At 42.7% G+C, this 507,035-nt stretch overlaps 12 protein-coding genes and 1 long non-coding RNA gene across 82 annotated transcripts; 5 read left to right on the top strand and 8 right to left on the bottom strand.

The window, feature by feature from the left end:
- Nucleotides 1-318: 318 nt before the first annotated feature.
- IL17RD (interleukin 17 receptor D) lies at nucleotides 319-73,302 on the bottom strand. 2 transcript variants are annotated; one of them, XM_054216517.1, is made up of 13 exons: nucleotides 73,178-73,302; nucleotides 22,134-22,191; nucleotides 18,612-18,737; nucleotides 15,747-15,865; nucleotides 15,195-15,315; nucleotides 14,163-14,207; nucleotides 13,912-14,063; nucleotides 13,038-13,103; nucleotides 12,428-12,482; nucleotides 11,387-11,497; nucleotides 9,563-9,747; nucleotides 5,957-6,896; nucleotides 319-3,646 (listed from the first exon to the last, which is right to left on the bottom strand). In XM_054216517.1, the coding sequence occupies exons 4-13, from the start codon at nucleotides 15,792-15,794 to the stop codon at nucleotides 3,531-3,533; spliced, it is 1,839 nt and encodes a 612-aa protein (XP_054072492.1). In that variant the 5' UTR covers nucleotides 15,795-15,865; nucleotides 18,612-18,737; nucleotides 22,134-22,191; nucleotides 73,178-73,302; the 3' UTR covers nucleotides 319-3,530. The 2 variants fall into 2 exon arrangements, with proteins under 2 accessions (XP_054072492.1, XP_054072491.1); XM_054216516.1 differs by lacking the exon at nucleotides 73,178-73,302 and adding an exon at nucleotides 50,304-50,427.
- HESX1 (HESX homeobox 1) lies at nucleotides 64,110-73,316 on the bottom strand. 5 transcript variants are annotated; one of them, XM_054216523.1, is made up of 5 exons: nucleotides 73,178-73,316; nucleotides 66,016-66,274; nucleotides 65,692-65,897; nucleotides 65,287-65,388; nucleotides 64,110-64,318 (listed from the first exon to the last, which is right to left on the bottom strand). In XM_054216523.1, exons 2-5 carry the CDS (start codon nucleotides 66,227-66,229, stop codon nucleotides 64,220-64,222), a joined length of 621 nt encoding a protein of 206 aa, XP_054072498.1. In that variant the 5' UTR covers nucleotides 66,230-66,274; nucleotides 73,178-73,316; the 3' UTR covers nucleotides 64,110-64,219. The 5 variants fall into 5 exon arrangements, with proteins under 5 accessions (XP_054072498.1, XP_054072496.1, XP_054072497.1 ...); XM_054216521.1 differs by having other exon boundaries at nucleotides 66,016-68,724; nucleotides 73,178-73,304; XM_054216522.1 differs by having other exon boundaries at nucleotides 71,949-73,252.
- Nucleotides 73,317-73,566: 250 nt separating this feature from the next.
- Nucleotides 73,567-101,712, top strand: APPL1 (adaptor protein, phosphotyrosine interacting with PH domain and leucine zipper 1). 10 transcript variants are annotated; one of them, XR_008468674.1, is made up of 23 exons: nucleotides 73,567-73,706; nucleotides 78,239-78,337; nucleotides 79,405-79,464; nucleotides 80,450-80,521; nucleotides 81,314-81,401; nucleotides 82,771-82,812; nucleotides 83,559-83,617; nucleotides 84,091-84,237; nucleotides 85,039-85,121; nucleotides 85,227-85,385; nucleotides 86,719-86,907; nucleotides 87,382-87,424; nucleotides 88,192-88,248; nucleotides 88,968-89,059; nucleotides 89,656-89,838; nucleotides 92,165-92,214; nucleotides 92,602-92,776; nucleotides 92,880-92,916; nucleotides 94,453-94,599; nucleotides 94,853-94,903; nucleotides 95,594-95,683; nucleotides 96,229-96,452; nucleotides 99,720-101,712. XR_008468674.1 is itself a non-coding variant. In XM_054216026.1 (23 exons), the coding sequence occupies exons 1-22, from the start codon at nucleotides 73,653-73,655 to the stop codon at nucleotides 96,376-96,378; spliced, it is 2,127 nt and encodes a 708-aa protein (XP_054072001.1). In that variant the 5' UTR covers nucleotides 73,567-73,652; the 3' UTR covers nucleotide 96,379; nucleotides 99,720-101,712. The 10 variants fall into 10 exon arrangements, 9 of the variants coding, with proteins under 9 accessions (XP_054072001.1, XP_054072002.1, XP_054072004.1 ...); XM_054216026.1 differs by having other exon boundaries at nucleotides 96,229-96,379; XM_054216029.1 differs by adding an exon at nucleotides 75,392-77,394 and having other exon boundaries at nucleotides 73,579-73,706; nucleotides 96,229-101,712.
- On the bottom strand, nucleotides 77,701-115,244 carry ASB14 (ankyrin repeat and SOCS box containing 14). 10 transcript variants are annotated; one of them, XM_054216041.1, is made up of 15 exons: nucleotides 115,090-115,244; nucleotides 113,888-113,927; nucleotides 112,511-112,722; nucleotides 111,927-111,982; nucleotides 110,600-110,731; nucleotides 110,350-110,508; nucleotides 108,126-108,371; nucleotides 106,334-106,505; nucleotides 104,599-105,142; nucleotides 103,615-103,768; nucleotides 102,481-102,826; nucleotides 92,082-92,202; nucleotides 89,202-89,328; nucleotides 84,702-84,867; nucleotides 77,701-78,106 (listed from the first exon to the last, which is right to left on the bottom strand). In XM_054216041.1, the coding sequence occupies exons 3-11, from the start codon at nucleotides 112,636-112,638 to the stop codon at nucleotides 102,633-102,635; spliced, it is 1,785 nt and encodes a 594-aa protein (XP_054072016.1). In that variant the 5' UTR covers nucleotides 112,639-112,722; nucleotides 113,888-113,927; nucleotides 115,090-115,244; the 3' UTR covers nucleotides 77,701-78,106; nucleotides 84,702-84,867; nucleotides 89,202-89,328; nucleotides 92,082-92,202; nucleotides 102,481-102,632. The 10 variants fall into 10 exon arrangements, with proteins under 10 accessions (XP_054072016.1, XP_054072017.1, XP_054072010.1 ...); XM_054216042.1 differs by lacking the exon at nucleotides 115,090-115,244 and adding an exon at nucleotides 114,360-114,401 and having other exon boundaries at nucleotides 108,126-108,368; XM_054216035.1 differs by lacking the exon at nucleotides 115,090-115,244 and adding an exon at nucleotides 114,360-114,401.
- A 43-nt stretch (nucleotides 115,245-115,287) lies between these two features.
- DNAH12 (dynein axonemal heavy chain 12) lies at nucleotides 115,288-187,608 on the bottom strand. 3 transcript variants are annotated; one of them, XM_054216022.1, is made up of 74 exons: nucleotides 185,798-185,882; nucleotides 184,468-184,631; nucleotides 182,175-182,265; nucleotides 181,870-181,896; nucleotides 180,752-180,941; nucleotides 179,331-179,406; nucleotides 178,367-178,525; nucleotides 176,497-176,692; nucleotides 175,136-175,324; nucleotides 174,056-174,206; nucleotides 173,855-173,946; nucleotides 173,417-173,595; nucleotides 172,665-172,800; nucleotides 171,998-172,123; nucleotides 170,182-170,316; nucleotides 168,992-169,185; nucleotides 167,682-167,922; nucleotides 166,123-166,308; nucleotides 165,553-165,753; nucleotides 164,228-164,422; nucleotides 163,839-163,960; nucleotides 163,429-163,711; nucleotides 162,694-162,813; nucleotides 162,147-162,303; nucleotides 161,739-161,911; nucleotides 160,117-160,269; nucleotides 159,457-159,696; nucleotides 158,078-158,323; nucleotides 157,658-157,777; nucleotides 156,797-156,906; nucleotides 155,728-155,911; nucleotides 154,450-154,590; nucleotides 153,538-153,621; nucleotides 153,268-153,456; nucleotides 152,453-152,572; nucleotides 151,463-151,651; nucleotides 150,613-150,764; nucleotides 149,740-149,878; nucleotides 149,486-149,652; nucleotides 148,235-148,490; nucleotides 145,817-146,116; nucleotides 144,454-144,632; nucleotides 143,335-143,527; nucleotides 143,083-143,244; nucleotides 140,885-141,079; nucleotides 139,963-140,096; nucleotides 139,489-139,651; nucleotides 138,963-139,043; nucleotides 137,604-137,780; nucleotides 136,658-136,789; nucleotides 136,132-136,221; nucleotides 135,255-135,395; nucleotides 134,883-135,124; nucleotides 134,278-134,425; nucleotides 132,783-132,928; nucleotides 131,254-131,468; nucleotides 130,134-130,326; nucleotides 129,280-129,472; nucleotides 128,128-128,300; nucleotides 127,484-127,624; nucleotides 126,378-126,536; nucleotides 125,205-125,349; nucleotides 124,241-124,391; nucleotides 123,661-123,914; nucleotides 122,950-123,090; nucleotides 121,998-122,135; nucleotides 120,856-121,089; nucleotides 120,282-120,467; nucleotides 119,717-119,820; nucleotides 118,375-118,579; nucleotides 118,044-118,181; nucleotides 117,482-117,573; nucleotides 117,177-117,244; nucleotides 115,288-116,049 (listed from the first exon to the last, which is right to left on the bottom strand). In XM_054216022.1, exons 2-74 carry the CDS (start codon nucleotides 184,629-184,631, stop codon nucleotides 115,859-115,861), a joined length of 11,877 nt encoding a protein of 3,958 aa, XP_054071997.1. In that variant the 5' UTR covers nucleotides 185,798-185,882; the 3' UTR covers nucleotides 115,288-115,858. The 3 variants fall into 3 exon arrangements, with proteins under 3 accessions (XP_054071997.1, XP_054071998.1, XP_054071999.1); XM_054216023.1 differs by lacking the exons at nucleotides 115,288-116,049; nucleotides 117,177-117,244; nucleotides 117,482-117,573; ... (51 more) ...; nucleotides 164,228-164,422; nucleotides 185,798-185,882 and adding exons at nucleotides 187,215-187,289; nucleotides 187,447-187,608 and having other exon boundaries at nucleotides 165,391-165,753; XM_054216024.1 differs by lacking the exons at nucleotides 115,288-116,049; nucleotides 117,177-117,244; nucleotides 117,482-117,573; ... (55 more) ...; nucleotides 170,182-170,316; nucleotides 185,798-185,882 and adding exons at nucleotides 187,215-187,289; nucleotides 187,447-187,608 and having other exon boundaries at nucleotides 167,734-167,922.
- Nucleotides 187,609-187,895: 287 nt separating this feature from the next.
- PDE12 (phosphodiesterase 12) lies at nucleotides 187,896-192,768 on the top strand. Its single transcript, XM_054215741.1, has 3 exons — nucleotides 187,896-189,230; nucleotides 190,283-190,361; nucleotides 191,085-192,768. The coding sequence occupies exons 1-3, from the start codon at nucleotides 187,959-187,961 to the stop codon at nucleotides 191,525-191,527; spliced, it is 1,794 nt and encodes a 597-aa protein (XP_054071716.1). The 5' UTR covers nucleotides 187,896-187,958; the 3' UTR covers nucleotides 191,528-192,768.
- Nucleotides 192,769-199,808: 7,040 nt separating this feature from the next.
- Nucleotides 199,809-211,535, bottom strand: ARF4 (ADP ribosylation factor 4). Its single transcript, XM_054215742.1, has 6 exons — nucleotides 211,106-211,535; nucleotides 204,449-204,529; nucleotides 203,821-203,930; nucleotides 202,379-202,450; nucleotides 201,723-201,848; nucleotides 199,809-200,765 (listed from the first exon to the last, which is right to left on the bottom strand). The coding sequence occupies exons 1-6, from the start codon at nucleotides 211,170-211,172 to the stop codon at nucleotides 200,679-200,681; spliced, it is 543 nt and encodes a 180-aa protein (XP_054071717.1). The 5' UTR covers nucleotides 211,173-211,535; the 3' UTR covers nucleotides 199,809-200,678.
- Nucleotides 211,536-214,227: 2,692 nt separating this feature from the next.
- On the bottom strand, nucleotides 214,228-240,280 carry DENND6A (DENN domain containing 6A). The gene is given in 22 exon segments (XM_054216427.1): nucleotides 214,228-216,113; nucleotides 216,622-216,696; nucleotides 218,152-218,254; nucleotides 218,855-218,964; nucleotides 219,052-219,105; nucleotides 220,677-220,766; nucleotides 221,381-221,445; nucleotides 221,543-221,608; nucleotides 223,369-223,463; nucleotides 226,760-226,855; nucleotides 227,029-227,151; nucleotides 227,493-227,548; nucleotides 228,211-228,273; nucleotides 229,576-229,655; nucleotides 230,782-230,887; nucleotides 231,267-231,347; nucleotides 232,340-232,452; nucleotides 235,980-236,022; nucleotides 236,117-236,155; nucleotides 239,526-239,813; nucleotides 239,815-239,873; nucleotides 239,929-240,280. Coding segments are annotated over 22 exon segments (2,286 nt in total). The 3' UTR covers nucleotides 214,228-215,984.
- A 2,571-nt stretch (nucleotides 240,281-242,851) lies between these two features.
- Nucleotides 242,852-247,109, bottom strand: LOC128915867 (uncharacterized). The gene is made up of 3 exons (XR_008468780.1): nucleotides 245,838-247,109; nucleotides 245,121-245,217; nucleotides 242,852-243,696 (listed from the first exon to the last, which is right to left on the bottom strand). It is a non-coding gene; the product is annotated as an uncharacterized LOC128915867 (long non-coding RNA).
- Nucleotides 247,110-247,759: 650 nt separating this feature from the next.
- SLMAP (sarcolemma associated protein) lies at nucleotides 247,760-334,089 on the top strand. Of its 39 annotated transcripts, none has more exons than XM_054215700.1 (25): nucleotides 247,760-247,911; nucleotides 248,049-249,503; nucleotides 283,941-284,094; nucleotides 288,661-288,733; nucleotides 290,086-290,122; nucleotides 292,304-292,366; nucleotides 293,935-294,030; nucleotides 294,315-294,386; nucleotides 295,250-295,390; nucleotides 296,989-297,126; nucleotides 298,179-298,347; nucleotides 298,433-298,483; nucleotides 299,069-299,119; nucleotides 303,268-303,330; nucleotides 309,465-309,521; nucleotides 312,840-312,920; nucleotides 313,185-313,244; nucleotides 318,901-319,023; nucleotides 319,808-319,882; nucleotides 323,805-324,125; nucleotides 325,398-325,515; nucleotides 327,061-327,232; nucleotides 328,721-328,855; nucleotides 332,380-332,469; nucleotides 333,507-334,089. In XM_054215700.1, the coding sequence occupies exons 2-24, from the start codon at nucleotides 249,306-249,308 to the stop codon at nucleotides 332,461-332,463; spliced, it is 2,532 nt and encodes an 843-aa protein (XP_054071675.1). In that variant the 5' UTR covers nucleotides 247,760-247,911; nucleotides 248,049-249,305; the 3' UTR covers nucleotides 332,464-332,469; nucleotides 333,507-334,089. The 39 variants fall into 39 exon arrangements, with proteins under 39 accessions (XP_054071675.1, XP_054071676.1, XP_054071673.1 ...); XM_054215701.1 differs by having other exon boundaries at nucleotides 283,941-284,088; XM_054215698.1 differs by lacking the exon at nucleotides 332,380-332,469.
- Nucleotides 334,090-360,197: 26,108 nt separating this feature from the next.
- Nucleotides 360,198-455,544, top strand: FLNB (filamin B). 6 transcript variants are annotated; one of them, XM_054215922.1, is made up of 49 exons: nucleotides 360,198-360,332; nucleotides 363,238-363,313; nucleotides 377,442-377,542; nucleotides 379,056-379,495; nucleotides 405,555-405,803; nucleotides 406,792-406,889; nucleotides 407,764-407,911; nucleotides 410,980-411,098; nucleotides 411,858-411,935; nucleotides 412,733-412,895; nucleotides 414,167-414,364; nucleotides 416,075-416,212; nucleotides 417,390-417,516; nucleotides 418,079-418,215; nucleotides 418,580-418,773; nucleotides 419,128-419,241; nucleotides 419,753-419,896; nucleotides 420,255-420,378; nucleotides 420,637-420,797; nucleotides 421,867-421,957; nucleotides 422,205-422,374; nucleotides 424,573-424,690; nucleotides 425,434-425,696; nucleotides 426,316-426,913; nucleotides 427,145-427,318; nucleotides 427,707-427,869; nucleotides 428,249-428,409; nucleotides 429,569-429,736; nucleotides 431,255-431,378; nucleotides 431,581-431,737; nucleotides 433,443-433,632; nucleotides 435,887-436,134; nucleotides 437,863-437,937; nucleotides 438,640-438,742; nucleotides 439,649-439,789; nucleotides 441,403-441,531; nucleotides 441,983-442,156; nucleotides 442,307-442,465; nucleotides 442,859-443,062; nucleotides 443,655-443,807; nucleotides 444,135-444,257; nucleotides 444,847-445,113; nucleotides 445,563-445,700; nucleotides 445,791-445,906; nucleotides 447,768-447,900; nucleotides 449,023-449,199; nucleotides 451,618-451,836; nucleotides 452,787-452,990; nucleotides 453,705-455,544. In XM_054215922.1, the coding sequence occupies exons 4-49, from the start codon at nucleotides 379,147-379,149 to the stop codon at nucleotides 453,890-453,892; spliced, it is 7,869 nt and encodes a 2,622-aa protein (XP_054071897.1). In that variant the 5' UTR covers nucleotides 360,198-360,332; nucleotides 363,238-363,313; nucleotides 377,442-377,542; nucleotides 379,056-379,146; the 3' UTR covers nucleotides 453,893-455,544. The 6 variants fall into 6 exon arrangements, with proteins under 6 accessions (XP_054071897.1, XP_054071901.1, XP_054071900.1 ...); XM_054215926.1 differs by lacking the exon at nucleotides 451,618-451,836; XM_054215925.1 differs by lacking the exon at nucleotides 437,863-437,937.
- Nucleotides 455,545-462,909: 7,365 nt separating this feature from the next.
- Nucleotides 462,910-471,049, bottom strand: DNASE1L3 (deoxyribonuclease 1 like 3). Its single transcript, XM_054216771.1, has 8 exons — nucleotides 470,883-471,049; nucleotides 469,059-469,147; nucleotides 468,357-468,449; nucleotides 467,974-468,086; nucleotides 467,327-467,439; nucleotides 466,803-466,960; nucleotides 465,787-465,883; nucleotides 462,910-465,524 (listed from the first exon to the last, which is right to left on the bottom strand). Exons 1-8 carry the CDS (start codon nucleotides 471,012-471,014, stop codon nucleotides 465,396-465,398), a joined length of 924 nt encoding a protein of 307 aa, XP_054072746.1. The 5' UTR covers nucleotides 471,015-471,049; the 3' UTR covers nucleotides 462,910-465,395.
- Nucleotides 471,050-478,785: 7,736 nt separating this feature from the next.
- Nucleotides 478,786-494,066, top strand: ABHD6 (abhydrolase domain containing 6, acylglycerol lipase). 2 transcript variants are annotated; one of them, XM_054216612.1, is made up of 9 exons: nucleotides 478,786-478,872; nucleotides 484,315-484,458; nucleotides 488,312-488,468; nucleotides 488,883-488,996; nucleotides 489,209-489,341; nucleotides 490,653-490,810; nucleotides 491,589-491,643; nucleotides 492,117-492,217; nucleotides 492,951-494,066. In XM_054216612.1, the coding sequence occupies exons 2-9, from the start codon at nucleotides 484,340-484,342 to the stop codon at nucleotides 493,125-493,127; spliced, it is 1,014 nt and encodes a 337-aa protein (XP_054072587.1). In that variant the 5' UTR covers nucleotides 478,786-478,872; nucleotides 484,315-484,339; the 3' UTR covers nucleotides 493,128-494,066. The 2 variants fall into 2 exon arrangements, with proteins under 2 accessions (XP_054072587.1, XP_054072586.1); XM_054216611.1 differs by lacking the exon at nucleotides 478,786-478,872 and adding an exon at nucleotides 482,058-482,620.
- Nucleotides 494,067-507,035: the final 12,969 nt, after the last annotated feature.

Here is a 507,035-nt window from a genome sequence, read left to right on the forward strand (position 1 = left end):
TTCAAGGAGGATATAGGAAAAATAATTACATAAAATCATATTAAGACAGATTTTTAAAAAAAATAAAAATCAGACCCAGTCTGTCCAATACAGAAGTTTTAGAACATTAAAGTTTCTTACGGTTGCTTGACTATATTAAACACCCAACAAAATATCATCTCACTTCCAGATGTAGTATGAATAGCAGTTAGAGAATCTGGTTGTTTGTGTGGTGTGCGTAACTGTATTAGAAGTGTTTTGGGTAAAACAATTGGTCTCTTAAGCCAAGTCTTCTTACACTACTAAGAAAAGCCCAATGAAAGAAATGGAACAAAAAAGTTTTATTTTGATATTTAACTTCTAAATTATAGTATCATAAAAATTTTATTTCTGCAAACGTCAGCTGCATTCTATTTTCAACAGTTCATGTGTTTATGTACAGGTACAAATTATGGCAATAACTACACCTATCATTCACACGCTGAACACACTGCCATATATTGAACCTTCAGCATTCCAACATTTTTTCCACCCTCCCAGAAAATAACATTTTAAAACATCCAAACAATGTCCACACACTTGAGTCTAATAGAAATTCAAGGGATTCATTCACCAATAACATTCTGGTTAGAGTTTACTAATGCTTGAAAATAGGAGTAAGCTAACCTCTAATATGTGTATTAACATACTTGTTTTAAAACTGTTTTTTTACAAGGATTTTTGCTGTTATTCTCACTGAAGGGAAAATACAGAATTCTTGCAAATTCAGTACTACGTCCTTCCAGCATCTCAATATACACAATGTTTTGCTAATCTTTTTAAGCACTGTGGCTCTGTAAAAAAATCTGTGCTAAAATCAGATTAAGTATTACTTTTTTCAATCTTGTATATTTTATCTGTGGGCTTGTCCTACTCTAAATTTTCAACTAATTATATTCTCTTTCTTTTGAGGACATATAATATGTTGTTTCCACCTTGTGTTAAGAAGGAATGAAGTAATTCTTTTCTTCCCCCCCACCGCCCCCCGCCACGCCAACAGATTTGATTGGCATCTGCATATACCTTTTATAATTAAAAAAAAAAAAAAAACATTTGCAGGATTGTACAGCAAATTTGGAAGAAATAAAAATTAAAAGATTAATGACAAGTGAATCTTTGTGCAACTGCTATTGTCCGTTTTTGAAACTGAGCCTTCTCAGAGCTCGACACAAAAACCTAATCCGTTAAGTAATACCAGTTCTGCTACTGAACTTAACAGAACCAGGAAATCTTCCCAGTCTTTAGTCTAGCAGAAAATAACAGTATGTGAGCTGTGACTTCCCACAGGGGAAAGCAGCACTGCCCTCGCCAGCTAACTGCTCAGGAATTGCCGCCTCCTCATCTTTTGCAGCTTTGGCATTTCTAAGCACCCAAATTGTGTAACCTTTCTGCCTGTGCCTTATCAACCCAACTCTCTCTCTAGTAAAATGGCAAGAATTGCACTGAATCAAGATCCTTCACAGCTGGATTTAGTAGAGGAGCATTTACCTCTAGATATTTGACCCAGGTATTTTTCAACTTCAAAGAACAGGAAAACATGAAGAATTTTGCTTTCAGTACAGCCCAAGGCACAGCATAAAAAAAACCCCAAAACATCACTGAAGGTGCAGATGATTCACTATGTACTTAAAACTACCGAAAACTTACTTCAGTATTGCAAGTTTGAGGTTTTCCAGCTAGTGATTTTTTTTCGAATTCGCAAAACAGGAAGAGTAAGGAACATTACATGAATGCGGACGGCCCTCCGAATCTGCCAGGTACATCTAGTTGATCACAGAATTCCATATTATAATTGCAAAGCATGGCGGAGTTCTGCCATCCATGGTTACATTCAAATAATTGTTACAGCACTTTTGTGTTTCCATCTGCGACAACAATTTTGAGAGTCTTAGGTTTGGAAATTCAAGTGATTTAATATAAACTGATGCAAAAAAAAAAAAAAAAAGGCAAAAAAAGCCCCCAACACTCAGGAGCTTTAAAGCTACTCAGCCAACTCATCGCTGGTTTAATAGTTCTATCTCATGCTATTAAAATAGATAATACAATGTAACAGTCAGCAATGTCTAATTCTCATCTATCAAAACTGAGAAAATATTTGAGGTGTTTGAGTTCTCCCTTGACGTACTTCCTAAAGTAACCTCCTGTGAGTGGAATGTGAAGACAGGTTAAATGAGACAGAATCTGACTCCCTGAGCAAAACAGCCAAGGGCACATTGCCAAGGTGTCCTTGGCTATTTGCTGGTATCATGCTTATTATAATCGTGCCTAGAACTGCAGTTACACAGATGGGTTTTACTTATGAGAAGTTGCTCTTTGGAAACTGCGGGGATATTTTGGATTATGGCTCACCTACCTGGTCGCTGCAAAAGAAAGGACACGCGTGCTCTGTGTGTCTTTAGATAAACATGTCCAGTTGTAGTTTAAGCATTTTTTGTTAATATAACAGTATTAATATTATACTATCTTAATAACCAAGTAATGATAAGTATTGTGAAAAATAACTGTGAAATAACTGATAGGCTTTTGTCTACTGGTTGGCTCAAAACAAAGCAAAGAATTCATGCCTGTTCACTGCTTCTCTTCACTTGTTTTACCCCAGATGATTTTTGTAGCAGCATGGCCTTGAAAGATAATATTAAATCCCCCATAAAGCATACTCATTTCATGGCTGAACCAAACCAGAACGATGTCTGAAATACAAAATTTGGTCTTCCTTCCCCCATCTCTTTAAAGTGTTCTTTATATTAGCGCTTCCAGGAAGAAAACAGGAAACTCAGTTTCCAAGGTACCACTCAGCATATGCAGGATCTATATTTTTGTCTGTTATGAAAATGATACTTCAGAGTCGGTACAGTCCTATTCCTGAGTCATCATAGCCAGACTGTGGGGAAGAGATAGAAGAACCATACAGAAGAGGGAGATATGCACTTATCTGAAATTAAATACTGAAACATATTAACATTTGGGGGAGGAGACTGCGAGGAAAGGAGCTCAAACGTTTCTAAAAGAAAATTATTTCTTCTGATGGGGAATTGCTTGATCTCACCTTCGGCATTTTATCTTGCTTCTGAAAAAAATCCTGCTCTTATTCACTACAACACTCCTGCCATCAAGTACGTCAGCACTTAAAACTAGAGGCTGGACTACAAAACTTACTAAGACTTAACGTTCCAAGCTATTTTATGTCCAGTTGCAAGATTATTTCTAGCAAAAAAATATGTCAATTTTGATTATGGCATCTGTAAACAGTGTGATATCATGACATTTAAATTAGTAATAATTCTGAATATATTCCCATCTGTTTTTCAATGCTGCGTTTTTCAAATCATGAAAGACTTTATACAGACCAAAAGATTCGAGTTTACTGGCCATAAAAAACGCCTTAGGAATAACAGATCTTCTTCAGGGAGTACTTGTTCCTTCAAGCAGATTTAGTGCTGAGACAGTGTGGTAGTTAAAGCACAAACAGAGGCTGTTGATAAAGTGGCAATGCATAACAATGTTGTCATGTATTATAAAGGAGCAATTGCCTGCAGTTCGTCAGTGTGGATATGGCAGTGAAGTTCTGCTTTACATATTCCAGGCACTAAGAATTTTGTAGCAGTGATTACAGGAGGTTCTTCTTCCCCTATAAAAGGAAAAGAAAAAGTGAGGTTCGTTAATTGAAACACTGATTTTGTATTTGGCCAACATTTTAGAAACACTGCAAAGAAAACTTCTAAAAACCCTCTGGATCATAATGCCATACATTCATGAGGCTGAAATACCATGCTCAGCGACTCCTTATCTAAAGAATTAATACAAATTTTCTCCCCAGGCAGGGCTTCTTAGAGAAGACCTTATCCTGAATGGACCTAGTAAAGGTTTGGTTGTTGCTACTTCCTCAAAATTAAACTGGTTTGAACTTCAGTTGATGATGCCCAATATGATGATCTCTTTGAGAATCTTTTCTTTGCAGATCAGCAGTCTGCACATGAACTGCACTGAAAGATAGAAATAATTACAAATTATGTGACTTACGATTTTAATTCAAAAGATTAAATCAAAGAAGAAAAATTAAAATTAAGATTAAATTAAAGAAGAAAGGAAAGATCTACCTTAAGATGCTAAATGACGGAGCTGTTCACTTCTGTTCTGACCAAGTAATGGATAAAAAAAATAGCCAGAACAGAAATAGTACTGTGAATTCAAAGTAATAATTTGGAAACGTCCAACACTCAGAACAAGAATAAAAGCTAAAAAATTCTATCGTCTCCTCTCGTTATTAGGCATATAAATATTAGGGCTATAAATATTTTGCATGTCTGGGACAGTAAAAAGATTTAACGGGTTTCACTCTAATAGGCAGATGATGCTCAGTTCTAGATACTGTCTCATTTGTACCTGTACCTCATTAGGACCCTGGTTTGGCTGAGGGAGGGTTTGAGCGAGAGTCGGTCCGCGTGGTGCTTTTGGACAGGGACAGAGAATGGGAAAACGGCAGAAATTACAACGGTTCCTTAAGATGCTGGAACATCAGTGTTAAGATCCAACTCCACCAGCTAGTACTATAATGTTTAACCTCTATAGCTGAAATGTGTTAACAAGTAGGTATGTGACTTGAGTATTAATTACTGGAAAGACTGCCTCTTTCTTCCAGTGACTCCTTGGCAGCTGGGATACCCAGCTGACAGCTCCGTGATTGAATCGGGAGGGGCATACTGGTAAAGCATTCTTACAGAGAGGCCATAAATTTTAAACTAGCATCCTACTTTCATCTAACACTAGAACCTTTACAGATATCATCTGTAATTTTTCCCCACAAATGTGAGAAAAGGCTATGTTGGCAGGAAACTAAAAAATATAATATTAATTTTGAAACAGAGTATTTGTGGCTTACGCAATTAAATCAGTAAATCTGTATTTTTTCCACCTGAAAAGTTCTCAGGTTTTAGTTATTTTGTCCTATAGACTATCTAGCCTATAAATACAGATGGTGTATCTGTAAATCAACACCTGTATTATCTCCCCCAACATAATTCTGGCATCAAACATTAGTTATGAATTATATGAATAATAATAAAAAATAATCCATTTAGCCAAGAGAAAAGTCTAACAAATGAGCTCACTGTCAGCATTCATTCAAGAAAGCAGAACAGCTTACCACCATCAAAGTGCAATATTCACCTGTTGTAGCTGCTTAAGGAAAATCTCAGCAAATAGCCGTTTTATCCTATGAATACAATTGCTGGAACATTCCACACTGATGTAGTTGTGATGCCAGTTCAATGTACTGTAACTAGTAAGGTCGGATCAGCTTTTTATATAGCCTGAGGCAATATTTACTCCTTCTAACTGTAGGCATCTAAGCTGGGTATCTATTTCACAAAGTGTCTTCTAAGCATTTCAATTCTTCAGCTGAAACCCGTTTGTTCATTCCTCCCAGCCCCATATCCAATGAGAAGCCTAATGTCATTCTGAAACTTGAGTATAGCCGAGTATAGACACAGTATAGACTATATCCCTAAAGCTTCTAGTATGCGCTGGAGCAAAATCGGATGGCAGTTTTAGATTTATGACCATTCTGCAAGAATGTTTCACCATATCACCCTCTTGATTAAACGACACAGCTGTCAGCCAAGTATCCCAGCTGCCAAGGAGTCCCTGGAAGAAAGAAACAGTCTCTCCAATAATAGGTCAATTAATAGCAAGTGACTTTATTAATAGAATTTTAGTGAAATCTTACTTAGCTAGGGACCCCCCCCCAAACAATAAGTTAAGGAAAAGATTCATTTTTCTGAAGTTACTGAAGCCTATCTTTTTTACCACCTTTATACAATGCTTACCTTCCTCTGCAGCCTTCTATATGGCTCCTAACATATTATCTTCAGTATTTTGAGATGGTAGAAATATGCTCACAATAACTGAATATAATTTTTAAAACACCGCTGTATCTTACCTAAACCCGATGATGAAGAAACACTTCCTGTAATGGAAGATGTTTCCATTTGGTCTGTCAATAGTCCTTCCATTAAAGGTAAAGATAATTCAGATGAGGGAACAGACGAATCATAGATTCCAGAATCTCGAGGCATATCTTTAAGATTTGAAGCTTTAACGACATGTAACAACGGCTGAAGAACAGAGCTGCCACCACCTTGAATGTCCTGAGTTTCTGTATCTTCTCCAAGGTTTAAGTGCTGAATTATACAGTGAGAGTCTGAATTCCCAGCCGAAATAATATTTACATCTGTTTTCAGGTAAAAATCGCCGTCTGTCACCTGTTTATTCACTAAGTCATTTAAAACCAAGCCAGAATCAAATTTTTCCATGACAGGCTCCGAGTAATGTAAAGAAGGTGGAGGGAAGGGAATAAATTGTTTCTCAAACCAATCTGGTTCCTGATCAATGAACTGATGCATATTGCAAATGGCAACATAAAGGGACCTCCCAGATTTGCTCCTGAAATAATTCCTTTTACTAACGTTAACAGGAAACGCCTCTGAATCCTGTACACTAAGATCTCTGGAGTGTAAATGTGAATACAGCTGAGGAAGATTGTCCATGAGTTTGTATTTTGTACTTAGATCCAGAATACCAGGGATGTCTCCTTCACAGGAGTAATCAAAGTAGACGGCAATGAACTTGCAGAGGTCATTTGAATTCTGCTTTGCTTGACGAAGCTTCTCTGCAACAGTTAACACAGCAAACAGAAAGAGTTCTCCTTTCCCTGCATCTTTGGTTACCCCTCTGTGTTTCCAGTTCTTTTTTTCCACGAAGTATTTCATTCCCTTGGAACACACAATGATGATAAACTGGGACTCGTTTATTTTTTTTATAAGCCACTCTTTCTGACCTTCTTTACAAATTTTTAGATCTTCCCACAAATCTAGAGCCACCTGGAAAAGAAAAGAACGTTCTGGTTGATATTCATTATTAGAATATTAAATATATTTGCTAATAAAATATAAATGAGTTACACTCAGTGAGTCAGCTTGCATTTACGCAGCAATTGAGAATCAATGATGAGTTTAACTATAGCTTGTTCCTGATGCAAATACAAGCTGTTTTCAAAGAGTAATAATTAACATAGTCTTGACAGTGGACAAAGCGGAATCAGTGCCATTAACCATGTCAGTAGTTATTCACCAAAATAAGCACGGCCTCATATTCACTCTAAACTTCGCTTGTGGGCTGAATATTTCGCTGGGCTAAGAACGTGGGTGAACTGCTAAGATAAAAAGGAAAACCTTCCAGCCTTTTTTTTTTAAAAAAAACCAAGAATGCTAGTTACTATATAAACCCATTTTGCTGCTTATTTATTAAAGAAAAACATACTTAATTATACTTGTGTTACCTATAAATTTATGGAATCAACAGGTAAGAGTGCAAAGCCAAGCAGCTGAATGTAAACTGGGTAGTTCCTTAAAAAATAAAACCACTATGGATTGGTACGTAGCAATATTTCTTGGGGAATAAAAAGAACATAGAAGATGTGGTTGGACGAAGTAAATTACTATTGACTTATCTGATCAAATTAGAGATCACCAATCTACAATAAACAATGTGTTGTGCCTGCCTCAAACAATTTAACCGTTGTATATGTGGGTCCAGAATGTGCTGAATGTAATGGAAATCCATATTCATTTATCATCGTTTGCATACTAATGATGTCTGATGCCAAGAATTTTCATATCTAGATACAAACATGATTAGTGCCTATAACACCCAGTCCTTTCAGTCAGGATGCAAAACAGCAGCAGCTTATCTCTGGTAAGAAAGCTCTGAAAATTTTATCATCGTAAGAGTTGTTTTATTTTGTACTTTTTCTTAACATTCTACGTGGTCTGAAATGCCTGTGTACGCCAAAATGAAGGACAGACCACTTTATCTCATGAAAGAAAGAACGAGCAGTAGAGTAACTGAAAAAAATAGATGCAAAAAACTTCCATAATAGACACACATCAAAAGCACTCATAAAGCATTTTTCCAGAGAACAAAGTATTTTTGCTCTGCTATATCACCCATAACAGAGTGGAAAACCTTGCCATGTCAGAAGACAGCAGGCAGGTGGATGCCTAGAACACAAGGACTCATGAAAACTGTTACCACAGTGTCAGCTACAGGAAGCAAGTGATCACGCCTGAAGTGCTCGGGCAGCCGGACCAGAGCATCACTGTAGGTCTCTCCCAACTGAACTGTTCTATTCTAGGTATGGGGAAGAGAAGGCGTTTTACAGCTCCTCGGGAGATACGCCGATAAGGGTACAATGCAGGTAAGTTTTCTTTTGTGTCTGTTCTTGTTTCTGTTCTTCAAAATACTGCCTGATCTGCTATCTGAGAGAAAGGAATTTTAATGTGGTCAAGTTATTATTTTAAATGGCTATTAAATGCCATGGGTTTTGTTCTTTATGAGAAAATATTCCAATCTCATAAGAAAAATCCTTGTGCAACTGTTCCATTATGCATGGAGCACCACTTTTTATATTAAACTCCACAGCTTTAATAACAACACATATTACTTCTGTATGTAGATGCTATCAGTATTTTGTCATACAAATCTTAAAAGATGCCTGATCCCATATGTTGCATGGTACATAGTTATAGCAGTAACAGCTCACCTTAGCACTATTCCAAAGAGGTACGGCGTAGCAGGGCTAAAGTACATCTCTAAAAAGGGGATTCAAATAAGTTACTTATAAAACACCTCACCTGAACCATTTTAAACATGAATAAATTGTGAATAACCCCTCCAAACATGTGAGGCATCCATCACGCTACCATGTTTGGCCAGTAGAGGTCAGGCGTGCTCCGTGGTTGAAAAACCAGTTCCCCTTCACTCTTCAAATCCCAGTGGCAGGATTAAAATGCAGCAAAAATAAGACTCACAACTGTCTTGCCTTTTTGCAGTTGAAAAGTGAAAGACTGGCCACATATTGATTATATTTCACAAAGCAGTCTGAACTTCTAAGCCTAGTCATTCAAAGTAACAATTTGAATGTCTTTCTCGTAGCTTTAAATCAAAAACAAGAATAAGACATGCTGATTTTACAGCATTAATGGAACAGAAGGGAAGTAAAAAAAAAAAAAAAATCAATAAAAATTAATACATAGTGTCAAAAGTTAATCCTAATTACACAGATTTTTCTCTCTGAGTAGGAGTTTTAATAGATTCTGCTACTTTGAAATTCCAATATAGAACCTATTTTAGGAATACTGAAGTATATCCGGTAGACACCAATACCCATTTGTGGCTGCCAACTATAAAGATGCAAGACCTACTAAACAGAAAAAGACGTTAATATGAAACAAGCTAAACACAGCTGAATGAAAGTTCTGGAATCAATGTGGTACACCTTTTCCACTACTCTCTTTTTTCACACGGGCTATGATCTGTTCTTTTCCCTAAGTAAAGAAAATCTCTATAGCCAATATTTAGAAGGATAACTAAAGTTCTCTCTGTGGAAAAGAGAGATTGAAATAACTCATTTTCAAGCACATATTATGAGTTTTGGGGGTGCTGTTTCAGTTAAGGAAACCATTTACAGAAGAAACGTTGAGTTTACCTCACAGCCGCAGAAGTCCTGAAGAAAATAAGCGAAGCATTGGATGACGTTAATGTGTTTCTGGCAATCTTTATTGGAATAGCAGATGAACACTTTTGGCCGGGGACGAAGTCGTTCCACATGGAGACCTGCAGCATATGCTGAAGATTCTGAGCTCTCCTCATCTAGATGGGAATATATATTTTCTAAATTGGAAGAGAGAAAGAGAGTTCACACTATAAAGCTTGGTTTTATTTTTTTTAAACTTTCATAGGCTCATTACTACTGCATGTAGAAATGGCTTTTTTTCAAAAGATATTTCTGTCCTTTCCAGCCTGAAAAAGAAAAGTTGTATGTGCTCTATTTATCCAGCTTAGGAGTTGCTACGTACGTGGAACACACTTGGAAAGTGAAATGTGCCGTTATTGCCGTACAGCTCAGAAAACTTAAGGCTTATTTTATAAACAGACTGAGGCTGTTTCACCTCTATCCAGTTTCAACAGTCGTCATCTCTCTGTTCAAATATTATAAGCCTTAAAGATGTATCATCATCAAGAGTTTGCTGTATAACAGTGTTTTGTTTTTTAAAACAAACACACACACACAACACAAGCCACGTAAGAATATTAAACTCCAGGTACACAGATGCCTTCAGAATATCATACAGTATCTCTCTGGTACACATACACACACACACAGAGCCACGTCTGGATGTTAATTTGACATTAATTTGAATTAAGATATGATTAATTTAAATCAAAATAGCTGTTAGCGTTTCTCTCCTTGTATAGATGCTTTTATGCTGCAACATAAAAGTCTGGTCTTATGCCAGACATTCAATCTAGTCCTACAGCTGATAAGCTAATTTGGAATAAAGCATGAGTATTTCAAAATACAAATATCCATCTAGGGATTTAATTTAGGACAATTCATCAGGAACAACTGTCTGTACACAAATCCTTTGTGATTTGTCTGGGTTTTTTTTGTTGGAACTGTACTAGCTGTGAGCAAAGGGATAGCTACAGGAGACCAGAAGGTAAAAGGATTTAACCCAGATGGCATATAGCACTTGCAGTGTACTTCTGTGCCAAAATGCAGATGGATAACACAGGTATGTGAGGTTTGGGGATGTAATCTCTTTTTCCATATTCATGAAACCGCATGATTCCCTAGATTCTACAAAAAAAGCCAACTGATTTTTAACATCTCAATGTATCAAGTATTGCTTGCCAGCTCCTGGACACAGAGGAGAGGGAAGTCAGCAAAGAGGGATGGAATCTAATTTAGAGAAACATCTGCAAGTAGTCTTAGAAAGTAGATTTAGGAAGATGGCTTAGGATGAAGTGTAAAGGCAACTTCCAGGAAAGCGAGCAAATCTGGAATAACAGATACAGGTAGTATTCCAGACAGTGCTGAGAGCCGGGTTTACTGGGTTTACTTTCCTTCTGGTTTAAAATAAACATGAATTAGATATTTCTGAATGAAATAAGGGAATGTTTAAAATACATCAATTTACAGATCTGTTTGTATTCTGCATGGTCATGGAGTACTTTTACAAATAAAAAGAAACCCAAACCCAAAAATATTTCCCAATGGCAATTTTGTTCTCTCCTTTCTACAGTGAAGTCTTGATTTGTGATACAGTACTTTCTATGGCAACAAAAACCATCAATTTGGTACAAGTTTCAACACACACAAAAGCAGCGGGGAGGAAGGAGAAAGAAGCAGAAAAGTAAAGAAAGCTCTTCAGATAAAGGCATTTCTGGAATCAACCTACCAGTTAAGACATTTTTGGTTGCAAAAGGGCATCGTTACATGGAACTTACATTGAATAAGCCGTCTTACCTTGCTGTTTCTTGCGGCACATCACAGTGAAAAGCGTTGCAAATGCTGAAATGACAACTAAAGGGACTGTAATGGCAATAGCTCTTATCGGTCCAGCCCACGGAGAATGTACTTCAAAAAATAAAACAGAATTAGCCATACGCAAATAAGCTATATGATAATTATCTACTCAAATCTTCGCACTGGGAACGTAAAACTGCTGCAGTACGCTATTATCAGGTAATTCTCAAATATTCAGCAGAACCAAACATCATCTTCTGCTCCATTTTAAATAGGTTTAATGCTGATGGTCCCCATCACCACGGCATCAGAGAGACTAAAGTACAAATGCTGCATGCCAACTCAAACCTCCCCCCACGGGAAAAACTTTGCCGAAGATATGCAACAGTCATTCGGACCCCACAGATTTTTGTTCCCGGGTGCTGAACTAGCCCTGAGAACTGCCTTCTGCACAGATTACCTTTAGCAATGAGCATTAGGATGCAGTCCATTTTGCCCATTGCCTTCATCCGCAGCTATGTTTTGTGTCTGCAGTTACATTCTGCAGTCCCTATTTCGCTTCTCAACAACTGGTGTGACACGCAGACACGCTAAGCGTTCACCTGCCAGGCTTTCCAGAGCGCCTGACAGGATTTCAGGGCTGAAGTACACAGGCGGGGAACGTGTTTACGCTGCTCTCACAGCTTCGTTACGTTATTTCCACACTACTGCATGCATCAGTGGTATGCAATTAACATTACAGACTATGATTCTTCATATCCATATATATAGAAAAAGTGACTTTCCCACAAATATTTCCAATGATATATTGAAGCAACCTGTATTAAATATAAATGTACAGAGACGCAGATGTGTATGTACAAGTGTGTGTGTCTACTCATTTTATTAGGCGAAAAAAAATATCACAGCACAATTGCCTCAGTAGTCTTGATTATGGCAAACAGACAGAGGTTAAATTGAGATTTATTTCCAACATAATTAAAACTGAATCTAAATTAATAAGGTAAATACTGTACACTGTTTAAAAAACAAAATTCATACCTGGTTTTAGCGCATAGTGCATTGTTTTCCTTGTTGTATTAGTGTCATCAACCAGCTTTGAAAAGTAAAAGTGGGATTTTATTTTGTGGAAATTTAATTTTATTTATTTTCTGCAATATGTAAACAAATATAACAGCTTTCATGAACAAATGTGAAGAAACTTACTGCTCAAAAAGTTAAAATTACAGAGCACCACAAAGCAGTAATTAGTGAAATCATTTGTCTTTATGGTACATAGTTTAATATTGTAATATTAACTTTCAGAGTTCACATACTGTCATCATCAAGAGAAATACACAGCTTTAAGTATAGTGAAAAATGACTAAACTACAGAATTCCGTTTAAAAAAAAGTAAAATCAAAGTCCAAGAATTATGCAGGCCCACAGCTGTACTTCAAGGCACAGGTGAAACTGCTACGTGCTCAGGGAAGCAAAGGTACGGAAAGGTCAAGAATAATCTGCCTAAAAACCTTCACTTGCCCAAGGTACCTCAGTGGGGATGCCTGAAATCCAATCTTACCAGTGTGACTTGAAATACTTTAATTTCAGTTAATTTATCCATCAACAAACTCACTTAGCTGTTGTACGAATGACTATTTATAAATATTACCTCAATTATGTAATCCCCTGGAGATACATTCTGAAGAATACAACTTGTGGTATCTGTGTTTTGCTCCTATATCAAAGAAAGACAGTACTTTGCAAGCCATTCATACACTTAAAAAAAAACAAATAAAAAAATACATTCGCCTTTATTTAGAAATATACAGTGCCCTCCCGTATTAAGACCCCTTAAACCAGTAAAACTAAGTCTCTCCACTCAAATATAAAAGGACTACAGTCCTCTGCCTGCAGAACTACAATATGATGAATTATCAAAAAAAAACCTTAAAAGTTTGGCCTAATACATAAACTCTGCATTATGCCCTGAAGCTCCCTAGCTTTCAGAGATTTAGGATGAAAGACTGACCGGTGAGAACAAACTTGCCACTGAATACTAACCAAAGCTAACGAAAATCATACAGCAAATCGCAGCTCCCACCAGATGACCTACGAACACAGCTGTACAAAATCAGAGAGAACCTAATTCCACGCACACACTAAAACGAGAGCTATCTTGTGGCGCTACCTCAGATGGGTAACCCACAAAGCGGTCAACTTTGGTGCAAAGGTGAAAGAAGAAAGTAGGAAATAATATGTATAACAAACATAATAAAACTGCAGCTTGAAGTACTAATTAGTTTAGGGTCTTAAAGAGAGAGAACAGTCTCTTCCCATTTGCTTATACAACCCAGCTCCCGTGGAGCCCTCAAGCCTGGTTTTGACTGGTGAGCGCTTTACATAAATAGTACTAAATAGTTTAAAAATTTTAAAACTGATAGTCTTCTACATTATATTAAGTTTTTAAAGTTTCTATAAAACCACAGAACATCTGATGTTAATAGGTTTTGTGCTTTTAAGAGTTGCAAAACTCAGCGACGCACCTGTTTGCAGGTCTTTTGCTTAAATGGCCCTTCATGCTTAAGTTTGTAGTGAAGGAAGTAGTACCTAAACCCAAAGTTGTGAGGTGCGTGATCAAAGGACACTTGCATGTTAAATCCCTGCTGGGTAACATTCAGATTCCTCGGCTTCCAGTCTGTCAGAGAAGATACTCGTGAATTGGAAAAAAGTGACTCTTCAAGTACAGTAACTTTTTGTAAGATGAAGATACAGCAAATATTACATCTTTACTTACAGGGTTTGCAGACAAGGTTTTCTGGCTGTAGCAACAATTCACATGCTACAGATAAACATAAACATTATTAATGATACAGTATCAAAATGCCACGCTATTTAAACACAAAGAGAATGAGGGCAAAAGAAGGGAGTTTACCATTTTGAAGACAAAACCCCCATTTCTTTCCCAGTCTCCCAGCCTGGAGTAAATTTGTTCTAAATTCAAGTCCCTTCTCATCTTTATATAAGAAACACAGGTTTGTTAATTTGAAAATAGCATTCCTTAGTGAGGCAAAAGGGATAACGCAAGGCACAGCACAGCAGGAGAGGAAGCTGAAACTAGCCTGAAATACATTTACTCGGAGTAAGTAAGTACGCTGAGCACTATTACAAAGACAACGTTAATGCAGTCCGCATCAACAGACAGACTTGAAAATATTTTAACAAGTTTTATAGGGCAAAAACAGCTAAGGAGGACAAATATCAACATTTCACCCCAGAGAGTACTTGCAGTTTCTCATCATACTATTTAAGCACTGAGGAGCTTATTCAAGTTTCTTGCCTTTAACTCCAATGAGAATTGCTATGTAATTTTGAGAAATTCAACTTGAGTTGTTGCTATCCAATTGCACACGTACTCATCCATCTCTATCTCTAGATCTGGTTTTGAAACTGTGATCTCAAAACCAAAAGCAACCTGAGCTTCTTCACAATGTCCAGAGAGAAGGAGCAAACCATCTTCCCGCGTCAAATGTTCCCAAGAACCAGGGGAGTAACCCTGCTGCAGGCAAACCTGAGCCCGTCTCAGGCCTAGCTGAGATTTTCTTCTGCTTGTTGCCCAACACCACAGATTGATCTGTGGCATCCAAATTCTTTCCACTTAACACCCAGATCTTCCTTCAAAGACTATGTCAGTAATTATCTTAACTCAGACTCATCGAACATCACCTACTACATTCCTTTATTGGAAAAACTAAAAAGCCAGGCGGGGGGCGGGGGCAGCCATTGGTGGAGAGATGATATGCAATACTATCTTGTATGCAATACTTACGTCTAGTTCGGAAGAAAAACGGGTGATAATTACTCTCATTTTTAATGGAAGGAAAAGGAACAATCTTTACAAAGTAATCTGTTTCAAACTTCAGATTTACAAAGGGCTGGGATTCCATTCCCTACAAAAAGACAAGATTGCAATATATTTTAAAATCAACTGTTATAACTGAAACTATTTTTCAAAACAAGCCCACAGTTTTGCAAACATAAGCAGAAATTAATACATTAAGAATCCTTTACCTACCCCTCCGTTACACACCGACACGAGGGATCTCAATACAGGTTTGGATGGGGACTATTACAGGAGTGCACCTGAAGCTTCCAGCTTCAGGAAAGCTTCTGTAGGAGGGACTAGATCTGTCCCCAGAGCAACAACTGTCGTTAGTTTAAAGAATAAGACTTTTAGGAAGCAACCTGCATCCTAGCAAACAGCACACTGAGTATATATTTAAATAGAGATAGATTTAGATTATATGCGGCATATAAACACTTTCAATACTATTCACACAGTCAAGCGACAATGAAACTTTTCTTGAAACAAAGCACTTACTGTTCGTTTAAAACTGGGGCTGAGCTGCTTTGGATCTTTTAAAACCATCTGCTGGCATTGTCTTCCCTCTGATTTTAACTCTTCAAGTATCACTCGAAATCCTTTCAGGTATTCAATCCCTGCAAACAACAGGGCATCTAAATAGAAGGCTAATATTTCAAAATGCATGATGTGGTATTTTATTTAATTCGAATGTATTTAATTTGTCTTTAAAAATAAAGCTTACCAGTCATAGGAAACATGTTTGTGTTTTAATACCTGCTGTTGTACGTCAGTTCTTCCCGCATTTTTTATCTTGCCTATTTAGAATTCAGTCTTTGGCAAAGGCTGCAATTACTACATACTTGTGTAATGCTTAGAGCAGAGGGGCCCGCATCTCAGCTGGGGCTTCCAAATTATCACTGCAATACAACTTAGCATTACCTTCCTCACCCTCAGCAATACGTTACGGTAACTTCATTTCCATTATTAGCAATGAAATGTAAGACTTTGCGAGCAAATTATAGAAACGCTCCTTTGTAACATCTTCCTATCACTTCTGAGATTACCAGATTAGAGTGGTGGCGGTTGTTACAACTTCTTTAGTTCTAGTATAGTATGGGGTAACAGAAAACTTGACATAAACGGAATGGAATTTATTCCAGTGCGTGAATACTTCCAGTTACTTATAACTGGTGCCAGAACTACACCCATTTTTTTTCAAGTTACTCTAACACAACTAACTCCCAGCACGGTCTCTTTACATTTGTTTGCAATGCTGTCACGATGGAATTACTCCGTTAGATGACTAAACTGAGTCACAGTGATGTGAATGTCACAGGACAATGCCGGAGTGTCACCCTGTGATACTCTTGTGGCTCAGGTATCAAAGTCACTGTTTAGTTCCTCAAGACCAACTACCGCTACTCCATCTAATTACATCTTTTCAACAGCATTCCATACGGCAGAACACGTATTTATCAAAGACACAGCCACAGCCTTTGTAAGCTAGATGCTACATAAATCAAAACAGATTGATTTGAGTTTATGCCATGCTTGTCAATTTTAAAAAAAAAAATCCCAAATGTACAATTTTCTACGGATCTCCTCCATTTCAGTTGGTTTCATGGTTTTGTGGGGTTTTTTAATGTTTTATAGTTTTGTAAAAGATAAAGACTGTGAGTTGCCCAATGTGTTCTTAATATTTCATGGAACAAAAGCACTATTTGTGCTTACACGAAGACCATGAAAGAGAGTGTCCAGTCTCCACGTTACCCGAGAGGTTTCAGCGGCAGTTCTGTCCTCACAATTTCCAAAGGATTAACCTCTGATGATTACAAGAAAGAAAACCAAGCTTTGTTTCCCATAGAGATTTGGTTCATCCAATCTGCAGCTGAAGATTACCAAATGCTTTCAACTGCACATTTTTGCAGAATTAAGTGTAATTTTCGTATACTCTTTTAAACTCCAGAAATTAATCATTACTTTTTATCCAAAAAATTATGTAAGTATGATTTAATACTGTGAGGCCACCAAAAAAAAAAAAATCACAATTTTTCTTATCTAAAATGTTTACTTTGATAAATGCAGGTCTAGGCTAAAAAATTTATATTAAGTTTAATAAATACACATTTGCATTATTAGCCATATCTCATCATTTAGGATGCAATCCTACTACATTAATGGGAACTTCCAGCTCTTACTAAATCATAGAATCACAGAATAGTTTGGGTGGGAAGGGAGCTCTAAAGGCCATCTAGTCCAACCCCCCTTGCAATGAGCAGGGACATCTTCAACTAGATCAGGTTGCTCGGAGCCCCGTCCAGCCTGGCCTGGAATGTTTCCAGGGATGGGGCATCTACCGCCCCTCTGGGCAACCTGGGCCAGTGTCTCACCACCCTCATTGGAAAAAATGTCTTCCTTATATCTAGTCTAAATGCTCCCTCTTTTAGTATAAAGCCATTACCTCGCATTATTTGTATTATCTTCGATTATCTTAAGCCACCTGCCCATTTCATAATGGTTAGTTTAGTTAAAACTAGATAATACAATCAGTAAATCCACTTAACCCAGCACACACATACACTGCAATACGTTGCAATCTGCTGTAAGCAAATGAAAGAGCGAGGGCCACCACTGGGAACCCCTCCACACTGGGAACCCCTCCCTCCACACCTGCTCTTCCTTTAGGATACCTCACGTACCACACGTGAAACATCGACATCTGACATAGAGACCGAGTAAGGGTGCCAGTGTTAATTCACAATATCGAATATTAGTAAAGCTTAGTTTTTCTTTTCAAGATCTTAAAAAAATATGTATATGGAAGTTATAAAACTTTCTTCACATGCCCCAATGGATGATCTTGCGCACCCCCCACTTTGGAGACAACTGCTCTAGGGGGCAACAAGGTACTTCCAGTGATTAAGTGAGTAAGGAATATTCTTAGTGACCAGACCTGACAAGGAAACACATTAAAGTTTGTACAGCGATGATTAAATAATGTTTTCCACCTGTAAGACAATTTACATCCTAAAGAATCTTTAAGTGTATTGGCAATTAAACTCAATCAACGCCACTGAAATGCACCAATGCCTTAGGGCAGGGAACAAAATCAGGGCTATTGCAGTTCTGAAGAGCTGGAAAAATTCGACAAACTGGAACAGTAAAAAGCAGCATATGGCCGCAGAGAGCATCCTAGTTTTAAGGGTATTTCAATTGAGCTAGTAAAAATAGCAGCTTTGCAAAGCTGTTAAGAATTTCTTTCTTCTTAAGCAGTTTGCTTCAAGGATCCCAAGCATAATTTAATTATTTTACTTAATACCAATCACCAAGAAGCTACTACCGACGACATGATGAATTAGTGCATTTCCCTCTGCTACTCACCAATGGTATTTGCTGTCCAAAGTATCGTCACTGCAACCTGTTCGTAACACGCATACTGACTGATGGTTATATTCTGCACATCTCCAATCACGTGTTTTCCCACTGAATTCAGATAAGGCGTGCAGTCTAAAAATACAGAGAAATAAAACGCTTTAAGAAAAACATTCTTGCTGATGTTCTTGTGCCATAACAGAGCAAGTAAACGATAATCTGCCAACAGCACCTAATCCTAAAGATCTATTCAAGCAGCCAGTTTCCAACATGACCTGCAACTTTCCGTGTAAAGAAGAATAAAGAATTGTTAATTTCCGAAAATTTCTTGAAGACTGAGCAAAGTAAAAGTACACGTGTGCTATTTATTCTATAAAAATAAGTACCATATAGTAAATCTAGATGAAGCTTTTGTCTCAGGACACTGAGAAACACAAAACTGTACAAATCACTGAGCACAACCGCTTCCCTCAGTGGCAAAACCCTAGTTCATAGGACTCCAAAGGAAATCACCAGTTTATAATACCAGCGTAGCCTGTACCACAGTAAGAGGACATGTGTTGGGACACCCAAAAGAGAACAACTTTTCCTCACTCAAAAGAATATGAGAACTGCCATTAATTTTGTGCACACAAAATGCTTAGAGCAAGAGAATGCTGGTCGATGATCAGGCACGTATGAGAACAATGAACAATGTGCAGCTTTAGAACTGGTGCTCCAGAAGTGCTTTTTAACCACGATACTGCTTGATCCTGACCACAAAGAACCTACTGCCCAAATCCATCTCATCTCTGACATCCCTTCAGTAGCCACATCCCATTTCACTGCCACTGGATCCCAGTCAGAACTGGTTTTGTCTTGTTATCCTCACAAAATACACCGTATTCCCTAAAGTTACAGCTCTGCAAACATGTGATTATAGAAAACCTCAGCTTTCATTAAGAAAATAAAATACAAGAAAAACATTCTTGACCTTTCTGACACTTGACCGTGTCTTTATGCATTCTAAAGAAGAAAACAAATAACGCCAAATTTTATTACTTTTGAAGCTCTGCAATGTTTAGGCTCATATTTTGTGGCAGGAAGAGAAGCAGCAGCCAGAGAATTCAATAGTTCTGTTGCACAGTACACATGAAGACATGTACGCACAAACAAATGTTCTGCTTTTGAACTAGTGAAGCCAACAAAATCCAGCAGTTGTTTGCCAGTAGACTATATATTACTGATCGATGATTAATTCTGAAAACCTGGGATAATCTATATACTATGTATTTGTCTATACAGAGTTTGTAGAAAAGAACCATGAAAAATCAAGTGTTATGATAAGCCAATGCAGGAAATTCAAATTTAATTCAGAGGTGTGATCCTAGAGGCAGGGAAAGAAAAATTATTAACTGAAAAGCGGTTTTAGAAAATGGCTTTTTACTATGAATAACAATGGTAAGGAGTCTTTTATGTAACTGTCACACAAATGAGAATAGAACAGTTTGTACAACGCTGCCTTTTACAAAAGCTGGGCAGTTGGTACTTACTCTGCTGTTTGCAGAATTCTATTGCTAAGAGTGAATTCAATGACAGCATGAACTTCCTCTTCGGAGAACAGAGTATCTCTTTCAATGGAAAGTTTGAAGTAACAGTTTTTTGCTAGGTCTGGATCTAATTAATAGTAAGCTCAAGATTTTGGATCCTGGTTACTAAAATTTTATGGGCAAATGACAATTTGCCAAAATGGAATATAGCACAAATGTCTGAAGTTTGACTGTGAGTCACTGATTTACATTTTTAAAGAACAAGAGATTTAGGAAGAAAACAGCAGGGGAAAATTGCACTTTTCAGGAAACCATTTGTTTTACTTGAATACAAGTGAAATACTAAAACATACAAACACTTGTTTTTCAGCTGAATAAATAATCTAACCAACCAATTTAACAACATAAAACACAGTTTGCTAGAGCTGCTGTGTGGCAAAATGAAAGCCTTTACATCACAGCCAGCAGGTCAAATTCTCTTTTGCACTGGCTCGTTCACGATAAGTCTGTGTTTCCACATCATATGAACTCTTTAGCCTTGATATCAGCGAACTCTTTTCCTAGTACTGCAGAAGTCAAATAACTTCTTTGTTCAGGAAGCATACGGTGCCAGCAGAATTCTGAATCAACACTTGTCGTTGGTTAAACACAGTTCCCGGTGCCAGAATTAATGGAAAAAACATGACAGATATGGGATTTAAACAGACTCCATTGTGTTAACTAAATGTGGGGATCTCTGTTCTGACTGATATTATTTCCTGTTTTTCTTTATGTAGATAAAAAAAAATCATAACTCTCGTAGCGACCATTTACCTCTTGTAAGGTATACTTACAATCTGGCATAACTTTTGCTTATTTTCAATATTAACATCAACTTAGATTAAAAAAAAATTCACAGTGAAGGACTGCAAATTCAGAAATTAACATAAAAACAGAGGAAGAAAAGGATGATCGGAATGGAACAAAAGCACTATTGTTAGTTCTCCTCATACATGCTCTCAGTGATCAAATTTTACCCACATTCAGCATCTGAGGTACTTTCTTTGGGTAGGCAAAAAACCCAACCTGTGACTTGCACTGCCATTAATACAAACGTTGCTGCAGTAAATTGAGAGCTTCTCTTGACTGTACATTGACCTTATGTTGATGACGGCCACTAACTGCCCAAATAAGGATAAATTCCCAACGTAGTCAATAGTCATACTTTACTGACTAGACAACACAGATGACAAAAACCTTTAGAAGATGAAAACAATAAGATACAGCCATTTCCCAGGCGTTTGAAGAGGTCTGAATTATTATTGCTGCAACTTGCTTATTACTGTTATTGTGCTAGAGATTACTTTCGTCTTGGTTTAACTGCAAAACAGACCACATCTGCTACAGTACCAAAACCAGCTGTCTCCACTGAAAATGTAGACAGCAGTTTTCCACTAACCTGGTGCTTTAACACTGTAGCTCATGAAAAGTTCCAACTACTCCAACTAGATGAAGAGACACTATTCATCTTCAACGTTCGTATTCAATATCAGTCCTTGTAAAGACACCGTTTTAATATATTCCCTGTATACAAATACAAGCTACACATTTTCTACCTTGAAATACACTTCACACCATTTTTCCCCAAAATTATGCATCAGAAAAAAGATGTATAAAGCTTGAAATAATAATTTCCTATGACTTTGTGTGTAGTGAACCTTTCAACGACTATATTCTTTCACAGAATAAAACCATTCTCTGTAATTTTCCAGCCAAATACTGGGCGGAAGATGTAGGCCAATCTGAAAGTGAAACTACTACAAATTATTAGATAGTTTTATTATCAGTGAAACACAGGAAGAAGATCTGCCAGACACAGCAGAAACAAACCTAGATTTTTAAATTATGTCAGTACTAAAGAGCTCGTGCTATTCTTCAAGCCATTTTTAAGAGACACGATGCTGTATCTTGACAACTGCGGAGTCCTTGATTTTTGGGAATATAGTGCAAATTTTGAACTTACTGTCATATTTAAAGGTGATATTGAGTAGTCCATTGTTCTTGGTGACTGATGACAGCCCCTGTAGAGAAATATCAAGAAAATCATTTTAATAAAGCAAGCTACTTTGAATTTAGGCAGATTTTTATTTTGTAAGTAGTCTGTTGGAGGATAACAGAACCCATGATTTTTTTCCTTCTCTTTTGGCACACCATCCATCAACCTCAACGCAGGCAACGACAGAAGAGATTGCGTACACCTGCATGCACTCACCTGTCATCAACCTGCCAAATGTAATACTCAAAGAAGTGAAAGCAAAGAGAAAGGAAAGTCTGAATACAATATTTGCATGAAGACATGAAATTGCCATTTAAGTAATATGACTTTCTCAGTAGATATGAATCATAGAAGCTTATTTTTGAAAGAAAGTTATGTGATGTTCTCAACTTCGACCATTTAGGTTAATTGTGCCCATACACACCTTTAATCAAGATTTAACGACAAACCAAATTGGGTTCTCCAGCGCAAACAAAGTGCAAGAGAAGAGAGGAGAGAACGCGAGTCTGAAAAAGCTGATCTCAGTTCCACAGTCATCAAAAAGAGTATCAGAAGTTCACAGAGGAGGAAAGTCACTGCCAAGCACCGCAGTCACAGCACTTCAGCTCTATTTTCTTGGTGAAGGTCATTTTCAGGAAAGAAATTAAAGGTAGGAGCAAAACAGTGGGACTGATTAAAGCGCACTCATCACCTCCCAGACACCCCTCGTCTCATTAACTACCTCACAACAGGTGCCTGAGGGACTCTATTGATCGGTCTGTCAGTTGGGCAAACTAAGCCACCAAATACTCAGCACGCTCAGAATTCATCTATAATCAAGTCACCCTTTTTTCGTAAGTCTAGTATTACTCAGTGCTCACAAGAACTACACGGAACTCAAAGCTGAACATAAACTGAGGTGTGATAGGCCAGGAAACGGAATCTATGGCTTGACTGATGCACGGGCCTGAACGGCACGTAGGAGAAACGTACTACAGAGGGAGTACCAATGTCCAGTGTCTACATATGTGCCCACATCTATCCTTCATTAGATTCTTTTATACAGATATATCCGTATGCAACTTATGTTTCTGTGCCTGATATCATTCTTGCGGAATTTTTATTTCCACATGCTTTAAGTCTTATGTGTTTTATGCACTGGATTACTTTTCTGCGTATTTTTTTTATGTGAGAAGCCCCATATAGAGGCCCCAATCATTTTAACATGTAAACATCTTGAAGAAATTCTTGCTAAGAAGAACTTAATTAGACAAAAACACAGACGGATAATTTAAATTTCAATCTTCCCTGTGATTACTGGCTAAAATCAACAAAGTTAAAGGAGAACAAATGAAACTGTGGATTTCCAACTGGAATAATTCAGATAATTGCATCCCATAACTTTTCCAGTAGAAGTGCATATTGTAGAAATCCATTATGCTACACCAGACACCCTTTTCTATTATCAAATGCTATTAAAGCAGAGACTGCCATCCTTGCTGAAAGTCACAGAAAGTGGGGACGAGCTGGAGAACCATTCTATTGCTCTCCCAGGCAGGAATCCAGACACGTACGCGGGCTGGTGGGTCCAGGGTCTCTTCCACACTTACAGGACTTTGAACTTCAGAGATGCACTACCTTACCCGTCAGAAAACACTGAAATTATTTTTGAAACACAATGTTTACCATTAGCTTTTGAAAAAATACCACCCATTTACATAGCATTGTATCTGGGTTTACTGCTACAACGTAAAGAACAGAAATCAATAGTATAAAAGGACTCCGACAGCAATTAGATGTTGTCAGGATCACACCTAAACATTCACTGTGTGTCACTTAATAGTCAGACACAGGTGTTTAGAAAAGAAAAAACAAGGTATGAGTTAAGTTACCTTTAAAAAAAGGTAAAATACTACATAAAGGATGAAAGCAAATCAGATCTTGATAGCATCGTTAGAAGTTAAACTTGTAATCTCACTTTCTTCTTAGGTGGCTTTTTATTTGTTTAACTTTGATACAGGCTGGCGTTCAACAAGCTGTTATACAAAAAGGTTTCCTGAAACAGGAAGGCATCAAGTTGGTTTTTTTCAGTCTTAACTTTTCTATTAATACCTGTTCTATTCTGACTCATTTTCTGTTTCTCTTAAACTATATAAAATGTCATTTAATTTACTACTACAGCAAAATAAAGACATTATGTGTTTGATTAAAAATGACAGAAAATAAACCATTGACTTTTTATATTTATAAATAAGGGCAGGTAAACCATCAAATTCATTCATTGTCTTCCTTTTCTGTCCTGGAGCTGAAGTTTTGAGAGACAGAAATTTCACCAAACCACACAGAAAATTAGTGCAAGTATTTTAATTCATTAAATACGATCTTTTATATCCTATATTTAAAAAAATATAATATAGCAATGCTTTTCACAGCACCTTTAATTGCATTTCCACTGGGATTACGGTGACATCACAAAAGATGTAACAGCAGAAGTATAAATCAATATACCATAATCTTTAATAAAGTAGATGCAAAAAGTAAATATAACCATAAGCCAAACTCAAGCAGCACACGAAACAACTGTTTGTAAAAATTTACTCCCAAGTGTACAAAAGGTGCAACAAAGCTGCAGTAACTGGTGAGAGAATTAGGGTCACCTTAAAGTACTGAACTAGATCACTGTCACGTTAGTTATAGGTTGAAACATGTAAGCTAGTCAGACGATTTCATCGTGCTAAACTTTGGTACTAATCCTCCAAGTACTGACTGCTGTGAGTTTAAAAATACCTTCTTCCAGGAAGCATTCCCTTGGTTTTAAGCCATAAAGTAATTGTGCTATTTAAATGGCCTACAGCTAAGGCAACTTGTTTAGAGCATCTTACTTTAAAACTATAAATACTAATGCTATGGCCTCAGGGCTCTACATTCTTAGTTAATTAACCACTACCATTTGTTGAATTTACATGCAGCTTTTAATTTATTCTGAACTTTACTAGAAAGAAAGTCTCCATTGCCTGGAGCTTTGTCTACAAAATCCCTTTGGTCCCCGCACGCTGCCTGAGAAGGAATACACAGGAAAGGAAACAGGCAAAATATCTTCAATGAAGACCTATAGACGACTGATCTTTAAACACATAATCAAAGTTGAAACGCACACAAATTAAACTGCAAATAATCTTGTTTGTCAAGAAGTGGGTGGGGTGGGTGGATGGGTGGTGTTTATCCACAACAACATGAAATCTCCCATTCTGTGAGCTCAAAGCACAACTCCCCAGAACAGACGATACGCTGGGATCCAAACCCTGCATCTATACTGGGCAAGCAAGCCAGAGAGAATTTCCATCACATATCCCATACCCCAAATCACAGAGATCCATGCTGGATCTGCTCCTCAGTCCACATGAACAGCTTGAATAGTTAAGATCCCAAGATATCTTAAATAACACTAATACACATCATCTCCTGAAGAATTAATAACTCGTTTGGATGTTCAAGGATTGTGCAAGCATTTAATTTTACTTAAATATCCATCTTTCAACGTGAAAGAGCACAAGTAGTAATAAGAGGCAAAGACTATTACATGAAGTTTACCTGTATTTCCATTTGTTTATATTTTTCTAATACCTACCCTTCATTTATGGTAACAACTTATTAATGAAATGCATTTAAGGCAACTTTTTCTACCCATTACTAGCCCAGAGAGGAACACAGATAGGATTACATTTCCAGAAATAAAGCTTAAAATAAATTTTAACCACAGCAACTAATTGTGCCTCCAAGAGAAGTTAAATTTAACTAATGTCTGCCATCAGAGGCATAAATTAAATACAATGGAAAGATATAAAAAATCTGCTTAATTTTTATTGTTGAACTTTTTCCTCTTCCTTTTACTCTAGAACACACAGTGTTTCTTATTTGAAAATAACATCCCTTTTTCACATTTGACAATTCCTGACAGAGATGGCATTGGTGATTTCAGAACTGTCTTACGAAGAACCATTTTTACAAATAATACTGAAATACACTGCAACATTCAAGTTTTGTTGAGCAAACACTCTTTCCTTCAATAAAGGCAAGTTATGCCTGTGAACAGGCAGTGTCAGGCAGCCCCTTTAACATCAATACCAGGAAAGAGAGAGAGATGCTAGCACTAATTACAGAGATCTGGTAAAGGAGGTAGGAAGTCACTACCCCTCAAGCATAGCCTTGTGCACCAGACCAAAACAGTAATCACGATTCATCTTTCATATGTTTCTAATCAACACACACATGGTCCTAATTTCATGCTCCCATGAGGCAAACCAAAGGGACAATTGTTTTTGAACTCCAACATCAAGATGAATAATCATTGTTTATCATACTCATTGCTCAGTAAACTAAAGGCTTTCTATGTGACATCTGCTCTTTTCATTTCAGAGCTTTCTTGATGCTTTCAACCAAGTTAGAATATTTTCTACAGTCATCAGTAAAAAGATGAACTATCTGTACTATTTATATGCCGGCATTTTGCTTCCAACAGAATATAACAAAATATATAATCCATGCTATGTTTGCTACGGAACTTGTGTGTACTCCACTGACGGCAGACGGAATTCTAAACCCTGGCTGGCTGGGTTTGTACTGTTATTACTCTAGCCTTGGTGTAACAGACAATTCCAACCATAAATGTTATTCAGATTTCCCTTCTATATATATGTGTGTGTGCGCACGTTCTGCATCACATGCACAAATTGTGGAAACAAATTTTTAAAAAACATCTCAGTGACGCTGGAGAAGTAAGTTTTAATAAAACTGAATTCACGGAATTCACAACAGGCTTCTCGGTGCCTCTTTCTTACTTGAAGCAGGGACAAAGATTCTTCAAAACATTTTTTTTTTTAACTTCTTTTAATAAGTTGGCATCTTTTGTGTCTCTTCTTATGTAAACAATATAATGATTTACAAGAAATTACCAGATTTCGGTGGGTTCTTTGTTGTTAGTTATTTACTGCTTCACCTTTAGAGCCGCAGCACGCGAGTTCGGCAGCAGAGGAGCTGAATGTGTCTCCATAGCATTTGCATTTTGAATTTGGCCCGAGATATGAAAGGCAAAGCAGCGTTTTTATTCAATTATAAACTACATATTGCAGGAGAAAGAAAACCATCATTTTTGAGTGGGAAGGAACTTCATGCTCCATCCAACCCCTGATTATTCTCTTGCTGTAGAGGCTGGTTAGCTGGTTCTTCCCTAACACATCCTGGTCACAAACAGCCTGTCATGTTCAAAGAGCCCGATTCTCCTTCCACGTTACTTGTGAAAATTCAACGGTCGACCTCCAGGTGTTAGCACATCACCTTTACACAATTGTCCCTTTCAGAGAGAGTATTAGGTTGTCTGGTAGATCAATTAGGCCCTTCCTCTGAACTGGAAGAACCCTTGTTTCATGTGAACAGACTTAATGCTTTGAGTTTCCCAGCAGAGCTCAGCCTTCCAGGGAGCAGATGCCTGGTGACCTGCGGCAGGCACAATACACCTCCCTTTGTTTAAGACTGTCAGACATACTCACGTTTAGCATATTCCTTCTCCATCTTCCAGAATACAGATTTTTACCCCAATTTAAGCCCTTCGATGTGGAAAAAAACATGAAACACCCATAGCTTTTTGAAAAAAAATGTGCTAACTTAACCAACTGTCAAATCCCTCTAAGAAGTAAAAAATTCAAACCCAGGACTGTATAGATGGCCCAGACACTGTGAGTTATAATCCAGGTACAACCCAGGGGAGGAAGCTACTTTACATAAAAATCTGGGAAATTAAACTTTCTTTTAAGAGTAACATGTAATACCAAGTTCCCTAAACCAAACACAAGGAACTCATACTTCTTTTGTGGAAGAACTGTCCTGACCTTTTGTGATCATTAAATATCTCATTTTTCACAAACCCATGACATTATCCATGGTTTTATGGTTGACTTCCCACATAGGTAATTACATTTTGTCTGAGCAAATTCTTCTGCCATTTCAGCTAGACACGGTTTTCTCAAGTTCCTGCTATCCTGGAAGGATATTGAACTGAACAGCTGCTGACTTAAACCCTGTCCGAGGATGAGGTGGTCCCTAAACCTCCGCACGTTTACTCATACGCCAGCTAGCTTCATGGGGGTCTTTTTGGATTTTTGTGGTGAAACATGCTGAATGAAGATCACTAATTGCAGCGTATCCTATCTAAAAAAAAAAAAAAAAACCAAAAAAAATTAAAACAAAAACAAAAACCTGTGAAAGTGCGTTTTCATGATGCCTCATTCCAGGCTATTTCAGTTTCTGCTTAGAAAAGGCAAGGTGGAAGGTTCCGTGACACATCAGTCAGTCTGACAGAGAGGTAAGGCATCATCGTAAGGAAGAAACGCAACAAGAGTCTTTACAGCATGACTCTTCAGTGTGCAACACGGCTCCATGCAGCTGTTCACTGAATGTATGTCAACTGCTTTAGTTTAAAGAACAGACAGATCTTAAAGCCACAATTTAACAACAATAGAAGCAAGTTTAATCTATACTGTTTGCTGCCCACCGTGAAAATCTTAAATCTCCGAGTCAAGCCCAGGAATTCAACGCAGCAAAGCATGGCAGAAGAAGGGTGCCCAGCTCTTATTTCTCTCATGCAATTTGCTAGTTTGCCTAAGAAGTTTTCTGTAGTTTGCCCTGTCGCATTTAATTTTTTCCAACTTTGCTGTGTAAATAATGTTTCGTAATTAAAAGCCTTCTGTAAAAAGAACCCAAACAAAAAAGCCCCCCAAAAAACCAACAGAAGAAATATTTTCAAACAATGCATGTTTCCCACAAACATTACTGAAATGTGCTGGTCTAAGGATACTTGGCCAAAAGCCAGAAGTCTGTAGTTAAACCAGTGTTCTCTTAACTGTGGGACACGACCCCTGGCAGGAGAGCTGGGGGGAAAGAGGAGGTGTTTGGGGAGCGGAGGGGGAGAGAGCGCAGCACCACGGCAGGTGCTCGCACGGTGACTGTGACCAGGAAGGATGCGGGAGGCAAATGGTAAAGTTGTTTTTCGAGGGACCCAAGACAAATTAGTTTGAGAAACACTGACTTGGGCTACAAACAACAAGCACACAGAACAACTCACATCTGAAGTAATGGAGGAGGAGAAATTAATGAAGCCTGCTATGCACGCTTACTGCTTAATATACAACACTGCATACTATAAAACAAACAAGCTAGCTAATTATTCCACTAAAATTAAAGAATATATTTCTTCCTATGGCAAGAAGTTACCCAGAACCTCAATAAGCCTACAGGGTCCTTCACACTTAGAGGAATAATTGCATAAGCACTGCATTTTAGCTTATGCCCAAGCACTTCTAAATCAACCTGCCTAGGAAGCAATTAAACAATATAATTTCATTCATTTAATTGACTCTTCATTTAACGTGCAAACATGCAGAGCCATAAGCTGAGAGACACAGTCTTTCTCTCACAAAGTTGTTCAAGGACAGAATACAATCAAGAAAAAGTTTCAAGAGGTGACTGAGAAGCATGAGAGAAAAACGGATATAAATTATTTATATTAATAGGGATATAAAATATATGGATATGTTCATTTTGCTTACTACACTAAGAAATTATGTTGCTTTCAGAAGAGAGAACAACAGGTGAAAAAGGAAAGCAAAGAACAACAACACTTCAGAGCTACAGAGCAAGTGGATTAATTGTCTCTTTCAAGATTTTATGCACATAAAGGTTTGCTGCTTCTCCTAAATGAGCAAGTATTTCTAAGCCAGCCAGATTCAAAAATAGTTTTTTCCTTTAAAGCTGAGCATATGCAGTGGCACCTGGAGAGCAACGAAAAAAACTTATTTCCAAAATCATAAATGGTTCACTAATAACGTTCTGCTGCCAGATTCCTATTTTTCAAATTGGAAACTCCTAGCATGAGCTCTCTGTTTGCTCCCAGGTTTTATCCGAAGAAACAGAAAATCTGTAAAAGTAACTAGGATCTACTTCATAGGTTGAGTTCTAAGCTTCAGCCAGAACACAATTCACAATTGTGACTATTTCAGGGTGGGTTTTTTTTGCTCTCTGCTTCTCAATCTAATGCCAGAGTGCACACAGAAAAGCCCTACCAACTCTGAGGGAAACTGCCATCAGATGTGGGTTAACTGCTTTATTCATAACCTAAAAATTAAAATCTGAAATTTGCTGCATTGTTGGAGATTTTCATTGTAAACAAACTTAGATCAAGCAGACTGGAGATACTCCATGTGTAGTACAGGGTGGGTTTAACTTTGGAAAATGATAAGAACAGCTGCTTGCAAGGAAATCTTTAAAGAGGAACATCACATAAAGGCTGGAACGTGAAAAATTTGACATAGCACATCTATTCTGTTTTGTGTGTGTTCACACAATGTCTCTCCCCAGTTCTAATCCTTCTCCTATATTATTTGAGAAAGTCACTGACATTCTTTTAGAGTTTTGCAGTCGGAAAATACGAAATGCATATGCGTAGAAACTTTAAGTTCTTACACAAATGAAATATACAGGCACAACTAAGGAAAGTATTACATATTCACAGGAGCTCATGACTGTAAAGAAAATTAATGCACATAGGTTTTGTAGGACCAACATATAAACAGAGGATCTGGAGGCAAGGCAATTTAGCAATAGTTTCACTTTACTGATTAGAGTGCCACAGAACTCATAAAACTTTTAAAGTAGATAGGATTTGGGATTGTTCCATCTTAATCCCTGCCTTTGAAGTAATGCAATTATTTTGGACATAAAAACCTATTCTTGGGGATTTAGAAACACACAACTGTACTCATCCATAGGATTTTAAAACTGAGAATTTCTAAGCAGTGTGGTTCAATTCCAGGAACAATCAATTATTTGCTTGCCAAAATCCCATGTCCCAGCTTTAAAGAATCTTTCCCCGTTCTGCCAACAGTATTTTTAATACCTCACATGAAACTTGGTTTTGCAGGAGACTAAGTAAAAAAAAACCAACTTTCTTTAAAATAATACAGGCATCCCTTCCCAAAGTTACCATCCTTGTGAGGTACGTAACTTAAAAAGGCGCAGGCAATAAGAAGGTAGGACTTTACATGTGATAGGCATTTACTCGGTAGCAAAGCAAAGGTACTCTCCATTAAGTTCAGTATCATGAGGGACAATAAGAATAACAACATAACAAGAAGCGCCGCATTTCTTCCCTATACAGCCATGTTATACAATCCCCTCATCAACAGCGAGGGCTGGATTACGATAGTTTCAGAACAAAGTGTCATACTGACTGTAACAGACTTTTTTAATCTGGATGGGGAAAAATAAAAAAATAAAAAAACCAGCAAAAATGGACAGACCATTACATCAAACACAGTGACTAAAAATACCTTTTGCTTAGAAGTAAAAGTTCTTGTACATCAACTATGCTAATAAATAAGTTACCTTTCTCTATAAACCTTCCCCTAGGAAGCAATCAAGAATTCCTCCCTTTCTTCCATTCACGAAGCTAATGGACAAGCTGCAGGAGTTGGCCTCCTGCAGTCAGGAACGAGCCTCAGCTACGCTGCCCTTCCTTCTAACCATGAGAAAGGAACGGGCTTTGGTTCCTCCACCGCTACGCATTGTTATTCCCACCTCCTCGAGATGAGCTTGCAAACAGAGGTTCTTACTGCTGAACTACGCACTTTTAATAAATAAATTCCTTCTTAGAGCCTCTGTCTAGTCCTGGTCCACAGAGAAGATGAAAATTACTCCCACAGCTTAAGCAGTAATACAATCAGCAGTGAGGATTAGAAGGTCCAGTGCTTACTACGTACTGACGATCCACATGGTTGAACTTCAGAGACCCAGGCAGATACATCTGGTGGCTGCAGATTTAAAGCTTCAGCTGCCAGGGAATTTCTACACTCCTGGTTACCCTCTATGGAGTCAGCCATCATATATGCAGCCAAAAATTTGGAATGTGTCAGAACGATACACAAAGCTGCACAAACACTTCTGGTCCACCTGAAGAATTCTTGGAAGAAATAGTACTCAAATATTCCAACTCTACTGGCCCCTCTCTACAAGCAAACTGGACCTTCCTCACTTAGAGCCATTTAGGCAGAAAAAAAACTTCACTGAGTGATCAACACCAGGAATTTGAACACAACACAATAAAACCATGCAAAACACAGCCTTCTGGGAGACATTCTCAAGATGAACTGCCAGTCTTGAATGAAGTTTATCTAAGAATTCACCTGATCCTCAAGGCTGACTTTCTTCTCCTAGAGTTCAGATTTTCACACTTTGCAAATCCATATATTTTGTCCCTAATTGTTCCACTCCTTCATCTCTTTACAGAGAATAGCTTCTGCCACCATGATTGTTGAGGCTTTTCACAATAAAAAAAAAAAAAAAAAGATGAAGAGGAGAAAGAACACACTCAAATATTCCTGCGTGCTCATCTCTCTTCAATACTTGGATTTGAAAACCATTAAGCATCGCTAAATCTTACTGTTGGAAAAAAATCAAGGAAATGTGCGTGTTTTAAGCATATCTGTACTGGCAAACTCTTTAGGCATAATGTGCTATCAAGTCCCATGAGGTTTTTAACTACTAAAAAAGGGAACCTAAATACAATTTTTTCAAGAGATTTAATGTTTGAAATGGTATTGAAACTCCAGTCTGACTGCATTCAGTTTCCACTAATAAAAGTTCCACCCTATGGATATCACACTTTATAATATATTTGAACAAGTAAAACAGTTTAAGAGATGCATTTTTCCTACGTATTTAATGTTAAGTGCTTTTGAAAGTAGTCCAAAGCAAAGGTTACAGGTTCTATTCGTACGGTACACGGTAAGCTCATAACAATTTTCATACTAATTAATACACTACTTGATATGAAAAGTGGTATCTGCTGAAACACTGACACAACCTGTATCACAACTTACCCGGGCTTTAAATTACCTCATCGGTGCCATTTGTTTAACTACTACTTAAGGTCTTTCAAATTTATTCTACATCATTTTCATGATGGATTGCTCTTACCCAGTTCCTAGAACCTTGGAACACTTTTTGTCCTTATCGCTTGAAATTGGCTCTCCAACAACAACAAAAAAAAAGGTGAAGAAAATCTACATCTTGATAACATTTAGTTTTTCTGTCAAAGCAGCTTTCTTTTAAATGATAAATTTACGTAACTCACTAGTAAATAATATGAAGTCACACCTTGGGAAAGAACCCTAAAATCAAATGCCTGATGCACAAATGTGGGCTTGGCATATGGGTCTGCTCTCTCATGGCCTACTCTGACACAACACAGGAATGGCACAAAGTGCATTTAGCCTCAGGAAAAACACTATCACTGTGCTGCTCTAGAGAAATTCCTCTGGTTCCCACGCAAGCAGCACCAGTAAGATCCAGACTCACTCCGCACTAAGCCCTTACAAGCAAAAGGAACCCGAAGAGAGGGCATCCTAACCTGTAATTTCACCTAACTCGCTAAAATTGCCAGGAATAAAAAAAAAAAATCGTTTCAGAATACTACATCAAACACATATGCTGTTCAAGGGGAAAAAAAAAAAAAAAAAATCAGTGAAGACGTATTTTCTTACGTAGCCTTTCTCTTGCAGTAACCCCCGAAAGGTGAAGGTGGGCTCAGTGCCCGTATGCGAGGGGCTGTAACTGATGACCACCGTGGGAGGTGTGATGATGCCCGGTCACAGACCAGCAGGTTCCCGGCGTGCTGCACACACCCATGAGGAGGATGATGACAACGCTAAAGCCTTACGACCGAAAAAAGATTCTCAATCTCGCTTTCCATCTCACAGAATTCCATGTGCAATGCCTTAGGCATGAAGCACTGACCATTAAAAAACAAATTAAAAAATACACAAACACCTTTTGCACTGTATTTTGAACAGAAGAATCGTCTTGTGATTTCTCCCTGCTCAGAGACTTGGGAAACACGGGTTAATTTCCTACTTTATCCATACCCTATCTCTACAACTTAGAGAAAGTCTAATACCTTTTGTGCCTCAGCTTCTCATCTGTAAAAACGGGATAACAGCATTTCCTTTCCTCCAGTTGTGTGAGAAGTAATTTCAGGTAGCACAGTACTCAGAGCAAAGGCTTGCATTTATGCTGTGCACATCCACACACCGCACACTCAGCGTAACGAGATGCAGATTTCAGTGCACGTCCTTTGGTGATATTCACAGTAACTAATAAGTTTTACAACAAAACCATAGTTTAAACTTTTCCTCTACTTAAAAGGGGAGTGCTTTGGTTCTTCCACGCAGACTTAATTAATTATTTTTTTGTCTACACCTCAGATAATAAAACTATTCCAAACTGCCCAAGTTAAGTAATAAATCTTGACCCTATTCAGGCTTGTTTTTCAGCTTTGCAGGAACACAAAACAGAAGAAAATCCCATACACCTAAATAACTTACTTGATGCAGAGCTGATATACAGAAGCTAAGGCTTGACTATAAAAGAAAATAGACGCACGGTTTCCTACGTTATAATCTGTGGATTACTTGCTTGAGTTGTTTTGATTAGTAATAAGGTGTGAGGTTAAGTTGTTGTAATAGTATAGCCAGGGTAACTGGGTGCTCACATAAATTTGACAAGAACAATTGGAAATCAAAATGGTAATCTACTGAGGCTTAGGGAAAAAAAAAACTTACAAAGTTAATATATAAAACATTTAAGGATGAACAAAGGTCACGTTTACAGTGACAACAAACGGAGCTTTCCACAAGGTGACGTTCAAGACCCTACATTACAATCTAGCAGAAACAGGATGTCAAGTCAGGCAAAATAATTGACTGCTCTGATTTTAGTGACAGGGTATATGAACGTTTCCCTTGATTTTTAAGTAAATAGTTAGCTTTGTGTACTAATTTACCATGATTGGACAGAAACCAATCAAGCAAATACAGCAAGCTGAAATATCTGAAACCTATTTAATCTCTGATCTATTAATCTAATCTGATGATCTCCATTACTCCAGCCTAGATCCTCCAAGGCATGAGACACGCCAAATTCACTGCTTACCCCTGTTCATTAAAATAATGAATAAAAAGCTTCAGAACTGATTTCTCTGTTTACAAATACACCCATGTCACGTCAAGGTATACAGAATCCCAGAAGGAAAGCAAACATACTAGATTGTTATTGGTTTCTTTTGAACATTACCATTTATTCCTTTTTCCTTCCACCTCTAACTTAGTTTTCCTTCCACCTCTTAATTAGTTGAAAGAGAAAGGACTCAAAGGATAATTATCAATCAGATTTAGTGTTCACATGGCCACTACATGGTAATGCTTTCTTCTCATATCTCTTCTCACAATTTTCCTCAAAATAATGTCAGATAAGCTGGTTTGCACCAAAAAAGTTAAACTAACACCCACCTTCCAATAAACTAATTTTAATCAGTCTCATACAGTATCTGTAAAAAATAATTAACATTTATGCCTCTGCTACACATCTTTTAAAGAAGGAAATACACAATTGCTTCCAAACTTTATAACCACACATGAACGCACAACAGTATGCAAATGAAAAATGGAGAATTTCAGGATGATAATACATGCTGAAGATCAAAACGTAAAACTTTTTTCCCCCTGGTTATAACGTCCCATAGACAAACGTACCCATTTAAAATGTATAATTATTTTAAATGCTTTAAATACTTTAAAATGTAGAGTTGTTCAAATACAACTTAACGCATGAAAAATATACAGAAACTTCAATCTGAATGCTTGAAGTTTCCATTCATAAAGTTACAATCCATGGACCTCACTTTATAATACAGTTGAAAAGGCGACGGCTTGAAGAAACCCATTAAGCTGGAAGAACCTAATCATCACATAAGAGTTCACACTCTTAAAAACCCAACCAATTACAAATACAAAGGTCTGAAACTGAAGCAGTTTGGTCACCGTATGGTAACTCATCAAATTGCCGTTCACTTGGCACGTGCAGCTTTTCACCTGGAAATGCATTACTGCTATTCCTTCTGCCTTGAAAAGATTAAGGGACCAATACTGAAATACAGAAAGCATGAGACATTAATAATAAGTAGCATCTTTACATAAAACACTATAAAGCAAAAAGAAGTATTTGAAAAGGACGATACTCTTCTTAAATAAAATACTTCTATTACATTGATATTCACAGTGATTTTTCTGAAATCAGACACCTTCGTCCTAGCCATAAGATTGAAGCGATTTGAAATGGAAATATTTCCTGTCCGCTCACTGCCAGTTTCTGTTCCCAGAGTGATATAACAGATGACATCCAGTACAATAAATTCTTTTATTAACCATAAATTTGAGACTGCTTTAGGGATTTGAAGTGTTCAGTTTCATGCTGAAAAAATGTAATGTTATCCACAGACCATCAGCATGTGTAACAAAAACAGAGCCACAGGTTACGTGACGTTGATCAAACTATGAAAAAAACTCTTTTCAATTTAAAAATATTTGAAAAAGCATTTACAATCATTTTTAACCTATTATTTTTAGAGCTATGCACACTAACTGATCTTTTTTCTGTAGGAAACAATTACTTCTAACAAAAAAGTCTCTATATAGAAAATCAATACCATGAACAAGTTTCCTTCTAGCAGTCGTCTTATTTTAGAAGTGAGAACTGCAATGTAAGTTTTAAGAGCTTAAGCATTTAAATACGTGGATTAAAAAGTTAAACAGAACCTGTATTTCTCTCAAAGTTTTACTTGACTTTCTTTTACCTAAGTTAAACTGAATGTTTAAACAGCTAATCCTAAAAAATTGAACAGGATGATAAACACAACACACAATATAAAACCCTTTCAGTTTAAACCTTCATCTCCATTAAAATAAAATAACGTTATTGCAGTAAATTGAGAAGTAAATCCAAAGACCAGCAAGTTTCACTCCCAATATAAATTATAACTTACAACAGGAATACTACTTGGATGTGATTGTAAAATATAAACATGGAAACAATTATTTTCTCTGTTGCAACAAAACTTAACCATGTTGGAGAAGGGGGAAGGGGAATCATACCTATAACTACAAATCAACTTTCCATGCATGCAAATAAACTACTGGAGTTTACATATTGCCAGCTTCTCCGGTTGAATGGAATATAATAAACAATAACTAAAACACATGTATCAAATGTCACATGGTTACACTGCACAGTGGCCATCCACATCTACCAGCACTGTTAAATGATACCGGGCATTATTCTGTCACTTATTTTGTGGCTTTGATTCCTACATTTACTGCCAGAATGTAATAAAAAGAAACTTCTGTCCTTGCAGCTCATTCTTTAGTGACCTGAATGTCCCATTTTTAAACCTCTGCATGACATTTCACGGCTAGTGGTCCTTATTGAAAAAGAACCCCAAAAGTGAATGGCACGATCAGTGAATTACTCTTACAAATGCAACTGTATGGAGGAACCTAAGCTATCCCAACCTGCATTATTCCTAACTAATGAATAAAAGATAAAGGTTTTGTTGCCATTGATGTTCTGAAGAAGCATGGAATAATAACTTTTCACCTGTTACGGGTCAGGCCAACTTAGGTGTTTGTTTTGTCTTTTTGATTCTTATTTTAACTTTCTTTGTGGTTAACCTATTACTCCTGTCAGAAGCTAAATTAACGTAAAGATAATTATTAGACATCACCAACATAATTTCCTGGAAAAATGTAAATAAAGCAAAACTGTAACCATTTTGGAATAGATTATGTTACTGATTCTTTGAAAAGTATCTTTAGCTAAATATTTGTATTATACAACAGAAAAAGCAAAACATTAGATATTCCTTTATAACAAAAGCATCAGGCTGTACCCCTGGCCCTTTCTTCTGTTGGGGCTGTTAATACATGCCTTGGGAAGTGGTATCAGGAGGCCTCAGATAAAAATTCTGACGCAGTAAATAAAATCAAAGCTCTTTATAATGAGGAACGATCCTTAACTTACTCCACCACTACAGAAATTTGCTCACAGATACTGTACTCGTAAGAAGCGATGTCTTCAGACCAAGCTAAGAAACAGAGGGAGCTACACGAGACCTAGTGGGTCACTCTGTAATTTTAGTGGTAATCTGCCCAAATTCCATTCACAAACTCTAGGCTGCACAGCGAAGTTCCCCCCTCGGGTTACAAATGAATACACTACTCTTCATTTCCTGGCAGGAAGGGCTGTATAGCGTTACCGTGAGCTCTTAGGCAACTGCTGTATTCCACCCGAGCTGGCTGCATTTCAACAGGCACCAGAGTGGTTTCTGAAACGTTATCATCATCTTGCTTGTGAAAAATTCACTGTTCAAAAAATGTTCACATGAAAAATCTTATATAATATGGACTTTATAAGCTCAGTATACCAAATAACCCCAAACTCTTTTGATGAGATACTTTTTAAATTCCCACCCTTGAGGTGTGTTAGTTTAGGAACCTTTAAAAAAGTATATGAATAGTTACATGGAGCTAATCACAAAATTAGCTTAGGGATTTCCCCGACTCCCTGTCCAGTCCTTGGCTCTTCCCTCGTGGTGTAGCTCACCCCTTCTGAACATACGCTTAAGACAACTGCATGGGGACCTCATTTTATCCATGTCATTGAAATGACCCCAGTTGTGAAAAGAAAAAGACATAAGGATACTTTCAATTCCAACTGTTTTAATAATGCCATTTACAATGCAGCTCACAAACAGGTGCATTGAAGCAGGTGGGGAGGGAAGGGCAAACAGCAACACCAAAGTGGGAAGAATTAGACGGGAGTGAAAATTTCACCAACCAGCTTCACTGCTGAGTCAATGTAAAACATAACTACACCGTGAGCCACAAAAGAGAACAAATCCCACTGAAAGTTAACAGGAGTTAGGGCACTCCATTCTTTTTCAGAATCCCACTCCAGTCTTCTAAGGATCTGCTCACACTTACAGGGTGAAGCCTAAATCACCTGTTTAAACCCCATATCTCTAAGACTTCAAGGGGAAGCCCAGCACAAGCTTGAAAACTTTGCTAAAATGTTCTGAAATTCAGCAACGTCCCCGTCCCGCACCGTATTTAAGGCTCATCCAGACAGAGCAATCTTTCTGCTCAGAGTGAACTGCACAACTTACCGGTTCCAGCTTCCACCCTCATTTTGTTACTACTGCCTATAACTAGGGCCAAGCCCAGACAGGGAGAGAACATCGATCCCCATTCGAAGGACTTTGAGACAAGGCACCTGAGCAGCTCAGACAGAGGAAAGGGAAGGAATTCTTCATCGCCTGGGCAGCCAGCCGTACCCAAAGTTACTCTGGTACATTTAAAACAAAATATCTGTCCCTAAGGGCCTATTTGTAAAGGAAGTTATTACTATGTGATAAACTAAGATGTACCTTTAAAGTGCACCGACCTACTCTGTGACAACACACTCTATGGGTTGTTCCAGCACACACCTACGCAGCACTGAGACTGAAGATGGCCATTAGTTATCACGGAAGCCTAAGCATCAGAAATGGCCATGCTAGCAAATGGCTCCGCTGGGGCTCAGCCGTGAAGACAAGCGTGATGCCCCACTAACACGGGGGTCCCGCTCCTGCTGTTCAGCTCCTTGGCTCCCCGTTAGTCCGGCAGCACTGCCCTGTGCGGAGAAGATGCACCCAAACACTCCCCACCTGGGACACTCTGTGGAAGTGAGCTGCGTTCTGAAACTGCGTCCTGGTTTAGTGGGCAGGAACAGCCCCGTATCCACAGAGAAGCAGCCAGAGAAGAGGCTTGTTTTTCAAGTGTGCAAAGCACCCGGTTTTGCACCGAAGGCAGCCACAGCTGGTCAGTGCCAGGCAATCACGAAGCATCAACACACTTGAGGTATAAAAGACAAAATCCCATCAAAACAGAAGTCAAAGTTTTGCCACTGATTTTAACAGGTCAGGTTTTAGCTCTTTAGACAAAACAAAACAAAAAACCCAACAAACAACAGAAACAAAAACACTGAACAAAACCCTTAGTATTTCACGTTTAACAGGAAAACAGACTGGGGTGTTGTCTCCACAAGCAGATGACAAATAGAGGCCTACAGATAGTTTGTTTAAATCATTGTATAAAATAAAAAGATAATGTGACTATAAAAAGTCTCTAAAGTTGTATGGTTTTATGCTTTCTGATTCCAGGCCAGTCACACCTGGAATACACATGTTTAACTGAACAGCTGATAGCTTCTAGTTTTAACAGTTTAGAAGATCTACTGTTTGGCACTAAACATTCTCATATTACGCCTTCCTACTAGCTAAACTAAATTCACAAATAATTTTAACCTGTATTATTAAAAAAAAAAATCATTCTCTTTTAGCCTGTAAAATTAAAATTATAAAAAGGAGACCTTTACAAATCAGATTATTCTTCGGAACTTTATATGCAAATAGATGAAGCTAAACTTCACTGTGGCTATGCAAACACCACCAACAAAAAAAAACCTGTTCATGAATCCCAGAATCTAAGCAAATAGCTTGTTTTAATCTTGTAGTTTTACAACTTTAAAGGAAAATATTAGAAACATACATAAATATTTTTTATATTATAAATACAGCACTCAAGAAAATAAGTTTATTTTATAAAGGTAGGGTCTATTTTAAGCGTCAGTATTATGAGCTTGCGATTCCCATGGAGGACTAAAACCCTCCATTTGAAAATACAAAGCAAAATTAATTAGAAAACACAGTTTGAGTGAAAAGTATTCTTGCGAAGTGTTCTTAGAAAGGATCACCTTGAATGCGTTTGATGCTGAGGAGACGCCATAACTTTTCTTCACACAAAAGCAGTCATCAACAGAACACAACCAGATGTTAAGTTTTCTTTTCTTAGTTTCTGTAAACCCCTGTGACCTCCCTCAAATTAAAAAAGGGAGTAGCATTTTTAAAGCCACAGGAGCTATCATTAGTGAAGCATTCTAAGGATTTTCATTAATTCATAGCCAGCCAACCAGGAATTTTCCCACAGCCGTATACAAAAAAAGTCAGAGAAGTCACTGATTGCTTGGTTGGATTTGAATGTAGTCAGAAGTAAGATCAGAAATATCTAGTCCCTCCCACTGATATAAGAGCGAAGAACATCGGGAAGGTCAGAAATTAAAATCCAAGTCTGCCCACCAACCACGAGGAAAATCCATATTGCCATATTATAGCAGGTAGAGAAATAGTTTTTATATAGAATTTTGTGAGGTAAGAGAAACTTATAGATAGAAATCCACTATTTAGAAACCTTTGAGCACAGAATCGCCTTCCAAGCAGAACTGCAGGCCTATCATCTCCTCCGCATAGCACCCTCAAGACTTAGATGCTGTCTAGTCCTTAGTGTGATACCCACACAGTTTGTAGCAACTTATGACCCGATGGGCACATGTAGTTGGAGCCCTTTGAACTCTGCATGCTCCTCATTTGTCCCTTGGAGTTTCTGCCAACCCAGGGTTCCAGCAGAGGAGCTTGTACTTCCAATGTTAGATCATCAGAATACAAAGGTTACGGAGAACAGAAGAGGACACTTCGTCAGCACTTCACTGGTAGACGCTACAATGATCTCTGCATTGCTGTGACACGTTACGCTCTGCACAGAATCGGTAAAGGAAGAGGGCAGGTACAGAGTCAAAGTCTCCATGCTGCCAACAAGTAGGTGCATCTGCCAACACAGAGGTCATCACTTCACAGCCATCTCTGCACCCTGTCACATCACCGAGTGGTACAAATTTGACTCAGATCAGTCATGAGCACACAACTCTAATTCTGTTGAATTAACCAGAACGTACATTTCAGAGTTTATGCTTTCAGGCCTGCAAGAAGAGATATGATACCTGATACAGCATGAAATCCCCTAGGACACAGCCACCTCTCACATTTGTTAGAGCACATTAGAATAAGCAACATGAGTGATATGCCTCAAAACCAGATTTACTGTCTTGCTGAATAAGTAGAAGACCAGATCCGTAAGAGTAAGAAAAATAAAGGATGCTTACGCACCTACAGCTTTAAACTTAAAAGGCAACATGAAGAGAGAGCATAACATGCATTTAACAGATTGCTATGACACATTTCAGATGTTCAACATCCGTTTATGTACTACTGATAGATATTGACACTATTGAAAATGTCACTTGTCTTTGTTGCCAGCATCAATGTGTTTTTCATGCAGTAGGTGAGCCATCAGGTTTTTCTGTCCTACCTGCCCTAGAAGTGCCTGGCCCTCTCCCAAAACTTCTTGATAGCTATTCAGAGGTACATAGTCCTACCAGTGAAATGAAAGAGCAAGGATTCTTTGGTCATCTAGAAGAAAACTATCCCTGCCCTTTACATTCTGCATCATGCATACCTGCAGGTTGATACTTACATTAATCTTGTTGTACTCTATTTCATCTCTACCTAGACCTATTCAAAAGGTTTTGCTAGCCACAGTTCCAGCCATAATAGTGAAACATACTATTCCATCATACGTACATTCCAACACACTAGTGAAAGGATTTCATACTTAACTCTTAACCTGGTCATTATAGATTAAGGAACTCATGTTCCTTAATGGATTAATGGCAACAGTAATGGATTGTTTGACTCAGGCTGAAGGAGGAGCAGAGGAGTTTAATGTATTGGATAGCTCTGTCAGGAACAGAGAACTACTTCTGTAAGCCAACAGAAGGAATTCATCCACCTGTTTGAAGACATTCATCACCTATTGCCTAAAAAGCCTATCAAGGAATGGAGGGGTTCTTAAAAAGTACGGTAAAAGACACTTGGTACGTGTCCTTTACTAGGATCTAACAGAACATTTTGAGTTTGAAATGTGTGAAAAATCCTCGTGAATAGCCAAGGAAAAGTGTGTGTGACCATTGAACAGGATACCAAATTAGTATTCAGACACTTCCTAGCCACAGAATTACCTTCCTTTTGCTATCCCCTTACCACCTGAACGATGCACCAAGAACAGAGTACCAAGAGGCAGTGTTCTGGCATATCCACGGGACTTTTGCACTGTTATCGGCACAAGGAATAATAAAACAGGATGTTTCAAAGCCAATAGTGATACACACTGTAACAGCCCTTGAGTGAGACAGAATTCCAAAGAATACAATATATCCTGAAAAGTATGCTGGTGCTTGCAAACCCTCTAATCCAAGCTTTAATTATTTTTAATACTTCAGATTTAGAGAGAACAAATCCCTACCTGCACATTTAATTTCCCTGGCACTCTTGTAATCCATCCATACAGTGGTGAGAGGTGACAGGAAGACTAGAACAACAATGATGCAACTTGTACATGTGGCTATAGGTACTATTGCTTACACTATCTCTTTTAAAACATTGACATTAACATGAAACCCTCTTGCTAATCTGCAGATTCCCTCATCTTGGTCTGGAATCTGCTTCTGTGAGGCTTCCTCAGTGGGTTCCTGCAGTTTGTTGTTGTTTGCTGGCGGTTTAAAAAAAGAAAAAAAAAAAAGAAAGAAAAGAAAACCACACACAACAAACAAATCTCTGAAATGTGTTCTTAGAACATGCCCTAGTTGACCTGTCCAGCTGACTTGTTCTAGAACTTATTCCAGAATCATCAGCTGCGCCTCATCTTGTTCTGGTTTTAGCATGATGGGCTCCTCTAGTGCTGCTTTATCTCTTCTGCCTCCGTCTTTGCTCCGCTTAGAACTCTAAAGACTGTACTTTGGGCAGGGATGAGAATTTAGTCAAAACGCACAGGCAAGACTGCTAGTTACTGCTGGACTGGCAGCTGCTCTAACTTGCCTTGCCATAAATGTCGCACTTAGTGCTCTTCCTACTAGATGGGCTCCAGCTAAACTGACTCCAACGATTTCTCCGAGCTACTGATAAATCACAGTAAGTTTGTTTCCTCAGAATCGTGTTCTTCATTGCAGGCACAACATAAACTAACCAGAAGAGCGCTGCTATTCTTCAGTCAAGAAAGAGCGCGTTTGGACAGTATCTGCTAGGGGTATTGGACTGCTAAAACCAAACAGAACAGGCCCCACGAACAGAAGGGTTAGCACAGCAGGTATCACCTCGCCTTCTGAGTCTTGGTGGCAAACAAGAAGAGATTTATAACACAGAAAACTTGGCGAGAAGAGACCCATGGAAAGCTGCTGTTACTAGAAGACTTACCAAAACTCAAACACCGATACGAAGTCACCAGATGCACCTTTACTGTCAAGTATGTTCCTCTAAGCCCTTTTCAAAAACACATGGCCAACCAAGAAAGTCTGTGTTCAAATTTTGAGACAGCTGTAAAAACACTGCTGATGGGCTAAAACCAAAACCCAGATAAGAACCTGCAGTTATAAAGTACCTATGAACTTTAGAAAATACTGCATTAAGAATTTATGTTTTCTGAATTTTGGTGGCAAACAAGAAGTAATTGATATACACTTTATATATATATACACACACACATATATAAAAGACACTTGATACATAGACCAAGAGAAAACTGGACAGTCACTCAGGTTTACTAAGAAACATTTCTTAATTGTACTTCCCTCTGTTCCTTAATACTTATTGCCTACACAGTTTGACTCACTTCCAAAAATTACAACTGCTTGTTTTATACCAGTACCCCCATTTGATAAGGGGCACCTTCTCCAACCCATGGAGGCCACCGATACTTCTTTATAAACCCAGAAATGACATCTTCGATATGGTCTTGAAAGTACAATTTATTAAGTAAAATAGGTTCAAGCACCTTAAAATAATCATTTATACCCTGGCTCGACTGGCAGAATTTTGGATAATCAAAGGGATACCGTCTGTGTCTCTGTTAAATAAACACTGCAGTAAAACTACAGAAATTAGTCTATCCATAAGCCTAAAATTAAGTACTTAATATGTACTGATCTAGCCATAGTTCCTTATTTTAGGTTACTGTAATTCACACTTCCATAAAATAATTTTTCGTAATTAATATAGGGAGAAGGATATAACAAATAAACATCCAGGTATTTGATATAACTTTTGTTTGTTTTTCTAGGTGTGATGTATTTATGCATAATGTTCATTTTTAAATGTAAAAACAACACATGGTCTAGAAACATCAGCATTACCCTGAAGTTTCAGGAAAAAAATGGATTTCAAATACACTCCATTAGAGTGGTAGCAGTATATATAAAACCAAAGCAATATACTCAGTTCTCCACTAATACTTCACACTCCTCTTATCTTGCTTACTTCTAAAAAACATGCTAAATTTACGGGTAAAATTCAGCCTTTAAGCAGAATTAAGCAGGCAAGTTCACATCAAAGCTTTGTTTCATCATCTTCAGACTGATCTGTTGGAAAAGACAGCTGGTCCTCATTAAACACCCTTTAAATGTTGCAGTTTTAATTAAGTAACATCTATGTTATATTAACATTACCAAATAATTAACTAAAGAAAAGCTAGTATCGTCTAATCATGACTGCTTAACATCTTTTCACCAGTGGACTATAAAGTATTAATCTATTAAAGCAGAACTTGTTCTTAAGTAAGCGTCTCAAGATTTTAAATTAACAAGCCTGACACAGTAGTTACTACACTTCTACTTACTCAAAAGCAGATTTTGGGGGGGAAGTAAGGCAAGGAGTGGAGTTCAACATCTAAACTAAAGGGCATGATCTAGAAAGGAAATCAATCAAATCTGTAACAGTCCTAAGAGATTTCAGATAATAGAAACCTTGTTAAATCAACAGCTTATGAATTAGCATCCTATTCCGATTTCCCAATTTCACACAAACATACAAGGAAATATACATTTTTTGTTGTTAATACAGAAAAATAGCTTCAATTACATACGCAGGTTTACGTTTCTACAATTTTGCTCTCTAGCTTGTCTGGTTGAATGCTCATATGCTGAAAACACAGCATTTAAGCTGTATAGCCTCATAGCTTCTGAAGAAAGATTCATCTGCTTATTTAAACACTAACATACTTAGGCTACTTTGTGCGTTTTTAAATTAACTTAAATAGATAGATGGTCATCAACAGTTTTTGACACTGGACTAAAAATGGGGTCACATACTCCGCTACCTTACTTGATAAATTAAACTCAAAAAAAACCCAAAACAAACCCTGGAGTGATCTTGAAGCCAAATTCGAAGCTAAACAAAAGTACTACAGATGCCTACCTGCATGACTGACCATGCTTGCAAAGCCTTGCACTCGACATGTTGCATTATGTCTCATCAGAGACACGCACTAAGCTTTAAATGACACATCTAATCAATTCTAAAATGCTATCACATTGTTCTATACGCCAGTGGAGAGTAATCTATTGATTCTAAAAATTAAAAAAAAAAATAAAAAAATAGGATGGCATCTGGTCTGCAGAGCTTTCAACTAACTCTGGAACCGTCTATAGATTAAAGAACCCCTGATGGCAAACATTAACACCTTCCACCATGCTTCAGCTCAGGTCTGTCTTCTGCCCAATACCCCTTAAAAATTTTGAATACTCTCCATGAGAAAATATGATTTTTAACTGTTGGAAAATAACAAGAAACAAAGGGAGGAATTTAAACTCCAGTAAATTATTTCTTACCATTTTACAAGGTATTCTTCCTCTTAAACAAAGTTCCCAAGACATATATTTAGCTGGGAAAATTACTTCAGTATGACTTAGCTCTGTGCTTAGAAAAATCCTAGCTGTGGAGAAGAATGAGTGTGTGTTGGGAGGGATGCTTGAGGAGATAAATGTAGGGACACAGCAGCACGAGCCTAAAGAATAATGAGACGGGCAGAGCTCCTGATAGTGGAATGGTAGGAAATGGGGATCTTCACAGTCTTTGCTATGAAAGAGAAAAGGAGATTGAAAGCTTCTTAAATAAAGAGCATAGAAGACGACACAGGGAGAGTTTCAGGGGAGAATGCACGGGAACAGAGACCCCTAGTATGGCTGATAAGCTTCGCTTAGCAGAGCAAAGGAAGGTACAACTCCCTGCTAACAAGAGGGAAAGAAAGAAAAAAAAAAGGTTTGCTAAAATGCTGTATTATTTATTTTTTCTCATCATACAGCCTCATTAAATTTAAGCTTTATACTGCACACGGTTCGGTGCCAGGAACTTCAGAGGAATTAAACATATGAAAAAAATTACTCATGTGTGTAGTCCCATTAGAATCTACAAAACAACTTGAGAATAAAGTTGCTCATGTGTTTAACACTGAATAAATGAATCTGAAATATATTCAAATCATCATCAGAGCACAAGCCTGTCTTCCCTGTACACCTCGTGGCTTGTTTATAGGATGAAATAAATTCAGAGACTACTTTTCCAGAATAGCTCCCCATGTGGACGTACTTATTCTAGATCAAAAGAGGCCCTTCCCTGATTTATTTTTTCTGGATAAAGGTATGCATATGATGTAGTAAGACCATCCATATGGAAAGCTATTTTGCAATACTATTCTGCTTTAAGCAAACGTTCTACCTTAATCTGAAATAACATTAAGTGTAGGAATACATTAAAATTTTTGTTAAACATCAATGAAAGAAATCCTAGACTTAGCAAAGTCAATCCAAATTCTAAAATCCTGGATCCACTGAAATCACTCGTTAATTCTTAGCAACAGTAATGTCAAGTTCCTCGTCCTGATGTTAACTGCTTTCCTGCTGCAGACATATGTTGAGCTTGCAAGACGAATGCCGAAGTATTACAGGCATATATTTTGCGATGTAAGTTGTAAAAAAAAAAAAAAAAAAAAAAAGCACACATCTAAACGGTTTATGTTTTGAAAACATTAGCTATTAAGAGTAGTTTCAGGAGCTATGAATCAAAACACCAAATACTTCCTCATCACACTCTTTTAAAGATACTCCAGTAACACGCTTTCACAAAGTCAAGCTTTTACTGCTGCAAAATATTAAGGAAACTTAAAACTATATTTTGTAGAGTGAAAAGAAAATGAGCATTACTTGTATAAATTTACCAAGATGGAATGCAGATTTTCAAAAACAACACTCAAACAATAAAAGAAGATTCATGAGAGGTGGGAAGGGCACCACACATTCTCAGTTTTAGCAGAGGAAAATATCCAACACGTGTTTATCTAAATATACATACAAACACCCAGGTATCTACATTTTATTTCTCCTTAACCAACTATTAAACGTTAACTGATATTTTTCTACATTGTTTATTCATGCCATTGAGAATTACCTCAATTCAACTGCTTCATTTAATGCACACTAGACATTTTTACTTCTCTATATAGAATGTTAAGATTTATTCATGCCCTTAACATACATTAATTAGACACTACTTATAAATAACCTGCAATAAGAATATCTATTTGAATAGGACACAATTACTTCAGGGCTTGTGTCTTTTCAATCAGTCAGTGTCCCTGCAGTGTTTAGAGTGGCAGAGGGGAAGCGGCCTGTGGTTAAACAGAGGAAATACCAAGGAATTTTAATAGAGCAAATAGCCTCTCTACTTCCTACAGGGTACTACTTCAAAGGCAGCTCTGCTCCAGAGCAGACAATGTGTTAGAGGGGCCATCAGTCATTTAATAGTATGTCAAGTCTACTCAAAACTTACATGCAGACCAAGATAAATACCACATAACTGAGACAATGGGTACCATCCTGCAGTCATTACTCTAATACACGCTGCCCTGCCTGGATTCTGCAGGCAATGATAACCAATATTGGTATTACAAAACCAGACTATAAAATTATAACTAAACAATCAGACAAGATATCTAATAAATTGGATAGGGAAGTCTGAACTTGAAGATGAAAATATAATGAAAACAGAAACTAGTACAAATATTTAATAAGCTAAAATGTTGCATTTGTTGTGAGCAATAAAGACAAAGGGGAGTTTATGCTATTCGGAAAGAGTGTAATTTTTACTGATCTAAAAGCCAGTCAAAATAATTAAAAGAATTATATTGTGTTACATTCAAGTTTAATACACACAATGACATTAATTATGTAAGTAAAAATAAATCCACTACAAACTGCATCTGGATATTTCTATAAACGTACAAATACACTAATCAAGAGTTATTACTTTTAATAGTGTTAATTTACTTAATAGCTGATGCAAAACTTGACAGAAATATACACTGTGATCGCTATGAGCATGTGGAGAATCCTGCCTACGTCTGGTGAAACATACAATAGACACAGGGAGCCAAAACATTTTATTCCTAATTGTCAGTTAAAAAGACCTAGTAGAGGAATTTAAACCTTCAACAGTTCCATTTAACACACAAGATTTAGGTCTCAAGCTTTATTCGTGTTTGAAGTTTGTTTTTCCACACTCTTCTTTTACACATTTTCCAACCTTTTCGCCTTTCTACACTATGCCCTACAAACTTCTGAACCGTGTGTTGCAGTAACGTTCTCAAAAGATCTGATCTGAAACCAAGAAAATCCTTAGTGACAGTCTAACAAAAAGGAAAAGCAATGAAAGTCAGTTGTGTTCCCGCCGGTGTTCCTGGATCACCACGCTTCAACTGCGTTTGTAACCAGACGTCAGGAGAAAGGAAAAAACCAAACCAAACCACACAACTCAAAAGTTTTTTATAAGCATCAAAAAAGAAAAAGCAACCAAGAAAAGTCCGACGGCTAGATGCACCAGAAACAGGAACAAAAGGCAAAGCCCAGTAACACAACGTTTTATCACCTTCCTCCCCCCTTCCCCCTCCCGTAAATTTCCTACATCCTCTGTATAATGACCAGGCCTGAAGCTAAGACCCCGAGCCGGCCTCGCATCATTAAAATAACAAAGCCCAAGTGACGGCTTTTATCCTCCCGGCAGCGCAGGTCGCGCTCAGGAAGGGCAGCTCGCCGGCGGTGAGAGACCTGTTGAGTGACTTCTTCACACTCGCTGCTCACAAGATGCCTCCCTCCCCCGGGCGAGGAACCAGCAACTACCCCTCTCCCGGGAAATGCCACCCTCTCTCCCGCCCGCAAATTCACCACCAGATGCGGCACCGCAGCCTCACGAGCCGCAGAAACCACGTCCCCCCCCCGCCCGCTGCCAGCCCGCCCGGGGAAGCGCCCGTCCCACCTGTGCCGCCCGCCCGCGGGCCAGGGCCCCGCACCCGCGGCTGGGAACCCCCCGCCGTCCCCCCTGAAAGGCTGCAGCCCGCAGGAAAGCCCCGCTCCCCGCACACGCCCGCCGGCCAGGGCAACCCAGCCGCGGCGCCGCGCTCTACTCACCCTCCCTCCGCAAGCATCGGCCGCTGCCCCCCCCCTCCTGCCGCCGGCTCCTCCGGCCAGCTGCCGGCCGCCGAAAGAGGCGACGAGCGCCAAGAGGAGGGAGCCGAGCCTCAGCCCAGGTGCCATGGTCTGCAGCGAGCCCGGCGGCTCCGGGGGCGGAGGGGCTGCCGCCGCCGCTGTGTGCATGCGCGCCGGGGGCGGGGGGCGGGCGGGGGCTCGGCCGGGCCCGGGCCGCGGAGGGGAGGGGAAGGGAGGACACACACTGTGCGGCGGGGACGGGCAGGCTGTGGGGGCAGCGGCAACAATGGAAGGGGGGTGACAGCGCCGAGCCTCCTGCAAACGCTTGGCAAGATCAGGGCCACAGGCCAAAAATCAATCAGGCGTCTCTAACCATTAAAGCGCAACGCACGAAACATTAGGGCAGGCGAGGCGGGGGAATACGCTATCGCAGCAACAGAAGTTGGAGGTAGCAATAAATACTTCACCCTTCTTCCACTGGAGTCTCTACAGTTACATGCTACATCCAAAACTTTTTTCTTTAAAAGAAAATAAATCACATTTCTAATAAATCCCAAATGCAAGCTGCTCTGATATATCCGTGAATTGTGCCAATTGCAAGCCCCTTGCCCAAAATTCTCAAAATCGTGTAAGAGACAGAAGCCCGAGGCCCTTCCAAAGCACAGAACTGCAGTACAATTGGGCTTGGAAGGGACTTCAGGGCTTATTAGGTCTAACGATTCGCTCCAAGGTGTCCTAACCCCAGTTTTAGCACAGGGCCTTCCCATACCTCACCTTTACACATCACTTGACTCCAATTATTTTTGAAAATCTTAGCACATGCTGTTGCTGTGATTAATAATGGACAAAACCACAATCCTAATTGAAGAGATACACCCATCACTGTTATAAAAGACATTATGGTTTGGATTAAAATAGTAAGCAAAAACACCACTAACCCATCGGTTGAAAGGAAACATGACCAGGTGGTAGTTTTTAAACTAGTACTGGTTTTACACCTATCATAGGGTTTTCCATCCTTTGTGACTATTAGCAAAAATAATACAACAAAACTCTCTTAAACTGCTTAAGTTGATGAATCACAGTTCTTGCACTCACAACCACCTTTGAAAACAGATTTGTGACTTGAGGACGCTCAGAGCCCTTCACTATGACATGAACAGAAATTAGATTCTTGCCAGTAAACATTTTTTAGCACAAATTGGACATCAGGCCATAGTCCTTTTAAGGCTCTGGGAAGAAACGATGCTTATTTTTGATCTCCATTGCCCCTGCAGGCTGGAATTCTGACAAAGGGAATATTAAGACTAGTCATTCTATAGGTGGGATTTCACTGATTTTATGATGAGATGTTTGCTAAGGTCAGACCAAAATTGAAGTGTAGCACATGTTTTTTCGCTGTACGCCATACACTTCTACCTGGGTAATCTTGCTTTACTTTCTCCTTGCATTATTCAGAAGTGACCAAACAGGCTTGAAAACTATATAAGCCTTTTCTTTTTTTTTTAATCAAGTCAGGCTGTATAAACTGTAAATAACTAGCCCTTTTATGTTTTAATGCATTACAAAGAACATAAAGCAACACAACATCATGGCTAAAGAAAGGAAGACATATGTACAATTTATTTACAGGACAATAGTGTCTCTGTTGCTCATAACCACCTATGACAAGCAGTGGCTCCCTGTTGAACACAGCTCCACAGCTCTGCAAACAGATCTCCTAAACCACGGGGAAATCTGTTTGGCATTGTCTCTTAGCAGAGATCTAGACTGCTGGAGAAGCTGAAATTTTTAAATGAGAAATAGGGGAAAAATAGCATTATCTGTGCTATTGATGCATTAGCCTACAGCGATTTTAATATAAACAAAGATACAGAATGAACAGTGACATTTCCTAGCTAGCAGAATAACTGAAGAACTCCCAGCTACCGCTGATTACACTGGCAGCACCCAGAAAGCAGCAAAATGATTGGTCTTATTTACTAAGACCACCAGCTTCTTAGCACAAAGCAAAGATGCCATCAGACAAAATCACTGTTGGTGCCCCCTTCCCAAGAGTTTAGCTTCAGCTAATAACAAAATTACACATCTGAAAAAAAAATAATCCTCATACTGCCACCATGTCAAACTTACTAACAGGAATGAACTGAGAGAATATAGAAGTATTTCATTGCTTTGTAAGCCTTTAGAATCATTTCCACCAAAATCTTTTGTGGAAAAGGGTAGGGGAGAGGTGCGAATCAAATGACAGCAGTTAACGCTTTTAGCTAGATTCTCCGAAATGCTGCTAGCTAGTGGAAGGGTAGAAGTGGCTGTGGGGACTCTGCTTTTCTCTAGACAATTTTGTCCTTTTCACAACAGTCTCTTGTTTCCAAATAGCACAGAACACATAACATCCAAAAGTCACGGGTATCAATATCATGCATTCTACAGCTGGTTTCGGTTGCCACTCTACCTTCTTGCTTAAAGCTGAAAAACAATTTCTTTTTTTTCCTTCCCTCGAGCAGCTGTTCCCAGATGGAGGGGACAGTGAGAAATCAGTTCCTGCAAAAACATGAAAACTCATGTAATGAAAAGTTCTGATAATATGGTTAAACATTCCCTACTGAATTTTTCTATCGCTCAGCAAAAATTCCTTCTTAGACTTGGAAGTTGTATGCTCCATCCATACTTCATATTTCTAGCACTGAAATCTCTCCCAAGAGAGACTGATCTTGACTGCAAAAGGAGTTATAAAAACAGCTCACTTTTGGGACAGAAAACACACATCATGCTTGTAGAAGTATTTAGCTAAGTCAGACAATCACGACTATCGCAATATCACGCCTCTGCTATAGATAAACACCAGCTGCCGTTAGGAAATGAGGATGAGCTATGGTGAACCACGCAGACAGTACGCTAACAGATCAGCAGCATCTCAGAAACCTCTTACCGGTCTGGAATCACAAAGTATCATCTCACTCTCCACAAAAGCACAAATAAGATCCCAGAAAAGAAAACCCGCAAGAGGAGGGTCTTCTGGAACTTCATCTGGCACATGCTGGAAGACAGAAAACCAGATCTTTTGAAAATAACTACTTACACTAAAAGTGTCCCACTTACACATGGCTGTTTTACCTACGGAATGAATATCTCACATCAAAAGGAGGAAGAAAGATCTTCTAATATCAAACCTTAAGAACAAAATTAGAAAGTGTGAAATGGATGTGGACGCTCCCAGCAAGGACATGAACATTCCCACCAGTGTCAAGGGTCCCAAAAATTCTATTCTGATGGAATCTTTATATTATAGCATCGCATAGTTTCAAAAGATCTGGCTAAGCTCAAGTGAAAGATTATCAACTGGTAAGACAGTATCCCCACGCCATAAAACTGAATTGAAGTTTGAATCAAATCTATCAATTGTTAGGAATACTTACCTTGTTGAAGGCAACTTTTAAATCATTAGGCCTTGAGAAATGTGACAAAACGTCATGGAAAAGCACTGAGTTCAGAAAGTAAAAATCTGTATTACTAGTCCCATTTTATAGATGGGGAAACATAAGCAGAGAGTCATAAAGATGCCTGCTTTTATGTCTTGCACACATGCTCGAGGCTAAACCAATAATTAGATTTGGAGTCAGGAAAGACTCTGCCCCCAGGAGGACAGGAAAAGACCCCTGGGTGTAGTGTTTTTTGTTTTTAATTTGCTGCTTTCTATGGACACAGACTCTGCTTCCTAAGGTCATCCAGACATTACCAGTGGGTGCTTAAAATAGTGTAGGCCACGGAGCCCGGATTCAGCCTCCAGAACAATTCCAGCCAACCGTCTGCTTCTATCTCACGAGTGGCAAAGAGCACAGCACGCTGTCCTGGCAGCCAGCTGCCTCCTACTGTGTCCAAACATTTATTGGCACTCCTGGAATAGCTGCTGCTGTGTCCAGATGGGACTTGAAAGTGGAATTAGATGCAAGAATTCTGCTTTGACACTGGCAGCCACCACTTCTACATCCAGACGCTTTACGAGTCCTGAAATTGAGCCTCCAGTCCTTAATGCTCAATAAGGTAGACGTTAGAGAATCCCTTGTAGTGTACTGGCAGGAATATTTCTCTCCTGCTCACTTTTTACATCACACTGTCATGCGTGAGCTTTTTTCTTAAAAGTCTCAAGTCTATCTTCAAGTACTCGGGGATGTTTTGAGGCTTGTAGAGTTCAGAGAGTAGGGAGTGAATGGTCTTGTGACCTTTCTGGGTGACCTAATGTCTTCTACAGGAAATTGCACTTAATGACCAAGGAAGTATCAATCCTGTATTCCTAAAGGCTCAAGTCAGCATCAGATGTAAGTTATGGTGAAAAGGAACTGACTGAAATAAACCAAACAGTCATTATATGAAAATTATCCCTGATCACCATCAAAATAACAATTTATCGGTGATCCATGGATGCAAATCTTCACATAACGTTACCACTCCCCAGACCTCACAGTTCTCTGTATTGTGTACAGGCCGACTTCTTCTGCTGGCTCAGAATGCTTGCAGTCAAATGTCAGCTCTCTGTATTTCTGTTTAGTTTTGCATCTGTTTATTCATATCAATATAATAAAGGAACAGACAGCTTGGTCCTCTGAGATGATCCAACTCTACTGATGTGCCACCAAATACACTCCTCCCTGCTCCAAAAGCATGCTGAAGTGACTTTCTCTGTGGCCACATGTCGTTTTGGAGAAAAGAGGGAGCAGGGCAGGACTGCATCTTTCAGCGGTAGTCTTCTGTTACACTGGATTAGGAGTAATACGAAACCGCACTTTTAGAGAAAAGTATATTTGTGATGCAAAGAAAATTAAAAATTGCATGGAAGAGTCATTTTTCAATAAAAATGCTGCAGAATTAGAAATATTCCAAAACAACAACTGTATCCCTAAAGTTATGTATGACTTATTCTTTAGCAATAATTGAATCATTTTTAATGTTCAATTTCAAAATATCTTTCTGCAATATAAGCATTTCATCTCAATCAACTATTAAAAATGCAAATCAAGATCCCCACAATGCAGCTTGAATAAATGCTAGAGAAGTTAATAAAGTAACATTTTTACAAGAGTTTCTCAATTTTACTTCTACTCTCAACCCTTTCTTTTTACAGCACAATACTTTCCATCCAGACAGCCTGTCATTTTCCTTCTGCAGAGAAATATAGGGGAGGAGGGTAGGGTGGGGGGAACAACCCTAACCTGATTTAACAGTCTCTTCTGAAATTCAACAGCATCCTGTGGCGCTGTCTGCAAAATTAATCCTAGCACGCTAAGGGATCCCTCACTGAGCATAACCTGCCTTAAACCCTGTCCCATTTAACTGAGGGAGAGCTATTTGCTCAAGCACGTCAGGATGACATCACTTGTTATTTGAGGCAAGAAGCTAAGGGTAATTAAGGCTAAAGAAAATGTTTTGAAGATCTTTGTAATTAAAATGCATAGAGACACTAGTAACAGATAGTGTTACAGAACAACAGGAACGTGGCTAGAAGAATTTTTAAAGAATAATCTTACTCCTGTGTAACAATGTGGAAGACTGGGAAGCACTTTGTCAATAGCACCTCATGCTACTCCCACAAAGGGAAATATACAAACAAAAGGAAATACCAAAGCTGGAAATTGCAATCTTTGTTTATATGATAGACACATGACAATATTTCAGAGAAGAATTTTAAAGCATTTTATAGCAGATTTACAAGAGAATCCACAGCAATTCTACAAGACTGGGCTTAAAAAAAAAAAAAAAGAGGAAGGGCCCTGTTAGGAATGACAATCGTTGCTGACAGCCTTACCTCTCAAACAAACAAACTCGAGGTTCCCTCTATCTACAATCTGGCACATTCTTTTAAAACAAAAATTTGAAGCAGTCAGATGTCAAGATTGAGTAAAAGAAAGAGTAAGCGAAAGATGCAGGTAAGAACAGACTGATCAAACACAAGGAACAAGATTTGTTAATACGAACATAGAAAGTTAATGCATGTTAATATAAGTTACAATAGATAATTATTATTTGTTTCTAATTAGATTATAATAGTAACAATCACGGAAAACACCACTCCTACTACACTGTAATTTGTGATAAAACTTATTGCCCAAGACCATATGTTTGCAGAGGAAGAAGAGACAGATTGGATCAGTTTTCTCATTTAAACAAGAATGTCTATAAGAAAAGGAGGTTTTCCACGTCACTGACTGATGTTTCAAGAAAATATCTAGCCGTAGCCAACTGCATTCTAACGGCAATGCTGATGCCTCATTAGAATGCTTCCCTATGACTTCCTTTCTCGGTCAAAATTAATTAGAGCAATTTGCAATTATATTGTCAGATAGTCACATCCTGTAGCACAGAATAAGATGCTGTTCCAGCTCTGAAGTGAGAGAATTGCATTTCACTGTATGCCTCATATCCAAATATCTATCTGGTAACTTACAAATATTTGAATTAAGAAAGAAAATAAAGCAGATACCATCACATTTTTTGATATTTTACCCTGACTGAACACGTTGAAATGCAAGACAAACTGTTAAGAAATGCCCAGTTTTCAAACAGCACAAAGTCATTTCTTATCTTTCTAATGTGATAAAACACTGATAAATGAAAAGTCTGGTGGTAATAAGCTTTGTCTGGTGGTAAGAAGTGTTCCTACATGGCAAACCTTTGCATTATCAACATCGTATTTATTATGAAAGAATTATATTAGTAGATATTGTACCAGAAATCATTCTAAGTTTTACACTATAAGGGGAGAGGGTTTTTTTTAGAATTACTGGCCGCTTTGTCAAGTGCTTTCTGACATGTAAAAAAATTCTGCTACCATAAACTGACTATGGTGGGCAGTCTTATAAACATGTGCTCAATGAAAGCAGCCTAAATTAATCCAGAGGCAAGATTTTAAAAGGTTGGATGCCCAAAATTGAATTCTTAAGGTCATAGCTAATTATTAATAAGTGTTCAGACTACCAAAAATATTAAGGACCCACCAATTCTCATTAGGTTCAGTTTAATATTGACCACTCAGAACCTTTGAAGATCAGGCCTAACATCACGTATTTGTATGCACATACAAAGTTTGTACAACAGTTCAAATAGGTCATCACCTGCTGGATTCTGTCTACCCACAGCCTAACTCATGTCTGCAGATTTTACTCAAAAGTTAATTTCAGAACATGTAGGACTGTAATTATAAAATCTAGCCACAAGAGGGCAAAAGCAGACCAGCATTTTTATGGGCATTTCAAATACAGACCATTATAACTCTCAAGATTTATGAATTTAAAGTCTAATTTAATATGAAAAAGCAAGGTGTTTAAGATGCAGCTAATATATAGCCAGCAATCTTTAATGGAGAATATTTGATCTGCTATCTTCTTTATTTCCCTAATATGACATCATTCATAGAAACTGAATCCCAAGGTATTTTGCAGTAGTACTATGATGGATGCAATACAATTCTAAATATTAAAAAAGTGTGAAATCTATCACTAAAATATATATATTCATTTTCATTTAATATATAAAACATAATTTGTTTATACATAGACAAAAGATTGCCTCAGAATCTAGAAATTGTGGACAGGCTCTTACCACCTTGAGAATAGTAAAATGACATGGACTGGTAAAACAAAAATTTGGTGTTAAAACAGCAAGAAAGGATTAGAAAAAAGAAGGTACAATAATTAAGTTGGTGCAAGGTTACAGATGAATTTTTTTAAAAGGTCACTGAGTTAAGGAATTTGAAATGCATGCTTGCATATGTAACTTAAAAGTGGCACATTCCCAAAATTTTATAATGGTTAATTACAAGACTAATAATGTAGATAACTTTTAATGAAGGGAACTTCATTAATTAATGAAGGGAACCAGCTAGCTTTTGTCCTTTTTGCTCCAAATTGCACAAGGAAAAGGGTGATGCATTGGGTTCTCTAACGTTACAGTGGCAAAGGAAAACCTGGTTTAGGAGCTAGGAAAAACAAAACGTTGGACTGTAAATCTAAAAAGAAGGGATACGTATTTCCCTCCTAATCCAGGTATGGTATCATATTAGGTTGCTCAGGGAAGTTGTGGCTGCCCCATCCCTGGAGGTGTCCAAGCCCAGGCTGGATGGGGCTTTGAGCAGCCTGGTCTAGTGGGACGTGTCCCTGCCCAGGGCAGGGGGGTGGAACTAGATGATCTTTAAGGTCCCTTCCAACCCAAACCATTCCACGATTGTATGATTTACAGACCACACATACAGATCCTTGCAACATCGCAACCAGAAGACCATGCTTGAAAATTGATGTCAAAAGCATTACTTGTGCCCTGTTTGAATTAACAGATACTCTGTTTGCTAAAGGCACTACACTTTAAACCAACTGATTTACAACATGGATCAAAACACAAAAAAATCTATTATTTCACTGCTTTTTTGTTCTTCTTTGCATTTTTTATTTTTCTTTTTTTTTTATTAAGGCACAGGCAACGCACCTCTTGTTCCATCACTCAAATACCAGCACCATATCCCATTCATATGATCAAATATAAAACATACATGGTGGTATGAAATTCAGCAGCAATTATACAGCTACATCAAAGCCTGTATAATCCCTAAGCATTTTTGATCATGTTCTTACCACATTGCTAATAAACAGCATCCTGCAAAAACAGGTATTAGAATAAAATTAACTTATTGCTTCTAAACTCAACAAATATCAGATTAGTTTTCTATTTTGCTAGTCAAGCTAAGAGAGCAGAACTGCAATGCTAATGCTGTGCCACGCTAACACAGCGCTTCACAGTTTCTGAGATTCTCCTGATTTGGTCTAAGACAATACTGCTGGCCCACACCACTATCACCTTTGCCTGCCCAAAACAGAAAGACTGGTCTTCCACATTTTCTTTCTACCCTTTCCCCCTCATGTCATGCAAGTCAAGGGACTATTCCCCCACCACAGAATTTAGAACTGATGGCTCCTCAACAGCCCTAGATTCCTCTCCCTTACTAACAATCCTGTTTGCCCATTATGACCCCACAAGCATCCTTTGTAATGCAATCAGATGGGTCCCCTCCCTGCCCCCAAGATGCTCAACAGCCCCAGCTCCCCCTCACATAATAATCATTACTACTTGTCTTTTTCCTGTTCCATTATCAAATAAGTGTATGAGATATTCTAAATAGCGCTAATAAAAGTAACAGAATAGGATTCTGGGTCAAGACTAATTCATGAGACAAGTAACTGGACATGAAATAATAATTTAGGTCAATCACCATTGTTCAAAAGTATTTTTGAAATTAAAATACCTTATATTTCTCACCCAATTATGTAATATTAAGTCCTTTAAAATGAAGGGACAGAGAGCTTCAACCTAACAACCGATAACAAAACTAAGACAATCCAAAGAATAATAAGAAAGTTATTTTACAACCAATTTCTAAAAACCTTTGATTCTAGAATTACTAGTTAACCCCGAGAGTTATCTCAGCTGTTTAAAATTAGCTTAATTTTAAGGTGTTTGCAAATGATTTTACACTACTTTTGTGGAAGTCTTTTGTTAAATCCAGTCATATAAATGCTGGATGATTTTTAAAGCCACATTTCCTTTTAATAATGTTATGAACACAGCATTAATCTTCTTACATACAACTATAAATAGTCCTAGGTTTTGCTGCTTTAGAAGTATTTTCAATACAAAACTTTGAACAACTGCAGAAATGTAGATGTACACACACACACACCAGGAAAATAATAACATACCATTTGCTATTGTGCTAGCTTGCTATTTGTAAGCATAGACTTGATAAACTAAATAATTGCAAATTCAAAATTTTAAATGACAGTTTAATGAATGGTGTTCTCAATCTGGGCTTTCAATGATAACATTGGTAATTTAAAGACTAAATTTCAATCTATGCTTTTATATATATTGCAGTAATAATATCACAATGGAACTTTGGAAGCATTTGCTCTTTGGCATAAATTAATTTGCATTTGCTTTTAGACCATGAGCATAGTTCATCTTTTTTTGGGCAGCACTGGGCATTGCTGAAGTTTGTGGTTAGAAAAAAAAATTAAGATAGAGACACTAATTAAGAGAAGAATATCAATTTAAAACAAACAATTATGCAACCCAGCATCCTGATTAGGGTCACAGGCACTGGGCCCATTTCAGGAAAGCACTACTAGAATGTTTAAGTGCCATTACAGCCAATGACAGAAGTCCATTATCAACCTGACCCTACCCTAAATTGTAGTTGTTGATGGATGTTGACATAACAGCTTGCCAATATTAAGAGGGAGAAGTCTTACAACTAGCCACGTGTTTTGCTAGGACAGTTTTTCGCCATCCTAGTAAATTTATCGGTTTATCACAAGGCCAAATGATTACTGGAGCCAATGCAAGGCAATGTGGCTGGAAGTAATGGAGGCCGTGGCTTCACAAAGCTTAAGTCAAGAGCAGGAACCAAGAAGACTGAGACTTTTCTGATCACAGCTCTGAGGGGCAGACAGACAAACAGAAACACTACAAGGCAAAGTATGCAAAACTGGAGCAGGACCAGATTTCAGCATGCATGGTGGCCTCCCCTGACATAGTCTCATCCACTGTTGTTATTTGGACTGGCTGTGCCTAGACAGGTAACACAGCGTATTACATGTATTCCCAAGGTAGTCCAGAAAACCGCCTATTATCACAAGAACAATATTAGAAAATCCTGTGAAGTTCAGGCTAATTTATTTTTTTCTTTAGATGAAAAAAAATTCATCTGTATTTAAGAAAGTGATGGCCACAATTTAAACCCATGCTGGTCAAAATAGGCATAAATGTAAAGTTAGAGGTTCTCCTTTAACTTGTTGATGCATTTCCTTTAGGAAGAACAAGCTAAGCCAAGATGAAGCAAATAACGCAATTATGCTATTAAACTTTTTGCCCCTCAGGAGTACATGTGACACTCTTAGTACCTTACACCAATCATCCTTCTGGTAACATTTGCTAATTGAGAGCTGGATACCAGGACTGGTGCTATTATTATTCTGCTACTATTCTACTCCTTCTCTTTAATTGCTTTGTCAGACTTCCGTCACTTGAGACAAGTTCCATTATAAGAGACATTAGGTGTATTTAGGTATTTGCCAGATAATAGAGTAAGGTTCTTAGGCATCAATCTGTACAGATTAGTCTAATCTGTTGCTGCTGGAAACCTCGTTTCCAGCAGTAAAGTAGACAATAGTTTCAAATTACCTGCAATAAGGTTAAGCTATGGGCAATATATGTTTTGAGGTGAGAAGAAAAACAAAATAGAACTCATGCATTCCCAATATTGTCTTTACCTTTACCAGATCAGGTAGGTATCTGAATTGAGATTCCAATTTCTCTAAAAACTATTCCTTATGGATTTGGCTCCATTTAAATTGCTTTAATTGTGAATGTTCTCTTAAGTATTTCTGAATGCAGGATACAACAGAAGTTCAGTTAGTAATGTTACTTCCTGAATCCAACAAAGCATGAATAATTAACATTACAATATTGGATAAAAGTTTGTTCTTTTCACACTAAAATAGGATTTCCAGGAGCAAAGTCAAAAAAAACCCTAAAGATTTTAGGGGTACTATGAAAATTAAGGCAATGAGCCCATGAAGTTAAAGACACAAAATGGCAAATACCTGTAGTCTGGTTCTAAAGCAATGCAGGTTTTCAGTTATTTTTTTCCGAAAATATAGAAATGGTTTTTATTTAAATTCTAATATCAGAACCTATCATCCAAAATACCAACTAAGGACGGAAGTCAGATCATCCTTCCCTTTAGCTTTTCCTAATATGAGACTACATAAAATTAAGGTTTTTCTATCACCCCCTTTTTTCTCAAACTTATCTTTCATTCTACAGGACAGCAGATATGGACACAAGCATCACGAAAGGAAGAGGAATACTTGTTTTTTCATGATATAACAAGTACAATGTTATCTCATAAAATCCTAAACTAACTGCATTTTGCAATACCTTGCAAACATTCAGCAAAGCTATGTTAAATCATCCATTATAACACCTGAAATGTATAGAGATATCCTAAGAAAGAACAAAAATTGAAGGAAAAGCAGAGCATGTTAGAAGAGGTAGAGGAATCAGAAAATGTCTGGATGCAGTAGAGACAGGCCTTTAAAATTTTAATACCTACCTCTTTTAGACACTGCACTACATTGAAAGTAACATGCCAGAAAAAAACTAAACTGTTATCATTTTATCATTATTAAACCATAAAGTGCAAGTCAAGAACCATCTAACTGTATTTGCACTACTAAAACACAAGAAGAATCTATGGATTTCCACCCACCCCCTTATTGGTATTTACATTTAGCCGATATTAATAATAATATGCTGATTTCTACGTCCTGGGTGTCCTAACTGACTCCATAGAGGCTGAGTGTCAGACTGTGAATGAGCCTAATGCCAAGGTATGCAGATTGAAGACTTTGTCTCACATTCTTCCTCCAGTGAATATCAAAGTACTTTGTATAAAGCAAAACTGTTTCCACAAGAAATCTGGAAACCAAAATCATAGCTCAGTGGCTAGGCGTTCCTTCAATGTGGGATAGTCTGAGATCTATGCTCTGAATTAGATAAAACCAAATTGAACATCATAAGCACTCGCATCATTTCTTCTCTTTAGTTTCCAGAATTTTTCTTTATGTTCCTTTTTTTTTTTAAATCAGATAAAACTATATTTACAATAGTAAAAAAACTGAAACAAATAATTTTGTTTCAAAATAAAACTTAATTTTCAAGTCAGCCAAGTGAAATTGGGAAAACACAATTAACAAAGCTTTATGTCTAAATTCTTTGGGTTTACTGGTTCTTTCAGATTTACAGACTGAAATATCATTTAAAAGTCAGTGCTTCTGCTGAACCACCTAGTACCCTCTTTTACCTCTAGTAAAACACAGGCTGAATTCTCATTGAAGGACACCAGAACTTCCAGCAAGTGCTTAAAGCTCTGCTGGACAAGGAGCAGGGTAAACCCGTACTTACAACGTTTTCCCACATCATGGCCATGAAGGGTTGTTTTTTTGCATAAGGCTCTCCTTATGCATATTGACTTCAGGCTGAATATCAAATATGAGGATAATTAACTTTCATGTACGGTTTGATATAAATTAATTCAACAGCATTAATGGCAATGATCTGGATACCTGGTCCCAAATGATTTGCTCCTGTGAAATGCTGCATTCTGTCATTAAAAGATAATAGGGCAACTTCCATAACTGGAACAACTGACAAGAGAGGAGATATCCAAGTTGAAGTATTAAATAGGCAAATATCCTAAATTAATTAAAATATGATACAAAAACTAGATTATAATTTTCACCTTTTCACCAAACAATTACTCAAACTGAACAGTCAGTTGAATAGTAGACCTTCCATTTGAGATACCTTTTTCTAAAAATTACGTTATTTATGAAAACTATCATACTCTGTGTAAATAAGCTATTTAAACTCCAGTGCAACACACAATCTGTTTCAGGTAGCAAAATCTATTTTGCATACTATGTATTTCAGACTTTAAACAGAGTTTTTTTTAAAACCATGAAGCTTTGTTCAGCCATTTTCAGTTAAGCTGCAGTAATTCATACTAGCTGAAAATCTTGTGCAACCTAGGGTTTGGATTTTTTTTAAACTGCAAAAATATCTGAAAATACTTATTAAAATATATAGGAAAAGTTAACTTTTTCGACAAAAAGTAGATTATAATAATACTTCAAGTATTTACAGTTTATTGAATGAAAATTATGATAAACTTTCAATTCTGGGGATAAAAATCATAATTAATATATCATCATTACTTAATACAAGTTATGAAAATTCCAATAATTCTTCATGTTCTATTGTAGTACCGTAACAGCAAACCATCCTTCTTTCTATTCTAGCAGGCTGGAGGTGAAAGTATTTTTCACCATCAGAAACTGAGATTCTCGGTGTGATCTTTTCAGCTTTGCACGACGGTTCTGGAACCAAATCTAAAATTGAAAGAAAAGGCATCTTATCAGAAATACAGCACTGTAAGCAGAGAAAGCTTTGAAACTTAAAAATATTCACACAACTTTACAGTATTTTGTATAATGACAGTAATTTGGAAGTTTAACACAAATTTAAAACCTGCAGATGATGGCATGTAGCTAACTGCAATAATTTTAACACCACAGACAAAGAAAATAATATCCCCAGCTTAACTGGAAAGTGAGGACCAGCTTCACTGTAATTATTATAAAAAATAGTATTAACTTCAGTGATACTGATTCAGACCCTGGAAGATCCTGAGCATCTGGAATTCACATAAGTCTTATTAGATAAGAAGTTATTTCTTCAGCTCATAAACGCAGCATCAAGCTTCCCATCAACCCCAATATAATACTTGCATCAAAAGCTTAATAAACATCAAGGTGAGGCCCAAATTCTAATGTTTATTGTATGCTTCTTATCTCATTGGACTACCTGGAAATCAATAATTAAAATCCCTGAGTAGATTTTGCTTTTGGCCAAATGAAAACATAGGCTCAAACATTGGTTTAACACATGCATTCTCTACTGATAGTCTCACAAAATACTTACATGCTTATACAAATTATTTCAGTATTTATACGTTTCAAATTTGTTTTTCAAATACGGTGACAAGCATAACAAAAACATGATTTTAAAACGTGGAAACAAATGATCAAGTTCTGCACATGATACCTAGAGATTAATAGAGCAGATATCATGGAAATATTATAGTGATGAATCAACACTATGGAAGAAGGTTTAAGATTTCAGAAGGAATTCAATGGTTGACATTTCACAAATCATTGAAGGCGTACCACATGTATAAATGTACATTGTCTTAAATTGAGATTATTAAAATTATTGCTACTGCTGTCAAACTTATTTATATAACCACAGAGTACATACAGATTGAATTACAGAAAAGTTCAAATAAATTTTTAATTACCTGGATCCTGTCTTCATCTAAATCTAATTTGTGAGCTAGCTCTTCTCTAATATCAATGCCAGGGTAGGAGTTCATTTTAAAAACATTTTCCAAGACTTCAATCTAAGGATATTAAAACACACTTGTTGAATAGTTATCACTAACTTCATAACAGTAATAAAGAAAATACAAAAAACACTTTCATTTGTTCAACAGGAGACTTCCAAGGAGCATTAGCACAATTCTGATTCCATGCATAAACACAGGTGTGCAAAATTAGCAACACTGCTGTTAATTTACACTAGTTCCTGATTACATTTCTCTCTGCAGAGCTACATCATATTGAATTAGTTAGCTGTTACAGGCTTCTGCTAACATTTTACTAAACTTTGTTGTTCATTTATTAAATACTGAAAAAATCCCTACCTGGTTTCTAGTGAATGCAGTTCTTGGTCTTCTACCCCTGTACCAGCTCAATTCTCGTTTGAAAGAAAGCCTTTCAGTGACTGAAAAATATCTTTCACATTTCAAAACTTTTTCCTCTTGCACTGGATTACCGTTAGCATGAAATAATGGATTTTCATAGGAAACAACAGGGATTTGCAGATGGGGATTACTGTCATCACCTAAAACTAGAAAAAGCAAGCAAACGAGAGCTTTAATTTACTGGTTTTCAGTAGAAACATGAAAATATATACACTTTTAAAGGATTAAAAGCTTGAGAGGTTACAAAACAGACTGCTGACTTACCCAAGTTGGTGCATGCATCCATCCATGGTCTGTGAGGTTTCACAGCTGGAATGCCATCTTTTTTCTGCTCCAGTCCCAAAATACTTTCAATGGAAAATGAGCACTGTGTGGTTTTATTTTCTACAAAACCAGACACTTTCCGAAGATTCTGAGACGCTGATGGATTAGCAGCACATAGCGATGTACTTGCCATGCTGTCACCTTCAGCCAGCATAGCATGTATACTGTACTTGCATTTCTCCACAAGTCCTCCTTATAGCTATGTTGACAAAGGGGTTGGATTTGCCACGTCATTAATTAAAATCTTTTATTAGAAAGTTTTAGCATGTCAATGAAAACTCTCCCACCAAGAGGCACGAGGAGTTAATTGTTTATTTGTTTGCAAGTAATTAGCAACTAATGGTGACACTAGGGGGGCCACCAAGAGGGACAAAAAGTGTTATCTCTCCTAACCAGAACATCGACTTTACTTTCTCAAAAGAAGCTGTGCACAAATATAGTACTTCTCTTTTATTTGAAATCATTAATGTATAAAATCAGTTTTTAAAAAAACTTTATACTCTAATGGACTCCACTTACCTAAACATAGCAGCATGATAGGAAACCAGTCAAGTAATAAGTAATCTCATTTAAGTGAATTTCCTTCCAGGGAAATTTAAAAAATAATCTCTTAATGCTATTAGGGTAATCCCGATGAAAATGCCTCTGTTTTTTCATATGCATATGTAATGGTGAACGTGGTCAATAAAACAACAATAGCTTTTGGCATAAGGCGCTGTGCAGCGGGTTGGCAATGTTGTCAAAGCTCAGTGTAATTGCCTTCCAAGTGCCTGGATTAGTTAACAGGAACAGTTGCACCAACTATTTTAAATAATTCATGCATTCATTTTTCTTATTAAAATAACTTTGTCACAGCTTTTTTGAAATATACCATATGTGAAATTTCCTGATCATTCTTTACCACATAAAACCAAAACTAATAGAAGCGGTACACTCACATTTACTGTTTTTAAAATATCCTTTTACTGCTAGATATTCTTCCCTTCTTGTAGCTTTATAACCAATACAAATTTATTTAAATCCTACAAAGCGAACACTTAAAATGACCAAGAATCATGAGGAATGGGGAGAAAGGAGGTAAAGGTGTCGTAATGAGGTTCAAAGTTTGAAAACAGAATACTGATTTCATTCATTATAAAGAAAGTACAACTCTAACATTTTTATATTCAAGCTCATCTGTCAGCCTCACAGCAGTTTACATGTCACATGTTCAAAACCAGCTTTTGATTCAGGATAACCTCTCTACAGAGACTCCTCTTTTCCTTATTTTGGACAAATCTTTATTTTATAACATGTGAAAATGAAAACAATATTTTAATTTCGGGATGCAAAAGTTACCCCTCTTAAATAAAACTTTTAATTTGGAGCACATGAGCACGTGCTTTTAGAGGAAAAATCTGGCCCTCCATTTTTTCTTGCTTTACAATTTTCTCAAAGTAGTTTATTCTGTGTAATCTGCCACATTCACATGGGTAACAACTAATGTTAAGGAAATAAACAGTACCCTCACTTTGATTTTCTGTATGTTTGTAAACAACCCAAGACTAATCTTTAGGAACAGAAAGAAGCAGGAAAATTGGGAAGGAAACAGCACAGTCTAGAACTGACAATACTGTGCTGGGAGCTTCTACAGAGAAAAATGCAATCCAGCTGTGGCTTTATAGCAGAAAGACGTTCAGCTGAAGAATGCTGACACTTACTGGACCAACTTTGTGCTGTGCAGTGAGATTGCTGTCCAACCAAACTATCAAAAGGAGTGACAATTCAAGAAGTGATCTTACCAAGGACACCTTATCAGCACGTATCAATGGATCTTGAAGTGGCATCAATATAATTGCAATGACCACCTGCAAGCTAAGCTCCAACCATCACTTAACAGCCTCAGCAACCACCAAGCACAGACATACAAAACAGCCATGAGGACCTATGAATGACACCACTGCTTGCTGGAATATTTGGTGAACCAGAGGTCAGTGGGAAGCAGTGTTAAGCAAGGGCCTTACAGCCCTTTATGTTTCAGTACAGCTGTTCCCAACAAGGCAACCTCTGACCTTAACAAAGCAACAGGACTCATGTTCTTGACTGCAGGCAGTTATTCTGAGTATTCAGACTGCACGCCAGGTCCAGAGGTTACTAAAGAGATAACGCAAAGCCTCTTGCGTAGCAGTGATTGGTAGATGAGTTTTCTGCCTCTACAGTCTCTACATGGAACACCAGTTTTAAAAATAAATATAAAACCCGAACATTAAGTCAAAAAGAAAACAAAATTTCCTTCTGTACTGAACTTGTAGCTGCTTACTGACTTCTCTGTCCCAAAGAGGTGAAAAGCATGATCACTAATAGAAAGACAGCTTCTTGAGTCCAGAAACTAATGGATAATAACTTTAATAATACAAAAAAAACCCCTCTTAACCATTATAATATAAACAGCTAGTTTCCAAAATACATTTCACTAATATTTTTTTAAACAACTTAAAAAAAACCCAACACAAGCACTGACACAAAACACATTTCAGAAAATACTTATTTCTCTTGGATGAATATGAAAGAAATTAACCTGAGCCACGCAGCCACAAAGATTACCGCATACTTCAAGTCCCAAAGTGGTAAATAACTTGATAGGTGTTTTCTTCAGGAAGCTATCAAGAACTATCAATAAAGACAGACATATGTGGTGGTAAGAGAGACATTTATGAGAGGCATGTATCTTCCCAAAGCTAACCATTAAGTTAACCAAGTAATTATAACTTTTGGTCTCTCTGACATTGTGGAAGATGGAAACAAACTTCTTCAGGGTAGTCTGCTTTTAACTCCCAGTTGGAAACACTCATTTTTCCAGAGTTTTTTAATGACTTTTCAGGGAAAAGAGATCTTGGTAGCTCTCAAGAAGAATTTTCATAAAATAGGACAAAACTACTTAACTCATTTGCTAGGCACAGACCAGAAGCTCACCAAATACTGCCATCTGGTGTTGACGTTAAGTTCTTTCAGCAATGTTATCCGAGTAAGAAACTCTGTTGTTATTAAAATAATCATACTACATTCATTTGTTCAATGTTGAATTGCAGTCACTGAAACATATCAACACTCTTGTTTTTAAACAGAGTTCATGGCTGCAACTGTACGTAGAACAGGCAGTACCAATTTAGAAGGTCACAAGCAGATGCTCATACTATGCTAATTTCTGAGAAATTCAGTGAAATTGAAACACCATCTAAGTATCTAAGAGACCTTTATAATGCTAAAGCAAGTCCACATAACTGTTTATAAAAATTTCATAAGAAAAGAGAAATCATTCTAAATATAAGAAGTCTGCATTATACCAAGATTCCATTATATCCCAGAAGCGTTCAAGGTCAGGTTGGATGGGGCTTTGAGCAACCTCATCCAGTGAAAAATTCCCGCAAAGCGGGGTTGGAACTACATGATCTTTAAATGGCCCTTCCAACCCAAACCATTCCATGATTCTAAAACAACACATACATAGACATAGTTCTGCTGGAAAGCCTGGGGGAAGGTCTAGCATTCAAATGTTACTACATTTCTTTGAAGAAAAGCTTGCTTGGTTGTATTTGTTATCAAGTTATCAGCCAACAAACCTTTCTGTAATAAATGAGGATGAAAATATATTTTTCAGCAGAAAACTTAAAGTTTTAGATCCATGAATACTTGGTAGTAAAGAACCAGATTAAATTTCTAGGAATTCCACTGAAAGTTTAAATAGACCTTCAGCCTTCACTCAAAAAACTGTATTTCATTGTTTTGACCCATTAGAAATGACCAATACTTCCCTTGCAACCCATATGAAATTACCTGGAGAGTTTTAGCGAAACACTGTTGTAGGGGCAATTAGAGCAACACAACAAGCATTAAGTTGAAAATCCTAAGTAATCAATAACAGGAGAAATCACTGTGCCTTGAATATGCAAATCCAATCCTCTTACAGCATCACATACTTGATGAGGCAGCAAACTAATCTCCCTTTCAGATTTTGCACCACTGTTTTTTGCCCAGGGACAGTAGAGTTCATCCGTTTAGTAGATGAAGCTCTTGTTCTTTAGAGATGGGAAGCCTCTAAGGACTCGGTTTACACCAGCCGAAGAGACCACACCAAGAGTTCTCGGTGGCTTTGGTCTGAAACTCCAATGCTTACTGTTGCTACCTTTCGCTGTTCTCACCCATTGCTACTCCACTGCCAGGTCACCTTTCACAATATCCTATGCAGTATTTTCAGCTTTTTAAAAAGGTACGAATGGTATATATAATCTTTCTTGATTACTTATCGCACTCAAAAAAATTGCCTTTCATCTCACCTTTCCCACAGTTTCTTTACTCCGCTACACCAGTATTTCGCAACTTCAGATACTCTGCTGCATATAGCTCCCTTTCAAATATGTTTTGAACCTGAATAATAAGATTATATTCAAAGCCAACTTCAAAATTCAAAAGGTTTTTTTAGGCAAGAATACCTCAAAACTGTTAACGTAAACTTTCATGACTAAAAGCAGTTAGCTATTTCTTGGCTGAAGTAAAAGCTATTTTGACCCAGGGAGATCAAGGGAACGCAGATAAATTCAAGGTAAACCCAAGGGTGGCATTAGCAAAAGTCTGAGAAACGGTGCATTAAACAGTGGGTAACATGCAAATAAAGCCTCCCTTATCCAGATAGCTACTTCCACCCTCCAGCAAAGGCAAAATGTTCTCTCCATTAGAGGACACATCTGGAAGGCTCTAAAGAGGCATTGGCTGTTCTTCTCCCTGTTTACATAGTGCCAAGTGTTAAACCCCACATTTCTAAGGCCTCTTAGTAAGTATTTTGCAGAAAGAACAAACAAACAAAAAAAACCCACAACACAAAAAACCAAACCCCCCAAATCAAAAAAGGAAACAAAAAAATAAAATCACACACTAACAAAAAGCCTGCAGTGCTGAAAAAAGTCTAACACTAAAACCACACTTATTAGAGGGTTCAGACAGATTCTTCAGTTCATTGCTATAAAATCGCATCTGTTGCTGTCAAATTTCTATCTCAAATAAAACTTTTGGATGCCTTGTAACATTTGTAAAAAACCTACACAAAGGGTAAGAATAAGACTAGTAATATCTTACAGAATGTGTCAACGTAGGGGATCCATTAAAAAAAGCTACTAATTCAAAGAAGCTCTGGTATACTCAAACTTATTAGAAAAGCACCCCTCTTGCTACTAAACTGAAACATTAAACTGAATTGTTAAGATCAACAGAAGCAAGACACATTTTTACAGTATGTGTCAGCTGAGATACTAAAGCACATTTCTATGTATTAAAGGTGTTTGTTAGTGTTTTTTCTTCTATGAAACATTGAATTATCAAAGAGCTGTTCTCTGTTCATAGCAGCTAAAGAAATGTTTTTTTTCTTCTGACACAGCTGGGAATATACAAAGTAACTAAAACCAGTTCCGATTAAAGTTACCACCTTCCTGAATTCTGCTAAGGAAACGCACCTTACAGTACAAAACAGAGAGCTTTTCTAACAGAAGACCGCTGTAAAGCTTAGTCACAAGTTAACTGATCTCAAAACAAGAAAGCTATGCACTTCTATATAGGTCATGAACCAATGCTAGTGTTCTGTCACATAATAATTACAGATACAAGCCTAGTCTTTAAAATACCTTGTAAGATAACTCTGTACTATTACCCTCATATGACAAGGAAAGAGAGAAGTGGTGGGACTTGCTTCAGTCAGGTGAGTCACCAGCTGAGCTGGTAAATTAACTGACTGAACCAAGTTGTAATCTTGAAATTTCCTCACCACTCCCTACAAAAAAAACCCAAACAAACCCAAACAAAAAAAAATCCCACCAAAAAGTCTTCAACTGTAATTTAACACCAACCTTTTCCTTTATCTGCTTTTAAAGGTAAAACATGATCTGACACACCATAAAGAAAGGTTTCCATAGAAGACTGCACAATAGTTAATCATTTGCTCTGCTGGATGACTTGTGTACTTTCTAATGTGGTTTTATACTAAGTTCACCTGGCCCCGGAAAGGCAAAACCAGCAAAGGAACAACCTTTTTTTTTTATCCCTAATAATAAATGTATCTAAAAAGTTACCAATCATCTATTAAAATGCAGAAAAGAAATATCATCAAGTAATTTCAGAGTTGAACCAGTTTGCAGCTTCAAATATGATGTACAATTTGGTTTTGCTTTTGTTAGTTTTAAGAGTGAGAATTTTATGCAGCCTCTTGTTTGCCACACAGTATATTATAATGCTTTTAAATGAATGGAAATTTAGACGGATATTCTTGAAAAGCAATTTGTACATACTCGACGCCTCCTAAGAGGCCTACTTTTAAAATATGAATTGCTTAACCTGCAGGAATAATTTAAAGTTCAAGAACTCTGGTCAAAACACAAATCGCAGAGGGGAATTCAAGAACGCGCTTTTTTTAAACCATGCACAACGACCTGATTCAATTCCAACGAGCCCTCACAGCAGCTTTAAGCATTTAAAATTGGCCATCAACCTATCGCACCAAGCTTGGCCAGTCTAAGAAATCAGGGAGTCCATTAGGACTGATTATTGCCTCACTTCTGAAGGGGGAAAACTGTGGTCAGCAATGGTTTTTTGTTTTTTTTAAAGAGACAAGCAAGAAAACCAGGTGCTCAGCTGAAGCTATGACTTGGAAACAAAAAATGGTAAGTAGTTAGGGATAGAAGCACTTTCTCGATGAGAGCCCTGGAGGATGATGAAGGCATGGGAGGGGTAAATGGAGACTTCTCAGAAGGGATGCTCCAGAGAACATCGGGAGCGCAAAAGGCGCTTCCATCGCGACAGGGACACAACCGCGCCGGTCCCGCTGCGGTCCTGCCCCCCAGGTAATCGTCCGTCTGCTCTGGGAAGACGGCGGCATCCAGAGCAAAGACAAACCGGGCTGGGAGGCCACACTGATTCGTAACACAGAGCACGGAACTGAAAACGCAAAAAGGAGAAAAAAAAAAGTTTGCTTGTTTTTTTTCCCCAGCAACTTCGCTTGACGACTGCCATCTGCCCGCGGTGCTGCCGGACAGACACCTCAGGACGGACACGTCCCTCTCTGCCTCCGCCCCGCACTCACCTCCCCGAACCGGGGGCGGCCCGAGGCAGCGGGTGCCGGGGGGAAGTCTCCCGAGAGGCGGGCGCCGGTCTGAGCGCCCAGAGGCCTCTCGCCTCCATTCCTGACGGGGGGCGGCCGCGGCCCACCCCGGGGCACGCGCTCCCCCTCCGCCCTGAGGGGCGGCGCGCGCCTCCCGCCGGGAGAGGCGGGGGGAGGAGAGCGGCGCCGCGCGCCCACGCAGAGGCGCGACGCGCCTCGCGGCGCCAACGGCCCCACGCGCGCGTGCAGGCGAACAGATGGACCCGCTCGCCAATAAGAAGCTGGGCAGGCAGGGTGGAAGAGCCAATAGAAAGGCCAAGCGGGCGGCGGGGGCGGGACATCCGGCGCGAAGCGGGGCGGGTGTGTTGTGACTGGGGAGAAGGGGGGGCTCCAGTCAGCTGGGCGCGCTGCGGGGAGCGGGAGCTGCAGCGGCGCAGAGTCAGCCCCGGCCGCCGCCATGCCCGGCATCGACAAGCTGCCCATCGAGGAGACGCTGGAAGACAGTCCCCAGGTAAGCGAGGCGAGACGTAGCCCGGTGGGCGGAGGCCAGATCGGGCCCAAGCCGTGGGCGCCGGGCCTAGCGCTGCTCCCCTTTCCCTCCCGCCGCCGTGTTCTCTCGGGGAGGCGTTGGAGAGCCGCGGCGGCGGCTGGGGTAGGGATGCTGCCTGCACGGCCAGGTGCCCTCCTGCCCTCCTCGCCTCCGCGGCGCGGGAGGGCCCGGGGCCGGGAGTGGTGGTTCTGGGGCTGTCAGCTCGGGCAGCGTCCCCCGCCAGGTGTCTGGCCCCCGGCCTCCGCGGCCCCGTCTGCATCGCCGCCTCCTCGGGCGTCCTGCGGGCTGATGAGCTGCCTGTACAGCAGCGAGCTCGGGAGCGACTTTGCAGAGGGTCTGTGCATCAGCGTCGGGCGTCAGGGCAGTAGCTTGCCATGAGTCCCTAACTTCCCCGCCCCCGCGTTTACAGTCATGATTTATTTTGGCGACCTCGTGTTGACAAACCCCGTCTTCAATTCTCAAGACGATTTTTCTTATCTTTGTCTTTTACTAAAAGCGTTTTAAGGTTTAAGCAGTAACTGGGTAAGGTTATCGTGGCTGCTGTTAATGCTGTGAGTAGATGGGAAACGCGTGGTGCTGAGAGGCCTTTAATTGCTCCGATATCTTCACTTCCATTTCTGCTGCTTGACCTTTGTCAGTGATGCCAATTACATTGGCATTTCTTTCATACTACTTACTATTAAGCAGGAAGTGCTGTATTCAATTGCACTGGTTTCTCTTGCTGGCAGCAACAACAGCAAGTACTTTGTACTGCTCTTCCTAGATGAGAAAAAACACTTTACAATATATTTTCTTTTATTATAGCCTTTCGAATTAAGATCCTTGTTTTGCTGCAATGTTTATGTAGATGAGCAAGCCTATATTGTAATGGCACATGCATTGGTAGTTTTGATTCCTCAACCATAAGAAGAGAAACTTTTGCTTCTTAATAGGGAATTTTAACCCCTAAAATGACAACCATTTGAACGAATCTACGTCAAGTGGAGGAGCGACATAGAAAAGGCAACAGAAGGCCGTGTAGAAAGTGTATCATTGCTTTCCAAAGGACAATGCCCCACGTAGCTCAAATACTAGGTATTAGACGAGATCTAGCCTGTAGTATGGTCTCAGGCCCAGAGACTGATGTACTGTCGTGAAGAGGAAGAATTTTTGAAAGTGTCATAATAATAGCAATTTAACAAAATTATCTTTTGAAGGTCTGTTCTTAGTGTATGTAAGTCTAAACTATTCATATTTATAGGAAATATAAAATGTAAGATAAAACTAGGATCCCTAAAAAGTGGGATGTAGGGGGGTTCTTTTCAAGCACATGCAAAAAAGTTACATATTGGAACATAATGATAAATTCTAGAATCTTTCATTTGAGATTATGTGTGACACAGACTAGCAAAGCCTAACTCAGTCCAATGAGTTTGATGTGCTTAAACTATTAGATTTCCTGGTATCTTCTATTTTAGGTACAGAATTTTACATCTTTCAGTCAACCTCATATTCCAGGTGCATTCTGGATAACCACCTCTTAGAAGAACGTAACTAGGACTCTGTAGTCTTCTATTATATTAGTTCATTTCTGTTATTTTGAAATCAGTGCAATGAAAATGGCAACAAATGTTGCTTAGAGAAAGAATAAACCTTACTTTCGTTAGGAGCTGCCATGACTTTCTGACTGATGTGTTCATGCTGTAATACTGAAAAAGATCATCAGCCTAGCTCCCCGTTTAGTGCTGAACTATGGACTGGAGTTCTGCACCTTCAGACACGTTTCAGACACTAACTTCAGGTACATAAACATCACTTATTCTGCATCCGAGGGAAGGAAAGGCTTTTCTAAAATGGCAAAACCCATTCATTTCCTCCTGTTACAGGATAAAAATCTAACCACTGTGTTTTTAGATGTAAACCAAATGCCAAGCTGACATTGTCTTTTACTATGCAAAGTAGTGGAATTTAATTAACTTAGGACATATATTACATACGTACTCAGTGTTTATGTATATATATTTAGCGAGAGTTTCTGCTCAGGCTTATTTGTGTTCCCAAAGCATTGCACAATAAAAAGCCAAGAGACTTGATAGTACAGGCTCTATCTCATGTCTCTTACACTACCGTACCTATGATGACATGGAATGTCATTGTTAAGACAATTCACTGGCTTCTAACTGTGTGGTTTCTTTGTGCAGCTTATCCCTGGTAGTTTCTAGTGTACCTCCTCATATAAATGGGATGAATGCATCTTAAAGAACATGCAAAGTGATGCAAAGTTTTACTAGAAACATGAGTAAATAATTCCTCTAATTTTTTTGCTAAGCAAATTCTACAGTGTTTGGTTTTAAAGAGTAAGCATAGTCCAGAAACCTTACATGATATTCCTATAAAATTACAAGTTCAGGTTTATTTATGTTCAGGTTCAAAGGTCATGTGTATAGAATTCAGTGGTTATGGTACTATGTAATTTTTCCTTTTGCATCTTTCATGTATGTCTCCTTTAATGAGAGAGTCACAGCTATTAGGATGACACAACATGTTGCCACACCTGGCAAATGTTTTAGTTCTCCTCCACCTCCTTCCTCCTCCACCCCCTTTTCCACTTGTTTTATAAACTAGAACCACCATTTAAGAGATTTATTGTGTTGATGATGCTGTTGTTTATATATATATTTTATTCAAGTATCTTGTAGGCATTATATGATATGATCGTATTTGTGAGACAACTAGCCATCTAATTCAAGTTAAATAAAGGAAATGCATGTCAAAAGAATGGTCAAATGACATACTTTGTGCAGGTTTAATATGTACTCCTTGATTATCATTAAAAGCAAAAAATAAGAAAAGTAGCTGAGAAAGACCTCCATGCTTCAGGGGGAGATGGACTAAAGTCTATGTCATTTCAAGACAAGTCTTCAACATAGCAAGAACTAATAGTAAAACCCCCACAATTCTTATGCTGTGCAATCCAGTGCTTTTCGCTAGTCTCATCAGAGAGGTTTTCCTGATGTCCAGACTTCTTCTATCAGTCTTTCATTCTTTTCCCTGGTCCCATAAGTTCCCTTCCTCTTTAAGGAAACTACAGTTATTTAGCCTAGGGAAGACTAAGAAAGAGAATTTCCAATTTCAAGTGTTTAATAATCATATTGGGGGGGGGCGCCACCAGTTATGTACTTATGATTCTTTCCATTTTCTGTCTTGACCATTAATTTTAGTGTAAATCTAAAAACAAAGCACAGCACTGTTGCTAAAACACTGCTAGGGTTAAAGGGTTTATTTTGTGGGTCTTGCAAGTGATACTCCTGTTTCTTCATCCAAACATCCCAAACAATATTTTAGACTCAGAAAGCAAATGTGGCCTATGCAGAGTTATAGGTATGTTCTCTGCTTTTCCCCCTTTTGGGTTTTTGTCTTGGTGGAAGCAAGCTATTCAATAGCCCTGTGGTGCGGAGCAACATTGCTTCCAAGTGCAAAAAGGATGGAAGAACACTGAGTCAGCATCTCATTTAAGCTTAAGGGCAAATTATGCCTGAGCAACCTGACTGCCTTCTCATCCAGAGTCAGTCATTTCGTCACAGGGAAGAGCAGTGGATTTCATTTACCTTGACTCAAGCAAGGATTCTGCCATGGTCTCCGGTAACATCCTTCTGGCTTAAATGGAGAGGTACGTACTGCAACCTGGCTGGAAAAACTGGCTGGATAGTTGGAGTTAGAGTCGTCATTAGTGTTTTGAAGTCTAATAGGTGGACAGTGATAAAGAGGTTGTTTTTGAGGTGGATACTGTTAAGCACCTTCATCAGTGCTGTGGACAGTGCTGTAGGATGCACAGTCAGCACGCTTGGGGGTGACAGCAGCTGAGGAACAGATGACTGACAAGCTGACAAGGACAAAAGGACAGATCTTTTCACTCCTTTTCACCGTGGAGTGGTGAGAGGGAGCAACATGTATCTTAAGAACAACAGGATGACGGTTGTACTGTTTTGGTTTTGCTTGGCTTTTAGTTCCTCAGTCTTTTGATGACAGAAATGACTGTTATTGCAGAGGTGAATTATAGCTGCAAGCCCAGCCAGCAACACCTGTCTTCGTGCAGGATGGGTAGTGTCAGAAAGTCACAGTCTTTGGTTTGATCTCACTGCAGGAGAGATGTATATACCTGGCACGCTATTGAATACCAGTCATCTTCACCCTTTTCCTTAGGGATTTACCATAGTGGGTACAGTAGTTGCCCCAGTTCCAACTTTTTTATAAGGTTATTTATCTCCTTTGGTCCTTTCGTTTCTGAAAATGTACTTGTATTAACCTGGAGAGAAGCTGACGGTAGGAGCGAGGCGGAGCTGTGGTATCTCTGATTCTCTGGCACACAACATGTATCATTCCTGTAAACAGTGTTGGAGGGTTTATAAACTTTTCAGTAATGAAACCCGAAGCAATGCTATTTGAGTTTGAAATACTGTTAAATTTAAATACTAACTCGACCTATTAGTGTTTTGGCTGTTTCATTTTTACAGACCCGGTCTTTGCTGGGAGTATTTGAAGAAGATGCTGCTGCAATTTCCAATTACATCAACCAGTTATTTCAAGCCATGCACAGAATATATGATGCACAGGTAGCGTTAATGAAATTCCTGAATGTATTATAAAGCTTTTGAACCACATTTCACGTCTCTTGCTTTTTTTGAAATTACTATAAGCAATATTTTTTTAAACATTGTGAAATAAAATAAGAATTAAACGATTGCTTTTCTGTATGTTAGGGAGTGGTAAATGTTAAATTCTTGTGATTTTTTTGCAACAGAATTTCTTATGACAAATGAAAAGACTTTTTGGTCTTTTAGTAGTTTTATTGTATTTCCTAAGTGTTTCTAAAATGTTTCCCATTATGATCTTGGTGTGTATAAGAATATGTATCAATTGGCAGATTATTTTTTACCCACAATATATCCGTGTTTCACTCATTTATAAGTAACCGCATTTTTATGCCAAAGGCAGAATCTATTTTGTATGTTTTTCTGAACATTTGAGTTTATGGCTGTATTTTTAATTTGTATATACTTGAACTGTTTGACTTTTTTAATGGTTTGTCACTCTTGCTTTTCATATTTTTATTTTACTGTTGTTTTTACTTTAATGACTAGTGTGTTTATTGTAGGTTTGCTGCTATGTAGTTTTCTTTTACTGCCTTTCTATTTAGCTTTTAATTTCTGTATTTTCTCCTTCAACTGCATCATGAAAGATGAAGTTGTTCCGTACTGTGAATCTGTTAATTGGGTCCTGTCTGTTTGTAACCAGGTAGTACCGAGGTTCATTGTAATTTTTTCCTTCCTTTACAGATAACAGATTCCTAATACTCAGTAACTAGGGCAGACAGTTTGAAATAATTAAATGCAAATATGCATTGCACAACATGAAAAATACAGAAATCAGTGCCCACAGGACAGGCTGTGAACTTGGTATTTTTAAACAGTGATTGCCTGTAACTGTCAGTAATGTTAGAGAAATGGAAAGGCAGGATGCTTAGGTTTTCTGAAAATCTGTAGTCAGATTTTAAGTTCCACATCTGTAATAGTTTCCTCTTCAAATATGTGATTTTTTTTTTTTATTAATTTAAATCAAAAAGTAACGACCTTGGTTTTTTGTTGTTTGTTTTTTTGTTTTGTTTTTGTTTTTAAATCAGAACGAATTAAGTGCAGCAACTCATCTGACTTCAAAGCTTCTGAAGGAATATGAGAAACAGGTACTGTGTAAATCATTGTTGTCTTTGTGTGGTCAGTACTATGTATTTTTGTAGTCTTTTATCTCCCAGAGCACAATGAGAATGTATTTAGGAGGTTTGGTCAAACCTCCTAAATCAACTGCTGCAGTTGGTGGTTCGAATCTTTGCCAAAAGAATCTACTGTCATACTGTCTACTAACATAGTAGTTCTTCCAACTAAAACAGAAGAAAGTTCCTCTTACCATGACGAATATTAGTAAGTTGTGGACTATTTTACTTTTGTATCGGTGTTTTGGGTGCTTAGGGTGGTGGTGAGGGGTTGTTTTTGTTTTATAAACCTGTTTACTGTTAAGTGCTTTAATTTTACTAGTTGTGAAGAGGAGCGATTGCATAGCAGTCTCCATTTAACAACCATCATTTACTCTTATTATGAGAATAATTCCATCTGTGAAAACAGAGATGGTGGAATCCATAACTTTCTTTTTTCAGTTGTGACCATTTTGATCATACTTTTGCCTCCATCAAGGCATTGTAATGTAAACTCTTTTGGATGTGAAGTAAACTCTTTGTAAAGTCAAGTCTTTTGGATGATTTAAAAGTTTCTCATAATTTAAGAGCTATAAGTTTAAGGTGAACATAAAATATTGCTTAATTTTTGGTGATTTTAAACTAAATTGCAAAGCTGGATAAAAATCTTCATAGATGTCAAGTCTGCGTCTTTCCTGATTTTTTTTTTTTAACTGAAATCCACTAATTAATAAAATCTAGTAATTAGATTGATTAATTAACCTATTTAAAAAATAGATTTATTTTTTAAAAATGAGAATCGGTTATTACTTTTTTTCCCCCAAAAAACATTCTTTCTTCACAGGACAATAAAGAGGTGCTTCAGTGTATCTTAACTGTATAATATTGTAAAATAACGGAATCATTCATCGACATGATTAATATAGTTTTGTGAATGGCAGAAAACACAGCAAACAACATGCCTTTTATTTTCTTTCAGCGTTTTCCACTAGGGGGAGATGATGAAGTTATGACTTCCACTCTACAGCAATTTGCAAAAGTGATAGATGAGGCAAGTACTTGTATTTGTTTCACTTACTTTGCTAATGTTATGATGTATAGACACTAACTTGCTTAATTACTCTAGCGTTTTTTAGACAGGAGGTACAGAAATGGCTTTCATTTGTCAGTAAGGTAGCACTGAATCATATATTGCAGCATATATTTAAAGTTAAATAACCTGAAGATAAAGATTCAATTCAGCAAAATGAAGATACGTTGTTGAGAAAGAACGTAGTTTAACTTAATGTAGACAGAGGCAACAACCATTACAGAATGGCAGTTAGAAACTCTTTCTCGTGAGGGTATTTGTATTGCCTGATTTCAGATACCTGACTGACAAAGGAACCTCCTGCTGTCTGGATTAGAGACAGGCTCTTCCGAAAGACAACTTAGCACCGTTAAGATCTCAATCAGGATTTTTTCTGTGATCCCTCTTCTTGCTTTTAGCACTACTTAAACAGCATTTTGGAAGGAAAAACACATCTGTTCTACCTCTGTAACCTGTGAAAGAGGGGCTGTGATGGTCATCAGAATGTATGAGGCCATCTTCTAACATGATCTGGTAACTTGCAATAAAGTTGGAAAAGCAGGAACAAATACTAAACTCTAAAGGTCTTCTATAAAAAGCTAGCGATGAGATCAGTAACCTAGAAAAGAATAGCTACAAAAAAAATGAATCTGCAAAGTTATGTTTTGAGTTGTACATGTCATCTTTGAGTGAAATTGATGTTAACCTATCTTGATTTGATTTAGTCTTAGCACCATTTTTCTAAAATTTCCTTCTTTCCCTTGTCTTCCACAGCTCAGCTCTTGCCATGCAGTACTTTCAACTCAACTTGCAGATGCAATGATGTTTCCTATTACCCAGTTTAAAGAAAGGGATCTAAAAGGTAGAGTGCTTGAACAAATACTGTTTTTATCAACAGCAGCAATAGCAACAACATAGCATTTAATCTCCATAGCTCTTGTTTCACTAAATAGAATATGCTACTTATTTTTCAGCTCTCAAAAGTATGCATCTCTCAATTTTTAAACAAATGTAAGTTATTTCTATTCGCAAGAGTATGACAGTTGAAGAACTGAACACTATTACTGTTTCAATAAAAATATTATGTTATGGAAGCACTTATCTTCTATTCAAGATGAAAATTTTGCAGTTACTACAAACATTAGGAAAGAATAATTTTCAGATAATTTGCATGGTTGGGAAATATTTGTATATATTGTAATACCACGACATCAATATAATGGCTGGACTAAACTCAAAGGGCAAAGTGCCAATGTTGTAATACTTATTATATTCCTAAGATTTAGTAAGGTGGTTCTTCAGCCCTGCTGGTAGTATGGGTGGCTTCTTATGTGCAGGCTTAAAATGCTTCCAACTTCTTATCTTTGTAACAGTTGTATCTTACTCTACCTGTCCTAAATAATATATACTGTGTCTGATTATGATCGATTTTATTTGAGAGGCTAAAGTGAATAGCCTGGTGTAGCACATGGGCTTCAAATATAAATGATAAAACTTAAACCCAAAATAACTTAAATCCCTAATGTGTGTATACACATACAAAGAGTAGGTATACGTATCATAGAACATTTTAAGTCAAAATTGAAATAAAAAATTGCAACTCTTCCATAAGTCTTCTAGCTCTTTATGAATCTTGGAAAATACTTCTTTGGGAATAGTTCATTGCAAAATTATGGATGGAATAGATTATGCTTTTTGAGGAAGGGAACATGAGTATCTCAAGGGTAATATTACTCCTCAGGACCTGGAAAAATCTCCTGTTAATATTTACTGAAGAAGAATCCCTGAGGCAATAATCGCAAATGAAATTATCCCACTGGAAGTTTTTAACCGCCAACAGATGTAGTATTTAATGATACCGTACCTCTCTATGGACTTCAGAGGCATTGTCTGTAAAGCTTTTCCACGTTTTTTTGTCTTTTCTTTACCATAAAGTTGAACGTAGCTCTCTGCTTGTTTATGTTGCAATATGACACAAAACCAGAGTCAAGATCAGAACAAGTACTAAGTATTGTACTGGTTTCTTTTTCCTGACACCATGAGACTACGTAACCATCTAGAATATGACTGATTTTAGGTAGGAAGAAGCACAATGTATTTGTGGCTTTCCTTTGATCCAGTGATACTTCCCCATCTCCTGTGCTTCCACTTCCCCAACTCAGACCAGAACTGTAATATATAAGTGTTATGTTGAAAACAACTTATTTAAATTTTGATATATTGTTTTGTAGAGATATTAACTCTTAAAGAAGTTTTCCAAATTGCAAGCAATGGTAAGTGTAAAATACTTAATGTTATACATATTAGAAGACAACAGTAGTATTGTAGATTATTTACTTAAAAAATTAGTGAAGATATTTGCACCACTTAAAGTGACTAATTAAGGTGTAATTTTTTTCAGCGATACTTAGGCACCCAGCTTCCTTGCTTCACTTGTAAATCCCTGCTTTGTGTACCAAAGTGTTAAAGAAATCGACACTACAATACTGTAAAAGTATGTGTAACTATTACATAATTTAGGATTATGCTACCAAAATTAATAAAAATAGGTGCTAGCTCACTTCTTACAGTCAGGACTAGATTAATAAAACAAATTTTATCCCCCTAAAATTAGTCTCCCGTAGAGAACATATTCTTTAAGTCAGGATTAAATAAGGATTCTGCTTCTCTTAATGTAAATTGCTTCATTGCTTTAGAAGCAAGAAAGATTAGATACAGCTTTTCATAATGGGAAATCGTCCCTACTTATAGAAGGTTTCTGTCTTTGAAGAATATTAGATGTTTAAGGAAATTTATAACAATTTGGCCATGTTTGCATCTGGATAGGATTTTTCTTCAGCCCAAGTATTTGTGGCAGTGAAGTAATTATAAACGGGCAATAACAATTCTTGAAGGTTTTAATGTGACAGAACTTTGCATTCAGTTGGCTGTGCAACACAGTGATATAAAACGTTTTCTGCTCTGTTTCATAAGTCATTTATTTATCAAAATGATCATAAATTCTCTCTTGATTGCTTAGACCATGATGCTGCCATTACCAGATACAGTCGGTTGTCAAAAAGAAGGGAAAATGAAAAGGTTTGTAAAACAAAATACTTAATATAAAGATTTTTAGAGGAGATAAGAAATAATTTTCATCTACTATATATATTTATGATGGAAGACAATGTATGGCAGATTCCACCTGAAGGTTGATAGTTTATGTTTTAGCAGTCTAGACAGTTTACTTCAGAACAAAAAAGCAGGTTTGCCCAATACGTGCCTGTCTTGTAACACTGAAGGTGCTCTAAGATGAAGGCTGTGATACTATGTTCAAAGAAATAACCACGTTTTCCAGGGAGAAAAGAAAGCTGTATTTGTTTTTCATGTATCTTGCACGTATAAGTTAGAGAAGCAGAATTGTAGGGTAAAATATACAATTGCTGATGACAGAGGGTGGAACATTACTGCGTTGTTTTTTCCACGCTGGCTGTAACGCTGTCTAGAAGGCACGTGATGAATACCAAGTCTCAAACATTCCTTTTTCCCCTACCCTGTCTGTGTCTCTTTAGATCAAGGCTGAAGTTACAGAAGATGTATATACTTCCAGGAAAAAGCAGCATCAGACTATGATGCATTATTTCTGTGCATTAAATACTCTTCAGTACAAAAAGAAAATTGCTATGCTAGAACCCTTGCTAGGATACATGCAAGCTCAGGTAATTTCAGATTCTGAAACCTTTTTTAAAAAAAGTCAAACTTTCCAGCATCTGGCATTGCCACCGTGTCCCGAGTAGAAATTAACTTCTACAGACTGTCTGAAAGCTTTCCAAGTCCAAGAAGAACTCTTGCTTCTTTTTGAAACTTTGCAGCTTGTATTTAAGAACTGAGCTCGAAATGTTTTCTGTAACAAAGTAGATGGTGCAACCTGTTGTTCAGGTGCAGGTTTTTGCTGAGTCTAAGAATGGGAAGGGCAGGGCCATGCCCCATAGCTTCCCGTTCTGGGATTTCATATGGCTAAACTCGATTTAGATCGATATTGAGTACAGTGTTTTTGAGATACATATTGTCAGTTCCCCTTGGCAGGGCCCACAGTTACAGGATGGCCCCAGACAAGTCCTCACAGGTTTCCCCTCTCCCGTGCCCCCCAAATAACCCCACCCATAACACAACAGTTAGCAACCTGGTGGGCTTGAAAAAGCATGGAGAGACCTCGGGATCACTAAGAGATCAAACGTTGTTTCTGTTCCAGGGCAGTTTGTGCATATTGCTGTATTTCCTCCAGGTGGCTCTCTGCACATCCTCCTGACACAGTGAAATCCCACCACAATGTCAGCATCCACCTTCACCTGCAGACAAAAACATGCATTCTGCTCCTTTCATTGGGAGGTGTTGGTGGGAATGAGGGATGAAAACGGATTTCTCTGAGAAAATTTAACCTCCTATGGTTTCATCTGTTCATTGTTAATGTAGTTTTATTAATGACAACATTTCCTTTTCTCTCCCCCCTTTTTTTAAAGATAAGTTTTTTTAAAATGGGTTCAGAAAATCTTACTGAGCAATTGGAAGAATTTTTGACCAATATTGGCACAAGCGTACAGAAGTAAGTTGTTTTCATTGAATTTTGGACTGTTATCAAGTCAATTATTTTTTCTGTTCCTACTTTATTAATAAATTATCTTTGTTAATAACATGTTATTTACCTTAGTGTTCGCAGGGAAATGGAGTGTGAAGGAGAAAACATGCAACAAACTATAGAGGACTTGGAAGTAGCTAGCGATCCACTTTATTTGCCTGATCCTGATACTACAAAATTTCCTGTTCATAGAAACCTAACACGGAAAGCTGGCTATCTCAATGCAAGAAAGTAAGACTAACTTGTTACTTCAAAATTCCAGAATGTTTAATTTTGGGAAGGGAAAGCTAAAAAAGTATGCAATATTTTTTTGAAGTTAACTGTGCTGATTTTACATACTTAGTTGAGTAAGTCAGTCCCATAGGAGTGATTCTCTTTCTTTCTTTGGACTCCTTCACCTAATTAGTGTTGATTTTATTGTTACACTGACATAATGTCATTCAGGTGCAAAGCATAGTTACCCTGATTTTAGTCCAATTTTGCCTGAATTTTTGTATCAAAAGAAAAATTAAAGTTTAAGAGAATGTAACGTCATTGGATTGTAATTGGAAAACAACAAGGTTGCAGCTATCAGGATTGTTAGATAAGTATCTGTTACAGCTTTGGGATTCAAGTTGCTAATAAAATATAACAACCTTGAGATATACAAGGCAAAACATTCTCTGTAAAGGGAAATACACTTTGAACGGCCTTCTCAGTTTCACGAGGAAGACTTTTGTCCACTGGAGGGAGCTGTTACTACAGGTACTAAAGTCTAGGAGTTGATTTTTATAGTTACTAAAAATAAGTTGTAACACTCAGATTTTTTTCTGTAATTTATATAATGAGCTGCAAGGAATTTAAAGAAAAATCTAGATTACTTTTACAACAACAGTTAGAGTAACATACTCACTGAATGAGGCTTGAATTTCTGCAGTAGAACACAATTGAGTATTGAGTAGAACACAAGGAGAGTATCTGAACAAAACAGGAGGCTAAACTGCAAGTGTTACTGATTTTTGGTTTCAGATTGTTCCTCTCCTGTCACTCCAGGGAAAAAAAAACAACAACAAAAAACCAACAAGCTTTAAGCAAAAATTTTGGAAATCTTGTTGAATGGTAGAAAAGACTTGGAAGTTTGAGGTATCTTATGTGACTAAGCTAACGTTTAACACAAAGTTCTTCAAAACTTAGTCTTAACAGTAGAAGTGCGGAGTTCAGAGGTCTTATCACTTATATTGATAATACATACAATTTGAATATGCATATTGTATAAAGTAGTGCCGTAAAGGCTGATCATCAAAACTGAAGTACTTAACGCCTTTTAATTCTAAATTAAGTTTCACATAATCTAAGAAAGCAACATTTTTATGTATTCTTTGCTCAGCAATAGGTTTAGAATGAAAAAAAACAACAGATGGAAAGACACTAATTTAGCTGTAAAGCTAACCTAAAACATCACATGGGGGGAAAAAAAGGTTTCTTAAGTGCCCAGATGGTTTGTTGCAAGTGATTTTCTTTTTGTTCTAGTTTATACAGCTCAGCTGAACTCCTAATCTATCAAGAACTTCTTTTTATCTTTTAGTAAGACAGGGCTGGTATCTTCCAGTTGGGAGAGACAGTTTTACTTCACTCAAGGTGGAAATTTGATGAGCCAGGCAAGAGGGGATGTCGCTGGGGGGCTTGTCATGGACATAGACAATTGTTCTGTAATGGCTGTGGACTGTGAAGACAGACGGTACTGTTTTCAGATAACATCTTTTGATGGTAAAAAGTAAGTATTCTTACATTACTGTTACCTGTAAGTAATACTAGACTCACTAATTAAGAAAAGAAAGATGGTCTGCATTTGGCCAGATTATAGCTTGATAGATTCTGGGGATATTTAGAAGCAAAATCTAGATGTCTTTTTAACTTTGTAATGTTTGGGTTTTTTTATTTATCAGGTCTATAATGTAGCTGAGTGGTATTTCAAAACAAAATTACCTAATTAGTTTACAGTCATGTATTGTTGCATTTAGTGAGTGCCTAAGTATTACATGGGCACAATTAGAATTCTGTGATCTATGAAAACATAGATCCGCCCCACCCCCTATTAGATGTTGACTGCACTCAGCACATACACAGAATCTTCAGCTTTTCTTAATTTGTTGCACAATGTACAAACATGAAAATGGATTTCCTGTCTGAATGTACTTGTGAAGCATTTCAAATAGACAAAATTGTCTTTTCCATCCTTCTCTTTCAGGTCGTCAATCTTACAGGCAGAGAGTAAAAAAGATTATGAAGAGGTAAGCTTATAGGAGGTTTGCACGGAGTCCAATAATTTTGTTGTTGTTGTTGTGCAGAACTATTTGTAACAACAGTTAGATTGCTCATTTTATATTCTTTAGGTGGTAAGCAGTGAACTTTTAACTCATTCTATCCATAATGACCTCAAATGCCTCAACAGAGGAATGGAATTTACAGTCACCTTTAGCAGCTGAAATTTGTGATTTTTCTGGGCTGCAGCTGTGCTATCTTTTAGATAGCTCAGGTGAGAACCATAACAACCAGGTGGCGTTCAGTGGAACAGCATGTTTTTCTCCTTCGGAGAAAAGCAAGGAACGGGAGCAGATGGTTTTCCATAGCACAGGGAGAAAATAGCGTCTAGCTTACAGATGCAAGAAATGGGCAAATTCCACAAAAGATGATGGAATCTTTATAATCTCTTGAGGAAGCGATGTCATCTGCAGTCACAGAATAACAAAGTACAGAGAACCCTGATTTTTCTTTCATTTTTTTTAGTTCCTCACTCGTGATTTAGCTTGTCTTAGTTTTGGTCTTCACTGTGACTAAAATAATTTTTTCAAGTGAAATCCGATAATGTAAGGTGCAGTATGCAGATAGGAGTGAATTTAATGACAAGGTGGGTGTGCAGAATACTGGTTTGGCTCTCTGAACTTACAAACAAAGTGGGAAAAGTGCTGAAACCAGCCAACTCGGGTATTTAATCAAGTTTGTTACAAAACTACGAAAAATTAACTTTTTTCTTTTTTTCCCTCTCTCTCTTTTTCAGTGGATATGCACCATAAACAACATATCTAAACAGATATATCTAAGCGAAAACCCTGAGGTAACTGTACTAAAACTTACAGTATCAGTAATATGTTATGATGCAGATATGCACAAAATTAAAGAGAGATCAACTGGATCTAATTGGATAGCGTAGAATTAAGCTGAGTACTTCCTACATGTCTAATTGTAACTTTTTCATGTTTGAAAGGATACAGTCCATTGTCTCCATCCAAATGCTTCTCTGGAAAGCATTAAGAATACATGACTTTTATATTTGGTATAACTTTTTGACATCTTCTAGATCCGGTATATGTATTTTGTATATGATACTGTGTTACAAATTAATATGACAAATACTCAGACGGATACATTTAATTTCCCCTAGAGGGAACTGACAATCTTAGGATAGATGAGCACAGCAATTTTGTAGGAAAGACATTTTTACTTCATGAAAGAGTTATTTGCCTTTTGAAGAGTTAGAAATTGATTATTTGTTTCATGTACAGAATTTGGGTAAGTAAATTAATGTCATTTATATGGTTTACATTTATATTTCTATAGTAAACTCATATTGATACACACTTACATCCTGATTTTTACTTGGTAAATTAGGGGAATTGGCCCAACAACTACGTTAGTGAAAATTAAGGAACTTAAGATTCTCACGAAGGGTTGAGTTTATAACTTCTGTCAATTGCATATAAATAAAACTAAAATCTTAAAAGCTTATTTTGAGGAAAATGTTTTCAGTTATTTTTCCCCATCTCTCTATTGCAGGAAATTGCTGCACGCGTAAATCAGTCAGCTCTGGAGGCTGTTACTCCATCTCCTTCCTTTCAGCAGAGGCATGAGAGTATGCGGCCAACCGTGTAAGTTAATGAGCCCTAGATCATTTGAAGAGCACATCTATAAAGAGAATCCTGGGTAAAGTTCCGGGGAGAGGGAACAACAAAACTTTCTATGTTCAGAACTAAATCTGTGATAGGCTGCAGGAGAATTTCTTGAACTCACCTTTAGCGTTGTCTAGCATCCGTTGTTAGAAGCGCCCCAGATTTCCAGCTGACTAGACAGTTTTGGTTGCATCGTATGTCTGGTTTGTAGTATGAAATCACGAGTTTTTTCTTGAGGTGTCCAGCTCCTGGAAGCAGACCTCACATTGTTTTACCATCAGTACATAATCACAATAATGAAATATAATACAATCTGATGCAATTATTAATGCAAGTAGTAACTTTAACTTATTTAAATTTGATTAGGAACGTAGACTCCATTTTTGTTAACCATACCCTGATCTTCTTCAGGTTTTAAGTGATGTTTTGTTTTATATCCAAGTTTTGGAATATTGTCTTGGTCTCCCATATGGTTTAATTTATTATCAGCCAACCTGAAACTAAGATATCTTCATTTTGATTTTTTTTTCTTTGTTTTTTTTTTTTTTTTTTTTTGTTTGTTTTTTTTTTTTTAGACAATCTCGTCCCCCTGCAGCTCGTACCAGCAGCACAGGGTCACTGGGATCTGAATCAGCAGCTTTATCGGCACTTTCTTTGGATTCACTCGTCACCCCTGACACTCCTATCCAATTTGACATAATTTCTCCAGTTAGCGAAGATCTGCCTGGTCAAGCAAAATCTTCAGGGCAGTCGGGCAGGTAGGAAATGGAGAGAGAAGGAAAAAAAATTCCTAAAGTTAACGTTCTTAATTTAAAAACAAACAAACAAACAAGAAAACCATATTTAGGCTGAAGCGCCAAAACACACATTGCCTTTACCTTGACTCATGTCACAAAATTTGCAGTGGCCAGCGAAGCAAATAACAATTGATTTTTTTTTTTTAATTGTTAAACAGAGTGTAAAAAAAAAAAAAAAAAAAAAAGAGGATTAATTACATGCACTAGTTTTCTATTTAGCAACAGCTTTTCTTGCTTTAACAGCTAATGCTTTTATTCTTGATTTATTTTAATCTTTTTGTTTCACAAAGTATTTTCCTTTCCTATTGCTTGCTCACCCAGCAGCTTGGGTTATTTCCTCTTGGAAACTCAAGAGAAATTTGGTAGCCCTGCCTCCAGGTGATGATGGCAATCGATGGCACTCTTCTTAACCTGAAAGGTGAGTGAAAATGATCTAGGCTTCTAGAGTAATCTCATCTACAGACAAGTTACAACTGTCTAGGAGCTCTTCCCAAAATAGAAAAATATTTTCTCTTACTTGTTTTTTTGTAAACTTCCCATTCAAAAGTAATAAAAACCTGTAAATCTGCACGGCATTTTTGGAACTATATGTACAGAATTCAGATATTAAGAAAACATAATTGCAGATCCAGGTGCTCTTAACAACAACAAAACGAGCCAAAAAGCTGAAAACTAATTTAAATGACTCCAGTCACAATAATGTGTATGTATCCCCCTGCATTCTAGAAAAATATTTGACTTTTCAGTTGCACCTCACAGATACGGAAGAGTTTAAAATTATATATATTCAACTCCTTTTTGGACAGTTTTTTGTTGTTGTTGTTTGGTATGGCAGGATAATCAGTTGGCTAACTAAATCCTTAAGAACATACTGATTCAAAACAGACTTGAACCGTATTCTAGGAAGTGGAAAGCGTAATATTTCATCTAAATTCATGTCATCAGTTATAATTCCATTCTAGAAATTCGTGTTTTCATAGCAGAAATGATACAGAGCTGTGCTCAGTATTTTCAGTTAACCATCACTGTCAATAAGGAAGTGTAGTGTGTGCACAGATAGGCAACATGCTACTTTAGAAGTATTAATTATTTAAAAAAAACACCTTTCCTTAGTTTCTGGTACTGATGACATACATTTAAATTTTATTTCTGCCTTTTGAAAGATCCTGTGAGACTTTACATGTAATGTTCCAGTCTAATCTTAAATGACAAGAAAATTCTGAGCAATAAAAGATGCTAATAGAATTTCCCTTTAGTGTATTTACACAGGTCAACATCTAGTGGGATGATTCTCCATTGAGTCCATGTTGTAAACACTGTAGCAATGCCACCTTGACTTCAGAGTTCAATCTAGGACAATTTTAATACTTTACGCTAGACATCTCTCAGTTTTCATGGATCGAATAAAACTGGCAGTCAGTAGGACGCGTAACTGAACACGAGAGATTGACATATTTTTTTCTCTTACTTCTGAAATTGCTTTAAGAACACTAACTACTGAGAGGCGACCCCTTCATTACTGCCCTATAAAACCTAATTTGAAATTTATTGAACCTTTGGTAATAGTTTTTCAGCTACCAGTTATCCAAAGAGAAAGGGTTTTTTCCTCATTAGAAGTTTTAAATAAAATTTCCCCATTCTCCATACTCTTTTCAGCATTGCTTTACTGCTTTTGAAACATGTAGACTTGGAAGCCTAGAGTATTTTCACTTTCTACTGTAACTGCTAGCAATTCTGTCTTTGAGAGCCAGAAATAGCCACATTTCTCTTGACCCTCTAGGAGTAAAACCCCAGTGATGTTTTCAGAAAGCTGCATTTGAAACAAAACCAGTGACTTCTCTTCAGTAAGTAATTCGACACCTCAAGACAGTGACGAGAAGTGCAGTGCTCCGATGGAGTACTGAAAGGACTAGCTTTTGGCTGTACTTCCAGAAGCTGTTCTGTGAAATTTCATCCCCTAAAACTATACCTCTTCAAATATTAACAAGGTCTTGACTTGGCCTTAATTCAGATATAAAAAAATACCATGTGAGCAAAACTCTCTATGGCAGCAATAGGACAACAATAGCTGGTATTTTTCCCATAATTTGAGCCCTCAAATGTAGCAATTTATGTCTAACTCCTGATTAAATTGCTTGTCGTTATGATTTATCATACATTATTCCTCCAGATTACAAGTCTGTGAAATCATTACATGTTCTTACTTGATGCAGCATGAGACTACTACATTATGCATTAGTGCTTCTTGTAATCTGACTCCTGGTTTAATGTTTTCATTTTTTAATAGACGCACAAATCCTTTTGGTGAATCTGGAGGCTCAAAATCTGAAACAGAAGGTAAAGCAAAAATTTCATTTCAATGCAAAATAAAAAATATAATTTGAAAATTATTTTTCTATTCTGCTCTGAAGGTTTTCTCTTCTAATTTAACACCACTTTTAGAATGCTTACCTCACATCGGCAGTGTGTTAGACAAGCTGAGTTAAATCAGGCTACTGTCTGAAAGTATTTTAAAAATCATTCATTGCATCTCTTGTATTTATTAAGCCAAATGAAAAGATGTGTGACTTGCTGGCTAGTAACTGTACTTCTAATTCATAAGCGTGAGCAATCTCTTTCCAAGTTGTTGCAATTTTGGAGTTTTCCTGACTGTAGTCCATCTTTGGTTTTGAATGGAAAACCCAAAATGGAGTTCACTTTTCTCAATGCTTTTCTTTGTCTTAGATTCAATTCTTCATCAGCTATTTATCGTAAGATTTCTTGGCTCTATGGAGGTGAAGTCTGATGAAAGCCCAGATGTCGTTTATGAAACAATGCGTCAAATACTAGCAGCTCGTGCCATCCATAACATTTTCAGGATGACAGAATCACATTTATTAGTCACTTGTGACTGTTTAAAGTAAGTTTGCTTCCTGACTTCTACTAATGTTTATTTACAGAATGATCTTCTTGCACTTTGGTAAAATTTACTCTCTGGTTTGTTTTTAAAAACAAATTTTTAGGTTAATTGATCCACAGACACAAGTTACGAGACTACGAGTAAGTAAATTTACATTTTAAGATAAATACCCAGCAATGTAATTCTTCTATTTAAAAAATAATACCCTTAGATGTTAGCAAAAATCACTGACAGCATGAGATTTCCAGATAAATTTCCACTGAAATTAGGAGACTAATTCATACGTTGAAAAATGGACAGGAAAACACCAGCAAATCAGGTTTGTGATCTCAGTAGGTCAAGTAGGTTTTTGAAATTCACCCCCTCCCCCCGATTTCATAGGGTAAAATCTTAGGAAAACAGAATATTGTAATCGAACATTATGTTTCATTATAAACATTTACATTGTTAGTAGAGAGGTAGCAGTAAGGTTGGAGTCAAATTAGTTCTGAAGTCCAAAAGGGTTTGCTTGGTGTTTGGGTTTTTGCTTTTATTTTGGGGTTTTGTTTTTTTTAATGCATATTTGCATTGAGTGTGTTGTACAGTTTCTGGGTTTTGTGTTGGTTTGGGTTTTGAGGTTTTTTCCTAATTCTTTATTAAAAATGCACTTGAAAGAAGTAAGTTGAATTCTTCATAGGATATCAAATATGGCCAGCTTAATTCTTCAGTAATAGCAGCCTTTATTTTTCATATTTCAAATCTGTTGTCCCCCTCCTTTTCTCTATGCACAATTTATGCTCTGTCATTGATTTATTTGGGTCTTCTTTTAAAAATATTATTTTCTTTTTTTTTTTTATTGAGACTCTGAATTATTTTCATTTCCATAAAAGGAAATCCTGAGTATGTGAGAATGTCTTGATATTTCACGTAGTGCTTTCTAATTTCTTCACCCTTGTGGCATTAAGTTCAAAACTGCCCCAGATCTGTAAGCTTCTACAGGCGAGACATCAACTGAGTGCATGGCCAGTATTCTAAATGTGTACGTTTAAGGTTAGGGAAAACTCCCATCCTGTCAGTTCACAACAGTTGTAGTAGGGGCCGTCAGAATTTAAAAACTTATCCTTTGGTCTTAAAAGTCTTAAAAAGATACATTTGAAATTTCTAAGTCCACCCTCTTTGAGGGATGAGAATGCAAAATACTTTTATTCTAAGAAAATAACGAGGATTTGTGGTTGGTTTGCTTGGGTTGGTTTGTTTTTTGTTTTTGTTTTTTTTTTGCTTTGTTTTGTTTTCTCTTTTTCTTGCTTATGTAATTCGGGAGAGCTGAAACCCATCGCAGTACAGGGTTTGGAGAAGTAGTGCCTTTACCTGGGACCAAATACTGAAAGCTTAGTCACAAATGTAATTTGTATGAATGATGTCTCTTTAAAGACAAAAAAGACTGAAAGGCATGGCAAATGTGATCCCCTTCTCTTACACGGAGCGTGGCTTTTTTTGAAGTTTTCCCATGTTTTGAATTACTTAATCTTTGCCTTCTTACCTACTGTTTGTTTTGTCATTACATGTTTGGTCAGGTTGTAACTGGTGTGGTTGTGGACTTACGACATTGAAGTAGTTAATGTGCAGTATATTGAAACCTTATATAGAATATATTTGGAACCAGTTTTAATATCTCCATATTTGATCCTTTTTGGCAGTTTCCTTTGCCCAATGTAGTCTTGTATGCTACACACCAGGAGAATAAGCGCCTTTTTGGATTTGTGCTTAGAACTTCAGGAGGGAGAGTCGAGAGCCGCCAAACTTCCATCTGCTATATATTTGAATCAAACAATGAAGGGGAAAAGGTATTGGTGATGGTTATACTCGTATGAGTTTTGAACCTGACATGGATTCCAAGATGTTGGATCCATTCAAGGTGTCTAAGGGACTTCTACGGGAGAGTATTTTGTTTATGTATTGAAAAACAGTTAAACCTGACAGTCTAAGTACCTGCAAGTGCTCTAATATGCTATCATATATAGTTTGGGAATCTGGCTTAATTTTAAAGGCATTTTTATTAGAGTCTTTTTGATTATTTCAAATCTGTTTTGTGTTTAGATTTGTGACTCTGTTGGACTGGCAAAACAGATAGCTTTTCATGCAGAACTGGTAAGAATCTTTTGGGGGCAAAGGATCTTTGTGAATGGAAGGGAGAGAGTATATTTAATATGTGTAATAGAATGTATTCTGCGAGGTCACAGAATCACAGAAGGGCCGGGGTTGGAAGGGACCTCTGGAGATCGTCTCATCCAAGCCCCCACCAGAGCAGGGTCACCCAGAGCAGGTGGCACAGGAACGCGTCCAGGCGGGTTTGGAATGTCTCCAGAGACGGAGACTCCCCCACCTCTCTGGGCAGCCTGTGCCAGGGCTCTGCCACCCTCAGGGTAAAGAAGTTCCTCTTCATGTTTAGGTGGAACTTCCGATGCTCAAGTTTGTGCCTGTTACCTCTTGTCCTGTCCCCGGGCACCACTGAGAAGAGCCTGGCCCCATCCTCCTGACACCCACCCTTTATGGATTTATAAGCATAAGATGCTTATAGATGCAGTAATACTGTGTGTATTTTAAGGGATTAGTTTTCTAGACTTTAAAGCTGAGATAAAAACACTTTGAGCAACGTCTACTGTGGAACAATATTCAAGATAGGATTCAGCTTGTTATCTTTAACAAATGTATCAGTCCTTTAAAAGAAGAATAATCAGAACAGTAGTATAATAGTTGTGATCAAACTCGTATAAATTGGTAGTGTATCAAACATCTCCGGCTATTGTTATTTACTTTATTTACATTTTTGCCCTTTAGGATCGAAAAGCATCAGAAAAGCAAAAAGAAATAGATAGAGTCAAAGAGAAACAACAGAAAGAACTGAATAAACAAAAACAAATTGAAAAGGTACACTTCATCAATGTTTCTTAATATTCTTTTTTTTTCTACTTTCCTTTGCAGTTTTGTACTCCAATGGAATTAAGTTAATTATTAGAAGCATTTCCTGTGCAGATTTTTTATAATTTTGTATAGTCGTTTTTAAAGAGCGCTCTTCTGAGGAGATAAGCCCCAAAATGTCTTTAAAAGAGTACTTAAGAGCAGTGCTTGAAGGAATGCCTGTCACAGGCCCAAAATAACTTCATCCGCTGATGAGGGTTCGGTTACACAGTGAGGGAGGGGCTGCAGATGAAGATACTTGTTCTGACCTGCTGTGGTTGATGGATTATAGGTACGGAGGTGTTAATCTGTCAGATGTTCTAATAATGCCAGCTACTGAAATGTAAATGTTTTGGTTTCCTGTTCGATCTTTTAATTCCCTCTGTACAGAAAGTTGTCCATTGATAGTATTAAAATACAGTTTATAAATCATAATAATGGTATCCTGTTTCAATTGTAGATGGCTTTAAAGTTAATATTCTTCTGATTTCCCACCCTGCCCCTTCTCAAATTAGGACTTAGAGGAGCAAAGCCGGTTGATAGCTGCTTCCAGCAGGTCGAACCAGAGCAGCGGAGAAGGCCAATTTGTAGTCCTTAGCAGCAGCCAGTCGGAAGACAGTGACTTAGGAGAAGATGGAAAGAAGAAGAGAGAATCCGAAGCCTAAGGTTGCCTACTTCATTAAAATTGGAACCTTGGATATATCTGTTGAAATGGCACAAGTTCTACAAGAAGTGAAATGTAGGTGGAGGGTCTGTTGTATCGTACAAAAGACTTCGCAATATGTAGACCCTATTATGCCTTGATTTTTCTTTCTCAATTAAGTGATTTCCATTTTCATGTCAGTATAATTTCTCTTCTGTATACCAGATGAACCATGGTGATGCTACCATGTTTATTACAAAATTATGTTTTCTTAAGGCTTCTCTGCAGTGTGGAAAAAACGGTGGGGTTCTTTTCCCCACTTACCTCTCTGTGCAATTGACTGCTCTTGAAGCAAAACTTTTAATTAAACTCTCATTGGCCGTCAGCAGTACACTGAAATTTGTTCCCTACACTGCAGTATGGAGAGCACCTCGCTGGAAACAAAAGTAGTTGTCCAAATAAGACAGTGCTAAGCTTTACCTAATTTGTTGCACATAACTGTTCTTAGATTTAGGAAGAAAAATCCCTATTAACATCACTGAGATGTGCAATAGTTCTAGACAGACCTTTTTTTTTTTGTTTCGTATTGCACTGTATGCTATTGTCTTGGGTTTTTTTGGTGAATATAATGCTGAAAGACTTTTCAACAGCAGAAAAAAAAAACCTGTCAGACCTAGATAAGAGCTGATGAGACACAGTTGCACTTCGCTGCATGAGGAATGTATAAAGCATTCCTTATCAAGTGATAAGAATAGTGTATATATTCTTGTAGCACAAGTGCCATGTTCTTGGTTTTTCCCCAGTACGTTTGTAACAAAAAGCTGTAAGCCTTTGACTTCATTTCTTATAAAACATGCTTAGAGTTGCAGGAACGTCTTGAATTCCATTATTTGAAAAATTTTATGAATACGTAAATGCCTTGCCACCACTACATTTACTGAAAATGAGTTGAGGCTCTTTAAGTCTTTTTACGGAAATTGATTTTGCAAACAGAATTTACTAGCTCTGAACTAAGACACTATGTTAATCCTACATCCTAGAGTCAATCCCGTAAAGCGTTTTTCAAAGCAGTGTCTGTTCACAGCTTGTAATGTGAACTCTGTGTTCCATACCCTGTGTAATATTTATTTTGTATAGTACTAAATGTGCATTCACCTCTTGATCCAGAAGAGAAAACTTGTCTGAAGAGAAGTATTTATTTTTGCACTAATTACTATAAATACTAAAATCCCACGGAACAGAAGATGTCTCTCTAATAGTGGTGTGAAGATAACAGGAAATGTAGAAAGATAATATGCTTATACCCCAAGTTATAATATAACAGTGTTTTATAGTTCATTGCAGGGCATTTCTGGTGTTCAGGAATGGAAGCAATTTTCAGAATATCTCCCCATCAGCTGATGATGGCCCAGCTCTTCATAGCTGGAGTTGCTCAGTGCTGATAAAGAAATGAGGAATCTCGGCCCTCTCTGCTGGGTGTCTGGTGGTGTACAGAGGGAGCAGTATCCTTAACTCTCCTCGCGCACTGGAGTGGCCCTGTGTCGGCTAAAGACGGCACTCTCCTCCTTATGCTGGAGATGCGAATGTCTGTCCAGAAGTTCACTGCATCTGGCTGCTGTCACAGGAGGGAAGGGCTGAGTCTGCTGCGGCGGGGCTGCTGCTGCAGGGGGAGCTGGAGCCGCTCTTGGAGCGGATGTTACTGGCACCACAGCCCAGGGAAGAGGTCGCAGTACCCTGCCTTGAAAGAGGTGGTGGAGGCTGAGCAGCAGAGACCCTCCGCATTCTTTTCCTGAGTTAGTTAGCAACTCCTGTTCCAGTACATTCTTCATCCCCCGAGTAACCAGTCACTTGCAGAAATACCTGCTCTTGCTGTTGCCCAGTGAGGGCAAAGGGCGTTGCCCTGTGGCCAGATCTGGCTAGCACACTGTCACATGGACCACACCAATCTGAGGCTTTTTTCTAAAAGAGTGTAGCGTTTTTATTTCATAAATAGTCTTCTATTCTCATCTCTCATCCTTAAGAGACTGGTTTTATTCTTGCCAAAAAAAAAAGTACAGAGAGGCAGCAAATCCAATTTTTTTCCCTTTTGTGCCTAAATCCAGGCTTACAGGTAGTTGCATGGCAGCCAGTTGGTCTGTGCAAATTCTTCCAGTTCATGTTTCTTTCTCTTTGTTTTTTTTGTTTGTTTGTTTTTACTTACTGATATTTCTGTTTTCTATCAAATAATATGACAGCATAGCTCAGGGTTACTTTGTCTTGCTGCATTTTCCTGAAGTACGTGCTGAAGATGAACTAGTTTTGAAACAGCACAGGAAGAATATGAAATCAGTAGTCTCCCGTTTCTAGAATCTAGTCCCCCAGCTCCTAAGAGTAGGATTGATTAACGTGTTAACCAGTTTACCTGCAACAGCCCAAGCTCCACATGGAAGACGGTTAATAGATTAGCCAGCTCATCAAAAAGCATTTCCGATGTGCAGTCTGTTTTGCATTAGCCTTATTGAAGAAATGTCAGAAAATTGAGTTACTCTGTTTTTTCTTGAAACCATTACTGATTTAGACATAAATCTTTGAGGAAGAAAGTGGGAGAATAAAGTTGGCAGATAAATTTACTGTCATGTGGGATTTTTTAGATTTAGCAATACATGATTGGAATTATTCCATTTGCTTTTCAGGCTTTCCACATTGCCATTAAATGTGGTTTTCTAAAACAGACAACATAAGAGTGAAGTGTTCTGTTTGTGTTGGATGATTCTCATCTTAACCACTAAAAGAAAGGTGAAATGATTGAAGAGAGAAGTTAAATAAAACAAATTGGTATGCATGAATGAAATGAGGGGGATTTTGCTTATTTAGGGGAGTTTCACTGGTGTAAAATGAGCAAAAAGATATAAAAGCATCTGGGAGAGTGATAAAAGCTGCAAGAGCAAAAGGCAGGGCGGAAGAGATGAGGAAGTTAAATGGGAACGGTGCAGTGATTAGCAGTGGGGTGAGAATGGCTGAGCTTTGCTTAAGGGGAGGAGGCACATGGCTCTGTAATTAAACTACCTCAAGGCAAAAGAGCTGCTGAGGTTTTATCCATGCCCTCTTCCACAAAATAAAAAGCTATTTGCTACCTTTTTTCCTGTGAGGTTTAGAACTACTTCACTGGAAAACATTTTTGTTAATTAAAAAAAAAATAAAAAATTAGAGTGCTTAGTATTTTCTGTGAGAGTATGACTTTTAATATAAACACCTCGTGTTCTCCTGGGAACTACTGTGTTTTACCACCTGAGCATTTTATTATTTTAAGTAAAGTACTGCTTGGTTTCCTCTCCTGTAATTTATTTCTCCTGTTTAATTTTTCCTGTTGCCTTTTACTTACAGACTGATCTTTCAAGCACTTCCAACTGAAGCTGCAGTTTGCTTCATGGGCATCTACTATTATTTCAGACACTCCTGAAAATAATCTTTCAAGTACACGATTTTAAAGTGACTTTGCATAGGTACTGGATCAGCAGTGGTATCAGGACTAACTTTTTATGTTGCTAATTGTAACCTCATAGTTACCACCTCATTTTTCCCCTTAGGTAAGGGGATATTAAGTTTGTTACACTATCTAGATTTACACACTGCAGACCAAGCAGGTTTTCCTGTCAGTTGTTTCAAGCTACATACGTTCTTTATGTATGTAATGTCATGAGCATCAAATACAAATGTGCTTATGGGTATGCATTTTAGTGCGTTGTAGATAATACCTAGCACTCCTCTATGGCCACTAACAGATTTCTCCACGTTTAAATCAGAGGACAAGTTAAGAGTCATAAGCAACTTATCCTTATATAACTGGTTACAAGCAGGTAGTGTAAACTAATTTGAATGTGATAGTCTATTACTTCCTTCATCTGTTTAGGATTGAAATTGTATCAAAACAATGTACTATCTAACAGTAAAGTAACGATTAAGAGTTAAGGAACATTCCCCCTCTACAGTGCTGTCAGATTTCATCTTTATATCGATGTAAACCCAGAGCTGAAAATCCTGAAACAGCTGAAGGTATTTATGAAGATATAATTTATGTACGTTGATATAAAGCAGCAAATTTGACTGTGCATATGTTTCAGGTAAATTATGAAGAATTAGTTGCACAGAATTTAGGAGAAGCCAATGGAGAAAACTGTGTTATGATACAGTCTCTTGTTATTTTGGAAATAATTCACATAAGTGAAACCTGCCTCTGCTCAGTGAATTTAGTACAGATATAGTCTAGTCTAACGGCAAGAGCTGATATTTTATATTCTTTCTGTTGCTCTATTTCACAAAATTTCTTGCAAGCCAGTTAGTCTCCAAGGCTCTTCTTTTTAACCAAGCAGTAAGTTGATTTGTATTTTCCTGCCACAGCGGTATCTAAGTTGTCATGACAAGAATAAGTCAGTGTGTCATTGTGAATGCACTTGTATTCCTGATGAAGTTTATATTGCAAGCCAAGGATTTTGTACAATCTTTCAGGTCATTTTTATAATGGAGTGGAGTGGTCAAATTCTTATGATGATGTTCTGGACTGGTCCTGTTCTAGTGAAGTGTAAGTGATTTTTGCAATGTTTGAGACTGACTTGCACATTTTCCCTGAATAGCTGTATTAAAAACCTCCGATGGCATACTTCAACTTTGATTGTTGTGTCTTAATCTCGGAAACTTGGATAGTGAACATATTGTGACAGGGCTTCAGTCAGCATTTTGTAGATTAAATAAAAGCTTAACTATAATAACTTTCTGGGTGGGATTTGTACTGATGCAAAAACCTCCTGTGTTTTTCATAATACTGACTTCCAGGAAGTACCATTTACTGGTGACAGGATGCATTGCCTTCCATTAAACAAAGTTTTCACATTGAGTTCTATCCCTCTGTTGTCAAACTGTATTGCAATTCTCTTAATTGTAATCATGTTAGCCAGATAACCTCAGAGGAAGTTATTGTACTTGGGAATGCCGATCAACAATCAAAGACCGGTAGAAGATGATCCTTCCCATGGTAGCTGGCTGTTTGGTGCCCATGTTTTAGCCCCATGAGAAGGTGCAGCACTCTGCAGAGCTGTGGTTATGGTAACGATCAGAATTCGCGTACCAGCACAACTGTTAACATGGGTACTGATACATCTCTTCACAGGCTTCATTAGTCTATTATATGATAAACACCATGTAAAAAGCAATGGGTCATAACTACAGTATGGTTAAATTTGTATTTTATAAGGTTTGTAGATTTTTCTGGGGAAAAGCAGACTTTTGAATTATGTAACTTCTGTGATAAAGATGCATGTATAACTAGAAAAAAATATCTATGCTTAACTGATAATGAAGGAATAAATACTACTAATGCCAAGTGTGTTGATGAACTTTTTTTTTTTTCTAAAATATGGACTGACATCTGCAGTATTTTTAGAAAGAAAAGGCATGCCCAGGGTCTGGGTGTACTGTCTAAGAATTCCTGAAGCAACTGTGACTGTTGACAGATAGTGCTCCAAAAGCTTAAGCTTCAACTATATGAAGAGAAACTCCAAAAATAGCAATCATGCCTTTGGACAGCACTGTACCAGGGAAACCTAGTTCTGGAGAGAGCAAACAAAATATGTCATGGATGAGACATATCCATATTTAAGAATGAGATGCAGAACGAACATGTCTTTCAGAAATAGTGCCTTCTTGTTGAAACGTTGGTATTTCACACTAGTTGCTGTGATAAACAGAGGGGTTTATAGCTGTTAATCCCATTTTGCTGCTTAGAATGTGGATTGCTTAACTGGGTGAAAAAAATAAATTACCTAGGCTGCTCTTCAGGACTTCAATGCAGGATTTCACAAACAAAAACTCTACTTCCTGTCAAGAGAAAGGGAGGTTCAAGAGAAAAGAACTGTGTCCCTACCTGGTGTTAGTTAAATCCCTGATCTTGAGTTAAACCCCGAGTTTAACGCTGCAACGGTGGTAGTGTTATCGGTTACGACAGGCTTTAACATAGCAACAACACAAGGTTTGCAGCCCTACACTTTACAGTTCCTCACCTTTTCACACTAGACATTTATAATACTATTGCCATAACTTTCAGATAGTTTATATTCCAGTAGATACATTGAATGGGATCACCAATACTTACATTTTGGGATTCTCCCCATTTTCTTCGAGGGGTGAGGGGAGGAAGTGTTGGTATTCCTTAACATACACAGGAGAAAATCCCAAAAGAAAAAAGCTGCTGCATAAGACAGTCTTATCCACGTCAGCATTCCCTTCAAAACATAGAGCTAATAATTATGTACAGTTGAGGTTGTATGTTCCTATGAAGTTTTCCTGTCCGTAAAGATCATATTCCTTGTATAGTATGTAGTCTTTCAAGCAGTTTGGCAGTGGAAGGAAGGTCATGAAGACAGGACAACGGAGACGCAACCGGCCCATGCATTCCCGTATTTTCAGGCGACAAAGATGCTTCAGAGAGCGAGGATTTGCTAGAAATGAGAAGGCAAGATTAATGTTAATAAGCTATTTATTAATTTTTGTTCAATTTATTTATTCAATACTTTGCTGCCTTTCAAAAGCTTTGGTCTCGATTTTGCTGCATGTTCATTCTGTGAATAGACAGATAAAATGAATGTGGTTCTCCCTGGACAACTGGAGTGGTCAGGATCCAGCCTTTTTATCTCAGCCCATGTATGTCTCAGTTATATTTGTGACCATTTGCAGCTAAATCAACAGATTTTGATTCTGTCAAATCGAATAAATGTAGGTTAATGCAAGTTTAAGTAGTAAAGTTTGGGGAATGTACTTTAACCCCGAATAACTGCTGCCAGTTTTCTGTCACCTGAAGAAGCTACTAAAAGTAGAATTTTGAGTCACTACTTCTTAATTATGAACAAGCAAAAAGGACATAGAATTAATCTAGACTAGAATTAAATCATTCAAAACCAGTGATTTATTAGATTTGTTCCAACTTGAGGCAGGGGGGAAAGCTTTTCTCCCCTTGAAGAGGACTGTGTTGTCTACATTATAATTAAAGTTCCCGAGTGCTCTAGGTGGATTGTGCAGTTACTGTATCAGAGTTCTGAGAGGAACTTAGTTTAAATCCTACATAGACTGATTTTTAAGAGGTCTCTTGCTGTCAAAACATAACTTTTGGCCTAACAAGGGTCAAGAAAAGCACCAGTCTGAAAAAATGAAAACAAATACCATGACCAAAAAAGGCCCCAATCCCCAAACAGCTTGTTTGTCATTTCAAATGTAAACATCAGATACTTACTTAAAATTGAATTGATGTCTGGCCAGAGTTCCTGTTCTTTGAGAACTGCTTCTAGCTTCCAGCAGATATTAACATGATCGACATAATCTAACATTACTCGTACCACTTTCCCGGACAGATGCTTCAACCATGACAAGGTTATCACTTCACAGAACTGACAGAAACAAAATGTTTCATAGGATAATATTCAATACTCCTGTAAACGACTTCCACCTCTGCAGGGCAAGAGCAATTAAATAACTTCAGCAGAACCCCAGGAAGGAGTGTTCTGTCAGTCAGGAGAGCTTTAGAGGTTGTCACAGCTTGCATTAAGCCTCATGAGTAGAATATGAAAATCTTGAGACAGTTATTCTGTACTAGATCAAAAAATGAACTTAATCAGCTGTATATTTGGTAACTAAGTGCTTAAAAAGAAGCGCAACCACTCCCTGAGCAGAATTTAGCCTTGCATCCCAGCCCAATGCATGCCACAACCCCTTATCTTCAGGTTAAAGATGGGTTTATTAGGTTCCAGTGGACTTTACAAACTGCAAAACAATGACACTGATGGGTGTCTCTAGGACCCTCTGTAGGTCAGTCCAGGTTTGTTGATGTCTGCTCAGTTCTTGCCATGCCAGCTCCAGGGGGTCCTTACAACAGCCTTCCAGGACTGGTGGCGGGATACAAGGCAACCCAGCGAGCCAGCCTGCAAGTCCCTGCATGGACAAGACTGCCCTGGAGAGCCAATTCTGTACTCATCATTAGCACATCATTAGCTATATTTTCACAATTGAAAAATACTATTTATGACCATTTGCTGTCATAAACCGGGTCTCATGGCAACACCTGTTTAATTTTAAAGCCTTGTCTACTCCTATTTTTATGTATAAATGGTCTCACAGTTTCAAAGCTGCCTTTTCTGACACTGCATTAAATACTTTTTCATTTAGTTTTAGAAAGGACACCAGTAATAAAACAGCATATGAAGCCATCTGGTATACTTACCATTGTATCTTTGATAACAGTAGAAGTCCATCCATCAGTCACATACTGGGAACGCGAACTGTTTCCCTGTGGGCAATCAAAGCAGCGGTGCACATCATACCCATAGTTCATCAGCATCCTTAACATGACTTCATCTTTCAGAGCATACTGTAGAGCTGATGGAAAGTGTGTTGTATTCACTCTGCAGAAGTAATTGACATTAGCCCCGTGTCGGAGCAGTAGATTAATTAACTCATAGTTGCCCATTCTCAAGGCTATTTGGAGACAGTTGATGGGATCTTGGTTTGGCAGGGCTCCAGCGTCCAACAGCAACTGTGTTGAACAGATATCCCCATTGGAAACAGCAAAGTACAATGCTGATTTCCGGTGGTCATCATAGCCTTTGCGAACTCTTTGATCCAGCATGAAATTGGCATCAAACCCAGATTTGAGGAGAAACTCAAGGCACTGAGGATGTGCTCCTGCTGCTGCTGAGTGAACCGGACTTATCCCACTTTCTTTAATGGCATCAAAATCAGTAACTGGAACTAAATATTTTAGGGCTCTGAAAAATTAAAAAAAAAAGAATCTCAGAATCTTAAATGTACTAGTTCACCTAGCTCAATCTTTGAATTTCTCTGTGTTGCTGGACTTCAGAATTCATCAGGACTGTGTACAGTTGTCTTAATCTACCAAATCAGTACCATGACATGCTATACCTCTACATTAACTGCTAACGACTAAATTCTTAGCCAGCACCGGATACTGGCCTTACACCTACCACACGTGAAATATTATTCTATTATACTATTATTCATTAACAACCCCATTCCTTGCTAGAGGAATCATAGAATGGTGGGGGTTGGAAGAGACTTCTGGAGATCATCTAAGTCCAACCCCCCTGCCAGAGCAGGGTCACCCAGAGCAGGCGGCACAGGAACGCGTCCAGGCGGATTTGGAATGTCTCCAGAGACGGAGACTCCCCCACCCCTCTGGGCAGCCTGAGCCGGGGCTCTGCCACCCTCGCAGGAAAGAAGTTTTTCCTTCTGTTCAGACGGAATTTCCTGTGTTCCAGCTTGTGTACGTTGCCTCTTGTCCTGTCCCTGGCGCCACTGAAAAGAGTCTGGCCCCATCCTCTTGACACCCACCCTTTAGATATTATTAACATCGACGAGATCCCCTCTCGGTCTTCCCTTCTCCAGGCTAAACAGACCCAGGTGTCTCAGCCTTTCCTCATAAGAGAGATGCCCCAGTCCCTTGACCATCTCTGTAGCCCTCTGCTGGACTCTCTCCACCACAATGCAACATTACTAGTATTGAAGAATTGTTTCTCACTTATTGTGATTTTAGCATAAATATCTTCCAGTGACCTTCCTGTCTTTAAAATAGGGACAACTCTCATCCCCTAAGTCTATTTAATTATTTAGTATTTTTACCTTCCTGTGACAGGGTAGAGATGAGGCATACCCAAAGAGAGTGAGGACGTCCCAAGAAGCTCAATATCAGACTGGGCACTGTTACTATTTGTGACAAGTGTGGAAACGCTATAGGAATTAGTAGGTTCATCCCAGAAATGATGAAGATTTTATCCTGACTGGTCTCTTACATTCAGATACGGAAAACTCATATTTACACGGTCAAAAAAGAATTCCTTCTACAAAACTACAGATTTTCTGCCTGCATGGAGTAAGGTAGAATTAGCAAAATTAGTATCTCTGGTGTCACCATTACTTGATTTTTAAGTATATTAACTCACACAAAGTGTCCTCTATATGCAGCTCTGTGGATTGGCAAATGACCCGAGTGCTTTGGTACGTTGGCATCAGCTCCATATTCTAGTAAAAGACTCAGAGAATCTGGGTTTCCTCCTCCTGCAGCTTCAAATAATACAGAAGCACAATCCATTGCCTGTGAAAGAACATCCGCACCTGGAAAGAAGCATCAAGGATTTTCAAGGTAGTCACTATAAATATCCAGCAGTAATTACTATCTCCAGCCTTCCAGTGACATGGTATTGTGGATAATATTCTTCACCAAATAAAACCACTATAGGCATAAACCTTCATGTTGGATCCTTGATCATGGGAACAAGAAGGTCCAAACCACTTTGAACACAATCACACAGTAAGACTCGATGCTAGAACTGAGCAAGCAAGGGGTTTGCTTCTTATTCAAACGAATAATTGTTTTTTGGCTTATGCACAACGCATTTCAGTTCTACTTTACAAAGACCAGACAGATATAACTGTAAATGTGAAAGAACCCCAGTATCAAAACAGTTCATACAATCCAGTTCCAGTGCTGCTCAGCCATCATATAAAATTCCCCACCCCTTCCCTACGGTGACCTGTCTACATGAGAAAACAATATTGCATTTAAAAACAATTACATCCACTCACTAAAATGTTGATATATTATTTGAATATTATGAAAATGTAGTCTTTATCAGGCCTTTACTCAACTACATCACAACAATCCTTTCGGTGCAGATAGCATTTAATTTTCTTTAGTAAGGAAAGTTACCTCTGCTGCTATTTCTGAAGGCGTATCTTACAATAACCAGTTTTAACCCAATCACAGAACTTTCAGCAGACTAATAAAAATGTGTATAAATAGGCTAACTACTTTAGAGAGTATACATACGTGTGTGTATATATAGACACACACACATATGTATCTCATAAAGTGAAATTTAGATACTAGGAATTCTTTAGATGGACCTCAACTCATGTGATTTGGGAGTCAAATTGTTCAAATAAATTAAGATACCATCCAAAAATGCAAACAAAATATCTCCTGGGTGTGTGTCAGATTTGCTTGCAGTTTTGCAAAGCCTTCATTGATGACTACTACAGTAAGTAATCTCTAAAAATATACTTTGTATATGTTTGGATCCATTAACCCTATCAGCTGCGTACTCAATCACATGACAACAGTTCATTTCTTTTCACTTCAGTAATGCAAAGTTTCACTGACTACTGAGCTAAGAACAAATTTTTTTGCCTCTGCATTTTGGAATAATTTTCTTCATTGGAAAGAGGATTCACTTTGTCCCATTTGGGCTTTAGGCACTTCAGTACTAACACATGTGGCTTACAATTTCTACTCACTTGACCACCACCACCACTACTGAACCTACACGTTACTAAATCAATCTACTAAGTTGTAAAACAGAACCACAGAATAGCTGAGGTTGGAAAGGACCTTTAGAGAACATCCAGTCCAAGCCTGTGCTCAAGCAGGGTCAGCTACAGCAAGTTGCCCAGGACAGCGTCCAGTCAGGTTTTTAGCATCTCCAAGGATAAAGACTCCACAACTTCTCTGAGTGACCCACTTCAGTGTTCAACTACCCTATAGAAAAAAAGTGTTTTCTTATGTTCAGGCAGAATTTTTTAGGTTTCAGTTGGGGCCCACTGCCTCTTGTCCTGTTATTGGGCACTGAGAAGAATCTGGCTCTGTCTTCATTATACCATCCCATCAGATATTTATAACACTGGCAAAATAGAAGCCCACCCCAAGCCTTCTCTTTCTATATAATAAAGCCTCACCTTTTTGCAATAAGAGCTCCATAATTTCTGTATGTCCGACCTGTGCAGCCAGTGCCAGAGGTGTGAGCCCATAGCCACTGCGAGGGTCAGGATCTGCTCCAGAACGAAGGAGAAGCTTCACCAGATCCTTCCTGCCTAATCTGGCTGCCTCGTGTAAAGCAGTCCTCTTGTGGACACATTGCAAATTCACTTTTGCACCAGAACTTATCAACAAGGAGGCAATCTCACACGAATCATGTTTAACTGCTGTAAGACAATAAGCGAAGTATCAGCCAGAATGTTATTCAACACGATTCTAGGCACTATGGCTTCTGTTATGTGGCAGCCCAGGAAAGCCCGAGCTGTTCCTGGCAGTGCTATTTATACACTGAGAAATGTCATATTACACCGAAAGGTTTAACTTATTGCCAGGTCTGTTCGTTGTTTCCAGGATAACATTAACTATGCAAATGAATAATTTTACGGTAATCTCTTTCTCTCTGTAATCCTCTGTTGCATTTGGTAATGCAACTGGATGCAACTTCCCTTGCCACTAGATGGAGATAATATATAGGGACTTAGCGCCGTCAGCAACTGGCCTGCTCAGAGACCTCTATTTAATCTTCATAAGCAGTTACCATAATATTAAACAAGTCTTAAAATGACAGCGTCGTATACCTTATTAGCTTAATAAGCCTGATCTGTTAAATCAGTAAGGATCTTAAAAGAGTAATTTGCATTGGCTCCAGTGAATGGAATGAGTAAGCAACACCTTTCCCTCCTTCCCTCTTTGATCTTCCAGGCTGTGCGGGGTAGAACAGTGAGCGCCCTTCAGTGAGACAGATTAGGCAGAGAAGCTTCATGTGCCACAGCTGCTTGAAATACCACTGACAGCACACTATAACCTGAGATGCCCCATTATCTGTAACCTACATGGCTGCTTTAGATAAATCCCATACATCCCCTTCATGGGGGATGGTGCATTTTAATACAGAGAACTTGAAAAGCATCTAGGAATTTTCTGCACCTTGTTTAAGCAGGTGGCCCTGACCACATGCTTTAGTTATTCAAAGGGATGGATTGGAGGTCCTATGGACAGGTAGGCATTTTCCTCTTCCTTTAACAATAGTTTTGAAAAAAACACCCTTCCAATATCAAAAAACCTTACAAGTTTGTCCAATAAACTTACAGTGCTCCTTTAGAACTCAGACAATGAGAACACACTTCCCTTTTTTTGGCTAGGACTCATTAAGCATAATGGCATCATAGCCCTAGTTGGGGGAAGCAAATGAAATGAACATACATAATTTTTGAAAAACATCTTGGCAAAATATTAGGACTTATTCTTCACAAATCAAGAATTACAGTTCTTGTGCATGATCAAATTAAAGTGGCATTCACACTAAGAGTGACACTAGGAATGTGAGTGCCTTCTTCAATCAAAAAAAAAAAATCAGAGAGAAGTGAACTGAGAATTTAGGCCTGGCTAGCTTCTTCACTTGTCATACTTGGATTAATTCCAACAATGCCTGGATAGGGACAAACACTGTTTTATGCTCTACGTAATGCAGATAAATCAGGCTGGTTTGCTATAATTTTTGAAAATCAAAACCAATTATGATGGCTTTTGAAGAAAGAGAAGCTGATGCAATGAAAGAGATGCCATGTAAGCAGACAATATGAATGTTTTATGTCTGCAGACATGAAAACCAGTAATAGCATGAAGAAGCAGGAGGACCTGGTTATCTGGCACTACTGCATAAATGATGCCAAGGAAAGCAGAGGAAGACACTGGCACTTCATGGAGAAATCTTTTTGATTCTTTGAACAAAGAAGATGTATGTACAACCTGAACCTCAAACTCTTTGCAACTGAGGGATGGAAAACGGTAGGCATCTGGAGCTCCCTGCACTGGATCAGACTTTGGGGAAAGCTTTTTAGCTTCTCTTAGTTCTATGTCCCATACTTCAGTAGACCAATAAGGGTAATACTTTAATTAATAAATAATGCTAAGAACCTTGTGGTGACAGTCCCTAACTTGGAACTGTCAGCTCATTTAAAGCCTTGATATCATCAAGAAAGACAGGGACAGACACATTCAATATTGAGATTAGCATTTTTTGCTCCTTATAGCAAAATATTGTAGATATTGATGTGAAGTCAAGAATGTGAAATGGAAACTTAAAATGTGTAACTAGAACCTCCCTCATGCCCTCACCTCTCCACCCCTAAAAAAGGTATTCACCTGTAACTAAAGGAGAATCTCCCTCTTCATTCTTAACATTGGGATTGCAGCCATTGAGCAGAAGAAAGCGGACATTATCTACAAAGCAATTTCTTACTGCCACCAAGAGAGGTGTTTCCCCTTTTAGAGTGGTCTGTTCCCATGTAGTGGCACGGGAGGCTGAAATACAGAAAAACACATTTGAAGCTGGATCATTCATCAAACCTGACTTTGTAAAACTTTTTGGCGGAAAATGACAAGGACTACGTACCTTTCAAAGTTATTTCAAGGATGTTCTTATTTAGCTGTGCTGCAGCTTCATGCACAGGAAGCCAGCCTTGCTGATCTGCTTCTTCAAAAGCAGAACTGTGCTTCACCAACTTCATCAAGGCCTCCTCTTGGCCTGTGATATTTTAAGACAGACACGTATCTCATTACTCATAATAAACCAAAATTCAGGCAACTTACATACACTGATGGGATAAATGGCACTCAGTATCTAGAATAAACAACTTTGTCAAAGTAATTTTTCCTCAGAGGGTGGTTTTCACGAATGGAACAATCAATGACTGTCACTGACTCACAAACCATTTTGAATTATACACTGAAAAAACTTATTTATAATTGACTAAAATATTTCAAATATAATCCTCTCTTATGAGCAACAGCGCATGAAAGTTTAATGTATGAAGTAAACAAGTGTCCTAGTGAAACTGTAGGAAAAATATTTAGGTTGGGAAAAGTAAAATGAAGGTGATTTAACAGGATGAGACCTATCTTGTATTCCTGTTCTTACTAACAATCTTACTGGAACTTTAATCAACAGAGATGATTGTGTTTTCAATTTTATATCTCGCCAAGAAACTGCAAAACTTTCTTGGCTGGAAAGCCTGTTTAAGTAGAATCCTGGTTTCTGCTCATGATTTTTATCCCCTCATTCCTGGGAGAAGGCAGTCTCCCTCCTGTTACCTACAGCTCTAGGGTGAGCGGACAGACTGCTCTCAGTCTCTGCCACTGAAGTTCTCCTACATATGGAAGAACTATATATTCATAAGGCCAGAAAGCAAGTGTAATTACAGTTTAGGCATATTCTTCATAGTGTATGGAACATATATAGCATCTGCTTTTCCAGCAAAGACTGTTGTTTCAGAAGGGCAGACTAAGAACATCTCATCTAGAAATACATTAAATTCTGGCAGTTAAGGAACAATTCTGGAATACCCTTCAGGTAGAGAAGGGATTTTCATCCGGGTATCTCACAAAGTGAAACGCTTTTAGGAAGTATTAATTGACTGAGGCCCTTGCTGTCCTGTCGTTTATTTTACAAGAAAGGCCTGACATTGTCCCCTAACTCCAGGAGATGAAGCAATGGAATATGAGAGGAGTGACATATGAACCCACCCTTTTACCATGTTCCTATCTAATATGTTAGCTTTTTGGTGTCCTGTTTTTAGTTGCCTTACTCCACCCCAGACTATATAAAGAAAAACTGCACTTAAATCAGGTGATCAAACACCTAAAATGTAGGCATTGCTCAACAATGCAATATCCAAGTGATTCCTAGGGGTATAGGCTTTGTGCAGTGTGTTTGTACTTAACTGTCCGAATTGCTGCAATTATCTTTTCATGTTCTTCACTTGCAATATACTGGAAACTGCATAAACAGAACACAAATAAAATGAGAAGTAAAAATTAATGTGAAGTTCAGGATATAATTATCCCTTAATTAAAATACTCAAGCCTAGACTACACGTTAGATTTCTGTAAGTTACATAGGTTTTGTCAGGGTTTAACATATTAAAACGCTTTTTTGGTTGGTCTTCCCCTGCCGCCATAAATATTTGAGTTTTCATACAAAGTCCAACGATTAAATACTAAAATGAGGGAAAGCTACCATACCAATCTATTTTTACATCACATACTTAACTTCTTCATCAAGCCTTGTACTCATTTAGGTATTGATGTAAAATGTCACCAGAAAGTTTCTTACGTTCCATATTTTTGAGGAAATTGGTATACTTTTTCAGGGAGAACTCATAACAAGTGAGCTACCAGTGGGTCCCAGTATCCATGAGACAAGGTCAGAGCAACACAACATATAGACTGAAAAGGGAAGATAAGGTTACTACATGCTTATGATAATGCCAAGAAAACACCCAAACCAGAAGTAATAATTTATTACCTTTCATCCTCTGTTGCACTGCCACTTGTTTCAATTTTATGCCTATCTTGTAAGCTTTCCTGAATAGCTTGTTGTGTAGGGATTTCATCATCAGAATCGTCATCAAACATATATGTAGAATTATACATGCCAAATCAGCACAGCTTGGATCGCTTTTTGTAGGGAAACACTGCTTTTTAATTGGAAGCAGATGTTAAATCTTCAGGTTAAATCTGGAGTAACAGAAATAGCAATCCCTGTTTAAGTATCAAGAGAAATGAAACATAGTTTACAACAAATGAATCACAACTTCTCCATCTCAAGCTCCAGCCTTCTCCCAGGTATTTAAGTTTTTGCTGCAAAGAGTTATTCCATTTAGAACAGAGTAAAGGTTTTCTATTCCAATAGCACGTGATAGCTTTTCTCTCTGTTCCACAGACTGAACATACAGAATAACTACTTGTTCTGACATTACTTACTAGAAAGCAACAAAAACAAGTAAAACTTAGTTTTCAGATAAATAGTTATTCCCTCTTAGACACTCAAATATCATCACAATTGTGCTCTGATGTTTCCTTAGTAAGAAAACAGACGTGCAATAAGACTTGGGTTGTTTTTTCAGTTTGTTCACAGAGGACCTGGAAGTGAAGGACAAGTGAAGGACATGAGATTTTTTTTTTTTAAATAGGTTTTGTTTGAACTGTTTCAACAAAGATATTGTTAGGGCCGCATCTTGTAGTCAGCAAAGTATTGTAGATTTGTGCTATTATGTGTATCAGCCTTCCAACTGAAACAACATCAAACCCCACGCTTGAAAAAAGAACAACTTTACCACCTCGCGTACATATTCTACAGCCATTTAGAACCAATAAACATAGAATTCTGCATTTTTCATCAATGCATGCCTGTTTTTTCGTAATACTTGTAAGGGATATATATATATAAAATACTGCAACAGTATATATACAAATACAGACAGAAAGTAAAAATACTGGTGTAACCACAATGGAGTTAATGATAATAATAAAAAAAAAACCCTACAAAAAAAAACCATAACAAAAAATCCACTTAAGAATAGAACCAATTTAAAAAAAAAAAGCTTGCCAAATTGAAAGGGTTCAATTAAAAAATATTTTTACCCTTTTAAGATTGTCATACAAAAAATGGAGCACAGAAATAAAACCCATTTGTACTATTTGTTAATTCTAAATGTTAAAATTTAAGAAGAAATCAAAACATTATAAATGATCATATCACTCATTAAATAGTATAATGTGTGTAGATGTACACTGTTATACGCCCAGGCAGTCACACTGTTCTTTTGTATATTCAGCTACATGCTATTACAGATTAAATTCACAGATGTTCTGTTAGGCTCAAACCTCTTGTGTGTTTTACCTTATCAAAACTTCCACTTCTGTCTTTCAAGACAGCTGTCCTGAAAAAAACAACCAAAAATACAGGGCAAAGTAAAATAAAATGAATAAGTAAAACTGACAGAAATAAATAAATTAGCAAAATGAACGAGCACAGCAAAACGAAGGGAGCTGTCAACATGCCACTTACAAAGTTTGGAGTAATTCTAGAAACATCTTAAATTTAGGCAGCAGTAATTCATAGCAAACCTGCGTCATTTAATTTGTTACCCGATCCACCTAATGCGTGATTGCAAGGCCTTGCTCTGTAATTGCACACGTAGCAAAAGAGACAAATATATTAACAAAATATACAGACAAGTAACTGTTAGTATTTGATGATACCCATCGTACAATGAGTATACAAACATTTTAAATCTAGATTCTTTTTTTTTTTTTTGTAAAAAGATTACTGATTTTCTTATGAATTGAGAAAATATACTGCTTTTCCTCACCTTCTGAAAGAGGGAAGACCTCACACTTTGAAGAAGTGATTATTAACTTGAAAGTGATATTTTCAGGATTGAAAATGATCTCAGTAGAGCCTATGTCCATTAATAGCTCACTATAAATACCCGATCATAAGATACTCTGGGACTTTCTCCATGTTTCTTTCATATAGGTTAGTTATGTTTAATAATCTGACCTGACAAATGGTGTCAGCAAAAGAAGGAATTAAAAGTCCAGTTTCTTTGTAAAAATACTCTTGTTAAAAGTCTTTGGAATGAGAATTTGAGAACCATAAGTAGTAACTATTACATTATGGAAAGAAAATTCTTTAGTGCTTTCCTAAGGGAGTAAATAGAAGATACTGTTAGAAGCTTACTTAAAAGAGTAAGACAGTGTAAAAACTAAAAACAATAAAAGTAAACATAAACAAATAAAATCAAGCAAGTACTCTATTAAAAATTACTGTGTTTCTGATTGCCTAATCACAATTCACATATTAATATAAATAGAAAAAAACAAAAAAAACAAAAAGGCAAACACAGAGAGTCTTTAAAGGCAAAAGCACAATTTCAGAAAGATAGAGCTATGCTGAAAACTTGTGCTGGTGTAACGCACCATGCGCAGGGAAATGCAGGACATAGATGCCTGGTTAGAATAGTGACGGTAGTGACGGTAGGATGGAGTGAGACTTTCAGGTGCTTAATCTATTACTGTATTTTATGGAGGGATCCTTACAAATAAATGATGATGGCTGTGTCTGAATGCAATGCAGAAATAGTTCTTTGCTAGAGGAGATCTAGGAAGGATGCTTGAGTAATTTTTTTTCCTAAAGAAAAATAAGTGCAGATCAGTGAAGGAATTGAAACCAGACTGTTTCTCTGGAGCAATAATGAAACAGGATAACATTTTATGGCAGGTAGTCATAAGGGAGATTTTATCATTTATTCTTCACAGCAACTATTTGGAAAAAAACCCTTACAAAAAATCAGACTGTCTGAATTAAATCCTGAAAAGATGAATTTGCTGAAGAAAGAAGGCATCTGAAGTACTTACTATAGACAATTAAGTGATTTCTCATACTGCAGTCTTCACTGTTGCTCTGACAAAACATAGGCTATATATAAATCCAGTTGAAATCCCAAAACTTACTACCTACTAGCTTTCCACTCGCATGATTCAGCACTCTTAATGCTTCAACATTTCTCTCAAAGCGCAGACTATTTAATTTTCCATTAAGATATATTTTGTGATATTCAAATAATGCGTAAAATTTATGTTTACACATTAATAATATTACCAAAGTCTAAAATCCTAGCTGTATCTTTTCTAGATTGCAAAGATGCTAATAATAATAGTTATTTAAGAGGCAACATTGAGGATCAGAAAATATTTGCATGCATCTTTTAATATAAAAAAGTCAGATGTTTCTTTTACACAGTCCATTCCAGTGTAAGCAAACAAAAAGAACGGGATCTTGTGAAGTGTGTTTCTGAACTGTCCAAAGTTAGTCATCCAGCTGGCAGAGCAATGCAACACCTCGCTTGATCCAGTGTTGAACTGGTTTATCCGTGTTTAGCGTCAAAGCAATGACAAAGTTAGTCGAATGTCCAGTAGTAGATAAGACTCCTTTACGTTCGCTTGTCTTGTAGAGTGGGCAAACATATGCATTAGATTTCTTTATGTCCGATTTTGCAGCTTCAAAAAAAATCCAACATAATATATTACATTCAGCAGATCTGAATAATAATCTACATTCTAATATTAAGTATTTACAGTAATGTCCTTACAGCTAAATAAAAATGGAAAATTGTTTTGTGAGTGACATAATAAAATTATCTGGCTTTTTTTTTGTGTTTTCTTGTGTGATTTGTTTTGGTTTTAGACCCAACTTAATTTAACTACAATTTGTTTTCCAGACTCAATGCCTTTCTGTGATTCTACCAGCTTTGTAATCATTCAAAGACACATTAAAATCTGAATACTTACACAGTTAAAGCACAGTTTATACACGAGCTTTTACCAGCTCCACAAGAATTCTGGTCCAGCAGTCCCAGAAGCTAACTGCAATTCAAGTCACCTGCGACACAAGGACACAACTCCGCAGGAATTCCTTGTACGCCTAGACTGCTGACATGCAACTTGTGCAAAGTCTAAAATCATGCATGTCTGAACAGATTCATACAACAACCAGAAAGAGCACTGGCAGAAAAAGCAGAAACTTTGTAAAACTGCCCATTAGGTAACACCATGTAAGTTGCAACAGTTGCAGTCAAAAGTCCTGCTAGAGTGAATAAATAAAAACAGGGATTTATTGCTCCCGCTCGAAGGAAACAGGAGTTATGGAAAATATCTTACTAGTATGACAGACAACTAGCATAGCAGCTAAAAATAACCTGAGCAAACCTTGCTAAATTCATGTGAGGTAAAATACTGTTTCTGTAAATCAATTAAAAGTTCTCCTCAACTTGTCCAGAGCCAGGAATTCAAGCACCATGTGCTTTCCTACCCAAACTAACTTCTGGTTGAAAAATAGATTAGGCAGCACCTAAACATATTTATAAAAAATTAATTTAACTAGTCCTTTTGTCCAATCCATAGATGTAAACATCTGTGGGGAGAGGGACAGGCCTGTTGCTCAGATGAGATGAGACTGACTCAAGCTAGCCGGCCCTGTTTTTAATGCGTCACAGGTCAGACGCACATGAGTTCTGCGCACGTTCGGGTACTCTGGTGAGGGCAGGAGCATTGATGTTCTGTAAAAAAGGAATTCACTGTTTCAATTTCTTGTTGAATAGCTCACACTTCAAAGAAATTATACTCACTTGGCTTTATCCAAATGATTGGCATCATATCAAAGAGCAATTTGGGATACTGCTCAGCTAACATTCCCCTGGCGAGAGAAAGCAACAAGGTAATTATTTGTGGCTTGGTGTTAAACCAAAGAGGGGTTTGAGGCTTGGGTTTTTTTGTTTTCTTCCCCATTTTCCATGCATGAAGGAGTATTTCATTTGGTGTGTCATTTCAATAATATAAAAAGTATCAATTAAAAATTAAAATACTTAAACAAATCTTGTTTGAGCACCCAAGAGAGCTTTCCAGAACCATAGTGAAACACACTGTTACTGACTTGGTCCTGTCCCAGCGAGCTCCATCTAAAAATAATCCGCGGATATAAACGCCATCTTCTGGTGCAGCATCAGCAGTATCCTGAGGAATAACCTACAAGAAGTAAGAGTTCCATGTTATTAAACTTTTATAGCTGTTTGCTTTTTGAGGTATTATGCCAATAGCCAGTTTCCAGAAGACGAATCCAAAATGAGAATAATACAGTGATACCTCCCTTTTCAGTACTACTTTTATACAAAACCATAAAGATAGCAGATTTCTGTGGGGTTTTTAATTACCTTTATTGTAGGTTATAAAATAAGGCTTTAATCACACAGACAAATATGTACTCTATAGACTGTTTTCTTGAGTGGCGGTACAGGTCCAACGATAGAACTACTTTTAATATACCTCTTTTACGGATGTTATTTAACATGCCTACCTCACCAGAGAATGAAATGTCTGTCTTCAATTTGCAGTGAGTTAGTTGCAAAATGAACCTCCCAGTCAGGATTTACTTACTACATGTCACCACAAATTAGCACTCAGAGTAATAAAAATATGCACTTATAATTTCTCTCTACCTGAAATTCATATCCCAGAAGGTCAATAGGGATCCTGTGCTTCCTAGCATAGTTTTGCATAGCTCCAGTTAAGAAAGCTTGAGTAAAATAGAATCCCGACAACCAAAAAACCGTGGGCTTCCCTAATTCATACCAATCCTGGAAAGAAGAAAATAACATTCAAAAACCAGAAAGAGTCAAATCCCATATTGTTTGACCATTTTCTACATAACCATACTCAGAAAATCTAAGGGAAGTCTATCACTCCTTTCCCGTTACTCCTTTAATGTAAAAGACAAATTATATGAAAAAGTAGATTAAATAATTGGTCGTACGGCCTCTTGTACATTACCTGTAAAAATTTCAGCCTCTCTAGAAAATCTAGAATATAGCTCCCTAATGGTTTTAGACTTGGGTATGAACGTTTTGCCCAACTCTCAGGAACTTTTCCAATAAGTAAACTGCCACACAGAGCCTCCAGTTCAGCATCCATAACAACCAGTCCTTTAATGGCTTTCTTCAGGTTAATTAGTGTAACACGAATAGTTCGGATTAAACTAGAATTAAAAAATAAAACACAATTTTCACACATTTTGCATGATTTTAAAACACAACATCCTCATTGGAAAAAAAAAAGAGAAAACTGGATTATGGAACCATCTATAGAATTTGTATAGCTGCTATATAACTGCGTGATTGCTACATGTATAAAGTCGTGGATTTGTGCATGTGTGATGATTTATTTAAGATTAGGAACAGTATAATAAATTAATTTTTTATCTCTGATATACTCTGTATTGTTTGTTAAGTGGGTAAATTTGGAACGCCAAATGTATACAGCGTTTACTAGATGATGGAAAAAGGTTTAGATTACAAAAGAAGAGGTGGGTAGGGTCTGCAACAAAGGCAAACTTTGTTGAGGAGGCTGAAGGCCAGAGAGCATTATTGAAAGTTTGGGAGCAAATGAAGTGGGAGACATGAAGAGACAAATAGGAAAGAAGGAGCACAGAGAAAAACAGGGAAGAAAGAATGGAGAAGCAGGTGAAGATATGAAAGAAAATTAGGAAACAATGTCAAAAGAGAGACTGCAGACCCAAAGCGAAAAATAAAAGTGATTATAGGTTTATAATCTTAGGAGAATAATTGTGAAAATAAGGTATAGGAAGAAAGGCATCAGGAAAGGGGGAAAAAAAGGAAAAAAATTACACAGATGCATGAGAGACGATAAAGAAATAAGCAGAAATACTTCCAACAATCAAGGAAAAAGTTTCATTAACTATAACCGTGTGTGTATTACAGTTTCTAACTCCTTTACCCTACAGGTCAGAAATATGAAAAAAAAAAAAAATATAATTGAAGATAAAGATGCTGAAAGAGAAAGTGAAGTTAAAAAAAACCATAAAAATATTGTTCACATTCTCTTTTCCAAGTGCGTCCTCAGGATGCACTTCTTCTACCATGTATTTTTCTCTTTCAGTTCATTTTGCCACTAGATCATTTTTCCTGACATCTGTCTTACATTCTGACCTTCCACAAGGAGTAATTGTGCGTGGACTGCAGACAATTAGAAGGGAACAAAATAAATAAATAAAATATTTCACACAACATAGGGTTTACAGCGTATGATTCACAGGAAAACTTTTTCTGCAAATGGAATGATTTTGGTTACATTCAATAAAATATAACACTTTTACTTGTTAAATCTTTCCATTTCTTGCACCAGCACAGTGTTCATACTTTCTTCATATCTCACAGGATATTTACTCAGGCAGCCTTCAATGTCAAAATCATTTGGAAGCTGTAAATGACAACATATTTGGAAATCATTCCATATATCATTATACATTGGTATTACATTCAAAATATGCTTATATGACAAGTTGCAGAGCAATAGATACAGCTAAACCTTCTGATGAGTATCTTATCAATACAGCCTGTAGTAGTTTAATCCAAATAAAAATCACGATTTTTTAAAAAAACAGCTAGATTTTTTCATACCATGAAAAGTTACGAATACGTTTCAATTTTATTAATTTTAAAATTGTTCACACAAACAAATCAACTGTTCTTCCAAGTTGCGTTTGCTCTGCTTTCTCTCTCTGTCTCCTATCTCCTACCTATTTATTACTTTCATATTGCACTAAATTCCTCCCAGGAGGTTTTTCCTCCAACACGAAATCAATTTGACGCTGAAGATTCTAGTTAAAGAATTTATGCATTGTGAAAAGATAAGTTGGAGTAGTTGGTATAATGCAATACCTTGCTGAGAATATCATCTGCAATTTCATAAAGAGTGCTGTCACCACCTCCAGAAGTTCCCTGAGTGCCTCCTCCTTGTGTTAAAAGCAGAGATTCAAAGAGGATCTTAGTTTCCTGAAGGTCTTTTGAAATATCCACATTTTCATGCAAACCAAATACCTCTGGGTGCTGACTAAAGGGAAGACTCTAAGAGAAAATAAACAAACATCAGCATGAGATAAAGCAGGATGCTAGGAATTAGATCCAAGTCTTCTTTAAGAAGCTGAGTGAAAAACTACCACTGACTTCAAGACGGGTAAGGACAGTAATGGTATGTATTTGCAGACAGCGTTACCGGTGAGAGAGCTATCATCTCATTTACAGAAACCCACTTCCACGGTCTTCCTGTCTACTTAACGATTCCCTCTCAGAAACACTCTAGATCGTGGCAAGGATCATACAAGGGTGTTAGCCAAGAAGCCAAGCACAGCTTAACGTGCTGCAAAACTACCTTTCTAATGCAGAGAAGCCTTTAAGGATTGCTTTTTAGCGCATCATCATTATAACAGTTCAAAATCTCGTTGCTATTTTTTACCTTAATAAACTCAATGTAGTCCTCATATGTGCCTTTTGGTGGAGCATAATAGTTGCCGCTAGGAGAAAAAGTGTAATGAGGATTTTCAATTATATCTGGATTATAGAAGTCATCCAGCATTGTCAGCAGTAAACGTCTGTCCCAGTCATCTGTCACTCGACCTCCATAGTTGCACTCACCAGTTAGGTAAGATACAGCTTCAAAAGGGACATGGCTGTATTCATTTATGAACAACTGCAACAGAAGACATGAGTAATTCCAGAGACTGGAAATATCTGCAGAACAACAGTGTGACCTACAGACTAAAGGGCTGGAAGATACAGCACACACATAACAGCGGTTTATAGAGTTTTCTCCCTAAGAGCTGGAATTCAAAATCTGAATTATTTTTTTCAGGTAAAATTGCTGTTTAGAATAAAGAGGAGTTCGTAGTAAAAGCCTCTTATGAATACCCATCTAGATATTCATAAATAATATATACATTATAGATTAGTAAGTAATACAAGTCATTCTTGAACTATTTACAAAAGGACAGTTTTCCAGCGTAAACTTTCTAGATGGACAGTTTTCTGTGTCATAAAGAAATGTGCATTTCACATAATTTTTGTTCCAATCTTCAGAACCCTCTGATCTCTTTCACAACTTCTTGATAACTTTTCCAACTGTTCAGCCTCAGCTTCTCTAATTCACAGTTTTAGCTCTCCTGACTTTTCTACACAGGGCCTGCAGAAGACTCTAGGTCAAGTCATGTTCAACATTTAATTTTAGGGAAGGAGAATGGTCTGAGCTTCTGTTTAACAGTATATTTGTAAAAAAAAATTCCTCCTACTAACCACAAAAACCAGCATAACAGGTCACTGACATTGTGTTACTTAAAGCACAGTGAGCTCTTACATATGACAATTTAAACTGTTATTATACTCATATATGCTCATTATATTCCATGTGTCTGTATGAATCTAAATCTCACAAACAAGTTTTAATTTTGTGATTTTGAAAATATTTATATGATTGATGTTCCTTGCCTTTGTAACTGAAGTAATGAAAATCTATGAACGTTTGATGTAATTGAAGTGTATTGCTTCTTGCTCAATCCTATGCTTCGCAAGATCAGAGTTAAAGGTGGCAATAGCTGATTTTACCTGCAGCTGTCTGATACTGATTCGCAAGTCTGATTCATTAAATCCATAGGGTATATTCCAACCAAGAGGCCCAAATTTTCTTCTCTCCTGAACAAGAGCATGGAAAAAACAGACTCCAAAGAGCAGTTTCTCCCATACCTTTGAGAAAAACAAAGCAAGAAAGTATTATTAACTAGGCTGTATGCTCACGCTAGTCTGTAACTTACATAGACAACACACCATTTGATTACCACTCTCCACCTAGGGCACAAATACAGGCAACTATTAAGTATGCTGCGGTTATTTAACTTGGGAACAAATACGCACATAGTTGCCAGATATGCAAGCACATTTACCTAGTTCCTTAAGTACCACTACACAAGATTTTTCTCTTTTTCCATGTAATGGGCAGCTGAATTCATAAGAATTCAAATAGGACCAGATATTTATTTTTAAGGCTCGTTAGACAAAGATAAAATACCGATGTATTGTTTAAGTCCTTAGATGCATCCACTTATACCTATAGATATTGATCACCATACTCATATCTCTGAGTAATCCCACTGTTTTTTCACTTCCTTCACAGATAATGATTAACCCAGTGATTCATCATTTATCAATAAGACATATTGGGCACTGCAATACTGGTCCCTGGTAGCAAGAAAAGATCTTCTCAGTGCTTACCAACTCAATAATGATAGGTATGCCTGACTAATCAATGTTCAGAGTTTATAGATACTGTGTAGTATGTGTGCGTAATATGAATGTAATTTAATAAAGCCTAAGAAAGCATTTTAAATATAGCCACGTGCAATTACCTGGCAAAGTAACTCTCAACTAATCATTTTTATCATTGCAAAACTAAACTCACAACCATAGTCAAAAATTTTAGCTTCTAATATTCACTGGACAGAAACCAGTATCTGTGGATAAAACAAACAAAAAAACCCCTCTCAACAGATAGGCACATTACCAGCTCCTTTTCAGGGCATCCAGAGAAGAATGCAGGATCAGAAATGGGATCAGAAAGAAATGACTGAAGAAGGTTTAACCGGAGACCAGTAGGAGGTTCATTGGTCATCTTCACTCCATTCTGCAGAACGGTTACTGGAAACTAGAAATAAAAACCAGCAACACTGCATTCAGAAAATGTGGAATAGATGGTATGTTGTTATAACAATATGTTATTACTCTGTGTTTGTTATATAAACAATTATCTGTAAGAAATTAAATTTTAAACATCAACAGCTTTAAAAAAAAGTATCTGAAAGGTACCAAGAAAGAAAGACCTTGCTGTAAACTACAAATCTACATTTTAAAAGCTTTTCTTGTTATTCAACACCTTATAAATAAAATGCAAGATTAAAATTTTGAATTTATGTGAAACAAAACAATGGTGGACAGCACAGAAACTTCTTAATTACATATGCAGGCAATATTCAGTTCCATTCACTAGTACACAAAATATCACACATCACAATACCAAAACACTACAAAGGAAGCTTGGTATTACTGTTTATAATTATTTTTAAATGTCCTTTCTTGATTAAATTATCTCTTCAACAGCCTCACTGTACTTTAGAGAAGTTCCGTATTATCAGCTCATTCAGGGATATGAACATTTCCTAAAAACGTCATCGACTTTTCCTTTCCCCCAATACAGAACATCTGGCAATGCCTGTACCTTAGGTGAAGGGTAACTAGTAAGCCAAAGTCTGAAGGCTGGATGACATTTGTCACTGTTAAACTCTTCACATATTTTCTCCAGCATTGGCATCCATGAGACAGCTAAATGACAATTTTGTAAACAAACCCAGGTTCCTTCTTCCATTCCACTCTGAATCATTTTTGTAGCTATAGGTCCTTGTCCTTGTCCTAATGAGATGGACTGAAACTTATCCCCAACCATCTCTCTGTCATTTGCAAATTTCAGGAGGCCTTGAATAGAAAGCATAAGATTTTAGCATGTCTTCATTAAAAAGAAGTTATGTCATGAAAAAAAATAATTTAAAAATGTTTATTACTGTTTTGTTAAAATGTACATACAAGACGGTATAGCTTTGATGTAGAGTGTAGTATTTATTCAGTTTAAAATATTGTTTCCATTTTTAGGGAGTACAGAATCTTACCAGTGTTTCATGATGCACTCAAATCTACTTGCACAAAGTGCAAAATAATCCTCTTTGTGTATTGAAAGGGAAATTCAGGTCCCTAATCTGAAAAGCTGCACCATGCTTTTGTTTTCTCTTTCTGTGTATACTTACTAGACATGGGATCAGCTCCTGGAGATAGCACAAATATTAAAGGGATTGTAGAATTTGAATCTAAGTAACTTTTTGTTAGATCAAAAGGTGGTGGCTCTACAAATTTCTTCCCCAGTTTATCAGTTACAAATGTTGTTACAGTTGGAATAATCTGGTAAAAAAAGTAAATAAAAACCATTAACATAAATTAAATATAACTGCATATTTGACAGCATGTTTTATGTATCCTAATTTAGTTAAATTCCTGATCCTACAGACACCTCTCTGTGTTGCACGGATTTGAGACCAGTCTTGCCAAATGCTTGAGAAGCAAAGGTTTCACCTCTTGTTGGCACCCTCCTGACTTTTTTGGTTTTTTTCTCCCCTCACACGAGTCATAATAATGCTTTTAGAAAATAAAAAAATAACATACCTCATATAAACAATATTAAATTATGATAAGACTTTAACTCAGGCTTTACCTGATGTGCATGACCAGCACATTCCCCCTTAGTAAGTATTAATGTAATTATTTTTAATTAATTCTATGCACTTTAAATCCTAACATTGATTGTTCCTAAAGTACATACAATACAATTTGCTAAGTGTGCCAAAGGCTGTATGTGTTAAAAGTTCGCCTTGGCTGTTCAAATCAACACATTTGATCTCTCTCTGCCTTGGAACCCTTTGTACGAATATCCTGCTCTCGAGTATATTGTGTGCGCCAGCAAACAGACTACGCATGAACAAGCACGTGAAGAAAACTCAAACAATGAGTATACTCTGAAAGATGCATTAACCCATGTCAGACAAAAGATCTCACCTGATGCTTGTGGTGTTTGTATTGCTCAATTGAAAAATAAGAATAGCATTTATTTTCTTAATAAAATATGATGAAGAAAAGATTAGTTATGTTAACAACCAGTGCAAACTATGCTACAAGACATGGAACAGCGTACAAACACTTGATAACAGATCATTTTACCTTGTCTGGTCTTAAGCACCGAAGAATTATAATCTTTTGTAATTCATTTAATGTATTATTAAATTGTTCTGGTAACGGAAAGCTTTGTGGCTCTTTGCTGTCATAAACTTTTTGCCATTCACCTATATTTTCAGAGATGTGACTCCTAGAGGGAAAATGCAGTTACAATTACTGTAAATACCTGGAGCCTGTTTTTTGATGTTTATCAAAGGCCAATTACATTGTGTTGTCATACAAGCCGCTCCACACCTACATCAGCAAGTAAACCTGCAGTTGAGCTTCTCCATGCTGAAAAGTGAAAAATCTCTTCCCACCACGCTACTGAAGACATACAAGACTCCACCTGAAAGGTTCTGAGTTGACAATAAGTTCTGCCTACTCCTTCAACCAGCACTGCTTGGACTTTCAAAGGTCTGGGTGAACTTTCTGCCTCTCGTATTCCAGGAAAACCCCACTCTAACTGAAGAAAGTTACTGGGAAATTAAACCAGGGAAAAAAATTATTATTTTCCTTCATGCAACATGCAGAGTACATCCTCTGCAATGGGACAATATTCAGACTATTTAAAGGCTGGATCATCATTCACGTTGCTACTAAAACTCCAAAGGGGCACAAAACACAAAACAGCCTCACATAATTTCTTCTAACAGAGTTTCTTCTTGTTTCCGCAGTCAGATCCAAATCCTCCAAATATTTGGGTTCTGTCAGCTATTTATATGCAACACTTGTACAGCCCTGCTGGTTCCAGAATTTATGGTTAAATTCTATTTAAATCCAGGGTGAAATTCTCCTGATTTCAGGAGATTAGATTTTACTAGCAAAATTCCTCCCCCAGAACTGCAGTGGAATTCTGCTACATATACTTCCTTTGGCCTCCATTGACCCCCTTGAAACACTGTTTCTCTACCACAGAGACATTCCCAAAGAAAAATTTCTTTATGGAATGCCTCAAATAATTTAGGAAAATAGTTTAATTAAATAATATTATAATTAGCGATCTGACTGTGTGACTTAAATAAGTGAAGCAAACCCAGTGATGAAAAAGGGCTGATTTTACCATGCTGGCATTCTGGCACTGGTTTGGAGAACACACAGGAAACATTTCTTTCAGCACGTTACATGTACTTTGGTCAAAAATAATTAAGGCTAATTCACATCAATATTTTACTATACCTCAGTCCTTTCAAAGCTGGGATTTCACTTGCACGACATAATTCATCCCAGCTCTTATCTGATAGCCAAGATGGATCTGGATTCTTGTACTTATTCTTGAGACCCACACCCCCAGTCAGTAAGAATACAAACTCTTGCTGTTCTATTTCATTTTTAGCCCTGTGTTAAAAAAAATGGATAATATTCAGTTATTGAGATACAATTTTACATAATCTAAAGAGCTGTTCAAAATTAATTATACTTCACTGCCATTTAGTAATACTTCTACCGCGGTAACAGCTGAGATTAGACCTCAGTATTCTCTAGTTAAAAAACTGCATGGTAAAAATGACTGATTAAGACTACAGTAAGGGTTTCAAGAGGCAAATGGTATATATCTGCTTATTTGTTTTTAAAAAGTGCAATTATTCCTGATTTTTAAAGGCTTTATAGAAAATATAAAGGTTCTGTGAGTACAGTAGCCCTACAAATTGGCCGAGGAATGGTCCATATACAGATGTGTACACAATGTAATTACGTAAGTGTGCACATTATGGTCATGGTGGTGCAATTTTGAACTTATGTCTCCTTTCACAATGTATTCACACAAAATTACAAAAAAAACCAGGAAGAAACTAAAAAGCCAGTGGAAGAGAAAAGACTGCAACTGAGATCTCATGATGTATGCAAAAGGACAAAAGAAAAAGAAGAGAGAAAATGAAAAACAAAGACAAAAGCCTAGAAGGTGTTGGGATAGCACATTACTGTCTTAGATTTCTTTCTAAAATATTTTCTTAAATAATAGCAATTGTTCTTGATATAAAGATGCTAGGCAGCATTGCCCAGCTCCTTTAAAGGGAGTCAGAGATGTATCACTGACAAAACCATTGGTTTAAATGAGGATAGGAACATTTTTTTCATTGTGTCCGGTACTAGTGATACATGCATTCATGTACTCGTTCACTTGTAAATATTCTCAGTATTAGAAAACCCCAAACATTCATGTCCTTACTCCAAAGGCATTATTCCTAATATGCACAAGAACATGCTATCTCATCAATACCTTTTTCCATTCTAAGAAAATCATTAGTTTCTGTTATTAAGAGACTTCACAAAAATGAGCTTACATGAGAAGACTACAACACAGCAAAAACGAGAAGAGCAGCTTGTCCTTTTCAAACAGTGAACGACACACATTGCAATACAAATTGTATGTGAAGTGGTCATTTAGATATCGAAGTCGCTTCTCCAAAATTTTGGATTTGTTACTAAAAAGAAAAGTGAGAAATAGACTTCAAATTGAATAAATTAGGCAAATCAGTTAAGAAATCTAAAATTATTTAGGGTTGCGGAGGAATTATATTAGACCCATGTGCTCCACAAGGGACTTAAGATACCCATTTCCCCAAAACTTCAATTATACTCAGTGTTTTACAACTCTCAAAAGTCCCAAGTAAAATAATGAGCTGAAATCAATTTGCCACAGTTAGGTGGTGGCACTCAGTTTTCATAACGGAGGAGCCTAGTTCAGAACCAGATCTCATCCCTTCTATAAGTGACATTCTTAAAAATACTTATATAAAGCACATGCTTACAGTTCATAATTTGCTCAAACAGTAACTAAGAGCATTTACTTCATTAACAAATCATATTTTGTTTCAAAAGTTTGCATTTAAGGGGGAATAAGAGGTAAATGATTTCAAAATGGAGAGAACTGTTCATAAGAAGAGAATGAAAACACTTTATTTGACACGAGAAAGACTGTATTTACCTATCATGAATAGAGCTGATGAAGAGGTTAACAAACCAACTAAGGGAGTACTGGTACATGGGATCAATGTTTGCCAAGTCTGCAATACTAAAGAACAGCACCGATGAATGCTTTGCAATAGCTCGATAGCCTTCTCGAGATTCAGCTATTTTAAGTTCCGTTTTCTCTGCAATCTAAATATCAATAGTAGTGGATAAGGAAAAGCTTTCAGTGTTCTTTGTACAAAAATATTACTACTTAATAACTTCATTAAAAATAGTTCTACACAGCACTTTATAACACCAGAGTAAGACGACTTTTATGTTCCAAAAAGCACAATCACAGCAGGAAAATGACTCCAGTAGGTGAAGTGAGTACTTACCCTTACCACAGTACTGCCTGATCCATTCACCTATACTACAGGATGCAATAGTCAAAACAAAGGACAAAGGAGGCACAACAGTTTTGTTGCAACATTTAGCACCAAAAGCATCAATCTATCTCCGCAGTATTAAAAAATATGACTAATTTCAGACTAATTATGTATTTAAACTCTACTTTTTCTACTGTAAATCAGCTTTATACAAAACAATAAAAAGGCTTTTCAAAATTTGACCATCAGACAAATTCCAAGATTACATTTGATTGGCATTAACAAGTACCAGTAAGGCCAACATCAGCTTAAAGAAAACACTAATATTTGATTTATATTAAGCCTATAATGATTAAAAAAACCAACTTTATTCTCTTACCAATGTTATTTAGCTCTCATTGACTTCAGCTGGTATTTTATGCATAAAGTATAACAAAAGAATCTGGGCTTGCGTACCTGTATTAGTCACTCAGATTATTAATGTCTCCCTGAGTATTTTTGTTGTTTTAAAAAAATTAGTTCCTTCATCTTAACACATTACCTTAACTTCAGAATTTATTACTTTTCACTCAGTCTTTAAAATGCTTCGAAGAACGTGTATCTATCTATAAATTAGAGACTGAATAAATGATCAGTGAAGAGTCTAGAATGGATCCAATTTTATATTTCTCTTCATACTTCACAAGCACAGAATTTCCTCCTTGTGCTTTGCATCTAATTCACAGTCCTTCTACTAGCTGCAGATTTTAGCATTTAATTTCTATGCGTTGTTAAGGAAAGTAAACACACACATTTCTTACCTGCTGTTTTTTAGTGATCTCATTAGCTGTTATTTTAGCAGAATCCAAGACCTTAATAGCAGTCTCATCTTCCAGAATATTCCCTTCAGATGAATGTAAGGTTTCTAAAATTTTCTTCTCAATTTCTTTTAGGTTCTTTTTATTGGCTGCGGACTGAAGGATGAGAGCATTTCTTTCCTCTTCTAATTCTGGTCTAATGAAAAAAACGGTCAATGTTCACCTTCAACTTTCGCTTTCACAGCACATCCTAGTTTTTCTTTATTATAACCCTGCTGTCTGAAAAACCACCACGTGATAATGTGGAATAAGTTTACTGCTGGAAACCCTTTGTAGCAGAGTTTAGCCCAATCACATAGACCTTTTTGTACAACCCAGATACTACTTCTCTGTAACTCTGTGAGGGCTCGGATAAGACCCAAAATCAGTTTCAGAGGTACTGGGCATTTATTTCATATGAAATTAAAACAAAATCCTCATCATTCTGCATCCTTGTCTGGCAGCTCAGTCACATTGCAAAAATCACAATAATGATTTAAATTTCAAATAATATTTACACAGTTTTCTAACATTCAAGGAATATTTCAAGAGAAAAGTACCGTAAAAAAACCCACGATTTTACATCTGCTATTTTAATTAACTTGTGCACACTTACACCCACAGTAAACATGACAATCTGTTTTCCTAACAAACTTTTTAGATATGAAAACTAGAAAAACATCTTTTTTTCCCCAAAGCTGTTACTGAGCAACATTTACACCATGTAACTTTAATTTTGCTTTACAATTAATCTCTCATTTTCTTGGAGTTACGCCATAAAAAATTTAAACGGGTATTTGCCATAAAGAGAGACTTACCTCTCTTTCGCTACCACAATACCTAGCAATTGGTCTTCAAGTCCCTCTGGTGTTATCATGAAATTGAGTAAAGAAATTTTTGTAGCAAGTTCAGGCATATAATGTGGATTTCTCAGTTTTGTGGTAATAAAAAACTTGAAATCATTGGAATACTCAATAATGGCCTCACCAAGCTTGATACATTCCACGCCTCCTGAAGTTAAGATGAGAAATGTTAAGAAAACCATGATCTACTTCAATAACCTAAAGAAAAAAATTACTTTTGTGATTAAATAAAAGCAAATTTCTTGTCAATGACAAATTTCCTGAAAAGTATAAATAAATAAATAAATAAATCTCATACTCTGAAAAATTCTCAGAGACTTCAGTGAGGCCACGTTTTACTCGTGGCAGAAGAAATTGAGTCAATCCAATCAGTACCGTACTTTCAATGTGCATATACAATACTGGAGATGGTAGCAGAGCTGTGGAATTATTCTCAAATATGATATTCTTACAGACTATTCTTTCCTTGAATTACCTGCCTGAAATAGGAAGCTCAAAAAAAAGTGTTTGAGCTTTTTTCTTTTTTTTTTTTTTTAAAGTATGAACATGAAAACCACTAAAGATAACTTACGTAAGAAGGAAGAAAAACATATTTGTGTTTATCTGCATTTTTCTGTCTTTTTCCAGGAGGAAGAGAAAGAAAAGTTGAAAATCAAATTCATAGCTACTTAGCAACTTTCAGAGAAACACAGGAAAATTGTGCCTTAAGCAAAATGCCTTGACAGCTTTTCTTGATTTGTGCAAAATTTAGTAAGTATTAGCATTAGACTAAAATGTATGAAAATGAAGCAAGCAAAACATAATTGCACTGAGACTCTTCCCTTTGCAGAGTCAAGTGTCTTCACTTAGTGTGTGACATGGTGAAGGTTTTCACATAAAACCACTGTCACGTGATACATGAATGATATTTATTAAAAAAATAAAATAAAACTTCAGGCTGTTGTGAAGGTACCTTTCTCTTACCACAGGCAGCAGTAAATCAGAGTGTAATAAGAAAAACATCAGGCAGTACCACAGATTGTAAGATGAACATTAACGCAATCTGCTTCAGAGTTCAAAATTAGTTTTGCTGTACCTTGTTTAAAAGTCTGTTTAAGTAGCAGAGGTTCAAGTGACGGATCTAGTTCTTCTCCAACATTTTCCAGCAGGAGTGGAGTGCCAAACTGAATGCAGTTCTCCAGGGTTCTCATATACTCTGCGTCATTGACCTTGATAACACTCAGGCGGTTTTCCTTCTCAAAATTCTTGATCCATTTATTTGCTTGACCTTGAGGATCAATCATTAATGGCCTAGAAGACACAAGACAGTTTTCGCAGTGCTTGCAGGAGTTTTTCAAAATTTTAAACTATTTTAAAATGTTTCTGTGTCAGGCTGGCAAGGAAAAAATAATACAATTTTGATTCTGTTATTTTAAGAGATCAGTGAAAAACAGAGGTATAGGTGTTTTATCACGATTTGAAAAGTAATACCAAAAATAGTTTTAAGAGTTACAAAAAAACTTCATGACGTTTTTCATAAAATACACCAGAATGCAGAATTCTTGTAAAATCTTGTTCTGCCTCTCCCCTGGAATTCTCGGTATTTATAATTTATATTGTTTTTACAAATTTTGAGTTCTTGCTCATATATTTTTTCACCTACAAAAATAAAACTAAAGAATTAGTTGTAATTTAAATCTGATATGTTGGTATATCAACTAGCATAAGACTGGAAATGCAAGTGGGGCAGGGAAAGGTGACACTATTTTAATTTTGTCCAACAGATTTGTCTCCCTGTGCAGATTTCATCTATATGTGTGTATTTTAGTAAGTCAGGCATGAACGATAGCAAACACCTCCTCTAACTGCACCCTCGGAGAACTAAGCAACATTCTAAAACCAGAATTACACACTAATCTGAATATAACCTGAATCTATCACAAAGACTAATTCTTAAGAGAACACAGATCACAAGATCACCAGACAGTTTTATAATCTTGTATTTCTACAAGTGCAGATTGTTTGCAGACAGCTATCACAAGTTTTCACATAACTGATATCAACCTTGAAATAAAATTTCAGTTAGAATACAAAAAAAAGTTGTTACAGGTCCTAAACAAATCCTTTATATAGATGTGAGTTTCACACACAATAAATATCTATAAGACACAAAAATGTCATCTGATACCCTTATAACTGTAAGAACCTAAAGTGGACTGTGGTATATCTGGACCATGCAATTTACATAACCTGAACCTTATCATTAAACATGTAAAGAATAAAGATTTCTGTGCAGTTCTAAAACCAACTCTTACAAATGCTTCATTAGCTAGTAACAGAATAACAAGATACAATACTAAAAAAAAACACCAAGAAAAATAACAAATAACTTTATCCAAGAGGACTGCATCTCCTGAAAGGAAAGCTTTCAAGTAACTATGTGCATTTATTTATTTTATCTTGTTATACCCCTTAAATTTCACAGGAGCTGGGTATAAGGATTCCACTACTGCTCTCAATTACATCGTCTCTACAGAAGCTACATTGTCTCTAGAAATTTTTTATTTTTTTTTTTAAAAGTGAAAACTTGTTTGGATTTGAAAAGTAAATCTTTTTGTCACCTACCAACGCCTTGAATTGTCAACAATGACCCCATTGTCTACAGAAAATGTGTCAGTTGGCAAACCAGCAATATTCCAGGCTCTTATTTTTATTGGGTCACCAAGAGTCTTACTCAAAGAGAAATTCTCAGAACAAGGGATATTTTTCTCCTGGAAAAAAAAAGAGAAAAGAAAACCTCATTTATCTTTATTCCATGTTTCTTTACTTCTTTTATTAAAGGCCACTTCAATCCAAAGTGACTATGTGCGTTTCCTTTTAAGAGTTTGAAACAGGTCAAGTATAACCAACGATGAGAGGTGCCATGCTGGACCTTGTTCTCACCAACAAGGAGGGGCTGCCGGGGAATGTGAAGCTTATGGGCAGCCTGGGCTGCAGTGACCGTGAGATGGTGGAGTTCAAGATCCTTAGGGCAGTGAGGAGTGCGCACAGTAAGCTCACTGCCCTGGACTTCAAGAGAGCAGACTCTGGCCTCTTCAGGGATCTGCTTGGAAGAATAATGTGGGATAAAGCCCTGGAGGGCAGAGGGGCCCAAGAAAGCTGGCTAATATTCAAAGATCACCTCCTCTAAACTGAGGAGCAATTCATGCCAACAAAGAGGCAGACAGGCAAAAATGGCAGGAGGCCTGCATGGACGAACAAGGAGCTTGTGGACAATCTCAAACAGAAGCTTACAGAAGGTGGAAGCAAGAACAGGTAGTCTAGGAGGAATACAGAGAAATTGTCTGAGCAGCCAGGGAGCAGGTTAGGAAAGCTCTGTCCAGGGACAGCAAAGGCAACGAGAACAGCTTCTATAGGTATGTCAGTGATAAAAGAAAGATGGGAAAATACGGGCCCACTCAGGAGGAAACAGGAAACTTGATCACCCAGGATATGGGGAAGGCTGAAGTACTCAATGACTTTTTTGCCTCCGTCTTCACCGGCAAGGGCTCCAGCCACACTGCCCAAGCTGCGGAAGGCAAAGGCAGGGACCAGGAGAATGAGGAAATGCCCACTGTAGGAGAAGATCAGTTCGAGACCATTTAAGGAAGCTGAAGGTGCACAAGTCCATGGCATCATTTGATTTATGAATTATGGTGTTAGTGTAAGTATGCTGGAACTCTCCCTTTGCAAACAGCATAATCAACCATTCAATTAACATATAAATACGTGCCAGTATAAGTTATAATATAATTTCTTTTACATTATACATAACTGCATTTTAAAGTTAACTCTTTTATTTAAAGGCAAAAAGAGACAGTTCTGAGATTTTAAGTAAAAATCAAGCCTTACAAAGTCAATGATGTGCTCTTGTTTCTGGTGTGCTACTTTAAGTCTACAGTAAATTCACTGATTTCATTAAACTCAAATTTACAGAATATTGGATCAGCAGAATTTATCCCATTGATCTTAATGAGTTTTACTAGGCTAACATTAAATAAATGACAAGTGATTTTTGAGGCCTTTTACAGTAATCTGAAAAAAAGCACACACTTATTTAAATCTAAGATGACCTTCTAACCTTGCACAGATTGCTCCAATCTTTGGTACATTCTTGTCGAAATCCAGCAGTAAAAGCTCCCAGATACGCTATCACACCAGCTGATATCAGAACATCTCCTGTCAAATTATCATATACGTCTTGAAGATCATTCGCAGCATTATTCCATCTATGACAAGCAGAAAATGCAGAAAAAAATGGTGCTGAAACCTCCACGTTAATGATATTGACAATAAAAATCAACCTTTTTTGTCATTGTTTATCGTAACTTCAGCTGGAGAATACATAAGGACACTGTCTTTATGTATTTTATTCTCACAAGGTGCTGGGTCATCTTGTCTAGACCATGCTTTCACCAATAAAGATTGGACGAGATGACCCTTCCAACCTGGTACTCTATGATCTTATGATTCTTATTTTGAAGACTTGTCTACAATTCTCCTTCAATGTTGTTGCCCATATTTTTACATTACAAACAATGAGGAATCTTTCAAGGCCCCAGGCTGTTACACTCTTCAGCAGTACGGGCCTCAGACAGAGATACAACATTAAAGTCTCAGAGAACTGAAGTCCAAATTCGGTTTCTGCAATGGCTGTTATATCTGACATTTGACCTTTAACCTGACCTTGATTTCTCTCCACCAAGGCCTCCAATCAACTTCTCTGCTCGTTCTAGTTTTTTAGCACACAGGTCAACCTGGAATTCTAAACGAGCCTTTTCTTCAGTTTTCTCAGTGAAGGTTTGTTCCAAAGCAGCCAAACGATTTTCAACTGCTGCAAGTTCTTCTCTCTTCTGATTCAAGAGGGTCAGTGTCTCTGCTAAGGACTGCTGTGCCTCTCTTAGACGATCTTTCTTGGGTGCAACCACCTATTCAATTACAACCAATATACAAATGCTTAAAGCACATTTTTGTAACTTTATTGTTTAATACAATGCTTAGGGTGACTATACCAAGCAAAGATTTCATAGCACTGAGGGACTAGGATTAAAAACTCACCTTCGCAACCCTGTCATACACCTCCATTGCCATAATCCATTTGCATAAACCCTCTGCTGCTGAGGAAGCTTTAGCCACCTTTTGTGGATCAAACTCAGGATTAGTCAAGTATTCAGCCCGAATCTTCTGCATGACAGCTGCCTGGATAACAAAAGCATTATAGCTCATCAAACTCTCGTGGCTGACACTTTAAAATTACACTGATTGGTTGCTGTTTCTCTAGACAATGAAATAGCAAAGAACTACTCAGTAATAATTGTGGTAAAAAACACTGCTCATTTTTTTCTTTTGATTTTCCTATCATGCTTTGTGATCTTTTCCTGTTTTCATCCTAATCCTATCCTTATCCTACCACTAAACACACAGAAACTACATCTAGCTTTGGAAGGTCTTCATTTAAAGTGCTGCAGGCTGAAGAATATTTGGAGAAATTACTACATATATTGTTCCTACTCCTTCCGAGGTACCTGCTTATGGCCATTTTAGGACACAAGACAATAGACAGGACTGACTATTTACTCTGATACAGTTTTTTATGTGTTATTTTTACCTTTTGATGAGATACCACCTGTAAATTGCGAAGTTAGAAACATTTGTGCACAGAAGGACATTTCATTCAAATAGAAGACAGACTATATAGAAACCTCAGAAATTCCGAAAGGGAATTCTAAAACCTTCTGAAACGCCACTTACAAGGCTCACCCTAAAGAAGTTTGACTTGCTTGTCATGACCATCTTGTAGAGACCCTTGGTCATAACAGAAATTGACTAACTTGGGACAAATGGGGCCTCTGATATATTATTTTCTAATTTCAATTTTTTCACCTGCAAGAAAATATCAAAATGATAAAAACCACTGAAAAATTAGAAGCCTTACTGGAATATTGTCCTTGTCATACTCTTTCAAATCCTTTAAGAAATTCAAGTCACCAAGCAGTTTCTTGCTCGGAGCCCAGTAATCCAAAATCTACAAAACACAGTAGGAAATACCTTTTCGAAGTTTTAAAACAAACACACAAACAAAAAATGACAGATCTCTTAATTAACTCATGCATATTTAATACTGATGACCTTGTATCTCCTGGAGACATCAAAAAGAAGAAAGTCTACCAGATCAAACATTTTCCCCAACCCATATTTAAATCCAAAAACTGAACAGTGTCTCAGGGAAGAGTTATGTATCATCTTTTATCAAAATACGAGTCAAGCAAATTAAATGTGTTCTCTTTGCACATTACAGAACTTAGAAAATTTGGAATTCTGGAAGTTTTCAGTAAAATAATGGATGGAGGCTGTAAGTATTTGCCTACTTTAGAGGACCTTGGATGATCGTGTTTATTGAACTCTATGTTGAGAAGAACACGAATTATAGTCTTATTTGAAACTATTGTCTGCCATTTTACCTTGCCTCCAGTCCCTGAAGGATCTGCAATCTTATCAGGTTTTATGTCTTTCATGACACAGATCGCAGCCATGACAAGTTTGACACCAGATGGAGGATTTTTCATTGATTTGACAATTGATATATCAGAAGGCTAAAATAAAAATCACATTTAAAGAAATTATGACAAATGTCATGCCTTTCTCACCACTAAGATGAATGAATTAACAGAAAAATGGGGAATTATAACACCATTGACAATTAACATAATTATAGAAGGCTTTTACAAGGGATAATACAGTGTTAGTAAGACAGTTAACAATATCCATCAATGTATCCTATGCAGGGGAACTAAAAATGAAATAAATGCTAGCAACTGTAAGCTAATGATTAATTAAAATCATATTTTAAAAAGTCCACATCAGAATATTTTTGATACGCTTCTGTAAGTGTCATCTAAAACATCTCACATACTTCACAACTCTACTAAACTACCTCCAACTATACTAAATTCCTCGGGACTTTCTCAACAATACTGCTTTCAGATCACGTGTTAAGTCACAACAAGGACAAAACCTTTAAATCAAAGATCCAGGTAATTCTTAGCCATAAACAAATGCCATGTTATACACTGGCGGTCAACATTAACTTAGCTGAAAGACAATTAATTTCCTGATACCACTGCTGGTAATCTCAGGTTTTGGTTGCTTTTCCCACAACTGGGCTTTCTTGCAAATAAACAATTTTATAAATGCATGTTTCCCCCTCCACCCCCCCCCTTTGCATTCTGACTACAGGAAGAGGAAATACACTGAACAATGACTGTACAAGTCCTCTCCTTTGCCAAAACCGGGGAAATTTAACACTTTTCAAATCCTTTTCATCTTAGTGCATTCTCTCCCAAATAAATGGAAGAGTATAATCATGTTAAATAACTCATTCAAATGCTGAAATTTAGATCAGCTTGCCTTCAAAGTGTCAAGAGCATCAAGTGCGGCCTCCAGGGCTGGGATTGCCTCTGCCAGGTCACTCTCACATTCATTTTTCAATGCCTGAGCTTCTTCAGCTTTTCCTGTAGCAATTTCTTCATCTACTTTTACAGTTTTTCTTTTTTGTTCTACTTCAGCAGATTCTATTCCTATAGTCTAGAGAAAAAACACATGGATGAGCTTCCTATTGAGCAGTGAATGGTCAAAAAACTGGAAATTACATAGTGTAGCACTTATAGAACATTGCAAAATATGAAAGAACGGAAGTATTTCAATATTTTCATATATTTTCAGTTTACATTAAGGGAATAATTTGTTTCTTAGCATGATGAAACTTCATCATGGAGCTTTAACAGTAAACTGCATGCAATCAGATTACCGTCAATGAAAGCTATTCAAAATATGCTGGAAGTTCCGGAGGCAAGAAACAATGTGCATCAGGCTTTAACTAAAAAATGACTAGCTGTTATAGTGAGTTTTCATAGCTTCATAGTCTATAACATTGACTACTGAAATTTATTTTCTTTTCAGTGATGAGTACTTCATCCAAGTACTCCCTTTGCAGTCCCACAGAAGTGACATCTAGTTTTCTTAAAGGTTTGTAAGAATCGGTAGAAGAGATATCGCTGTATCTGTAAAAACACTTACAAATCAGAAGTGCATGAAAACATCGATCGAATCTTGCTTTTTTGTGATGCAACAGCAACACACTAGCTAAGTGTATTTTTGCAAGTCAGAATTTTTAGAAAACACCTAAGAGATTGGTTCCTAAATATCACTAAATTTCAATGAAGTTAATCCTTTTTAGGATCCTTTTAAAAATCAAGCATATCATTCCTGTTCATGCAAAGACAGACTGTGCAAAACTGTTCTTGTTTATTTCGTACACTGAAGAACTATTTGTGGTTTTTGCAATGTTTGTGAATGATCTTGGGAAAACTGGTCTAACCGCTATTAGCATGAAAGTTCCTCTAATGTCCTTCGGCATGATGCTTAGGCAAGGACTCTATCTCCAGAGTCTGTATCTTACATAAGAATGCAATTTTCTTCCAGTTCTATGGATATAAGCATGAATAGTGGCAAGTTTCACGATACCGCAAACCCCAGTAAAGAAGTGAGCTCAAAAACCTGAACTCAACTCTTAAAGTCACATATCAGCAACCTTATACAGGCATACTCTTTCAAAGCTGTCACCAGTCAGCTGAGGTACTGAAGTAGAAGTACACTGTATGATAAAACGCCTCATTCAAAGCTATTTATTACAAAGGTGAAATTATGGATCCCAAGTATCTACATGCTTACATTAAAACCCACAAAGTTGTATTTGTATAACGCTACCTTCATCATGTTTGCATTATCCAATTTAGCCTCTTCCAGTTTGGGCTGCAGCTGAACTAGCTCTTGCTTCATCTCACCAACCTAAACATACACAAAAGAAGCAGGCAGGATTCAGAAACACCAAGTACAATTTCCAATAATTTCTGTAAGACCTAGATTTTACCTAATGACTAATTTATTGATAGACGGAAATTCAGTTTCAAATCAAAACACTTCAGAGACTTATTTTTACCTCACATGTACAATCTCTAATCTTAAGAGCTACGTTCACCTACAGTCACCTGTTAACCATTTAAGAAAGGGAAGCTCTGTTCATATACTGCTTAGCAATACATGCTTAGAGGTCTGTGGCCTCTAGCACAACTGCTACGACTGTAGAAAAGGTAAAATACATTTCTTACAGTTTTACTGTTGAAGATCAAGCTAAACAAAATCTGAAGTAATGCTTTTTGAGTGACTTGTCCTGGAAAAGACCTGCTTTTGCCAAACGTTTTGTATTTTCAGTTCCATTTTTGTCCTAACTCACCTGTGATTCAGCAAAAGCTAGTTTATCTAGTCCATTCACGTATTTCTTCTTGGCTTTCATTACAGCATCTCGTTTCTGAGTAAGAAGTTTCCGAAACGCAGCAATAAGCTCAAGATAAGAAGTAGGAGTAACATAATTATGGCGTCCCAAAATTTGCAAGAACCTATTAAAAAAAAAAAAAGTAGTTTATTTAGTTTAACTATTGTTAGCAAAGTTATATAACTGACAAATAATAGGAGTAAACAATTCTGACAATTTTATATAATATTTTTATGTAGGCAAATAGTATACATTAACATTTAATACAGAAGCGAGAAGTAATGGAACTCAATCCTACTATTTTGTTGTTTCTTACTTCTAAAAATTCAACTTTTGAGTTCTCCATTGCTCAATTCACTACTTTCAACAGCATAATCTTTTCCCTCTTAGTATTTCTATAAATTAATGAATTGTTTTCAAAAGAAACAGACTGACCTTACAGAGAGTGACAAAACTGAGGTATGAAAGTATTTACAGATGGGCACAACTTCCTGACGCTCACTGTCAGTGAGCTGAAGTGTTTCTAAGAACTTATTAGCCACACGTTCAAGAGCATCTTCAGGCCATGGCTGAGGGAGAAGTGAGGAGAGAAGCACTTGTAAAATTCAGCCGTTAGTAGTCTTCATACTTTAAAAACAATTTGTACGATTCAAAACACCAGAATGAGATATACTAGTCCCAACTACGTCTCAAGAATAACGAACTGATATAAGGGCTAGATGAGGCAGCAAGGTCACTACCCATGCAGTCTTTTCTGGCAGCTCCTGGCTGATCGTCTAGTTAAAAGCTACATATTGCCTTTCTATCCAAACATTTCTGCATCTATGTCGCCCTTTGGCAGAAAAATTGACATCAGCACCAGGCCAAGCTATAGAGCTAACTGCACTTTATTGACAGTAACACCACTTACAAAGGATCATTAACTGTAGTAATTTTCCAAGCTTTATTCTGCTATAAAAGATCTACTGATAAACAGGACTTGTATTAGCTAGTCATTCCTGTGATGCATGATCTGCTTAACAGGCAGCAGCAATTATGATCATTTTACAATAACACTGAAATGGTTTCTCTAGTCCTTTAAGACACACGCATTATATGATAAAATGACAAATTACCATCACAAAACTGAGAATATTCACTATTTCAGCAATGTAAAATTTTTAGCAACAAATTTAAGTTTATTTGTAGAAATACCGAGATTGCACACCGAAGAGCTTCCAAACTACTACAAAACATGCCTGTGCTATTTGAAAATTTTGAAAAACATGGAGTAATTCTATACAGAAGACATGAAAACACAGATTATTAGAAAACTGAAGTGTTTGTTTAAGGAAACAATATAAATATTTCCACATACCTGGAACCAATCAATAGTACAACAGTTAATGAGTGAGGGAAACTGCCTCAGACGATTGCGGAAAGCATCTCCGATTGGGCTGAATGCTACCACAATGTGGAGATTTTCTTTGCAGCAGTTCACAAAAAATGCAAACAAGGCCAAGGGACTGAGTTCTTCATGTTTATTGTCCGCCTGAGCTATCGCACGAACACCCTAGGAATAATACATAGGGTAAAAACAGTTATATAATTTCTCATTAAGCACTTCTGAAGTCCTACAACAAACCTGTTAATGACAGCATCACCATGAACTAAATTCTTTATTGATAAATGAGACAGGTAGAATAAACTACAAGACAAGAACAAGTAGTAAATACTATTTCAGAATAGGATTACAATATTTATCTGTGACCCCGACAACTCATTCTAGAAATGACCACCTGCTGCCTCGAGTAACCAAGAATACATTAGAACAAAAATTAAAAATCCATCCCAAGATGAGTTCCAGATGGACAAGACACATTAAGATAAGAAAAGGTTAAGACACATTCTGAAAAAAAAAATCAAAATTCATAATTAGCTCCCTCAAGAAACAGAGACCCAAAGCCTTCTAATCATATATAAAACTACCAGGCCTAATTACAATCAATCTTCAGTCACTCAAAAATTTAGGAGATACAAACAGGTGAGGCAAATTACTACTCATTACAGAAAAGCCTCTATCACAATAGGAAACGTCTTTCTCATCACCTATGCTTTAAGTGCCATGTAAGTCCCCTAAACAACATCTCAAGACATTAACTTACTAAGAACTTTTTCAGCTTTATTATTATACTAAAATATGCTGCATTTACCTAATTGGAGAGGAAAATTTAAGTTTCAAACATCAAAACATATTCTGTTCATTCATTTGCCAAAGACAATAATCTCTCAAAACAAGAAGAAACCTCTAGATTTGAAACTAAAGACTACTTCATAAAAGTATTATTATCTCCAATTAATTAGCAATCCATGAAACCCTGACTATAAACTCCTAAAACTCAAATTATTCTTCCACAAAAGCATGTATACTTTACATAATCATGCAAGTAAAATGAATTAAATTTAAAATAAAATAAATTTTGGAAAAAAATTAGTTTAGTAGCAATAGAGTAAAAGTGGAAATACTTTCACGGAGCAGATTTAAATGAGTAAAAAACAACTTATGGATATTATGGATAGCTACCAAGTTTTAGCATATACCAAGTGAATATGTTCATACAAACTGTAAAATTATAAAAGAGACATGTTATCTTAATATCGTTGTTGTTATTATATACCTGGCAAGAGTGAAACAGTAACAGAGAGAGATGATTAGAATTGTAATCTAACTTCTTTGCAAAATACATGGAATGCAAGTATCAGCATGCTCCATAACATAAGCCCAAGAAAAAAAACACCCAACGACATTTCTCAAGTGATACAGCTCTTTCAATAAAGAACATTTTGTATATGTACTCAAAACCAATTTTAATGTCAACTAGAAGCGGGCTTAGGTAAATTATTGGTAAACATACCACAGAGATATGAAGACAGCACAGCATACAGTTCCAAATATTGTTAGCTAACATTAAGTTTCAAACTTGATGTATACAAAGATGGATGCTTCTCCCTCCCAAGTGGTGCCTGCTATTTTGAAAATCCAAGCCTGATTTTACTTAGAAATTTTTAGAAAATTGCCCAAATACATTGCATCTTTACTTCTGAGCCTGAATTCATGGAGCACTCTTCCCCAGCTTCTCTCTGAGAAGTGTCAAGACTATGAAATTCTGTCTAACAATGATCTAGTGCCCTAGACAGCAAGAGTCTATTGACAAAGGCCGGCTGTCTTTTCTCAAAAACTGTCTTTGTCCTTAACTGATCAATCAAAACATTATGAAGTACATTCTTCTTCCGCACAATACACTGCAAAAAGTAACTATGGCCATGGGGTACTTGTGAACAATCAAAGTTCTCTATGTGCACAACTTAACCTGTTCGTGAAGAGACTGCCAGGTCAGAGTTAAAGCTAGGAGTAAGCATAAGCAACTCTGTAAGTCTACTAATAACTGGCTGATTTAGATAAGGTCTCAAAAAAAGTCACAGAATTAAATGCATATGCCCAAAAGACACACTTGACTCTGAACTGACAAAATAGCTTAATAGGGAGTTGACATTAAAGAGAATTTCTAAAGATACCTCTATAATCTCTTGTTTTTCATCTGCTGCAAAGAGATTGGGTACCTCCCCAGTGTTGAGGACACTGTCAACATCTTCTAAAAAGCTTTCTTCTTTAATTTGTGCATCTGTGATTATAAACACAGTTTTCAAGCCTTTTACACCTGCATTCTTCAGAAGACTCTAAAAATGCAAGACAGTTAAAATATTGTATATTCCAAAACATCCTTCCTCAAAATTAAGTCAAAATGCAGACAGGTTATTAATACTCACTTTCAGATCTTCTCTCCACTCATTTGTACCATAGGTCTTAGAAATCTCTGGTTGAAAAACACACATTTTTGCCATGAGTGCTGCTAAACGGGTCAAGGACTGGCGTCCGCTTCCTCCCATTCCAACCAACAAAGCATTACCCTCTGGCTGCTTCAGAATACGGCTTATACGAGACAGATGTTCCAACATATACCTGTATTTGAAATGTGCTGATTACCAGAATGGCGGTAATACATATACATTTGTGCACCTATAAATCTGTGAAACAAGTATAGAAGCAGCATCTCCAAAACAAATTTCTGAAGTTGGGGTGGGGTAGTGGGGAAGAGGAAGAAAGGTAGTGGGTATGCACTGCAAAATAAAATTAAACTCACAACTCTCCTATTATACAAATATCAGTATTTAGCTAAATTACAAATGACTACAAATTACTAAAAGGAACCGTCAGCAGTGAGAACAGGGGCACTATATGGATAAAAATGTCAAAGAAAAAGAAAACCAACAGAAATTCTCTACTTCTAAAACCTAGCAGTGCTATCAGTTTTAACTTTCTTCAAGTATAACAGTTAAAATAGGGAGGAGCTGTCTCAGTTGTAGCTCTGGAACAATAGCAGCCTGCAGAGGCTAAAATTTCACAGGCTTAGCTGCAGCACCAGGTTGGGTACATGCCCTGAAGCGGGCCATGGCTGTGCTGCACAATAACAGAGCAGGGAGACAGCTGTCATTGTGCTGTATCTCACTCTGCACCTCACAACCTTACAATCCTTGCCCTTGGTGAAATGAAAGTCCAGTGGCTGCAGGCAAAACTGACATCCATCTTCGCCAGTAACAGAGGCCTAGCAGAAGCACAGCACCCACCTACTTTGGTGCACAATGTCTCTATAACAACCAAGAATATATTCAGAACCCCTTAGGAGAAAAACTTCTCCTTATTTATTTTCGGATAAAAAAGCAGGGTTAAAGGAGAAAAATCAGTTCCATCCAAAAAGGTGTAACACTACAGGCACTTTTGTGCATGCATAAAGGGGAGGAGACATACAAAAAATACAGCCCACAATATTGGATATGCTAAATTACCAACTCCTGCTTAAAGTTCTTAATAATACAGATCATACGCACCTGAAAACTACAAGGTTCATTCTTGTTTTGTGCATTTGATTATATTCATCCAGACACTGCTCCACAACATCAGCAAACTGCTGAAGGCTTGGAATTTCAACATAAAGTCTTTCATCTCCCTCAAGTTCTGGAATCATGTAGTCACCAAAAAACAAACTTCTCATGTTTTCTTCTGTTACCTTGGTAAATATTCAAATTATGAAAACACATTATGAAAAATTTTAGAAAACAAAGGAGAATTTAGACAAATACTCAAGACGTGAGAGAAAGCACTCTGAAATATTTTGACTCACAGACAACACTCAACTGAAAATTATCTATTTCCCGTATTAAACAATACACTTATTCTTATTTCATTCTTGGAACACATTTGGCTCAAGTAGCCATTAACAGTCTCATAATCATGACCTTCAGTTTATTTATTATTTATTTATTCCGTTTATTTATTTATTATTTATTCAGTTTATTTTTTATGTTTAGCAATTTTCAATATATTATGAAATGAACAACTAAGACCAAAAAATTATTTCTTCTATAAATCAATGAAATGAAAGGAGAAGAAAAAAAGAAAAACAGAAAAAAGGAAGACAAGGCATACAGTATAAAGTGATTACACAACATTTTAAATACTAAAATTTTGTAACAATTACAGAATGCTGATTACCACACAGTAGCTTAGTCACCAGCTAAATTTAAAAAGGGAATGTCTCCTTATTCTGTAAATCAGGTCTTAGGAAGTCCATTTAAGAGTATTCGTACTTGTATTTCTCCTTGCAGGTACTGTACTATGCGCACACGCCAGCTACTTTTGTGGTAGCAATTTAAAAATTGCTCTATTTCTGTTATCTCCCAAAGATTCAGTATGTGCTGCTACATCTCCAAGAAAAGATGTGACAGAATTTCTTTTTAAAAGTTGCTCTGCTCACCTACTGACTAATTGGATGCTTGATTTCTATGTGCAGACATCTAGGAGCTTAATAAACGTTATGCTTGGTAAATTAAATTTCATAAAATATAAATACTCAGGGGTGTTTTTGGTAAATCTGAGAAAATGTTGCACAATTTTTTTTATTTAAATAAGGAACAAGTTTTTGTTTCACTATCAGATACACAGAATTCTTTAATGGAAAAGTAATAAGTTTACCCACATTTTAAATTAAATATTTTTTTGAAAAGGACGTTTATGTACAACAGTTAAGCCCTTCCAAACATTTTTACTCTCTTTTTTTTTTTTTTTTTTTCAAATTTAACTCAAATTTTGAAGCACATTTGATCCAAAATTTCACCTGCCATTGAGAAACTTTCCAGTCTTAAATTTATAATGAAAGCAATTATCTTGCAACAGGTTAAACGTGATACTCACAGGTGTACTTTCGTGCTTCAGGTGTGCAAAAACTGAATCAAACGCTTCTTTGAAATGTTCTTTCACAATATCTTTCATTAAATTGAACAACCAGGCTCTATCGTTGTCTTCCACTAGACGGTCATAGAAGACACGAAATACCTCATGTACAAACAGACGAATCATTTCATGTTTGCTTTCAATTGATTTTCTCTTGATGAGCAAGCAGCCATGGATAACACGTGAAAAGTCACGCAGGTTGAATATATAATGAGATTTGGCTGGTGTGGGCAAAAGATTTTTGATGGCTTTCTTATATACCTTAAGATAATAACAACCAAAAGGAACAAAATCAACAAATCAGTAACATCAACTATATTATTATAATAAATTTTAAATGTCTTCTAAAACTGTATTTCTGCAAGAGAAACATTTCACACTTAGTAAATCTTAATAACATCTAAAGATCTTGAAGTCCTCTGAATATATCAGATGCATCTCATGCGATTCTGGATCATACGCGTACTACTAACCTAATTGCAAACGGGAAAAGTAATTGTAGCAAGTATAAAGAAATCTGTTGCAGGACCAGGAATACCACTCAGATCTCTTGTCTTCCTTCAATTATGTGATATCCTCCTTCAAGTAAAGGATTGAATGATACGTAATTGTAACTTCCTAGATTTTCACTTGTTTAGATCTATTTGCTTGCATATCTACAAATTACTCAAAAATAAAAGAGTCAGTAAAGATGCTGAAGTAAGAGGCAAATCAAGAGAAGTGTCTTTTGACTATGTTTTGCTCTAATCTGGAATGCATCAGCTGTTGTTAGCTCACACTGTATGATAGAAATAGCGTCCTTTCTCATTATATTGAACGTAAATAACATGCTGAAGTGAATGCTGACAGAGAAAGCTTTTAATCTCTCTCTGTACACTCAAAGGTGAAGACAATTATCAAACATTGACCTGCTAAAAAAATTGTACAGTAAAATCAAGTGTTACAGGCTTGACTATATCCATCATACTGAGTACACATTTCACCTGTTGTCTCGTGTCCAAAGCCAATTCCAAAGCCCAGTTCTTCTATTACACTTTAATCCTAGGAGTTGGAGGGTACTGCTTAGCAGGATGAAAATTCATGTTAGAACAAATTCTCTAGTGGGCAAATGTGCAGGAGTATAGCAGTATAAACAAAATTTGATGCAGTCTGATGAGAAATAACTGCATGACTGTATTAAACGACAATAAATTGGTCTAAGATGTATGCTGACAAAACTGAATGTTTCAAATATGTAGTCAAAAGCATTCAAATCGCTCGTAGCTGCTATTATTCTGCTTAAAGAAGCAAAACTTGTAAATTTCTTGTGAATTACTTGTTTGTTTGTTTTGGAAAGATTAATTGAACCTACAAAAAGATTTCTAATGGCAGTAGTCAGCCTTGTGGTTTGTACATTGAATGTATTATCTAACAATAGTTCTGAAATACCAGCTCTGCAAGTCCTTGGAATGAGATGGATTCAGTCTTGAATATGTCCTTGGGTATAAGCAGAACTAGCAGAAAAGTCTGAGAAAGGCCTCAGTTCTGCAGCAGAAGTCACATTCCCTGCAAAACTTGAGCCATTTGATTTTGCCTTTGAAGCTGATCAGATTATCTGTCAGAATTTTTCATTAGTTACCTAATGCCTTTCCACGATGAATACTTATTTGTAGGCAATAGATTTGTTCACACTGCTCATGATTTCTGCTACGTAATAAGCCAGCAAAGCTATATTTTTATATACCTTACATCATCTGTAACAATGCCTCTTTGCAAAAATGTCACGAATTGCCATTCCTTTTTTTCATGTGTATGGTACGTTGCAAATGTGATACTCGCTAAAATCTGTAACATGGAACTTCGCAAACCATTTAGAAATTCCATACAGCTGGGCCCAATGGGTCTCAGATTCACAACGTTTCTGTGATGTCTTTTGTCATACTGGAGTCAGATTCGAAGCTGCACATCCGTGTTGGCATCCCTACTCTACTATAGCATAAGAACCGGGAGAGGAAGGAGGAAAGTGGAGAGGGTGATTTCATCATTCTTAGTCTCTCAGAAAAGGAATTTTGGAAGAGTTGAAGTTGGTATTTTCACTTTGTGTGTGACAGCTTCCCATGCCTGTCTGACCCCCAGAAGATTCCAGTCTCATCTACCTGACTTTATGTGGACAGGTACCACAGAGCCCACACTAACACAAATTTAAAGACAACGCTCCTAGAATAAGAAGGTTACTGCAACAGTAAAACTAAGACAATTTTCTCAAAGGACATGAGGCTGTATGTTAAAAATAATAAGGAAAAAAATATCTAAAATCTCTACTTCACCAATTATTACAGAGACAGTGAAACTTCACCAAACAAATGAAAGGAAACTTCCATTAAGGTATCTGCCTCTTACCTCTAAAGTGGCAGTGACAATTTGATTTCCAATTGTGAAGAACTCAGAAGAAAATTCATTAGTCCGTAAGTAGAAAGCTACTATGGTAGAGAAGATGCGGACCATTGTTTCATCACTAAAAGAATTAATAGTGCAAATGTTGAAGTGTCGCAAAAATCGAGGAGTAACAGTATTCCTCCCGCCGCCTGGAGGCCCCATAGCAGCAAGTAACTGTACATCAACAAGTGTAATTTTTGATGTGTCCTTTAAATCATACCTTCAAAATAAATTGCAATGTGACATTTAGATAGTTATAGATACAACACATTTGTTACAGCTTAGATGCACCTATACTACTGAGTACTCTCCGCATGCATATGTACATAAAAATATAATATTAGATATTAATTACTATATTTTTAATATATATTTATATATATTTTAAAACAAAACAAAAAAACCAAGCACACCAAAAAAACCCCAAAACCAAGAACTAGTCCTATAACTGTGCCCCAGTTAGTCTCAACACATCATGCTGGCCTGACAGAAAGATCATTTGTTTAAACTGGGTTACATAAAACCTGACACAAAATTTTGAGACAAGTATTTAAAGCCACAATGTGGCAAGATACATTATCTCTTTTCAAGAGCAACAGATACTTGAGCCTGGAATCGCAAAAGTAACAGTATTTGATAAATGCCTGGAATCACAGAATAATTCAGGGTGGAAGGGAACTCAGGAGACCACCTCTTCCAATCTAAGCAGAGCCAAAAACCTCAAAAGCAGTGAAGACCTTTAGCTTATTTTATTTCATGGCCCTTATCAAATCTGATTTCATTGTTATTTTAAAAAATTATGTTGAAATGTTGTTAAAAAAATACTTGTGATCTTGGATGACAGTAAAAACCAATGCAATGAGTAAAATCAAAAGTTTTCTATATATATATAAAATTTTATATGTATTTATATGTATAATATATATAAAATTTATATATATTAACAATAAAACCTGTCAACCTCTGAAGAGGAAGAGAAAGGAAAGAAACAAGGAACCGCACCAGAAAAATAAAAACAATGAAAAATGCAGACATTAAGTCACTTAAAGAGCAACACAGAAGTTGCTTCAACTTTAAATAATATATTTTTATATAAACTAAAGTTATCTTAACATTTACAAAGGACTTCAAAAAAATTTTTGAAAGTAAAATTCAAGTGAATAAATAATTATAACAGGAACAAAAAAAAGTTTAAATTGTGTTTTAAATAATTACCAAAATCCATGGTCGAAGAACTGTCTTAAAAGTTCTATAGGAGGCTGTGCACCATACTTCTCCAAAGCAGGCATATTCATATCATCTACAAAAATAATGCACTTTTTTCCCATTGGAGGGCCAAAGACTCCTTTGCGCCTCTTATCCAGCCTGGACATAATAATGTTCTATAATGCAGACAGAAATATTCAAAACAGAGAGTAAATATTCATATATGTTGTCTTTTTGAAACATAAATTATGTGTTCTACTAACCTGGGTCTGATTGGCACTGGTTTGAGCTGAAAAATTAATGAAGAAGGGAAAGTAGCGTTCGCTTTCCAAGTTGTTCATTAACTTGTCCTTGACATAAACAGATTTCCCAGTACCTGTTGGTCCCACTAAAAGCAGCGGTCTTCACAAAGAAAGAAATAAAGCATACAGACTGCAGAAATCTAACAAACTATAAACTAATCGCAATTAGAAGTCAAAAGTTTCACTAACTTGCCCTGCTTGTTCTACCTCTAAAAACACTACCTGCCTTAAGAAGAAACTAAAATGTTTTAACATAGTCATATAACCCTCTCACAATTTTAGTTTGCTCCTACCAACAAGACAAAGCGACAAAGAGAAAGAGACATTTCTCATTCTTTCATCCTACTGGCTTTGGAGAATATATGAACATACATGGGAGTTAAATTTCTCCTGATAGGTCTTGCAGTAGTTTAAATTTCATAAAACTTTCAGCCTCGAAACTTAACCTGAGGCTGTTTTATATTTTATTCTCTTATATGATCTGACCAGAGTTAATATAACTGATTTTGATATGACTAATCAAAGAAAAAAAATATATATTTCATCACCAAAGAAGAACGAGGGTATAAAAACTCTTCGGGCTGTCATAACAGCATCATCAGAACAAGCACACCAAAAGTGGATTATAATAAGGCTTCATAAAAAAACCAAAACCAAAAACCAAAACCAGACTCACAGGCAATGAATTGCCCTGTTTGTAGTAAATGTCTATTTTTAATAGGCCAAATAAATTTTGAGGGCTTGATAAAAACAATGAAATCAATGGAAAGAATAAGATACATTTCTACATATGACCAGTATTTCAGAAGTTTGCACTGAAGTGAATTAACTTACTTTCCATGGGTAATGAATAGCTCTACCAAATAGGTATATCGGACAGTATCCATAGTTGGGACTATAATATCTTGAATCTTCACATTTTTATCACTGTAATTAATATTTTTAATAAGTCCATTCCAATGAACCCAACATCCTCTGCCTTTCAGCTACAAAGAAATACAGATGTAAAAATCAAATGGTGTTACTTCTATACATATGGAAGGTTTTCTCGACTATTTCATTTTTGAAAAATTAAAATAATTATTGTTAATACATTAATTAAAATTAAATGCTTCAAAAGTTCATATATTTAGTTTGCTTTATCTCACTAATCAAGTGTTAAAGTACATACCTAAGCTTAGATTCCTTTTTGTCCTTAAAGATTTTGTTCAGCCAAAACAAACAAAACAAAAACATACAAAAACCCAACAGAAGAACACATGACAAAATTAAAAAGTGTAATTATAATCTAAATTTCTAATGGATACTATAAACAAAATTATAATATAAGCAAACCGCCTATGGGCTCAATATCCTGCTTTCCTTCTAGACAGTCCACATCTTTCCTTCTGTAAGAAACCAGATTTGAGTCTGTCAGCTTAGCTTTAGTTACAGAATAATTATAATGTGGCAACATTCTAATATAACTGATGTCTGTATCTTGGTACTTTCTAGAAAAAATAGATTGGTCAGCACGTTAGTATTAAAAAAATAAAAATAAATGAAAAATGCACTACGGGATTTAATCCAGCATTCTACAACATCCAACAAGCTTTGTAAAGTTAAAATATCCATCTAGCTATATTTTCCTTCCATTCAGACTGTAAGAATCTACTTCAGTCAATGCAGGAGCAGTCAACCATACCTCATACAGGTAGTCATAGACCAAGCCTTTCTCTTCAAAGGGACACTCCCATTTTCCCACACTCGTCGGTACAGGATTTATTCCAGGTTTCCCAGCCAGAGTTTCCCTCAAGAAATTATCAAAAATTATCCTGCTGTCACCATCACAAGTTCCACCAATGGACCAGATCATGGCAAAAGCAAAGCAGCCCTGAAAGGGCAAAAGGACAAGCATCTGTCTAAAAAGTTGACATATTATACAAACCTTGTACAGTCTGATTAACGAACATAATTCTGAAAAATACTGTTAAGCAGATAGGTGTTACAAGTTACCCTTGAACAGCCCTGGTCTAAAGAGATTTAGAAATCCGATTAAAGACAGAGCAAACAAAAAACCTTATTCAAGGATACAAATATATGACAAAAAAAATGAAGGCCCGTGACTAAACCATTATGTCACCTGACAAAGCCTGAGAAGAGTTCAATCATGTGGTCTCAGGGATTTTCTAATGGCAAACCAGGATCTAGGAATTTTTTAATTCTATTTTAAATAAATACTTCTAAAATCTGTTTTCTTCAGTTTTTCGTAAGAACAGTTATATAAGGTCAGACAGACCATCCAATTAATACAACCCTCAGAAAACTCTCTCCAAGGAAATTTTGCTCAAGCAAGCCTATCAGTATTACACCAACACTTGTGTCCTTTAAGGAAATAAGACACTTCGCTTTGGCTAATTATTTGGTTGGTTAAAAAGCACATTTAGCAAAAACATTATTTATCCCAGTTAATTAGAAAAATAGAAAAACATTTAATCATATTTGTTACTTGTGTATGAGACTTGTGTCTCATTTGGGCACCTCCAAAGTTTTTGGGGAGGGAGCAAGGAGGTAGCAAAGTTGCTTCACATGTCTCCTATCCCAAATTAAAGTTGTTCTGATTAGTCCAATTATTTTTGAAGACTGGCATATGCAGAAACAGATACACATTTTTCTACAGGTTAAAAAAACTAACCATAATCCATGTACGGATGTTTTTGTTGGTGGGATCTTCTTGCACAGTTTGACAAATCAACATTTCAAAAAGCCGGGTAAGAGCTACTACAACATTGATATCGCTTGTAGGTACCAGTTCCTACAAGATACAAAAGGATAGGTATTATACTTCACGTGTTCAGTTGGTTTATCTTTTGGAGCTAAAATACCAAAATAATTAGATGATTATTAATTCTGAACAAATATTTGAAGGCAAGGTTTACAGTGACTTTTATTCAAAAGACCATTTGCCCTCCTCTACCCTTGAAACATCAAGACATTTACCTTGTTAGCCATGTTCACAGCTACTATGTGACCACTACAATCATACATTTTAAAAAGGAAAACAAACAAAAATCCCCAAACCCACAGAAGTAACTACAACAATACAGGAGGAAAAGCCTAAGAACTATATCACACAGGGTTCACAAAGAACTACATGTATGTTTCCCCTAACACTTCAAAAAAGTAATTCCCTAATCAACACGACATCATTAAAGAAAAAAAAAAATATCTACAAAATCCTCTTGGGAAGATTTTCCACTCAGCACATTAAATACTTACCTTACTTTTGAAAAAACAAGGTGAAAGCTATGATCAACCTACAAGTCTTACCTAACATTTTCATTTTAACTTCCCAAATTGGACCCAAGAATTGCCCTTCCCGAAACAACAGGAGGCCGCTGCATATTCATTCTAGTCGTGCTTGTCATGAGAGAACAGCCCCTCCCTCCCAAAGGTAACAGAATGGAAATGACCACCTAGCTACTGCAGGAAAAAAATGGCAAAAAATACCTTGCACTGTTTCTGACGGAGTCTTAATGCTGGTGGTATTAACCAATCAAATAGTCCCTGCAGAAGACCTTGATGTCCCTTTAAGTTAAGAGGTTCAGGCAGTTTACTCAACCAAGAGGTAACAAGTGGCCTCCAGCCCAGCTGAGAAGGTTCCAAATAAATCATGCCGCAACGACTGACTGTAGCAGGCTAAGGAAAAATTGTAAACTCATTTTATTATAAATTTAATATATTGAACTTTGGTTTGTTTTGATTAAATGCAAAACTTACTGATGCCTGGGAAAGATCCATTGTTTCAAAAATAAGACTCATCTGAAGGGACATTTGGATGATTTCCCCACTCATCAAACAAAGCTTTAAAAATTAAAAAGAAAAAAATAACCACAAGCAATATTAGAAAAGAAAATTATTTGTAAATCACCTATAGTTCTATATGAAAATCAGCAAAACCAAGATAAACAGAGGCAAGGTCAACCACATAAAACGTTTAATTGCTTGGAACAGTAATTATTTTTTTTCTAGCTTTAGCTAAATTCTTCACTTAAACCATAGTACTCCACATCATCCTACCAGTAGGTTCATGACAGGTAACTATCATCTTGCATATGACAAGATAAAGAAAAGACAGTAAGCAGAAAGGAAAAAATCCATTTTGAGTAACTTTGTCACACTATCATCCAGAACTTGAAATGCTGTCTCTAATTTTTATATTCACTTTGATATTACTAAGGCCTATATTCAAAAGTGCTGTATGGTTACAACTTCGACTTGAGAAGTCATTAATTTTGAAACTGTAACCCTTTGTGTCTTGGGAATGTCTTTAAATGTAAGTGTCTGAGTTTGTGCAAGTTTTGAAACTGTGGGATTTACATTAAATATAATGAAATGTAATTTTAAAAATTTAAATTATTTATGTTACAAACTGACAATATGACATTAAGGAAATACTATATGTTTCATGTCTTACGGCAATGAGTCGATTCTGTGATTATGACTCCAATAAAGTAATGTAAAAAAAAAAAACCAACAACGAAAAAGCTAACAACTTGTTACCAAAGCCACCTTGCACTTGGTCTTTCCAAATGCCAGGCACTGCTGTTGCATTTGTGGTTTTATATGTAGAAGCATACTTTCAAAATGCCACATTTTTTTATTTAGGCATTTATTTTCACTGACTGATACCTTTTTGTTGTCATCCAGAACTGTATTCATGCTTTCTATCCAGAGAGTATCAATTGGGCCATCAAAGATAACCCATTTGCGCTCAGGAGTCTCAGATGATGCAAATTCTCTGAAAGTATTAGCAATTATACCATCTGTCCACTAGAGGGGGAGAACGTAGGAACGAAAAGTAAGACACAGACTACGTAATTAAATTTAAACTGCCCATAACAGAAAAACCTTCCATTTCCTTTTCATTATTCCTCTCTTTTAATTATTCTTCTCTCGTTCTGCAGAGAGCAGAACATAACTTTGCAGTTTCACTGAGGGTCATGCAACATCAGCAAATTTTAAAATAGTATGTTTTTCACTTTAAAAAATATTGTAACAAATAGAAGACCAGCAATTCAATTCACAGAAACTTAGAAGTGCTTCTGCTCTGTCTTGCACCTGGTTGTCCCCAGAGCCACCCTGAGTTTCACTATTTCACATTCACCACTTCATATTGTTTCTTTTCCAAACCTAAGCTTCCCACTTGGGGACCCATGTTTTCTAGATAGTTTTTGCATTACTTTGATTATACTGGTTAAGAATAGACAGAGCAATTAATACAGTTAAGTTTGGTATGATTTTCTAGTATGGATGCAACTATATGAGGACAATGACTCTCAGCATGGTATTGCTTATTTTTGCATATTTAAACCTATATAACTGCATACATGCTTGGTACACTAATTTAAAACAAGCCATTCAAGTATTAGTTAAAAGAAAACTTAAAATTTCTCATCTGTGTTTAAAATCATAAAATTATGAATTCAACGGCTTACTATCGAGAATAATGGAGGTCTGACATATACAGGAGAAGGAAAAAAAGAAGCAAGCAAGCACTAGAAACACTACAAAGCAGAAAAAACAGACAGGATTATTAGTTCCTACTAGTCTTGAACACATACTGGTATGTTTGCTGCTTTTTTTTTTTTTTTTTTTTTTTAAACCAAACCAGTAATTTTAATTTATAGCACAGCCCTATAAATACTGTCTGGAGTCCAGGGAACATATGAAGAAATGTTGTCTGGAATTGGGACTTAAAAACCAGAAGCAAGAGCCTTGTAAGCTGCCTTTCCTCCCCTGCAAACAACCGTGAATGACACCATGAGTTAACCTGAAATCAGAAGATACCAGAACATGGTAGAACACAAGTGCACTCATACAAACCCCATGAAAGCCACAGCAGGTGAGAGAGGAAGAAACAGACAAAGATGGGCAATTACTATACACTAATTTTAAAACATACATTACCTCATGGGATACCGCATCAAACTGCCCAAAAAGCTGACCCATAGTGACTGATTTTGGATTCACAGTTCTAAAAATTACTTTTTCTTCTTCACCATAACCACGCTCTTTCATAAGAGACAGTGTATCTGCCAACACATGTAGAATTTTGGTCTTCCCAGAAAAAGATTCCCCTACCAGCATAAAGCTGTTAGATGGAGAAAAAAAATGCTATTAATAAATTTGTCTTGCAATTTAGACTTTTACAGAACACACAAAGGCCAATAGCATCATTTATATGCTTCAAGATAATTTTCACCTAATTTTTGAAAAGCGGAGCAAGTAAGTTTGGTTTGTATATATGAAACATCACTTAGGCAAAACCAGTTTATTTGCACACGCAAATCTGATTGCACAGCCACTGTGCGCAAGCTGGCATCTAAAATACATGTTTACCACTACACCAGTTCATTTATTTGCTGAATCAAATAAATCAAAGATTACTGTCTAGTTTATTTTCAGTCTAGACAGAGTTTATAACAAAGTTCTGGAAGAATATCAACAACAGGAACATGTACTACACACACCCACACCCAAAAAAAAAATTCAAACTATCTTTGCCCACATTTCAAAATCACTTTGTTGGTCACCCAGCAGAGGGATGTGACTATAACAACGTCACCCTGAAAAGATTAATTAATGAGCTGAATGTTAACAATCATATGACTAATATCATATTGTATATATTTACTCCATACAGTTGCTATTCAGTAATAAGAATGAAATGTCAGAGAGCTGATAACTAATATTTTAATATATACAAACAGACCTAAGTCTTCACCATACCGATATCCGCACCTAAAATCATTACACAGGTGAGGCTACTTCTGATAGCAAGGGTAGTACAGTTCCCCAGACATACATTTACAAGAACTTTGGGACATGTAAAAGCCGTATTGGTGATCAACTGTACCAATACAAACAGAAACATTTTGCCATCCTTAAGACCTTTTATATTTGATATAAATAGCCACTAAGGTATAAGCCAAAATTACAACAAGTACCGCTTGTGAAACAATAATGAGAATCTTACCCATGTCTAACAATCATCATTTCATATGTCTGTATCATTTTCTCTAGAAAAGTTTTTACAGGTTGGACATTATGTCGAACGCAACATTCACTGGCACATTCCAGAAAATCCTAAAATCAAAACAGATCATAATCTTATCATTGCTACAATGTGAATTACTGTCTTGGGCTACAGTAGAACAGTCTGTGCTCATCAAGAAGGGTTTCAATTTAATTAGTAACTGAAACACACTAATAATCAGAATATACAAAACATCACTGGAAAAAAAAATAAATCACTTCTGTACTTCACATGCTAGAAGAGAAGTTAACTACAATTTTTATCTTGAGGAGAAGGCGTACCACCATAAGGAAACCAGTGTGCTTTGGAACAATATGATTTTAACAGGAGTCTAGTATTTACTGGAAATTTTTAAAAAGTTAATCCACTTTGTCTTTTCCAACATGCTCATCTTCTTCCCAACCATCCTCCCACAAAGGAGCTATGCTTTGTTAATGTTAATTAAAATAATAAACAAAAGAAAATACAAACACAAAGCTTAGTTTCACTTAATTATGTCCAAGAATTAGGAAAGAAATGAGGAAAAGACCCTAAAATTTGGTAAATCTGCAGGCCAATTTCCAATCTGTAGGATGCCTTACACAACCCTTCTGGATGTAAGAGAACTCAGATGTGGATTATACTCAGAACAGATACAAGAATTTTCTTTGGTACTAAGTTTCATTGCAAACATTCAGCAACTTTCCTTATCTTGCAATAGGTCACAAATTACTGTATTAATTATACTTGGTTAAAAAAAGAAAAGCACCACAAAACAAACCACAATGATTGAGACACAGGAAAAATTACAAGCGTGCTTACATTGTAGTCTGCATCGGGAAGCTTGATTCCAGGAAATAAATCACTAGTTATACCCATGAAGAGAGGTATATCATGTGACAAAAATTTGGGCTCGTTCACATCCTTAATGGATCTAAGAAGCTAGAGGAAACAAACATACATTTTATGTTACTATTAAAAACACAGAATAAACTGTCCAGCAATTAAAATAATCTAATACATAATGAAGATTAATTAAATGGTGCCTTTGATAAGCAGTTAAGCACAACTGTGCAATCATCAGCACAGCACTGGAAAGAGCAGCATGTATTTTATTATCTTCACTTCACAAACTAAGAAACATGGATCAGCGACGTGACAAGACATGGTGGAACTGCCTTCAGAACGCAGAACTGCATGCATCTGTAAAATTCCTTAAGAATTATTCCCTCAGGAACTCACCAATATATCTTCATCTTCCGTGGGAAATTTCAGTTTTAGATTCCCCGCAGCCACCAACACAGCTTTAACTGCTCGCATGCCATAGTCATAGTGATACTGAGAGGAAAGCTGTTCTGAACAAAGCCTGTAGGTCATTACTATCTTCACTGACAATGACTTTGCATTCAAAAATCCATATGAATAGAGCGAAATTTCTGCTATCAGAGCATAGTTAGGAACCATCATGGCTACCGTTCGGAAAAGAACCTGAAATACATACCCAAATAAATATCTTTAAATAATTAATCGAGGAATGAGAAGTAATTCAGAACTTTTGCAGGTGATGGATCAGTATTCATCCCATCACAGCATTTTTAAATGAAAATAGTAACAGCATTTAAAATTAAGTACTGCTTAGTATTATTAGGTAAGCTGAAGATCATTTAAAACAGTTACACTGGAAAGCAGTGGCCTGCAGAACATTTGGGAGCCAATGAAATAGAATTATCAACGTTTGCAGCTTACGACTTAATAGGAAGCTAACGTAAGCAAGCTGTCATCAAGATCCATCTCAACGTACAATCCAGTGCAGAAAAGACAGCATCCCTCCCAACTCTTTTCCCTCATCATTGTCTCAAGAATGCAGTTATCCCTTCACACTGATACATCCAACACAGCAGTAAGTGAGGGAAGGTGTTGTACACGACAAGTGAGAGAATGTGACCTGCAGCTGGTATACTTTTCATGCTGCATTAACTCTGCTTTAAGTTGGCATTCACGGTATAGCTGCCACTGGGGCAACTTGCTCTGGCCCAGTAGCTCTGTGCGATGTTGAGTCTTAAGAAACAGATGCTTTTCCAAAAGGCTCCAGATTACTTAGAGCCAAGCATCCTCAATGAAACAACTAATCTAGTCAAAACAATCATCTCACAGATTTTATTTAATCAGGTAACCTAAGCAAATTCATTGTACTGTGTAGTTTGCTAACACCTCTTTTAAATAGGACTACAATAAATGCAATGTAAAAATACTTAAAGCATTTTTTCCTACGTACCCCTCCATCTTAAAAAAGCTAGCATCCGAATCTTTAATCTACCCAACAGCCTGACACTTGCCAGTTTACTTGCTACAGCATTATATCCTTTGGCCTGGAAAAATAATAATGAAAAACACTAACAGACACAAGAAAATAAAAAAAATATTTCAAATTCCTTCAAGAAGAACACAGTAATGGGGGGGTAGGTGGGGAGTATGTATAAATTAGTATGTATAAATCGTGTGACAAGTATATGTTTATATTCCAGGTGGTACAATCTGAATTAATACCAGCAATACACGTATCCCTCATTTTTTTTTGAATAACGCACTCTTAAGCAGAAGCATGTATTTTATTATTTTACCTTTAGATTATCTGGAAGTTCAGAACGTCCTGCATAACCTGGATTCATAGTAATAGCTACAAAACAGTTGGGGTTAAGCTTCAGTTCAGTTCCTTCGAAAATAAATGTTTCTAGCTTTATCTGTATGGCTCTCTGGATGCAAAGGATCTGCTGTGCCACAACAGACAGTACTTCCAGTTCAATGCGATTGAATTCATCAAAACACGCCCATGCACCTGATGAAGCCAAACCCTTGAAAAACTGCAAATGAAGAAAGATAACAATAATATTGCTAACAGAATCTTAGAAAATACAAAAGAAACTAAAAGTATCATGTTGGAAGTTTAATTACATGAAAGATACAATTATGATAATAATATCTATGCCTGTTTAGAGCAAAGATCAGTGATGTACTGGAGAACAAAGTCTTTTCTTGATTCTAAAGAAAGCTAAATCAGAAGATCCTGATCCTGTGAACTCTTGTTTCTTTCATGTTTTAATTAGCAACTTGAAAGGATTTCGGAAAGCACAGAAAATTAAACATATGTAGAGACCGGTACATAGCATCCAAGGGTAGCAGACCACAGATGCCACATTTATTTAACTGTCTCTGCAAAGTAGAGACCCTACAATTTTCATCCTAAAAAAACAAAATACAAAACACATTTATTTTCTACTTACCTTTCCCATTGCCAGGTAATCAAGGCCATCAGAGCAGTTGAAGACAACACACTGAACAGCAAGAGCTTTAGCCAAATCTTTGGTGGTCTCTGTTTTACCTGTCCCTGCTGGACCCTCTGGGGCACCACCGAGGTTTAAATAAAAGGCTCCAATCTAAGAAACAGAAATAGTTTATGGAAATTATTAGTACTACATTAATATTAAGTTATTCTGAATGGAAATGTTACATTAAATTGCACTGGATAGTTCGATACAATCATTGTATCCAACATAAAAATTATGGTTATATTAATTAAAACATAATCTGAAATTTACTTACAGCTTGGAAATATATACAAGAGAATTGAATTTTGACCCTAATGGAGAGTTTAGTTCATCATCATCATGACCATGATGAGTTACTCAAACTTCCTTAGACCCAATCTTTCAGTTCTTTCTTCAAATTAAATTTGATGCAATTACTTGGCTGCTATTCTTTTCTATCTCTGTTTCTCCTTTTATATACTTTTCTTTTTCTTCCCCACACTGTCCCCCTTTGTTGCATGTATATTCCACTGACCATTCCATATTCTCTCCTATATTCCATTGAAGTAGGAGGAAAATCTGACAGAAAAAAATAAAGTTGCAGACTAAACCAAAACTGAGATGTATTTGGCTTCCAATGCACAGTTACAAGGCCCCATCTATATTGACAAGCACTGGGAACACTGTATGAAGACTTTGGCGGGCAAAGGATGAGACTTCCATTTGCCAGAGTGCCAGGCTTCCAACTGCTTTGCTCCGAGATTCAGGGTCTGTGACCCTAAAAACCAAACAGACTACCAGCTGCATCACCCTCTCACACCAATGTACCTTGATGTTTTGACAAACAGGTATCAAGCATCAGCTACAACCATACCTTAAAAATTTAAGCTACAAAGAGGGCAAAAAAAATTTCTTCAGATGCATCAGTCAGGTCTTTTCAGTCTTTTCTTTCTTGCACCCTACAGAGTTTGTGATTAAGTCTCCACACCCTGAAAATTACCACCTTAAAAGAGGAGGAGGACGGGCGCCTAGTAAAACTTGACATCATGCTCCAGCCAAATAAACTGCAGTAAATGATAGTCAAAAAAGTGATAACCTGAGATGACTTTAGTAACTTTCAGTTGTCAGGTTAACTGAGGATAGATCAATACAATAATAAACACCTCTAACAAGAGCAGGGATACTAAAAAGTTGCCAAACTGTTGTACTAGTCTTAGGAACAATACGCTTACAAGTGATCCTCCTCCACTTTATTTATCATCCACAGAACATCAGAAAAGGATTTTGTCTTCTCGTAATCTAGACAGCAATAAAAATATTGGGTGTTTTCTCTGTTTATGTTTTAAAAAACACATCCATAGCAGAAGAATCTACTAACGTTTCAATCAAGTTGGTGGGCTGTCCAGATCTGTTGTTATAAGTCACCTTCATGTTCAATATTCAATACAGAAATGACAGTCTTTGAAAACTGCATTTTAACAGAAATACCAGAGTCCAACAGCAACCGCAAGCCCTAAAAGTATGGCTGTAGTGAATAGTGTAAGAAATACTATACTACAGTAAATACAGTTTTTAGTAGCACTAGTGGAAGATCATACCAAGGTGCGGTAACACCTGTCTGTAAGAGGAGTAATGACAAGGCGTGATGAGTTTCCAAGGTATTCATAGGCATATTTTACATTGCAATTAATGATGCAGACACGAACATCCTCAAATTCCCAATAATACCGTAGTTGTGCAAGCCACTGAAAGTCTGTTTCACTCTGCACACCTGATGAACACAGAATTAAAAGCAATCATAAAAGATGTTCTGGATAACTGGATTTTCTATTAGGTTTGAATTTAAAACAGCTTTGAAATTATTAATGTTGATGCTCACATCTGAATACTCACATACATATCTTAATACTGTTGTTGTTTAGGCAACAAAATCAGATTGGTTAACTATTTTTAATTAACTATGTATTAAGACACATGCGAAGAAAAATGTTTTAAAAGGTAATTACCACTTTCAATCATTTCCATGAGGACATCTCTAGCATGAACATCAATAGTAACCAAGGCACCCAGTGTAGTCCTTGTTTGCTTTGACAGTTTTCCTCTTACCAGCTCTACAATATCATTAAGTTGAAGCTGAAGTTTATCATAATAATCCTTTAAACCCTAGGAGAAAAAAGGTAATTATGAAACGGGTTATAAGACTGCTGTAAGTGTTCCAGCCTTCTTCATGTTGACTAAATGTCTTAATAGAGATTCCTTATTAAGCCATTCTTTTACACTGTCATGTTTTTGCATCAACTGGTCTCTCATTCACAGTTATACATTTATGTTGCAAAGCTGTTTTATTCTATGCTTGCTCTAAACAAGAATATTAAAGTACCTGAATCAAAGGTACAAATCACTGTACATAAATTCATGTATATCAAACTCATGTGCTGATCCTTTTCCAAATTTTATTTTGATTGTAGAAATATATTTGATTAAGCAAAATACATTAGCTGAAACAAAGAAATTAATAAATATTTTTTAAAAAGATTATGCATTACAAAGTACCTGTGGTCCACTGCACAGAACTTCATGTACCTCACTTGTCCAGAACATTTGAGAGACACACAATACTACTTGTCCAGGCCACTCCAGAACCCATCTTTTTCTCTCAGTCACTAGATATGCCTGAAAGAGTTAAATACAGCGTCAGTGCATATGTATCACAACGTAATACAGAAGCATATAATGTGAATCTATCAATATTCTTTGCTAAAAAATATTATTTTCCTATTTTAAAAGTCCAAACAAACTTTTAAATGCTCTTTTCCCCTTAGATTTGCAATTTGTTATCAAATAATTTTAAAGATTCTTGCAATTATCTTTCCATATTATGTAAATATTCACAACTTGCTAACTTCATACAAAGAAACACTTTCTGGCTAATGATTTTCTTTTAGGAGGGAACAAACTTATTACAAGTGTTGTATTTCTAACTTGTAATTAAATAAAAGAACCCAAATAATTTATTTACATTAGGTGATATATGCTATAAACACAGTATTGCTGCCAAACTTTTAAAAGAATTTATATCCAGTGTTACAGGAAAATGACCTGATTCTTATTCAAACTAAGTTCTTACGTATCTCACTGGCCTATAAATGCAAGTCATGTTAACTTGGTCCTTGCTCCATAACTTCATCAACTCTTGTGTTCAGGAAGAATTTTAGGAAGCCAAGTTAGCCTTAAAATAAAGAAAGGTCTGTTTGTGGCACAGTTATTAAATTATTACAAAACCCATACCATTCTTGATCTAGCAATAACATCACGTATACTCCTCAGCATATTATCTTCTACTTGAATTAGCCACTTCTCCACTGCACCTCGAGCTTCAGAAGTAGAAATGGTTGAAGTGAGTTCTACACGCTCGCCTTCAGAACTATACATTGCTTTGATATCCAAATTGGGAAGGAAATGTAGCTTAGCAATGCCTTCAAAACACTTCTTCAAGTGAGGCTGAACTCTGAGAGGATCCTTAGTCTCTGACAGGATCTCCAACATTTCATCATTAGACAAGAAAAAGAAGCTAAAAATATTTTAGAAAAAAAGAAAAAGCCAACTGTATTATCAAGCTACTTTAAAAGCTGACCTTATTCACAACAAAATAAACATTCAGAATCTTTGCTTTTTTAAGTAGCCAAAACACATCATACCGGGGAAAGAAGAGACGTTTTTTCTCAAGATAAGCATTAAGCCCTTTCAGGATTTTGTCAAGAAGCTCATTACAGTTCTGAAGCTTCTCCAATAACTCTACCAAGGAAGTAGCAACAAGAACCTGTAACAGCACACACATGCAAACTTTAAGTTATAAATAAGATACTTCAAAACAGTAGAAGTTATTCAAATAATGTACAACATGGCTCTGTTCCAAGAAAGCCTAGACAACTGATTCAGTAGTTCATTGTATGTACTCTGAAAGCAACAGCACTGACAGAAAAAAAAAAAAGGGGGGGGAAAAAAAAAGAGGGGGAAAAAAGAGAGGGGAAAAAAGAAAAAAAAAAAGAAAACAGAAGTTACTTTTAGTACTGTATATTTTCCTTACCTTTGGGTCTTTGGCACAATGCTTCATAATATCTCTCCAATGTCTATCCACAGTCTGAAAGAGACATCCCTCTTCTGGCATCTGTTGCATAATATCCTCAGAAGAAAAAATGGGTTCCAAATAAAGCCACTGTGCTTGCACTTTCAGCCATTCATCGATAATCTCCTGAGTTTGAATTAAGCAATTTTCCCATTCCTTAATAAATATTAAAGGAATGTTACCTTAATATTTCCAAACAAATTATGTTAGAGAGAATAAATTCAGGAAAAGTAGACACTGTGGTACTGAAGTTTCCAAGGAGAAAACAAAAATATCTAGCGGTAAACAAAATAAGAGGGGAAAAAAAAAATATTAATCAGTATTTGGGTTCTTCCACATATACAGATAGCCAAAGTTCAAAGTTCAAAAAGTTTAACTTACCTGGAAATTAATTTCCAAAAATGCAGTGACCACTTCACTGCTATGAGCTTTTAACAACTTACCCATTAAGCAATACCCAGGAGGCTACCAGTGACAAATTCTATTTCATCTCCCCACAGCAAGGAGCTCTTGGTTTGCAGCTGAATTGCAGCAGAGACACAAGAATACCAGAAAGGCCAAGCAAGATCACAGGAGAGATCCAGCCAGCCCAGTATCCTGTCCCTAAAGTGGGGAATAGCAGATACCTCTGGCAGAGGCTGGGGAGGATGCCTGTAAAGGGTAAATGCTACCTGTCTTCACTGAGCCTGCTTGAGCCTGAAGATTTCCTACACAAACCAACAAAGAACTAGGGAGGGCAACTGCAAAGCAATTTCACCAGCTCCTCTCCTGTCAACAGTCATGGTGTTAGCACCAGAAAGACTACTCTAGCCCTGAAAATACAAAGCAGGTGTAAAGCGATCCCATCGTTGTTCTGAGGTCTGATTAAAAAAACCTTTTCCCCACCCTCAAGAAGTTTCCTTGCCCAGAAGAAAACATCATAGTTCAAAATTTGAGTCCAAAGCTCAAGGACTACATCACTAAATGTTCTTATTAATAATAATAATAATAACATAATTTCCAGTTATTAAGCAGCAAGGTTAAAGACACTAACAGAAATAGTGATTTTGCAAAATATACAAAAATATAATCATGTTCTCTTGGTTGCAGTTGAATTCCAACACGGAAAGCAAGTAGGACTTACATGAACCCAAAAGAACCTTGCTGAAAAAAAAAAAAAAAAAAAATCAATGAAAGCACTTCATTAACAAGTTAAACAATAAAGCTGTAACACAATTGGTAGACTCTTGCATTATAGTTATCCTGCAAATAAAAATGATATTTTTTAAAAAAAGTACTTGTCGTACCCTGATTTCTTTGTCAAATGGTTTAATGAAAGGTGATCCTCTCATTGTCTGAGTTTTCACAATCTGATCATCAAGAATAGCTTGAATCTCATCCACCGCAGACAGAATATGAACACCACTCTCACGATACACACTTGTATTGAAGGAAATTGAACCCCAGGTTTCCATCATGGCATGCATTGCTTTCTCTAAGGAAAATTCCTACAGTTTAAAAAGAAAATAGTTTATTTTAGTCACTGTGTTATTTTTTTCCAGCTCACTAATTCAACATAAAAACTTATCTAGCTAAATAAGATATTTTGCTGTAACAGCATAAATTAACTTCTTGTTATTATTCTTCTTAGGATATCATTTTCTAGTGCACAGAAAGCAGTACACTCAGGAAATACTAACAATGTAACATGAGATACAAACGTTCACGCACCCACTGCTATCTTCTAATGGGCCAAATTCTCACCAACAAATCTCTTTTGTTGCATAAGGGCAAAGACAAAAAATTCTAGTAAGCCATAAAAGCCATCACTAAGAGACCTGACGTTGTATTTGTCACCATCAAATCTCTATGCTTACCTTGCTTGCACCTACGCTTATAGCTTCAAACTCTTCCAAATAAGGAGCTAGATTCTGCTTTAAAACTTTTCTCAGGGTAGTTCCAGAGTCTGGTGTTAAGTCATATCCTACTATATTTGACATCTGCTCCCAATGACGAGTTCTCATGCCAGGGTTACAAAAGATAGTCACAGTGGGAATATTCTCCTAATTGAGGAAAAACATTTATAAGGTAAAAATTGTGTTGTGCATTGTTTCTTAACTTTTTAATCATCTTTGATGGGCATTTAAAATTCTGCTGCAGCAGCTGATGACATGCAAATATGTTCTGAAAAGTGCAGATGGATCCACTCAGTTATCCATTCAGTTTCTAAACAATTGTAGTAAGTTACTTGTATTGGGTTTGCATGGCAAGATTTTGGTACTGGGGGGGCTACAGAGGTGGCTTCTGTGAGAAGCTGCTAGAAGCTTCCCCCATGTCCAATCAGGCCAATGCCAGCTGGCTCCAAGATGGACCCACCGCTGGCCAAGGCCAAGACCACCAGTGATGGTTGTAGTACCTCTGTGATAAAGTTACTGTGCAACAGCAATTGCAGCTGGAGAGAGGAATGAGAATATGTGAGAGAAACAACTCTGCAGACACCACAGTCAGTGAAGAAGGAGCAGGAAGAGGTGCTGCAGGCACTGGAGCAGAGATTCCCCTGCAGCCTGTGGTGAAGACCTTCGCGAGGCAGGCTGTCTCCCTGCAGCCCATGAAAGTTAACGATGGAGCAGATTTCCACCTGCAGCTCTTGGAGGACCCCACACTGAAGCAGATGGATGCTGTGAACCCGTGGGAGGCCCACCTGTAAACCCGTGGCAAGAGCAGCCCATGCCGGAGCAGGTTTGCTGGCAGGACTTGGGACTCCATGGGGGACCCATGCTTGAGGAGTCTGTTCCTGAAGGGCTGCACCGAGTGGAAGAGATGCATGCTGGAGCAGTTTGTGAAGAACTGCAGCCCATGGGAAGGACTCACATTGGAGAATTCTGTGGAGGATTGTCTTCTGTGGGACAAGGAATTATCCTTATCTTGACCCACAAGCCTTTTGTTACATTATCTCTCCCCTGTCCAGCTAAGGAGGGAAGTGATCGAGAGGCTTTGGTGGGCACCTGGTATCCAGCCAGGGTCAACCTACCACATTATTGATGAAGAAATATAAAACTATTAAGCACGGTCTTAGCAGAAAAGAGAAAACGAACAATTTTTCAGCTACGTTATGTTAAATTTGGCTTCCATTAACATAACATGTAGTCCCGTTTCAAAATTCCCAACTACATCCTTAAATGTTTCTCTGCATCCAAAAATTACTTTTCTCCTGTATGTGTCCACTCTTTAACAATTCACATTCCTAAAACTACAAAGATATCCAAAATAAAATTTTATTAAAATCAATGGGACAATATAAACTGTAAATGGTGATTCAGAGTGTGCACTCTCTGTAACAGTAAGTCTCTGACACTGCATCATCTACCTATACTGAGTGCTGAATTTAGCATTTGTCCCTCAGCATCAAATATTAATATCCCTCACTTATTCTTACCTTAAAGTCCTTAATCTGCTCCAGAACTGAAGAACACATTGTAAGAGTTGGATTTGCCTTTGTTTCTTCTTCTGTTTTCTCCTCTGCAGTTCTGTGTTGTGAGGTCTTTTTCCGCTCCTGTTGAATTTTCTTGTGCTTTTGTTGGAATGGTCTTGATGCTTTATATACCTCTCTAAAAAACTCATCAACCTCAGCCTCCATGCTTTCCCCATTTAGTTCCAAAAAGGTACCATCCATCCATCTGAGAAAACCCACAAAGTTAGAAAACAGAGTAACAAATAGTCCACAAATAATTAACGCTTTGTTTTGTAACCAAAGCAGATGTGGATTAATAGTTAAATGAGTTAAATAATTAGTTTATAAATAGTTAATTAGTTTATAAATAGTATAAATAATTAGAGATAAATAGTTAAATGACAGCAAAGCTCTTGTTTCCAACTATTTTCATTCTATGCAAAATGCTAATGCACAACGAAAGGTGGCTTGATCACACTCCTCTATTTGTGCAATTCTCTCAAGTCAGTCACACGCTGAAACCAAGTAACTGCATGGATACAGAAATATTTAAGTTAAGCTCTGGACAGAGATCAAAATATACTACGCCTTTTCAAAAGGTATTTTCAAAAAAAATCCATACTTTCTAGCCATATCACATTATAACGTCCAAAGAGTGCAGGAACTGGTAAACAATCTCAATTTAGACTCAGACATACTACAGATTTTCCTATAGGATCTAGCCACCAGATAGCAATGTAATCATTTGAGCACATCTACATGGCATTTTGGACAGCCGTTATGTTAAAAATGGTTTTCATTACGTACAGATTGTGAGTTTTCTAATTGAACTTCTTCCTTTTCTGGTATACAAAGCAGCTCATAACTAACCAAATTTTTTTCTTTCTAATACATTTCTTTCACAGAGTTTGTTTTCTAGGCTTTACCAGTATGCCTAATACAGTTAGAAACTAGTATGCGATATACTAATTTGCATTACAATTGAGTGTACGCAGTCATACACATTTTTATGTACCTGACATATCATAAGGGCAACTGGGATTTATTAGCTGCAGATTTCTGTTTTGTACATGGAAGTGTTTATTTTTTTACATAAACAAACAAACTGACATATTTTCTAACCAAATTAAAAATAATAAGCCTGATACGTAAGTTATATTACTATTATACTTGGATTGCTAATAATAAATAAATGTTTACAGAAGAACAAATCCATATTCTATATCTAACATGAACAAAACCAGCATGTGCATTTTTGCCGCTCTCCCCTCATTTAGCTTCAAGAGCTGAATTACCTTTTTTCTGCTCGTTCCCATTTCAGTATGAGATGAAAGAGTTTCTGATATGGTTCAATCTCAACTTTTAAGTTGTTCAGGAGTGGGAAGTCACTCAATTGCCATTCGAGCAGAGTCTCTTCTTTATTAATAAGAGCTACTGTTTCATCAGCCTCCTGTATGCGTTTCTGTAATGCCCTCAGGTCAGCCACATACTGAAATCAAATAATTGCATGTCTTGAGAGATAACTAAGCTATGCTCTGAACAGCTATCAAAATAAGATAACAAAATATGATAAGCCTTCATATTTATGAAAATTTTAGAAAACATGAATTAAAAACTCATCTTCTTATCCTCGAGTACCAGATTAACACTAAGAAAAATAAAGTTGGTTTTATCATTACTGAATTTAAGAGTATAAATCCACTTTCAAAATGTTTGAGCTTTAAAATGCACTGTTCCAGGAGGCAGACGTTTTTATGTACCTGACATGTCGTAAGGGCAACTGGGATTTATTAGCTTAGGATTTCTGTTTTGTGCTTTGAAGTGTTTTGTTTAGAAAACAAAATTACCGAGCGTAATTGTGACATCCTTCAATTAAAGCACAAGACATGCTCTGGCCATTATAAAATACTTCTAGAAATCTGCAAAGTTTTGGAGCCAGTGGTCTGCTCTTCATTAGCAGCATAATGAAGTTTTGACGTTCATAGAACAATAAAAATAAATAAATCAAATTGCTACCAATCACTCTTTCTAACCTGCTATTTTTTCCTTCAGTTCCTCAATATATCAAAAACAGGGAAGAGAATTCTGATCCCACTGAAGTTACTTGCGAATAATGTCACTGGGGCCAGAATTCCATGCTTTATATAAACCTGAGTAAAAAAAAAAATCATTCACTTTACACACCTGTTTTATCTCAGTCCTTTCTGGGATTACCTTTCAATCAATTTAAGAACAACTTTATAGTAAAACTTTCCTTTAAGTCAAATGTTATTGCTAATGTAATACAAATAAAGGGGGGAGGGGGACAGAGGGACAGACACAGGAATCATTTTGAGTTTGTTTGATGCAGCAAGAGGATAGTAAAGGTTTTAGTTCACATTTGTCAAAATAACGGATTACTTTCAATTCTAAGTTTCTTCCACGATCCCTGTGTATTAAACATACAAAACATTTCTACCCATTTTATACTAAATGTTAATCAGACCTGTTGCATGCAATCCAGTTCTGAGTATTCTTCAAACTCTGCCACAGAACGCGCCAGCCTGTCTAATTCCACCATCAGTTTCTCACATTTATGTATTAGTTCTTGCTCTGCTTTACATTTAGACTGTTCAACCAGCTACAAAACAATTGATTTATTTTTTAATTGTAAAAAAAGCAATGCAAAAGTGGTTGTAAATCCTTTCAATTATTAACATACGTAGTACCATCTAAACTAAATATTTAGCACAAACAGACAGAAAACAAAAAATACAGATAAATTACTACTCTTACAATACTTGAAATTTATTCAAGAGTTGCTTTCTGTATATCCCATTTAAGTGTGTGCAACCTCTATATGTTAACATGGAACCCTTATCTCAATAACCATAGCAGTTACGACTGCCTTAAAGGCCTCCAAAAGATAGGAAAGTATTAAAAAAACCCAACAACCAAATGACAGAGAGTCTCATCTTTGGAATTCAGTGTTTTACTGAAAGAGGACATCTACAGTTGTTTAAAGCCAATGCTATGCCACATACACCTACTTCTATAGAAGGCAGAAATTCTGTAATGTAAGACCACTCTAAAGCACAGGGTCTGCATATAGAGGGGTTATTTTTAAGGTATCAAACAAGAAACCAACCGAGGCAGTGGAGATCTCCTTAGACAAGGACACCTACTGCCACGCAAAAATTGTGAAGAGGACAAAGAGAACTTCTCCAAAGGAGGAACCAGTCCTTTCCTACTGCATTAGAATAAGAATGGACTCATATCTGAGAGTATAAAACGCAAATATGTGGACTTATAAAAAGATGTAAACTATTCTTGTCCTCAAGCTCTAGCACAATGCGAGTTGCTAGATAGTCAGCTCTAGAGAGATACACTCCTGAGCAACTCTAAGTCAGATACACTCTGTACTACCATTTTCATTAAAAAGAATTGGAACAAGCACCATGGACTCTCTGTGAACAAATAGAAAATTAATTTCACTCATTTGTTTTTTGGGATTAAAAGAACGGCAAGGCAACATGCAATCAAAATATTTTACAGACATAGCAGTCTCCCAAGCTGGGTATGTTTTAAGTAAGACGCATATTTACTATCCTTGGACATACTCCTTAGTATCAAAATCCTCCATTATGATATTTAAGAGAGATTGATATTTTTATTTTAAAGTGTTAATCATTAATTCCTAAATATTTTCAGAAAAAATTATTAGATCTATGCTAAATTACTATAGATAAGCAAGAGAACACCAAAAGGCTTGACTTAACTGTATCACGGCCACAGAGAACGAATGCTAGCAAGATGAATACAGACAAGTGGAAGAAAGTAATCTACAGTTACACAGAGAGGATTAGATGTTGCATATTTTCTATTAATGAGTGCTACCTAAAAGACACTTTTCCCACTGTTTTTTATTGACAGAACAAAATATCATTTCAACTCAATGACTTCCTGTCCAGAGCACTAACTCTATTAAGAGCCTGGCAGTTACATTTTCAGTACTAGTCAACTGCAGTGTAGTGAAATTCCACCTTCCTATGAATTACCTAGTACTAGTATCTAGACCACAAACAAATTCAGATAGTAAGACTTGCTGAAGGTTTTAAGTTACAGTGACAATTTTCACAGTATACCAGAAAAAGCCATCTGATGATATAAAAACCTGGAAATATGTTATTTATGCATGTCTAAATTAGTATGGTTTGCATTGTATGTGTAGATACATTTAGCCTGCTGAGGAAATAAATAGCTCAAGTAAGTGAGAAGTCTAACAAGCCAAAATATACCATAAACCAAGAAAATGCTCTTACATCATCATGCTCATCAAAAATAGAGTTAATCTTCTTTGGCCATAATAGAACTGTTGCATTCAGTGCAATGTCTTCAGGAGCAAATAAAAAAACATCTAAGAAGTAATCCATTTGCCGATAGCACTCCTATAAAGAGAGATTTCACAAAACTTGGGGTATCATAGGTCTGTTTAAACTATATGATAGGATAATATTATCTAAAAAAGATAAAACAGAAGTCTACATTTTATGGACTTTTCAGAATTCAGAGCTACTTCAGCCAACAGAATATTCAAAACACATATAAAAAGTTATTCAAATCCCTGCCCCATTCTTGAGTTTACTTCACTAAATATGACTCCCATGGCCTGTAAACCTACATGCAAAAATCCTAATATGATTAAAAATATAAAAAATATAAATTCTGCAGAATAAATGTGTGTTATATTTACTGCCTTTTCGAACTGCTGAACATATATATTCCCACTGATTATTATATTCTTAAATAGAACAATGTAAACAACAGATGCTTTACGTTAACCGGAAATTAAATAATTACTGAGGGTACAGTTTATTCATACATGCAGCATGATCAGACGAAAGTCTCTGCACTCCAGAATGAATTCTGTATTTTCACTGGCCAGCATGTTTGGTAAAAGATTACGGGAGTTAAAGGACAGCCATTTACCTTGATCCTTAACAACAGGTCCTGAATACCTTTGGTTTTGACCTTCTTTATGTAAGCTCTTGCTTCCACCATTTCCTCTGTTGTCTCAGGGACTTTTAATGCACGTTCCTTAATTGCTTCAAATTCCCTGCATATCCTATAAATTTATTCAACATAAAATATCAACATTTTAAGATTTTGGTGTGACTGGCTTCAAGCTCAGCTTTAACAGAATTAGAAGCACAGTATCATTAGCATACACACAAACACTTTACTAGTAAATATTTTGTCATTTTGGTAATGTGTAATCACTGTAAAACTTGACTATAATTCTTCATTTTAACCAAACAATTTAATATGACTTCAACTCATGATTTAATCCATATCTGCAAATCAACCTTTAGAATTGATCAGTATTATTATTTGTCACTATTTATGAAAATCTAGAGGTATCTGTCATGTAATAAGAGAATCTAGCTAGTCTCCTCTTTGGCAGTGCAGCAGTACTGTATTTCACACTTAAAAAGCCAGAAGAGTAACAAAGCCCTTTGATCTTTTCACTCCTCTGTTATCCAATTCTATTACTAAGTTCTCCTACTAGCTTTTGAGTCTAAAACAGAGGAAAAAATACATCAGCTGGTGCAACTTGCATGAGATCATTAGTTATCCAAGAGTCTTCATTGAACAGGAGTATGGTATATTTGCATTTTTTCTACACCTTTTTATTCTGCATTTAACATATATAGCATTCACAAGCAAAAAATTCTACTTACTTTTCATTTTGCTCTCTGTGATTTGCAACTATTCTGTCCATTAGCATTTTTGCGAAGGTGCTTGCGTTACTAGCCAAACCTTGCTTTAAATCCTCACAATTCAAACAAATCATAGGGAAATGAGCCTTCTCTGGTAAACTCAAGATTTCCTTCTTGAGGGTGAAGAACTCATCTATGAACTTCAGAAAAACATTACATTTTACACTTCAGAGCTGTTATTTAAATACTTGGCTGCATGAATAAGTATTACACATTGAAGAAAATAAATATTTTTCTTTTCTATTGACCACAGACTTTTAGGGGGAAAAAAAAATGTTGTAGATTTGCAGGTAGACAAAATAATAGCTAGAGGCTAAGCACCTGTTATCCTCTGTTCCCTTCTTCTTATTGCTGTACGTATAGTAAAAATTATATATAAAATGTAGAATTAAAACTTACAGCAGTGTATTCATCAAAACTGTGTTCTTCTGCTTCAAATCTTTCTATCCGTGCCTGTGCAGTCCCATCTACAAGCCAGCCATACCTTTCAACTACAATTCAACAATGTTATATTAATATTATTATAACACACATGCTGCACAGTAAAGCCCCTGTTTGAAAGAAGTAACACAGTTATTTAAACACTCTTCTACCACTCACCATAGTTTTCAAAATACTCCTTTGGACCTTCTAAGTTGTCTCTAATAGATTTTTTCAGTGTAGATGTAGCCCATACGATGACGTGATTAGGAAGCTCAGCGTCCAGAGTTGTAGTGCCTCCCATTAGCCACGAACGTATTGTCTGGATGTTCTAATATAAGTGCAAGTTCTGATTACTTAAATTTTGAAAAGCAATGCGGGGATACATATATTTTAAAAGTAAGCTGCAACCTGCAGAAGACACTGTATCAGAAAAGTATGAGACCCTAATTGTGACCAAGGCCAGGTGCTTCATACACACCTGGAACAACTCTTCCTGATTAAAACATTTATCAGGAAACATGTAAAAGGAACAAAAAAAAAAATATCTAATCTTACATAAAATTAAATTCTATCCTATGTGCAAACTCACCAAACTAAATCCAAAACACTTCTCTGAAAGTACCATCATGTATGATTAAAGGCCAACACTCAGTCCACAGGGATACACTAAAGCCCCCAGAAAGGCTGTCTTCCCGGGAGTCACAGATCAGTTACTAAAACATAAACCTTTAGATTTTGTATATATTAGTTGTTAGGGATTTGAGGCTTTGCATTTTCTTAGGAAAAAAAAAAAAAAAAAAGGAATATCAACTGTAATATTCCTTGTCTTTCTCTGCAAGTTTATTGTAAATCATCACACTTTAACTAAGGTGCTAATTATATTTCTATTATATTCTAACTAGTCTTCTTTCCTGGGTAAATTTTCAGCCTGACTTCTATTTAATGAACAAGTAGGCAGTTAATTTGTAGACATTAATTTGTACACAGATTTGCAGATTAAAACAGCAAAATAAAAAAAACCAGTAGCATGTGTACCTATTTTTCATGAACAAGGAATAATAAAATGAGTTTCAGAGCCTAGAGTTCCACAGGGCATCAAGATTCATGCTGTGACCTGCAGAATGCTCATGGAAAATACACACCCCTCAAGTTGCATTCTGCTTCCCATTACTATGGTAGTCAGAGTCCTAAATTACTAATATTTTCACATGCTTAACAACTTAGCATTTACATATTTAAATAAAGATAAAAGCACACCTGGAGAGTCTGTCCTATACGATTTACTATAAATAGAATTGCTTCTTCTAGGTCTTGGAAGCTTGGATAAAACTCCATTTTATTTTCATCAAGAGTCAATTCCATCTGAAATAACGGTAGACAATTTCTGTCTTCAGGATCAAAAAGTTTCACAAAAGCTTCAACTGTTCTTCTCAATAATTCTTTCAGCTAGGTAATAACACATATGTCCTATTAGTTGAAAGAACAGAAAGCCCCATCCTACTTTCCCTTCATTCAGTAAGCCAGGATTTCCATTAATTTTAGCACTTTTTGGCCTGATTCATGGATAACCAAAGGAATGTGAATTCTTCTAATGACTTCAGTGGGCATTAGTCACAACCCTTAAAGGATGTAAACTAATGAACAAGTAAACAAACATTTCAGAAAAGCCCATGCAATTATTTTTGCTACAAATGCAAGTCTGTTACTAATACACACTTTAAAAATAAATGAAGTATCTGGAATGCACTTTCCTCTGACTTTTTCTTTAATATGAGACTGATTTGAGTAGACTATTGTTACATTATTTTTCTACAAAGTAAATAAAGGTTTAATCCTAAAAATTACTGCCTTTTCGAACTGCTGAACATATATATTCCCACTGATTATTATATTCTTAAATAGAACAATGTAAACAACAGATGCTTTACGTTAACTGGAAATTAAAGGATTTTTAATTTTCAGTAAACTAAGAACTTGAAAAACAATTATCTCGGTCTGAAATCAGTGATCTCATTTGAACGTTCTTGTGTTACTATTATTAGCAAACAAAACAACTGGAATTTACCAAAACAAAATTAACTGAGAAACACTTCATATAACTTCCATAATCAGGAAGAAAAAAAAAAAATTAACTCACAAACCCCTGCGGTATCATTTTCCACAGAAAAAAAAAATTGTGTTTGGAAATTTTGCAGAGCTGGACTTTCAGTCTGTTTGTGTAAGTATGTTTGCTTTTGAGGGAGAGAGACCAGGTTTTGTTCATTTTGCTAATATATGACATGTAACTGTAGTGCCAAGACCAGTGATAGCAAGGGTCCTGAGAACACTGAGATACTTCCTTCTTTAAGCTAATTACATTCTAGTTGCTTGAACGAATACATTTTCTGTGTCTAAAAAACACAGAAGAACATAGAAGAAAAAGAAGCAGACAAGACCCTGTATTTATTTTAAGTGAAGGAAGTTACAAATATTTAACACTTGGAATACTTTACTGGATTACGTGCAACAGATGGCTAACAGTTAAATAATAAAAAAGGCCCCATATCATATAATATGCTGACTCATTAAAATTATCTAAATTTCACATTAAGTTTATCACAGAGAGGAAAGATTTTTACCTGATTAGACATAAGCATAGACACACAGTTATAAAAAGGGTCAACCTGATCCAACTTTACATCTTTCAATGCGTTCTCCTGGGTAAAGAGGCTGATAACTCTTTGATACCACGTATTCAATATCTTCTCTTCTGCTTTAGAACAACTTAGAGAGACATCAGTCTTTAAAGATTCACAGTCAACCGGCCCTTTCAATCTAAAAAAGAAAGTTACAGGCAACTTCATAAACAAAATTAAAAGGGAGTAAAGTAACCATAATCTATACCGTATTACAAACCCATTGTTTTTTAGCACAAAGCACAATGGGAATCTAAGCATCACTTCCATAGATTTAAATGAGGAAAAAACCACCCCAGACCCCAGGAAATAAAGAAGGGTTACCAGAAAAAATAATGAGGAAAAAGATTTTGAAAATTATGAAAATTAAAAGTTCCAAGATTAAAAATGAAATGCAACCAATGAAATCTAGCAAGAAATCTGATCTTTAGGGTTAGCATATGTTGCGTGAAAGGGGCAAAGCGGTTTTGGCAGAAAATAAACCCCCTTGTGTTCTAACACTCCTCACCGAAGTGGGAGGCTAGGTGCGGCTAGGTTTAATTTCTGAGTGATGCCCAATTCAGCACTATCAGTCCAATCGCGTTTAATATGTATTAAACTATTATGATTTGGATACACTAGTAGTGGACTGCACCTTCAGTCTAGTCGTGCTCCTGAACTAGCACGACCACTCTAGAGTCTTTGGTCGCATTCAATGAGAAACCGAAACAACTAGCTACTTAAACAGTACAGTTTGTTTAAACAACAGATATATAGGTTTTTAGGATTGCCGGCGATAAATACACTGTCTGCAAAGCATGTGCAAATGAAAGTATTGTTACATATACAAAACACACGACAAAGTTACAAATGATATAGCCTGGCTATAAATGTAGGAAAGAGATTCTCTAGCAAAATTTCTAAGTTTCCCGAGAAAGCACTCGGTATAATCTAAGTCTTACACACAGGCGTCCCTATGGGGGGGGAAGAAAGGCTCAGCCCGCCAACTGATCCCTGAAGTCAGTGATGGAGTTCTTCACGATGGTGTCTTCCCTGATATCCCCCCTCTTTTGGGCTATTTTTATACTATTTGTTATCTTCAAGGTGGAGGTTGAGTGACTTTAGTTACACATACTTTTATTATGATTGGTGTAAAATTCTCTCGCTTCACAATTAAAGGTATAGTTTATGAGAAATTCAGGGCGCAGACTCAAGAAGGAGTGGTCGCACCTTGGAGGCGGGTAGCCTTCAGGATGGAGGTGTGTTTTGGTATTATAATGACATTATAATGAGCAAAGTTCACACAAAGGACAGCATTTCATCAAAATTTGACAAAATGTTGGCTCCAGATAGCAAGCAGGCTGTTTTCTACCTCAGAAGCCTCTTGATTTTATACTTTTCCTTAATGTGTGAACAATGCTGTACTTTTGTATTTTTGGCCAATTTAGTAATTATTCCACAGCATAGAATTCCCTACAGATAGTAATACTACTAGAAGTCAATTTTTCAAATGCTGCTTCAACCACACTTCTGTGGGGATCATGGCAATAAGATTAAATAAATAATGAGGAGACCTTTACAGAATTAAAGGCAAAACATAAATCAAAAGGGCTGATACTACCAGCAATTTAAGTATCAATACAATATTTACACACAACAGAAGAAAAGTTAAATGTGTCATAACACAAAGTAACCTACTCAAAGAACATTAAATGACACATTGAAGAAATTTATTATATAAAAACGCCTCTGATAAATAATAGAATTGAAGAAACTCTTCTTATCCAGCTTCAAAAACTTATACGGGTTAATAATTCACCAAAACAGACATTACCTGAAACTTGAGAAATCCACTATATAAAAGGTAGAGAATGCTGCACAACCAAAATCCAGTAGAGTTTTCATTGTGGGGTGGAGAATGTGCAAGTTGGAAAGCATTTGATTTTTTGCTTGGATAAAACTGTTATGCCATGGTGTAGAAAAATCCAGGCCTCTGAAAAAAATCCCAAAACCCACAACCACCAAAACAAACAAACAAAAAGTGAAGAGCCTCAAGCAATACTTGAATAAAACATTCTTATATATAGAAAGTAGTATTAAAAGCTTATTCCCTAACACGAATAGTTATTTAAGTGCCACACACATATCCACAATATGATACAGTGGAAGCCATAAAGATACTCTGTCAGATCAACCATGTTTTACAGTCCGGAGTATTTTCAGATCACCTGTTCTTCCTTGAAGCTCTTTCAATGTAAACTTCTGACTTCAACAACTGCTAACAGGAAGTATTTGTCATCAATATGTAGATGGCACACATTCTGGTGCTTCAGCAAATTGTACATTTTAGATAATTATATTCTGTCTACCTGAATTCCTCCTCTATTTTGGCAGAGCATAATACAAAGTTATATGAAACCTTGGCAACAGATGCAATTTCATCACGTTAAAGTATTGTACAATGCTGGTGACTGACAGTAAACTGCCCCAGACACACACATTTCATTCCACAGGTCACTGCAATATGACTTCGGTGTCTGGGCATTCAGAAGTCTCATTTACTCTATGTAACTTTAACAACAGTAATAAAACACTGTCAGTGCTAAAACTTTGCAAAGCATTCACATATAAGATGTTCAAATGTAAGATCATCTACAGACAGAAAAAAAAAAAGTCTCATTAAGGGACCCCAGAATTAATAATGTGCCATAACTCTGTTCATGCAGCTCAACAAGAATTTTACTCAGGCAGCTGAGTGCGTTTTGCCAGTGGGTTATTTGCTAACATAATTCACTCACAGAGGTAATAAAGGCAAAGGTGCCTCCTCTTCATCTTCAAGTCCTTTTACATCTGGTTTAATAAGAACATTTCGCACTAAGAAAAAAAATAATAAATATGAACATTAGAAGAAAATTAAGCCATATTCAATAGGCACTGTACTTCCTAAGTCTTTCTTCAGGTTGAACCAAGCACATAGTAGGATGGAAAGGTAACTGTATCACCCAAGTATTCAATACACACTCTCCTAAAACTAACTCAAAATCATAGCTTTTGCTAAATATATATGTACAGATTCAGGTGGCTTAATTCCAATTCTGTCCCCTATTTATGAAGGTTTTCAGATAGACTAGTGTTTAAATAATTCTTTCTTTAGCTATTTCTTCACTTAGAGTGTGGTCAGTCACTGGAACAGGGTCCCCAGGGAAGTGGTCACAGCACCAAGCCTGTCAGAGTTCAAGGAGCATCTGGATGATGCCCTTAGTCGTTTGGTTTAGTGTTAGGCTGTCCTGCGAGGAGTGGGCAGTTGGATGATCCTTATGTGTCTCTTCCAACTTGAGATATTCTATAATTCTAAGTATTTATGGCAATTTTGTTTAATATAATTATAGTGGGATACTATAATTATTCCACTGATAACACTACGAAGAAGTTAGTCCCATGTTAAATTGTGTATTTTTTTAATCTGCCTTTTTTAAAAAGATCAGCCATCCACCAAAATGCTGACAAAATGTGTCTCAATTCCAGATTTCAGATACTATAAATGCAAATAAAAAAAGACATAACTTCAAGGGAATACACTTTCAAAATTCCAATTCATGACTCTTAAAGAAGTTTAAAAATCTAACTGAGTTGCATGAGTGATAGCTGAAAACAGCTAATTATCTTTGCAGATTTTTGTTGCAAACTTCCTCATGCATAGAAAGCAGGATGAGAAGACTTAGGGATGCACTTTTTGATGAACAGCTTTAAAAAAGCTGCTGTTCCTGAAGAGGCAAGAAAAGAAAAAAAAAGAAAAAAGACTAGTACATAAAAAGTTTCTGCTTTCTTTAGTAGAAAACAGCTACACATTCTTGCATCAAATTCACTAAACAGGTTAAAGACGTAATGAAATAAGGTCACCAGCAATCAACCTTTTTCTCATGAAGCCTACAGCTGCCTTTGTTCTTGCTTGAACTATACCTTTGGCTGGTTAACTTTTTACTAGTCCAAATAAAATCAGCAAGGTTTGCCTTAAATGTTACAGCTAATACACATTTGATGAGGCAGCAAAAGATAAATGAGTGGTTAATTATAAAGATCAGGCCTGGCTGAAAGAACAATCTAGAAAAATTATTTTCAGACAGAGAACATGGAACAACTTATATAATATATATACATTAATATATTAATACATACATTAATATATTAATATTAGTACTGTGTAGCTTATGGTACTTACCCATACATCTTTTCATGCTCATTTCATAATCCCTTATTATCTCTCCTAAAAGCTTTTCAGTTAACAGCTCTCTACCTTTGCCTTCCATAAGCGACTGTGGCACCAATGTGAGCACAGACATTAGCCACTGCTGCTGAATGGGAACCATCGGATTACTTTGCACACGCTTCTTCATAAAGAGATAGTTTGTCTGAAAGGACAATATTGTCAGGGTCTAATAATTGCCTTTGTAAATATTTTTGCGTTAGGCTTGACAATCAAGTATTTTTTTATTCACCATTTCTTATACTTAACGACAGGTGACATAATCTAATCTTTTCAGTATTCACTGACTAGTACACTAAAAGCTGCTCTATGGTTGTTAAGATGGTCTCGCTGTCTCAGTGCTTAAATACAAAGTATGGCATTGCCCTCCGTTCTCTGCTGAAGTTTATGACTGACAATAAAACAGTTCAAGGTTCCTGTTATTGGTCTTTGGACAAACATTTATCTGGCAAAAAGTATGCACAAATAGGGCTTTTTTGGCCAAAGAAATACATATTTGTGCTTTTGAGTGATAGCTTTGTTATAAAACAAAAAGGGATACGAATCTCTCGTCTTCAGAATGAGTTTTCCTAACACCAGCTACGAAAAATAGATGTTCCCTTAAGCTACTTAATATAAATATTTCAGTGCTAATTTGAGTTTAAAGTGGCTCTCAGAAATAAAGTCTTATTTTAAAAGCCATACACAAATTCCAGGATTTGTACATGTTCTTCATATCAGGTGAACAATGTCAAAGACTACTTTATGTACAGGCAAAATACAATCTATGACCTCAACTGAAAAAATCCTGAAGCCAGTCAGAATTTTTTTCTAAGCAATGATCTTTAACTAAGGTTTAATCAAAACTTAAATTACGGATGGACATACTTTCTGTAATAGAAAGCCACTTTATTTCCATTGGACTACAAGAAAATATTCCTATTTTGTTTCCTATTCCATTTTTCACCAACAAGACTCCTGAAAAAGCTTTTCATGTTTAACCACCATTAATTCCACATAACACACTCAACCCCTCTGAATAGAGACCATTCACTCTTCTGCTCTAAAAAAGCAGGAGAAAGAATTTAACTCACTCTTCGTTGTTTTTCCTCACTGTTCATCTGTATAAAAATGAACAGAAAATCATAATGTATTAAAAACAAACAAAAAATCAGAAATACAAAATTTAACAAACATTATTCCTAAATAAAGGCTTTATTCAGTAGCTATACAGGTATCGATTTCAATGGGACTACTTGAGCACATAAATACATTTATGAATTAATAAGGATTGAGATAAATATCTTTAAGTAAATACTAAGAAGTAAGACGCATAAATGCCCCAATAACAAAGAACAAAACAGGAAACAGTTAAAATATTAAAGAAGTACTTTCTCACAGTGGAAGGCAGTTCCGGGATAGGAGGTACAGGGTCTCTGTCATATTTTTCTTCCATGGATACACGATAGGCTTCTAAAGCTCGATCAATTCTAAAGTAAAACACAGGGCGAGAAGTGCAGAAAAACTACAAATAATATATTAAAAATAATGCTATAATTTTAATGGATGCAACCTCTTTTTTCATGTTTACCAACTCTTTGATCGCTAAAAGGTAAGGTTGCCTTTGCATATTCTGTCTTCTCTTATATAAGAGCGCCACATTTATCTTGGCCACAATCACAATCTGTAGGTGCCTTGATTCATCTCATCCAATTGCCCTGTTAGGATTATATCTTACTTCTCAACCAACTACAACAGGTTTTGTCCAACTGCATTATAAGAAAAAAAAGAAAAATGCGCAGAACAAAACTCCTAAAGCTTTTTAAGACCAGCTCTTTTTTACTGCCTGTGGTTATAAATTGCTACATAACTGTCAGAAAACTTTTAATGGTTCCTGTTGGCGTGTCCTGCTGACCTTACACATTAAAACATTCCAGTCCATCCTTTTGGGATACACTCTGTACTTATCTTGCAAAGAATATTCCAGCCTTATCTCAATATATCTCAGCTAAAAACTCCCAAGTGTAAGTTAGACTGGCAATTTCAAGTATGCACTCAAATCATTACTTCATGGGACCTCATTTAAATGACAGTTCACTTTGTACAAAAAAAAAATGTAAGTGAATCAATATTCCAGCAGAATATTCACTTTTTGTCAGATGGCTGGTCAGCAGCCATCCTACTGCACAGTAAGTTATCACTACAACATAGCTGACATTTTCAGCATACCAAACACCCGCATTCTAAAAACTGCACTCTGCTACTGCAGGTATCATTAAAAAGTCAGGATTTACTTTCCAAGAGCTAAAATTAAAAGACTTCTTGTTCGTTAGATTTCTATCAATACTTTAAAGGCTGTTATAAAATAAGGGAAACATTTATTTTTAACTTTGATATAGATTAACTGCTTTCTATAAGTGATTGTTGCTACCATTATGAAAAAAAAAAAAAGAGAAAGTAAAAAGGCAACCCTCCCTCATCTATCTTTGGTACAAATCAGATTCCCTTCTGTGATAAACTCTTCTTAGACTTTGTTCCTGCAACTTAGTTTCATACCACTGCCTAGCTCCAGTGAGGCCAACAATTTGGGACATACACAAGTATCTTTCAAAAAAAACTCAACCTGTAATACCTTGCCCCTTAAAAATTTAGGCACTAAAGTGGAACATCAATTGCATAAGAATTAGTTGAGTAACTGGTTACCATCACCAAATCTAGTCATAGCAAATGGAATCACTAAAAACCCACACCAACAAAAATAAAATTATTGATCTCAGTGACAATACTTAAAATGGGTTAAATTAAGACTATGTAGGTCTTTAATTTCCATTTCTTCTTCTGAAGGCCAAACAGTTTTTTTCTGAGCTTTTTAATCCTATCAAATACCATTAGACTTCCTTACCTTTTTAATTTTTTACATGAAAATACAAGTTGCTATAAATGTCATAATACTACTACAAACAATGCAACCTTAGCCCACATAATCCTCATGTTTATGCCAAGATAACCGACACATCTAGGGTTTCTTCAGTAAGCTCCTGAAAATAATGCAGATAGTTCAGGAATAAATTTATATCAAAATAATAAAAGAAAAAAACCACTATTTTCTACTATACCTACAAAAATCACATGAAAGCAGCCTTTTCCTATTGTCTTTCCTCCCTTGCAAATGAAAATCTTGAAAGACAATTTAATGTGAATTTACCAATCGCATTGGCAGCTGTGCTCCTCTGATTGTGACACAGATCACCAAGCCCAGCAGCAAACACATTAAGATAGCAACAAAGAAGCCTGTTAGAAGTAGACCCATGTTTGGATCATTCCTACAAAAGCAACCAAGTAACCCAGACTGATTGTCTTTGAAAAAGGTTTTCATAAAGAGAAAGGATTTTTTTCAGTCTACCATAAGCAACACTCAAAATGTGAAGGTCACTTTCTCCTCACAACTCACCCCAACAAGCATACGTCAACGAGATTTTGTGTATTGTAAAAAAAAAAAAAAAAACCACCACTAGAGATTCCATCAAATGTTCTTCTATTATTAATGATTATAGATGGAAAGTGTTCAGCACTGCAACAGTGACATCAAAAACCTCTAAAATTAACAAACACCATTATTATTTCTCAGATGTCAAGTGTGCAATGTTTCTTTCATTTGAATTTCAACATTTATTGAATTATATGAAACTCACAGTAACTGATTAAGGATCTTTTGCTGTTCGTTGCATCTTCGGTATGTCAATAGTTTATTCTGTATTGGTGACATATCAGATGTGACTGATGAAGGTAAAACAATGGGAAGAAACAAAGTTCTCAAAATCTTTTTATGGGAAGGTGCTCCATCTGGGTGCGGCATCTAAAACCATAACAAAAACAAGGTTCTAGAATACAATTAATTCTGTCCAGAAAGCACTTTAACAGATGCATGTATTAAGTTGAATTTACATAAGATATAAAATGAGGTAGCCCCAGAGATTTCCACAATCTAAGTAAAAGTTTAACTTTCACAAAACAAAAAAATACCGTATGTGCTAAAATCGCAAAGTTCAACAGAAAGCACGTACATTCAAAGTCTAGAATAGTAAAAACTGATGGTACAGTTCTATTAACTCAAGATTAGAACATTGCATAAAAATAAAGTTCTTTAAGTGCTAATGTAGCAGCTGTACATAGCACAGAAGACACCAGAAAAGCAGCCTATTAAACCCCGCAGCAGACTGCACTCGATGCAGGCACATTTCCTGTTCTGACAGGGCCTGAGACAGGGTTGCTGTTCCTGTGGTTTCAGTAGGTGACTACTTACTCCTTTTTGTCTGGTCACCAAAAAAAAAAAAAGTTACTGCCTCACTAAGACCACCCACGACAGATAACACGGAACAAATTTGGACGAGCATGGACCCTAAAGTTGTAAGGAAAAAAAAAACATGCCCAAAGTATTCTTGATATTTGGTATTACTGCAAAGATAAAGCTACAGCGAATTTTCAATTACAAGATCCTAGAATTCTAATGAAGTGAGAGGCAGTCTTTAGGAAAAAAACCTATGATGACACCAACATAGACTTATAACTTTATCACAATGTCAAACAAGCGGGAGCAAAATTATGAGAAAATTATTCTTTAGACACTATATCACTGTTAAAAAGAGACAAAAAGTACAGGACATCATCAAAAATGCATTTCTATAAAAACAGCACCCTATTCTTCCTTTCATGTTTCTCAAAAAGAAAAAGAGTTAAGCTTATTTTCTATGTGCAAAATAGTCATTAGAAGTTCTGTTCCATACATGGAAAGGTTAAGAAACTGCATGATCATCTTGTAAAAAGCAGTGTAAAACTGGAGACTATTCAGAAATAGTTTTGTGATGCTGAAAGTCATGTGGTGAACTTAGCAGGCTGCTTTGAGGGCTCTATCTTTCATATAAAGATATATGCCATCAATGTATCTTGATAGTGACAGTGTTTTATGTATTTACCTAAGGCAGACCACAATTTCATTTCAACTGCCTGTCTGGAAATGTTTACCTGAGCTACCAGAACAAGTGCCTCTGTAAATACCAAGCAGGTGCTTAACAGTACTTTATTTTTCACGATGCAGCTACTCTGGGCTCTCTAGATAACATTCACTTATGGTATGCCAAGGTGTGCATCTTCAGAAGGAAGACTAAATTGAGCAAAGACTAAACTAAGATTACTAAAACAAATGAGGCAAGCAAGTGTGGCTGAGGGGATGTGGATAAACCCTGGCTTATGGATGCAGATTCCCAACAAAAAGGTGCCTTGTAGTTTGGTGGGGTGGACACAGGATTCAAGCTAAGCAGGTGGGAGTTTTGGTTGTGACCACAGTTGTGGGTAGTCGGGCTGTGCAACAGAGAAGTGGAGACAGGTTTGAAACAGGAATCCTAGAAAAACAGAAGAAAACAAATACATATACAAAAAGCGTTACTAGGCTCAGATTCACTAACAGACTATCTCTCTGTAGTGGCTTAAGCATTGCCTGTGGCTGAGCATGGCTATCTCAAGAGGCTGATCGTAGGGTTCCCCTGGAAACGCAACACACAAACTCACAACTGCATTTCAACAGGTTCTGACAGGGGAGCAGAAAGCCAAAGCTACCTCCTAAATTAGTGGTATGTCCTAGAAACGAATCAAAACGGGTGGTGGTGCAGGCATCAAAATAAATACAGCTCAAACTAAATACATAAAGCTCAGCTGAAGCAAGCTGAGACGGTATAACGCTTTCCTGGCGGTCCCTCCTCCCAGCAGGGCCCGGGGACACAGCCCTGTGGGTGCGAAGAGAAGCGCAACACCAACCGCCGCCCCAGCCCCACGGAGAGCCGCCCCGCCGCCCACGCTGCCCTCACCTCTCCCGCGGTCCCGCGGGGAGCCGCCGGGCAGGACGGCGGCACGGAGGCTGTTCAGCACAACAGCGCGGTTGCCACGGCGCCGAGGGCGGGCGGCGGCAAGGGGCGAGGCGCGGCTTCCCGACCTCGGGAGAGCGGGTCCTGTCGGTGGCCGTCCCGGCAGAGGCCTGCCCACCCACAGCCCCGGCGCCCTGCCTGCCCTGGCGCCATTTCCAGCGGACCGGTGGTTCGAGGCCACCTCAGCCAGGCGCACCCCAAGTCAGGGTCCGCACCCCTAACCCCCACTCCCGGGCATCACCCACCGCCCTGCTCGGCTCCCGACAAACACGGCAGTTTCACGGCCAGACCTTTCACCGTATTCCCCCAGCTCTCAGAGCAGATTTCGGTAATTAAGCAGCGCGCTGCCCTCAGAGGGGAGCCGTGCCCTACCCGTAACACCGTGCACCTGCCCAAAACTGCGTGCTCCTTCAACGCCTATTTATTCACAGAAAGGGTTTTTGTTGCGCTTTGTACTTTCCAGACTAATGATATACTCTCGTGACTAAAAAAGAAGCAGAGACCTGGGAAAAAAATCTTACCTTGAATTTCTGTTTGCCACAGGGCTCACTACAGCCTGAGCAAGTCAGCAAAGCCTCTCTGCTGCGGCGCTCTGCCTGCACAAAGCAGAGAAAAACCTTCTAGTTCCAGCCCACAGGAAGAACGCTTGAGAAATTACAATACCCTGGCACATCAGATAGCTGTTGCTAAGCTTCTACGTTTTGTAGAACTATACATAGAAATTTTAAGACGTTTCAGAGATTTACTACCCACTTTTGACAGAGGCGTTTAAAATCCTAATTTCGTGTCTATGTGGGCACAGCCCCACGCGCAGAGACTGCAAAGAACATCAGCTGCAGGGAATTTTAGCTCCGTTTTCCAGAGTCTTGGGCACCTTCCTAGGACATTTTAGCAGCCCGGAACTATTCAGTTTGGAGTTTCAATCCAACTCCCTTGTCAGCCGGGCGCGAAAGCTTTCCTGAGGGGACGGGATTTCACCGCTGTGGCAGCAAACCCCGCTGTTCCTCCGGCCGGTCTCGCTCACACCGGGCGGGCGGGTCAATCCCTGCAAAAGGGGGCGGGCACGGCGCCGGCAGAGGAACGAGGACACCGCTCGGCCGCGGCGAGGCGCTGCCGTTCCCGCCCACTGCCTCAGGCGACGCCTCGCGCGCGCGGCGGCAGTTAGACGCGCGCGGCGGACGTTGGGCGCGCGGGTCTCGCTGACGCGGCAGCGCGCGGCTCGTCGTTTCCGGCCGGCGCCTGTGGGAAGCGGCGGCGCCGGCTCCATGTGGCGCCGGCTGCGCTCCGCCCTCCGGAGGCTCCGCCGCTCTCCCGCCGCCCTCCTCGCCGGTGGCGGCCGCCCGCCCGCCGCTGCTGCTGCCGCCGCCGCCATGGAGCGGGCCGTGGTGCGGTGCGTGCCCTCCGAGCCTAAACTGAGCCTGCGGTTCGTGCTCCCCGACGGCAGCGCCAGGCACATGCAGCGGGACCAGGCGGAGCCGCTGGGCCGGGCGCTGGCCCGCATCGCCACCAACGCTGCCAAGGGCCCCGCCAAGGCGGCCAAGAAGAGCAAGAAGGCGCGGGCGGAGGGCAGCCCGGCGGGGGAAGCGGCAGTGGCGGCGCCGGCCGTGCGGCTCTTCTCCCGCGATGGGGAGGCGGTGGCCGAGGAGGTGCCCAACGCGGCGGCCTGGCAGGACGGGGCCGTGCTGCAGATCGGCGAGGCGCAGTACCGCGTGGAGCGCAACCCGCCGGCCCTCACCGAGCTGCGGCTGCCGCGCTCGCTGCTGGCCGGCTTCCCCGTCTGCCCCAAGGTGAGCGCCGAGTTCGCGGCCCCGCAGCACTGCCTCTTCCGATGGTACCGCGAGCAGCGGCCCGCCGGCGGCGGCGGGGAGACGGCGGGCGGCGACGGCCCGGCCTGGGTGGAGGCGCCGGGGGGCGAGCGGGTCTTCACGCCCAGCAACGCCATGGTGGGGCTGCGGCTGAAGCTGCGGTGCACGCCCGGGGACGGGGCGCAGCGCTACGGGCCGCCCCGGGAGGTGGAGAGCAGCGGCCCGGTGGAGGCCGGCCCCGGCGCCTGCACCTTCGACTCCCGGCACCTCTACACCAAGAAGGTCTGCGGGCAGGGCTCCATCCGCGCCGTCTCCTACAACATCCTGGCCGACACCTACGCCCAGACCGAGTTCTCCCGCACCGTGCTCTACCCCTACTGCGCCCCGTACGCCCTGGAGCTCGACTACCGGCAGAACCTGCTGAAGAAGGAGCTGGCAGGCTACAGCGCTGACCTCATCTGCCTGCAAGAAGTGGATAAGTCCGTCTTCGTGGACAGCTTGGTTCCAGCCCTAGATGCTTTTGGACTTGAAGGGCTCTTCAAGATTAAGGAGAAGCAGCACGAAGGCCTGGCCACCTTCTACCGCAGGGACAAGTTTAGCCTCCTTAGCCGGCATGACATAGCTTTCAGCGAAGCCCTGCTTTCCGACCCGCTGCACAAGGAGTTGCGTGATAAGCTGGCCCAGTACCCCTTGGTGCAGGAGAAGGTGCTGCAGAGGTCATCAGTGTTGCAGGTACCAGCTTTTATGTGCATTCTTCGTGTTTCCCCTCTCCTCCTCCTCCCACTGTCTCCTGGCAGGGGCAGCCAAGCTAGGTTTTTTGACCATCGAACCATGGGAGGAGGGAGACGAGGGGTAACAGTCTGAAATACAGACAGAACAGTGGTATGTTCTCTGTTAGCTAGGGTAACGAATAGAGTAGAAGAGCAACTTAGGAACAAGAACAAAACATTGAGACTTTACTGAACCAGATATAAGGAATTGCGAAAATTTGGTAAAAAAGGCAAAATGATTCTTTGTTTTAAGATGAAGACAGCTGTTGAGATTCTGGGCCAGGTACCAATTCCTGGTTGGTGGCATCGGCTGCTAGGTTTTTTACTACTTAACTCTCGTATGTTAGAATATGTATTTCATAAATCTTGTCAATCAGTTCTAAACGAGACTAAGTTAATTTAGCTTGTTTTAATAATGCCTCTTTTAGAAAGTAGGGAGAGAAATGAGGTTGGACAGGTTTGTGAGCTCGTTGATGCCAGTGGGTGTGCCAGCAGAGCTATTCTGTAAGTACAAATGTGTAAGATACAGATCTAAGTCAGGAATTTCAGAAATACTCATTGGTAAAAGTTTCCTACTTGTGGACTGAGTAGGACTAACAAACTTTCCTTGATAACTGAAATCATCTCTAAATTTACATTCAATTAAACAACTATGTAATGCTACTAAACTAGAGATATAGCTCCAATTCTGTTGCTGAGGTGGAAGAATAGAAAATAAAAGTAAAGAATGGTATGGTATTAGCAACATTTTATGAAAAAGATATGGAATGAAGGAAAAAACATGGCCAAATGAACATTTGTCAAATACCTGGATGTAGTGGTAATATATTGGCTGATACTCAGACCTTATACAAAAGATAAATAGACTCAATTTAGGAGCTGTACTGTTCATTAGTTGTAAGCATCAGATTATTTGAACTGGATTGCCGTAAAGGCATAAGATAACTCTTGCATTTTTAAAAATGTATAACATCTCTATTTAAGACTTATCAAAGATTGCGTTTTCTCTTGAAGGTTTCAGTTCTTCAGTCTGCAACTGATCCTTCCAGGAAGGTTTGTGTAGCTAATACCCACCTCTACTGGCACCCAAAAGGTAATTTTGTCATGTGTCTGTATGTAGGACAACTGGGTTTGTACAGGTTTTTGCCCTTCCTAGGGAGAGTAGATTTATTTTGCAGCTATAACCTTTTCTTACGGAACTGTGGGTTTCCTGCCTTGCTTCTTATCTGGATGAATCAAGCCAGGCTGCTAGGTCTGTTTGTTTATTTATTTTCCTTAGACTAAGATTGTTCTAGTCTGCCTGGGAGTCAGTAGAATACAGCTGAAAGCAAGGCAAGTCATGTTACACACAATTCACCCAGAGAATAGACCATAAAATACAGATAGCTTTGTGTGTGCTCATGGCTTCCCAGTCCTATTGTACTGGAAGGAGCTGTATTTGGGTACTGCCAGGAGGGCAACCAGATTGGGCCACAGAAGCTTTTAGAAGAGATTGTCCTCTTTTAAATTGGTTTTCTTTTGGTTCTGCGCCTTTCAGGAACGTTATTAGGATGGTTGCCATGAAATGGCAAGCTGCTGTAATATGGGTGTTTAAGGTTCAGGGTTCTTGTATGTGTGAGTTTAAAACATTGTCTGCCTCTCAAACTCTCATATCACAAACTTCTTTATTTATGAAAACTATTCTAAAACATAGTGCACAGAAAAAATGAGATTGCTGTTTCAGAGCTATACATGATATATGCTTAAATGAGCAACTTGAAAAATTCCTCTAATGCTACTGTGAGGTATTTAAAGTAATACGTTTTTATATTCTTAGGTGGGAACATCCGTCTCATCCAAATCGCTGTAGCCTTGTCTCACATCAAGCACATAGCATGTGACTTGTATCCCAGTATACCAGTCATATTCTGTGGAGATTTTAATAGTACCCCATCTTCTGGAACTTACAGTTTTATTAACAGTGGTGTCATTGCTGAAGATCACGAAGACTGGGTCTCGAGTGGTGAAGAAGAAAGGTGCAATATGCCTCTAAGCCATCCTTTCAAACTGCTAAGTGCTTGCGGAGAACCTGCTTATACAAACTATGTTGGTGGGTTTCACGGATGTCTGGACTACATCTTCATTGACAAAAATGCTCTAGAGGTTGAACAGGTCATTCCGTTGCCAAGTCATGAAGAAGTAACAACCCATCAGGCTTTGCCAAGTGTTTCACATCCTTCTGATCATATAGCACTAATATGTGACTTGAAGTGGAAGTAGATCACCTCTTGCATGGTGCTTTTGGGGGTTTTCAAACAAAGGAATTTGAAAGCAAGAAATTTAATTTACTGCTGAGGTTATACCCTGGCTTCTATGCTACTAAAAGGAAAGTCAGAACGATTACTGAAAAGTTCATGTGTTTAATGGTTCTACTGAATATTATCACACTGTTCAGAATACTTGCATGACAACTTTTCCATTCCCTTTTTATATTCTAATAGGAAAAATATATTTAAAATGGGGGTTTGAAAATTGGATTATCATATACCTTTTTATTGGTGTTTTTAAAAGATTAAGAATTATTTTGTTAAAAAAAATATGAATTTAATCTGATTTATAAGACAGTGTACAAACTGAACCCTGCTTAATTCAGAACCAAACACAGAACCTGAAAACAAATAATTTAGTTGATTCAATCTCATTGTAATTACTGTCATGACAAGGCAATTTTTTTAAAATAAGTTCAGAAATTGTCTTGTTCAGTTACCATTACTGTGTCCTGATTTTTTAATAAGTGGCACGAACAACGTACTTGTACCCACTACCTTCTGAAAAGATGTTCTTTAATTATCAGCGAATAGACTTTCTGTCAACAATCATCCATGTTAAATTCAAGGTTATAATTGATTTGGAAGCATTTTGCTTGCCCAGTTAATATGGGTAATGAGGGTAACTAGCACCGGGTAAAATTTGACTACATATATAAGTAGCATCTGTTCCTTCAGTTGTTCATAGTCATTGGTAATAAAAGAAATACTGAAGTTCAGGGCACCCAACTGTGGATGGGAGGGAGCTTTTAACAGTATAATCTGTTTTCAAGTAGGGGGAGATACAGAATAATTAGTGATGTGGTGCATTAGCTATCTGTGCCTAAATCTGTAAAGAGAAACACAAGTGACTTGCAAACCTTTATCACAATTGTTCTATTTTGTTCCTCTGTTGCATACAAAGAAGACCTGAATTTTTAATAGCGTTTTTACTGGCATTTTTTTCCTTGTAGAAATAGTCTATTTTTCCCTATTTTGTAGGAGATAATTTGGATGTGGGAAGTGTATTTTATCGGTACCTTCATGGAATGTGTTGAAGGGATTTGAATCATTTAACAAGCTTCTTTCCCTGCATCATTAGTCCATATGAAGCAAACAGCAGTTGAAAGCCATTTCACTGATCTCCCTCTTTCATCTAATAAAGGTCCCTTTTCAATTGTCTGACACACATCAATTGATAGGTTTTTTTTCTTAGTTACTGGTGTCTTTCATTGCAAAATACATCTGCCCAGGTTGATAAGAGCTGTGTACCCTACATTTGCACAACTACTCACCTCCACTGCATTCTGGTGGACTGTAGGTTATAGTTGGGATTCACTGAACTGTTTATATACCACTGAAAATAGGCAGTCACTTTCAAGTAGGAAAAAATTCTGCACAGGAAGAGTGGTTGGACACTGGAATAGGCTGCCCAGGGAGGTGGTGGAGTCACCATCCCTGGATGTGTTTAAGACTCGTTTAGATGTGGGGTTGGAGGATATGGTGTAAGGGAGAACTTTGTAGAGTGGAGATGATGGTTGGACTCGATGATCCCAAGGGTCTTTTCCAACCTAAATGATTCTATGATTCTGAGTAGTACATTGCTGAGGGTTACTTATCCTGTCTCTTGACATAGTACCTGCTATACTGTGAAGGGTGGTCTCTGCAGAAGGTTGTAAACATCATCTGCTCTTTAGTCTTTTCTATGTTATTTCCAATAAAAGTACTAATGATTTTTGTTAATGTAGTATCTGAGCATCTAACAAGTAGATGCTGATAAACAACTGCATTAGTAAAGCCAAGAGGCAGGTTTAGCCTCAGAGGCCATACAAGGCTAAAAAGATGCAGACCCATAAGTCTCAAACAACACGTTCTTGACTGTGTTATCGTTCTAGTGGGTCATTATATCCTGAGCAGATTCACCATAAAGTCTCTTGTGCCCGAAGAGCAAGATGCAGGCTTGGAGGTGGGAGTAAGTGATGAAGGCCTGGAGCCAGGCATTCACCTGCTGAAGCAGATCCGCTACAAAACGTTAACACAAGACCTCGCTGACAGAGCACTCGCTTATTTTAACAGGCTTTGGCAGGCGTAAATGTAAATCCTCAGCTTTCAATTTTTGCGAAGTCAGCACTAAGCTAAGCCAAATGGTAGCTAAAGGCCTTTGGATAAAAAAATGAAAGCAAAACATGGAATGTGGCAATGAATGATGTTAGATCATTGCAACAGAGTGAAGGACAGCACTCAGTAAAATTGGACCCTAAATACTTTGGGTGGGTCCTTAATCATTTACTGTTCTCTTATAAATCTGATCAAAAAGAGAAGCGTCATTCAGTCTTGCATATGAGTTGAAGGAGATGCCTGTCCTCTTCTGGACTACAAAGTTGATAAAAGTATCAAACTATCAGTGACTGGCAACTAAGCTTCAAGATACAGGAGTGAGGAGAAAATCTTGCAAACAGAATGGAGGCTTTAAACCTCGTATCTGGGCAAAGAATCTTTAATAGTTTAGTAAATGAGAGAAAGCTTGCACCTGAAGATGTAACATTTGCAAGCATACAGTATCTTAAAGGGCAGAAAAATGAATTGGAAGATCTGTTCAAGAAGAAAAACTAAGTATTAACACCTGGGAAAACCACTGAATAACACCTGGGAAAACACTGACACGTTACAGCTGAGTTAGAGGCCACCTGCCATTTACCAGCTCTGAAAAATTTGTGGGGGAAAAGACCCCCAAACCCCAAACTCCAGTGCGTAATGCAGGCTTGTAGACTGGCAAAAGAAACGTCTCGGTCACTTAGAATAGCGATGGGTTTGGAAGTAAAATTATATTCCTTACAAAGGCTAACTGAGCTCCCCTTATAACTTTAAAAAACATTCTTTTTGTCCTTCTTAAGTACCTATCCTTTACAACTGGGTTACTTTGTCTTATTTTCCACAGCCAAAAAATTAAAAATCTTTTAACTTCTCTGTAGTCCCAGAAGATGGAGCTGCTCAGAGAAGAGACCTGCCTGGTGTTCTGCTGCCTCCCGAGAAACAGCAGGTCCCTCTCGTTCCCCGGGTCGGTACTTGGGTGGCTGCCTCCGATGCCTTGCAAGGCCCAGGGGAGGGAGGGCAGAGGAGAGGGCCTCTGCAGTAAGGGAAAAACATGGTCTGCAACAGGCCCAGTAAAATTAGACGGCCTTCGCACATGGCAGATAATCCTTTAATATCCTCAGGAGGAAATTCAGCCCCACAAGCTAGTGCTGGAGATTCTCCAGTCCCGAGTATCCCTCGTTTAATTAGTAAAATTCAGCAGCGCAGGCTGACTGCCAATAGCAGCAATGTGTCAGGAACCAGTTCAACATTTCTGGAATAAGAATGCAGCACTAGGGTCTAGGGTAGCAAAAAGTCACAATTCAAAAGAATTGTGATTATTTGGGGGGTGAAATGCAACCCTTACACAGAGCTTTGACCTGTATCCCCCAGGCTCCCAAGCCATATTTACATCTACATGAGTTAATACGTGGTGCTTCCTACTCCACATAAAGTGATTTTAGTTCCCATTTTAGCTCCCCCTATACATCTGGACCTTGCCCAACAATTAATTTTTCCTCTCTACATCACCTCTAGAACCCAGATTTGTAGAAGCCCTATTAAGCTTGTCTCCATTTTATTTTATAAACCTAAACTCACATGTGTTCCTCTTCCAGCAACTGGAATGCTCTATATCCTTCACATCAAAAAACTGGGCAAGATGCTCTTTGCATATTTTTAAATGTTTTTGGTGTTTTTTGTAGTTGTTTTTTTTTTAATGCTACTTTCCCAGACCAGCCATTAAGGAAAAAGGGAAAAAAGGAACATCTCACTTTGCTTCTTAATCGACCTGCCCATCCCTGATGCAGTAAACTCAGGAGAGGCAGTGCCGCGCCAGCACCTCCTCTGCCAAGCTGTTGCCCTGTAAGGGAGGAGTTTCTTTTTTCACGCTGGCCCCTGCTGCGGACAAACCTCATTCAGAACATTGTAAGAACTAAGAGCACTGAAAGACTGGCCTTCTGGAGGTAATAGATACTTGGCTGGTTTCCGGGTTGTTCTGGGTGTTGTGAAATGTAGTTTACCTGTGTATTTGACGTGAACAAAAACCAACCAAGTTCTGCCAGATCCTTCAGACTGGTCTGGCAACTTGGAACTCGTATGCCCTGACCTTGTCCCTCCCGGACAAAGGGGTCTTAAGCCACCCATGACAGTACTCGAGCTCTTACACATCGCTATTTCTTCCATCACTGCAATTTTTGAAGGGACTAATTCACGCCTTCAGTAAGATGCATTTATGTATCACCATAAAGCAAACAATAATGCAAAGTATGACTGAGAGAAGGGGACAGAAAAGGAAGGAGGAAAACGGTACAAGAAAAGAAGGGGAAAAACAGCCAACACGTGAAGGAGCCAGCTCTTTTAACACCTCAAATTAATAGCGTAGTTGCCTCATTTGTCACATTCCTAGCATCAAAAAAAATGTTCCCAGATTTTCAACTCTGACCCAGTAAGAGGAAGAGCCCGCAACACTTCAGAGTTTTACTAAAATTAGCATCAGATTCTTTAGTAGAACCTGATATTTTCCATTTTTTTTCTGAACAAAGCACAACACACGTGGTAGCTAAGCTTTAGTCATTGGTCCAACAGCAGCACATCAATGTCATTTCTTACTCAAGTCCCTTGTCAAGGCCATTCCTGACAAGGGCGGGAAAGATGTGCTGGGACAAAGCAATGTGCAGACTTTCATTGTATTGCACTCAAATTGCCTTTGCCAGACAGTAATATAAAGATCACTCAGATGAGCAAGGGACTGCAAACTGGGCTGTGAATTCTCGTTACTGGCAAAACCCTAAACCACTTTTTACACACTTTTGACGCTGTAACCTACCTTGTAGCATTCTATTGCCCCCAGTACGTTGTTTTACTGGTGTATGTTGATAACAATGAGAACAAACCGGGCAAGTAGAAACGCTTACAGCATTTGTTGCTAATTCCCGACGCGTTTGGAACTGATTTTTGTTCTGCGTGCAAACAGTTGAACCAAAGTCCACAGATTATCTACAAAACAGTTGCAGGACAAGTTCTAGATTGTATTGTTCATTAAGCAACTAAAAAAAAACCCAAGAAACAAAATCAACAAAAAAAACCCCCAACAAATACCCACTGCTATTTGTGTTGTAGGATTGAGCAATGAAGTTACTTAAATCTGAGAAAAACAAAACAAGTCTTTTGTGCTGGTCTGAACGTAGATCTGACTATTCATGCAAAACCATTCTCCTAACATTGGGAAAAAATGAAAAGCCAGTCATACAGGTACTGAAAATACAAGGAATAAGTTGTGCCAGCAAGGCCAAATAGAAGAAAAACCACTCATTCTTCAGTGTTTTGCTCTCTATAGTTAAGCTGGCCATCTGATACGCTGAAATAAACACCTTGGATACCGACTCGCTAGCACGGTAAACTTACCCATTGTTTGAACATAGGAGTTGATGCTACACAATGAAAGATTTCCACTACTGGAACTCAGGATTTCCCATCGTTACAGTAGAACAGGGAACAAGTTTTTAGCAGTCTTTTACCTGTCCAAGATTTTGAACTTCTGGGAGAACAGTGCAGTTCAGGTATTTGACTTCTGAGAAGGAAATCGCAAAGTTAGTACATCTAAACTCCTAACAGACATGACAAAATTGGATCTTCACGAAAATTCAATTTGCTTCTGAAAAGCAGGGCTGTATTATATGTTGTTATTGATATACAACACATACAGGTCACTGTTGTAATTGCTTTAGCCAGAAAAATAACAATTTTAAGGAATGTAAAAAAGCTAAAAAGTATTTTTACATATTCATAATGTCTGGAACGACAGTCACTGCCTTTACAGTGGGAGTTGTACTGTGTTCGGGTAAGAAGAGTAGCATACAAATTACATTTTGGGCACTTTAAGAAAGTGTTACTGCCACAGCTAAGGAATTTGCTGCCAGATAGCTGTATTAATGGAACGCGATACGGATTTCAATACCGCATGTGATCCTGGTACTAGAAGAGATAAAGCAGCGTTAAAAAAAAAAAAAACAACCGAAACAACTCATCAGGACTATTTGTTCTTGTACTAACAGACAAGCACTAGCTACAAAAGTAGCACTAACTCCAAAGCAAAAAGAAAGCCACCAGGATTCCAGCTCACAGCAACAACCGGTACGAATACGCCTAACAAACTACTTCAGGTTTGTCATCTGAAGACAAGGCGGCTTTCTAAGCACATGCACCAACCCCAGGGACTGCTGCTTAGAATCAAGAACACGTAATTTAGAGTGTACCTTGAAAATGTTTAGAGAATTGAGAACAGCTGATGAGACTATAATAGCCTGAGGGAAAGTTTATTTACTTCTGTCAATGGTGACATTATTCCACAGCCCATGAAGTGTCTCGTCCCGTCCGTAGCTTAGTATTACTACGAATAAGCTGCGCACCAGAGACCTCGCTTCCAAGATTATGACCTTACAGAGTATTAGGAGGCAAATACCATTTTACTAACAGAGGTCAAGTGTGACCTGATCTATTTACAGGCAGACTGAAGTACTTGCTTCAGTTCCTCTCTATGCTCCGGTTAACACTGCAGCGACTACTCAATTACACCCCAGAATTCTACTGACTTTGTCTTACTACATTTCAGCGTAAGCTGTAGCCTTAACCCCAGATCCCGTCACTCTTAACTGAGCTCAAGATCTTTACTACTTCCTGACTTTGATTTTGTGAGATCACCTATTTTATAGTGGAATTACAACCTACTGGTACGCAAAGCCAAGCACAGTGACTCCGAAATACTAACTTCTATACACATGCTGTAACTCAAAAAGTGAGGTGGCTAAACGGAGCTCACCTAAACCCGAGTACTTTAATTACTTAAAAGCATTTGAAAGAATTAAGACAATGAAATCTTCATCTGTTTACCAAACAGCATGTTGCCTTCAAGAGGCCTAATTTGTTTTTAAGTATCTGCTTGTTTAAGTCTACCTCCAAGTTCTTCCTTGGAAGAAGAGCTAGCATTTAATTTGCCACAAGCATTGTTTCCTTTTAACCTATTGGGACTGCCAATAATAACCCGTATTACAGACAAGCCACCTCTTCTGAGCAAGGCGTTCCTTTTGAGGTTTACTTCAAGGAACTGCATTGCTATAAATATGCATATTAACAGCTACTGATCCAATGCATGGATATATTAACTCTGGTTAACGCATAATCAGCAATTAATTAAAGGTGGAAGCAAAGCTCTACTCACCTTGCACTGTCTCCTGGGTTTCTGTTGCACACTGAAGACAGCTAACGACCGTATTCCAAAGCTCTGGAATGTCCTCTGGTTAGTTGTGTTCACAGTACCAGTACTTCCCGGAGACCTGAACCTCAGTCACAGCAGAGGCTGCCTTGGAAGGTGCTCTTAGTCTAAACTAGCTTGAGTTTACCAGACCTTGTTACTGTTCTTCTAGCGAGGATAACAAGACCTGGACTAAAAGTAAGAGAGGAGCTTAGCCTAAAACTGCAATGAAATCATGCCTCGGATTCCTAAAGCTGTGCAATTAATAGAGTATTTCAACTGGAAGATTGAGCCATATTGGCATCCATAAAGCAAACAGACAACAGAAAAATAGATTTTAAAATATGCATCAGTAGTAGCCTCAAAAAACGTGTTAAAAGTATTTTCTACTAGAGAGGTATACCAGGGCAGAAATATGAAAGCAGACAGTAGCATTTGCATAGAGCTGATTTTTGGGGGTGACTATCACCGTAAATATAATATTGACTAAATCCCTGTAGTGTTTAAGTTAGCTTCCCAGCCAGCCACCAACAGAATTTGCGATTTCTCCTGCCAGAACCCATGTTGATTTTTAAATGTAGATACAACTATGAAACAGACATGCATGCTTTTCAGGCAGTTCGTGTTTGTTTTATTACAATTTTTGTAACTGTTAGTACTTTCATATCTGGACATCTTAAACGGAATTTTAGATTTACAACTTCAAAAGACACTTACAGAATTATATAAGTCTTGATGACAGCTACTCTACTGCACTGTATACAACTTCGTTGCCCACCTTCCACATCCCGCTCCACATAGCTCCAAATAACTGAAAATCTGAGACTGATGTTCACGTTCAAGCTGCAGGGAAGCCCAGTACACGGCAAAAAATAAGCGATAACTTGCAGTTCAACTATTTCAGGGATCAAGAAAAGCATACACAGAACTATACATTTTATAATTTTATTAGGAATAATTCCAAGTGGGTTATGAAGAAACTAATCCATTGAGTTTGATGAATTTTCCAAAATTTCTTTATGAAGATATGTTCACCAACAAACAGTAAAACTTCAGCAGAACTATTATACACTGGGCAAAAATAGTCAGGCTGATACCAAAAAGCAACATGCAACATAAAAAAAAAGATACAATATAAAGGAAGACAATCTGCTGAATATTAAAAACAACCTCAACATGAGCTCTTCGCAACCAGCACAGAACTATTCTACCCATCAAATCCAATTCACACAAAGGCAAGTTGGGCTGACAGAACCCAAGGATTAATAAAACGTTCCTCAGTGCAGTAGATTTGTATAGTGTTTTAGAGCATTTCCTTGGCTGGAACAAGCAGTATTAGGAATTCTTTTTGGCAAGGGAGAGAAATAAATACATACGGAATGCTACATTTTTAAATCAGCAGACTGTCTGAGGAATGAAACAGGGTATCAGTAAACTAAAAGTAGCAGGGAGAAAAAAAAAATTTAAAACATTAATTTATTGGGGCTCAAAAGAATATTCGAAACAGATCTTAAAGATGTCACAATAACTATATTCAGGCATTTAGGCTAACAAGGGGAATAAAATCAGAAGATACACTTTTCCCAAGTTAAGGAGATTTTTACCCAAGCATATTGCTAGCTTCGCAACATGTAGCTTGGTAAACAATAATTGGCAACAAAATAAGTTGAAACGCTGTAATATCCTGCCCAAATATCAGTTCCAGATACTGTAATAACCAAGATGCAAACTAATTTTGTTGTAACAAGCCTAGACCACTTATATCAAACATGTCCCTGGTGAAAGAGTCGTCCAGTTTGAGTTAGCGTTTTGAGAGTTCATTTGACAGCCAGTCAAGTCCCTCGTACAGACCAGTTCCTTGCGTAGCACAGGTAGCCTGGACATACCACTGTTAACATAGAACACAAACAGAAATTAAATTTAAGTACTGACAAAATGCAAGTTAAGTTATCAAAGCATGTGACACTCAGATATACACTCAAATAGTGTTCTTTAAACACTCTTCTGTGCGGTAAGTAGAGTCAATATTGAACAGATGGTATTTTTACAAGTTTTGAAAAGTACATATAAAGTAGATGGGGTTCAGACACTACCCAAAAACTCAGTGTTGGCCTATCAAATACTAGAACACCATCTAGTGCACAAAAAACAAACACAGAACTTGCATTTGGTTCATATGCTGAAAACTAGCTTCTTGTTTTTGAAAGACTGCTCTTCAGAAAAAGGACATGAAGTTATGTAAATTAACAGACCTCTAAAATATCTTCTACGGATACGATCTTAGCGCATGTCCTGGTTTGAGGACACATATCAAAACCAACACACATTGTTTTTTGGCCAAAACCACGACGGATTGTCAACATACAGACATTAAGCAAGTATTACAGAAGGATACATGGCTTATGTGTTTTATATCTCAAAGGCTTGCACAGATGGAATCTAACAATTTAGGAGCTACTCAATTTTCTCCCGTCCTTGTAGTGGCGAGAACACAGAATGCATTTTCTCCCCCAAAATAACAAGCACTGGGAAAACAGGAAAGCCTACCACATGCTCTGTCAAACATGTTTGACAGCTGTATTTCAGTGACAGCCCGGAATATTTGTGTTTTTCCAGGAGAAGGTGAGAGACAAAACACTGCAACAAGTGTACACATTGTATTATACTTCTAAATCACTTACTTTGAACAAGGACCTTAAACTATGCACTGCAGAGTTAAATAGCAGGTATGTGCCTCTCTCTCCAGAAAGAGGTGAAAAATTCCCTTTCCTTTCAAGGGTGATTACATTTATGATACACAATAAAGGAAGACAAGAGTTCAGCAACCAGGAAGTTCAGCACTTACAGTTCTGTTACGCAGAGACTGAAGACCTAGTTTATCTGTCATTTCACTGATTGCCATGGCATTTGGCAGATCTTGTTTGTTTGCAAACAGAAGCAGCACTGCATCTCGCAGCTCATCCTCCTGAAGCTAAGAGAAAAAACGATCACATTATTAAATGAGCTCAGTTAAGTACTTCAATTACTTCAGCAAGCACTAAAGAAACCTAAATACTGATTTAAGGGTTATAAATTTTCCCATTCTTGTTCCTGAAGTCGCTAGTAAGTCCTGAGTGAAATTTAACTACTACCCAGCAGAACTTCTCCTACAAGCAAGGAAATCTTCTTTCAATAGGCAGTTTAAATTTACCAGCACCTTGCTGCTGCAATTCTTAGCACCAATTTGTTTTTCCAAAATTCTTTCTTTATGTGCTGTGTTTCTATTAAGGTTTTATGAAGGAAAGAAAGGCTCTCACACATTAGTAGTTCTTAAGGTAAAGCTCTCTACAGAGTTGTAGTTACAACTCAGTGCACAATGTGACCCACAATTACCAGTTAAATATGATATGCACTGTACGAACTCCCTAGAATTTTAAAATCCTAGATCTCTTAGGGAAGCTGACACACATCCAAAAATACGACAAAGTATAACAATTATATTTCAGAAGTATTGATATTTACCATTTTCTGCAGCTCTTCTGCTGCTTCCTGGATTCTCTCTCTGTCATTGCTGTCTACCACAAAAATGAGGCCCTGTAAGAAGTTAAGCAATTTTGAAAAACCAATGTAAACATACAGTACTATTTTAAAAAAGAAAAAACCTCTTATTGAATATTGTGACTGTCCCCTCTCTTAGGTGAGAAATTTTGACAGAAACTTCTGTTTAAGCAATGCAAGAAGTCTGCCTGAACAAGTACGTAAGTTTCAACTGCAAAATAAAGCCAGGCCCTCTAAATCAAAAAAGTTAAACACCACAAATGTCAATTTATACGTTAGCGTGGGATTCATTAGTTTTAAACTAAGCCAAAAAGAGAGACAGATACCAGCAAAATTTCAGAAGCTAACTCTCCTCCCTCCCTTTTCACTCATTGTATTACATTAAATGTAGCAAGAGAATCACAAGTGCGTCACCATCTCATGTTTCACTGAAAAAAAAAGCCACGCTCTTAAAGTAAGGCCTGAATTTGTTTAAGAAAGGTTGTACTAAACAGTACTTGAATAGCATCTGCTATTCAAGCATCCTCCTTACAAACACATTATTTACTCTTAGAATTTCAGTATGAAAACCTTACATTTTATCATTCTATTTAAGAAAACAGTCGCATCTTTTAAAAATATTTAGTAACAGGGCTGAATAAGGAAGTGAAATTAAGTATTACTCTATTCACGACAGTGCTTTGCTAGCTCGTTTTTGTCAGTCCAGACTTCTCCATTTTTCTGCACCAATCACATCCATTATGCTACACAAACGTTTATTGGAAACAACTCTGTATTCAATACAGAAAAAAAAAAAAGCCAACAGAAAACACACTCCCTAAGTTTCCTTTTACTAATAAGCAACTTAACTTACTGCTTTTAAACTAAAGGAAAGAATCACATCTATGTCACCAAAAATGATGGCAGACACATCAGTAGGAAACGAACACTTTCTAATCAATAAGTAACAAGATCTTTACAGTGTTTTTAGATACTCAGTGTACTACGTACACTGATATAGCACAGTAAAAGCTGTATACTTTGAGGCTGATTAGAAAAAAAGAATATGTAGAAGGGTACTTAAACAATAACATTTCTTATGTATAAGCTAACGCCAGTTGTAACAGATCAAAACATGGATACAGCAAAGTTGAAATGTTCCTCACAAACAAACCAGCTGCTCTGGCACATTACAGAACACTGGTAGATCCTGAAGGACTTTATCCTTGCTAGGCTACACTCATGACTACACTTGAAGCCTTCAGGGTAACAAACCAGCTTCAACTAGAATAAAATCTGGGTATCCCTCAGAACTTGCAGGAAGTAGCGAGAAGCCTTTCTGAAAGCAAGGGACAGAAGACAACTTTCCATGTATAATGAGACTTTACAAAACACATCTTTAACGATTGCCATCTCAGAACTCTTACCTGTGTGTTTTGGAAATAATGCCTCCAAAGGGGTCTAATTTTATCTTGACCACCAACATCCCAAACTGTGAAACAGATGTTTTTATATTCTACCGTTTCCACATTAAAACCTAAAAGAGAATCAAATAATTAGAAATAGTCAATGCTAGTGTTAAAACGCAATTCTGACCACGTTAAAGATAGTTACTTCCTAAGCTATATTTCTCCCAAATACATATAAAATTGGCTTATCAGAATTGAATGCTAGACCAAGAAGAAAATTGACTGAAGGGGGACACCACCCACCCGCCCAAACTAATCAATAAAATCCAAGTAGACCACCTTTGGTGGTCAGCAAGCCTTTCAGCCACAAACTGCTAAAGGTTCATGGTGTTTGGGGGAAGTACTGCTGCTTCATTGGTTCCTATACTCCTGAACATCTGCTGCTGACCGCTGCCAGACACAGGACTGTAGTCTAGATGATCTTTGGTCTGACAAAGGTATGTTATGGCAGTACCAGAAAGCCCATGTTTGTCTTGATTCTTATACCAACAGAAAAGATAGCAAAACCCTACACTTTCCAGAAGCCTGTCTGCACAACACAAAGTTACAGTAAGAAGAATGAAGACATGAGACTTGGTTATCTTACCAATAGTGGGAATTGTGGTGACAATTTCTCCTAGTTTCAGTTTATAAAGAATAGTCGTCTTACCAGCAGCATCCAAACCAACTAGAACAAACAGAAAATTTGATTTAGTTCACAATATGAACCACAACCTGCTAATTTAAAAACACGCTATTTTACATGCAGAGTATTAGATTTTTTTCTTAAGACAAACCAACTTTTTAAACACTTTTAAGTCATTGTTGATATACTGCCGTATGTTTCTCCCCATTTCCTCTACCCAGCGCTGAGAGAGAGAACAAGCAATGAAGAAAACAAGGTCAATAACACATTTTCATCCACAACCTACAGGCTCACTAGTTTCTAGTCATCTTGCTTAGTATTTGCATTAAGTTTTATCATCCACTTTGGAAGTTTCTTCTATGTCAGTCAGGATGGTTTTCAGTGCCTAGCAACAATCTACACGCAGCGCATAGTTTGTAACTGATCACGTTTGCTACTCGGCACTCAAGCTGGGGAAGGTCTCACCTACTCAACCTTCAGCTAAGTCCAGTTTCACATGCACCTGAACCAACAGGAGTTGGCATTATCAATGGAAGGCACTGCAGTGTCCCTCATTCCAGTCCCCTGGCCCTTTGGTAACACATTTCTTTTGCATTGACAAACACACATGTATTAGGAAACTCCTGTCATCGCTCTGCATACACCCCAAGGGCTGTAACTCTTCTTCAGGACATCACTTCTATTCACAGATGCACTAGGATGCGTTTGTTCGGAGCCTCCAATTTTGATCTTTATAGGAGACCTTCTGCACTCAAATTTGCTCTTCTGATTCTACAAGGAAACTTAAGCTTGCTGGGTTTTGATATAAGCTACGTGGTAAACATGTGATCCTTAAAAAAAAAACAACCCAAAAAACGGAGCCTCAAAGACATTTTTTGAGAAGCGTCACCAATATTGCAGGCATACACTGCAGTTTTCTAAAACTGTGCAACTGCTTACTGTTAGGCACTTCAGAACACATAGGAGCAACTCAAAATACAACTCTTTACGTGAGAATCCAATGCCTAGCATATAAGCACCTAAACAAACAGTAGGTACTAAACACTTACTACAGCAACGGTTTGAATAACATGCCTATTTGTGAAACTTAAAATAGTCAATAAAATTTGGCCTACACAAAAATACCCCCCCAACAATTAATTAAAAAATATTTGCATAATAAACCAAATGTTATCCTTGTTTGACAACATTAAGTGTTTTGAGTTAATTACCTACTGCGATATGTTAGGCCTTAAGTGGTTTGATGACCTGACAATAATACAACTGTTTCCTTAGCGTTGCAGTAAAATGGAATTTGAGATTACCTACTTATTCATAATGAAACCAAACTCTTAAAAAGTCTCCTCCTTCTCAAGATAGAAACTGCTGTTACAGCAAACTAATTAAAAAACCCTATCTATAATTGTCCTATATTCTGACACTGTGAACAGGATTATACATGCCAATGCAGTTTCTTTGGTATTGTCACTGTGTGTTTAAAAAAAAAAAAAGTTGTTTTAATTGTTAATGTCAGGGGGCGTGGGGGCCGAAATTCTACCATCAAAACCAAAGCTCCTTGAGGGCTAATAAAATCCCCAAATGCTCAAATTAGAATTTAACAGTTTTAACTTTGCTATTGTCTAAGTGTTGGTCTTTTTTAGAACCACACAAAAGCATGAACAAAAAAAAGACGGTGCAGCAGAAGTTTCAAAAGAGCTTGCAAGTTATGAAACTTGTGTTAAATGTACACCAATAAGTGTCAGGTAGCCTTAAAAAAAACACCCTTTAAGCAAACTCTGAAACCCTCAAATACCCCATCTATGCTGAAACACAATGTTTTTAATAGCACAATGCTTGAAGCCCAACACTATTCTCACACAGCTCAGCTTCAAGTGAGCATTTGTAGGATGCTTAGAACTTTACAAGAAAACACGATGCACGTCCATGAGATGTATATGACCATTTCCCAGCAAATGAAGATCATTTAGTGAACCACCAATTAAAGCTACACATAACTCACAAAGTCTTCACCCACTCCCCAGCAAAAAACCCAGTTATCAGTAAACAAACACTGACAAGATTTCTTAAAATTAGTAACAAAAGAGAGATCTACACAATGGTTTTAGTGTTATTTGTGGGTTATACTAAAGATACAGATAAAGAAAAAGAAAAAAGCTAATCTCATTTCAAAGAATATACACAGGGTATCGAGAACCATTTGAAGATACGACTCAGAGTTAAGAAATCAGAAACTAGTCAAGAATTTTAAACTATTTCCTAAATTTAAGGAATTATTGCCCCAGTTATACAGCCTGGTCTTGCGCCAGGATCCACCACCACCTCAATGGTGTTGGCAGAAAGCTACATTAGCTATGTAAGCACAAAGCCCAGAGACTTAAATCTACTCTTATCCACAATTCTAATTAAGCTGCTGGACTTTGCACCGAGGCAGGCTGAGTTACGGATATGTGTTTTCTTCTTCTGACTCTACACTCGAAACAGCAGCTTTTAATGGAAGGAAGGCAACTCCTGCAAATCACCATGACCCTATTTGCAAAAAAACTGCCTCTTTTAACCAAATTGCAAATGTTATGAAGTCTAAACAAGCAACAGTTGTTAAAAGCATAGCCTCCATTCATACTTCCTACTCCAATTTTCCGTTTACCACCCTTTTCAGAACAAGAAATTTCAGAGCACCAAATCACATTTAATCTTTTGAGCCACTAGAAAGTGTAACTACTGCTTTTAGTGGTCCAAGAATAAACATGTTTACATTTGCACTGGAACACTAAATGTAAGACTACGAGCTACTTCCATGTCATAAAGTTCAGGCTGATTTAACTATCAAGATTAAAACCTAAGTCTGAAATCCCCAATTTAATAAGTTACCGATTCTGCATTTTCACTCTGATTCCACTGCCTGACTGACCATTGACAAGACCAAGGTATAAGAACCTTGATGTAGGGTATGATGGGCAGCAGTTGTACCACAAAGCACTAAGATTACAATAAAGTACAAACGGGAAGCACAGACTTGTACTTGCAACCATTTATCTTTAAACTGAGTCAAACATCCTCTTCCTCTAGCTGGAGAAAAAAAAATATCTACACCACTTTCAGTTGCCGTTAAAATCATTGTGGTTCAAGCCCTTTACTCTCTTTAAGAGAGTTTTATTCACTGTCTGTCAGTTGTGTTTCTAAATCTCAAACTCATAGTTCACTTTTCCCTGGGAACACCACCCCTGTGGCCACATCACATTCCTCATTTACTACTTTGATCACTGGTGGCTGAATATCAAGCTGCCTCAGTTATCATAGCACAGAACCTCATATAAACCGTAGATGCAGAAAAATTGAGAACTGACTTTTTAAATGGAATTCCCATCAAGACCAGTAGATTTTGGTTGCCGGATTGAGATTACCAAAGTTTACTATAGAATACAGCTTGCTGCTGCTTCCGACATGAATGTTTCCCATTACCAGACAGAGGAGAGAAAAGCTGCTACTGTGTTTATCTGATTCATGACATTCTTGTTACAAACAAAACCCAGCTTCAAAAAAATAAAATTCATGAATCCCAATTTACTACAGGTTTGTATTCCTCCACTTTTACCTTTATACCAATTCTCTCAAAACTTCTCTCATTTACCCTTTACAGGTTTAGTTTCAATTGGCTAAGTCTTTGGGGGACATGAAGGGATCATTCTCAATACAGCTTCTCAACAAAACACACGCATGTGAAAAAAAACCCAGTGGCATGCAAACCAACAGTGGCTCAAAAAAACCAAATAAAAACCAGGTAAATGGTTTTATGCCGTACAGTGACATAATTCCCAAAGAATCTGACTTTTTTTTCTTTCCCCCAATGTGTTTAATAATTACCTTTGTATGCGAGGCTCACGAGTAGCTATTATCTCGGTTAACACTTGCACAACTACATCAAGACACAGAACATTAAATTATGATACTGAAAGGTGCACAACAGATCACTATTCTTTTTTAAGCACAAGAAACTATGAGTGAAGAGGTTTACAGACAGGTATACACAGCGTTCAGACTCAGTTTTTCCGCTCTAATGGCCCAGTTGCCTAGTCTCACTTTAAGTCATTCAGTCCTATCCTACAGTTATTTCATTTATTTTCCCTTGTGTTACTTCCATCTATAAAGAAGATGTAGGAATTATTTTACATTCCTTTCCTCAGAATCATGTTAATATTTCTGAAAAATACTTAATTATACAAGTACAGTTTTTTAAAACCAAAATTTCAGTAACAGTATACCATTAAATGTCCATCTTTTACCAAAAATATGGTTTGCGAATATAAAAGATAGCATGCCATGTTTGCTGTTGGTAATGATACCTCAAATTCTGCAGAACTCAACAACACAAAGTCTGCCTTAAGAGCAAAATTAATTCCACTTCGTCTTGAATTCTGCAGAAACAGAAGAAAGCTGTGAAAGGGAAGTTTGAATTACAAATTAATCTTCCGTTCATTATCAATTCACCCATGTAATATCTTCCACTAAATCTTTCTCCATAAACACCTTACCCATAAAGTTACTTCACTGGAATACTACTTAAATGCCTAGCCTTGTCCAGCTCATTTTCGAATCATAAACTGAAATTTATCACCTTGAGGAAAAGTCTAATTTAGTCCCAGTATTCATTCAGACGTCTCTCCTCGAAGTGCTGGTACATTAATGTAGAATGCTATGAAGAGCTTCTTTTCCACATTACAGGTATAAACTATGTAATCTCCAGTATATTCTGCTTCTAAACATCTAATTTAGGCCCTATAATACACTCTCATCGCAACATAGCAGAAGTTTTACCCTCTTGTACTACATAACAAATATGGTGCAGTCTCAAGCTCTCATCCAGTTCTGTATTTTAATATAATCCATATCTTAAAATAAAAATTATTTTAAAAAAAGATGCAGTTGAACCAACTGCTAGAAAGTGCAGCTCCCTAACTCATATCTAACCTAAATTTGAACTAATTATCTACCAACCTAAAGACTTGCAAGCTGTTTTGATCTGTATGCCACTGCTTTCCTGTTTTCATTATTTTGCAGAATGCAACAGAACTACAAATACCACAAGCACTATCTCATCCTACAGTCAAGCTCATTTGAAGATTTTACTTCATTCATTTAGAGTCATATGAAGAGTCTGGCTGCTACAGAGACAGTCAAATCACTTCCTTGAAACCAACAGATGTACTAGGTTGTCTCAAAGACAAAAATCGCTCAGGTTATTTTGAAATGGATGAGTCTCTAATTTCAAGCAGCGAAGATACAATAAAAATTACTGTGCGTGTAATAAAGAACTCTGTCATCACAAAATGTATGGAGAACATGGAAAATCAGAATTAAAAAAAAAAATAAAAAGCTGTATTTTGTGACTGCATACCCAGGCAGTGTAAAGGATGAGTAGTGTGCCAAGAAGTTTCACAGTTAGGACCTAGTCCCGTTGCTGGATATACTGAAACAAGCACTTCATATAATTTCTTAGGACAAGCCCTTTCAGTCAGCGGCCACGAATCAAGTTCCATTCACTTTAGTAACGGCATTTGAGAAAAATTTGGGGGTTAGAATTTGTTTGTACATAAAACTTGTCGGGGTGGGCAGGTGGGTGGAAAACTGCAGGGAAGAGCTGAAGCGGAGGAGGAAACAGCGAATGCGGTATGCGCTCGCTTTGACCTTTTGAACCGTAAGCTTAAAGTGGGAATCTTCAAGAGCTGCTGGCTTCAACTCTTACACAGTCCGTTTCGAGAGAAACACCATCTAGTTCCAAATAAATAATTACGGGCTGACCGGAGAACTAAGCAAGCGCTGGAAGGGCAGCCTACAGGGTTTTATGGTTTTGCATAAAAGGTACAGGAGAATTAAAGGACACCGTCGCTAAACCGAAACGTCCTTCCACAACAGTCAGGGATACAGACACCACAGCTACCGAAAATCGGCCATTATACGGCAATTCGTTCAGCTCCCGGTGCAGAGCACACCAGGCTTTGTCACATCCTGTCCCAGCAGCCCCACTCCCTGCTCGGGCGCAACCCGGGCGCTGCGGGGAAGAGGGCGGCAAGGGGCCCGCTCGGCTCCGGGCGAGGGGACACCCCCGGCGGCGGGCACCGACCTCACCTGCCGCCGCTCCATCTTTGTTCCACGCTCCGCTCCGGCCCCGCGCAGGCGGAAGGGCAGGTGGGAGGAGAAGGAGCCGCGGCCCCGCTGCAAACCCCGGAGAACGCGGGGCTCAGTCCCGGCCCCCCCCGCCCCTTGGCCAGCGCAGCCGCCACCCCCGACAGCGGGGTCGTGGTGGGGGGGAACGAGCGAGGAGAAAACGGCAACGCGGCGGAGGAGAAGGAAGGGCAGACAGGTCCCCACCGCCCTCCCCCGCCGCTCCTTCACTTTCCAACGACCCCGCCAGCCCAGAGGAAAGGGGACGCAGAGGCGCCCCGTCCCCCACAGCCCGGGGCCGGGCCGAGCCGCCCGCCTTGAGCCCGCGGCCCTCTCCCGCCGGCCTCCCCTCCCCCACCGCCAGCGGGACGCGTCCGTGAGGGAGCGGGCGGGCCTGGCGGCGGCCGGGCAAGGCGGCGGCGAGGCTCCGGAGAGGGGGAAGACGCCGTCTCCCCTTACCCATGAGGATGCGCATCTGCTTCTTGCCGAAGAGGCGTGAGAAGAGCGAGGAGATGGTGAGGCCCATGGCGGCTCCGGCACGGGGCTGGGCGGCGGCGGAGGGAGGGGGAAGCGCGGCCCGGCTCCTGTCTGCGCTGAGGGATCCCTCCGCGAGCGAGGAGGCGGCTGCTGAGGTGCGGGGCTCGCCCGGCGGCGCCGACTTATAAGGGGGAGGCGGCGGCAGCAGCGGCGGCTGCTGTGTGACCGGGAACCTCGCTCGCTCGTTCTCTGCCACGTCACGCTCGCCACGGCCGCCCCGGCTCCAACGCGGACAGAATCACGTCACGATCGCCACATCCCCCCGACCGCGGAACCACCCCTCGCCCTCCGCCGCCGCAGCCGCACAAGTCCCAACGGCGGCGCGGACTGCGACTCCCGGCAAGCGCCGCGCCCGCCCCGCGCCTGCCGCCCGCAACGGCCGCCGCTAGCGCACGGCGGGGGATGTAGTCGAGGGCTCCCGCCCCGCCTCGCCGCCGCTCCCGGCCGCCCCGGGCGAGGCGGAGCGCGGTACGCCGGGAGGTGTAGTCCGCCGGGCGCCCAGCCGCGCCTCAGGCCGAGGCCCAGCGGCCGGCCCCGCAGCGCCCAGCGTGGGAGGCCGCTCCCCCCGAACCCCAGGGATTCACCTCACGGCGGGTCGTGCCCCCGCTGAGGCTGAGGGGCGACAGCCAGCAGCCGCTTCCCCTCAAAGACGGCTGAGAGCAAGTGAGGGAAAATAGGGGCTTGGGGGTAAAACAGATCCTCAGAGAGCCCCCAGACACACTAAAGCGCTCTGTGGCGGAACACCGGTTGCTGCAGGGGCTTTTCTTGCGCTGTTGCTGGCCCCCTGCAGCGGCCGGGGGTCTGCGGAGCCCGGGCAAAACACAGCGTGTGGTTCCTTGGCCGGGAAGCGGCAGGCACATAGAAGGAAGTAATATGGGAATAAAACCGTAACAATCCATGGTTTATGAGAAACCTGCCATTTTTTGATAGTTATGTTTGATTTCATAACCAGCTGTAACAGCTTCTTTCACAGCTACTGTAAAAAGCCCATAGCAAGGTGATAATTATGCTGGGTTTAATACTGGAGTGACTGAGCTCCCTATCCCAAGGAAGAAATGGTTCAATCAAAAGCCCTTAACATTTTCAAGGGAGTTATATCCTACCTATGCTAATTATAAACTATGTCAGTACACAAGAGCTAACGTTTTTCAAACAGAAGCTATTTACTTACCACCCATTAAAGAAAAACATCTTTAATGGTCTGGATAAAGAGACAGCCCTGAACCAGATCCTAACAGTAGGTTACTGTGACTCAGGCTGTGCTTTTCTTAACGTGTCATGCTGAAAGCCTTACTCAAGTTTTAAATTATGTTCTTCTGAACCATAGATCTGTTTTATATTGAGAGTTATATTTTTTTTTACAAAATTTAAGTTTTAAGTAAGCCATATTTTAACTTAATCTAGTTAGTGCCTAAGATGTTAATGTGATCCTGATTTCCTGATACGTTTTAAGGAGTCCTGCTCTAGGCTTCCAATACTTAAGCTATTTTCTATTCAGAGCACTGGGTATTTACACTATTTTTTTTGGACAGGAAAGTTAAGCTTCCCTGAACTTAGCTGAGGATAAGTGTACTACAAAACATCTGAAGGACTCTTTTTGAAGTAAGTTACTTTCTAGACTTCCAAGCCGGCATATTCTTACTATCGCTAGGTCATTACTAGATACTTTTCATTATTTTGGCTGTTTTGAGTACAATCTAACAAACACTTGCTTAAGAAAGTGATTGTCAAGAATCAGGGTTTCACTGTTAACGTAAGCGGTTGCTCTGTATTATCATACATCACTATTACTCACAACGTACTTCTGATTAATTCTCCTTTATTGCGATCATGGATGGCAACACTGTTAAAGGAGTAGCTGCACCTTTACTGTATTTGACTACATCTTATCTCATGTTTTGGTTCTTGGTGTTATTTTTTACATTGTTTAAAAGAAGTTTGAGAAGTCTCAAAGCTTATGCGTGTCCAGTTCACTCTCCTGTTACACTAACTGAGGCAGTCTTAACTTCTGATGATGCAGTTGGGGCCCTTTATCTTTAGCATTTCTTTACTGAATAGTTGCTACTTATTTTCTAGGACTTTTTCCCCATCCTGGTCCAAACAGCACGTGTGCGCACATACATATATAGTATTTATTTATTTTTTAAAGTTGGATGAAGACTGAGGCAAAGTTACTGAAACGAGTAGTTTTTTGCACTGTCCTTTAGCCATCAAGCCTCAGATGAATGAGGGTTTGTAAAAGCTCTTTACCTGTATTTTAAGCACATTGAGTTAAAAACAAAACAAAAACAAAAACCAGGGGTGGGAAAATTCCAGCTCACCAAGCTGGCAACTACTTTCTGCAGCTGAAACAATTCCTCTGCTGCAACACTACAAATGGCTGAAGCATCCCTCATCAAAATACACGTGCTCAGTGTGAAAGGACTGCGGGGAGAGAGGCCAAGATCAGAAACCTGCAATGAGGAAAGACCGTTCCTGTCTCAGTGACTACACTTGGCCTAGACTTGTACTTATAGGTTAAGGTCCTTTGAACCACCATTACTAAAAGCATTACAAGTCACTGACAAAGACAGCACACAACCCAGCACAACTTTTCTTTTTGTCTTTCTTTTGACCAAGATTCTAATTCTGTTTAAGCATCTAGTTATTCAGTGATTTAAACTATTATCAGCTCCATTAAAGAAACCCAAGTTGAGCTTTGGTTGCAATCTACTTCCCCCTACCCTGTTTCTCCAGGGCCTCTCGGATGTGTACAGGAAATAGTCTGAAGATTGGATAAATTTTACTTGGAAGCCAGTCCCTGACATTCGCTTTCTTGAAGATACTGCAGCTCTTATACTACAACCATGATGCGTGATCAAACTACACCACCACCCCAGCACATCAGGTATTTCTGGTCACCTACGGGGTACAGCTTCATCAAGTCCCACTAAGGAGCAGCTGCTACAAGCTGCTGAACAGCTCTGCTTACACAGAAGAGGGGAAAAACAAATAAACAAACCACACACATCACTTAAGTCATATAACTTCCAAAGAAAAAAAAATAAAAATCAAACCCTTTATTTTCTTTTACAAAAATACATATTTGCAGTCATGTGATAGTTATCATAGTTGTTACCAGTTTACATGGTTCCAAGAAACTACAGAGTGCTCTGGGTTAAATATTTCAGATAATTTACTAAGAATTGCCACTTAGTTTCTGGATTAGAAATGCTATTCACCAGGGTGCGCAAAAAAACTTTGCAAGTTCGAAATTAATGCTGAAGTGATGTAGTTTAAGTAACATCATAGATACATTAAACTTTTGGTCATGAGTAATTGTATACAAACCGTAACAGTATTAAAATACATTATTTTCATAAAAATACCATTGTGACACTTTATAGCAAATAAGACATTTTTAGAAAGATGGTATGAAATATTTATCATACAAAAGCATATTCTTTTAGCAGGATTATGTCATAAGTTTTTAAAAATTCTATCCAAGCAGTTAAAAGCAGAATTTTGTTTATAACTATGATCCACTTGTCATATAAAAGTGTATGCTGTGTACACTATAGCATTACGTTTATTCTACTTGAAACCGGTCAAAGTACAACACTGCCTGTGGAGCAGCTGAGTTCTTACATACCACTGAAACTTGTTCAAGAAGATAAACATCACATTCTTGTTGCTTAATATGCGAGAAAAAATTACTCTTTATGCATGTCTGCCGTATGCATATACTGAGAATAATTTCATGCTACAATCTTTTCTTGCCACAGTTTGACCTTTCCATAGGCTTTTTTTCAGCTGAAGCCAACATCTTTTCCCTCCAGCCCCATTACCTCCTCAAACTGGTATAGGTAATTTAAAAAAAAAAAAAACCAACAAAAACTGACTGCTATGATCTCCAACTGAAGCAGACTGTGTATCAGCTAACGCTACTGAATTCACTGATTTTAAAATCGGTATTAGAACACTACTGTGTTTACTTCCTGTGATGAATACCGCATGCTTACATTTACACTAGTGATCCACTTTAAATCCTGAATGTCAGCAGTTTAAAACCACCAATTAGTACACAATTATTTCATATTTAAGGCATGTGAGTGAGAGCACCCTAATTAACTGATACTGAACACGAGGGACTGCTCTTCAGGAAATTTTTGTCAGCTGCCTTCTCTTCTTTAAAGATGCTAAATTAATATGGTTTTGGAAAGTTTTGGAAAGATGTTAAGAAGGAGAAATGAAGAAAGTTAAGAACCGATCTGATTATTTCAGCTGTCCCTGAACCAGTTTTGAAAGCAATGATTTACCAGTAAAATACCTCAACTACAATGTATTCTGAACCAAGTCACACAGTATGTCAGTTGGACTTAGCACTAGATGAAAACTAAAAGAAAAAAAAAAAAAAAAGAAAAGCAATCAGGTACTACATCAACAGGACAGTACAGGGTCAATATTGCTCACCCCTGAGTTAACAGGATTCAGGATTGGGTATAGCAGCACCAATTGGAAAACATTCTGCAATGCCAGCACTGCACCGTGGTCCTACGCTGTGGTACAGTTTCACATGCCCACAGATTTTTCTTTAAGAGCACTTATTTAAAACATTATTAGACACAGGAATTCCTTTAGTTGCATTGGTATTTCAGTGGAAAAAACCCAGTGAAAATAGTATAGTGGGCTATACTATTGGTACAGTCCATTTGTAGTGTTAATATACTGTTTAGAGCTGTGCTCCGAAGTTGGTAAGCCACTGTCTTCTGTGATGCTACACTGGCCTTTTGTTTTCTGCACACAAAAAGCCCAGTAGAAATCATGTGCCAGTTTTGAGCAAGATGTCCTGTAAGTCATCTGGAAGTGCTAGTATAATATCATTGATGTGTGTCTGCAGCTTTTTCAGTGTTTCAGTTTTCACAGGAAGCTGTTCTCTGTCAGCCTGCAACTGCAAAGGTACATTAAAACATGATTTTTATGAAAAATGCAAGTTTACTTTAAGACATAATGAAGTGACATATTAGCAAATCTGGGAAATGAATTCCTCATTTGCTGACTGAGTAGGAATTTGGGCAATAGCAGGTTTCCTCAGCAACTACACAGCAGCGTGAGCTAACACCAATTTGGACTTTCAATAATCACAAGAAAGTTTGATTTTCTGCTGCCCCGAGGATTCAGCCTTGCTCCCACTCAGGTCAGTCACAAAGTTCCAGCGAGTTTTAAGAAGACAAGATCAGTACAATGCTTCCAGCATAGCTGGGCAGTGTCGGGAAGCCAGCTAACTCTTCAGTCATGGCTGAAACAAACTGGTTTTGTTTTAAAAACCTGAATGACTGATTGCTTGAGCTACCTAGATCTTAAGGAATATTTTCATTTAAGTACCTAAACACAACTAGATAATAGTTTTGTCTAGTTAAGTCAGGCACATTTGAGCCACGTTCAATTCAGGTACTTACCAGTTTATTCTTTAACTTTAAGACAAGATCCACCGTTTCTACTTCGGTATGCTTCTGACTCCAGAAAACCAAGTTCTAAAAGAATAAAAAGCATTGAAATATTTATGGCAATGTAGATAATTTTCAAAAGTAGTTTTAATTTACGCCTACTGTTCATAATGGAACTTCTCCTTTTCCTTATTTTCATGCCATTTACTAAACTCATTTTACTCATGTACTGTCTCTACTATGAACTGCAAGATCTGCTTCATTTGCATGTTTGCCCAGGACTTAGCAAAACGGGAGACTAGGACACAAACACAATACAGACAAATACAAAAAAAAAATCACGCCAAACAGGTTTAGTTTCAAAAATAGCATCTACAATGCAAAATGGCAGTGAATGTTTACCAAATCAGATCTGCCAGCACAATGAAATATTAAAATAGCGCCAGGCAGCACTTCTGTTTTGTAGGGCATTAAAGGAGATCGCATAGCTGATAACTAGTACAATACCTTAAGTGGATTTTCTAATGGCAGTTCTGTTCCCCTACCCCTTTACTATTCACCTGTTAAAGACACTTGCTCGTGTACAAAAAGATGTAAACACTTGGATCAAAAGAAAAAGCTAATAAGGAGCACAGTCAGTAATAAATTTGTGACACATTCCCTTTTCTTCGCAATAAGTTAATGTCAAATATAGTTGGGTAGATTCTAGGTGATACAACCAACCTAGCTATTGCACCGCAAATTATCTGGGCTGCTCTATTTGGGTTGCTACAATGTACTGTTTGGGAATTGACAAGGCAAGGGATACAAATCAATGGCTTTTTAAAAATAACCAGTACAACTTTTTTGTTTGTTTTAAAGCTGTGGTGTTGACTTATTTTCTTGTTCTTCTTATTCCCTCTTTAGCTGTACAATCTCTTTTCCTCTTGCGATACCTTTATCAGTTGTTTTGACTCAAACTATGCTGATACCCACTTCAGTAAAGAATGGATCTTACGACCTAAAGATAATTTATATGGCAATTTGTTACATAGCAATCAACAGATTTCACTTCTCAGTTTCCAATTACTATGGATCAGTTGTAGGCTTATTTACTATCCATAGCTAAGTAGTTGTCAATTTTCTCTAGTACTCGTTGAGTTTATACCTTCAAAGCTATAAACTATATCAGAACTAAAAACGTGCTGGAACTCCAAGGAAGGAAGCTGAATGAAATAACGTTATCAAATATAAAGAATTATTTTTTTTGGGGGGGGAGGATATTTAATTTCAAAATACAAAACAAAAAAAGATTAAAAATATTTTACAAATTATGACAGTCGTTATGAAAACGGTGAACTGCATTTCATATTGTTCTCTTTGCTATGTTAGTTCTACCTTGTACTTGGTTAACAAATTCATGTTTTGCTAAACCAGGCTTAACAAAGTTGTTAACATTTTAATGTTCAACCAATGAAAACTGCAGAAGTAAAACTGACTTGAGGGAGAATATATTTTTATTACAAGATGACAAATATAATCACAAGCACATATTTTTCTAACCTCATTACAGAGTGCTTCTAAATGAAGGGCCTCCAACTTCTGCGTCATTTCTTTCTGACGACTCCTAAACCAACCATCGAAGTTGGACGATTTCAAGAAATGCCTGATAAAACACAGAGGCAAAATAGCTTTTATATTTTAATGACAATTTTGATACCACTCTGTTTTCTATGTCATCAACTGTAAAGTAATTATGTTTGAGGTTGAAGAAGATATTAGGACCCTTTCTGTTTACTTTCAAAAAAGTGTAATATTCTGGAGCGTAACACATGCTTCTATTAATCAAGACAAAGATTGGGAAAACAATGTAAAGAAAAGAAATATGAAAGACAATGAAGATTAGGAATTTTGTCAGGAAAAAAGCAAGGCTCAGTCTGAAATATTTATTTCTCATTTTTATCTCTCTGTTTGATTAGAAGGAGGAATCAATTTAGAACCAGAAATAAACCCACAAATAATACTGGTATACAGAGACCTGTAGTGTTAGTAGCGTCTTATGAAAACCATTAACAGGTTGCAGAGAAACAGATTTAAGGGAGTAAAGTATACTAAGCACTACCAATTCCTATTAAAACACACAGTCTAAAAGTAAGTCTTACTCAAATCAATACTGATAATAAGTTTGCTCAGGAAAAGAGCATTTGTATTACTGATGTGTCTTCATTGACATAATTTAATTTTTTATATGCTGATGAAAAGTGACCTGTAAAGTCCTATCCAGTCTCCTTTTAAACCTGATGTGAGCTGTGGTCCTGCTTTTTCCAGTGTCTTCATGAAGTCATCTTGGCTAAACTGCCTCAGCTGTGGTGGACTCTATGGAAAGAAAAATAAATCATTAACATACCATAACTGTTTTCTCTAATTACTAATTTCCAGCTCATTCAAATTATATTTCCTTACCTTCCATGGTGATATGCATTTTTGCAGAGGCATTAGGCTTGCCACATAACGTTCCTAGGTAAAGGAAAAAGAAAGGTTGTTTGCATAACCAGTATTAAAGATACACAGTCCACGTGTTATGTTTACTTATCGCTTGTGACCACAGCATTTTCTCATCTAAGTATTGGTACAGGGTGGGGTCATACATAGTTACCACATGAGAGCATAAGGAGGAGCCTATCTAATACCATTTGTATTTCCCAGCTACAGAACTTCGCGTCAGCAAGATTCAAGAAGGACAGGAAGCAAATGTATACGTGGAATATGTGTATCCTGAACTCCAGCCTCCAGTAAATAATCTCTCTTTTCTTTGGTGACGCTCTGCAGGTACCTTCATATCACAGGCGATTCCAAACAGTAATCCCATTTTCTGTCAAGTATTTGTAAGGGATTTTCAGAGTCCCTTGTACAATTATTAAATATAGAACTAACCTACAAAACGCTGTATCAGCTGTGGGTATCTCTGCGGTAGCGACGCTTGGCAAAGGCATGGCTAGAGCACCAGCTGGCTATCGAACATAGGGAGTAGTGGAGACATTTCTCAGCAAGGCCACCGCTGAACCTTAAGGCCCGGTGACAGGAGGCAGCTCCACCTTACCAGCTCACACAAGCACAGCCACAGAAGCTGCTATATATTTTAAAAGTGTTTGTATGCAAATGGCCATACATTCCGATCTGTGAACATAATCGGCTTTGATAACATTATGAAAAGTCTAGTTTTATCTTTTGAAAAAGCCAAGGACCCCTCCCTATACTTTTCTTGTGGCAGAGAACGTAAAGGGTGATCTCACCCTGTAAATTTAAGATTTATGACAGAAAACATATTAAGTTTCTCACTTGAAGTGAAAGTTGGAGGAAGACGGGGGGGAATGCCAGGGAAAGGTTTTAGATTCACGCTACATATCCATCCAGTCTCAAAAGAACAGAAAAGAAACACAAATTTTAAGGAAAAACTCCACTAATCGTTAACACCCAAGGACAAACACGTGTCTAGGGATGTTCCAATTCTCCCAGACAGAAACTGGACCTGATCACGCATGCTCTAGAATGACGAGAAGTTCAGGTCATCCACAAAAAAAGTGTTCAGAGAGCTCAGAATAGGACAGCTGATATGTAACATCCAATGCCTGAGGTATCACTTCCCAATTTTAACCACTTGCCCAGAGAAATGACTGGGCCCCCAGATCCTTTCCTGCAAAGCTGCCTTCCAGCCCAGCGGCCCCCAATATATACTGCTGCATCGGTCTGTTCCTTCCCAGGTGCAGGACTTTGCACTTCTCTTTGCTGAACTGCATGAGGTTCCTGCCAGCCCATTCCTCCAGCCTGTTGAGGTCCCTCCGAACAGCAGCATCACCCATTTATCAGCTGCTCTTCCTGGTTTTGTACCATCAGCAAACTTGCGGAGGCCACACGCTGCCCCTTCATCCGGATCATTAACGAAGATGTTGAACAGGACTGGACCCAGCATTGACCTCGGGGGTACGCTGCTAGTTACTGGATAGTTACTGGACTTACTTAGTCATCCTGACACCACAAAAGCTACTCCGTATTCCATGTGTAAAAAAAATGTTAGTCTAAGAACTCACTAATGGAATAATGAAACTTTCTGTCAATTCCAAAAAATACCGTCGAAGAATCACACTCTGTGCTTCTGTAGGACGTTTCTGTTGTACACCCTATAAAAAAGAGAAATAAAATATCACAATAAGTCTCTTACTCCAAGTTATTTAAATGTTTAAAATATTTATTCTGCTGTTTCTGCATTTACCTGCCATAAGCTTACACATAGCACCCCTACCCTGAACCATGAAAAGAAAGCAATAGAGTAATTTTGCGCAGATATTCATCCCTTCAATTGCTGATTTTTTATTTTCACGTGAAGAAATTCAAAGAAAGAAAAACATCCATCTAAAAAAACTTGTGCAAATCAGTTAAAGTTTAGAAGCTCTGATTCTTACACACCTCACACGTGAGATTTCTCCATGAAAGAGACTACAGGGGAATGGCAGAGGGTGGAAAATCCAAAACAGATGAACTGATCAATCACTTCAATTCTCTAAATTATTAAGGTAACTTCTTGAGTTCTACCATTCATGTTGTTATAGAAACTGCTAACAAGGCATCAGCCCTTCTTCCACCATGAGGGTGTATACCTCTCTGTTCAGTTATGAACTGGGGCGAAGGAATCCGAATCCCGTTGCATTTCAGTTACGCAGACAGAGCTCAGCCTTAAAATGCTGTACGACAGCACACAAAACAATTTCCATTAAGAAGAGAGTTGCAGTATTACCTTTTGTAACTGTTTAACGATTTCTTCATCTTTGTTCAAGTATGGCTTGTAAGAGGTATAAACACCTAAAGAAAAAAAAAAGCATCATACAGCCAAAGGAAAAATGCGGTATGCTTTTTAAAATTAAAATACTGGTAATTTAACTCTGAAGCAACTTATTACCAGGTTTGGAGTCCAAAGTTTTTAGGTTCTTCAGTTTTTTCACTTTCACCTGCTTTGGAACTTCACCTGCCAAAATATTTAAAGCCACCTTACTTGAAATTTCCATCCCTATTACTGGATGCTACAGTTAACGTACACCGATTTTTAGAAATTTATACTTTTATTGACAGGACTATCTAATATTATAAGAAGCATTAGAAACACCAACAAGCATCCAAGTATCTATCCAGAAACATCCAGTAAGCATGTGAATAACAGCATATAGGCTTTTCACTTTATATAAAGGTTCCCTGTTGAAAAGAGGAAAAAAAAAAACCCCAAACAACGAAATCAAACGAAAAAACCAGAAGGATGACCTTCTGAATAAAAGCAGCCAAAGAAAAATACTGACTGTATAGCAATGAACGACTGTTTCATTAATTTCTACTGTTATTCCATCTTCCTTTGTACCCCCTTAGCGTAAATGCTTTCAGGAACAAATCTTTAGTACCTTGGTCAAAATAAAAACTGTATACAAGAAATTAAAAGGAGTAGCCACAGATAAAGTGCTGTAATAAAATGAATTTAAGTTTCTTTTTCCATAGGCCAAACTAATTTTGCTTTTTGTTTTTCAAATATATCCATCTCCAGTCAGAAGACACTAAACCCTGTTAACAGTCTTGCAGCCTCAGCGGACCATTCCTCTTAGATCTAGTTGGATGCTCAACTTCAGAAAATATAATAGTATAAATTGCTACCGAAACTGCAGAGTGGGGAGGAAAAAAAAATAATAAAATCACAAGTCCTCTCTTTGTCCCTAAAGAAATAAAATTTAAATTTTTAGAGTCAGATCAGACGGATACATCTCTTGAACTTCCTGACTAGGCATTTCACACAGCTGCACCAAAACTTTCAAATTTCATACCTGAAACTGTATATCAAATTTGAAGGCATCCTGTGTATAAGGCTTTGCAGAGGTTTAACAGCTTAAGTAAGATTCTGTTTTCCAAACCTTAATTGCGCAGCAGCTAGCTAACTCCTCCCCATCCAACCCCAAACCCCCACAGGTATTGTGAAGCGTGGACAGGCAGGATATTTTAAAGCAAAGCAAAACCTTGCCTAACTACATTGAACACAGTACATAACCCTTAATTAGTGTGATGTATTCAGAAATTTGTGGTGTATTATCCTAACTGGATATTTATGCGTTCCCACTTTCAGAACAGAACAGTGAACCTGTCACAGCAAACAGCTGCATTCAGGAATTTCATATAATAATTAGAGTGCTGCGGTATTTTATTACAGGCTAACAACTGACATGTTATCCAAAGATTACATTAAAAATTCTACTTGATCATGTAAGGCATTATACAACTTGAACAATTAATGATTGCTGGAATATTGCCAGATTAGAAATATATTATCAAAATACTGTCAAACAACTTATTATATTACTGCAACATTCAAACTTAGCTTTCACATGGATTTTACTTTTTGTGCCCCCGCTGCGACTGATTTATTACATTTTACTCATCCTGAAATTAACATCAGTAACAAATTATGTTTCTCATTTTAATACCTTATCTGTAGGGATACAAAACCCAAACTGTGCGAAAGGTAAAACATTATTACTAATGAGTATTGCCACCTTTTGCATTTAATATACCAGATTTGGCAATACAAGACATACAGTACTCAAGGGCCTAATTTCATTTGACAGATTTACATCCATGAGGATTTGGTTAATATTAAACTAAATTAATTGAACTAAATAATGTAAGCTTGTAAAAAATATGCACACAGTTAGATCTTGTTGCACAGGATTGCAGAAGATATTTGTACATTACCTGGAAGTTTAATATCTCCAATTCGGATAATGTGAGGCCAGTGCTGAAGCGTTTTGGCAAAAAAAGGATTCGTCACACCTAGAATGACAGACGGTCTAGAAAAATAACAACCATGTTTAAAATATGACAGTAAGAGCTTCTAAAGGTCAACTTTAATTCTTAACTTGGAATTACTTTCCTTTCGTATTTATGAATTACATTTTAAGTTGCACATAAGAGCACAGTACGTTTATCAAAGTTTTTAAGTTTTAGAAACTAGCAAGACAGATGTATCTTAAAGTCCATACAGTAGTGCAGAATAAAAGTGACCTCTTCTGCTTAGAGTCCTGGCTAAATTCTGCCCATTTGCAACGATGAGAACAGGATATTATCTGATCTCGGGTGGGGGTTTTTTTGTGGTTTTTTTTGTTTGTTTGTTTGTTTGTTTTTTAATGAGCAGGAATCTAACTCATATTTGAAAGACAAATTGCTACTTTTCAAGGTTTGGTTATAACAAATTCTCAGTACTTGAATGTGCATGTCAATACGACTGCTGTTTGTATGAGACTTCTCAGTAGAGCTACTACTCAGATGACATGACTATGAGAGAGAAACACTTAATATCCTATTTCCTTTCCAACACTTTAGTGTTCTTTGTTAAAAAGCAATTATGAAGTGATGAAGTACAAGCACATTAATAGCATTGTGACCAAGCTCACAACCTGTTAGATTTTTCTAATCAGGCCTGTGCTTGGAATGTGGCTTCAAGGATGCATAGGGGCACCCAAAGAACAGGAGGCAGTAAGAGCATAAGGCTGCTGCGAGACCACAGGGCTTCAGAATTTGGGATTTATAGCATTAATATGATGAAATATCAACATATTTTTCACATTAGTGGCTGCCATCCACTTTACAGGCAAACGTTAGCTAAGGAGAGAGTATAACTGCAAGTCTCATTGGAACTGCCGCATTAAAAATAGGTTATGATAACTTCTTCAGATTGGTTTTAAAAAAAGCCCCGAATTTTAAACACATTCTGTACACCATCCTTACATTTCCTGTCTCTCAAGTCAAGGTGGGGAGAAAAGAAAAGTAATCTTTCTTTAAATTTTTATTCAGTTCTTCCAGCTATATCATGGTGGCAGTTGGGCATCAATTTCTGTCTCAACCTACAAACATTTCTGACTTTCATTCCTCTCTCCATTTGTTGATTATAACTCTATATCTCAATGAAAACTCATTAGGCATTCACAGAGAGGACAAAAATCTGATCACACGGCTCTGTAGCTTAGTGTAATGCCTGGGATATGGAAATGGCAATTTTCATCTCTCCATTCCATCTTGGAAAGAGCAGCCTGAAATTGTATCAGTTTCTCAGAAGTCTTTTCTTGCTTGTCATTGACTCAGCCTTCACCAGAAAAATCACTTCTTCTGACTTGTACTGCTGTTCAAGTATGTTCACCTGAAAACACTTTATTCTGGATATTACATATTTTCCCCCCACTCATTTATATTTTTTCATTATTTTTTCCCGTTTCTATAATCCTGTTAAACTCATTTGCATTATTGATTTAAATTCATTGGGATTTGCAAATGTTCATGATTTTTCAGTGCTACCACACGAGTTACAGTCTTTCTTCCAAAACAATGATAAAGAGCAGTGTCCATAAAAAGGTCTCAGCAGATTCCTTTGTTGTACTCTGAAAATCAGTTTATGTTTTATCTTTTGTTCTTTTCATGGCATGTCATAAGAATCAACATAAGAAACAAAGTGAGTCTCAAAAGAACCCAAACAATAGCCGCTCTCCTACTCCCTAGGAATGGATCAAGTCTGGCCTAACTTAACACAAAACCTTCTCATCTCTATTTTGAGTGAACCAAAAAGCAAGTTTCACACAGAATGTGTTTGGATCAATATACACAAATTGACCTTCTTTCACTAACTGGAGGGCTAAAGACCAAGGGTTAAAGTCAAGTAAGGCTTTCATTTACACACACAATAATAATTCTCCAGGTCAAGGTAAAGTGGTAGCAAAACACGAGGAATCTTGTTTCGCTGCTGCTGGTGATATAATAGGAAGACTTGGTAAGCTACCTGGTCACTTTTAGGAGCCTTAATCTATCATATTTACCAGAATCAATTCTGATTTTAAACCACTGAAGTGATTTCTGAAAAGGCATGATAAATCCAAACATCAAGATGAAAAATACTCCTTGCTCCCCTCTCGCTAAAGGTAGTAAAATACACAGAATCTGTATCAATCTGGATTCTTCCCCTCCTCGGAGCCACTGCTTTAAAGCCTATTTCCAATCTTTCCATTTTCTTTGTTTTCTGTAAGAAAGCCAGAGCAATAGTAGCTCTTTCAAATACTAGCATACATACTGAACAACCTTTCTATTTTGCTAGAGAAGAGCAGATGCAGTTTTTAAACACGGGTTACTAAAGCTTAACCAAACTCTTCATGGAATTATTTTTAGAAATTAAATTACATACTGCATAACCATCCCCATGGAATACAATCTGAAACATAAAGCCTATGTTTGTATGTTTTTCCACTGCTGTTATCTCTGGCAATACTTTACTTGAGAGGAAAGATACAGTAAAAAAAAAAACCCAATGAAACAAACAAACAAAAATACCCCAACCACCACTGCCTGTGCAGACTTTAGAAAAAAATGTGTTTATAAAAAGATCAGTGAATCTAACTCATGCACTCCATTCCCAAATGCATTTAAATAACATATAGTAAGATATTTTGAGAGCATATACCTCCAATATAAGAGTAGGATTAAAAAAATATAATGAAGGGGAAAAATTGTGTCCTTAAGGCAGTTTCAAACAAAATTGTTTTTGTAAACTCACACTCTTAAAAAAGAATCTCGATTTCTGAACTATTTACAACGTTTTTCTAACAGACTTAGTGAAGAGATATTTACTTTTTAAATTATTGTCTCAACTAGGTCACCGACTGGATTACCTTTACAAAACAGCTGTAGGGCTGTTGAATTCTAGAAGTCACTTTGTTTTGTAATTGCTTAAAAATAAGACAGTTACAGAACAATTTCCTGGGAGTTATTATGGAGCCGGTATTGCATAGACAAACCCTTACTGAAAAGCAAAACTTCCTCCTGCTTTCATATTTGCAGTTTTACTCATTCTGTACACAAGTATCCTATACAGCTCAAATATAGTTTGGTTACTACATTCTTTCATAACTTCTTTATCCTACCTAACTAGAGCAAAAACTTCAAACAGCTAACTACTGCACACTAAGACAAATCTTATTTATAAGCAATCTAAATGTATTCTCTAATGATAGAAGCTCATAATAGTTAAGCTGTATCTTAAAACAGATTTATGGTTACAAGCAGCTTTAAGCAACAACTTCAAAACAAAATTTGATTTACTCACGGGGCTTGCGTGCGAGTTGTATATTCTTTGAATTCACTGTCGTGTATGGTAAAGTATGGCCTGAAATCACTGCAGTACTTTAGTGGTGAAATACAGCTGCAAGGTAGAAAGAGAATAAGCTTGTATGTATACAGTGCAGAATTTCATGAAAGAAACAAGCAATCTAAAATTTGTAATGCTTTGTTATAGTCAGATCAAATGAAGTTGCACTCAGCTGCAATCTACGATGACTCACTTGGTCGTTAGTTAGGAAGCTCCACTACATTTACCTCACAAGTGCCAACACGGTTTCTGAAGATTCTGATGGGGATGGTGCCATCACGACGAGTGGCTCCCCGAGCAGTACGAGTTCCCAAAGCATCTGAATGTGAAAGAACACTGGGCAGAAACACCTAAAAACAGATTGGGGTATTTTAAAACACTTAACATAACCTGAAGAAATATGTATTTGATTAAGAACTGGATAAAAAGGAAGTTTGCAGTAGTATTTAATAGTCATTTGAAAAACATAAAATGCTCATGTAGAATAGAACATTTAATGAATTTGCTCATTTATTGCAGTTTCAGCCTGCATGTTGTCCCAATTCTTTTAGCCAGCTTTACAGAAAAAGAATATTAAAAGCAGTCCTGATAAATGTTAGTCTGCAAGCTATGAGATACGTGTTATGGAACAGTCATAGATCTTTGACTTGTGGGAATTAACAGCTTCAAATAAATCAATCAAAACCCGTACCTGAAAAGATCTACTTCATGAACAGTGGGTAAAGCCATGGAGATCTGAGCATCTGCCTAAAAGACAGCGCAATGCTTGGTTTTTAGTCATCAGAATACCTAGGTATTAAATGAAATAGTTTCCCTTAAATGCTTACAGACAGTAGATGTTATATATCCTAATTATTTACCACTACTGTACTACTGCAGTATATACACTACATTATCTGCACACGTAACTATTTTTGTGTGCTAAAAGCAAGATTTCCCCCCCAACACACACACCACTTACAAGCATGCAACTTTCAGTCCAGAAAAGATAAATACTGAAGCTGTTCTAAACAACAGTCATGCAGCACACGAAGGCACAGATTTGTTTTATATCCATCTTCTACAGATTTTTAATTTGATTTTCATCCTGAAAAAAAACTAGTTTAGTATAGTTTCACCCATTAAAAGGATGTTCAAGCTCAGTAATTCTGTCAGCCAACTATCCTCTCCCAGGAGCTGGACATCTTGCTTCTAAAGTACTTGAGGTAACTGGGTTAGAATACCTTTTCTACGAAGAATCCAACTCTAGACTCCTCCACTCAGAGTTGCAAAGACTGTGGATTTCATTATTATCAAAGCGTATGAGGATTTGCTACCAGTTTTTTATGAACAAGTTTAAAGTAAAAGAACGAAGGCAGATGTTTAGCTTTGTCTTAGGGTTACATACAATAGAAGTATCTAATCTCTACCTGGTGCATATTCTGCACTATTGGCGTTGTTCCAGGCTTGTCACGATACGTTGGAATCCGCAACTTTGAAAGAAAGAGAAAGAATTTTTTTTTCTTGTATTTAATACATGAGAGACTTAAAATGCTGACTTACAGACAAGATATAACACTTAAAGAGGATATACTACAGTATGATGCTTAATTTACAGAACATCCACATAACAATGAATACTTAGCTGAAGATTATGTATCATTGCTTCAGGAATCAATATGCACTACTATGTAGTACTACGCTGCAAATTGAATATTAGAATATGAAAATTATACTTCACTTAAAAAAGACTATTGATAACATTAGTCACAACTATTACAGCAATTTCAATAAAAATACATTTAAATGTTGGAGAGAATGATCTGAGATAAAGTTATAGGGTTTTAAGTTAGTACAGAATTACTTTTAGAAAAAAATCCTGTCCTAAAACATCAGACATTCTGGTGTGTATGAGGCAGAATCCAAATAGACTGAATAACAAATGTATTTTTCTGACCTCACAGTCTGCATCTATAAGCCTTGAGTGCTACAAATATAATCATACTGGCAGCTGGTGTGCACAAATGCATGTACTTTATACATAACAATTAAAACTGACTACCCAAACAGTGTTAAAAAACAGGAACAATACCACTGAAGATGATAATTATGGCTTTTCTCAGTTTAGGAACACAATTTCAACTCTCACGGATAAGAATTACCGATGAGATAAATGCAGGCAATACCCAAACAAGACATACCTGACACTCATCATTACCATCCAGCATCCAGAGCACTGCTTTATTAAATTTGTGCTTTCAGAACAGCTTCAGAAACTTCTGCTTCCTCTCCCTGGTGATGTACATGCATCTAGCCATAGACTTGAGAGTATCTGCTAGGAATGCACTTCCAACTGTGACCTCTGGATCCACCAAATCCATTGAATTGCATTTCATATGAAGATGCTATGGCTCCGAGAGGCCAAGTTCTTAGCCACCATTTAACCTCTATAGTTCCTCCCCATGCACTAGATACAACCTCTTTAATAGCTTTCTTCAGGCACATTTCACTTTCATTGAAAATTATCAACAGACCAAGAAATTAATTTCTGGTGTGTGAGCCAAAGAAGATTCTTCCTTGTCAAACTTTAGGAACGAGAATTATTTTCATCAATATATTTAATTTGCTTGATAGAACTTAACTCTCAGTATCTTGTAGTGTTACTTAATGTTTGATTTGACAAATATAACTAGCATTAAGGTCTCCCGGAACGCATATTCCAGAAGGAATGAGTACCTATGCAGTAAATGGAGGGGAAAGCATACCCAGAGAAAAACAAGCGCAGGAGTACTTACTTTCATTATAATACCCATAATAGGCAAATGCAGTATTTTCCCTGGAGCTGGTGGTGGCCAACGATCAACATCACTACAAACTTGAAGAAAAAGAGTATAATTTAGAACTAGTTTATATATGCTATAACCCTGATACTGTAGTCTCCTTTGTGCACACTACAATTTTAGGTTAGTGCTGATAGTAAGATAATTCTACTTATCCATTGATTGCTCTAAATCCTGAAGTTTTACAACCTTTTTAACATTCTTAATGTATTATTTTGTTGGAACTATGAAGTTTTTCTTTTCAAGAAAACAGCATCCTCGTCTTCCATTTCTGTATCAACTAGACTTGCAATTAGTTGAAGAAATGTTACATGAGAAACCATGAAAGTACATATTAAGAAAGACGTCTATGTACATCAGCTACTGTAGAACAGGTAAACACAAGTAGTTAAGGAAAAAATAGCTTTCTAGTTTGGCTAGAAAGTTTTTCAGCATTTTGTTGTAAACAATTACGACTATCAGTACTAATTCCAGTAGTTTCTGTTCATAATGCAACCTGTCAAGAAAAACTGCGTATCTACAGGTGATTAAAAGATGCAATTCCTTCCTCAAGAACGGTTTCCACAAACTGCTGCTCAGTGAAGGCACAAAGACAAGAACGTTGTATAGGACAGACACAGTAGAACACAGCACTTCTATGTAAACAGCAAATAACTTTCCAATTTGGCCCTCTCTGGCTCTTAAAGTTCTACAATAAGGCTGAGGCACCTGTTATCAGTGCTGCTTTGTTGCTTTTTCTCTTTGGTCCAAAAAAAAAAAATAAATTAAAAAAAAAATAAAATCACACAACCCCCTCCCCACCACGAGATGACATTTGCAGAGTTCCTTAACAGAAGTTGTCAGAATGCCCAAAAGGACTCAATCTGTAAAGAGTGCGAACTAAGGACTGCCATCAGCTACTTGTGCTGAGCACTTGGTCCTGAAACATACAACAAAACCTTAGATGTTTTTTAGGGGGGAGCTTCAACTGTCCCATGGAGGATCCAAAATTAGATTAGCTCTGTTCAATGATCTAGAAATCAACCCACTGCTAAAGTTTCAACCCTCTGCACTGCAAGAAGACAGAAACAAAACCTAGAACGTGACAGTGCTGTTTATTTCCCTGAAAGTAGTATGTCATATTACAGGAGCTCTTCCAGAACAACATAATTGTACCACTACCTGCTTCCAGGAAAGCTTCACTTTTTTCAAAATATTCTGGTGCTATTTGCTTAAGCATGGTGCGAAAGAGATGGACATAAGGTAGCTTGCTGATGAGGACCAGCGACTAGAATAAAGAGTAACAAAACAAAAATATAATTTTAAGTTATAACCCTTTCCCTCAGTTCTATCACAGTTCTACTGGTTATCCTCAGAGAACGTCAAGTGTGATTTTTCTCACACGTGCAAACCAACCACAGATTTGACTACAGGCAACTGCAAACAAACAACTCCCAACTTTTTGTTTTTAAACACAAAAGAAATTCTGTGCAGCTGGAACACAGCATAGCTGATCTAAAGCTACACCAAATTACCATAAATCAACAATGAATTTAGTTAAGAGAGCAAGTACTCTTCCTGCTCCTCTGAGATCACTGAAAATTAATTAATTTAATTTCCAAATTAATATTTTCCTAAAAGAATTGAAAATTGAGAATTGAAATTACCTTCTGGAAATAGCCTCTTTTTAATGATTTGTCTCGAACTTGTCTGAAATACACATAGCCGTAGTAATACGCTGGATCTTTCTGCAAAAGAAAAGAAAGAATTCAATACCCCAACCTGATACTGCCCTTCTTCCGAAGCATTCGATATGCATTTTAAAAGCTTATTTCTCTGCAAGCTCCAAAGTTGATTAGATACAATAAACTAGAAGGATTACTCTGTTTATCAGCATTATGTTTTTTCAATAAGTACTTCAAAGAGAAAACATCAGTGTGTGGAAGCAGCTGTGCTTTCTGGCTTTGCTATTTTTATATCTACATTCTCCTGACACACCATGAAAGCAAAAATAGAATAAATTTCCTGAGGAATAAATCAACACTCATAATTTGCAGAGTAGCACTAAAAAATTTTAGCAGTTAAAAACCTTAAATCCCTGACTTGAAAAAATAAAAACTAGTCATTCAATGTATTAACGTTATAAAAGATTCTTGGAGCATTAAGTAAACATGCTCTCACATTTCGAACATTAAACACCAGGTTCACCTTTCCTATAAACAGGAATTCAAGTATTTGCCACAAACAGATCTAAGTTGAGTTTGAGAATCAGACTTCCGCTAGCATAATTAAAGGCCTCAATATTCTGGAAGGACATGCTGAGAACAACTTTTTGGCCACTACCTCTTTTAGATAACTGCTCCATCTTCAGAAAATTAAGGGTGGAAACAGGAAGAGACATAGAAACTTTTTCCCAGTTATAAAGCAGTTCAAATTTCCAGTAAGATAATGGTTTTTACAGTCTGATCTACAGGTTTCTAGTCAGTAGCAAAATAGGTGTGCTCATCAATGTAATCCCTTGCAGTCTAAAGCCATAGTAAGCAAACTTAAAGAATAGTTAACAGAACTAATTATTAGTTAATCATTATGATAATGACATGCTATAAAAAAAATTGCTGAGCTTTATTTTTCAGGACATCCAGTTCAGAGATTTTGTTTTTCAAGCATTAAATTTAAGCACGAAGACCCATAAATTAACATTACCCAGAAGAAATTAACTTCATTTTTTCTTATTTCCAACCTTTAAATAAACTGGTAGATCTCTATCCAATTGGTCCAGAAAACAACACAATGAGACTTTCCTTCCAGGAGACCGTCGAAATCTAAAACAAAATTGTGTGTCCCCCAGACAACCTACATAGGGGAAGAGATAAACAACAAATAGACAGTATTCTGAGTTTGAGCCTTGTTTAACATGAGGACTTGCCTAGAGCCAAAGAGGTAAAACAGTTTCGGTTCATTTATCTTGCACTGCTATTGTGCCCTGCTATTGCGATCATTTATATATTTTTTAAAGTGAATAATTTGGCATCTTTGGCAACAATAAATAGTCCACCTTCAACAAAAAAAGGTCCCTCTGCCTCACAGTGAGTTTATTAGACCCTCACGTCCCTAAGCAGCTCTACTAACGGCTGTCCTCCTACTGTTATTACACGTTTTATTGGTCTGCCTATATAGTTCTGATTATCTTAACAATGTCATTTCTCCACTGAATGACTGCACTTAACCTTTTTTTGACACCAAACAGTTCATACATAAGTCACTCCGTAAGAGCGTATTAGGCTGATCTCTTGTAATTCCATGTGCAGGTCTAGGACTCGGTATTTTTGAAAGTCACAAAAGTAACTGCAGAAAACTGAGCGGAACTGAGAACTACTTCCCAGTAATACTCCCGAGGAGTGAGGTTTCCCTTAATTTCTAACAAAATTAATTTCTGAAAGAAAAACGTAACTAAGTATATTGAATATGTGCTTCCGTTATCAAAGAAACTTCCTCCAGGTGGAACATGAGAACTGAAGTATCAGAACTTGTATCATTGATATTCTCATGGCTGTGTCCTTGCCGTTACAAATGTTGTCTGCTGTTAAAAGAGAAGCAGCTCCAAAAAACCTTTAGTTCAAGTAGAAGCGAGATAAGCTGAACAGAAGAATGTGCTGTTCGTGGCAACAATGATAAGGGGGACTGCTAGAATCTTAAGAACACGATGATACATTACTCATTCTAGCGAACCTGTAAAAAAAAGACCCTTTGGAATGCAGTGTTATTAACATGAACACAATTGAAAGACAACATCTGAGCATTGCTAACCTGCGATAAGAAGACTAACTTCACTGTAATGATGTAAACGTTCACATGAGTAGCTATAAAAACCAATCTACTATTAAACTTATAGCTACTGTTATAGCACTAAGTTTCCAGTTGGCAAAGGACACTTGCTTCTCCATACTGAATCTAACAACTTCAATGCTTTGCTCCTACAGCTTCTGGACGTAATTTACAAAGACCTCCAGGGAAAAAAAAAAAAACCATGAAGTCACTACTGATCATCTGAACTCTTCACAGCTGTCCTGTCTTATATCAGCCAGTGCTAATTGACTAAACAGTATGGCAGAGCTCCATTCTCCAGATAACTTTCCTTCACACTTAAAAGCTCAGTTTCATCTTCTTCACTTTCAGGCACGTACATACTGCTACAGCAACCACAGACAGCCCAACCCCCCACGCAAATTCACTGGCCATGCGACTGGCAGCGTGGATTAATGCTGGCACATTCAGAGCATTCAGGTCTCAGCCTCAGAACCCCTTGAAGTTGCATCAGGAAACCCACGATGCACCAAGACAAAACGAAAAGTAGCAAAACACTGTGTGATGGGATAACCATCCAATCCAAACAGGTAACTAAAGCAAGTGCTTAGCAATATAAATCCAATCACATCAAGAAAAAACATACAGCACATGCCAATAACAAAGCACTAAATATTTGCTCCAAGTTTTCATAGCTAGTTCTCTTCACCCAAAGGAAAAAAAAAAAGCTATTATAAGAAGCTACACGCAGAATACCTAAAGGTAAATTACCCCTTAATCATCATTACGTTGAAGTATCATTCAGAGTATGACTGCTTCTTATGTAACAAGATATTCCAGTACGTAGAATTTGAAGAGACTGGTAAAAATCCCTTCTTCCTTCAACTATCCATGCAGAAAAGGTAAAAGCATTATTTTAAAGATAACTGTACTAGGAAACTTAGCTTAAAAAATACAAAATGTCTCATGATCCAGGAACTGATTAAATCCATTTTCCCCCCTAAATTCATAGCCACTACAAGTCCTAGAATGATACCTGTTCATAGTTGTAAAAGAAGAAAAAAAAATAAAGAGTTGAATTAATCTTTTGAGCCATGAAAACCCACGGAAGACTGACATAAAAGTTTAGCTGCAAGCTAATAACTTCCTTCACTGCTATATTACCCAAAGCTTTTCTTTCTATATTACAGCCAACGATGAAAAAATAAGTTGTTATAGATAACATACACTCCCAGCAAATTTCTCTACTGCAGGTTTTATGTAGGTAATCCCTCTACATCATTTGAAACTTCAGGCTACCGAGAACAATCAAGGTTCCTAATTGGAACACTATGAAAAGCAAAAAGGTGGGGTTTTTTTCCCCCGCTGAAAGTAAACCCTCCTTACATATTCGCATTCTGCCTAAAATAACTTTACTACCACTCTTAATTTGAAAAAAAACCAAAAACCAACGAAAAAAAAATCAGCCTTTGTTCCAAAGGCATTATTTTGTACCTTCGATACACCTTTTGAAGGCTGGACAGATTTATAACCATTAACAATGAGAGTAATAAGAAGATACAGTTAACTCATCTTCTTTTTCAATAACAGAAAGAAGCTCTTCCTCTATTTACATACAGGATATCAAGAACATAGAAAATATATTAATTTTACTGACATTAAGATAAAGGGGAAAAATTAGCCAATAGAGTTTGTAAAATAACGCAGGAGAGCTCATACACATAGTAAAAGCACAGACCTGCATCACCCCATACCAGAGAATCATAGAATTGCTGAGGTTGGAAGGAGAGCAATGAAAAGCACAGTAAAAGCAGTTATAGCGACAAGTCTCTTACTACAGGGTTTGACTTTTGTAAAGAAAGAAACATAAAAGTAAGCCTCTGTAGTTCTGCCGTATCTTTTTGCAGGTGGTCCAAGTCATCAGCCACATGCCTCCAATTTCTCTTTGGCAGCAGAACAGTAGAAGTTTAGATTAAAGAAGAATTTAGCAAGCAGGACCACACACAGCAACAGAAGCATCAAGAATAGAGAAGATCTAAGATAGCCTAGATATTCCCTTCGCAACTGTTCTTTCTAAATGCTTTTGAATTTAAAAGTCAGTTTCACTGTTATGAAATTTAGAAAATGTACATTTAATCCTTTATGAGAAGATGGTTCCATATCCCTTTCATTTGCTTTATTAAACCATTCAAATTCTGTGCCTATACTTCTCTCTACAATGACAATATTATTATTTTTTTAAAAGTAAGATTAAGATGTTCATTCTTTACTTGCAAAGTATTCTCCAACATCTGTGTGTCTGTCATCTGGAAAGTCTTATACATTCACATTCTTGATATTGCACTTACATTTGGAGGAAAAAGGAGAAAGAAAAAAAAGAGTTCCCCAATCTTACTGCAATGCAGACAATTACAGTTTTATATTTAACCTTACATGCAACTTTTCGGTATCGTAATATTAATTAAAATATTCATATAGTCTATTTAATCTAGACCCATTAATTTATACTGCCAAATTTTATCTTTTTTTAACATAGCTTAGTCCAGAGACAACTACAGAGTAAAGGAAGCACTTACCTGAATTAGAATCTGGAAAAGACAAATAGCAAATATTGGTTTTCTAAACGGTGAAGAAAAAAAAAGAGAGCCATTATATTTCCTGAAATTACTAAACTAAAACCAAATTATATACTTATACAGCAATCATGGCTTACCTCTTTATCTGAGAGTTTTGAATGTGGAGGATATATTACCTACAGGAAAAAAGTATTATTTTATTTGAAAATAAACTGGGTATAAGCAGTAAGCTTCTATTAAATATTTTTATGATAGAACCCTCAAGTACCTGCCTAGCCTTCGGCTATTTTCAATGGTAAGCTATTATGTCTCTGTTCTTATTTGTTATGCTTTTAAGCTAACTCGAACACCCATCTTTATAGGGTATTTTGGATGCCAGCTGGACACCATGTAGATACATTGAAAAATTCAGAGTACTTGAGGCTTTTAGTGCAACAGGTCTCAAAGGAGAGCAAGATTACACCCTTTCGGTTTAACTTATACATATGAAATGCAATAGGTGATTCCACAGAAAGCCAACAGCACAGTATTATCTGAAATCTGCTGCAATAGATAGTTAGGTGGGAGTAATTAAAATTGAATCACAGAACACCCTCTATATTAATACTAACTCTTGGAGGATGAACATTGGCCCCAAAGGAGAGCCGGGCACTGTGAAAGCTCAAGGAATACACTCAAAAAGCGTACAAAAAGACTTTTGTACCGACGGAAAAAAAGTAAATTTAATATGTTTTTACAATACAGAAATCAAAACTGATGCAACATAACGTAAGATATGGAAGCACCATCATTTAAAAACACACAGATGTACAAAATCAGTGATTATGCAAGTAAGTGTCAAAAGAACATACAGGAAAGAAGACAAGCCTGAGATACTTAAATTTCAGCTAAAAAGCTCCTCAAAAAAACCCTCAAAACTACTGAAATGGGTGGCTAGCTTGTAAGCAAAGGAAATTCAACATAAATTCAAAGATGGTTTCAGTTCTTTCATAGATAGGAACTTCTCTAAGAACCAAGGTTCAATGCAAGAACACTAACTTAGTCTAGAGTCCTCATATTACTACACCGCTAACATCCAGTTATTTAATTTAATCTTGTTCAACAAAACGTAAGTGAATGTATCCCCTGAAAACATAATGCTACCCTACTCCACAGAAAACAACAAATGTATCTGTTGGCTGGTCTCTGACTAAGCAGCCTTTCTGTCCCCTGGCTATGACGTCTCCAATTCATTTCTTTTTCCCCTCAGTCCTCTATCCAATGATGTCCAGGCACGCATTACACCTATTAAGTATAACTAAAGCTAAAAGTAGACATATGGTTGGAACATCTGCATACTGCATTTACTAAACCTATCACCATCTTTTTTTAGCCTCTTCACATTTTCCTACGCTACCTTATGCTAAGCAGTACACTCAAACGCAACTTTTTCAGGAGTTGAATGATGCTGAAATGATCTGCAGCTGGTCAGATGACTGGAGCACAGACCAGATTGAATTCATACCCCTTTTTCTCACTAGCTGGTCTATCTTCCCAGAAGTTAAAGGAAGAGGAGTAAACCAGTTGTAACAGTTACCTCTCTGCTGTCACATCTCCTCAACCCTTCTGACCTGCACGGATGGCCACGTCAGAATGATGCCGTGATAACGAAACAAAGCACAGCCCTGGTGAAGCTTCCCCAGACTTCACAGTGTTGTGAACAATCTTACTAAAGAAATCCAAATTGAAAGGAGCACCAATCCCATTCCTGTGAGCTCCTGCTATGCCTGCTGCTCATCACCAGAAGGTGTTGAAGATGAAGCTCCCCATCAAAAGCAAAGGGGAAAAGACTGCGAGGGAGAGACAAAGCAGCAGAATTAGTGGAGACCATCACTTCCTAGTTTCCAAGTGTTTGCCTCCATAACCTAGAGGTCCTTTACAGGTATTTTATTCGCCCCCCCACCCGAAATAATAATTTAGCTCGCTAGACAGGAAACAAAACAAAAAAGCCTAATTCATAGGTGAAAGAAAATTAACTTGAAAAGTGTGATTAATGGAGGAAATACAACTTTGGTAACTACTTGAGAACTCTTCCCCTCAAACACAGTTATAGGAACTTTCTTCTATTATTGCAGCAAGGAGCTGCTTCTTTCTGTCTAAGGAGTTTCCAAGAAAGAAATAAAACATTTTTTGTGTGGGCGTGCAACAACAGAAATGCTTGCTTTGCATTTCCATGTCTTTTAATATTCTATACTGTTAAGTAATCTAATTGTTAAGGATTCAAACTGAAACTAAAAGCAAATTATTCTTCCCGCAGCACCAAAAACCTCAGGCCTTAGTTATGTAGGCATTTGAAGTTTCATTTTATACATCCATTCAACTGAAATTACCGGAACTGTTAACAGAGTTGTTTGCAGACAGGAGAGACGTTACACCATGCTTCCCTCAGCCACAGAGCACACTGTCTGCCTAAGTCACAGGTTATAAAGAGATTTTTGTCTTTATTGCTAATAACACCTTATAACATCAAGAGAATATAACCTAAATAATTAGCACAGTATGCTGGTTTCTTATTTGCATTTATCTTGCAGCCAACAATGCATATCAATTAGGTATTTTAAACACTGTAATAGCTAGTTTAGTTGAATTTTAGGCCAGTCTACCATACCACGCTAACACCATTTTAACAAAAAAAAAAAAAAAGGAAAAAGACAAGATATTTTTCCCTGCATACCACTGTTTGCTGCACAGTCATGTGGCAAAACAGGATGTGAAACTAATCTGAATTATAATGATTCTTTCTAGTTTATGTCTCAGCCCAATCAGTTCCCTAATGCAGTTCCACCATGCAATTTCATAGATGTTTGCCTGTTGCACAAAATGGCAAAGAGCAGCGGGCAGTTAGAAAAACCTGCAGTTTGCGGCAGCGTCACTAATGCATCGTCACAGTTTGACACTCCTTTAATGGTGCAAGGAAAACGCTTCAAACATTTAGATAATTTATTTACGTACCTTAGCGATCTAGAGAAGAGTTTAATTATGAAGACTACTTGCATCCACACTACTATTCTACTCTCTTAAAATCCTTAACATCTAGATGTCATGGAAATTAGTGCTGTTCGTATATAAAGAAAGCTGATGATGCACTTAACACAAACCTCGGCAGGAGATAAAAACCCTTCACAATGGCACACTGACGTGACAACCAGCATAACGAAGACGGCTGCCTGCAAGCAATGAAACTCACCTCACGCTCCGTGACAGCCGTCGCTGACAGAGGCTGTCCCACCACACGGTCCCCCCGCTATGGCAGACCCCGCGGCAGTACGCTCCCCCCCGCCGCCCCCAGCCGCCTCCCGGGCTTTTGCACAATCACATTTCCCTCAAAACACCGCCGAGCTTCCCCCGCCGCCGCGCAACACCGGCACCAGAGGAAGTGCCCGATTCCGGCGGGGCCCTGCCGCAGAGCCGCCCGCCCCCGCAGGGAGCGGTGCCCACAAGCCCCCCGAGGCCTGCGCGGCGCCCCGCGCCCCGCCGAAGCCGAGCGGCCCCCGCCGCCTCACGTACCTCCACGGCCTGGCCCAGCTCCAGGTCGAAGCCCACCACACACACGCAGTGCAGCCAGGCCGAGAAACGGTCCCAGGGGAGCAGCGACAGGCACCGGTCCGGACCATCCGGCTCCGCCAGAGTCGCCGCCGCGTCCTCGCCGGCCTCGACGACGACGGCGGCGGCGGCAGCAGCGCCGCCCGCGCTCCGCTCCCGCAGCGACATGGCGCTGCCGCCGCCGCGCCGCCCCGCCGCCGCCGCGCCAGCCCCAGCGCCGCCGCGGGGGGGGTCACGTGACCGCCGCCGCACCGCCTCCCGCGGGGAGTGGAGCAGCCTGAAGCGGGAGAGTCCAAGCGGGCACCGGCGGGGAGGGGGCGGGAGAACCCAAACCATTCCCGCGGGGGGAGGCGGGCGCAGCGCCCACCCGCGGAAAGGCGCCGCGTCCCGGCGGCCTCGCCCACGCACGGCGCGTCCTGCCCCGCAACTGCCCGCCCTCGCACCGGCCCCGCGCCCCGAGCGCGCAGCCGGCGCTGAGGAGGAGCATCATCATCGCGGGGTTGAGGCGGAGCTCCCGCGGCCCCGGGCTGCCCGTGTCCACGCGTGCCCCGGAGCGCGGGCAGATAGCCACAGCCGGCGAACGGCCTCCGCGCAGCGTGTCGCTCGGTGCCGAAGAGGCGCGTCCCACACCGCGTCCCGCCGGCTTCAGCCGGGAGCCGGCTGGAAACACCCCGCTGGACAGCCTGACCCTGCCCGGGAATGCCGATAAGCGACAGCATCCTGATCTCTCAAACCTACCTTAGTGTCTTAGCCAAAAGCCAAGCTCTTTATTTAATAATGTAAGAACTTTCTAATATTCTTTTAGCACGGCCCATGTCGCATTTATATTTCAGTAGGAAACACTTCGTGGAGTTGTATGTGCTAAATATAGTAAACCAAAAAAAAAAAAATCATCACCCCCTTCCTAACCTGTAACTCTTACTGAGTTACTCACACTAGACTTTTGGTTGACTGCTACCAGAACAGCTTCAGCTCCTCTAGATGCGGACAGGCTGGCTGCCTGAATTCCTTGTGCCCTTTTTTTCCCCAACAGAAGTTCCAAATACTAAACCCAAGATACTACATCTCTACATGCTTAATAGAAAATTTATGACTCTAGATGCACTGTTTCCTTAAGACCCATTAAGAACATTTGTTTATCTATCAAAACCAAACTGCTAGAAATTAAAGTCTGCTTTGATCATGGGAGTAATTTCCTAGACAAAGGAGGAACAAACAAGTAACCCAGACAAAATTATAATATACAAAACTATCATTGTAATAATTTAAGATACAGCAGCCTTCAGTTATCACAAACCATTAGTGGCAAAGTGAATTTTAGATATAAACTGAGATACGGAGCTCCGTAGCGTGCAACGGGAGCAGCTGCACAGGGAGGCTCTCGCTGCCTCCAGTTTCTTCGGGTATTTTACCACGATCCCACGTAAGACTCACAAACTTTTCCAACAGTTAACTCCCAAATTCTGTAAAAGATTACTACCCAAAATGAGCCATGACTAAGACTTCGCTTCATCAGATTAAATGATTCTGCAGAGGTTATTTCATCTGCTGTTTCCATTTAGGAGCTGAAACAGGGCCTGGCCAAAGCTTTTATCACTTGGTTTAAGAAAAGATATCATCGCACAGCTTCCTACACGCCTTCCTTGTTTATATTTTTATACTTTCCCTTGCTCACGTTCTTGTTATCATGGGCAGAACAAAATTTTAGCTATTATTAACATGCATTTCCTTCTAGTTTTTGCTGGCCTCTATTTGTAAGTTTTCCTGTGAATAAAAAGTATAAATATATAAAAGCAATATAAGAAGAATAAAGTACTTAGTAAGACTGCTATTCTTTGCTCATTTTGTTGAACAAACAATAACCAATAACTTAATTCCACCTAACGCTTAACAGAAATAATCTTTTTGCAGGAGAAAGTTTAGAGAATAGACACAATCTTTGAGAAAGAAGTCACTGAAAAAGACAGGATTCTCACCTACTGAAGATATTCTTAATTACTAGGGAAACATTAGTTCAGGAAGATTTTCACCTAGTCATTTCAAATACAGTTTAGTTTTGGTAAATGTGATGATCTTCCTGGCTTGAGAAAGGATGACAGTTGTTGAAGAAGAATAATAAAAATATTTCTGCATGTATTTTAAGTATCATAACGTTTAAACAACTGAGACTGACTGCTTTCTCCTTCAAGAAGCATGTCAGTGCAGGACAAAATATAGTCTTCAGAACTGGGAATCTATTACCTGAGAATGCTTTGCTACAAATTGCAATACAGTTCTCATGAAATACTAGGGCTCTACATATGGAATTTGCCCTTACAAAGCTCTGTGAACTCTGTCTTATGTTGCAGAAAGACAGCGATCTGTTCATATAAATATTCGGCAGGGTTTGGACAAGAGTATATTCTAGAAAAAGCATCCCCTGTGATCTCAGTCGCTGGAATAAAAATGAGTATAGGCCTATGTGAGACAGCTGGATTCTGAAGACCCAAAACTGTTCAGCATTTGAGCCTCTCTTGCTTTCTTCCACCCTCTATCTTCCCCCCACAGCCGCTATCTCTACCCTTCTATCCCGCCTCTCTCAGCGGGATGCTGTCTATCAGGTAGCAGCAAATGTGGTGTTGGCTGCTGGCTGGCCAATTTCCATCAGCTTCTGTAGGGAGTGACTCTGCAGCCTGTTCACATCCACCATGAATAACACAAAAGAATTGGATAAACAACACCTTCCGCTCATCTCACCATCCCCCCTCAACCTCCCCCCTTGAAATTTCAATTTAAGGCAATACTTTATTTGTATCTGAAAATTAGATCTGGTCCAGTAAATACATTTATTTAAAACAAACAAACAAACAGAAATGTCATACTTATTTTTAAAACACTTTTCCTTATTTTTCAGACAGCCACAGAAAACATCAAACATTTCAAAAAGTCAATGTCGTATTAATAGATAAGCAACTAAGAGCCAGTTACGTGATGACTCTGCTCTACTAAAACAATAAAGCAGTGAAAGGCTAGATATACCAATTTACCTAATTTGATTAGAAATTAAGAAACATTATATGTAAAATTAGTTATATATTAGCATAATACGGTACTAATGCATATTATGTTATATTTATCCATATATACCATATACATATATTATCAACACACTATACAATGTATATTGTATATATAAATAGATAAGACATATAGAGTGTATTTATAAATAATATATTTTATATATGCATATGTTATATTTATAAAATTATATATTTAATATATAATAGAAATAGTATATTCTATGTATGCTTACTATGTATATTACATTAATATAATTGTTATATTAGCAAGATACTCATTTGTATACTGGGTATGAGTATGTTTTAATAAGCTTAATGCAAACCAGAAATAGGAGCAGGGAAGGATCTGAACAAAAAGGAGATAAATGGAGAATCTACCTGACAAGAGAGGATTAAACCAGCTGAATTTCTTATTCTTTCAAAATTAATGCTGAAAGATAATGCTATTGCTCTTCCTATAATCAGTCAGACAGTTAAAAGATCAAGACCAGAAAGTAAGTCTGAAACTAAATAACAATGATAGTGCTACAATAAAATAAAGTGTAACCACACTTCAATAAATCCCCGCTGATGATCGGCATAAATTTTCTAATCACTAGAGAAATAAGATTTTGAATGCAGTTTTCCAACAGGAGTAGTGGTGAGTAAAGTCCTAATAAGTTTTGAGGAGCTTGGTGAGCTTATAAAATGGATTTTGTGCGATCACTGCCACTGTAAGCAGAGGGTCTCGGTGGTCAGACACACACATACCAATGTCTGTATCTGTACAGAATCTTTTACAAAGTGGTTTACATACAGTGTTTGAAACACTGTGTAGCAAAGTTCATAGTTAAAACGGAAATGTAAATCAGCTCTTAGATGTATTACAGGCTTTGTGTTATCTATGATTTTTATTAATCTAGGATAATTTGGCTCTTTTTCAATGCAACCATGAAACCAGCAAATAACCGTTTTCCAGTAATGATCATCATTCTGAGAACATGATCTTGCTCCATTTACTTCTCATGATACACCAGCATGGACAGAAACACACTGCTAGAGAGCACATTTGTAGAACGTATACGTATTTGGCAGCTCTGAAAGCAGAGGTATCCAAAAATTCAAACTGGATTGTTATTGTCTTCACATACACTGGAACTACACCATTCACACCTGTGACTTTCCATCAATACACGCTATCATACATGTGCAGAATATTGTGAATTTTATCAAGAATTGCAACCAGAATATTTCAACAAATTGTAGAATCACCACAGTGTCACAATAATCTTGCCACTCCTCGTTTAAGTTACTTTGTGAGACCACTTTTCCTACTTAAGAAAAAAGTGCTTACATTTTCAGTCATTGCATCTCAAAAGCAACTATAGATCAGCAAATATTGGTCTGAGCTAGTTAGTCTGACCTGCCATGCAGCTAGTCCTCCCCCCAGTCCTCTAGTGGACACAAAGTGATTACTGCAAACTACGTTTTCGTAGCGTTAACTTTCAAATTAACACATCTCCAGGAAAATGAACCTATTGCTCTGAAACAGCTCCTTGACAGTTCAGCTTGATTCTGAACGTCTCAGAAGCTACTGCTGAGGAAAATTTGTAGTTCAAAAGATATGTTAGGATGTAAATAACAGTTGAAACTGCTATATGTTTCCATGTTCCCACTGAAGAAAATGTTGCTCTACGTAGCAGTAAATGCCTTTATAGACTGTCATATTTTAAAATTTGGTATGGCTTAAAAGAGCACTACTATACATAGAATTTCTTGTACTACCGAAAATCAATGAGAAATTGATTTAGTAAATTGCTGAGGAACGAATTTCAGGGATGAGAACTCAGTAGAAAACTCTGCATCTCCAATTTTCTCCTTACCTATTTATTCTGTTTTCATTATCAGTTTGCATCTTAATTTTTATACTAGAAACTGAACTTTTGCTATACAGTATGTCTCATTCATTCCAAACGTAACTATCTCTATTGAGTCAGGATCTAAGTAACTGGTTCACAACACCTCCCCACTGACAATCTTAATCTGATGTATATATTATACATCTGATATATTAAATCTGATGTATATTAATATTTTGGTAGCTCATAATTGCAAAATACTCGGAAATCTTGCACTGATTCCTATAATGATGTTCACTGTTTTTCTTCTCTAGTCAGTTGCAGTTAACTCATAATTCACAACTGGCTTCCTTCAGCAAAAGATCTTATTTTTCATCAAGTCATTAAGACCACAGAATCTCTCCTGCACTTCGACACACTCAAGCCAAAATTCAGATGTTTGGCAGGTATGCACATAAACTCTGCTGCATTTCATCATCCTGAAACAGACACTAGCTCTTTAGGGGACAAATGTGAGTGTCACCTCCCTTACATTTCCCTTATCCAAGATGGCTATAGAGCGGGCTCTTTCTGCCCTCAGCTATGATGGCTATCATAACATTTTTATGGACTTCCTGCCCGGAAAAAGGATGGCCACCTAAATGGCATCTTGCTGCCCTTACCTAACATGGCCGCCAAAGCTCACTGCCTCTTCTGGTCGTGTGGCAAACAGTGGTTTGCAGAAATGAAGCCTGGGCTTACACGTCCTCCTCGCTCCTGCTGAGTGAGCACAGTACAGCAGCTGAGCATTTTACACTGAACTCTTTTCATCCACCTGTTGCTTTCCACAGTTCTAAGATGGACACTTTCTGATAAGCATCAAATAACTCATAAAATAGCCATACAATCATTGTATCCTCATTTCAGAATGCAACCTCTTTCTCTATTTTTAACTTAGTCTGTGAGCCTGCCCCGGTAGCCTTTGAACTCATTAGGCAATTTGAAATAGGAGTAAAATAACCTGAGAGATAACTAAACCCATCCAACTTCTCTGAAAGCTGGCACTCAGCAGAAAAGGAAGGCTCAAGTTAATGCCCTTGCTGAAAAGTAGGTAGAACTCTGTTGTTACATGAGCCACTTGGCAGTGCCAAAAATTATTAGAAAGGCAGCTGGCGCGTACCATTGCTTCCCCCATGGGACTGACAAAATGGGATTTCTCCAGGAGATGGAGAAGGGTTCAGGATACCATAATATGGCAGTGGCTTATAGTTTAAAGGACACAGATGCTTAGGGCATTAGTTTATTCTATTGGTTGCAGGAAGATTTGAGAAAGATACTCTACAGACAATACCGTATTACATTTGTTTGAATCTCAGTATCTAAAAATTATAAATACTTACAGCGAACATCAGAAAAAGATATCCACTGCTCATCTTTTTTACTTGCTTCTCTTAGGCCCTATAGATGATAATGGTTCTTCTTCATCTTTGATTTTACTTTGAGACTCCTTCCTCCATTAAACATGCATACAGAAATATAAAAAAATGCTCTCGTAAACATTCTTCTCATTCCAACATGTGTAATACCCTTTGTTCCCACTTCTTACACCTTTGCAATTCCAAAATGTTCTCAATTGCTTCTACTTTTGCAACTCTTTCCCTCAAATCTAACTCCTGATGGACTTAAATTTATTCCTCGTTTTCCTCATCCTCTTTTATACTCCTTTCCTTCCCCCTTTTGATTACTTGTGGCACCTTCCGTGCTACAGGCAACAGCCATACTGAATTTCCATTTATTTAAAAAATTAGTAAATTACGAATATATGTATCACAATAGCATGATCTCATACACAAGATGATTAAAGCCAGGAACTGGTGTGCCAGATATTTTTTTTTCCTTCTGTCAGAAGAACTGAAAACTATGGACACACAGCCCTAAAGCTTCCACCTATTAGTCCTTCTGTTTTCAAAAATTAGACTTGTCTGTCATGTTGGATTTAATTTCTTTGCTTCAAACACAGATATTACAGCCTGGTTTTGCTCTCATTTTCTCATTGGAAGAAAACAGAAGGAAACTAGGCTGTAATGAATCACAAATTCCACCACTGTCCCCCCCCTCCAAAATCACAGTGCAGTCAAAAAGAATGGAAAAAAAAATGAAGACAACCCTGAGATTTCACTGTGCTATATAAGCAATAGCACAGCAATCATGCTTTCACTCATACGCTGCACTGCCTTACCTCAATTGTTGCTTATTTCCCTCATATATTGCTGGCTAAACTGTCTGGCCCAGCTCTACTTCTCTCCTTCACGGCTGCCTGGCCTTTCTGGCATGAGAGAACCCTCCCATATCCCTGATCCTAACACCTTGTCACAGGGTAATTATAGTGCTGGCACGACTCCAACATCTATCTCATATCAAACAATCTCCGCTTGTTTGCTTTATAGGGAATGACAGACTTAAAAATGAATTCGGACCGGAGAGACCTGTTTGGCACTAGCCTGCCGTATGACCTTGAAAAAAGGAACCACCTTTCCTCAGCATCTATAAAATGGGGATAAATATGACCTTGGATGATGCTCCAAGATCTACTGAGGGAAAAGCCTGCACCAGTGACCCCACTTCTGTCCTGCCCTGACTCATCCCTGTCACCACTTCCAGGGATCCCCCCCTCCAGCTGCCAACCTGTAACTAGAGACGGCAAAACACGGCCGGCATTTCTCCCTCCCCAAGACGCGTCAAAGGACGCTGCGGCTTCCAAAGTTTTCAGCCTGGAACTGTAAAACGAGGAGGGGATCGGGGGAGGGCAGGAGGATGTCGGGGAGGGTCCTACAGTCTCTCATCAGAGCTCTGCGATAGCGTGTGACCCCACTTTCTCCTCAGGGCTCCCCCACTGAACGGCGGACGAGCCCCCCTCCCACCCTCACGGCGAAGCTGAGGAGAGCAGGGCAGGGGAAAGACACGGCACCCGGCCCCGGGGGCTCACTCACCTCAGAGACCTGCCCCCGCTCCCACCTGCTAACGCGTCCTCCCTCTGCCCTTCCGCAGCAGCCCCTCTCCCCCTTTTCCCGCTTTACAGGAGGCCCTTCGGCCCCCCCCTCAACCGCCCAGACCCTCGCCCCTCACGGCTCAGCCCGCCGCCCCTCACAGGACTCCCCGCGCCCCAACACTGCCCCCCCCAGGCTAGGCGCACCCGGAAGAGGGCGGTAGCGGCAGCGGGGCGGGGCCTCGCCGGCTGCGGCAGCTTCAGCGGGCGCAGCGCGCCGGCGCCGAGTCCGCCTCCCGCGCCTGCGCAGCCGCCCGCCCCGAGGCCGAGGGCGGCCACCGCGCCTTCCCTTTGGTCAGGCCCCGCCGAGGACGGCTCCGCCCTCCGCCGCCGCCTGCCCTCCCCCCCGACCCCCGCCCCTCCCCGGCAGCGCCGCGGCTGCTACACCGGGTAGGTTTCCAGTCACTATGGCGGCCGCTGCGCTGAAGGTAAGGGAGAGAGCGGAGCCCTGGTGCGTCCCGTATCCCCCCCCCCACCTCGGGGCCGGGCAGTGCTAGGCCGGGGGGAGGCTGGGGCCGCGTCGGGCGAGGGCCGCGTCTGACCCGGTTTGTTTTCGGCTCTGCAGGTCGGAGGAAAGTTTTCGTGGTCGGCGGCTGCCTGAGAGGCAGAGCTACCGAGCGGGAGGCGTCCGGGCCCGGCCGCCAGGCCTCTCCCGCCGCCGCAGGGCCGGCGGAGCCGCGCTCGGCGGGCGGAGAGCGCGGGGGGCTGAGGAGCGGGCCCTCCTCATGCGCAGCCACCTGCGGAGGGGCTGAGCGGAGCGGAGCCGAGGGGGACGCCGCCTCTCCCGGCCCGCCGCTCTCCGCGCCGGGGGCTTGTGGCGGAGACTTCCTGGAGCAGCCCCCCGCTCGCCTCCCGCCGCTGCCGCCGGCCCCCGCTCGCCTCCCGCCGCCGGCCCGCGCCCGCCCGCCGCCAGCAGAGCCGCCGCGGAGGGACGCCTGCCCGCTGCCGCCGGCCAGAGCCATCGCGGGCACCGCCTGGGAGCAACCTGTCAGTGCGCCTCGTAGGCCGTCCCCGAAGGACCCTTCCCAGGCGTTAGCTTGTCCCCGAGAAGGAGAGTTCGAAGCCCTCTCCATGCCTTATCAAGTTCCTTATCTGAGTGGCAGCCTGAAGCTGTAGACCAATTCAGCTTTATCTGGTGTAAGGGAGGAAAACAGCATAGCGCTCATACCCCATCCAAAATCAAGGACCACCTATTCTGCTTTGGTTTGATGCGCAAAGATGGTGAAATGTGGACTGCCGTGTGAAGTGACTGGATCCCTGTTGTGGAGTGAGGGCTTCGTGTTCATCTTCCAGCTCCTGGTCTGCGCGCTTTGAGAGAGGACGCTAATCCTTCTCCCTCATCCCCCTTCCCTAAACCTTTCCTTGCTTCCATGTTGCATTGGTCAGAATTTTGGTCAGTGTTGTTTACAGAAGGGGGGGGGAAAGAAGGCTGTTGAGGTTACAAACAAAAGTACTTGTATGACTCATCTACTTGGATTTAAGACATTCTATCCTTCTTTCAAGGAGCCTTTGCTTCTCTTTGAAGGAATCAGATGCTTGTTCCTATTCTTCCAGAGGAGGATGGATTGAAAGTTGTACGTTTTAGAGTTTTTTTGGGCCACTGCTGATATTAAAAGACATAATGGGGCTTTTTCACTGGATTATTGCCAGAATTAGTTTACACACTGAAACAATGAGTTGTTAGGCCTCTCATATGATAATGTTTGTCCTGCTTTAATATAAAGTTGCTGTGGAGGCTTGGGTTAAAAATTGTGGAGGACAGTCTGCATCAGAAGAGGCTCTCTTCATCTCTGGTTGGTGTGGCAACCCCAATCTGTCCTCGATGCCTTCAGCCTTGGCCATCTTCACTTGCCGCCCGAACTCTCATCCGTTTCAGGAGCGTCATGTCTACCTGGACGAGCCCGTCAAGATCGGCCGCTCAGTGGCTCGCTGCCGGCCAGCTCAGAATAACGCAACGTTTGACTGTAAGGTGCTGTCCAGGAACCATGCTCTTGTCTGGTTTGATCACAAGACAGGCAAGGTAAGAGATTTTCTTTATTCAAAAGCAAGGACCTGCACGTTTGTTTTAGCAAGGCCCTGTAGATTGCAGATCACTTTGGTTTTGCTGTAATAAGTATGGTTGCATGTGGAAGGAGTAAGATTTATGTTAAAATGATTACTTTTCAGGCAAGTTGATAATTTCTTAGTAAGGGGAGACTTTAAATATTATTAAAAGTACATAAAGCTAACAGTTCAAAATGGTGATAAGTACTGAAAAATTTGCATATGTATTATTCGTTGCTGGAAGTAGGTGATTTTGAGGTGAGTAATACAAATCTTGAAAGCACAGGCTTGTGTAAATATAATGGTTTAATAGTATTCTTTCAGATGCTGAGAAGTTACTGTTTTATCTGAGCGTGTAAATAAATGTGATTGTGAGGAGCGTCGAAAAATGGGTTAAAAACCCCTGAGTTGGTTTGGCACTCTTTCTACTTGCCCTTTTGAAATTTTATAAAGAGTATTTTGTTGTTTGGGTCTGATAAAAGTTTTGTTACTGGCAGCAGGAGTGTAACAAATGGCATACAAGGTATTTTCTCATTGACAGTGAAAATGGTTTCAAAATATATCCTCTGTTGTCTTAACTGTTCCTCTCAAAAGGCCAGGGCTAGCTAGCTTAAGTGGAATTTAGGGGTTCTGTAGTACATGTTTTGTCCACTAGGGATTGAACTGGGACAAGTAAAGTTATTTTACTTAATGACTGTCAAGGTAATTTTAAATATCCAGCAAGAAATGAACAAAGTGCAGATTTCAGTTGTTTAGCACAGTGGTGGTGTGTTTGGTTTTTTTTAAATACATTGATGTTATGCCCGAAATATCCTCTAAATCAGCTCTGTTTTTCAGCTTCACAGCATACCCTTCTATGACAGTGTAGATCTTGATTTTAAGAATAATATGGTCTGTAATTAATGCAGCATTTTTTAGTAGTATGACACAGCATGAGGAGCAGTACAGCACACTCAGAGTTCTTAAACCTTCCATTGTTAACTATCCTATGTTATGCAATACCTGGGCATGATGGGACAAGACAAGCATTTAATTTCTTAAGGCTGGGTTATGGCATGGCTTTCAAGTTACCTGCACGTAATTGTGCAAACTGCTATCTGTGTTAGTGTTTCATTAAGCATGTTGTTTTGGCTCCGCTGTGCATGCGATGTGCATTCTTGGACACTTCAGAAAACTTTAAGTGCTCAAAATATTTTCATTTTAAGCTTAGTTTTTAACCTTTCTTGTTTGACTCAACAAAGTAAAATATTCCAATTTATTGTACTTGTTTTAAAATTAAAAAGTATTATGCATATAGCTTTTTAATCAACATTCCTCATGATTTATAAAGATTTTAAGACCCCCATGTGTTCTATTACGGTTACAAGTAGTTTAGCTGTATAAAGATGGTTAAGTTAACAAAGTGTTGAGTGGTGAGCAAGTCTGCTAGCTAACAGACAAGCTTAAAAGACAGTCAGCTGTGGGTTTTTTGTTTGTAAATTTCAGTTAGCTTTGGCTTTTCTAATACAGGTCAAAAAATTACTTGCTTATTTGTTTTAGCTGGCTGATCTAAAATAGCGACTTGGTAGTAGTAAGTAAGAGGATGGTATGTGATAGTTCTTGAGATACCGACATGTGAAGATTCGATGGGGGTCTTGATGAAAATTGCCCAGGTAGGTATCTGGATCAGTAGCCATAGTGATCGACTAAAGAGTGGGGCTAAAATCATGCATAGGAATACATTACTGTAAATTTTGCATGTTAGATGTTGTGGGACTGTAAAAGGTTTAAAGCATTGATACAGTAGTATGGAGAATTTTGGATTCTGTGTTTGTTTCTTGGTAACGTGGTCTGTTTTTTCATCTGGTCGAGTATCTGAACCGTAAATTGTGAGATAGAGGAGGGGGGAAAATGCATCTTTAGAGATAATACGTATAAACTGCTGTTGTGAGAAGGCAGGTAAAAGATGATGTCAGTAAATACAGTCTTAATCTTGAATCCCCAAAACTACGTTAAATAATTCTGTGGTGTTTTCGAAGTGCAAACAAAAATGTAAAACTATGCCAGAACACTTGCATGCAGGAACGCTTATTATCATTGTTTACAGAACTTCTAATGGGTACACCTCATTTAGGAACATGTCATTATCCTATCAATGACCTATATTTAAACTTGCATAGGTTCTTTTTGCCACAGTATTTGTAAACATTTTGTTACAGCTTATATATAGTTCTTTCATCAATTCTGGGGTTGATAAAAGACCTTGAAATGTTACTCTAGTAACAGAGAGAAACCTTCAAATAATTCAAACTAGTTCATGAATGATCTGGGGCTGCAGTTTCGTAAGTTGTGGACTTTGATGGTGATACCAGTTTCTGGCATTCCCAGCCGCTCTGTCCAGCCTCTGTGCTGCCTCTTGAGCTTCCTTTCAGTTATACTCTAATAATTTTTTTTTCTTGAGGGCTTGGAGTTTTGTTTGTTTTGCTTTAGTGAATCATGTGAGTGATCCTGTTTACTACATAGTCTGTAAACAATTGTGTCGGCATAATCTGTAAAGAAGGGTAGAAACCGCGGAGCATCAGTAAGCATTGGCAAGGGAACTAGTATACAATTTTTTCTGAGGCAGAGGTAGGCTTAAGCTGAAGTATGCTGCATAAGTAGACTAAGTTGGAAGATGACATGTTACTTACAGTTGAAAGATGTGAATGTTTACTTTGTATAAAGGCACTTTAATTATACATGGAAAAAGTTAATGTGCCCAAAGGAGATAATGTATATGTAACACTAGCATTATTAAGGATAAAAGTAGGATGACTCTTCAAGATCACCAGTAAATAGCAATTAAAAGCAGATATTTAATGTTGGATTTGCTTTTTAAAATATTTTTTAACATGGGCCTAAAATGGGTAAGATAAAGGTGGAAGTGAGTGGTGGGGGGAATATCTGTACTCCAAATTTTTCTGTGCTTAGCAATACTTTTACAGACAACCAGTGCAATGCCTCCTTTTGCTTGTGTTTGTAGAAACAGTGTAATACTTCCTTGTGGATTTTTCATACAGCAATAACATTAGAGGCTTATGCTTAGAATTGACTTTGATTTTTATTTTTTTTTTGGAGTAATTACAAGTTAAGGAATCTTTTTAAGAGATGCCTGAAAAAATGAGTCACTAGATATGTAGGACGTGGATGTTGTGCTGAGCATGGAGTGTTCCAAAAAGTGTGAATCAAAGCAAAAGAAAAAGTGGGCTATAGTTCAAAAAATCTAAATATGTTTGTTCAGCTTCTATCACTGCATATGGGCAGAAACTCTGTAAAACCTGCCTAATTGAAATAGACTTGTGTGGTGGTTTTTTTTTTTTTCAGTTTTTGTTTTTAAAAATAAGCAAGTTGAAAACCCTCGAGAGTTTGTATGTGACTTCTCCCAGGCTGAAATGCTTCTGGCAGATGTGGTGGAAGCTTTTAGTAGAAAACTGAAATTTCAGACAGATAGCCAGGCTTTCAAAAACTACCTTTTATAGAGAATCCGTTTCCACAGTTTACTAAAGGCACTGAGAAACTGTGTGAGAAATAAAGTATTTTTCTTAGACCAAAAGAACTCCCAAATAACTGGTCATTTTTAACTCAAAAAAATGTGTAGGCACAAGTTTCTGTGTTTGGGTGGCAGCTAATGCTACTGTTTTCATTTAATTCAAAGTGGGTTTGAAGTGAATCGAGCACATTCATAGTATCTTGATTACAGAAATGCTAACTGGTAAATTGAAAGCCAAATAGTCCACATGATAGTAAATAAAATTTATTAAGGCTGAGCTTTATGGCTGCTAGGCTTACAATATGTGATATAAAAATGTTACAGAACCCTTCCTGCAGGGTGCACCCTCTTTAAAGAAAACAAACAACCCCCCTCACCCCCCAAAACAAAAGCAAAACAAAACCCAAACCAACCCTAAACCCCCAAACCAAAACACCAACATCCCAAAACAACAACCGCAAAGGTACAACCAGGGAACTACAGACTGGCTAGCTTTGTTTGAGTCCCTGGGAAAATAATGGAACAAGTTTTGGACCGCTTTTCTGGGCACATGAAGATGATGATTTGGTAATGGTCAGTATGGATTTAGCAGGGATAAATCATGTCTGATGAGTCTGATTACCTTGTATGATAAAATGACTAGCTTTATGGGCAAGGGAGAGCAGTGCAGGCTATTTACTTTGCCTTTAACAGGGCTTTTGACTGTTTCTTGTGGTGGTCTTCTGTCTAAGTTAGGGCACTGCAGTCTGGATGTATGAACAACTAGAGGAGTAAAATAAAACTGGTTTGAGGATCAAGCTCAGGGGTAGTGGTTAACAGGTGGTGCTCTACCTGGATGCTGGTTACAAGCAGTCTATATTATGACCTGTCATGTTTAACATTTTTTATCAATGACCTGGTGAAGTACACTCTAGTCAAGTTTGAAGGTGACACCGAATCTGGGAGTGGTGTTGTGATGCGGAATGAGTTGATCTGCACAAGGGCAGGGCTGCCATGCGGAGGGACCTGACCTTGCTGAACTAATGGGTGGACGGGAACCTCAGGAATCTGAACAAGGACAAATGTGGAGTCCTGTGCTTGGAAAGGAGGAACGCCTTGCAGCTTGTTAGACCATTTCTAAGATACTGCATCTAATTTTGAACCACCAATACAAGAAATACGCTAATAACCATGAGTTGAAAGATTATTCTTGCTGTATTGTACTAGGGGTAAAATTATATTTGAAAGAAATAAGAAAGAAAAAAGAGAATTTGTAAAAAGGAAATATGTTGTTCGCTTAACATTACACAGAATGTTCTGTGGAGATCAAGCATTTGGCAAGAGTCAAGAATCGTAGGACATCTCTGGACATCCTGTTTGTTCAGAAGCATTTGAGTAAATGTGTCTTACAAAATTTAGTGGGATATGGAGAATGGTATTTGGGGTTGCAGGATTTTAATAAGAGATTTTCTTCTGCTGCTTCCTATAGAGTTCCCCATATGATACTCTAGGCTATTTGGTGGACCTACGTAAGGAATGTTTAATTTCTCATGTATCAGTCGGCATTTCTTTCAGTAGATACCATGTTATTTTTCCTCTATTACATCTCTTCAGCCTTCTGTTGTGATTGTTGTCTTTGAGAGCTGAGCAAATGTTTTATTTTCAGTACTTTTGATGTTGCTGTATGCTTACAGTCTGCAGTGTCTGTAGAAGAGAGGCTTTATCTTCCAGACATTGAATGTTTATTCCAAGTGCCCTGGGAGACTGACCTGGGATCTGCTATAATGCACTAAGGTGAAATTTCAGTGCTTAGGTGCTTTCGGTAAGAGGGTGATGTCAGCCAGCCCTTACATACACCTGTTAATATTTTTATGTAACTGCTTTTCACCCTGAATGAACTATCCAATTTTATGCTGGTATGATCATAAGAGTAATACGGGGTGGCGTGTTCTCGGTTCAGCAAACTTCACCACCATGCTTCTCTTAGAACCCGGTGTAGGAGTGCGGGTGGCCATTTATAGTAGAGGTAAGTTACTGCTGACAAGGATTTCCCTGCAGAGATACCATCTAGAGCCACTGCTGCAGAGCTAATACTGTAATTCTTGGAGCTGATCCATTGCAGTCATGATGCATCTATCCTGAGCCAGGAACACCAACACATTGATTAGGTTTTAAAAACAAACAAAAATCCCTTTTGTATTTGCAATGAATTTTTACAAACCTCAAATGAATCAGGTTACTTAGCAGTAATGAAGGCCAGTAAATGTGTTTTCCTTGGGTCTCTAATGGGATGGTTTGAGTTTGTTCCTGGGCCCGTGCTTATAAATGTAAAACCTTGCTTCCCTGATACACTTCCATTATATAAAATTCTTTTTTACTTTTTTTGTAGACTTTCTTTCACAATTTAGTTGCAGCAATCCATTGATCGTTTGCAGGTGGATTTACATTATACTGAAGAAGTGTTTTTGATTTGGCTCTGTTTTCTCATTTTTCATACTGAATTTGAACAGTTTTGGTTGCTTTGTTATCTGATTACAGCGCATATAAATTCAATTACTTTAAAGGGCCATGTGGGTTAGTAGTGTCTAACTGTGTCAATGTGCTACTTCGGTTGTGTTGATTGGAATCTGATCGGCAAAATGTGGAGACACTCAGCTGATTTGTTGCATTTTTGTTTCTGTCATTTCTTTTAATAGATAATATAAAGTGAAAATGGTTATTACTTGTGAAACCTGGCAAGTGAAAGGGAAGGAAGAATGCTGTCTCTATACCTAAAGCTAGCAATTTTACAGGCTATTGCTGCTAAATTATAAGATTGTTGTTTGTTTCTGGATTTTGAGTCACATCAATAATTGCTTCCTGTTAATGTTGCTCAGTCGCTGAGAGTTTGGATTATTTAAGAGCTCCACATTTAGTTAAGTATTGCTGTGACAGTGAATTAACATTCCCAACTTGTCTTTCTTTCCAGAAACATTTCTGCTTGTAGCAGAATTGGTGGAAGAAGGCAGCGTGCAGTATTGTTGTGTTTTTGTTGAGTATAGACAAGCGTTTTTTTTGGCCTGCTTTAGGAGGGGGAGCCTCAGGCAGAGAGATGGATTTGACTGTACCATCTTAAGCAAGAAGATATATTTGTCTGCCAGAGACCCGGAACGGTTTCCTTTTTGAGAAGGAAAATAATTGTGCTGGAGCCAGGCACTTAATCGGATACAATTTTTGTGTTATGTTGCACCAGACAAACATATGTATGTGATTGAGCAATGTCTTAGAGTTTATTTCGGTCTTAATAAAGTATAAATAAATGATGAATTTCCAGCAGGCTTATAATAGAAAGTCCAAAATCCTGTAGTAACGCTGCAGTTGAGTGGAAAAACACAGAAAACGCTAGCAGCATTTCAACTTTTTTTTACTTTTGTAAAAATGTAAAAAGTAAATATAGAAAGTACTGGGATTAGTCAAGGGTAGTTAAGGGCATAAGGAATTTATAATATCTTTGCAAAGCTAAGGAACATTTCAGTATTGATAGTCGAGCTGTGGTGCAGACTGGAGGAAAATACGTGATATTCTTAAACCTTTTTAGATTATAAGGTAAGAGTAACCAGCCATTGAAAGGACTGAAGGATCGATGATGAGACAGCTCAATCACAAATGTTCTAATCGCGTAAAATAGTGAGAACTTGTAACTAAATACAAATATATTGACAGTATTGTGCTACTGTTAAAGTGAGTTTGTCCCCAGCTGGAACATCTTGTTCTGTTTTTGGTTTTCATATGATAATTCAAATGTGTTGAAAATATTTATTGACAGAAGGACTTCAATATAGGGAATGTGCAACATCTGAGATATACAGAAGCTGTAGAAGAACAGACAAGTGACCTTTTGTTCTCGTATTAAAAGACTATTGAAAATAAAGCTAAGAACAAGTTATTAATGCTGTATAGTCTCATAATTACACTTGTAATAGTTCTTCCATTAAATGAATGCAAGAGCTTAATAGACAAGAGTTGTGGATGCTTGTAACTGTGTGTTAATAACCTTTTCAAAGGAAGGAATGGAAACGCTTACGTTTCAAATCAAAGAAGAAAAGCTCTGTTACGGGCCAAATAGATATTTGTACAGCACGTTCTTTTGAAGACATTTGGTACTGGCTGCTGCTATTTGCATATGCCATTAGTCTTCTCTGATATGGCAGGTTTTGTACTTAACTGGTACTTTTTCAGAGTTGTTCCTTTTCTGGGTGTTGAGCAAGATGAAGTTTAAACATAGATTTTTCTAAAACTTTGATGTCTTTGATGCAATATTGCTAATGTTCTGTAAGAGGTTTTTTGCTGTTTAACACCAGCCCCCAGCAGATTTTGATGACTCTGTGTTGCTTTCCATTTTTTTAATTGCTTTTCTTGAAGTGTTAATACTTAACTGTATAGGGTAGAAGCCGGATCTCTTGAGTTTGCAAAGCCTTTTAGCCTGCCTACCTGTTTGCCTTTTAAATTTCTGGTGACCTTTCCCAGTAATTCCTGGCACGATTAACTGTCATTCTTCTCTCTTTTTTTTTTTTTTTTTGTTAGTTGTTAGCTGTAATAGTTGAATAGACTTATGGGCCATAGCATTGCAAATCAGTTTTGGTGTTATTACTTGTGATTTTATTCTGGCATTGCTGTTTTCTGTACTTCCACTTACTGTTTCCAGGGGCTTGAAGAATCTGAATACTTTTGGGAGGCATAATGAGTTATTTTAATTTTGTTATTAAAAAAGCACTTTGTTTTTTATATCTGGTTGTGAAAGAATACATTCTGCAGCCAAAGTATTTTTTCGTGTCTTTGATCTTGGTAGGTAATTGCAACTCCTTGTTGTTTTCTTGCTATCATTACAGGGATTCCTCTTGCTGAATGCCAGAGGATTTTTAAGGCTGTGTGGAGTCAATATAATCACATATTATCAAGGGACAAAGTATAAGTTTGACGAAGTTTCTTTTGTTTCTATGGATTCCAGTCATTATGTATAGTTAGGGTGGTATCTACTTTCAGGGCAGTTACGGTACTGTGAACAAGGACAGCCAAATTCTATGACATGGATGTACTGTTAGAGGATGAGTTAGGTTGGCGTGGAGCTCTGGAGGTCACCCAGTCCAACCCTCTGCTTCACAGCAGGTCTGACTGCTTTAGGTTGCTTGTGGACTTGGTATAGAATTTTGGGTGCAAAATGAATCCCTACCAAGAAATAAGCTTTCGGGGCTAGGGTCAGGCATATTTGCTACGTAGTCTGGCTTGTGTTGCTGTTGTCTTAAGTAATGTTCTGAGGATCTAGAACTTCAGTGTGTGTATATATATTTATATTATGATTTACTATTATGGAATAGCTGGAGTACTTTATAGTGTAACTTAAAATTCCCACCAAAATATGTCAGATAAATTTTAAGATCATTTCTATCAGGAGAAAAAGAAGCACTAAATAAAAGATGTGATACGAGTGTTCCTAGGTCCACCCCTACTTCCATAAGGGTAGAAATAATACAACACTTTCACTTACAGCTCTCAACCACTACTTCCTTTTTAAGAACTTAAAGGGGAAATTAATTCTTTTTTTCAATCTTCCTCTTTGAGAATTTTTCCTAGATTGCATATTCCAGCAGTTGTAGGAGCAAATCAGGAATACAAATCATCATAGAAAGGGCATATTTGTTTTTGCAATCTGTGTAACTAGTTGACATTAGGTAAAGCTACCAGTTGTGCTGTTTAAGCAGAGCTTTTGGTTGGTATATAAAGATTTTCTGTGACCATAAGCCAATGATTTGATCTATGGACAGAGACCTTCCTATGTAGTTAAGGGAAGAACTGATAGACTGCTATTATATTAGTCCTATTTTACCTGTAACGTAGAGAGGCATGTGGATATTCTAAGGCTATTTGAACGCTCTTTACCCATGGTGTCATCTTGATTTTTAGTTAAATTTATGAATGTGACTGTTAATTAAGAAGTTAGAAGTATGTATGCTGTGTTTGGATAACTTGTAACTTTCATGTAAACAGAAGGGAAAATGTTTCTGGTGGTTTTTGTACTTGAACAAACGCATTGCATTGACACACATGGACAACTTTCTCTCAAAACAAGTTTTTTGTTTTGGAATCTGCGTACACATGCTACCTCATCTACTGAAATCAGTACAGGTTATACATACATCCTACTGCAGAGTATTGTCTCCTGGTAAACTTAATGCAGATCTACGTCTTAGCTGCAGGTTGACTTGCTCTGACCCCATGTTCCAGAAATGGGCTTGGGAAGGGTTAGTTTGGCAAAATGCTGCACCGACACATCTGTCCTGCTTTCTTTGAGCCGCTCTGGGACATCCAGATTGCATTCCTGGGCCTCTCTAGGTCATCCTGTTGTGGGATTTTGCCTGCTTCACAGCCTGGTGTAAATGTGCCTGCAGTTGAACCATTTTGGATGCAGACGTGCAGATAGGTGCGTTTCTTTGGTCTCCCCTGGCTGGTCAAATGAAAATATGCTCGATTTTTCTTCTTCCCTTTCCCACGTAGCTTTATGTTGAGCCTTCTCAGGATAGGTGTTGCTGGGTGAATTTTAGATGATGACGTAAGTTTTTTAAACTAATATTAAAGGATCTTAATGACTAGTCTTTCTTTTGAGATCTCTAACTTGTCCTCTCTTTGATGTGTTCTATAGTTTAAACTTGCTGTACGCTTCTTGCTTTATTTTAATTGCAGTTTTGTTTCCAAAAGATTTACAAAAATAATTGCTTTGTAGTAACCTTTTAAAACCTTTTATGAAGATGTAGTTTCGAGTCTAATGTTAGGGTAGCTGTAATCTCGTAATACTATTTCGGTGACGGGATCTACTTGCTGGTGTCATGCCTTAAGTCTAGAAATTATGTTATATAGTTCTGCTTTAAATATTGCTTTAGACAGTTTTTATACAGGTGAGTAAAGCTGAGTGGAAACTATTCTCTTCTAACCAGAGTTTTCAGGCAATAGAAGGATTTAAGAACTAGTAAGTGCTTGCTTATACTTGTGAGTGTTTGGAAAACGTAATCATCTCATGTTTTCCACGTTGCAGTCATGCTGAGGTATCCCAAATATTCTTTTTCATCAGATAGCTGTAGTTGGGGACCAAGTCCTAGTTGTGCTAGATGAAAGTGCTGTTTAATTGTTGTCAGTGCTCAAAGTTGGTAATTTGTGTAATCTCTTAGCGATTTCAAAATGGAGAGGTCCGTCATCTGCATCCAAAAGGGAGCTCTTGCCTGGCAATTGTTTAATGAGGTCATTGTTGTTAGTAATAAGGATACCTTTTCTGATACCATCATCATTAAAGCTGTTTGTCAAGACACGATGCAACTGGGTTCTCCATTAGTGCTAAAACTACAAGTTACTTTGCAATTATAGAATAAAAATCTAGTGATCTCAATCTATTTTGCCTCTTTTTAAGCTGTGATAAAACCTGAGAAGTTGTGTTATGAACATGCTTGATGGCATGTTAAAAAAAGCAATGGCAAAACTGACCTTCCGGAATGGAGTGATTTGCTTCTGATTTTTTTTTTTGACAAAAAAACCCCCGAACCCTTGATTTTTTAATTTTTTTTTTTTCATTTGAAACGTCTGTTCCTGGACTGTGCAGGAACTAAGCATTTTCATGGCTGATAAAGGATTTGGTGGCTTAACAAGTGACTTGGCGCAGCAGTAGCTGCGGATGTGTGAATGTTCAGGTCCGTGGCAAAGCTGAGTGCTCTGGTTTAGCCTGTAGCTGAAAGCTAAGGGCGCGTAGACAAGTAACTATTACGTATTGGAGTCCCAAGCTGTTGAGTAGAATTAGCAATATGACAGCACAACCCATTTCGGGGCCGTACTATTAGCATTTACTAACACAACAGTAAATGCTGTTTTAGTGGGGAATTGTATTAGAATAAGGAGTTTTTATGGCAGGGTCCACTTTAGAATGAGAATCTGTGATTATATACAGACAGATTTTTTTTTTTAATATAAAAACTTAATTACTGTATTTACAGGCACAACCAACTTGCATTTTTATTTTTAAACTGGTTATATTTAATGGACAAGAGAGTGGAAACATGAGTAAGAAGGGAAAAAAAAAAAAGGAAGCAAACCTACTTTCTTGGAATAGTCTCTTCAGTCTGAAGAGAAGTTGCAGCTTTTGGAAAGTTCTGGTTGAAGTCTGAACCAACACATAGCATGCTGAAAAGAACACAAGCAAAACAAATATTTGGGAACACAGGAAGGGGTCAGCTTTTTGCAATTTTAATATTACCAGTGTCTGTGTAATTGCTAGGACATTAAAAAGGACTTTAGTGAGTGTACGGAGTCAAATATGAAAAATGGACCAATTCGGTCTTTGCCTTTATGTGTTTTTGACCCTTACTGGGATTTCCTTTTCATAAAGCTGGAGATGCTACAGTGAATGGAGGGGAGCAACCTGCTACTGATCTTCTAGGGTTTTTTTTTCCCCTATCATTGTTCCTTTCGTGGTCTTTTTTAATCTCGGTTGCAGTTATTCAAATACTAGAACAGTTATTAACAATGCTTCTTATTGCAGTAGAATTTCTTGCTGTTTGTGCCTTTTATAATTCTTGATGAAAAGAACACCAGTAATAAACAACCACAAAATCAGAGAGGTATTAGATGCACTGCATTTGCTCATACAGCTGGCCAGGAGTGCAGATTCCTTTAGTTGTGTCCATGAGTAGGTCTGAGGGCCTCTTTATCTATTTGCCAAGGGTGTTTTAGTTTATGCGTGTGCTATGTGGACTTAGGTTGGTGGAGATTAGCTCCTTATTTTCCTGATGCGTTGTATTTTTGAGCAATTGAAAGAGCATTAGCTGTATTAGAGCTTACTTTTTTAATGTAGCCTTTCAAGTATGAGCTCTGTTTGCTGGCACCTTAAAAGAGGGAGGAGAGAGTTTATCTGCTTTGATAAACAAGCCTTTCGAAAGAACTGTCTGACCTCGCATGAAGAAGAATTATGATGGGAGGAATGTTTTGTATATTTATTCTATATAATCAGCAGTGGTAAAGTCAGTTAAAGTGCAGCTTGTTTAAAGTGTAAAGCACTGAGATACCTGCCTACACTTGAGGCATAGTAAGGGTATTATCATTTAAATGTCTGAATTATAATAATTAACATATTTGTTTAACATGCTAATAGTGTATTAAGCCAAACTTACAAGTTTTGAAAACAGCCTAATTTAAATACGTGGGTTGTTTGTTTTTCTCAAGTATTACAGCTTTAAGTTCTGGAAAATAGATATGGATGACTGTTCTTTATAAAATAAAGTATTAACAATATTTTTCAGATATGTTGATATTATGCTTGGGTAAAACTGTTAAAGATGTCCCGTAGCAGGAAGCTTGTATGTCTTGCATCTTCCCACAATGCTAATGAGAAATTGCATTATGGAAACTGTGGTAGAATATGGAATTTTTGTTACTTTCTGCAAAACTCAGTGTTGCAATTCAGAGAGGAATCATGCTTATTAGTTTCCAATCCTATTCTCTTACAGGATTTTGTTCCAACTCAGAAGGTACTTTTTTTCAATATTGATTTCTGTGTTTCTTGTGCTTTCTAGTTCCCTTGACAAATCAACAAAAGCTAATGGCATGAAACAAAATCTTGTCAACTTGTTCTGCATTGTCCAGGGAAAATATCTTTTGGAAAATCTAAGGTCACTCAACTGACATGTTTCTGAAAATGTGGGTGATAATGCTTATTTAGAACAAGATGCTCTTGCCAGGGTTAGGGCAGCAATCTAGTTAACAGGAAGAGTGAAACGGAGTAGGCAGCAAGAAAGCACGAGGAACCACAACATCAGAGTAGAGTGTTCTTTGTTTCATTTATCTAATCCTCTTGAGACATAAAGCCTACCTAGCAGCGAGTGCCCCTCTTAGTGTTGTGTTTCTTTGTGAATTTTTGGGTAGTAACTTCCTTTTATTTGTAATGTGTATATATTACCATTAGACAATATGGTACTTTAGGTTGTGGAATTAAATTTCCCATTATTTTTTCTATTGAGAAGGTAAAAAATAAAATGTTCTGCAGAATACTGATTCTTAGCAAGGTATATGACAAAACTGAAGAAATTGTAACAAATTTATGTCAGAAGAGGTTGTGGTGCACAGAATTTTGCCAGTCCGGTTCTCAAATGCCAGATGAGCCCTTCTGTAAAACAGGTCCTTCATCCATCCTATCCTCCACGTGCTAACTCTCGCACTTGGGGCACTCTTAAAACAGCTAGACCTTAGACCTCAGCTCCCTCGTCTGTGCTTTGCCCTGTTGGTCCTGTCGTCTTTCCACTCACTGAGAGGAAAGAATGGCAAGCTTTCATCAGGAGCTACCTTAGCTACCCTGTCTAGTTTTGAGCACCACTTCCCTGTTGGAGTCTTCCTGAAAGTCATTGTTATCCGAACTGCCGCCTTCCTCTTACTGCTGTCCCTTTCTGCAAAGTGAGACAGGCAGATTCCCAGCCATCTGTGGTAGCATCCCATCTCAGCTCCACCTTTGATTCCTCTCATCTTTTGTCCAAGTGGGTTCAAGGTAAGTGTCACCTGGTGATGGGACAGCCAGACATAAATGATTTTAGGGGCTGGGGAGAAGAAAATTAGGGGAAGTAGGAGTGAGATGAAAGGCTGGAAGAAACTTTTCTGGTTCTGTGCGTCTCATTCCATCTAAATACAAGCCAACAGTTCTTGAACTCACTTTCTCTGATTTGAGCCTGCTAGCCACACGGAAAGTTGGTGTGCAGGTACTACGGGGGCAGGAAGCACATCTGTACCGCCATTGGAGAACTGTAGAGCTGAGCTTTTTATCAGCACTGAGGCACAAATCACTTTTCAGTATTAGGGATAAACAATCGGGTGAGAAGAGCACTGAGCGGTGAAGATACCACGGACTTTGGCTGCAGGGGAAATTCTAGGAGGATGGGATAGTGACAAGATGATTGATGTTGCAAGTGGATGAAGTGATGCAAAAGGGAATATTGAAACTTAAGAACAATTGGAGTCATGATTACACGCTTTAGATTGCAAGTTGCTTTTTTTTAAAAAAAAAAAAGGCAACAGGAAACATGTATTACCACTTCTCCTTTTTAAATTTACTTGTACTATTAAGCATAGGTGCTTGAAGAGCAGAGTTCTGTGCTGTTGAAAAAAATCATCATAAAGGTTAAAATTATCACTTAAGGTAACAAAGCTTTTCCTTGAAAATTTTCTATGTTGAGTCTACTGTTTGGATGTTTATTTTTAAAAATGCATATTTGTCCCAGCTTAGTTTGTTAAGCTCTATCAAAATATTCTTAACATGTTAAGAAGAGCCGTTGTTATGAGCAATGCAGCAATGGCAGTTGAAATGAGCTTCATTCATAGCAAAATAAATATTTCTTGATTGGACAGTTTGGTTTTTTTTTTCTTTTAACTACTCATACAGTTGGAAGATAGGACATCTTCCATCATAGACTTTAGGGAAAATAGTTTCATCTCTTTATACAAGACTGTTCCTAGTGAGGAGTGTGCCGTCTCTCTGCCAGATTGGAACTATATTTTCTATAGAGACTTGTTGTTTACCACTTCACCTGTTTAGATAGTTTTAAAATATTTTTTTTTTAAGGTTTATATTGTGTCTAGCTAATGAGAGCATTGGAAGTTAGAGTTTGCTTCAGTGGTTTTGGTTTATGTTTTTAAATAGCAGCATGGAACTACTTATGTTTGTTTACATGGCCCTCTCACAGTTAAAATAGTTTATTTCATACTTCATGTGTTTTTGAACATGTTGCTTCATGAAGAAATCTAGTAGCTCAGTTTGCATTGTAGCTGATGATAAATAGAGCTGAATGTATCCTTGAACTGGCACACTGATTATTCTTCGTATCTGCAGAATGTAAAAGTTCTAGTAGCTTTCTTTAAAAATCAATGGTAATTGGTTTTTTTTATGAGACTGTCACAGTAAATGATGATTTTCATCTGCTAACCATTTGAAATTCTCTGTAATACAGCAGCTGAAGTGAATGAAAAATAAAAATTCAGGTAAAGTGTGAGTGGTAAAAATATGGTCACTTAAAGTCTTTATTTGCTCTGATAGTTATGTATTTGCAGAGTGGCTCAACATAATGTAAGGAGGATTAAGTATTGCTTGAGGAAAAAATTTTGTGTTTTCAAAAATGAGCAGTCTTAGAAGCTCTTTATTAAATTCATTATTTGGTTGAATCAATTTAGTGGGGTTTTTTTTGGTTTGATTATTTTGTTGGGTTTTTTTTGCTTGTTTTAAAATTTTATTACTGTTTGTTTTTCCTAGAATTCTTCTAATAAGCATTGAATTTCCAGGTGAAATTATGGCTGCACATAAATCCAAGAGAAGATAAGTCGTAATCTATTGCAGTTTAAGTGGTATTGAGGTTCCAGCTGACTGTCTGACTCACAGTGGGCACACTTCTTTCTGGGTTTCAGAGCAAAACGTTTGTAAATCACGCACAGTTGGTAAACCTTCAGAAAAAGGGGAATGAAAGAAAAGAAGGTGATAGTTGTTCCTGAGTGACGTTTTATAATGATTGTTCTCTAAATGGCAAAGAATTAAATGTGTTGCATTCTTATCATAAGGCCCAGTGCAAGAATACTTCTATTGCAACTTATCATAGGATATTACTAGTGAGTGACTTGCTTGCCTAAATGGTTATAGTTTTTTCTTAAAGTAGTAAGTGAAAACCGGATTAATAATTTGCACATTGATTATTATATATATGAATGACTAATAAAATCCAGAGGAACTTTCTGAAATTATAACAATTTATGTTTGCAAGTTGTTTTATACAAAATAATTTAGGTATTGGTAGGTTAGGAATAAAAGGGTTAAGTTCAGTTGATTTGGAATGCCTACTATTTTTCTTTCAGAATAATATCTGTGTGAGTTGTCTTGGGATTTTTCTCCTCTTCTTTGTTACTCTGAACTACCGATGTGGTTTACACATTTTTGTTTACTAGTTTACTGTTTCTGGTATTTAAACTTTCAAGCTAAAGCTTTCAAAGGGAAGTGAAGAAAACATCAACGTTCCTGATGTGCCTGTTAAGAAACACTGAGGTTATAAAGCTGTTGAGAAACAGAGAAGGCGAAGGCGGCTGGGTGGTGGTTGGTGATGGTGAGTGTCACGCCTTGTGTTAGTGCTCGTGGCGCTGGTTGAGTGGATGGTGTTGGAAATGTAGAGACATTCAGCTGCTGGGTCTGGAAGTTGTCAGGCCATCCAGTTTGTGCAGTCAGCAGGCAGATACGCTGCTCAAGTTGACCAGCTTTGAATCAAGGGTGAAAAGTGCAATTTAACTGGGTGAGTGAGGGACCGTGGTTAACAGAACATGTTTATTTTACCTGACTTGAACCTAATTTTAAGAGACGAGAAAAGCAAGCTATGGAATAAACAAACATAGTAAAAGTTGTCTGCTTGTCCCATGAGAACTTACTAAGAATTAAATGATGTGTTTCTGTTTACGTCCAGAAATGCAGCATCCCCTTGTTTTTTAAGGTACCTTCTGTTGAAGGCTGAACGCATAGTACAGGATATTGTGTGCTTTGCACATGTTGCAGTTGCGTGATTGGAGGAGACCAGTCTACGCTCAGTTCCTCCATGTGTCCAGTGGTTTTTCTGGTTTTTTGGTTTTTTTTTTTTTTTTTTTTTTCCAAAAAGAAACCAGAGCATGTAAACAGGGAGGAAGCTGGAGATCTGCTGTGGTGCAACTCTTAAAGCAGCTGTTTGGGAGGGTAGCAGAGCTGTGCGCAGCACACGGTGTGTTCCCTGCCGTTGGGGGCACAGTGAAACGTTTCTGCTCCGCAGCAGAAACCTGCTGCAAAGGAATGAACTTGTTAGAATGAAAGCTGGTTGAAATGCATAGACAAGAAAGCAGAAAGACTACTCCTGACGCTTCCCTGAAAACTTAGACGGGAGATGCTGAGTGCTGTCAAGGAATGTGCTACTCAGTAAAGCCAAGAGGTATGTAAAGACTGAGGCTGCGTGGACGTTACCTTCCAGGAACTGCCCCAGAGTCTCTCATTTCAGAGTCTAAAACACAGCTGCTTCTTCAACCCCTGGGAGCTACTCTCAGCTAGCAACAGAGGAAGAACGTAATTTTAAGATCAAGTAGAAGGACTTGCTTCCTTCTTTTGAAGTCCATGGTAGACAAATTCCTGCCTACTAACAGGAGCAGTGTGAAAAGGTGCTTTCATGTAAGAGGGTCTTACCCTTTACTCGTTACCTGCATCTTCTGGGTTATATAGCTTCACTGGATATCCACGTGGATCTGTGGATAAGCAATCAAGAGAGCTGTTATTAATCTATATAAATTTCATATTCTGTTTTTATTATAACAATAACATATTAATTTTTTTAAGACTGGCTGGGTAGACTTTGAAGCATTTTTCCTAGTTTTGAGTGATAAATGCATCTTTAAAATTGTTCTAGAAAGTGTCACAAATTTGGTTGATGTTTTCTTTTTTTTTTTTTGATGGCAGAGTTGAAATAATGCAATGCTATAATAATCCAATGAAGCATTCTGTCAACCTGCATTACCTATAGGGTTTGAAATGCCTGGTATTTGCGTAGGACGTCAGTATACTACTTGGCTGCAGAAAAAACTATTTTCCAAAAAAAGTTCAGAAGAGAGGCAATGGTGACACACACATGTTTCTCTTGACTTTGTATTTAACTGTATTGCTCTTAACGCTGCCAATTCCCAGTGGCCCAACCTATTTTCCTTTGAAACAAGCTATGGATAGCATCTAATCCTAATTAAAGTTTATTAAAACTTCATAGTAATACTAGACTAATTATAGGTAGCGTAGAAGTCTCACTGATTTTTCTTTAATCAAAGTATAGTCTTGTCTACAGCCATATTAAATTTAAGCTTGGATGACAAACCTCTTGGTATGTCAAAGCTTATTACTTAACAGCAAACGTTTTTTGTGGGAAGGCTGTGTTTGTATTGGGAATGCAGTTTGAATTTTATGTGAACTTAATTTGAGGGTTCATCTGTTTTGGTGATACACAGTACAGATTTTGTTTTTTCATAGAGTAGATGGGACTGATTTGATGCACAGTACCCGTGCATTGCCACTCTCATTAAAGGCCATTGTCACTTTTAAGGACTGGAGAAACCAAACTTGTTTAGTGTTCTTCCGTGCTCTGTTGGGACTGTAGATTTTGAAATAGTTCTTTAATGTTTTTTGCTTTGAGTTACCAGTGCATATCCTTCTGCCAGTTGTTTTTGTTCTTGTTCTTTTAGTAAATGACTCATTCTCCTGGTTTGCTTTAGTTTCTGGACTTTCTCTTTTGTTCTTCTAAGAGCCAGGATAATGAATTTTAGCAGAATTTAATATGTTAAATGTCAAGAATGCATTTCAAGAAAAGTGCTACCTTTGTAAAGAAAAAACCTAAGTGTTCTCAGAACAGCAATGTCTTTGAACTGCTGATTAGACATGGAAAAAATTCGCATGTTAATTCCAGTTCTTTTGCAGCATATGGCCAATTCCTAGCTAGATATTTTTTTACCATTGATTAGGAAGTTAAATTTCTATATTTAATGTGAAGAGGCTTTGACAGCATTCTGATTTTTACACATGCTTGCTTATTCTGGGTAGAATTTCAGTAATTTGCATAATTTCAGTAACTTGCATAATTTCTGTAGCAGGAACACTGAAGTTGAGAAACCTAATTTTAAAATCTGAGAAATAGAATTGTTAATGTGGATGTTGTAGCTTAAAAGTAGTTTATACTTGAGGCTGTAGGCTGTAAAGATGGGATTAATAGTTTACACAATCCACAGTATACGTGCTATAATTAATGGAAATGTCATTATGAAGGTGGGGTTTTTTTGAATATTATAAACAGTCTTCAACTTTAGTTTCCCATATGTACTTTTTTATTGAATTGGTTTGCTTTACCAAATCTGGGTGAGCGTGTGTATAATTATGTGGCCCTCTAGTGGTTGCAACTCAGGTTTAAATAGTGAAAAGAAAAAGCATTTTCATGCTTAGGGAAGGGATTCAGTGATTCTTGCTTGCCAGTGATTAGGTGTGTTGTGTTTCTTACAGTAGCAATGTGTTCATTGGTCTGTGGAACGGCATGCTGCTTCCACGAGAACTGAGTAACACCAGGGTTGTACACAGAAAACATCATTCGCTACTATACAGCTTGATAGCAGGGAATACCACCCGTAATTATTATGACGGAAATAAAAAAAACCCAAACCAACCACTTGATGAATTTATTGTGTAATTTGATTTTTTTTTTCCTAATCTTATGCGATTATCATTGGTGCCTTATTGGTGTGCTGGTTGCAATGTTTGGGGATGTGCCTTTGGCTGCCGTGTGGGAAGAATATAGTGACACTTGTAACCTTTTGATGAAGCTTTGGGCTCCAATTTCATTTGAGTGGGACAAGTTCCCTGAATTGGTAGCTGCATGGAAGAGTTTTGTAGTCAAAGGGACTAGTCATCTTTCTCTAATTTTTTGCATATGCTTTTCGGGATTAAAACTGTCTGTGCTTATGTTCTCTCTCCCTCTCATCCCCCCTCCTTTTTTTTAATTGAATCAATTTGTAATAAAAAATTACCAAACTTATCCTAACTGCTTTTTTAAAAAAAGAAAAGCGGGGGAAATGGAATTAACTGTCTGATGAAGTACAAAGAATGACCTAAGTCATTCAATACATAGTATTAGCAAATTAATGTCACTGCTTTTAGGAGGTGAACTGTGGAAAATGTCACCGTATGTTTCTAGCCATTAAAAATGCATATCATCTCGGTAAGAAAAATGTTATATCATGTTTTGTCAATTGGACAATGTGACCTGAAATCTGCGTATAGATGGTTGGAGGTGTCTCTGGTTTTCCTACTTGGAAGGATCTGCCATTTGGAAAATGACTTGATGGCTGTTTAAAGAATTAAAACGTCAATTTCCCTTTATAAAATTGATGATGAGGATATTTCTTCTTAGACTGACAATCTAGAGCCACCGGTGTTAGAAAGAGGTTCTTTTTGTACTTCGAACATGTTTTCCATGTTTTAGAGGGGAACATGGCACGTTTAGTCCAAAAAATTTCAAGACTTGGTAATGTGTTTCTGAGAGGTGTGGATGACTGTTCTCTCAGCCTTTGCAGCTGAAAGGGTGTGAGATTGCCAGCAGTACTTGCAATTCCCTTGCTCCAGCTCCTCGTGCCCACTGGCACATTGGTCATGGGTGCTTATCATGTGTTCTAAGTATTTTTTTTTTTCGACAAAGGTATTTTGAAAGGCATTCAGCTTTGTGTGTTTTGTTTTTTTTTTTTTTTTTTTTAGCTTGCCTGAAGAATAAAACTCATATGCACAGTGTTATCAGTGTAATGTCCCTGATGACTTTATGATGGAAAATAGCTAGAAAAAAGACATGGAAATGCTTTTGCGTGTGCGGGAAGCTGTATTTGAATAATTACCTTTGCAAGTTTTGCCATGTTAGCAAACCTGTAAACCCAAGGTACCCTGTATGTGATTTCTTTTTTCACCCTCAACTAAGGCCGGTATGAATCACGAGTCGTTCTGTTTGAAATTGTAATTACAGTATCCTTGAACATCTTATCTGCGCTCTGCCTGTTCCTCCTTGTCTGATGGGGTTGTTCTGATGTTCCGAACCGGTGAGAAGGCTGCAGCACCTTGCGCTGAAGCCAGCAGGACACAGCTAAAGAAATGGCTGACTAATATTCTCAAAGATCGCCTATCCAAAAATCAACTATATGTCCCTCACTGCTGGCAGACCCATCTAAGTATGTGGATGCATGCCATAGGTATTTATTTCCTCAAGCATAAAAAAAAAGTCATAATTTTTTATTGTAACGGAAGACCAGAGTAATCTGCCTTTGTTCATGAATACCAGCATTCAGTTACTGCTTGCTTTGAAAGTCTTGACCCAAGAATGAGTTGCAAGTAAATACAGCCTCCTCCCAGACTATTTTTGCTCTCGCTTTGTTGGAGGTATGGCTTGGCAGTGCCTTAAGTACAAATATTAAACTCCCAATTGTCAAATTTCTCCTCTGTGCTGGAAAATGGATTTTCCGTCTTTAGATGGAGCCGCACCCTTCTCTGATGGTGTCTGGTTTCCAGTTAATTGCATTTGCTCTCTGTATGGAATGCTGAAGTTCAAAACACAGAATGAAAAAAAAAATTAAATTTAGTGTTTAAAAAAAAAAGTTTTCGCTCTTGCTTGATGCAGAGAAGTCTTCAGAAAAACGCGGAGGAGCCTATTGCTCTGGTGACCCCTTGTTTTCAGTATGAGGAAGCGTGCAGTCAACTCTCACTACACTGTATTTTGGTAGTATTTGTGGTTTGGACCTGTTACAAAAATATCTAGTTCGACATGATTAGAACTAGTACAGTGTCATTTCTACATAGGCAGTTCTTTTGAGTTAGGACTTGTCCTTCCGCATCTTTATTGTCTGCGTTGAATTTATATCACCATAGCATTAAGCTGCTCGATATGGTCATTTTAACTGCAGTTTAGAAATGCGCTGAACATTATTTTCTTTGACACCTGTCATCTGTTAATAAATAGTCCATGAGCAGATGATGTCAGAAAGCAAGAAGCCTTTGCTTTGTGCAAAGGAGAGATAAATTAACTAGGCCTACTGCAGATGTTTGTTTAAAAAAAAATTAATAAAATGCTGCAGTCACATTAGAAAAGTCCTTTCAGATGGAATACGTCCCTTGCTGAAAGGAAGGGAGACAACTTCTTCATAAATTTTTCAGGATATTTTTAGAGTTTTTATGTAGTGTTATTGTGATGATACCAAACCGCTATTGCATTTGGAGGTCTTTGTGAAATCTGATGGGGCTTTTTTCTTTGTCTGAATGCGTGATCACTGGGAGTCTTCTCTGTCGTAAACCAGCAGCAGTGTGGAATTAATGACAGTAGGTAAGCACAGTGCCTGGTGTGGAAGCAGTGGAAATGAGGAAAGGTTGAAATAGTTTCAACAACTTCTCCCTTTATTCTCTATACAGCTGAAAAGTGAACACGTGAGGAGAGATCCTTCTTTGCAAGGAGTAGAGGAGCTTTGATGTAATGATTAACTAAGTGGAGAAACCCAGCAGTGCGTAGCAAGATCGTTAAGCAGCTTTTGCGGTACTGCACCTGCCTTGAAATGTCCGGGATTATGGTTGAGAGTTGGAGTTTCCTGATAAAGTAACGAGCTGCCTTAGACTCTTTGCTTTCGTATAAGCAGATCTTCTCTTTTTGCTCTTCATCTGGTGGAGTAACTGGTAATCTTGGCTTTTGTTGTGGTTTTTCTCCAATTTGCTTGCAAATCAAAAAGGTAATTGTTTGCTGATAGAAGCTGAATAATGCAAATTTCAATTTCAGTTAATTTTTTGCTAATCACTTAGTTATCTTGTTAATTGAAGAATTTTGAGGAAGCTGAATAATGCAAATTTCGTTTTCAGTTAATTTTTTGCTAATCACTTGGTTATCTCATTAATTGAAGATTTTTGAGGAATCAGAAACAATGGATAATGTTAGTGTTAGATTTTTCATTCCAAGTATTTACTGTGCCAGATCCTGATGGTATTTCAAGATTTCCTTTAGTTTTAAACACTTATTTTTCATTTGTCTTCTGCTTTTTCTGTCAATTCTGCCTATTCCCCAATGTTTTCCCACTAAAACAATTTAGTGTTTATTTTAGGTGTTGTAGATCTTTTGGGTTTAGTTTTTAATTACGCAAGATTTTAATAAGGTCAGTCTCTTAAAATTTAAAGACCAGGGAAGATTTATGGTTTATCTCTCGTCTTAAATTAGGGCAAAGCTATGTCCAAACATGATAAATCTCCCTTTTTGTGTCATACTTGTCATTGCTGTAGTCAGAGACAAGACCGTAGTTTATTTTGATCTTGCACTTTATCAAGTTGGTCACAGAATGTAACTGTCAAGTTCTTGGAATAGTTTTAGTGTTTTTTCCCTAGTGAAGAATATTAGTACGGGTGCTTTTGCCACTTGAAGGTAAGAGTAAATTGCAATGATAAATTGCAAACCTTTAGGAAAATATATTTGAAAATAAATTAGAGTTTTATATGGGAGCCGGCTCTTTGCGGAGCTCATAATTCTTTATTTTATCTCCAAAACACACTCTTTAGGACTTTGTACAGTTCAAGATAATGTTTACTTTCGTTATTGCAAAGTTAGAGTATGTGTTGTTGCCAAACTCTCATTAAATTTATTACAGTAAACAATATTGTTTAGCTTTCAGTCTAGTTTTGGACGAAAGTATTCATGGAGGGGCATCAGAATTGATGAGTGTTTCGGCAATATTTTAAACTGTATTGTTCTAAGTGATTATCCCGAAGAAGCCTGGATTTCTGGGTAATGGCTTGTTAAGGCACTTTGTTCCTGTATTTTAAAGCCATATTAAGTTGCAGTGTATTTCCGTAATTGATTAATATAGAGAACACAGTAACATTAAGAGAAACCTCAGAAAGTCACCTTGTCCGTGTGTTGTCCGCAGGGTAAACATTTGAGGTAGTGATGGAAGTTGATGTAAATTACACCAAGTAACCGCTGGTATCACAGTGCTCCATGATACATAGCTGTATAAATGTCTTGTGTAACAAGAGACTGAGCTTCCTTGATGAAAAAGAGCAGAACAACTTACTTGCAACAAGTACACTATCCTTCTGGAAACTTGTGGGCTTTTTATGTAGTTTTTACTGGTTTGATGAGACCATTACACTAGTCAGCTTTTCAATAAGGAGCACTAAATTTTTTTCAAAGTCTCTGTATGCTGTGTAAGATACTGTCATCTGTGACAGCAGTAATGCAAAATAAGTCTCTTCATTCGATTGGTTTTGTATTCTAATGAGTCAATCTGAGCATCTTGGGACCATGTGCGAGTAACCATTTCCCAGGAATCTTTCCCTTGATTGCATTTTATTGTTAAAATATTTTAGCTTAGCACGTAAAGCAGCAATATACCTTAAAAATCACTCAGCATCTTCAGGATGAGGATTTCACATAGAGTGAGAATTCTACTTGAGAATCTTCAAGTAGACTGAAAATCCAAATGTGTTTTTTGTTGTCTTCAAGGAAATTGTATATAATTAGTACTTAGTTGGGGAATATTTTTTGTAGGAAACTTTTCTGCTTTGTCTATATCCAGAATGGAGTTGTATCTCCATTTCTGAGGATGTTCATGTCCTCTAATCTGTTCTGTATTTTACTTACAAAAGGAAGTTTTAAAGCATGGCATATGTGAAGGGACAGACTTTGATTCAACTGTGAAGAGAATAAATATAAAATTTTTCTAGTCCTGAAACCATCCAGCAATTGTAGCAGAAGGTCGATTTTGAGGAATTCTGGTGAAGTGTGAGGACAAAAGTTAAGTAAAAGAGGTATTCTGAAGAGTAGTAATTAGTAACTATGGTGACAGATGTCTCACTGTAGCAAGAAGTTAGCTATATATAAACCAAATTACTTGTAAATTAAAATTCTTCTAGATCTCTTCTTTTTTAAAAATAGCTTTTTGCATCAAAACTAGTGACATTGATGTGGAGAGAGATCTATTTTTGTGCGGTGTTGTCACGTTTTGTGGTAAAACACTTTATCTTGCGGTCTTTGGGGAGTATTTTATAATCCTGCTCCTTTTGACAGTTGAATGCATTTCTGGATTATTTGAATAATCTACGGATAGATCAACGCTCATGAGTAACTTTCACCTTTTTGAACTACTTCATTCCACGCTTTCTGTTTACAACAGAAAACTTTATTCAGCAAGAGGAATGAATATCGTGTATCATGCCTAGGATTGCTTCAGGTCACATCCTTCGGCATGAATCTTCTGCATCTTAATACAGAATTCAATACGATCTTAATACAGTATTCTGAGGAGTGAGGTGTTACTGCGTGATAGAGGGTGGTCAGGACTTGTTCTTCTGTGACCGGGCGTTTCACTGCATTTTGCAGTTACAGAACGTGGTTGTTGGGAGGACTTAATTTCACAACTGTCAAGTTAGGTTACAAATTGTTCTTTCTAGAAAACAGAGTTTGTGAGGTTACTTGAATGCAGCCGGTTCTGTGAGGGCAAATAGGTTAGCAAGGGGAACCATCCTTTCTGATAGTGTTTCTATTTGTGTTGGTTCATTGCAGGTTTGTTTGTTTTTTTTTAAAAAAAAAAAAAGACAGGAGCAGGACTTGAGCACCTTTTGTGCAAAGTTTTGGATGAGTGCACAATCGTAGAGTAAAAGCACTGTTTTCAGTATAAACTGTTACTTTAATGTTGGTATCCTGTGACCATCATCTCATATGAAAGAGTTTTTTTCCATATAAATTACCATTACCGTAATGTTGCTGTATTTTTTTCCTGAAGTTTTGTTCTTCTAGGTGTTTGGAGTGTTGATAGTTCTTTTTAGAGCTAAAGTAAATAAATCTTAAAGCAAGTCAGTGATATTTGTGTAGTTCTGTACTGATCATTGGGACGTTGGGCATTCCAGGAATTGTAATGCCGTTTGTTTACTTATATTTTATGAAAGCAAAGGTGATGCAGGTCATCGTGTTTTTTCTTAATTTACTCCAACTTCAGAAAGCTATCTCCTAATACAGAGAACTCCAAATTCTGGTTGTGAAATGTTCTTGAATTTTTCTTCTTGAACGCTGCTGCTGCTGCAGGAGGTTTGAGTATATGGCTTAGGAACCAGCTTCTACCATATGCTCATTTTTAGCCTGGTCATTGTTATATACCAACCAAACGATGCAAACTGAAAATGTGGGAATTCTGAAACCTTGCAGAGTTGTTCAGCTGTCCCTGTCATCAAGCCAACTGCGCTGCTTTCTGTGATGGGTGAGGAGGTGATAACCAGGATGGCAGTGGGTCCAGCTGCCTTGTTTTTGTCCATTACTACGAGGGAGTTAAGATCTGTCTTGAATGGTATGGCACTATGGCTTCAATTATGGCAGCAGTTCATAATTACAGCAGACTTCTGGAGACAAGCGGTAGAGATCTTCATCCTCATTGTTTTATAAACATCCACAAGCTTTAGATTGTGAGCATGGGTTTTTGCTTTTGTTTTAAACCAGAGAACTTGGATTGTGATACAGTTTGAGGTCCTAACCTTAAACTTTTAGCCATCTTCTGCCAATCTCTTTAATATGAATTACTTTGAAAAATGCAGCAATACTTCTCAAGAATTTTATTTGATAATAAATAGCCCAAAACATTTAAATACAATGTTTTTAAGCTCTACACAGCTAGTTCTAAAACTGAATAATTAAAAGTATTGCTTGATGGTTTTAGTAGCCTTTCTGTTGTTAACGACCACTTCCTAACACAAATAAAAAAAATCCTTCCAAAGTAAATGTCTGACATCCTGGCTCTGAACTTTCCTGATGTAAAGTAGATTATGTGGATAACCACAAATATTGAAGAATAGTATAGAGCTGTTGACTAATAGTAACCTTGAGTCCTGAGCTTTTCACCTTCAGACCAGTAAGTTCAGTTACAACTGTTAGCAAACGTGGGGTTTGAGCAGTGGCTTAGAAAGTAAATGCTCTTGTCTAAAGGGCACAACAGGTAGGAGATGGTGTTAACTCTGCAAACATGCTGTCATGTTTTTCTTCTTTGGGAATGCTTTTAATATGCCATCTTTTAAAATGCTGATGGTGTAAGTATATCTAGAACTCGCCAGCTAAAATAAGCATTGCGATGCAGTATGTCAAAAGAAAGGTCTGCGCTTAAATGTTTGCAGGTACAACACACCTGGAAATGTTTGCTCTGGTTTATTGAGGAAGGTGACATTTTGCTGCTGAGGGACACGCTAGAGCAACTCAAGGTTGTAGGCAAACCTATGTTTTCTGCACAGTTGAAGCTGTTAGTGCCTCTCAGTGTTGGTCATTGCCTCTCTACCTGAGGTGGTTCCTCCTCCTCCCCAGGAATCCAACCCGCTTTCCCTTCCCCGTCATGGCCCATGGGTTAGCTCAGGCAGAAGTTAACCGACTGGCAGGGCCTGTAGTGAACTTCAAAGCACTGGAACTATCAGGACATGGCAAGCAGCAGGGGGATTAATACTTTATATCCAGCAAAGGCTGAACTCTGTTTATACCCAGACCCAGTTCTGCTGGCACAAAACTGCTTTTACTGCCACAGTTTATTTTGCTTGACAACAGGTATGAGCAGCCGGCAGGGTTGCCCTGGCAGTACAGTCAACAGACACGGAACAACTCGGTCAGCAAAGAGCAGATTCACTGCTGTCCTCTCCCTCCTGCCCCTTGGAGCTACAGGATGGCACTGAATTCCTGGGAGTAGCTGAGGATTTTAACCTTTTCGTCAGAGTAGCCGGATTTAGATTAGGTTTACATTTTCAGTTGAAAGCTTAAGGTGAATATTTTTCTATCCAGTGCTGTGTTGTCAAAGGCTTGCTTTTTCGGTTTTTCTTACTTACTGTACAGAACGAGTGGTTAAGTGCATTTTCCAAAGAAGTTACTGAAAACTGCAAGCAAGTTGTGCTTTTCCCTGGGGACCTTCAATAGTTAGTGTCCCTGAAAAGCTGCCTGCCGCTCCTCTTTGCTCGCTCTGACTGGGAAATCCCTTCCCAGCCAGTCACTTCTAGTTCCGCAGCCTGTGCCCCCCTCAGGAAGCTAGAATCCTTTTAAAAACGAGATTTGCGAAGAACTCAAAAGTTAGTGCACTAGTTTTGTTTCTAAGTTGAAGGAGCTGGTGTTTAGCAAGCAAAGAGCTATTAGATCCATGTGTTTAAGAAATAGAAGACTAAATAGAAAAGCAATTTTGCTTGATGTACCCCACCCTGTGAATTTTGCTTACTAATGGAGATAAATACTTCTACTTCCTTGACCGGTGGGTGGAGTTAGGCGAGTGAGAGGAAAGGAATTTAGGATGTGTCTAAGCAGACCAGAATGAGGAACTCAGTCAATTGGATCTGGAGATAGTTTAGCATTTGAACTTCTCTGTCTTACAGCCAAAGGAGTGACTTGGAATTCAGTGTGGTTTGCACAGCGTGCTCTGCTAGCAGAAGTGCTGCTCCCAAAATGAGAACATACTCAGATAGAATGATAAAATGATCTTTTAATTGTATGCGAGAGAAAGCTTCCAGGCTGCAGTGTGATAAATGTAGGCCGTATTGGTTTGACCCCATTAGGTATTGTTTTAAAATCTTTGTGCACAATTCAGATTGTGCAAAGCCAATGTACTTCGCCTCCTAGTAGAATACTCAGCGTGAAACAAGTAAACACAGCTGTACTACTCAGTCCAATTTTGGACCAGGATAAATATTCCAATTTTTAGATCCCCGTTTACTTGCTGGATTTGAGTATTAGCTTTAGTACTCAGGGGGTGCATTTGTAATGCCAGCATTAATTGCTTAATGACTGATCACTTCGTTTGTAGCATGAATAGGGGAAGAATCTGTCATCTTAACTGCAGCATTTTATGGCTTAACTGCTGTAGCCGACAGCCTTTCTGCCCCTTTGTGGTAGTAAACATGGCAGAAATGAAGTTGTCATCTCCTTAGTGTCTATAGTTCAGAATTTGACAGATTAATTTAAATCTTTCTGGTTTAAACTAATGTCTCAAAGCCTGTATAACAGGGCTCTGAAGCACATGGGAGTTGTGTATACTTCTTTCACACAGAAAATAAGAGATGAGGAAAAGAATGATAAACTTAGGAGGTCCTGAAATTGGGTTTCTCTTTCTATATTAGTTGTCTAGGCAGTGAAAATATATTGAATGCATAGAATATGTTAATGATTGACTTTCTGTAAAAGAGGCAATGGCCTACATTTTGGTGCTTATTATTTATTTAATTATTAATTCAGCTACGGAATAAGGCTGAAATTGTTAATATACTTTGGTCTATGTCTGCATTTTTAGATGTAGAATTTGTTCCTCTTCATGGAGTGAATCTCGCATCTGTGCAGAAAAGCTGTCTCCGTTCTCCAGTAATTTTCCTCACTGTAATTCTCAGCGTAGTTCTCCTGAACTGCAGTTTCAAGCTGGGTTAGATGGAGTAGCAGTAATGTGCTCTTAAAATGGAAAAGGATGGCTATACATAGCGATCGCAAGTGTTACGTGAGTCTGTCTTGATCGCCGTTCTTGATTCAGTGCCTTCCTGCAGTACTGGTACAGTCCTACCCTAGGAGAGACCTGAGGTTCTTTTGTTCATTGTATTGTAGCTGGGGCAGTTAGGCCATAAAAGTTTTTGAAAAAACACTATTTAAACAGTCAAGAACTCATTAATAGAGGACTTTACTCTTTAAACATGGATTTTTATTTTTTTTTCCTGTTGTCCTGTATGTGGAGCACTTACTCTCCATCTTTACCTTGTAATAAACAGTTATAGAACAGAAAGATCTCTGGTACCTTTGGCTTTTGAGCGTGTGATTGATTATTATGCACTGCTGGTATGTTTAGATTTTAATTTTTTTCTGAGAAAGCCAAAATGTTAAACTAGCAAGTTAATTAAAAGTTCGTTTTTGATGATGCATTTGGCTACATTTTAGGCTAATTCTAGAACTTCATGTTAAATTTCTGGTTTGAGCATCAGTGAAATAATGCTGTGTATTGAGAGATGCAGTATATTGTCAAGATGGAGATGAAAATAGCAGTGCTAAAAGCGAGTCTTATAGTAAGATATTAATCAAAAGCTCATCAGTTTTTTGTTCTAACCTTGTGTTGTATTGTAATTAAATTGCTGAAAAAACATGCTGCTTTCTTTTCAAGATTCTCTGTGCATCTCTGAGCCCATCCTTTGTCTTCTCTGAGGTCCTTCAGAAGTGTCTCGTCCTATACCAGAACTGCGTATGGTTTGGGAAACAAAATACTTCATGACTTTCTCACTTGTCAGGCTAAGAAAGGAGTTATCTTCAGCCTACCTCTTGGAAGACATTGGAGTAGTAATCATTAAGCAGAATATTTTTGTTGTTGTTAGTTATTAGTTTTTGAAGAAAACGGTCTACCTACTTTTCATAGGTGAAGTTAAAATTTGTCCTTCCTGAGCATGGCAATTTTATAACTTGCTAATATCAGCAAGGGTTCATATATTGTATTTGCATAAGTTTAATGTATTGTCCTCTGGAATCTCTATGGAAGAATTTTATATTTCATTAATCAGGAAATATTAGGAATTTGTTACAGGGGGAACAATTGTAGTGCTATCTAACTGCATGAAAGTAAAATGTAGACCGTGATTTACTCTTCTGAGTCATTGACCTAGAAAGCAATGGAACTTAAATGGAATGAGGCTTTTAAACACCATAGGTCAAAGAAGAGGAAGTTCTTTTGTTCAGTTTGCATAACTGGATATTAACTCAGAATATAATAAATACTAGATTTTTAAAATTAATACATAATTCCCTGTAAAACAGGGAATTGAAATTTTATAATTTTTTTGAAACCTCCTTAATGCAGTTTCTAAAGAAGATGGACTGTACTGGAGAAGATTGAGTGTACTGATGAATTGCAAATTTGACTTTATTCTAAAGTCTCCATATATTTTGTGGAAGCAGCATGGTAGGATGTCTGCAGTTAACTGAGTTTGTTAATGGGGTATAAATAAGAGACAATGCAAACTATCATGAGAACTTAAATTACTAAGGAGGAAATGGTCTGGGATTTCTTTTTCTATCTGAGAAGGTGTTATGATATCGGAGAGTAAGTTTCTTAAATAGTTGTATGTTACCTTGTATTTTAAGAAAGAGGGAAAACTAGTACTCAAACCATACGTATATATAGTTGTGATCTGAATTAAGGATGTGATAATTCTTTAACAGTCATAGAACCGTAGAATTGCCTAGGCTGGAAGGGACCTTTCAGATCACCTAGTCCAACCATCAACCTAATTCTGACAAAACCCATCACTAATCTAAACTGTGTCTCTAACCACTATGTCTGCTAGTCCTCAAAAGCTGAGGTGTTTTGGACGTTCACGAGGTATCCTCTCCACTCTGAACTGGACTAGTTGTTAAGATGAGGCACGAACGGGCAGGGACTTTAGCTTGATCTGAAGGGAAGTGTAAATTATAAAAGCAAGTGTTAATTAGGTCAGTATACGCTGCCCTTTTTTTTCTGGCAGTACTGGCTTAAGCGCCTCCTCACATAACTTGCATCAGCTCTCAAAACTGGTTTGCAGTGACTAAACAAATGCTTGAGCCAGTACAACTACAGAGGTGGTGGTGGTGCAACTCAGCAAGGAGCATCAGGGAAAGATCTATAGTTCCTCTGTAAGCTGGCACTGCCGCGGAATGTTGTTGGTTTGTGCTGGAAAGCAGGGAAAAACAAATGTGCCGGTTTCACAGAAGGCTGGTACTGGTGTGTAAAAGGTGTTGGTGTACGTAGCTGGTGTGTAAAAGGTGGGAATTGGAGAACCCACCAAGGATACCGCATAATTAATAACTTATTAATTTCCAGTGTACTACCATAAATATTAGTTATCGTATACACCTGTTTGTTTCAGGGCTTGTGCTTGATTTTGTTTTCTAAAGATAACTTCTAGTAATGACAGAAGGGATGAAGGAGGTAGACCTTTAAGATAATTTGAACTAGGAAAACTAGAATGGAAATGACATTTGAATTTACTACATGAAAGGGACCAATGCTGGGGGTTGCTGACCTATTAAAGACGACTAAATCCTTTTTGCTAAGTCTTGAAGTCAGAGCATTTCTATTTAGACTTCAGCTTATTTACATGTTGTTAGTTTTACTTACTTCTTTACTAGATGCAGGAGGAGGAGAGTATTTTAATCCTGTTGTAAAGACTTCAAGAGCATAACTTCTTTAAAATTTATATAATGCAATTCAGTAGCATACAGTTAAATGGACATAAATATAATAATACTAAATTTAACGTGTATTTTCTATGGCCAAGTGTTTACAGACTTATTTTTTTTTTTACCGTTTGAATTTTGAGAGTCTACTGGTATTTTGTGAATTTTGTGCTGCTGGTGCTCTGTTGCACTTCCTTTCCCGTGGCCACTCTCTTGTGTTTCCCTGTGCTGTCTCCTCTCGGCCCCATCTGCAGATTTTGAGGAAGTCTGTTTACAAGGGGCAGTGATTAATCAAAAACTTGGAGGGATAAAAGGCAGATATTATGCATAGGAAAGAAAAGGGTGGGGAAAAACAAAGAAGCACAAGCTTGTTTGTTTCTCCTTGCTTGTGACTCACTTTTTCATAGCAGAAGGATTTTCAGAGGGAGCAGAACGCTAATTGAAAACAAACAGGAAGTAAAAAGATAAATATCTCTGCACTGAACCATGAGAGGGTTCGGTACTTTCAGATTAGTAAATTAACAAGCTAATTAATTTGATTGGCTTTTAAACTTGTAACTGTTATAAAATCTGTACTATATACTATTATATTATTATGTAGTAATATATAGTATTTCATAACACACAGTATTATATGGGTGGGTCTCGTTGTTAATGCAGAGAACGCAGCCCTAGTTTCTTGATCTATCCATAATTTGTGTTTACCCTTCATCTTTATGAACATATGACTGTTTGATGATTATTTTCTCTTTCTTCAATTTAAGATCAAAGGCATATCTGTTGGGGGGGAAAAAAAATATCTTTCATGTGCTGCTTTTCATTCTGTCATTATGTTACACCTAGCTGAGCTTTCCTGTGCTGGCATTCCCTTGGATTACCGTACTGAGTCCCATCTTCCGTACCCAGTGACACTTAAGCTCTGAGGTTAGGGGCACTGCGTTGGGCTGCTCAGGGTAAGCGTGTAAGATGCGTGTGCTTGGTGTCATTTTCCAATAGGATACCTGAAGAGCCCTACTGCTGATCTCTCATTCCATTTTAAACCCACCTTTTCCCTTGACGCTATTATCTTGAGCTATATGTCACCTTTTTCGAGGAGTGTGATAACAGGGGCAAATAAAAGTACGGAAAAGTTGGAATGGAATCCTGAAAAAAATCATCAGTTGCTTTTATAGGAGAAACACGGGAATACATTCATTTCTCCGAAGGCAACATCTCTCCTCCAGCTTTACGCTTGCTTTGGGACTTGAGATTCCTTATGAGTGCAGGAAGGCGGGGATTTCTGCTGTCCCATCAGGTTCCTGTAATAACTATGGCCATCTTGAACTTCTGTAAGTGACTCATTTGAGTAGTTACACCTGGCTGGTTAGTAAGACTCCAGTGCCCTCTTTCATGCTCTCTGCTGATCAGGTCTCAGCCAGTGACTCTGGTCTTCTGCCGGGTGACTCACTTGTGACCTCTTCTCAGATGCAGCAGTTTTGACTAGAAGTCTTGTGTCATAAGTTTCAGATTCAATAAGTTGCTATTAAAGTTTAATTAAATCTACAAATGGGTATTTGCAAAGGTGCTTGATGATGCAGCAATCTTGAGATTAAATTAATGGTGTGAACTAGTTATCCCAGGGAGGTAAAAACATCCTAGGTTTTGTTTCCCTTTAGTTTCACTGTGGTCTCATCTTACAATTTCTTGATTCTGTCTTTTGCCAAAGCTTTTCCTTGTGCCCTCAGTGGTACTCTTCCCTACAGCACGTTTCTGCCACGGAATGCTGGTACCTTAAATGTATGAACACTTAGAATTTTTCTGTGTGTTGACCAACATGAATATAAATTCTTACTTATGTGTGCCAAAAGATGCTGTTGCTAACAGTGTCTGATCCTTTCCATGCAGGCAGTAGGTTAAGCACGGTTTGTAGCAATTATTTGCATAGTCTATGTGCTAGAATTCAATCATATGTTAACTAATACTCAAGTACAAATATTTCTTGATAACATGAAGGTGTTGCATCCTGAGGAGGGTGTTTTGAGTTTGATACCCTTGTCCATTTGTCAGGCTGTATTTTTTAGCAAATAAAATTTTACTGGAACTTATGTTTCATTGTTCTTGTTTTGGTTTTTTTTTCCCAGATACTTACCTTGTATTCTTTTTGTTTGTTCTACAGTTCTATCTTCAAGACACTAAAAGTAGTAATGGTACCTTTATTAATAGTCAGAGACTGAGTAGAGGATCTGAGGAAAGCCCACCATGTGAAATTATGTCAGGTGACATCATCCAGTTTGGTGTAGATGTGACGGAGAACACGCGGAAAGGTAAGGGTATGGATCACTTTTTCTTTTTTTTTTTTTTTTCTCTCAAGTATTTTTATTTAGAACATCTTATTTCAATCCGATCTTTAAGAGTAAATGGTAGTCCTGTTGTAAGAAAACAGGCTGGGTTTTTTGGGTTCTCTCTTCCCTCCTTTGTGCTGGCAGCGAGTCCTGTGGCCACGCAGTGAACTGGATCAAGAAACTGACCTGCTGAAAACACTGACCCTGATCACACACACGCACCCCCCTTGCCCCTGCCAGCTACATTTTAACTGGGCTGCTTCCGTGGCCCCCCGTCTTCTGGGGGTGTATGTGTGCTAGTGTGTGTCGTGGAAATGCAGGTCCGGAAAAGGAGGCTCAGCTGGGACCACAAGCTTAGCTGTTACCTCACTTCAGTTGACTTCCAGCAATTTTAAAAGCGCAGCATGTGCATGCGTGGATAGTGCTGCGTGGGGGTTCTGTGGTGGTGTGTGTTTGGTTTTTTTTAATTTTATTTTTGTAACTACCTTTCTGTCAAGCCTATGAACCCTAAAGTTTCAACTAATAACGTGGCAGAAGTATGAAACTGCATTTCTTGATACGGTACTTGGCATAAGTTTGAAACAGGCTAATTTAATTCTTGTCAAGATATCTACTTTTTCTTTCTGTGACTGCTATTGATTTGGGTTTCTGCAGGTACTCTAAAATGAGGATAGGAAAACGTTGCTCATTCCAAAAAAGTTTATTCATGTGTATTTAGACCTAAAACAATTTTTATTTTAAGATTTAGCTGGAACAAAAATTGGAGTTCACTTGTGTTTATCAGCAATTATTTGCAATTACTTTATGTGAAAGTTTGTGGAAGGTTCATCGTAAGCAGATTCTTGCCAGGAATTCGTGCCAGTAGTAGTTCTTCCCCATGGTTTTACGTTAGTTTTACAAAACGCGATCCCAGCAACCTGGCATTTGTGTAATGAGCGATCAGGTTGTGCAGCCTTCCTTTTCCTCTTCGCTAGCTTTGAACATAGGAACTGTACTTACGTTACTCATGAACGTGTTGAGCTGGCTAATGAGGAAGAGCGTACAAGTTTGCTTTCCTCCCTCTTCATGCTCCCCCGAGCAATGAATGAAGATGGTATCATCGTGCTGGGGCATGAAACAGCTGCATCGCAGTTCGTGTTTACCCATGAGTGCAATTGGAATGCGTATAAACACATTTTTTTCACCACTTCATTTCAGTAATCTCAGATGTTACTGTTAACCTAATCTAGTAATGAAACAGACATGAAAGTAGTTTTTAAATTAGTGATTCCCTTTACAACCATTTTGCATTCTGGTATTTACATAAGGCCTTCCTTGCACAAGACATTTCAGCATTTTGCTGTGTGTAATTACAAGGTAATGACAGGATAGGCAGTTTACTTGCCTATGTAAATTTTGATTTGTGTAAATATTGCTGGAATCCATTTTATTTTATTGTTCAGGCTGTGCTTTAGTAAGTCATTTCCTTGCAAATACGATCTTGGTTTGGTTCATTAAAGTAGTGGCACGTTCAGTATGTGATTTTTCAGGAAAGGCAGTGGGAGCACCCATTCCTCTGCGTTCCGCTGGGAGCCGAAGGCAAGAACAGGCCCCGGAGAAACGTTTCCAACCCTCCCGCTTCCTCATTTGTCCACTTGTCCCATAACTGACCGGTGCACAGGCCTGCTCGTTTCCCTCTTCTTAACACAGTACTTACCTATTCATCATCTTACCCTGCTTTTCTGTTAGTGCGGTTTGTATTCTTTTAGCACTTCCTAAATTTCCCAGTCGGTGCCAGAGCATTCCAGGAGTTAACCCGTGGTGACTTCCCCGCACGGAAAGGAGCAGCAGGCTTTCAAGTGGGGTCAAATAATACCAGATGATCTGGGTCGAATACAGTTCATGCACTGGGTTCCAGTCAAGTTTGGGCTCTTTAATACATCTTTTCTCTGGCGTGGTGTTTGTAAAAGCCTGTGCGGGTGAGGAAGCCCAGTGGTCGCTGCCCATCACCGGGCTCTCCAGGGGGAAGGGAAAAGGCAGATTCTTAGCACTATGTCAATTATTGCCGTGGCTGCTGCTATCACACCAATAAGTGAAAATAAAGAGGAGAGCTTCATTTGCAAACTGTCTCTCTAGGATGCAAAACTTTTGAGGCAAAAGTTACGACTTTATTCCCGTTTTTACGCTGCTTTGCAGCCTAAGCCCCTCGGCGGGGTTCAGGGCAGCTCTCGGCGGCTGTCCGGGGTCGGGTGCCGCGGCGCAGCCGGCGGGCGGCCGAGGTTTGCCGGAGAATCGCGGTTTTCGCTCCGGCCGGGGGTGGCTGCCGGGACGCAGCCGCCGGTGGGGCGCCCCCTGGCGGCTAGCCCGTCCGTCCGTCCGTCGGTGGGTCCGGGGCGGGATGGCGGCGGGGAAGGGCCGGCCCCCGGCAGCGCTCCGTGACCCCCGCGCCCGGCAGGTGAGTGGGACGTGGGACACGGGGACAGGAGGAGGGAATGGGGCTTGGTCCGAGGAGAATGTTCTCGGTCCCGTTTGGCAGCCGGGGGTTGCTTTACTGCTTTTGTTATTCCCCGAAAGGAATAACGCGGACTTGAATTTAAACAATTACTACTGTCCTGTCCACTCATCGCTATAATAATGTTTTATATCTTGCTTTACCTTTCCTTTAGGCTTTCTCATAATTCTTTCAATTATAATGAACTGATAGCTAAAAGACAGAGTGCAGAGTGTTGTGGGTTTTTTTCCTTTTTATAATTTTTTTTTAGGAACCTTATTAAAATGCATGGTACCTTTTCATAGTCTATTTAAGACCCTCAGCTAAATCCCCTTTGTCTCTTAATTATTCCTTTTTTTTATACAAATAAAGCTCTTGCGGCTTTTAGGAGACTTTTGTTTTTCAGTCTGAGTCTTGATGGAAAAACTTCAGAATTCCATAATCTTACAGCTGAGCCACCTGATATATATGACCCAAAGGTAAAGCTCCCTGTTGGTCTTTAATTTCATTTGCCCTAATACTTTCTTCTTGAAATCACTAATTTCGTCTTTATGCCTTAAAGGAAAGACTTTTTTTCATTGTAAAAGCTGTTGTATTACATGCTGCAGCTAATATTACTAATGTGTTTTTATAAGTGTTTTTGCAAGAACAGATTTGTGAATTCTGGGGAATTCTAAAGCTAAAAAAGACTCCAAACCCCATGGGTTAATCTGTTTTGAGAATAAGATCCTGACTGTTCTTCCCTGGCATGTAAATTTAATACTTTATCAGGTCAGTTACAAAAAACAAGGTGCTGTAGCCAAGGGGATACTTCTCCAAAGCATTAGTTTTTAGCACTGAATAAAGGTTAAGAACAACTCTGTTTAGTTGGATCATTTCTCCTGTATTTTTAGATTCTATTGAGGTAGCTTCCTCAAAGACATGTCTTGTTTCCCTGGAGTACTAACGTTGTCCTAAAACACCCATTGCCCTTTTTTTTTTTTTTTTTTTCCCAAAGCCAGATTAACTGTTTTGCTGGTATTAATAACCATGAAAGTAGAGCAGCTATTTGTCTTTGTGTGTTGGTGGGTGCTTTAGGTGTAGTGGTAGATGATAGATGACCATATATTTATTTGTATCTGGCTTGTGGTAGTATTTTGGGAACAATCTTTGTCTGTCTTTCCATGTAACTGGAAAGATTTTTTTACTTCTGAAATCATAGAACCATATAAGAAAAAAAAAAAACAAACCCCAGATGTAATTTGACTGTTTGCAATGTCATTGAAAATGGTACCAGTAACATTTTTGGGAAACACTGTGAAGAGAGGTTGAACTTGATGTAAGAATCAAATATTGCATTTCCTCCTCTTATTCCTTGGGATCTTTCTTGAGTTCAAAGAATCTTGAATTTAGTCCTGGAGAGGCAAACTTTCTCTGTGTGGAATGAGAGGCCGCCTGCCGAGGGCTGCGTGGTAGGCATGTACTACAGACGTACCAAAACAGAGGTGCATCGTCTTGAATGATGCTGCCCATAGCGTTCAAGGGCATGTACTTCTCGGTGGTTCCTACACTCTTCCTCTGTGCTCCCCTTTTGGTCCTTGTGTTTGTAAATAACAATCACTTGGCAAATTCCAGATGTTGAAGTGAGTGTCTAGTGACACAAATCGGGTGTGTTACCTTTTAGGTCCCTGGATACGTTCATAGGAATCTTGTCAAAAAGGTAGTTCGTTATTTTGTTTATACTTCTGCATCCCTGTTACCTGGGACAGGTAAGATGCATTCCTTTTTCCTCACTTCACGGTTGAAACATGGAGTTAACTTTTTTAACTTGCTGCAGTAAAGACATCTTGCAGGCAGAAGTGGAACTGGAACGGCTTTGCAGCCAGGACTAAGCGCACGGTGTAATTGCGTCAAGTCTCCAGTGATGAAGTTTCCATCTCCAGAGGAGTCCGAGAAGGCAGACCCGGGCACGGGTGCCTGAAGGCAGCCCTGCCTTCCCTTGTTTGCTTGCCTCGGGCGTTTGGCTTGGTTACTATAACATTCACCGTTGAACTTATACTTAAGTAGTAACAAATCATGATGACTTAGTATTTGTTTCTTTTCAGTTACCCATGGATGTATAGTCTCCACAATCAAACTGTTTCTTCCAGATGGAATGGAAGCTCGATTGCGATCAGAGTAAGAATAAGTATCTATTCATGTGTAGCAAAATTAAACTACTGAATAATGAGGATTTGATGAATATTATGTTTCGAATCAACATAGGAACGACTTCTTTTCCTGCGATCATGCAAAGAAAATAACTGAGAGCATGGTTCTCTTGCGGGCATTATGAAAAAGAAATCTCATTTGCTTGTTGCTTTTAGAAATTAAGACAACTATGAAAGAATAAAAAAGTTCTATACAAGAATAAAAGAGTTCTTATCAAGTCGGGCTTTTCTGACTCCCTGTGGTTTAGCGTGGAATGGGTGTTATAAACAAGAATACAGGACAAAAGAAAGCAAATGAGTGTTCTCCTTCCCTCTTTTTTATTTGGGATTATTATCTTTGCTCCTTTGAATGCACATAGACTTTACTAAAGTGGGGTCAGTGGCTTCTCTCTCTGCGTATACGTAACACTATTTTCTTCAGATAAGTAATACAGTAATCTGGTCTCGTGGTGCAGTTATTTGGTGTCATAATGAAAGAAAGCTTTGCCTGGAATAAGGGGGGAAAAAATATAACATACGTTGGATGGAATAATGTTTGGAAACCCCGATGATTATTGAGAGTTTTTTGTGTATATGTGCACGTTTTGGAGAAAATTTCAAAGAGCGGTATAAACAAAAAACGTAAATATTTTGTTTGCAGTAACTGTGTGCCAGTTACAAATGACATAAAATTGCTGAGGATAAAAGATTATTAGAATTATGTTTTTGATTGTTTGTTTAATTATTCCTTTATCATTAGTATCCAGAAATATTTGCATGAAGCTTTAGGGTGTCTGCTTCTGGCAAGACAAGTCAAAATAAATTATTTTGGGAAACTTTCCATGTAATTGCATGTCCTAATAAGAAATAGTAGAAATGTGTGGACTTTTTAGATCTGATGAAAATGTGCAAATATAACATTTGCTGTAGTGAAAGTGTACAAAATTCTCTAAGTTAGCAAATACTGTTTTACTCAGTTTGAATTTTTAAACAAGAGTAGTATATCCACTGTCTTTTCATATCTCGTTTTGTGCGTGTAAATTGGTTTAAAGCTTAATAAATCAGTTTTTAAAAAAATCAAATATTATGTAGCTACTGAAATAAAAATTGGTAAAGAGAGTTTTCAGAATAGACCTTGGATTTATAATTTGAAAATAGTTCTGTAACTTTGAAAACATCAGCATAGTATTAACTGGTTTTGCATGTTTGTATATTAACTCTTCATTTTTATCTGAAGAATAAACTTTAAAAATACAAAGCGTCTTGAATAAATACAGGCATCTTAGATTTTTGAACTGCTATTCTGCACTTTGTGTTTACTTTTAAATTTTTTTTTTTTAGTGTTATCCATGCTCCATTACCAAGTCCTGTTGACAAGGTAATTCAGTAATTTGCTGTTTTCTGCTTTATTGAGCCACGTACTGCTTTCTGACTCGTTATAAAGACGGAGAAATGGTGAAGTCCAGTTGTACTGAGATATGTTTTCCACTGTCTGTTTTTACCTAGTTTAATATTTTGAATGACATTTAAGGTAGAGAAGGTAGTGCAGTATTGCAGCGTATACTTTAAGGTAGCTTGACTTCTGACAGTACAGCATCTGAAACACGACTTAAGAAAAAAACCCGTTGATGGTAAGGTGGTTAAATTTCCCGGTACAGGTTGACCGACTAAGGGGTCGTGGGTATTGCATAATTTGGTACTTGATTTGTTCTGTGGGACCCAAGAGTAGCTTATGATTTGCTGTTTGGATGAGGTCTGATGTCTTTGTGTCTTGTTTTTTTTATGGAGGAGAAGCTGCACTGCACAGGCTGGAAAGTGCTCTGGCACATTCCAGAGACAGATTGCGACCAAACCTCTCTGCTCCTCTTGCACCTAATACCGCCAGAGTCGCTCACTGTAGAGTCATGGAGTCAGTAATGTCTAGTCTAATTTTTAAACTCAATTTTGATAATGTGGGGCACTTGTAAAACAGCTGTCAATAGATACGCTCTTGAGACAAGCAGTCAGGAATTGATCGTCTCTCCAGCCTCTAAAAAGAAAGATTAACTTAAATAGGTTTGAATCAGAGTTTTAAACATGAAGAACAAAATTTTCAGAAACTAAGGGAACTTATTTGTGAAGTCAGCAGCCTGAGGAGTCCATAGACTTTGCATTTAAGTTGAGGTTTCAAAACAGCGTATATAGCATGAATCCAGGCAAGGGCAGAAATTCTGAGGAGGGACTGTGTGAAAAACAGCTTCAAAATTATGTCAGTGTAGGAAGAGTGTGCAAGAATTAGTAAATAAACACATTTTGCCACCTCCCTGAGTCCAGACAGTTTCTGGGACTGGAGAAAGTAGGAAGTCAGGCTTAGCAAAAAACAGGCTTTAAGCCTGGCAGAGGCGGTGGCGTCACAGAGAATCATTTAGGTTGGAAAAGACCCTTGGGATCATTGAGTCCAACCATCAACCCCACTCTACAAAGTTCTCCCCTACACCATATCCCCCAACACCACATCTAAACGAGTCTTAAACACATCCAGGGATGGTGACTCCACCACCTCCCTGGGCAGCCTATTCCAGTGTCCGACCACTCTTTCTGTGAAGAATTTTTTCCTAATGTCCAGCCTAAACCTACCCTGCTGCAGCTTGAACCCATTCCCTCTTGTTCTATCACTAATTACCAGTGAGAAGAGACCAGCACCAGCCTCTCTACAGTGTCCTTTGAAGTAGTTGTAGAGAGTGATGAGGTCTCCCCTTGGCCTCCTCTTCCTCAAACTAAACAGTCCCAGCTCCTTCAGTCGCTCCTCGTAGGATTTATTCTCCAGGCCCTTCACCAGCTTCGTTGCCCTTCACCAGCTTCGTTGCCCTCCTCTGCACTCGCTCCAGCACCTCGATCTCTCTCATATTGAGGTGCCCAGAACTGGACACAATACTCAAGGTGTGGCCTCACCAGTGCCGAGTACAGGGGGACATAGTAAAACTTCTTTAATTGTATGTAAATAGAAATCAAGTAAGATGATGGTGCTAATATACAGCAACAACAGTTACGATTAGAGATATTATAGGTATTCCCCAAATCCGAAACAGGTACTTATAAAGATGAACGATGAAGACAATGTCTAGTAAGTCTCCAGAAAATGTGTGATGAATGTGTGTGTGTGGGACAGCGATGACATTGAGTTGGAATATGAGAGACTTTATTTGCAGTTCTGGAAACCTGATTTCTGTTTGTCCTTGGGTTAAATGGCTTCACCTTTGTGCACCTTGAGGTTTTTTTGTCAGCTTAATCTCAAGTAAAACAAAAGCCTTAAATTCTTTGGTGCGTTGGTAGTTCAAGAGCTTGTAAAGACATTAACACAGTGGGGCCTCAGTCCTCAGTTGGGAAGTTCTATCATAAAAAAAAAAAAGAAAAAAAGAGGAGAACAAAAAAAAGTAGAACAATAAATGATTGAAAATGCCAGTTGTTAGATAATCTTAAGTTTACCTTCATGACTAGATTTAAATGATGAATTTTCCATTGCTTGAGTTTAATGAAAAATCCAAAGCCATTTTGATTCTTAAATTTCTTTATTTTTCAGGTTGCTGCTAACACTCCCAGCATGTATTCTCAGGAATTGTTTCAGCTTTCACAGTATCTACAGGTAACTTTTCTCTTGACTGTGTTGTTTTGGCTATGTATTTAATCTTTGTTCAAAACACAGATCTTATGCTCTGTATATCTTTGTTTGGCTTGTAGTTTGTAAACTGGAACACGATAAGCATTTAACTATCTTTTTCTGTAGTGAAAGAATGTAAAACATTATTGCCCAGAGAGGTGGTAGGTGCCTCATCCCTGGAGACGTTCAAGGTCAGGTTGGACGGGGCTCTGAGCAAGCTGATCTAGTTGATGTTCCCTGCTCGTTGACATTGGACTAGATGGCCTTTAAAGGTCCCTTCCAACCCAAACTATTCTATTTTGTAATTGACCACAGTATAGACCTATGTAAACTTCTGGGATTTTGCATGAGCGGTATGAACTGTGACTTTTAAAAAAGAAACACGAAAGCTCCCTGTTTTGTAGAAGGCTCCCTTAATGCTCTATGCCTGCCTCATTGTCCCCCACTTTCTTTTGCTCCCAGTATTTCAGGTGTCATCCACTGCAGTGAGTGTACCGGGGACAGGTTTAAAGGTTTTGGTAGAACAAAAGAAAGGGAAAACAAGATGTCATTTCACGTGTCCAGAACTAGTTTGTTTCTGTGAATATAATTTCTTGGTATGAATATTTCTGTCCCTGTATTTACTGGAAAGTATAAAGGAGGGCACGGTGGTGGCAGCTCTTCTTCTCATTGGTATCACCAGCCTTTCTGTGCTTGCTCCTGAGTCAGTTTTAATAGGTGCGTTTTTTCCTAAGATGTCGTGTCACAAAGGGGCTAGACTGCAAAATGACAACACATTGAAGTGTGGGCAAATATATATATAAATAAACTCTTTAGAAAGGATCATAAAAGCAACTTTCTGGAAAAGATGTGAAAACATTCTTCCTGCTAAATTCTATGTAGCTTTAATTTATGTATAGTTTTACTGACTAATTTTGCCTGTTGCTTCACATCAATGTCGAGGCTTCTGAGATGGGTACTAACATTATATGTATTTGCTGACATAGCAGGAAGCAGCTCAGGCAGATGCTCTTTCTTGGGAGGCCAAATATATACTTGCTCACCAATCTGTTCATTCTCTATATCCTGGAATTGTTAACAAAGATGCTTTTCTATCTTACTGTCGTAAACCAAAAATAGAACAAAACCAGTAGTTCTTGCTTGGCATTTTAATTTTGTGACGTGATTAGAGGATGAACAGCTCATTGCATGGGAGCTGCCAAACTGCCTTTTGGTGTTTACAATTTTGTTACTCAAATTATTGACAAAAGTCACAAGTGTTTTTAAGTCTTGGAAAGAATAACTTGTTTCTATCTGTACTCAGCACACACAACATATGCATGGAAAATGAAGCTTTTTAGCAACCTGAGGTTATAGGATAACATTTTTTAATTAATATATCCAAGTAAATGTATGGATGGGTAAGATGGGATGGGCTTATTATAGTTTTGAATATGTGATAATGTTTTGTACTCACGCTTCCTTTTTTTTCTTGTATTTTGGTATCTCTTATGTTGCTTCTGTTTTTCCGAGTTGTTCTAGCTGAACTGACTGGTGTTCTGCTCTCTTCATAGGAAGCCTTACATCGGGAACAAATGTTGGAACAGAAGCTGGCAACCCTTCAGCGACTGCTTGCTGTCACGCAAGAGGCTTCAGATACTAGTTGGCAGGTATCTGCAGGCATCCTTTTCCTTCATGGACTGAAATACGCAGTAGCGCATATTTTCGGTATTAATTTACAAAAACTGGGAAAGCAGCAGAAAGAATAACAAGCTTATGGCAGTTCTCTTAAACTGTGCAAAAGTTAATGTTTAATAAATTTAGTGATTATGTACCAGTTTGAAATAACTCTTAGTAGCAAATACTCCAGCAAAATTAAAGTCTTTAAAGCAGAACACTACGGGAACTACATAAAGCACATGTTAATACTAAGGCGATACTTCTTTTCTGCTAGGCTTTAATAGATGAAGACAGGCTGCTGTCAAGATTAGAGGTTATGGGAAATCAATTACAGGCATGTTCAAAGGTAAGTAGTTCACTTAAAGTTGAATTCTAGGAATGCTGAAAGATAGCTCTTTTGAAGAGTCTTGAAATTAGCTAGTTGTAGGAGAGCAGTTGGAAAATGAACTTTCTGAAATGAGCCTGTGCAGTTTTGGTAATCTGAATAGCATGAAAACTGTATATCTGTTCTGTGTTACGTGGAATCATTTTAAGTCTAGATAAACGGTTAGTTTTCAGCATATTTTTTTTTTAGTGCAAACTGATTTCTTTTGTATATAACCATATAACCGTGTACATACTGAAATGCAGAAAAGGAATTTCTGTCATCGGTGAGAAGCAACCATCCTGTCCTGTTTCCTATGGATGTTTCTTTCCAAATAAGGATTTGAAAAAAGGCATTATGAGTGAGCTATCTGATGGTCAGAGACAGAATAACAAGTGTCCTCTGCCTTGATTGTTCTTTAGGCCACCTGTGCCTGCCTTAAATTTTTGTTTTATTTTATTTTCAATTCCTCTCAACTACCTACACTAAAAGATCTTTCTTTGCAGGTCCTGTTTGAGGTCTTTCAGATGGGACCTCGTAGGTCTCTGGTTTGTCAAATTGTAGGTCTCCTAGGCTTGACCTTGTCTTAGCCGCGCCAAAAAAACCCCTATAGTTTTCCTATAATCAAAGCTGCTGTGTGCTGCCATGCATACACTTCAAAAAATGGCTGCTTTGCACCCCGTCATGCCAAGAATCTTTGATCGCTGATTTTTCCATAGCATTTTCCCGTCTACCAGAAATTGCTAAACATTTTGGAATAGAACATGTCTTACTCACAATCTAATATATTTAATCAGCAAAATACTAATTTATATTCTGTCTTTGTGTCTGAATTATATGTACAGAATCAAACAGAAGACAGTATACGAAAAGAGCTTATAGCATTACAAGAAGACAAACACAACTATGAGACAACAGCCAAAGAGTCCCTGAGGCGGGTTCTTCAGGAGAAAATTGAAGTGGTCAGAAAACTGTCTGAAGTGGAGGTACTGCAGTTCCATGCCCAGTCTTCTGGAAATGCTGAAATATTATAACTGCTGCTACTTAGATCGCTGTTTTACTGCCTGTAATATGCCAGTATGTGTTGTGTTGTGGCACTTGCAGTATATTTAGTATTTCTCCTATTGGACAACACTTAGGTTGTTAAACAGTTAATGAGAAACTATTCTTTAAGCTCCTCCTCCTTTTCCTGTCGGATCCCAAAATTCATGAAGCTGCCTTACCGAAGGCAGTATGTGAGGGGAAAATGGCATACAAACATTAGAAAAAATGCTGTTAGACCTTCCTTAAACTGTAAAATTTATGGAAGCATAAGCTTAACCACTCATACAAATTACACTTAAAAATGAGCTTTTAAGGTGACAAAATGTTGGGCACTTTCTTTAAATAAGATTTCTGCCCCTCTAATAGCTCACATGACTATCTGTCTTTCGCTTTATTTTCTCTTTGCTTATCATTATTTGCTATGTTCCTTTAGGTAAAGAAATACCATCAGACTTAAAATTTTAAGTTCTCAAAGTGTCTACCCTCTTCAAGCTTTTTAGAGAATGCAATGCTGTAATAAATTACCTTACAGCATTTCAGTTAAATGCCCCTTTTTATATTGTAATAGTTCTTGATAGGTTTGTTAATGTTTACTTCTAGCTTTCTTCTCCTTTCCAATCCTTTAGTAAGTCAGAAGATTCTTCTTACTTGCTACTTAATGCTTTTTACTTTGACTCTTGGGGCAGAAATATTAATTTAACTTTAGTAAGAGATTTGCTTGAGTCCTTCGTGCCGCAGGCTTTTTTCTCCACCCAGAAGAATCATTGGCTTCTGGTTGAAAGTTGTGCTTTTAATAATTATTATATAATGTAGTTTTGAATCCACTTTTGTTTAAAGATGTTTTGGTGGTGAACTAAGTCAGAGCTTGTTAAAAAAATATATATAAATGAGGAACCAAATCTTGTGCTGTAAGGAGGAAACTCTATGCACCGTTTAGTTGTGCTGCTATCACCAGCTGATGGAAACTTCTGGAGTGTTCCTTGTCTGGAGACCCAGGTGCCTCTTGAGTAAGAGGATCTTAGTTCAGGTGCCTTTCCACTTTTATGAAGTTCAGAAAAAGATTTAGGACACTTCCTGGGAGCCTTTTTGCTTATATAATGTGTTAAATCTTCTTTTGCTGGGTGAAAGGTATGATGAAATCTATTGATTACATCGAATCACAAATTATTATAAAACTTTCACAATTTATCATAAAACAGAAGAGAGTGGGGGAGGTGGATCACACACTTCAGTTCTTTATTTCTACGAGTCACAATTAATTGTATAACCAACTGCGGGTTTTTGGGTTTGGGTTTTTTTTTACATGTGCATGAAGGTAATGTGTTTTCATGTGATCTGTTCTTTAAGTACAACATTACAAAAGTTTGTATAGATAATGTTTTTGCCAGGACTTGATCTGTTTGTTTATCTCAATTTAGGAACAAAGCAGTTAAATATAATTAGTTACCTATACTGTTTGGAAAAAACAGATCAGCTTCAATGTTTGGTGGATTATTAGTCTCTATTTTTTTATTTATTGCATAATAATTCTATCTTACAGCGGAGCTTAAGTAATACAGAAGATGAATGTACTCACCTGAAAGAAATGAATGAGCGGACTCAGGAAGAATTAAGAGAATTAGCTAATAAGTACAATGGAGCTGTAAATGAAATTAAAGATCTTTCTGACAAGCTAAAGGTAATGACACCACGTCATCTGACTTATGATGATACTATAGTGCATGGAAAAAATAAATACAATTTAATTTGTAATGTAGCAATCAAATAAAGGCGAAGAAACTTTATAAACAACAGGTAAATGAAAGAAAGATGCGCATCATCTTTTACATATTCTTTTGGTTTACATTTAATGTACTTGAAAGTGTTATTTCAGTAAATTGCTGAAAAGGTTCCCTTTTTGTTTGCTTTGAAAGTTACCATAAGTTACCATAAACTTCTTAAGTATATTAATACTTAAAGGTCCTTTATGCTGGAGAACAAAATAATCCCCACACATAAAAAATAAAAGTATGATAAAGCCTGTTCCCAAAGAGTCTCCGATCTAGTCTCCATCTAGAAGATGTGGAGGAGGAAGGTAGTTGTGTTCTTTGTAGACCTGAGGCAGTTGTTGCATTTGTCTTGGATAAATACTGGAACTTTGGTTCTTTGGGTCCTGGTTCAGCACCTCAGACAGAAGATTTTTCTTTCTGAATTGAAATGTTAAATTGCTGGTCTTAAGACCATTGGTTTCCCAATTATGAGTTAATCACTGATGATGATGGGTATACACAGAAGGATCAAAATTGAAACTTATTACCTAGCTTTGAGGGAGGAGAGTCTTTGAAACATTAGCCTGAAATCCAGCAAGGAAAAAGATGTGGCTTTCCGTCAAGTTGGTCTGTGCAGTGTATATTCCGTTCAGAAGGACTCTTGGGTTTTGATTGATTTGACGTGCTGGGAGACTTTAGGTGTTTCTTAGTTCTTGGGCCCTGGTACTTTTTCTGTAAAACTTTAGGTTCCTCAGACAAAAAGTTAGTTAAGATATTTTGAGATTTTCTCTTTGTTATTGTGCTTGAAGTAAAATTTATAGAAAAATAACAGCAGAAAAATTTTGCATAGTTTCAATTTTCTTTATCTGACTAGCAAAGAAAGTTACTAATGTACTTTCAGATACACAAAACTCAAGGTAATCTATTCCTTTACATGTTAATTTTGATTTGTTTGGCGATTCTTTTAATCTTTTTTGAGCAGGTAGCAGAAGGAAGACAAGAAGAAATCCAACAGAAAGGACTGGCCGAGAAAAAAGAATTGCAGCATAAAATAGATGAAATGGAAGAGAGAGAGCAAGAGCTTCAAGCAAAAATAGAAGCTTTGCAGGCTGATAATGACTTCACAAATGAGCGGCTAACTGCTTTACAAGGTTAGTCACTAGTGGGGAAGAAACTTTGATTATTTGTTTTTCTTTTAATCTGTGAAATATCTCTTTCTTGGACTTTTGTTTACAGTACGGTTAGAACATCTTCAAGAGAAAACTCTTAAAGAACACAACAGCTTAGGTAGGTGTGATCAGTTTCTTGTTTTAAGCTGGTTTCCAGATTTTCTGTTCAATTACTTTTATTATAATAACCTTGTAGTCTAGGGGTCTGGCAGAAGAATAACGTCTTACAGTTATCCCAGTAGCGCATTCTTCTTGGTGTCACTGGTTAACACCGAAAGCCGTGTGGCCACAACAGAATGCCAGCAGAGGGCACTCCGGTTGTGAGTCTGCAGACTTCTGGGTCATTGCTCAATTTAGAGCTCTGATTGTGCCCCCTCAGCTGCAAGATTTTCAAAGTTTTTGTATACATATATGTAACAGGATTTCTTACACGCATATATATGTGTGTGTGTATATGTATGTATGGAATAGGCGGTAATTACATGGATGATAATAACCCCTTATACGTTTGAACAAACAGGAACATGATCTGTAGTGCAGGAAAACACACTAAATTTTGCCTGTTTTGTTTGATTAGATTAGATATTTAGGAGGAGGAGGACGTATGAAAAGCCAGATGCATTTCACAACTCTGTATTTATAAAGAAACAAAACGCAAAATGTTTTGCTTGATTCCAGAAATAATACCCTTTCTTAATCCTAGGCATACAAGTTGACGACTTCATACCTAAAATTAATGGGAGCACAGAGAAAGGTAGTGTATCTTAAGGCTACCTTTTGTCTTACGGTTGATGTTTGAAGTTGAAAAAATTCCAAGTGTCCTCTAAAGTTTTACTTTAAATAATATTGTGTTAAAAATGAAATTCTATTTGTCCACTCCTCTGACCAGCGTTTTTTTTTGCTTAGACTTTCAGTCTAGATGTTTTTAGAAAGTTTTATAAAACTTAATGAGCCAACTTGGAAGTCGTCGTCTTTTTTTTTTTTTCTTTTTCTTTTTCTTGGGCTCTCACTGGAATCAGTAGGAGTCTACCAAATGATGTCAGGATTGTGATACAAGAAAGTGGAAAACTCATTGACTTTTTTCCTCTTAATTTTATTTTCCCTTGCAACACAGACATATACCATTTTTCTAGTAAATTGGGTATGGTAAGTAAAATCAGCAAAACATTTTTTTCTAACTATAACATATGAAAAACATGAGTACATGAACTACATAAATAGTGGAAACTAACTGTTTAAAAATCAGGAATGACTTTATGTAAAACAGGAATGAATACAGATTGAACTAATTGATGGGTTTTTAAAAGACCAATTAGTTAAAGCTAAGTATTTTAACTAATATATCTTAACATACACTTTAAATGTTTTAATAAAATTGTCTCATAAGACTATGCCGAATATCACATACAGCAAAGATTATTCCAGTTATAATTCTAAGTTCACTAAATTGTTCCATTGGCTAAGATATATTTGTCCTCTTAAAATTTAAATTTTCCTCGATGTAGTTGCCTCAGCACTTGCTGTGTCTTGCTAGATAGCGAAAGCTCTGAGGGATGCTGGTAGCATTAAAGAAAGGTTGGGGCACTTACGGAACTTGTGGTTTTAACTAATATTCACAGTGTTTGAGGATTACCGTATACATTTTTGAAACAAAATTTTAGAACTGTATATGCTCTAATTCTTAGCTTTTTTACCTTTTTATTATAAATGAAGAACTTCTTAACTAGGGAAACTAATAGCAAAACAAAAGTAGTTAATCGTGGCATAACCTCATGACTATTTCTTATTTGGGGCAGGAGGAGAGATCTGTCAAACACTGAAAGGAACAGTACAAAACCCTTCCCTTAATCGAAGTACTAGTTATCCCGTGGTATCTTAGCATTTTAGGCACTCGGCTGCGGTGCACGCTGAGATTAGCAAGCAGGAGACTTAATGTCTGTTTCCAGTTCTCTGAACGGCCATATTTTATTTTTAGGTACATCTCAAAGATGCATAATTTTAGGTTGATAATACTCTTAGTGCTTGATAGAATGGTTGAGAAAGAAATCTGCTTTTAACTTTTTTTTTAAATCATCAGCCCCAGAAAATAGTTAACTTCTTTTCAAAGTAAAACTGAGGTACTACACAGGGATTGTGATTCTTCATTCTAGTCACGTAAACCGTAAAAGGCTTTGAAAGTTAAGTTGTTGGAGGTTATTAGAAAAGCATGCAGTACTGTGGACAAAAGTAGCTCGGAGCTAAATTGAGATTTTTAATAAAAGCTTTCAAACTTTGAGTGCCAATACATAATTGTTTTAGAGAAACACTTGATAACATGACACTAAGATTGATTTTTTTTTTTTAAATAAACACTTTTTTGTATGTTTTAAAATTGTTGGCAGGAGTGTCATGTTAGTTTTTAAAGTACTGCTAACTCTTATTAGTCTGAGTTTAAAAATTTTCTGAAATATCATTTCAAATTAGAATTAATTACTATGTGATTATAACAAATATTCTTGTATCACCGATATTCACTTTTTTTGTCACAGTCGAAGCAATCCCTTTTTGACTTATTTTGGATTGTGTAAGAGTCAAAATGTCATCTGGATGGATGCATGAAAATATAGATTCCTCCACCCTATAAGTAACAGTAGAACTTGTGCTTAAACCTGCCGCTTTCTTTTTGTTTATGAATATGAACAACATATAACTGCTCATTCAAGTTGTCTTTGTCTGTTTATACAGTCTATCACCTTTTTCTGTCATGCATCTACCATTCTATTTTTTTATTCTATATTTTAGCTTAGTTTTCCATTATTCTGTCCGTTGTACCACATTCTTCTGCATCTCTGCTGTACCTGGTCCATCCACGTTTCCCTGGTGTTTTAGAGCTTTCTGGCCCGTGTTCTCTTCATGACAATCTGTGCCTTCCTGTATCTTCCTGTCCTTTATTGCGCCCTCATATAGTGACAGATGGGCAGCAATTTTTTTCTGCCAGATTTTGGATTTTGTTCTCTTGAAAGCGGCAGGAAGCAGCTACTGTTTTTTTTGCTGAGTAGTCTTGTGTTATTTTAGAAGAGCTAAGAGTTTAGGGGATATAATGTAGATTCAGCAACGTTGGCGGTGAAAAAGGTTGTAGCTATTTTGCATAAAGGAAAGATTTTCCTTGAAGGCAGAAGTCAGAAATTCAAAATTTTGGTCTTTGTGCTAAATGGCAGAAAAATTAAAGGAATTTTTAAAAGTCTCCTCTGTCTGTATACAAATGTGTACATACCACCGCACCCCCAACAGTCAGAGGAAAATGGTGGTAAACCCATGTAAAATCAGTATGTGTTTTAGGGTTCCTTTTGTCTATCTCACAAAACTTCAGGTCAAGTCCTCAAGATATGTTTATAGGCACACTGCCTAATTGGTGCAAGAATAAGAACTTTACACATTATTTTTTTCTGTGGGTGTCCATAACATTAAAAGAGCTGCAGTCTGAGTAGAGGAACTAAGAACTCATGTTACAGTCTCTCTAGAGTCTTTTTGTAGTGAAGCGTATTGAGATGTTGATGGTTAGGCGCTCCTTTTCTCTCATTGCACATACGGAAAGGCTAGTGCAGAGGAGAGTAAGTTTCTTGTACCTCAAGCTACTGATAAACGTTGTGTAGGACCGAGTTATTTCAGTAAGTGCTATGTTTCGCAGGGAGTTGCACTACCCCTGGCTTTCATATATACATTTTGCGAGCCATATATTATACGAAGAAAGATACAGGAAATTTGTATGCGGTCACTTAGAGGATCCTGTAGAAAGGCGGAAAAAAAGAGAAAAGTTTAATCTGGAGAATAAATGTTACAGCCATGGTGCTGGTTTGTGTACTGAAAAGCAGCCTTTTCAGATTGCTAGAGTCTTGAGGTCAAAGGATTTTTGAGGTTCTCTAGAAAGGAAGCGTTAGCACCTTTTTACTTAAAGAGGTGCAGATTCCGATGGAGTTGGGAGCTGAACAAGGTCCCATTGACGGACTGGGGTAAACCTGGGCATTGAGACTAGTTTTAGGATCTCGACTGTAGAACTGTCCTTTCAAAAACTGTTGTTTCTGTTCAGTGGAACTTAGTTTAAAAAGTAAAGGAAGGTATTCAGTGACACTTTTAAAATAAATGTTTTTCATTTCAAGAGGATATTGGATATGAAGAATAAACATGAAGACTAAAGAAAAACTTATTAAATGCCCTTTTAAAGCTAATAAAAATGCTGAAGAATATACGTTGAATACATGTTGTTTATTCCTTCAATGCCTCAATTTGGTATTTGCAATTGTCCATGTCTGATTATGAATTAAAAAATTGGAGGAACTAGAGGCATCAGTGTTATGGAGCTGCGTGTTTCAGCAATGTATCAGTTTTAAGTATTCTAAATGTATTGTGATTTAAATATCACTTACGTGCATTAAGCTTTTTGTAAAAAAAATATGAAGTTGTCAATGGAAATTTAGTGGAAGTCACTTGTCACCACCTAAAACCTGAAAGAGCAATACAGCAAATGGCAAATGCGGAATCTTTGGACTTCTAATAATTGGTTCTTCCTAAATTCGGTTAAATAAAGTTGTTGGTTTTTTTTTTAAATAGCTTCTATTGAGGTAAGGGGCTCTTTATTATGCTCAAGAACTGCTGTTAGATTTTAGCATTTAAAAGTGCCCTTTGAAAATGCGTTTACAGTACTTCTTTCTTCTGATCAGTTCAAGAGAGTAATCTATTTTCTAATATCACTCAGACATCATTTCACAATTTCAATGTCTTGTCTGTTTGCATAGTAACTCAGATTTCAAAAGTTCACTGTAAATACGCAATTACAAATACTGTTAATATACCTTTCAAACTTTTTGTTGCATCAGTTTGAAAATGATAAGAAGATGTAAACTTAAGTGTTTCTTTCTTTACTAGAGCACTTTCTTTCAAAGAGTGGAGGGGACTGCACTTTTATTCATCAGTTCATAGAATGTCAGAGTGAGTACAAGAGTGTTCATCACATTTGCTTTAAAAACAACAGAAAACCCAGAAAAGGTGGATAAAACTCAGAATTTGTCACTACTATTTAATATTTCTGTCATAGCAGAAGTTTTCTGAGCACAGAATTGTGGCATTGTGATAGCGAGCAGGTGCCTGTAGTAGTAAGAGGATATCTTTGCCCTTGCAGAGCGATGATCACATTGTCTCTTCTTAGAGTTAGTCCTGTCCTCTGACCAATAAAAGGGTGGCAATGTTGCCCCATTATGCTTAAAACTGAGTGCCGTTTTTCACCTGTTACGAAGTAAGAAGCTGAAAGCCTAACGCTGTCAGTTTAAGCAAACATCCCAGGGGCAGTAGGACAGAGATAAGGTAATGGTGCCTTTTCTTCATTTCACATATCTGTAATCTATCTGATAATTAAAGGTCTGACAGAGAGCAAAAAGGAAAACAATACCTTAATTTTTATGTGGAAATCTAAGAAATTCTTTTAAGATTCTAGAAAATAGAACACAAATATGCAGTACCAATCTTTAGAAAGATGTGTTGTTCTGGAATGAGAAACAGGTTTTCAAAGCAAATGGCTTTTGAAAACGGGTAATAAATCAGCGCAGTCTGCGTATCTGGAATTAAAGAAAAACTTAAGATGTTAATACTCTTTGTCCACTGAGAGAAAAATATCATTATGATGGAGAGAAAAGTGCTATTACACTTCAAAGAAAACTCCTTTGTAGCATAAAGAACTATTTTTTGACTCAAGAGGTTACAGAATTATGTACCTGAAGTTGAGCAGAGAGAAATATTTATAAGCAGAAATAAGACAGTATTTTTTTTGACATTATGCCTGTTGGACTCTTCCCTTTTAAATTTCAATATGGAAGTGTAACAGACTTGTTTGACTTTACTCCTTGTGATATGGATTGCAGTGCTATAAACTGAATAACAGGATACTGCTAATATTTGTCTAAGAAAATTTAAACTTTACTCATTTGAAAAATGTTTATTTTAAAAAGTGCATTACTGGTAGCTGTCTTCTATCAGGCTGAAGTGTAAAATAATTTTAAATTTTGCAAAGATCTTGTATGAGTCCTCTTTATTCAGTACATAAAAATGACCTGAAGTTAAATGTTTGAGTAAAAATATTTTTTGTCTAGAGTGAAGATGAGGAGCAGGCTGAGTGATGTTCAAATGCAAATTGGTTGCCTGTTCTCATTTTTTGGATGTTAGTTTAACCTATTTTAGCAAAACTTGTCTTAGTATCACCTCTGCAAACTACATGTGACCAGTCTTGTCACTATTGAGAAGCAAAAGCGGCCATCAGGATCTAGTAAAAGATTCTAACATGCAATTGAAATAGTAACAAAAGAGTAAAATAAAGATCAATTTACTCATTCTTCCTCTTTCTTGAGAGATTGAAAGCTAGATTAAAGACACTTTAAGGCCTCAATTGCATTATTTTTAAGAGAGTGAATATGAGCTCAAAGGTATTCTGCATTTTTTGGTGCCAGTATAAGGTTTTACTATCTAATCAAGAAAAAAAAAAAGGATTTCACGTCAGCAGCTCGTGTATTTATTTCTGGACTGAAAATCTGTCTTTCCCAAATTCAAATATGTTTAGTCAGGCCCCACAAAATCATGAGGTCAAAAAACTGCAAGCGGTGGGATCTGTTATTTAAATTTTGTGTGTAAGTGCTGCCCTTCAGTCCTGCGCCTGCCTCTTCGCTCTCTGCAGCAGTGAGGGTGTAGCTCCGAGGTCGCCAGGAACTGGAGTTCTAAGACACACAGAAATGCTTAAGTGTAGGAGAATATCATAAAGACTGGCGATGTTGAGAAAGAATATATAGTTCATCATATGATACTATGCTATCATAGAGATTTAGTTATCGGAAAGAAGCAGGTTTATTAGTCAAAAAATAATAATATGATAAAAATCCCAGAAAATAGGAGTCACTCATTGAAGTTGTGTTATGTAGGGTTTGCTGGTTTATAGTACAAGCAGAGGAATGAAAACTATAGAATCTGCAAACCATAAGAGAAATCTTAAAAGAAAGGTGAATTGAGACAACTGTGCAGCTTGTCTAGAAGAAAAGGGTCTGACTTGTGGTGGTACAGAGGGGAAGTGCGCATCTCCAGAGTTTTGGGGAAGAAGCACTTAAATTGGGAAAGCAGAGGCAGAGAAATGAGGGAAAACAGCGTGAGTCAAGGGACTGGAGTGTGTAAGATAGCCCAGGAAGGAAAATTAGATGATTCAACAATCTATACAGTTGCTACAGAGATATAAGGCAGCTGAAAGCGCTTATCAGTTAAGACTAATCGAGACTTCTGAAGGTACTAAATCTACAATTTTTTTTTTTGGTGGGGGAGTAAAAACAAGTTGCAGATCTTATTCAAGCTGCATTGCAAGTGATTGCACTTGGTTAGCATTGTTTCTAAAATCTGGCTTCTGTAGGTTTTTAAATACATTTTTAATATTTTTTTATTTTTTAAGCAGAATACAGCTCACGACACTGTCCAGTAATCTGTCCTGATCTATAACGTGAATGTTATGAAATCTTGCTCTGAATGATCTGGGAAGTCTGTTATTTTCTAATCATTACATCGAGTTCGCTTGTTGCTCATTTCATAACTTTTTTTTTGGTAACCACTGGTGAAAACCAGTGACATCAACAGCAAAAGTCGTGGTGGTGCTTTTTATTAGTACACGGTATGAGTTATTACCAGAACTGGTGATGATGTATAGACAAAAGAGAGATGTGCTGCCCTACTAGCTTCCTGTCTTTCACTCCAGTCTAGCTCTTCTTCGCGTCCTTATTTTTTTTCCTCTCTGTGATGAGGAAAATTTTCTATGATTTTGAAATGCAAGTCAATTTTTTCTTTTTTACTAAGTGGCTTTTTGTTGGTTTCTGTTTTTTGTTTGGTTGGTTTTTTTTAAATTTATCTATCTAAAATGACATAATTTTTGGATGGATTGAATGTCTATTTCCATTAATTTATGACCTGCAGATGGCAATTACAGCTGCTTAGTATCACTTTTTTCAGATGGTTTGAAATTTGTGTGTTGAGGGCCAGGTTTCCTTTAATTGGTCTTCAAAACTGGTCTCCTTCAAAGACTAATTTGATACTGAAACACAAAATGTACTGGGGGCGTGTTACTTCAGTAATTGTTATAATGTTAACAGATCTTAACTATTATATTAACTCAAAGTGATAGGCAACCTAAATCTAAAAGGGAGTCCTTAAATTGAAAAGATAGGAAATGCCTAAAAACCTAAAGGAAAGCTGCCTTTGAACTGCATTCATCGGCAAAAAGAAACATAGACTGTCTTAAAGATGAACTGAAAGCTTAACTTCAAAGCAGATTATATCGGTTAAAATTACTATTATTTATGATATGTATCAGTAACTCTTTGTTTTCTGTTAAGTAGTGACTGGATAGGATGAAAGATAAAAGTTATTTATGCCAGACATTAAAGCTAGGATCCTCACCCTAAGTTATGTAGAGCCAAAAACGCACGTCTTGATTCAGGGAATATGTGGCTGGATTTAAAAAAAAAAAAAAAAAAAAAAAAAAAAAAAAAAAAATTTAAGTTTATGAGGTTTTCTGCTTTTACTTTCTGATTGTTGTGGATTCTGCTGTTTTTAGTGACTAGGGTGGTAACAGAGTGCAGACGAAGATCCTATGCAGTTCACTGACCTCAAAATCCACTTTTCTGTTTATCTAAATATACATAGGCATACAGAAATAAACTATTTTTTGTTGGCTCTGAAATATACAAATGCTAGCATTCCTAAAACACAGAGAATGCTTACTTTGGTACGTTTGGTGAGTTAGGAGGGATGCCAGTCCCCCCGTGAAGGGTACTGGGCGAGGGGACTGGTGTGTTACTGCTGAGGTTCCTCGCTGAAGAAACAGTGTCAAGAAGGATGCTTCTGTACAAATGTTGAAATTCATAATGAAGGTTAGAAAATAGTAAACCACCATGGAAAAGAAAAAAAAAAAGTCGTCTGCAGTATTCTTTACTCATAGGAACTGAGAATTCTTACAAGTGTAAAGCGCTACTGCGAAGGTTTCCATTTGGAAAAACATCTGGCTCAAGAAGACTAGATTCTTTGTTTTGTACTGTAATTTTTCTGGTTTTAACAGTTACTGAATTGTGAAAACTCCAAGATCTGTTGATTCCTAATGCTAAGTTTTCTTCTGTGAACTGATTATAGAAGCCTATTTGAAGCTAACAGTCCAGCATAGATGAGGCGTTACCCCTTCAGATCAAGCAGTTGGTAGCTACTTGGAGTGTGCGGTTTTTGCTTTCAGATAACTTTTTTCAGACATAAGGGCAGAATTCCCCACCTGCTTTCTTGCTGCCTTCCTCCCCACCCCCCTTCCAGCCTCAGATGAGTACTGAAATAATCACGTATGAAGACTTCTGTTTAGTTTTTTTTTATTTTTTTTTTTTAAAAAGTTATTTTATGGAAGACAGCTCATAGTATCACTCAGTAACTCTTCACGTGTGGCTGCAGTAACCTGACTCCCGCCGCGGTCCCTCCTCGGTGAAGGCACAGGGACTTTCTCCAGCTCTGACGAACTTGAGATTGTTCTGAATTTGGATGATGAGTAATCTCCTACAGTTGCTTGAGATCTGAAGCCAATCCTGAAAATCCAGTGTGCCATTCAGTGTATTTCTGAAGCAGTATTTTTAAAATGTTACAGGAATGCTGGACAGTATTTGTAGGCGGAGGAAATAGCTCTTCTTAGGCTGGTTTGTCTGGCTGTAGGGCTGGGAAGGGGACAGGACGAGCTTTTGGCCATGTAAACCCTTCTTCAGACCTTGGTTTTTTTTTTTTTTTTTTTTTTGGTCTGAAAGCTTGTCTACTATTTAGGGTTGAAAAAGATATCTCCATGCAAATGTTGTCCTGCGTGTCATGGTTACAGCAACAGACCATCAGAGGAGTACAGAGACTTAATCTTCAGAGCTACTTGAAGCTGGACATGCTGACTGAAGCTCACTTTTTTTTTTTAATTAAAAATTTGAAAAGGATGTACTGTCATCCAGCTTCCTTAATCCGAACTCCTCCCATGTGTGCTGTTCCTTGGGTCTTCTCTGTGTCTCAGCTCCCTGTGTGGAGCACGAGGGGTAACCATTGCGCCGGGTCCCTGCCTGGTGGCCCGGGCTGGGGCAGGGAGAGCGCGGAGGAGAGGCAGGGGCGGATCCAGCCAGGGGTTTCGGTGGTGTAACAGCTCTCAGCATTGGCTGAATTGCAAGATTTACTGCGTAGAAATTGATGATGTGATCTGTAAGATAAGTGACCCTCTATAACTTTGCGTGTTGGCATCACTAGCAGGTTGTTAAGGAATTTGAAATAATGAAATTTCATCTGAAAAAGAAATTAATTAATTACTGGTTCAATAGCTCTTTTAGTGTCTTCGATCAATCCAAACCTTTTCTTCCCTTGGTCTTACTGTTAGCATTCGTGTCCTAGCTGGAGTTAGGATGAAGTTAGCAATCTGGTCTCAAATTCCATGGTTTAGGTTTTTATGCACCTGATGTACATGAACAGACTTCCCTGTCAGTGTTGTATGTAAACCCAATTTTGGTGAACCTGAATGTGGTGCATGCACAATTTTTTGGAAGAAAGACTATTTCTGCGTACCTTTCATAGGCACTGGTAAAGCAGTTGTGATGTGGAGGTGGCTTCTCATTTGCTCTTTTATTGTGGCGTATTTCTAGGTTTCTGCTGTTTTGGGTGGTTATCTATTTCAAGCAACCAGCTCTTAGAATTCATTTTTTTTGATAACTGTAACTTGAGAAATGTATTAATTATTTAATGCACCCAGTTAGATTTAAAAAAAAAAATAATAAAAATTAATTTTCCTAACTTCTCATTAGTGAATTGAAGCATTAATAATGTAAGCTAATAAATTGCGGAAGAAGTAATTATGCACTTTATCACAAAGTTCCAGCAGGCTTGTGTCTCTGTTTCATTATTCCATGCCAGAATAAAGTTTTTGTTCGGGCCGAGTAGGAAGTAATATTATCAGCTTTTAATTTGGTCATGGAATGTACTCTACGTAGATGTGTGCAGGGAAAAGCTTCCTTAATTTGAGCTTGGAAAGTAACACTTATTTTGTTTGGCAGACAAGATCATAGATGAAGGACATCTAACCAAAGTGGAAGAAACAAAGCTTTTGAAAGGTTAGACTTCTGGATTATTTAACTGTTTTTGAAGCATGTTTTTTATGTCACTTCAGTGCATGTTCTGTCTTAAACTGGCAGTTTGAGTTTTGTTGAATACTCGCTTAAGGAAAAAAAAAAAGAATCAATAAAGGGGAGGTATACTGTTCACTGAACTCTGCTCTGAATACTGTTGTAGGGTAAAAAGATTTAAAGGAAATGATTTTGGAAGACTGAGTGCATGAAATCCTAGTCTTCGTTTTTGACTGAGTTCTTACCTGAATGTGCATTTAAAAAAAAAAATTAAAATATAATAACTTTTGTAAATAGATTTAAATCTTTAGTGCCTGCATAAACTTCAAACAGGTTTTTGTTTTTATTATAGGGCTAAATAGAAATAATGTTTGGTCCAATTTAAAGTTTTAAATAAAAGTGTATTTTAATTTGACTTTTTTCTAACTTACACTCTCATAACTTTAAAGTAGCTATTAACCTCCTAAAAGTACCTTTTCCAAGTCAAATATAAATGTGCATCTCTAACTTTTTTTTCTTCTGTATAAAACAAGTGAAATACAAGGAGCTAATTAAAAAAGGTTTATCTTGTCAAGGAACAGTCACCCTTAACTTGCAGTGCCAAAATCAGGAATGCTACGAAGTGTGTAGATCAATATTTCCTGTCTGTCTAATAATTGAGATTGTTTGGACTTGTAGGCTGGCTCCGCTTTTGTAGCTTTTTATTAATGTCTAGACATACTAACTCATTTCTTTACCCTCTGTCCTTCTGCAGAGTGTTACTGTGTTGAATAAATGTTAGGTTGTTAAAAGTTCTGGTACTTTAAAGACATTCAAATTTATCTTCTCTTACCTTAATGTATGAAATTGCACCTTTAATTTGTTTCTGTAGGTGAGTAAGCTATAGACAACCTGCCATATTTGGGAAAAGAATGCATACAATAAATGTAACGTAACACTTGCATGCCAGTTATCTTGCAAAGCGCTGAGCTATTTTTAGTGTTTGTTAATACATTCTAACTCATCACTTAAGTATGATGTCAACACATTTTAATACACTTCATCATTTTGGCTATATTTATTCTGCTCAGTTTTATTATGGGAAATAGGGACGACTGCTGTGAAATAATATAGTACAGGAAAGAGTTTTGTGCTTACGACTCTGGCTCCAGAATAGGAAGCGGGTTTTTAAACCGTTTCCCTTTTTGACTTCTGCTGCTTCAGATGTAGAAACTGATGCATCTTTCCTCTGGTGCCAGCTCTCGTTCCCTGTTTCAGGGCTAGGAGGGTAGGAGGGAGGAAGAAGCTGATGTCCCGGAGGGTGGGTGGGAGGGGAGCGTGGGAGGGAGGTGCGGGGAGAGAGAATTAATTCAGCGGCTGGGACTTGGGCTGTTCCTCCCGTTTCACTCAGAGCAAGAAAGCTGTTTCCATGTGTGACCAGATATGGTAAAGTTAGATGGATGCAGATATTGCTCAGCTTAGCACTTCTGGAGCGGACACTAATGTAAACGACATGGGTGAGGCTTTTAGGATATACTTTTCTTAATACTTTAAGAAGAATGTATTACTTGGTTTAGTAATTATTATGGTTTTAATGGGAATCTTGTGAGCTTGATTCTATATGATACATGGAAAATGCTTTGTGTTGTAACATCTTTAGTTAAAAACCTTATTCCTAAAAATAGGAAAGTACCCTTTTTGTTTTAGCAAGAACCACCTCCAAACATCAAGTTTTTAACTGCTCCAGTCATTATGAGCTTTGAAGTCTGCTGAAGTCATTTGAGATAAGTTTGGAATAGCTGCCAGGTCCGAACCCCTAGTGCGCTTTAAGCGTAGGGATGTTTTCCCCTTCTCCCTCTCCGGTGATTTCGGTTACATTAAGATAAGAAAACTCTGGCTCTTGATCAGCTTCTTTGTTTGTACTTGCCTTCTTCTGTTTAATGTACAAGTGGATGTTATTCTGGCACAGAGAAATAGAAAACTTTTCATGTTAGCTGAAGAAAACATTTTTTTTTCCTACTAAGCTATCTGTGTTTTGTCATCTTGCTAATTTCTCAGTGTAAGTGCATGGTGCACGTTTTGGGGGTGTTTAGTTCTGTTTGTTCTCTTGTTATTTGAAAAAACAATGCACACAAACTTTCTTGTTACTCCTTTGTTTTCTACATGTTTTCGTATACTAACCCTATTGGTATTACTTGATTTATTGCTGTGCATCTTTTTTCCTGTGTCCTGGTACTTTTTTGTTGCATCTGCAGTATCTATACGTGAAGAAATTATTTGTGTTCACCGTGCTTTTCTGCATATATATTAGAAGTAAAGTCTGTATTCTAGGAATGTTGTGATGATGCCTTTTTATATTTATATCTCGCTACCTGGAACTTGAGACTCGGAGGAAACCTCTGTTAATCTGTGGGTGGGCAGTGCTGCTGTCAAACCAAGGCTCTGCGTCGTCAGCCAAGAAAGACGTCGTTATGTTTAACCTCACCTGCATCTTGGTGACATGGTTCCTCACTGAAAAACCCAACCCAAAAAAAATATAACGGCATCATAAAGTATTTAGACTCTGAGTCAAGGACACTTCTGTGTGGGAAAAAGATACACTCATATAATTAATTCCTTTCGCCTTTTGAAGATGTCTGGTCTCTATTAGAAGTTTAGAACTGGTTAAAAAACCCAAACCACAACTGTGTGGCTTCAGTGAGCTGCATGTAATAATGTAGTGAGTTGTGTATGTACAGATATTTCATAAAGGTATTTTTTTGGCGGAATGGATGTAGACTGCCTTCTCTTAATGCAATTTGAACTGAAAATTCTTTCTAGAAATTAGTGTATTAATTTATATTGCTGTGATTTACTGTTTCATATCACACTCTTTTTTTTTTTTTAACAGTACAGTATATACAGGACTTGTTGCTATTATTTTATTTGACCAAAATACTGAAGCACAGTTTTATTCTTAACAGCAGTTTCTTTCTGACTTGTTACAGTATCTGCATTGTCCTAGTTTTCTTTTCGTATTTGTTCCCTGATTGAATCAGCTTTTGCACAGAGTTCCAACTGGCAAGAATAGAGCTTTAACAAAAGTTCAAGCTGTGCCTGAGGCCGTTGCGTCCCCTATTGAGATGGCAGGCTTGATTAGTGATGCTGAATCCATTTTAGCCCAGATTTACAAAGAAATAAGCAACCGCCAGGTTTTTAAGTGTTTCTTCCACTATGTTGTTTTCTATTATTATCTGACATTTAGCAGTAGTTAAATAGAAGAAATTACGATTAAGAGATTAAACAAAGCATTTACTGATTGCAGTTGATTTTCCTTGTCTCTTACAGAGAATCAAGCAAGAGTCAAAGAATCTGATCTGTCTGACACTCTCAGTCCAAGCAAGGAAAAAAGCAGCGACGACACTACAGGTAAGCGTTTAACTGAGGTCTCTCTAACATCTAATTAGTTTGCATTAAATCACAAATCGCGAGCGTTTTCTAAAATAGCTGAGAGGGTGTGTATTATGCGGAGCCAGATACAAGCTTAGAGCAGTACGTCTATTTTGCGACTTCATAATTAACTGTTGTAAAGGGAGAAGAACGTAAAAGCTTCTCTTCACTTAAAGAATGCATATACGAAAAGCGTCTACAGTCTGTCTGCCCGCTGAAAGGTGTGGGGTTTGTTTTTTGCAGATGCCCAAATGGATGACCAAGATCTAAATGAACCTATTGCTAAAGTAGCTCTTCTAAAAGGTAAACAAATTAATTTTTTTAACGTTAGATGCATAATCTGTATATACATATATCTTTTTTGGCTACCTGTTTTTTATCAAATGCACCTTGAAGTAGAGTGCTGAAATTCAAACGTTTTAATCGTGGTAGAATGGCATTTAAATATCAATAATGATTCCTTTGGGTGATGTAGTATAAAAGCATACTTCTAAGTGCTAATATAGAAATAATTTGTGCTTAAAGCTAGTGTCTGCACTCACCAACACTATTCTAGGAATTTACACATTATAACTTTAGAGTTATAGCAGTCTCACATACACTTACGTTAGGGCTAATGGCTGCGGGGAGGGGGGATTCTTCCACCACTGACATGTTTTAAGCGTTGCCACATTATCACTGTCAGAAATACTTCTATTAGTTTGCACCTGATGGGTTAAAAAGAAAATCTAAAATCTTCTTTTGGTTAGCACACAAGATTTGAGGTTAGCACACAAGATTTGAATTTCCTGTTGTAACCGTATTTAGAATGATTGCTGAGCCTGAGCTTTGAGCTTCATACCGATGACGTTGTTTTTACTGCTCTTTGCACTGAAGGCATGTACTTAAAACTTGATTAGCAAGCTAATGTTGACATATTCATGAGCTGAAAAATTTAGTGGGATATCAATCAATTGCTAACATTTAGCGTACTGAAAGTTACTTTTAGGATTTAAGTACAATTAGACATTTGATAAGATCTGTAAAATGATGCCTACGTCGGGATCACAAGTAAAAAGAATGTCACAGTTCTAGGTTTCACTGTGGTTTCTTGTCTTTCTGAACCATGAAGATATGTAAAAGAGCTTTTTTTTCCTGTAGTTGTATACACTTCTCTAAATTCGTGACAGAAGGACTTCCAAAAATTGCATATATTATATATGTTTCCAAATAGTGAAACTAAAATTGATTTTGATGTTTTCCAGTGGATATCAGTTCAGCAAAGCAGTTTAAAAAGGAGTGTTTGAGATACTGAGCGTGTTCCATTTAGATTTTGCTCTGATGTCTGCAATTAATAACGAGTATATTCAGTGACTTCCTATGTTAGAAGGTAGAATCTGGTGATGTTGTTTGTCGTGATTACGATAGTCTTATTTTTGGTAGTAAATTTGGGTTTAGCAGCAAGTTTTATTTGAAAACAAAAAATTCGGTTGAAAAGCACGATGGCCAAGATACGGCTGCTGTGAGCACCCTGCTTCCTGGATGAGAACGCTCTCGTGTCGCGGCGAGGGCCTGGCGGAGTTTCTCTGTCCGGGGTGTATTAGGCTGGCAGGGAGGGTTAACTGAACTCTTAAAGGACTAAAATCAGGTTTTCTGTAGTGACGTGGAAGCAGTCTTCTGCCACTGTGGATGTTCTCATTGCTTCATCTGTCTTTACCCAGTTGAAGATTTAAAGCATAACCATTACTGAACTTTTAAGTTAATAAGTAGAAAAATACCTGTTTGCGTAGACCACTTTGCTATTGAATTACATACTGTAATTAACTAAAATAGTTGGAATAACTCTTTTTCTTTTGAGGCTCTTTATGGGCCTCTATTTTGCTCTCATGAAGCCATTAAAGAATATCTGTGCAGTGAGTCATTTGCCTTCATAGTTCTTGTGAAGAGCCTGTAAACCCACAGTTTTGTTTGAGGTTTTGTCAGAGAGCTACTTCATATGCCTGACTTTGCCCTAAAAAGGATCTTATTTGCCACAGAACGACTTTCAAGTGGATTTGTTATGCAGTCATATAATTGAGGAAGAGTGAGAACATTTCTGATCTGGCAGCTGTTTGGAATGCGGAAATGGCCGCTGGAAAAGGCAGCGTTCCTTTTTGTTTGACTGTTGGAATTTAGAAAACAAATTAAGGGAACAAGAAAATGATGAGACATTTAATTGCCATGGTTTCCTCCAAGTGTATTTTCCATCAATAAACCTTGAGTGCATTCAGGATTTGTTTCAAGTTTCTACAAGTTGGAGTCTGGCGACGGGGAGGAGGAAAAGCTCTCAAAGCTCTCACAGATTAGTAGAACTGCTTTCCCCCCCCGCCCCCCCCCCACAAGGTGAATGACTTTATTAGCCATTAATAACAGTTCCCTGGATGCTTCTGTTTAGACAGGCTGTTTGTGACTACTTATTGCAATGTTAAAACCAGGTAAATGTTAAACAGATGGAAAGAAGCAATAAATGTCATTGGAAGCTTAGTTACCTTGTTCTTATCAGCTTCCTTCTATTTTCATAGTAACTACAAAACTCATCTGTGGAATCTTAATAAAAAGTGTTTTCAGTTGAGGGTTTGCTGAATAGTGGTAGTTTACATAAGAAATTTAGAAAAATCAGCACTGGTCTGTTGATCGAGAAAGTTTGGAACAGTTGTTTTATGTTGCAGTAGCCCAATATTTTATTTTAAATGTATGATACAGTTTCTATAGATTTTATGAAGCTGAAGAAAACTCAGGATTTTAATTGTTTATCTGACTTCACCTGAGTATTCTGAAAATAATTAACTCAATAACCTGGGAAATCCCACAAAATTCGGAAGGTGAGCTACTCTGAGGCTTGGAGAAATACCAGCCTGCTCGTGAGGTTGCTGCCGCAGGCCCGGCCCAGACAGGTAGGGGCTCACTTAGGACCACAGCCCGTGTGCGGTTCTGTATCATCGCTGGTATCAAAACAAAAGCGTAAAGGCAAACATATAAGCAGAGCCTGCTTAATATCTTCATGTTTGTAAATATTAATTTAATCTGAGTTTTGCTTTTCTTTTGGTTTTATTGCAATTTTATTTTATAGATCCTAAAACTGCAAATTATTCCTTCACACACCATCATATTCTTTAATGATTTGGAAATGGTCATTTTTCCCCAAAACCGACCCACGGGTTAGACTTCTTTTCTTGGGCCAGATTGAAGGAGAAGAAATTTTTGTGTGCTTTGGGACTCATTTGTACAGATCGTGCTAATTTCTTTAACAATTTTAAATCTACCAGTAAAGTTGATGTTAAGGAAAACCTCAGAGCGTGTGTGTGAAACAAAGTGGTGTTAATTAAGAACCTTTGTTGTAACATGGAAAACAATTTGATCACAGATGAAAATTTTCCATAAGGTAGAATAAATGAATGAGGGTTTTCAAAGTGCTGTATTTGCCTTTTTTTTTTTTTTGGGGGGGGGGGGGGGGGCTTTGTTGTAATTAATGACAGAATTCTTTAGACTTCTCTGGGAACAGTTAGTCCAGTGCTGAGTGCTTCTGGAAATTGCTCAAATATTTTTTTAATTGCAAACTTTTTTACGTTGGTTCTCAAACCAGGTTTTTGTGATGTGACTTTTCTTCCTGAGGGAACTAATTTTAAGCCTGATGATATCTAGTAGTTTTATTGTTTATGAAATAGAGCAATCCTACTCGCTAAGGAATTTTTTTCAAAACTCGAGTTAGCACAGAAATTGTGTTTGCTTTGAACTAAAAGGCATTAAAGAAATTTTTCGAGTTAGCACAGAAATTGTGTTTGCTTTGAACTAAAAGGCATTAAAGAAATTTTAAGTTTGGGTAAGACTGAAAAGCTGTTATTTTCTCGTGCTGGTATTTCTTGGCTTTCTATTGCATTTGAGTAGGAAAGGGTTTTTACCTTGATTGTGCCTTTGCTAAACTGAATATCTTGTCCCGTAAGTCGAGTTCCTCATCTCCTTTGAAGCAGTGTTATCTTTTATGATGTGTAATTTAATTAATTGGAAAATACTGTCCACCAGAAAGTTCATTTAGGGTGTCCATTGTTGGGCTTGGGACACAGCTTCTTTATCAGGCGTGATTTGAGCATAATTTGTCAACTTCCTCGTCCATTTCTTCTGAACAGTCTCATTAAGGAGGGTTGAAAATCTAATTGCCCCAAGTCTTTATCCATGAGAAGCTAAGAACAAAACACGTTCAGTAAAGACAGACTTGAATTTAGAACTCTAGTAAACTATAAAAGAAAGTATTTGGATGAAATATGTAGTCCTCTTTGTTCTTTCTGCTCTCATAATTTTGTTCTGAAAAAATCTAAAAGCACATGTGTGCCCTCAGCTCCACTCAATCCCACCAATTCATTACTGTGAGCACAGGAAAAACAGCCTCTGTTCTTAGAGGGACACGGTATGAATACTTAAGCATAATTTGATAAACAATTACTTTAATGAAGAAAACAGCAAAAAAAAATTTAAACTACCTTATTGGTGATGTCTACAGTCAAAAGTGAATGTCAAAAGTGTAATGACAAACTAAACTACAGCTTGTATCTATTTTTTTTCTTATTAGTGAAAGGTTCAGACAACTGAACCAATTTATCTTTTGGGCTTCTTATTCAAAGTAGTGTGCCTTTATCTTAAATCCATGTGGCCTGTAGCCATAGGCATTTATTAGCCAGTTAGCCGAGCAGCACATCTACGTTTTCATTCTCCCTCTCCCAACATGTTCAGCTGGACTTCTTTCACTGATTCCCTCCTTTACCTTTCTCACCTAACTGGCTTTATATAAAGTGCTAGCCCTCTACCAATTAGTGCTGCTGGCGCCCAGTGGGAGATCTGTTTCCGCACAGACACTATTCAAGGAAAATTTAGTGAATGGGAGTTTCCTGGTGCGGTTCCTGGCATTGCAGATACTGCAGGCTGGAGTATCAGGCAATAATCAGCCTTCCTCGTTGTCACTGCGTCTAGTTTCTAGCGTGTCCCCATTAGAGGACACTGCTGTTAGTTACAAATACTTGTTTTTCCTCTTTTAATTTCTCCAAAACTTGAGCTGTAAAAGTACTTAATTTGTCTGTGACTGCAAGTCTTCTCTTGTAAGCCCAATAGGTATTTAATATCATTTTAGTTGTGGAGGAGAGCATTATTATTATTATTTAGAGTTTAAATAACATGCAGGGATATCTGATCGTGTTAAAGATATACCTAATATTTTAAGACATAGTGGCAAAAAAAAATTAAGGGCAAAATTTAGCTTAGCATTCACTAGGCCACCGAACGAAATAAGGAGGGTGGGATTTTCTTCTTTTTGTTTTACAAGATTTCCCTAGATTTTTTCCTTTCCTTGTCGTTACGGTCTGCAGAGGGAGAGGAGGAAGCCGAGCCTGCACGGTAGCAAGCCCGTTGGCAGTAGCAAAGCATTTAATAGCAGCTCTGTGCGTAATCTCTTGCAGCTGCCTGGCATCACCCAGCCCGGGGGGAGGCTGGGGCTGTGGGGGTGCTGGCGCAGGACGGGGGGCTCGGGAGGCAGGGGGCGAAGGGGACGCGTTGCTGATAAGCGTGAGCCGGGAGAGAGGGTTGGAGCAGCTTCCTTTTCAGAACACACACGTTGTAAACACAGTCAAGGGTCGTCTTACGCTTGTTGTTCCTTCATTTTTGTGAATCCAGGAATCCTTGCCAATCTATACAGTGTTTTTTAAAAACTCCCTATATCTTGTTTGGTTTTGTTTCATGCTGCATGTTATGTATAATGAATGTTTTTAAGTTTGTATATGTTTTCCTCCTTTTTAGAAGTATATTAATATTTTTTGCTAATATTTACCTAATCCAATTTTGAGTTTACTTTAACTAACTTCAGATGACTTGAATAAAAAGTCGCCAGTCATCACATGGCAGTGCAAATTAAGATGTTGTACAAATTTATGATTTAAAGAAAATGTTCTTTTATCAGATGAATTGCAGGGTGCACAATCAGAGACTGAGGCTAAGCAAGAAATTCAGCAGCTGCACAAGGAGCTGGTTGAAGCCCAAGAGCTAGCTAGGACAAGTAAACAAAAATGCTTTGAACTTCAAGGTGAGACCCAGATCAACTTGGTTGTGTAGGGTATCCATTAAAACTGTATTTGTCAGGTAGTCTTAAAAGGGGGTCCAGTTTTGCTGACTGTCTGTTAGATATATTTGTTTCATAGCGTTCCCATCTCCTGCACAGAATGTCAGAAACGTTTTTGCTTTTTTTTCTAAACTTCATATACAGTCTGATTGAGCTCTGACTTTTATGTTCAAGATAAACCAAAAATCTTTTCGTAGTATTGAATACATACACGAACTCTGTATATTTCATCCTTGCAAAATATATTCATCTACAGATACTGATTAACCTGTATTTCAGTCAGATAATGCACATAATGTAATGTATTCAGTGGTAGTTCTTTAGATCACCCCATCAGATGTGTCGCTGTATCATTATCCTCAGAAAACCGTAGGTTGTTTTTGACAGGAAATAGTATAGTCCAGTTTAATTGCATATTGGTCACTGTTCCCTAAGGGCTACATTTACAGCTTTTTTTTTTTCTCTTCCCAAACCAGTTTGCATTTAGCACACGTGGAGTTTTTGGATCAGGCAACAGATTATATTAATTTCAAATTAATCGTAATACTACCACAATAATGGAATGATGTCTTAATATTAACTTTTTATTAAACTACTTACACAGTTACTAGCTTTGATAACTTACTGAAATAATACGATTGTTTTAATCTTTTCAGTTTAAGGGGAAGTTGTAACTAAAATTAATTACGCAGCTGAAATACTTCTTACTAACAAAAATTTTGGGGTGCATTTTCACTTCCATTTATAGCGCTATTGGAAGAAGAGAGAAAAGCATATCGAGTGCAAGTTGAAGAATCAAACAAGCAAATAAATGTTCTGCAAGGTAGGAAATTATTTTTTTTTTACCCCACTCTTTTAGGGGAAAATATATGGCTTTGGCTGTTTCTGTGGCATCATAAGAGCTAATAAAGGAAAATTTTAATTGTGTTTATGTTTTAAATCTGATTTCTTTCACCGTATCTTTGAATTATATTGTGAGATGTTTCCTGTCGATTCCTCTGGTTCTAATCATAACTAAGAAAAAGCTGAAGACGTCTGTAGCAGATGTCTCTTCTGCTTTCTCTCTCTTCAGTCTTCCTCAGCTTTGAACGATCCAGGGATTCTTACTGTGACTATTTATCTTCAGAGCACTCAGAAGGTTTAGTCTATTTTTTGTGCTACTCGGTCTCTTCACTTCATTGGTAGAATCCTCTTAAATAATTTTATCACTCCAGATCTGCATCCAACCTCAGGGCATGCAGTAAAATTTCTGCAATAGAGACACCATCTGTGCTATTTCGAAAAGAAAGTATGACGGATCATGCTTTTTTTCAGTCCAAAATAATGATAACAGGATGCAACTCGTGTCACGTATGCTGTATCACATTAACTTGTCAGCCTGTGCACGTGAGTGAGCTCATTGGTCAAGAAGCTGTTTAGCCTTAAAATCAATCAGGGTTCCGTTATGACTCTTCCTTAGAGCAAGCGTTAGTTTGAACATCTACTCAGCCATTGGTTCTTATGAAACTTGTAGGAGCTTCGTACCTTGGTACCTTTGTCAGCGTATCATTTGGTTTGGACTGAAAAATGGTTGGAAGGCAGAGGAGCAGACAGGTGGATGGTCTGACAATCCTCACTTTCTTAGGAATTCAAGACAGCTTTACCAAATTACTTTATGGGCAGTAATTTCTTGTGGAGTGTGGTACTTGTCATATACCAGTTACACTGATAGCACTGGTTTATATGAAAGCAAAGAATATTTACATCTTCTGCCATTGCTCCTGTAAAAAAGAGAGGCTTATGCAATACTCATCTTCAGAACAAGAAGAGCAATTTAATTTTGAATCTTGTCCTGCTAATAATGAAAATTCTGCAAGTAAAGAATCGCTGTAGAAAAAGTTAGAAATGAAGATTTGATAGTTACTTCTATGCAGAAAAAATAATTCTCTTTTTTTTTTGAGAGGGGAAAAAAAGATTTCAAGTAGAAGCTTGACAGAGCCAAATGTAAGTTCAAGATTACTCTTGAAGATTACTCTTTGTCTCCTGAACCCTTCAGGAGTGAGGTCTTGCTTACGCTTCCTCCTCCTCTTTCTCCGTGGTAGTTGAGGGTCTTCTGCTGTTCACTGTATGCTTGCTGCTTCCCAAGCTTTTAGGGTGTGACACATCTCACAACTTGAGAAAAGTTGTCAAGATGTCAGGATTCTCTCTTGGCAGCCTCTATGAACTGTAGTGGAGAAAAAAAATCCTGGCGGCTTCATGCAGTAACATTTCTTAAAGGATTTTCATGGAATCAATGTTTTACACCAGCCAGTGCTACATGGCTTTGTATCTTTGTCATAGGGAAGAGAAGGTGCCACAAAAACAACTGAGATCCTGTCTTTACATGTGTTCTTTAGATGAACAGATAGGTAAAGCAAGGAAATTCAAGTAACTTGTCATTACTTACTTAAAAAAAAAAAAAAGACACGTTCAGTTTAGATGAGGTAATGGCTTACTTAAGTAAGAGGTGTAATGGAAGTTTTCTTTCTAATTGCCCTGAATTCTGAAGCACTGGAATACTTCAGAAACCTTCCAATATTCTTGGTAGTAATTTTTCTTTGTAAATTATTTCTACAATTCCACCAAACTTCAGAAGCGCTTGTTACGTGTTTTGGATTTTCAGTTATACCATGCTTGTTTTCACACCTGAACATTTAAAGGGAGAGTTGTTCGGCAACAATACAGACGGCAGGAAAAAAACACATTTCGTTGAAATACTGCCATTACTGAGAAGCAGGAATTTAGGTTGGCTTGATAAAGAAAATAATATCAAGAAGATATAGTTTGAAAAAACTTACTCCTTTGCTCATTAATGGGCACTTGCTGTGTTAGCAAGTCGTAATTCTCAGTGGTTTAGAAACGTGTGGTTTCCTAGCATATTGGTTTGGTAGGTTCGAGGCTTCTAACGTAAGGATATGTGGAAGGGCAATTGTTAATGTTTAATGTGGTGTTTTACTGTCAGCTTGTTCTCATCTACTACTTTGTTTGCTGTTCTCTTAGTGTAAGCCTCTAGAAACTATTTCCAAACAACTGAGGTGGTAGTAAGCCTCCTGTTGCTCACATCTATTTAAAAATCCATCATGCTGTGACTGTCTTTGTTATGGAACAGAAGCCATTTCATCTTACACAGAATTGCTGTGAAATCTAACTTACTGTTGTCTATAACAGCTCTTATCTATTACAGTATAGAGTAACTATCATGCTTTTTCCCCATACTGTCTTTTTCCTCCAGAGTGTGGAATGAGGTAACTTGTAAGTTCTGTAGTTTATCTAATGAGCTGAATGTCCTGCTGGAGCCTGTTTGGAGAAGGTCGGGGGGGGGGGAAGTTGCATTTTTCTTCACTGTGCATCAGCTAACAAAAAGTTTCTAGTTGGTACCTGCATATGAATTCTACCGATATTACGGTATCTGCAGCTACTGAAAAGCATCAAATGCAGTCGTCATGAAAGTGCAAGTCTCTCTTGAGTAGTTTTTATGCTATGTCAGTTTATGGCCTGACTCGCTCACATTCTCCCTGTCATCTTCTATAATAGATTGAGGGAACAAAAATAAATACAAGACATCTATGAAGGTTACTCAACCTTGGTTGTCTTCCCTGTGCTTTACACCGTCCTTTTTTTGCCCTGTGCTTCTGAAACGTGTAACTTTAAACGTGTAATTCTGACCATCTGCCGTATCTTATATTAGGTTTTCAAGTGATGTTGAGAACTTAACACGTTTCTTCTCAGAGCTATTCTTCATTAACTTAGTAATTGTGTTTTTCCATGTTAAAAATCAATGAAATACATGTGAACTTTGGTATGTGTTCTTCAAAAAGCCAAACAAAAGCGCTGAGCAAATTAAGCACTTTGGTTCCATCAGTCAGGGTTTTAACTATACTTTTGTTCTTTCTTTCATGCTTCCCTTTCCTCTGTACTGTACTTTTTTTTTCCAACTGTTTGCACTGGATTCTATTCACATGTGTGTTTATGAAAAATAGTTGTGCTCAGAGAAGAGACGTGTTTAGTAATGAAACAGTTTTGAATGGGAATAATTTAGGTTTGCTTCGTACAGCAATCTGAAATAACCTTGTGTGTGTGACTGCTGCACGTTTACAGTAAACTGTAAATGCTAAAGGATGACTTATAGTTCAGGATATTCGGTGCAGCTGTCCCTTTCAATTCAAAATTAATCATGCACTTTGAAAAAGGCCTTATGCAAAGAAGTAATTTTTATTTCCTTTACTACATGTTGAGACTGGAGTAGAAATTAGACTCTGTGCCTCAAATATTTATAGACATCAGAAGTTAACTGCTGACGAGGCAAACATTTCCCGTGTCGCTTTGCCAACTGTTTGGCTTGTCACAGAAGCTTTCTTGCTTTTCCTCTTGTCTCCAATCCCCGCAGTGTCGTTTTCCTATAATACGTGTTTTGCTTACAGTGAAGTTGGATCTAAATCTTGGTTTCGGATTTTGGAGAGTTGCTATAGTATCCAACACGAAACACAACCCTGTCTAAGAAAGCTTTGTCCAACTGTAATTCTATTTCCTTTGACTCTCTGTAATACACAACCTCACATACGTGTCTCTTTAAGGGTACAGCATTTGATAAGATTAATACCTTTTCCAATTGCATTAGGATTCTTTAGTCCATTTAAACATCAACAAGTTGAAAAAGGGAGTTATGCGTTTTAGATTTCCTGTAAATACAGTTTTTAAAAATATTAATGTTAATGTATGCTTTCCAGCTCAGTTGCGAAGATTGCAAGAAGATATTGAGAATCTTCGTGAGGAAAAGGAGAGTGAAATCTCAAGCACTCGCAATGAACTAGTCAGTGCTCAAAATGAGATTCTGTCACTTCAACAAGTCGCGGAAAAAGCAGCATCAGATCGAGATACAGATATTTCTGCGTTGCAAAATGAGCTGCAAACAGTGCGAGCGGAACTCGAACGGTGGCGGAAAGATGCCTCAGATTACGAAAAAGAAATTGTCAGTCTGCAAGCCAGCTTTCAGCTCAGATGTCAGCAGTGTGAGGATCAGCAGAAGGAAGAGGCTACTCGCTTAAAAGGTGCTTGTTTAAAAGGATGTTGCGGACCAGTGCTAACAGTAGCATCCTTCGCAGTCTGATGAATGTCAGTTATTCAAATCACCGTTTGTTTGTCTCTCTGTAGATGTTTACTGTGTCTATATATGTACATGTGTATTTATATACATATATCAAGGCTTGTAGTGTTAGAAAAGCTGATTCGTATACTTCCTTAAATAGTAGCTTGTCAATTGTGCCTAAATTAGCTTAGGTACTCTTTGGTATCAAAAGTAGACCAACTACAATTCCACTTAGAAAAGATGGAGAACTTCTACTGTTTGGGGGATTGATACTGATGCAGATTTCCAAAAGGATTTGTGTACCTTCTGTAGAACTTAAGCCCATAAATGCGTAGCTTCACTCGAGACACATAACTGTATTTTGTGGCTTGATAAAATTGTTGATTATCTCATTTTTAACATAAAAATGTTAATAAACGTAAAGCTTTATTCTGGACGCATAATGTGGAGATGTACAAATGCGTTGTGCTGAGCCAGCGTAGGGCTGCTCCTGGGCTCATTCGTTTGTGTTTCACTTCACCTGTAATGCACCCACCTCTCAGGAGGGCTGCTTGAGGGCCACTGCTCCAGGCCCATCGCTTCAGCCCTTGGAGAATCTGCTAATAGAGTTCAAGAGCTCATACTGAAACTTTGACCATGTCACAGAGAAACTGGCACATGTAAAATATGCTTTAATTCTGAATCAGTTAATCTGAAGTTGCCAGAGAAGCCTTTTTCTAGTTGAGACACCAGTCTCTGTCATTGTGTTGCTAAGACCTGTGTAACATTGATTTTTATCTATTTTACCAGGGACTGATTTATTTCAAAGGTATTGTTTTCACCCTTAGTTATTGCTTTAAACATTCTGTTCCTTGTAGCAGAGGCATGGTAACTAGTGATTCTAGTTGTGTGCTATTTTCAAGCCTGGGAGATTTTCTTCAAATACGCTTTCCTGTCACTGTTTCTGAAATACTAGAGTAGACCTGTAAACAGACTGTTTTCTACTCCTCTGTGCCTTAGAAAAAGCTTGCATAAAAAAAAGCAGTAGCTTGTTTAATGGCTCACAAACCTCATAACAGTAGAAGATACGATAATGTCTTATAGGTGCTTGTGAGAAAATTCATGTGACTTGATTATAATCAAATATATTTGAGATTTACGACTATACCAGCTTTTCCTCCATTTATTAGCTAGTGATACTTGAAGCAGTCATGAAATAATTTTACTCAATTCAATTAAATTTTATTCATTGCAGGTGAACTTGAAAAGTTGAAGGCAGAGTGGAGTGCTCTGGAAGCCGAATGTGTTACACTAAGGAAGGAAAATACTTCGCTTACGTCTGAACTTCAGCGACAAGAGAAGGAGCTTTCTAGGTAAGGGCACAGTGGGTTTGTCTAGGAATGCATCACAGTAGCTGAAGAGGGGTTTTCTGTTGTTTTTTTTTATTCCCCAAAATGGTACTAAATGTCTTAATGGTGTTTTAATGTATTGAAATTTTATTTATATCATAGTATTTGCGCAGAGCACACTTTCATGCCAAATTGTTACATTAAGGTATTTTTTTCTATTTTGCAAATGCTTCTGTATTGCTTATCAGTCATGTTATATCGTCATAAGGTAACCTGACTTACTTTGCTGCTTTTAATAAGAACTTTTGAAGTGTGCATTGTGAAAGTGTTTAGACTTAAAAAGATGATAAATGACAGGGATTTCCTAACCTAAAATTTTCTCAGCATTCAGGGTTGGAAAATGATTCTCAGATAGTCTGGTGTCTCATGGAAGCGTGTCACATTATAAATAGTAATGATGGACAGTATTATATGTCATGTTTTGCTTAACAGAAAAATACAAATTATTTTATCGCAAGCACCATAATATCTTTTGGGAGGGATTTTAGGGTGCAGGAGTGTTTGTCTTTTACTGTATTTCTTTTGCTTTTTGAAGATGACATTCTAAAGGCTATCTAAATATTCTGCCTGGAAGCAACTTCCCTTCTTATTCCTCCTTCTACCATTATTGTGTTGTTGTTTGGTTTCAGGTATTAGAATTTAATTAACAAAGTAAATATGGGACAGCAGTTTTATTCGAGATGTGAATTTTACCATCGTGCCTAGATACCTGGGTTTTGTTTTTTTTTTTTTCTTCTGGCTTCCTCACTGTTGTAAGATCTGATTGGAAAAAGTGGAAATTTCCTGCAGTAAAACATTTCTAGAAGTAATGTGTTATTTTACAGGAATCAAACCTTTCTTTTTTGTTCCATCATGCCCTGATTTCCACTTGTATTTTTTCATACGTAAGTTCACATGAGCAAATACAGGATTTGCATAATGGGGTTATGCAAGATCTCTCCCTCATTTTTGCTTCTGCCTTGCACAGGCGCGAATCAACACTACTTGGTTATTACACTGAAGTTCTTAATGGCTTAATTTAGAGCTTTCTGGGACTGTTACACAATTCTACTAAACACTTGAAGAATATACTAGCTATTAGCTTATACAACTGAAGTAAGCAAAGAAGCATGTGTGTAAATAAGTAAAATACTTCTAACAATCTTGGACAGACTTCTCACTACAAATTTGTTTCAAAATATTTTGGAGTATATAATGAATACTGAGCAAATAATAAATAAAATAAAAATTATTAATTATAAATTATTTAAATTATATCTTATAATTAATTATACACACTAAGCTGTGTGTATATATTTAAAAGCAAAACTACGGCCAGCCTTTTGTGTCCGTGCTCTGTATAGGGAGACAATGGTGATCTGCGCTTCTACGATTGCGCTAAGCTGTTACTTCCGTATTAAATGAAAATAATGTGTGAAGCTTTGGAGGATGAAAAGTGCTTTAAAAAAAAATCTCTTGTTTCCTTAAATTTAAAACACATGAGGGAATCAATTGGATTCTGTTTTTCAGCTCTCAGAAGCAGAGTTTAGCGCTGACCAGCGATATAAGTGTTCTCGAAATGTCTCGAAAGGAACTTGAAACTCAGATGGGATCTTTGAGAGAAAAACATCAGCGGGATGCAGCTAGTCTAAAAAGCCAACTCAGTGAAGCTGAGAGCCAAGCAAAAGATGTTCAGAAAGAGGTAACGGAAAACTTTATTTCTGTTTTGAGAGAATATGATGCCCAATGACTTTGACTTTTAAGCTAAAAGAAAAGGAAAAATGTAAGAGTTCTAGAAATTAAAGTTTTTCATACTTTTATTATGAGTACTTTTATGGTAGCTAGTAATAGATAAGCTGGGCATTAAATCAAAAAAGGAAGATTTCAGACAAAATTACTTGTGTGTGTTTTGGGAACTTCGTAAAGTTTACTTCCATGCATTACCTTAGTGAATTTAATTTTAAGCTGTTCAGGTAGGTAAATCCTTATTCAGAGTCTTCCTGAACATCGTGGTATAGAGTTTCATTAACTTTTATGAAGCAAAATTAATTCTTTTTAGTCAGCATGATCTTCCTAGATAGCTTTAAACTCTTATTTGACAACGGAACTACACATTCTTTACAAAGGTCTTCATTAATCTTACTGGATCTCTAGGCTGCTGAAGATAATTAGTAAGTACAGAAGGAACAGGGAGCATTTTGAGCACATATTTCATCTGTCTGGGCTCTGAAGATGATGTCTGGAAGAAAGCTGTAGCCTCCAACAATTACTTGCTTTCTCTTATGAGCATTTTGACTAAAGTTTTCCCCCGTCACTGCTTTTAGTTTCTTTTGCAGTCCTTTGCCTTGCTCTGGCATTAATTTGTCCATGCCACGTTCCTTACCATTTTCAGAATTTGAAAAACCCACTCATGTTAGTCTGTGGCTTTGTAATCGAATGCACTCGTAAAGATGCCTGATCTCTTAATTTGTGGTAAAGGCCAGTACTGAAAGTCATGGGTTCTGTCCTTGTTAATCCCTGTCATGAGGACTACTAGAGAGCTTGTGATCTGTAGGAAAACGGAATGTGAGTTTGAAAAAGGAGAAACTGCCCCTGCTGTAGGAATATGGGACACATTCACACAATATTGTTTGCACTTGACCCCCACTGACGATTATGGCATGATAGCAATAAGGCGTAGTAATTTTTTAATGCCTTTCTTACCCTTACGTTTGAGTTTGCTGTGTGGGAAGAGGGTTTGATTGAATTCATACATAATGTTGATTTTTGCACTTATTTGATTGGTGTAGGTATTTAAACTATAGCCTAGGTGTAAGATCACTATTTAAACATAAAGGACTCCGTGTTCCCCTGTTTCTTGTTTTGTCTTCATAGTTTTTACTATCCTTTCCTATAAGGTAATATGTAGTTGTTTGGTAGGAGAGATGAATTAAGGCCTAACTCTTTCTTCATGTTTCCTTGGTTTTAGTAATCCTAGCCCTTCAAAATCAGGGACAAAAATCTTAATTTAGAAAAAAAAGAAAGTCTAAACCAAGATTTTTCTACCCTGCTTTTATGGAAAGAGGGAGCACTGATCCAAGGCGAGTTACTGTGGGCGGATGAGAGGAAAGGAAGCCATGTGCTAAGCAAACGTAAGCACATGTTGGGTGTCCAGACTGTTTTCTGCAGACTGTTTTCTCTTTGTCTTTAGTATGAAAGAACACAGACTCTGCTCTCGGAGCTGAAGGCGAAGTATGAGGTGGCTGAACAAGAAAATCAGTCACTCGCGGAAGAACTCAAACAATGTAAAGAAAACCTGAAGCTGCTACAAGAAAAAGGAAACAACGTAAGTCTGTACAAAATATTTGGGGAACTCAAGTTATGACACTGGCAATTCTGTTGATTGAGGGAATATGTAAGTGTCAAATAGAAAAGGACAGACTTTAAAAAACAAAAAGGAAAAAAAAGGGCTGTGTACCATATCATATGCAAAATTCCCTTCTGGTGCTACCTGTGCAAATTTGCAGGTCGTTGCACGGTTACAATTACGTGTGCAAGTTAAATTCCCAGCTGTGTGACAGTTTTAACTATAGTCTTAGATATCTGCTCTCTTGAAAACTTCCGTTTTAAATACTACTGAACCAGAGCTAAGCAAAACTTTTTAATTTCAGAGAACGATACATGGGTAAAAGCTGAGAAACCCGGATCCAAATAAATTAAGCAACCTTTTTCAAGATGCTTTTATTCTGTTAGTGTTTATTACAGTGGATGTTCCCTCCTTACTCTTGCTCATGCTTCTTAATGGTGGTTTATCCCTGATCAGCTCATGCTTTAAACAGTGCAGTTGAACTGTCCTTTCTATTCACTAATGAAAATATTCTTTTCTTTTCAAAATTAATTTGAGAGTTGTATCATTAGAATTGAGTTTACAGCTAAGGACAACTTTTTTTTTTTATAGTGAGACTTCTGAAATCCTCCAAATGTTAAGGGTGTGTCAGACACGTTATAAGGTGGTCATGGCCTTACTTTGAGATTCCTTACTACGCTGGGATGGCTGGTTTATTGTCTTCCTGGAATGCCTCTATGATCAGTGCAGGGTGAAAAACTCCTGTAGCGGACAGTATAAACCAGGAGGATAATGGATGCTCTGTAATAGCCTTTTAGAAAACTGCTTCTCTGACTATGGAGAAAGTTTTACAGATACCATCCTCAAAAATAATCTGGCTGCTAGATGCCCAAAGCTTGTGTGAACACTCTTGCTGTAGCCCATTACCGAATGTAAACCTCTAACATAGTAGAGCTGTCAAAGATGTAAAGAATTCAAAGCCCTTCTCGCTTTTTTCAACCATATTTTCAGGAATATGATGCTGTAATTCTCGTGGAACCTGCTCCCTGCTTAGAATTCTTCTGGGATGCTCAGATAATATTGAGTTACTAAAGTAGTCAGAAATCAAAACCAACCAAACCAAAACCCTCCAATTCTAGTAGAAGAGATCACACTGAATAAATAGTTGTGAATGTGAGATTTTCTGCTCTGTTAAAAACATTAACCTCAGGATTAAATGATCCGTGGAAAAAGGGGGATAGTAGAGGGAAGAAATACTGTGAAGGGAGTTGGAGCATCTGATAAAAGTGGAAAAGCTTGTAAGGTAAGGGAACCTTTAGGAAGAATTTGAGGTGAGTATTTATATAAAATCAGGAACCACAGCAGTTGCCAAAATCTGCTTCCAGAGGAGGATTTAGTTATGACAGTTGAAGCCTGGAGGTCAGGGTATGGTGAAGAGCATCCAACTATATAAGGACCTGCAGGACAAACTTGCTGTGCAAGCAAGCATTACTCACAGTGAGTAATGTAAAACACGCCTGTCTTGTGGATTATTTGAAGCATCATGGATACTGGGCTGAGTTCCAAGGTCAAATTTTCAAGTGCTGTTGTCCCCTTATGCTTGAATCGTTATCTGCTACTTCATTTCCGAGGACAGTGTCCCACAGACAGTGACTTCCCGCTGTGGGATTTGTTCCCTTTTGCAGCCCATCAGTATCTGAGTTTGCATATCTTCATGTGCTGATACAAGATGCACTTTTTTGATGAAGCACCTAGTTAAATGCTCCTCAACAATAAGGAGATAAGTTCGTGAAGGGGAAGACTTAATTGTTTGGAGGCAATTTCATTTAATGTGGTGGATATTTATCATCTGTTTCATTTACCAAGATACCACAGCCATAAATGCGTATGCCTTTAAAAGTTAAAAAAAAATTTAAGAAATAATAAAAAAATCCATAGAATTGCTCAGTGAACTATCAAATGATAGAAAAGACAAGGCTATTGTACTCCATTTGGGATATCATTTACATACTAAGTTTTTATACTTAAGTTTTACTTTAAAAAAAAAAAGTGGTGTGTTCTGAAACGCTTAGCAGTGTGTGGCGTACTACTTGTGCTTGCATGCTTATAGTCACTGATTATTTCCTGATGCGCTTTATATGACAGATTTGTTTATGTGAATGGTTTGAGAACATTAGCTGCTCTGGTTGACTTAAACTTCTGGCACTTTTTTGAACACTGCTGTGATTATTTCTACCAACATGCTTTCTGTGGGAAGGTGGCACTCTGATTTGTGGCACCAACGACACAAAAATAATCCTGCATGAAAATGACCGTAATAGTTACATATAATTTGTCTATTAAATATTTGCCTTGATTAAAACAAATTTGAATCGAATGGCAGAGACTAGAATACCTCTTAAGATTCCTGTTTTGAACCATATTGGAGGTTCTATGATTGACTTGTACAAATTCATAACAGGATGAGATTTTATTTATGAATCACAACGTTTTAGAAAGTCTTCGAGCACGAATTTATTTATTTATTTATTTGACTGAACAAAATCAAGGTGGCTTCAGCACAAAAAAAGTTTCTAAGGAAATATTTAGCATGGTTTGAACTTAACCTCTGTGTGTCTGTGTGTGTGCACGAATATATAGGCTAGGATACAGAGAAAGCAGGCGTCTTCCAAGGACAGCTTAAAAAGGAATTAGGTCCTTTTTTGCTTTTAATTTATCATATTAAGCATAGAGGCTGCCCATCTAGAATGTGGAGTAGTTTACAGGTAATTGAATGTAGGTGGTTCTAACGAGGCCATAAGCTCAATGAACCCTGCAATCCTGCCAGCTGGTAGTTTGGCCCAGCTGCGGCATTTGATCGATTTTCAGGATTGCATTTGGTGCCAAGGCTGATGACCTGGCAGAGATGCTGATCTTTGTGGTGTCTCTAATAGGAACGTACTTCCCTGCTTTCAAGTAACTCCGTGTTGATTGTACAGTCATGTTACAATCTCACGGAAATGTCTGAACTGCGGGGTTTGCCTGTGGACATAGTTGTAATTGATTCACTGATGGAGGAAAAAGATTGATTTTCCTGGAGGCTGGTGATGGAAAATGGGAAAGGCTAACTTGCAAGGAATGAAGAAGTAGCTGAAAAATTCAATATCTGGTGTGAGTCTTTCTGCCTTAAGGAATCCAGATGGGATTTCCTGTCACTTAAAAAAGCTAAAACCAACTATGAGTAAGATACAGGCAAATCAGTTTAAGATTTGTATTGTTTCCAAGTGCTAAATTCCAAGTTGTTGCAAGAGGTTTCTTAGAACATTTTCTGCTTACTTCCCTTTAATTTTAAACATCCCTGTTCATTTGAGTAGAACGGTGTACTAACTTGTATACCAGATTAGATCATGCTGTATTGTGTTAGATGTCTTTAATACATTTCAATTAAAACAAAACTCACTGACTTATTTCCCCCCTCTCTAAATCATCTTTACCTGATTGATTTATAGCACAAAGTGATTTTTAATATCCCTTCCCTTCTTTAGCCTTCCATATTACAACCCGTCCCAGCCGTATTCATCGGCCTAATCCTGGCTTTCCTGTATTGGTGTTACGGCCCATTGTGGTAGCGAAAGGTACAAGCACTACTGTTCAGTCAATGTATGTTTGTCCCTCTCACCTGTTTGTGCCATTTCTGTATAAAATAGTGCATGGTGAAATGCTCACAGGTATTTTTTTTTTTTTACCTGAAGCAAACCCTTCATTTAATATGCCATTCTGTTGATACTGATGAGCTGAGCAATCAACTAATCATTTAACATCTGTGTGATTTCTTTAATTCTAACAATGAATTTCATTCTAACCGGTTCTGAATGTGCCTATTCTAACTTGGTCTCAGTTTGTCTTTAGCAAATGGGCTACCTTTTGCACAATGCTGCGATGCTAGGGCCTGTAAGAGAACTTAATTGCTTAATTAACTGTGGAAAATGAAGAGTTTGCCTCTAAATAACAATAAAAATCGACAAGCTTTGGTTCCTGTTTATGGACTAAGAAATTCCTCTCTGGCTCTAAACACTTTAATTTTTCTCACTGTTGCTATGAAGAAGATGGAAAAAGAGACAAGATGAGAAATAGGTGGTTGGTTTGTATCCTGAACTCTCAGCTTGCATTTTCTCTAACGTCTCTCGCTGTCCTCCTCTTAAAATGCTATTCTTGTCATTAAATGTTGTGACAATCCGTTTGAAATTATGTTAGGATCTGCTACAAGCTAACCTCATAGACCTGGATTTAAAGTTTCAAAAGCTAAAGATGCCAGTACTGCATAAAAGTGTCTTGCGATTACTTGGCACAAGCGATGTTTTAAACATCTTAAGCCCTCACGTGTTTAATAGCAGATTCCTTTGAGGTGCGTGCAGTAATGAAGCTGGAAATACGGGACTGCCCAAAGTTCTCCTGACGATCCGCAGTCACGAAGAGTCGTGGAGTTGCCTTTGCTAGAGAAACACGGGTTACTGTGATGCTCTAAGTCAGGGCTAGCCTGCGGCAGGGCTCGTGGGTAACGGTCTAGGGATGCCTACCAACAGGTACTCAGGACTTGCAGGAACCACGGGGTAAACTGGTTAGTATGAATTAGAACAAATATGATATTGATTTTTTTTTTCTCTCCACACAGAGACAATGGCCTTGGATGCCTGTGATGGCAGCTTTGGTTGCTGTAACAGCCGTCGTGCTGTACCCAGGCCTAACCAGAGCTTCTCCATGAGAACTGTTGTTGAATCCATACACCGTCCTCCCTTTAGAAGCTGGCAACATTCATATACTGAGGGAAAACAGATTAATTCTCTTCCTTTTTACCTCTTAATACAGCACAGCTCTGCGCGAGAACAGCAGTAGGGTCATTTGCTTTAAACTGTATAAAATGTATCTGTCTATAAAGAGGGAATAAAATTGTGATTCATCATACTGTGAGCAATATTTTTGCTTACAATTTCATGCAAGTTTTAAATTAGTACGTTGGGATTCTGAATACTATAATGGTGGCCTAAAGTAGGCTTCTTGGTACCAAATTATTTATAACGGCTAGGGTTGTGGACGCTTACTTTAGAATCTGATTGCCAGATTTAAAAGGAAAAACACATTTCTGATTTGGACACCCAAGCCAAGTAACCTTGCAGATACTTGGAAAACAGATGCAGTGTGCTCAGTGCCTTTCAGTACGATTTTGCTTTGTTTAGTTTTGTTGGTTTTTTGTTTTTTTTTGAAAAAAAACCAACCAGTATACCATTTTACTTGCTGTTAGTCACTGAGCTGTTGGGAACAAGACTTAAGAAAACTTCTCTTACCACGCCTTTTGAAGGAAGCGTATTTTTCTTTGATAAGGATTGCTTTATTAATGATTTTTGGAAATAAACACAATTCATGTCCAGCCTTAAAGAGACAGAGATATTGATGGTGAAGACCAGCCTAGAGTATTTCGTGTGCGCGTGTGCGAGTGTAAGCATGTGTGTGTTCTTGAGTGAACTGAGGTATTTCTGGGAGCAAGTACTTGGTCATTTGATGGACATAGTGCAGTGATTCAACTTACGTTAACTTTAGTTTGAATGTAATTTATTGAATTTCATATATTTAAAGAGATGCGTTCTTTAAAAGTATGAATACTTTCTCACATACCACATGTATCAATTTATTTTTTCAGTCATTTGATACTTTTTGACTTGAGCTGGAGAAGCTCTTTAGATAAGCATTTGTTGGCGTAACTTTGTTAAGAGAACTGCTACAGTAAGTCTGTGATTAGCTGAAAAAAAAAATAAATCTAAGATACATAAAATACTACAAAACTGAAATCATATACCTAATATGATGTATTGTCGGGTCAAGGTGATTTCAATTTGGTAGTAAAATTTTGTGCATCCTCATCACATGGCTGTAAGTATGATGCAGTGGTCCCCATTACAAAGTTTATTTTCCTTATCTAAGTACTATAACTATTGCTATTTGCTGACTTTTGGTGGGAATCACTGTAGTTAGTGCTGAATTAAATGTAGACTGTAGTTGTCTTGTTCAGCTCAACAGTTCTGTCAAAAAAAGTTTATTAAAGACTTAAATAATATGCTAAAGAATGGTAAAGTAAAATGGCTCTGCTAAAGCAAACTTCAAAATAGGGAGGTAATCTCAGCAATTGAATTGGCTTTAAAAAATGTTATGGCAATCGACAGATAGTTTAAATATTTAAATAGAAATTTAGCATATAATTTACTTTGTGAGGTTTTAAGGGTTATTGTCCTTTAATTAAAGGTTCTATCTTAAGTTACGTGGGATTTGCTAATGGGAGGATTATTAGTTGGAAAAAATAGTCCACAAGTGACTTGTAGAAAATAAATATTGTCATTTAGTTCATTCATTTCATCCTTTTCAGTTGCAGGAAGCCATCCAACCACAGAACACTCGTATGCCAGTGGTACTTAGTACCTCTTGTATATAGGTTATTGCAAATATTGTTCTGAAATGCTTAACTTCAGAATTACATTTTTTAAAGTAAATAATTGTTTTAAATCTATTTTGTAAAGATATAAAAATACAATAGAATTTCTGGAGTACAGATTAAACTATTTGCACTAACACACGTGATGTGCATGATTTAATAAAATAACTTTACTCTCCCTATGCATGAGTTGAATGTCATTTAAAAACAAAAGATTCATGTTAAGTTTCTTTTGTGCTAGATATTGCCACAGTTACTAGGCACAATGTCTGCAGCATGTCCAGTAATAGCAAAAGACTTTGTTTTTTACCTCGTGTTTCACATTTGCACTGGTTTAAGGTTTTGTCTAGCTGATCTCTCTCCTGGCTGTGGTTTTCAGAAAGCAAAGGGGGGAGGAGAGCGTGATGAAAGGCTTGGGAGCATTATTGCCATGTCGGGGGGAGCGGGAAAGAAGCGTTCACAGCTGAGAGTGGCTTGTTGCTGTGGCGGGGCAGTGGCGCTGGAGGAGCAGTGGGCACAGGGAGCGGGGCAGCAGTGGAAAACCCTTCCTGGGGACGGGAGCCTGATGCTGCCTCCTCTCTTCCTTAGCATCTTCAGCTCCCGATTTGTCCCTCCTATACAGCTACTGTTTCTTTTCCAGTAGATTCTGTTCCCTCCTCCCTCCCAGTAGCATGTAGTCGTGGTGTGAGGAGGTGGAGTGGGGCTTGGTGGAGCAGTGCTCCCTCCTGGCTGGCGGTGGGGAAGGTGCTGAGCTCCCTGGGACCAGCGCTGGGGCGGGCTGCGCTGCCAGTTGGTGCCCCGTACCGAGCAACGCTGCCCAAGACATAAGTTTGTCCTGGTATAAAAGACAAGTGTTTTCAGAAATCTTTAGAGCATCAGAGAGCTGAAATTTGAGACCCAACATGGCTGTATTAAAGGAGAAAGATTTCTAACTTAATTTTTTAATTATGTGCATGCATGCATATTTATACTGCAGACACAGGTGCGTAGTACACATTGCATGGGGGTTTGTGCTTGTAAGTATACCTGTGCTTCCCTAATACAGTGCCTTTCCCAGGAGTTCCTGACATTTGCATGTTCAAAATGATCAAGAATGAGCTAAAATGCACAGTTCACTCATTTGTGAGAATCCCTGGAGAAGGATTGGATAACCGGGAAGCTGCTGTTCTTCAGTGCTTTGATAGTAAAGCAGCAAGAGGAGTTATTTTCCAAGCACTCCATGCACAAACCTCTGGTTTTTGTTGCATTTGTTTGTAGTAAATGTGTGTGCTCTTTTACATTCATATTTAGGTTCTTGCTTTTTAGTTGTGAGGCTTGATTAGCTAAGCCTTGGAGTTACTGTAACGAGAGCAGCTTCTCACAAATGTCAGATGCTCGAAGTCTACTTGTAAAATAAGTGCCCTGAGCTTGCACTGAAGTCTGAGGTTTTAAAAAGGTTCCTCAAACGAGAAAAATTAGGCTGAGAGTTGCTTTACTTGAGCTAGTTCAATTTGGAAGGTCTAATATGATAAAATATCTGAACACTTCTTCAGTTTTGTCCTGGTATCCTGACGGAGGCACCTTTTTTTAAATTCTAAATGAATTCTACATATACGGGGACTACAACAGCAGGCCTTTTATTTAAAAATATAAATACACAAAATATAAAAAATATTGCATAATTTTCCTGTTCCTTGTAACAATTAAAGGCGCTCTTCCAGAGTCTTAGCCTGATCCTTCTTGCAGAATCTCTGGATTTTTTTGGTGCTAAATGGAGAACTGTGAACCTGGACAATATATTGTAAAGGTTTCTCATAAAACAGTCTTAGTGAGGTTTAGTATCAAATGACTGACAGCTGAAGCAAAGGTAATCAATCATCTGTGCATGTCTTTTTGGGGTATATTCTGAAGTTATTTTTCTTTTTCTAATCAAGTCTTCTGAAGTAAGTTACTTGTTCAAATTTTCAGTGTGCTTTATGTAAAGATTTTTGAATGTCTCCTGCCTTAATCTGTAGGGTTCTACCACTTGTAAGAATCACTTCTTCAGCTTGCATCTTCGCCGTGGCAAATCCACTGCCGAGATTCATTCCACCAGCAGCATCTGAGTGCTTTAAAACACCAGGTCACCACAACGGCTTTTGGGAAGCCACCGTAGTTTGCACTGGCTCTGCAACTGGGCTGGCTGCTTTCCACCAGGGGCCTTTTTTTTCCCCTGTGGCTTTTCATCCACCGTTAGTATTTCATTAGCAACTGTCTCAAGATTTTGAGTCTCCATTAATATAGCAATTGATCGTATGCAAGAATTAGAAGCCATATTCCCTCCCCCTCTCTCTCGTGTGTACCTCTGGATCTGTTTGAAGGGTGATTGCTCCCAGCAAAGAGCTGCATTGAATTCCCCTGATCCAGCCGATTTACTCCTCCCAGTCCCTCTTTGTGTGTGCTTCTGGACACGGAATTCCTTTCTTTGGTGGGGAACTGGGCTGCAGTATGGATCTCCCCGTTCTTTCTGTCTTCCTGGGTTTTTAGTTTGTGCCAGCTCGCTCAAATTCATGAGCCAAAGTTTGCCCACAGGGCCAGGTTCTTCTGCCTGGGGAGAGGGTTGCACCCGCTACTGCTTTAAAAACAGTGGGTGCTCCCAGTACTGGACTAAAGGCTCCCTGAAGTCGAAGGTGAATTAGCAATTAAAGGTTTCAGGGGAAGGGCTATCAGGGGCTCCCATTTCCAGTTGTTGGTAAAGGTAGAGGAAACTCATATCTGATCGCTTTTCTCAATATCACAGTCGTAAAACTTCACCGGCTGATCTCAACATCAGAAGCATAATGTCAAGCAGTTAAGTATGTATTTTAGAAAAAAAGAAGTCTTGTTTTAAGAGCTTCAGAAAAATAATTGGTCACCTCTGTAGGTAAGTTACTTGAGCAGCTACTGCCCTCTCAAAAAAACCACAACAACCAACCAACAAACCACAAAACCCACCCCAACCCTGTGTGTGAGTTCATCTCGCTTTGGTTCCCGGCCATTGCACTTCAATATATTTCTCTTGGAGGATGTTCTGCTGCTGCAAATGTTGTCCTGATCCAGGGATTTGACATACCGTGATCAAAATACCTTCCAATCTTACTTTATACGAACGGATCGAATTTCTTAATTTTTTTCTTCATCCCTCTAGTTATTGTTGCCAGCTTTTTAAACCATTTCTAATTTTCTGAATGTTCATTGTTGAAGAGTAGATGCCAGAACAGAACATGTCCTTACAGTAGTGACTTTACTAACATTATATAAATAGATAATAAGCTTTATATCCTGCTCTGCTATTCTTATTTGGCTGGCTACCAGAACCCTTTGGGGGCTCCACTGAGTTCTAGCGTTTGGATTTTAATCTCGTGAATCAAATCTGTGCATTCCTTGCGTCACCCCAGCCCCGCGGTATCCGACTTTGCAATACTGGTCGTTAAAAACCACAGTAGGCGAGCGGTGCAAGGCGGCCACCTCTTCCCAGCCCTGTTCAGCGCTTGTCAGTGGGGTTGGTTTTTGCCCCCTTCAGGTGTTAACAAGGATGACAACCAAAGCTTTTCTAGACTATTGATCATACACCGTGGAACGGTAGTGAGCCAGAACCAGATCCCTGCGGGACAGTAGGGAAAACATTCATAGAATAATTCCTTCACTTAATTTTTGCAGTTTGCCGGCTGTTTTTTAATCTGGATTATTAGTTACAGTGATAGTAGTGTAGTGACCACTTTTATTGGAATGTCAAATGATTTACAGAAGACTTCGTTTAATAGCAGCAATACGTTTTTTTTTACGCATTTTCTTAAAAATTTTAAAAGCGAATTTTTATTTTAAGATGCTTTGACAAGCATGAATTACTCTGCGTGCTTGAATTCTGTGCTGGTTGCTGCCCGTAGATTCCTCTGTGATTTGCTTAGATCTTGTGGTGAAGCAGAACCAGTCCTTTCTCCAAGATAACACGTTTTGCTCTCTTCCCTCAGCCCCATCACAGTGTTGCCTGTTCCTGCTGCTTCCCTCTTTAAGGCATTTCTAATTCTGAGTTGCTCGTGTGACTATGTTTAAATTTTTCAGTTTACTCAGTTTGGGTCAGCGTTACTCCCGGTGCTGGAAATGCAACGCTGGTAACGCAGCGAGGGGGGGTGTGCGTGCGTACACCGTGCTGTTCTGAGGTTGCGCTTGCATGCGGTGAGATGGAGCGTGGCTACTTGCATTTGGCAGCCTTGAGAACGGAGAGGTAACGGAGGTTCTCAAATAGCTCTCGACGGTGGGAACGGAGGTGTTAGCATGGAGACGTAATTCTTTTATTCTGTCAGGTGATACATTGAAAAATGCGGCTGTGCTTCCAAGCACGTCGTCACTTCATCGTACCTGATGAAGAGGAACAAATCAAGGACTTGGGTTAAACTAAATTAACTTTTTTCTTACCTGATCATGTTAATCAGTAACTTGAGAGAAAAGGGTTAGATGATGAATTCGTTCTGCTCTATTGGAATAAAAATTATCCAAAAGCTAGCCCATATTTGTTTCAGTACCCTCGGTTAGGAAACTGATTTTTTTTATTATTTTTTTTTTTTTTAGAAATATCACACACACACTCTGAGTGGTGAAGTACTGCCTTCAGTATGGAATGGATTTACTATTTTAATCTTTGTGCTAGATCATTTATGAAGTTTATATTCTATTTATATTTCTTGTAAGGAGTTCTTCTCTGGAAAATACTTTTATTGGGCATGTCATCAGTTTTGATGTGACAAAACTGCTTGTCTTGGATAATACAGTGGCTCTTATTTAAAAATGTTCCAAATATGCAATATGTCTTTTGGGATGAATAAATGGTGAAAATTACGAGAATAAATTTACAACACAACCGAAAGCTGATTTGTATTGTACATAGTCTTTCATTCAGCCTAACTCCAAATTTCAGCACTCCACAATATCTGAATAACCTGCCGCACGCTGTTGTACTGCAGCAGAAGTTACTAGTTAATGAAATCAATTAAAACTTACTTTAAAATTGGAATCTATTTACCTGTTTGCTTTGTACACCTGGTGGTCACAGCCGTGGGACCTTTCCCTCCCTGTGTGCGGTGGTGGAGCCGTACGCGCGGAGCCGGGGGAGAAGGGCTGGAGCACAGGGTGCGGGGGTGACCTCGGTTTGTGCAAGAGTTACGTGTTTTCAAGTGACCAGACGCCCGCCCAGGTATCGTTCACAGATCATCCTTTAAGAAAACCAACAGTCCCGCAGTCTTTAACCTGCGCTGTCAACCAGATGCAATTCCGGAGCTCTGCTTCAGTGCTGACTCAGGGGAAGGACATTCACTGAGTCATTTATGTAGCTTTCAGCAAGTTTGAGCAGTTTGAGGAAGTGAAATCCCCTCCTCCCTGTTTGCCGTGTGGTTTGGATCCACCCCGGGTGTAGTTTAAGTGAGCGTGTTCCACTCCAGGCCGTGCTAAGTCCTGGTGTCAGGGCTAGGTAACTTGCGTCTCTTCTGTTTCTCTCTTTAAAAAGTTAAAACCAGAGTTATCATTAAAACATTCTACCCGATGCATTAGATGTCTCCTCAAACAAGGATGGGGGGGGGGGGAGGGGGAGAAGGGAAGCCTAAAAAAAAAAGCATTAAATGTGTCTGCCTAGCTGCTCTTCATGGGATGCTGTTGGTAGCAGAGATCACACCTAACATCTACCAGTAACTTCGTCTCAAATTCCTGGCTCCCAAATACTGGTGCAGAGCGTTTTTTCTTAGACCAAGGAGGCAAACGCTGCGTTAGTTTGTTTCTGACTAATGGTATAGGGGAAGTGGTGAGCAAAAACTTTTGTTCTTTCTTAAAGATTCAGTATCGGTATTACAGGCTGGTTCAGGTGTGAAACTAAAGGTGTTTGGTTTTTCTTGGCCAATCTTGTTGATCGGCAGCTTTTCTGCTGCAGAACTTGACCGTAATCCAACTGTAGCTGGGCATCTTAATAGGCATTGATTACTCAATTTTTTCCACTTGGTAATTATTGTAATGGCATGTAAGTGAAAATGTAGCCTACAGCAACTTCACAGGGGTTTTTTTAACTGCACTTGCAGGCTTGGGCTGCCAGGTGTTGGTGTCTCTGCGCTACATGCCCCAGCAATTGTGCGTCCTTCCTCTGCAGACTTCTCTGAATTGTAATTCTTCCCTAGTTTCCAATATTTTCAAATTTAAAAGGCTGTCACCCATATGTTTAAACAGTAAATTTGAAGTTGCTGCCATGGTACACCTGCAGGGTAGTATCGTACTTACACATTCCTTAATTATGTCCCCACCAATAACAAATTATTAACAGTCTCCCATATTACTTTACGTGAAGGACTGCTCATGCAGTGAGCGAGGGTGTTCCTTAGCACATCCATGCCCCTGTTCAGGAGCAGACTTAGTAGACAAATAGCAAAAAAACCCCCCAAAACCCCTCTGTTGATTACATGGTGTTTCTCATTTCAAATCTAGGGAGAGTGGTAAAAAAATTATTTGCCCTAAATTGGCTTCCCCCAGTAATTAAGAAACAAACACTGGAATAATTCCAGCAGAACAAGTGCTTCTGGGATATTTCCGTGGTGAGAACTGAATTGCTTTGTCAGGTGCGTAGGATGTTGTGTCTGCTTGGAGTGTGGGTCTGCTGGGCATCTTTGCTGCTGACTGCCCTTAGACGGGCGAGGAGGTTCACCGGTGAAGCCTTTGGGGTGGCGTGTGTCGAGGTGGAAGGTGTGACTGCCGTACTGGCAGAGATCTTTCTCAACTGAGGCACCTCCGTTCTGCTCACGTGCCCATGGGCTCGTGTAACAGTGATGTTCATTTAATGTAAATGTTTTCCAGTTCCCATGAAATACATTTCACTGGAGAATATTAAAACATGGTAAGTTTTTTATGCTAAAATAAAGAACAATAATTGGATATTTAGTCATATTCTGCAGCTGTATGTGATAACTTTTTAATTTCTTGGACTGTAAGTAGGGCTCCAGCTAGATCCTGCTGGCTCAGGTACTTCATCAGAAAACTGTTATAGTATTCTTTAAATTTTGAGCATGTCTTGGAGTCCTTCTGGTTGTGAAGATACTGTGAAAATACAAAGTTATTACCCTTGAATGTGAAGGTTGCTTCGTGCAGCCTCTGAAGAGCGGGCTTGGAAAGCAGTCTGTCTGCCCTGATGAGTATTACCGTAGGTGTCCGGGGATCCAGGTGCGAGCAGCCATCTCCAGTTGAGGAGAAAGAGGATGATGACTCAGGGCAGAGTCACGTCCTGTTAGCGTTGGTTAGGGACACCACCGCTTCACCCTCCTGGTTCTGACTAATGGAGCTGAAAAGACGTGAAAAGAGGACCCTTGAAATGTGACAAGGGGAAAGCCAATCTGTCAGAGATCTGTGGCTGCCCAAATCTCGTATGCGGGTAGCTTACCTGTTCAAAAGCAGCTCAAGCTCCACGCTGCATTTATGGAGGTCTTGGAGGCAGGTGGGCCCACGTTCCACGGGTGGCAGCTGTTGCTGCCCCGTCGTTGAGTGGCAGCCGTCTACAGACTCGGGCAGACGCAATGGCCTTGCTTACATCCAGCTTATAACTCGGTGGTTTTCTCTGCGATCACACAGGCTGGGAGGATTTGCTGTGATGTGGGTTCTGATGGGTTTGGAGATATGGGATCCAGGGTTGAATTCATTAAACGCCATTACACCTGCTCCAGCGTGTACATGTCTCGGGAGTGAGAGAACTGGACGTCAGTAGTTGGCGATACCCACGTCATCACGCTTTGAACGCTTGCCCGTCGGTGAAAAGCACTGTCTTGCTCTTGCATCTCAATATACTACGGCCTGCCTTGTGGGGTTGGCTTTCAGCTGGGGTCCAGCATTTGTTAAGTGTATTTATGTACCTTCTATTTTACACATAAACATCCAGTGATCCAAGATGTGTGTTTGCCTTGACTTCTTGAATCAAGCGAACACCGTAGCAGAGCTTAAAACTCCGCTTCCCGACGCAGCCTCTTAGCAGAATGGGGCTTTGTGCTTCTCAGTACAGTTTTAATGGGCTGGGTTCAGGTAAAACTAAAACTACTTCAAGCTTTTAAAATTCAGCGTGTTGAAAGGGCGAAGTTGGAGTTGGGATGTGTGGCGTTTGCTGTGCGCACAGGTCTCTGTTGAGGCATCTCTCAGTTTGCAAGAGGGAGTTTAAAAATCTTCCCTAAATACACTGGCTGCTTCCCAATAACTCTTAAATTGGCATTGAAGCTGGAAAGGATTTTTTTTTTCTTTTGTTTCTGTGCTGCGTTGCTTCTTGTGTGCAAAACTGACTCTTTTAAACAAGGAGCTTCTACTAACAGCTTGAGATGTCAAAGCACAAATTTAAAATACATTTAATTGCATTTTTCACGATGGAAAATACTTCCCCTACAGCCTTCTGGAGGGAGGCCTTGCTGGCACTTGCTGCTTCTGTTTTTCCTCAAATATGTCAGGCTATTTTTGCTGGCATAAGTTACATCTTTAGTATGTAGAAGCCCTTGTATCCGCAGTTGTGTTGTCTCCGAGTGTGTCACCCCAGCAGCCCTGTGCTGTGTGGGTGATTGCTTTGGTGTGACCTGGCCCCTGTCACCGTGAGGGGTGGCAGGAGCCTGCAGGAGGAACTTCCAGGTGTCTCGAGAGGAAGGAAATGAGAGGAAAACACCATGTTTTGGAGAAAGGTCCCACACAATGCAAAGGAGAGGCGTGGGGCGGGGGGGCATCAGGAAGGGAAAGGCCAAGTGAGCCGATCTGGGAAGGATGGGGGTGTTCCTGGGCATTACCTCAGAGGAGAAAAGTACTCTTGAGATCTTGAGAGACCATCCCTATCTTCTCTGTTCCTCTCTGCTGCCTCCCACCCTTAGCCAGCGTGGTGGTGGGTAGCCACCGGCCACCATCTGCCCCGGGCAGGGGGGAGCTGGCCCTGCCTGACTTTGGGTGCGGTGAGGTGGAAGGTGCCGTTTAACGCGCTGTGTGAGAGAGGGGCCTTAGAGACAATATCTGCCTTCCTGCCCTGTGCCTGAACCTCGCGGGAAGCCTGCTCCATTCTTTTCCCCTTCCTGGCATTGACCTGCGGGTCCGCTGTGACCTGAGGCTTCCTCTCGCCCGCACAAGGCCAGCTCTTTCCACCGCTGTGGGAGAGCCGGGCCCGCGGGCTGCCCTCTCCCGAGCGCTGAAGACTTCTGCTTTTTGCAATGTTAAGCAGGTGAACGACAAAGAATCATAGAATCTTCATGGTTGGAAAGGACCTTTGAGATCATCGAGTCCAACCAAACAACCTACAATCTCTGCCACTAGAGCATGCCCCGAAGTGCCAAATGTAGACGTTTCTTAAACACCTCTAGGGATGGTGACTCATCCCTAGAGTCACCCTAGAGTCACCATCACCAAAGAAAAGGGGCTGCCAGTTACGTCCAGGGGTTTTTAATTAGAGACATCCTTCTAGTCACTGAGGTCTCCAAGAAGCAAAGGCTCTGGTCTCAGCAATCACCGCTGCAGGAAACGTTGTGGGGTGAGCTTTGGTGGAGACCGTCTTGCAGAGTATGGCTGCGTACGGTGCCGTGGTGACACAGTGCCATGGCGGGTGTGAGCGCGGCCCTGGGTAACGGCAGCTCCAGGGGTGAGAGTGACAGAGCTGCTGGTAGGGCACCAGGAAGGGCGGACCTGTGCCTGACCACGTCAGGAGAAGGTAAGATCTGTGGACCTCTTCTGCTGTAGGAAGAGCGATGTTGGTGTCAGCACGTCCTTTGCGTGGTCTTAGTATTGCTGTGGCTAAATCGTGTATGACGAGTGAGATGCCTTTGACGCATCTGTCGCCTCATCCATTGCCTCATCCGTGGAGCTTCGCTTAAGCCATCCCTATGGCTAAGACGGACAAAGATTCTTTTGAAACTTCAAAGAATCTTTGTCCTAGTTTTGTTTTGTCTGATTTTCTCTTGTATAGAATAATGTACGGAATATATATATGGAAAAAATTATCTTCACTTAAATGTTTTTGTTCTCTGTACACATGCAAGTGGAAAATGCTTCGTAGATACTTCCTACAACCCCACAGATTCAGACAATGCAGTTCACAGTACTGTTTTAATCCTACATTCAATGTTAAATAAAATGAGAGAGTTCGTTAATTTGACCAGAAGCAGATGTCAAGTATAGCAGAGTCAAAGTGAAAAAAAACCCACAAACCAACAAAGCCCCCCAGAACAAAAGAAAAAAAACCCTTTAGGCAACCCTCAGTGTGTGGCCCAAACGCAGCAGTCCCTTCCACCCTGCAGCTGCTAATTGGGCCCTGCGTTTCACCCTCGTTAGCCCTTGGGATTGCGTACACTGCTCAGAAGGAGCCCCCCATTACCAGGCACTCTGATACTTAGTTGTTACGACGATGTTATCTCTGTGGGAAGAAAAATTCAGTTCACACCCTGTAAGTCCGAACTATAAGGTAAAAATAATCCCTTTCTATTCTCTCCTAAACAGAACTGCTCCTGGAAAGCAGAAACAAACCCTAGTAATTGCTCTATGTCCCTGGAGTCCTTAACAGAGCATCTGCAGACATGACAGGAACAAGACCTGCTCCGGCATCCCTGCAGTTCTCAGCCATGGCAGAGATCAGTTCATGCGTTACCGTGTCAGTGCTGTGCGTGTGCTCGGTGCTGTGCCGTTACAAAGAAGATGACTTTATTTTCCTGCTGCAAGGAGGTTGAAATCTTAACATCCTGAACATATGGAAGGAGAGTTTTCTCTGACTGTCCAAAAATCTCGTGCAATGTAAGCTGGGGGGGAGAGGGGAGGCCACATGCATGCTCGGTGTTCGAGAAAAAGCTATTTGTGCTTAGTATAATGGCAATATTTTTCAGTTGCAGCTCTCCTCTGCAGAAGTTTAAGCTCCCTAATACGGAGAGAGTGAGAGCAACGAGAACTACATCACTTTTAACTTAGCCAGTTTTCTAAGAACAAAAGAAATATGTGTCAAGTGTGTGTTCTGGGTCACTTTTGCACCATTTTCGTCTTTCTGTGTTTTTGTTTATACCCTGGCCAGTTCTTACAGTCTCCGACCCGGTAAGAAAGTTGTTGTGGTTACTGAACTTTAAGAGGGAAGCGACTGGTTTCCTAGATTTGATCTGAGCACCATTGCCTTTATTAATATAAATAATGACATCATCTTTTATTGCAGAACGGGAACCTTAAACAGTTACGGGAGAGCAAATTTTAGGAGCAGTGTCCTTATGAGACATATGTGATTCATCTCCAAGTGTACATATTTAGGAAAGACGCTGTATCCTGCGCCAAATCAGCTCTGTAAATCTGACTTTACTCCATTTCAAACTGTAATTTATGAGCAAGAATTATTCACTCTTTTTTTTTTTTTTTTTTTTCCTTTTAAAATATGTGAAAATTGGTGCTTGCAGCCTGCTGGGGAGCGCTAGGCAAAGCACAGGCAGCTCTTTTGTCCTCTTCCAGCTTCCTCCAGAAATCTGCTTTTGCACTCCTCCAAAGGCCTTTTGTAAATGATGCCTGAACCATAAAGTAACGGTAACCGCTGTCTCATTTCTGGGATTCCATGTGTTAGTCATTCGGAGCGGTGGTGTTCAGGGCACTGATGAACTGCCAGTAAAGCACTTGGTTTCCTACCGGAGAAGTTTGCTGATGTCTATTTGCAAATATCACCACACTCAGGTTCAGTCTCTTCTACATAACGCGGCGTGGAGGAAATGTGCATCTTTTTTGGCCAGAGCTGAAAAAGCAAAACGATACGCCACAGTACGGCTGGAGTTGCCGCCAAGGGTGAACATCTGCTCTACAGCTTGTCATTCAGCTTTTTAGAGGCGTCCTGTGAGCGGCCGAGAGCGCTGGCCTGGCTGGGTTCTGGCATCCCTTCTGTACCTGCAGGGGAGACGCCGACTCCCTGCGCGGGGGCAGCCGCGGCTGGCAGGCTGCACCTCTGCACCCGCTGCTCTTCCGCAGCAACGCGCTGATGTGTCTGTCTGCTGCCTGCTGCAGAGGGAAAACCCTCTTTTCTCCTCACCTGGGTTTTCCGTGCCATATTTACCAGAAAGGGTTGGTGCCGTAGTGAGTTGCCGTGAGGGAAGTAGACGTACGCTCCCCATTTCCTAGCACCTGCCCTTGCGCGGGGACGTGGTCTCAGCCTGCCTCTCTTCTCGCTGTGGGTAAGCAGCTTCACCTCTGCCAGTCATGCGAGGACAGGAGGCTGAAAGTTGTTTGCCTTTGTTTGTTTAAAAAAAGAATGGAAAAGTGTTTAGCAAGGTGATGGTTTTCAGTGATTTTTTTTGTTTGGTTGGGTTTTTTTTGGTTTTTTTTTTTTGTTTTCAAACCTGACCTCATACCATGTGAAGGGCCAGTGTTACAGCCCTCCTGGGGAGGGCAGAGCCTGGAGTCTGGCTCACTCACCCTTAAGCCCCTGCCTTTACCTTTCTCCTTTCCTGAAGCTTAAGGGAAAGCTCTTCTGCCACCCCCTCTGCCCCAGCCTCGGCGCCCGTCCCTCCTCGACACAGGGCCCTGCTCCACGCTGCTGACGAGGAGCAGGAGCCCTCTCTGCTAGACGAGCTGCGGGGCACAAGGGTGCTGGCACACAGCTGGGCTGGTGCCACGGTCCTCGTGTCCTGCAGCTGTGTCCTGAGCCTGCGTACCTGCTGTCCTCTCTGAATTGTTTCCTCCGTAAAGGAAGACAAATGTTGCGTTATTCCAGGGGCAGAACAGCGTTTCCTGAACCTTTCTCCTGTCGTGGCTGTTGCCACTTCTTCTGCTTTAAGCCAGGGCTGGCTCAGCAAACTTTCAAGTCAGATTCCTGATTTCTCTTGTCTGGCTGTTGCCTTTTCCCGTTGCTGCTCGCAGTGCTGCCAGGCTGCCAGCCGGAGCGGGGGAAGCGCTCGTGGACTGACCCGTCAGCTGGTGCTGCCAAGATGGTTTGGAGGAAGCCACCAACTTGCTTTTTATGGCTCCTGCCATGTTTCACTGGCTCTAATGCCTGAGCCTCACACTAAAGCCTGAGGAAGACCACATCTGAAGATGTTCTGTCTTTTCAGCTCCCTTTGGGAGGGGTAACGCCCTGATGGCACTTCATGCCTTATTTTGAGCTTATCAAGTGTCTTCACCCTCATCCCAAAATAGCAGCTTTTATAAAGGCAGATGAGCCCAGCTGGCATGGGGGCAGAAGTGAGATGTTTTGAGGCATCTCAGATACATACGCCAGCTCCTCGCGGGGTCCAGGATTGTCTGTCTTACAGCAGTGCTCCAAGCAAAACCCCCCAGAAAGGGCTCGGTGTGCCCCCTCCATTGGCGTGGGTCTGCCCAGGGCTACAGGCTGGTGTCCTGGCTGACGAGTAGGGCAAGAGGCAGTTTTCACTCCTGCTTCCAGGAAGGTGAGGAGATTTTGAGCGGTTTCGGAGAGGCTGTCCCTCATTTAGGGAAGATTTTGGGTGCCACCTTCATGTGACAATTCTCAGGAGTACCCTTGAGATACCATTTATCTAGAAGATTTGCTGTGCCCTGGTAACTTTAGGGGCGCGTGTTCCTTCCTTGGTCTAACTAAGATCCTGGTTAGCCATCTGGAAATCTCATCCTGTGATTACTCCAGAGTCTGGAAGACCTTTTGTAACTACTAATCCCAGAAACAGATTTTCCCTTCATCCTGTCTGTCAACACAGCCTTTAACTTATTTTTATGGGCTTCAGCACATGTTTGAAGCATCACTGCCTTAGGATACGGTCTGCGTTTTCCAGGCTGTTTCAGTGGTCCTTATATCTACGTATAGCGCTTCCTGAAGAAGGGCTGTTTCGTGGGTATTTAGTAGGATCTTCGCTGTCCTTCAAAACTCGACACATCTCCATTTGCACATCTAGAACAGGGGTCGACGTGACTTACCACACCACGAGCATGAAATCCTAGGAAATCATATTTTGTGATGCAATCTGTTTTGCTTCAACAAAAGTGAGTAATGTTTTCATTAATAAGATATGATAAAGACTGCATTAAAAAGTACTGATCCAATTGAAGCAAGGGGGGTAAAGCAAAAAGAATATTCTAAGCTAACTGGTGCCGTACTAAACTCTTAATTTTTTGCCTTTTTTTGTGTGTGTGTCTTGTCCACTTGTTGTTGTTTACCCACCAAAATAACTTTTCTGTGAAGTTTGCTGTACGTGTCTCACGTGCTTTATGGAGGCAGCAGGATGTGGCGGGGGGGATTGGTGCTGTGAGCAGCGAAAGCCGTCTGATAGAGGGCCATCTGCATCGGGGTGGTTTGGGAGGGTCTGTGTCGTGATCTTGCCTTCAGTCACGGCCCCGTGTCCCTGCAAGGACATCAGGCCCCAGGCAGGGGTTCAGAGAAACTCACTGGACAAGGTCTGCAGGGCGTCTTCCCCGTGGCTGGAGCACGCCTTCGTGGTGGAGATGGAGAGGGCAGGAAGATGTCTTTGCATGTACATGGACCACAGCAGTGGGTTCCTTCAAGCCCGCAGTGCTCGCAGGTTTGTGGGCATGGGCTTCTTTGTAGGAGCGGGCCCTGGGGTGCCTGTGCTCCTCGAGCCCGTCCTTGTGCGTTCGCAGAGCATGGCGTAGAACCAGCCTTTACAAGTCAGGAGCGAAACAGGGAGAGCTGCCTCCTTTTCCTCTCTTGTTAAGGAAGACTTCTCAAGTAACGTAAAAACATTTCTTGAGAACAACAGAAAAGCTTGACCTAATTGCTGCTCTAAATATATGCCTATGGCCCATGAAAGGCCCAGCAGGATATAACGCCACCAGTTCCAGTTCTCGTTTTTGCCAGAACTTCAAAGCATTTCCTTTTATGCAGTAATCTTAAAACTAGTCCAAGAGAATACTCACTCCATTACTTAGATATTCCAGTTATGCCACCAATATAGAAACTTAAATGATGATATTTTCCACAGGCAAAGCTTCCATCGTTAGTTAAACATGATGGTCTTCTGCTTGCTTGTAGGGAAGACACAACCTCCTTTCCAGGGTCTGAGAAATGGTTGCTGCTCATAAGCTGAGCCGAGTGGTGACTGACGGACTAAGAAAATGAGACCATGACACAGTCACCGAAGTCCTGTTTAGGCTTTAAGTGTTTTTTAATCATAGCCATAACCTTCTCTGGAAGAGAAGCTTTGTATGGACTAGCCAGTTAATAAACACTTTGCTATTTTGGTATTTGAGATTACAGTTACCGTCCTCATCAGTTGTGCATCATGTCCAAACTGTAAGCGGAGATAAAAGCCCATGTACCTCCGTAGAGCAAAAGCAAAACCAGCCGGGCAGGATCCGCTCCTATCCCTCCAGTCTTAGTCTGTTCTTGAAAGCGTTGTAAGCTGTAGTTCAGCCAACCCTGCCGGTGTGGCCTCATGTCATCTGGCAATGGGTTTATTTTATTTGCGAGGCCATTGTTAGGCTTAATTTGTGTGTACTCAATGAGCCACGGCTGGTCTGCTCCAGAGATTGTAATTGAATATATTATAAAATTGAGAGGGACATGGTTTTGGTTTTTTTCGGTTGGGTTCTTCTGGGGGATCCTTGGTGCGGTTACGCGGGCAGGGTCTGAGATTTTAATTATTTATTATTTTTTTTTTCCTAATGGAGTGACCTCGCAGCAGCATTTGACCTTGCAGTCGATCCGAGGTTCATCCCTCATCTGCTGGGCCCAGGAGAGCCGCAGCAGATGCTCCGGGTCCTGGTCAGGAGAAATTCCAGCCACCAGGGTCAGCAGAGACCCGTCGTACTTGAAGTGGTTTCAAGGACTACAGGAAGTGTGGTCAAAAATGAAGAGATCATTCAAGGATCGTTTAGATGTAGAGAATTCCTCTTGGTTAAGCAAATATCCTGCTGAGTCTCTCCTGGAAAACAATTCGATGTGTAAGGCTGTATCTCTTCCAGATTATGAGGGATGGGGTACAAGAGAGAGAAACTTCCATTTCTACAAACTTGGAAAGCATGTGGTCCTCAAACGCTTTTCCCAGTTGGAAAGTTTGCTGTTAAGAAAAGGAAATAGATTTTTATAAGCAATACTTAATTCAAGCCTTTGGCTAAGTCTCTTGCTGCAGGGTTTTAGGTCAAAGTCTGATTCATTGATGTGGAACTGGAATGAAAGGGATTAGGAGGGGAAGTAGACTCTGAAGTTAGGAAAACTCTCTGGTTTCTCGTCCACCAACCATTTTTTTCCTACCCGTCAAATGTATATTTGACTGATGTTTCCAATTTCAGTGTTGTAGAGAAACTTATTCCTACACGCCTGCCTTTGCTCTTTTTCTGCCCATTGTCATCAGCTCTGCCATGGGTGTGTTCCATTTTGCTCGTTCAGGAAGGGATCCCGATCTTCCCATATTTGGAGAAGCTTCTGGACATGACATTGTTGTGCAGATGCTGTGAACTTATACGTTTATTCCATTAGGTTAGAGAATGGAAAATGGGTGTTTTATTGTTCTTATTACTCATTAAAAATATTTGTTAAAATAGCGGCCTGTTCACAATGGGATGCTCTGCAGTAACGCAGGCGCTGGGGGAAGCCGCAGCCGGTACCTTCCTTTTGTTGCTACGTGTATGTGGGTTTGCTTAGGTGCGCGTGTTTCGTTCAGGATTCCTACAGGGATCGCTTTGGGGATCCATCTGAAAACTTCTGGCAGTAAGGTCAGTCTCCCTCCCTCTGTCCTTGCGATCTCCCCACTGTGCGTGTGACTGCCGGCAGCTCCTGCTATCCACCGCCCCGCGCGCTCCCAGCCCCCCCAACCCTCCCTTTTCCCCTCGTACTCTCAGCGCGAGGCCTTGGGGACCTGGCAGTCGTCAGTCTAACGTCACTTACAACATCCCATTTGTAGCTGTGTTCGTCAAGCAGCTACAAAAAGAGACTATGAGAGGAGAAGGGTCCGCGTCCCGCCCCGACTCTCTTACTGCCGAGCTGTGATGGATTTACCGCTTTCATAAATGCAGCAGACGGCATTGCCAAACCCCGTGGTTTATCTGGGGCCACCCATGTGCTATGCAAAAAAAATAGCTCCTCCTCGTGTTTTGGGGTTGGTTTTTTTTTTTTTTTTTTCCCCTTGAGTTTGCAGTAATTATTTTGGGACTAATTATGTTGCTTAAAGGAAAGAGAGCTGCTTTTTATGGTTTGTGGAAAAATGGAGATAAGAAGAAGGGGAGGTTACAAGCCCTCGGGCAGCGGCGGTGGTGGGGCTCCAGCCCTGCCCGTGCCCTGGAGAGGGGGGAGCGCGTTGGTGACAGGACAAGTTCACCTTAGGGACAGTAATTAATCAGGGGGGAGTTTTCCAGAAGATGGAGGGTGTCCTGGGAGGTCAGCGAACAGGGAGAAAACAGGGGGCTTGGCAGTACAGAGGACCTCATCCTTGTTCTCCCAGTTTTTACCACGTAATTCATGCTTTGCTCTGTAAAGCATTGTGATATAGTTTGTATACATTATGTAAAATAAGTTGTATTCTATTATATTGAAGAAATACGAATATAAAATAAAGTCAAAGGATGGAGTAAAGTAGCTGTGTGGTAACTGGACCCCTGGTCCCCGGTTGCACTGGTTGTCCCCTTCCCCAAGGCTGCAAAGCCTCTGGGACAAAGTCTGCGGTTGCAGGTCTCTGCCATCCCTAGAATGATTTCGGCGTTTTCCGCGTGGTGACGTGATGTTAAATACAGTCACTCCTGGATGAAGAGGGAAGCACAGATCGAATTCTGTCGCACGGTGTTCACCCGTGGAGCCTGTCTCCAAGAGCTCAGGTTTGCCTGCTATTCAGGCTCTTGTATCTTGGAAGTTTTAAGAAACAACTTTTAACTATGCTTCCATTTTTCTTTTGAGGCTGGAAAAGCTGTTAGTGCTCCAGGCGCAGCAGTTTTGTGGGCCCCTTAGGGGCAGTGCATGTTGGTGATGGGACAGCATGCAGCAACTTCTAATCTGGGGAAAGCGAAACCCCAAATCTCCAGGGTGTGTATGGGGGGAGGCCGGGAGGGCGGTGAGGGTGGCTACGAGCACTTCAGATAGGCAAATTGCTATTGCAAAACATGGAGTCTGCCTGAAAGTGCCAAGATGAATCTTTTATGGGAGCAAAGATGTCATTGTGAGCTGCCGGACACCAGGGCGAGACCCTGCGTCTGCATTTCATCCCCGAGAGAGGAATTGGAGCCCGAACCCCCATCACCCGGCATGCGTTGCAGGAGACCCAGCCTCCGAGGGCAGTGGGGAGGCAGAGCCGTAAATCCCAGCGGCTCCCCAGCACGGCTGCGGGGTCGGAGGAGTCGGACGTTTGGCTCCGCCAAGGAGGTCAGCGCGGGGAGCGGGGGGCTGCCGGCACAAATCCTTCTGCTCTGTGGGAATTTCCCCCCTTGAGCAACCGCTGCGCTTTTTAACCAGAAGATTAATGGAAGGGGGGCCGTGGAAAGGGCCGGAGCGCCGGGTATGAGTTCATCGGTCTCCAGGCGAGCAGGCAGGCGGTGAGTCACCAGCTCGGCTCCCTGCGCCATGGGGCCGTGCTTGGAGCTCTCCCAGCCCCGCGCAGGCTGGGAACTCGCGGGACCCCGTCTCCGCACGCTGGGACCGCGGGCTGTTAATGCCATAAAATGAAAAACTAATCTAGATTAATTACACTCCACATGTTATTCATCTGTAATCCTGCGCTTTCCCTCCCAGCACAGCTCCCCGTTGGTTTCTGTTCCTCTCTCAAGGTGTCCTCCACTCCCTTTTGGTTTCTCCATTTCTTCCAAAGGGTGGGAAGAAGGTGCCTGCCGCTGGTCGCGGTGTGCCTCCTCTGCCCGTGCTGCTGGGGCAGACCCGTCCGTGTGTACCTGGGGGCAGAAATAGCTGGTCAGAGCTGCCCCTTGGCTTCGACGGGTCGCATCGCGGTGCCACAGCACAGCAGGGCAGGGGGCTGCGCGTGCTCCTGCTGTCGGGCACCAGAAGCGATGCTCCTGCAAGGGGATGCTTCCACAGTTTTCCAGAAATTCACAGCTGCATCCTACAGAAACGGGTTGAAAATTAAATTCAACCGTGCAGGGAACCACCCTGGAGCTGCCACCGCCTCTTCCTCGGAAACAGAGCGTCGTGTCAACCCGGTTGTCTTCCTCGCACAGCACTGGCGGTGCTCGCGTGCAAACCGGTGCACTGTCACGGAACTGGTTGGTCCCGGCTGCAGCACTTTGGGGTGAGCCAGCCCTTACCTGCGCTGCGAGGGCCAGGAGGGAGAGCGGGAGCAAAGTGCCAGAATTTCTCATTCCTAAAACGCGTATCACACCCGCGGTGCTGCCCCGTGGCCAGGGAAGAGAAACCTCAACCACGGGTCGAGGGCTGGGGGCATCCCGGGTGCTCCCCCCAGCTCAGCCCCCACTGCAGGGGGTGCCAGCGGTGGGTGCGGGGTTTGAGCTGGGAGGGACCCACAGCAGACGCGACGGAGCATCGCCAACCTGCCCGCGCAGCAGCAGAGAGCTGCTCTCTGTCCCTCTCCACTTGTGGCAATGCTCAGCTCTGGCAAATTTATCGTTGTGAGAGGCACTAGGAAATTAAAAGGTGTCAGCTCGGCTGATAAGCCCGTAGGATACGGTCTGGTTGCCGTCTGGAGCCTGTGGCAGCGTTCCTGGTGACTCAAGTGGGAGAAGCACCAAGACCCTGCTCTCCTGAGACAATGAAGAGCCAAGACTTGCTAAATCTGGATGAAATAAGCCGTATTTTTGTTTAGCTGTAAGTTGTTTCAGGCAAGAAGAGATTTTTGAAAGGGTCTTTGTACCTCACAGAGAATTGTTGCACTTTCATGCGATGCCAGCAGGATCAGCGGACGCTCCGGTGGGGTCCTGGGGTGAAGCTCCCAGAGGTCCCCGGCTCCCTTAGGAGCAGTGGTGGGTTATGGGCATCATCTGTGTATTTCCCAAAATGTTCTGAACTATTTTCTGCTGCGGTCACTTCCAGCAGGTGTTTTTAAACGTGGTGGCCATTCGTTCTTTTTCCAGCCCTTGTTTTCCTCTCCTCTTCACCTGTTTGAACCTTGCTGCTGCAGGAGAGTGGACCAGGAGGGTTGGAGCACTGGGCTGGAATTTTTTTCCTTTTGTTTTTCTGATTGTTTTTTAAACAACTGCATTTTAAAATGACATGTTTATAAGTTTGGACCTTATTTTCAAAACAAGGCGCACCATTAACTTTGCGGACAGCTGTTACAAGAGAACCCAGACTGGAGACCTTTCGCATCCGTAACTGAATGTGTCCCTGCAAAAGCAGCGGTCGGCACAGAAGACTTTATTCTCAGGGTATGTCCAGGAGAGGCTTGTGACCACCGCAGGACTATAAACGGCTGTGCTTCAAACTGCTTGTTTCAGCCTGGTGTCCCCAGGCAAGCTGAGCCCTTGCTCGAGGAGTCACTTGACTTGAAATTGGTTCAAAGTGTTGAACAACTGGGGAGGGAAGGACCCACTTGGGAGAAGCCCCCGGGGACCCCGTCAGCAGGGAGGGGGATCCACGGGAGAAGAGCTGGGGGCGGTCGGGGTGGTGAGGGCCAACACGGGGAGGCCACGTGGTGCTGGGTGTCGCGGCGTAAGCGGGTGCCGGGGATGCTCCCTGGACCAGCTGCAGAGAGGTCTCCACTGCTGGTCCCCGCACGGGGTCAAGCTCTTCCACCGACTCGGTCATCCCCAGCACCACTCTTCCTCGAGAAAATACACGATTTCTGAAATGGTTTAAATACTGTAATTGGGGGAACCTGCACATTCTCTTGGCAAAACAGACCCTGCCAGCACCTGAACCCCTCCACCCTGCGCCTGCTCCCCGGCAAGCGCCAGCCTCGGCCACGCGGACGCGCCCGGCGTCTGCCGGCAAAAATAACACCACGCGCGCAGGTACGATTTCAGTGGCACTTGGCACCTCTGCTTTAAATTATAGCACGGGGTCAGCTGCGTTTAAATGGGCTCAGAGGTGAGACTGAAGAAATGAGGCTTAAAATTCGAAGCAGCCCAACCTGCCCCGCCGTGCTGTAACTCTCCGGGCAACTCGCTGGTGTCCAGCCGTCGCCCGAGCTCCTGGGAGAGATGCTCTAAAAACTCCTCACGAGGGCAGTTCGAACGATGTGCGTGTTGGGGAAAAGAAAATAGTGTTTAATTGAAGCGCTGCACGTGTATATACATTTTTAGGGTAAACAAAACAGACTGGGCAAATATTTATTTCTGCCCCTCCTGCTACAAAGCAAACTTTCCCACAGCTTTTGAGAGAGATAATCTGGGTTTTTTTAGCCACGATGGTGAATTTGTAATGACAAGTGTTCATTTTGAATGTTTCCGGGTTTCCTGATTGGTTCTCATGCAATTATCTTGATTAACAGTGGGGTTTTCAGACCAACTTGAAAGGGTCTCAGAGGCTTAGGAAGAACCTGGCTCTCCGTTACTCCTCTCTCACTGGGATTATTTTCCACAGTTTTCTAGCACTTGAATCAAATTATTTGGAAATCAAAGAAAACCGCATCTTAGAAATATTTCACACCTCCACCCCTTCTGAGAAGGGCTTCTTTAGGTTTAGAAAAATGCTTGTTCCCACATCAAAAAAAAAAAAAAAAAAAAAAAAAAAGGAACATGGGGCTGTAATAAGAAAGAAAAAGCAACATATTTTTTTTAATGAAAAGGTGTATTTTTAACAAAAAGATGATGCTTTAGATGGTAATTTCTGTGAGAAGGCAACATCTGAAGACAGAGAGTGAGAAGCATTCAGTGTATCTCTGAGTAACAAGGAAACGAGATCTCAAACTAGGAACCTCTGGATGTTTCTTTTTGATTTATAAACATAGCAGATGACTTAAGAAATAAGGAAAAAAACCTCATTAGTTTAGTTTGGTTGGATTTTGTTTTTTTTATTCCTATAATTATATTTATAGAATTGCTTAATTAACATCAGCAAGGTCTAAGGGGTGGCCGGGGCTGGAGCTGCCTTGCGCGGGGGGAGGGCAGGGTCCCCCGCGGGGTGGCCAGCGCGGCTCCTCCCTGGCCACCGGCCCCTCCGTCCCTCGCCTAATGGTAGGGGAAGGTGGAAGGTTGAAGTCAACCAGGTGAGCCTAAAGGTTGGCGATGTAACGCTGTGAGACAGCTGCTGGGACAGGTCCTGCGTTCACTGTTCCTTTCCTGGATTAATTAGTCACCTTGTAGTAATTTAAATACAACAGTGGATTTAAGCCTCGTAGCAACAGAACCCAGTGAGGGCTGAGGAGGGTGGGTTTGATACAAGCTGGGAAGACTGTATTTGGTAATAAAACCCCCGCGATTTCAGCTTTCTGCGCTCCAGCAAGTACACAACCAAACTGCCCGAGTTGGGCAAACGTCAGCTAAAGGTACGTACGTTTGGCAACGTGTTTCCTCTCACGCCGCGGAGAGGGGAAACCTCATCCGTGCGTCTGATGCGATCTCCGTACAGACGGGTTTGAAACGCCGGCTCCCTTCTGAAACATCATTACTTTTACAGGGGACTTTTAAAAAAAAAGTATGTTGTTGCTGCTAATATTATATGTATGTATTTAAAAAGTAATTTCCCTGGAGTCCAATAAAACGTTCTAACAGAGTTTTGTTCCCTAAACAATTTTAACCCGTGTTTCGCGTTTTGGGGAGTACTTTTGGCCCCCAGGCAACGCAGAAGAAAAATTGCTGTCTAAGTAACACCAGATGCAGGAGAGACTGCCGGCCGCTAGAGAGCTCCCAGATGAGAAGCCCTTTCGGGCTGAAATACAAATATGTTTTGTAATGAAAGCAGAAACCCTCTTTTACTTCAGGACACAGGGACCAGACGTGAAACACAGAAAGGTTTCTTGCTGGCGCTGCAGCAAGAGGCATCGTTATCCATAATTACATTTTTCATACTTGAAAGCAAAAGCCCCAGAGCTGCCCTCCCTCCAGGGCAAGGCTTGAAAAATTATCTTAAATGTTGGCCTTTGAGTCAAGTCAAATCGTGGGGCTGATCTCGGGGATGAGATGAGAAGCCGCTGCAGCCCTTCGGTGAGGGTGTCTGCGCAGGGACTACGTGTGGCCGCCGTCTCGTGCTCCGTCGAGGGTGAAGCCCTGGGGACGCCGTGCGTCGCCCGGAATTACAGCGCTGCAGACGGAGCCTCCTGCTCCGGGGAAAAAGGGCAGGAGGGCGCCTCTCCCCTGCCTCGCTCGGGCTCCTCTTTCATCGAGGCTCCTGTTGTTGGGGATAAAAGTCACTGTTCGCGTAACTTGTTGTGCCTGGGTGCGCGAGGGGCCTGGCTGTGGCCACTGTTAGTCCTTTGGTAGCCACCTGGGCAGGAAGAGGTGCCGATGGGTGCATCCACCCCAGAGGGGCTGGCTGGGGTTCACGTTATTTATATGGGGCCAAAATGCACTGAATTCATCCAAGGGTCTGGGGAAAGCCCTTGTCACGGGGAGCTCGGATGCGAAGCCCGGATGCAGGGTGAGGGGTGGGAGGCGGCGATGTCTGAGCCGGGAGCTGCAGGACCCTCGTGTTTGTTGTTTGCTCTGAGCACTTTGCTGCCAGCGTTGGGCTCCTGTGGGTGCCGGGGCTGGTGCCCTGGGAAGGATGCGGAGGTTTATCGCAGTGCGTGCCGGTGTGCCCATGCCAGCGTGCGCCATCCCTGGGACGCTGCAACACCCCGGGGCGCATCATGTCCATGAGCAAACCTCCACCCCAGCTTGGCCCTGCTGCCTTCCACCGGCCCCGTGAAACGTTCCTGTCCCCGCCACGCATGGCCTTCCCTGTGACGACCTGCAGCCTGCCCACCCTGCGGGTCCTCCCGCCCGGGAGGCTGGCAAGTGTTCACACCTGTCCCTTTCCCCGCACCGCCGGAGCGAGGGGCAGCTGCGAGGGGCAGCAACTCCCAGAGCAGGGTTTGTACCGGGTCATGATTCCATGCCTAACACGTTGTGTTTGAAGAAGCCTTCGCCAGGGACAGGCTTCGTTTCCTGGTGGGCAGGAGCCTAAAAATTCCCATCTGCCAGCTGTGACCAGCCTGCACGGGGCACGGGTGGTGGCCAAAGGTGAGGGCGAGCCCACGGTGCGGGGCGTCCGGGCAGAAGCAGCGCCCCAAAATGCAGAAAAGCGTTTCCGTCGCTCTACAGTCGTACAGCAGAGGAGTGCAAGAGGAACACGGAGGTCAGGGCTGACATCATCACACAACCATTTTGTGCATCTTGCTGGAAGTAGCAGTATTTTGAGTTCCCGGTGGCCGCTCCTACCCCGTCCTGTGCATTATGGCTGTACCATGTGCTGGTGCCAGCGCAGAGGGAGTGGGAAACCCAGTGGGCTGCGAGGGCCAAGCAGAGGCATCTTCTTCCCTCTGCTTTTACACGAGCGAACGCCCTTTCATCTTGATATGGCCCACCAAACCCCGTCCCTGTCCCCAGGATCCCCTCTCTGATCAAAGCAAGGAGGGAGGTGGGTGCCAGGGCCGAGCACGGCCAGGCTGGGTCCAGCTGGGTGCTCCCGGCAGCGGGACCGGGATGCTTTTGGGCCACCTCCCAGCTTGCCCTCGCAGATCTGGGTTTCTCCTCTCTGCCAGAAGCAATTTCCACCCCCTGCAAATTCCCAAGGGCTTGGTGAGAAAGGGAAAAAAAGCGCTGTCAAAGGTTTTCCCCTTCCCTTCCCAAGTACAAGCCCCCGGGGTCTCTGGAGGGGATTTGGCAGCCACAGGAATGCGTGGGAATACGGGAGGTTTCGGGAATGGGTGTGGGGCGGTGTAAGTTGTTAAGAGGAACGTCTCACCATGGGCTTCTCCGCAGCAAACTCACCCCCAAGTCTCAGAGCCCACGCTGGCTCCCCCCGCGTCCTGGTGTCGCTCAGGTGCGTGTCCGCGTCTTCGGCAGCCTGGCACAGGGGTGTGCTCAGCGTCCCCGGCGAGGGACGAGTGCGACAGCGCAGCCGGCCCTGGTGGTATTTCGCCTCCCAGGGCGTGAAGGAGTTAAACTTTTCGGATGGAAAACAAACTGAAGATCAAACCAGCAGCCTGGTGACCTCCCGCTGCCGGGCCAGCAGCAGCTCCCCAGCCCGAGCCCGGCAGCTCCATCCATCGCTCGGCGGGGCCGTGGCCGGTAGGTGCGAGGGGTGTCGGGGCATGGAGCGGGACCTGTCCTCGGCTCCGGCGGGACCCCGGGGCTGGGGCGGGAGGGCGACGGCGGGGTGTGATTGTCCCTGGGATGGAGGGAGTGCCGGCAGGGCTGTCCCTCAGCCGCTTTCGGAAAAGGGGTTGCTCAAAGTGAGCTTGTCCTGGGGAATGGCCGAGAGACCGAAGCCATGCGATTTCTTGCCTTTTGGGACGCACAGCTGGCGGATCCTGGGGCTCCTGGAACAACATGGCTTTGTAGCTGAGCTCCTTGCGTGCAGCAAGGGAGGATGTTGTGGGTTTACCTGGGTCTATTTCTGATGGGTGTATATAATCCTGTCCTCCGATGATAGGCAGCTATTTGCCAATAAATGCAAAAAGCGTGGGATGCCAGTTTACGGTTTCTAAACAATGAAAGGTCTTCTCGGTACAGGCGAGAATTGGCTTTTCTTTCCTTGAGCTGAAAACTTGGTGATCTGATTCTAAGTAGTATCGGGCGTAGTCTGTTGTGCTAAGTCTGCGCTGCCTCCCTGGCTCCTCAGTTTATTGAATGAAAGGAAACACTCACTGGTTCAAAGGCACCATGTCAGTAATTCGGATGTTTGTTTTGCAGTAATAAAGCGGTGTAGTCTTACCTAAGGATTTGCATAAACGTTTATCATATCATTTACATTGTAAAACGTAGCAATTTTGCATTGCAGTAACAATTCCCCTTGTTCAGAAATCAAGGCTGAATAGAAAGTCACAATCGTTTCTGTTGAAGAAACACTTAGTTTAAAGGAAAACAAGTACAGCCACATCCCAAAAAACCTAAAACTGAAATAGCGTATTTTTCCCCTCTCCCCAAAGAATACCCTCAACCCTTACAGCGTTACATCTTTTTCCTAAAATCTGAGACTCTTCTTTTTTAATTATTATTAAACTGATCTTGGGATGGCGTCTGATGGAGGTTGCCGGGCGGGTGGCTGCTAAGCGGTAGTTTCTGGCCAGGCAAATGGAATTGCAATCACCGTATTTCAGAGTTGGAAAAGCTCAAATTCCCTTTCCTGGCTTCCTGGTTGCTGCAACCCAATTCCCACAAGGTGCTTTCTGGCCAGAGATGAGGCTCTTGATTACAGAAATGCGGATCTCCTGGTAACTGCACTTGAGTTATTCTTCCGTATCACGGAGAACCGGTCAGTGTCATTCTTTGGAAGCATGAACTCCTCCAAATGCTAATGTGTGGGGAGGATGAAAACAGCAATTTTTATTATCTTCTTAACAACAGCCCTCAGAAATGTGCTTTGCAGTGAGTCCTCCTGCCCTGGCCCCGGCGCCTTCCCCGGGGGCTGGCACGGCCGGGGACCCTCCGCCGGCCGGCCGGGAAACAAGCAGGGGAAGCAATAATCCAAGTGGGGGGAAAGGAGGAGGCTGCGGGATGCGTTGAGAGAGGAGCACTGAAAAGTCATTAGTGGCAATGCAGGGGGGAGCCCCGCTCTGAGCGCACCCCAGAGACAGGCTGTGGCTGCCCAGTGAGGCCGACGGGGGATCTGGGGGCATCTCCTGGGGCCAGGCAGCGTCTGATGTAGGTGACGTGGGATGGGTCCCTGGGGTTTCGTCTCTTAGGAGAGCCGGGAAGGGATGCTGGATGCCTCGGCTTTCACCACGCAGCTCGTTGGCTCGACGCCTTCCCGTGGTGGTGGGGTTTGCCGTGGGGACATCCCCATCTGCCCCTCGTTGTCTGTAACCAAAGTCGCGGGGAAAAACGCCTGTAGGCAGAGCGTGATGCGTCCAAGGCCAACCTGCCCCGGCCAGTGGGGTTTATTCACTAGGGACTTGATGCTACTCCCATTCGAGCGGACAGTAAAATTCCCATCGGTGTTTTTCATGTATTGATGACCTTCTGTGGCCTCTCGATTGCCACTGCAGCCGTGCCCGGGGTGTGCGAGCGCGCGGGGACGCGCGGTGCGGCAGCGCAGCGGAGTCTGCTGTATCCTGTTTTTGTAAAGGGCTTTTCCTCTTAGTAGTTGTAGTGAAAACAAACATGTGGGAGAACAATGGGATATTTTTTTTTTCTGTTTTCCTCCACATTTTTAAATACAATAAAAAAGCCTATTAAAATTAAATGTATCGTGTTAAAGAAGAAGGGATACCTTTATGTTAATGAGGAAAATAAGTGTAACTATGTGAACACGCAATCACAAGCGCAAAGGTCGTTTGCCTTCCTGAATCTCAGCCTGTATTTTTGCTGTTGAGAGCCTATTCATCAAATGCCTTGTGAAAACAGGGCACTGGTGAAGCAGAACAATGCCGGTGCCATAAAGCTGTTATCTGTACACACGGAGGGCCAGCCTCACGCCCAGAGGAACACCCCGGCACGGCACGCCGGACCCTGCAGTCTCTGAGTCAGCACCTCCGCGGGGAGCCCAGGGGAGTCCGCAGCAAGGATTTCCTTTCTTCGGATGAACCTGGAGGTTTTTCATTTGTTGCGTCTAAAATATTTTTGCAGTAAGCAAATAAGAGTGATTCTAGTCGCTGTGGAAAATGGAGGTGGTAGTGAGGTATTAATTCTTTCTGGGAGTAAAGCTCGGAACCATTCTTCATAGGACAAATTGCCCTCAAGGAAACGGGGGCTGTGAACTCAGTGGTGAGGTGTAACAGGTGGGACAACCACTTTCAGTAGTTCCTATTTAAATTATGTGTATTTTAGAGAAACATTTTTCCACATGCAGTGGCGGAGGATCTATCGTAATAGGTGGAAGAGGGTACACATATGAGTGGTTCACAAGGTGAAGCTGCTCCTGGTTGGAAATACATTTCCCCGAGGCTTCGTTTAGCTGCGGTTTTCTGCCAGTGAGGACTTTTCCCCCCGCGAGGGAGGACCCCTCGCCCCTGACACTGCTCTTCCCGTGCAGGTGCTGCAGACCCCGACCACGTCTGGCCTCGACCTTCTCAGCAGCAGATCGGGCTCCCGAAGCCCTCGGCTACGAGGTGGGTTTCCCGTGCCACAGCCATCCCCATCGCCGCTCTCCCTTTTCACATCGTCTTTCCCGAGCGGTGGCTGCTACACCTGGGTGCAGTTTTCCAGCACGTTTGGGTGGGGTCAGGCCATTCGTGCCACTAACAAACTCCAATATTCTGCTGATAGAGGAAGTTGCATTAGACCCAGAAAAATACGAGATAAAAGTTACTTTTAAAAGGGACCGCATCCAGGGCTCTCCGGATGTTAGAGACCTAGGTTTGCCTTGTGTGTGTGTGTCACCAGTGTATTAAATAATGCCCTGTTGTCACTGCTGCCTCGAGCACCCCCTTTCTGTGCCCAGTTCTGGGCTCCCTGGTTCAAGAGGGACAGGGAGCTGCTGGAGAGGGGACAGCAAAGGGCTACCGAAATGCTGAGGGGACTGGAACACCTCTCTGATGAGGAAAGGCTGAGGGATTTGGGTCTCTTCAGTTTAGAAAAAAGATGACTGAGGGGGGACCTTATCAACGCTTATAAATCCTTAAAGGGTGGGTGTCAGGAGGATGGGGCCAGGCTCTTCTCAGTGGTGCCCGGGGACAGGACAAGGGGTAACGGGCACAAACTTGAGCATGGGAAGTTCCACCTAAACATGAGGAGGAACTTCTTTACCCTGAGGGTGGCAGAGCCCTGGCACAGGCTGCCCAGAGAGGTGGGGGAGTCTCCGTCTCTGGAGACATTCCAACCCCGCCTGGACACGTTCCTGTGCCACCTGCTCTGGGTGACCCTGCTCTGGCCGGGGGTGGGACTGGGTGATCTCCAGAGGTCCCTTCCAACCCCTGCCAGTCTGCGATTCTGGGATTTCATGCTGCCTCGAGTGTGCTTCGGTTTTATCCCAGTGTGTCCCCTTTTCTGTTGAGATCAAAGTGCTTTGGGAAACTGATATGAATTTCAAGGGATTAGTTTAAGGGCGGAAGAAAAGAAATAAGCTGCAATAATGTCAAAATACTGCTTCCAACATTATTTGGGGTGTAACATTTTGGCTTTATTTTGAAACAACGTATCCTTTCAAGAATTGGTTTGCTTTCATTCTGTCCCAACATGTAATACCAAGATGAAAAGAACGGTTTTGAAGTGCCTGAAACCGAAGGGAGCAGCTTTTAACCATCCTCCTCCCGAGAACCCGACGCATCGGGATTTTGGCTGCGGCTCGTAGCCGCGCTAAATTTAAAAACCATTTCAAAACAGGGCTCAACCTTTCGCACAGCTCTCTTCATCAAAAGCTGAACGTTGAAGCGATAGTGTCCGGAACAACGAGCACGTAGTACAAACACCTGGTTTGTAGTGAGTAAATTACCCTTGGTCTTACAGTCACAGTGCTGGTGACAGCTCGTACAGCCTGCGCCCTGCCCCTGTAACGCACCAGAAGGAAGCACATGTACATCGCGGGGGGAAAGAAAATACTTGTCTCTTGTCAAAGAGCCCAAGGGCTGTCAGCAAACATATTGTGGGAATATGAATCTGGAAACAAACAGATCATTAGAGGGTGAGTTAAGGTTTTGTGTTTTAATTCTAAACATGTTGAGTGAGGGAACCAGAGATGTGCGATGCCAGGAAAACTCTGCACCAGAAGGGTTTGTGTTTTTTTGGTTTTTTTTGTTTTTTTTTTTTTCTAATGGAAGCTGGTGTTTTTATTGAATGCAAAGTGCTTTGGGTGACAAAGATGGTTACGTATGGAAAATATGAAGTTCCGTTTGTTCTGGAGAATTATGAAGATCACTTGATTGGGAGTAATGTTGCGTCGATGCAAGTTTTACATTCTTTCCTTTCTGGAAATTATTCATCCATTTGCAGAACCTTATTAACAAGGTACAATAATGTTCCGATGTTGAGAGAACGTATATGGAGGACGTCCGCTTGCACAGAAAGCAGAGACTTGGGCTTGTGCAGTCGCATCTTTGGTTGGATTTTGTTTGTGTTTTGCTCTATCACAACTATAATGGGGTTGAGAAAATAAACCGCCTTCCCCAGTTAGGGCACCCCGGGGCGGGGTAGAGCCTGTGCCGGGGTCGTGGTGCTGCCCACCCCGCTCCGACAGCTGGAGCTGCTTGGGCTGAGGACCATCAGGAACCCAGGGAGCCAGAGGACCTCTTTGGAAGTCTCCTGAGAGGACTTGGGAATCATCGGTGGAGTCCTGAGAGGGCCCTGCCGTTCCCAGCATTTTAGGGCAATGTGTTCCAAGGTGATGGGAACGTGGGAATGCCACAGCAGGGGAGGGAACCAGTCCCCGTCCCCCAGTGTGAGATGCTGCATGCCCTGGCATGGACCGAGCGAGGGCAACCAGGCTTGTGCCTCTTCTGGTCTTTCATTCTTCTGACGCATCTTAAAGGTCCTGTCCCCCGTGTCTAGACACAGCGCTGTGGAAAGGATATCCTGACCTGCCCCGGCCCCTGCTCTGCAGGGACAGTCGCAAGGCAGTCTGTGTCCTTGTGTATTTTGGCAGACGCTGGAGCTTTGCTCTCTCAGGAAAAAGCTACTTTGGTCTCCCCCCTTCCTATAGCTACTGTCTTGGCCCTATAACTATTCTAATGGCAGGCCGAGCTGCTCCGTTGCACTGAAGAGGAGAAGGTTGGGGTGAGGGCGCAGCACGACACCTCCGCCTCAGCCTGCACCACCAAGACCACGTGGACCTGGAAGTCTTCAAAGGCTGCTCCTCTGTCTGGTACCTATCCCCGGAGCACTCGCTTCAGGCAATAGCAGCTCTGGGTGCCTCTGCCATTAATGGTTTCCTGTGCGGTGTCACACTAATGAAAACTCAAAATCCTCTGAGATGGTCAACCTTGTCCACCTGCCGCTTCCCCTCCAGCACCGCCCAAGCACATCCTGGTTTTCCCCCAGATCCAAGGATTTGCTTCCTCTGGTGCTCTGAGGATGAGTATCCCACCTGCACCATGAACCTGGACATGAATAGGATATGAGAAGAGAAAAACCATTAATTTCCCAAAGTCTTTGACAAGATAGCTTCTTTTGGAGTAAATGTCCCTGCCAAGCCAGCTCACAGCCTCGGGAGATGTTTGTGGCCAGGGAGACCCCGCCTGTGGGGGTGATGGAGCTGGAACTTGGAGGTGGCTTCAGCTGCCCCCACTGCTCATGGTCCCTTCACCGGAGGCTTTCCCCATGCTGAGAATGTGTCTTCTCTTGCCCGGCCCTTTGCTGTGCTGTCTGCACTGTGGTCAGGCTTCCAGTTATTTCAATGCTGAGTTTTACTCGCTGTTAATTTTATAGGGAGGCAGAGGTTGGTCAATACTTTCTGCTATTTCCTGCCATCTCCCACAACACTGGTTCAAATTGTAATTAACAAACCAACCCCCCCCTCCAAAAAAAAAAACCCCAGCTCTGTGAATCCAGCCCAGCCCTCAGGGTAGCGGTTATGGGGGATGCACGGCGTTTACTGATGCTCGCCGCAGGGTGAAGGAGCAGCTTTTTGCTGCCCTTCTTTTCCACCTCGGAGAGAGCGCTGACGCAGGAGCACACTGCGAGAGCACAGGAGCACCGCCTGGAGATGTTGGGCTGTAGTGAGAAGATACCAGACGATAGTTTCAGAAAATCTGCCCGTCGGGATGTGAGGCTGCGTTCAGAAGTGGTAATGGCCAGGATAATGTGTTGTTTATTGCAAACAGGCATCTGCAGTGGCCTCGAAGGTCTGGGTGTCCGACCGCCCTGCTACACGCATCAAAACCCCTGTTAAGAGTTTCAGCCCCAGATTCAGCCTCCGAAGCCAAGCGGTGATGGTATCACATTCGCTTTTCATTTCTGCGTGGGCACCGTGCCCGTGCAGTTATAACACAGCTGATTCTGATTTTCATATAGTTCATTGTTTACTTATGACTTACTATAAAGTTGAGCTTGTCTTATTTATGAGCAGCCATGAAGATATGGGATTTCATCCACTGGGTGATGACTCATTCATTGGGTTGGACCCTTTAGCTCCTAATACGTGACATATTTTGGACTATTGGATGAAAAGCATTTCTGCATGAGCCCAAATTAAATGCAGTGAATGGAAATAATTAGTTATTTGTTTTTAAAATCGTGTTTGTAGCTGGGTTTGTGCTGGTTTAGCTCCCGGCTCATTCCACCGATGTGCACAAGGGCAGGATGAGTGGCTGGATGGCTCCGGTGGGGAGGTGAGGAACAGCGTTTTAGGGTCAGGCTTCAGACATGCCAGAGGAGGCTTTGCTTTGTTTCTGCTGTACACAGAAAAGCTCTGCAGCGCTGGAGCACTCAATACTTTCTATGAACTTTAATGACTGCAACATTTCTTGTGCTGCTGCAAACAATTTGAGAAACTAATTTGTTAAATCACTCATAAAAATCTCGTGTTCTTTCCATAATAATAAAGCTCCTCGGCTGGAAAAAGAAATACAGATCTTCAGAAAGAGAGCGCAGCAGGAGAGCACTTTAGCTGCTCTTGTCTCGGGCGTGCTTTCCCCTCCCGTGGGTGCGTCATGCCCAGTGAGTTCAGCCGGAAGGATTCACGCAGGGTCAGAAATATCGCCCCCGGTAACGCTCAACTACGTAAGGAAAACGAAAAGTTTTTTAAGAACCTTTTCCCCCCCTCCTCCTGCCCTCATCTCTCACGGATGGGACAGGTACCTGGGAAATGTCGGAGCGACTTTGTCGCGGCGAGCGGTTGTTACGGCTTACAAGTTTCCGCAGCCAGGAGCCCCTCCAGCAGAAATTTATGCCTCCGTGTCGGCGGTACCGATGCTCCCCGGCGCTGGCGGACGGCTGGGAGGCAGTGGCAGGGCGTGTGGGGGACTCGCCATGACATAACCGCATTCCTGCGGCATTAGGAGATATTCCCCGGCCGCGGCGGGGGCAGCACATCCCCTTTCCCTGCCTCCCACCCAGCCGGGCGCAGGGACGGCTTTCCCCGCTGCGGCTTTGCGGGGGATTTGGATCAAATTCAACCCATTCACTGGTTTCGCTGGGGTTTCGCCCCGTGCTGGGAGCCGGCCGGTGCCCTGCGGGGCGAGGAGCGGCGGTGGGGGCAGGCTGGGCGCCAGCCCTGGCGGGTCCCCGCGGGGAGCGTCCCGCAGCCCCGGGCACGGCCGCGGGGGCGGCGGGGCCGGGCGGGCCGGTGGCGGTAGGTGGCAGCATTGGGAAGTGTTTGCGGGGGGGGACGGCGTGGGAGGCGGCTGCACACCGGGACCCCCTGCCCGCCCCCGCCCCGCTCCCAGCGCCGGGTCCCGCCCCGGTCCTGCGTGGGGCACCCACCCGCGGCGGCCGCTGCCCCGCCGCGTCCCGCCCGTCCGTGCGCGGCTTCGCTTCGAACCCTCGGGTCGCTCCCAGGCTTTCATCCGGCCCCGGGTTGAGGTGCCCTTCGCAGAGCCCTCTGGGGCAGCCGTTGTCTCCACCGCATCCCTTCGTCCCCCGAGGCCGGCAGCTAAACGGACTTTCGCGCTAATTAGTGTTTCTAAGAGCTGTTAAAGGGGTTGGCATCTGCCAGGATGCGAAACACCGAACTGCTCCAGCGGCTGCTCTCCTGCCTTCGGCCTTCCAGCCCGGAGTACCAATGGCAAAGCTCTTTCCCAGTTGCACTTCGCCAGTTTGCAACCACTTCATCACGCACTCCCCCTCCCCGCCCGCCCCGACATTGCTACTGGAAACTTGCTGCAGTTCAAGGAACCAGGGAGAGGATTTTTTGCTTTGCAGAAGGAAAAATCGCTGCTACTGTGAGGGCTACAGAAAACACAGTGGGCTGGTGCCTCCCTGGGTTTGCATGTGGCCGGGCACACCACTGCCGAGGCTGGTGAAGGGGCAGGAGGAGGAAGGCTCCTGTGGGGCCGAACCAGCCTGTCACAGGGCAGGGCATGGCTCGTCCCTCCGTGCAGAGCTCCCAGGCACCCGGCTGCGGATGCACCGCGGTTCCCGTGCCAGCCGGGCACTGGCAGCACCAGTGTGTTAATGGTCAGGTTTGTGCTTTTCTCACAGGAGCGAAGGCTCTCGCTGCCGAGTCTTTCCAGATGCTGCTCCCGGAGAGCCGGAGGTAACGCAGGTGTGCTGGCGCTCGCCCCACTCAGCCCGACCATTCCTGGTATGGCAAGCTCATAGCAGGAGCTTGCCAGCCAGCGACAGCTGGTGCCAAAGGACCAAAGTCTGTGCAGAGTAGAGGAAAAGTCTACACACAAAGTCCAACAAGAAGGAGATATACCTGGAAGACCATTGCTGAGTGGAAAGCAGGAGAAGGGGGCTTCTTGTGGGTACACCTGGCCCTGCTGGTGTTGCAAACTGGGGGGGTTTCTGGTCCCCAGAGGAGCTACTGCCACCTCCCTGCCGGGGCTCGAGCCTCACAGAGGCCAAAAGCAAACAAGGGCCATCGGAGGCGCCTGGGCGTCCACCATGCTGTGCCTGTGCAAGCAGCCAGTGCCTCCGAGAGGGCAGAGTGATAACCCAGGGCTTTGCCAGGCTCCTGAAGTCCTGCCTGGGCCCCAGGGGGGTCCCTGCTGCAGGCCGCCGTGGGGCTCCCACGTAGCATGACTGGCCCCAGCTGGATCGCCTCCATCCTGCTGCAATCCATGTTATCACCACGGCTGTAAAGATAAAACCACCTACCTGAGGCTGCCGTATCTATATCTCACTCTTCCCTCTCCTGCCTCCAACACCACCATTGCAGCAATGGGGCAGCTGGGACTAAGGCATGGTGACCACCCTCAAAAAAGGGTCTCAAGCCATGCCCCAACCCCGTTCCCCTGTTCTGTTTCGCTCTTGCTCATTCCGGTTAGCAGGACTGGGCTTGGTGGGGCTCCTTATTTCCCCTCTGTGTCACACCAGCCTCTCTGCTGGTGTTTTAATCCGTAGGGAAGCCACAATGCCTACGGATTACAAAGGCAAGGTTCCTCGCTGGGAGCACGGTACCAGATGGCTGATGTGAAGTGCAGTGCCAACTACTGAGGGTGGCTGAATTACCCTTTGAAATATGCTGTTCTTTGATTGAAAAAGATCTATTTTTACTTTTGGTCCTTTTCAATCAGACAGCACGTGACCCGGCTCGTTCTTGATATTATCTCCTGTTTCAGGTCTCTGTCAGACACACAAGGAGCAAGTGGTGCCAGCTGCCCAGCTAGCTCCACCAGTAACACCTTTCTGATGCCATCTTCTCCCAGTAGCATACCTTTTATTGCGTTTTTTTGTTTTTAACTGGTGATTTTGGAGCTGCTTTGCAAAAGGCCGGAATCGCCGTTATCCCCATTTCGCAGTAAGACAAGATGCAGCACGGGAACTGTAGGTTTTGCCCTGGAAGACAAGGGCAGAGCCAGAGCAGAGCAAGAGTCCCCGCAGGGGAATCTCAGAGTTTTTAGGAAAAGCTTATTCACAGAAAAGCTCCTGAGAATAGGTAAGGCACAGATCACACCGCGGGGATGGGTGATCTGCTCAGCTTTCTTTCCTGCCCTGTTTTCTCCCATCTGGGGTCTCCAGTTTCTCCAGACGAACCCCGTGGAGCCACCCCTGCACATCCAGCCCCCCAGTTCCTGCTGGGGGCTGTGCCGGGACGCACAGCCCAGGGTTTCCCGAGCTGCCGCCTTCCTCCCGCCCACCCCCGGGCTGGCGTCTCCCATTATTTTCTGGGACAGCGGCAACACCCTGCCCTTTTCCCCCGGCTGGTGCTTCTTGCACCCGCGCACCCACCTCCGCCTTTCCTCCTCGCAGGGTGTTGCTGGGCAGAGCTCAGGCGCGGGACATTGCTCTGCTGCAATATATTAACAGCAGGACTGACTAACAGCTGCGCGGGGGAATGGTGGATTGAGGCTGGTGACGGCCGGCCAGGTCCAAGTGTTTTTCTTCCACCTTTTATCATTCCTAATTCTCACCCAAATCAACGTGATGCTGCCCGCGGGGGTCTCTGCCGTTCCTCCCGGTTCTGCAACGTGTTTAAAAGGTTAGCTCACTTTCGGGCAGAGAAATGCCCCCAGAGACATGGCCTCACACATACAGCCGTTTGTGGAGGAAGTTAAATACCCCAATGGCTTGGCTGGATAAGGACCAGGCTGCCAGCGCCGCACCGGGCTGAGCAGCAGAGCAATGCACGGCCCTCGTGCCCTTATGTGCCAGCCAAGGCTTTACCAGCCCGTGGAGGGGCTTATGAAGTAGCTTTCCAAATGAGTCAGTAGACTTAAGGCTTCTTACGCAAGATTTCTGTCTGGGAACATTTTTGTGAGAAATGCTTAAAAAAAAAAAAAAAAAGAAAAGAGAGTGACTTCAGCCCTTTTGCAGAAAGCAAATCCACTTAAAGCGCGGTTGTTTTTTTTTTTCTTTTTGGTTGATTATTCCCCACCATGAGAGAACACCGCCATGGGGACGGCGGAGATGCGCGCTGCGCAGCATCCTGCCTTTCTTCTGAAACAGCCGGGACGTGCGTGTTTTCACTCACTCCGTGCCCGGGCATTCTCATCCCTGCGGCTGCCGCATCCCGGGGCGCGGGCCCGGAGAGCCCAACGACCTCCCTCCCCCTTTGGCTGTCCCGTAGGTCAACGGTTTTGTTTATGTTACACAGAAGGGCTTTAGTTTGTTTAAAAAAATATACGCTGTTCCCCCGGAAAGCGTTCCTTCCTCCTCTTCATCCAGCTGTCCCAAGGAGGAGCTTGGCCGCTCCTCTGCAGCCAAACACAACTCCTCATCTGTACCCCAGGTTAGGGCATCTCCCGGAGAGTAACCGGGGAACACCCGGGATTCTGTGCACTCCACGCGCTCCGGCAGATGTGAGACGGTTTATTCTGACTTTACACCGTCACCCCTGTGAACTCCAACTCGTGGAGCAAAAGCGCAAGAAAAGAAGCTAAAACCCCTGAGAAAAAATGGGTGTACCATTTTAGGAAGAGAGCCCTGGTTACTCCGAATGCAAACACAAGCAGCAGGTAAAGCTGGAAGCAAGCACCGAAAACGCCTAATGAGGACGGTGCCCGCGGTATCTGACAGGGGCAGGAAGCCGCGATTAGCTGCACACTGGAGCATTGTGTGGCTTTGTGCAGGATCTGGCTTCCCAGGTCGTGAAATCAGATCCTGAGTTATTTTAAAAACGAGTTGCCCTTTCAAATTATTTTTCAACTTGGTGTTTTGATACGCCAAGTCACATTTATTTGGGTAAGCTACATTTTGCTTGGACACCCGCGGCGCGGCTGTCGCTGCATTCCTGGTGCTCGGAGCGGGGGTTCTGGCGGGGAGCAGGCGCTGCCCTGGGGAGGTTTGCACCGACCGGCAGGCATCGTCCTCGGGTACCAACACAACTGTCATTTGGATTTTTGCAAAGAGGGAGGTGACTATCCATGGCCGTGAGCATGCATTTTCTTCACTTAAAACCGTCTTCATAAATTAGAACCAAAATTAAACACCCCGCAGCAGTTTATCAATCAGAAAAATAGATGAACCTAGGAAAATAGATGAACTCTGCAGCATTTCCATAGGAACAAGCAGTGAGGGTATTTTGGACAAAGAAACGAGGTGAATTCCTGAATGAGACACATTCCCGAGGAATGCCCTGTCCTTGCTCTTCCAGTATGTGCTCAATGCATTCCAGTTTGGTTGTCTCCCCCGATTTCAGCTGCCACAGGGCAGCAAAAAGCACGAGCAGCCTTGCTCTCGGGCCATTTACAGCCTGTGTCAAAACCAGAGCTTTAAATTCCAGCTGCGAGCCTCTCCAGGATCCAAAACAACAGCAGCGCTGTAAGTTCTGGCAAAGCACCGTGTTTGCCAGATGGATGGCTGCTTTTGGCACCAGTTTCAGCTTCTGGATACATATTTAATGCAGCAAGACATATATATATATATACACGCACACACATATATAATGCAGCAAGACCTCTATGTACAGAAGAAAAATCATATTCTTCCAGACACAGAGAGATGAAAAAAATGCCCCAGACATGACTGCTACCAGAAGCAACTGTTGCCTAAATAGACTTTTGAATGATAAATTTCAATATAAATTCCAAGACAAAGTCTTAATATCTTTCAGCGTATTTCTCGAGGTTTCTCTGCCTGAAGACATCCCTCTGTCCCATTTGGACCGAACTGCCGCTGCGTGCTCTCGTATTGCTGTCTTCCCTGGGTGACAGAGGGAGGAGGAAAAAGAAGATGGAAAAACTCAGAACAAGTTGTATCAAATGTCCTAGCCAATATTTGTATAATGCAGAACTCCTTCGCCTTCCATAGAGCTGCTGAATAAGCTGCAATCCATGACGCAATCCATTGAATTCATGCTTTGACTTGAACGACTTGTCTCGGTTTTGCTTCGCTTGGTAGCGATCACAGCAACAAAAGGAGAGGCTTAATGACTACTTTATCAGTCGAGAAGAAACACTTCTATTGTCTTTAAAAACTCAGTAAATAGTGTACCGGGAGAAGAAAATGTGCAGTGTGTTTGGAAACCTTTGACGTGGGAGACCGGGAGCTGCTCCTGGGGACCTGGCTGTGATTGCGGAGCCGGGATCGGTGCTGCCGGCTGCGCGGCAATGCCGTTTATGGTCACTTAGTCACAAAACCCCATCGAGTTACGCTGTCTGCCGCTTCTGAAAAACCAAACCTTCAACTACGTTGAAGCTTCTCTGCCTCTAACGGTGCTGGCTGAGTGCTGGATTAGCGGCCGAGTCTCCCCGTGGCGCTGCGAGGATTAGCTTCTGCACAGTGTTTTGAATGAATGTGCTATAATTTATTTTATGGCATTTGTTGCACATGGTTTTTGTTGCAGTGCACAATGCTGTCCTGTGTTTGGATAAGGCTATTACGTGCCAAAAACTTATAAATATTTAAAATCTCCTGACAAACTTCTAAAGCTAGCTGGGTGCTGTAGCCCGTGGCCCACTTGTTCTTTTTCCAAGCCATTGCCCTGACAACTCCCAAGCTTCGACAGCCCCGGGGTACAAACCCTCAGGGTGCTGCGGCTTTGGCAGAAAGGATGGACGCGTCTTCCTGGCTTTTCACCGCACGTTTCTGCTGAGATGTGATGCATCTTCAAAGACATTTGTGTGGGGTCAGTTGTAGCGTGGGAAAAAGAATCAGCGCTGCTCGTGTGTATTAGCAGCACCGCTGAAATCTTCAAAAGATGATGTTTTTAGATCCTCAGAGAGGCGATGACTGAACCGTGGTCTGCCAGTGGTGGAGAAAAGCCCTTCCACCTGCAAAGGCTCAGCCCTGAGTGCTCGGCCATGGCCGATCCCTGCTCTAGGCAAATGCTGGATTAACATTTGATATTAATTCCGACTCTTGCCCTCTTACGATCAAAGCAAGCTGTTGCTGAATAATGCAGAGAACACGTACCGTGTCCCAAATGGCTGGGATCCCTCATAAATAGCCCATGGTTTGGAAGAATCCAAGAACATATCATCACGTGGGACCGTGATAAAGTCGATTACCCCGAAGCAGACATCAGACTTCATTAGTCACCCCATCATGCGCTGCCTGTCCACTGATGTCAGCCAGGCCCCGCGCCGCTGCTCCCCACGCCCTTCTGCTTTTGCAAGCCGGGCTTAAACGGGCCTTTCCCGAGCGAACCAGCCGGTGGTCAGAGACGCTACTTCCCCCTGCTTTTAGGATGCTCCAAAAATCTAATGGTAAAATGTCCGCTGCAGAGTCCCACCGTACGCTTCCAGGGCCCTGAAAGATGTGAGGAATAATCTGCGCTGAGATTAAATTTCCATTAAGGGTCATCACAGGTTCCAGCGAGAGCAGCAGCAGACCTGTAAAGGCCAGCCAACTTTTATTTACCTTTGCAGTTTAAACTATGCTCCTAATTTTTTTATTCCTGCCTGCAAAGCAGGAATTCACTCCCTGAAAATTCACAGAGCCTGGTCTCTCTGGTTTGAGGGACATTCTTCAGTGTCTTTTTGCTAAAAATAGAGAAACCAAATGCCGTTACGATTCATTCCGTTTGTCAAGGATGCATTTAAAAACGCAAAATATTCTGAGCGGTTCTATGATAAAGCATTAGGTACGTGGCAGCGGAAGACAGGGTCTTTTAAACACAGTCTTTTTAAAGTCCAGCCTTGCAGTGAATTATCATGAAGAGGGAGGAAGAGTATTTTTAAAACAGTGGAAAATATTCGATGCTGTGCTTTTGCAACTGCTTCAAGAGAACCAAAAACGCAACGATAGCGTTCTTCCTTCCTTATATCTGCATCTAGTGAGCAAAGGAAGAGCCGGGATGGAAGGATCTTCGTCATACAGCACGAATTAAAAGAGAAAAGTGTCTGCCCCAGAGCGCAGTGTTGAAATCTCTCTCCCTCTCTGCATATACACATACATCCACCCAAACATCTGCCCGTACAAATATACACATGAGGTATTTCTGCAAGGCATACATTAGTTCATTTGTAATAATATACAGCACCAAGCCGGTATTCCGGCAAGTACCAATTCACGGGTTAGCTTGTTTTTACTTCTCTGCCTCCTGATGAAACTTGAAACATGTGTTCACTTGTGTTGAAGTGTCTCCCAACTTCATTTCAAAGGAAATCCAGTTTTTCAGGCCAAACGTGACCCGAGCACGGGGCAGCCCAGGGGGACTCTCTCACCGGGGGAGGAGGACAAGGCGTTGGTGCCGGAGGAGCCGCCTGTCACAGCGGTCACTGCCACATCCCGCTGCCACACTTGTGGCCAGGCGGCTCCCAGACACGGTGCCTCTCCTGATCTCAAGCGCCCGTGCAGGCGATGCGGGGCACGCCGGGGCTGCCCCCTCTGCTGCTCAGACCACGGCTGGGAGGTTCATCTGGGATTGGGAAGGAAGGATGGAAACAAGATCTGTTCCTCAGAGCAGAAATGAGTTTGCTTTTTTTCATTCTCTTCCCATAAACCAGCCTTTGTTTCCCAATAATCCCGAAAGCAACCAGGACGCAAAAGGCCAAATTCCGCTCAAGAGCCCTGTGATGTGCAGGGAAGGGCAGCTGCGACACGGGCTGCTGCATCCAGACCACCGGCGTCCCTCCCACCCCGCGCGGTCCCGAGCAGCAACAGCCCCGGCTGCGCCGCTGCCCTTCTCCCGAGGCTGGCGGGGGGAGCTGGGCTCACAGCTCCACACCGGCGCTTTGCCGAGCGCTTCACAGCTGGTTTGGTGCCTGAGTGCTGCTGGTGCGGTGGGTGGATGGATGGATGGATGGATGGGTGGATAGATGGATGGACGGATGGACGGACAGAGTGGTACAAAACCACTCAAAGAAACCTCTGTCCTTACCTGTCGTTGCACAATACATCATTGGGATGAAAATTTTCTTTGCTGGGTCTATGGAAAAAATGGCCTCTATTGAAAATTTTAGCTAAATATTTAAGTTAAAAATGAAGGTCCTTTCCCCCCGCCTTTTCCCTATTTAACTTTTATCCACTTCTTTTGCTGCAGAAAAAACTGGCCTAAGCTTCAACTTTCACTGTGGCCTGGGCACAAAACGCTATTAAAGAGAGTGTGCATAGCTAGGTGTGGGAGTGGAAAGGGACGGAAATAAAAGTGTTATAAGCAATCAGATAATCCGGATGTGGAATGGTTGGTAAGGAGTCCCAACCCAGGCCAAAGTCGATAAGCAATTAGCATCCATTAAAAGACGAAGTATAGGGTGGATGGGTGAAAAGACCTTGAAAAAAGGCTCAGCTCCATTTTCAGCCTGCTTTCCTGGGACTGGGGCACCTCTATGGCCTGTCGCCGGCTTTGCTCTGTAAATAAAATCCCTCAGTTAAAGTCAGTTTTTATTTGAATCTGTCTTGCTGCTTGGCTCGATAATTTGAGGAAAGAGCAGCGGATGCTGTGCCATGAGATACACCTCATCACTTCAGTGTATTCAATCTGCTCTCTGATTCCTTCAGTAGTTTTTAAACAGGAGGTGATGCTGCTTACGGGTTGGGGAGCAGTGGAAGTTTAGGTGTAACACCCACTTTACCTCATCTTCCGCTTTGCTTCTTTCTTATTTTCTTGTGAGCAAAGTTATCTAATAAAACTTACGTAGTAGTTAGGTCACTGGAGAGAAACCACAGTGCCATAGTTCAGTAAAGGCTTTAGAAAGAAAACCTTGAAAGAAAATCATTGGAAATCTGTATTCTAATTTTAGTGGCGAGTGGCTATGGTCATTTAACCGAATTAGACTTTATTGATGGTGTTCCAATGGATTTTTTTTTCTCTGACAGACTCTCACATCTTTCAGCGTGACGGCCTTGATGTAAGTAGATACACACACAAAAACTTCCCTTGACGTCGGTGGAGCAGCCCCGGCAGCCGAGCCAGGACTGTGAGTGTGTGCGGGGGATCAGCCCCCCAGGGGAGGGCGAGCGGGTGGGCAGAGGCTGCCCTCGGGGCAGGGACACGCAGGGACACCTCGCTGCAGCTTTCACTGACACGGGACGTGTCGTGGGACGTCTCGGCACCCTGTACAGAGCCAGCGTGTACAGAGCCAGCGTGTAGCAACTGCAGATGGGGTAGTTCTGTTGACTCTTTGCTGTCATCAAATGAGTCAGCGGCAAGTCACAGTCTGTATGTCAGCAGGGAGTGGCACGGCAGGAATCAGGCACAAAAGTGGGGGGAAAAAGGAAAGACCCCCCCCTCTCCCCCGAGAATTCAAGTCAATCACTGGATTGCTTTTTGAAGTTTCTATTTTCTTTAACTGGTTGATAAAATAGCGTGTACCAGCGCAGGGGGTGTGCTCCCTTAGCAGCCTGCTGCCTCTTCGGCGAGCACCATCACCCCCTCCCGACCCAGCCTGTCCCTTGCACAGCGTTCCTGACGGCTGCAGCGTTTTACAGATGTCCAGAAGCGAATCCCACCCCAGCCGGCAGGGACTGGGCTCTGCCGGCCTCCCCCGCACAGCCTCCCACTCCGCAGGCCCTGGTGCTGGGTCGCCCACCCATAGTCCCCCCCAGCCGCTCCATGGCGGGTGGGTCGCCCACCCATAGTCCCCCCCAGCCGCTCCATGGCGGGTGGGTCGCCCACCTATAGTCACCCTCAGTCGCTCCATGGCGGGTGGGTCGCCCACCCATAGTCCCCCCCAGCCGCTCCATGGCGGCTGGGTCGCCCACCCATAGTCACCCTCAGTCGCTCCATGGCGGGTGGGTCGCCCACCTATAGTCACCCTCAGCCACTCCATGGCGGGTGGGTCACCCACGCATGGTCCCCCCCCAGCCGCTCCACGGTGGGTGGGTCGCCCACCTATAGTCACCCTCAGTCGCTCCATGGCGGGTGGGTCGCCCACCCACGGTCCCCCCCGAGCTGCTCCATGTCGGGTGGTGCCGCCTTTGCAGTGCGAGGGGCGCCGTGCTGCGGGTGCCAGCTGTGCTCGTGCCCTGGTGGCAAGGGGGCTAGCAGCCCCGTCCACGCCCTAGCCCAGGTGAGTCGCCCTCTGCCTGCGCACCGATGCCACGGCGGGTGTGCAATGCAGCTTGTGCCCCGCTGCCACGGCGCTGCCCCCCGGGGCCGTGCCCCCAAGCGTCCCGCTCCCGCGAGTCCCGCAGCCCCGCGGGGGCCCCGCCGGCACCGCTGGGGGTCGCTCCAGCGGGGACCCCCGTCCCGGCCGGGGGGAGGGGAAGCCGGCGGCGCTGCCGTCGCGGCAGCCCCCCCCCGCGGGGCCGGGGCGCGGGAGGCTGATGCAGCCGAGGGCGTGCCGCTGCCGGCGGATAAAGGCCGGGCGGCGGCGCGGGGCCGGCGCAGAGCCGGGGAGCAGCGCGGAGCGGGCGGGACGACGACGAGGAGGCGACAGGACCAGGCGCAGGAGCGGGGCCACCGTTGATCGCCGCGCTCCCTCCCCGCAGGCGGGCGGGCGCGGCCGGGCGGGGCGCGGGCGGAGCGGAGCCGACCGAGGAGGAGGAGGAGGCGGAGGAGGAGGCGGAGCGCGGCCGCGCCATGAGCACGCAGGCGCGGGGCCAGGGCGGGCGCAGAGCGGCCGATCCCGACGGCGAGATGCCGGCCACCGAGAAGGACCTGGCGGAGGACGCGCCCTGGAAGCGCATCCAGCAGAACACCTTCACCCGCTGGTGCAACGAGCACCTGCGCTGCGTCAACAAGCGCATCGGCAACCTGCAGCACGACCTGAGCGACGGGCTGCGCCTCATCGCCCTGCTGGAGGTGCTCAGCCAGAAGCGCATGTACCGCAAGTACCACCAGCGGCCCACCTTCCGCCAGATGCAGCTGGAGAACGTCTCGGTGGCCCTCGAGTTCCTGGAGCGGGAGAGCATCAAGCTGGTCTCCATCGGTGAGTGCATCCCCAGCGGGTGGGTTTGGGGGTTTTTCGCATTTTATTGCGTTTCCTTTTCTTTTTTTTTTTTTTTTCTTCCCCCCTCCGCACCTGGACCTTTGCCCCGCGGAGCGTGGACGGTGCTGCCGGCTGGGCTCCCCGGGGCCGCGGGATCGGGAACTGAGGAACGGCTGCTTTTTCTTTCCTTGAAGAGCAAGCGTTGGGGGTTTCTTTCCTTGAAGAGCAAGCGTTGGGGGTTTCTTTCCTTGAAGAGCAAGCGTTGGGGGTTTCTTTCCTTGAAGAGCAAGCGTTGGGGGTTTCTTTCCTTGAAGAGCAAGCGTTGGGGGTTTCTTTCCTTGAAGAGCAAGCGTTGGGCGTAGTGTTGGTCTAAAACTGCGTGTGCAGTGTGTGTGGTGGGGCCCGGCTGTCAATGCCATCCCGTCCTCCTCAGCGTCTCCCTTAGCCGCTGTCTCGTAGGTGAGGCTTTGCTCTCAGGTCTTTTCCTGAAGAAGCCCAATGCCGGAGCACGGTCTCTCCCTGCGCAGCCCCTTTCCCCAGGCGCTGACCCCTCTGGCAGCCCTGGCAGGAGATGTGGCTGGGACGATGCTGGCCCCAGCCTGTGTCCAGGCGGGGGTACCAGGGCTCTGGCAGGGTGCCTGGCTCTTGTGGGGCGAGCTGTGGGGAGATAGGCACCACCATAGGTGGTAGAGGAGCGTGAGGAGGTTTTTCGTGAGCCCAGTAGATGATGCCAGTGTTCTGGTTAGTGTGGATGCTTGCCTGAGCGCAGTTGCAGCTTTTGAACAGGCTGCACTTTCTCCTTAATCTTCCTGCTGTGGCAGAAAATGTACGAGGACCTCTGCTAGCTCCTGGAGGTGGGTGGTGTGAGCTAATGCCTGCCCTGGCTGGCACTAGGTTTGACTCTCCATGCCATGCTGGAGGGTGCAATCGCTAGATAACCGGTGGGCTGCTCAGGAAAATTAAAAGCTGTTGGCATGCACAAATGTCAGATTGCAGATGATCCCTCAGGAATGCATGTGGTAACCGTTTTGGGAATAGCTCAGGTGTGGCTGCAACGCAGTCTGTAAAGCAATAATTTGAATGCCTGAGAGATCTCTGGGAAGGAATGCGAATGCCTTTTCTAGCTCTTTGCCAGATAACTCTAATTACTGCCTCCTGATGACTCTGGCCTCGATGAATTGCACAGCTGAATTTGGGTGAGTGCAGCTCTGCTCAGTTGCCTAAAACTCTTGGCCGAGGTGAAAGCTGTTTCCCTTCAGAGGCTTCAGCTACAATAGCAAGAAAACACAAACTTCTCCAGTTGGGAGAGACCTGGCCCTCTCTGGAAACCTGTGGCTGGGTGGGGTAGGTGGGTACCCTGTTACTCCTCTCTACTAGGAGGTAAAAACAGCTTTGGACAAATGGGGACTGTTGGGTCCCGAATGGCTGATTATCCTCCTGGGGCAAAAGAGCTAACGTGCTTGCAGCTGGGAAGGGAGCTGGCGCTAATTATTTACTGAGAGGTGCATTCCCTTCGCACACAGAGGGGTTCGAGTTGCAGCTGCCGACTCCTGGGCTGAGCTTGCTTTTGTTGCCGTCGGAGCTCACCTTCCCACCTCGGCCGCTGGAATAGCTCCTTACCAGCCACAGGGCTAACGCCAGGCCAGCGCTCCCCCTCTGTTGTATTGTTTGCCCTAGAAAAACGTTGCTGCTCCAGCTGCCTTCCTATTTGTCTGCGGGACTTCCCGAGGGCTGCGGGTTTGGGAGATCAAGGTTAGTCCGGTCAGGCCTGGCTTCCAGCAACTTCCTTCCTAGAAGCACTGTGGCAGCAGCAGCACCGCTCCCTTGCAGGATGAGACTGAGCTGCAGGCTGGCCCTAATCACTTAAGACTCGTCTAACTGTTCTGCAGCTTACTTGCATTGTGTTGGCTATTAAAAATAAAACAAACAACCAAACAACCCCCCAAACCCAACAAAAGAAACCCTAAAAACCCTGCAGTTGAAGCTTTGGAGAATGAAATAGGCTGCTAGTGCCTCTGCCATCTCCCAGCCTTTGCATGAAGGGGTCTGCAGCTCCATCCGAGCTGTGCCACCAGAGCCAAGTGGTAGCACAGGAGCCCTGCTATACGTACAGTCCGGGATAAACTGAAGCCGAAAAAACCATCCTGAGCTCCCTTTCCAAAAAAGAGGTTCAGAGGAAGCCTTGCAGTGCTCCGTTCGGCTGAAGGGGCTGAAGCCCACACCACCCCTCCTGCAGGCGCGGTGTCCCTGGGCTTCGCTGCCTGCCCTGGGTGCGTTTCTCCCTGTGGGTTCTGAAGAACTTGGGGCTTTCATTTTGTTTGTAGTTTTTAGTCTCTTCTTTTGTGGTGCTGAACAAAAGCAAGGCTGTTACGGGGTCTGGAGCTGAGTACCGGTAAAGGCGCTTAGGTAGAGAACTTTTATGACCAGGTTATTCTTTAGGGCCTGGGGTGTTTAGGGCCAGCTCTGAGCCAAATCAGCCGGGAAAACCTGACAGCTGCGGCTGCTGGATTTCTGGCATTAATAATGCCATCAGACCTCTGCTAAGTGGATGCAGTGCTTGTTCCAGTTATTATTTAACTTCCAGGAACGTTTTGGAAGCCATGTATTATGGCTCAGCTACTGCTGCTGTACTACAACCACACTTTTAAACTCTTTCAGTAGCAAGCTTTTGGCATTCATTTTTTGTCCATTTAAAATAAGTCTGCCTAGACGCAGAGAAGTCGGTTTAAATTTATAGTGTTTGACTACAGCCCTTTCTGGATGCACAGTTAGGAGTCCAGCCTCTCCTGCTGCTGTTACCCCTTGTTTAGTCTCGGCTCAGAGTCTGTTGGTAGTTTCAAGATGCTTTTCTCCTAGGCGTGAAGGGCCTTCACTTCAGTGCAGATGTGACCACATGTGTGGTCTACTGTAAAAAAAACAGTCATAAAGCACATAGGTGCTTCGTGTCCTCCAGCAAAGATGGGATTGAAAGCTCTGGAAAAGCTGCTGTTAGGGCAGGTGACTTGGACACGAAGGAGGTGACCAATCTGATAGTCTTCTATGATGGCATGGCTGGCTGGGCAGATGAGGGGGGAGCAGTGGATGTTGTCTACCTCGACTTTAGCAAGGCTTTTGACTCTGTCTCCCATAATATCCTCATAGGTGAGCTTAGGAAGTGTGGGTTGGATGAGTGGACAGTGAAGTGAATTGAGAACTGGCTGAATGGCAGAGCTCAGAGGCTTGTGATCGGCGGCGCAGAGTCTAGTTGGAGGCCTGTAACTACTGGTGTTCCCCAGGGGCCAGTACTGGCTCCAGTCTTATTCAACACGTTTGTCGACAGCCTGGATGAGGGGACAGAGTGTACCCCCAGCAAGCTTGCTGATGACACAAAACTGGGAGGGGTGGCTGACACACCAGGAGGCTGTGCTGCCATTCAGAGAGAGCTGGTCAGAGAGGAACCTCATGAAGTTCAAAAGGGGCAAGTGTAGGGTGCTGCAAGTAGGGAGGAATAACCCCATGCACCAGTACAGGTTAGGGGTTGACCTGCTGGAAAACAGCTCTGCAGAGAGGGACCTAGGAGTCCTGATGGACAAGAAGTTGACTGAGGTCAATGTGCCCTTGCAGCCAAGAAGGCCAATGGCATCCTGGAGCGCATTATAAAGAGCGTGGCCAGTGGGTCGAAGGAGGTCATCCTTCCCTTCCGCTCTGCCTTGGTGAGGCCACATCTGGAGTACTGTGCCCAGTTCTGGGCTCCCCAGGTCAAGAAACTGGAGAGAGTCCAATGGAGGGCTACGAAGGTGATCAGGGGATTGGAGCATCTCCCTTACAAGGACAGGCTGAGAGACCTGGGTCTGTTTAGCCTGGAGAAGAGAAGGCTGAGAGGGGATCTTATCAGTATCTAAAGGGTGGGTGTCAAGAAGATGGGGCCAGACTCTTTTCAGTGGTGCCTGGTGACAGGACAAGGGGCAATGTCCCTTCCAGCCCCTACCATTCTGTGAGTCTTCTGCTTGACACGAGGGAGCTGCTATGCTACTCAAGTGTTAACAAGTATTAAGTCTAGCTTTTTTTTTTGTCTGCTAGACTGAGATAATTGCGGATTCCTGGGTGCTGAGTGGCGTGCGGCGTGACAGGCGCTGCAGAGTAGGATGCCAGGAATGCAGAGCACAAGGGCTTTGCTCTTGGCCGAAGGAGCCGATTGACTCCGCAGATTACTTTGTATGAGAGCCACATCATGCCTTGGTAAACGCTGCAGCAAGTGGTGGAGAAGGGGGGGTTGAAGCTAATTTGGCACAGAGCTTGCCCCTAGAAACCCTGATACTGGGCAACAGGAGTCAACTGATTTAGCTTAGAAACAGAGGAGTTCAGTGTCTGAAGCCTGGCAGGTGGTTTTGGGCTGTGACCTGCCAATTTGTACCCAAGCTTGCAGCCGGCAGGTCCTAGGTGTGTGCTGTGGTGCTGGTTGGTGTCTGTTGGCAGTGTCTTCATGGCTACGGCTTGCCCAGCGGAGAGGCAGGATGGATGCCGAGCGGCTGGCTTTTTTCTTTGGTAAAACTGCAATCTTAGACTGCAGCAGTCAGATTGATCAAAGTGAAAAACATGGAGCTTCTCTTTGCCGGGTTGTGCTTTCACCAGATGAGCGAGCCGATCGGGCTTGCCTCCCAGCTGCAGGGTGTCGCTGGGATCCCGTGCCAGCCCCAGCTGCTGTTGTGTGGTTGGTTTCAAGGTTTGTCTTTACGGTGGTCCCGAGTCCCGCTGCGGTGCCTGGAGGGAGTTGAGCCGTGCCAGTGAGGAGAGGATGAAGTTATAATCATGGTCTGTTGGGACATGCCTTGTGGAGAAGTTGGTGGCCTTGGGATGTCCCAGCTGCAGGAGTAGTTCTGGAAGGGCTCTTTCTGACCGAGCGTAACCTCTGTATCGGGTGGGTTTTTGCTTAATGACCAAGTACTTGATCTACGCGCTGTGCTCTAGCGCAGACCTCCAGCGTGCTCTAAAGATTGAAGTATCTTGACCTGGGAGTCCTTTGAGTACCTTTTTGAAATCTCATTTTAGGAAAATGGTTGAAAACCAACTAGGCTGTTGATATGCTCACTGAAGGGTGACAAAGCAAATCTTAAATTTTTAGAGGAATATTCGTCTTTTCTAAACCTTGGTAAATGCATTGTCCTGTGGTGCCTAGAGCTAGGTGCTGGAAAACTGGGAAAAAAAGGGAAAATGTGCGTTCAGCCTGTATACGCTCAGGGTCTCTCTCTGTCTCACTCCAGATGTTATTAACACATCATAAGGAGGTAGTCTAAATACACTTGCGTTTTGTCTGCCACTTACCTGTGACTTCCCTGGAGGCTGTTTTCTGGAAAAGATCCAGTGTGTCTTGGAAGCAACTTTCTGCTTCTTGGAAATGTGACACTTAATCCTTCCCCTCGAAAATGACTTTTGATAGAGTGGCAGTGGGCCTCACTGCTGGAGACTGGAGGTGGCTTTGGTTTCTGAGAGTGGTTGGTCTCCTCAGGACCTTCTGTTTCACTAGTTGGACTGCTGGGCTGCAGCAAAAGCGGCTCTGCGTGAGCTATTTGCTCCAAGTTACAGGAAACTTTAAGGTAGCTTACACAGACCGTTCTTGCATTCTTTTACATATGAGCGGAAACTTGTAAACCGATCAAACTTCAGTAAAATTACTTGGGACCAGTTAGACTAATGTGCTAAACAGCTTTTTCATTTCAGGCACTGCACGCCATGCCAGCTATTCAAGGAGGACTGAAGTCTTAACTGCTCCATGTTCTAATGCCATGTCCTGTATTGACTTACATGGGGATGTTTAAATCTAAGTGGGTCAGGATAACTTTTTCTAGCCTATAACTGTAATCTAAGAATGTGCTTAGCCTTGTGTGTGGCCATGCTTCTGCGTTGCCAGTATTGTTCGGTGTCCGCTCCAAGCGATGGGAGGTAAACCAATGATCTCTGAATCCCCCGAGCTGCAGAGGAATTCTGTTTTCTCTCTGCCCCTCAGAAACAGACTTCGATGTGCAGCTACTCTGGGACCCGAACAAGGGCCTGACAAGTTTAGACCACTAATACACACTAAGCAAGCGCACCAGAGCGAAGCCGTGTATTGCAGGTGATGCTGGTGTGAACAGACTGTGACACTCGCCAGGTCTCTGCCACCAGCATCAGGCGGACCTGCCTGTGGACCCGTCTTCCTCTGCTGCCTGGCGTGGTACACGGCTCACGAACATGGCCCCTGACCTGTAAGTCATTGCAGTAATGAAGATACAGCGACCTGGGGTTTGGCTCTCTTGGTGCTTGGTAGAATCGTAGAATCATAGAATCATAGGGTTGGAAGGGACCTCTGGAGATCATCTAGTCCAACCCCCCTGCCAGAGCAGGGTCACCCAGAGCAGGTTACACAGGAACACGTCCAGGTGGGTTTTGAATGTCTCCAGAGTTGGAGACTCCACCACCTCTCTGGGCAGCCTGTTCCAGTGCTCTGCCACCCTCAGGGTAAAGAAGTTCCTCCTCGTGTTTAGGTGGAACTTCCTATGTTCAAGTTTGTGCCCATTGCCTCTTGTCCTGTCCCCGGGCACCACTGAGGTACCGGTGTGCCTGAAGAGCCTGGCCCAGCGGCTCTTGCTTACAAAGCATCAAGCCCGACTTTGGCTCTTGGTGAGGTAGCCGGGCTCTCTGTAGAGAAGCCTGTAGGTTCCTGTGAGGTTTTCTTGCTTTTTGTGTGTGTGCTCTGATAGCACTGTGGGCCCTGTTCCAGAGCACCCACCTGTGGGCAGGGGGAGTCATCTCCGTGCAGGCGCACCAAGGTAGTGATGGGCATGCGTGGGGGGTGGAAGCAGGCGAGGATGGGTTCCTGCAATCTGCTTGGACTTGGCAGGACAAACAGTCAGGTGTTCCAAGCATGTCCATGCTGCAGGAAGGAAATGCCGGGTAGCTGAGTGTTAACTGCTGGGGGAAGAACCCAAAGCAGAATACATGTAGAAAAGGCTAAGGGAAGGCACTGCCCGTCCTTGCAAGGAGATCTGAGCAGTCTTTGCTACAGCCATCACCAATATGGCACTGCTCACAAGGCTTAGTTTGCTTCAGGCCGAATTCATGCTGAGGGCGGGGGGGGGAACAGCTATGTGCCTTCACGTTGGGCTTGGAGAAATGAAACTAGCAGTTTTTATGAAAATGCTGTGCCTGTGAAACCAGTGCGAGCTGCTCCCATATCTTTTCTCGATAGCAGTGTGTGTGTGTGCGGTCGAGGTGGGTACTCGCCCACCCCTCTTGCAGCCGCCGCGTGGGTGGGGTGAGCAGAGCTGCCCTTGCTCTTCCCGGGAACTTGACCCCGGGTTCAGAGTTGAGTCAACCGAGGTCTGAGGTTCGCTCTTCAATGCGCTAAGCGAGCTCTGCCTGTTGATTTGGATTAGTGCAATGAAGCTCGAATGAGGTTCCCCCCCCCCCCCAAGGTCTTGCTTCTGGGAACTTGGTGTAGATTGTTTTCCCCATAAGGCAAAAGTTTCTCGCAGCTTGCACTCCTACCTGTTTGTGTTCCTCCTGAGGAAGGACCAGTACTCTGTAATCTAATAGGGAAGATGCTTTCTTCCAGGTCATCATTAGGAGATAAATCCTGGTTCCTGTGCTTGAAAGCCTTGCGGTGAGCCTGTGTTGGATCATAACTAGATGGTTCTCTGGGCTCTGACGTGCGCTCTAACCTGTTCGTGAGCCTCCCTCAGCTTTCTGCCCCTCCTGCAACTAACCTAGAGTTTTGGAGGTGCCTACGTAATATCTGGTACATGACAGTGAGGACTGGATCTGCTCTGGTGGGCTTTGGGTTCAGCTAGTGGGTTGTGACATGTAAACGCTACTCTGCTGTAAGCAGTCGAAGTCTAACATCCAGAGAGAGATGTGTGCAATGTCTAGTTCCTGCTGTGCTAGTACAAGGCAACTGTAGTACAACCACTGCAGGGATAAACTGGATATTTTTTTTTTTGTTGTGTTAGCAAAAACAAGCTAGGCCACTTCAAACAACAGCCAAAGGCAGCTTTGCCCAAGTTCCTGGAGAAGCAGGGGTTGCCTTGCACATCCTCCCTTGTGCCGAGTGACACAGCAGACACTGCCCTGGAGCTGCCCCGGGGTGGGCAGAGGATGGAGCAGCTGAGTCCTGCCTCTCCTGGTGTGATGGGCTGGAGTTGTTTGGACCTCCTGCTGGTAATGCCTTTGGAAGAAAGCAGCCATGGGTCTCTAAAACCATCTGAGAAGAGTGGCCACACATACGGCTGCACCGTCTGGTTGCGAATGGGATGTTCCCTCCAAGTCAGATAGGTGATGGTCCTCTGCTGTTCCTTACAACTCGCATTAGACAACTAATATAACGGGAAGGAACCAATAAATACTGAAGGCGATCTCTAACTTTAAAGCATAAATTCAGCTGATATTTCAGAGTTGTTTTCCCTGGGTCACTGAAAGATAGCCAGTTTTACTCATCAGGCTGGTAAGTTGGTGCTGGCAGAGCTTTGAACGTCCAGGCTGAGATCTGTCTTGCGAAGGGACAAGCTGTTTTCATCTAGCAGCAGCAGCAGGTTGCATGAACCCTCCTGCCATTGTTACCCAATTATTAGCACAAAAGTGGCTATGGGCCGCAATGACATCGCGGGCCGCGTCTCCTTCTCCCTTGCTTCAGGCCATGCCGTAAATCATGACGCATTTATTTGTCAGAGCACTGAATGACTCCAGCGTGAGCTGGCCGGGCTGCGCGGCAGCACAGCTCCCAAACGCTGGGCCCTCTGGGGGCGAGGTGGGCACGGACGGGCAGACAGACTGCCACGCTGTCACCCAGCCCGCCCTCTTTGCAGGGGAAAATTGGGCAAGAGCAGTGGCCGCGGCACATCCCGGCGTCGCAGCAGAGGATGCTCGCATGGGTGGGTGCCGTGCTGAGCAGCCCTCTGCCTTCCCCACGCCGTTGGGGAGGCTCCTGCCGTCTTCTGCGAGCCTGGGTGGGGTGCAGGCGTCTGCGGAGCGGTGGCCGCAAGCAGCGGAGCCGCCCTTCCTGCCAGCCCACGGCTGCCGCGTTTCCACCAGCTTCTTGTGCTGAAATGTGGGGGGCACTTCACGCCGTCTGCGAGATGAGCTCCGGGCTGAGGAGTGAAACGCTGCCCCGCAACGCCGGCTCCCGCGCCTTGCCTGGGTGCTGCCAGCGCGTCTGGATCTGGGGGCTGCTCCAGCCCGAGCCGGGGGTGGGATGCTGGCGGCAGGCTCTCCCCCGCGGCTCCCGGCCATCTCGGGCTGCCTACTGGTTTTGATTAGTCTGTGGCTGCTCTTGTGAGGAGACAATGTACGGGTCTGTATGGCTGAGCCTATGTTAAAGGGCGCTGCCGTGGTTGGCCGGCCCAAGGCGAGCCGTAGGTGGCAACTGGTGAGCTGCGACGGACCCCTTGGGAGCCTGGCAGCAGAAGGCACAGGGCACGGAGCTGCTCTGAGCAAACACCCGTTGATATGCGCATCCGAAGGTTATTCAAACACAGAAGAGGAAATACTGTTCCCCTCGGCTAGATACTAACGCGTTCTATCTGTGCTTCCTTTAATTGTTATAATTAACTGTTTTACATTCCCCTTTCTTGGCACAGCCTTGCAGCTGTTTTAGTGGACTTCCCATAGGCAAATAGAATCATACAATCATTTAGGTTGGAAAAGACCCTTGGGATCATCGAGTCCAACCATCAACCCCACGCTACAAAGTTCTCCCCTACACCATATCCCCCAACACCACATCTAAACGAGTCTTAAACACATCCAGGGATGGTGACTCCACCACCTCCCTGGGCAGCCTATTCCAGTGTCCGACCACTCTTCCTGTGAAGAATTTTTTCCTAATGTCCAGCCTAAACCTACCCTGCTGCAGCTTGAACCCATTCCCTCTTGTTCTATCGCTAATTACCTGTGAGAAGAGACCAGCACCAACCTCTCTACAAATACTGGCAGGCCAGGTCTTGGAGCTAGTTGAGGGCTCAAGGCTAAAACGCTGATGAGTACATTTTGGAGGTGACCTTTCCCTCTGTGCAGATCTGCCCTTGGTAGTGAGGTGAGAGTAGCAGCAGGTCCCTCTGGGCTCGGACCACGGGGGCGAAGAGCTAGAGCCGGGGTGCAGGGTCCCACATCTGGCTCCGGTGCGTCTCCCTGGCTGGGAACTGGCAGGATGACAGACATTCCTTCTATCTGTCGTGGTGTCAGACACAAACCTTGGATTAATCTGAGTGCTTTTGATTCTCGCTACAGAATGGGGAACGCTGGCTTGCCCAACAAAGTTGGTATCTAACTGTCGTCTTGATGATGCAAGATACCGAGTGTTACTTCACCTTCATAGCTAAATAGTGAGTTTCTGTAAAGTTTCCTTCTCTCTGCAAGACTTGGAGTAGTTCTGCCTGTCGGTCTCCCAAATAATCCAAAGCCCAGGCACCCTTGAGCCTGCTCCAACACCTGGATGCTCCCGCAGAGCTGCTGTTTGCTGGTGTCACGGTTGTGCCTTGCTGAGACGCTCGTCTGGTTATCAAATTCCCCTGTGGGGGAAGAGTTGGTGTCAGAGCAGAATTAACATACCGGCTGTGGGAAGACTTCGGATGCTAATCGTGTTGTTTCAGCTCTGTTCCGGCTGTTGATTAACAGTGTGGCTGGATGCAAATATCTGATAGCTTATGTAACTGCTTGAACAAGATCAATGATCTAATTAAAAGTCAAATAGAAACAGCTTTAGCTGTCTCTGAGAATTACTTCTTTTGGTAACTCTTTTAGGCTTGTGGTAAAAATGCAGCTATGAAGAAATGGAGAAACTAGGCTGGTGGCTGCGAGGAAAATCTGTGGGGAGTCTTTCAAAAGTGGCGACTCCCAGTGTCACAGCCCGAGCTCAGCGGTGCCGGACGCTGCGGCTGTCAGACGTCGGGACATAGGGACGGAGGCTTTTAAACCGGGACCCTCTGTAGTGGTGCTGCCTTAATGCTCTGTGGTTATGTAGCCCTGTGGTACCCAGTGCTGGATGAAGGGAGTCTGACACTCGCAACAGAGGGTGCAGCGTGTGCGCTGGGCAACTGAACAGCTACATCAGATTTGGGTGGCCAAAGGGAGGAGGGTGGCTTTTACCGCAGCTGCTGTCAGAGAAGTCCCCGGCTGGCAGAGGTTGGCTGCGTGTTGACAAACCAGCTCCTCTAGCTAACCTGAGCGGCGAGCCGGGGCGAGGATGCCCAGCTCAATCAAGTCGCCAAAGGCCAAGCGGGATGTCGGCTTGCGGGGCCACAACACCAGGCTACCGAGGGGCGCCTGCAGATCCCCGTCCGTGGCCCTGGGCTGCAGCCCCGGCGCTCAGCAGAAGCCGGCGCAGCTCACAGGTACCCAGTTAGAGGTTTTACACCCAAAAAGAGAGTTGGAATAGCCTGAGATTGCCTGCCGGTGGTTCAGATTCTCTCCCAGCCTGTAGGAGTGAAGAAGCTTTAATGGAAGCTCTGCCTTCAGCTGGCTGTCCCAGTAAAGCGGCTCAGGCTGCCCTTGGCGCTGTCGCGCTGGATGATTAGTGGCTGCTAAGTGCGCATTACTGAGCACGCTAATGACTTGCAGACATCTGCAGTTATAGAGATAGGGGCATATGGGACTCCCGGACAAGGGTATCGCAAAGACCTTGTCCCAGAGAATTAACCGCATCCCTGCCGGGATCCTCACTTGAGTATATCCCAACATCCCGCTTTCTGGGAGGAAACAGCCTGGAGCTACTCTGCGAGGGTCAGCTCGCCAAGGTGGTTTGCTCTGCCGTGAAAGCACCAGGAGCAGCAGACTCCGGTGAGGAGCTGCTAGTTCAAGGCCCCGGAAAACAGTGGAAATGCCTGAGGTTTCCCACGCGGAAAGCTCTGCTGGACAACCCTGGCTCGGCCAGGGAAGTGCCCTGAAGTTAGTGGCATAAAACCGTACTTCAATGAATCTACTTCAGATTTTGCTGTGGTTTTGCAGCCTAGCTCTTGTGTTCAAAACAAAAGAAATACCTTTTCTGTGATAGGTAAATAACTGAGGAAAACTGTGTACCTTTAACGGGTTTTTAATTGCAAGGAGGAAAACTGAACGGCTTCACATGAAGTGCTGCAGCTATTGGTCAAAAGCACTGCCTAAGGCAGAGGAAGCGTAAATATTTTAATTAACTAGCTTTGTTACTTACACATAGGCTGTAACAAACTGCAGAATATTTCATGCTCTACCTGTAAGAAAAGGAGCTCAGGCTTCTGAGGTGGTACTGGGCAGCAAAAGTGTTCACACTGGGCTGTAGGAGCTGGAAGGAGCAGCCTAGGAGTAGCAGAAATGCCTGTTTCTGTCTGCACGGAGGGAATAGCATGTTCCTAAACATTTTTCATGGTGAAATGGAGGAATTGGTAACAAACGAGGTGGCCTAAGGCTGTAGGTAACTGGAAGGGGTATGGGAGACCAGGCAGAGCAGCGCAGCTTGCAGCGTTGCTGCAAATATTCCAAAATTGCCCCTAGAGCCAATGCTTTTATTTTTATTTTTTTTGTGTGTGTGTGTTGTGTTAAAAATGCGAAACACAATAGGCTTGCAAATGTGAACAATGTGAGACTGCAGATTGAAAATGAGATCTTGCAGCTGGCGAGGATTTGGGTAATTGCCTGCGCCCCGCTCGGTCGGCGTGTGTGGTGGAGCCGTGTCCCCGAAGACGGGGGCGAGAGCTGCGAGCCTGTGAAGTCTGGAGAGCCTTGCGCCAAGCCTTCAGCTGGAAGGTTTGAAGCCCAGCCTCCGGAGAGAGCCCGTGCACGGCACCGGCCCCACGGCGCGGGAGAGCGGCCGGAGTGAGCTGGGGTCCCTTGTGCCGTGGGGCCCCTGCGGGACTCGCGCGTCCGAAGCAAAGCTCTCCGCCGTGGGGCGAGCGGGTTTGGGTGGGAGGAGCGGGGACGCGGTCTAGCACGGGGACGGGCGTCGCACAGCTGCGGCGAATATGTGCTCGAGCCGCACCATTAATCCCATCTGGTCCGCTTTAAGGTGCTCGGAGACCACCCGTGCGGTCCGTGCCCCTGCGGATTCAGCGCCGCGCTCCCGCTGGCGAAGGCTCCCCTCAAAAGAGGTCTGTCTGATGGGGGCTGCCGCCGGCCGAGGAATTACCTGGGCCTCAAGCCAAGCGTCTATTCCTCCCGTTAGCGGCTTCTGGCTGAAACCATGTAAAGACAGCGCTGTCCCGCGTGGGGTGTTACGCACGCACGGCTTAAATCTCGGCCGTGCAGGGGCGAGCCTTGCGCTGTGCGCGGATGGCAGTGTTTGCTGCTGGGTTGCACAAGTACACAAAAATACGCTCAAAAAAACTTCACTCCTTTCTCCGGGAAGAGGGGAAAGCTTCTTCCTTCAAGCAGCGGCTGCACCACGCTGAATATTTTTTTATTTTTATTTAAGGATTGGCCTTCTGGGAAGAAAATGGTCGTTTTCCTTTTCGGACAGGGATGGTCATGGTTCCCGGTGGAGGGGACGATAGGTGTCTGTATGTGAAAGCTTTACATTTACAAAGAATTAACATCTAGCTGGCTTACGTACAAAAGCATTAACACATCTTCATAGTGGTCATGGAAAAGCAACTGGAAAAACACGGAAAATCCTGCCAGGGATGCATGTGTTTGCAGCGATGGTGCAACAGCCCCGAGCGTCCCCGCTTGGTGCGCGGCTGCAGCCGGCAGCCTGCCTCGTGCGGGTGTGTTGTCCCCCTCCTGACGGGCACGGCTGTGGCCGCAGCTCGGAGGCAGGACTACAGCTGGTTTCGGGGGGTTTGCACCGTCACGGCAGCGCTGAATTGCAGTGGCGTGGCGAGACACGTTCCGGTGGCGGCGCGTGGGTGTCGGGCTGCTTTCGGTGCTGCGTGTTTATGTTCAGAGCGCGTACTTCTGTCTGAACATCAAAATGAATTGTTGAAGTGGCTCGGATGCTGGAGGGAGATTTTCAAAGCGGCCGTTCCTGTCTGCAGTGGGGGTGCAATTGCATGTTGGAGATTAATCACCTTTCCTATTGCTTCGCAGGGAAATGGTAGGAGTGAGGTAGCTGACCTGCTGATAAATTCTGGAATAACTTTGTCGCTAAGCTAAGGAGGGCTGTAGAGCTTCTGTAACAGCATATCTGTGCTTAAATGCTTCAAAGAAAGCCTGCGTGGAGCTGTGCTGTTCGGTGCTCAAAATCAGCGGCTGCCAACACCGAGACAAACCGCAAATGTTTTGCGTAGCTAAAGTAACTGGCTGGGTGTTTTCGGATGTGTCACCAACCCCAAAGCTCCAATCCTGGGTGCTTCGGTGCGGCGGCGTGGAGCGGGGATGGGTTGAGCCATGCAGGGCTGGATGAATGGGGATTTCCTTCCAACAGCCCTGCGCACAGTGAATCACAGTCAAGTGCAGCGATTCTGGTTTCGGATGGAAAAATTGAATCTTGGTGTCTGTCGTGGCCAAGGATTTCCCCAAACAGTAATCACTTCTGATAATTTCCAATGTGTTGGTTTTGGCCTCAGAAGCTCCATCCATTGCAGCTTTCGTGCCTGGCGGCTGCCACACAGAAGATGTAGGACAGCCCTATCTGAATGGGCTCATTTATCTCGGCAGGATTTTACATGCTGTTTCTTACAACTATCTTGACCTACCCCCAGTGTGAGTAAACACGCTCTTCGGTAGTGCCGAGGTCACTCTGGCGTGTGGAAACCTCTGGATTCCTCGTTGCACTTCGGCCTTGTCAGGGCATTTCTTTTGCAGCCGCATTTCTTGCACCTTTTCCATCTCCAATGGACGCTGGTGCCTGAGGGTGGACCTTCCCCCGGGTCCCCTGCGCTGGAGCTTGGTCACCTTCCTTCAGTAACGCAGGATACGAAGCAGTGCTAATGACTTGTCACCTAATGCCGCTGCCAGCCCCGGGGAGGTCTTTGCAAGACCTAGACAGGTTTTTAACCTTGACGCAACCTGAAGCGACCCGGTGAGATTTAGGATTACCTTAATCCCACAGAGATGGTTATGGCCCTCTCGTCCTTCAGAGGCAATTCTCAGTTTTGTTGTGTGACACTCGCAGAAATGTGACTCCGCAGCCGTTTTTATCAGCTCAGCCTTGCTGATGAAGGCTCGGCTGTCCGGTTGTGCGAGCACGCGATGTGTTGTGAGGAGGGGCTTTTCTGTCTGCACCTGTGCATGAAATAACAACCTCCAGTTCATCAACGTCTAGATTTGGCACTTCAGGGCATGCTCTGAACGGCAGAGACTGTAGGTTGTTGGGTTTTCTGTTGTTTGTTTTTGTTTGTTTGTTTTTTGTGTGTGTGTGTGTATGGTTGGACTCAATGATCTCGAAGGTCCTTTCCAACCATGAAGATTCTATGATTCTATCAGACTCCTGGACGTGTATTTCGTGCTAAGCTTGGGCAATTTTGGATTTGACTAACACTTTAATGTGTTGCTTAAAGTGGAACTTGTTTCCTGCGAATTGGGCGGCGGTGTTGCTGGCGCGGGTGTAGCTCTGGTGGGAGGGCGAAGCCTTGCAGTGCTGTGGCAATCACTGCAGTGACCCTGGGGAGCGCAGACCTGGCACAGGGTCATTCCCCTTTCTCTCCCATCCCGTCCCCGGCGGAGGGAGATGTGCCTTGTGTCGTGCCACTGGGTTTCAAAAGCCGAGCCAAGCGTTTCTCAGCAGAGCGTGGCGAAGGCAGGAGGACTGCTTTCGTCCCCCCACTCCCTCCATCATTTAACAGAAATCCACTTTCCGGGATGCTCACTCCCCACTGCGGGGACTTTCCTTCACCGGTCATTCCCGAATGATTAATCATCACTCGAGCTGCTTGCATTGACCTGTCCCCATGGCTTCCTGGTGCATCCCTCCTCGGGCGCTTGACCCTGGGGCGGTGGGTGCAATCCTGCAGCCCTTCCCACGGCCCCATCCCACGCTGCCTGCCCCTTTCCAGGGACTTTCCCAAGCCGCCTGTTGCCCGCGGGGTCGATGCAACCTCTCTTTGGGGTACTGCCAGCCATGCTGCCCTGCGGGATGGGGGGCTGCTGAGTCACCCCGAACCCGTGGGGAGCAGGAACGTCCCGATCGGACTTGGGCTCCTTTTGCGTGGTGAGGCACGAAGGGGTTGCAAGACCGTTTCTGCCCCTGCCGCCCGGCTTCCACTCAGTCCTCCTCCAAAATGCCGCCGCCGAACGCGGCGGTTGGAGTTCAGCGCCCTGGGTTGCACTGGAGAGCGCTGAACTCCTTCGGCCGGGGCGCTTCCCGCGAGCGGAAGACGCAGTATCCCGGCTGCTCCCGGGGCCGGCACCGGCACCGTAGGGGCGGTGGGATGAGCTCAGCAGCGGGGAATGCGCTTCGCTGGGCGCGAGCGGGGCCGCGCTCACAGGGCCCATTGTCGGGGCGGTTTTGGCAATGATGTCATGGACGGCAGCGTGCCGCGGCAGGCCCCGCGCGCGGCGGGGCGTCCAGGGCCCGCGGCTCCACCGGCGGGACGCGGGCGCGGGGGGTTTACGGGAACGGTACGGTGTTGCCGGGCGCTCGGCCGCGCCGGTTAACGAGCCCAGCCGGGGTTTCGGGGTCAGAGCGCGGCGGCGGGGTGCCCGCGGAGCTGGCGAGGGGCTCGCTTGCTGCAAACAAAGCAGCACTCATGGAAACTTGCTGCTGTACAAAGGCTGGACATTCAGACTCCTTTTTTTCTTTTTTTTTTTTTTTTCCTCACTCTCCCCTCCCCCCAAAAAAGGATCTCAAATAATTAGCGCAGCATTCCTGCGTGCGGGTCGGCTGGGTGCCTGCCCTGCAGTCCCACGAGCGGGGACCTGCTTGGCAGCGAGCGACTGCGTCTGAAATAGCCGGAGTGAACGGCGGCTCCTGCTCTGCTGCGTTTCATCCTTGCTCCTGGCTGGTCCCGTCCCAGTGGAGCTGCTCCTCCCCAGGAGCGCTGGCAGCGACAGTCACTGTGCTCTAACGCCGCCCGCCTGGGGCTCTTCCCGAGCCTCAGATCCGCACATTTACCTTCTCCTATCCATAACTTGGGATATGGCTCTTAAGGCAACGGGAACCCTAGGTGCATTCGGACTGAAAGTGTTAAGGAATTTCATCCTGAGCCACCCGCAGTTTGACTTTTTTTTTTTTCCCCACCCACCCGAACAATTCCTAATTTTGAAATTCTTGACTTCTCCTTCCAACCCCCTTGGGTTTCCACTTTCTCTTGCACAAGCTGGGTTGGTTGCTGCTGCTGTTGTACTGCTGGCTTAAACTTGCTTCGTGTTACGGCTTTCTCTTCTGCATGTGATATTTTAGTGGGCTCCAGGTGCCCGTTAAGAAGTTGAGCAGAGCTGTTTCAACCTGTATTTCACTCCTGTGAGCCCCACTAGCTTGAGTCTTTTTATTCTTTTCTATATTAAAAGTCTGTAGGATTTTTTTTTTTTCTTGCCAAGCCTACACTGAAAAGGCCGGATTTGACCTTATTTTTACAGTTGCCTGTTCCACCTCATGAGACGTCCTTTCCAGAGGCCCAACGCGCACCAGTGGACAGTACAGGGCGATGGGTGCGATAGTGGCCTGAAGTTCTGGGGCTGATCTGGATGGTTTCAAATCCAGTTAAAGCAAAAGCTATGGGAAGCCTCTGAACTGCAGTGTTTAATATCTCAAATCCTAAGTTGAGTCTCAAAAAGGAATCTTACTTTTTTTTTTTTTTTTTTTGATAACCAGGCATCCCGGTAAGCATAGTGGAAGATGGTGTATGTCCCCTTGCAAAAAAAAAGGAAAAAAAAAAAAAAAAAGAAAAAAATAAAATCCAACATTTTTTTTTTTTTCCATTGTCCTGTCTGTGCCCGGATGAGCACTCTGTTCTTACAACCCTCCGGTGAGATGGCATTCCTCCTCTGAAAAACTCCCCTCGTAAAAAGCTTAGTGGGTCTGCGTATGTGGTGCATCACCTGCACTTCCTGAAGATACCTTTCCCCGGGGTGACGATCAGCCTGGGCTCGTTAGCGAAGCTGATGGCTGGCCGTGTCCTGGCGTGGCGCAGGGGTGAGCTGGGAGCGGGTGGGCTGAACGCCGGCCGGTGTTCAGGTGAGCTGGATGCTGGGGGGCATTTCTCCTGGGGGTCTCCCCACCGGCTGCGAACACGACCGAGAAGCCGAGGTGCAGCGGGACCGGAGCACGTTGCCGTTGGAGGCTAGCAGGTCACGGCTAGGAATCCATGGAGCCAGCCGGAGTTCAGCCGCCCCGGTGCCAGCTCAGTGCCCCCATGCCATCGCCGGGACAGCTGGCTGCGCGTGGCCAGGGGACATGCCGTGCGCTGAGCCCCGGCGAGCCGCGAGGTGGGCCTGGCCTCCAGGGTCACTGGAGGAAATGGTTGCAGTGTGTTCTCAAAGCACAGAGGAGCCCGTGTAATTGATCTAAAGACAGAGTATCCCGGCAGAGGATGTGGCTGATGTCTTTAGCAGGCGCGCTGAGCCTGTGAACACGTACTGTAGGCTTCAGCAAAGACTTCCCTTAGACGGCTTGCTCAGCTCCATCTCATCTGCATACTTCTCTTTGGCATCCACACGGTGCGGAGCAGGGCTTTGGAAGAGCTCCAGTCAATGTGGCGTTCTCACCGTTGCAGAAGATTAAACCCTAATGAGTGCTTAATTTTTTCTGTCCCCCAGTTGCTATAGCTGTTAAATTAGAGGTGGGAAAGTACTCAGAAACGTCAAGATACCAGGATTTGAAATTCCTGCAGTCTGCACATAAATGATCCATAACTGAGCTGAACTTTGTGCGCTATAGAGTTCCTTCCGTGTCTGGGAATGGAGAGTAAAGGCTGTTGTTGAGACTGCTCTTTTGTTTTGTATTAAGGACCATGCATTTTGGTTCTTCCTCTATACCGTGCATAAACCAAAATTGTAAATGGGGAAAGACCTCAGGGCTGGAGAGGGTGACTACTTTTTAGAGAAGCTGTACGCAAAGATCAGCGCTGGTTGTGGTAGAACTTCCGTGTGTGAATGAAGATCAACAGCAAAACTTCTGAGGTGGTTTTGCCCAGGCTGTGAAGAAGCCGCGTTGACCGCGGCCTCAGCCAAGAAGCTCTTTCTTAAGTTCACTACTCAAAATTTGGTTTTTCAGTCCTTCATTTGTTTCACAAGACTCTGCGCGGTCTGTATGGCTAGCTCGGTTTAGTAAGGAAGCTGTCTGCTGCGGCAGCTTATCTTGTTTCCACTAATTGTCCGACAGAAAATGACTTGCAGCTCTGCTGTAGGGCAGAGTTCAAGGAGCGTGGCCGCAGTTTGGGTGGTACTTGTGCCTAATCTGAACGCAAAGCAGGCTTGCAGGTGAGCAAAAGATACTAGTCACAAAGTGGTTTGTAACAGTGGATTTGTCGTTGTTGTTATTTTTTAAAAAATCGTAGGATAATTTAGTTTTGTGGAGACCTAATGAAAATCATGCCGTTCAAGCCCTGCACTCGGAGCAGACCCAACTCGATCAGGTTGCTCAAGGGTGCGCCCGGCTGGGGGCCTGGGAGGATGGAGTCCTGGTGGCCTCGGGGCTCCCATCCCAGTGTGCGACAGCCCTCATGGAAAAGACTTTTTTCCCTTTTTCCCAAAAAATCTGCTTGGAATTTTCCGTGTCGCAACTTGGAAACCCTTTTGAGCAGAGGAGTGAGGGGACTCCCAGTCTGCAAGATCTTTTGACTATTTTATTTTTTTTTTTTTTTTCCCCCACCCCTCTGGAAACAGTGCTGCTTCCAGGAGAGAGCTAACTGAAATAAAGGGTGTACGCTGGGCTGGGAAAAGGCCCAGGAAGGACAAGTGAAGCTGTTGTGAAAGATGCGTGAGGTCAGGGGAATTTGCCTTGCCACACTAGCTCCTGAAATCAAGCGATGATGGCTTGTAAGTCTAATAAATATTCTTACAGCTCTGAAGATGCCTAAAACTAAATTGTAACGTGCCCTAGGCGCTTGGGTTAAGGGCAAAAGATGCTGAAGTTACTTGGCCACCGATATTGTGACTTAAGGGCCCTACGACAGCTCTGTTTAAAGAGCCAACATCAAGTGAGAGACCTTGCCCCCCTGCTGGCTGCAGGTAGAGTTTAGGGATGTTTCCTGGAGTCGACGACTTTGCAAGCTTCAAACCAATGCCAGGTTTCAGTGCGGGCGCTTGCTCCCGGGGCAAATACGCAAATACAGAGGACCAGGCTCTGCAGCGCTGGCAGTTTTCCACTCGGTAGGTTGAGTTGGGAAGTTTTTTGTGGCCCAGGCTGTAAAAATGACACACGTTTGTCTCGGGACGGTCACATTGCTGGCTCAGGCTTGTCACGCTGCTGGCTGAAGGCTAGGCACTTTAACGTCTTTCTTTGTGCTTTAAGGAGTGTGATATTAACAGTCCAAGAGTAACATATCAAATTAATATTTAGTATAGAGCAACAATTATAAATCAGCTTGAGCAGTTACAACTTGGTTCCTTTTCAAGACTGAGACTGGTGGCATGTACTGTGGGCCTATGGAATTGCCATAATCCATTTTTTTGGGCCGGTTGCCACTTAGTTAATAGGATAATAAAAGGGTAAGAATTACAATCTAGACTGGGAGGTGTGATGGGGGAAGCAAACGAGCTCTGTTTCGGTCTGTTTTCCTCTTCACCTTACTAGGCAGCCACTTAAATCCTAATAGCTGACTAAGAAGCAGGATACTCCTACATAAAACTTAATGTTGTAGGCTATATATAGGCGCTTTTTTTTTTTTTTTTTATTTTATTAGAGAAGAGTGGGAGCTCGCTTATTCAGTGCTGGTGTTGATTCTGCAGAACAGCTTAAGTCTTGCTGGCAGGTTTTCCCCGGCAGTCAGCCCGCGGGTCCCGTCGAGCCGCGTCCCGACGCCAGGAGCTCTCGGCGGCGAGCTGGCTGCAACCTCTCCTGGCCCCGCTGCACGGCCGTGGCTCTTCCCTTGGCCGTTGGGTTGCCATCGGGTGTTTTTCGATGAGGAAAGCGAAGTTAGAGTTGGGGTAGCCGAAGTTAAAATGCACATTGAGCGGTGTAGGTGGGAGCGAAGGTTCCTGTTAAAGCCAGACTTGAGCGTTTCTGCTTCTTGCTGGTTCTGGACCGTGTGTCTGGCTGCGGTAACTTGCAGATGATCTGAAAGTGGTCATCTACCAGCATTCACAAACTTGGAGTCTGCAGCTATCAGCAGGACTTGTACGTAACAGCCCAAAAACTCTTTGAGTTCTCATGAAAAAAACAATCCCCAACCTCTCACCCTTTGGCCGTTCCAGATGGCACCTCTAAAGGTGGTTGCCTGTGGTTCCCCCGCAGATGAAGTCCTCCTAAGTACTGCTCTGGGGCAGGCGAGAGGTCCTATGGCACTCCAGCCGTGGATTCCTGCTTCATGCCTGGGCTCCCCATAAAAACGTGTCCTTGGAAAGTACAAGTCAAATGGCAGTCAGCAGGTATCCTGCTCCGCTGCCGGTGCGGTGGCGTGACTCAGCTCTGCAGGAACTTTGATCTCCAAAGCACGCATCTCCTACTGGGTACAGGGAAGCAGGGAGCGAGTGCACTCTGGCATGTGTGTAAGGGCATCCTGCGGGTGTTAACGTAGACATTGTAATGTGAATAAAGCAAATTTTGCAGGTGACCACGCTTTCTCCAAAAAAAAAAAAAAAAAAAAAGTTACATTAAAGCTGTCTGCAATGGTGCTGTAAAGAATATTTTCAGCCCTGCTGAGTTATCTCGGCGGGTGAGATGCAGCAGCTCGCTCCCTCCGAGCCGCGGGAAGGCGGGATGGGTGGCTGTCGCCTGCCTGGAGAAGGCTCCTTTAGCCTGCGGAAACTTGCCTGGTGCCGTGGAGTGAACACACGCTCTCCGTTTCGGCTGAAAGCAGACAATTTGCTCCCATCTACCTAATTCACCAAAGCTGCAAGCCGAACACGGCTGCCAGCCATGGAGATGCGTGTTTGAGGGGCCGGGCAGTTGCGCTGACAAGCGTGCATCTCTGCGCCGCGCGCTTACTGCGAGCTCCAGAGCAGGAAGGGAGTCGCGTAGCTTGAAAGGCTCTGTAAAGCTTCTGAGCGTAGTTTGTGTGAGTAATAAGTACGCCTAAAAGTAATGTTTGTAGTAGGAAAGCAGTGTTGCAAGATCTGCTGTGCATATAGTCCGTTTTCCAGCCTGGGATGGCCAGAAAATGTGTCTTGAAGGAGGACAGGGAATGGGGGGAATCCAGTGGAAAGCCAGCTGAGCTGGGGTACAGGGCAGTGCCTGCAGTAGTGATTGTCCGTGCTTAAGTGTCCTTGGAAACACATATTTTTTTTCACTGTTCCAAAATCTTGGCCGTGTTACACTGGGAGCTGGTGGGGGGTGCCTGCAAATGTGGGTTTTGGGGTTCTCCAGACCAGCTCTGTGCTCCTTGTGCAGGACCTGGTAACAGATGCTTGCATCGTAACGCCCGAGAGACCTCACGGAGAAGACACTGAAAGTTTTCAGTCGGTTATTTAAGAAGGCAGCACCAAAGCGGAGGCTCTTCTGGAGAGGCTGAGCGCTTGGGTGGAGCCGAGCTTTATACCAGCGCTTGGAAGCCAAGCCTGCTTTGGGCTGGACTCTGGTCTCTTCTTGGACCTGGAGGGTCCTTTTATATCATGGCAGAGATCACGAGCCCAGGCTGGCCAGGGGCTGAGCTGCCGGTGGGATCCCCTGCGGCTGGGAGCAGGCGCCTGTGGGCAAGGCGGGCGGCTCTGCTGGGTGCTGATAAGGTCTCCTGTCCTGCCCAGGAGTTCTTCTCCCTCCCTCCCTCCCTCCTTCCCCACCCCAAAGGAAAGCAGACAAGCCCTCCTACCATCAGGCTTGGAAAAAATTACATCATGAGATCCCTATGCCCGTCAGGAAGCCGGGAGGCTGTAAGAGCTCGCTAACTTTGCTAACGAAGCACGGTGGTGGGGGTGGCACCAGCCCCTGGGGAGGAAGAGCCGTCCCGTTCCTGCGGTGACCTTTTCCTGTCATCGGGGCAGCGTCCCCACACCCGGCCTCTCTGGACGAGGCTGCTGAGACGGGATATTCTTGCCCTGGGTGTGAAGCTGTCTCGTCCACAGGCTCTTTCCCCCCGGGTCGAGGCCCCCTGCCCAGCCCTGCCCTGGGAGGTGGCGATGGGGCGCTGGAGGAGGCGCTGAGCACACGGCCGGCTGCTGCGGCAACCCCAGCGCATCCGCGTACAGATGCTATTTATGTGCTGTAAATACAAAACGGGCCATTCTTTGTCTCGAGTAACGTGCGTGTAGCAGCGTGCTCGAGGTGACTCTGTCCCGCTGGCTTTCCTCCCTGGGAATGAATGCTGGATGGCTTTCCGAAATGAGTTTACTTGTCGTGTAGTAACTCATCACTGCGTCCACTCCAGTAAAAATGCCGATGTCAGTGTAAATCTGAAGCTCGGGGATGTTTCTGGGGCAGGGATGCTCTGGCGGGAGGGGTGCTGAGCGGCTGGTCCTGCCGTGGGGTGCAGGATGAAGGTGCTGTGGGATACAGGGAGCAGGTGGGTGGTGGGGGCTCACACTGATGGTCCGGCTTTGGAGGCTCTAGTCCTTAATTCCAGCTTGTGGAGCTCAGGTGCCATGGCGAGCCTGCCAGCAGTGTTTGGGGTCTCTCTCTTAGGTAAACTGCAGCTCTTCCTTCTGCTCCGGTGCCATTTCTTTCAAGGAAGCTTTCCCTGATAGTTTGTAAGGGAGTGTCTTCCCTCCCCTGACCAGTTTGCAGCTCAGCTGGGAAGAGGGAGGGAATGGGTAACAGCAGGGACTGTCTGTTTAGCTGTTGCTAGGAGACACGCTACTTACATGATGCAGACTTTTACCTTGGAACCTGTAATTAAAACCCAGCGGGGCTCAATCACCTCATGGCTATCTATTGTATATCTCAGAGTGGATGTGAAATCAGCAGCGAGCAGTCAAATGGCAGACACTTATCACAATCCTGTAAGTCTAGTCAAAACTAATGTTAAAAAAGTCCAGTACAAATAAAATCTGAGTAGAAACCAGACGTTAACTATCGAGAAAGGCCAAACGCCATTCAAGGTCTGAAGTTACAGTATTATCTGTTCAGGACATACCGCCCTATTGTGAAACCACGTAAATATTAACCACTTCTCCCGAGCATTGGGTTAAAGGGAACACCCTGGTGCTTACTGTTCTTGGTCACTATTCTGTATAATCACTTGTTTTGAAAGTCAGGAGATCTTTGTGTGTTGATAAGATGGTGTTGGGTTGCTGCTGAGGTCTCTGTAGCTGAAGAGGAGCGAGTAAGGCATGCCCGGTGGATGTTGGGCATGGTGGGGCTTGGCTTGGAGGACTCTACCTGTAAACACTCTCAATATGAACTGGAGAAGGCCATCGAAGTACTGAACACTCATTAAGATCCCTGTACAATTATTTTGGTGCATGATAGTGAGTTTATAGAATCATTCAGGTTGGAAAAGGCCCTTGGGATCATCGAGTCCAACCATCAACCCCACTCTACAAAGTTCTCCCCTACACCATATCCCCCAACCCCACATCTAAACGAGTCTTAAACACATCCAGGGATGGTGACTCCACCACCTCCCTGGGCAGCCTATTCCAGTGTCCGACCACTCTTCCTGTGAAGAATTTTTTCCTAATGTCCAGCCTAAACCTGCCCTGTTGCAGCTTGAAGCCATTCCCTCTTGTTCTATTGCTAATTACCTGTGAGAAGAGACCAGCACCAGCCTCTCTACAGTGTCCTTTGAAGTAGTTGTAGAGAGCGATGAGGTCTCCCATCAGCCTCCTCTTCCTCAAACTAAACAGTCCCAGCTCCTTCAGTCGCTCCTCGTAGGATTTATTCTCCAGGCCCTTCACCAGCTTCGTTGCCCTCCTCTGCACTCGCTCCAGCATATACCACCGTAGTTGTCTTTACTCCAGCATCTCCTCCGGGAGCTGGAGAGCAGGCAAAGGCTTCCAGGTCACTTGTAACTTCTGTTGACTAAAAAGGGATTTCTTTAGTAGTTTTCATTGTAACGGAGGAAAGAACAGGAAAATGCTCTGCTGTGATGCATTGCTGTGAATGACAGGATCGGTCAGGCTGAGGGCATCCCGTAACGTTGCAGAACGGCCCTGGTTTGGTTGAGCTTGGACAAACTGGAGCTGCTGCCAGTGCAATGCAGCCTGAGTAGCAGCTACGAGTTCAGCGGGGGTGCATCTGACCGGTGACTCACTAAAACCAAAGTAAATTGCAAGAATATTCACAAAACTGTAGAGGTCACGTCGTAAGGCCAAACTGATGCAGAGAAATACCCTGCCCCCTCAGGCAGCTCGCGCGACAGTCTGGTCGTGATGCCCAGCAGCCTTAAGCTCAGCCGCGTGGTGTGTCTTAAAGTAGAGCTGCGGCTGAGGTGATGAACTTTTCCTATGCTAGAACGTTGGATCCAGAGTTGGGTTTTCCTTTTCCTCTGACTCTCAGTTTGTAGTGTGACGGGATGACGTTTTGCGCAGGCAGGAGTGTGGTGGTGCAAAGGATGCCCGATGGACCACCGCTCCCCGCTGTGCCGTTTGTGCCCAGGTTGTGATATATCCGGATTCTGTTCTAATTCCAAACTCTGGCTTTGCTGGACTTCATCATATAGCACTTTTTTTTGCTACCAACTGTTGATGTGTGTGGGAGGCACGTTTCTGTATATAACTGCAGTTTCCTAAGTGGTGCTGTAGGTACGCCCTGTAGGGATGCTGTTCTTGTGAACCCCATCACATGCTGTTTGGCCTCTTTCCTAAGATACAAATGCTGTTAATAATACCAGGTGGCACTTATCATCCAAACGCAAAATACCGGAGTTCTTAAACTGCCAGTTCGCCGAAGCTTAACGTTGTAAAGCTTCAAGGGCAAGTCACAGGACCCTTGGAGAGCACTGGGCTCTCGGAACGGCTGGAGAGCACCAAGCCTTGGGACTCCTCTCTTCCCTCCCGTCCAGTGCAGGGCGAGAAGAATGGTGTCTCTGCCTGAGCAATTGCCTGCAGTGACCTGGGTTGCTTTTCGTGTCCTTGATTACCTGGGCACGAGTGCAGGCACAGTATTCTAAAAACATGCCTCTTTCCTTTAGGGTGGGAAATAATCAGGTGTGTGTCTTTTGCCTTTCAGATAGTAAAGCCATAGTTGATGGAAACTTGAAGTTGATCCTTGGCCTGATATGGACCCTTATCCTCCACTACTCCATTTCCATGCCAGTGTGGGAGGATGAAGGTGATGATGATGCAAAGAAGCAGACCCCTAAGCAGAGGCTGCTGGGCTGGATCCAGAACAAAATTCCTTACTTGCCGATCACGAACTTCAATCAAAACTGGCAGGATGGCAAAGCACTGGGGGCCCTTGTTGACAGCTGTGCTCCAGGTAAGTCCCTTGCTCCGACGGTTGGCGTTTTCCTTGCTCGCCGTCCTCGTGGCCGCTCCGCTGTCCCTGCGGGAGGTGGTGTTCGCTGCTGAGCTGGAGACGGGAACGAGGATTTCAAGAAAACCTGAGTCCAAAGAGGCCAGCTGTGGGAAGCAGCAACTTGTAAACGACTTGGCCAAGAGAAATACTGGCCTAAAGCAGAATGTGTGATTGCGTTATTGGAGGCGCCGTGTCTGAGCTTTGTATTGGGTGCAAGGGACAAAGGCGCAAATGCTGGCTCCTAAATGCAAGAAAGGCTTGTTCCCACAGCAAGTGCCAACAACCTTTCAACTTCGGGGCGCAGCAGGAGGCTTCGTGTGTTCTCCTGAAATAGGCTTGCAGAGGGAGCACAGAGCAGCCAGGAGCTGCTCACTACCTGAATTTCAGCGTGTAGCAAGCTGAGGCTGTGCTGCTTAGGGCGAGTAACGTGATGAAGTGTGAAAAAGGCACAGTTTCCTCACCTTCTTGTAAAACGGCCTCGCTAGCGCGATTGCTGGTGTTCGTCTACTGCGATCTGGGGAGCTGTGGCACGCAGTTGAAACTTTCTTTTCCAAATTTGCCGCAGGAGAGGCCGGCGAAACGTAAAGGATGGCTAGATGTATTCGTGCTGACTTCAGAGTGGTGTCTTGCACAGCTTAAACGTAAAGCCGTGCAGTTGTGTGGCTGACGGAAAAGCGGTACACCTTCAGTCGATGGGCAGGGTGGGTGGGAGCCGTTCTGAACTGGCTGTTACTGCCTGTGCCATAAGGGCCCCTGGAGATGCTGGTTGTTGTCTTAGAAACGTGTCAGTGAGCAGAGCGTCCCTGTCTTGTTTTGCTTACTTCTGCGAATCTTTGAATGTCTTTCTGTATAGCAGTGTAAAACCAGTGGCTGTGGAGTTCATCCTTGGTTTCTTCCGCTAGGGAAGCTCCTTTGAAGGTAACACCTAACAACTGAAATGTGCTTGCAGGCCTGTGCCCTGACTGGGAGACCTGGGACCCGAAGAAGCCCGTTGACAACGCTCGGGAAGCCATGCAGCAGGCGGACGACTGGCTGGGTGTGCCACAGGTAAGGCTGTGCCTGCGGGAAGCACAGCGACCCAAGCTTTGGATTCACGACTAGCTTCAACGTAGATTGAGGAAAGCGGGTGAAGTTGCTTGGACGCTTCCAAAAGTTACAGTTTACTCGGGTGAAATTGCCCGAGAAAAGGCAAATTGTAATGAAACGCACTGTTACGTTTCAGAGCTCTGGTTGTAAGATTTTGTGTAGGTGTCTCCGCTGAAGACAGCTGGTGTTGCAGCATCTCGGGTAGGGAGAAAGTGCATGTGCCTGCTTTGTTAGCCCACGGAGCAAGTTTGTCTTGCTGCATTGAATTCCACAGAAGGAAAACTCACTGGCTTTGGAAATCACCTGCAAAGATGACTTCCATGCAGGGAACAATGCATTTGCAAACAGGATTGTTTTCACGCTGGTAAAGTTGCGCGAAAGCGCTGAAGTCTCTGAAGCTGCCGGAGCAACTTGTGTCGTGGGAGCAGGAGAAGAGACTGGTCGCACGTTTCACGTTGCAAGCACTGCATTTCAGAGCTTGAGTGCACAGGATTACGAACTGCTAATTCTTTCAGTTGTGCCCGTGTTGCTTTTCCAGGGGAATATAGCTACCGTTGTCTTGCCTCGCTGCCGTTCAGTTTGTCACGGTCTCCTGAGAACCCCTTATAACCAAGGCACAAAAAGCCCCCGCACCACATTCGGAACATAACGAGCTTCTTGATTTTTCTTGCCGTGAGATAATAAATGACATTGTGTGTATCAAAGGGAAAACAAATGTAAGAAGTCACATTAGCATGCGGGAGTTTTGAAATGTAGGACTGTTGCAGCTCTGTTTCTGCGTTGCCATGCGGTAACCAAGCGCTGGTACAATATACTTAATTGCACTGTCTTTCAGGTTATTACCCCTGAAGAAATTATCCACCCTGATGTGGATGAGCACTCTGTAATGACTTACCTGTCCCAGTTCCCCAAAGCCAAGCTGAAGCCAGGAGCTCCTTTAAAGCCCAAACTGAATCCAAAGAAAGCAAGGGCTTATGGCAGAGGTAAGGACTCGGTGAGCTTAAGCTGGGGAGAGCATTTAACTCTTCAGAAAGCTGGGTGGGGTTTTTTGCTTATGTTGAACTCCAGACCTACTGTAACTGACTTCAAAGTTTCACTTGTATGCTCTTGGTGTGGTGCCTAGTTTCAGAAATACGTGGATATAGTCCAAAAGGCACTCCTAGTTCTAACATGTAAATTCCCCAAAGTCTCGGAACCTGTTCTGCGAGCTGCCAGCCTCCCAGTCCACAGCTGGAAGAAGGAGCATGATACGGGGCTGAAAACAGCCTTGGCGTGAAATCGAAGCCAGCAGTATTGCTGCTGCCGGTGGTTGATCCCGCGGTGGATGCTTCTTGTGATAAAGCACTCCTTCAAAAAGAGGAAAAACCGCTTTAGATCCGTGTATATCTCTGAGCAGCCTCTCCGTAGAGGCAGAGTCTCCCGTTTCCCAGGCTTGGTGGCAGATGCGTGTTAGGGTTGGCTAATTCTAAATAAGATGTTTGAATTGATCGGTAGGCGTGAATACTTTGTTTGCACACGCACAAAGGTGGGTTGGTAGCCCTTCAAACACTAAATAGTGCCAAGGTTTTGTTGTAGAGGCTGTGCTTGCTGATAGGAAGGACTTCCCCATAGATGTTTATGCAACTGGAGACCTACGTAGGCATTCGTATTTTTAACTTGCCTTTTGACAGATAATTCCTGTAACTTCTGAGGTGGTTCTATTCTAGGTTGGAGTACAGTCACAACTGAATGAATAACAGATTTTTACCTTTAATGTGCTTGGTGTGTAGCAAGGCGTCACTTACACATTACACTTTGTTCTCATTTCCATCTTTTTTTTAGATCTGGGGCCAGGTGTGGTCCTTCGAGATTTTTAGAATTAGTGGGTTTCAGAATTGGGTGCATAGGAGTGTAATGGAAAGAAACAAAACTTTCCTTGTTTTTTTTTTTTTTTTCCCAACCTGATTTTCCATTGAAACTTAAATAGTGGAATGAATGGACACGGACACTGTCTCTGCACTGACGAGCAGTCGTAGTAGTCAGAAGAGGGTTTAGCACTTACCCTACTTGGGGTGTATGTCCTTCGTCGGTGTCTCCCCCAGCAACCCACAGTACATAGACACGTTGGTCAGATCCCAAATACGTGGACTACCTACACTCCACTTACTGTGGAAATGACTGGCCAGCCTGCCTCGGACTATCAAGTCGGGCTTTACTCATGTTCTTATTCTTTCAAAAACTGGAATTATTTTATTGTCTGCTTTTGTGCATGGAGTGCTCTGGAGCCATAGTAATGGAGGTCATAAGGGGTGAGCGGCTCTTCTTAAAAGATTGATGTTCTCCCAAAGTTGATTGCCAAAACAGAGTCGCTGAGTATAATTGACAATGGTGACTGCTAACGTCTGTCAGAACCGAAAGGTGACTCCAACAGCAAGGGCCTCACTGCCGAACTGGGCAGGGTCTGTTGGACAAATGAATAACAGGTCTTCATGCTTCCAGAAAAAGGTGATTGTCAGGTGCAAAGTTGGTTGGTCTTAGCTTTTTTTTTTATTATTGCTTTTTCACGTACTGCAGTAAGTTATTCCTAACCTCCTACCGTGAGCCGTGGTTGCAGCGCATCACCATGGTTGTGCTGGTGGTTGCGCAGATCATCACTGGCGCACCAGGAGTTCTCATTCACCCAGCCAAGGCAGATGCCTGAGAAGAGAGTAAAATCTGGTAGATTAAAAGCAGGCTAAGAAAGTGCGGTGACTAATGCTGTCCTGGCTGAAGCTGTCATCAGGGCATAAGCAATCCTTCTCCTTGGGCTTGCAAGAAGGAGCGACACTTAACTCGAATACCATGTCCTAATGCTCGTGTGGTGGACTGAAGGTACGCGGAGCGAATTTATAGCTGTTTAAACTAGATGATAATCTAGGGCTTAGTTTGAAAGAATGAATATGTCAATTGTTAACACCTTATCAGAATGCTCAGATTTCCTAGTAAAAACATGATCTTCCTTGCATTGCTCTCAAGTTATTGTTTCTGAAGATAAACACGTTCAGGAATTCTGTTGTTCACAACCACTTCCTTTATAATCTATCAGACGTTGCACTTTCCACTAATTGTGCTATGGGCAGTAGTGCCCACGGTTTTATGAATAAGCCGAGGTATAATTCCCTTGGAAGGAAGGGTATATGTGTTTGGGCTAGTCCGGAACCAGCAGCTTTGGGAAGTTCTTCCGCCCACTCAGTCTGACTCCACCATGACAGGTGTCATGACCTGGGGCTAAGTATAGGGAGATGATGAAACCCTGCTGGTAAAAGCACGCTGTAGCAGGCCCTGTGCTGGAGAATAAGGAAACTCTGACTAAAAGTGAATTGAAAGTGACACTGAATTGCAGGATTTTCGTGGTTTAAAGAGATTCCTGTGTGCCATTTGTACAGTGTTCGCTCTGGCAAAGTAGGTTGAGCAGCTTTCAAAATAAGAAATCTGAGCAGTGCCTGTACAGCTGAGTTCTGAAAAAGGAGTAAAATGAGTCAGTATAGGCAAGAACTGCCTTGCTTAAATAAGTCTCTCACCCCTGGCTTTAGGGTAATGCCTTTACCAAAAGGCTTCCCAAAATTTCTCTCCCGCCTCCCTGGTTGTCCTTCCTGCGGTGCAGCACCATTGCAGCAGCATTTACCTGTGTGAAGCAGAGCAGCTCCTAGAGAGCAACTCATGGACGTACCCTGCTCGCTGTCAGCGTCGGCTGGGCACTCACCATGGGGTGACCCTCACCGCGTTGCTCTGTCAGACGGGGTAACTTGCTCTCACCTGAAACCAGATGCCGGTCAGGCTCCTGACTCGACTGGAGATCCTGTGATGAGCCGAGTGCCAATGAGTCAACCAACTATTAAAAATGGTTGTATTATAAAAGTAGGGTTTTTCACGAGCATGGTGTTCTGGGCAGCTGGTGAAGGGGTGTTGTGCGGCAGATGGGGGCGGCTGGTGCTGGGGACTCGTGCGGGAGGATGGGTTGGACAGCTTGTGGGTAGTCTCTGCACTACCTTCTGGGTTTTGTAGCAGCAGCTAATGCCGCTCTGCCTCGCAGGGATTGAGCCTCATGGGAACATGGTGAAGCAGCCCGCCATCTTCACGGTAGACACCATCAGTGCTGGGCAGGGGGACCTGATGGTCTTCATAGAGGATCCAGAAGGGAACAGAGAGGAGGTACGTATGTTAAATACTTTGTGTGGAAAAGTAAAGCTGGTCTGAACGCTGAAAATTTTGTAGTAACCTTCATCTTTCACAAGTGAGGTCTTAACAGTGGAGTTATCTAAAAAGAGGTTGGAAAAGGAAAAAAAAAAATCTATCAAAAGTGCAAGCCTCAGTCTTTTCCTCATAATTGCCTTACTGGATGAACTTGAAAAAATGTCACTATCTGCAACTAAGCAACACAACTCCAATGTCCAGTAGTTGCGGTGCTTTAGGTTGACTGGCCAAGTACATTCTGACACGCTTTTAGATAACACACATCACTAAATCACTGTCTGCCCTTACTCATTCTGCAAGAATGGCTTAAAGCAGCTATTTAGATGCCATGAATCATTTTGAGTTAAAATGCTGGTTTTAATGTTTATAGAAACTTCTCATCCAAGTGCTCCACTTGATCATGTTACAGCATTCCAGAAAAATACAGCTGTACGTTGGACTTAACGTCTCCTCAGTTTTGGCCTGGCTTAGTAGAGCAATTAACAGCAAGGGAGAGGCCTGGGGAGAAGGTAGCTTGTTCCGTCTCATGTAAGGACAAAATCAATGGGGTTTTTTCCATATGAGAAGAGGAGGTAGCAAGTGTCCCTGCTCCCACAGAAACATGTCGCTGATATGGATGACTCTGGACATAGTTTGCAGTATCAAGCGCTATCCAGAAAAGTCTTATGGCTGGTATGCGTAGGCACAGCTCAACGATGGATGTGCTTTCTCTCCTAGGCGAAGATAACACCGTCCAGTGACAAAAACAAGACCTATTCAGTTCAGTATCTGCCAAGGGTTACTGGACCTCACAAGGTAGGTTGTGTGTCAGTAACCAGTATTCTCTTGCTAAATGAGCTGCTGTGCTGGCTGTGAGCCCCTGAGGGCTGCCAGTTTACTGACGGTGTAACAGCCACTCTGGGCAGCCTGAGGAAAAGGTAGCCTGATGTGGTGGCCTTGGTCCTCAGTCTGGGCTATCGGGCTGCCCCCTTCTCAAGGGGGAAGGGCGTGTGTGTGTTGGGAGAAAGTCTGTGGGTGTTTGGGTATGAAGTCCCACAGCTGGCTCTCCTCTCATGTGGGGCCGCTTCTTGCAGCTTATGAAGCCAGTTTTGTGGGTTGTCACAGAGTCGCAGAGGAAAGTACCGGGTTGTTTCTATAAGGCGTTTCTTTGCTGATGATGTTGTCCACCGTAGGGGTTTTACAGAGAAGGTTTCCCCACCCAGCTCTGTCCCCAGGTGCCTGCAGAAGCAGGTTTATGATGGGTGATCCCATTGCTTGGCACTTGCCTGAATGGATGGTCTTCCAGCCGGCCTGGAGAGATAAATGCAACTTCTGCTGCCACTTCATTGCTGGGTGGTGATATGCCACTTATTGGCCCATCCAGATTCAAGCATCCCCGCTGGTGGGGCTGGCCCTGTGATCAGTAGCACTTTAAGGAGGTGGCCAGCAGTTACGCTGCATGGGCAGGATGAAGGTTGTGGGACGGATGGTGTCTCTCACCTCTGAGGCATAGACTCTCCGTGCTAGGAACGCAGGGGCTTCACCCCTTGCTTGGCTCCGTGGTGGTGACACTGAGCTCTGTGTGGGTCGGGGCTGACGCTGTCTGTCTCTAGGTTTCGGTCCTGTTTGCCGGGCAGCACATCTCAAAGAGCCCGTTCGAAGTCAACGTTGACAAAGCCCAGGGAGACGCGAGCAAAGTAACAGCAAAGGGACCGGGACTGGAGGCGACAGGGAACATTGCCAACAAGCCTACCTACTTTGACCTCTACACAGCAGGTAAGCAGGACGAACGAGTGCCGAAATCCTGCAGCTTCCTCAAATGTGAGGAGAACCTAAGGCTTGGAGGAATAAAAAAACTGAAAAGGGGATGAGGACTTGCAGCCCCATCAAGTTCAGAGGCGAAATAATAGCTCTGGAGGCTTCAGCTGTGTGTGAAACATGTGAAGTATGGAGCTGGGCTGGGGCAGGAAGGTGCTGAGCATTACCCAGAAATTTGCCATGAAGTTGCTGAATGGCAGCAGGCGAGTTCCTGGCTGGTTTCTTCCCCCAACTCATTTTAAACAGGGATGTGAAATGCCCACCTCTGAAGGATGAACTGTGAGCAAACTGTAAACGCTTAACGTGTGCTGTATTTAGCTTTACAGAAAGAATCTGCCACAGTGCTGCTTTGAGTTCATAGTTCAATGCCAAACTGGTTTCAACCTCTCTTGTACTTATTAGAGGGCTACTATCTTCACGAGGGCATCTCCGTCACGTGGCTTGTTGCCTGCTATTAGGCCAATGCTGTAGCCTAGAGGAACGAGTCAATAAGATGCTACAAATGCTAATTCATTTAGAACAATGCGAAACTACTTAGAGCAGTTACTTGAAGTATTTAAGCACTGAAATATGCTGAGTAGCGTATTTTAAATTGCCTCCTGCCTGAGGGTGCTTAGAAGTAAAATTAAATGTGGTTATAGCGAGGGGAAGTGTAATTGGGAGAGGGAGCGGTCTGACTCATGTAAAGACATGTCTGGCCTCTGAAAGCGTCTGGAAAACTGTTTTTGTTGCACGATGAGTTGAATAAAATGTGAGAGGAGCAGGTGTCTGAACAAAAGTGGGGGTACGTATAGTCCGGCAGGGAAAGATCCTTGTCCAGACCAGCGTGCGCATTGTCTGAGCTCTTAATCTAAACCACTTCAAAGCTTGAGAGGTGGAACAGGCTGGTGAAGTTCTGGGCTAGTCCGTGATAGAGGCGCTGCAGGGTGGCAGCAGTAGGGTAACCAGGCTCGGTGTGTGTTCAGTGTTATTATACTGTTGTGAAACGCTGTGAATGGAGCAGCAGAACCCTGTCGGTTTGATGGCTTCATGGAGATGCCACCATCCCGTCTTGCCCCCCTCCCCACTGAAATGCCTGGTGGCTGTCAGCGGAAGCTGAGCGTTCGGGCTGCGCCTAGGAATGGCGGCAGAGGAGGGGTGGCTGAGCCCACAGAGCCGGCTGTGATCCTAAACGCAGCCCGTGTTGCTGTGGGGAAGCCAAGGCTCAGCTGGGCTTGTTTCCTTTGCAGGTGCCGGTGTGGGTGACGTCAACGTGGAAGTGGAGGATCCGCAGGGGAGAAGCCTTGCCGAAGTTGCAGTAGAGGATAAAGGCAACCAAGTCTACCGTTGCACCTACAAACCTGTTCAAGCTGGTCCTCACATTGTCAAAGTGACCTTTGCTGGGGAGGCAATTCCCAAAACTCCTTGCACTGTTCTCGTCGGAGAGGGTATGCTTTTTAAAAATACACCTAAACGTAGATGGCCACATTTTACCTTGGATGTGATCACAGAATACACTTGAATCTTGCCTTGCACCTTCTCTGTACCTTTCAACATCTTAGACCTGATGCAGTGGGTCACCTGGGCATTCACAGGGTGAAACAGTGCTCTCTAACAGTAATACGGCTTTTGTTGCTAGAGTTTCCTTTCTGCCTAGACCTCCGAATGTTAAGCTGCCCTTTGTATTTTTTTGAAGTGTTTTATGCAGCTGTGTAGTGTCTTGCTGTTTTCCACCTTTGTTCCTCAGATGACTATATTTACTGGTTTCCTCCTTAACTGACACCTAACTTGCTTTCTGTTCCATCCTTACGTGCTCCTACGCTTTTAGATCTCTGCTCATCTCTCCTGAGCTACCCTCCATTTGTGGAATTTTGGACTTCACTGCTAATGGCTTCATAGTTGGTAAGAGGTGTGCAGGATGCTCCGTCATGTTTGCTTTTTGTAAGCTTCTAGCCTGCAGCTTGTCCCGGCCAAAGTGGTTTTTGGTTTTGTTGGGGTTGGGGAAGAAAGTTGCAAGCGAACTTAGTGCGTGACCCAGGCAGTGAAACCGGCTTCACCACGAGCCGCCTGACTCAGCTGTGTGAGGGCTCTGCGAGCCGTTCCCACTCCGCGTTGGGCACGCTCCTCTATGCTCCCACCGAGTTTTCAGGGCGAGCAGATGGCACGCGATCTTCGCTTACACCGTCCGGTGTAGGAGGCGGAGTGATGTTGGCTGCTGCAGGGTAAAACTCGTAAGCTATCGAAACGAGTGAAAAAACCTAAGGAGCCGCTTGGCAGACTTGTGCTCCTGCTGTAAGCACGGCATATTTTGGGGAAATGCATGTTGGGTTTGCACCGCTGGGAAGCTGTGGTTATTTGTAAGTCTCTTCAAACCCTTCAGGTCTCTGGAGTTGAAGACCCCGTGGTAGTGGGATTGTGTAATGAAAACTGTTCATAAATGTGTGTTAGCTGATTTACGTAGCCACTCTGCTGGCCCGGAGAAGCACTTGGAGTCAAGGGGTCAAGCGTAAGCTTAACCTCAGCCATATGTAACCTCTTGCCCCTGCCCATGGCTGCTTTGGTCTGCAGAGGGCTTGATGGCCTTGCTTCTGAAAGTGCGAACTGCGACAAGCAGGGGGTTTTGACATGACATCTCTTCACGAAGCACGTGCAGAATTCGTTTTTGCGAATAGCAGTTATTCCAGTCAGGTGCTTGTGAAGGAACAGCATTATTGTGCTATTCACTGGGGCTTATCTGCACAGGCAAACTTCAGCCCATGCTGCAGCGTGCCTCTCAAAGCGAAAGGCATCAACGAGGCTGTGCCTAGTATGGTGAATATCCCTATGTGACGGCCGTGTAACAGTTCTGTATTGATAACGGGCATCAAATTGGAAATCAACACGGCTTTGGGGTTCGCTTTAATTCTAAGAAATGGCCCTTGGAGGGGGTCGGTGTTGCCTGGCTGCACTGAACGCTATTGCCTGAAAGCCGTGGGACATAGGCAGCGGCTGAGCAGACTCCCGAGTGTCTGCCTTAATGCTATAACCTTAAAATTTGCGCTGAAAGCTAAGCGGTGGTTGCCCTGAGTCAACATTGAACTACAGGTTGTTCCAGGCTGGCTAGGCTACGTGTACGTTGAGAATCAAAGACAGAATTGATGTCTGAAATTCCCTTGCAGCCTGCAATCCGAACGCGTGTCGTGCCACCGGTAGAGGTCTGCAGCCCAAGGGTGTCCGCATGAGGGAAACGGCTGACTTCAAGGTTGATACGAGAGCAGCGGGGAGCGGAGATCTCGGAGTGACTATAAAGGGACCGAGTAAGTGTTCGGGTGCATCTGTGCTGTGGATGCATTTTGGAGAACAGGGAGGAGGGGGGACCGCAAAGGGAAGAGCAGTAAGGAGATGGTGGCCTGATGGAACTGGTGGGATTTGTATCCCCATAAAAAAATCGGATTTCAGAAGGGTTTTCTGGTACTTTGTGTCTAGTGTGAAGGTTTTGATCTGCAGGGCTGGGTAAGATTACGCCTGGTTTTAGGTCTCTCCATTTCAATGCATATTGGTTAGCAAAACAGAGAAATACCACACGTCTGCCTGCCGTGGCCTCCAAGCTTTATGGGTTCGCCTTGCAACTTCATCTGATCTGTGGGAGCAAGTCACGCTCCAGGGTCTCTGGCAGGGTGGAAATCCTGCTCTCATAAAGCTAGGAATGGCTCAGAGCAGCGCTCCCGGGTGCTCGGGCACATGAGCAGAGGAGGGAGAAGGTTGAGGGAACGTGTAGGCTGGCATGGAGACCTTCTCCCAGGATCTGTCCTCAGGTCCTTTGCTGTGACCTGAGCTCTGGATGTGGGCTGGGGCGATGGGAGCAGTGGTGGCCGCTGGCTCGTGTGTGTGGCTCCTGGGGCTGCCAGCGGCGGCGGCTGCTCCTCTCGGGGAGCTGCCGTCCTTGAGCCCGTCACCTCCCCCCGGCTGGGACGGCATTAAAAGGTGCATTGTGTTGCCTTCACCTCCCCACGCACAGTGCTCTGACTGTGTGGCTTAATGCGGTTAGAGACGGGGCGGGGAGGGGGGAAGCAACAGACGTATCAATGTAAATTTTAGTGTATTAAGCTTTTCTCCCTAAATTCTTCATCTGGAAGAAAATGAAAAGTAGGCATTCCCTGCATAGTTGTGGTTGCAAAGTCTGACAAATGTTAAGCTTTTTTGTTTTAACATATGACATGCATCATACTGCAGACTAAGAAAATAAAACACAAGGGAACCTATTAAGTCTGGTAACTTAAAATACTTTCTGCTGTATTTCTTCTGGAAGTGTTTGCTGTCTTTGTCCTAGAGGGCAACTAGAACTAACTTCCCTTATAACCTGACCTTTTTTTCTCTGGTGGAAGAAATTTATTCTTGCAAGCTAAAATAAATACTAGAAAACATGAACTTGTCTGAGTAATTGAAGGCAGGATGGAAGCTGTTAAGTTTAATGCTGAACTGATCTTTCAACAGAGGGCTTGGAGGAGCTGGTGAAACAAAAAGGCTTTATGGATGGTGTATATGCATTTGAATATTATCCAGCTACCCCAGGGAAGTACGTTGTCACGATTACATGGGGTGGGCACAACATCCCAAAAAGGTGAGTTAGAAGTCGCTTTTTTGGAGTTTTTTGTGCCCTTTCGTGGGTTGTGTGCTTGGTGGGCTTTTAAAGCAATGCTGACCCTCAAAGAAACTCTGACAAAGTTAACGGCAAGCGGTTGCTACAACAGTTTATCTACAGCCTGGTTTAGGGCTGCAGCGGCTTGTATTGGGAAACCTTTGACGAGTGATTCACATCAGTCTTGCTAAACCCAAAATGATGAATACAAAAAGTGATAAAACTTGGTGGATCACGCAGCTTGGACTTCGCTGTGAGTTTTTTTTTGAAGGGATCTGTTCTTTTAGTGTCCAGGGCTGCAGCAAGCAGTGCAAGCCAAATAGTTGACGCTCAGGATTTGTGGTGCAAGACGTAAGCACGTGATGGTTTGGATGACCTCTCTGCTAGAAAGACAGACTGCTGGGCACCGTGCCACCGCATGATAGCTTCTCTTAATTTGGGAAATCCAATGTAAAACCTCATTAAAATGCCTGGGGGGAAAAAAAACCCATGGATGCTGTTTTTGTCCTCGTTTCTAATCCCGTGCTTTGCTTTTCTCTTGTAGCCCCTTTGAAGTTCAAGTGGGTCATGAAGCAGGTCCTCAGAAAGTGCGAGCCTGGGGGCCAGGGCTGCACGAGGGGATTGTGGGCAAATCGGCTGACTTCGTGGTAGAGTCCATTGGCACAGAAGTTGGCTCTCTTGGTATGTTACGTTGCTTAGTTTGTCTGAAATATTTATATATTACAACACTAGCGACACGCTCATGAGAAACAATAGCTTTCCCAGCAGTGAAAAAACATGTAAGATGTTTTGCTCTAAACAAACTTACATCAGAGTATCAAAAGCAAGTCCTGGAGACTGGAACACGTATGCTGGGGAGTGTTAATCTGTGGTTTTGCAAGATGAGATCCAGAAGGGAATGATGGATTATTTCCTATATTGCTGAAGAAGGGTGATAGAGAGCATCAGGCGTTGTTATGGCTAATAAAAAGCAGTCTGGGGAAGTGGTGTTAAATTAGTAGCCACCACAAACCTAACATGAGGAACCTACTTGTTCCTTTTTCAGGCTTTGCAATAGAAGGCCCTTCTCAGGCTAAAATTGAGTGTGATGACAAGAACGATGGCTCATGTGACGTGAAGTATTGGCCCAAAGAGCCTGGTGAATATGCTGTGCACATCATGTGCGATGATGAGGACATAAAAGACAGCCCTTACATGGCCTTCATCCGACCGGCTTCAGGAGACTTCAACCCAGATAAGGTGGTGTATAAAAGCTCACCCGTGGCATTGCACGTCATTGGTATCCACAGTAGAGGCCTTTCTGAAGGCTTCTGGTGGCAGACCTGACCCTTAATCTGTCTCTACTTAAAGCTCTGAATTCGCCGTGCTCCAGCCAGATATTACTCAGCTTTTTCTAATAACACTGTTGTGGTTTTGATTTAATGTAATGAAAACTTGCTGAATTAGTCCAAATCCTCAACTTTCACACTAGCCTCTACTTGTATCCCGTGCTTCATGGGTTTTGTGGGAGGGGGAAGGTCTTCAGAAATAAATCACTTAGTTTTACTTCTCTTTCTGAACTGCAAGCTAAGGCTCTTGGGGTGTTTTTTTTAGGTGAAGGCTTACGGCCCGGGCTTGGAGAGGACTGGCTGTATAGTGAACAATCCTGCTGAGTTCACAGTTGAAACCAAGGACGCCGGGAAAGCACCTCTGAAGATGTATGCGCAGGTAAAAAGCCAAAGGCAGCTCTGTGGAACTTCAGCAAAAGGTCTTTAATACAGTTGAGAAAAATGCCTTAAGTATTTCTGCTCGCTTACACACCACTTATTTCTGGGCATGTGTAATTCTCTGAGAGCTCTGTGCTTTGATCTGTGTAATGTAGTCAGGCAGCAAACCTCACTCAAGACAAGGTGACTTCTTCCTGGCATACGAAATACATGGCTTTTCTTACTCACTTGGAGTCTCTTCAGCAAAGCAAGCTGTAATTTCCTGGAGTTGTCATTTGGAAGCACGCGAAGTGCCCCTGAGCTTGTTAAAATATGTGTTGTTAGGATGGTGTTAGAAATGAGCAAGTGCTAGATGAGGAAGACTTACAGGAGTGCAATTTGCATGCTTCTTCGGTGTTTCTGAGATGCAGTTCTGGAAAAAAACCCCACATTTTGGAACAGTCTTGGGCTATTCAAGCTATACAAACATTTTTAAAGTACCTGAACCTTCTGCTTGTATTACTGCTTTTTAGGATGGAGAAGGAAACCCTATCGACATCCAGATAAAGAGCAAGCCTGATGGTGTGTTTGCCTGTTCCTATGTGCCGGTTAAACCAATCAAACATACAATTTCTGTTGTCTGGGGAGGAGCCAACGTGCCCAATAGCCCATTTAGGGTAAGTAGAGATGGATAATTACTAGTTCTAGCCAAGTAGGACGCTCGTGCTCACAACTACTCGTCATTACAACTATGATGATAAACCCCTTCTGTGAACTTCAAGGAGGTGTGCCCTTCTGTTCCCTTTTTTTAGGAATCTATCCACTTGCAAAAAGCTTTCTGCTTTTACAAGCTTAGACATCAGAGGTCTCCTGTCGGTCCAGCTGCAGCCTGGGGGAGTTGGGGCAACTAGTTCTTACCTTGGGACTGTTTTCCCGTAGCCTCTGTCCAAGCAATGGACTTGTGATTTGATCTCTTTGACTGTGATCTCGAGCGTGAGAGAGATGTGTGACTCTGACCCTTGTGAATCCACGTAGGTCATTATAGGTCAAGGGAGTCATCCTCAGAAAGTGAAAGTATTCGGACCTGGCGTGGAGAGAACTGGCCTAAAAGCGAACGAGCCGACCCACTTCACTGTGGACTGCACGGATGCAGGAGAAGGTAAAGGCAGGCTGGGCTGCTGCTGTGGCATCAGAACCATGGCTCATGCAAGGGCGGGGATTATGTCCTGTTTCATGCTGGTTTTCCTTGTTTCGTGGGAAAACCTCGGGAAGCAGAACATTGCAATGAATTGTGATGGGATCTGTTACATCGATTAACAAGGTGACTTGAGCAACTACTGGAAACGGGAATATGCTGGCTGTTTGGCTAGCAATGTCTGTACCGTCTTGTGGCAAAACCTCCGTTTGCTTTTCCTAGGTGATGTCAGTGTTGGAATTAAGTGTGATGCTCGTGTGGTCAGCGATGAGGAAGAAGACATAGATTTCGACATCATCCACAATGCTAATGATACGTTCACAGTGAAATACGCACCACCTGCTGCCGGGCGCTACACTATTAAAGTGCTTTTTGCAGGAGAGGTTTGTAGTCTTCGTTCTACAGCCTGATGTTTCTAGGGTCTGTTTATCTGCTCTGTGATCACCGAGCATGTACCGCTCCACAGCTGGCTGTGCTGGCTTACAGCTGCCTCCTTCCGCTTCAGCTCACGTGCACCTTGTCTGATCACTGTTTTTAAAAACACTTTTGTAGTACTCGAAGGTACAGAAATGAGAGGGGTTGGCTGGAGACAATGAAGTTCAGGCATGTTCAGAAGAAGGACATGGACCTGCTGGAGCGGGTCCAGTGGAGGGCCATGAAGATGATCCGAGGGCTGGAGCACCTCTCCTATGAAGACAGGCTGAGAGGGCTGGGGGTGTTCAGCCTGGAGAAGAGAAGGCTCCGGGGAGACCTTATAGTGGCCTACCAGTCCCTGAAGGGGGCCTACAGGAAGGATGGGGAGGGGCAGTTGGCAAGGGCATGGAGCAATAGGAGGAGGGCCAATGGTTTAAACTAGAGCAGGGCGGGTTTAGAACAGACATCAGGAAGAAGTTCTGTACACTGAGGGTGGTGAGACGCTGGCCCAGGTTGCCCAGAGAGGTGGTGGAGGCCCCATCCCTGGAGACATTCCAGGCCAGGCTGGATGAGGCTCTGAGCAACCTGATCTAGTTGAAGATGTCCCTGCTGACTGCAGGGGGTGGGACTGGATGGCCTTTAGAGGTCCCTTCCCACCCAACACATTCTAGGATTCTATGTAATGTGTTGAGGTGGCATAATGAGTGTGGTCTCAGTGATGGGGCAAAGCTGCTTTCTAAAGGATAGAAAACCTCAGTGGCTCCCCAAGGAACCAGGGGAAAACAAATAGGTTTTTCTTAAAAAAGAAAGTGGGGGGGGGGGTGGGGAGAGAGGCTTGTGCAAACTGCCCAGCTGTTAACTTTGCCCTAGACTTTGAATGATAGTACTCAGTAGGGAAGGGCAGAGCGTTTAAGTGAGGTGAAATTTTGCTCAAGATGGTGCTGGAGTTAAAGCAGGAGTATTTTAAAATTATTATCTGTCTCGTTGTAACTATATCACTCTTCGCTAGCCCTGTTTAGAGCTGTGTCTCTGTTGCAGGAAATCCCCGCCAGCCCGTTCAGGGTTAAAGTGGACCCCTCGCACGATGCCAGCAAAGTGAAAGCTGAAGGACCTGGGCTGAACAAAACTGGTGAGACCTGGGTTGAGGTGGCGCAGCCAGTGCTGGACCGCGAGGGGCTGTTGGGGGTTAGCCGCCGCCTGGCTGAGCATTGCTGGGATGCAGCGCTGGAGACAGCGGGGGTGCGGTGCCAGGCGACTGGAAACGACTCCGTTCCCTTGGCATTTTGCTTGACTGGGCTTTGTAGGTGCCTAGTGCTTCTTGGGAAGAGTTTCTGTGTGTGAGCTCTGCATAAATTAGAATTAACGTTTTTCTTCAGGCGTGGAAAATGGCAAGCCGACGCACTTCACTGTGTTCACCAAGGGAGCTGGAAAAGCGCCGCTGGATGTGCAGTTCAGCAGCCCGGTGCCAGGAGAGGCGGTGGCAGATCTGGATATTATTGACAACTATGACTATTCCCACACTGTTCGGTACACTCCGATACAGCAGGTAGGTCTGAATCCTGTAGGAATACGAGAGTGAATGGCTCATGTTGCCGTAGTGCCGTGGCCTCCCTCCCTGGTACCTGTGCAGAGAGGAACGAGCAGATAAACTTGTCGGTGATCCCTAAAGCCAGCAGGACAATTGGGATTGGAAAGCAGTAATGCGTTTTTTTGGTGTAGTTACTGATAGCTTGTCACTGTTTTCTTTTCTGGGAACAAGTGAGATATCGAAGCAGTAGCGCGCAGCTCATGTTGTCATTCCGCGCTTTATCAGTGGAAGAGGAAAGGTGGCGAACCTTCCCGGGATCCCAAACGGAGCTGGCGCCTGCTCCGGCTGCTCTGGGCTGCTGTAGTCTGGCAAAGTCGGGGCCGTGCGCAGCCGCCTCTCAGCAAGTTGCGGTTGTCGAAGGAGCTGTAGTGCGAACCCGAGCAGGGCCAAAACCCACAGCGTTTGGGTGATGGGGCAGCAGCTCCCAGGTAGGAAAGCGAAGGAGTCGGTGCTGAGGAAGGCAGCTGGGCTGCAGGTTAAATGCGTCAAAGTATTTGTCTGCATTTGAGGGTTTGCCCTTGGGTTGGAAAAAAAAAATCAGTCGAATTCATTTTGGTTCCCAGGCAGATGCTTCCTGGCAACACCATTAAAGAGCTGAAAGTGGAAGCTGCTAATTTCTAGAAGTGTTTTTTGTTATGCTCTGCTTGCGCGTTTGTAAAGGGCCATTAAACGCCAGAACGCGGGCATCTCGTGTATTTCTGCAGGCGTAGGTGCTGTAGTGCTGAGATGAAAGTGTTTTGCTGCCCTTGTTCTGCTGAACAAACACACACAGGAGCTCCTCAGTCATCTGCACCAGCTTCCTTGAATGTAGCTGTGTAAAAGTGGACTGATACAGGGGACTGCAGCATTGTTTGTCTGATAATGCTGGATTAGCATTCTTGGAAGCACCACAGAACCAGCGTTTGTTTTTGGATAAAGCAGTTGCGTGATCTCAGGATGTGGCTGGTGTGCCTGTTTGCAGAAGCTTTTGCTTGTTCAGTCAGGGTTGGTATGCAGAAGGGAGCAAAGTTGTCTGAACTCCGTGCGCGCGTGTGTGAGTGGTACCAGATTGCCATGTTTCACCCAAAAAGCAGCGGTGAAACAGGCCAGGATGCCCAAACCAGCTCCCCCAGATGGGAGACCCAGGTGGGAAAAGTACCTTGGGTCACGGAGGGGCTGTGGACTCACAGGAGACGCTCACGGATAGCAGTGGCAGGAAAGCAATGGTTAACAAGAGGAGATGAAAACAGACTGCACAGTAATTAGAGTAGCCTTGTTGTCCCTGCGGGCTGCGAGGAGGTAGGTCATTCCTGGACCCTGCCTTTCTCGGGTTCGTAGGCAGTAGCTTACGAATGAGACTCTGGACCCTTCAGAGCGGGGGACGGACGGACTAGGTAGTTAAATTCCTGAGGGGCCGCGTCAGCAGCAGAGGAGCCTTGGTTTAATGCTGTTTACTCAGCCTTATCTATCTCGCTTGCGGTGTTGCTACAGCTACCCGTGTGTGTGTTTTCTAAAAACAACCAAGAATAATCATGGAAGCTATTCACTAGCTTGTGTGAAACATCCATGATTATTTCACTTGGGAGCTGAACCGGCCAAGAGCGAAAAGTAAGCAAACAGTGAATATAGCTAAAATATGGACTGTGGTAGGAGAGAATAAAAGGAGCACACATCGTGGGCTGGAGCTTGCCATGGCTGCGCAGTATTCCAGCCAAAATACACAAAAGCATTAATCTTTCTGACTTGTACGGCTTAAAAACCCTGGTATTTCAAATGCTGTAATAATACGGCCTCTTTGCAGGCTTGGCTTTGGCCCGGCCTCTCCGTGCGGTGGGAGGGGATACCTGGTCTGCAGCGCTGGGACATTCATTCGGCTGTCGGGTCCGAGCGCCGGGAAGGTGGGAGCCAGCCTGAGATCTGGAGGTTTTGCCAGGCAGCTTGAATGTAGTCTAATTAAACGTTGGAAAGAACTGTCTTTTTCTCTCTTCCTGCATTAAATAAAAACCATTTAATGCTTTGAAGGGCTGCAGTGGGATGAGAGCTTGAAAGTCCATAAACCAGTAAGTCTGGCTGTGGTCAGCTGGAATGGATGAGGTGAAGTGGTTTGTGTGCTGCTCAGATGTTAGTGCATCTGTGTGACGTGAGGAGCTGAGCTAACTTGTCAATTCTCCCACTAGGGTCCAATGAAGGTTTTGGTAACTTACGGTGGTGATCCTATCCCTAAAAGCCCTTTCACGGTGGGCGTTGCTGCTCCGCTAGACCTGAGCAAAGTTAAAGTCAATGGACTCGAAAACAGTAAGTACCTCTGGGCTGGAAGCCCCATGGCCTGCCTCCGGCGTGTCTCCTGAAGCTGTGATAGCTGACGCGTTCTGCTGGCACAGAAGTGGGCAAAACAAACTTCTTTTTTAACTTGCTCCAGCTGGGGATCAACCAGCCCCAACCTTATAGCTTGACCGCTCTGACTTAACTGATGCTCTGGAGGACTAAATTTCGATTTATATATTATTTTTTTTTTAATTTTTTTTTGCGAAGATTACATAGCAACGTGGACAAAGTTTGTGTTGGGGTTTGGTCCCTTGTGGTGAACAGAGCTGGACACTTCACCAGGCTGGGAACCTGCTGATGAAATCTGGTTTCCTTGGGGCTAGATGGCTGTTCGGTCAGATGCGTGTAACTGCTGCAGTGCAGAATGTCATTCGTACAGTCTTTGTTTTCTAAAAGCAGAAGAACTTAGGGCTGTGAAATATTGTTGCGTTCCTGAAATGAGCCTCCGGTGTTGTCAGGCCGTGTCCTCCAGGCTTGTTTAGCACTGTAGCTTTGTAGTTCCAGTTAACCAACGTACTTTTTTTTTATTATTATATTTTTATTTATTTTTTTTTTATTTGATTTGGCAGGGATTTTTTTGCATGTGGAGGGATGTAGACTGAGCAGGGCCCTGCCAGTGCTTGCTCCCTTGGTGGTATGTGCATGAGAGGTTTCTTGGAGCACTGTCTGACGTTGAGTACTTAACATAGTAATGTGGGTTTTGTCTTTTTCAGGAGTGGAAGTAGGGAAGGATCAGGAATTTGTAATTGACACCAAAGGAGCAGGCGGGCAAGGTAAACTGGATGTTAATATTTCCAGTCCTATGAGGAAAGCTGTGCCGTGTCTGGTGGAACCGGTTCTGGGTAAGGAGTGCAGCACTGCAAAATACATCCCAAGGGAAGAAGGGCTGTACGTGGTGGATGTCAGTTACGATGGCAACCCCATCCCAGGGAGCCCCTACACTGTGGAGGCCACGCTACCTCCAGACCCCTCCAAGGTGAGTGAACGGTTTAGGGCTGTAACAGCAACTGATACCGGAAAACTGAGTTGTGGGCTATTGCATGAGACTTGGCTTGATTTTGGCCAAACCAGACCCAGGAGCATCCTTACTCAGAGCGCCGAGTCGTTCCTTTGGCAGGTTCTGTGACTCGTGCAAGTCATTCCTGTAACACTGTATTTGAAAAACCATTGAACAAATTAAGAATACTGCAAGCATCCTGCGTAGTGTGGCAAATACAAGCATTGCTCCTAATTTAGTAGAAGTTGGCCTCATGAGCATCTCAACTGTGTTAACTGAGATGCTTCTTTCTAAGGAAATAGATTTCAAGAAAAGCATGTGTACAGCCATCAAATATTCTGACGTTTCTACCTTTTGTATCCCATGGCTATAGAAAAACAGCTATGGTGAGAGTATGAGTATCCTTGCCTAGAAACCTTTGGAGAAGAGACACCAACTTTACAGTAAACCTGGGAGGAGGGGCAAAGGAGACGTTGCTTGCTGTATATTTTGAAGAGCTAGTTAATCGAATCCCACATACAGACAAGTCTGACTGGGCAGTCTGTGCTGGCAGTGACACGAAAAAATGAGTTTAACTCAACTGCGTTTTCTCTTCTAGGTAAAAGCTCATGGTCCAGGTCTTCGAGGGGGCCTCGTTGGAAAACCAGCCCAATTCACAATAGATACCAAAGGGGCAGGAACTGGAGGTTTGGGTTTGACGGTAGAAGGCCCGTGTGAGGCTAAAATTGAATGCTCTGACAACGGCGATGGAACCTGCTCCGTCTCCTACCTGCCTACGAAGCCTGGAGAGTATTTCGTAAACATCCTCTTCGAAGAAGTTCACATTCCTGGTTCGCCATTTAAGGCAGACATAGAAATGCCATTTGATGTCTCTAAAGTTGTTGCTACGGGCCCGGGTCTGGAACGTGGTAAAGTAGGTGAGGCAGGGCTGCTGAACGTCGACTGCACGGAAGCGGGTCCCGGGGACCTGCGGGTGGACATGGTGTCGGATACTGGTTCCAAAGCTGAGGTCCAGATCGATGATAACAAAGACGGGACCTATGTTGTAACGTACGTGCCGCTCTCGGCTGGCATGTACACGATCAAGATGAGATACGGAGGCGAGCAAGTGCCTAAATTCCCAGCCCGGGTCAAAGTGGAGCCAGCTGTGGACACAAGCAGAGTTAAAGTGTTTGGGCCAGGAGTGGAAGGGAAAGGTGAGAATAACTGTTGTTATAAGAATTCATAGAACTTGCTGTCCTTCACCCTGCACAGAATTCTCTGAGCACTGAAAGTTGTAATAGCCTTGGGTGTTCCCATGGTGACCCTCGGACGGGGGTGTTTTGTTATGTTCCCAAATGAATTGTTTATCATGCTGCTTCATGAAATATTTTGTCATCGGAAATACATGCGGTTCTTGAAGTGACTCTTAAAAATGTATCCTGCAGATGTCTTCCGAGAAGCGACAACCGAGTTCACTGTGGATGCGCGACCTCTTACGAAGGCTGGTGGTGACCACATCAGGACGCAGATCACGAGCCCGTCCGGCTCCCCCACGGACTGTCTCATCCAAGACAATGCCGACGGAACGTATTCAGTAGAGTACACGCCGTTTGAAAAGGGTAACCTCTGCGTTTTTGTTTGTTGGTCTCTTTTACTTGAGAGGGGAAAACCAAGAGCAGGCAGCTCTTCTGACACTTCCATTTGGCAAACTGCTGAGGTCTGCCAGTAACTTGTTGGCATCTTAGCAAGATTTTTGCCAGTAGAGGAGCTAATTCTGCAGGAAGTAGCTCTATTTTAACTTGAAGAACTGACTTTTACAGTAATTTGGCTTCAGAAGAGCAGTGTGTAGATGGCAGCTCGGTTATGAAACACCCGTGGAGTCTTGTGAAATGCGGGCTGAAGCTCTTACCCGTATACTGACATTTAAGTCTGTAACATCTTGTAGAAGTGATGTTAAGTGATGAGAATACTTAGGGAATTTGGGACGTGTTTTCCTCCTCTTAACAGGTCCGCACACAGTCAGTGTGACGTACGATGATGTACCTGTGCCAAACAGTCCCTTCAGAGTGAACGTGACAGAGGGCTGCCATCCATCACGTGTGAAGGCACAAGGACCTGGACTCAAAGAAGCTTTCACCAATCAGCCAAACGCCTTTTCAGTTGTCACCAGGTAGCTGGGCCTACTTGATCCTTAAGGGATATCGGAGGGAGGGAGGAATGTAGTGGGGGGTGTGATGCAGGATGCTAAACCCAATACAAATATTTAGAAAAAGGCCAAGCTGTGTCCTTCTGATTACTGTATGTGCTACCTCATCGCATGCTGAGCATTCTGCTCTGTGGAGACAAGGGGTTGATAGTGGTGGAGGATAAAATTCTAGGAAAATGCCAGTGAGGTTATGCTGAACGGTTTTGCATGCCAGAGCATGCCGAAGGCTGGACATCAGAAGTCAAGGTTACTGCATTTCCAATAAGGGTAAAAATGCAGCCAGAGCATGCGAAGCTGCTGTTAGAAGCAGGTAATTCTAACAAAGTGTTTTTCTGTCTTGCAGAGGGGCCGGAATTGGTGGCCTTGGAATAACGGTTGAAGGACCTTCAGAGTCTAAAATTAGCTGTAAAGATAACAAGGATGGGAGCTGTAGCGCCGAGTATGTTCCTTATGTTCCAGGAGACTACGATGTTAACATCACGTACGGGGGAGAGCATATTCCTGGTAAGAGTTCTTGCTCGGTGGCTTTCAGAAGAGGGAAGGCGTTGAGCTGAGGGCTCGGTGCCTTGGCTGCGTCTCACTCGTGCTGGGGGATGTTGAGGTTTTGACGCTCTGCTTTTCCTGGGAATCCAGGCAGAAACAGCGGGTGGCGTTTGTTCCTCACACCCGGCAGGGGAGCGTGGAGCGCTTTGTGCTGTGGTGCGGTAGTTTTTGAGGAACGGCTGCAGTCTCTTCTGCTTTCGGAAACGGCCTCTGGGGGGATGTGGAGGAGCCTCGTCGAGACTGTAGCACCCGCAGGGGGGGAACAACAGAGCGGGTACAGATGGGTGGGACAGGGAAAGGGACACCAGCCCTTGACAAATAACTGGTAATTATGCCCAAATGATGCGTAATACATTAGGTCAAGAAAATAGCCCTTTGGTAAGTGGATGCCTTCAAGACTGTGTTCTGCAGTAAGGTGGTTCTCCGTTAAGGTGGTGTAATGGGAGAGCTTGTCGTGGGGATTACATTAAACACTGCAAGTTTTGGTCACTGCGGAGAGCACAGTAACCGTTCCCTAAACCAGATGTTTAGCTGTGTGCGCGTTTGCACGGGATGTTAAGCTGAAGTGAAGTAGGTTTAAGGAATCTTCCAGGTACATCTGGCATCCAGCAGTTCATGATTAAAAGAAAGATATTTTGCTCGATACCAAGAATTAAATGCTTCTAAATGCCAGACGCAGTTTGCTGCCCTGTTCAAGTTCTTCCATGCTGTCGTACAGTGTACATCTAGGTATTCCTTCCTAGCCATTGTGAGGGAGCCGATTCTTTCCTGTTGGTCCCATTTTATTTGTCAACATACTGAACTTGGTAAAATATGAAGGAAACAAGTGTCTGCGTGTCACTTCGTTTGCCCTTCAGGTTTCTTTCGTGCATTGTTTTCTGAGGTGTGAGAAGCAGATGGATCACAACTGAATTGTTGGGTAGACAGTGAAAATGTAGAAGCACCATCATTACACTTCTGGCTTTTGTGGAAGCAGAGAAGTAGGGTGGAGGCTGTGGGGTTGTCATTCCTGCCTGAGGTTGAGGGGTAATAATAAAAAAGCCCAAGGAAAGGTAGGGGAAAAAGATCTTTGGTTTCCTCTAACTCTGTGGTGTTTAACGCTTCCTGTGGTAACTTCCAGGCAGTCCTTTCAAGGTTCCTGTGAAGGATGTTGTGGATCCCAGCAAGGTGAAGATAGTAGGACCAGGTCTGGGAACAGCTGTTCGAGCCAAAATCCCACAGTCCTTCACTGTAGACACCAGCAAGGCAGGAGTAGCACCCCTCGAGGTGGTGGTGGCAGGACCCAGAGGTAAGAACCGAAGTACTCCATCCAACTGTGCCCCCATCGCTGTATTTGGGTGGGTAACACGGTCCTGGCCCTGTTTGCAAAGGTGGTGATACCACTTGAATGAGCATTTCCCTCTGTTCCTGTTCATCTGGTGTGTGCACCTTGACAACTGACCCATGTGTCATGGTGTAAAAGCAGGAGAACTGTGTCCTAGGTAGTGCTGCTTTGGGCATTGTCTTTGATGGCTTTATCCTAATCTGTAGAGCTGGGAGAAGTGACGTGAGTAACCGTCGCTGGTGAACAATTGGGACTTAGATTTAGGCATCAAACAGTAAATCCAAAGTCTCACCTGTGAATGGTGACTTGGGAAACCCGTGTCACTGAGTTGCAGGAGACCCTGAAACATGGTGGAACCCCTCAGTGGTCCCCAGAGAGCAGCAAGGCCCTCGAGCGATAGCATTAATGATGTTTGCATTGACCTGGGAAGCTGTGTCTCGGTGGCACAGTGTCTCAGCAGCGAGTACCTTTTGGCTGCACGTCTCACCTTGCTGGGAGGGTGAGAGCTGCTTCCCCACTCGAGTGTTAGGTCACGCTGGTGCCCCTCAGGTAACCCTTCTTTAATTTTAGTGGATGAGACGGATTCCCAGGGATGGCGCTCCCCATTGAAAGCGATTTCGGATTTCTTTAAAGGAGATCCAAAGGGTGACACTGAGACAGGTTTGAACTCTCAATAACTACTGGCAATTTTGGCTCTCGGAAATCCAACTGCCAGCAGCAAGAATCATCTGGAGGAGGGAATGGGAACCAACGGTGTTGGTTTTAGGCTTTGCATGGCAACTGTACATTTCTTTGGTGCTTGCTTTGCTGCAAATCCTTCCTGTGTTTTAAAGCTAACTTGTAATTGTAGACTGCTTTGTGTGTTGATCTGAACCAATGTCATGTAATCTGCTGTAGCTTTAGCTTAATGCAAATCGAAATAACTGATCCTGCTTTCTTTGGACTTTGGCAGCTCCTGCCCAGGCAGCGAGCTTGCCTTCCCAAATACCTAATTGTGAAAGACTCGGCTGGTGAGTGCTGCACACCAACTGGCTTTAGGGCTCAATTCTGTGCAGTGAATCCCAGTAACAGTATGTAATCTTGTAAATGACAGTTCAGGCAATTACAACCATTACTCACTTTCTTTCTCGAAAGGTCTTCAGTGTATTTTGAGCAATTGCTCTTGAACTGGACTGTACAGAAAGGCAGATTTTTCTCCAGTATTTTCATGCTAGCTTTTGTTTACAGTGAGAAGATGGGAGGCCGGAGAGCGGTGGATAATAGATCTATTTCAAGTCAATAGCTCATGAATACAAAATAAGGGAAACTGATTGCTAATCCATGCCCATTGCTTTCATTAAAAAAAAAAATTAAAAAAAATTGAAATTTAGCTTGTTGCAAACTGTAAATGAGCAGTGCATCTTGGAGCTTTGTGCGGCAAATGGCTGGTGAGGAATTGAGTTTTAATAGCACAGCTGAGAAAATTGTCTATTGCTTTTTTAGGAGTTGTGGAGCCTGTTAATGTCGTAGACAACGGAGATGGCACCCACACGGTGGTGTACACCCCTACGCAGGAGGGACCCTATATGATCTCTGTGAAATATGCTGATGAAGAAATTCCTCGCAGGTAAGGCGATGAAGATAAACTTAGATGAACTGAAGATTTAATGACCTGATCGCACGACTTCAGGGTTCAGCGGTGGTTTGAGCCTGCCGTGCCGACAGCAGAGACACCGTAGGGGAGGTGCCCCCGCACCTCAGCGTGTCCTGCAGTAACTATCAGCCACTGACTTAGGAGGAGGGGTGGCAATAATGGGTTTCTCTTTAAGTCCCTTCAAGGTGAAGGTGCTTCCTACGTATGATGCCAGTAAAGTGACAGCGAGCGGACCAGGTCTCAGTTCCTACGGCATACCAGCCAGCCTGCCTGTGGAGTTCACTGTGGATGCTAAGGATGCCGGGCAGGGACTTCTGACTGTACAGATCACTGTAAGTAACTACAAAACCAAGCAGGAGTGGAAACATGTTGTTGTAGGTGGACACGAGTGGCTCTTATCGGAGTTGTCCACAGCTGTGCCCTGACATACCTGGTGTCCTGGAGGCTGGGCTGCTGGCTGGGCCTTAAGCTCTGGCACTGGAAAGTCTTGCACTCTGCATTTGTGAAGCTCTTGAGGTTGCTTTTATGAGACTTCTGTTTTAAAGTCATCACCCGTGCTGCATTTGGCTCATGTTTAACCTTGCACTCTGCAAATGCCCAAAATGAGATAAATAGTTTCTTGTAAGATTATGAAAATGCTGGAATTTGAAATGGAGACAGCCTTCTCGCAGTGTAGTTCAGCAAGGCCATAAGATACCATCCACACTGATCATTACATGATAAATTAAGAAACAAGTCTCCCTCAAGGTTGCCAGAAGTCATGAGCTGCTTGAGGAGATACTACAGGAATGTTTTTATTTTACTTTGTTATTGGTCTTCCTGAAATTTCTGGTGCCTGGACTCTGTGGCCTCAGCAAAAAGGTCTCTGGTTAGTGGACCATAAAGCACATTTCTCAGTTCTGGCATGCCTAGGTCATGGCATGGCCGGTTGTACTTGCCCTTCTGCATTCTTGCTCCTGTGCTGTCCCGATATCTGCTCAGGTGCGCCAAAGCGGTTGCCTTTATTCTGGCACGCAAGTGTGCTCTCAAAGGATCCAAAGGGCTTATCAGAGCTCCCAGCCTGGCTGTGGCTTTGAAGATGATATTCCACAAGTCTTGCATGGTGGGAGTGCGTGGGTGATCCTCCTCACAGCATTTGTTTGCTTCCCGTTCTGAGCTGTTGAATGTCAAGCGTTTCACAAGCCTTCCTGAAAGAAGTAAGCTCTTTCGCGCTGTACCTAGAATCTCAAGTCCTTTGCAGCTTATCCTGTACCCCAGGCAGTGTTAACTCATGAGATACAGAACGGGGTCAACATGCGGCTCCCTGTAAGCAGGCCTGGAAGACTTTCTAAAATGCTTCAGGCTTTGCAGCCCATGAGTCGCCCTGAAGGCTGGGAGTCGCTCTGTCGGTAACATCATGCACCGTGCTGATCTTGGTTGCAGGTATGAAAGCTGGATGCTGAAGCTCGGATCTGTATTGCTTATGCATCTCCTTAATTCTTGCATTCGGTGTAGAAATGGTAGTGGGAGTGACCACATAGACCTGCTTTTAACCGCAGACCTTGCAGTGGGGCTGACAGCAGACTCCGGTAATGCTCCCCCCTGACCGCGGAGCTTTCGGGGAGCAGCTGGCCAAAGCTGCCCAGTGCTTCGTCAGGACAGAGCTGCGCAGTCTAGCTCCCGATATGTGCCTCGGGGACCCGGGAAGTGTTCTTCATTTCCAGCAGCGATATAACAATGAATGAAGCCTAAAACTTCTTACAATTAATAGAAAGTTCATTAAAATGGCTTGCTGCATCTTATAAACATTCTCATGTCAAACAAAGGGTAGTTAACGATAGCACTGGTTCACTGGTTGTTTTACAGTGGTCTGATGCCTTTTTGCTAAGTCTGTTCCTGGTAGTAGTCCTTGAGTGAAATATATTTAATCCTCAAAAAGCTGCAGTTCTGTATCTGTTTGAGACTATCTGAATACGGTTGTGAAGAGATTTGCCGCCCTGCTAAAGGAATTAGTAACTATCTTCATAGTGCCTAAATCTTCTGTTCCGCGTTCCTCAGGACCAAGAGGGCAAACCCAAGAGAGTGGACGTTCACGACAACAAGGATGGCACTTACACAGTCACCTATGTCCCCGACAAAACGGGCCGCTATACGATTGGCGTGAAGTATGGCGGAGACGATATCCCGTCCTCTCCCTATCGGATCCGGGCGTCTCCAGCTGGGGATGCCAGCAAGTGCTTGGCCACTGGTGAGTGTTGGCTCCTCTCTCTTGCTGCTGTTTGTCCCTGGTGCAAAGCTGCCTTCTGAGCATGGTACAGCTGATGTAGTGGGTGTAGAAGATGCTGGAGACTTGTGTAATCTGTCTGCTTTTACAAGAGGGTTTTTCTTAAAGACAAAGCAGCGTCCACCCTGCGGGTGAGCAGGAATCTCTTGCAATCTCAAGCAAAATCTTTCAAATTGTCTGGGTTGTTATAAACAGACAGATGCAACCAAAGTCTGATGCTTATTTTGGCCTGGATAAATCCTGCTGGGCACTGCAGTGAGGTTGATTTAAAAATAGCACATCTGCGCACGTTCAGTGCATCACGCTCCTTGCGCTGCGAGTGTTGCAAGAAGCTTTTCGTTCTGAGCAAGAACAGAATTAATTGTGAGGATGTAAATAGCTGGCCACGTGCTTTCTGCATTAGCAAAGCCTGTTCAGGCTGGGTGTTATTAGTAGAGGTTTCTGCTGCTTTTCTGTCTGGTCAAGGTTGGACGTGGTCTGAACAGACTTTTGGAAGGCGTGGGTAGAAGGAGAGAACCTAAAGATGAGAAGTTACTACAACTCAAAAAAAATCATTGCCTCAAAAATCAGTGCCTTGGTGTAGGGGAGGGACTCCAGATTTGTTGCTGTAGGAGCCCACTTATAGTCTCGACCCTTACCCGTTCTCAGGGTGGTGGTCGTCAGGCAGCTTTGGGCTGGCCACTGTGGCACATTGCCACCTCCCAGCCAGCCGGAGGCTGTGGCAGGGAGCAGAAGTGACAGGAACTAGTTACAAGAGTGCTGCCGAATGTTTAAAATAAATAAATGTTTAAGAGAGAGAGTTGGGGGTGTTCAGCCTGGAGAAGAGAAGGCTCTGGGGAGACCTGGAGTCCCTGAAGGGGCTCCAGGAGAGATGGAGAGGGGCTGTTTGCCAGGGCACGTAGTGACAGGACGAGGGGCAATGGTTTAAACTAGAGCAGGGCGGGTTTAGAACAGACATCAGGGAGAAGTTCTGTACGCTGAGGGTGGTGAGACGCTGGCCCAGGTTGCCCAGAGAGGTGGTGGAGGCCCCATCCCTGGAGACATTCCAGGCCAGGCTGGATGAGGCTCTGAGCAACCTGATCTAGTTGAAGATGTCCCTGCTCACTGCGGGGGGTGGGACTGGATGGCCTGTAGAGCTCCCTTCCCACCCAACGCATTCTAGGATTCTAAATGAGGCAAGCCCGAATTGAACAGGGAAGCTTCGTCTGTGGTTGTAGGCCTGTGAGAGTGCCTGGGCGTTGTGCCGACCTGCCTCGTGCAGTCAGAGCCTACCCGGTGCCCGTCCAGCAGCTGGATGCCTCCAAGCCTGCTTAAACAGAAACACCGTCCTGGCACAATGGAAACACGGAGTGGCGGGTATCCCCTTTGCGTCAAAATTTTGTCTAAGAGAGGCCTTAATGGCTGAATCTGATACTCTTCCAAGTAACTCAAGTCGCTGGCTATTGAAAATAACTGCGATGGTGATTGCTCTCAGATGCCAGCTTAATTTTCCCCTTTCCAAGAAGTGCCTCTGACTCTCCACTGTAAAGCTGAAATACAGTCGCCGTAGGAGTAGATGCTGGAATATTGTCAAGGTATTAAAATGGCAGGTTCGTTGCCACTTGAAAATGGGCCATTTACCTGGTGACAAGTGCCGATCGAAAGCAGGAGTATAAAATATGTACTGCAAATAAGACTTAATAGTTCTCATTTAAACAGCGTTCTTCAGATCTGGATCCGATTGCTACAATTTTGGCATTGTTTCATGATTTTCTTTTTTTGGGATGTGTGGCAGAACAGTGGAAAATCATTTGTGGGTAATGGAGGAGGAAACGTGGCCATGGCTGCTACTGTGCCCTTTTATAGGGGAGGTTTCTGTTAAAGCCATGGCAGCCGAGTCGCTGGCTGGGGCAGAAATAGTGCCTTTGGCTCTGCGTAAAGGAGTGTGACGATAAGAGTATGGGTTAAGGCATTGCTTTCTTCAAACTTAGCTTTTTCCCCCTCTGTTCTCATCCAGCCTCTCTGATTGCAGAGGAGAGGGAAGGCTGGTGGCCAGCTCTTGCGTGCCGCTGTGCTGACCAACGCTACGAACGTCCCTTGTTGTACATCTGCTCTCAGACCCGCGTCTGTGGGTCCCCGGGACCGGTGTTTTGGTGCCGTGCTTCCCAGGCGCCTTGCGGACGGCCCGCCTGGGAAAACTGTCTTTTGAACGCTTACCGTAACTAAAATTGCCTTGCAGGTCCTGGAATTGCACCCACTGTGAAGACTGGTGAGGAGGTTGGTTTTGTGGTAGACGCCAAATCAGCAGGGAAGGGAAAAGTGACGTGCACCGTCCTGACGCCAGATGGGACAGAAGCTGAAGCAGATGTTGTTGAAAACGAGGATGGGACTTATGATATCTTCTACACCGCCACGAAACCAGGAACCTATGTGATTTATGTCCGCTTTGGTGGGGTGGACATTCCCAACAGTCCTTTCACCGTCATGGTAAGCCAGCTCTGCTCCGAAAATACCTCCCACTCGGATTCCTGCTGCCATGTTTTATTTAGTGATAGGTTAACTCTGTGTGTAAACGTTTGTTTAGGCATTTATTAGACTAGGAGGAGCTAATGAATCCTGGTTACTTGCAGAGCTTATTTTGAGCAGGCAATACAGTTAAGTGAAGAGGGATAGAAGCCATCAGAGGATGAAGACTTGGCTTCTCTGAACAAGTTCGTTTTTCATTTCCTGACCACGTATTTCTTTTTCTAAGTGATGTAAGGGTGGTTGTAATCGGCTTCTACGACTAATTACTTCAGCCGTTGTCAGATACGGTGCTCTGACTTGTCCGTCTCTCACTTTTTACAATGCTGACCCCAAAATAAGGAACGGTCTGTTGACAGATCCCAGGGAAGCGGGCTGTTAGCTCACGCTTAAAAATGATTTGCAAGTGCTAGTTAAACTGTTATAGCCAAATCCCCCTCCTTCTAATTAGGTTCCTTCCAGTGTGCAGTACTTCAGCGTGTTTAGGTTTAAAAAGCAAACAGAACCCCGGCCTCCCTGAGGAGCAGACAAGGTGCCTCTCGGGGCTCACAGAAGCCCTTCGCGTGAAGAACGGCTCTCAGCGTTGGCAAAACAAGTCTTGGTCTTGTAATCTCAGCCGAGGTGGCCTCCGGCACATCTCGGTCCATGAAGCCAGGTGGCCGTACTTGTGCTGAGTGTGGCCGGGGCCGGGCATGCCGGCGAGTCCTACCTGCCACCCTGGCAGATTGCTGCCGGTGTCCATGAAGATTTCCACGAGAAAAACGACTCCCTTGGTCACTTCTCCAAGCTCACTGCAGGAAATGTCTCTCGAGGTCAGGGAGCCCGCTCCTGGCCAGCCAAAATTCCCACTTCCTAGCTGGCTGATAGTGCGTGTTTGACTTGGGTGTCTCAGCTGGGGCCAGAGAACAGCGAAACAGCAGTATTTCTGTTTCGCGTTGGTTTTCTTAGTGGAGTCTTTCCATGCCGAAGTTTCCGGCGGGTGATTTTGTTCGGGTGGTTTGCAGCGGTGTGAACGGGCAGGAGGAGCTGGGGTGGCCGAGCCCGGTGGAGCTGCATGCGTGGGTGTCAGCCCCGGCCGCTCTGGTTGGGATAAGTGGGGGAGATGGGAATTTGCAAGTCATCCTCTTGGCATGCCCGGTGGGAAGGGAGGCTGCGCTGGGGGAAAACACAGTCGGTGTCTTGACGACGCTATCCCAGCTATGAATCAGAAGAATGGCTTTGCAGCTATGACTGGATGTGGGCTGGGTTCCTTCACCCGAGCGCATGAGCCGGGAGCAGCCTTCCCACGGCGGCAGGCTGCCCTGCCTCCCAGCTCACGCTCCCCGCTGGGGACTCGCATCTTTATTAAACCTTTCGCTTCCCACCCCGCGCCAGTCCCATAAGAAAAGCAACTCTGAAATTCAGTTCCAGCAGTGTTCAGGCTGGTGGTGTTCAGGCTTTCCAGCTTTTCTCCCAGGCTGCCCTTTGCTGTGCCACTCGTGGCTTCCCCCAGCGCCCAATCCCTGCGGATAGGGGCAGTTTCCCAGCTCCCCGGCTGGATCCAGGTCCTTGGTGATGGCGAGAGGACTGTGGGAGGGCTGTGTGGTGGGAGGAAGGTGTTGAGGAGCTAGAAGGAGCTGTGGGTTCTGCACTGTGGAAGGGGGGATGCCTCCGTGCCAGGATAACACCTAACCTGCCTCTACCCCTGCCCAGGCCGTAGATGCAGATGATGCCGTCGTGCGGTCGCAGGAGCCAGTGGGCGCCTCCCCCCCCGGATTCCGCCCTTGGGTACACAATTTTTACATTTTTCCCCCCCCATCTGTGTTCCATTTCAGATGACAGCCTGCTTCTTGGGACTGCTTGAATCGCTCTGGTCATTGTGTTCATTCTTTCTGTTTGATCAATTGTTCTTTGGGATCCAGACCTTGTTTTTTCTTTGCTGCTTGAATGGAGTCTTCAAATAAACTCTCATTTAAACACGAAGAGGATCATTACACCTACAGCTTCTACTTCTGCAATGTCTAATGTTGGCACAAGCAACCTGAGTGCATCGCTTTGTTTTCTCAGTCAAACAGCACAGTGTCTTGAGTCCCGAGTCGCGTTGTGAAACTTGTTTCTTTTGTCCGTTTTGTGTTGCAATCACTCTGCCCCATTCAAAAATCACTTTCTCTTCCAGGCCTTAAGCAACTAAACCCTTTCAGATGGAGCCACTTTGGGTCTTGCGTGCACTACGTTGTCTTCCATCCCTTTTGTGTTCCATTTTTATCTCTCAGCTTTTTTCCAGCATGTCTCCCATTCGCACCGTGTTTGATTGGCTCTGCTCTGCGGTGTGGTGGTGTCGTGAAGGAGAGCTCTGGTTGAGCCCGATCCTGTGGCTGGCTGCGATAATCACCGCACGCTCTCTTCTGCTTGCGCTCGCAGTGGAGTTGCTCAGTGCTCGCTTGGGTCTGCCATCCTTTTTGAAGTGACCCATCCTTTTGCTTCTTTTAGGTCACGGAAGAAGCGTACGTCCCGGTTGGAGACATGAATGGCATGGGATTCAGGCCCTTCGATATGGTTATCCCTTTTGCCGTAAGGAAAGGAGAAATAACAGGTACCTGGAGTGTGCGTAAGCCTTTCAGGGAGGTTTTGCTTCTTGTTAGCATGATTATCCATTTGCAGCTAACAATCTGGGTGGTCTAGACCACAGCGTGTGGGGGAGGATTGTATCCTGCCAGCAGCTTAGTTGTTTAATTTCACATCAAGTGGCACCCGCTGAGGGTGAGTGGGATACGCCCCGCCGATGGTTTGAGTTAAACGAGGGGATTCTTGGTGCTGCCGTGGTCCTCAGTGCTAGGCTGCGAGCGACTGCACTGTGGGACCTGTTGCTGCTTTTCCCCCTCTGGAGCAGCTACGTGATAAGCTACTTGATAAGCTCCATTATTTATGTTGTACAGATGCTGCAAAACAGTCTAATCCTGCGTGGCTGCCACACGCCTTCCCCAAAGCAGGCGACCCCTCTTCCACAGGTCTGGCAGCTGAGAGCATCACCCCAATATCCCCCCGGCTGCACCGAGCTCCTGCACGCACGGGCTGTGTCCCCTCCTGCCCTCTAGCTCAGCAATCCCACCCCGAGCCCTGGTCTGTCCCTGCTGAAGGGACAGTCCGGTTTTTCCTTTTCAAAAGAGCCGCAGGAGAGGGAGCGTCTTGCGACAAGGAAGATGGGTGCCTTTCCCGGGGCTTGCTGTGGAAAGTTCAGTGGCTGAAACAAACAGCCCTGCCTGCGGAGTTTGTAAGGTCACAGGACTGTTTGCCAGATGTCTACCACTGCGTTGTATTCATGTAGCTTAAGTAGAAAACATGTCTGGTTAGTGTTCCCATTAGTCTCCTATTTGTGCCTGTGGGTAAGGAATTTAACAATTTACAATGCTTGTTTAAAATGGCTAGACAGTTCTTGGTGGGTGGGAGAGGGGAAGCGGGCAGCTTCTCCTTCTGTAACTCCCACGGTGGCTTTTTGTAGGTGAAGTACACATGCCCTCTGGAAAGACGGATACGCCAGATATTGTGGATAACAAAGACGGCACAGTAACAGTGAGATACGCTCCTACGGAGGTCGGGCTGCATGAAATGCACATAAAATATATGGGAAAGCACATCCCAGGTGAGTCTGACAAAGCAGGCGACACAAATCCGAGTGCAGTGTCCTGCTGATGCGTCTGCTGCCTGGTGAGGTTTCCGTAGCGTAGCCCTACACACTGCGGTGAGAACTGCCCGGGGCGTCTTGCAGTTCAGCAGCGACGCATCTGCGAGCAGTCCAGAGAGCAGCTAGAGCAAAGGAGTAAGTGCCGGCACATGTGAGCCTCCAGTGTGGTTTGATAGTACCGGCCAGGCTTAAAATGGATTTTGGTTTTGGAAACCAGCTTTTGTGGCATTTTATTATGAAGAAGAAACATACAATTTTCTAACTACCATTTTTTTTCAGGTTGAAATTTACTGCTGCGGTGCTCAACAAAACTAGTGGTTAACAGTGTGTGTTTATCCTTAAAGCTGCATTGGCATAAAATCTCCCATCTGTGGGGAGGACTAAGTGGCTAAAACACTATAGTTACTCTTTCCATCCCAGTGCAATAAAATAAGAGACACATGCACGCTATGCTGTAATCTTTCTTTCTTCCCGGCTGCTGCTTAACAAACAGAAACCACTGCCTTCCCTTCCCTTTCTCCTCCCCTTTTTTGTCCTTACTTCACCAGCTCCCCAGCCGAAGCTCTACCTTTAAGGTCCCTTCCAACCCAAACCATTCTGATTCTATGGAGGCTGGGGCTGCCCCGCCGTTCTCCGGGCATTTCGGCTGCCTGGGGCTGGGGCAAAAAGGGACAGATCTGTAAAAGGACGTGTAGACATGAGACAAAATACCTTCAGCACTGCCTGAACTGGGCTGCGGGCTCTGCTGGCGTACAGAAACACGGGATAACTTTGGCTGAAGCAGGGAACTCGATAAAGTGATGCGTGTTGCTGCTGCAGTTGGTATGGATGGATGTAGCACCTCCACAAGTGCCAAACTGTTGGAGGTATTGGTTCGGTAAACACCATTACCCTGCAGCAGGTGACGTGCTGTAATGTTTCCTTCTTGAAGGCTATCATGAATCAAACTTGCTGCTGTCTCATCTGCAAAATCTAACTTTGGACATAAGAGCTATCTCTGCCTTTTTTTGAAGCCGCTAATGGCTGTTGGTGACTGTACTTTTTGTTCTTGTGCACCAGCTTAGCTAATCTGAGGCTGGCAAATATGTTTTTGGATACCCTTCAAATTTGCTAGTTCAGGTTCATTGAGCCAGACAATGTGCTGTGCTAGTTCCTAATTCTGAGCTACCAAAATTCAGGATCTGTGCCTGAACTGAAAGCCTGCTTCTGAGTCATGTTCTGATTTAATGTGCTAAAAATAAACTTGTAACGAATAAGACCCTTTACAACATCATTGAAGCTTATCTCTGGTAATTTGAGTAAGAGTTGCTTTGTCATGACTGAATGTGGAACAAATTATGGAGAAGTATTTTTTGAAGATGAAAGGGGGAGACTTGCTCGGTTTTTTTTAAGTGCATTACAGTCACATAAAGGTTCTTCAAATATCAAGCAGTGAGAATGGCATTGAAGAACATGGGTATCAGTAAGAATAAGATCCCGTTGGGTCGCAGCAGCTTGTTGTCTGTTTTGTTCTTGCAATCCAGGCCACACGTCCTTGAAGTGCTTCTTTTGTTTGGTTTTTTTTCCTTTAGAGAGCCCTCTGCAGTTCTATGTGAATTATCCAAACAGCGGCAGTGTGTCTGCTTATGGGCCTGGCCTCATTTATGGGGTTGCCAATAAACCAGCAGTTTTCACCATTGTCACGGAAGACGCAGGAGAGGGTAAGTCTGTTCTTCGTGGAAGTGCAGTGCGCATCAGTGTTAATTTGCATTCATCTGTCCAACTGGGAGTCTCTGGTGCGACACAAATGACTTGTGCAAATATCAGGTGAAACGGATTTCATCAAGCTGTAACTTACAGTCAAAACTGCCTTATTACTTCTTCCTGAGAGCAGTAGATGTACCCTGTGCTACAGGCTGCAAATGATTCATTTAATTAAAAATGAACTGAAGGATGATGACTGGATGTGGAGTCACTGTTAGGTAAATCTAACAGCCTGATTAGGGTTGTGGTCTTAGTGGGTTGGCATGAGCTCTTTTTGCTGCTGTCCTTTGAAAACAGGCATCTAAGCTGCACTTTCAGTACCAAATACTGAATCTTTGTCTTTGGACCGAGTCTTTGGACCAAATCTGGTACAAAGGTTTACGGTGTGCTGTTCTCCTTGTTTCCTAGGTGGGCTGGACTTGGCTATTGAAGGACCTTCAAAAGCAGAGATCAGCTGCATTGATAACAAAGATGGGACGTGCACGGTCACGTACCTGCCTACTCTACCTGGGAACTACAGCATCCTGGTCAAGTACAACGACAAGCACATCCCAGGCAGCCCATTCACCGCCAGGATCACAGGTATAAAGTTTAGACTTCTGGAAGCACTTCATAATGAAAATTAACCTCTGATGGCATGGGGGGCCTGAGTTGTGGCAAGACGATGAAGTCCTCTGACTTGTTCTGCACTTAGCTGTGTAATATTTTCTGACTTCCTCTTTATATATTCAGATGATAACAGAAGACGGTCCCAGGTTAAGCTTGGTTCTGCTGCTGACTTTCTGTTGGACATCAATGAGACTGATCTCAGTCTCCTGACAGCCAGCATTAAAGCCCCGTCAGGTCGTGATGAGCCTTGTCTTCTGAAGAGGCTACCCAACAACCACATCGGTAAGCTCTGACAGTCTTGATCTGAGAGAGTAGCATAGTGGCCTCTACTCCAGTTTGCTGTGCTATGTAAAATGACTGACTTTTCTGCTCCTTCCCAGGAGAGCGTTGTCAAACTAAGTGGTTGATATTGTTTGGTACAGTTGGCCAAAGACAGAAGAGTGTGAAGAATGACCTCTTGTGTTAGCGTGCATGTGATGTGCCAGGTTGTGATTGAAGTGCTTTTTGTCAGCCTACGTGAATGGCTTTGTGGCCCATTTGGGAGCAACACTTCAACATGTGTAAAGAGAGTGCTCTTCCAGTATTTCATTTCTGGGTGTGATTAAGGCATTTAAATCAACTAAAACACGCATAAAAAGTGAATAAGTTTGTCTGTCACCTTTCTCTGCCTTGTAGGCATCTCATTCATTCCACGGGAAGTAGGAGAACACCTGGTTAGCATCAAGAAAAATGGGAGCCATGTACCAAACAGCCCCGTAACAATCATGGTGGTCCAGTCTGAGATAGGAGATGCCAGACGAGCAAGAGTGTTTGGGCGTGGCTTGGTAGAAGGACGAACCTTTGAAATGTGTGACTTCATTGTAGACACAAGAGATGCAGGTTAGTTCCATCGCAACGACAATGTGACATATGTCTCCTCTCTAAATTGTGAGCGTTGTCTCCCTCAGCATGCGACCACCAGGTCACAAGCCGCAAAGCAGCAGATGCAAATAGTGTAGTAAGCATGCATGGTCATTATTGTCAGTTATTAACTACAGACAGTGCTATTAACTTCTGACATGCTTTGCATTGTCTTGGCTAATGTCTTCCGTTACAGCCAACAGGGACTCACTGAGGCACCGATGAAGCTTTTCTTTCATTTGCTGGTGCTGGTTCTAGTATCGTTGTGTACAGCAAGAAGGGAACGAGGAAGATATTTCCCTGTTGGTTTAACGTGGAGCCTTGGCCACAGTCTTTGAAGCTAACTTTTCAACATTAGTGAAATAAAAGGGGTATGGTCAGAGCATTTTAGGAGCTGAACGCATGCGGTGCGTTGAATATCTGACTGATTAGGGCTACAATAATGTCATTTAGGCATCATGCAACTCCCACGTGCCCATGGGACTAGCTACCAGCTAGCTACTGATACGAGTTTGGACTGTTTTATGTCAAATTTATGTGGAAATCTGCGGCTAACTTAGCTGTATCGCAGGTTATGGTGGGATCTCACTGGCAGTTGAAGGCCCCAGCAAGGTGGATATCCAAACTGAAGACCTAGAAGACGGAACTTGCAAAGTGTCCTATTTTCCAACTGTACCTGGCGTATACATTGTGTCCACTAAATTTGCAGATGAACATATTCCAGGTAAGCAGAAGTGTTGGGCAACTTTTTGGTTAGTACAACAAAGGTCCTGCCTAGCTGTCCAGCGCTCTGGAACTGTGGGTGGGCTGTGTGATCTGGGTTGGACCATAAGTCCCAAAGATTCAAGGAGGTCCTACCAGTACCCTCCACAAGCAGCAAGGATCCAAAACTGTTCTGGTTACATGGGTGTATTTCGCTTGGACCCGACTGTCCTTAGCTGGCTCTAAAACGTCCCCTGTGATCCACTACAAGTCAGAGGAAGCTTTCGCTCCTCCCCTGGATGCAGCGTGTCATGAGCAGAGGAGGAATGACTTGCTGTGGTACTTACAGGCAGCCCATTTACTGTGAAGATAAGTGGCGAAGGAAGGGTAAAGGAGAGCATCACACGAACAAGACGGGCTCCCTCTGTTGCCACAGTAGGAAGCATATGTGATCTGAACCTAAAAATTCCAGGTAAGCAACGTCCTTATCCTAATAACCAGAACTTGCGCTTGTGTAGTGTGGCTGTACCCGAAGCAATGGAAATAGGAACTTCAGTGTTAAGAAATCCTCATATTAAGATAGTTTAGGGAAGAAACGCTGGCAGTGCGGTCTCCTTGAATGGTTAAAAACAAGCATAACCATGGTCAAGATACGGAAAAATAAATACCAGGGAGGCCTTAACCTATTCTGTGTACAGCAGGCTGGAGAATGGGCTGCAGAGCTCACCCTGTCTCCAGGGTTTTAGGATCATCACGTTGGCTGCTAAGTGTTTGTACTGCTGTCCGGCAAATGGGGATCACGTAGGCCAGTCTTACCTGGCTGCACTTACCCAGCCTCTTCATCTGCCTCCGTAGCACCTGGTAAGCTGCAGCTGGCCGGGCTCGCTGCGCAGCAGCACACATCTAGCTGAGCGTACAAACTCACCTGCGTGCCTCTTCCCTCATTTGTACTGTGTAATCGCTTGAGCTCAGGTCCTGCTTCCAAAAACAAAATACTTAACCCCCTCTGTCGCTTTCTAATCTGCATTATTTTTTTTTTTTTTTTATTTTCTTCTTGTTAGAAATTGATTGTGGGGATTTGACAGCCCAGGTAACTAGTCCCTCTGGAAGAAACTTTGATGCCGAGATCGTAGAAGCTGACAAAAACACCTATTGCGTCCGCTTTGTGCCACAAGAAATGGGGGTCCACACTGTGGATGTCAAATACAGAGGACAGCCGGTGCCGGGCAGCCCCTTCCAGTTCACCGTGGGGCCGCTGGGCGAGGGAGGAGCCCATAAAGTGAGAGCTGGAGGGCCAGGGCTGGAGCGTGGAGAGACGGGTGTCCCAGGTGAGTCCTCTGCACTCGCTGGGCTCCAGTGCCCCCCGTGCGCAGGTCTGCAGCGCAGCGCTTTGGTTTCTGTTGGCCTCTCCTCTGAGAGCTTGAGCAGAGCTTGGTGTAACACTGTAGGGTCGCCCCAAGCCAGGGGCGGTCAGTGGCGAAACATGGAGAAGTAATATTCCTGCGTCATGTGGATGGAGAAGTCTGGAAATCCACATTTTGGAAACTGACTGCTCTCACAGGATGAGCTTGAGGTCGTAAGGTGTGTTATACAGGGCTAATTCAAGGCTAATAGGGACCCTCCTGGAGAAACTGCTAAGTGTTATCACCCAGGATGATGGGATGAGGTACTGTTCCTCATACACATCCGTATGGGATGCTGCATCGTCTGTTAGGAAGAAGCTGCAACCCAGCAGCAGCAAACTTACTCTTGTGTGTGCTCTCCTGTGCTTCAACAGCCGAGTTCAGTATATGGACACGGGAAGCTGGAGCTGGAGGACTGTCTATTGCTGTAGAAGGCCCAAGTAAAGCAGAAATTGCCTTTGAGGACCATAAAGTTGGATCTTGTGGTGTATCGTACATAGTTCAAGAGCCAGGTATGCACCAAGACCAATTCATGCTAAAATAACACTGAATGCTACTTTCAAGGAAATTAAGGGCACTCACTGCTTCTTTTCTCCCTGCAGGCAACTATGAGGTGTCCATAAAGTTCAATGACGAGCACATTCCTGAAAGCCCCTACCTGGTTCCCGTCATCGCCCCCTCCGATGATGCTCGCAGGCTCACTGTCACTAGCCTTCAGGTGAGACATAAGGAAACATCTCCACAACTTGCCACACAGACTGATTTCGTCCTTGTTCTCCGAGACCGAAATGGTTGTCCTTTCTTCTTTGTAGTAGGCTTGCCTTGGTTGGTGCTTGTTTTCAAGCTCAGCTTGCAGCCAGAGAGCTTTTTGGCAGCTGGTCCCTTGGTAGCTTGGGCCGGTAGAGCTGGCCCAGCTCTGTCTAGCCAGAATTTCAAGGCAGAAGGCTCAAGTGAGTGTATTACAGGTTGTGACACTTGGGAATTAAGAATAAGAGGCTCTAGAAAGAGCATTGGAGGAGCTAAAACTCGCTTTCTACCCCATTAGCTAGGGGAACGCCAAGGAGAACTGAAACATGAATGTGAGCCACCAGTGATCATGCTGGTACCGAGCTACTGGGTTGGCACGTGGAGTGATGAAGAGCTGGGTTTCCACGGGTGAGGCAGTGTCGGGCTGCATGGCTGGGACGTTGCTGGAGCGTTGACACGGGCAGATGGAGGGGGCCCCGCCGTGAAGCCGGAGCGCAGATTTGCTCTGGCTGATGTCAGGAAACCACACAGTCGCAGCTCAGATGATTCATGAACAGTAGCAGATCTCAGAGTGAATCACGGCTTTGTAGTTGGTCTGGGCTCATCTGTTAACCTCACCGTATCATTTTTGTGTGTGTGTGGTTACGTGCATTAAAATACAACATGAAAGGCCTGACTTAAATCTCCAAAGCCAGAAACTTGGACGTGAGACTGAGGGTTTGTGTCTAAATATACCGTACCTCAGTCCTCATCGAGTTATGATAAGCAATTAGTACTTCAGTTGAGGCTTTTTTTTGGATATGTCCCAGCTGTGGTCCCCAGGAGTTTGCCTGGTGTGCAGGACTCCTTCACCTTGGCTGTGTCAATGAATCATGACAGCCTGATCCGATAGTATCTCTTCTAACCAGGAGTTACAAGGGCGTTAATTAGTCGCTGTGGTACTGATGTTTCTCTTGTGTTTCATTTAAAGACTCTTTGACAGGAATACTCGCTTCAATTAAGTCCTGGAGAGGCAGATAAAGCTGAGTATTCTGTAACAGAGCGCGGTGTGCAGCATCAGCCTCCCCTAAACCCGCGCCAGGGAATTGCTTTATACGTTGTACCTCAGTTCTACTCAGTTGCATTTATTTCCCTCTTCAGGATTTAGTTGAAAACAAAACCAGGTAAAGTATGTTCCGCGTAAAATATTGCTGCTGGATAGCTGCCTGGGCTGCGCCGGCGCGGACGGGTGCAGCAGGGATGCTCAGCTGCCTCCGCCTTCCACCGATGGCCTGACAGCGCAGCAACATCTGGTTTCGTGTCTTAAATTACTTTCTCATGTTAAGACGTCTTGTGGCGGTGTTCTAAATGCAGCCTCTTGTGGCAAATATAAACATGCACATTACTCTTTCAGACAACTGGATTATCAGAGGCTTTTCCCCTGAATGAATCTGGAATGAATGAACGGGCTGAAAATGGAGATAGATCTTAAACATCTTTTAAATCAAGTGCCTGAATACTGGGGGCTGACCTCAGTGATAACGGGTGACTGGTCTCGGAAACCTGCCTCTGCTTGATTTGGCAGAGTCGTCTGGCTTCTGAAAATGGTTTGTTACCATGGGAAAAATCAGCCTACCCGACGTGGGCGACTCCTAAATCAGCCACCCACTGAGATGGGGGGAACTTCTGATTTGAGAGTTAGTGCAAGTCACAACTTTACGCCTTTGGTTGAAATCTTAAAAACAAAACAAAACAAAACAAAACTGTGCTGAAATGGTTATTTCCCTGCCACAAATCTTGCGCTGTCTGAAATGAGAAGTTTAAATTTGATAATCTGACTGTTGCATTCTCAGGAGTCTGGATTAAAAGTTAATCAGCCGGCATCCTTTGCTATAAGGCTGAACGGGGCAAAGGGCAAGATCGATGCTAAAGTCCACAGCCCCTCCGGAGCTGTAGAAGAATGTCACGTGTCTGAGCTGGAGCCAGGTGAGCACGGCTTTACGTTGGTCAAAACAAGCTGGGTGACCTCCAAAACACGCTCGCTTGCCCCATCGCGAGGGGGTTTAGTCCCTTTGGCTCGCGAACAGCGTACCCAGGGGACAAGGACCTCGCGTGGAGAATGACTGCTTGGTGTCACGGTTGTTCGGTCAGGGTTATGTCCGTGCTTTTCCTAGATAGCTCAGGAAGTGGCTGAGCCCTAACCTTGTGCAAGATACAGATATTTAAGTCTTGGCTAGCCAGGGAGGGTACAGTGACATTAGTCATAAATGAAATATGATGTGGTTCTTGAATTTAGCCGGGGAAGAAGTTTATTTTTCAAAGCTATGCTTCCATCTTTGACTAATAGTTTATTTTTAACTCGCACTCACTCCTTCATACTAAACGTCAAGGAAGCAGAATATAAGCAAACACCACAGAAAGCTCAACACCTGTTTCAGCAATGAGCTTTTCTTCTTCGCTTGAGGTCTGAATGAGTTATGGTCTGTGCTACGGACAGGCAGCAGCTGTCCGGCTGGGGCCGATCGGGCCCTCCTCTGGGCTAACGCGCGATCAAAAATAGTAAACAGCAGCAAATTGCTAAATGACTGTATTAAATAAAGGTGCACGCTCAGCCCGCTGGTGAGAGTTGGCTGGGTCTTGCCAGCTGCTTTTCTTCTCTGCGCGGCTCCCTCGACCGCCGACAGGTTGGGCTGTGATTAAGCTGTCATGTTTCGTGCGCGTGTGAGGCAAATAACCCTAAAACCCACCCCGCGGACGAGATGACAGCTCAGAGCAGCTCCTAGCAGACGAGGTGAACATACAACCCGTGACACCTCCTGCGATAAATGCAGCGTTTTCCTGCTTAAATATGAGCTTAGCAGCTTGTGTAGCTGAGTTTGCTTAAGCTGGGACCGAAATACGTTGAAGCGTTACAGAAGCCTTGTTTTATAGAATGTCTCCAGGGATGGGGCCTCCACCACCTCTCTGGGCAACCTGTTCCAGTGTCTCATTGTAAAGAACTTCATTGTAAACAACTCGTTTGGGTTGCTCAGCAGCCCTGGGTTTAATTCTGCTTTATTGGTTTATTGTTATCGCTGATGTGTCAGAAGAGCCACTTCTCTCTTGCAGATAAGTACGCCGTTCGGTTCATCCCCCATGAAAACGGCATCCACTCCATTGACGTGAAGTTCAACGGAAGCCACGTGGTGGGCAGCCCTTTCAAAGTGCGTGTTGGCGAGCCGGGGCAGGCGGGCAATCCCGCGCTCGTCACGGCCTACGGATCCGGCCTGGAGAGCGGTACCACGGGTAACCCTTCTTTCACAGCTCTGATACGGACCCGTTTGCGCTTTGGCTTTCTGAGAGAGACAGAAGCGGTTCCTAGGCGTATTTTTACATGACTAACCCACATTCTCTGCCGAGCTGGGCACAGGCTAATTTTGCTTTCTCGCATGCTCCTCAAGCCTTATAACCGTCAATCAGCGAGTCTGCAGGCTGTACTGAGCCTTAACACACCTAAAACCTCTGTAAAGCAGCAACTGCAGCAGGAGTGCACTTGAACTGGTTAGCCGCTGGGCTGCGGCTCTGCCGGGGAGCTTAGCTCCGTGTCAGTGGTCCCTCGGAGCTCCGGAGATTCTCTAGCTCCCTTCCACGCGTGAACACGATGTCTGCAAGTTTGTGAATGCAGATATTGAGTTGGCTGTCTAGTTGAAGGAGTCTTGTTTAACGTGCGTACCTCTGTTAATTAAATGGGTGTGAGGGTGTGTACCCAGTTACCTCTGCTCCAGTGCTTGCACCTCGGAGAAGTTTCAAGTTAAATGTAAAGCGATGTGTAAACTCCAGGGCGTGCGGTGGGTTGTTCTGTTCGTAGTGCGCTATACGCGCTTCAGGTGCAGCGTGAGTGCTGGCTCTTCTTGGAAATCTGCCACCTACTTATCTGCTGTGGCTGCCTCATCTGATAGTTCTCAACTCAAGAATGTAGGGTTTAGGCTTTTTTTTTTTTTTTTTTTTCATTTATATGATTTATGGCCTCTTTAAGAAAGTATGAAAGCATTCCAGGGTATGCACTTCATTTTATTTAATTGGGTGCTTTTTTGGGCCACACACACAGGTGAATAGCAGAGTAAAACTGATATTATCTTCTTTTGTTTTGATATGCAAGGTGTGATAGCCAGTCCCTCTTATCCTGTCTTCTGCTGTCTTTTGTGGATTCCATTTCATACCTTTTTTCTCCCTGGGGAAAAAAAAGTAATAAAATACCGCTGTTAGTCAAAGCTTCTGCTGTTCTGGAGAAACCAAGCAGTTGGTTTTGGAAACACGCTTTTACATACTATGTAAAGTAAAGATATTATAGCCTGTGCGGCTTTAATAGGTGGAAACAAAAGCACTCATTAATACTAGCCACTGATGCATCAGGGTCAGGGGAGTTTTTCTCCGTCTGTAAAGGTGCTTGGGGTTGTTTTTAATCTAAATAGACTGTTTAACTTCAGCAAAGTTACTCTGTGCCCCCTTGTTGAATCCTGGCCGCTGCCAAAAGCCGAGTGCCCTGGGAGCTGCCGAGCAGCGTTTCCGAACAATGCTCCAGTGTGGAGGTTTCAATAGCCGGTGGCTGAGCACCTGAAACGGCCCCCCCGGGAGGGCAGCGCGTCTGCAGCCTCCAACAATGCCAGCCTTCATCTGGGGCGCGGGGGAAAGGCAGTGACTTCGGGGCGAGAAGCCTTCGGTGGGAAGCTGTGAAGCTTGCTGGCTCTGGAAATTAATTTTGCTCTGGTTGAGCGGTGCACGTTGCAGGCTGGCTGCCCTGGCTCCCGGGCCGGCGGTGCCAGCGAGATGTACTGCTAGAACTCTGGAAGACGGTACGATCCTCTGTGGGAGCCGGGTTCTTCCAGCATTGCGACACAGCAGCCTCCTGCCTGGAGAAGCTAGGAACATCTCCCTGGTTTATCACCACGCTTTCGTGCCTCAGTCGCAGCCGTAGTGAACTTTCCCATAACCATCCTGGTTTTGATTGAGCTCGAGCACTTTATTCCTCCTCAGCAGTGTCTGATACAACGGCCCAAAGATCATAAATATTTGAAGCCAGAGTTTGACAGTAAATTATTTGGGGGCTGAAAGCGTTGCTTAATTTTTTTCTTGTGTTGCTGGCATTGTGTCATTGGCTTAGTATTAGCGGCAGTAATTCAGCTGTGTTAACCAGATGCTGTAATTAAACAAGCTTTTGTTTCCACAAACTGCTTGGAGTGCCGTTGCCGAGCAGTTCAAACGCCCGTCTCCTCCAGGAGATCTCCTGCCCCTCGTCTCTCTCCCTTTCTTGTGGGCTCTGCGCTGCGGATTTACGGTCCGGGCAGTGGGATGGCTCTGAGCTTTCCCGAGCTCAGCCACGCAGGAGGCCGTGTCAGCGCGGGCTCTGCCGCCAAGTAGGAAGGCTCTTCTAAGAGTTTTCTCTCCAAGCCAGTCTTTTGATGCCAAAATCCTTCCAATTTGGCCCTAAAGGGCTCTCACGACCCATTTCCCCGCAGTCGCGCGGCGGAGGGAGCTGCGGTGCGGAGCCCCCGGCTGGGGCTGGCCCGTGCGGGGATGCTGGGGGGAGGCACGCTGCCCCTCCCTGCCCGCAGCCTTGCGCGGCCTCGTCTTGCACCCAATTACCCGTTCCTATGTAATAACAGGCTGTTTTTGTAACACGGGGTGTGAGGGAAGAGTGTGTCTTACTGTGCTCCGTCTTTCTAGGATTGCAGTCGGAGTTTTTCATTAACACGACCAAGGCTGGTCCAGGTACCCTCTCTGTTACAATTGAAGGGCCATCAAAGGTGAAAATGGACTGCCAGGAAACTCCAGAAGGTTACAAAGTCATGTACACACCCATGGCTCCAGGAAACTATTTAATTGGAGTTAAATATGGTGGACCTAACCACATAGTGGGCAGCCCCTTCAAGGCAAAGGTTACAGGTAAAAAGCTAACCAGTATTTACTGCGTGCCTGAAGTAGTTTGTGTCATTCGGCAAATATGTCCCTCCGAGACAGGGCAACGTTCAGCTCTAGAGGCCCAAGAACATGAGAAGCGAAGCGGCTCTCCCCGTCACCTCCAGAGCCTAGACGAGGGATCTCAGGAGAGGCTACGGGAGCATTAGCCACGGAGCTTGCCAGCTTGGCTCAGTGGAGGGCCGTAAAGCAGCTTCCTGGGGGAATACTAAATCCTGAGATAGTGCTAGGGTGTTGCAGTGGCAGTAGGGAAATGGGATTTATTTACCCATTTTTCCCTCCCCAAGCCTGAAATCTGGTCTCCTGTAGCATAAGTGATGCCCCTCTTGGTCTCATTTTGGGGCAGGTGTCACCCAACCAAAGGTCAGTAATGTCTGGGAGGCTTTTAGATGACGTGAGGAAGGCCGGTTTAGGAGACTCTTTCTCTCTTCGGTGCTGTGTTTAAGCACAGACTGGAGTTCATCTCTCCTGCTGCCCCTGAGCTAGTGAACCCTCTCCTGGTGCCCGTGGCGCGGTGATGTTCTTGGGAGCGGCGGCGGGGTCTGCGCTCCCCCAGGCTGGGACATGCTCTGCTTTCAAAATGGGTTATTGCAAAATTGCACCTGCTTTTCTGCCAACTCGAGTAATTTTTGGCATTTGGTGATTGGAGCACAATTAACTCTTCTGAAGCAGCCAGCTTTGCTTAATGAATCCTGAAGTTCCTGTGGTCCTTTAACCACTCAAGGGCTCTGGGATGGGGTTGTTGCCAGCGTTGCTGGAAGATGTCGGCTTAAAAACCCAAGTAGGAAATTGCTCCTCTCTGAAAATGCATTTTGGATGCAGAATGCATGCTGGTCATTTGGAGGGTTTCGAAACCTCCTTGACGATGCCTTTCAGATGGGGTGAATCTGAATGTCAGAAGTCTTTTCTGTTTCCAGGACAGCGACTGGTTAGCCCAGGCAGCGCCAACGAAACTTCTTCCATCCTGGTAGAGTCGGTGACGAGGTCGTCGACTGAAACTTGCTATAGCGCCATTCCCAAATCCGCCTCGGATGCTAGCAAAGTGGTTTCCCGGGGAGCAGGACTCTCAAAGGCTTTTGTGGGTCAGAAGAGCTCCTTCTCCGTGGACTGCAGCAAAGCAGGTACGGCTCCAGGAACTCGCTGGATGTCAGGGTGGTTTAGTGGGACGTTTTTTGCCCTGAACCAACTTGCGAAGTTAAAATTCAGAGCTTGGGGAGGTGATCTGGATCTAAAGAAAAATCTCTAAATGCTTACATGGTACTCAACAAATCGGTCCTAATATAGAGGCTGTAAAGATGCCAGTTCCTCTCCAAATGGCTTTATCTGAACAAGGTGCACCTGAAAGAAACCCCAGGGTTATGGCGTGAGAACAAACAGGTTGCTGCAGTTAAGCAGCCCCTTGCGGTGCATCGTAGCGTGTAATGCATGGTGTTCCCGTAAGCCTCGAGCGCTGGTCAGCATCACCGGGGAGCTTTGCGGCGGGAGGATTACAGGGCAGCTGTAATCTTCGTGGTCTCTGCTGTTAACTTCTAATGAAGAACCTGAAAGGCAGCGCCTGCTCGCTTCTACAAGCAGCGTTAGTGTCTCCCGTGCGCTGGTTAGATCGTGGTCCGTCAGGTCTGGCGCAATGCACAAATAAAGCCTTGCCTCTATGAGGTTGAAGGCTTTTTTAAATCAAATTCCTTCTTATACCAAATCAGCTTAGCCATACCTCAGATTGCCACTCTGTGAATTGAAACAACGAAATCCTGGTGTTAGGGAGCTAAAGTATCAGGGTACATCCATGCTTGTTTGTTTAAGCTTAGGAATGCTAACAGTCTGTTATTTTGCTGTAGGTTCAAATATGTTGCTAGTTGGTGTCCACGGACCTACAATACCCTGCGAAGAGGTATCCATCAAGCATTTGGGCAGCCATCAGTACAACGTGACGTACGTCGTCAAGGAAAGGGGTGACTATATACTGGCGGTGAAGTGGGGTGACGAGCACATCCCCGGGAGTCCCTTCCACGTCACCGTTCCTTAAACTCTTCCAGCGTCAGATCGTTGCGTTTGCGATTCAGATGTAGAGTTACACGGGGTGCAGTCCTGTCGCAAAGTGCAGTATCTAGATACACACGGCTCACATTTCAATACAGTCAGAAGTAAACTCTGTAACTTTATTTTTTACAAGCATTTCACTTCTATCCTACTTACCAACCTAATGTCAATCTGTTTAATGTCCTCCTCAAATTGTACCTTTGCAGTACTGTCCGGGTCACTGTTAACGTTTGGAGAATCATGTGGATAACTAGACACTAATTTCCCTTGCGGATGTTAAAGACTTTAGGTGTTAATTGAAAACTGGAATTTGTCTTTGTAATTGGGTATGTTAACTACTGATTTTATTTGACTGGAGACTTTGCGTTTTAGTTATGGAATATGACTTGGGCTGTCCCCAGTTCAAATTCTTTTCTGTAAAGAAATGAGGTAAAACTGGTACTATAATAGGTGCCTTTGTATACTTGATCAATTTTAACGCTTAACATTGTAAGAAGCTACTAAAAGTGGCTTTACCACTCAAAATCAAAATGTTTCTGAAAATGCTTTGCTAATGGTTTACATTTAGGAAAAGTTTATCTTTTATAGCACACCAAAAGCAGACTGAAAATGACTTCCTGGAAGCTTTCAGCCTTTCTATGTTAACGCTTGGTAAATCTAGACAGGTAGCTTTTTGGCCATGATGCTAGCAATGCGGTTTTTAATTAGCTCGGGATTCTGGTGAGATTTCTGTAACTTTACAGGTAACTCCCCACGCTCTTTTTTTTTTTTTTGATTTATTTTAAGAACACCCCCCACCCCCCCCAGTTTGGCTGAGTTAAATAAAGCCCCTAAACTTGCCGAGCCAGGCGTAGCTCTCGCCTGCGTGACCCGGAGTTGCTGGAGGCGGGAGCACGGCGGGGCGTTGGGAAGGGGATCGGCGGTTTCCCTGGAGGCTGTGGGCCAGGCGAGTAGCTGCGATGGCGCAGAGAGGCCAGCCTGGGCACGGGACCCACACGTGTAGTGGGGTGTGGGGCGGGAGGGAGGGCGGGTGTGCCAATTTACCAATAATAGCGATACCAATCAACAAACCCATCTTTGGTGCAAGTGGTTTTATTGTATCTCAGTCCAAGGACACATGCTTGAAGCACACTCCTCTCCCCTGAAATCCCCTTCATGCTGCAGAAGGCATCCCTGCTGAGGCTCAGGGAGCGAAAACTTCCATTATAACTTGTCTGTTTGTCCTGGATTACTCCGTGCTACTTCCCAAGTGCGTATCTGAATTGCTGTCAGCTGCTGGGGCTTTAATAAACTCTCCAAATGAGCTTTAACTCTGCGATTAGGAGAAGGTAGGATTTGTTGAAAACCTGTTGAAACGTCACCGTCTGTCCCTAGGGAGAAGTTCACGCTTACGGTTCTGCAGTTAACGTGTGGATGCACTACTCTCCAGCACAGTCATTGGGGAAATAAAGGAAGGTTGGGTTGTTTTTTTTTTACTGTGCTTTTTTTGTGCCTTAATGTGAAATGCTCATTACATTGTAAACTAGGAAGTAAAAACAAAATAAACTGGAATAAAATGCAGGATTGTAAAATTGTATCTTATAACTTATTAAATAGAAATGTTTGCTTCATTAAAAATGTGCATGTTAAAAACAACAACATTGGATTCTTTTCATATGTAGTCAGTAAGGTTCGAACTAAAACCACAGGCAGAGCCACTAACCCCCAGCCCGTGAGCTGCCCAGGTAGCCCTGAAAAACTTGGCCATAATCTCAGTGCCATTCATTATTTTTTTTCTGATTCCCTCCCCGCCCCCTTCCCCCCAAAGCAAAATGTCTGGCAAAAGTTTAAGCCGTGACATAAAGGTACTGGGTGGCAGCAGGCGGAGTGCGAGCGGGGCATGATGTGGCCGTGATGGTTTGTCCCCTGCGTAGACCCCGGGTACTGGGGCAGCGGAGCTGGAGAGTGGTGTGTCCCCGAGGTGCCCCCGATCGGATCCCGGGATGATGCCAGCAGCGCCCACCGGCTCCTGCGGGCTCCCCGGGGCTGTGTTTGCAGAAGGTGGTTCCCAGCACGGTGCTGCACCTGGGGCCGGCCGGCTCCGGCGCCCGGCCATGGAAACCAGCAGATGTTTTCCCAAACACGGCTCCCGCTGGAAGCCCAGCTGAAACCTGAGACGCGGCGGCTGCCAAGGACTTTCCTGCCCCAGGTTTATCAGATTATTTCCTTTTTATAGTTAACTGTGTTTCATTAGCTCTGCGCTATGTCAGCCCGAACCTCCTATTTAATGTTTTTAAACAAAACAAACCAAAAAAACCTGGATACAGCTGTTGGGTTGAGTAAACCTTGAGAGCCTCAGGCCTGTGTAACTCCTGTTTCCCAGTAACCCTGCCCTTGTCTGGCCTTCTCTTGCCTGTCACCGCTTGTCGTCTTGGTCTCATCACACCAGCTGTAATTAATGGGAGCTGTTGGTGAAGTCGATGGACCCTGATTGTTACCTGGCCTGAGGTTACCTCCAGTGACAGCTGAGCTCTGCTTCAAGGGATCAACTCTGCCTTGCCTGGGCACTGACAGCTGTGGGGTAGCCACAACAATTAACTTGCTAAGGGCAGCAAGGACCTGGTGGTGCTGATGAGAAGAGCTTTTGGTGCAACTTGGCTGCATTGATCTTTGGCAGTGACATTCAGCCAGCTCCACCAGCTCTGGCAGCTGAGGGCTGGCTTTGTGTTGGGCACAAAGCGGTGCTTTGGGGGACAGTGTGCTCTGCTTTCGGCCTTCGGCACCGTGACGAAGGTTTCCATTTGCAGGGCCCACCTTGGCAGGCAGCTGTGGGGCTGGGGTGGCAGCTTACCAGGTTACTGGCGTCCCAGCGCCTCTTGCTGCGTAGACCTGTAATGGTATGAGATGCTCTTTCTTCATTATTTACGGAGGACTGGCACGGTTTTTTGCCTCTAGCTGTGGAATTGGGTTTTTTCTGCTAATTTGTTTGAACTTAGGTTCTTTTTCTCTGTTTATAATCTCTCTCCTTGGTGGTGGTCTGCAGTAGGATTTGGGCACCTGTGAGTGCCACTGGGAACTCATCCATCGCTCCTCAGCTGGCCCAAACTGTCCCGCGAGCACTTGGCTAGATCTGGTAGTGCCCTTGGTAGCCAGCTGGACCCTCGCCTGCTGGTGGCCAGTGACCCAGGACAGTCCATAAGTCACGGCACTGCCACATAGGAAAGCCTGCTGGGACCCACTCCACCTCCAGGAGGTTCACAAGATGTTTTGCCGGGTGGTGAAAGGTAAGTCCCCCCAACACACCAGTTACCCAAGGATGGTAACTCTCAAGAGCGTCCCATCCCCCTGTCTGGTATTGGTGGGTTTTGGTGCCAGGAGCATTTGTTCATCTCAATGGTCAAGGAGAAGGAGTGTTTGGCGATGATGTCCAGGAGCTGGAGCTCCTCACAGCCTGCACACTCAGCCTGTCCTTCACTCCACACTGCTCAGGTCTGTCCTGTAGCAGTCCCTGTCCCTGTGCTGTGCTTGTTCTTGCCATAGCCTGGGGTGCCACCTGTATTTGCTGCCTGCTGGCCACCTTTGGTTTGGGGAGCTGTTGGAGTCCCCTCTTCAGACCCCTCTGGGTGTCCCTGGCCTTGCCTCCATCTGTTTCTGATGGCCGTCACTGGAGCCAGCATGGCAGAGCTCTTGTGTACTTGGGCATTGCTCAAAACTGAGAATTGTATTTCGTCCTGTGCAGCTCTGTTACAGGAACGCAATCAGGAGAGCATCCCCCACTTCTCTTCCGATCAGCGCCTTGGAGGCTGCTCCTGGCGGGAGGCGAGGTGCTTGCTGGCCGCTCCAAACACTCATAGTGTCCTTAAACCTGCTGGCGGCATGGCCCTCGCTTTCTGCACCACTCACAAATGTGAACAGACGCCTTTTGTTTTATTTTGCCCAATACAAAAGGTGCAGGAGGTCCCGCGTTAGCTGGGGGAGGCAGCTTGTTACAGGCCCGGCTCTGTCAGGCACTCTGACAGCCGTAAAGGTCCCGGTTTGCTGTGGGTGTCCTTCAGGCTGGGCACAAAGCTGCCTTCTGTGGGGCTCCAGTGCCTGGCAGGACATCGTTTTGGGGGGAAAACCCTGGCCATGGGCACTTCCAGCCTTGGCTGGTGCCAGGCTGCAGCACACACTGTGAACATTGCCACCTCTATCACTCGCCCCAGCGTGACCCTGGCAGCCTGGGGATCCGCTTTTCCAAGTAGCTTCAGCCTTTTTGGAATACAGCGTTAAAGTGCAGCTCCTTCTAAAAGGCATAAGGTGCTCTTTCTGCTCGGCTCCCTGCCTCAGGCAAGGGACAAGGTGATCCATCCAGGGTTGGTCACGTCCTTCAGTGCTTGCATGCCGGTAAAATAGCCCTCGTGCCATTTGTGACCTGGTATATTTTCTTCTTCTTGCGCTATAATCAGCCTTGGATGGTATGGTTTGGGGTGTAGCACCAAGTGCCGTGCTTTATTCACGGGCTAAATCGTGTCCCCCGTGAAGCCCGTGCTGGCGGCGGCTGGGGCGTTGGGTGAGCGGCCGGGCTGAGCGCGGGGCTGGCGGTGCCTCTTTGCCCTTTCCAACATCAGCCTAAGCGATTAGCCGTAACAAATTAAAGATACGCATCTTTAAATTACTTTAATAATTTAATTTATTACATCTTTAAATTAGTTCAAATCAATCCTTGAAGTATTTTAAATATATATATGTGTGTGTGTGTATATATATATATAAAAGACAATCCATTACACTTAATTTTTCGGGCGATGGTACTGCAGCAGTAAGTGTCCAGTCCCCGCCAGGCCTGGGGCTGCACGGAGTGCTGCGTGTGTCCAAAACCACCCCCCTTCACCCCCCGAGACGCCCCGAGCTGCCCGGGCGTTTATGGGGTGTATCAGCAATGCAGGTGGCGGGGCTGTTGCTCAGCAGGACTCTGGGTTTTTGTTCAGATTATGCAAACCCCGTAATTACTTTTCCCTCTAACTGTCTGTGGAAAGCGAGATTGTGAAGTTTCCAATCCGGAACCTGCTTTTTTCTCTACTCAGTTTTAACTTGTAGATGTTATTTGTTTCAAACTGAAGTGATTTTATTTTCAATTTTTTTTTTTACCCCACATTAAAATGTACTTGCAGGAAAGACAATGCACCTTTCTCACTTAGAAAAAGGGACACAAATTATGTATTAATCACTTTTAAAAGCCTGTCCGAAGCGGTTGCGTATAAACAGACATCACTTGACAGAAACTGGGGTGGAGTTGCGTGAAACCGCTAGTTCGGGGAATGGCACGAGGCTTTTTTACACAGTGTTTTTTATTTGCTTGAAGAAAACATTTGTTATCGTGACAGCTGGCTGCCCCGCTCTCTCCCACGGGACAAACAAAACCGGTTGCCCAGTTTGGCCTCTGCCAGGTCAGGGACAGCCCTGGACCTGCTGGCACGCAGGGGACGGGGTCTCGCAAAGCGGCCGTCAGCATCCCCAGGTGATTATTCTGTTCTCTGTGGCAGCTGGCTTGGAGGATCTTATTTTTCTTTTTTACTTATTTTTTTTCTTTTTATTTCTTATTTTTCTTTTTTTTTTTTATTTCTTCTTTTTCTTTTTTTTTTTTTTTTTTTTTTAAATTTTTCTTATTCCGTACATCTCCCGCCTGCATCCAGAGTAGCAGAAAGGAGTGGCTGAAGTTTTGTCACCGCCAGCGGCAGGACGAGCCGCCGCAGCAGCCAGCCCTGCCGCGGAGCTGGGCCCGGAGCAAACCTGCCTGGCACCCACACCTTTAAACATCAAACTCCCCAACTCCTGTAAGCAAGTATTTATTTTTAAAAGGCAATTTTCCCCTGTGTTACAGCAACTTGGAGCCATTCCCCATGCCGCCGCGAGGCGACACGTCTCCACAGCTCCATCCGAGCTGAAGAGGAAGCCGCAGGACGGGCTACAGCAATATATTTTGTTCTCCGCAGCCTGCAGTAACCATTAACATTCAGCAGGTCCCTCTCGCAGAAGGTTATCAAAACAGCCCTGCTGCCAGCTCTCCCTCTTGTGCGGGGCTCTTTCCCCAGGGCCTCCTGGGAAAATGCTTTTAAATGGCTTTTCAGAATTCCTCGGATTTTCAGGGTTAATTTTCGTAGTTGCGAATTTATGCTGCACGCTTAGAAAAAACATTGTCACTAAATCAGGCTGGATTTATAGCTTGTGTCGCTATTACTTTGACCAGGATTTAAAGCGCATTCTTTATATAACATGAATGAAAGGCTGATATATGTGATTTTAAAAAAAAAAATTAAAAAAATTGATAGGCAAGATATGATTTAGCAGGACCCGGAGGTGTGTTTGACAGCTCTTTCCTGTGATGAACCGCCTTTCTGCAGGACCTTGGTACTGCAAATATTTACATCCACGCTCAGCTGGAAGCCTGGGACTCCTTTGAGCCCCGTGGAGGAGCCGGGAGGGTATTTCTTTCTGACAGCGATATCCTGAGGGGGTATATTAATATTTTTTTTGGCGGGGGGGAAGGGGGATTTTGCATCTGGCTTCACTGAAAATGGCTGGGGTCAGGCCCCCTCCCAACCGCGAGGTCACGTCTCAAATGCCGGCATTTGCAGAGCTTTTCAAGGAAGGTTTCTGGTTCCTTTGCCAATATGGAGATTAATTCCTACAAATCTGTCTCTGGACTAACAGAAAGTGCCCTGCAAACGCCGACAGCTGAGGCACTATATTTAAAATGACACCTGAAGTATTTAACCTTGTTCTTTGCGCTGACTAGAAGACGAGGCGGTGTGGGGAGGGCGTTCATAGTGTTACGCCAGGTGATCGTGGAGAGGTTGTGTCACTTAGCCCTTGGGATGGCAAAGAGGAACATGGGCTAAATCTGGCCCCGGGGGCGCAGAAAGAGCCTCCGATCCAGATCTCAGTTTCGCCCAGTGCTGGAGAAAGGGGTCCGGGGCGCCTGGTGCCCGGCAGCGAGGGGACGATGGGTGCTGCTCATGCCCGGAGCAGCCTTGCATCAATCCCGAAACCAGGTCCAAGCCATCGAAGGGCAGAAGCGGAGTCACCGAAAGACATCCCCAGGGGCTGGGTGGGCTGGAAAAGACCGGGATGCCTGCTGGACCAAGCCAGCTGCCCTGCTGCTCATGGCACAGGGGTGGCAAGGGACACCGAGGCGTCCCCTGGGGGGATGTGCCCCATGACCTGCTAGTGCCTGGTCCTGGGAGCCACTGCTGGCAAGCAGGACAGTCTTGTAAAGGTCATCGCAGCGTGTTTCCTAGTTAAATAACTGTGGGCAATGAATAAACAGGCCTGGAGCCAAAAAACGTGCTACCTTTTTGTTGCAAAACTCATTTCCAGACCAGGAACACCTTGGGGTCAGCTGCGGGCCAGGTCTCGCCAGTGGAAAGCTCTGTATAGAGGCACGTATGGGGACGCAGATCTACGAGCTCCCAGCAAAGGACGAAATCATGTTTCCACAGCCAGGTTTGCTGTCTGTGCCCTGGCGTCTGGGATTAAATACCGTGGGACAACCCTCTGATGATGGGATTTATGGCGGTGCCACCAGAGGGTGCCACGATAACACGTAACGCATGATGGCTCTGCACCACGGGGTGGCCAGCGGCCCTCGCAGAACCGAGGAACCTGTGTTATCCTGGGCAAGGGGCTGACAGAGGTTGTGGAAATGCTTTTAATGAAGATAGGTGGAAGAAAACATACAGGAAAGTGAATTATCACGTTGTTTTTCTTTTTGAATAAAGGCAGGGAGAAGATGACTGCTGTCTTCCCCTTCTGCTCTCCATCTCCTTGGCTTCTTAGCAGAGAAAAGCCTCACCAGGGGCCACTGAGCCCCGTGCTCTGGGGAGACTGAGAACAAGCTCCCCGTAGTGCCATGTGAGCGCTGCCCCGGGAGCCCCTGCTCCGCTCTTGGCCCTTTTCCGTGGCTCCTGCTCCATCAGTGTGTGGCCAAGTCCAGCCTGCGGCACCGACTGCTCCCCGCGATGCCTCCAGACACCAAGGGAGCTGTGAAGCAGCCAGGCTGGGACCAACTGCTGGTTTCGGCAGTCCCGTGCTGGTAAGCTCTTTGATTTTTTCTGCTTTTGATATTTTTATCAGTGGTACCGGCCCTGCTGTGCGATAGCACAACACAGCCTTCTTTCTCGGGGCTGCAGCTCAATTGCTTCCTGCACATCTGTGTGTGGCCGTACATCTGTACACGCCTACATCCGTATGTCCAGGTACAGGATGCATAGGGGTCCCAGCCCAAACCCCATCAGTGGTGGCTTTGGGACCTGCTGCTCTTCGCCCATCGCCCACGTGGCAGAGGAGCAGCAGGAGCTTTGGAGGGCGTTCAGGCTTCAATGGCTCATGTCTGCGTGTGTTTGTGCACAGTTAAACTTCCAGGAAAGCAAAGCAACTGGGGACGTAAACCCAAATAAAAGAGGCTGGGCTGCACACGGGTATTGCCATGCCGAAGGGCTCCAGAGCTGGGGACACCTGCCCTGATGCAGAGAGGGGACAGTCCCCGGCCCTGCTGACCCCCGTCCCGTGCAGTTTGTTAAACAGCGCATCCCAGCTCGTTTGTCTGATTGGTGGTGGTTTGTATATCATTTCTTAACGTTCCCCTAATACTGCATGCTCAATTGCGGTGCATGCTGCCTTGGTCTGTGTCTGGGGACATACAGACCCCAAACAAACAAGCCAAGTGGGTCCCCGTGGGGTTTTGTACCAGCTCTCCTGTGTCTTCATCGCTGCCAGTTCCTAAAAGGAGGCAAAAGGAGGTACACGGAGCCTTGCCCGCGGCCAAAGCGTGTCTCACCCTGTAGCAGAGACAGAGACGTGTCAGGGCCCTCGGGGGCCAGCGGGGAGCGGTGCCAAGGCCAGGAAGAGGACACAAGCCCTGCCCAGGTGAGTCCCGGGTGCAGATGGACAAACCTAGCCAGTGGAGATGATGGAGGCTATGGAGAAATAGTCCTGCCTTGGGCTGCTGCTGCGGGTTCCTGGGGGTTTCCCTGCCAAGGGACTCCCCCAGGGCAGCAGCAGCCATGCTCCTGCGGGTTTCTGGCTCCATCCCCAATGCAGGGACCATTGCTCCATCCCCAAAGCAAGGACATCCCGTGGGGCTGGGGAGAGGGGTCTCTGCGGGGTGGTGGAGACCTCGGGTCTATGGGAAGTGAGGATGCCCCGGCATCACGTGTTTGAGACAGGCTTCGCAAGGACCCAAACCTGAGGGACTGAGGGGTCTTGACAACTTTTGTTCAGCTGAACCCTATCTATCTGCTCTGCGGTCTTGCCTGGCCGGGGGTGCTGTGGAGGAAACAGAGTTTTCAGCTTCTGAAGAGTCTCTTTGCTTCTCTCCCAGCCATGACCTGAGACCTGGCTTGCATGAGACAAAGTCTCTCTAGGCCATTTTGGATTCCCAGTGTGAAGCTTCTGCTTGATCATAAATAAAGCTCGAGAAGCCTCATTCATCGAAAGAGAAGCTTTGTTCTGGCTGCAGAATACGTCGAGGCTCCTGCAGGCTGGAACAACTTAAAAACCCCTTTGCAGTTGGGACAGCCGGGTCATGATCCTCTGGTGGGGAAAAAATCTAGAGACAACATGAACTGTTAAATGTTTTAGGATGTAGTTATAATGCTGTCTAATGCCTGTATGGAATATACACAGGAATATCTATAGAGACCGACTGTGCTGACTGTACGAGCCTTGGGCACCTCCCGGCCCCTATCAAATGTTATGAACCCAGCGCAGCTGCCGCCTGTCCGCTTTGAGTCCCACAAAATCGTGTCCCAGCTCTCCACGGAGGAGCATCATTTCGCATGAAGATGTCTCCCTGCCAGTCTCTCTGCAAGAGCATCTCCGGACCGACAGCCGCTAACATCATGCCTGAGGCCGCAGCCACTGCTCTCTGGACACGTCTCTAATCTTCAGACGCTGAGTAAAGGAATATATTCAATATCACGAATAAGGACAAAGCTTTTTCAGTAAAACTTAGTCATATTTACGTGTTGTTTATGATTGAATGCATCCATTACTGCTTTCCTGGAGTGTGATTTATTCCTTTGTGCATTGCTTCTTTCTGAAAGCCAGAAGAGAGCGGGGACTTATGTAGGACAAAGATGTGAGGCCAGAGACGTCGACTGATTTCAGCCTTCACATGAACCCTCGCCGCTGTCAGCCAGACGGTGGCATTTCTATAAAAATCCCAAAGTAAATATTTGTTCTAAATCAGGCTCTTTCCTTTTGCCTCGACTGGATTAGGACCGAGGGAGCTTATGAAAGTGCTGTATGGTTTCAAGATGAATTGCTACTGAAGGTCGGAGGATTTGTTGTCTGCCCTGCGTGCAACACCCCCCCCCCCCCGCCCCCCGGGATAATCTCCTCTCTATTTAGTTTCTTTCCTCAAATTCTTTCTCCCCAGACAGTCAGTTTCGCAAAGGCCGAACTGTTTTCCTCCCCTAAAAGCATATCTCGTTTTCTGGCCCTCCCTGCCCCGCCAGCAGCCTGACCGGGGGGTGCTGGTGAAGGGGGATGAATATTTGCCTCTGCTAACAGTTGGATTATTCTCACTTCTCAGCTGCCATCTGCGTGACAGGGTTTGGTTTGCACTAAATACAGCCTGTGGGCTGAGCTGAGAAAACAGATTGCCGCACCACCTCGTTAAATAATCATCATTAAAGCCTGGTTCGTTCGGCGGAGAACTTCAGGCTGCCATGGAGGATTTTTTTTGGGGGGGAGGGGGGGGCGTGGTGGGGAATGCAGCTCACTTCCACGTCTGGATGCTGAAATCAGATTTTAATTTAAGTTTTGCTGACGCTCTCTGTTGGCAGCGCTGTCACCTGGGACCCGCGGGACTTGTCGCCTGAGGTTGGCAGGCAGGGTGGCAGCGGCTGGCAGGCAGGGCTGGGAACACCGCCCGTCTCCGGATGGGTTACTGCAGAAAAGGGGCTCTCGCTGCCTCTCCCTCTGTCTTTTCTTTCTCTCTTTCCCCAAGCCCTCGGTCCTGTGGGCAGTTTCAAACCCACACCCGTCGAACGCTCCCAAGTTCGGCAACATTTCACGCGGCAAATCACCAGGCACAGACCCGTGTCCCGCCGGCTGCAGATCTGAAGCATCCACACAGACACCCGTGATGCAGGAAGGTCTCTCTAAGCCCCCTGCCCCTGCAAAGGAACGGCAGGGCTCCAGGGCCCAGGTGATGCGTGGGATCCCTGCCCTTCAGATACAGATAAAGCACACAAAAGTGTTTTACCCTCGCAGGAGCTCCTTGCTTTTGTGATCCGTCCAGTAAGTACGGTATGCTGCTTCTAGCTGATATATCTTTGCGTACAATGAGGAAAATAAGCCAAAGGTTTGATTTACCTTCTTACCCCAAATATTTGAACTTTAACAAAATATTTGTGTTTTTTTCCACTAAATATTGCACTTGCTCTGAATATATCTCCACTAGTCTTCTACGAGGTCTGTTGGCAACCATGTATTTCCACGACACGTGAGAGGCCTCAGCATGCTCATGAGCTCAAGCGGCGGCTCTTCCTTGGTCTCCTCTTCCTTGAAAACTGTGATTTCAGCCAGTTGAAGAAGCCGCCTTTTGCTTTTAGCTCAAACTCTACAGGGAAGTGGTCGCTCACCCCCAGCGCCTGCAAGACAAGGGCACAGAGGGGCTGGGAGCCGGTCACCCATGCTCTTTCCAAACCCTGTCCCAGAGGGTTTCCCCGCGGTGGTGGGGAGGTGGATGTGCAGTGGTGGGGGGGGGGAGGGGTGCAGAGGGAGCATTGCATCACTTTGGGAGGATACAACGGTCTTATGGACAAGACCATGTTCAAAACTGCCTGGATACCGTTGGCTTTGCCCTCCTGTGTTAGCCCTTCTCCCACCACTGCAGAGGCCGTGCTTGCCTACCTGCTCCTCGGTCATCTGAAAGTCCTCCTGGAAATCAAAGATGTTGACAGAGTGTGGCACGATGGCATGGACGAGCTTCTCCCCGCTGACCACGATCCTACAAGGGGCAAGAGAACGAGGTGCTGTTATGGGGTGCTCGACCAGCGGCAGCCATGCTGCACCGAGCCGGTGGCCAGAGAGGTGGCCTTGATGGAGTCACAGATACGTATGGTTTGTCCTTTCCCATGGGCTGCCTACTTAGAGATGCCAGCACGCATCTGCTGTCTGCTGAGTTTGGCTGATTGCTTTCCTTGGGAGTGAGATACCTAAATATCATGGCGTGTGTTGGCCTTGGAAGCCAACGTTAAATGACTTGTATTCAAACACACCCCAACAGTGCTGCAAAGTTCAAAGCCGTACTTTGGATACCAAAAATCATAGGATACCAATGACTGGAGTCTCAGTGAAGTCCTGCTTTGATCCAGAAGCTCGTTGTGCAAGAGGTTTAAGTCTTGACTTCCTCTGGGCTCTAATAAGCTGATGTATTTATTGTCCCTGCTGAGGGACCTGCAGGTACCAGCTGGACCTGCCCCATGTCCGGGAAAGGTGAGGTGTCCCACCTCCAGAGAGAACTGTATTCTGCATTTGTCAATCCGAATTACCCATGCAAGAGCAAAAACCATGGCACAAAGCCAGCAGGGAGGAGGCAGCAGCACCTTCCACCTGGGTGCCCGCGGGGCTCCCTGCAGATGAGAAGTGCTGCGTAATCGCCTGTCACTTATGTCCACCTAAGTCACAACAACAGCTAGTTCTTGTGTGAAATCTTGCCCTTTTTGCAACACTACTTGCCAACAAGGCGGCAAAGTGCTTTGTGCTCCTGACTAGAAGTGTTCCCATCACGTTTCCGCTTGGACACCGTTTCACCTTTGAAGGCTTCATGCACATTTGCTTTATCTGACAATCGCTGACACCTTTCCATATTTTTTTTTTTCTCAGAAAGTCATAAACAGGGAACGGTTTGGCAGTGAACCCTTTACCTGTCATACGGGCAGCTTGTGCTTCTCTTCACTGTCGTGTCATTTTTGTCGCCGATTAGCCAGACGAATTCGGAGTAAATCCTCAGCCGGATGTTCTTCCACTGCTTTTGCGGAACGTAGCTACATCCAGCATTAAAGTCCCCCATGAAGATGAAGTTCTGGAAGGTAGGAGGGTTTTCAAAGGAAATCATGAGGACAGATCTTCAAAAGAAGACCCGCAAGGACTTTTAGGATCACCAGGTGCTCCCAATAGCCCACACAGCTCAAATAGCGAGCGCTCATTGAGTGCAGTGGGGCCTCTCCCTTCTGCTGGGCTCACCACCAAGGCATGCTGATAAAGCGGCCGTTTTATCGGGAGCTCAGGTTTACCAACTGAAATGTGGAGAACTTGATGAAAAGACATCAAAGAGATACTCAAGATCTGGGGCTTGTTATCAATGGTTTTAAGGTTTTCGGGCTGTGAAGAGTGTGCCAGGTGACTCGGTACCGAAGCCGCTGTTAGTAATGTAGATGTGTCAACTAACCTCGGTTTTCCAGCGCTGTTTTACATCTAAGTACACATCATAGAGCTCATCAATCTCCCGTACTGCTGTCTCCGGTGTGGTGTGCAGAGGGATTATAGCAAACTCTTTGACAGCTTAAAAACAAGGCAAAAGAACAGGAAAAAATGTAACGGTTAAACACACACTGAGTCACAAAGAAACAGAGAGTGACTTGGAAGGAAGAAGGTTTTTCTGAAGAAGAAACAGCTTCTGTTCTGGCTGTGGATCAGAGGCGACCGCTGTGTGGTTGCACGGTGCTCGCCATCAGCTGCCCAGCCGATGCTGAGCTGCGACGTGGTGTGGTGCTGTGTCAGGGCAAACCCTGCAAAGCAATGGCCGCTCCTGGGGCTGTGCCAGCAGCACGGAGCGCATCCACGGAACCGCAGCCCGTGGCGGCGGCAGAGGCTCTCCTGGGGCTGCTGGCCACGGGGCTGCGGCGTGCACCCAGCTGCGGGCCATGCCAGAGGGGGCAGCCCCAAAGGTGGATGCTGCTCAAGTAAGAAACGCAGCGTGGGGTCAGGATACGGCCCCTTTCACCTGCCCCCCGCCACACGCCCAGGTCCAGCCGGCACCCTCGCGCTCCATCCGATTCGCCAGTGGGAGAATGATTTGTTTCTGAAAGGTCTCACCGGTTTTTGGAGACTGGAACCAGACGGCGAAGGGCTCTCTGGAGAAGGCATCCTCGTCCCCAGGCTGGGTGTCAGGGTACTGGTAGGTTTGTTTCACCGATACCAGAGGATGTCTGCAGCAGAATAAAGAGGACAGGGGATGTCATGCTTGTAGCTCGCTGCGACACGTCTGACGCTGACTCCGGGCTCTGACCTGGAGCCCGGCCATGGTCCAGGATGGACACAACCAGGCTGGGGGCAGTGCCTGGGACGATCCTGCGCCCAGGGACCCATCCCACCCGCACAGCCTGCACCTCCCTCGCAGCAAAGCCACCTCTGCCGTGCCTCGCGTGCCTCTAGGGCAGAGCGAGGGGCCCGCTGGTTGGCGAGGGGATCTCGCTCACCTGTAGATGAAGGCGTACTGCTCCTTGTAGCTCTTCCTTCCCAGCCTCTCGCTGACCACGCAGCTGTACTCCTCCTTTGACCCCTTCAGCTGACTGGAAGGAACAGTGGTTTTCCTGAGTTTATTTCTGCATTCGCAGGGGGTGATAATTTTGCCTGTGCCCGAGGGTACCGGGATGTTTCTTGCCTGACCTCAGAGGCGGCTGGTAGAGACAAACAACCTTCTCAGGACCCATTGTCTGGACCTGTGCTCCCTCATCAGCTCTTTCGCTCTACCCACTCGCTGCCTATTGCACCCTACTGGTGCAGGGCCCCACGTCCGGCCAGGCGCACGCTGCTCCCTCCTCCGGACCCTCAGTCCAGGCAGGGAATCCCCGGTCCAAAGCAATTCCCAACCCTGTGGAAAGGTGGCTGCCCTGACGCAGATGGTGCTGGCCTGTCCCTCCCTTCTGTTTTCCTTGGAGAATTAATCTTTAACAAATTGTATCTTATTTTGGTTTAAAAACATGCGTCCTACAATGGTCTGGAGCTGGCTTTGCTCCTGAACTTCAGCAAGGCTGCCAGAGCCTAGTCCTTCCTCGACGGCTGGAAGAGGAAGAGCCCAGACCCTGACCTTTTGCCCTGGTAAGGTGGTGCTGAGCAGAGCACGGGCTCTTGCCGAGCATCTTTCCCAATCTTTGCCTACTTGCCCGTGGCCACCCTACCTGGTGAGCTTCTGCACCAGGAGAGGACAAACCCGGTTCTTGTTCTCCTTTATTTCCATCAGCAGCATGATGTCACAGCGAGAAACGATCTGCAAGGGGAAGGAGCAGAAGCGAGTTTGCACGCGGCGGGTTTTGGAGGATCAGAAAGATGCCAGAAAGAAGTGGTTACTGGTGCAGGGGAAGTTCTTTGTGGAAGAAGCGGAGCCTGGCCTGGGGTCGTAGCAGCGGGGCAGTGGCCGGAGCGAAGCCCTTCTGCTTTCAGAGCCGCCGCATGCTCCCGCGGGAGCTGGGAGAGGGAACTTGGGAGAAGAGCGGTTTCGGGTTTGTTGAAAAACTTTTGTGTCTGCCCCTGAGGAGGAAGTGTGGAGGGGAAGGGGCAGCGAGAGCCGCTGCTGCGAGCCCGCTCTGCCCCCGCCACTGCTGGGGTGCTGCTTTCAGCCCCCTGCCATGGTCCTATGGCCGGTTTCTCCCCTCCCTACCCCCCGCCACACAGGTTTTTCTTCTCTGCTTGGGACCAGTGCTGCGCACAAGCATCCCGACTCACTGGGTGCCCAGGTGGACGTGGCAGGAGGTTTTGGGGGGCATCGAGGGGAGCCAGTTAGTGTCTATCATCAACCCACCGCAATGGTTTTCACCCTTTTCCTGGTGTAAATACCCCTAAGGTCCTACCCCTGTGCCGTGCCTTCTGAAAGCTGCGTGTGCTGTCAGCACTCGCCTGTCCCAGCCGTCTGCTTCAGACCCCTCTGGAATAGCCCGTAGAGCCAAAAAGTGACCCCTGGGCTGAAAACAGGGTGCCGGCGCCCGTGGGCTGTGGCACCGCAGAGGGGCCGCAGGGTGCTGGGAGAGGGGGCGAGGCTGCCCCAGGCCAGCTCAGCTCCCACGGACGGTGCCGGGATTCCCCGCGGGAAAACCCAGCTCGCCCCACAGCCCGGCGCGCTCAGGAGCTTCCTTCTGCCCCCGGCTTTGTTCCTCTTCAAACTTTCCTAGTTTGAAAACTTTGCAGGTTTCATGGAAAAAAGCCCCTTTTTGCCCCCTGAAGCTTGTAAGGAATTAATGTATTGCCCATAATTTGGTGTATACTGCCCATAGTGCTGACAGTATAGGAAGAACGATCCAGAAATGCAAACCCCGGCAAATCCCTCTTCTCCGACTGCAGCAAAAGGATTAAAGACCAAATAAATGGTGTTGTTCCTCGCTGCTGCCGCTCAGCACACGCAGCCACCCCGCTCACACCGAGCACCGCGTCCCCCGTTACTGTGGCGTCTCGGAAGGGACTTGCAAAAACTTTAAATCCAAAACATGGTTTTTCTAAAAAGCTGAGTTATCTTCAGCTGCTGCAGAGGAAGCCTGACGGTGAGGGTTTATTTACATAAATTAGCAATCAGGCTTTTCAATTTTGTACCACGCTCTGCTATGATGCTCTCTGCTGTCATGAGAATATGTTTAATTAGAGAATAATATTTCAGAATAATTAGCACATGAGCAAGGTGAATAATGTATCACAAAACAAAGCTGTCTGAATTCAAAGCGAAAATTATTTTCACTCTGCACAGAGGTTTTCCTCCTTTCCTAACTCTGTTTCCAAAGGAAACAGCAAATGTTGTTTCTGTTATATTCCCGCACAGGCTAAAATAACAGCAAACACCCTACTCAACCACAGGCTGATTTTCACTTTAAGGCTACAAAATGATTTAAATTATTAACTGTTTTCTTTGTTTGTTTTTTTTTTTTACTTGAAATTCAACCATGAAAAATAAATAAAGTGCAAGACTAAGAAATGCCCAGACAGCCCAATGTCTGCCTCATCCAGGCAAGTGAACGTACCTTCACCACGGCATCGACGACTTCAGGTCGGGCTATTTTTGTTTCTCCAAAAGACCTTACGTTGAAGGAGCAGATTTTTAGGCTCAGAGATGGGTTGAAGTTGAAGAGTGAAAGCAAGATGAAGAGCAACATCTTCGGGAACTTGGACAAAATGAGTTGCTGAGAGCGTGGCTATAAATATATATATGTGTGTGTGAGTGTGTTTGTGCCTGCGTCCCTCTGCGGCCAGTTGGGAGGTCACGCTGAGCAGTCTGCTGTGTCGATCACGAACATGAACAGGAATCGCCATTTCCTCCTTTCCCTCACTTCCATCTCCCAGCACGAAGCAGTGTGGACTTTGAACTTCTGCCCTGGGGGGAAAACCGGCTCTTCGGAGCCAAAATCTACATCCTGGAGGAACAATTGACCTGCCAGACCCCAGCATCCCTCCCCATGGGGAGGCACCCACTGTGGGATGCCTCCGGTGCCTGGGCACCGCTCGGGACCACGCCGGGCTGTGCCGGGCCAGGACTGGGCTCCCTGGACCACCGCAGGTGAGAGGTGAAGAGCCTGAAGGACCAGGAGGTGGATGGGGCAGATGGTGAAAGGGATTGGGAAGCAGCGGTGGGGAGAGAGGGATTTCTGGAGGGCACTGGTGGTGGGTATGAGAAACCCCAGTGAAAGGCAATGGTGGTGGGACACCCTGGGCATGGGGGTTTTGGCTACGTCCATGTTTTGTTCTTCTGTTGGTTTGGTCAGAAAGTCATGCCGTGAGAAAGCGATAAACCACCCAGTGCATCAGGCTGTGTGCTTTTACCCGCTCTCCCTTCGCCCAGAGCTGTGATGTGCCCTGCTGCGGGACGGTTGCTGCGGGACGGTTGCTGTGGGGTGGCCGCGTTCATTTGCCCACAGTTAACAGGGTCCGCTGGCTCAGCCTCCGCAGTGCACCTTGGGGAAGGTACGTGATGTCCCCAGCGCTGCCACCCAAACTGCCAGCCAAGTGTCCCCAGCACAGCAGTCTCGGGTGGGTGACCCAAGGCGTGTGCACGTGGGTCTGGCTCGTGCTGTGTGGTGGAAGGGGACACATGAGCTTGGCCAAGACGACACTCGAGTGAGGACGCTGCAGCTGGGGCGGCTTTTGCAGAGAAACCATCCCCCTGCCCTCCCTTCCTCCTCTGCTGTGTGCCTGCCCTTGGCTGGAGATGCATTTGTTGGCCCCCGGTCGGGTAGAACGGCGGGAGGTATAACAAGAACTCAGGCTAAATGGCGTCTTCACGTGTCTTGGACTTTTCTCCCTGTGCTTACAGGCTGCTTTCACATCCTCTCGCCTTTTCCTGAAACCAGCCACGAAGGCTGCTTGCGCCCCGCCGCCCTGCCTGCATGGTGGCCCATCCAGAGGCAGATGCAGCAGCATTCAATTGCATGTAAAACGCAATTCAAAATGCATTCAAAGTGCAGTGAATCAATTACATAGGGTCAGATGGAGCTGGCACAAAACGTAGCACGTGGGGGGCTCCCAGCAACGCTGACCACAGCGAGATCCCGGTCTTGCCGGGGGAGCGGGGGTGGCTGTGGCTCTCCAGGGCCCGTGCTACGAGAGCGGGAATGGGCACCATAAATCCATTTTGGCTGGATGGGGGGATTTGGAGCAATGGCTGCACGCCCTGGTGCTCACTAATGAACTCAGCTGCTTGGGGAGCAGGCATCCCACCTCCTGATAGAGGGGCTGTAGGGTGCCTTCTCTCCGCTGGGTCTCTGATAGCCAGGCTGGGGCAGGACAGGCTCGGGAGGAAGGCAGTAAAGAGGGAGGGAAAGCGACGGCTTCAGGGGTTGTAAATCTCCCGCCTGACCTTGCTGAAAGCGCAGCGTGAGCCAAGAGCTTGCGATGGCGGCTGCAGCCTCAGGGTAAGAGTCATCAGAACCCGGAGCTCCCCCCTCCCTCCCCAAACTGGCCTTGCTTTGGCTACCCTGGCATCAAAAAGCAAATGTTTGTTGTGGTGCCTGTGAGGGCTTTAACCCTGAACCTCGTCCTTCGTCGGTGCCATGTTTGTCCCCAGCACTGCTCGCTTATCGGCATCCCCTTTCCCCTCCATCCCAGGCGTTATCAGCAGGACAGGCAGAGCCAGCCTCCGCAGGGACAGGCAGCAGCGGGATGACCTGCAGGGAGGACACAGGGAACTCGCACTCCTTTCTGCACCCCTTTATCTCTCTGTTTACTGCACTTTCTGTGCTCTTTATTATTCTCTGCTCCTTATCAGGCCATAAAACCCGCTCCACGCAGGCTGGCGAACCCTGCCAGTTCAGGGCTGTCCTGGCCTTGCGCAAGAGAGGTGGAGCCGCTGGTGAAACCACCCTGGGTTGGGTTTTGGCCCCTGCTCTGAATGATGCTGAGTGAGGGACATCACCTGCAGCTGAGCAGCACCTGCGGGACGTTCCCTAATAAAGGCCCTCCTCAGCCTCCCCCTGGGGAGAAGGTGCAGGAGAAGGGGCTGTGGATGGTGCCAGAGCTGGCTTGGGCAGGAGCCCGGAGCAGTGAGTAGGTGCTGCCCAGGCCCTGGTGGCTCCTCCTGAGGGTCCTTCAGCCAAGCTTTGCTGGTGGCCTGTGCTGTGGCTGGTGTGTTGCTATCTCGGGAGCAGCGATTCAGCTCTCCGTCATCTTCCCGCTCCCAGGAGGAGGCTGAGGGACGGAAGGGGTGGGATGCGTCCCCATGCTCAGGGTCCCCGTGGGACGGCGGGGGTCTGGCAGCGACGTGGGAGTTCCCCCTCGCCCAGCCCTCAGGCACAGCCACTTCCTTCCAGCCGTGGCCCCGGCCGCCCTGGGGGGGCACCCGCAGCTTTGTTTTTGTTGGCGGAGGTGGGCTGAGAGGATCTCCGACGTTTCCTGCGCAGGGAGAGACCGCAGGCGAGCCCGTGTCCCCTTCTGTGCTGGCAAAGGAAGCCCATTCTGGGCTTGAAGAGCAGCGTGACCCCCGGGGTGCCCCGTGGGGGAAGGGGAGCACCCATGGGGCACGGGGTGGCCCTGGGGCTTTGCTTGGCACCTGAAAATAACGCTGAAGCTTTATTCCTCCTCCCGTGGGCCAAACGCGGTGGCTGTGTGCTGGTGGGGGGCATTTAGCACTGCTGGGGACACCGGTGCTGCTCTGCCCCTTCTGCAAAGGGTGCTGGGGCTGACCCAGCCTGCCCCGGCCCCTCAGGGTGTCCCCGCTGCCCCCTTCAACACCCCCATGAGCCTGTCCCCCTCCCCGCAAAGGGGAGCGTGTGGCTCTGGGGGAGCGTTCTGCGTGGGCAGAGGGGGTTGTTGGGGTGCCAGGGGACAATGCGGGGACTGGCACCTCCAGCCTGGTGCTGCCCAGATGCCACCACAGCTCTGTTTTCCGTACAAGGGGCCCACGAGCTCCCCTTCCCGCTTGCCAGCCTTTAAAGCGTTGGCTGTTTCTTAATTTTCATCATTTCTACTGAAATTGCAGCTCTGTCAACATCTGCCGGGGCCTGCGGGAGAAGCAGGAAGGGCCGGCCCCGAAGTCACCAACATCACCATAAAAGTAGGTTCCTTTGGGCAAATGAAATGACCTTTGGGCTCTCGGTGACCTTATCACAACCCTCAGGCAGAGTGTTTTATCGTGGGCTCCTGGAATTTCAGGTTAATAAGTAGCAAAGTGCTGAGGGCGTTTTGTATTGCCAAAGTTCAGGATTGGGCTGCAAACCAAATATGGGCAGTTGGGAAGTGGCTTCAGAGTCCATGTAACGGTGACAAGCGTCCCGGCGTGACCCTCTGGAAATCTGGCATAATTGAGGGTAAAATTACATGGTGTGCAAGATACAAGGTGTGTTTTGAATCAGTAGGGTCGTCTTTGGTGCTTAATCTTTATAATTTTGGAAGGTGCATGTTCTACTTACGGAATGACTGTCAGGGCATAATTCCTTTGCTGGTACGGGACTCTGATACGGTTTTCTTTTACAACGTAATGCGTCAGTGTTGTTCACGTAGTGGTTTAAAGCGTGGAAGCCCGCTTGCTAAAGCATTTCACGGGAAAACGCCTCATCATGTTTTCAGTTTCTTGACTGAGGCCGCTTAGCTGAGACGTCAGCGAGCACGCGCTAATCTGAAATAAAGGCTTTGAGGTATGATGGTTAAACGAGGCTTTGAAGTTACCCCTCCATAAAGATATTGCAGCCACCAAATAAGGCTTTTCTGACAATAAGTACACCCTTATTGTTAGCAGTTAAGGATGTAGTTAAAAGGCGTGTAATATACGCATTAACTTTGAGTAGTGTTAAGAGAGTATTATTTAAAGCTGTTAACAGACAAGTAGGTCTTGCTTTATAACGTTTTAAAAGCCAGGAGCGTTAGTTCCTGGTTTTGTCCCAGGTTGAGCAATGCAGCTGCTGAAGAGCGATGGGGTGGCTGCCCGGAGAGGCGCCCGGGGGCGTTATTTACCCCTGTGCTCACTGAGCGCTGCTGTTTGCAAGCGGGGGTGAGCTGAGACCTTATCCTTGCCCTGGGGGGTGAATTTTGGCAGCTGTATGTTGTTAAAGTTGCCCTCTGCTCAGGGCATGGCGAGGTGTTCCTCTACAGCAGGTCCCATGGGTGCTGTGGGGCCATGCCAGGTCGGCGTGCCCCCCGGCTGCCCTGGTGCTCTCCCATGCCCGCGCTCCCCCGGGCATCGCCGTGGGGTTGACACTGCCTGAGTGGGAGTACGTGGGGACAAGTCACCCTGGGAAGATGATTCATTTCACCAAAGCAACGTGCCGTCACTTATTATGGTTGCAAACAATCCCGCCGTGCTCCCTGGGGATTCATCCTCCAGCAGTGGAAAATAACACGGAAGCCTTTCATCTGGTGGAGCAACGCTGCTCCTCGGCTTGGTGGGGTAGGAGTTTCAGTTCTCCACAGGCTGGCCTGAATCCAACCATAGCTTCCACCTTCCTATGGAAAACAAGACAGTTTAAGTGGAAGTCTCGCTGACTCATTTTTGGGGACATAGGACAATTAATTCTGATGTTTTTAGTTTGTTTTTTTTTTTCCTGTGGCTACTCTGATTTAGAAAGATGTTTTGTTTCTAACTGGATCATCAGTCATCCTCTGCCCTGCTCACAGCATCAAAGCTGCGCCCCTCTGCTGGTGGGAATGCGGGCGTTCGGAATGAGGAATATTCGGCTGAGGGCCAGGACAGCTGGCACTGGGCTCCAAACCACTGGCAGTCTTGGGGGGTGACGTGGGGGTGACTCGGCCCTCGCCAGCTACCGCAGCTGTGTGATGAGTGGTGTATGTGGGCTGAGAGGAGAAACGTAACGCGTGGGGCAGGTCAGTGCAGGCGCCGGCCTTTAATTTGAGCAGACACCCCAAAACAGCTTTGCAGGGTCCTCAGGGAGGTGCCGTGGGATCTGCTGGGGATTTCCCCTCGAGCCCGGGGCTCATCCGCTCTCTGTGGGGCCAGGGAGCCCAGCCCTGCCCTGCCTTCCCCCGTGGCCCCCCATCATACCACCTGGAGAGCCCAAGGTCTCCTCTGCTGTGCTGGGACACTGGAGCAGCCTTGGCCTCTGCTTGGCAAAGTCATCTGGGCACTGCCAACCTCCTCGATGGGCTCATGACCTGTTGGAGCCGTGGCCTTGTCCTGGCAATGACTGGCTCAGGAGAGCCCCAACGATCCCTCCTTTCCCCATCACCACCAAAGGAAACACTTGATGACTCTTCCCTGTGGCTGCATTCCCATGCTGGGATTGCGAGAGCAGGTTCCTCTGTTAGCTCATGCCTTGTTTTGACATAAGACCACCGCAGGTCTCTGCTTCAGCTTCTCTATTTTAAGAGCCGTCATTTGCTATGACTGTTTCCAGAGGCGTTCGCACCAGGTGTCTTGGAATAACCAGCTGATGGGTAATCCATCCCTGGCGTGAGTCAGCACTGCCCCGCACGTGTCCCGTGGGAGCCTGGGGCTCTGCATGAGAAAGTTGAACAAACAAATACGACTGCAAACAACACTTAGGCTTGTGAAATACCTCTCGTGTCTGCTTAGGTCACCTCAGTGGAAGCTCATCTTCGCTCAGCCTAGCTTGACTGGGAAGCTCTTCAAAGGAAAACCAAAAAAAGCTCCACGAAGCCGTGTCTCGCCTTTACCAGGGCACCTAAACCCCTCAATTCCCATTATAAATCTCTTCTGACAGCTCATCTTACCAAAAGCTTTTGGTTATTGTAGTAAACTCTGAGCTGGAAAGCCCTTTGCACCAGTTCTTCTCTCGGTTCTCCCAGCCTGCCAGGCCAAAGGGACACCCTTTATCAAAGCACAGATGCGGTGAGGATTTGACCCAATTTGCTTGCATTTACCCAGGAGCCGATCTCATTCCCAATTTAATTAAGCTTTCTCATATTTTTGGCCGTATCTTAAAGGTGCACACCAAGCTGTGACCCGGGGGAATGAAAGTAAATTTGCTTATAGCAAAAGGATTTGGGTGGTGGTTTTAAGAAAAATCAGGGCAGATTTTAAATGCAGGTTGAAAAGCAGCTCTTGAGAGCAAGCAGTGTCATCTGTTGGGAAGAGAGGACAGGTAACAGGCTTGCAGCCTAAATGGCCGGCTCAAAAAATCCTGTTTCAGGTGTAAAAGTATCAGTGGGATGCTCTGATTTCAACCTCTGCGTCTTTTCCATGGGAAATGTGGCAGAGCTTTGTGCTCCCTGATCACAGCCACCTCCCAGGACCTGGGAAAAGGACAGATGTCCCCATCCCACCCCCAAACTTGCTCCCAGGCCTGGTGCAAGGGGGCTGTGGGGTCCCTGTGTGGGGTGCAGCACTGCATTCGCCTTTATATCCCTGTGGCTGTTGTATGGCGTCCCTGTTGTAACCCCTGTTGTATCCACCCTTGTATCCCCTTCTTGTAACCCTGCTGCTGCCATACCACAGTCCCTTTTTCATCCCTGTTCTGTCCCCATGGCAACCCCATTGTGTGACTTCTGTAGCCTCATTGCATCCCCCTCCTACCCCTGCTGTGCTTCCGTTGCATCCCCCCCTTCCATCCCCGTTGTGGGATATTGCAGCTTCATTGCATTCCCCACTGTAACCCCTTGCACCCTTTTGTTCCCCCCCTCCCCGTTGCGTTGCCTCTTGAACTGCTGCACTGCACCCCCCGTGCAGCCACGCTGCATGGCCTCCTGCACCCCCAGCTGGAGTGACATCGCATCCCCCTGAGCATCCCCACTGTATCCCTATACCGCTGCCTTGCGCCCCTCTTGTAACCCCCTCGTACCCATGTTGCAGCCCCATTGCAACCCCCTCTCACCCTGTTGTATCCCCTTCACACTCCGTTTGTACCCCACTGCAGCCCTGTTGTATCCCTGGCATATCCCCTTGCAGCCTCTTTGCATCCCCCCCCCTTGCCCCCGTGTTGTATCCCCCTTGCACCCCCCCATTGCATTGCTGCTGTGCCCACCTTGCGACCCCATGGAAACCCAATTATGTCCTGCAATTATACCCCTGCGACACCCCCCTTTGCATTCCTGCCGCAACCCTACGGCATCCCTCCCTTGCAGTCCCATCGCATCCCTCTGTCACCGCTCCGCTGTATCCCCCCCATTGCAGCCCCCCCCCGCCCCGCTTCCACCCCTATACCCTCATGGAAGCCCAATTATGTCCCCCCTTGTGTCCCTGCTGCAGCTCCATTCCACCCCCCCTCTTCCACCTCCATTGAAGCCCCACTGCATCCCCCCCCCCCCCCATTTTAGCCACCTTTGCACCCCCATTACAGCCCACTGCAGCCCCCCTTCCACCCCCATGGAACCCCCATTACGTCCTCCCACCCTCCCCTTGCACCCCGTTCTCCCACCCGCCCCCCCCCCCCCCACCTTGCAACCCGGTTGTATCCCCTCTACATCCCCCCTCCCGCATCCCCGCCTCGCCGCTGCCGCGCTCCGCTGCGCCCCCGCGGAGCCGCCCCGCTACCGGCGCGGAGGGAGGGCGCAACGGAGCCGCCGCGTTTCGTCTCTCAACGCTGCCATTGCGGCCCGGCACGGATCGGATCGGTGAGAGACGGGGACGGGGGGGGATACGGGACTAATAGTAGCAATTCCAGGACCGGGGGGGGGGACCGGGGCGGGGGGGGGCCCGGACGCCGGAACGGCGTCCGGGCCCCCCCCCCGCCCCGGTCCCCCCCACCCCCCCGGTCGCATGGCTGGGGGTGAGGAGGGAGAGCGGGCAGGACATCAGGAGCAAAGCCAAAATGCCTTAAATTAATTTGCCTTAAAATTCCCCCCCCCCCCCCCGAAAAAAAAATACAATCAGAAAACGGAGGGGAGGAGAGCGGCGTTGCATCTGTTTGGAGGATGCCGTCATTTTGCTGGAGGATGCTTTTAGGGAGTGGTGGGGGGGGGATGTGTGCTGGGAGAGGGGACCTAGAGGTGACCCCCTTCCCTCCCAACATCTCTTTCCTATACCCGTCCCCCCCCCGCCCCCCGCCAACCACCCAGGAGAGGGCTGAGTCCGGGCGCACTCGTGACACCAGATGCGCCGTGCATGCTCCGCTGCATGCATGTGCGGCAGGATGAGGATGGTGACGGGGTCCGGAAGGGGAACGGGCACGTTATGAATTTCTAAACCAGCGGCTGGCTGGCAGCACAGCCTGCTCCGGTCGCGCTTTTCAGCCGCTTTGTCCCCAGGCTGGCTGGCGGTGACGCTGACGGCTTGTCCCTGCGTGTTCCCAGCCCGGGGTGCAGCAGCGTGGGGAGGGGGCCAGCCCGGACTCTCTGGCTGAGGTTTAAGAGCCGTGTTGCACGGTTACAAATGGGTCAGAGATTCACGTTTCGTGAAACGGCGCTGCAGAAATAATGATCTCATTTCTGCCGACTATAAATAAATGAAGGTTAAAGGACACATTTCCTATTCCCAGCCCTCCAGAGGGTGGATTGAGAGCTGGCTGGCTGACGGACAGAGATCGTTCGAATATTAATAGATCTTAAATTATAATTTCACTGTGACTGGCATCTGAAAGATCACGCTGCAAAACATACCTCTGAGGGACTGTAATATTAGTTATGTCGTCGTTTATGGGCAGTATTATTTTTCTGGCTGTTGAGGATGCCAAGGGGGAGGCGGTTTCCAAGGGAAGTGGCTTACTTGCATGATTTGGGTTTTTCTTCTTACAGGGTTAGCGGTGTAAGTCAGGGTTTTGGGGGGGCCCAATCTCAGCCGCGGAGGCCTGTCAAAGCCCCCTGTTTCTGCAGTGGGATCTTAACGTTGGTAGGTGTTTCTTCTTCTTCAGCTCTTCAAAAAAAACCCAAACCCTAGAGTATGCCTGAATGTGCTTCCTAGCTTTCAGCTATTCGGAGTTCCCAAATCTGCTGTTGGTGAGCCCTGGGCTGCACTGGGAGCGGGGAGCCCAACGCTGAGTGGAGGCAGCAGCCCCCGTTTTCAGCCCAGCCCCAGTGAGCCCGGCCCCATACAACCTTTGGGCCTGAATTTTGGCACGGCCGGTCAGGGAGCGCGCGCGTCTGACTCCTGCGTTGTGAAAACCCTCCTTGGCCTTGCTGCTGCTCTGTCCTTCCCAGCCGAGCCCCTCTGCCTTGTGAAGGCTTTTGTGCCGCAGCCCCCCAGCGTGCACACACACACACCCCCCCCCAGGGACCCCTTGCCAACTCTCGCCCCGTCAGAGAGGCTGGCTCCGAGCCCTGCTCTGCGAGAGATGGAGGGATGCTGATCCTGGGGAAGAGCCTCCCGTCTCCCTGGGTAACAATCCCAGCCGCTTTCACATTTCTGTGGTTGCTTTTTTTTTTTTTTTTTTTTTTTTTTTTAAAGAAAAATGCCGTTTTTTGATCCCACGCGCTGGGGTGTGGTGCTGCTGCTGCATCTTACCTGGGGCTTGGAAACAATCGATATATACACCTGATGTGCACTCTTGGGTCTTCTCCCGCCTCCCCGCTGTGATCCAATGAGCCTGAAGGAGAAAAAACACCAACGAGGACTCAAACCTTGCTCACAGTATTTTATTGTCCCTTTATTGTCATCGACGTGCTGTCCTCCGTAGCAACCTGCAGCCCCCTCCCGCCTCTTGGCCCCTCTGTTTGCAGGTGGTGAGGCACCTGCTTGAATTTGGCGCAGGGGAGGAACTGGGAGAGAAGTGGAGACTTTTCGCGTCCTTGGTCCATCCATCCCATTACCTGGGGTGGCTTATCAGGGGGAGGTCCTCCCAGGCGGGACGCAGGGACCGCGGTGGGTAGTGCCTGCGGCTCCTGGTTTGGCATCCTGTGTCCTGCCGGCTGCGCAGCCCGCTTGGCCCTATCGCCAGCGTGATCACACGGTATTTATCAGACTCGCCTAATTGATGTTTCCAGCTTAATTTACGAGGTACTCGGAGATCCTACCAAGCAGGCAGTAGCAATGCCTGGGGCCGTTTGCTGTGACTCCTGGTCACAGGGCGCCTCAAAGTGATGGATGAGCTGTGGTCTGAAGGCTTACGGCTGTTACCACAGGGCTCGCTTTTATTTTTATGTCCGCGATGTCTCTCTAGCTGGTAGTGCAGGACCGTGCCAGTGTCTGGGGTGATGCTGCCCGCTCCTGTTCCCAGTATGGATGGGTGCAGCCGGGAGGGGGATCATCCCGCAGGCAAAGCGCCATGGCAGAGGGCTGGCACTGTGGGTGCTCCCCTGTGGCTCTGGGCAGCCGCTGTCTCCGCAGCGCTGCTGGGCACAGGGGTGGCTTTACTGGGCTGGGGGTGCTGGGGACCGGGGTGATGGTGGCTGCCTCTGACTGCCGGGGCTGGGCCTGACGGCGTTTTCCTTCCCACTGCCTCCATCGGGGGTGACCATGGAAATCAGTGGCGATGCTCTGGCTTGGCCACACTGTGGGGCTCCCCGAGCATTCTCTCCCCCGGGCACCCGTGGCCGGCGGGAGCCCTGAGTGGGGTTTGCTGGGTGCTCGTGGCCGGCATTGGGCGCCAGGGCTCACGTGGTGAGCGGCGGCTGCCATGGCCCTGCCGAAACGCTCCGGCAGGATGGGGATGGCAGCCCCCCCAGGCTGCCTCCGGCCCCGCAGCCGCGGCAGGGGGGATCTCTTGGGGATTTTCTGGGTTGAAGCAGCCCCCAGTGCTTGTGCAGGGGGGGGCTGGTGCTCTCGCTGTGCTTCCAGCTTGAATTTCCATGGCCAAAAGCTGCCGGCAAGTTCAGGCCTGTCGTTTTCCTGCCTCTCCAGTAATTTCCTGCGGCTGCGCTACGCTTCAAGCCGACTCGCACAGGGGAGGCTCGGCGGAGGGCGGGGGACGGCACTGAGAGCATTTGGAAAATTACATTTAAGACGAAGAGGAAGGGGATGGGAAGGAGCTTAGCTGGCTTTGTTCTAATAGCTGTAATCACCCCAAGCACAACCATGAGCCCTGTTGTGCTGGGTGCTGCAGCCCGGCGGCGGCGGGGGCTGCTGGCCTCGGCTCTCCCCACCGTGCCGCGCCGGCTGTCGCTCTGTCTCCGATGGCAGCTTGCACTTTGTTCCTGCTTGGAACAAGTGCCCTCACTTGGCTTTATTGCACAAAAGACCGCGTTTACATAAACAGGGGAAAGGTTGGTCAGAGGGTGAAGATGAGGCGTCTTGAAGGGAAGCCGGTGGCTTAAATACCCCAAACTCACCGTCTCGCCCAGCTACCGAGCCTGGAAGGAGGAAAAAAAAGCAGGAGTGGGATTTTGACTTCCCCCCTCCCACCCCCTCTCTTCCGACAGTGTTTTCACACACTGCCACTACCCCCGGCGAGCAGGACCCGTGCCGAGAGGAGGAGGGGATCTCTGCAAAGTAAGCTGAGCTTTTTAAAGGCTTTCTCCTTGTTTTATTTCCCAAGCGCGGCGGGAGGCGGCAGAGCTGGTGACCCCACACCGGGGAGCGCGGGGGCTCCCATCGCCCCGCGCTTTCCCCTGCTGCAGCCTTCACTTGTTAGGGGTCACTGGTGGGGATGACGGTGATTTTCTGTGCTTAATTTCCCCGTTTTAGCGACGTGGCAAAACGCAGCAAGTGCTTTCAGGGCTCCTGTGCAGGCCTGCTCTTGCGTGCAAGGTTTGTCTGTCGTACAAAGCGTTTATCTATGAACAAGCCGTGCAGAGATCAAAGATCTTGCTACAAAGTATTAATTAAACGAATAACGGCGTGTTGTTCAGGCTTGAAGAAGGAAACGAGGTTTAGCTTTGTTAAGGAGGTGCCTGGTGGAAATATTTACAGTTACTCCCCAAAGTTCAGTTATTCCTGTTCTCCCTGGGGCAAGAGGGCAAACCCGGCTGTTCCTTCAGAGGCTCCGTGAGCCGTTGTTTGTGGTTGTGTGTAATGGGGGGGGGTTGATGTGATCCAGCGTGATGGCGTCGGAGCGGGGAGAGGACGTGACTGGGGTGATTCGGTTCCTGCTTCGCGGCGTAACCTACGACATACACACCGCATACCGCCGTGAGTCTTGCAGGAAGCAGAAATAAATCCGCCTGTCCTGGCACGGAGAAATGTGGTGGTGAGGACGTAGGGCGACGGCTGGTGGGAGAGCAGGCGTTGAGGGTGTTTCATTTTATAAATGTGTGACAAGAGAGCTAGCGCCGAGGAAATGGTGAGGCATAGGTTGGTTAGCAGGGGGAATTAGAGGAGATACATGTGCGGCAGGGTTTAATCTCTTAATGAGAAAAATATATCCCAGCTGCCTGTGGTGGGGCGAGTTCAGGGATGAGTGTGGCGTTGCGTGAGAGCTCGCCCTTGTGCCCTGTGCCCTCCGTCTGCCGCCCCTGAGATTTGTCCGAAGGATGCTCAGGAGCCAGGATGGGGACCTGTGCAAAACAGCAAGTGCAAAACGTCCCTGTGTCCGTGGGGCAGGAGCGAGGACGTGGGGGCGGGGATGAATTTGTCTCAGATAAGGGCTGGTGGCCAAAGAGCGCCCTGCCAGGTTGTTTCCTTTGGTTCCCGAGCCCATTAATAGGCTCTGCTCCCTTGATTAGTTGGTGCCTGTGCGGAGCCGTAATGAGAGCCGGGCTCAAGCCATCAATTCTAGGTCAGTGGTTGTAGCTGCGCTGGGGATTTGGGATTGGGCAGGGGGAGGGGAGTCGGAGCTGGACGCTGCCTCTGGAAAGAAACGTGGAGGCTGTGTTAAGGCAGCCCTGCCTGCACCCATTGTCGGGGGGGAAAGGCTGCCTGCACCCAAGGGTCTGATTCCCACCCCCCGTCTGCAAAGCGCCCCAAGGGCCACGTCATGGCCTGTGGCCGTGGATGTGGTCTGTGCTTATTGCCCCTTTGAGAAGTGCTCTCCTGCGAGGTTAACATTGCAATAATTAGATCCTTTAAGGAACCAGAACAAATAATTGAGTTTTAAAACTGAATGAGACTTTGCCGCGCTCCCGCGCGGTATCCTCTGCCTCTCGCAGAGCTGCTCTCCTCTCTCCCTGGCAGCAGCGAGCTCATTTAGCGTCGACTTGTCATTGTTTCTGGTGTTTAACCTCTGACCCTTCCCTAAATGTGGGCAGGTGAGGCCCAGCGGTGAAGAGCAGCATGGACCCGGATGTGCTGAACATGTTTGTCATCGCCGGTGGCACCTTGGCCATCCCCATCCTGGCCTTCGTGGCCTCCTTCCTCCTCTGGCCCTCAGCGCTCATCCGCATCTACTACTGGTGAGTTCATTAGCCCGGCTGCTCTCGCTTTACTGCGGGGGTGGAATTACTGCCGGTCCCCCTCGGGTCCCTGCGCCCTGGCACACACACAGGCGCACAAGAAGCCACGGGCAGCAAGGCGGCATGGGCAGAGGTGGGCGATCCTGCCCGTGACGGCGATAGGAGCAGGCGAGGTGGGGTTTTCCACGGACATACCGGCTGTGTGTGGCTTTAGGCATCTCTGGAAGAAGAAAATGGCATTTTTTTATTGCTTTTTTGCTGCTGAGGCTTATGCCTTGTCGGGGCAGCCTCAGCTAGGCTGACTCCTGTCCTGGTCCCAAATCACAGCATCTCCGAACGCTTCTGGGTTGTTTTCCCCGAGGATGGGATGGCGGCTGGGAAAAGCACGGCTGTTGCTGCCTGTCCCTCAGCCTGGCAGCCCCGGCAGGCTGCTGACCTGCTGCCGCCTCAGTGCAGCCGTCGTCGGCGTGGGTGTCCTCGGCTCTGCCGCCTCTGCCCTGGCTCACACGCTCCCTCCCGATTAACAGCCTGCTCCGCAGGGGGGACTTTTCTCTAGCTAGTAGTTACGGACGAGGCTTTTCTCATTCTCCCCCTCTCCTCTGGGCTGGAGCATCAGAGAAGGTGGAGCGATGCTTTTCCTTACCCCCTTGCATGTTATCCTTTCCGGTGCCGGCAGGCACTACATCCTTCAGTCCTCATCTGTCCCTGGAAATCAGGGATAAGCACGCTGGTGGCTTTCCTCTCTGGGTTTGCGGCAGGGGAAAGTGGAATAAGGCTCCCTTCAGAAGCCGGGGCAGCGTCTCCTCAGCCGGCAGCAGCAGGCAGCGCGGCAGGCAGCCCTCACGTGCTGCCGGCAGATGGTGGCTCCTGCAGTTTTCCTCACAGGTTGTTTCCAAACCAAAGACATCATCCCACCCCGGCGCTCGGATGCAGCAGTGCGATGAAGCCCGTTTCTAACGGCGCATTCGGTAGCGAGCTTTTCATCACAGCGTCTAGGGGCTGAGGGAGGACGGGATGAAAACCCCAGCGACTGGATGGGCGCGGGGGGAGAATTTCTTCCCGTTGTGCGTCGCGTGGGGAGCTGTGAGGCCAAACGCCGCTCTGCAAAGGGGAGCGGGCGGTGTGACAGCCTCCTGCCCCGGGGACGTCCAGGCTGCCGCTGCCTGGGGACAGGTCCGGATGGTAACGGGTTTGTCACTCAAAGGGGGCTTTTTCCGTTGGACATACGAGCCAAGGAGGACCCTGATGGGCTCGAGTTCCGAGGAGGATCACCGGAGGAACGCTGCCGCACCGGAGCAGAGAGAGTGCGGTCAGGGCGAACCCTTCAGAGAGCCACAGGCAGGGGTGGCAGGACAGGGCAAAGGAGGCGCAAGGGGCTGATGCCGGGAGCTTTGAGGAGCCAGACGTCCTGGTTTGAGGGAAAACAGAACCAATTTTCGGTTCAGTAATTTTACTTTGCAGCCAAGCCTCTTGTAACTAACCTTCTGAAATTAACAGAGTCTTGCGCAGAAACTGCTCTCAGAGCGATAAGACCTGATTATTTGTAATTTGTGCCGAGGAATGGTACACGGAGAGGCTCTTGCTTATATTTATTGCTATAGCAACCAAGCTCGGCTAACTTCATTATTTGCCCCGTTGGAGGGTTGGAAGCAGAAAAGCGTAGAGGGGTCGCACCGGTGGGGAGGAGGGGACAGGGCAGGTGACCCAAAACTGACCAAGAAGGTATTCCATCCCATCTGCATCGTGCTTGGTATAAAAGCTGAGGGATACAACGTGGGTCCGTTCAGGGGAAGACCGGGTTGAGAGGGAGGTGGAGAAGACCCTGCTGCCTGGTCCCTCGGGGTCGCAAAGTAGGGGCTGAGTGAAAACGCGCCGTGGGCAGGTCGGTCTGCGTTTGGCTGAGGGAGGGAGCGTGTGAGCGGCGATCAGCAGGGCTGTTTTCTTTTGAAGGGTGAATGCCTCCATCTGTCTCTCTTCCAGCGTTTCTGGCAGCGCTGGCGTCGTGCAGGAGTAGCTGCGATGCTCTGTGCTTCACGGGCACCCCTTATCTTAGGGACAGCAGGCGAGAAGAGCGGCTTTGCCCTTTTCTTTTCCTTTCCTAGGTGCTTCCTTATGAGTCGGCTTTCTTTGGGGAAAAATCGTTGTGTTTCGCCATTGGCAGAGGCGGAAGAGGGGGCAGATGGCACGCCATGCTGCCCCCCTCCCCTCCTTTTATCCCCGTGCAGCCCCAGCTTTGCGGCACAGCTCCCGGCAGGTCCCCGGGGGATGCTTCTCCCTTCTCCCACCGCTCGCTGCCCCGTTCCTCCTCCTCGCTGCCGGTCTGCGTGTCCTCAGCCGGCGTAGCCAAGGGTCAGGCAGGGCCCCCATCGCCGGTGGCCTGGCTCCCTCCCCTGCCGCTAATGCGCATCTCTGCCGGGCGTGACGTCCAGGGCTGCCCCGCTGACCCCGGCCCCAGCACCCGTGGGCTCTGCTAACGGGGGTTAATCAGTTTAGCCGCTGCCGCTAAGCGTGTTAACACCTTGCGAGGGATCAGTTCAGCTTTGCACAGATTATTTTGCCTTCTGCTGAATTGATCCATCAGGATCAGTTGCTAAAAATGTTATCATCTTGCCCATCAGTAGTTTACACCGGTGCCTTTGAGGCGAGGACTCTTAAGACTTATTCAGGGAGAAATTCACCTCTCCTTGTAGGACCAGCACAGAGCCGAGATGCTGCTTAAGTCCCGCTAACTCCCTCCAAAAAGGGATTATGCCAAAAGAGGATTGTACTATGCATAAGCTTTGAGTGGGCAGAGAGCTAGGACAGCCCAGCAGTGTTGGTGACCTTGCTCTTGTGTCTCAAATAAATTCTGGTGTGGTGTATAAAAATATTTGCGGGTGTCTTGGCCATGAGGAGTAGCCCGGTAGTTGTCCTGACAAGGGTTATGTCTGAACATAGGGGAAGTGCAGCGAAAGCGTGCCTGCTCCTCCGTCTTGGACCGCACGTACACATCATGTGTCCAAAGTGTCACCGATAATCTCCATCCAGGTCCCCTCTGGCCGGCAGTTTTGCTGCATGCTCTTTGAGCAGCCTGCGAGGGTGCGCTGGCAGGAGCTGTCTGCCTCTCTGCTTTCAGAGGAATAACCCGCCACTTTCCCTGGGGTTAGCCCGGGATCTTCTGGGGTGTTTGACCTTGGGTAAGGATGGTCCTCTCCGGTCCTTCGCGTGTGTATAAATACATCCTTAAAGATCATCTAGTTGGCATATGGGAACGGGGTTTCTGCGGTGCTCCTGGTGACAGGGTTGTTTTTTGGCTGGGCTCCGATGTGCTTGTCTGTGGGGTGATGTTGTCCCATGGCTGTAGGGCTGTGTCCAAATAAACCCGTGACAGATCCACCTTACCCACCTGGAACACGTGCCTGCCCGGCCGGCACGCTGCCTCCCCATGCCTGCTGCCTTCCTCTCTGGAGCCTCTCTCCTCATACCAACCTTCGGGCGTTTTCAGTTTTAGCATTGTTATTCCGGTCCGCTTCCATTTCCTTGAGGGAATTGTGCAAATTAGTTATTTTGGGTATTTTTTTAAGTTTTTAACAAACAGAGTGTCTCCACAAGCCATCTCCAGGGCAGCCATGAATAGCCAGTGGCTGGTAATACACATGTAAGGGATCACATGTAAGCACGGGGTCTGGTCCAGGGAAGAGATGCTCAGAATTAGTCCCAGTTAGGGCCATGATGGCAGCGGTGCGAGCCCAGCCTAACTGGCCTTAGCAAACTCACAAATCTGCGGCTGAGTTTGGACCTGCCACCTGGCTTATATTGTCGCTGGGCCCTGGTCTTGCCTCACTCACTGGTGTTGTTTTCTCCTTGTTTCCAGGTACTGGCGCCGAGCCTTGGGTATGCAGGTTAGATATGCAAACTACGATGACTATCAGTTTTGTTATTCCTATAGAGGGAGACCTGGATACCGACCGTCCATCCTGATGTTACATGGGTTCTCAGCCCACAAAGACATGTGGCTGTCCATAGTCAAGGTGGGACTCCATTTCCATCACGTTGCTCCGTAGCAAGAGTCAATGGTCCTGGGCTTGGGGGTGGTGTGGGGACCCAACCGTTGCACGCATGGGCTGTGATGATGGCTGTAATGTGCTGGAAACACCCTCCTCAGCTCTGTGCTGGTGCCTTGTTGTATCCCTTTCATCCCTATGACATGCAGAGATGCAGGGGAGAGCGGTATGTACCTGTGTCCTCCATGGGATGCTGGTCTTGTCTGTGGTTTCTCATCGTGTCAACCTTGGTACCTGAGCTGACTTCTTATGGTGCACGAGGAACCAGGGGCTGCTAGGAGGAGAGCCAACCCCCTACTCCCACCTGTGGTCACCAGTTTCCATCCCTGGGCTTTGCAGCAGTTCCCCTGTGCCGTAACCACCCCTGGTTTGTTTCCACAGTTCCTGCCGAAGAACCTGCACTTGGTGTGCGTTGACATGCCCGGGCACGAGGGCACGACCCGCTCGGCCTTGGACGATTACTCCATTAGCGGGCAAGCTAAGAGAATCCACCAGGTAACGCCCTGGCGTTGCGTCGCCTCTGCAGAGGGACGTGGGGATGTGAGGGATGCTCAGCGCCGCGAGCTCTGCCTCATGTGGCCCCATTCCCACCCACAGCCCTTCCCGGGCAGCCAGAGCCGCTGACCTCAAGCTTTTTTGAATTTCTCTAATGACCCCATGCTGTTGCTTCCTCTCCCCTAACAACGCTCCTTCTGCTCCCCTGCCAGTTCGTGGAGTGCATCAAGCTGAACAGAAGGCCGTTTCATCTGGTTGGCACTTCCATGGGGGGGAACGTAGCTGGCGTCTATGCCGCGCAGTACCCAGAAGACATTTGCAGCCTGACTCTCATCTGTCCTGCAGGTGGGCAGTGCAGGGGAGGCGGGACGGGGAGAGGGGGAGCAGGAGCTGGTGCGAAAGCCCAAAGCAGCGCTGGCAGCCAAATAGGCTTTTAGTGCAAAGCATTTTGAAATACTTTGTATGTACAGTCTGAAAATGTCTGGCAGGGCATGGGAGGAAATCACAGCCTTGTCCTGACTGCTCTTCTCCAGGGCTTTGGAGTGTGCCGTGCTATGCTGTGCTTAGAGCTGGGACTGGGACAAACGGGACAAGTCGTGCTCTGGAAGAAAACGCGTTTCCCCTTGGGGTGGCAGCCGTTTTACGTGGCACATCCATAGCCTCTCGGCTCTGGAGAGGGAACCCAGGCAGCGCTGGGAAAAGCCTCCCCAGTCTGGCGGCTTGAGAGCCCCAGTGTGCCGGAGGGCTGGGGCTTTGGGAGGTGGGTGGCTCCATCCTCCCATGTTTGGGTGCTCCCAAGTGGGAAGAGCATTTTGGGGCCAGGCGCAGGTCAGCGGGGTGTTCCTGTGCCCATGCAGCACCCCTCCATCCCCACCGTCCCCTCCATCCCCACCGTCCCCTCCATCCCCGCCACCCCCTTGGCCGGGGGGTGCTCAGGGGAGCCTGGGCATGACACCTGCAGGAGGCATGGGGGGTTTGGCAGGGCGCTTCTCTGCCAGGGAGGGCTTTGCTGCATCCCGGTTGTTATAGCAGCTCCTTCCCCCTCCCACACAAGGAAAGCGGCTCCCAGATAAGAAATAAGTAATGCAGCAAAGCGAACGTTACCTAGCTACCAGGCTCTGGGGGCGGCAAGGTTCCCGCTCCTCTCTGGGAGAGATGTCGGCTGACTCTCCCGGCGCTCCTGGGTGTGAAACCTCTGCGTGGGGGCTGCACAGAGGTTTGGGGTTAAGCTTCTGGGGGGTTTTTTCCCCCGCAGTGGTGCGTGCGGATGGGCCTTCTGAAATTTTCTGTCCGCCCCTTTAGTGTGGCAGGCTGGCCACTGGCTTTAATACTTGCATCCACTGTCCACGTGACAATAAGCACAGTAGTTTTTGCCAAAGTATTCGTTCCTGTCTACAGGGAGTACACCTCGTGTCATGTCAGCCCGCGGGGCTCGGTGGTGCCAGGAGGAGGGCCGGGGTATCTCTGGGTACATATTATGCTTGCTGTGTGTACAGATTTTTTTCTTTCTGCCTCTTTTTTGGTTTTTTTTGGTTTGTTTTTTTTTTTAATGAGTTACCAAGCAGGAGGCCAGAGGCGGGGATGAGGGAGGTCAGTATGGCGATGCTCAGGTCTCGTCTGGGTTTTAGCTTGTGTCCCCCTTCTCGTTCGACCCAGGCCTGCCAAGCACCACCGACAGCAAGTTCATTAAGCAGCTCCGGGAGCTGCAAGAGTCCGACAGCATCGACAGGATCCCTTTAATTCCCTCCACGCCTGAGGAGATGGCGGATATGCTGAAGCTTTGCTCTTACGTCCGCTTCAAGGTGCCGCAGCAGGTGAGGAGCCCGGGCTGGCTGCGGCGGCTGGGAAAGGGGGGCTCGGAGGCGGGGAGCGGGTTTGCTTCTCCCCGAGCCTGCGTGCCGGCAGCCGAGGTGACGCCGGGAGCGGAGCCGGTGCTGCCGTCGCCTCTGTCACCCAGGCAGGACGCCCCCATCACCCAGGAGGGACACCCCCAACCCTGCTCCCAGCACCTTTCCACCACTTTCCCTTCAAACCCACTTTTCCCAGCTTCCCCTGAGGTCTTTGGCAGCGGGCTGGGATGCCGAAGGGTTTTTTTAGTAAATACGGCTGGCAGGAAGCATTAAATAACTAAGGCAGCTGTTGTCTGGCCTGGAAGGGGGATTGTTTGCTGTTTTTTAAGTAAAGCAATGGAAATGTTAATCACCTCATTGTCAGGCAAGAGGAACTTGGTGAGAGGCTGGCCATTAAGCCGGTTTTCCTTAGGAAGTCTGGGATGAGTAGATTGGAGAGTAAGAAAAAAAAAGTAAGGTAACGCCAAGACCTGGCGATTTTTTTTTTTTTAGCAAAAGAATAAAAGGAGGAAGAAAAGCACAGTCATGGCAGAGGCAGCCTGCTGGCTGTGAATAGCTGGCCTGGGGCAGAAAATGGGCATCGTAAAAGACAAATACTCGTTGCTGAAATACATGTTACTTAAGCGCGGTTGTGCCAGCCAGAGGTGCTCAGGAAGGAGCTCGCGCGGGGCCAGGCTGCGCAGGGCATGTCAGGGGGGTGCCAGTGTCCCCCCCCAGCAGCTCTCCTCTGCTCTCCCTGCAGATCCTCCAGGGCCTCGTTGACGTTCGCATCCCGCACAACGATTTTTATCGGAAACGTAAGTCTCACCAGGCTTTCCAGCCTGACCCCCGCGGCATGGGGATGGCTCGTCCCCGGCCCTGTGTCCCCTGCTGACATCTGTCCCCTGTACCCCCCTGCTGCCTTGCTGAGGGTGGGAAGGGGCAATGTCATTAACAGATTTGGGGATGCACCTTGGTCACTGGTAGCCACACGCCGCCACCCCCTTGGGTGATGGGGTTGCTGTTTTGCCCTCTTCCTGGCAGCGGGGTTAATTAGTGCTAATACCAGCACGGAGATGGGCTTGGAGGACGATGTCTCTGCAGAGGGGCTTGGTGGCGGTGCAGGACTCGGCCTTCGCAAGGACAGCCCCTGGGGGCTCTCCCCATCGCCCCTGCCTGGGTTTCTCCCTGAGGGGATGCTGGTAGGGCTGGCCCGCAGGGACCCCTGCGAGAAGGGAAGGTGAAGCATCCCCCTTGTAGCACTGACTGACTCTCCCCTTCCCCCCACTAGTGTTCTTAGAAATCGTGGATGAAAAGTCCAGGCACTCTCTCCATGAGAACATGGGCAAGATCAAAGCGCCGACGCAGGTCATCTGGGGAAAGCAGGACCAGGTAAGTGGTCCCCTCCGCCTCCCCCATGGGACCGTGTCTCCATCTCTGCCCGCGTCCACCCACGGGGGCACGGCACAGGCTGTGCCGCTGAGCTGTGCCTTGCTCTAGCGGGGAGCTGGCACACGCGTGTCCCTGTCCCCGCTGGGGACTTGGTGGGGTGGTGGGCAGAAAGCTGCCAGCCAGCGCGGGCCGGAGGGAGGAGAGAGCAGAGCCGGGGCTGGGGAGGGTGAGGGGACGGGTGCCAGCCATGGCAGGCGTGGGCTGTAAGAGGAATAAAGTGCCAGCAAAGAGTTGTCCTGGCAACCGGGGAGAGATGTGGTGTCCGTGGGCAGGCGGCGAGGCAAGGGCTTGGGACTCGTGTCTCTTGTTGTGTGTTTGTGTGTAGGGCTGGTTACGGAGCGAGGGGGGAGCGGGCAAGCTGCAGCCATGCAAAGGGCTGCGCAAATGCAAAGGTGCAAGCGTTTGCTTGCAATGACCCCTTCGCACTGAGCTTGGCAGCCAAAAAACACCCAAGAGAGTTCCCTGCCACATGCTGAGACCGGCACCGTGCAGCCTCCCTGTCCCGTCCCCAGGCACGGGCACCGCGGGATGGGGCTGGCATCACGAGGGCTCTGTCGCGTCCCTGCTCAGCGTTCGCTTGGACTCGCAAAGGCGGCTCCAGTGGGCTTTCTACGGTGGCCAGCCAAACCTAGCTCGGCCCGTGGGAGTGACTATTTTTCCCCCTCCCATCCAGGTCCTGGATGTTTCCGGCGCCAGTGTTTTAGCAAGCGCCATCCCGGACTGCCACGTGTACATCCTGGAGAACTGCGGGCACTCGGTGGTGGTGGAGCGGCCCCGCAAGACGGCCAACCTCATCCTGGAGTTCCTGGCGCTGCTGCACAGCACGGACAACAACAAGAAGCAGGCGTGAGCGTGGCAGGGAGCCGAGCACCCGCGCCGGGTCTTTTCAATTGTAAAGTACTGCAGCTTTGATAAGTTCTCAGGGATCTTGTACGAATCGGGATGAATGTGCCAAAGTCCCTGAGGAAGGCAGAATCACTGATACCTAAACCTATAGCACCGCCGGCACAGCGACCTAGGGGTCATTGAGCAACCTCCATAGATACGGGAACGGAAGCAGAATTCTCTCCCTTTTCTACTTAGAGATAAAGTAGAAACGAGCTGAAATCACCAAGCACTAGCCATGCCATGTGCTGGAGCTCCTTATGCAGCCACCCACCTTACCCGAGTTACCGGCACGTAGTTGTTAATGACATTTACCTAAACTATATAAGAAGCTTAGGAAGGAGGAAGCGTCCTGGACTGAGACTTACGATATTTCTACTAGAGTCCGTCGCGTTGCATGCTGCCGTGCTGTAAGAACCCCAGTGCTCCAGGCGTCTGCTCGAGTGCTTTTTGTGTAGCTCCCTTAACTCGTGATTTTATGCAGAAAACAACCGAAAACTTCATGCGTGGAAGTCCAATGACTGTATGTGCAAAAAATGTTTACACTTTGAGTGGGTTTTTTTTTAAATCCCCCAACAGCTCCTGTGTATATGTAATGCCTTAACGTTGCCCAGGGTGCGGCACCCGCGCACAGCCTGCCTCGCCCGGGGGGTGGCTCCCCCGCTGGGTGAACATTGCGAGTGACAACTCGGGGTGCAGACAGCAGTTGTGTGACCCGGAGGGATGGAAAACCCCCATCCCGGGGCGATTCGGTCCCTGAGCCCGAGTCAGCAATAAGCCTGCGGGCAGGGTGCGAGTCAGGAAACTCGGGCGAACTCCTGTCTCAGCGCCTCTATCGCGTCGCGCTGCTGCACGCTTTGATGTAAATAACGACTTCCTTAATGAATTCCGTGAATTCTGCAAACGCCGACGTCACCCAAAGCAGGCGCGCGGGGCGGGAGCGGGCTGTGCGTGTGAGTAGGGCAGGGGATGGGAGCTCCTGGGCTCGCTGGGATGCGAGGAGGGGGCACGGCTCGCCTGCCAGGCACTGGCGTGGAAAAGTACGGTGTGCTTATACGTCCTCTCGATGATTATAACTCCTGTCCGAGTGAAATTATCGGTAGAAACGGGCAATGGCAGACAAGCTACGCTTTGCTGCCTGCGGGGCGATGCGCGGGGAGGGATCCTGCACCTCCCCGGCTGCGATCCCTCACTGCGTGTCCCAGCGGGAGGGGGCTGGTCCTGGTGTCGGCGGGACCCACGGCTGCTGGGAGGGCGAGGCGGTGCGTGGTCCTCTGGAAGGCAAAGCAGCAGGCGGCCGTCACCCCCTCGGTCACCCCCAGCCCTCCCCGGGGACTGACACCGGGTGCTCATGGAGCCTCCCCCCCCCAGGCCGGGTGCGCAGGCTGGCGGTGCCGACAGCCACCTTCCCGCCGTCTTCCCCAGGTACCCCCATCTGTACATGTAGATCTGAAACTCCCCATGGGCTTCTCTGCTCTTTTTCAGAGAAGAAACATCGTTCTTTTAGAAAATTAGGAATTTGCTGTTAATTGCTTGGTTATTGTTTCTACTACAGGAGTTAATGTAAAAAAAAAAAATAAAAAAAATTGCTGATAGTTTTATGTGGTACAAGCCAGAAAAAGTTGTTGGGTATCTGTATGGTTTCTCATATGCCACAGATTGCTGTACACAAAGGATTTATATGGCTATTAAAATTTAGTGATTTAAGGAGTCCACCGTGCAATGATTATTTATTCCTTTGAGGAAGAAGGGGCTGTGGTGCGGGGTGATGCACGGCACAGGGGACTTGCCCTGCTGCTTCTTTCCTCCCCACTTTTCTGGGAGACGCAGGTTTTGCCTCGAGGAATATTTGATAATGTCAAGAGAGACGGTGCAGGCGGGGAAGGCTGGAGTCCCATCTCTTCAAAGACAATACGAATTTTGCTTTTTTCTTTTTATTAAGAGGAGGTGGCCCTAAACACTCAAGAAGCAAAATAAAACCTCAAGGGGCAGGGGAGTTAGGTTTTAAGCGCCAAGATTCCTCTTAAAACTCTTGAAAGTGTGTTAAATACCAATTTCAGCTGCAACTACAAGTCTTACTGAATTCGTACGGTGTGCTGGGAATAGTGTTACTTCAATATTCAGGCAAAAGTACTCGCGTTTCTCCTTTCCCCAGGAGGCTGTCGAGACCCGTCAGCTGCTTTGTTTGACGGAGGAGCTGCCGGGAGAGATGGGGAGCATCCTCCAGGCACCCCCTCCTCCTGCCCGGGCCCTGCCATGGCACCCCGGCCCCCGGCTACAGTAACGCACGGGTCGAGCTGATGGTGGCTGCGGGAAACTTATTAATTACTGCAGCGCAGGGGGATGGGCTGGAGGGGGGGGCTCGGGGCGTCTGCATCGTGCATTGCATCCTCTCGTGGTTCAGTAATAAAAACCCCCAGGTGTGTTCGGGGGTGTGGGGGGGTCTGGGTGCTGACCGCTGACCCACAGCTCGCTCCGGCTGCAGCCGAGCGCCCGAGCTGGCCCCACTGCAGCAGCTGAACCCACTGAGGAGCGGCAGGGAGGGAGGCTGCCTGCACCTGGGAGCACACCTGGGAGCACACCCAGTAACACCAGCCGCCATTCCCACCGACCCTCACTGCCTGCTGGCAGCCAGAAAAGCCCCACGCCACGCAAGGGCTGCTCCCATCTCTTCAGCTGCTGCCCCCTTGGCACCATTCCTCCTTGCGAGCCCCAGCCACCCCCCCCCCCCCCAGGTAAGGCTGCATCCCCGGGTGATGCGTGGGGCTCGGGAGGGGGCAGAGGCTCCCGCTGGTACCGGCGGGTTTGTCTGTCCCATGGGCAGAGCTGGGGGGAACCGCAAGGAAACCATTGGATCCCAGTTGCATCAAGCCTGGGCACTGGGAACGTGCACGTAGCTGAGCATCCTGGCGTGGCGGGAGGGAGGAGTTTGCCTTTTGGTTTGTTGTGCGGTGTTTAAGTGTTGCTTTCCTTGTAATTATGTGCATGCACCAGGGCTGGGCTGGGTGGCGAGGCTCGTGGAGGTAGAGGTTCATGTGAAAGCCAAGTGAGGAGTCAGCCCCTGGTTGTTATGGGTCTTGCCAAGGTCGATTCACTGTGTCCTGAAAAGGGGTTGCAAAACACAGCAGGGCTGGCTCGCTAATAAACCTAACGATGCCCCCGAGCAAGCCGTTTTGCTGCTGAGCACCCAGCTCCGTGGTGGTGGTGCCTGTCACCCCACTCCCGGGGTGTCGGTGGGAGCAGGAGGGACAGAGCTGGTGGCATCTGCTCCCGAGCACTTGGTATGTGCCCAGCTGCTGCTGCGGGGGAAAATGCGATGCCCTCGAAACACCGGCACCCAAAAAACCCTGGGCTTGGTCCTGCTCCGCACAGCTGCAGCCAGATGTTTGTCTGCAGTAGGGAAGCATCTTTCTCCTTTTTTTTTTTCCAGCAAAGGACAACAGCAGCATCTGCTGCCTTGCGGGGGGGTTTCAGCAGTGCAGCCCTGTGCAGAGCATCCTCTGCCGGGCGGAGCGATGCTCGGGGTGTCTGGCGCCGTGGTTTGGGTGCTGCCGTGGGCGTCCCTCACCCCAGGAGCCTGTCGCCCAGCTGAACCTTCCCCCGATTCAACGTGTTTCACAATCCTCTTGGACACGAACTGTGTTTCTCCCACGGAAGCCTGGATGGGAGCACCCCAGGGCACGGCCCCTCTCGCCCACTGTGGGTGTCCCCGCACGCCAGGGCACAGCAGAGGCACATGTTCCCCGTGACACCTGCGGCTGCCCCGTGACATGGCGAGGGTCCTCCCGCCCGGGACCCTCCAGCCGAAGCTCATGGCGAAAGCATGGAAAATACATAGGATTTGGTGTGGGGTTTTCGGTTTTGGTTGGTTTTCCTTCTGGAAGGCCTTTTTCTGAACACCAGCCTCTTGGGGGCGGTTTGGGATTACTCATGGAGCACTTGCCAGGTCACTAGTGCTGGGTGGCTTCTCCCTGCCATTCCCTGCCCGACAGCGCTGCCTGCCTGCTGCCGCCCGCCCGCCGCTAGAGACGTGGAAGGCGAGCCTTGATTTTCCTTTCTTACACAAAACCTTTGTCTTCAGCCACCTCAACAGGGTCGCTGCCTTATTTTTTTTTATTTTTTTTTTTAAATGCCCAGCAAATAGCCGTGAACGGGGTGCTCTGACAAGGGCCCTGCCTGCTGCCGGGTGCCCCGCAGAGACGCTGGCGTCGCGGCGCTTTCTGAACCTCACGCTTTTCCAGAAACCTCCGTTTCACTCCGTAGGGCAGGACCCGCACGCAGCCCCGCTGTGCTGCTCTATCGATTTTATTTGTTTTCTTGCATTCTGGGAAAAGCTGGAGCATGGGGTGAGCTGGCAGGTTTCGGGTAAGAGCAGGGGGATTTGTGCTTCCCCCCCGCGTTCGCAGGGCAATGCGGGTGAGCTGCACCCCTCGGGTGGGTGACGCGACGTCCTCGCAAGGCACAGCTAATAGACCTGCAGGGGAGGCTTCACGCGGGTTTGCCTTGGCCTCTGCCTTTGCCACCCAAGCGTCGGGGAAGCCCAGGAGAGCTCAGGCACCAGGTCAGAGGCTGTGCCTGTCCCCTGAAGGAACAGCCTGTGCTGCTCCGCAGCCATTTCATGGGACAGTGGTAACGTAGGGCTGGGAGAAACCTTGAGACATCATCCAGGCCATCCCCAGATCAACTCCTGCATCAGCCCGGAACGACCCTGCTGGTCTTGGACATCCCACCCCACGTCCCTGGGAGCTGCTGGGCTCATACAGCGTCCTAATGAGTAGCCTGAATCTCTGCTGGAGTTTAAGCTTGTTACTTCTCCTGTCCCCATGGGATGCTGGGAGCGCGTTCATAACTCCCTGCAGCACCTTCTTGCGCGTTCACAGACTTGCTGTGTCCAGGACAAAATCCTGCCGGCTCTGCCAGCTGCTCCTCCCGTACCTGGAGGGGTGACGCGGGCAGCTGGGCACGAACTCTGGGCTCAGGCTTCGCTGGCTTCAAACAGCGGGTGTCTTGCTTCATGAGCGTGTTAAGAGCAAACATCACAGTCAGCTCGGTTTTAAAATAAATAAACAGTAAGAATAACAACAACAGCTCCCCCCAACCCCCCCGAACGATGTTGCTCAGCCTGTGAGTCACCATTTCCTGCAATCTTGCTCTCTAGCTTGCCTTGGTACGCTGGGTATTCATACCTGAGAGCAGAAACCTTCATCTTTCTGGAATTACATCCCCATTTCTTTTTAATCCTTTTTTTTTTGTCTATTTGCCAAGATCACCTGTACCCTACCCCAGCTCTCCAGCACACCCCCTTGGGGCAGCGTCAGCTGTGCGTTCCTGAATCAGCCTGTCTTCCAGCTCAGCCACTGAGCTACCGATGGAGCTGCGGAAAACGGTGTGTCTCCTTCCACTCCCGCAAGGAACCATCCGTAACAAGTGAGAATAATTTTGCTGCGTGTTTTGCAGCCACCTTGCAGGTTGAGTTAATCTTGAATTTCCTTATTTTTCCAGTGGGAATGACACAGGCTTGCTTGGCAAAAGCCTTACTAAAGAAATACAGTCCCTACTGCTCTCTCTTTGCCTTGGGGGCCTGTTGCCCTATTGCAAAAGAAAATTGATTTGGAGTAATGTGAGTAATTTTTGTTATCTCCCACCCTGACGGTTTCTAGGTGCTTTGCATCCTTGTTCCCAAGCTGTTCTGGGACAGCATGGGGACACCTCCACATCCGATGCCCGGAATGGCCACCTGCCTTAGAGGAAACAACCCTCGGTGGTGTCCGGGAGGTTGGGAAATATTTGGAGTCCTGGCTTTGACCCCGTAGGCAGGAGAGAGGTCACTGGCCTGTTTGGAGAACCAGATGAAGGTTGTCCCTTGGAGGACAAGTGGGGCTGTTTTGGGGCACGGCTGTCGAGGATGGGGACCCCACGGGTGCAGAGGGACCCGTGGCACCCCCACTTTCAACACCCCAGGTCCCCAGCACTTGTGGCGAGGTGGCACCAGGTGGCAGCAAGTGACCAGCACGGGGAGATGCTGCAGCACCCTGGGGGGAGCAGAGGGAGCCCTGATGCTGCACACACCCCCCCCCAACTCCAACCGGCACCCAGCACAGCCCAGCACCCCGCTGGGATCCTGCCCCTTCCCTTGGGATGATGCCCGGGCAGGGTCTGGCCTCTCTCCCCACAGGAGCTGGGTGTTCCAGAAAGTCCCCAACCTGCGTGCCGCCTGGCCAGTGCCAAAGCCCAGTGTTCCTGTCTCATGTTTGGAGCTGGGTGTTCTCGGGGTCAAATTCTCTCCTTCCATAAGATGTCCAGACTTTGAAGTTTAAGGGCAAGTCACCCCTGAAAGGAGTTAAATCATTAACTTGTTTTGCAAGAGCCTTGATTTGGCCTGCAAGCAAAACCCCCGCCATGCTGCTCCTGGGGACGTGCTCACCAGCTCACCAAGGCTGCTTCGGTGGGGACGTGAGGGACGCCAAAGGAGAAGACCGAGGGGTGCTGGGTCAGAGCGCCACTTCCAGGAGCGCTGTCACCGCGTGTACCCCATTCTCCAGGGGGGCTGGAAGAGGCGGGGCGATGCTTGTGAGATCAAGCCTCCTGCACCCCTGGCGAAGCAATGTCAGGCCTCCCGTCCCACGCAGCTCGGGAAAGCCCGTGTAGCCTCTCCCTCTCCCCTCAGCACCCGCTCCCCTGCCAGCATTTCCCATCCACGCAACCAGAGCGCGGTGGCCAGGAGGGCTCCTGCAAATCCCCCGGCGGTGCTTGAGAGGCATTCGGTTAGCGGGAGACGCACCTGGCCACAGGCTACCTGGAAATATTATCCGTCTCGCTGCCTGGCTTTGGGTTTAGCTGGGTTTGAAGCCCGAGCGGGCGGCTCTGGGTGGAGGCCAGCGCGGCGCCGGCACGGAGAAAATGGTTTCAACAGCTTCTTCCTGTTGTGCAACCACCCCGCAGCCCACGTAGGGAATTCTTGGGAGATTTGTCAGGGCTTTTGTGTTTCCAGATAATATTTATTTGCTTGTTTCGGGGCCTGCTTTCACAAGTGAGGGATTTAAATAGCACGGGCTGAGAGGGGGCACGCACCTACCTGAAGTCTTCCCTGAAGCGCCGTGTCCTGCCCCGGGGGCTCCCTGTGCCCACCCCAGCTGCCCTCACCTGCATAGCCCTGGCTTCCCCTCAGCACGGTTTCCTCATCCCGCTGGCTCTGGAGCTGGAATTCTGGCACAAACGTTATTTACGGTTTCGCCCTGGCAGCCGGCACGTGTTCCTGCCCTTATGCAATAGTTCAGGCTCGGGTACGAGCCCGCTCATCCATGCCTTGCCCGCGTGGGGGGGTCCAGGGGGCTTCGGGTATCGACACCCCCGCCCCAGACCTTGTGCCGGGGGCAAGGGACGGCTGAGCTCATCCCATGCGTGTGCAGGGCCCCAGGTGAGCTCTGCCCGCAGGCCTTCAGGCTCCCGCTCCGCTCCAAAAACCTGCCACTTTGCTGCTCCCCAGTTCCAGTTTGGTCCTGTCCTGCTTGATCCCGGGGTGCAGGAGCAAGGCGCAGAGCCGTGTACACTAACCAGCGTTTTCTAGCAGGACCCATATTTACTGGATTTCAGGTGTTTTGGCTGTGCGTACCCCCGACCTTGCTGCCTTTTTTGCTTTGTGGTTCCCGGAGCAGGCAGGGGTGTGCAGGGTGGCTGGCCAGAGTGTGCCCGGGCACGCGTGGGCGGCGGGAGAGCGGGCTGCCCTGGCCGTCGGGCGTCCCGGGGTGAAGCGTGGTGGGGAAAGGCAGGGAAAAGTTGTGAAAACCAGGGTGGGAGCCAGAGCACGAGGTGTGTGGCTGACACACACCACCCGCGGCTCAGGGGGCGTCAGGGCACGGGCAGTGTTTAGACAAACAAGCCTTGGAGAGGCTACTAATGCTGGTGGGAGCCTGGTGCCTGCTGGCAGCCCTCTCCCCGTCTCCGTGTGCCGGACACCGAGAGCTGGTGGCATAAACACCAGCAGCCCGTGCATGGCGGGGGGCGGTGGTGGTGGGAGGCTACGGGACGGGACAGGTGCTCCCCCCAGCCTCTCGCTTCTGGGTGGGTGCTGCGGGGAAGGAGCGCTCTCCTCCCACCACCCCCAGCCCTGCCGCCACGCCAGCGGTCCACCAGCGAAAGGCAGGCAGCTTGTGAGGGGTGTCCAGTGTTGGGGTGGGTCAGATGAGGCCGGGAGCGGCTGCCTGCAAAAAATCCCTCCGCTTCTTCAGGCTGGTATTTTAGCTCATCCCCACGTCCCCTGGCAGCTGGGTGACCGTACCCTCGTGCCGGGCACACTAGGAACCCAGCGCTTGTCACTTGACTGCACCGCAGCCCTGGGACGCTGCCCTCAGTGGGTTTGCCTTTAATTGCGCGAGCGAGGTGCCTGCCAAAAAGCCGCTCGGGGTTGGCTCCAGCTTTCCTCGGTGCGACCCGGTGCCAGGCACGGCAGGAGGGAGGCCAACATCTCGCCCTGCTAGCGTGCGAAAGGCCACCGAGGGCTGGCAGGCGGCGCGCCCGGGCAGCACCCTCCTGCCCGCTCTGGGCTGCACGGGCAGGACCGCGTGTTTAAAACTGCGTGTGTCAGCATCGGGGCTGTGGGTCGCTCCTGTAACGGCGAAGGCTGTGCCAGCGGGTTCAGCTGGAGTCGTGCGCGTTGCCCCAAGAAACTGAGGGATTCCCGGGAAAGGGGGCAAAGCCACCGCAGTGGCATCAGCCAACCCCTGGGATGGGAGCATCACCCTGCTCTGGGGAGGGCAAGCCCTTAGGAAGACGAGTGCGAGGATACGGGTGGCGTTGGGAAGCACCAGCCTCTCGCTGGGAGGGACTGGAAGAGCGGCAGAAACCTTTGTACAGTCCCAGCTGCTTTTTTCCTGTTATAAAGAGCACAGAAAGCTCTTGATAAAAGCTCCTGTAAATCAAAAGCTGAACCACAACCAGGAGCTCTCCTGGGACATGCCCTTGCGTCCCAGCCAGCAGGGATGGGATGTGACACCAGTGCTCCTCCGCAGCGTGGTTGTGGCCAAAGCTCACTCCCATCATGCTCATGCCTCTCCTTGTGCGGGGACCACGGCCCGTGTCCCGGCTCATAATGTCCGGAGGGACAAAGGTTGGTGGGTGGTGGGAGCACATCCTCCCTCTTCCCCTCCCAGGTACCAGTGGCAATAAGGTTCTCATAGCTCTTTGGGGAAATCTGGAGCAGTTTGTCTAAGACTTAGTTATCGGGGGCCGGGGTCACTCTCTGGGACCGTCACCGTGACTGGAGTGATTCCCCCTGCTTTGTTGGCAGTGGCAGCCGGTTCCCCATTTCCAAGCTCTGCGCCGCCTCCCGTCCTTAACGATCCCCATGTCCTTCAGTAATCTGCCCCAAGGTAATTATGGGTCCTGTGCCAGCCCACCCGTGGCCGCAGCCATGCCAGAGCCAAGGGCACCCAGGAACTGGCGCTGGACCCCCATCCCACTGCAGCCCTGCCCAGCGCCGCCTTCAGCACGGACAAATTTTGGCCACTAAAACCTGGCTGAGCGCTCGTGAAGCAATCCGGCTGTCGTTGGCTGGGCTGACCAGCACCACTTAGTGTTAAAATTGCCCAGAAATTCCCTTTTTGAAACTTTATTCGCCACTGCTCGCTGCTTTACCCCGTCTCGGCTGTGGGGACAAGTCACCCACCCAAGGTGGCTGTTGCTGAAATCGTTTTAGATGTGGCCAAACGCAGTCACATCGTCATCCCTGCATAATCAGCAAGAAAATAGAAAAATCTAAAAGAAAATATAAGATATTACAGGTGCTGGGCTCCTGTGGGATGAGTCCAGGCACACCCGGCCTGACCTGGGGCGTCCTCGCACCTCTCCTGGATCCTGTCCCGCCGGGACCCCCTGCCCCCGGGGTTTGCGCAGGGAGCTGAACCGAAGGGGAAACGCAGCCATGAGGCAGCCGTCTCCTCTCCTTCCAAAGCCGTGGCTTCCTTTGAGAATTTTTGAGGAGAACATGGCAGCTCCATGAGCCTTCCTGATGGGAAAAGCCTCCCGGCGCCGCTGGTTTGGTTTCTGCGGTGACTCCCTCTGCTAAATGTCTCATTACGGGGTGAGTTAGCGTTTTTGATATTTTTAGATGCCGCTCGGCACAGCAAACACAGGCACTCGGGACTTTATAATTAAAGCAACTATTTTGACGGTGGGATGTTGCCAAGCTGGAGCTCTTGGTCTGAAACCTTCTTCCTGCAGAAGGATGCGTAATGCTGGCACCCTGACCCGGTGAGGGCATGGCCGTGTTAGGAGGGACAGGGTCCCCATGCCTACCCGCGTGCCCTGCCGGGAGGGATGGAGGGGCTCAGGGGGCACAGCCAGGGTGGGCTCCGTTTCTTTGAGACCTACAAATCTGGAGCCATGGGCTCCCCATGCCACTGGACCCCCAACAGAGGTGGCAGGAGTGGCCCCGCTGGGCAGGCAGGGTGGCAGGATGGGGACCAGCACGTCAGGGCTTGTCCTACTGCATCCGCTGTGCCCTCGGTGCATCTGGGGTGCATCCCTCCTCCGTCCCCGCCGCGGGAGTCACTCGTCCCGGCACCCAGCCATGCCCCGACAGGTTGGGCAGAGCCCGCCCAAGCCAGCAAAGCCTATTTCCCTTCACGGGCTGAGAGATAAACCTAAAAATAACCTTGTTATCTTCCACTCGATCCACATCAACATCAGCGCCGGCTATAAACAGCTGAGTGTGTGTCTAGGTGGATCGATGCTGGGGGAAGGGCTGTCCGTGGGGGTGGGTTGCAGGGGCCAGGGGCTCAGTGGGGTCACTGTCCCCCGGGGGGGGCTCGCCCCACTGCAGGGGGGTCTCTGCACCAGGCTGCAAAGCGGCTGCTTTGCCCCGGCCGTGCTGGGAAGGGCTGTGCCCCCGAGGTAGCTGCATGCCTGCCCACGGGCGAGGAGGTTCTGTCCCACTGCAAAACAGGTCCCAAAAATAGCCTGGGGTGAGCGCTGAATAAACACCGTCCCATGCGCCCTCGCTGACACCGGGCCTTGCGCAATTCACTACCTGAAAATTCCCCGGCACCGTTACAGCCGCAGGACCCTGTCCCGAGGGGCTGTGGCAGGGATCCTACCCGGTCTCGTCCTGCCCGTGGTCTCACCCCATGCTGCCATGCCATGCCGTGCCACCCGGGGCTTGCTGCAGCCACTGCGGTGCCCCACGACGGCGAAGGGCAGGCTGCCGGCACCCCCTAATATATATAATGCCCGCACCCCGGGTTTGGCTGCTCCCCTGTGCTGGGTTGCCCAGGGAGATGTGCCTCTGCTTGGCTGCAAATACAGAGGAAGCTTTGGGGTGGGGGTAGCAAAAAACCCCCATTCCTCGGAGGCGACAGTGGTGGGTCAGTGAAGAGGGATGAGGAATTGGCTGGGGAAGCGGGAATGGGAACCCGCGCGGCTCCCCGCAGGAGGAATTACGGCGCTGGTTAATCCCTTGCCTCAGCCACCGGGAATGGCTGAAGTGGGACAAATCCCAGTTTTCGCAACCCCGTGTACGTGCTGGGAATGGGCTGCTGTCCCCTCACAGCATGGCCAGCCGTCCTCGTCCCCATCACTGGCCAGCAATGTCAAGCTGACGCATTTCACACCGGTCCCAAAGCGCGGTTTCCTCTGGCCCGGCTGGAGGATGCCCGCTGGCTGTGGCTCTGCCCAGCTGCTCCGGACTGGGAAAACCCCGCAGTGGCACACTGGGTGGGGGAAACGCTGCCGAGCTCCGCAGCGTGCCGCGGGGGAGCGTGGCCCTGCTCCTGGCATCAGCGGGCAGAGGTGGCCACGGGGCAGGAGGGACTTGGGGCAGGCTGGCACCGCACCAGCCGCCGTGCCGCCTGCTAGTGGGTTTGGAAACTGGTGCTCTGCAGGGGGCACACGTTTTCCAGGGTGTTGCCGTTGGGGTAAGTCCCCTCAGTTGGGATCGTTTAGGGACTCGGGGCACAAGCAGCTCTTTGCAGTGGGGCTGGGGCTGCCCTGGCTTTGCGGTGGTGGCCAGGCAGGGCAAGGAGCCCGCGGCGTCCCCGGTGCCTCACGCTGGGCTCCAGCCAGAGCCCTTGCAACTGCTTCTCTGAGCACTGAAATTAGCAACCGACATCAAAGAGGAGCGAGAGGGGGGGAGACAAAAAGAGAGGTAGAGGCTTTGTTTACTTGAATCAAAAATAATTTGTGGCGCTGCGTCTTCTTCCAAGGCAAACAGAGCAGGAGCCTGTCCGTGCTAATTTGGGAAGGCGAAAGGGAGTTAAATGAAAACATGAACCTCTGACAGGGAAACTACTGGTCTCTCGTGCTAAAATAGAGCCGCGGACGCCGGTCAGGTTGATGTGGAGGCGCTGGGGAAGGGCAGGGAAGGTGGTGTGAAGTGCAGGGCAGCGGGAGGGAGGCACAGCCAGCATCGGGCAATAAAAAATAACGTCACCCTGTGCCAGCGCCAAGGCCAGCCTGCAGCCCCGGGCGGGCAGGGCAGGGCTGGGGGCTTGCTTGGGGGGGGTCTGCTTGTGTTTGTGTACAAGGGTTATGTATATACACGTATATATGTGTGTGTGTGTGTGCCCACTCTGCGTGGGTCTCAGGCCGGGGACCCAAACGGGCCGTCGCGTGAGACACAAACCCCCCCAGGAGCTGAGGTGCGTAGTGGGGATTGCAGGATTGCTTTATCGCCCCGTCTCTCACGAGGCACCAAACGGCTGTTGGCGTCCCCGGCATGGATGCTGGCGCTGAAAAGACGTCACCACCCTCGGCAGTGGGGACTCGGGGGCTGGCGCACCCTGGGGGCCCCTTTGCAGAGGCTGTGGGAGGGCGTGGGGTGGTGGCGCCCCTGGCAGCGGACGTGCCGTGGGGAGGGATGCAGGCGCCGCTGCTGCGGGACGTCCCCTTCCATTGCGTTTCTGCTGCCGCTCCTCTGCGCACCCCAGGGGAGCCCCGAGCTGGGAAATGCCGCTGCGTGATGGAGAGTGAGCGGTGTCAGAGCCAAAGGAGAGGTGACTTTCCGTGCTGCTGGGTGAGGTGGCAGCAATCGGTGCCTCTGATGCTGAGCGTCACCACGCGGCTACTAAAAGGCCTCCGGTGCATCACCGTGCCGCTAGCACCTGCTGTGCGCAGAGGTGTGACGGGAGGGAGCTGGATAAGAAAACCAGACGCTTTTATCAGCGCGGTGATGCATGTGTTTGGGCAGCGGGGAGGAGTGTGACATTCGCACCTGCCGTGGGAACAGCACGGGCTGTCCTAGGTTACAAAGATAACCCGTTCCAGCGGGTTTCCACGCTCTCCAGGGGGGAGGACCTGGGAAACACCCCCAGTGTCCAGCCCACCACCAGCCCAGGGACTCCCCAGTGCTACAAAACACTGAAGGAAGCCCTCTGCAGTGCATCAGAGGGGATGGGACAACATTCATGGCTTCTGCTGGGGCGGGACGGGGATGGGGGACCAGCCCGGGGGTTTGCAGGGGCTGTTCCTGTGCAGCTGCAGGAATATTCTCCGTTAGGGAGGGCGCTGGTCTTGGCCTTGCTCATCTGCAGCCCCGTGGCAGTTTTCCCACAGCCAAATGCAATTAAAAACTTGCCCATAGGGTCAGGCACTTAATAGCAGCACCCGGCCTTTCCTCCGCACCCTGCTGGGGCACTGGCTGTCAGCAGGACTAAATAACCTGTGATGGTGGGGCGCCAAGGTACCAGGCGCTAGAGGCCACAGAAACCCCATGCCACAGGCACTGGGCATTGTTTTCCTCCAAAGTTTCCTGAAATAACGGTAGACCTGAGCCTTTGGCTGTGCAGGGACGCGGGTTCGGCTGGTGGAAGGGTTTTGAGCATCAGAGGACATATGTCCCCGGGAAGGGACAACCTTCAGCCCTGTTTCTTCAAGCAGAAAC

This window comes from Rissa tridactyla, chromosome 10 (assembly GCF_028500815.1).
Source record: "Rissa tridactyla isolate bRisTri1 chromosome 10, bRisTri1.patW.cur.20221130, whole genome shotgun sequence".
NCBI classification, from domain to species: Eukaryota; Metazoa; Chordata; class Aves; order Charadriiformes; family Laridae; genus Rissa; species Rissa tridactyla.

Bases quoted from the DNA above. Each gene is read 5' to 3' on its own strand.
- IL17RD (XM_054216517.1), bottom strand. From the start codon at position 15,794: ATGGTTTTAAAAGATCCAAAGCAGCTCAGCCCCAGTTTTAAACGAACA. The intron at 14,064-14,162 runs GTAAGTAAAGAT...CTTCTCTGACAG, and splicing joins AAACCTTGTCTGCAAACCCT to ACTGGAAGCCGAGGAATCTG. The intron at 11,498-12,427 runs GTATGAATTTTG...TATTTTTTGAAG, and splicing joins GCACTATGCGCTAAAACCAG to TACATTCTCCGTGGGCTGGA.
- HESX1 (XM_054216523.1), bottom strand. From the start codon at position 66,229: ATGCTGGCTGAAGGTGACAGCATGGCAAGTACATCGCTATGTGCTGCT. The intron at 65,898-66,015 runs GTAAGTCAGCAG...TGCTTTTTCTAG, and splicing joins GGATGCATGCACCAACTTGG to TTTTAGGTGATGACAGTAAT. The intron at 65,389-65,691 runs GTAGGGATTTTT...TAATATCCTTAG, and splicing joins CTGCATTCACTAGAAACCAG to ATTGAAGTCTTGGAAAATGT.
- APPL1 (XM_054216026.1), top strand. From the start codon at position 73,653: ATGCCCGGCATCGACAAGCTGCCCATCGAGGAGACGCTGGAAGACAGT. The intron at 85,386-86,718 runs GTAAGACTAACT...TTTATCTTTTAG, and splicing joins GGCTATCTCAATGCAAGAAA to TAAGACAGGGCTGGTATCTT. The intron at 89,839-92,164 runs GTAGGAAATGGA...ATTTTTTAATAG, and splicing joins TCTTCAGGGCAGTCGGGCAG to ACGCACAAATCCTTTTGGTG.
- ASB14 (XM_054216041.1), bottom strand. From the start codon at position 112,638: ATGTATAATTCTACATATATGTTTGATGACGATTCTGATGATGAAATC. The intron at 105,143-106,333 runs GTGAGTTAATAT...TTAATTTTTCAG, and splicing joins GCATATAGAGGACACTTTGT to AGCCCTAAAATATTTAGTTC. The intron at 102,827-103,614 runs GTAAGTATCTGA...TCTCATTTCTAG, and splicing joins AGACATCAATTCAATTTTAA to CAAATCCTCGCTCTCTGAAG.
- DNAH12 (XM_054216022.1), bottom strand. From the start codon at position 184,631: ATGCCGCACCCAGATGGAGCACCTTCCCATAAAAAGATTTTGAGAACT. The intron at 165,754-166,122 runs GTAAGCATAGAG...TTTAAACTGTAG, and splicing joins TAAGCGTAGGTGCAAGCAAG to GAATTTTCCTTAGAGAAAGC. The intron at 117,574-118,043 runs GTAGAGAGAAAT...TACTTCTTGTAG, and splicing joins TTCTGGGATATGAATTTCAG to GTTATTCCTCAGGATACTGC.
- PDE12 (XM_054215741.1), top strand. From the start codon at position 187,959: ATGTGGCGCCGGCTGCGCTCCGCCCTCCGGAGGCTCCGCCGCTCTCCC. The intron at 189,231-190,282 runs GTACCAGCTTTT...TTTCTCTTGAAG, and splicing joins AGAGGTCATCAGTGTTGCAG to GTTTCAGTTCTTCAGTCTGC. The intron at 190,362-191,084 runs GTAATTTTGTCA...TTATATTCTTAG, and splicing joins CCTCTACTGGCACCCAAAAG to GTGGGAACATCCGTCTCATC.
- ARF4 (XM_054215742.1), bottom strand. From the start codon at position 211,172: ATGGGCCTCACCATCTCCTCGCTCTTCTCACGCCTCTTCGGCAAGAAG. The intron at 203,931-204,448 runs GTAAGATAACCA...ATTCTCTTTTAG, and splicing joins CACCACAATTCCCACTATTG to GTTTTAATGTGGAAACGGTA. The intron at 202,451-203,820 runs GTAAGAGTTCTG...AACTTCTTACAG, and splicing joins ATTATTTCCAAAACACACAG to GGCCTCATTTTTGTGGTAGA.
- SLMAP (XM_054215698.1), top strand. From the start codon at position 249,306: ATGCCTTCAGCCTTGGCCATCTTCACTTGCCGCCCGAACTCTCATCCG. The intron at 309,522-312,839 runs GTTAGACTTCTG...TGTCTCTTACAG, and splicing joins AGAAACAAAGCTTTTGAAAG to AGAATCAAGCAAGAGTCAAA. The intron at 328,856-333,506 runs GTAAGTCTGTAC...CTCTCCACACAG, and splicing joins TACAAGAAAAAGGAAACAAC to AGACAATGGCCTTGGATGCC.
- FLNB (XM_054215927.1), top strand. From the start codon at position 379,147: ATGAGCACGCAGGCGCGGGGCCAGGGCGGGCGCAGAGCGGCCGATCCC. The intron at 431,379-431,580 runs GTAAGGCGATGA...TTTCTCTTTAAG, and splicing joins GATGAAGAAATTCCTCGCAG to TCCCTTCAAGGTGAAGGTGC. The intron at 444,258-444,846 runs GTAAGCAACGTC...TCTTCTTGTTAG, and splicing joins TCTGAACCTAAAAATTCCAG to AAATTGATTGTGGGGATTTG.
- DNASE1L3 (XM_054216771.1), bottom strand. From the start codon at position 471,014: ATGTTGCTCTTCATCTTGCTTTCACTCTTCAACTTCAACCCATCTCTG. The intron at 469,148-470,882 runs GTACGTTCACTT...TTCCCCTTGCAG, and splicing joins TCGTCGATGCCGTGGTGAAG to ATCGTTTCTCGCTGTGACAT. The intron at 466,961-467,326 runs GTTAGTTGACAC...CCTACCTTCCAG, and splicing joins AACAGCGCTGGAAAACCGAG to AACTTCATCTTCATGGGGGA.
- ABHD6 (XM_054216612.1), top strand. From the start codon at position 484,340: ATGGACCCGGATGTGCTGAACATGTTTGTCATCGCCGGTGGCACCTTG. The intron at 488,997-489,208 runs GTAACGCCCTGG...CTCCCCTGCCAG, and splicing joins AAGCTAAGAGAATCCACCAG to TTCGTGGAGTGCATCAAGCT. The intron at 491,644-492,116 runs GTAAGTCTCACC...TCCCCCCACTAG, and splicing joins CAACGATTTTTATCGGAAAC to TGTTCTTAGAAATCGTGGAT.